The sequence below is a fragment of the Pleurodeles waltl genome, chromosome 7 (assembly GCF_031143425.1).
Source record: "Pleurodeles waltl isolate 20211129_DDA chromosome 7, aPleWal1.hap1.20221129, whole genome shotgun sequence".
Lineage (NCBI taxonomy): Eukaryota > Metazoa > Chordata > Amphibia > Caudata > Salamandridae > Pleurodeles > Pleurodeles waltl.
This window is the reverse complement of record NC_090446.1, coordinates 1,126,785,218-1,127,290,763: the sequence shown is the minus strand read 5'-3', so window position 1 is coordinate 1,127,290,763 and position 505,546 is coordinate 1,126,785,218. Positions and strand designations below refer to the sequence as shown.

Sequence of the window (505,546 nt, the reverse complement as noted above, 5' to 3'; positions counted from 1 at the left end):
CATGTTACCAGAGTGGTCCAGAGATGAATTCCATTGATGTGTGCGTATCCACAGTGGTCACATTTAACGATTTTTCTATCAATAAATCCTGTTCAGAGATGATTGTTGTTATGTACACATCAACCGCAGCCATCTTAAAATGGGATAGTTTTGACATGAAACAAACGCATTTATAGTTGCCCGTTATGCATGCACATATGGGGCACCTCGAAATGGCCAAAAGTATTTTGGGAAGGCCACCCACTGTTATTGTGGCGAGCAACAACATTTGAAAAATAAATGTTTTAAAAGAAAATTGGTGAGGTAAGACATTGCTGGGTGTGAAGGTGGGGAGACGGGCAAGAGGGAAATGGAGAAGGGAGAGAAAATAGTCCTCCTATGCCACTGCAAACCAAAGTCTGACATTAATAGTGAAAGGATACATCATCCAGTCAGAACAGTGCAAGATCAACATGCTCCGGGGCGAGACAAACGAGAAGAGGGAGAAAAGCTAGTGAGGAGTAAAGGGCATGGGAAAAAACAAAGCCATCCAAACATGAGCAAGAAGCTCACTCAAAGCCCACTCTAATTATGTTATGTATTTGAAACAATAGGTGATGCTGACAATCCAAGACCTATCATTGAACAGTTTATAGGGGAAGAGGGCTCCTAAGTTTTGGTCAGAGAAGGGACTTTTATATAGTGTTTCTTGACAAGTCTTCAGTACTTTCTATGAAGCATTTCTTCTGCGTGTATTTTCTTTTCAAACAGAGTATCATATTACCTGCTCGCTGCAGGGGGTCAGTGCCAAGAGTGGTCTAATCCTTGTGAGTACACATGATTGGAACCACCCAGGATTGCTGTGTTCTAGACTGCAGTGCACCACATGAATATTTTTTGTGGAAGAAACTCCTGAAGCAAAGGGGAAAATGGCCCAAATATTATTGTATGGTCCAAACCGTGATTAATGATGTTGAAGTGCTCTGAGCTCCACTCTACACAAAGGCTCTTGTGGCTAAATTTGTCTGTCACATGTCGAGTGACTTTGGAATACCCCAGTTCCATCATGGGATTCTCTTTGATGTCCATAAGCAGTAGGATATCGTGGTGCACACACAGAATCCCTACAATACCCCTTTTACAACATTTTTCTTACGAAGAAAATTACCTAAAAGAGAACCTTTCTACAGAAATCACCTTTTTCAAAAAATTTCCCCCCAGGAGACGCTTCGAAGATGCATTCAATTTGTTATAAAACATTCCACCCTTTTTTTAAAGTAAAAAAAAAAAAAAAACTATATAGAAATTGTGAAGTCACATAGTTTTTTATTTGACACCACGCTGTCATTTACAGGAGTAGGATGTGTGTGCTGTGTAGTAATGTTTATGGAATCTCTAGATCAGAACAGTTGGTGCTAGGGAGATGAACTGAAAGCTGAAGTTCATGTAAGATCTCCCCACACAGGGAAGTTGCATTTGGAGTTTTCACGTTTTGGGACCCTTCCCAGAGGACCCAGAGGAAACCCGTTGGGACAAGGGAGCTTAGATAGTGCCTCCACCCATTGATATCCAGAACAGTGGAGTACCTACACAATGGAGCCCAGGTGCACAGGGGTGAAGTAGTGTTGGAACCTCCTGTTGAAGTCAGTGGTGACCTCGGTTGTCCAGCTGCTGTGGTGACTCCTGGATCAGGTCAGTGGAACCCAGGAGTGGATTCCCGAAGAACAGGACCTAAGAAGAGAGGGGACAGAGTCCAGACCACCCTGGGGTGCCCAGGCGATGCAGGAGAGCAAAGCCTACCCTTCTTGTTGATGCTTCCTGAAGGACTGTGGACAGAGAAGTGCAGCTACGGAGTGCAGGCGAGGAAGAAAGATCCCAGGAGTCGTCCACAAGCTGTTACACGCCTGTCGTCGAGTTGCAGAGGGGTCAGTGGGACCACCAACAAGCCTTGGCAAATGCAGGGAGCGCTGCACAGAATTTGCAAGAGTTGTGGGGACCAGCAAGGCCCAGATGACCCAACCTTGGCAGATTGGTCAGGGCCAGCCCTCTGCAGGCAGGAGAGCCGGTAGGAATCAGTGGAGCCCCCGACAGAACTCTCTGGCAACAGGCACAGGGAGGCCTCCACAGCACAGCAAAGAGGGATGCCCACAATGCAGGAGTTGCAGAGAGGATGTCGTTCTTGGAGCTGGAGGGTGTTGGAGGCCAGGGCTTCTTGGATACTGGAGGACCTTCAAGCTGAAGAGTCAACAGGCCTGGGCAACGACAAGTAGATGCGGTGCCCAGGGGTTCCATCCAGGCAGTGCCAGCAGGGGACCACAAACTCCCCAGTTGCAAGGAAGATAGGTCAGACCTCTGGAGAGCCACAGAAACACCACCTGTTTTGCAGAGCCTTGGAGACTCCATGGGATAGCAGGATCCACAAGCCGGTTGCCATCGTTATGGTGCCTGTCGATGCAAGGGAGTGACTCCTTCACTCCAAAAGAGATTCCTTCTTGCTTTCCTAAGTGCAGTCAAAGTCTCAGTGACTGGAGGATGTATGACCTCAGGGTTGCAGAAGTCTTTGCAGAACATGGAAACAAAGTTGCAGTAGGAGCCCTCCTACTTGCTTCTGGTGCCAGCAAAGAACAGGAGCCTCTCCGGTGTCCAGGTTGCAGAAGTGTCTTCCAGAGGAGACTTGCAGACAGTCCCTGAAGTCTTGCAGATGAATCTGGGGTCCTACCTTCGGGGAGCCCTTAAGTAACCCAAGAAGGGGTTTGGACACTAACTGCAATCAGAGGGGGTCAGGGACATCATCCAGCTTGACTAACCAGTGAGATGCTACCAGAGGCCTCTACTCCTCTTATTTTCAAGATGGCAGAATCACGTGGCCACCTCTCAGCTCTGGGCACCTCCCTAGGGGAGGAGCCTGACTGGGTGGTCACTCCCCTGTCCTTTGTGCAGTTTTGCTGCAGAGCGGGAATCGGGGGTTCCTGCACTGGTGCAAACTGGTTTGTACAAGGACGGCACCAAATGTGCCCTTCAAAGCAGTCAGCGCAGAGAGGCACCCCCAGCCCAGAGACACCTATTTCTAAAGAAGAGGTGGTCACACCTCTGTCTTACAGGAAATTATTTGTTCTGCCTTTCCCTGCCCAAGTTAAGCCCGGCAGCAAGAGGACAGAAGAGTGCCTCGGGTCGGCAGTAGCACAGGGTGGCATGCAGACTCTGCATGTCTGTACAGGCAAACTTTGGGGATCCCTAGGGAACCCCCAGAGTACACGGTATCATGCAACTAGCACTGAAATCAGTGTAGTCGCATGATTCCAACATGTTTGATACCAAACATGTCTATGTTCGGTGAGGCCATTATGTAGTTGGATCACACATGTTGACCAGTGTCCACTACATACCTTAAGATGGCTTCCCCGCACTTGCAAAGACCAAGGAATGGAGTCTGGGGATTGTAAGAGCACCTCTGCTCATGCAGGGGTGCCGTAGGAGCACCTCTGCTCATGCAGGGGTGCCCTCACACTTAAAACCATGCACCCTGCCCTTGGGCTGAAGGGCTTATTTTAGGGGTGGCTTACAGGGTCAGAGTGCAGAGACCATGATATAAGGCAGACCTTATATTTGGAGTGAAAGGTGCATGCACCATTTCACACAGGCTGCAACAGCAGGCCTGTAGTCACAGTTTGCATGGTCCCCCATGGGTGGCACAATACATGCTGCAGCCCATGGGGGAACCCCTTGTGTACCAATGCCCCTTGTGTATGCCCTGGGTACCTAAGTACCATATACTAGGGACTTGCATGGGTGCACCAGTATGCCAATTGTGAGGTATAAAAGTTACCTTCCAACTAATTTTACGGGAGAGAGCACAGACACTGGGGTCCTGGTTAGCAGGATCCAAGTGTACTACAGTAGAAACAAACTGACACCAGGCTAAAAGTGGGGGTAACTATGCCAGAAAGGTGCTACTTACGTACATAAACAACATACAGTTTAGCAACAAGTTCCTCCTTGTGTGGGGAACAACTCCTAGAAGGATGAATATAACATGTCATGTGCCTTCTGAACACTCCCTTCATTCAGAAGTGTGCAATCAGTTTGGAAATGGCTTGTAGAATGCTTAGTGTGGATGTGTGAGCCTTAGTAGTCAGCATTGAGGAGTTGGACCATATTTCTCTTTTTCACGTAGCTCTATCAGGGCATGCTTCACACTCCTATTAGGTGCAAGTCTGATTCTCTGCCTCCCACCCACCAGTCCATTACGGTGCCTCCAGACCCTTTCTGATATCATCAGTGCTTTCCTTCAACAGACAGTGTTATTGGGAACTAATCACTCAACTTAAGGGCTTTTCCTGTAGAGATCACTTTGACACTTGATATCAAGTGGATAGTTCCACTTTAGCTCTTTCAACTCTGAGAGGCACTTTATTAAGCCACCAACGTCCCCTGAGTTCTAACCCACCCAGAAAGCACTTAGGGTTTTGCATTGGATAGGAATGTGCTATAAAAAAATACCAATACAATGCAGTACTTGAACAACTGGTTAGTATAGGCCAGTTCTGCGCTGTCGTTTTAAGAGGACACGAGGACAGTTATGGACTGTCTCGTGGTTTTAAGGCTACAGATCAATCCGGTAGTATTCTAACCTGCTAAAACATACATTATTTTGGAACTAACTTGGACACATCTGGCATTAGTGTCTCTTGAAACAAATCTCTATACTTTAGAAGACTTACTCTGAGGATAACTTGGGCTTTATTGGTCAGTTAAATTTCGTCCCTCTGAGCAGCATGTACATGGACATTGTCTGTGTTCTCAAGGCTAGTCGACATATGCTACCACTTAAGGAGTACCAGGAGGATCAGTGGTCCCTGAAGTTGATGAATTGGGAGGAAAAGATTCACATGTTCAGCAGTGTTATTCAAGCTCTTTCCTTCAAGTAGTTGCATTTCTGAAACAAATAACTCCAATAACAATAGTAACAGACTCCTCAAAGGAGGGTTGGGAGACAAATGTGGTATCTCCGTCTAGGGCAAGTGGTCCCAAGCACAGAAGTTGTAAACATCATACCTGAACAAAGCTAATCACCAATCTTGGAAATCATTTCTGTCATTGATTGTAGAATTATCCATTTTTCTATAGACAGACAATCTGACAATGAATTATCAGTCTAAACAAGAGGGACCCATCTCTGTTTACATCTCAAAAGAAGCGCGGCCACCTTGACCTTGCCCACCGGCTGGAATTAGAAAATTCAGGGAGAAAGGTGGACACCATTATCTATATATTACCAGAGCGATGCCACGCTTGTCAGAAGTGACTACAGTGACACTCCAGGTATGGCGAGATGCGCTATGACACATTCAGTAATATAGAACTCCCACACAAGAAATTCCGCTTTGGGTTGGGGACTGGCTGAGGACTCCAAGTAGGGCTTGAGACTTAAGAAAGTGGAATTTCACAGGGCTAACCAAATTGGAGGATTTGTGGTCAGGTTCCCACATGCACTCCTTTGGGGACCTCAAGAAGGAATACAAGCTGCATAATTCACAGTGTAATAGTTTCCTGCAAATGTGGAGGCTGGACAGTCGGGTCCTCGGGTCTTGTGTGCTCCCAGAGTGCCAGGGGCAAGGGGACCTTGTTTCATATGACCTGGGAATGCCCTAGTGTTGCACAGTACTGGGAGCAGATTAGCCTGGAATTGAGGTAGGTGAAACGGCAGACCAGTGCAGCTCACCCCTACCCTGGCATTGTTGGGTCTGGTCGAGAAGCTGGGGCACCCTCTGGGTGAGCGATCTGGTAGAGAATTGTAGCTGCAAATTTCCTACCTTTGAATTCTCCCCAGGTGTTAGACTGGATCCTGAAGATTTTTGTCAGCAGTACCCTTTTGCACTGGTAGGTGGCGACAGTCGGCTCTGCGTTCCTTGCCCATGCTGGAAATGACGCACGTCATGGGTCCTATATAGGCGCCACCCTGGCGCCTCAACGTCATTTCTTTTCTTTCTGCACCAGCTAGCACTGATCCAAAGAGAGCTACCCCCTCAGTCGATTTTTGGCTGACCTTTTTTTACTTTTTGTCACGTCTTTTCAAGAGATTACTCTCCTGGTGTGTACATGATGTCTTCTAGGAAGACAGGATTCAAGCCCTGCAGATCCTGTTGTCGGGCGATGTCCGGGACGGATCCTCACCCCATGTGTGTTTGGTGTCTGGAGCGTGACCACAACCCGAAGTTGTGTTCTGAGTGCCAGGCTGTGCATCTGAAGGCTTTGAGGGAGAGGTCCCTAAAGCTTATGGCGGCCCAGGACGTTACTGTGTGCAAGTCGAGCTCTCGGCCGAGAGGAAGGTCCTGGGACCAGTCATGGAATCCGAAGTTGTCCCAGTCCCAGTCCCAGTCCCAGTCCAAGTCCAAGTCCTTGGGACGATTGAGTAAGTCAAGGCATTAGAATAAATACAAGAAGTTGAAGTGCTCTTCAAGTTCTTGTCAGTCTGCCAACAAGACGAGGGAGTGTTGACGCTCCAGGCCTTATTCTGAGGAACCTGTGCCTGGGCCAACTCACACCTTCCCGAGTTTCTGGGAGCCGGAGAGCGACCCCTGCCTTACTCAGAGTTTTAAGATGCCATGTACCTCATTTTTGGGCAGCCTGACCCTGCTGGAGCGCCTTCTGAAACTGCTGAATTGGAGTAGGCCCCTTTGCGTTCTGCACTGGCAGCTCCAGCGCCAAGGACCTTACAGGGGTCCAGTCCTGGATCCGGACCGGCGCCGGTCGTACACCCTTCCCTGATGCCATACATGGCGCTTCTGGTGTCATTCCAACTACGGCACAGAGCCAGATGGTGTCATACGAAACGGACTCTGGCACCCGCAGGAACATTGTTTGATTGAATACTGAGCCCTATTCTAATGGGCTAGGCTTCAGCAATGAATGGGAGGGATCGCTGGACACTTTAGAATACCAACTGCATAAAGAAATGGACAGGCTTGAAGACTGGCGTAAAGACTTAGGTGAGGCCATCTGTCTGGGCACTCCTTCAGATACTGGCATGCTTTCTCTCCCTACCATGGCTACAGAGGAGGGAGCTTCCTACACTATGGTGTTGAGGAGGGCAGCTGAGGTCCTAGACCTAAAACTGCCCTTGGTGGCCATCAAAACTAATCTCTTGACAGAAATACTGCAACCGGGAACCCCACCTCAGAACCCCTGTTCCTGTTCAATGATGCCCTCAGTGATTTCCTACTCTGAACAGGACCACTGCCCACCACCATCGTCCTGCACCTGGGGACCCAAGTTTCTTGACTGAACACCCCACCCCTTAGAGCTTGGTGTTCCAAGCCTCTACTCTCCATGACACGTTCCATTCTGCTTCCCTGGATAAGGAATCCAAAACGTTGGACTCACTTTGGAAGAATATGCTTTCTTCCACCAGCCTTGCATTGTGGCCCGTAAATTCTGCATGCCTTTTGGGCCGTTATTCTCACACACTGTGGGATACAGTTGCACAAGTGCTGCTGCAGGTCCCGGAGCAGGCCCGGGCTGTACTCTCTCAAACTGTTGCAGATGGGAAAGATGCAGCAATGTTCACAATTCATTGCAGACTTGACACAACTGACTCTCTAGGTAGAGTGGTTTGACAGGGCCCAGAGGCACCACACCTGGCTTAGGACGTCTGGCTTTTCGGGGGATGTCTAGGCTTCTTTGATGGACATGCCCTTTGATGCCACCAGTCTCTTTGTAGACAAAGCAGACTCTGCGCTAGAGTGCTTTGAGGATTCTTGGGCTACGGCCAGGTCTTTGAGACTCACGGTGGCTCTCTCCCACCATTTCTGCCATTCTCCCCTATAGTGGTTACAGAAGGGGGTCTCCAACCACACCAATTCCCGGCCATCCACCATGCTGCACATGCTGTCCAGCCCCTGTGTGACAGAGGCCATGGGACCCACTGACCTTGTGGGTCAGGTGGCGAGTGGTCTTATCAGTACAACATCCCTCCCCCCTCCTCCCCCCCCCGCAGCAGCCTCTAGACCCTCCCAGTATGCCTCCCCCAACCATGGACAAGTTGGTGCCAGGGTTTGCCATCACCTGCCCCACTGGCAATCGATCACTTCAGACAGGTGGGTTTTGCAGATAGTCCAAGGGGGCTACTCCCTCCCCTTCGAGACAACCCCTCTATCCATGCCACCATCCTACAATCGGATGATGGAAGATCATTTGTCCCTTCTCCCCAAGGAAGTTACGGTTCTGTTGGCCAAAGGAGCCATACAGAGGGTTCCAGTGCTAGAAGTAGGCTGTGGTTGCTATTACTGCTACTTCCTCATCCCCAAAAAGAACAATGGTCTTCGGCCTGTCCTAGACCTTCGATCCCTCAAGACTGAGAAGTTCAAAATGCTCTTGTTGACTCCGGTCTTGACTCGATTTTCAGGACACTTATTTTCACATCCCAGTCCTGCCAGCCCACAGACATTACTTGCTGTTCACGGTAGACCACAAGTAGTTTCAGTGCACCATGCTCCTCTTTGGCCTTACCAGGGCCCCTCGGGTGTTTACTGAGGTGATGATGGCGGTTGCAGCTCTACTACCGAGATCAGGGGGTTTCAGTTTTTCCCTATCTCAGAGACTGGCTGTAAAAGGCGAGCTTGCCTCCCACCTCCAGACTTCGGCAGACCTCTTGCATTTGCTGGGGTTCACTGTATATGTGCCGAAGTCACACCTGACTCCCTCTCAGATGTCCCCTTTCATCAGAGCTTTTCTGCCCACAGTTAACAAACTGTAGATCCCTCTCCCTTCCCCCAACCAGATCTGTCAGATGTGTCACTCATGGGACGGTGAGCCATCTGGGAAAGGGAGGAGATCAAAGGCATCTGTTCTCCGGCAGAAATGGGACTCCACATCAACATGATGGAGCTTCTTGTGATCCAGCTGACATTGATAGCCTGTCTTCTCGCTTTCAAGGGAAAGATGGTGCAATTGTTCAGGACACCTCTACTGCCATTTGGTACTGCAACAAGCAGGGCGGAGTGGTGCCATGGACACTTCGTCAAGAAGCTCCGCGCCTCTTTATGTGACCAGAACATCAGGGCAGATCCCTAGTGGTTCAACATCTGGTGAGCTCTCTGAACGCCAGAGCGGACAAACTCAGCTGCAGATGCCTAGCGGATCACAAAGTACATCTCCAGCCAGAGGGTGTTGTAAAAGTTCTCTTTCAGCAGTGGGGAGAGCCTTGGTTAGCTCTGTTCACCTCCTCAGAGGAAAGTGCAGTGTCAGCGGTTTTGCACATTGAAGTGGAGATTAGGCCTCCTGCACGCTTTTCTGTCCATATAACTCCTACCCAGAGTTCTCAAGGAGATCAAGAACAACCAAGCCCAAGCTATCCCGGTGACCCCAGACTGGGACTAGAGAGTCTGGTATCCCGAGCTGGTGAGCATGTCCATCAATCCTCAATTCAGACTGCTCCTTCAGGAGGATCCTCTGTTGCAGCAGCAGGGGAAGGTGCTGCACCTGGACCTGTCCACTCTGCCAACTTGTGTGGAGATTGAGTGGCAGCAGTTGACGGCCTTTGACCTTCCTCCCTAAGTCAGTAACATAATCATAGCAGCCAGGCATCACTCCACCAAATTGGTATACGGGTGTTGTTGGAAGAAATTGTGACATGGTGCGCAGACAAGTCTGTTTGTTGACCCCCTCTCTGGCCCCTCACTCTGAGGTTCTTTTGTTTATTCTGTCCCTCGCCCAGCAGGGCTGTACTATGGGCACTCTTAAAATATATTTGTCTATTTCACCTTTTTTTTGCTCTTGCCTGATCAATCTTTGTTTAAGTCTCCTATTGTGCATAGTTTCCTCAAAGGTCTTACACATCTTTATGCTCCATCCCCATTCATTGTGCCCCAGTAGGTTCTGGATTTGGTTCGGACTTTTTTGAGGTGTGCTCCTTTTGAGCCTCTCTACAGTTGACCTCTCAAGCTTCTCAGATTGAAAACACTTCCTTATGGCAATTAAATCTGCCCACAGAGTGAGTGAGCTGCAAGCATTGTCATTTAAGCAGCCCTACCTTTCTATCTAACTTGACAAAGTGGTGCTTCACACTTGGGCCTCTTTTTTGCCACAAGTGATCACACCCTTTAATGTAAGCCAATCCATCACCTTGCCAACTGGTTACGCATCCCCACATCCTTCTAAGGAAGAGGAATGACTAAACCGCCTGGACCCAAAAATAACATTGGTGTTCTACCTTGATCGTAGAACAGAGTTCAGGTTGATGACCAACTCTTATGTAGGGTATATGTGGGTGCGAAGAAAGGTCTGGCAGTGCTAGATAGGTCCTACTCTGCATTAAGATATGCTACGCGCTGGCCAAAAAGAAACCCCCGAAGATTTGCATGCTCATTCTACCTGAGCTAAAGTTACAACTACTGCGTTAGCACGTGTAGTTCCAGTCCTGGACATCTGCCAGGCAGCAACGTGGGCATCTCTACACAAGTTTACCAAACACCACTGCCTCAACAGTCTGGTCTGTAGGGACAGAAACTTTGCCCGTTCTGCCCTGCAGGGCTTTCTGGTTTGAACTTGGTTCGCAGACCCAACCCCGGAAATGGTATTGCTTGGGCATCTTTTCAAAGGTAAGGAATCTGCAGCTAGAAGTCTGTATCAGATGGGCAAGTTGCTTACCTTCGGTAACGCCTTATCTGGTAGATTATAGCTGCAGATTACTTACCCACCCATCCTCCCACTCTGCAAATTGATTTCTAGGGGCAGGGACTCTGCTTTCAGGGTCGTAGTTTTAACACACCATAGTCAGTGTCCTTCGTGGCTCTGTGCTTCTGGTGTGGAAAGTTGTGAAAAGAAACTGATGTCAGCACACCTGGGTGGCACCTTTATAGGAATCGCAACGTAATTTCCATCACGGATCACGGCCACAACAGACATGTAGCCAATCAAAACCACCTCCCGGCCCATAGTGGTACTGCACGAAAATCTTCCGGATACAGTCTGATGCCAGAGGAGAGTCAAAAGGTAACTACACTCATGACGAAAACACCGCTTGGTCACTGACCCAAAGACAATAAAATGCAAAATGATAGTGATTCTGATTGTCATATTTTCATGACAATATCAGTGTCTCGATCTGTCTCTTCAACCTCATAGGATGAACCCATGCCGGCCACACCGCAGTACCAGGATATTTAGACAGGGTTCTCGATCCCAGCACTCAATTAATGACCTTGACTCTTGTGTACAGTATTGCCTCTTGAAGATACCAGATGACTGCATTGATAGTCTGTTCAAATGCCCCTCTACCCATTGATCATATGCCATCAAGTAGAAGAGTTTTGCGTATGGTGTCAAGAAAGACACTGACTTTTGCCTTTATTTTGCAGAATATGATGTTAAGTTTTCTTTGATTAAAATACATTTGGCAGCCATCACTGTTTGTAGGAAACGTCCTCCTTCAAGCATGTTTTTACCATCCCCCTGTTTAAAGATTTCCTGAAAGAGCTTAGTTAAGTATGGCTCTGAATTAGAAGGCCCTCTCTCCCTGGTATCTCCTTTCAAAATTCATGGGCCACTCATTTACAAAGCATATCTAGGAGATTTCCCATGAAAAATAGCTTTCCTTGTGGTCAAACCATCAGCCGAAAGGGTGAATGAGCTTCAAGCTTTTTGCAGGGATAGTTAGTACTATTGTAAAGGTGGGTTAGGAAGACCTCTTTCTTTTCTTCATGGTTAGCTCAAATATCCTCAGTAAACATATTTTGTTTTCTATCTTTTTTCTGGATCATCTCCCTCTGACAGGGAGGTCTCTAAACACTCTAGTCTTAAAAGGAGCTCTGAAATACTAACACAAGACAAAAGTTCACAGAAAAACTAAGAAGGCTGTGTGCACAGGTATGCCTTACACAAAACAAACCATATTACGTTAGTTTTCTGCACCATTGCATGCTGTAAAAAATATAAAAGATTTTTACCTAGAAGGCAACAACTCTTTACACTCTGAGTCATTGTGGGTGACAGGGGCATATATTGTGGAACAGCTACAAGTGTTCTCATGAGAAAAGACCCCAGACTTATGAAGATCCACTTGAGATCAATTTATACCTTTGGTATGCAATAAGAGTTGTGGTTTCCAGAGAGGTATCCCAGCCAGGTCGCCTTATCTATGTGAAATTTTAATTTAAATTAATGGTACTTCGCTCATGCTTTTAGATACTATGGGTCAAAATGTTCTACAGCTTGCTATTCTATTCTACTATTTATGGATACCATGGGAAACCCATTGCAGAGAAGGAAACTTACCTCTAATCCTAGTTCTCTCTAATGGGTATACTCTGAAACGTAAGCAAAATTCTGATACACTTCTCACTGCAGATTCCTCAACTTAAAATCTTCCCAAGGTGTCAGACTGGATCCAGAAAATCTTGAGCAGTACTGTGTGGGGTGCCACACTGGCACGCGGCCATCAGTTTCCGTGCCAACAGCTCACGGATCCAGAGAGCGACCTCGGTCATTTCTTTATCAACTTTTTTGGCTCTTCTGATTACTGTTTTAGAGCAATTGCTTGCAGTGTGCTAGGGATATCTCACCAAAAAATCTACGGGTTTTGAGCCTTGTCGGGAATATCACAGGCAAATGTTTCTTTCTGATCCCCACTTGGTCTGTCTTTGGTGTCTGGGGTCTCACCATGACTCCAGAGCCTGCACCAGCTGTTGCTCTGTGAACCCGAATGTGATCCAGGAGTGAGCAATGAAGCTCCATAAGCGCATCACAAGAAGGCTCCATGTCATTACAGGTCCCCATCCTGAGGGAGGTCTCTGGCTTGGTTGTGAAGTTGGTTTAGAAATTGGTCGTCTTCTAAATCAGTCATCATCCAACTAGGCTAAGTCGAAGAAGCACAGAAAGAAGTGGTGGAAGCTTTCTTTGTCGTTCCCCCTCTCTGGACCTTGTATTTCTAGGCCCTGCTCCCGCTGTTCCCCTGCAGAAATTGAAGCTGGGTCTGCTCCCTGAGTTCTTCAGAGCAACCCCGCTCCAACTTGTAGAGTTCTGTGACACCATGCACTCAATTTTTGGCCACCAACTACCTCTGGTGCACCTTACGTGCCCCACAGAGCCAGAAGAAGCCCCAGTTTGATCACTGCCATTGAGACTTCCCCCAGCACCAACTGGGATCTCTGGAACCGCCCGCAGATCTGGACTGACATTGGTCTTGAGAACGAGATCCATGCCAAAGTCCTTTCAACGCCACGCCCGATGTTCCCAGTACCACCCAACTTCATGGAACCAATTGTCCTGTTCAACTCTGAGACAGGTGACACTGGATGGACCTTACCTGTCCGGTTCAGACACAATGGCCCTCATTACAACCCCTACAGATGGCGGTAAAATGAAGAAAAGTACTGCCAACAGGCTGGCGGCACTTTTTCCCATAACATGACATTGGCGGTTTGGCTCAAGCCAAACCATCAATGTACCACTCCGTCGGTCAGGGAGGTGACAGCCGCCAGGCTGGAGACTTTAGTCTCCAGCTATGCGGCCGTCACTAGCCCACCCACGGGATTATGATCCCGCCTACTGCCATGGTTTTCGCAGCTTCCTTACGGCCACGAAAACCATGGCGGTAGGCACTATCAGTGACAGGGAATTCCATCACTGTCACTGATAGGGGTCTTCCCCGCTCCCCTCCCCCTTCACAGATTTATTTCCCCCATCCCTCCTCCCACTCCAGATCCACCCCCAACATACACGCACCATCGTACACACTCATACCCACACTCATACCCACGCATGCATACATCCATTCACACACACATCCACACCCACTGACATACATACAAGCACACATGCATTCACACTACACAACATATACGCATGCACACATCCATACATGCACACACATGCAACACACACCCGGAATCACGCACACAAACATTCACACCCCAACACAAACACAACCCCTCACCCCCCCCCCCCCCCCTGTCGGAGCACCCGACTTACCTGATTTCAGGGGGTCCTCCAGCAGGCGACGGGACAGATCCCTGCTGCCAGCAGTAGCGTCCGCCAGCAGAACACCGCCAGGTCGTATCATGTGTCAGGATATGGTCTGCGGCGGTCTACCTTACCATCATCCGCCGCCATGGCAGCAGCCGGAATTCTGCCATCCTTCTGGCGGAATTTTGGCTACGGTCATAATTTGGTGGCAGGCTGGTAGCCACAGCGACAGTCTTTTGGCGGCCGTCGCTGCGGCAGTAGGCAGTTTTTACCACCAATGTTATAGTGAGGGCCAATGTCTCTGTCCTTTGACAGACTCTGTCTGGAATTAAGACTTTGGAGTAGTGATAATGGCTATGGGTTCTGTGACCCAACTGATGACCATGGCCCGTCCTACCATGAGGACTACTGGTAGGAGTTGGCAGATGCCATTCTGGACATGTCTCCAGATTCTGGCCTGGTCTTGCCTTTAGGAGTTGCTACGGAGGAAAGCACATCCTTTGCCATGGTGATGGTCCTTGATCTGCAGCTTCCCTCTCACAGTCAAGGCCAGTGTCTTGACAAAAGTGCTTGAAGCAGGGCTGTCCTCTGTGGAGCCCCTAGCCCCCCTTTAATGAAGATTACCTTTTGCCTCAACCCAGCACTTGGAGACCTGGGTTTCCTCGAGAGCCTGGTGGTGCAGGCTTCGGCTGCCAATGTTACCCTTAGAGCATTCCCTACCACTCCAGCGGACCAGGAATTCAAGAGGCTGGATACGTTTGGGAAGATAATTTTCTCCTCTACCAGCCTAGCATTCCAGTTGGTGAACACCACATGCCCCTTGGGCCAGTATTCTCACACCTTGGAGGAATTTGGTTGCACAAGCGCTGCCCATGATCCCAGAGGCGGCCCAGGCCATGCTAAACCAGGCCATACATTATGGCTGGGATGCCTCAAAGTTCACTTTTAGATGTGTATTGGACACGACCGAGTCACTAGGCAGGGCCATTATATCTATGGTGGCATGCCAGTCCCACACCTGCATGCTTAGCGGACGTCCAGTCGGCATTGGTGGGCATGCTTTTTTGCTTCCACTTGTTTGGCGATGGTTGATTCGGTGCTTGAAAAGCTTGTGAGTCGTGCCAGGTCAGGTGATGCTGGTAAAAATATCCATATGTTCTACATGTTTCAGTGGATGACGCTGTCATGCCAGGTTATTTTTCAAGTCCAAGGGACATTCAAGCAGTTCAAATGCTCGTTGATGATTTGCATCGCTATGTTTCATTAGACAATGAGGATTCTTCCTTTGATGCAGAAAACTACAACATTTTTAGTTTTCTTCACTAGAGGCTCTACTGCATTCTTCAAGAACCTGGCCAAAGTGAATTGTTTAATTTAATTTGGAACTTTGTTTGGTTGACAGCTTGTGGAAATTCTCCTGGTTCGATACTGATAGACAATTGGATTTATTTGCTTATTTTTATTTGCAAGATCATGAACTATTGCCCATAGTTTGTCATTTGGCATAAAGCTACAGACTCCCTTGAATTTCTTTAGTTTTAGAGCATTGTTATACATCTTATCATACTGCCAATATAATGAAAAGTATTTGGGCACTCAATCCTTGCGAATTAGGAGGTTTGTGACATTATTTCCTACTTGTTTAAATGCAAGAGTTAATTTTTCTCACTGAAACAGTTTAACGAACAACATGCCTGAGTTTTGCTCCACTGCAAGATATAAAAATGATATTAAATCCATATTCCAATTATGCACACTTAACATATTGGAAATGGGAGCAGGGTTTTTGCCATTGGTGAAGGGAATACATTAAATGAGTACCTTTCATATGTCATTATATGGTTCTAATGAAGTAGCAATGTGGCTAGTTCGTTCTAACCTGTATACTCAAAGGTTTTGGTCAAAGACCTCTGGTTCTTTATCAAATCAACCTGGTTTTAAGTATTCACAAGTCAACAGTTACAGTGTATGGCATTGGAAACTATGCCAACCATGGCTATTCAAATTTTACCTTAATTCTGTGAGAACAACACAACGAAAGTATTACGGTCATGTGAATTTGACAGTATGTTTTAGGTCCATTTCCTATATGAAAAAGTGAGGAATATTCTTCCTGTTTTATTTATGGTTTGATACAAGAGAGTGCTGCTTACTCTGAGAAAGTAGCTGCTCTCAGAATTGGGGATATAGATAAAGAAGTGATCAAATACAACTTCTCTGTCAAATATACGTTTTTGAACGAAATGTAAGATGTTTTATTCCCATTTCTCTTATCACAGCATATGTCCATTACGTCAAGAACAGGTTCAGATATGTGCAATTAAAACATTGCTTTGGACTCTGCAGACACTTAAATCATACAGGGCACCCCCATCCTTCTTTAATAAAAGTACTCTTTGCATCTTACGATCTCACTTCAGATCAGTGCTAATTTGTGAAAAAAGGTGCATTTGATCATCTTCTCTCTGTCCAGAAAATAGGAGACATCTTTTTCCCATATGGTGATCTTCATCTAATATGGTTGATACTCGGACGATTTCTTTGCTCATCACTTCCCACTTCCATGTGTGTACAACATGACAAATTTGCAAGGATTAGTATGAACCTATTCTTATAAGCCCGCAGAGAAGACACTTAACGTTGAGGTAAGTGAAAGGAATTTATTGACAAGGACTTCACCTACACCAGGAGCCTAGTATCCTTCAGCCCGTCATGAAGCAACTGACATATTGGAATCTCAGCTCCCCTTTCAGAACATGGAGTGCAGACAAGCTCAACATTCCTTTTGACTCACGATGTCAGTATGTAACATATCTTCACCCTTTACAACACATTACAATGAACATCAACAATAAAATATGTATAAAGTAACCTGATACAAAAGTTAATAAGGAATGCAATGTTACAAGAATACAAACTTTAGAACAACTAAAACACTACTGAATATAGTCTCCAAAGTATGCAGGCGGTCTTCAACTCCTGACATTTCTTCGTTTGTTCACAGCATGATGAAGATTTGCTTCCAAAATGTGCTCTGCTGCATCCACTCTTCCTTGGAAAGCCTGTGAAGTGTTTCTGAGATCACTAGCTGGGTAGCACAAATCCTTGTCTGTTATTAGCATAAAAGTATTTTGGGTTTGGCTTTCAGTACATTTACTCTGGTTCCCTCTTTGATTTAGAGCTGTTGCTCCAACATTTATTTTCTGGACAACTGAGAAGCAACGAACCTGCTTGACCTTAAAAGGTTCTCTGAACTTTGTCAAACCAACACTTCTTTCACAACAAAGTTTCACCAACTCCTACTTGTAGGGAACAATTTATTGTATCGCTTGTCTTCACTGCTAGTTTATCTCGTTTAATTCTTTCTTTCCTCCAAGCCAACACTAACTTATTACAAGGCAACCTTCCTTGCATTATCTCAAATGCAGTTTTATGAGTCCCATCTTACTCACATCCACCTAATGCCATTTGAATTGTCCCTGTGACCATTCTATTTGCTCTCTCCAATTCCATTACTTTGTGGGTTATAAAATGAGGTGCAGTTGTGTATAATGCCATAAGACTCAAGGAATTTGCCAATCTCTACCAAAACTAAATGTGTCCCATTGTCTGTTAATAATCACAGAAGGGACACCCTCCTCGAAAAAGATCTCTCTCAACATAATTATAGTTGTTATAGTGGTAATTTTCCTTATTAATTTGACAATCAACCACTTGGTATGCCAGGGTGGTAGCTGATGTCCACTCCGCCATTCACTTCTCAGCTTACATAGGCCCTATAAAGTCTGTGCACAAAGTGTGCCAGGACTTACCAGGATCACTTATTTGACCTGTGTCTGACTTTACTCCCACTTTCACCCTCTTTACATATAGTACACTTTTCCACCCACCTATCTACCTGTTCATCCTGATCAGGCCACCACCAGTTTCCTCATAATCTTTCTACGTCTTAGACTGCACCAGGTGCCCCTCAGGAGCTATTCCAATCAACTTCGACCACAGCCCCTTTGGTGGAACAGTCTTCTCACCCCTCATGACTACATCATCTTCTACAGATAACTCATCCAAAACTTTCAGATATGGTCTAACTGAAAGTGCTATTATACTCTCCCTCCTACCCCTCATCACAGTCAACTACTGTACTTTAACAACAGGGTCAGACTCTATCTCACTACTGCTGTCTGCAAAGGTGATGGACTGCGGCTGGCCATCCAATTTCAATTGCATTTGGAACTGGTGCTTCTACAACTTTCTTTTCCTTGGCCTCCATAGTAATTCCATCCATCACATGACAGTCCAACGACAACCTAGATAAGCAGTCTGCTTGACAGTTCCTCCAACCCTGGATATGTTCTAATGTATAGCAATATTCCCGTAGCCAGTCTTGCTGATACCTTACTCACCCCTCCTTGAAGCAACACTCTCACAGGGGGTTATTATCTATTCTCAAAGAAACTTAGTTCTCCACAGATAAATCCTAAAATACTCTGTTTCCCATGCTGCCGCTAAAGCTTCTTGTTCAATAACAAAGTAATTTCTCTCAGAGGTGGTCAAAGTTCATGAGTCAAAGGCAACAGGTTTTTGGCACTTAACATGGACTTGCAGTGGAACTGCTCCTATGCCTGTGGAAGTGGCATCCACAGTGAGTATGAATTTCAATCTAGTGTTAAGATGCCAGCCTCACAAATCTTTTTTTAATCAATTCGAACCACTTCTGTTGATCCTCTCCCCCAATTAAAGGCAACTCCTTACTTGAGTAGTTGTCTTTGACATTCTGTTGTGTCCAAAAATTTCTCCACGAATTTGGCATAATACTCAACAAGCCCTAGAAATGATCTCAACATATCCTTATCCGAGAGTGATGGAACTAATTTGATGACCCTTAACAAATCCTCGTTGGGTTTAAATCCATTTGCACTAATGCTGTACCCAAGATAATCTACTTGTTCCACTAAGAAAAAAATTGGCCTTTACGACCACACTTTCTGCAATCTTTGTTAATTGCTATGCAGTTTTGATAATCTGCACTATGAAAATTGTTCCCACACTGATAAAACAACTTACTGTGCTGTTTAGGTTTCCCCGTACTGTTACTAGATTTTATTACTGCACCCAGATCAGATTCAGCTCTAGATACATTGGAAACTTCCCCAGAGCTAGTGTTCTTCTTTTCTATTTCTTTCATACATAGCTCTGACTGTTCCACAACTTTAGCTTGTCATTTAGGCTCTCATTATTCTAATGAGACTACTGGATTTTGAGCGGCAGAATCGCCCGCGGCATGGGAGACTGAGTCTGACCCACTGCAGGTGACACCTGTCATTCCAATCAGGGTTTTGCTCCGGCCAACTAGCAGTGCCTCATCCCTACCCGAGGGCAGGGATGACTGGGCAGCCGAGCGCATGACATAATTAGTTTCTCACGGAAGCCGTGGTCACTCAGGTCTCATCCGTTTCTCTCAGTTACATTAGTCTCATATATAAAATGACAAACAGAGGCCGTATATGTTTCAATAATGATTTTAATAAAACAACTGCATCTTAGATAGCAAAGCATGAGCTGCAATAACCAGGACGACACAGCATGACAGTATTAAAATTGTGACAAGGTGAGTGAAGCATAAAAATAGCGCTATCATATTGTCACTACAGTCAATAGACTAACTCCTACCTAGGCCATGATAGAGCACAGCGTGTTTAGCTCTAATTCTGCCCTTCAGGTTCCCCTGGGAAGATATCATCCCCCATACCCGAGCAAAGGCCTGTAGTCTGCGTTAGCATCTGTAGCGAAGCATTCGGCAATCAGCATACAGTTGTGGTTCTCTGGCTGGAATCTCCCTCTAATGTGTAAGGGACAGGTAAGTGTTTTTATAACAACACAGCTGATGTTCTGAGAAAATTTCCCTACGTAAGGATGTGTGATTTCTACAAATGTCAGAGACTAAACTTATACCACCTTCACCGGCAATGTACTGTGCTGTAGCCTTGGAAAAACCACAGAGTGAGCAAGAATGTCTTGTTTGAGAACAGCGTGCTGACCTAAGCAAAAACAGTTAGATAAACAGAAAATAAAACAAGACAGTAAAAGTGGCTCTTGTAACAATAGTAAAAGAAATGTTATTTTAAGCCAGTTCATTAGCTTACGTGTTCTTGACAGTTCAGGTGTTGAAGAGGCAATTGATGTCAGCAAAATGTCCAGAAGCAGTTCGTGCAAAAAAACTGGAGCTGTATTAATTGGTGGAGTTGGTGTTTATCGCGGTGGCACAGAATAAATAGCACCATTGTGTTGAAGCTGTATTGAATCGATCAACTATTTCTGTATTATTTGGTGGTAGTGCAACCAATGCAAGATCATTTTCCACCCACCCCAAGCTCAGAGGTGTCGGTGTTGCTACTCACAACTTGTAGAGGAACATCCTGACCAGTAGTGAGAGGGATTCGGGAACTACTGGTTGTTCCTCTTGGTCTGCTATGCAGGATAGGCCACATGGTGTAGTTTGACATTGTCGATGGAGACAAAACAATTTTTTTTTTAGCATCTGCCAACGGCGGTAGAATTACAGTTCTGATACCGTGTATCCCCAAGACTGGGACTTGTGCTCCATAAGAGGGACCACATTTCTTTTTCACAGCAACCTTTTCACTTACTTGATCCCCGACTTTAGGAATCAGGCCGGTAGATTTTACAGGTACATCCTTAATTTCTACGGAGGCAGTACTGGCAGAAGAGTTGTCGTCACAGAACTGTTGTAATTCCTGTAAAACAGTGACACGTTCATTTGTGTCAAAATGTGTTTCTGCCACCTCCATGCCAGGACCATCAAGATCTGGAACATACATTTGAGTTCTGAACAGGCACGCATATGAAGTACGACCCCCCCAAGGGACCTTCTAGGCAGATTAAGTGCTCTCTGAACTCTATACAGGTAATTAAGCCAATTACGACCCGTACCTAAGACTCTGGCTGTTAAGGATCGCTTTACATTACGGTTTCATCGCTCCACAACACTATTTCCCTCGGGATAAAATGGAGATGAGTACTGGAGTTGGACCCCCAACAAAGCCATGGCGTCCCTGAATGCCCTCGAGGCGAAAGCAGGGCCCTGGTCCGAGTAGAAAGCCGCAACTGCATATGTACCGATAAAGACTCGCAAATCTTTAATAACAGTCTGAGCATCAGCTGAGCGTTGTGGCCACACCCATAGAAATCTGGCGCAAGAGTCAACAGTGACAGCAGCTCGCAGACGTTCTTGAATCTTCTTGCTCTGACAAATGTACAATCAATTGGTCCCTAATTAACTCATCAGTCATTGCCCCAAACTTGTATTTCATCGACAATCCTCTTAGTTTAGAAAAAAACTTGTCAATCGTTTCACTCTCATTTTGAGGGTACGTATAAAATGTATACCTAGTCCATAACCAGGTTTCTCTTTTTTCAAATCTTCGTTTTAGGTGGTTTTTTTTAGCTTCGACAAACACATCCTCAATAGATTCCCATTTGGTTCAAGCTAATGCTAAATACTTAAAAGTTTGTTGGCCCTCATTACCTGGAGTATTCAAGAGTAACGTTTTTTTCCTAGCAGCAGTAAACCTCTGCCCATCCAATGCTTCAAAATACGTTTCAAACCTATCCAAATATCCCATTCTAACACTAATGAATCAGGTTGTGGAAAAAAACAAAGGAGTAACAATAGCACTTTGTGCCTGCATACTGAATTATAGTTTTTGAACAATGTATATACACACTTATGAGTATCCTAAAAAAAGGAAATGTAAGAGACCCTGCCAAAAAAAAAAATATATATATATACACACTTTAACAGAGTATAGCAGTGGGTAATCAATAGATAATACATAATTTTTACTTGTTACCTCAAGATATAAATCGCTACACCCACCAAACAAAATGGAAAATGCTGTCAGTGAGCACTACCCCTGCAGTTTGATACCCACAGAGCGCTACTTCGAACTCGGGACAAAAAGTGTAATATTACAGAGTACAAATAGGGTGATATAACACATTGGTCAATACGAATGCTTTTCACTGTAATCTCTACAATCTTCGTGGCACTGAGATGTGCGTATCGCCGTAGCCGGACACTGGAATAATTAAGGACACAGAGGTGAGGATTATGCCTTCTCTTTCCTTTTCTGACAAACAGCAGCCAATATAAAAAAACAATTAAACTTTAAACTACATATCCCATGATAACCTCTGTAATCAAATCATGGCCCTCCCCTTATTGGTATATAAGGCTCCAACATCTAAGTCTGTCCTCTTTCTTTGATGTAAATGATAAGAACCGAAAGTCACTTTAAAAAAAAAAAAAAAAAAACTTGCAGACAACTGTTCCGACCGTCCGATCCTGGGAGAACTCTCTGCTAATCAAAGCAAACCTCTTCTGAAGACTTCTGCTGAAGGTTCGGATTTTTCAACTTTAACAAAACGTCACAGCCGGCTCGATTTAAAGAAGAAGCCGCCCCTGGTGAAAACAACAAACAAAACTAATAGCCACACTTAAATAAGGATGGGTAAATTCACCAACCAACAACAACTGTTCATAAAACAACAGATACATAAGACATTGCATACATAGCATAAATATTCAGGGTGGGATAATCCTCGCCGCTGTGTCCTTAATAGAATCTAAAATTCTTGATGCGTTAACTAGACATTTTTTTATTCTATGGCAGGACAGGAGGCTTCAGGTTATGCTAGTTTAAAGTTTATTCAACACCTCAAAAACCACATCCAGAATTGGTTTGTGATAAAACACTTTGAAAGTAGAATCACTTGACCAATCCGGTGCAGCCATGATATCTTCCAATCTGCCTCCAGTTGCAAAACCTTTAGAAGCCATAGCTCCCCTAATAGAGTGAGGTCCAAAGTTAGTTAGTTACATATATACCTGCCTCACCCAATAACCATCTGACCAACGAGCCAAGGTTGCTGCCGTAACTGGGCGAAAAGTTTTCTGCAATGAAATTAGTAGTTGAACAGAAACAGCCTGTCTGAATTCACAAGTACAGTCTTCATAAAACTTTATACATTGCACTACATATAATGTATGTATGTATGGTGTATTTATAAAGCGCTTTCCAGCCCGGGGGCTTCGAAGCGCTAACTAAGGTGAGGCAATACAATGTCTGTAAGGAGAAAGGTACAGGCTATCGAGGAAACAGCCAGGTCTTAACCCGTTTCTTGAAAGTAAGATAATTGTGCTCTTACCTGAGATTCAACGGGAGAGAATTCCAGAGCCTGGCGGCGGCGATAGTGAAAGCTTTGTCCCCCCACTTCACCTTCTTGGTGCGGGGGACTAGAATTTGAAAGGTGCTGGCAGAGCGCAGCAGTCGTGTAGGTCGGTGCCACTGTATTTTGGTAGTCAAATACTTGGGACCAATCCCGTGAGTTGCTTTATGTACGATGCAGAGAGCTTTAAAAGAGATCCGTTGGGCTATAGGAAGCCAATGTAGTTTCCTAAGGCTCTCCATAGCGGAGGCTGATCGTGGCAAATTCAATATTAGTCTAGCAGCTGTGTTCTGCATCAGCTGCAGTTTTTTTTTAGTGATCCTTTGTCCATGTTGAGCAAGAGGGCAATGCCATAATCCAATCTGGACAGGGCAGGTAGCAGTAATTCTCCATTCTTTTAAAATATAGGGGAAGATTTTCTTCAATTTCCTCAAAATCCACACACAGGATTTAATGGTCTGATTGACCTGAGGTTGAAAAGATAATTGGTCATCAAAAAGAAATCCTAGATTCCTTGACGTGGAGCCAGGTAGAGGCAGGGTGCCACACTCTTTAGGCCACCAGTTAGGGGACCACTGTGCCCTACTTATCCCAAAGCAGAGAACCTCGGTCTTATCGCAGTTCAATTTTAGCCAGTTAGCCTTCATCCAGCTGCTTACCGCCAACATACAAGCATTAAAACGAGCCGCAACTACCTCCACGTCTTTGTTAATAGAAATGATAAGTTGAGTATCATCAGCGTATGAGGTAGGGATGAAGCCAAAAGAGAGTATAAGTTCTGCCAGAGGAGCCACATAGACATTAAATAAAGTAGGGCTGAGCGACGAACCCTGAGGAACCCCGCAGGGCAGAAGGTAAGCGGGGGATCTAAAATCTCCACTGCTTACCGTAGACAACCTGTTAGAAAGAAAGGATTCAATAAGCTTCAGAGCTTGATCCCTAATGCCTACCTGATGTAGGCGTTCTAGCACAATGTGGGGAGCAATGGTGTCAAATGCTGCTGATAGGTCCAGCAGGACCATGGAGACACCCTGTCCCTCATCAACCAGCCTCCGAATAGTGTCTGAAGAGGAGATGAGGGCAGATTCCGTACTATGAGACTTCCGGAATCCATGTTGAGAAAAGTCGAACCCCTCTGAGGCTAACAAGAAATTTACCAATTCTCTATTGATGTATTTTTCAAACATTTTGGCCAGAATAGGGAGCAAGGCAATGGGGCGAAGATTGGTTAAAGCATCATGTTTCCCCGTTTCCTTCTTTTTTAGGGGAATAATAGTGGTTTCTTTCCAAGCAGAGGGGTAAATGCTGGAAGTGAGGACCTCCTGAAATATGGGGATCAGCGCAGATGCCACCAACTCCGGGACCAATTGCAAAATAGCCAGAGGGCAGGGATCTAACGGAGAACCAGATTTACATTAACTACATAACTTTTTGTCATGGGGAAAAGATGGATATGCAATACACCTCAATGACGTTTTTGTACAACTCGTAATGGAAAAGGATACCCCTGAGGGAGTAACTACTCTACCTGCTAAATCCAAGGCCCTGGCATCAGAAACTTGTCTACAGGAAAGTACAGCAACATTGCAAGTTTAGCTGACAGTTGTTTACGGGAAAGGTCCTCATTACAAGGCCAGCCTTTAATAAAATGAAGAACAACATTGACATCCCATAATGAGGAATACCTCGGTTGAGAGGGTTTAACCATATGAATTCCCCTAAGATTACAGATTAAAGGATGTCCCCTCACTGGTGTACCTTGAATATGGGAATGACCTGCAGAAATAGCCGAATGACAATTATTAATCGTCCTGTAAGCCAAACCCTGTGAGGCTAGGTCAGATAGAAAATTGGCTATGACATGAATTTCCAATCCCGAGGGATCCAAACTCCTTTCACTGCGCCAACATAGCCACTTCCTCTAGGCTTGCTCATATCTTTTATTACTGAAGGGGGCCACGATTGAAATAAGAAAAACAGTGCAGAGTCTGAAACTCCAGGCACTTCCCATTGCCTCCTGAAAGTCTCCACACCATCAGTGACAACTGACCTTGCAGAATCAGAGGGTTTGGACTGCCCGACGGATCCGTGAGAAGATCCTTGCACTCTGCCTGCATCACAGGGAGTCTGCACGAAAGCCATTGCGGACGGGAACCAAGGCTGCGCTCTCCATACGAAGTCACCAAGATCACTTCTGCTGATTGGCACAGTAATTGGGTCACGAATCATTGCGAATGGAGGAAAGGCATAAAGAAGCTCCCCTGACCAAGGTTGAAGGAATGCATCTGTCCCTGCTACATGAGTGTCTGGCTACCAAGTGAGATAAGTCGGAATTTGAGTTTTCAGCCAGGAAGGAAACAAGTCTATGTGACAACGTCCCAACTGCAGTGGAAGTGCTTGGAAAATCTGCGAGGACATGGCGCAGTTCCCGTTGCCCAAAAGAGAAATAGCGAGTTGTGCCCATTCGAGTACGACCTCCGGGACTAGTGGCATGTTCGTTTTTTTAGACTGTATTGCCAAACCAAGAATTTTTCCTAAAGGTCCAGATAAGTCTAAGAGTTTGTCTTGACAGACGCGCCAAGCGAGGTCCAGCCCATTCTTGTGGTCCTTGGTGATTTTTTTCTTTAACATCGCCATGCTGGGGTCCAGCTCTGAATTATCAGCAACTTTGCCAACCAAGGATGGCCGGGTATATTTGGCACCAAGAGTGTTGCACACTTCTTTTTCAAAACGTTTTCTTTGTCTGTCCTGCAGAAAAGGAAATTTCAACCACTAGGGGCCCCTACCTCAGAAGGTACATTATGAGATTTTCGCTTCTTCTTGTGTGGGGCATAGTCTTTTTGCGAGTCCTCTGACTGAATTAGAAGGTGTCCATGTATCTCAGCAGGGGTTGGGAAGACATTTTAGAAGGACTTGTGGACTCACAAGGATTAAACTCACCATATTCGTAGTCACGCAGCACTGAAGCTGCCATTTGTGCAAAAAAGTTCAGCAGAGGAAGATCCTCTTGGATCCCCCTAAGCACTGCAGTGGAAGGCTGGATACTTCCATGTTCTCATATGACTGTGAGTGAGCCTACTGACTGCCTTCACCCAATAGCTCTCTCCTGCCAAAATTGGTCAGGGGTTGAGTGAATGGTTTTAAGGCCTTTATCAAGGCCCAGTTCACGGAGTCCTGCACATGATGCCCAAGTGCCTCTGCTAGTCTCTCCTCCATTTGGTGCTCGAGTGGTATCTCTTGCAGGTCTTGAAATAGCTCCTCATCGGTGTAATATGCCATTATTGCGAGTAGGAGGAGCTCAGGGGGGCCCTAAGCAGGTGATCAATGGTGCAGGAAAGGCAGATATACAACTGCCTGGCCAGTCCAATAACTGTGGAGGGAGATACCTGCTGGATAAAGTACTTACTTTTGAAAGTTAAATTCCCCCTGGGCAGGGCCCTGAACATGCTTGTTACAGCCCCGTCAGTCACTCTGAAAGATGTTCTGACTTGCCGAGCCGCAGCACGTGCGATGAACATATCAAAAAAGAAAATGTTACGAATTAGCTCAACGCACATGCACGACAATCAAAAGAGGACAGCGTCCTCTGAATAAACACGTGGAGAAACCTCAGCCAGCCTCGCTCCCACTCCGCACTGGCTCAGTGCCAGGGATCGTAGATCCTGGGCACGCTTTAGCGTGGCATTATGAAGCTAGAAACATGAAGTGCGTGCGCTCAAACTGCAAATAAATCGTCACAATACACGTAAATAAAGTCATTATAAGCATGTAAAACACTTATCTGGCTGCTGCAGCAGCAAAGAAAGAGGAGGAACTTTGATGTTAAAGCCTTACATACCAATAAGAGAAGGGCCGTGATTGGCTGACAGGGTTTTAATGGGATATGTAGTTTAAAGTTTTACTGTTCTTTCATTGGCTGCTGTTTATCAGTAAAGAAAAGAGAAAGCATAAAGCAAAGCCTCCAATCCTGCCATAGCATTTAGAAAGGGTTATTTTGGAGATCGTAGTAGTAGAATGAGGTTTGGGATGAGTCAGAAAGTGAATATAGGATAGATTAAGAGAGGTAGAGGGTGAGACAGAGTAGTGCATTGGAGAGAGTGATTTTCTTTTCTCTTGTGCTCTTGGCACACAGTCAGAGCATGAATGAGGAGGATGGAGGCATCAAAGATACCTATGTGGCTTGGCAGCTGCCCTACTCACCGGATTTCGAGGTCTGGATCCTGTCCTGTTATTTGTGGATCCTCATCTTCCAAACCGGGAGACACATCATGAGGTCTGTGATTATACAGCAAGCTTCCCAGTTCTTTCTGTGTAATTTAAGATTTCCTTTGGGAAGACTATCATCCTCCTGAGGTGGGTGACTGGCTGCAACAAAGGACTCTGCCTTCATGCAACACAGCCCACCTCTCAAACCCAGGTGCTTCTCAGGGTGTGGGTAGACAGACTGTAGATTACAACATGAGCTGAGCGCCCCCCCTAAGACCCCTTCTGCGTAGTGCACCACTCCTCATGTGTGGGGTTTCTGCTTGCAGCAGGCTAGTGCTGTGAGAGATGAAAAAGGTGTGTGCATACTTGCCAAGTTTCCTAGGTCCATGCACAATGCACTGCCCATTGAAGCCAGGAAAGACACTAGTACTACTGGCATAAGACTTTCATAGGAGCTTGCTATGAGTAGTGTTGCTCCTGGGAAGAAGATAACAGAAAAAGTACAGCCACGTGCAACCTACTGAACAGAGCATGTTCTGAACAAAAGGCTTCACCACAGTCTGTGGATTCAAACAGAACACAGTCCACATAGACAAGAAAATAATTATATATGTTCGATGGCATGTGTAGCTGCAGATACACATGCTTTGCACATCCCGCCATCTATTGTTGGGCTCGGAGTGTTACAAGTTGTTTTTCTTCGAAGAAGTCTTTTCGAGTCACGAGATTGAGGGACTCCTCCCCTTTCGGCTCCATTGCGCATGGGCGTCGACTCCATCTTAGATTGTTTTCTTTCCGCCATCGGGTTCGGACGTGTTCCTTTTCGCTCCGCGTTTCGGTTCGGAAAGTTAGTGAAAATCTCGGAAAAATCGACGGTATTGTTTGCGTTCGGTATCGGGTTAGTTACAACAGATCAACACTGAATTTTGAAGAGCTCCGGCGGCCCTTCGGGGTTTTCGATTCCCCAGCGGGCCTGGTTGGCCCGACCATGTGCGTCTTCAAGGCTAATGGAACGGACCCCATTCTGCTCTGCCCCGAATGTCACAACAAGTATCCTTATACAGATCAGCATCTGGTCTGTAATTTGTGTTTGTCTCCAGAACACAAGGAGGATACCTGTGAGGCCTGTCAAGTGTTTCGGTCCAGGAAGACCTTAAGGGACCGAAGAGCAAGAAGACTACAGATGGCGTCGGTGCCGACAGGACAAAAACACGTGGAGGAAGAAGAAGAAACCTTCTCCATCGAGGATTCGGACTCGGAAGAGGTCGATCCTGAACAGACGCCGAAAACCGTGAGTAAGACGTTGATACACAAAACTCACGCAAAGACCACTAAAGCCCAGGGGACGCCACCGCCGGCAGGCCATGGCTTAACCCGAAAAATAGGTGACGAGCATCGGCACCGAAAAAGGGCATGCATGTGTCGAAGTTATCCGACTCCGGTCGAGATACTGGCACAGAGCAGACTCGACCCCGAGACACTGGGTCAGAGCAATCTCGGCACCGAGAGGGCGGCACCGAGAGATCAGTACGCCGAAGAGCAAAAAAGTGTCGTCGGAACCGAAAAAAGCAGCCGAAAAGGTTTCAGTACCGAAACATCCGGCATCGGAACCGAAAACAAGTTCCTACACAGAGGAACAAGGCCTGTCCTCACAAATGCAAACACATAGATTTGGACAGGAGCTAGAGACAATGGAGTCAGATTACACCCAAAGAAGGCTCCACATTCAAAAGGAGACAGGGAAGATCAGTACTCTCCCTCTGATACGAATGAAACGGAAACTTGCCTTCCAAGAGAAAGATAAGCAGCCACAGGCAAAGGTGGCAAGACAAAGTAACCCCGCCACCATCTCCACAACGCTCTCCACAACCATCACCGGTAGCCACTCCACCAATGATGCAGTCCCCAACTCATACAGGGATGAGTCAGGATGATCCAGACGCGTGGGATCTTTATGATGCGCCAGTGTCAGATAACAGTCCCGACTGTTATCCAGCTAGACCGTCACCACCTGAGGACAGTACCGCCTACACACAGGTGGTGTCAAGAGCAGCGGCGTTTCATAATGTCACCCTGCATTCAGAGCCAATGGAAGGCGACTTTCTATTTAACACACTGTCGTCCACACATAGCCAGTACCAGAGCCTCCCCATGCTACCTGGAATGCTAAAACACTCCAAACAAGAGCCTGTGAAAGGAAGGGCCATTACTCCAAGGGTGGAGAAAAAATATAAACCGCCACCAACAGGCCCTGTGTACATCACACAACAGTTAACACCAGACTCAGTGGTAGTAGGGGCAGCTCGCAAGAGGGCGAACTCACACACCTCAGCAGATGCACCACCTCCAGACAAGGAGAGTCGTAAGTTCGACGCGGCGGGGAAAAGAGTGGCGGCACAAGCAGCCAACCAATGGCGCATTGCCAACTCACAAGCCTTGTTGGCGAGATATGATAGGGCTCATTGGGACGAAATGCAACATTTTATAGAACATTTGCCCAAGGAGTTCCAAAAGAGTGCACAACAAGTGGTGGAGGAAGGACAGAGTATCTCGAACAATCAGATACGGTCAGCAATGGATGCAGCAGACACAGCTGCTAGGACTGTAAATACAGCAGTGACAATACGGAGACATGCATGGCTGCGTTCATCAGGGTTCAAGCCGGAAATACAACAAGCCGTGCTGAATATGCCATTTAACGGACAACAGTTGTTTGGGCCGGAGGTGGACACTGCTATCGAAAAACTTAAAAAGGACACGGATATGGCCAAAGCCATGGGCGCACTCTACTCCCCACAGAGCAGAGGCACATTTCGGAAATCACAGTTTCGAGGGGGGTTTCGAGGGCAAAGCACAGAACCCACAACCTCACAAACAAGGCCCACTTATCAGAGCCAATACCAGCAGGGAAGTTTTCGGGGACAATATAGAGGGGGACAGTTCCCAAAGAGTAGAGGGAAGTTCCAAAGTCCCAAAACTCCACAAAATAAACAGGGACTTCGGCGTTACAAATCCCCAACACATAACACCAGTGGGGGGGAGACTAACCAAGTTCTACAAAAACTAGGAGGAAATAACAACAGACACATGGGTCCTAGCCATTATCCAGCATGGTTATTGCATAGAATTTCTAGAATTCCCCCCAAATGTCCCACCGAAAACACACAATATGTCAAAACAACACATGGATCTTCTACAACTGGAGGTCCAAGCGTTGTTGCAAAAAGATGCAATAGAGTTGGTACCAATTCATCAGAGAGGAACAGGAGTTTACTCGCTGTACTTTCTCATACCCAAAAAAGACAAAACTCTAAGACCTATATTAGATCTCAGAACGTTAAATATCTACATCAAATCAGATCACTTTCACATGGTGACACTGCAGGACGTAATCCCATTGCTCAAACAACAAGACTACATGACAACACTAGACCTAAAGGATGCATACTTCCATATACCGATACATCCTTCACACAGAAAGTACTTAAGGTTTGTATTCCAAGGGGTACATTACCAATTCAAAGTGTTGCCATTCGGTATAACAAGTGCGCCAAGAGTTTTTACAAAATGCCTGGCAGGAGTGGCTGCTCATATCAGAAGACAGCAAATACATGTGTTCCCGTACCTAGACGATTGGTTAATCAAAACCAACACGCAGGAACGGTGTTCACAACACACAATGTATGTCATAGAAACCCTTCACAAACTAGGTTTCTCACTCAACTACAACAAGTCACACCTTCAGCTGTGTCAAATACAACAATACTTAGGAGCGACAATCAACACAACAAAAGGGATTGCCACTCCAAGTCCACAAAGGGTACAGGCATTTCACAATGTAATACAGGCCATGAACCCAAAACAAAAGATACAAGTCAAGATGGTGATGAAACTACTAGGCATGATGTCCTCATGCATAGCCATTGTCCCAAACGCAAGATTACACATGCGGCCCTTACAACAGTGCCTAGCATCACAATGGTCACAGGCACAGGGTCAACTTCAAGATCTAGTGTTGATAGACCGCCAAACATACACCTCGCTTCAATGGTGGAACACTATCAATTTAAACAAAGGGCGGCCTTTTCAAGACCCAGTGCCTCAATACGTAATAACAACAAATGCTTCCATGATAGGGTGGGGAGCACACCTCAACCAACACAGCATCCAAGGACAATGGGACACTCAGCAGAGACAGTTTAACCTAAATCACTTAGAACTACTTGCAGTATTTCTAGCGCTGAAAGCATTTCAACCTATAATAATCCACAAACACATTCTTGTCAAAACAGACAAAATGACAACGATGTATTATCTGAACAAACAGGGAGGAACACAACACAGTTGTGTCTCCTGGCACAGAAAATATGGCATTGGGCGATTCACAACCACATTCGCCTAATAATGCAATTCATTCCAGGAATTCAGAATCAGTTAGCAGACAATCTCTCTCGGGATCACCAACAGATCCACGAATGTGAGATTCAACCCCAAATACTAAACACTTACTTCCAAAGATGGGGAACACCACAAATAGACCTATTTGCAACAAAAGAAAATGCAAAATGCCAAAACTTCGCATCCAGGTACCCACAGGATCAGTCTCAGGGCAATGCGTTATGGATGAGTTGGTCAGGGATATTTGCATACGCTTTTCCCCCTCTCCCACTCCTTCCATATCTGGTAAACAAATTGAGTCAAAACAAACTCAAACTCATACTAATAGCACCAACTTGGGCAAGACAACCTTGGTACACAACACTACTAGACCTCTCAGTAGTGCCTCATGTCAAACTACCAAACAGACCAGATCTGTTAACTCAACAAAAACAAACAGATCAGACACCCAAATCCAGCATCGCTGAACCTAGCAATTTGGCTCCTGAAGTCTTAGAATTCGGACATCTAGACCTTACACAGGAATGTATGGAGGTCATAAAACAAGCTAGAAAACCAGCCACAAGACATTGCTATGCAAATACGTGGAAAAGATTTGTTTATTACTCCCATAATAAACAAATTCAACCCTTACACGCATCTGCTAAAGACATCGTCAGCTACCTACTGCACTTACAAAAGTCAAAGCTAGCTTTTTCATCCATTAAAATACATCTTACTGCAATTTCAGCGTATCTGCAAATTACGCACTCAACTTCATTATTTAGGATCCCAGTCATAAAGGCTTTTATGGAGGGTCTGAAGAGAATTATTCCACCAAGAACACCACCAGTTCCTTCATGGAACCTCAACATTGTCTTAACACGGCTCATGGGTCCACTGTTTGAACCCATGCACTCATGTGAGATACAATACTTAACATGGAAAGTAGAATTTCTAATTGCCATCACATCTCTAAGAAGAGTAAGTGAAATACAAGCATTTACCATACAAGAACCCTTTATTCAGATACACAAGCATAAAGTAGTTTTACAAACAAATCCTAAGTTCTTACCAAAAGTCATATCACCGTTCCACTTAAATCAAACAGTAGAACTACCAGTGTTCTTTCCAGAACCAGATTCTGTAGCTGAAAGAGCACTACATACATTAGACATCAAAAGAGTATTAATGTACTACATTGACAGAACAAAACAAATTTGAAAAACAAACCAATTGTTCGTTGCAGCGTCTCATGCCACGAACAGATGTACACTGGGTAAGTGACATTTTCCATACATACACACACACACACACACACACATATATATATATATATATATATATATATATATATATATACACACACACACACACACACATATATATATATATATTTTAAACATATACACCAATGGACAGCTATGTACATGAATTTCCTTGCAGATTAGCCTTTTTAGAAAGTTGTATGCAGATGATGAGCTAACACGAATCAAGTTCAATGACCCTCAAAAATCTGTTCCCTATAGAGCAACTAAAAACTGCACTTTACACCATAGTAATCTTAATAAATTATTTCAGCGGGGGCGCTAGAGAGCCCATGGAAAGCTGGCTGCACTTTACTGCAGCTCTGCCAGCCATGAGCTACTATCTGACAACTATCATGCCATCCGGCTACAAACTGTATTGAAGTTGGTGCTGCTGGGCACCACTTGATCTCCCTAGAGCTGCGACCGGCGAAGGGGCTGTAAATTACAGTGAAACTGTGTATGCAGGCCGGCCCCTGTGATAGACTGCCATGCTAAAAATGGTGCATCTAACTCGGCGTACTGGCCATGAGCCCCGCCGGTATGGACCCAGGGTAGCTGCGTGACAACCCACCCCTTCCTGACGAGCACGGCCAGCAAGAGACACCACCTCGCATGTGTTCCTGCAGCCAGAGGACCCTGGAACATGGGTGTGGGTGTCACTGTAATCGATGTAACCTCCGTCCTATTAGCTAAACGCATCAGTGTGCGTATCACTGTTACTGCACTTTATTTTGCATGAAATGAGACGCCCAGGTGTGCGTGTCACTGCTGTCACACGACATGCACTCTCCAGTTTGCATATCATCGAAGCAATGTACAACCTAAAATGGCGCCACATAACTGATGTCAGAGTGCGTCTTCGAAGTCAGATGCCCAATCAAAGATGGTGCTCACGTTACTCATGTCAGTGCGTGGGACTCCCGAAGGTTGCGTGTTACTTGTCCTTCTGGGCTCGCGCTTCCCTGATTCCCATTGAGCAGATTATGGTTTTACGAAGCTCGTGCACGCCGCAAATACCAAATTTGCCAGAAAGTAGTAAAATGGCACAATGCCACTAGGAAACCTTTCTTAGTCTTGCGCCTGGTCCAGTGCTGACCTGAAGAGTTGTGGGGGTGGGGGGTGACACCCGACTAGGCACGAACACAACACAAACAAGATACTGGGTTTAGAACTTCCCCGATGTCTGTAGGTGTCGACTGACCTCCTTATGACCAATTCTTGTACGCCCACATAGAACAGACTTACCGTTGAGTTATGTGAAATTTTATGACAAGACCGGAGGCTCCTATTATGCTTTCTTTTCCTGCTTTATTAAAACAGCAGCCAAGAGAAACAGACCAATCCCAGGGCTTGCGAGCATGCAGCCAATGGGATTTAAGAGAAGTAACATTAACCAATCAATACACTATATTACGTAAGATATACCAATCCTGACTGCAGGCAGCCCTCTTTTCTTGCTGCTCGCAGTCAAGATAAGTATATCTTTCGTTGCTCCATACTTTTAGATAAATTTATCGTATCTATTTGTATTAATATGTTGTTTTAACATCTAGCGTGTATTTTATTACCATCATTAACGTTTATAACTTGTATTGCGCGCCTCCCCGCAGCGCGTAGGCTATTTTTAGCCGTTTCTCTTCCATACTCAAAGAGAACGGCCGCCCGCAGCGTCTCCTCTTTCAGCCTGCTCGCGTCGCCGTGAACGTTCTATTGTGAACGCCGGCTGACACGAGCGCTACATCCGCATTCTCCTCATTCCTGAGCACATTCCTTCGGAAGCGCTCCTTCTATCGAAGACGCCTGCAGTGTTTATACGATTTTCACACTGCCACGGAGCTCCTCGTCGGGAAACATCCTGAACAACTAGGTCTAAACCACTACTTGCCTGAACCACTACTGCTAAACAACTAAAAAGTCTCTACAACTAAGTACTGAACAACTACTGTCTGAACAACTACTGTGTCTGAATAACAATTGCCTGAACAACTAATTTTAAGGTAAGGTTTTCCTTTTGGTTTTTATGGTTTATTAGTTGTTTAGAATATATATATATATATATATATATTAGTTGTTCAGGCAATTGTTATTCAGACACAGTAGTTGTTCAGACAGTAGTTGTTCAGTACTTAGTTGTAGAGACTTTTTAGTTGTTTAGCAGTAGTGGTTTAGGCTATAGTTGTTTAGGACCTAGTTGTTCTGTCACATATTCCTCCTCGTCGCTTATTCTCTTCAGCTACAGTGATTCTTGGCCTTATTTTATACTGTTTTCTCTGGTGTTCTGGTGAGTCACACGACGTTTATTCTCAGAGTCTGCCCTTATTATTTAACCCTTACTTACCAGTTTTTTGCCTCTTCCTTTTAGCAAAATTGAATTTTCAAACTTCTTGACAGAAAATGATGATTCTGATGAGAATTTTTCTTATAACCTAAATAACTTTATTCAATCATCAGTCAAAAAAGCAGTTTCTGCTTCAATGGGAAAGATTTCCAAACAAATCCAATCTACAGTTTCATCCTGTTTGTCCCAATTACAAGTGGCCCATTCTGCGGGGGAAAGCAGAAAGCGCAAAGCCTCGGAGGCTTCTTCTAACCAGGCTAACGCCTCATCTGCGCTAATGGAGGGTGAGCCAAGCTCATGCAGGATGGAGGACGAATTTCCTCAAAGGCCTCCTAGTACGGAGGGGAACAAAATTATGGGTAATAAAAGTAAATCTAAAGTAAAAAAACTTGTCTAAGACCCAAAAAATTGTGATTGCGGACATTAGAGACACTGATGATGATGATGATGATGGCATCAATGACTCTTCCTCTGATAATGAGGACGACAACACCTCAAGTTTTTGGATTGGCCCTCCCCCCTCCAAAAAATCCAAGTCAACACCATCTGATCAATCCCACGCCCCCCTGCTAGATTCAGATGGTAACCCCATGTTCGACCCTGGTCTTATTCACCACCCAAACTCAACCGAATGGTTACCTTCCGACCACGTTGCAAGTTACATTCTTGCAAAACTATGTCTTCCTTTGGACAAACAAGTATGAGCCAAGCTTCGCTCAGAATGTCCTAGGCCCTCCCTTCCCGTACACATTACTGCCACCCCGTCTATAGATCCGTCCCTTCTAACTTTTTTCTCCAAATTTGGGAAAGATCCCCGTAAAGGGGTGGACAGAGCCTGGGCCCTGTGCCAGGATAAAGTCCTTGATTTGGTCGATCCCTTATCCCGTATTTTCGATCTTGCTGAATCCGCTAGAATGAATGATGAATCTATCGACCCCAAAGAACTCTCCCTCTGGATCCAGAGAGCCTTTTGTTTGCTGGGTAATGCGAACTCAGCCATGACGCACAAGCGTCGTAAAGGACTACTGCTCAAACTAGATCCTAAACTAGCTAACTTAGCAGCTATGGATCCCAGAGCTAAAGCCGATGGTTTACTCTTCTGAGATAATTTTATCAAAGAACTCAGCAAATACGTCACCACCTTTGCTTCATTAGACAAAGCCCAACAGTCAATCAAAAAAGTCTTTAACTCACAGGTTTTTGCCAGGGCCGGTAGAGGAAGAAGCCGCTCCACCGGCCGGTCCTTCAGGAACCAAGGCTTCAGAGACTCCTATAATTACCAACAACAGCAACAGGACTTTCGTCCACAATTTTACCCCCAGCGTTCTAGAGGGTACAGAGGAAGGAACCATCGCAAGTCCTACAATAACTCAGGTAAGCCAACATTCTGGCCATCCTTCTATAGGGGGTCGTCTAAAATGTTTTCTCCACAAATGGAAAGAAATTACATCAGATCCCTGGGTTCTCAACACTATCAAAGGCTACTTAATAGAACTTTACGAAACTCCCTTCCAACCGTCCCCTCTTCTTCCCCTCAGATTTTCAGAAGAAATGTCAAATCTTATCGATTTAGAAATCCAAGATCTGCTTCCAACCAGCTCGTCCGATTCACTCAGGCTTCATAAGCCCCATCTTTCTAGTAATCAGAAAAAACAAGAAAATAAGACCGGTCATCAACCTCAGACAATTCAATCAGTTTGTCGTCTACAGACACTTCAAAATGGAAACGATTCTCCATCTAAGAGATTCGCTTCTCCTCAACGACTGGATGGTTCGTCTAGACCTCCAAGACGCTTACTTAACAGTTCCTATACATCATTCCCACAGAAAGTTTCTCCAATTCCAATGGAACTATCGCACCTATCAGTTCAGTTGCCTACCCTTCGGTTTTTCCTCGGCCCCTTGGTGTTTCACCAAGTTAATGAAACCTATAGTAGCTCTTCTCCGATCTCAGGGTTTCAGACTCGTAATCTATCTGGACGACATCCTTCTTATGCACCAAGATATTTCTACACTCTGGTCCCAACTCTCTTTCACAATCTCACTTCTGTCAGATCTAGGCTTCTTAATCAACAACGAGAAATCAATGTTTATCCCATCACAAACAACGGAATTCCTAGGTTTCCTAATCAATTCCTCTCAAGGCCTCCTACAACTCCCGGCCTCAAAAATAAAAAATATCAAATCCGAGATAACCCTATCTTTACAGCAGACTTCTCTCTCCCTCAGGTCTCTTGCAAGGATTGTAGGTCTTCTTTCTTCCTCGATTCAAGCAATCTTCCCAGGTCCCCTGCACTACCGAGCGCTCCAAAGATTAAAAATCCGACACTTGCGCAAGGGTCTTGCTTATTCAGATTTCATCCCCCTCGACCTCGAATCCCGTACAGAACTCCAATGGTGGCTCAATCACCTAGAAGCCTGGAATGGCAGGACCATCTTTGCCTCAGCCCCAGATCTTGTATTAGAATCCGACGCAAGTCTAACAGGCTGGGGCGCAAGGTGTGGACAGATATCGACTGGAGGCACATGGTCTCGACAGGAGTCTTTATTGCACATCAACTATTTAGAGATGCTTGCAAGCTCCTTTGCAATAAAAACCTTCACCAAAAACAGAGTCTCTTGTTCCGTACTTCTTCGTATGGACAATCTTACAGCTGTAAAATACATCAATCATCTCGGTGGTACCAAGTCCAAACCCCTTGCAGATCTAGCAAAAAGCTTTTGGGAATTTTGCCTTCATCAAAAAATGTCAGTTCAAGCAGAATACTTACCAGGTTCTCTCAACTCAGTTGCAGACTGGTATTCTTGCCATCTTTCCGATTACAGCGATTGGAAGATTCACTCCTCAGTTTTCACCTCTATCCATCGCAAATGGGGTCCATTCCAGATAGATCTTTTTGCTTCCCGTTTGAATGCTCAACTTCCTCGCTTCTTCAGCTGGAGACCCGATCCGCACGCCTTGGCGACCGATGCATTTCTCCAACAATGGAATCATGCAATAAACTTCACATTCCCTCCTTTTATCATGATAAACAGAGTCCTCAACAAGCTTCGCCGTCAAAGAGCCACACTAGTTCTAGTAGTCCCATTGTGGCAAGTCCAAGTGTGGTACCCCACTCTCCTAGAGTTAGCCATCGACTTCCCTGTACTTCTACCCTCCTTTCCCTCCCTCCTTCTGAACCCACAAGGTCTTCCCCACGTCCTCATTCTCAACAAAACTCTTCTCCTATCCGCCTGGAAGGTTTCAGGTCTTCCTCATCTTACCCAGGAATTTCACTCGAGGCTTCAACCTACATCAACAATTCCTGGGCTCCAGGCACTTCCAAGGCTTACAAATCAGCTTGGTCCATCTGGTCTAGCTGGTGTTTGGGAAAAACACATGATCCCTTTTCAGCAGATCTAACCCTAATAGCTAACTTTCTTGCTTCCCAAGCTAGCGCCGGCAAATCATACAGAACCATCAATCTTTATAGATCAGCTATATCCCTACACCACCCGTTTATAAACAGAAAACCTGTAGGAGAACATCCTGTTATTTGTCGCCTATTGAAAGGAGTAAAATTCTCCAATCCCCCAATTCCCAAGTATTTCACTTTATGGGATGTGAATCTCGTTTTGCAAATGTTTGTTTCATGGCAGGATAACGACTCATTATCTTTGAAAATGCTTTCAGCCAAACTAACAATGTTACTTTGTCTTGTGTCTATCAAACGTCTTTCTGACGTCAAAGCTCTAGATATTTCGGCTTGTCACTTCACTCCTACTGGTGTTATGTTCAATGTCTCTCGTCGTACAAAAACTAATATTACTTCTGTTTTCTATCCCTTCTTTCCAAATCACCCGAAACTTTGTGTGGGAAACTGTTTAAAAGTTTATGAACAAAAAACGGCCGATCTTAGAACATCTTCCGCTTCCCAACTGTTAATTTCCTTCAGAAAACCCCATAAACTTGTATCTTCCCCCACCGTAGCTCGTTGGGTCAAATGGGTGATGTCCCTAGCGGGCATCAATACTTCAAAATTTCGTGCCCATTCTGCTAGAGGCGCCATGGCGTCAAAAGCCTTTTGGGCTGGATCACGCTTGGAAGATATTCTAAGATCAGCAGATTGGTCAAATGATTCTACCTTTCGTACTTTTTATTGTAAACCTGTTAGCACAGCAACTTCTGTAGTAGTTAACATGCTTTAAATAAGTATAATAGGAGCCTCCGGTCTTGTCATAAAATGTAGATTTTCCAAGTATGTTATGATGGAAAGTCTTAATTTTATTAAAGACACGGAGGCGAGAATTATCCCACCGCTTTTGCACTAACGTTGTTTTTTCCCACCCCATCTAGTTACTACCAACGCTCCAGCATCCGCTTCAACCTAATTCAACGAAGGCCGTTTCTCCTCACAGTATCCACTCACCGCAATTTCCATTGAACTTGGTCTTCTGCCTTCATCAGCCTACCAAATCATCCTTTTCTCCTAACCTGGACAGAATTCAAGACTTTTTTGCTCTAATCATGGCAATCTGTTTAATTTGTTGTATTGTTCCTTTATTTAAATCCTTTGATTGACTGTCTCGCATCCGAAAAGAGGGCTGCCTGCAGTCAGGATTGGTATATCTTATGTAATATAGTGTATTGATTGGTTAATGTTACTTCTCTTAAATCCCATTGGCTGCATGCTCGCAAGCCCTGGGATTGGTCTGTTTCTCTTGGCTGCTGTTTTAATAAAGCAGGAAAAGAAAGCATAATACTCGCCTCCGTGTCTTTAATAAAATTAAGACTTTCCATCATAACATACTTGGAAAATATACATTAATGTATTGAAAAGGACTTCACGTACACAAGGAGCTTAGTATCCCTCAGCCAGTCACGAAGCAACTGACATCATTGGAATCTCATTCAGAACATGGAGTGTAGACAAGCTCCACATTCCTTTTGTATGTAACACCTATACACAATACATATCTCTCTATGGGAACTTTTTTTTAATTGCATTGCTTATGTAGTGATGATCCGATCTATGTTTGATGACATTGTTGGTTTAAGCTGGGCATGACTTTGGTGAAGTACAGTGAAATAGTTTATGGGGTATTATCTGAAATCCTGAATTTAGCATGGTTTCTAATATATTTTGTTTTTAGACTGACTTATCTGTCCGTACGGATATATTCTGTTTGTCTTTTGGTATTTATTTGTTTGAGGTATTTATTTAATTTAGTGCAGACCAGGTCATTGTTGAGGTCACAGTATTTAAACGTATGCAAACATCTATAATATATAAAATTACGAACAACATAGTGCACAGATAAAGAGCAGAAAAAATACAATAATCAACACAACTCTTGAATAACAGGCTCTTTTGAGTTTCTTTATATCATTGATAATGGGGGTGGAGCCAAGATGGCGGACGATCGCGCATCTCCATCTCCCTTGTTTGAGGAATCCCTCCGATAAATTGCACGCCCACTGTGTCCTTAGCACCCAGGAAGCACCCCACGTGTTATTGGGGTGAGTGAAGCAGGAGATTGCTGGCGCAGGAGGAGGGATCACGCGGGCTGAAGGCCCTGGGTCGTCGCAAGATGGCGACGCCCTCGGGGCATTGGTGAAGCAACTGGCAGCAGCGGTCCAGGCGGGGTGGTTCCCTGCTGTGTGACCCCAAGGAGGGACGAGGACAACCAGGTGGAAGAGTGGTGTGTGCAACCCCTGGGGGCGAGGTGCCAGGAGCAGAGCGAAGATCAAAGGAGCGCTCAAGAGCCCCCACCGGGACCTGGAGATGGCATTGGATTGCGGTGGGGCCCGTCTGCCCACTCAGTGAGAGGGAGCAGTAGGCGGAGGCCCCAGGGCCAGCAGAGGGAGGCCCCCAGTCCAGAACCCCTGCTCCCCTAGCACCCAGGCAACAGCCCACGCGACATGGGGTGAGCGGCCGGTGCAGAATGAAGGAGCGTGCGAGCTGAGGGCCCCGGATCTCCGCAAGATGGAGGTGCCCTTCGGCAAACAGTGAAGTTGTCAGCAGCGGCGGCTCAGCCCCCTCTTGAGAAATCCGAAAGGGGAAGAGAGCAAGCAGGCGGAGGAGCGATGCGTTCAGCCCCTGGGGCAAGGTGCCAGCAGCAGCACGGAAATCGACTGAGTGCCCGGGAGCCAGCGCCGGGACTTGGTGGGGAGGTCAGACTGCAACCGGGCTCATCTGCCCGCTCAGTGAGTGGGAGTGGTAGGCGGCGGCCCCGAGGCCAGCAGAGGAGGAGGGGCTCCTGGCCCAGGTTGAGTGTGAGCCTGATCCAGGCCCTGACATATGAGGGGTGGGGCCCCAGCCCATTACAGCACGGCGGACCGCACGAGGGCCTTGAGGCGGCGGCTGGAGGTTCTCTGCCCACGTTGGGGGGGTGGCCTGGGGGAGCCCCCCATTGGTGGAGGCCCCTTGCCCGAGGAGGAGTAGGAGATGGGGGCCTCCCGCATCTGACGGTGATGGCTGGATAGGCGCTGGGGCCCTCGTGCCCAGCGCGAAGAGGTGAGCTGGGCAGAGACTGGTGAGGGCTACAGGGTGCAATGGACCTGAGTGGGTCCCCGGTTGCGCTGGGTATATGTTCCTGGATTTCAGTGCTCCACGAGACAAGGCGGTGAAGTGAGTTACTGGGTCCCGGGCTCGGGCCTTGTGTGATGAGTACACCAGCTGCGAAGAGGACAGTAGAGCAGAGCCCAACGGGGCCAACGGAGGGGGTGATGAGAGATGGCGGCCACACAACCTAAAAAAGATAGATCTGTTAAGGACATGTTGACCAAGCCAGTGGCGGGCAAAGTGGAAGCAGACACCCCAGTTACAGGAAAGCTTTGAGAGGAGGAGACAGAAGAGGATAATGGGGTACCTGTCCCACGGAGCTTACTTGAGGGTCTCTTCACATCGCTTAGAGATGACATGCAGGCGGTGAAGAGAGACCTATCGCAAGACATGACGGTGGTGCACCGGGAACTGGAGGAGGTCGGTGAGAGAGTGGCCACTCTGGAAGAGCACGAGAACGCCAGAGATGAGGAGATCGAGCAACTACAGCAAGAAATAATTTGTCTAAAAGACAAACAAATCAAAATACAGGTGCATACGGAGGACCGGGAGAACCGGTCGAGGCAGAACAACATCCCCATCTGGGGAGCACCAACCGTGACTGAAGAGGAGGACATATTGGCATACGTACGGGTCCTATTCCACTAGATACTATGGGACTCCCCAGGCAGGGAGGTACGCATAGACAGGGACCACAGGAAAGGACCACTGAGGCCGCCTCACGTAAAACCAGCAGACATCTTAGCCTGCATCCACGACTTCCCCTGAAAGAATGCATACTTCGGATGGCCAGAGAGCAGCACCCACTGAACTTCCGGGGCCACACGCTGCTCCTGTATCTGGACCTAGATGCCATCACCCTACAAAAACTGAGAGACTTTTGCCCGATCACCTCCCACCTTGGAGACCAAAGAGTTCTCTACTCCTGAGGTCACCCATTCTGACTAATTTTTCGATGGGAGGGTAAATTGCACCAACTATGCTCACTGAAAGAGGCTTACAACGTACTGCAACAGGAGGAGCCCTCTGGGGGGAATTGCAAGTTCGACAAAGTTGGAGCGGAGGAACAGGAGACGCATACGCTGGCAGACTGTACCACATGGGAGCACCAAGCTGGACAGAGAGACTATGGCATCAATAAGAAGAGCATCCCTGTAGTCCCTTACTGGGGACATGAAGAAGGCAGATAAGGACAAGGGGTGAGGGCCGCTGGTCTAGAAGACAAGTAGCTGCGACAGTTGGGGAAGGGGCACAGAGGGGCATCCAATAAACACCGGAACACTTGTGGCGCTAGCTCCTGGAACTTAGGTTCACCCTCAGGATGCCGGGCAGCCCGGCTCCCCATAGTGGGTTTGTTTGACTATGTTGTTTAAATGTGTTTGGTTTAAGGATGGGGATGGGTGAGCGATAATCACATACAGTCATATCAGTCACACGGACAGAACCAGAATCCCTACTAAGACTCATTTACTTGAGGGAGGATATAAAGGGATAAGCATAGGTGCACACTGGCTGACGATACCCTATCCATATCACCCACACAACTGTTAAAATAGTCACTCTTCATGTCAAGGGGTTGAACAATCCAATCAAGTGCAGAGCGATCCTTTCGTATCTAGAACACACGTGGGTCGACTTATGCCTCCTGCAGGAGACCCTACTAATCCCCGCAGATCATCATAGAATGCGCTCCAGATCTTTCCCAATACAACACGTTACCTAACGCGCGACCAAGGTGGCAGGGGTGGCACCCCTAGCATCACGCTCCTTCCAGGGGAGGGTGGTAGACAATATTGCCGAAATACAGGGTCGCCTGCTGACCTCTAGAATACATATTGGGAGTACACAAGTGGTTTTAGTGTCTATATATGCCCCCAATGAGGGACAGGAAGGGTTCATTCACAAGGTGCTTGCAGAGATCATGATAACACATGACAGGCAGGTGCTCATAGGGGGGTGACTTTAACATAGTTCTACACAAGGAATGGGACATATCGGTTTCCAGACAAGGTGGGATCGGGGCTCTATCTGAGAGGGGCTGGGGAGGCTGGAGGAACTGGGGCTCAGGGACCTAAGGAGGGGCAGTCACCCTACCACTAGAGGCTACACTTTTTACTCCCATGCACATAAGACCTACGCTCGCATTGACCTTTTTGTGGGTACTAAAGAAATTCAACAGACGCTGGGTGACATAGACATTGGACCCTGTGCGTTATCGGAGCATGCTACGGTTTCCATCACGCTCAACGTCCCCCTCCGGGCCGAAGGACCTCGCCCATGGCGAATGAGAACCAGACTCCTGATAAGACCGGAGGTGGTCGCCCAGATAACCAAAGCTATAGCTATCTGTCTAGAATTTAATGACCCAGCTGATACACCGATCTCTCTATCATGGGACACGCTGAAAGCGGTAATTAGAAGGGAACTTAAAGTGATAGCGGTGTCGGATAACAAAATCAGACACGAGAAAAGGGCACAACTACAGGTGGCAGAACTTGAGAGGATACACGAGAGGATGTGGGCCCGAGAGTTTGGAGACAACTCAGTGCACCCAATTAGCGGGGCTCGACCTGGATAGGGCGGAACACGCAACTCTCCGACTCCGTCATTCCTATTACGAGGTTGGCAATAAATGCAGCTGCCTTTTGGCAACCAGGCTAAGGGCCCAGAGGTAGACCACGGCAGTGGAAGTAATAAGGAACCCGAAGGGATCAGAGGTAACGAGTGACACTCAGATTGCCTCGGCCTTCCGAAGCTTTTATCAGGCTCTTTACTCTCCCCAACAGACTGAATTGGGCATCTCCTGGCAATATCTCAAACAGGCCCACACGAGTAAACTGATGCCCTTTGAGGCAGCCCTGCTCGAAGCCCCCATTAGGTTAGAGGAGGTTATCTTGGCAATAGCTCGATTTTAAGGCCTCAAAATCCCCGGGACAAGACGTCTTCCCCGGCTCCTTCTACAAAACATTCTGTACCAGTTTAGCGCCAATCTTAACCTGACTCTTCACAGGTCTGGGGGAAATGCCACCATCTATGCTGTACGCAGCCATTGTGGTAATCCCAAAGCCTGGGAAGGACCCCATTGAGTGTGGCTCCTACAGACCTATCTCATTACTAAACGTCAACTTCAAGTTGCTTATGGGTATTCTTGACCCTCACCTGAACCCGCTGGCCTGATCGCGCACTGAATGTGTGGAGACAACACCAAATGGATACTACACACACTAGACAAATCCCAGCGAGCGGGGAGGGAACTAATGTGGCCCAGCATAGACGCTGAGAAGGCGTTCGACCGAGTTCAATGGCCGCACCTTCACACAACGCTGGAGCGCTTCGGCCTGAGGCCCTGGTTCCAAGCTTGGATAGTGAGTGCATATAGCCAACCGAGAGCATCAGTTAGAGTCAACGGGTGATATCCACTCCCTTTTTGGTAGGTCACGGGACCCCCCAGAGGTGCCCGCTGTCTCCCCCACTTTTTGCTCTATATATGGAGCCCTTTGTGCAGAGGGTGAGGGACAGCCCAGAGATCACTGGTGTTGTATTTGGCAGAGAAGAATATACCATTGTGCTCTATGCAGACAATGTGGTAGTGGCACTTGATGACCCTTTAAAGGCCCTCCCGGATGGATGAGGTGGAGGCTTTTGGGACAGTGTCAAGTTTCCGGATAAACCTCTCAAAGTTCCAGGCACTAAGTCTCACACTCCCGAAGGAGATGGTGAACATATTAGCACAGCAATATCCCTTCCAGTGGCAGAAGGATTCCATCCCATATTTGGGCATTCGGATAGCTAGGACAGTATCAGAATCCGCAATGAAGAAATACCAGCTTCTCCTGAGAGGGGTCAAGGCAGACCTGGCAAAGTGGAGACACCATCCCATCTCATGGATTGAAAGAATAGCTGCCATTAAAATGTCGGTCCTCCTCAGGGCACTATTTCTATTCCAGGCACTGCCGGCCAAGCCTCCTCCTCGTCCCTTCCAGGCATTGCAGGGTGAAATCAACTGCTTTGTATTGGGGGAGGGGGCAAAAAACCCATAATGGCTCACCTCCTAGCTTATCAACCCCCACACAGGGGAGGCCTGGAATCCCAGATGTCCAGCAATACTACAAGGCAACGTGTCTAAGGTACCTGGTGTAGTGGTCCACACCAGACTCGGACAAGCGTTGTCTGTTCATGGACCGCACAATTGCGGGCATCTCTCTTTGGAAGATCCCATTCCTACCGTGCCACCATAGGCCTTCAGGCCTGTACTCATCACCAGAGCTACCATGAGGGTATGGGATCAAACAACTCGATCAAGCAAGCTGACCTCCTTCCCCTCCCACTTGACGCACACCGGGCTGGGACCACAGTGCCTATCGCGCTTGGACATCCCCAGTGCTTAATTTGTGCTTGTTGTTTCTGGTGCAGAGCACCAGCACTTATGTTTGAGAGTCTGCGCTTATTTTTCTGCCTCAAGCATTTTCTACGAGCAAAAGACACACATGGGAAAGACAGAGGAGCAGGAAAACAAAAAAGCGTCACAAAGAGAGAAAGCAGAAAGCTGCAAGGGTAAGCTGAAGGAGCAGGGCGTGGCCGTAAATGGATTAAAGAGGCCCGAGATGTCTTCAGGATTGTGCTGCCTTAGTATTCCGTCTTCGCTCATTTAATTGCAGCAGCCGTGTGTTTCAGAGGAAAGCTATGGGCACCGGCACATTTTTATTTAATAATTAAGCACTGGACATCCCCCTTTTGTCGCTCCATGGGACATTTGTTTGATGCAGAGGGAATATTGCCTTTCAAAAACTTTAGAAGGTCCCACTCTCTCCCAGAGACAGAGAGAATTCGTTATCTTCAGATCCGCCACTGGGTATCGCACCCCTCAGTCAGGGAGAAGGCATGTAGACCCCCACACACAATACGAAAGATGGCTGCTGACAAAGATGACAGACAAACACATAATTTCGGAGCTGTATGATTTTCTCCAGTGGGCAGTCCAGACTCCTAAGTCAGGCACGTTGGGAGACAGAGTTGGGAAGATTCATGATACAAGGGGGCTGGAAGGCAATCTATTATAGGGCACAACGCAACCAGCACAGAGACTGCAATGAAAATAGCTACCTTCTGGTATCTCACCCTGGCCCGGCTCCATCAAATGAACCGTTCCTGATCACCCCTCTGCTGGAGGGGTTTGTGGCAGCCTTGGCACACTGACCCATATCCTGTGGAATGTCCGAAGCTGACCCCATATTGGTAGGGAATCTTAAATGATAATGATCTCCATATGAACACCCAACTTCCACGCTTACCGGCATACATTATATTAGGCCTCCCAAACCCCCTGACGTTTCCGCTCAAATCTATGTGGGCCAACAGATCGGTCTCGCCCTAGGGGTGGCCCTTCAAAACATACTGACTCACTGGGGAACACCCAAGATCCCTACACAGCTGGGATGGTTACACAGGGTCTGGTTGATCTTGGGGATGGAACAACTCACTCTATCCCTCTCATCACAGGGGAATTCCTATACGGAGCTGTGGCACCCCTTCTTGTCCCTTACTCTATTGGGAATTCAGAGAATTGACATGCCCAAGATATCTACGACTTCTCCGTCTACAAGAAAGGGAGAGTTCCTAAAGCGCAGACCCGAGGGTAGCTGTGTCAGAGACTCCACTATTAGTCCTACAGACGTGAATATATGCTGGCGCACCTGGTGGGGGGGCTTGTTGGCTGTTTGTCCATGTTGGATTGTTGGGTGCTGCGACACCCCTTGAGTTCTTCTTTTGTTTTCCTTTTCTACATTGAAAACAAATAATAAATAAATTTGACCTATATCATTGATAACCACAAGACTATGGTAGGAGGAAATTGTGTTTTAACAAATTTTTCGCGGAGTGTCATCAGTGTATTTGGTTGGCTTTCGTTGGCTACTATCCAGTCGTTGGCTACTGTCCACTTTAAGGTAGTGCGTGATATAGTTTCAAAAGGTGGAATACCTATAGAGGTTTTTGTCCTTAGGGAATGTTGGTAGTATGTTTGTAGTAGTGTCAGAGTGGACTCCCCACTGAATAATGAAATCTTCTAACAGTATATGGTTGAAGTTTCCAAGACTCCTAGAGGGAGTACATCTCACAGGTTCTTCTTGTAAATTCTTTCTGTGGACAATACTGTTTTACAAAATATTGCTGATGATAGAAGTCATATTGTTAGGCCTGATTTTTATCACAAGGTGTTGACGTTTTGAACGTAGGCTCCTTGTTCACCATTATGACCTGATGAATAGTTTCCAGTTTTCATCCTGTTCCATCGTTTCTGCCTATTTGAAAATGTTGTGAGAGCCTTTGGAGGCAGGTTCTGTGAGTATTTATACTTACAGTTTCCTGAGAACTAGGTTCTTTCTCATTTCAATCATGAGTCCTGCAGCTGATTTGCAATTGTACTACTTACATTTTGTCCTCTTACGGTAACATCTCTGGAATCATTATTTATTTGGGTGAGGTTGGTTCAAATCTGTCTTAATGCTTTGTCGGTTATTGCCTAAACTTGGAAGGTAGGGTACTTCCTTACCTTGGTACAGGCAAGGGCAAAAACCTCGTAATGTTTTCTGCTTGGCACTTAGGGGGTCATTCTAAGTTTGGCGGGCGGCGGAGGCCGCCCGCCAAAGTAACCCCGTCGAAAGACCGCACCGCGGTCAAAAGACCGCGGGGGTAATTTCGACTTTCCCACTGGGCCAGCGGGCGACCGCCAAAAGGGCGCCCGCCGGCCCAGCGGGAAAGACCCTGCAACAATGAAGCCGGCTCCGAATGCAGCCGGCGGAGTTGCAGGGGTGCGACGGGTGCAGTAGCACCCGTCGCGATTTTCACTGTCTGCAAAGCAGACAGTGAAAATCTTAATGGGGCCCTGTTAGGGGGCCCCTGCACTGCCCATGCCACTGGCATGGGCAGTGCAGGGGCCCCCAGGGGCCCCACGACACCCGTTCCCGCCATCCTACACCGCCAGAAACAGGCTGGCGGGAAGGGGGTCGGAATCCCCATGGCAGCGCTGCAAGCAGTGCCGCCATGGAGGATTCTCCGGGCCAGGGGAAATCCGGCGGGAAACCGCCAGATCCCCTTTTCTGACCGCAGCTTTACTGCTGCGGTCAGAATGGCCCTGGAAGCACCGCCAGCCTGTTGGCGGTGCTTCCGTTGCCCTCCACCCTGGCGGTCATAGACCGCCAGGGTTGGAATGAGGGCCTTAGTCTTGTTGCTGATTGTAATAACATGCTCACATAGGTTGTTGGTTGAGGCTTCACTGCATGTAGTAACAGTAGAGGTTGTCATGGTGGATCTGTGTTTTATGGAGATTTGTGAATGTTTTGGCATGCTTAGATGAACTTGCTTGTCTCTGAAAGTATGGTATGTAGGTCATTTGGAAGATTATGCATGAGAGATTGTAATAGTTAGAGTTTTTCAAGGAATGATAGGATAGCTTTCCTTTGCTAAACTGTAGACTGAATTTCGTGAGAAGTAAATCATGGTTTGGAAAATATGTTGAATAACGAGGTGGGACTGAGATGTCCTTATCTAAGATGTGATTGACTGTTCTCGAGTTCAGAGGTTGCACGATTTGGAGGTTCCGTCGCTGTTACATTAGAGAGACTCAGTGACTTCCAACCCTGATCATGTCAGTCTTTCTAAGTTCTCATTTTCAAAGTGGGTTAGTATTTGAGGTTCGCTTACCCTAACTTCAGAGATTCACATTGAATTCTGAACCTCCGTATAAACAGGTCTATTTTGTCATTTTCATGAAGGGTATCATTTGGAGATTTGCTTGTCTATTAGCAAAATTCTCTTTGATATTTACTTTTGAGCATGAAAGCCTATGGACCCTAAATATTCATCGTCTTCTACTGGAGCTTCTTCATTGCTTATATGTGATTGTTGGGAATTCATCTTTACCATAGCCCTTGGCTATTGCAAGCAACTATTTGATTAGTGCATGCATACTAGTTATCCTGATCTTTGCATGTAATCATTGAATATTAGCAGTGTGAGGTTAAATGTTTTCTGTCCGCTTTTTTTATGATGGTAGCACACTGCCATCTTTATGACTTTTGAGGTGGGGGGGTTAGTTGGTTGCTTCTTCTATAACAACCCCCCTTTCTAAGCAGAGTTAGCTGTCATCTCTGTAATAGAGCCAATCATTCCTCCTACTGGGTTAGCTTCAGATCTTCTTCAAATCGACAACCATCAAAGATCTCACAACATCATAACCGTTCTTGAGGAAAAGTTCAGATTGCACCCTCTGTCAGATCATCCTATCCTTCCTCAAATGTCATGATGTGCTTCCCATATATCCTCTAATTTGGAACTATCTAAGAGATACCATTTCTTGAAACCCTGCACTCCATTCAGGTCTGCTATGTACTCGAATCCAAGAGGGTTATCTCTAAGCTTGTCATCCCTTTGTATATCATCTTCTGACTGGCCATCAGCCATATATTAATCACTCTTGCAGTTGGAGAGGGCCTCAACCTAGGTCTATTCCCATCATACAGTGCCCTTGGCTATCCCCCTGACTCCACTACTCTCGCATTGTCCAGAACTGAAGCAACTTGTGATGAAGCAAATGCCCAGTTGTTAATTACCAGTAGCTAAGTCATCCCGTATTATAGTATCTGATACAGATTTCTAGCTGCATATTCAATACCTTGAGGATACCTACCCAGGTGTCAGAGTGGATTTGGAAAATCTTGAGCAGTACCTCTGCTCACCAGTAGGCAATGATGGGCTCTGCAGGAAGTGATGTGTGCAGTCTTTCCTAAGGCGTCATCCCAGTGCACTGACATCAGTTCTTTTCTTTCTGCTCCATCAGTGCAGATTCAGAGAGATTTTTAGATTACTTTATTGACTTTTTGTTTTGAATTTAGCTCCCAGTGTACTATAGGGATGTCCCCTAGAATACTTTTGAGGTTTAAATCCTGTGGATGCTGCCCCAGGCAGATGTCTGTGACAGACCCCACTTGGTTTACCTCTTGTGCTGTGCCAGGACACCAAGACCTTCCCCAGCTGTTAAACGATGAACCCTAAGGTGGTCCAGGAGTGCGCCCTAAAGCTCCTAGTCGTCCAACACTGGATGACTCCGCTCCAGGTCCTGTTCGCAAGGAAAGTCCCAGGCCCATTCTCGGAGTCGTTCTCATTAGCCATCGTCTCGTTCCAGGTCATCATTGGGTACGTCTAATAAGAAATCCAAGAACTGCAAGAAGTTGAAACGCTCTTGGACTTCACTGCACTGGTCTAAGTATTCAGACAAGGAGGGGGAACAATACCACAAATCTAGGCCTGCTTCAGTACATCAGTTAAGGAGCCTGAATCTAGGTCCTCTCCGCACCACCTAGAATTTGCCAGAGCAACCCCCGCCCAGCTGAAAGAATTTTATGAGGCCATGCACTTCATACATGGGCAGACTGACTCCTTTAGACTGGAATGCCTTTGGCCCTATGGGTTTTTCAGATGCCCCTACTGGGTTCCCACTGGTGGGTTGTTCTTAGGTACCAGTCAGGTCCTTTGGATCCAGATCAGCTTCAGCCGCGACTCTGCGAACTTCCCCGAAGTCCATTCCAGTGGCACCGTTCACAGCAGTGCCTACCTCCTCGTTATACCCAACTTGATACGGAGCTGGACTGGCATCATCCGACGACAACTCCGGAGCTGAGCACAGTACCTCCCTTTGCTGGTAGGCCCTGAGGGGAATACAATTATGAAGAATCTGGAGATCCTTATAGTTATCTCCGAGCCCCCTGGAAGAGCATGAGGATTACTGGTATGAGGACCTGGCAGATGCCAGTGGTTTAGCTAAATCTCCAGTCACCGGCCTAATCTCTCCTCCTCTTTTTCCATGGTGGTGAGGGCGGCGTCTGAGGTCCTGAACCTTACGCTTCCCTTTGTGGCAGTCAAAACAAAAGTCTTGACAGAGGTGCTTCAACCGGGAGTAGCCCCCATTGAACGTCTTCTCTTTAAGGAAGACCTCACTGATGTCTTGCTCAGAGCATGGGCCAAGCCCTGCACACAGACCACTCTGCACAGGACGATTGTCCCTAGACCTGGTCACATGGACCCAGCTTTCCTCACCCAGCACCCCACTTCAGAGAGTCTGGTTGTCCTGGCCTCCATGTCCAACATCAACCCTGGCATGTTCCCTACAACGCCACCTAATAGGGAATCCAAGAGGATGGATACCTATAGTAAGAGGATTTTCTCTTCCACCAGCCTTGCACTGCAGTCCGTGAACACCACATGCCTCTTGATCTGGTATTCCCACACATTTCAGGATTCAGTTGCAAAAGTGCTGCCCGTAGTCTCGGAGGAGGCCTGAGACACCCTACCCCAGGCTGTCCCTGATGGCACAGACGCAGCAATGTTCACTAAACGCTGAGGACTGGATGCGACCAACTCACTGTTCACCATCTACCTCAATGGCAGTCCATAATCTCAGACAAAAGGTGCTCCAAATTGTTTCACAGGGTTTCACTCTCTTATTCATGGAAAACCCACCACCCATGCTACCATCCTCAGACCAGCTGACAATGGGCCACCTCTCCCTGCTGCCTTAGGAAGTGCAGGTTCTTGTGACAAAAGGAGCTTTTCAGAGGGTGCGACATCAGCAGTAGGTCATTGTTGTTATTACTGATACATTCTGGTGCTGAAAAAGGACATAGGCCTTCACCCTATATTAGACCTGTGCCCTCTCAACTTATTCCTGAAGAAAGAAAAATTTAAAATGCTCATGTTGACTCGGATCCTGCCTGCCTTAAACTCTGGAGACTGGATGATAGTTTTGGACCTATTTTCACATACCCTTCTTGCTGGCCCACAGATGTTACCTGAGGTTCACAATAGGCCACAATCATTTTCAGTTCACTGTGCTCCCTTTTGGCCTTACCACAATCTCTTGGCTGCTCAGAAAGGCAATGACGGTTTTCACAGACCATCTGCAGAGGTCAGGGTTTCCGGTCTTCTCCTACCCTACTTTGACAACTGGCTGCTGAAGGCGGGCTTGGCACAGGCAATCAGATCCCACTTCTGGACTACAGCGGACCTCCTGCATTCGTTGCGGTTCACCATCAATGTGCCAAAGTCACATATGACTCACTCTCAGATGTCCCCTTCATCAGAGTCATTCTAGACACAGTGCCGTTTTGGGCCTATCCTCTGGAGTGGCAAATCCAGAATATTCATTCTGTAAATTTGATTTTTTTCAGCTGCCATCCTGGATTTTGGGGAGACTAACTGAGGACGCTTTATCTCATGGCCTTATACATCCTGCTGGTCACATATGTCCGTTGACATATGCGGGCTCTGTATTTGGACTTGAAGTCCCAGTGGGTGCAGCATCAGGGGAATCTCTCCAACCTTGTCAAGATATCGGAGGGAACTTCAAAAGATCTGCAGTGGTGGCTCAGGAACCATGATTGGGTCAGCAGCAGACCCCTCTTCCTTCTCTACCCAGAGCTCACAGTGGTTACACATGCATCACTCCTGGGTTGCGGACATCTAGGAAAGGTGGAGATCAGAGGACTCTAGTCTCCAGTGGAGTTTTACCTCCACATAAACCTGTTAGGGTTGAGAGTGATTCACCTGGCATTGAAAGCCTTTCTTCCTTCCATCAAGGGAAAGCTGGTTCAGGTGTTCACGGATAACACCACCATCATGTGGCCCTTGTGTCAAGAGGCCCTGCATCTCTGAACATGACTGGAACATCAGGACATAGATGCACTTTCCAGGATCTCTGAACGCGAGAGCCGGCAAACTCAGCTGTGATGCCCTAACTCATGAGCATTGGTCCTCCAATCAGACTGCCCTTCAATAAGATCTCCTGTTGCAGCAACAGGGCAGGGATCTATGCCCTAATCTGTGCACACTATGCCTTCATGCACAGAGATTGAACAAACTGAAGTATGTGAAGTCATTCTGGCAGCCTGGCATCCCTCAACAAACATGGTATACCCCTGCCATTTGGAAAAGTTTGTGGCTTGATGCACTGGCAAACATGTTGATTCTCTCCCTGTACATTTGCCCGAGGTATTATTTGTTTTATTGTTAGCCTGGCAAGGGGTTGAGAACAGTTAAAGGGTATCTTTTGGCCATATTGGCTTTCTTATGGTTGCCGGATCAGCCCTCCCTCTTCAAGTCACCACTTGTGGCTCATTTCCTGAAAGGACTTCAGCTCATTTCCCACAAAACCCTTAGTTATGCCTCAATAGGTCCTTAATTAGGTTTTAACATTTTTTACGTGCTCACCCTTCCAGCCCATGCATATCTGCCGCCTGCATCTTTGATGATCAAAATGGTTTTCTTAGAGGCCATTACATCAGCCAGGAGGGTTAGTGAGTTTCAGACGCTTTCGGTGCACCATTCATACACCAACTTCATACCAGACAAACTGGTTCTCTGCACGTGTGCCTCTTTCCTACCAAAAGTGGCATTACCTTACAGTGTCAGCCAAAGTATCAGACTGCCAATCTTCTTCGCTCTGCCCAACTCATCCAAGGAGGAGGAGGGACTCCATTGTATTGACGCAAAAAGAGCGTTGCCATTCTACATTGATAGAACCAAAGAACACCGGGTGGATGATCAACTCTTCACTGGGTTTGCCGGAACAAAGAAAGGGAAATCCAAGCAGAAAAGCACCATCTACAGATGGATTGTGCTCTGCATTTCAATCTGCTACGCACTGGCCAAGAAGAAACCCTTTGAGTGCTTGCTTCTCACTTCACCAGAGCCAAGTCTGCAAACAATGTTATCTCAAGGAGCCCCTATCCTGGACATCTATCAGACTGGTACGTTGTCATTTCTGCACACATTTACTAAACACTACTGGCTTGACAGTCATGTCTGTTACAAGTGGCATTTTGCCTGTTTGATCCTCCAGGACTTACTGGTCTTAACCGGTTTACGAACCCACCTCCAAGGAGGTATAAGGAATCTGTGGCTAGAAGTCGCTATTAGAAGAATAAGTTACTTACCTCTAGTAGCAGATTCCTGATTGACCCTCCTGCTTCTGCAAACGTATTTTCCATCTAGAAAGGTCCATGTAGGTCCTTAGTATCTGCCCACAAGTTCATCAGCTTTCTGTTATGGACCCAGGAGCAGAAATGTCATTAAAAAAAACATATCAATGGGCTGTGGTGCCACCTGTATGGGCACAGCGTACATGACTTCTGCTGCCAACACAGAGATGAGTTACACCACTACAGGCACACAGAGGTACTGGTCAAAAGTTTCCAGATCCAGTCTGACAACTTGGGAAATATAAGGTAAAGATTCTGCAGCTAGATACAGTCTCTACCAAATAAGGTGTTACCGAAGGTATGTAACTTGTTTTTCAGGTCTGAGAGGGCAATTCTAACCTTGTAAAGTTGTCATCGCTATGGGTGCCACCATCTCACAAAAAGATGGTGCCCCAGTATCTACTTTCTTAAACTATCTGAATCGCATACAGAGTGTTTAAAACATGTATGAAAATGCAAGTTATATAATCATCTTGTGTAATGCTGCTCTATCTAATTGGAAGTCTCCTCCAGTGCCCCACGTCTATTTTGTATTCTTCATGGATTCTTACCAATTTTTCACTTGGATCTGTCCAGATCTTTTGTTATGTACATCCCTAGGTAACTAAACCTTTAATATGTCCATTCGGTAGACACTCCGAGCCTGCTTTGTGCCAAGTCATTACTAAAAACATAATCGATTTATGCCATATCTTAGATGCTCCTCAGTATTCCCCAAACTATATACTGTTACTAGAATTCTGGGGATGGAGTGGTCAGGATCCACCAAGTAGAAGAGGTCATCCACATATAGGGAGATGCCCTCCAAGTCTAGGTCCCATCTGAGAACTGTTATCAGAGCATCTACCTACTTTTCCATTATTCAACTGTATTCTTCTTTGGCCAACACTGTCAGATGGTACAGGTGCGCTTCTGGATTTTGTAATTGTCCTGCATTCCACTCTCCAACCTGGTGCTCTAATTCTTGCCCCTCCTTTACTCTCTCCCTACTTCATCCCACTATAGTAGATAAGTGCTGTCCCTAATGAATTTTTTGTGCCTCCTAATCAGTCACGTCACAGCCACATTCAGTTGCTCTTGCCCTCCCTTTTCTTACCTGCCAGATGACTCATAGTACGGACTCACGACTGGCCTGCTACCTCTTCACTGCCTCTCACTTGTGGGTTTTGTAAGGCTGATGATCTCCTGGACTGCAGTAGTCATGTTTCAGTGGGGAAGGAGCCACATTGCGCACACTGTACTTCTGTAGCTTCTGACAATCAGTGGTTGGAGGGTGTAGTAAAGGATGAGGCCTCCACACACAGATGAAGGTAAGTAATTACTTATTTATGCAACCCTGTGAGGAGACTTCTTGACATGCCTCTACTCTTACAGCTTGCTTTCAATTACCCCTTCACAATTCAGAAGGCACATTCCAACAAAGAATGCTTTTTGCCACATAGATTCTTGACTTGTGCATAATCAGGAATCTGATGACATAACACACACCCCTTTCTTCATAAACCTTTACATAATTAAAAGACAAAATGATCTATCTCAATTATAATATCACTAAATCACAAAATTAAAAAAAGAACTAATACACAACTTAACTTATACAGGAGAAAGACAAAATGTGAAAGTACATTGCAAAAGTACAACATGAATTACATAACATAATTCTCTAATTATGCTGGTTTCTTTACTCTACGTCTATTTACTCATTGAGACATCTCATTCCTCTCTCCCTCTTTTTTCTCTTTTCCTTTGTCATCTCTAATGACCTCTTGCTCTTTGTCCCTTTCTCCCTGCTCACTTACACCCAGTACATCCTCTACTTCTCGTTCACTCCTGTCTCTACTATCAGTCTCCAATCCACTTCCTTCCTTAACCACCCACTCAAAATTCATGTTTTGAATTTCTGGGTCCTCTTACGCTTTGTTGTTTCTTGCCATTCCACACATGACCTGATCTGACCTCATTTAAAACACTTCTTCCACTCTCCTTGGACCCAAGGTTTCTTGACATATACCATCTCCCACTCTGAATTCCTCCTTCCTGGCACCCAATCTATTATCACTATAAGTTTTATATTTACAACTTCCAGTGACCACTGTACTTGTTTAGAAGCTTCCTTCCACCCTTGTGTGTCTTTAGTAAAAGATACTCTATTCCTCCTAATAGTGAACGGACTGTATCCACGTATTCCTGGGGTAATGCGATACATCCATGCCATTTTCTTTATCATCGTCATTCAATTTTTCTTGCTGCTACTTTCTGTTTGAAGAGTGCCCATAATCACCCTGTTAAACCTTTCCACCTCCCTGTTACATTCTGGGTAACATACAGACGTACACTTATGATTCACAGCATTATGCCGGAAACATGACTCCAGCTCTGTTGCTCTGAATTGTGGACCATTGTCAGTAATGCCCTTTTTAGGGACTCTCTACAGGAACAAACAGTGGTCTTAAGATCACCTTGGACTTGTCTGCACCCTCGCACTCCAAACACTCTCTCACCACACGCTCCACTTCACCATCAATTCCTGGCCACAAGTATTTTTCCTTCACCATCATTTTGCTCTTAACAAATGCCCAAGTGACCTTCATGAGATAGTTCCACAAATGTATTTCTTAAAACTCGTGGTAGTATGATTCTGGTTCCTCTCAACAGTTTGTCTCTTCAAACTGATTATTCTTCCCTTACTTCCCAAAATTTCCGACACTCATTATCCAAGGGCTTCTTTAAATTCCACCCTCCAGTCACATAACCTTTACATTTTTGCAATGTGATACCACTATTCATAGCTTCCTCCCATTCCCTCGTAGAAAGAGCTTTTTCTCTTCTTCACTCATCCAAGCACCTTTAATTCTTCCACACTGCTTTCATCGACTTCACATAGCGGTTAGGGAAGCCTGCTAAGACAGTAAGCCACCTTGTTCTTTACACCCGGCATATATTGTGTTTTGTACTTCTAAGCCATCAGTCTAACTGACAGCCTAGCAATTCTAGGTTTGGCTGTTGTTAATCCATCTGTAGTTAATAACTTAGTCAGGGGTTCATGATCACATCTCACAAGAACATTCAAACCCCATATCAAATTTCTAAAATGTTCTAATCCCCATACCACTGCCAACTCTTCCCTTTCTACTACTGAAAATTGTTCTTCAGAGGGAAAAAGCGTGTGTGATGCGAAAGCAATAATTGTTTCTTTTCCATTGTCATCTTTTTGGGACAACAAAGCCCCTATTCCCTTAGAGCTTGCATCTGAACTAACTACACAGTTGATAATTGGATCAGCACCTTGTAAAGGATTTGCTGTACACAATTCATCTTTGATAAAATCAAATTCTACTAGTTACATTTCAAACCAAATAAATTTGATTTTTCAGCGATTGTATCATTCCATAAGTTCTTTCTGATAAACACCTTATGATTTTTTGCTTAAAATTCTACGAGGCCCAAGAATGATCTTAATTCATCCTTTATTCATTGGTGTTGGGTCTTCCCGAACAGCTTCCAGTAAATACTTTTTCGGCTTTATCGCTTCCCGTCTCACTTCATGGCCCAAATAATTCAATGTTTGAACCTTGAATTTGCACTTTTCAAATTCTGCAGATGTAGACAACACTTTTTTTCAAACTGACATCATGCTTGGGCTTCTTCTTTCCCCATCACCAAAATGTCATCTTGGAAAAATAATATCCCAGAATCTTCTTTGAACAATTCATGCATACGTTTGTGGAATACTGCAGCTGCTAAAGACAAACAACATCATTAAATATCTATAACACCCAGGCGGTGTCATGAACATTGTTAAGCTCTTACAATCCTGGTGTAATCCAATTTGATGACATGCTGATGATAAATCCGCTGTGGAGAACCATTTCATACCCTTTGTTGTAGCTAGCATCTCATATATGCTAGGTAATGAAAACCTTTCAGTTTCAATATTCTCATTATGTCTCAGATCTACACGCAAACCATTTTTTCCCACTAGATTTCCTCACAGCTACAATGGGAGCAATCTACTCTGATGCCTCTACTTTTATAATCATGCCAGCATTCAATAATCTCAATTTCTGCATCCACTTCTTCCCTCACCTTACAAGGTATATTTATGCTATGTTATATTTCTCATTTGTGTACTTTAGGCTTGGCATCTTTTTTAAGAACAATCTTGTGAGAAAACTCTTTCAATAGTCCTACTTTTCCTGCGAACACTTCAGGAAACTGTTTTTTTTCCAGTTGTTACTTATTCCTTTTCCATTCTATGTGACTAATACTTGCTCTTCACTATTCTGGTTTAAAATTATATCTAAAGCTCTTTGATCTACCCACCCTAAACCCAATGGGCCTTCTTCATCAACATATAACCTTCCCATAGTCTTTCTGGTTTTAAATTCAAAACTCACCAATCTGTATCTTGCTACGCGTATAGGTTCACCCATAAACCTCTCTGACGTAATATCCGCTTTGGAGAGATGTGGACGCAATACCTTTTCAAATTTGTTCTTTCACACTTCCTTATCTATGATAGTGTAGAGGGATCCTGAATCAGCCACTATCAATTTAAATTCACATACTGGCTTATTCCTGCAAGTTTTCGTTGGACTACTTACAATCACAGCTGATTTTTCCTCTTCATCTTTTATGTTTAACACACAATGTTTATTATCTGAGTTGTTTTCAGATTTTGAAGTGTCATTATCATTAATCTTTCTTACTTTCCCCTCTTTAGTCTTCCTTTTACACACCTTAGCAAAGTGTCCTTTAATACCACAATGTGTACATTTCTGATTAACAGCTGAGCATGATTTGCTATGTGCTAGGTGTTCAATACTACCACACCTAAAACATTTCTTAATACAATTGCCATTTTTGACTTGTCCACCTTTTTCCTTAATACCACTTTCCTTAGTACCCTTGTTTCAACTATTTTCTTGTGGCTTGTTTTCCACCAATTCACTAGACCATTATGCTGCCAAACTTTCTAATGCCACCTTTCCACACCCGGTGGATACTTCAGCTTTCTTTACTAGTGCTACCAGTTAATTTATTGCAGAATCCCCACGTGCTCGTAGTCTTTCCTGCACATGTTCATTACTTAAATGAATTATAATCGGGTCCATTATTAATTTGTCTTGTAGGGACCCGAACCTTCAATTATTTGCCAATTGTTTTAATGCTGATACATATTACTCAATATATTCTACTTTTGTCTGTTTTATTTGAAAGAATTTCAATCTGTCGATGACAGTGCATACGGCCAGTGAATAATAATTATCCAAGTCAGATAATGCATTAAGAAAAACATTACTCTCGCCCGGATGGCTAGGTTTCTTTTCTATACTGTTATGTACTTTTAATCTTTGTGGTCCCAGTGAAGGCAATACTTTCTTTTTTCTGCACAATCCAATATTCATCTTCGATAGTATCTATGTAGTTTAGAAAATATTCCTTCCACTCTTTCCATTTTAGCAGTGGTTCAGCTAGTAACATGTGATTAAAGCTTCTGTCAATATGAATATATCCTATTTCAAGCGGAGTTCCTGTAAATAAAGTGTAGAACTTATGAACTTTATGTGCAGCTGTGAAGCTCTGTAATGTACCAGTTTTTAAATGTCATCTGCCAATAAAGTGTTCAACTTATAAACTTTATGCACAGCCGTGCACCTCAGTAATGCAGTATTTAAATGTCATTTACCAGTATGTTATACGTTGCAATGCAAATCAGTGTTAATTAATAACATTACTTTAGCCATGTGCATCGGCATTCATGAACTGCAGCACACTCAACGAAGTTTGATTTGCCATGCGCATTGCCATTCATAAACTGCTGCGTGCACCTAAAGTTTTGTCAGCCATGCGCATCGGTGTTTACCAAGTGCAACTTGTTAGAAATGGGGTCTCTAGTTGGCAGTCGGTTTGCACCCTGTCCAAGTAGGGGCCCTCACTCTAGTCAGGATAAGAGAGATACCCGCTCAGATAACCCCTGCTCACCCCCTTGGTAGCTTGGCACGAGCAGTCAGGCTTATCTCAGAAGCAATGTGTAAAGCATCTGCACATAACACACAGTAATAAGTAAAAACACTACAAAAGGACACCACACCCATTTCAGAAAAACCAAACCAAATACGATAAACATCCAACATACAGTAAAAAAATATGAATTCTGCAAGATTTACTCAAAACTACAGTTCCTTGAAGTCGATAGCTCCACCTGTGGCTATCACGGCGTTGTGATCAACAAAACCAACAGTTCAGGCCGGCCGCGGCGCTGCGGGCCAGCTACGGTGTTGGGAAGACCCGCAAACAGTACCTTGGATTTGCAGAGTGTTGTGATCCTCATGGTGAGCTCCGGAGAGCGGCGTCACTGACGTCGCGGTGTCGGTTCCGGAGCCGGTGCAGGAGCCATCAGGCCCTTGAGGTCACACATGTTGCAGACCGAACTCCAGGATGATGAAATCAGGTGCGCCGGCGTGGATGCCGTCGGGACTGCGGTGCGAAGTGGGACGATGCGACGTGCGGTGTCCACAGGTCACGGTGCAGGCATCGGCTCGGTGACGGTATCCAGCGGCGTCGGTGAGACCAGGGCTGCGGTGTGAAGCGGGGCGGTGCGACGTGCGGTGTCCACAGGTCATGGTTCAGGCAGCGGCGGTGGCACTGCAGAAGCGCTGTCGTCGTTAGGCCCAAGCCAGCGGTGCAGGACAGGACGGTGCTTCGTGACCCACGGTGCAGGCAGGATGTCTGGTGACGACACAGGGGTCGATGGTGCTGGCGTCGGTGGGCCGGGACTGCAGTGCGGGATGGGACGGTGCTTCGTGTACCTCACGAGCTGTGTCCACAGGCCACGGTGCAGGCAGCGGCACCGGTGTCAGCAGGAGCGGCATTGTCGGGGATAACCAGGCTGCAGTGTGAGCAGGCAATGCCAGAGTGCGGGGCCACAGGTCGAGGTGCGAGCAGCATATCGGTGAAGTCGTCCAATTACTGCGTCGGGGAGACCAGGCAATGCGACTCCGTGTGGCGTTGGCAGGTCACAGTGCAGGCCAGCGGCATCGCAGCGGTTTCTCCTCTTGAACAGCACAAAACACACAGTTCCCAGTGCTGCAGGTCGAGGAAACTGAAGTCTTTGGTGTCCCTGAGACTTCCAACAGGAGGCAAGCTCTACTCCAAGCCCTTGGAGAATTTTCTCAAGTAGGACACACAGCAAAGTTCACCCTTTGCACTCTTTTCAGGCAGAAGCAGCAACTGCAGGCCAGTCCAGCAAAGCAACACAGCAAAGGGACAGTACTCCTCCTTCAGCTCTTCAGCTCGTCTCCTGGGCAGAGGTTCCTCTTGATTCCAGACAGATTACAAAAGTCTGGGGATTTGGGTCTTCTTATTCCCAGTTCTGCCTTTGAAGATGGCAAACTTCAAAGCAAAGTCTCAAGTGTTTGCAAGATCCTTCCTTGTCCAGGCCAGGCCCCAGACACTCACCAGGGGTTCTGAGACGGCATTGTGTGAGAGCAGGCACAGTCCTTTCAGGTGTGAGTGACCACTCCTCCCCTCCCCTCCCCTCTAGCACAGATGGCTAATCAAGATATGCAGGCTACACCCCAGCCCCCTTTCTGTCACTGTCTAGAGGAGAGGTGTGAACAGCCCAACTGTCAAACTGACCCAGACGGGGAATCCACAAACAGGCAGAGTCACAGAATGGATTAAGCAAGAAAATGCCTACTTTCTAAAAGTTTAAAGCAATGAGGCAATCCCTCTAACCCTTTTGACCAGGGCAATAAACAAGATAATTATATTATACTTCCCCCTTGCATATGCTCAATGCAAGGTGGAAGTACCCCATTGGTATGCACGTAGTCGCATTCTTTTGAGTGTATTGTAGTGACATGTCCCTTCAAGACTCATACTTGGTCTATATATGTGATTCCCGGCTCCAGGTGATCCTCCCTTATACTACGGCAAGATTCAATTGCCGCATCAATGTATTCCTTCACACGTGCTGCGTTTCAGACCAGAGAGGGAACTGTGCATATCCATAGAGTACAGGTCTGTGTGTGCAGCTTGGGTTTCTATGCTTCCGACGGACCAATAAGGGGAATAGAACTCTTCTGATTGGCGCTTTCACTGGCCAATGATAGGAGCGCTTGCTCCTATCTTCATAAGCGCCATTCCTTCTTAAACCGCGACGTCGGACTGACACGCAGCTTGAAGCGAAAATTCCCGGCTACACGAGTGGACATTGTTAATAAATAATTAAAGGCCATATGTATGAACACATTTTCTCATTGACACAGAATGGGCAAAACCCTTTGATACATTTGGCCCTAACTGACAATACAGACATGCTCCATGGAGCTGATTTATCCTCAGAATCTGTACTAAGGCCACACTTATTCTTTTAGATTCCCGTGAGCCTCCCCAGCCACCATTATTGCACGGCTGGCCCTTTGACATGAACAAAAGAAGGATGCCATACTTTGGATTTACCGTAATAGTCCAGGCTTCACTACATCAGTAATAATAATTGAGCATGTAAGTAGTTTTACACATCACCATGATGATTAAAATTAATTGAAATTATTGACGAACACAGTACAACTATAAATGCTATGTCCCCACTAGGCAGACGACTTTGACCAGAAGACCATAATTAATTACTGGAATTTCTAGGTGAGTTCTTATTCTTAGCCCCATTGATTTAACTAATTGGACTGAATAATTAGGTCCCCTATTAATCTGGATAATTTTATTATTTTTAGGTGCTACAGAATACAAAATATCCCCAGTCCTAATGATGACCCTACATTGATTTATGTCTATAAATGGGGTCGAATCGTCGACACGAAATTGAATGTGGATTGTAACTGTAAAAATACTTTGTGACTTCAGGGCTTCCTGGATTGACGGAGTGGTTAGAAGTCCATAGTGTTCTTAACCACCTTCTGTACATATTGTATATAACACTATCACTCTCCTTCACAATATTCACTTTCACTGTGTTTCAACATAGGAGCACCTACTATCACAGATATTGAAAATGTGCAATATATGCTGTTAAAATTCATTAAAGGAATAAAGTACAATTGATACAATAAAGATTGGATATACGTAATTGTCAAACTGACAGCTTACCGTGGAAGTCTAGGATTACTTCCCCCTTCCATTGACCATATAATAATCTTGTACTTTCTAAAAGAGGCATTTTCAAACTAACAATCTAAAAACCAACTTCACTCCAAGATGTTTTTTTAAATTGTGAGCTCAGAGACCCTAAACTCCATATTTTTATCTGCTCTCAAAGAGAATCTGCGCTTTAAGGATATTTAAAGGCAGCCCCCATGTTAACCTATGAGAGAGATAGGCCTTGCACAGTGAAAAACAAATTTTGCAGTATTTCACTGTTAGGACATATAAAACACACTAGTATATGTCCTACCTTAAACATACACTGCACCCTGCCCATAGGGCTACCGAGGGCCTAACTTAGGGGTGCCTTACATGTAGTAAAAGGGAAGGTTGAGGCCTGGCAAGTGGGTACACTTGCCAAGTCGAATTGGCAGTTTAAAACTGCACACACAGACACTGCAATGGTAGGTCTGACTCATGTTTCCAGGGCTACTAATGTGGGTGGCACAACCAGTGCTGCAAGCCCACTAGTAGCATTTGATGTACAGGCCCTGGGCACCTCTAGTGCACTTTACTAGTAAATCAAATATGCTAATCCTGGATAAACCCATCAACAGTACAATTTCTATAGGGATCACTTGCACTTTAGCACTGATTAGCAGTGGTAAAGTGTGCAGAGACAATAAACGAGCAAAAACAGACCTAAAAAAATAGGAGGAAGAAGGCAAAAAGTTTTGGGATAACCCTGCAAAAAGGGCCATTTCCGATACAACTCGTGCACTTTTCCCACTAAAGATGGTGCTTCAGAGTATGTGCATGTCAACTGAAATGGTCTTGTGACCACTATAGCGCGTCGTCCTGAAGCCAAGGTTTGTGCAGCACTCACCACACCGCCATGTCCGCTTCAGCCATTTTCCACACAGTCTAGAATCACTCTTTGTACATGCTGCATGTATTGGGAAAAATACAGCGGCAGACAGATCTGGAAGGCAGTCCTCTGCCGGGGGCTAAAACAAGTAAAGGTTGAGGCCTCCACACACAGATGAAAGTAATTTCTTATTTATTCAACCCCATGTGGTGACTTCTTGACCTGCCTTTCCTCTTACAGCTTGCTTCCAACCGGCACATTCCAACAAAGACTGCTCTTTGCCATATAGATTCTTGACTCGTGCATAGTCAAGTATCTGATGACATACCGAGGGGTCTTTCCTGTTACTCCTGGCTGTCTCAAATTCTCACATCTCCATGCCTATTAGGATGTTCCCAGATCTGTTCGTTCTCAATAGGAGCTTTCCTCTAAGATGGCATTTTGTCTCGGTCACACCCCTCTGATGACCATCATTCACAATCATGCTCCTCTAACTGAACAGGCAAAGAATCAAAAGACAAAGAAATGGTACACAAAAAACAACTGAACAAAGAAAGTTAATTACTGAGGTCCGCAAACACATTTGGTGACAAACTCCCTCTTACAAGAATATTGCATAACTCCAAAATGCATATAAGCAATATGAGAAACATATTTAGAGCAAACGCACCCTTCCACAAACATGAACCATCAACCAACGAAAATTGTGAAACATAATGTGTACCCTGCTATCCCTCCTTACCTTTCCCGTTCTAAGGAAAAGTGTGAACTTTTGTTGAGAAAAAAATAAAAAAAGAACTTTACCTCATCTGACCCAGCGCTGGTAACCACATATCTGAAACATTTTGCAATCTGGTCCTCCTTCAGAGAAATCACACTGTCTGAACTTGCTGCGACTCTTGCGGTTTTAAGCCTACCTCAACACCATCTACACATTGCTCCTGAAAAATACATGCACTGCCATGGCTCCTCACTGGACCAAATTGGTATCTCCCATTACATTAGGGGAATTCCATATTTGCCTAACAAAAAAAAGTCAGGTCACACGCTCTGTAAAGAAACCGGGTATAGATGTGGAAGATTTTAACATTTTATATCCATTATCTAACCAACCCTTCTTTGCTTAAGTTCTGGCGTGCTAAGTGGAAAATCAGTTAAAGTAATTTGTCTCTAAAAAATAACTCCCTTGACAATTTCCAATCATGTTTTAGATCGGGTTGCAGCACAGAAATCGCTATCCTTCAAACATTGGATAATGCTCTAAGGAGCATCCCTAACAAAAGATCCTCTTCAACTTATTGGTTGCCTCTGACATGGTTGATCACCTTTCTACTTAAATTGCTGAAAGAAACACGCATTTACAATACAATAGGTTTCTAATTTGCTTGAGTTAGAGCTATTGGCATTGTAAATTCATAACTGGACTTTTCTTGCCACATAAATTAGTCAACCCTGCCTCATAATTTCATCTTTTCCTATCATATAATTCCAGTGGCCCTGCATATAACTAAAGCATTTCCATTTACCTTCTTCCTCTATCTGCAGCAAAAAATGAAATTGTTTCCATTTAGCATCCTAATTCAAATCTGCCATGCTAATTCCAAGAGAATACAACTTTCACCACCCCACCATCAGAGTTGCTGGCTGGCTAACACAGTTCTCCCAAAAAAGGCACAAGACAGCCACAGAGGGGAGATAATCTAGAAGGGTTCCCCAAACATATCAAGAGTGTTCAGTCACAGTGAATGTTAAGTTGGCCGGAATTATGTTCATAATTGTAATAAGGAGAGATTATTAAAACATATACAATTATCATATGAACCTTTATCAGAAATAAACTTTGGGCATTAGACTGTAATGCTCAAAACAGCCCCTAAAGGGCACTATAACAAAAATCGTTTGTAAGAAACATGGTCATGTAACCATAGGAGGAAGTAATTCAGTGTAACCATATACTTATTCCTAGAGGGAATTTGTAGGGCTAGCAGGCCTACTGCAATGATATTACAAACAAGGCCTTTGAAACAGAACTTCTCCTAACAGTAAAACAAAAGCTGAAGCCATGAGAAAGCTTAAAATACTGAATGGTGGAAGGGGTTTTTATTTTGGAGTCCCCACTAACATAGTTTGTGACCCAAAGATGAGGTAGACAGAAACAGCACACTGTGGTCACTGTTTTGAAGGTGGTCCCATTGTCCCAAGACCACCACAGGCGGCATTATGTGCAAAAAAAATTGTAAAACAAATGCCCTACAAAGCAATAAGGGGGGGGTGGGGGCTTTTTCATGCCATGAATATTTTAATATGTTGATATGACTGTAATGCTTAGAACAGCCCCAGTGGACACCACAATAAAAATAGCATTTGTAAGAAATATGGTCATGTAAATATATAGTTAGCCACCAGAGGGCATAACCACACAAAAAAAAATGGCAATAAATAATACAAAAAGAAAATGACAATAAATAATGCGGAGTAACCATATATTTAGTCCCTAGAGAGTATAGTACATTACAAATGTTCAAGACTAGCAGGCGTATTACAATGATGTTACAAAGCTCATAAAACCCAAGCTATTCCAAGCTAGAAGACAAAAGTTCCAGCCATAAGAATGCACTAAAGGGTAGAAGAGGTTATTATTTTGGGGTCCCCACTAACCTAGTGTGGGGACCCAAAGATGATGTAAACAGAAATTCTTGTCATGAACGTTTTGGTGGTGTTCCCATTGTCCTAGGACCACCACAGGCTGAGTTATGGGGACAAATGTTGAGAAAAAGAACTTTTGCAAAGCATTAGGGGTCGAGTTTTCCCATGTGCAGTGAATGTTGTAGTATAGGCTATCCTGCTGTGCCGGGAGAGCCGCTTTCACTTTGAGGAGTTCTGTTTTAAGGGGAAAGCCACAAGAAATGACTCTGAATTAGGTAACTGTGAACAATGTGACCAGCGCGTCAATACCACCAATAGAGGTCATTGTTGTGCCTGTTCTCGCTGTCTACCATGCCCGCCATACAGCACAAAGGGGAGAGACAAAAGAAATAGTTCGCTCACATTGAAGTTTATCAACAAACGTGCAATAATCCATGTAAAAGGGACAGTCTGCAAGGCGTGACAAAAACAGCCTTATGGCAGGACAAACTTAAACGTTTGCCATGACATCAAATGATTTTTGAAAGGCAAGCCCAGGAATGAATGAAAGTGAAGGGCGTGACATGGGGATGGTTAAAGGGCCACAATACTTAAAACAGGTCAAAACGCTTATGCACTCAAACTAAAAACAAGGACATCATCCTCCCCCTCTTTTATCTCAGATGTAGCATAAACACACAGTATTCAATAGTTGCTGCAACACGCCATTCAACAGTCAGCTGGAACGGTCATATCACCTAATTCAAGTAATCTCTCCCTATCAAACATTGCTAAGTAACATCATATGGATATTGTCTACTTTCTCCATAGTGCATCTGGAATGTTTAAATAAATTTGCATTCATGGAAGACCAACGTCTTTGGATCAGCCCTGCCCAACCCAGCTTGTTAGCATTCACCATGGTAATCATCAGCAAAGAAGGATGCAGGGGGACTCCACTGGCGAGATAAAGAAGAGGACAGTACCAGTGTCATTTATGATGCATCTAACCTCAGCCTAGGCAGGGGCTTTCAGTCTGGCTGCTTAGTCCTACACAAGCAGCTGCTATTACAGTTACAGAAGTCATCTATGCTTGAGTGTCAAAGTTTGACCATGGCGCACATGATTTGTTACCTGCCTTGTATATAGTACCGAGACGAGTACAAATTAGGTTCCAGGAGAGAACTGCGTCTGCGCACAGTACAATCCATGTAGTCCTAGTAAAGAGCTGTAGCACAAGTGAAAAAGTCAATAATTTTTTTAAACCTCAAACTTCACGCACTTCAAATATATCTCTGCTTCATAACGTAGAGCACTGAGGTACAAATCTACACTGCTACCTGAAAGTAGATAAGGAGAACAGAGTGTCTGTGTTTATCAATGTACTTGATGAACAGATCAGAGCTTTAGGTAGCACGATGGAGGATGCCACTCAGACTGCATCCGTTCTCTATAACGTGGACACGCTGAAGCCGATGTCATCAACGCCAGTGGTGTGAACCGTGGGAGAAGGGGAAGATTATGATTACAAATTTTGGTGGTTAAAACGACATGCCAGGGTAAAAGCAAAATGTAACTGGCACCGCTATACAATACACAGGAAATAGCTTCTCCACTGAAGACGCTCCCCAGCTTTGTTGAAGCGAATTTGGCAGCTTTGCTTACAGTACTTTATCACAGATTCAGAAACCCGGCTTCATTTAAAATGATACACGTCATAGTGGCGGGCACTCCTCCAGATTGCTCGAGTCGCCCTAAGCAGAACCCAGGGTAGCAAAAAATCTTGAATGAATTTCATTGATTCAAGATTGCACTGTGAAAAAAAGTGCATCAAGATGTCACAGAGCTTACTGGAATAACATTCACTGTGGCCTTCGGTAAGAAGCAAACTGATTGTCTTGGGTCAAAAAAGTGACCCATATTATGCTGTGCCTAACTGTAAAGATAAAAAATGAAAAGTAAAACAGTTGACTTAAGCAAGCCGATTCAAAGTGCCATGGCTGCCATGAGCATGAGTGCGAAGGAGAGACACAAAAGGAAAAAGAAGTTTGCTCAGTCAAATATTTTGGCAATCGTGCAATTATCCATGTAACAGGGCCAGTCTGCAAGGGGGTAACAAAACGGCCCCAAGGAGGGACAAACGAAAAGCATTTACCAATGATTACAAAGGATTTTTGAAAGGCAAGCCCACAAGTGAGGGAAAGTGATGGGCGTGAGGTGGGCGTGGTTAAAAGCCCACATGATTTACAACAGGTCAAAGCATTTTGCACGGTCAACCTAAAAATGATTAGCACATAAGAACATTCAACAAAAGAACCCCAAAAATAACACATTAAAAAATACGATTTTTTTTCTTCATAAAATGTAGTTATCAAAGTTGTCCATCCATTGAGTACACCTACCTGTAGGTGTCAGCCTAGATCAGTGGTTCTCAACCTGTGGTCTGGGGAACCTTGGGGATCTGCAAAGCCTCCTCAGGGGGTCCAGGACTGCTTAGAACATTAATTAATACTAACAATGTAATAAAGTGTATAGAAATAAAGTGTCTGTACAATTGAACATTTTAAAATGTACTGTAAATGTCAAGGAATTTGAAATTGGAGGCCAAACATGTAATTAGTATTCTCAGGATGGTTCGTGGGAGCAGTGCAGGTGCTTTAAACAGAATATAGTATGAAAGATGTGCGGCTTCAATTTAATTTAGAAAAGCTTCAACTTTCCTATAAAGTTTTTTTCCCATTTATATTCGTTTGAAACTTAAATAAAATGTGTTATCATTTGTGTATGTGTTTGAATGCTTGTTTCTGTATTTCTTGTGTATTGTTTTTGCGGTTCAAGGCCAATGTTTGGGCCTAGGTAACCGGCTCCTAGTAATGACTCAGTGAGGGGTCCCCGGTGTCCAGTAATGATTCAGTGGGGAGCCCTGGGTTCCAGTAATGATAAAGTTGGGGTCCACAGAAGCCAAAAGGTTGGGAACCACTGGCCTAGATCTCTGCCAACCAACACACTTTATCATGTGTACCAGCACTCTGAGCCACTTCGTTTGCTGACAGATTACATTTACCTGTTTACTCCTTAATCACACCAACAGCATCACCACTACTCACTTGCTTGGAGACAACTCGTAAATGCATTATAATCCACCGCCCTTTTTGAAACTGCAGCATTCCTCAATTAGTCCATGCAGCATGTCGTCAAGCAACTACTCATAACCCAAAGACAAGTTACTTCCACCCGTTCCACAGGTGGGAATTGAAGTTAATTGATAGGAAATCTGTGGGTGGGGTCCCTATCCCCGGATCCACAGCAATCAGATTTCTAAATGACTTAGTTCACCGAGTCAGAAATTAATTAGGAAGCCAGTTGGACCGCAGCCCTGACAATAAACTGCTGAGCAATTCTCTGCAGGTAGGATTTTCAGTTTACTATCAGTCCCTCTATCCAAATTAAGGAACACCGTGGCAATCCAAACGTTACGTTTATGAACAGCACACCAAAAGACAGCTCCAAGAAACTAGGGCCTGTCGTTTAAAGTGTAATTTTAAAACCCTCAGTGTAGTGTATAAAGTATGTATGGTACACACACAGATTGCAAAAATAAAAGGAGGTAGGCTTGTAACGGGCAGCGAGAACAAGATGAATGTTTCTAAAATTGTTAGCAAGTGTCTGACATCCTAAGCCTCAAATGCTGTTCCCAATATTATGCGAAACCTCAGCGACAGCATTAAACAGCAAATCCTGCCCTGATAGTTTCATAGGATGGATCACAGAGCATACCTTTTAATAGCTTACTGCAGCTATTCCTTATGAGAGCTCTGCCACAGAAGCAGGTTGTATGCCCTAGCCTAGGTGAAGGACATCTTCAGCACAGCTTCAGGGATTAACTGTCCGACAGAGGGCGCTCGGCAATCTGGTGTGACCTCTGGTGATAGTTCTGGTGCAATTAACTCTCCTAATCTGTGGTCAGATTGAGCGGTATTTTGTTGCATCTGCTCCAAGAACTGCACAACATCTGTTAACAATAAAAAGGAGCTGAGAGCAAGCATGGAATGAAAACGGACTAACAGAGTTAACACTGTCATGGTGTTCACAACAGTCCCTGAATTGTGGGTTGAGCTAGACAAATTTTGAGTCATATATCATAGGAAAATCACTGAACACTATATTTATTCATAAAATATTATGTAAAATCGCATTTGAACAAAACATTGAATTGCATAAAACATAAACCGTATAATAGTAATTAATATGTGTGAATAAAAGCATGACATCTAAAAACACTTTGAGAATATATGTGTTGATGAAAAGCAAACCAGGCCATTTAAATGTTTTCTAACTAGTGTGGCTGGGTGCACAAATATAAGATGGATACAAACTGTACATTTTGTTACGCCTTGTCATGTTGTGTTAGAGTAGCTGGAACAGTTGTTCTGCCTAGCAAATGATTGGTCATGTTTGTCACTTTTTCCCAATCAGTGCTTGTGCCATGTAATCACCAGAGTATCTGGAGGTATTTGCTGCAGCATTTGGTGTCTTCACCTACGAGTGATCAGCTGAAATAGATTTTTATTATCTTATGATTTTGCATCACCTGCTGGTAAAGGAGATGGATGTAGACAGTGAAAAAGATCCTGGATATCCAAACACCCAGGGATGGTGACTTCGCATGTGCCTTGATTTCAGTTAGAACCGCTGTCTCTAGCAACAAAGTGGTTGATGCTCAATCAAACACTGAACCTTGTCTGTCATACTGAGCAAACTTCATGATTGGCAGATGCAAGGCTCACCTATAAGCTTGGTACAGCTGTAACAGTCTCAGAAGTTGTTTTACATTAATAGCGTAGGTCAGGAACTGTCCTTTGCCTTCTATTTATGCATCAGAAGACTGGTTTCAGTTGAGAAGCACTTAGTTTACGAAAGGATAGATTCCAGTACTCACTCAGTATATATTGCCGTTCAAAGCCAAGCTAGAGTGCCAGAGTTTCGCATCATTTCCTTTCCATTGGATAACCAAACTCCATGTTGTCGGTTGGACTGGTTGATTTGTTTAGTAGAAGGAGAATTTCATAGCCAACGATGAGAAGGATTGCAGGAAATCCGCCAAATTAATTGGAGAATTCTGGTCCGGTGTTGTGCAGTGCCTTGTGAGCGTGGGTGAGTAGTTTGAACGTGATTCTCTTGTTGACTGGGAGCCCGTGCAGGTCTCTCAGGTGGGCTGTGATGTGGCTGTGGTGGGGGATGTCCAGGATGAGGCGTGCAGAGGTGTTCTGTATGTGTTGCAGCCTTTTCTGGAGCTTGGCCATGGTTCCTGCGTAGAGGACATTGCTGTAGTCCAGTCTGCTGCTTATGAGGGCTTGGGTGATCGTCCTTTTGGTTCCGGTGGGGATCCATTTGCAGATCTTCTGAAGCATGCAGAGGGTGTGGAAGCAGGAGGAAGAGACGGCGTTGACGTGCTGGGCCATTGATAGGGATGAGTCCAGGATGAATCCCAGGTTGTGTGCGTGGTCGGTGGGTGTCGGTGCAGTTCCCAGTGTGGCATGCCACCAAGAATCGTCCCAGGGGGAGGGGGTGGAGCTGAGGATGAGGACCTTAGTTTTGTCAGAATTCAGTTTCAGGGAGCTTTTCTTCATCCATTCGGCAATGGCCTTCATTCCTTCGTAGAGGTTGGTTTTGTAGGTGGTGGGGTCCTTGGTGAATCTCTGCAGAAGAATGGACTGTTTGCAAGTCAAAAGTTTCTGCCCATGAGGCCAAAGGAACCTCTTTTAGTATCTGAACTGCAATTAGTTTATTCAATTTTTTTTTTTAATGCATTTTGTCAATATCTGGGCCATAGAATGTTTTCAAGTACCCTGCAAGAAGGGATATATAATCACTGATACTGTTACCAAATATGGTTGACTTTGGGCCAATTTGCAACAACTTTTATTAATTAATATTAAAGAGGAGCCATTGTTCAAAAGTGTGTGTTGCGTTGGGATGGATGAAACAGGTTGGGAGGGCATCAGGAGGCTTGATAACTTGGCTAAAGCACGATCTGTTCCCCAAGGCGAAGGAGCTATTTAGCCCCACTAGGGATAAATTAGCTGTGGAGGTGGAATTTAGCAGTCCAAGGGGGCCTACTCGTATAGTACTTGTAAATGTATATATTAGACCTGTCCCACAAAGCACACAGAGTGCTCTGCAAAATTTGCTTACAGATCTTTTGACCCATCTACCAGGGGGGCAGGGCTTAATCGTTGCAGGGGACTGCAATATGCAACTGAGTTGTAAGGATGATTGCCAGCAAGAAGGAACTCAGTTTGCAGACCCCTGGGACAGATCAGGCCCGGTCCAGGTCGCAACAAGGACAACAGGGGGATCATTAGATCTACTTGAGAACCTAATAAAAACTATGGGGCTAAGAGTAGTAAATGGGAATACGAAGTCAGATACTCCGGCGTTTCCTACATACAGAAAAGGACTATATTCGAGCCATTTAGATTATATTTTAGTAGATGATATACTCCGGAACTCTCTCATTGATATGGCTGTCTCTCCACGAGACGATAGTGACCACCAAGCTCTCTGCACATCCTTCTTAACTTCCACATTTAATTGTAACACACTGACTAAATGGGTGAAGGGTAACACTTTAATTGCGACAAACAATTACAAAAACGTGAGATCGGAAATGGTGGTAGAAGATGTAAAGTTCCAGATATCAATATATAAAGTAGTTATATCGACTCTTCTCCCCCTGAAGTACACTGATTTTGTACTGGTTGACCTGATTAATTAGCATGGTACCTTGGTCAACCGGTTAAGACCATTTTTTCAGGTAGTAAGGAGGCGGGTAGAAACTAGGGATAGACCACTGAGATGGTTCTCTAGTTCCTGCCGACAGGCCAAAGTACAGCTGTAGAGAGCATTGCAGGTAGGGAGTCGACAAGAGATAAGAGCAACTAGGACTGCATATAAAACAACACTGAAAAATGCAAAAAAAGGAGTGGGAAACCAAATATTGGAATGCTCTGGTAGATGCTCTCCATGAGAAGGATATAAAACTGTTTTGGAAATTGGTGGCAGAAAAAGGACATTCCCAAAACGCGGAGAGCTATCCAGCAATCCAGCCAGAAATCTGGGTGTCACACCTTGGAAATCTGTACAGAGCGGTTCAGATTAGCTGCATCAATGCTCCTTCATCAATACCAGAGGGGTCTTCTACTTCTTATATATCAACTGCTGGGGCAGCTATTTCATCTAGTTTTGATTTGGACTCTTTTTCCCTAAAAGAAACTACTCTGGCTCTTCAAACATTACGCAAAGTAAAGGCTCCTGGTCTAGATGTTATTCCAGGTGACTTGTATTTGTCCCGACCCAGAACTTGGTCTTTATATCTAAATGTACTTAGCAATGTGATTTTGAGGAGTGGTGGGCTTCCCCCTACATGGCAAGGAGCAATCATAGTTCCTGTTTTCAAAAAGGGGTCAAGGGAATTTCCAACTAACTACAGACCAATAAGCTTAATTGATGTGAGCCAAAAAGTATTTTGCAAGCAGGTCCTGACCAGATTGCAGACATGTATAGAGGACTCTCAGATCCTCTCCAATTTTCAGGCGGGATTCAGGAAAGGAGTGAGTACAATAGACCAGGCGTTCAGGTTCAACGTCCTTTGCTGGAAATACCTGATACTCAATAAGAGCCACTTGTATGTGGCCTTTATTGATTTAAAGGCCGCCTTTGATATGGTCCCACAGGACCTGTTGTGGAATGTCTTGAAGTCCTATCAACTTGATAAAGAATTGCTGAGATTGATAAAATATCTCCATGAGGGAACTTATGCTCAGGTACGCTGGTCTCAAGGCGGAGACCTGACAGAAGCCATACCCGTTGATAGTGGGGTCAGACAGGGGTGTGTCTTAGCTCCCACACTGTTCAACCTCTTTATCAACGGTGTGGTAGATCAGCTGATGCACTGTAACCATGATGCCCCGAAGGTAGCAGGAGTCCCGGTCCCCATTTTAATGTTTGCAGACAATACTTTATTGATCTCAAGAACCCCAATGGGCCTCCAAAATGAACTTGATGCTTTTTCTATCTTTTGTGCCAAGAGGGGCCTTGAAATAAATCCAACTAAGACAAAGTTTATGGCCTTTAATCCGCATAAGTCATTTAGGGGGAAAATGACCATAGCTGGACAATTGGTAGAGAGAGTTAGCCAATTTGATTATTTGGGGTTCAGACTAGCAGATGACCAACAGTGGTCGGCACAGATTGGAAAGAGTTTGTCTGTCCTCTGGCAGAGGACAGCAGTGATAGGGAGGAAAATTGCTAACATCTCGGAAGGGGAAATTTCACCTGCCACTACAGTATATAAGGCAGCGGCAGTGGCTGCTTCGATTTATGGTGCAGAGTTATGGGGGTACTGTAATTCCAGAAGTTTGACAACGGTAGAAAATCGCTCTATGCGTAACTTTTTGCGTTTGCCGATGAGTACTCCTCTCACACCCCTCAGATTTGATTTAGCTTTAAATGAGATCCATAATGAAATTGCCCTGAGACCTCTCATGTATTGGGTCCATCTCTGGACATCTGAACATCTGTCCACCTATCAAGCAATTCCTTGGTTCAAATACATTAGAGATATGAGCCAAATCATTAAAATGCAGGAGGTGTGGAGAGATCCTTGTAATTTAACCAAGGAAGCAAAAGTACGCATAAGGCGGTGCTACTGGGAGACAATTCTGGTGCAGACTTGGACCAAAAAGGACCATGGTAGTAGGACACTACAGTTTTTAGACCATAAATGCAGTCCCAAGTTAGAGGCCTATATGGATAATATAAACCCTCCCTACATTAAAAGCCTTTTTATTAAACTCAGGATAGGGATTTTGCCACTCAAGACATTCACTGTAAGGTGGAGTAAGGAGGATAACAATTTGAGCTTTTGCCATTTTTGCCATGAGCAACCAGAGACACTTGCACACTTTATATTCTTCTGCCCTAGATATTTGGTCCCTAGGAAGAAGTGGATTATTCCTTTATGTAGATCACTGGGGATAAGGACATACAATACTTCCCTATGAATTTTGGTAAGTGAATCAAGTGACAAGGTAGTTTTTGCAGTCGCAAGATATCTCCAAAGTGCCTGGGTTATAAGAACTAGAGAAAATCTTGCTGACTGATTGGCAAAACCAAAAACACTTCAGGCAGAAGCAGATTATTAAGTGGAATTAAGTTAGAAAGGTTTTTAGTTAAAAAGAAATATATATATATGCCTGTCCCATACTGTTCTTATATTTGTGTGTTTTTATAAACTATTTTAGAAGAAATTATCAGGGCTTCTTAATGTATTATATGGCACCCTTCTCTTCTATGTTTATCTATTTTATTGTACGAATATGGTATGCTGCTTTATTGGATACTTTTATGGCTTTTAGCCAAAATAAAGTTATTTATTGGAATTGGATGAACCAGGTACAACTGATAGTGTACAACTCAGACCTGGCTTTAAATGGTTACACAGAACAAATCCTGTATAAAGTGATAGAATTGTAGAGAAGTGATTGACCTCAATGGTTTGAGCACCTGAATTGGCTTATGGATGCAGGATTGTCCTAAGGCATGCAAATTCAAACTGCAACTCCCACACATGGTGGTGGGAAGAATAATGCATTTTTTCGTACCAACCCAAAGGTTTGTATTTCTGGCACTTGTGAAAGTGACCTAATGTAATGAGAATAGATATACTCCATGCAGGAGCCATGTGATAGGTGGGTTTTCTGCTATGGAAAATGGGGATTATTTTATTTGTTCTAAGTTTAAAAGGTTATGAGTAGTTTCTTTTATAGTCATTATCTTTTGAGTTAAAGTCAAATTATAAGGTTCAAACACAGCACTTTTATTGAGAAGCTACCGAGGTACGTTTTCAGACTGTAATGTCTGTAATGCCAAATTTAGCTGTGGAATTGCTCACAACTGATCTGTCCATGTTGCAGAAGACTTATGCCCCCTTTTCAATCAATCAGTAGATTAGTAGAGTGCTTCTTGTCACCTGGGAGGGTATCCAGGTGCTGGGAGGGTAGAGTTGATTAGCCGAATAGCCACATTCAGAACTCTGGAAGAAATGGTAAGATCCAGAGGTGAAATGGTAGCTCGTTTCATATCTTCGCTGCTAGGTAGGAGATGGAGCGGCCTCCGCATCTGTTACGTCAGATAGGGAGGGTGGGAATTAGAGAATGGGAAGCGGTACAAAGGTGTCTGGTGGGCTGATGGAAGTTCAGTCAGGGGTTCAAGTAGGCGGGTCTTCAGTTGTGTAGAGCCTTGTATGCGAGGTTCAGGAGCTTGAACTGGAATCTTTTCTGTACAGAGGGCCAGTGGAATTCCCTGAGTTAGGGGGTGATGTGGGTTTGTCTAGGGTGATCCAGGAAGAGTCTTGCTCTGTCGTTCTGTATGGTTTGTAATTGTCTGAGGAAGTGAGCTGCGATCCCCGTGTAGAGAGCATTGCAGTAGTCGAGTCAGCTGAAGATGAGGGATGTGGCGATGGTGTGTCTTGACCTTTGGGGTAGCCATTTGAATATCTTACAAAGTATGCAGAGGATGAAGAAGAAGGAGGAGGAGGAGACGGAGTTGACCTGAGACATCATGGCTAGCTTGTTGTCTAGAATGATGCCTAGGTTCCTAGCCTGGTCAGTGGGGGTAGGAGACAGTCCAAATTCTGAAGGTCACCAAAAAAAGTTCCATATGGAGATTTTGTTTCCAAGGATCAGTACCTCTGTCTTGTTCATGTTGAGCTTCAGGCAATTCTCTTTCGTCCAGTTGGTGACGTCATGTAGTTGTGGAAGTTGGTCTTGGTGGTGTCTTCGGAGAGAGAGAGGGAGAGGGTGAGTTGTGTGTTGTCGTTCAGTCCATGGGTTTTGAAGATGCTGGCCAGTGGTGTCATAAGTGTTGAAGAGGGTGGGGCGGAGCGAGGACCTTGGGGTACTCCACAGATGATTTCCTTAGGTTCAGAGTTGAAGGGCGGAAGGCAGACTTTTTGAGTTATTCCGGTGAGAAAAGAGGCAATCCATCCCAGAGCTGCTTCTTGGATGCATATGTTGTGTGTGCGACTGTATCGAAGGCTGCAAAGAGGTCTGAGGGGATCAGAGCTGCACGTCTCAGATGTCATCGGTAGCCACAATGGGCTGTCTCTGTGCTGTGGTTGCTGTGGAATCTAGATTGGGAGGAGTCAAGTAGGATGTTCCATTCCAGATTGAAGAGAATTGTTGATTGATGGCGTTTTCTAATACTTTGAACAGGAGCAGAAGCAGGGAGATTGATCAGTAGTTGTTGAGTTTGCTAGGGGTCTGCCAATGGTTTCTTTAGTAGGTCATTGGCTTCTGCATGTTTCCAATCCTCTGGAAAAGTGGCCCTGGCAATTCAGGTTTTGAATATGGTGGTGAGTATGTGGCTGATTCTGGCTTTGCCTAAGTTGAAGATGTGGTGAAGGCATGGGTTGATTGAGGCCCCTGAATGGACCGAGTTCATGATGGAGACAATGTCCTATGGTGAGAGCTGGCTTCATTCGGTTAGTCAGGTGTCTGTGATTATAACTAGGTCATTGTGTAGCTTGACTAGGCGGTGTCCTTGGGATGGGGTTTGACGTTTCTGTAGATGTAGGCAATCTTGTTGTGGAAGGAGTTTTCAAGGTTGTTGCAGAGTTACTGTGAGGGGGTAATGTTTGTTTGCAGCTGAGGGGTTGGAAAATACTTTGACAAGGCGATATTGAAGAGCTCTTTGCTGTTATTGGAGCTTAATTGTGTAAGGCTAAAGCCCTTTTCTTTGATTCTCACAACTGTTTGTGGTAGCGGTTTAGGGCTATCTTGAAGGCAATCTTGTTGATTGTGTACTTGCTAGTGTGCCATCTTTCCAGCTGTTTACAATGTCATTTAGCAGTTTTAAGGTCTTCAGTGTACCAGCTAGCCAGCTTGGTGGACCTTCTGTGGATGTTGTTGCTGATGGGAGAGATGCTGTCTGTGTAGTTGGCAATCGAGTTGTTGAAATTTTTGGTCTAGACATTTTGGTCTTGGTTGTTGGAGGAGATGTGATGGGTAGTGTTGAGGGCGTTGATCCATATGTCCTCTGAGACTTTGCTTCAGCTGCAATGGGGAGCATTGGGCAAACTGGGGAGGAGATACATGAAGTGGATGATGGAGTGGTCTACAGTTGAGTTCCGTGGTGTGGCTGTACCTGGTGTGATCTCTGGAGGTGAAGGGGTCTTATGTGTGGCCTGCAGTGTGCGCTGGGTTGTGGACGAGTTTGGTGAGTCCGATATTGCTCATGCTGTTGAGGAGGTTCGTAGTGGTGATGTCATTGTCATCATTGAGACTGAAGTTGATGTCACCCAGGAAAATGTAGTTGTTGGAGTCTATGGCAAAAGTGGCGAAGAAGTTGCAGAAGGCTGGATATAGTGCTGGAGGACGGTAGGCGATGGAGGTTTTGCTGTCTGTTTGGAGTCGGAAGTTGAGGTGGGGGAAATTGAGCTGTTCCATAGCTGGGATGAGGTCATTGGTAGTGATGCACTGAATGGATTTTAGAAGATTAAGGGCAGAACACAATAGGAATTAAGGAATACATTCTTTTGGAGAGCATGTGTTTATCATCTATAGATTTGAATATCATTTGTAAAAAAAATAATATTAGCTTATCTGATTCTTTCTGCAGCTTCTTCCTCTGTGTATTTCTGCCATTTAGTGCAAATTGCATAACCTGCTGTAATTATAGTGTTTAGTTTTGGGTGGATGTGGACCTTGGAAGAAATCTTTTTTTTTTTCCGTAGCAACGTTCTGCGTGGAGATCATACTAGCCAAAAAACGAACTAGTTTTGCCCATTGCCAGCGGTGGTGCCAAGCCCACACTGTACACTTCACCACATACACTTCATTGCTGGGACGTGTCTTGGGCAGGCACACCCCATGTTCAATAGGCAGGGTGCAGCGTTATCAGTTTTTACGGTGACATGTAGCTCGAATGGGGTGGAGTGGTGCTACTAGTGGGCGAACTGGGTGATTGAAAACATGTCTTGTGAGTGGGTTAGGGATATTCACAAAGACATATAAACATTTAGGGAGAATTACCATTTTAGCAATTGTAATCCTACCAGCCATAGATAGCGGTCATTTAATCCATATCTGCACTCCCTCTTCCAACCACATCAGTGTCCCATAAATTTCACACCATAGGTTATCTATGTCCCTGCTTATCTGTATACCAAGATATTTGACCATAGTGTCGGACCAGCGAAGTAGAAACTCGGGGTAACCCTGCTAGTAATCTGCATGAGAGGAAACATGACTGACTTGACCCAGTTGATTGTGATCCCTGTGATACAAAGTAAATTAATTCCCTTACTACTGGTGGGACTTTTGTCATGGGGTCCCTTACATGCAGCGTGAGATTGTCTGAGTACAAGGATATTATTAACTGTCTAGTAGTGAAATCAGGTCTGCCTTGTGAGTGATGTTGGAATAGTCAGGCTACCAGAGGCTCTGCAGGTATTTTAAACAAGAATGGCGAGTGGGACAACCCTGTCTAATATCTGTAGTGATTATGAATGTGGTAGTTAGTGTTCTGTTTATACGGAGACGTGCAGTAGGCTTCTCATGAATTGGTGACTAATACTGATTCACTCCAAAAGCATGAAGAGGTAGCTCCATTCAAGCACATGAAATGCCTTACTGGTGTTGAGAAAGATCTCAACAGACTGCAGCTGGGGGTCCAAGGAGTGTAAGAGAACAAACGTGGTGCTCAAATTAAGGGGCCCTAAAGCATCCCAGAACGAGCCCTGATTGATTAGGTCGGACAATGTCTGGTAACATAGAAGCCCCAGTCTGTTGTCAATCACCTTTATTATGGATAGCGATCTGTACGAGTGGCTTCTCTCAGGGCCTTTGTCAGGCTTCTATATAGTAGCAATTATATCGTTTTGAAGGGAAGGTGGCAGTCTACAGAGTTGCAGGGCATTTTCTTACAATGCCAACAAATGGGACTCCAGTATATGCACATAATCCTTATAAAATGAGGCTGGCGGGCCATCCAGCCCAGGCACCTTATCTCCTGGCATGCTGCGGTTTACCTGTTCTATGTTCTTTACTATGAAGGGGGAATTCAGTAATTGTTTGTGTGCTTCAACTAACCAAAGTAGTTGTATGGAATCAAAATAGCTATGTTCCGAAGTAGGCTTGGCTGTGGTTTGGTAAAGATTGCTATATAAGTATAGGAATGTTTGGGCAATATATACTGTATTAGAGTGAGTCTCGCCCTGCTCATCTATGAGTTGAGTAATATATGGACTGGCCAAAGGCTTGTGGACCAGCCTAGCTAATGTTTCACCCTGCATACCACCTTCCCCATGTTTCCTAGCCATCGCTTGTTTGCTTGGGCTTTCCATAGTAGCCAGCTCATCCCATTTGATGTCCGCTAGTGTTATTGTGTGGCCAGAAGCAAAGTATTGTAGTTCTAGTGTGCAAATATCTTTCTCTAGTGTGGTTAATTGCGTCTACAACAATTGTAGAACTCCCAGTTGCTTTGACATACAGATACCCCCAATGACAACTTTAAATGCCTCCCACAGTGAGTCTGACTGCACGTTAAGGGATAAGTATTCTAAGATTTCAGTCCACACATCCTTTCTAAATTGACGGTCTCGAAGTTCCTACAATGGGAGTCTCCACAAGAACGCCCGCTTTTGCTCATCTTCGTCAATTCTAGTAATATTGGTGAGTGATCGAAAAGCAATCTAAGGAAGTGCACAGTTCAACAGCAGATGCCTCTAGTAACTAACCAGTATTCTATATGGGACCACGTAGTGTGTGCATGTGTAATGTATGAACCTTCAGTGACATCCCTGTGTCTGAGTCTCCACATGTCAATCAGGTCAATATCAAGCGTAATGTTCTTTAGTTGAAGGGCAGCCTACAGATGTGGTCATCTAGTAGTACTAGATCCATCTTGTGTTGCGTCCAGAACAACATTGAAGTGTTTTAGCAGTGTTTTGAAGGCCCTGGCCTAAATAAACATGTTTTTCAACAACAACAACATTGAAGTCCCCTCCCCCCCGAACACACATGCACACACACTATGGCGCCAGGGCCAGAGCTGAATATTTGTCTCCAGAGCTTCATGAAGAGGTCTGTACACATAGATAATTGTTACATTCAGTCCACGGAGGATCCCACCCATGATCACATACTTGCCCTCTCTGTCGCATATCACTTTACTAGTGTGCCAGGGAGTACCCGTGTGAATCACCAATATCACCAGCAGAGTACAGGCTGAATAATGTGCAACATGTGCTTCTGCTATCCATCCTGCCTCTACTCTATGGTTCATATGATTTGTCAAATACAGTTCCTGAAGGAGACTCACACTTATACAGTGGCGATTGAAATAAGCAAATACCTGTTTGGCTTTTTGGGTGCCATTCAGCCCTCGGATATTCCAAGACAAGAATTTCACCATGGGCATCTAATCGGTGCTGAGATGTGTCCGGGTAGTATCCGGGGAGGCCTAGAACCACAAGAGTGTACCATCATGTAGTGTGACTGACTTTCCCACTCCCAGCTTTGTTGAAAAATGGAATCCCCTCATTCCCATCAAACCAACCCAATTAAACAGCAAACGAAATAAACCCTAGAAAATTATCAAAGATACATCCCTGGGGTGACCAGATGGCCATACAAGCTCCCCCTCTCTTGAGAGATTGGTGACTGAGGCATTCATATCTATGATCCACCAGGTGTCACACAATAAGGCTCTATGGTGGCGATGTTCAGAGATGCCTAGAGGATTTCGCTGCAACATCTCTGCAGTGCAATTACCAAGCTGCACTGCAACAGCAAGTGAGGAGACAAAACAGACGGAGGCAGTTATCACCTCTGACAAAGTCATAGGTTACCAGGCAATCCTGTATATCAAAGTAGCTCGTCATTTTGCTGAGTTTGCCTACCCTTTCTGCTGTAAGGGACGGACGTTACATCAGCTGACAAATTTGTGACAGACTAGGCAGCTAGCTTAAGACTGGTGAAGAAGCAGGGCTGTCCACTTGCACCCATTCTTAACATAGCAGGATGGACCAGGGAGTACTCTACTCCAGCTTTGATAAGTAGTTGTTCAGCCTGCAGAAAGTTCCACCAGGGGGCCTGCACTACCAGGGTGAAGTCTGGTAGATAGGCAAGTGGTTCCCCTGGTAGTTAATCTCTCTACTCTTCCTGACCAGGCACAAGATAGAGTCATGGTCCCTGTAATTAAAAAGTCGGGCAATAATCGGCCACGCCGGGGCATCTGGGGAAGGTGTTGGTCCCAAAGAGCAATGAGTGCACTCGAAGCAGAACATGGGTGTAAGAACTTCTCCAAACAAAAATCGGAGCATGGTTTTAAGGTATGTTTACATTTTATCTATACTCAGGGAGGCACAGGATGTGTACATTGTTTTGTCTGGAGTGAACCTCCAAATATTCATTTTTGGCTTATATGACTGTTAGGACTTTTTTCATGCAGTACAATTGTTCGTTTTGTATTGTGGCGCTGTCTTCCGAGTCAGATACCCTGCGCTCCAACTCGTCTAGGTAATTATCATGCTTATCATTCTGCCCATTCATGTGCTCCAGTCTCTTAGTAATCAATTTTGGCACTGATTGTACAAAGACCTTGCTGCATTTTGGTGAGAAGACTCCTAATGTCTTTCTCTACAAGAGTGTCCAAATGTGACTTAGAGGGTGACTCCTCTTGCCTGTAGTCTGCTGTTCTGATGGATCTTTTACTCTTGAAGGGCAGTTTAGATTGCTTATGGTCGTGTTTGCCTTTTCTTAGTCAAGTTTTCACCTCAAATAGGTGTTTCCTCAAATGTGCTGCAACTGGTCAGCAATTAGCCCCAAGGGATCGTATGTAACTGTGTTGTCACAGTGAGTCCCTGGTCCCACCACCCCAGGAGCCTGAGGGATATGGGCAGACCTGCAGCCATACACACTCATTCAGATGGCACAACGGGGTTATCAAGTCTCTCTCGCAGGCAGTACTGTGCAAGTGGGGTCCCACCCAGTCAATATGGGGGTTGCCACACTATATATCAGTGGCAAGGTGTCACCAGTCAAAATATGGATGCACAGTGGCAGCAGGTGATATAAAGCAAGGTTCAATGGTATATTAAATTGAACAAATAAGCATGATATATTACAGGGCCCCCATTGTATAGTACCTGTGGATGAGGGCCAAATCTGTTCATCCATGTGGCTCCATAGTTCTGCTATGTGGGAAGGAATGAGGGCCTGACAACGCCCACGCAGCTTTTGCCTGTACACCTCCTGTTGATCTCACCCTGCAACCACTTTCAGTGCAGGCACACCTTTCTCGGCTGCAGCTGCCACTCAGCCCACACGGTCCATGCAGTTGGGCCAACTCAACACCGTTCAGCCAGAGGCTTGGCTCCGCCTCACCATCTTGCGGCCCACTGTCGCTCAGCCCCTCATATTATGGCTTCCAACTCAAGCATCATTGGGTCTCCAACAGCTCTGTATCCTCCTTGCAGCAGTGTCAAAGGGCCTCAACTGCACAACACGGTCCATCTCGCCCCAGTGTTCAGCCAGCTCCCTACATTAGCGGGACCTACAGAGCGGCATGGCAAACCACACAGGACTCACACTGCCAGTCAGCCAGAAACCCAGTTCCAGGGCTGGTTATCAGTCAAGTAGGGAGGCAGCCCCTCCCCTGCCACCTCCGGTAATAGCTTGTTGCCGAGGACAGACACTGTGTGAGGATAAATGCTGAATATGAGCCTTCTGCTGCACAACCTCACAGAAATTCGTCTGTCTTGTGGCCTGGTCTCTGGCCCAGAAGAAATCACAACATTTTCATGAATTTTGGAGAAGTGTTCCTTCACAGCCATTAAGCTGGAATGCATTAGTCAGCACTGGCACAATTTACCACACTATGGGGCATATTTATAATCCCCTTGTGCCACATTAACATCATTATTTTTTACATTAATGTGGCCAAACGAGGCCGAAATCCCCACGCTGTATTTACAGAGTGGCGCAGTGCATGCTTTGTGCCACTCTGTAACCCTTTGCCCTACATTATGCGCAACATTATGCCTAATCAATGAGATTTCCTTGCGCCATTTTTTACAGCACTTTTAACGCCTGCCCAGAGCAGGGATTAAAAGGGAGCTTCCATTCTTTAGAATGGGCCTCTATGTACTCTGAAAGGATAGCGCCAACAGTTTGGTGCTACTCCTGCAGAGTACATCAATAGCGTCACATTGAATGATGCTATTGTCCCCTACCCTGCGCCATGGAGTGGTGGATTTTAAATATGGTGCACAAATAGTGGCGTTAGGGGGGAGCTAAGTGGCGCTGCACTTAGTGCAGTGCCACTTTCCATAAATCTGCCTCTATATGTAGTAAAAGTCATAGGTGTATATTTATCATACCTGGAGTCTGATTGATTAGCTGAAGGGACAGGAATTATGGAAATAAATCAATGTGTATTTATATAGGCCACAAGGCTATGCTTTCAGGATGTAGTTGATTTATATGTACCATTTTGAATCATATGCTTTAGCATTTGTGATGTTTTCTTTTCTCTGCCAATTTGGAAATTGTGTTGAATTAACTTTTGTAATGGAGGCTGTTTTAAAGTCCCTCATGAACCCAAATCCCACACAAGTGTTCTGCTGGATTGTTCTATTCAGGAAAGTTATTTCTCTGGGTATTATGTATGTTCTTAATAGGGCTTCTTTACATTAAATTTGCTAAAATGTTGTTCCCAAAATACTTTTTTTTACCTCAATCCCTCATTATTTTCTTTCCAATATCCATAGCCTTGTATAGAATGATTGTTAATTAACTCATGGGAGTAAATCAGTTTGTTAATATTTATAAGGTTCTTATGGAGCAGTTTGGCTTTTGTGTATAATAAGCGGAACAATCTGTCCTTCCAGCACTTTTAAAGTAAATACATTTCTTTAAGAAATTCTTAAGAAATTCTGGTATCTATTTAAAGGCGGTGCCTTGCAGTGTTTCTACTGTGTGTCGATGTATATATCTTGGTGATGGTCAGTTCATCGTATGTAGTGATGGCCAAAATAATGGTAGCATTATATTGCTGAGAATTGTGTTGGCCTGAAGGTCCAACATCATATGGTAACTGTTTTAACATTCCATTCATCCATTGCAATTTTTAAAACAAAGGGGTTTATAACAATTCATTGTGTTCCATTAATTTTGGAACCATGCCATGCCTTCTGGTACAGGATATGCAATAATATGTATAGCATGATGATCTAGTCATCCTCTGTGAACAGAAAAATGCATCCATAGTTCTCAAACCACATGAAAAAGTAAGGTTTTAGCAGGAATGTAATGTCCATTTAACACATTTAAAACAACAGTTAACATGATGAGCGACATTCCAAGGAAGAACATTCCAATAGCAATCCAGAAGTATGACCATGGTAGTAATAAAGACTTGTTGCAAAACAAATAGTACGTAGAAGGCAATCTACAGTATTGAGTGATTGTGGAGTGTGTCAATAAATCATCTATTTTAAGATTTTAAGATCAGAGTCAATTTCACAAAGGGTAGTTGTTGCAAGAGCATAATTTCAAATGATGTCTGCTTAGTCGGGGGTTCATAATAAACCAATACAGTAGTTGAGATTATTATAACTGCCCAACCTGCAGCATTGGGTTCTTCTATGGAAGCTGATGTTTTGTGTAAAGCTGGAGATAGGGCAGGCATGACAGTCCACAGATTGAGGGTGAAATTATAAGCATCACTGTACTCTTCTTGGGGTAGCACTTTCGGAGTACGGAGAGGTTGTGAGGCTCTACCCCGGAGGCTCCCTGGTGTCAGAGGTGGTCAGCTGAACAGAATCAGCCACATAATGCTTTGTAACATGATCAACAGACACCTTCCTATTTTTATTAGAACCAGGCATCACAAGCAAAATGACATTTTGTGTGCCTTCAGCTCCAAAAGCTTGATTATACTGTTTGTGGGATGACACAAACATTATCATGGATTTTTTTTCCTTGAACTAGATCGCCTACTTAGGGAACCCTCTCATCAGCAGCTTTAAAGACTTTCTCTTCGCTGCTGTTAGAAGACCTCAAATTAGACAGCTTGTCTCTGACCTCATGAACACTCTATAAGACAGTTAAAAATTGGTCCAGGTCAAATTTGTGTTCTTCTGCCACCTTGCCAGGAAAATCTAGGTTAGGTACATATATAGATAAACCAAAGAGCACCTTGTAAGAAGAGTGGCCACTTAATACTCCTCTAGGCAGATTACCTAATGCTCTTTGGATCTCATACAGATTATGTAGCCAGCTATTTCCATACGTACCACCCTAGGGGCCAAAGCTTGTTTAACAGTATATTGGCAAGCTCTATTAACCATGGCTCTCTCAGCAAAAGGAATGCAAGTAATGCTGATGTACTCCTACATTGGATATATCCTTGAATGCCTTTGCGGTGAATGCAGGACCATTGCTTGAAAGAAAGACCTGAATTTCACCCATGGCTACTAGGTACTGCAAGTTTTTCATGACCACTCAAGCATCAGCTTTTCTTTGTGGCAAAACCCATAGAAATCAGGAGCATGAATCAATCGCAACCACTATTTATTTATTTCAATTAGCTGATATGATTGGCCTAATATGATAAAAATAAACTACATCAAACAGTAGAATGTTTAATTTGTTGGAAAATGTCCCATTTCCATACATAGTTCTTAGCTTGTTTATGTAAGTAGGGCCACCAGTATCATTCCCGTAGCATTGTTACAGTAGCACTCATGCCAGGCAGACGCTTACTCCGTGTGAACTGCTTTAATTATATCTAATCTAACCTGCTCATTACTCTCTCTCTCTTTCAACCCAAGTGAAGATACCATTGGAGTGTTTGCTAAACTGAGTGTAGGAGTATTTACAGGGAAAACCATCTGGAGACATTTTATCTTTCGCTGTTGCTTCTTGCTTGCATCATTACTGTTAGAAATGCAGTCTCTAGTTGGCGGACGTATACACTCTTGTCCAAGTAGGGACTGGAATCATAGTCAGGGTAAGTCACACACAATCCAAATTATCCTGTGCCCACCCTCTGGTAGCTTGGCACTGAGCAGTCAGGCTTAACTTAGAAGGCAATGTGTAAAATATTTGTCCAATAAATCATACAGCAACACAGTGAAAACACCACAAAAATACACCACACAGGTTTAGAAAAATATAAGATATTTATCTGGTTAAATTAAGGTTAAAACAATAAAGATTCAATAAGCACAAGTTGAGATATCACTTTTGAAAGGTCAAAAGGAGTCTTAAATCTTATAAATCAACAGTCCTCTCTTGGTTTCACAAAGTACCTGGTTTGCGTCAAAAATTACATGCACGGAGACCGCAGAGATGTGAGGAAAAAAAAGGTGTGCGTCAGAATTTCCGGCGGGGCACAGACGATGCGTCATTTCTTTTCATGCTGCAAGGGGCTTTATGTCGATTTCCGGCATGCCTTCTTGGTTCCTCACTGTGATGTAGGTTTCTCTTTGACGCCCAGGGACGATGCGTGATAATCCTGGGCGTGCGGGACGAAGTCACAGGCATTGTGTCGATTCGGTAGGTGATGCGTCGGAGTTGTCGCACGGCAAGCACTGCATCGGTCTTCGCTCGGGAGGTCGGGCTGAGTCACTCCGGTTCGGCTGTACGGCGATTTCCTCGTTGCTGGGCAGGCTGTGTGTTGTTTCCAGTAGGTTGTGTGTTGATTCTCAGCGCACATGGAGTTCCTTGAAGAGATTAAGGCCCATATTCATACCGTTTTTGCGCTGCATTGGTTCCATTGTTTGACACCAAAAGCGGCACAAACTCACACAATATAATTGTATTTTGTACATTTGCGCCACTTTTGCGTCCAAAAGTGATGCAAATGCAGTGCAAAAAAGTATAAATATGGACCTAAGTCTTTTTGGCCATGAGACTTCAGAAAACAGGAGGTAAGCTCAATTGAAGCCCTTGGAGAGCACTTCTCAGCAAAGTCAGAGGGCAGCAGTCCTTCACAGCAAAGCAGTCCAGATGAGTCATTTCGGCAGCCAGGCAGTTCCTCTTGACAGGTTGCAGGTTCAGGTCCAGAAGTGTCTGGTTTGGTGGGGCCAGGGACCCAGTTTATATACCCAAAAATGCCTTTGAAGTGTGGGAGACTTCAAAGAGTGGTTTTGAAGTGCACAAGGTCCCCTTTCAGTACAGGTCTGTCTGCCAGGGGTTAGGCAGTTCATTTTGTGAGGGCAGGCTACTAGCCTTTGAAATGTAAGTGTCAGGCCCTCCACCCTCCCAGCCCAGGAAGGCCAATTCAGTATGCAGATGAGTGTGGGTGTGACTGAGTATCCTGTGTTTGTGGTTGTCTGGGTGAAATGCACAAGATAGCTGTCAACCAGCCCAGACATGGATTGGAGACAGGCTGTAAGACACAGATGGATTTTAAGTGCAGAGAAATGCTCACTGTCTAAAATTGGCATTTCTAAAAAAGTTATATAAAATCTAACTTCACCAATAATCAGGATTTTGTATTACCATTCTGGCCATACTAAATATGACCTGGTTACCCCTTTCTGATCAGAATCTACCCCTCAAACAGTATATGAGAGTAGCCCTAATGGTAGCCTATGAAAGGAGCAGGCCTCACAGTAGTGGAAAACGAACTTAGGAGTTTTACACTACCAGGGCATATAAAACACACATGTACATGTCCTGCCTTTTACCTACATAGCAACCTGCCCTATGGGTTACCTAGGGCCTACCTTAGGGGTGACTTATAAGTGGAAAAAGGGAAGTTTAAGGCTTGGCTAGTACTTTTAAAAGCCAAGTCGAAGTGGCAGTGAAACTGCACACACACCTTGCAATGGCACGCCTGAGACATGGTAAAGAGGCTACTTATATGGGTGGCACAACCAGTCCTGCAGGCCCACTAGTAGCATTCAATCTACAGGCCCTGGGCACAAGTAGTCAATTTTACTAGGGACTTACAAGTAAATTAAATATGCCAATTGGGTATGAACCAATATTACCATGTTTAAGGGAGACAGCATATGCACTTTAGCACTGGTTAGTAGTGGTAAAGTGCTCAGAGTCCTAAAACCAGCAAAACCGGTGTCAGAAAAGTGGTGGGAGGCAGGCAAAAAAATAGGGATGACCACCCTAAGGCTGTCAGGTCTAACAGCTACCAAAATATTTATGCCGATCTTTGTTTGAGATCTGCCTACTGCTGCTATTTTAAAAGTATGACCTGCTGCTTTTGCGGCTAAGTTGGATATGCAATGTTCTTTAACATTATTTCTTTCACTTTCATTGACCATGATATGGTGAACGGAAGCATGCTTTTTAAGAAAGGCTACGTTCCTCAGAGTTGTATTTTTTTTAAATAGTTTTTCTCTTTCATTTTCTGAATCTGTTTGGACATCAATATGTTAAATTGATATTGTAACCTTGCACACAAAGATAAATCTGTGTGGGGACTGCTGGATCAGCCTTCTGTAGAGCAAGTTAACAAGCATTAATTTCTGGAAATTGTACAGTGCAACGATCTCAAGTTTTATTATGTATGGGATGTGTTTTAAACTCAATGTCCTTCACAATTCCTTGCACGGCAAAACACGCCGAGGAGTATTTCTGTTTAGTTCCAGCTGCTGACTGTGCAGAGCCATCTGTATAAAAGATGCTCTGATAGTTCTCAAAGGGAACAATATTAGAAGCCAGATTTACAAAACCCTTGTGTCAGGCCAGGCAACGCAAGGTCTTCAGTGAGATTTATTAAGCCAAACAAAGCCACCTTGCATGGCTATGTGTGGCTTAGTGAATCCAGATGCACATCCAGCGCAAATCACTGCCTTACGTTACTCTGCGTTGGGAAAGAGTTCCATGGTGGAGTGTGGGCATTCTTATGTATCCATCCATGGATTTTGGCTCAACCCCAGATTTACTAAGGATAGTGAACCTGCCACTGAATCAAAATGCTATGCCATCCCAACAAATATATAACAAGAAGAAATATGTTTATTTCTCCTCGTTATTTCCTCTTTCTATGTTTGCTGAATTCTGCAGCATATTTAGAAAGAGAAAAATGCCTCTGAGGATTGCTTTTGTGCATAAAGTTTTTCGTTTCTGCACAAAAGCAATCCTGGCTGTAAGGCAGGCACCCTTGAATTATGGCAAAAGAGTGCCTGCATTGGAGCTAGGCAGCACACAGTGTGCCAGCAGAGAGCGAGTGCAGGAATGCACCATATCTTAGTAAGTACAAAACATTCCTCCTATCTCTATTTGTCACAGAAAGCTGTCTTGCTGGTTTGCGTCAAATGTTAGTAAATCTGGCCCTAGGAGTTTGTGGTATGTTCTGTGTATACAGAAGGAATTTTTGCATGCAGTGAGCTGCATCATATTCAAATTTTGTATCAGCTTAATTTAAGGATGAGGCCCACTGCGCCCAACGCAGGTGCAGAGTGCAAGTGTTAGGAACGCTTGCTTTGATTGCTGCTTCCAGTGTAGGAATGGGAGAAACTACACTATGTATTTTCCCTGCGCTAAAGGCTGCTATTTCAAAATTGTCCCTCTGCACTGCAATACAAATTCTCTGTGGGAGCAAACTGCCTCAACTGTGTAGTACAAGCATGATTTGTAAATAGGACCTTGTTGAAAATTGTTTTTTCTGCAGGATCACCCCAGATTTATTTGCCTTTATGCTGAACCCTATTTTTGATGGCTGGAGAACTCTGTGCACATTACCCTTGCCAATCAGTAGTAAAGTGCTTGTGCTCCCCCTTAACCCTGCTAAGCCTGCTGAGCAGCGCCATGCCAGAAAAACACTGCCTAACATATCATGAGCCATGATACAGCCTGGCGGTGTTTTGCTGGAAGATGCTGCTGCTGGCAACAGCGCTGCCTCCCGTCTCCTGCCGGAGGACACCCTGCAAGCAGGTAAGTCGGGTTCTCTGACAGGAGAGGGGGTTGGTGGGTGTTGTGTGGGTGTGTGGGGGTGTTGTGTGTGGGGGGGTGCCTGGTTTTTGTATGCGTGCATGCAAGTGTGAGTTGCGTGGAATGCGTGCATGAATAAATGAATGTGAGTGTACATGTATGTTGTGAATGCGTGTGTGCCACAATGTATGTTAGTGTGTGTTGCGGGGTGTGGGTATGTATGTGTGCGTGCATGGATGTGGGTATGCATGTGTGTATGAGTGTGTATGTGTGCGCGTGTGGGTGTGTGGATGTCGGGGGGGTCGGGAGTGGGAGGACTCTGGGGAGGGGGACGGGGGAGACCCCTATCAGTGGCAGGGAAGTAATTCCCTGGCACTGATAGTGCCTACCGCCATGGTTTCGGGGCAGTAGATTTGCCATGAAAACCACGGCGGAAGATGGGGTCATAATCCCAAGAGTGGGATTTTGAAGGCCACCTGGCTGGAGACTGAAGTCTTCAGCCCGGAGGCTGTTACCACCCTGGCGAATGGAGTGGCACATTGGCAGTTTGGCTTTAGCCAAACCGCCAATGTCATAAATTGGGAAAAGTTACCACCAGCCTGTTGTCAGTACCTTTCCCCAAATTACTGCCATCCACCAGGGTCGTAATGACCCCCTAAGTGTCTGTAAAGACTCTATAAATTAAATGCTACCTGTAGAGTACAGCACTCATTGTGCCCCCACTAAAGTAGCATTGTAAACGCTTCTCCATCCATCCCTGACCCCCCCACCAAGTCTAATGATGTCAGCGCACAATCGCGCGCTGACCTTATCAGAGGTTGTCTCCCATCGTGCTGGAAGCTCATCGATCTTCTGATCAGGGGATGGGGGAGGCGGAGGCATGTAAGGAAAGGCCTTTACGTTCCTTTCATGTCTCTTTGAGCATTTCTGCAGCCCCATCATGAAGCGACGGGCTGCAGAAATGGCCATGAGACATCAGGGATTTTTATTTACATAAAGTGAACAATAAAGGCAAGGGTCACTCCACAGGGGGCAAATTTATGTTAAGCCATTTCTGCCCCTCTTGGGGCAGATTGGCCTATTTTAATTAGGCCGATCTGCCCCCAAGGGGGGCCTAAACCACTAGGCACCATTGTTTAAAAAAATTTTACTAATGGGGAGCGACCCCTTAGGCAAAGTTCACTCCCCTGGGGGGCAATTTTATTTTAGGTCATTTCTGCCCCTCTCAGGGGCAGATTGGCCTATATTTCTTAGGCCAGTCTTCCCCGAGGGGGGAAGAAACCACTAGACTCCAGGGATTTTTTTTTGCACCAATTTCTTGCAAGAGGAGCGACCTATTAGGCAAGGGTCGCTCCCCTGGGGGCAAATTTATTTTAGGTCAATTCTGTCCCCCACCGGGGGCAGATCAGCATACTTTAATTAGACCTATCTGCCCCCAAGGGGAGAAGAAACCACTAGGCAACCAGGGATTTACAAAAAAAAACTATTTTACAGATGGGAGCGACCCCTTAGGCAAGGGTCGCTTCCCTGCGGGGCAAATTTATTTTAGGCCATTTCTGCCCCCCTTATTTCTATTAGGCCGATCTGCCCAGAGGAGGGGCAGAACCCACTTGGGCACCAGGGACTGGTGTGTGTGTGTGTGTGTGTTTTGTTTGGGGTGGCAGCCCCTTGGGTAAGAGTCACTCCCCATGGGTGCACATTACTGTTGGCCATTTCTGCCCCTCTTGGGCAGCCCAGCAGAGACTAGGGAAGATTTTTTTTTTTTAAAGAGGGTGGGGCTATGGCTATGCCCCCACCCCAAATAAATGAGGACAAAGTTGTTCTGCCCACCGGTGGGCAGATGGGGCAATCACCCCGATCCACTTCCCGGGGGAGAAGTTTCAGAAAGCCTACTAGATGCCAGGGAATTAAAAAAAAAAAAACAATACAATAGTGTGGTGGTCGCTACCAACCAGTATGGCCATGGTTATGCCCCCATCCCAACTGAAGGGGGTAAGAGTCTTTCAGCTCTCCCTCTGCACAGTAAAACATCTTATCCCACAGCTAGCAAGTGGACATTTGATTATTTGGGGTTTTGGTTTTACATTTGGGCCATCAGAGCTTGTCTAAGTCTCAAAATCATCCCACTCGGAATGGTGAGGGCTGCACTTTTTGGACTTTGGGATGCTGCCATGTAGAAAAATCTAGACCTAGACACATCTGAAAACTAAACATCTGGGTGAGTCGAGGGTGGTGTGCTTCACATGCACCCCCGCCATTTTCCTACCCACAATGCCCTGCAAATCTCCAACTTTGCTTGAAATCACACATTTTCCCCACATTTTTGTGATGGAATCTGCAGGAATCCACAAAATTCCTACCACCCAGCATTATTGCATCTATACTGATAAAAATTCTGCCCCACTTGTCACCCTAAAAACGTTTTTTTTCTAACTGCCCATTTGGACTCGCTTTGGTTCCCCTTCAATTTTGACATGTTATTGGCACTTCCCTGTCACAGAAACTTGGCCCACCTATGCAAGTGAGGTATCATTTTTTATCAGGAGACTGAAGGGAACGTTGGGTGGTAGGAAATATGTGCCAGCGCTGTGATCCCACAGAGAAATGTGGGAAAAATGTGATTTTAGCTAAATTTGAGGTTTGCTGAGGATTCTGGGTAAAACACAAACACTGGGGGATCCACGCAAGTCACACCACCCTGGACTCCCTATGGTATCTAGTTTTCAGAAATGTCTGTGTTTGGTACGTTTCCCTAGATGGCTGCTGGGCCCAGAACCACAAACATAGGTGCCCCCGCAAAAACACGTAGTTTTGTATTTGATTATTTTGATGTGCCCACGTAGTGTTTTGGGGCATTTTCTTTTGTGGGCACTAGGCCTACCCACACAAGTGAGGTACAATTTTAATCGGGAGACTTGGAGGAATGCTGGGTGGAAGGAAATTTGTGGATTCTTCTAGATTCTAGAAATTTCTGTCACCGAAATGTGAGGAAAAGGTGTTTGTTTTTGGCAAATTTTGAGGTTTGCAAAGAATACTGGGTAACAGAACCTGGTGAGAGCACCACAAGTTACCCCATCCTGGGTTCCCCTATGTGTCTAGTTCTCAAAAATAGACACATTTGTTAGGTTTTCGGAGGTGCAGGCTGGGCTGGAGACCGAAATTCGCAGCTAGGCACTTTCCAAAAAACATGGCAGTTGTCAATGTGATGTGTCCATGTTGTGTTTTTGGGGTGTTTCCTGTCGTGAGCACTAGGACTACCCACGCAAGTGAGGTAACATTTTCATTGGGAACTTGGGGGGAATGCTGGGTGGAAGGAAATGTGTGGGTCCTCCCAGATTCCAGAACTTTCTATCACCAATATGTGAGGAAAAAGTACTTTTATCGCCAAATTTTGAGGTTTGCAAAGGATTCTTGGTAATAGAACCTGGTGAGAGCCACACAAGTCACCCCATTCTGAATTCCCCTAGGTATATAGTTTTAAAACATGTATAGGTTTGCTAGGTTTCCCTAGGTGTCAGCTGAGCTAGAGGCCAAAATTCACAGCTAGGCACTTTGCAAAAAACAGGTCAGTTTTCTTTGGGAAAATGTGATGTGCCCACGTTGTGTTTTGGGGCATTTCCCTCAGCGGGCACTAGGCCTACCCAAACAAGTGAGGTACCATTTTTATCAGGACACTTGGAGGTATGCTTGTTGGAAGGAAAATTGTGGCTGCTCTCAGATTCAGAACTTTCTCTCACTGAAATGTGAGGAAAAAGTGTTTTTGTTTGCAAACTCTGAGGTTTGCAAAGGATTCTGGGTAACATAACTTGGTGAGAGCCACACAAGTCACCCCATCATGGATTCCCCTAGGTGTCTAGTTTTAAAAAATGCACAGGTTTGGTAGGTTTCCCTAGGTGTCGGCTGAGCTAGAGGCCAAAATCCCCAGCTAGGCACTTTCCAAAAAACACGTTGGATTTCAATGTAAAAATGTGATGTGTCCATGTTGTGTTTCCTGTCGCTGGCACTAGTCCTACCCACACAAGTGAGGTAGTATTTTTACTGGGAGACTTGGGGGGAACACACAATAGCAGAACAAATGTTATTTGCCCTTGTCTTTCTCTACATTGGTTCCTTCCAAATGTAAGACAGTGTGTATAAAAGACATGTATTTGAGAAATGCCCTACAATTCACATGCTAGTATGGTGACCCTGGTATTCAGAGATGTTCAAATAACCACTGCTTCTCAACACCTTATCCTGTGCCCATTTTGGAAATACAAAGGTTTCCGAGATACCTATTTTTCACTCTTTATATTTCACCAAATGAATTGCTGTATACCTGGTATATAATGAAAACCCATTGCAAGGTGCAGCTCCTTTATTGGCTCTTGGTACCTAGGGTTCTTGATGAACCTACAAGCCCTATATATCCCCACAATCAGAAGAGTTCAGCAGACGTAACAGTATATTGCTTTTGAAAATCTGACATCGCAGGAAAAAGATACAGAGTAAAACGTGGAGAGAAATGGCTGTTGTTTTCACCTCAATTTCAATTTTTTTTTTATTTCAGCTGATATTTTGTGTAGGAAAACCTTGTAGGATCTACACAAATGACCCTTTGCTGAATTTAGAATTTTGATTACTTTTCAGAATTATTTAGCTGTCAGGGATCCAGCATTGGTTTCACACCCATTTCTGTCACTAACTGGAAGGAGTCTGAAAGCACAAAGATTTTTTAAAATGGGGTATGTCCCAGTAAAATGCCAAATTTGTGTTGAAAAATTAGGTTTTCCGATTCAAGTCTGCCTGTTCCTGAAAGCTGGGAAGGTGGTGATTGTAGCACCGCAAACTCTTTGTTGATGCCATTTTCAGGAAAACAACCACAAGCTTTCATCTGCAGCCCTTTTTTCCCATTGTTTTGAAAACAAAAATCGAATTTTTGCTAGATTGTTGCTAATTACTTGGCTTACTCCAGGTGAACCCACAAACTCTGGGTACCTCTAGAATTCCTAGGGTGTTGGAAAAAAAGGATGCAAATTTGGCGTGGGTAGCTTATGTGGACAAAAAGTTATGAGGGCCTAAGCATGAACTGCCCCAAATAGCCAAAAAAAGGCCTGCCACCTGAGGGGGAAAAGACCTGGCAGCGGAGGGGTTAAAAGTAGGACAATTTAATGTTAAACATGTCCTTACAGTGACTAGCACCTCAAAGCTATTTTCTTTGTAGCAAGGCCAGCTGTTCCATAGGAAAAAACTGGGATGCAATATTAAATACTAAAACATTATCTCTGGAATGGGACTATCTAGACAAATAATTAAAGGACTATTTTTAATAGTTATTAAAAATCCACTTCAATGATGGTCAGATTTTTCCAAATATTACAGAAAAGTAGCTTTTAGAAAGTTACCTTTTTCCTGCCTGTGGCGTTGCTGGAGGCTAACCTGTATTTTTGCAACTCCACTTCTGCCAGCCAGTAATTAGCATATGTATAAGTCTAAACGTGCTCCCAGGAGCAAATGGGCAGACCTGAATGGGCAGAGCTGACCCATCTGGACCTGACAGAATATGCAGGATAGGGCTGTGAGGATCCTTTTGACATGACAGTGCCAAGCCTTGCTTTAGTCTTGCATCCCGCTTGACAGGTTTGCTGTATATCTTTCATATGACACTTACACTTCAAAGAGGCTCCTCATTTCTAAAGCGCCTGCTACCTGACACTTGAGCAGGGCCCTTCTTTTGTCTCCCAGCCCCCACAATTCCCCCATCACGCCTCACCCCCCCACTTCCGGACCAGTTAGAAGAGGACTCAACCTGCTGTCTAAGACTTGAGAAGAGCCCTAAATGACTAGTCCTGCTCTCTCTTTTACCTTGGATAAAATAGCAGACTCCAAGAGTCATGAGGTTGGCCTTCTGTTCAAGCTACAGGGATACAACAAGTTCCAAGATGTTTACCTACAGCTGTCTGGTAGATCAGTAGCAACTGGACTTGAATTGGACTATGACACCATGTGAGTCTCTAAGTACCTTCCCTGAGGTTCTGGGGGTCTGAGAAGTGTACTCCTGTGGTGGATTGGGACTTAACAGACTAAAGTCAGAAGGTAAAATACTTTTACCAAGGCGAACATGGTTGGTGTATCCGAACCACGCTCCTTCACAGACAGTGTTAAATTGATCCAAGGTCCTGTTCCACTCTGACAAATTGACTGTCATTGGCACTTTGTGCGTCTTAGCACTATTTCCATTTAAAAACTCAACGCTAGAAGGATCCTGGAAATGGGCCGGGACAAACCACCCCCCCCCAGACTAAGGCTGCCCAAACTAAAAAGGATCAGTACACTGCACCCAGGGACTCTGGCACTGGCCGGGTGTGGCTGGGGGTGGACGGAAAAAGACATGGCCACGCTGCTGAGGGCAATCCAGGGCTCCAGGGAGGCGGTAGAGTCCAAGGTGGACGGGGTGGATGGTGCAGCAGATTTGCAGCAAGTGGCCGAGAGGGTAACTGAGGCTGAGACTAGAACTTAGACAGTGAAGGATGTAGTGACCGCCCATCAGACAAGGGTTACTCAGCTCACTTCGAAGGTGGCCGGTCTAGAGGAGAGGGCCGAGGACACAGAAAATCGTCACGGAGTAACAATCTTCACCTGGTGGGGTTGCCAGAGGAGCTAACAGGAGACAGACTGGAGGATCTTATGGATACCTGGTTTCGGTCATGGGTCTCTGAGGGCAAGCTCTCGAGTTGCTTTGTGGTGGAGTGGGCGCATCAGGTGCTCACCAAGTGGCCTCTACCGGGTTCCCCTCCGCGGCCGGTGGTGGTAAGGCTACAGAGACCGTGATACTATTCTGCGGGAGGCTCGCTCCCAAGGGGACATACACTATTCTAATTTCAAACATTTCACACAGCGTGTGTTTACCAAGTCCTTTTTTGTCATTCTTGGGAAGTACGTGTTGTATGCCCTGCATAATGTCCACCACTACCACTCTGTCACAATACACATTATCATTTAATCCCCACTATCTGTGCAGCCTTTGTGGGACAGACAAGCCAACCTCCAGGTTCATCAAGCATTGGTCTGAAATAGTAAGGAGTCCCAATAAAAGTGTTGTCTAGTTCCTTACGGGATAGGTATTTCCAATTATCTATCAGCACTTAGTACAACTTTTACCACCTAAAGAGTGAAGGCGTCTTATGTCCCCTCCGGCTTGTGGTGTGTCTTATCCTGCTGGGCATCCATCACTAGATTAAGGTCCCCCTCTATTATCACCTTCCATTCTGGTGTAATGTCAGCCACTGTATCTCAGAGAAAGTGCTCATGGCCTGCATTCAAGACAGTCCAAAATATGAATTTGAATGAAATGAAATAGGCATGAATGGTTTAATATTCAAAATTCGGTCTAGTTCCTGCCTTTCATTCGAGCTCAGTTCCTTGATCCAGGATCTGTAGTTTGGTTGCTATTCCTTAAAACCTTTCCCTGCACAGCCATTTTTCGAATGCTGAGTAGTGCATGCATCTCTCCCTGCTTGGCTGTTAAGCCACAGAGCCCTGGGGCACCGCCATGGATATTTAATCTCATAACTGACAAGAACAGCAACCTATCACCTTGTTAGGTGCCTACTCATCCCTTGGACATCTGAAGGGGTGTCCCTCTGTGTGCTGACCTTCGTCAGATGTTGTAGTAGATCTTCCTTAGCTTCCGTTGTAGTTGGTTACCTGACATCTCTCCATTAATTAACTGCCTGCTATCGGAGGAGCGGCTACCTCTGCTTTAACTATTGGATCTGTTATCATCACCCTCTACGTCACTAACAAATGTAATCTCCTTACCTTTCCTTGTGAATTGAACCTTCTTACCTTTCCTTGTGAACTGAACCTAAAACAGCTGATACTACTTGCATTCGTTAGCTTGTCATCTTAAGCAGTCAGTGATTGGTCAGAAGTGTGTTTTCTTAAGCAGAATAAGCATGGGATCTTGGTAGAAGTTTATCTTTTGTCCTTTGAATATTGGTGCCATTCATGTACATTTTGCTAATTAAAAAGAGGTGGACTCGTGTTAGAATATTCAGTTGGATGTCTTTGCGGGCTACAAAGGGATTCACTCTTTGTGTCTGATCAAGAATAGTGGAGGGTGCATCTGGCTCATCATTTATTGAATGGAGCAAGTCTTGAGCTGCAAGTGCTGTTTCCTTTAGCACCCGTAGGACACCTCTGATTTTTATGTTATTGAGCCAGTGTCAAATTCCCTAATCTTCTTCCTTTTTTTTATAGGTCTATGTGTGTGAGTGTTCAACTATGTCAGCCCATAGCACACTCGAAGTAGTCAGTTCTACCGCAAGGCTCCTCTACCTTGCCCTGTAATTCTTATATGACTTTCTGTTCGCTCCCTCCTGCTCAGCTCCACCTGCTGCTGCAGCTGCTTCTGATCTCTTCAACAACCTGCTGGCTCTGAGATCGAGGCTCGGCTCCACTGGCAGGCACCCGCCTGTGCCTTATCCGTGGTGGCCTAGTGGCCACTTGCTTCTGTCTTTCTTTGTCTTTCCTGCTTTTTCCTCTTTTTTTCACTCTTTTTGTCTGGTTTTCTCCTCTCTTTTGCACTCTTGTGCTGCTGCTTCAGCGCTTTCACTGTGTGTCTTCCCCACCCTCCCGCCTCCCAGCTGACCAGCCCCTCCCACCTCCCTCCTATTCTTAATGGTGGCCACTGCACGGCCACACTACTGGCACACTAAAGGCAAGCCCGTCTGCGTGCGCCCAGTGCCACGGACCCTGGTCCCCAAGCCACCCATCAGTACGACACTAACGCTCTGCACACCCTCAACTCTGGAAGATCCTCAGCCTGCCACTTAGCTGACCCGAAAAACACTCATGGACCAATTCTCCTGCCACTTCTGCTCCCTCACCTTCTCGATCACCCCTGACATCGCCTTTCGCACAGAGACCTGGATCAACCCCACCTCAGCCCCGGACATCACCACCGCCATTCCCAATGGCTACAAAATCGTCCACAAAGACAGAGTCAATTGACTAGGAGGAGGCATTGCCATAGCATACAGGAACATCCTCCTCCTGTCGACCACCATCGAGACACAGAACCAGCCAACCACCCTTGAACACCTACATGTCCAGATTCAGACCTATCTGAACGCCTACCTCGTCACCCCCCACACGCTCGCCTCCACCGCCTATATCCTACTCGGCGATTCCAACTTCCACCTCTATAACCACGCTGACCTAAACACCACAACCCTCTAGGACAACATTGTAACCCTGGGTCTCAAGCAACTAGTCAACCTCCCCACTCACTCAGCAGGTCACACCCTTGACCCTATCTTCTCGGCAGGGAACAGCATCACCATCTCTTGCACCTCAGAACACCATTGGGCGACCACTGATGCATCCATTTTGCTTTCACGAAGACCACAGCACGCCTCCACGCCCCTGTCCCCCAGGCAGAAGCTGGGCCAAAGTCACCGAAGTGCAGCTCACTGACGCACTCAGCCACTCCCCCACACTAGACACCGCAAACATCTCAGCACGCAACCTGCACCACTGGATCACAGAATGCACTAACAGCTTAGCCCCCTTCAATGAGCCCGCCAAAAACCAGCATCGTAAGAAACCAAGCTGGTTCATAACAGAACTCCAAGAATCAAAACCTACCTGCAGATGACTGGGACGAAAATGGAGAACCAACAAAACAACCACACAGCCTACAAAAACACTCCAATAAAGCTGCCATTGAACACATCAGCACCAACACACACAACAGCAAGCAGCTCTTCAACATAGTCAAGGAATTCATGAACCTTGGAACAGACACCTCAGACCCACCCCCACCCCCACCCCCAAGACCTCTGTGACGACCTTCCCAACTTTTTTCCCTGGAAAATCCAGGACATTTATGACGGATTCAAAAACCAAAGGCCCGCCCCCACCGCCCACCAGCACCACCAGGGTCCCCACGCCACACCAGACCCTGAATCATTGGGCCCGACCTCCACAGAAGACATCCGGAAAGTCATGAACTCCATCCACTAAGGGTCACCTTTAGACCGGTGCCCACATCACATTTTCAACCTGGCCAGTGCCACCCTCGCACCAGAGCTCTGCCAAACTATCAACCATTCCATTGAGACCGGCACCTTCCCATCCAACTGGAATCACGCAGACATCAACCCGCTCCTAAAGAAACCCTCTGCCAACCCAAGGGAGTTGAAGAATTACAGACCCATCTCTCTGCTCCCCTTCCCAGCCAAGGTAACTGAAAAGGCCATCAAAATGCAACTCGCAGAGTTCCTCGAAGCAAACCGGATCCTAGACCCCTCCCAGTCCGGATTCAGGAGCAACCACAGCACCGAAATGACCCTCGTCGCAGCCACCAATGACATCCGCACCATACTTGACCACATAGACAGGGCCACCCTCATCCTCCTCGACCTCTCCGCCGCATTAGACAAAGCCTCCCACTCCAACCTCTGCACCAGACTCCAGGACGCCGGCATCCACGGTAAAGCACTGGAATGGATTTGATCCTTCCTTACCGGAAGAACCCAGAGTGTCAGACTCCTGTCATTCACATCAGGACTCAAAGAAACATGCTGCAGAGTACCACAGGGATCCTCACTAAGCCTGACCCTCTTCAACATCCACATGGCCCGCTCGCTAAAATCGTTAGACTGCACAGCCTAAACATCGTCTCCTATGCTGACGAAACCCAACTGATCCTCTCCTTGACCGTCGATCCAGAAACAGCCAAGAGAAAGTTCCACAATGGAATGAAAGCAATCGCCGCCTGGATGGAAACCAGCTGCCTCAAACTCAACTCAGACAACACAGAGATCCCCGTACTAGGCTCCACCCCCTACGCCTGGAACGACTCCTGGTGGCCAACCGCCCTAGGAAACGCCCCCACCGACCACACACGCAACCTGGGCCTCATCCTGGACTCCAAGCTTTCCATAACCCATCAAGTCAACACTGTCTCATCGTCATGCTTCCACACCCTGCGCCTACTTCGGAAGATATTCCAGTGGACCCCCACCGAGACAAGAAGGATGATCACTCACGCACTTGTCAGCAGCAAACTGGACTACGGCAACGCAGTCTATGCCAGCATCACAAAGAAGCTTCAAACAAGACTACAGAGAATCCAGAAAGCAGCAGCCAGACTCATCCTGGACATCCCCCGCCACATCAACATCTCTGCCCACCTCTGAGACCTGCACTGGCTCCCAGTCGACAAACGCATCACTTACACGCTACCAACAACCACCTACAAGGCACTGCACAACATCTGACCGGCCTACCTCAACCAACTTCCTGACCTTCTACACCCCCACCAGGCAGCTCCAATCCTCCCAACTCGCCACCATCCCCAGAATCAGGAAGAGCACAGATCGAAGCAAATCCTTCTCTTACCTCCCAGACTGGACAAGGAATACGCTCCCACTCAACCTCAGGTAGGCTGCCTCACTGAAGCAGTTCAGGAAGAATCTCAAGACCTGGCTCTTTGAGTGAGCAGCACGCCTGCAACAGCGCCTTGAGACCCCACTAGTATTATGCTGCACTTTACAAGTACCTGAATGATTGATGTGCATGTCTTCAGGTCAGAGCACATTGAGACAACTTCAGATTTATATGTGTCACACAAATCATTGTTCTTGGTATTTTTGTAAGAGAATGTGCGTAAGACCCCTCTGTTTAGTAAGGTATGATTTACAGGATTTCCTTAATACAATCAGGGTTACAGGGGCTGTCAAGATACAGGCTCAAGTGTGGGCCTGCGGTCTGAGGCTTTTTTGTGGTCCTGAGGAGTTCAGGAGCTACGGGGCAGTATTCCATGTGGGTACTGTTGTTTACCACCAATGTCCCAGGGCTACCAGTACTACTGCACTCCAACAGAATAACCAACTTACTCTATCTTGGCATAGGACTATAATGGGAAGTGACTCTGAAGTAGTCAAGGTCTGATCAATAAGGAGGTAGGGGTTAAAAACTCAGCGCATGGCACAGTAATTCACACTCAAAGCCAATATCCAGCCATTTACCTTAATTATAGGGCCTTTATTTACATGTAACACAAGGCATTAACATATGATACACAAGGAAAAAAACAGAAGCTGCAGGCAATATCTGGAACAGAAATATGATCCCTAAGATTTTACAGCGTTTACTTGTTAGGTTTTCTCTAACACTGATCTTATGGCCAATGTTATCCATATGGGGCTGCACTCAAGTTGACTCTGGAAGCTTCTGAATGTATCAAATCTTTTATTACAATGTTTTTTTTTTTATGCTCGTCAATGGGACTGAAGTGCCACATTAAAATGACATCAACTAGCAACCTTGCTATGAAACATATCAACCTCTTTTCTGTGGCTCTGGCTGCAAAGCTGGACAACTCAGTGGGGTTAGGCCTCACCTGCTGCGTTTCAAGCAATAAATTTAGTTAAAAGCTGGTAAACCCAAACTCACACCATCTAAATAATAAGGGTCTCACACAGAATGTCAATGGTCCAGTTGAAGATTCCTTCAGTGTCTCAGTGTCGAGGGAGATCAGGGGGTTAAGGCACCTGGTGTCCAGCAGGAAAGATTAGATGTTATTTCATCTTTGTGACAGGCGTAACTGTGGATCAGCATCAACTATTAAATGTCCAAAAGCTAGTTCTCTATAGTGGCTATGGTCTTTGTAGTTCTCGAAAGCAGTCAACATTTCTCTGAGGTGGTGGCAGTCGCACAACCAGGAACACCCAGTGCATCCAAAAGTCTTCATCTGTTCCTACTAGGACTGCACTTAAGGGCTGGTAATCAACTATGAATACAAATGGTATTACCGTTGGAACCGTATGGTTAGAGACATGCTCTCTGTCGTTTTCAAAACAGGACAATCTCAAAGTCAAGAGAACTGGATTGCACACTGATCCCTTTGGGACTAGTGAAGGGGACGTTATAGAGACCCTATTGTTAGGGGACTCAATGGTGCTATACGAACAACAGTAGGGGGAGGGGGAGGAGGAAGCATGGCCTGGCCTGCTAAGAAGGTGGACACAAAGTCAGTGGGCTCAGACCTGGTTGTAGCTCTCTCTGCTGAATTTGGCAATATTGCCTGTGGTTCCCGGATTTTGGAATGACCTGTGGGCACTGTACAGACACTACAGTCAATTAGGCCTCTTGCAGGTCTTCCAAAGATCAGACCAATATTCTCCTTGGAGCACAAACCAGCTTCTAGCAAGGCAGCTAAGTGCCTCTTCTCTTCCCAGGTGACGGAGGCAAGGGTTTTTCCAAGAGTTCAGAGACTACCTCAAATCTCTGTAGGACTGCAACCCAGCAGAAGTCTAGTTCCTGGTTATGTTTTTGCTCTGTGCAGCATGGAGAAATGCCAGGGTATCTCAGGTCAGTCTGGACTGCTCAAGATGTGATGTAGACTGGCCTTCGATGGATTTCAGCAGAAGCCCTCACTGCTAGGCGACAACCAGCAATGCCACAAGAGGGGGGAGTTGGGAGGGGGTTCAATCCAGGAAGGGAAAACCTCCTACTCTGAACAAAATAGAGACAAACCTCAACAAAAGGTAGCATCAGTTTCATGGACAGGGACCAAGGGAAAGAAAATGCAGTGTATTACATCCACGAAGGACCAAGACAAATGTGCAAGAAGAGTCACCATCTTGTGAAAGAAGCATACAGTGTCCCAAATGAATATCACTTTTTGGAAACACGCACAATATAAATACATATACTATTTACACATTATTGGCAAACGATCCCAGTTAATGGAAACCGGACAGACCATTACAGAGGAGAGCAAGTAGACACTCTCTCCATAAGGAGTTACAGGTAAAAAACATGTATCCCTAAGCTACAGTCATGCTGCCACCATCATCAGTCTCCTCAGAGCATATGGATGAGAGGGCAGCAGTCACCTTCACCCAGGTTCTGGAGCTGTTTCCACTGTAACCTAATCTAGTCTCTGCTGACTAAGAGTGAAGCGAAAATATGGAACACTCTCTGCGCACACTGTTGAATTCAGTGGAGGAAAACACAGTGCAGGGCAAAGGAGCACATAGTTTCTAAGCCATGCAAAGACTCATCCCAAGATGTGGGTGAAGGGGGCTAAGCCTGCACCTGTCCTTTACATACTTTCACACCTTCTGAAGGACCTGAGCGGCAGTAAGGGAACACTGACCTGGTTTGCATAGTTCTGGTTGCAGCATCTAAAAGAACAACTGAAAGAGGTAGATACGAGTCCATCTACAGTAATTAACTGAGAAAACAAGGAATGGAGTAATTTCAAAGAAAATATTTAGAAAGAGAAAGTTTGAGGTCCTGAAATTTAAATAGCAAAAAGAGGCAACACTGAGGACACTAGGAAACATTGAATTCGTCAAGAACTTTCGTAGTCTGCACCACAGGCAGTGGAAAGTAAGTGTGCCCACACCTATCACAGGCAAACTCTGGCCGGTTCTATCACCCTTTGGAGACAGGCCTTGCATACTGCCTAGATGGTATAAGGCTATCTACTCCCTGAAAGGAAAGAGTGCGCCAATAAGTATTTTGGCAAACTCTATTATAAAATGCAACTTGGACACATATAGTACCATCCACTGTTGCCTCATGTGTTCTATCCTTTTACTGTGGTCTAGCTCCATCATAGTGAATACATACTATCACCTTGCACAGTCCACGGAAATGTGAAGATTTCTCTTTGCACGAATTAGGGACTGTGCAGTACAGCAAATATTTTACAGAGATTTCGTTTTTGACTAATCAGCAATTCTTTAAGCCCCGAGGAAAGTACCAGAAATTAAACTGTGGACAAAACCTGTTCCGCTTTTAATTTAAAGCTGTGGGCCAGGAAAACATTGTTTCCCAAAATCGAACATGATCCACGCAAACGGTTCAATAAAATATGACTACAGTCCTACTATTTTTAACTATGCTACCTCAAAAAAGCTCTTCTTGTCCAACACTGTATTCTGGCTGTCTCTAAAGTAAAATATGGCTATATATGGACTTTGAGGTATGAATTTCACCCTGCTTGACATATGACTCTAAGCAAATGCCTGCTGTAAAAAGTGACATACTCCCATTCTGAATTAAAACCACCTGCCTTTCCACCACTTTGTATTTGTTTAAGTATGTATTATCTTCATCATAGACTGAGCTCATCTTATCTAGTATAGAAATCATGCAGCTTGGATACACTGTTAATCAGACTGAGGCAGACCTAAAACAGAATTTTGGCCCAGTACGTAGATGCAGAGATCCAGAACCTCCTAAGACCCACAGATAATATTTGAGGCAAAAGACTACATTATACCGAGTATTATCCAGACATTCTCAAAGATTCTCTGTATCCATATGCCAAACCCATAAATCGCCTAGCACGAGACGAAAGAAGTGGTACCCCTGGGCCAGTCCCACAAGCCCCTCTCGGTTCAGTGGTAAAAAGGCTCTGTGGTCTTGTGCCAATCACATGACCGCATGATGCACTAGAAGCAATAGGCTCCTAAAGTCTGGGGTAATTTCTTGAATCGTTCAGTTTTGAAGTAAGACTATACTTGAAGGAAACATGCCACAGCCTTGACTGAATACCTTCTAAAGAGGGGGGAGGGATGTAGAAAGTGTATTGCTCAGTTGTCAAATTGCCCTGGTCCTTCCTGCTACGCAGAAGGGAAATGGACATAACCACAGCATTCAATCATCACTTTCAGGTCTTTAATATTGTACACAAAGAAATCTGGCGCAGCTACAGCCTACCATGACTCTCCAGCAGGTTATGCAGTAAGATGGCAGGCATATATTTAAGTTTACTATCTTCCTATTTGGGTCCTTCAAGTTGTGCTGAAGATAGCACGACTTATTCTCCATCGGCCAGCCTTCTTATTGGAGTATTTGGTAGAGTGCAGAACGAAAATAGGTAACTTTGGTACCCACATCTGGATCTTTTATTTCAAGCCTGGCCTCACTCTACCGAGGCTTGACTTCACCTTGGCTTTTAACGTTGTGCAGAAGATTGCAGAAGATCTCGTACCAAAAAAAGGTCAAACCGGTGGAAAAAGCAGCCTTAAGCAGGCTAGGAGACAGGCCTTTGAAATAGCCCTTAATGCCCTCTTCATGGAAGATTTGTACAGCACAGTCCTGCAGACCTCGGTAGGTCCTCACCTGTAGAGAAAAGAGATACTGTCATATTTAGTCAACATTTGTACAACAAAACATACCACATTTACAGACTAATAAACATGAAATCCAACATATCTATAATAGCATCAACCAACCAGTGCAGTTCTCCCATATTAAAATATCACATTCAAGCCTTATGAAACATATGTCTTCTACATTCCCACTGTTCTAAATACACCACCGACGAGTTGGAATCTGAAGAGCTGCACTAAGTGTTACATATGTGAATTTAAAATCAAGGCGCAGTGCAGTAAAGAAGTAAAAACATCCCAACACTACACCCACTAATGTAGGACTAGTGCAATACACTACACCGAAAAGAGACACTGTCTACTCATAACAGCTGCATTTCCTAGAGTACCAATTCTAGCATCTCCTACCAACACCATCAGCCATCCTCTACAGCGCTCATTAGATCTAGAGGTCAGCAGAGCATCAATTCAGAATATGAAGGCTAAAAAGAACCGATGTCCTTCTACGTGTGGTGCAGGATATCACTCTAGCATGGCCTAGACAATGACTGAGGTTCATGGTTGTCAACATGTCTAAAACACTGATGCACAACACCACCAAATACGTGATTATTACTGTATAAACTGCAAAATGGAAAAGCTGAACAGTTGGTTTTCTTGACCCTTCATCCAGGGTAGGGCTTATATAGCTCTGGTGCTAGGCCTTAGCAGATCAGCTTGCAACTGTGGTTAACTGACACTAGGCCTTGGAATCACTGATGTTCTATGTGACCTGCAACAGGTGGACTGATGCTAGATCTAACCTAGGGCAGTAGCAGTATGTCGATCTCTGATTGTAGGCCTGAGACGTAACAGTACATCTTTGATGCTAGGCCCGAACTGACGAGGTTGGTTCTTTGGAATATGGACATTACTATTGGTCTTGGTAACTAGGTCTGCTGATCTCCAGTACAACGTCCGAGCTGGTACAGTGGATCTCTCATGCTCACCTGTCCAAAGGCTGCTCTGGCTTTTTCAAAGCCACCAACTTGCAGACGCTTTTTGAAGAGATCGAAGGGGTACGTGAGGACTTTGCTGAGGACACCAGCACAGCTGCCACAGACGAAGTTCCTAATACCACCTGAGCAGAAAGAGGATTAGAAACAGTCAGATGGGAGGAGAGTGTAAGACAAGTGGGAGGAGAGGAAAAGACAAGCATGAATGGGATACAGATAAGGGACTTAAGAAAAGATGGGAAAAGGAAATCGCAGGCGAGAGAAAAGAGGTGAAAAGTATGGATGTTGAATCACTAAAGTGCCAGGGTAGTGGAAGTAACATCACTTGCCCTTTGACCCTATGATGATATCAGGAGGTGAAGTCGCTGGAACTGTGCACCTGATGGCACATCTGTCTAGCAAAAAATACTGTACAATTATTTAGTGCATTCAATGTACTGTTTTACAGTGTATTTACCTATAGGTGCAAGGGCTTTAACATAGTTTATTTACTGTACATTTCAGCCACTAAAAGAACTGTCTATAAGAGGTTTGGGTATTTCAGGACAATTAGAATTAGGCCTTTCCCCTTTGTGATTGTCTTGTAAAAATAGTATACCCTAGGAATATGCTGGGACTTAATCTGGAACTACATGCTACCCTGAGGTCTGCGAAGGTGACAAGCCCACTGAGCTATGTGGAATACATCGTGCAAATATTTTTCGAGGTTTTATTATGTAGCCTGACTTCACAAAGGCTGATTTGTAGTGCAAGAAACGCACTGTGAAATTCAGGAAGGGTTAATTTAACTTCCTCACACTGATATGTCCTGACAGAGACTCATCCTTTTCTATATCCATCCCACTAAACCACCATTCCTCCACCTCACCTTCTTCCAAGGTCCTCACATTTGTTCAGCGTGTTTAAAGTTCTCTCAGCTACTCTCACTTTCGTGTGCACATGAACTTCCTTAATAAAGACAGAATGTGAACAGGGATGTGTTAGGTTTCTGTTGCTGGTGATTCCCTTTTGTCCAATATGGCAGGGGTCGCAAAAGCAGTGCCAGGGGTAGCCAGGAGCGTCTCAGAAGTAGGAGATGCTGCCCTTAGCAACCCCTAAATTAAGTTCATGGAGTGAAGAGACTAAAATAGAAGGAGAAGACAAAACAGGAAATAGCAGAGGGTAGATGGGGGAAGAACAGAGGGCAGGTAGGAACGGGGGCAATGGCAAAAGATCAGAAAGAAAGAAAAGAGTAAGATAATGAATGCAGAGGAGAAAGCATAACACACTAACAGACTTATTTCGGAGGGATACAAAGCATAATTAAAGACAAATTTAGTGGCATCACCAGAAAGATACACACAGGAACGTACTTGCTTTGACCTAAAATTCATTTGAGAGGACTAGGTCATTACTTTGCTGTATTTATGTTACCTACCATTAACTTTGACATTTATTTTTTTCATATACCCCCCTTAAATAAAATAAACTACTTTAACACATCTTTCTGAATAGTATCTTCAATTCATAATTAACTAACGTGCACAGATTTTCAACTTTTAAAAACCGATTGTTCTCTTTCCTTTTTAAAAACAAACATTCTAGTTATTGATGCCACATCAAGTGTCAGAACTGTGAGATGATGTTGAATAATGTTTTGTAGTACAAAACTTTAATGCGATGAGCAGTTATCCAACAAAAGTCAAGGTGAAAATTTAGATGTTATATGTTTCCTTTACGGCCTAAATGCATGCTCATTGGTCAGGTTCATGCATATATTTATGTAGGGAAAGTAATGGTTGTTTGTGAAGTACGATATTTTATTTATATATCATGTTTTGCATCACAACCTAGTTAAGTGTAAGCTAACCAGAGAAAGCAGATTGCTCCTGAAAATTCCCCATGTTGTACAAATCCTGCAAGGTTGTCCAGGGCATTTTTGAATAAATGCATGAATGGCCTGTGTGTATTCAGATCTAGCCCGATGACGCAAAAGGAGAATATAATATCGTGCCCATGCATAGTTCTTCATTGTGTAGCAACTAATACTTATTTAAAATTAAGGCTCCAAACCAGGCTTTCTATGGGCCCTCCAGGTTTTATCTTGCTCATAATGTTGCCAAGTCATACTATGTCCAGATGCTGAAAGACAAATGTTAGAGAAACCGAGCTGAGTTTTGATTGTCCCTAACCATTGTTGCAATGTCCCCGATTGTATCATTTAGGGCAGGGTCTCCAACCTTTTCTGTGCTACGAATTGCCTATGTTCAAATAAAATTATCCTGAGCTACTATTATTGGTGTTGTAACAGTGACCGTATCAGACAAGATTACAGTACTTATTCCTCAAATATCAGCTTTAAACATATTCTGCAAAATCAACCGTTTTTTTCTCCAAATAACAGCTGATGAGCTCAGACAATACACTAATTTTCATATGGAATACATAAGTTTGGCTTTTGGGATACATATATTAATTCAATGAAGCTACACATAGAAGAGCTATTCACAGGTAGCCGGAGAGTTACAAGTAGCTCACGAGCTACTGGTTGGAGAAGCCTGATTTAGGATACTGCCTGCAAAGGAATGAATAGGACTTCCTGACTTAACTGATTTTAGAACCGATACTGCCAGAGTTGTCAAATAAATCACTATATGAACATATATTGTGGCTTCAAGATGTGGGGCTGAAGACTGTGCCGACAGAGAGGAGAAGGCTACAAGTCTTTCTGGTTTTCCTTGGGAACAGCTGGATTCTTGCTAGATGATGCTCTTCTGGATCCTGCCCAGACTGAGCGTCCACTCCTAAGTAAACCTGTTCCATCTGCTGGGGACCAAAACAAGGTTTAGTTTACTGCCCTCTGAAATAATCTGTGTCCTGGCTATAGCTCTTAATACTAGAAATCACAAGAACAAACCACACAGAAAGGATAGGCAATCAAAATAAGAAATGCTAGATATATGCTATTCTTGTGTTTCAGATCATGTTTTGAGACGGTATTTTATTAATGTATGCTTAATGAAAAGTGGAAGCATTTCGGTGGTTAGTTTATAGCTTGTCAAAATCCCTTCTATTAGAAAACAAATTTCTATTTGATGCTACTGTTTCCAAAGATCACATTTAAAAATCATAAACATAGATACCAGATAATTAGTTATTGAATGTTTAATCTGCCAATAGTTAATTGGCACTGACCCGGTCAGTTGAAAAATATCCATGATCACTTGGCTGCTAACCCTTTTCCCCTGAGAATGTAAAGCTCTTTAAAAAAAAAAAATCGGGGTAGGTCTCGCTTAAGCCTTTATAATGTTTTTTCAATAAAGAAATTCTTGTAAATTCTGCACCCTTTCATTACCACATGGGGATTCTAAAGATGTCCAGGGTTTGTGGATTCCCTAAGAGGTAACTAAGAAAATAGCCAAAAAGTAGCCGTTCGCTATGTATGTAAGAGGAAATTTTCTTTTCTTTGGGTGTACTTTTAGCATATAGGCTGGCAGACAAGATGCCAAGATGGTCCAACCCTCTACCCCAATCCTTTTCATACTTTTTTCCCCTGGTAGGCTTTCTGCATTCATTTCTGGGCAGAATTAAGTGTTTACCACCTGCCAGCCTGCCTCATGGTTGTCAGAAAGCCAATCAGGGAAAAAGTGAGAATGAGGTACGGGCTCCCCACTCCTGACACTGCACTGACAGGCAGGCCTTCGTCCAGAGAAAGACTGGAAGGTTCGTCTTCTATCCTGCTGCTCCAAGAGGGAGTAGGCGTTCGTAACTACAAAATGTATTATGGCCAGTTCTGTCTCCTTTCTTTCCCACATGGGTATTCTGTAAAGGTCTACTTTACTGACATATATGTGTTATATATAAACGCTGAATTAAACTGTAAACATTAAGGGTCTGATTTATATTTAGGCAGACACCCCGCCATATCGCCAAGGGGAAGAAGCAAAATACTCTGCCCTCAAAACGCAGGGACTGCCCGCCTAATATTTATGAAATGATTGCTGTCATGGCGGTTCCTGTCAATGCATTTTACTCTTTGCTACAGGGCTGCGGCAACAGGACAAAGCCCTGTAGCAAATAGTATTCTTGTTTTATTTACAAAAAAAGAAAGCCACGAAATGGGATTTTCTTTTTGTCCATAAAAAAAAGAGTAATGTTCCCGCCACCATGGGAGTCATCTGCCATGATGGGGGGCAGAGGGTTGGAGCAATATTTTGTTTTTACTTTCCCTCGCCCCCAAGGTTTGCCTGTCGGTAACAGACAATAAAAAAAATAGCTGTATGTCCACCCATCCAATTTGGCCATGTGGAAGGACAAGTAGCCATTTCTCCTATGGCCCTTACTCCCCAGGCGACCGGGGCAGTTTGGCCACGGCAGAGAAGAACTGTAAGCTTGCCCGCATACAGATTTTGTGGGCAGACCACTGTGTTGGCAGGGAGGGAACATCGTGGCCGCGGCAGAGTTACCTTCCGATCAACATATAAATCAGGCCCTATGTTGTTTATGATGAACTACTACAGTTAGACAGTAATGGGCTAAGTGCATTCTAGGGGAATGATGGTGTGAACGAGGTCATTTAAAAGAGGTAACCATAGAACAAAATGTAACTGATTACGGAAATGTAGGTCACTTATGAGCATCCTGCTCCCATATGAATGAACTGCGACCATTATTTGAGATTTTCTGGGTGATAGGGGTGAAGCATGGTGATCTTTAGTATATAGATCTTTATGAATAGCTTCATAAAGGTTCTCCATGGAGTAGAGCTACTCCGAGCGTGCAGCTCAACCATTAGAAAGGTAGATTAAATCCTGTACTACACACAATTAATAAAACCCTTACAACAAACAACCAGCACAGGTACCTCAGAAAACGGATTAAAACATGTTACAAAACCACACTGGCTTTTGTTGGTTTTCTGGAAGTAGAAAGTCATTGAATCAAGACGGTTAGAAATGCAGGTAGCAAGTTCCCGCAGACATCTACATTGTGCAATAGTTTGGGAGAGATTATCAAATGTCTCATGCAGACAGCCTTGCACATGTGACTGAAGATAGGAAATGTTTCCACCGTCTCCTTTGAATTTTATGATTAGGGAGAGGGAAGAGAATAAATGGAGCCATCTAAAGACAGCTATATAAAGTACACATAATCTGTCCCTGGGAATTGGTTTAATTGTACTACAGGCCTAGACTGCTTTCCAGATAATCTGCCCTTCCAGTGACAAATGTACCCAGATTACTGGGGAAATCCTCTGCTTCATCCTGCCAATACAATGACTTCCTTGGTATTCTTCAGTACTTCCGTTGGTTAAGCAAAAACTTCCCAATCTCAAAAGAACACGTCTAATAGGCTATCAGCAGGAGTTCGGTTTCCGCTTCCACGTCAGTGCTGCCTGGTTTTATAAAATGTTTTAAAATGTTGCACTGGTCAGGGGAAAGGAATGATATCCCCTTTTTGCAATGCACGCTTGTGAATGTTCTTTTAAACACCAAACAGAGAAGATTTCAACAGAAACTGTGGCCGACTGAGAGATGAGAAAAGACTCGCTAATTGCAGGCTCAACCACCACATAACAGAGGACATTTATTTTGTGGCAAAATCCACAAGATGGCAGCACTCTAGAGCTTCTGTGCTACAGGTATGCCCTCGGAGCAGCGAGAATGCAAAGTAAATCCAAACACACACAGTACACAGTCACACCACAGAAGTTGCATCTATCAATCACAGTATAGAACTGGTGAGCTGGGGCCTGCAGCTCCGTCTCTTTCGTTTCCTACCAAACCATGCCTGTGCTTTAGCACTGGAAGCTCTTCTACCAGTGCTGTGATCAATCCCCAAGACTTGTGACATTTTCAGCCGGCTCTGGGCCTTGTATTTTTGATTTCTCCATTATAGCGCCTACGAATGGCTACAGGTTTTTCAACTACGAGAACGTGTCTATAATATTCTTTGTCTATTGCTTATATTCTTTGTTGTTTCCCAGCATTGTCATTCAATTACAGCAGGCCTTACTTACTTAATTACATAATCATCTGTAATAACATTTAGTTAGACTTAGGACTGCCTTAGGTCAGCTGGTTGGATTGGTTATAATGTTAAAATCAACTTTTGTAAAGTCGAGCAGTCTCCCTATGATTAACCCCTTTTATTTTATTGTATAGTGCTATCTGCCAGTAAAACAAACCCAGTGCAAGCGTAGGAGTTGCAAGTCATCCTGTTAATTTATGTTAGGCTGATTTCCTTCAATCGACATTCTGCAAAATTTGAATCAAGGTTTATTTTCGAAAGGCTTTTGCTAACGTTTTATTGAAATGTAAATGAAAAAAAACTGTCAAACAATTCATTCAATCATTCATTTATGTCTTCCCCATTACAGGGCTTGGGCCGTACGTTCCAATACTCTACAGTGCATGCCACTGCATGAAAGCTTGAACTGGCTTATGGGGTAATGCAGGACATGCAGTTTCCTCCACCTGGAAAATGTTTACGAGTCACAGTCCCCTAGAGAGGAAACAAGTGGAAATAAGCACAGAAAGTATAGAAAAGGCAGCAGAGAAGACAGAAAAACGGAGAACAAAATACACAAACTCTGACATATGTTTGATGTTTGACTGCTGCTTGCACCCTAGCAAGGCATGAAACTCAGTAATGAAAACCAGGGAGGGGCAAAGGCATGCAGCACACAAATACTGCCAACTGTGCCAGGGCCAAGGCACAACAGAGTCAAGATGTACACAGCAGGCAGTGCCCACCAACACCACACAGCTCACAGGAACACTGCTGAAAGAGCAGGCGCACTGCATAGTGCATGGATACAACCGGTCTAGTTACCAAGAGCTCTTCTCTCCTAAAGAACTCCACTGCCCTCCAGCCCTCCGTCACCATCACCTTCCCTCCTCTTGCAGAGCTTTTCAGAACTGCTTTACGTACTTGAGTGAGTCTTGTCTGCTGGCAATCCCCAAGTGTAGACCTGCTGCAGGACATTATAAAAAGAGAACTGAAGTCCAGCATATGGGAAAATAGCGATCATTGTGGGGGTCAAACCCCTGTAAAATGTTAAAGGCCCTTCTGTCTTGTACATGGTGGTTACTGCTCCACGAAGGGATGTATAGATCTGAAAACAAGAAGAGAAGAATGTTAAACACAGCCCTGACTTCAGTCTTCTTACTGTATTTCTCTTTTATTGCCTTCCGAATTCCTTGATCATCAATAGACTCCCTCTGGCCATGAGTTGCCACTGCAAGAGTCGTGTACTTCTGAATATCTTGATACAAGACCAGTAACTATTCCTAACTCCACAGCCACAGACCTCTAAGATATATATGTCGTCAAGGTACATATATGTGGAGTTAGGTATAGAAAATCTATACTTCCACGGCTTTTGATATTTTGGCTTTGTTATGTTTTCCCTTGGTATTCCTATACCACAATATTCTATCTTCGACATCCAGGGGGCACACCCTGTAAGCGCACTGCCTAGCATTCTACTTACATCGGCTTTGGTACTTCAGCAGCGCCTCCTCCGGACCACCAGGTGGCACTGTGGCTTTTTTTTCACTGCTGCCTGTTCAGCGACTGGCGCGTCGGCAACTTCCCCCGTGTCTTGTTTACAATACCTATGGAGAGGTTTTTTTATTTTGGTCCGAGACAGTATCTCTCAGTTACAATGTCCCCGATGTTTCATCCCATTGCCCCTCCTGTTTAATATCTACGCGCTTCAGATAGCGAACCTACTCCACCAGTAGGGGAGCGGGTCTGTATGTAAGTGGATGATAAGCAACTGATATGTCCTTGCTGATCACTCGAATGTTCCAGAGCAAAGCTAGAATATCTAACTGTCCTCAGGTGTGGATGGCTAATAACGTTTAGGATCTGAACCCACCTAAAGCTGAGCTTCTGCTGGCCTACCTGACGTCTACCATCTCTACCGGACAGGCCCTTTTCATGGGCCTCATTCGAACTCCTGCCACGTCCGTGCGTAATGTGGGCATATATTGATTCAAATCGTTCTCCTAATACCCAGATTGCCAAAACAGACGTTTCTGTCTTCGCAAAATTCTCAGATCACTCTTTCGTCTCACTGACAATTACTTTCGTTGTGCTGGTTAATGCCCCAGCCTACACGAGACTGGACTATAACGTGGCAACGTGCACTGCCACGCCAGTCTCTTTTACGTCAGTTTCAACTGGATCAAAATGCGGCCGCCTGACTCATTTCCAACCTACCTAAACATGCGCACTTTACTCCAGTGCTAAGAGAGATAGATACAGTGACTCCACATTGCCGAGCTGTGATTGGTTAAGTACATGGTTACTGTTCACAAAAACGTGCCTGGTTTTCTAGAATCTAAACTCTCTTGGCACACTGCTAAAAGCATTCTCCACTCTGCACGCAAAAGCTGACGAAAGGTTCCTAGAATACACACGGTTACTTACAGCGATAGAGCATTCTCCATAGCGGTGGCGTAAACCTGTGACGCTTGCTACCCCATCATCGCTCGCACGCCGATCGGTTGCAGTTGAGAAAACAAGTGAAACCTACCTCTTCAGTCACTGCTAACGTTTGAGAACACTTGAGCAGCTCTTTTTTAGCTACCGCCAAGAAGCGTCGGCGCTATCAAAATGTCCTCCACAAACCACAGACAATGAAATTACAATGTTAATATGCGCAGGGCCTAAATTAAATGAAACATCTCTCCAACATCGAAGAGCTGTACATCTTTACAAAAACATTTTAACTACCTATCAAACCCCATTGGGGGACCACTGGGTCAAGCAGGGGCTACTGAACTTTAACCATGGGGGTCCAAGGGCCTGTCCTACTATGGCTCTGCAAACTGGGCAAAGTACAACTCAATGCATGCTTGACTCTGAGGGTAGCAAGGGCGAGCAGGCACAGCTTGACAATAAGGTAATAGGGGCGTTCGAACTCAGACCTAAACAATCAGACAACATCCCAATAACGTGAATGTCCAGCTCAGTTCTTGCCTTCACAAAAAAAGCATTTTATTACACGCTGGTACTTAATACTGTACACTACTAGAGTCTAGTCCGCATCTGTTTATAGGGAAAAACCGGAGTAGTGTGAATTGACCAAAGGTGAGGATAAAATCTCTCCTAAAACAATATGTGTGCTCAGCCTTTCAGTTCTTACTTGCTCATGGTCGATACTTAGTCCGTTCAGGGCTGCTTGACCCGCCTGGTACCTCAGGCGCACCAGCAGGCAGTCAAGTCTCTCCTGCATCGGGGGTGGGCAACATTTGGCCGCACACCTGCTCCCCCTCTTCAGGTGCGTGCGAACGGGGAGATGTGGCATGGTCTGAGTACTCTACGAAGCATTCCCTTCCTTGACCAGAGACATGGCCATTAGAATTCTCCAATTCTGCAGCCGGGGAGTTTTCCATATAGTTATGAATCTGCTACAATTGTCAAGTAATCCATCATTTGCTATGTAATTCGAAGACTTTAACTAAAAAAATACTTCAAGCTCAAACATTTGAATGTTAAACCGACAGTAATGAAGTTAAACCTTTGCCCAGAGTTAATATTTGTAAAAATAAAAAATACCGAAATAATACTGCCATACAACGTGCTGCATAACTTGCATATTCTTACCCCATATTTTAGTTAACCCTCCTGCATATATTGTTCTGCTCCATAGAGAGTTTGGAACCGGAACCACAAGTGAGGTAGTGGGTCCCAACATTACACACAAGTAGCAGAAAGGAGGCGTGGATCAACTGTCTCAGACACTGTAGAATGGGTTTAGGTTGGTTGTCTTCTCGAGTATGCTTTCCTTGCTGTTCTCCAGACAGATTTTGCGCCATGTGATGCCTCTCACAGCAGGGTAGTCTCCAACTTGGGAGCATCCACAAGAGAGGCACAAAGAGGTGTGCGGTTTCTGCACCTGGCTATTATCAGCCAAACTGAAGGAGTAATAAGGGAAAGACAAAAGGACAGGCCTCTTCTCGAGTTCACCTTTCACAAGCGCCCGCAGTCCTATTTCTACCATCCACCACACTAATCACTTGCTTTGGTAACCAAAAGTCCTCATAAAATAAATAAATACGCTTTTTTTCCTTTACTCTCCCTTCAGCATCTAGGTCTCCTCGCTCCAGCTTCAGGAATGTGAGCAATAGACTTTCTCTGGGAGCACAGAGCTCACCCCGATCACGTGAAAGGCCAGAGCAGGGGGACACATACTTCATTTTTAGCCTCCAATTTCCAACTCCTTTACATTTAAGGAATGTCTTAACACTTTCAATCTTACATTTTGGTTCTTTAATTATAAAATCTTTATTCATCTTTTCAAATTATTTAATTTTCTAAGCAGTCCCGGACCCCCTTAGTAGGCATTGCAGATCCCCAGTGATCACCAGACAACAGGTTACACCATAACAATTTATTGCTATACTGACCTTTGCTTTAGGACAGACAGACTGGTGGGTGGGCCGCTTGATACAACTGGGTTGCGTTAGTTACTTCGAGTAAATTCTCATTTTTTCCCTCCCTAAAAACTGGTTCACCTGCATCTGGAATGGAGGGATGGACTTGCTGCTCCATCCTAACATTTATGAATATCAAAGTAGATCTCATGGTGGAGAAATTTCTTAGTTGTCCTCCGTAAAACACAGTGCTTAAGAGTGCCACTTCCTACTTTATTTTTTACGTTCTGAATGGTAAGTGCTAAATGAGTACTTAGCCTTACATAAGTAAGGCTAAGTTCTCATGAAATAATTTACATTGGAAATTGTTTAATATTAACTGCTGTTCATTAGGAAAACATCAGCTAGAACTATTCAACTTTCTACTTGATTATGGCCCAGATGTGGTCTTTTTAACAGAAACTTGGCTAGATTAGGATTCAGGGCCAGATGTTGTTGCCGCATTACCTCCATGCTACTATATTCTTAGAGCTGTATAGGAAAAGGGGTGGTATAACAATTATTGCTAAAACACAGTATGTTGGTAAAATGGAAAGACTCAACATTCTGGGCTGCGATGCTATGTTGTTTTCCCTTGCTCTCTCGAAAAATATCACTATGGCTGGAGCATTGATCTATCGCCCTCCGGGCTTGGTTAGTAATTGGAGTTCAAGCATAACAGAGGTTCTTTTGGCCTATATAGTGAAATATGCCAATTTTAAAATTCTTGGCGATCTTAATATTCACTTTGACAATAGGACATGTAAAACTGTACACCCTGATTGAAGATTTTCAGGCCCTGGATATTCAGTTAGATAATGATTGTACAACTCATAAGGCTGGTCATCTACTGGATCCCATATTTTCATATCTAAAAACATTGAGGGCAGACCATGCTTTATCTCCGTCTTGGTCAGATCACCATACCGTCCCCTTCCCCATTCCTAAGGCCTGTTGAGTAAGATTAATCCACTGTGGACATGCTGGGAGGTGTTGGTCCAAGCTGAATAATTCTATTTTTAATTCAGTACTGGGGAATAATTGTCCAATTTTGGCTAATTTGACAGATTCTGATACCTACACTCTTGATGGTTGGATTTGGTCCGCGCTTGATTCGCTAATCCCGGTTACAATTAAAATCCATCACAAAATCCATCCACTCGCTAAATGGTTTAATGAGCTCTGCCCAGGACTGCTCTAAAACTCTTTTTCAGTTGGTCAAGACCCTTTCTGCCCCCACAAGTATAATGCCTATTGTTTGTTTATCACAACTCCAGTGTGAGGAGCTAGCCACCTTCTTTAAAAAGGTGGGAGATATTCAAGCCTCTCTCTCTCCCACATTAGAAGACAATCAACAGTGTTGTCCTGTGGCACCTTGCTGTCTGCGTTCTTATTTGCCTCTGGACTTGCCATCTTTTCTCTCTCTGCTGTCCACCATTAAGTCAGGTTCACCCCTTGACCCTTGCCCTCCATCAGTCTTCTGCCAGTTTGAACCACAATACTTGTAGATACTTAGCCAAGGCCTAAATGCCTCTCTTTTGGAAGGCATTGTTTCAAAGGTATAGAAACATACAATATTCAAGCCTTTGCTGAAGAAGTCTAATGTGGATCCTCTCGTTGTCAAATTATAGACGAATCTCCCTTCCGCCCACTCTATCTAAAGTGCTTGAAAAACGTGAATAGACATCTTACCTCATTTGCAGAAACTAATGGCCTGTTTCATCATTCTCAGTCAGGCTTTAGAGCAGAATATAGCACAGAGTCAGCACTTCTGGCGGTCACAGAGTTTCTGAGGCAATAACTGGATATGGGTGGCACTTCAGCATTAATTCTCTTTGACCTGTGTTGCTTTGATACAGTGAACCACAACCTACTTTTGGAAAGCCTGGAGCACATGAATGACGCCGCTTTATCTTGGCTAAGCTCTTTTTTGGAAGACCCGGTCTTTCAAGCTCACTTTCGCCAGTACTTCTCTAAGCCTCATTCCCTTCCTTTTGGAGTTCCTCAAGGCTCCACATTGAGTCCCACCCTGTTCAATCTCTATGTAAAACCACTTGCAGACGAATTCGAAAATTTTGGTCTTACTTTGTTATCACATGCGGATGACACCCAGATTGTGGTGTCTGTCATTCCAGGAAACAAACAATACAGCGGCCTTGAATAGGTGTCTCACACAAGTTTCTGCATGGATCAGCACCAATTCCCTAAAATTAAACGGGGATAAGACTGAGGTGTTGTTGTTAGTCAACAATCCCCATCTCTGGGGTCCACATCTATAGTCGGAGGTAATGGGCATCATCCCAAACCCAGTTTCAGTGGTTAAGAACTTATGAACAGTTGTAGCAAGAAACATTTGTAGACAATGAACTATCCATGGGCCACCATATTACAAAGATCTCAGCCACCTGCTTCAGCATCCTACGATGGCTAAAAAAAATGTTGTGCTGTCTTCCTATCTCTGTCCAAAGAATGGTCATTCACGCTTTAGTTACCTCCACGGTAAACTATGGAAACATCCTATATCTTGGTGCTATGAAATGTTTTATTAGTCATCTGCACCCACCATATCTTGGTGCTATGAAATGCTTTATTAGGCATTTGCAGGTGATGCAAATTGCAGAAGCTAGATTGCTCCTTCATCCTCCAAAGTTTTATCCCTACTGTTTGTATGCTTTGCGAACTCCATTGGCTACCAATCAAGCACCACATCGAGTTCAAAGCAATGTGTTATTACTATAAATGCCTATCCAACTCCAGTCCGAACTACCTTAGGCCATTAGTAGTAGTGCCTTATAACCCTAATCAGCCTTTACATTCAAGCAATCTGGACCTTGCTTTAGTTCCTAGATTCAAGAAGGTCCGGAAGGGGGCAAGAATCTTTTGCCTTTCTAGGCCCAATACCTTGGAATTCTCTTCCCCCTGATTTGATGGCTTGTGATTCCCTTTTGAAGTTTCAGAAAAGGTTAAAAACTTGGTCATTTTGATCCCCTTCAATAATATTATCTCAACTATGCCTTTGTTACTCTCTACAAATGATAATACAATACAAATAATAAAGAATTTACTAAATTTTACCCAACTGGTTTTATAGTGAATATGATTCAAATCTAATTGCCTAATAAAAACAACACCAAATGTTGCATGCTATAAGAGTGTCTTCTTTAAGAGATTATTTTCAGAAAATGAAAAGTTATTTGTTAAGGCATTTTCTGGGACCCCACACATACTAGAGATATTCTAACAATAATGAATTTTAAGACAACACCCATGATGGCGAATCTCTTGTCCCTTCAGCTCTCCTGGCTCCCCACCACACTACATTTACCAAAGGTCTTTTTTACCCTCCACCCTTACCTTCAGACTGGCTGCCCCATTTTTACCTTAGGCTTTCCATACCTCAACCTCACCTTTAAACCCTTAGTCATGGCTATACACTGGTTTCACTTATTGCATCCCCCAGTTTCACCTTAGACTCTTGTAACTTAAGAACACTTGTCCCATCACTATATATATATATATATATATATATATATGTCGCTCTCATTTTTACTTTGAGTTCTTTTTTCCCATTCTATTACCATAAGGGCCGCTGGTTCCTTCCCCATGCTTAACATACGCTCGCCGAGCCCACTATGTCTAGATTTAAGCATTTGCTTGCAATCCCACTCTTATGTTATGTTTTCCCGATTAATCCCAAATTCATACTCTATATCTGTTATTCCACTACTCTTACTGCAGGTTTTCCAGCCCCACTCTTCTCACTTCTACCACAGACTCTGAGGTCAGCACTCCAGCTCTTACCTTTAAATAGAGTTAAGCTCTCATGGCATCCTCACTCTTACCTTAGGCTCTCCCTGAGCTGCGAATCGCGTCCGTAGTGTGTCCAGGGGCTGCACCGTCAAGCTGGCACTGCAAGCTGCAAGACCTCCACAAACAAAGTGCACCACTGGATCACGAGCGCTGTGAGACGTGGTGTTGTGAACCAGTTCAGTCAGTAGCTCAAAACTCATGAACTAATCAAAAAACACAAAAAGAAAATAAACTGAGAGACACTCTTTAGGTGCTCACTGCTAAGCTACTCGCTATTGCTCCTCCCACTCCAGCAAGGATACCACCAGTCTTCACAATAGCACACTAGCATTTAGGAACATTTGTGGTTCAGTTTCCCCCGGATGGCAGCCCCCTTTGCTAAGTGATTTACATTCTGCTCACCCTTTCCAGACTTGGATATATTCAGGACTCTTTTAATTGAACGATCCATGACATAATTGTGTTTAGACGTTGCATGCAGCACCCGGAATGGCTACTTCTAGGTTTGGGCCGCATGGCGACAGCTAGGTGAAAAAGACTGATTGCACAGTGGTTCTTTGGAGCTTGGTGCGGAAGATGGGCAAAGGGTCCGCCTCAGGAAGCTCGCAAACTGGTCAGCCGCACAGAGACACTGCAGAGGGTGGGATGTCTTATGAGCTGCAGCAAGAAGAAGTCAGGGCCGGCAACCGGGGTGTGGATGAGTGTAGGACTCATTTGGACTCTTCTTTTTCAGAGGGAGTGGACTCCCTGGTGTGTCCTGTTCCAGGACGGTTGGTGGGGATGTCACTCACCCCCGTTCATCCTGTTCTCGTGAGACAGCGGCTGGCCTTAGAGAGGAAGGAATAGCCAGCACAAGCCACCCTGTCTGCTCAGAATCCAGGGAGTTTTCCGATAGTGTGACATCACTAACAGCAATCTCGGACACATCAATGGAAAACCCAATGACCATCCTGGAAGTGGAGGAGCTGGATCTGGGAGAACATGCAGCTGAAGCTTCTATATGTACCTAAATGGACAATTTAATGCCTGTCTTAAGTCCCAAATCTGTTGCTACTCTCTCTGTGCCCACTTATTTAACCAATAGTGCAGGGTGAGGGGGGAGGATCTTGCGAGGGCCAGAAAGCATATAAAATGAGTCCAGGAGAATCTGGAAGGCAATAACCAAAGAGGTTCATGGATTAGCTCTTTCAGAAGGCATTCCCAGAACTTTCGGATTGGGATTGGGACTCCCAGATCCGGCAGGTGCATCATCTGCCGACCAGGCTTCATAACCTTACACATCCAGCGGCAAAGTATCCCTGCCCGATCTTGGTTTATATGGGAAACTGTATCCTCTGGCAAGAGGTACATTCTAGAGCTAAGTCCTCCACCACAGTCATTGTTGACACTGTCAAGTTCTTTGTGCGGCCTGACTTTTGTTGTGCTACTGCTCAACACAATGGAAACTTCGAAAGTTAATTAAACCCCTGAGAGAGTTAGGGGCGCAGGTGTTTCTCCAGGAACCATCTTGCCTAAAGGTGATCTGATATGGCAAGACTTATGTTTGTCAAGAGGAAGGGGAGGCCGCAGAACATTTATCTCACTGGCCAATAAAATCTAAGCCACATGAAGCTTCCTGTCACTTCTCCGGGCGGATGGGTTAGTGCTGTCTACGGCTGGGCCTGATGACAATCCTGGACTACTGTTGTGGATCCTAAAGTATAGTGAGTGGCGTAGGCCTTCTGGAGGGCCCGCTGAGCTCTGTAAACTGCAGGAGGGTTCTTGTATTATACAGCTGTTTGTCCATTATTGAGGCTTACTATTGTGTTTTCATCTTTTTCGTCCCCCTCACCTTTTCTTCTTCTTTTTCGATCAGAGAGATAGGTGGGGGGTTGGTGGACATAGGAGCTGGTGGGGTCTAACTCTGCAGAGAGTATATTCTATTTGCCCCTCTCGATTGCCTCTTCTGATATTTTTGGTGGATCCATATTTTTCTATACGACTTGCTTTTTCTTTTTCGTTCTCATATCTTTTGGACCTCAGACCTGGCTTCAATCCGGGGGGTGCCCTTTTATAGACCCGGAGGTCTATGTTATGGTTTCCTTCTTGTTTTTTCTTTGTTTTGTTTTTCTATGAATGCTATTTGTTCCTGGTGATTGTTCTGTATGAGATAGAGAAGGTGCAGGTTATGGCCATCCTTCCACGATTGTCAGTGGAGGGATGATTCCCTGTTCCCACCTCCCCCAGGGGATGAGGCTTCTATAGGGGTAAAATCAAAGAAGGGAAGATCATCTAAATTCTTTCAGATACAGTGCACAGACAGGCGGATATGTATTTGTTTTTATTATATGAAAGTGGCATGGTAATAGAGTATTTTTCTTCTTCCCCTTTGCACTATTATGATGCCCACCCTTAACTTTATGTGCTGAAACATGAGAAGATTAAATAGCCCTCTCAAGACACTTCTGGTCAGAGAAAGATACATCCTTCCAGGCCACACATTTTATGTCTCACCAAAATGCATGCTGCATTTAAGGATCGGCCAATGCTTTGGCAGCCTGATTTTTATTTGGGTGGGGCAACAACCCAAAAGGTGTCAATTAGGAGTGCTGGAATTCTTTTTAGTCCCTCCTCGCGAGCTAAGCTAATTAAAATGGCCGAAAACAGACATGGGCGTTGTGCCAGTACACAGGTTTAGGCGAACTCTCTCTGTCTCAAAAAATGTGTGGTGTAGGCCTGAATCAGGATGATCCCTTGTGTTTTTTAACACAATGATGGTGGAGCTCCACTCTTGGCCAGGATCGTTGGTATTAGCTTTTCATTTCAACTGCATTTTTGGCTACACAATTGACCAATACAAGAGCGACGCCTCGGATGAACAAAGTACAGCTAGCCATCGGTACACTTATGAGGGTGCATGGGCTGGTAGATGTCAGGGGGACCCTCAAACCTGAGCGTTCCGGCTTTACTTATTATTGCAATGTCCATAATCATTACTCGCGTATAGATTATGTTTTCGCTCTGCTTGGTCTTACTTGTAATGCTGAGAAGCCGGTCCCTAGTTTATATCTAACCAAAATCCCTTTATATTTTTCTTTTAAAACCCATCAGGCACAGTTGACAACATCCAGTTGGCCGTTCAAACACTGACTTATATTGGATTCTGAGTATATCCGAATGATGTACTTAAGTGTGGCAGAATATATTGGGCATAATTTGGAATCTGCTTCCATTTTAGTAGTTTGGGACACCCTAAAACCATAATTCAGGGGAATTAAAATTAAATATCTGGCCAAATAGAATTGAAGGCTGAGAGATAGGGAAGAGCATGGGATGGTCGAATTGACAAGGCTTGAAAGGGCAGATGCTGCTGCAATTTTTGCCAAGGATCTATATGAATGGGTGTGCTTTTTCCGGATGTCTAAGTGTCAAAGCAAGATCTGGTGCATACTATGGGAAAAAGCTGCGGCCACCTTTACGCTTAAGGTTATCAGTATAGGAAATTAACTGGCAAGAGCCTTTAAACTTAAGGAAAGGCAAAATCGGAATCACAGTGAGTGTATTAAAGATGATTTAGGAAAAGAGACACGTTATCCATATGACTTCCTTAAACAATTTTGTTTGTTTTACCAGCCTTTATGTAGTGCGGAGGGCATTGATTTATTGCTTATTAAGATCCCATGTCTTGACTGCTCACAATCAGAAATGCTTGAGAGTGGTATCACACTGCAAGAAATTAAACACACAATTCCTCCCCTCCATTCGGGCAAAGCTGCGGGCCAAGATGGGATCTCTGTAGAATTTTATAAATATTTATGTAGATGTTCTGATTCCTCTGCTCATCGTAATTGTTCAGAATGTTGATCTAGGGCACGGAACCACAGAACCGTGGAACTCTGCCATTACAGCAGAAAAAGAGAAGCCACCCTTGGAGCGAGGCTCATTCCGGCCATTCTCATTGATCAATGCTGAAGATAACATTTATTCTATTTGTCCCAGGCAGAAATACTACTACACACTAATCTGGCGATTTCATATTTTGATGCAGTGAAATTACACAGATTGGCCTGTAAGATCCTCCTCGACAGCAAGAAGGCGCTTGATAGGATCTTTTGGCCATATCTCTGGGAAGTAATGACAGGAATGGGGTTTGGTGTGAAATGTTTGCACTGTGTCCGGGTTTTGTGTTGCATGTTGACATATCTGTTAATCACTAAATAGCTTTAGGAGTGTGATTTAGTAAATATGATCCGCTAAACCTAACGCAGACCTCAATTAGCCAGAGCTTCATTTTAAACAGGCTTACAAAGTTGGTATGTGTACATATTTTCCGCAGCTCATGCTATAAAGGGCAGAGAAACAAATTCATTTTTTGCTTCTGCTTGCTGATTGAGCTTGTGTGAGTTTATTGCAGGCGGAATGAAAACAGATACAACATAGAAGCACGTGGATGCTTCCTAACGAACTAATGTATATAAGCTTATTAGTATAATGGGGAATTACCTTAAGGTGTTCTCTGAATTGGAAGTGAGGGGAAAACCAGCAGCTAGGCCGGGACTCTTGGTATGGGAAAAGACAAGATGTTAGGATGTTGCAAATGCATTGGTCATGGGCACGAAAGTGCTCATGCAGGTCATGCCACAGTTTGGGTGCCGAGAAGGTGCATCCTAGTCTTAGAATACCTGGGGATGGTCAGTAGATGGGCGAAAGAAGACCTAAGGAATCGATGACGTGATAATAAGAAATCTTCTGTTGGGGGATAGGTAGGTGTCATGGTGATATGCCCTGAAGACCATACACACATTTAAAAGTCATACTTTGAATGAATGACAAGAGAGTCACTGTAGAGCCTCAAAAGCTTTGGAAGCACAGGCTCGGATCGGCAAGTCAAGTGCGAGATGTGCAGCCAAGTTATGAATGTGATGCTGGACTATGTAGACTCTGGATCCAGAAAGTCGGACTTGAAATAATCAAGACAGTTAAAATTGGATGACTGGGTCACTAGCTGTCCAGAGTGAAAATGAAGAATGTTTTTGCAGAAAACGGAAAATCATTAGGCTGCAAATTTACTAAATTGGAATGTAAGAGTTAAGTCTTGATCAAGGAAGGAACCAAGATTCTGCATCAAGGAACCGAGAAGTAGAGACGAGCCTAATGAGGGAGGCTAAATACGATCAGGGAGAGTACTTTCGGAGCTTTACTGCCTAGGATGTGCAGGATCTCAACCTTAACTGTGGTGAGCTTCTGAGAATTCCTGCCCATCCATTCTTCAACTTTTCATACAGTCCTGGAACCTGGAAAACGATTGTTGGGATTTTTTGTCGAAAGAGATAAGAATTTGGTTATTTTCAGCACAACACTTTAACCTCAGACTAAAAGATCAAATCAGGATGGTCCACAGGAGTATGGAGAGTTTAAAGTAGTGGGGTTGCAGATGACAGAGGAGGTACCCAAACCCTAGGTGGTGTAAACCTAGAACAGAACTGAGTCAAATGGATGGCTGCGAATAATTAGAAAGATAAGATTTGATCCAGGTTAGGGCCTTGCCTTGGATTCCCATTTCAGAGAGGTGCATGAGCAGTATGTAATGTAAAACTGTATCAAATGTGGCGGACAGGACCACCAAGACCATTGCCACTGACAGCATTCTCAGTATTCAAAGTTGTCTATGTACTGTGTCCTAGACGTAAACCAGATTGTGCTGTATTCAGAATATTTTAACATTCCAGATAGTGAGAGCGTTTTCTATTGAGGGATAGAATGCTAGAAGCACTGCATTTTGGCCATTGTCACAAGTAGTAGAAACATAGTGGGAAGGGGCTCCTCATCTGTTCCATAGACACTAATGCATTGAAAAGGTACCAAGGACCCTAGCAATTGGGGGTTGGCAAGAAGATTGAATGGGTGCTTAGTGAGAATACTGATAACTGGGTCTCCAATTTAAGTTGTACAGGCCTTCGGGGGCAATAGGCATTGATGGAGAACCCCTTGTAGCAAGCTCCCCACTCATGCTCTGAGGAGTTGGCTGGACCAGTTATTTGCAGACAAGGCAGGTATAAGGAGCACCCTGCTGTGATGTTGGGAAGATTCAGCCAACATTGCAAGGTGAAGGACAGTAGAAAGGGGATCGGTTTAGACCAATTGTCTAGCCACTGATTTCAGCGCTTTAGCAGATGGACCTGCAGGAATGCATATGATTGTTGGCATGTGGGGCTACACCTACACAAGATGGCTGCAACTCCAGGCGTCTTTGTAAACAATTAGGCTGAGATAGGCTCATTGCTCGAGTAATGGTTTACTGTCAGGCTTAAGGCCACTGCCAGCATCCTCTCTGGATGTGGCAAGGAGGATGCCAAACCCAAGTCCAGAAAAGCCGCACTAAACAGAATCCTTTGTGAAGAAACCAAACAGGGTTTGGGTTAGTTCACAGAGAACCAAACCTGAAAAGAAGTTTTGTGTCAGGTCTAAACTAGACTCTGCTGCCTTCCTTGCTGCTATTAAAGAGGCAGTTGTCACTCTAGATACTTTCGGTAACCACAGAAATATTGCCAAAGAGCTCTACATCTTGGTGAATATATAGGTGGTCCCAGTGAAAGCAAAGATCAGAGCACAGTGCTTGTAATCTTAGTTCCCATGGTGAAACATCAGTATCTATCACGTTTCTGCAGAACTTGTACAAGAGGCAACCATCCTGCAGGTACACAGAGTACACCCAGTCATAATATATTTACAGCTGACAGAACCAAAGTTAAATTAGCCATCTTGAACCTCAAGGTGGAGGGGCTGTCTTAGGGTATAAAAATCCAGAATGGACTGCAGTTGTCTACTCTTTTTTCCTCACAAGGTAATGGCAAGAACAATATTCCAGGATCGACTAGCTTTCCTAAAAGAAGGGGCCTCATAACCTCCTGCTGACATTCTTGGTATGCCAACAAGGACTGAAATGTCCTCAATGGTGGTGGCTGGGGAAGCGGTAGAGAAAAGCCCTTCAAAGCTACATAAAAGTTCCATTGGTTGCAATCTGGTTCAAGTAACAGCAGTAAAGAGAAAGAATCCCCAACAACTCACCAGTGCAGTGAAATAGAGTTGGTCTTTTGAGATGTCACTGGGGAGGGACGTGAGCCACCACAAAGACAAAAGAATATTTAGTCTCTGTGGTTGGTGGGGTGAAGTGGGGTGCTTGGGGTGCAGGGGGTAGGTAAGGAGGAAAATTTTCTTTCTTCCTTTTGAACCGTCTCCTCTTGGTGAGCAGAGCTTGAGGAAAAGGAGGTGCCTGACAGAAGCCTGGAGTAAAAGTATGTTTGGACATAAAAAGATTGAAATGTCTTCTCCAGCTAGGAGAATTGTGGTTGTGGTGGTATCACTTTAATGGTACTCACCATTCTAGTCATGAGTAAGTCAATATGTACTGCCAGAGTTCCTAGTCTGTGGAGGGATTGAATAGGTGTTCACCAAACCGGTTGTTCAGGACTTTCTTCTCCGTCTCTGGCTCCTTATAAACAACTGGTATCAGAACTGTAAGGGGATGAACAGACCAGAATTCATGGTCCTGCTGTCAGTGTTGACAAGGTCTCAAGACAGCTGCCGGTTCAGCTCAAATGGAGTACTGTCTAGGTTAAGCAGAAACCCTTCCTCAAACCTATGTCACGTTTAAATTTCCCAAGACAAAGACTGATACATATTTTCCCATGGGCTTCAAGAGATTTTGCTGCTTTTTACATTTGGGGAACAAAGTGTTACCTTTGAAGATGCAGCCCCCATAATAGACACATGTGGGGTTCTTGGGCATCCCAATACATATTGTCCAAGGAATACAAGATTTCCGGTTTCCAGCATAGTTTCCACTAATTAGACGGTGTCTGCTTGAGGATCTAGAGAACAATAGCCATATCTGCATTTGGTAGGAAGCAGAGGTAGCCACCTGAGCAAAGATGGGAGGGGCACCAGGCCCACACTGGAGAACACTTCTGTATCCACTGTCAGTACTGAGTGCTAGCACCTGATTAGATGTAGATGCTCGTAGAACCCTATGCCATCATCAAGATCAATGACTAGGTCCATGCTCACTCATGGAGGCCTCTTGCAGAGATGTGGCTTGATGGACAGATCCATTGAAGCCTTCACTACTCTTAAAGACACTACTGGGGAATCAGGGTGATTGGCAACCGGAGTGGGAACAAGCAGTGCTAGAAGAGACAGAAGGACCACAACTAGTGGTGGTCTTCAGGGGCCACAAAATGCATAGTAGTAACCAGAAGCAGAGGGTAAAGGACTTGAGCATCCTCCCTGGCCTTCAGCTTTGTAATTATTGTGTTGAGCTAAGTGTAGAAAACAATATGTAGGCACAGTCTGAACTGAGTTTAGAGATGTTAGAGGAAGACAAATGCAACACCAGACCCTGAGTCATTCAAACTAATCTAGCTTGTCCTCTAGAGTCCACCTTGTATGAGAGAGGGAAAGCAGAGGGAGAGACGAAAAGTGATTGAGCTCTTGCTTGAACCACAGGAGTATTAGTCCTTTGCAGGGCTCGGTTCTTCCCAGATCTGGAGTGGCAGAGAGGATGCTGAGGCTGTATACTCGAGTCAAGTACCCTTTTGTGTCAAAGCTGCCTCCCTGCAAGACTGATGTGGATGGTTAGCTTGAAAGGGGACTTTTTAGGTTTCAATGCATATTGGTGCATTTGTTTCTTCTTATGCTTTTGACTAAATGAGAGGTAAGGTGAAACTTAGGCATGCCTAAACACTGGAGGGGGCAAGAAGTCACGTTTCTGTGCCACAAAGTTTATTGTTGTCTCAGCAGACGTCTCCGTCAGTGAGTGAGTGAGAAGGGCTCATCTACAAAGGTAGAATAAGGAGCTGGAACAGACTGGCGAGGTTGGGACAACAAAGTAGAGTGCCCAAAGAAAGAGCTACATTCCACTTCTCTGTGCAACCCTGTGGCCCTAATTCAGGCTTGGTCCAGTGATCCACACCAAAGGATGGAATATGTGCTCAATTACTCAGGGCATCATGCTGCAGCAATGCGAAATGAACTAGAAATAACATGCTCAGACCCTTGGTGGAAATGTAGATTGACATTCCTGCACCCAGAAGAGTAGTTTGGTTTGACCCGACCATGCAAGAGAGCTTCATGAGTACAGGAGGGTGTCATCCCCAAAGGGCCATCTAGTCCTGGGCCTGTAGCACCCTTTACCACCAAATGCAATTGAAACAGATTGTCTGGTACTGGCAGAAAGATGGCCCTACAACTATCTTGACTTATCTATGTTTACTCTCACCACTTACACAGAACCAGTGAGGGTGACCTCTAAATGGATCTCTGGATAGGATGCCTCACTAACTCGATGGAAGGAAGTGCACTCAGGACACAGAAATTAAATTATGACCTTAAGACTAGCCTTCCAATTGATGAAATCTGGTGTCATTTGCAATACAGCTGCAAACTGCAACCTTATTCTACATGCAAATGTGACAGTGCCAATTGGCTCTCATACAGATGTATATATTTACAAAATAGGGCTCCCCAATAACCCCCCAGGACTCTGGGTTAGATAATTCATGTATACAAGTGCTCCCGGAGGAACCATTTGGTTTCATAAACAATTACAACATATATTTGTTTGTGGGTGAAACTACCATCCCACTCAAAATCTTACACAGATGGCAGCACAGACATACACTGCATGCCAAAAGTAGATCCTATAGAGCTCAGAACTTCCACAAATTTCTAGGGAACATTGGATGACCATTTTTTCAGGCAACAGATGGAGAGGTTATGCAGATCAGTAACTATAAATAGTTGGTGACAAAAGTTTGAGTCTGATGAAGAAAGATGACAAACCAAAGAGAATAAGAAAAGCAACCATAAATATGCGCCACTAAGTAGAAAAAACACAGTTGGCGAGAGCACCTATGTGAAAAGGGTAAGGTCTGCACCTCATGATGTGTGCACACTTGATACCATATGATGTGTCTCCCTTTTAGACTTAACTGTGCATTTTTGTTAGGTATACTCATGAAACGTGGGATGTGTTATTTATATCCAAACTGCAATTTTAAACATTGCAGACACTAGCCGAAAGCACCACGACCTGCCAGTTTGGGAAATGGCCGCCAAAATTAGCTTTTCCGCTCATATCTCCTGAACAGATTTCACTTCTATTTTAATTTGTTCAGTAATAAATTCTCTGTGAAAAAAGAAAGAACACCATTTTACAAAATCACTATCTACCTCTTAAATTATTAAAACACAGAGATTTCACACAGGGCCATTACCTTACTGTGTGACAAACTGAAATCATATTAGTAGGGTTTTTAATAAAAAGCTTAAGCTCAATTATCAAAGAAATCTTATTGTTTATTTCACAAAATGGACACCAGCTTACCTACGAAGTTTATTTCTCTCCCTTTTTTTACTTACTGCCCCTGTGAAACTTTCTCTTTGTGTAAAGTAATAAATCTGGGTACAATTAAAAGTTCTAAAACTCTGTAATATAAGGGTTTTTTCTAAACATTTCTAAACATTATGTTCAAAAATTTAAAATCTTCATGCTATCAGTCACCACATAAACAAAGAGCATTGCAAAAGAGCCTTTGCATAGCAAGGTACATCCACTATTGCACTTGTGCCTAGTTAAATATTGTGGCTCTGCAGCCGCAGCTGGCCAAGTGATCTATCATGGTTGCTATAGCTAAGGTTGTCAAAGTCTGAAGGTCTCGCCCCAAATATGTCATGCCTGGCTGGCTGACTACTCTGAGAACATGCTATTGGAGGGCTTCTAAGGTTGGGAGAATATCATCCAAATCCCTGTTTTTCTGTCCAAGTTGTCCTACAAGTTACTTTGCTTCCTTCTGAAAACTGTAGCGCCATTCCCCATCAGTGCATGAATTCTGGCAGGTCTATGCATCTGCCAGTTCCTAAATCCTCAGTCATACCACTGATGTCTAGATTAAGAAAATACCTTTCTGCATGGAATTCAACCTACAGTTGCTCAAATCTTACTCTATGCAGAGTGAAGCCCATACAAACATCAGTATCTAAAGTGCGTATGAGAAGGCTCTTCCTACCTTCAGCAATGCCATCTGCAGTATGAAAAAAAATTGGTTGAGCTTCCAATCACTTTCTGGTGTTTACAGTACCAGAGTATGAACATCTTACTCTTCCCTTCTGTGTAACTACAACTTTACTATGTGCTGCTGCTTATAAATGGATAGCCAATATGTCAAAAGCCTCTTATTCATTTTGATTTTCTCGTAGGGTTTAAGGCCATTTTTTGGCAGTATTTTCACCAGCTCAATTTGTCTACAAGATCCTTTACCACTTTGAGTTTGCACTGAGGACTGCAGGCGATTTGCTTTATAGAATTCAAAGATGACTTCTATTCGGTGCAGACTGAGTTTACTAAACTGATTTTGTATACAGGCAATGAATTTCACTGAACAGTCTAGAAAGGTATTGGTGTTGTCTGAAGTAATCATACGGACAGTGGAAGGTCCATCAACGTTATATTGGCATGAGAATGTTGATGTTCATTACTCTACTGTATTCTGCAAGAACAAAGTTCTCAAGACAATTAATTAAGTAGATCTGACTGCACCTTACAATTCAATTAACCTTTATCTGACGAAGACAGTAGATGATTAAGAAAGTGAATAAGTATTGTAACAGTAATGCCATATTAAAGTGATTTTACTGCCATCGAGGAATAACCAGATTTTGATGTTTGTAATTTATGGTTCAACAAAATCTGTTTCTTGTGATAGCCATGTCTGTGGGCTTGGTTATATTTTATGAGTGTTTTGTTGAAGAAATTTTACACAAACATTTCCCAGCTCATTTTGTTGACGTTATGGAATCAACAAAAGTCTTGTCCATAATCTCAGCAATATTTTGAATCAATAGATTGTTTTTCCCTATCTGAAAATAAATTACCCAATTCCTTTATGGCAGCTGCCATGTCCAGATACCCTTGTAGCTTGTTAGGAGTATCATCATGATGAAAGCATTGCTGTTTTAAGCTGGTATGTCACATGTATGAACTCATCTACATTCCTAGCTACATCTAGTTCCTACATCATCCCTATTAGTAGAAATAAGGGTTTTCTTTTAAGCCAATAGTTTCTCCAGTGCTCTCAACAGAACATCATTTGGTTGATGGGCTTCATCAAGAGAAGTTTCGAAAATGTATTAAAGGTGAACATTCCTTTCATAAACTCTTTGACGACATCTGGTGCTTTTATGGAGGGATATCACGTCCTTCAGATGACAAGCGACATACTATGCACAGTTAGGGTGATCAAGGGCATGAAACAGTCACTGAAAAATAGAAGGAGTATATGGACAGATCAAAATTTAGAAATGTCTAACAAGTCTCCTGATCACTTCAATAGTGCCCACCCTGATGTGGATTTCACTAAACTTAACAAAGTGATTCTCACCATATACTTCTGGCCAACTCCCCTGAAGATGTAGAGTGGTTTACCAAACGTAATCACAAGTAATTTTTCTGAATTCGAAATGGATATTTTATTTCTAATAACATCCATGGAATAACATACCTTAGCAAGTGACCTGGAATCATCTTGAAATAAAAGGAAAATAGTGGTTTTCGCGGTTGACCTGGGCAGTTTCTCTTCATTCTGAACAGAGTGGAAAGCAGACCCCCATGCATGAATACTTGTCACGTCATTGCTGTCTTTCTTTTGAAGCAACTCCGAAACATGCCTACACCAAGTATGCTCATCAACAAATCTTTCAACTGCCAATTCTTGTGAAGCCTATTTAAGATCATGGAGTTTTGGAGAAGAGACCTTCAGCGAGGTAACAGCAACTGCAGGCATTAATGAATAGCTTGTAGGTAATGTCATAAACCTCCTTCGCAGGATGCTGGAAGAGAGACATTCCAGTTCTGTGGTATGATCCTGCTGCACTTATTACACTGGGGGTTTCAATCAATGTTACCTGCAGCACAGCAGAGTTCATCTAAGTTACTGTTTTGGTACTGCTTGTACCAAAACAAAATAACAAAGGTTCTCCTTTTTGGTAAGGACACCTCTTTCTGGAACCAATCCTGTTGGCCTCAGTCCCTTGGCTCGCCACCTTTCCCCTCACCAGTATTTAAGGTTAGGATAGTCGGGTGGTTTTTGACACTGAACTGTCTTTCATGGACCAGATCAATAAAAATTGACCTTGTCTTGTTTCTTTATATTGAGAACGCTGAGGAAGGTTCTGCCTTTTATTCCTTTTGATTTATGAAAATCAGTTGTCATCGCCTTAGCATTATCCAGAATGGATTACTGCAATGCACTCTGTCTGGACATCAAACAACATTTGTTAAATAAACTTCATATGCTGCGGAACTGAGCTGGTTATCTTCTTAAGAAGATACAACAGTTCAAATCTGTCTTCTGTGCCTTGTCGGAGCCTCACTGGCTTCTAGTTAAAAAAATAAATAAAAAAAAAAAGAGTTGCCTTTAAGACTTTCAGTATAGCACATAAAGCACTGCATGGAATTGGACCACAGTACCTGAAAAGGAATTTTAGGTAGTACTCCCCAAAAGACATGCTGCAATCTGCTGGTTCAAATTCAGTCAGTGTTCCAAAAATCAAGAGAGCTTTGCAGTGTGGCAGAAGTTTTGTTGACTCCAGCTAGCAACTTTGGAATAGACCGCCTATACACCTTAAATGTCACTATAACATGTTAAGCTTTTGGAAACAACTAAAATCTTGATTGTCTTCACTTTCATTTTAGCCTTTATTTTTCCCCCTTTCTTCTAGTTCTCAGGACTGAAATCTGGAAATGTTAGCACCAAGACACTTAAGGGCATTTGTGTGCTTTAGAAATTTCAAATCAAATCAAGATCACTACTTCAGATTCATCAAGTGCACAATTTTGCCTCCAAGAGTGTCTGACATCTTAATTTACAACTATTAACACACCTCTTTGTATGCCTCAAGCTTAGAGAAATTGAACAGACTGCTCTTCTAGCCTTCTGGAATGAACACTGGAGGACTTTTCTCAAAGCAGCTCAATTCTTGTACAGCAGAACTGCTGAATCAATCAATCATAAGATTTGTAAAGTGTGGCTTATACCCCGGGGGGGGGGGGGGGGGGGGGGGGGAAGGGTATCAAGACGCTGTGGGTTGTTGCTGCAAACTGGTAGCTACTTGTCAAAAAGCCATAACTTGAGCTTCCTCCTGAAGTCAAGTAGGGTGTGGGTGGTACGCAGGTGGAGGGGAGTTAGGGGGGAATGGAAGTTGTTCCAGATCTTGGTGGCGAGGTAGGAGAAGGAACACCCACTGATGCAACAAATTTTCGGATCTTGAGCGAGGCTGAGAGTAGTTGAACGGAGTTCCCTGGTGGGCTGGTGGAAGGAGAGTCTGTGTGGTTAATGAGACTGGGGCCGATGTTCTGGAGAGCTTTGCATGCGATAGTGAGAACCTTAAATTTGCACCTCTTGTACACAGGCAGCCAGTAGATACCTCTGAGGTGGGGAGGGGCAGAGATGGGGGGTGATGCAGGTCTGCCTGAGGAGGTCCAGGACGAGACTTGCCGCTATATTCTGGATGATTTAGAGGTGTGGAGGTGCTGGGCGGAGAGTCCGACGTAAAGGGCATTTCCGTAGTCTAGTCTGCTGGCGATATTGGCTTGGGTTACCGTCTTTCTGGTTTCAATGGGGATCCATCTGAAGATCTTACGTTGCAAGCGGAAGTTGTAGAAGCTGGAAGAGGCCACTGCGTTTATCTGCCGTTTGAAGGTGAGTCAGCTGTCAATGATGATGACAATGTTGTAGGCTAGGTTGGTAGGGGTCGGGGTTGGCCCAATGTGGAGGGCCACTAGGAGTCATCCCCGGGGGAGGTGCTGTTTCCAAAGATTATCACCTCTGTCTTATCTGTGTTCATTTCCAGGCAGTTGGATATCATTTATTCGGAGACATGGGACATGGCGTTGCAGAAGTTATTTCTGGGGGTGGTGTGGTTGTTCGAGAGGGAGAGAATGCGCTGAGTGTCATCTGCATATAAGATGATGTCGAGTCTGTGGGATCAAACAATTCCAGACAACGGCATCATGTAGGTGTTGAAAAGGGTGGGGCTGAGAGAGGACCTCTGGGGGACACCGCATATGGTGCTCTTTGGTTCCGAGGTGAAAGGTGGGAGGCAGACTTTCTAGGTGCGACCTGTGAGAAAGGCGTGGATCCATTTGAGAGCATTACTTCGGATCCCGATGTGGTGAAGTCTGGAGGTGAGGGTGTAGTGGGAGATGGTTTTGAAAGTGGCAGAGAGGTCGAGGAGGATCAGTACTGCCTTCTTTCTGTAGTCGAGGAGGGACTGGATGTTGTCTGCTGCGGCGATAAGTGCGGTTTTGGTGCTGTAGTTGGTGCAGAAGCCACACTGGGAGGAGTCCAGTAGATTGGGTCTTTCCAAGTGTTAGGAGAGCAGTCAACTGATGGCTCTTTTCAGGACCTTAGCTGGGAAGTGGAGCAGTGAAATAGTGTGGTAATGTTTTAATTTGCTGGGGTCGGCGGATGGATTCTTAAGTAGTGGCTTGACCCTGCTTGCTTCCATGCTTCAGGATGGTGGCTGTAGGAGGCTGGACTGGCTTGTAGTGAGTACCAAGGGGTACTTACACCTTGCACAAGGCCCAGGTATCCCTTATTAGTGTAGAGGGGTGTCTAGCAGCTTAGGCTGATAGAAAAGGTAGCTTAGCAGAGCAGCTTAGGCTGAACTAGGAGATGAGTGAAGCTCCTACAGTACCAGTCACCCTGTCCTTTTTGCTTTTTGGCCTGAGCCCTGGTTAAAGCAAAAATATGCCCTGGAATTCCCAGCATTGCTGCATAAGCATCCAACTCCACTTCTGCCCAAGCTGATGTCTCTAAATCGTTCCCTAGTAGACAGTCTACAGGTAAATCTGAGGCAACCACAACTTTCTTTGGACCAGTAATCCCCCCCATGTTGAGATTCACAACAGCCATGGGGTGGCTAAGAGTGTTGTTATGAGCATCGGTTACTTGGTACTGGTGACCAAGTAGGTGTTGTTCAGGGTGGACCAGTTTCTCTATTACCATGGCAACACTGGCATCTGTGTCCCTGTAGGCCTGAACCTCAACACCATTTATTAGGGGAAGTTGCTTGTACTTATCCATATTGGACAAGCAACCAAGATGGCTAAATCAATAGCCCCCTCAGAGACTAACACAGCCTCTGTGGTCTCCCTAACAAGACCAACCTCAACTAAATTACCAAAAGTGAGCCCAGCTACTCCCTTAGTTTGGCTATTAGTAGGTTTGCTCCCACCACCACTGCTATTACTAGGGGCACTAGGTGTAACAGCAGGAGTTGTAGTGGTAGGAGGCTTGGTGCTTTTCTTTGGACAACTGGGATCTGTTGTCCAATGGCCTTTTATTTTACATAAATAGCACCATGGTTTCTTTTCTTTGTTTTGATTTGAAGAGGATTTGGGCCCACCACCCCTACCAGAGTGTTTTTGTGGGCTTGATGAAGACTCATTTTTAGGTTTGTCCCCACCCTTGTCAGAAGACTTACCATCCTTCTTCTTGCCATCCTTGTCACCCCCTGTATGAACTTTTCTGTTCACCCTTGTTCTGACCCATTTGTCTGCCTTCTTTCCCAATTCTTGGGGAGAGGTCAGATCAGAGTCTACCAGGTACTGGTGTAACAAATTAGACAAACAATTATTAAGAATATTCTCTCTCAGGATTAAGTTATACAGGCTTTCATAGTCAGAAACTTTACTGCCATATAACCACCCCTCCAAGGCCTTCACTGAATGGTCAACAAAGTCTACCCAGTCTTGTGAAGACTCCTTTTTGGTTTCTCTGAACGTCATCCTGTACTGCTCAGTGGTTAAGCCATAACCATCTAGGAGTGCATTCTTAAGAACTGTAAAAGTATTGGCATCACTTTCCTTTACCGTAAGGAGCCTATCCCTACCCTTTCCACTGAAAGATAGCCATAGGATAGCAGCCCACTGCCTTTGAGGGACCTCCTGTACAACACAGGCCCTCTCAAGTGCAGCAAACCACTTGTTAATGTCATCCCCCTCCTTGTAAGGGGGAACTATCTTGTGCAGATTCCTAGAATCATGCTCTTTTGCAGGATGACTATTTGGAATACTGCTGCTGCCACCATGGGGTCCTAACCCCAACCTCTGCCTTTCTTTTTCTAAATCAAAGGACTGCCTATCTAAATCCAGCTTTTGCTTCTTGAGCTTCAGCCTGGATTGTTCCACTCTCAATCTATTGAGCTCCCTTTCTAACATTCTGTCTTCAGGGAGGGTGGGTTGGGCATGCCTTGACACAGAAGAATGGTGAGAATGAACAGAGGGAGACCTGGACCTAACAGATGGCACACTAACATTCTGGCCTACAGAAGTAACACTCCTACTGTGATGAGAAGCAACACTATTACTGTGATGTGAATTCACATCAGTACCAGCTATGCTAGGTGGCCTGATAAGGGGCAAGTTGGGAAGGTTCCCTTCTAAATCTTTTGCTAGGGGTGCCCCAGGGTCAGATTGAGAACCATCAGCTAATTTCTCACCAGAAGTGCCACCTAAGGTCTTATCTTGTTCAATGAGCATATTAACTAACAGTTGTCTTGAGGGATTCTTCCCTACCCCTAAACCTCTATCTATACAGAGACTCCTTGCTTCCTTCCAGCTAAGGTTGTCATAAGCTATGCTGGCCAGATCAAGAGTTTGGCCTGTACCAGACATGATAGACAAGAGTTTAAGGGACAGAAAAAGAAAGAAAAAAGTTTCAGAACTTTTTAAAGAACAGAAAAAAAACTTTTAAAACTTTTTAAGAACTTTTTGAAAGTTTTAGAGGTACTTTTCAGCACTTAGCACAGGAGTTAGAGAAGAAAAGCAAAACTTTTTGGTTAGGTGTACATACACTGAACTTGTTTTGTATATTTTTCTCTTATGAAAAGTACAATATGACAAAGTGGTAAGTAGTTGCTAAGTACTTTACCCACCGCTGCACAACCAATGTAGGAGGCTGGACTGGCTTGTAGTGAGTACCAAGGGGTACTTACACCTTGCACCAGGCCCAGGTATCCCTTATTAGTGTAGAGGGGTGTCTAGCAGCTTAGGCTGATAGAAAAGGTAGCTTAGCAGAGCAGCTTAGGCTGAACTAGGAGACGAGTGAAGATCCTACAGTACCACTAGTGTCATATGCACAATATCATAAGAAAACACAATACACAGATATACTAAAAATAAAGGTACTTTATTTTTATGACAATATGCCAAAGTATCTCAGTGAGTACCCTCAGTATGAGGGTAGCAAATATACACAAGATATATGTACACAATACCAAAATATGCAGTAATAGCAATAGAAAACAGTGCAAACAATGTATAGTCACAATAGAATGCAATGGGGGCACATAGGGAGAGGGGCAACACAAACCATATACTCTAGAAGTGGAATGCGAACCACAAATGGACCCCAAACCTATGTGACCTTGTAGAGGGTCGCTGGGACTGTAAGAAAACAGTGAGGGTTAGAAAAATAGCCCACCCCAAGACCCTGAAAAGTGGGTGCAAAGTGCACCTAAGTTCCCCAAAGAGCACAGAAGTCGTGATAGGGGAATTCTGCAAGGAAGACCAACACCAGCAATGCAACAACAATGGATTTCCTGACGAGAGTACCTGTGGAACAAGGGGACCAAGTCCAAGAGTCACGATCAAGTCGGGAGTGGGCAGATGCCCAGGAAATGCCAGCTGTGGGTGCAAAGAAGCTGCCACTGGATAGTAGAAGCTGTGGACTCTGCAAGAACGACAAGGGCTAGAAACTTCCCCTTTGGAGGATGGATGTCCCACGTCATGAAGAGTCGTGCAGAGGTGTTTTCGTGCAGAAAGACCGCCAACAAGCCTTGCTAGCTGCAAAGGTCGCGGTTAGGGTTTTTGGGTGCTGTTGTGGCCCAGGAGGGACCAGGATGTCGCCAATAGCGTGAGGAGACAGCGGGGGCGTCCAGCAAGACAAGGAGCCCACTCAGAAGCAAGCAGCACCCGCAGAAGTGCCGGAACAGGCACTACGAAGTGGAGTGAACCGGAGCTCACCCGAAGTCACAAATGAGAGTCCCACGACGCCGGAGGACAACTCAGAAGGTTGTGCACTGCAGGTTAGAGTGCCGGGGACCCAGGCTTGGCTGTGCACAAAGGAAATCCTGGAAGAGTGCACAGGAGCCGGAGTAGCTGCAAAACACGCGGTTCCCAGCAATGCAGTCTAGCGTGGGGAGGCAAGGACTTACCTCCACCAAACTTGGACTGAAGAGTCACTAGACTGTGGGAGTCACTTGGACAGAGTTGCTGAGTTCAAGGGACCTCGCTCGTCGTGCTGAGAGGAGACCCAGAGGACCGGTGATGCAGTTCTTTGGTGCCTGCGGTTGCAGGGGGAAGATTCCGTCGACCCACGGGAGATTTCTTCGGAGCTTCTAGTGCAGAGAGGAGGCAGACTACCCCCACAGCATGCACCACCAGGAAAACAGTCGAGAAGGCGGCAGGATCAGCGTTACAAGGTCGCAGTAGTCGTTTTTGCTACTTTGTTGCAGTTTTGCAGGCTTCCAGTGCTGTCAGCAGTCGATTCCTTGGCAGAAGGTGAAGAGAGAGATGCAGAGGAACTCTGATGAGCTCTTGCATTTGTTATCTAAGGAATTCCCCAAAGCAGAGACCCTAAATAGCCAGAAAAGGAGGTTTGGCTACTTAGGAGAGAGGATAGGACAGCAACACCTGAAGGAGCCTATCAGAAGAAGTCTCTGACGTCACCTGCTGGCACTGGCCACTCAGAGCAGTCCAGTGTGCCAGCAGCACCTCTGTTTCCAAGATGGCACAGGTCTGGAGCACACTGGAGGAGCTCTGGGCACCCCCCAGGGGAGGTGCAGGTCAAGGGAGTGGTCACTCCCCTTTCCTTTGTCCAGTTTCACGCCAGAGCAGGGCTGAGGGATCCCTGAACCGGTGCAGACTGGCTTATGCAGAGATGGGCACCATCTGTGCCCATCAAAGCATTTCCAGAGGCTGGGGGAGGCTACTCCTCCCCAGCCCTGACACCTTTTTCCAAAGGGAGAGGGTGTAACACCCTCTCTCTGAGAAAAGTCCTTTGTTCTGCCTTCCTGGGCCAAGCCTGGTTGGACCCCAGGAGGGCAGAAACCTGTCTGAGGGGTTGGCAGCAGCAGCAGCTGCAGTGAAACCCCGGGAAAGGTAGTTTGGCAGTACCCGGGTCTGAGCTAGAGACTCGGGGGATCATGGAATTGTCTCCCCAATGCCAGAATGGCATTGGGGTGACAATTCCATGATCTTAGACATGTTACATGGCCATGTTCAGAGTTACCATTGTGACGCTATACATATGTCGTGACATATGTATAGTGCACGCGTGCAATGGTGTTCCCGCACTCACAAAGTCCGGGGAATTTGCCCTGAACAATGTGGGAGCACCTTGGCTAGTGCCAGGGTGCCCACACACTAAGTAACTTTGCACCCAACCTTTACCAGGTAAAGGTTAGACATATAGGTGACTTATAAGTTACTTAAGTGCAGTGGTAAATGGCTGTGAAATAACATGGACGTTATTTCACTCAGGCTGCACTGGCAGGCCTGTGTAAAAATTGTGAGATCTCCCTATGGGTGGCACAAGAAATGCTGCAGCCCATAGGGATCTCCTGGAACCCCAATACCCTGGGTACCTCAGTACCATATACTAGGGAATTATAAGGGTGTTCCAGTATGCCAATGTAAATTGGTGAAATTGGTCACTAGCCTGTTAGTGACAATTTGGAAAGAAAATGAGAGAGCATAACCACTGAGGTTCTGGATAGCAGAGCCTCAGTGAGACAGTTAGTCATAACACAGGTAACACATACAGGGCACACTTATGAGCACTGGGACCCTGGCTGGCAGGGTCCCAGTGACACATACAACTAAAACAACATATATACAGTGAAATATGGGGGTAACATGCCAGGCAAGATGGTACTTTCCTACAGTGGCCACCCTGATGGAGGTGTTTAGGATGGGGGCGAGGATGCTACTGATTTCCTTCTGGCCCAGGCTGAAGATGTAGTGGGGGCATGAGTCGCTGGCTGAGCCTAAGTGGTTTGCACTCATGAGGGCTGAGAAGGTTGGATTGTGTTTTTGGTGGCTGCAGGGCAGGAGAACTCTTTGACTATTTTGAAGAGTTCCTTCAGAAGGTTGGTGGGGATGCGTCCTGCGGTGTGTCTGAGGCTGGTGACTAGTTGTTTGAGCCCGAGGTTGCTTAGGTTGTTCACGAGGTTGGTGGAGTTGTGGTCGTCTGTGTCATCTAGGTGCAAATTGAGCTCTCCTAAAAACATGTAGTGTTGAGTTGATTGCCAGGGGGATGATGGAGTCCACAATGGCTTTGCAGAAAGTGGGACAAGGCCCAGGGATCTGTAGACGACGGTACCCATGAAGTCGATCTGGAAAAGAAAGTTATGGTGTTCCATGAGGTGGGACGTCTCTTCTTCGAAGGTGGTATGTGAGAGGCTGTCCTTATGTATGATGGCGATGCCTCCTCCATGCTTGTGGTGGGAGTCTTTGTGAATCAGCTTGATGCCTTGCGGAGTGGCACAGGTGATGTCCAGGGCATTACAAAATTAGAAAGTGCCTTTTCTTCTCAATCTAGATTGTATTGAATGAAAGCTGTAAGGTCTGAAAATGTGCTTCTGAATATCAAACGCTGTAAACCATCCTGGCTTGTTTGCTATTTTAGCAATGCAAATAGAAGAATCACCTTGTATGTAATACTGTATCCCTAGGTCTTTACTACCACAGACGAAACATTTCTGTTCGGAACAGTGCTGACTGGAAGTATCTTTTTCCCTCTTAAACTGACTTGTAGAAGGGGCATTACATTCACTTTTTTATACTTGTTAAATATTAGTCTCAGGAGATGCCTGCTTACTATTCTTTCTTCAACAGTCAGTAGCACAATCAGCTTCCTTATGATTGTAGCGCATATTGCACTTTTTGTGTGAAACTCAGTGCCATCATTTAATCAATCTAGAGCCCCAGTTTCTTAAGGTAAGCTACTCAAGAGTTTCAGGAGCCTGAAGATTTTTCTCTATAGTTTCATATTCATATAGATGTGTTCCTATTAGCATAATCAGCAGGACCTTAGTTTTACAGAACATTTTCTCCCAGTCTATAACTGACCTTCTTGCAGGTATGGCAGTGTCATATTCCACTAACTTAAAACTTCTATTCATACTTATATCCCACAGAGTTAGTCTTCAACAAACATTTGATAAAGGTACAGATCCCACTAGTTTCACTGTTACTGAACAGGGAGTCTTGTTAAATCTGTAACTAAACAGACCCGTTGTTTATTACATATTGCACATTTAAAAAAAGTTCAGAGTGAAATACCCAATTTAGCTGCCATTTCCCAATATGACGGTTCGTGGTACTTGGGGCTAGTGCCTGCAATACTTAAAATTACAATCTGGTTATAAACAACACTTCAGCCAGGTTTCATGCTTTTACCAAAAAAAAACACACAATTTTAGACACATGCTTAGGTCTATGATTTAACAGCTTTTGGAGAGGGTTTATGGTCTAGCCACGAGGAAGCAGGTAAGAATGTCAAAGAGTTAGCAGGGATAAAGAGGAGCTTTAGGATAGCCAAGACACACCTGGACGGCTCCGAAGCTGACCCAGAGTAGCTGAGCTGGGATGTGTCCTTTCCAAAAGCCAGGCAGCCCTTCCTCTTTCAGGATCAGACTGGCCGCCTGCAGGATTCCACGATATTTGGCAACTGGGTTTTGGCCAGACACCTGCTCAATCTGAAGCTGGAAGAAAATGTGTGAGAATGTGAAAAAGGGAGAAAAATAAAGACAAAACAGATCTTGCAAACTGCCTACACATTCATGCTAGAACTTGTAGTTGAAGCAAGCAGGAGTACATTTTTATTTCACTTTTGAGACTGGTGTCCTAGGATGATGTGAACTGACTCAGGCAAAGTCCCTAATGTTAGCAGCAAGCAGGATTCACAGAATAGTTGCTGTGGGGAAGAGGGGTGTTTCCTAATTTGAGGCCATACTGATTGCCTGAGAGCTAGCTCACTTAAGAACCTGACAATGGAGATGAGTTCGGAAACTGTTTTCCCACTGGCCAGTTACTGTGCCTTGAGGAAGAACCTAAATTAATCCTAGTCGCCACAAGAGCAAAGTCAGGACATACTAAGTTTCTTCTACGGCTTGGATCGCAAATATAGCTTGCGTCACCCGCTGCCCGCTTTCAATCAGTTTAAAAATGTTTAGGTGATTTTAGCTGTGGATTAATGAATCACTAAGCAAAATTGGTTTAGCATAGTGCAGAAGCAGATGAACTTGAAGTGGACCAGGATAGAACATATCAGGGTTTACCTGCCCATGGTCAATGGCAGATCTTCTCATCAAGATTGCCCATTTAAACTTTCTCTTGAGATATATTGAGCCACAGTTAACTACACCAAATGGTGTAGTCTGTCCACTTAGACACAAAGTCCACACAATTCCCAGTGAGGAATCAGACCTATCTGGCTAGCGAAAAGTCAGTTTACGGCAAAACTCAAACACTAACTGACCTGCAGCACTAAACTTGTTTTCATACTACCAGGATCTTCTGTGATAGTTATCACCCATTCATATTGATTAGGAAACCAAGATTCATACTCAGCAGCTCCCACTAGTTGTATGTCAGTCAGTCAGTCAGTCAAAATAACTTTATTCAGCGGTTTGCCATAAAAGTATACATGCATACATAAAAGTCATCATAAAATACAGCACTTATAGCATTCATAAAAAGCAAATCTATTAAATCTAATCTTATCACCCAAGCTTACTAAAACAGTATAAGATAATGAACATTTATAAAAGCGTATATAATGATAAGACAATGTAGTAATAAGACAATGCATAATTTCTCTTAATAAATAGTCACATTACCAGTTCATATCGGTTTCTAACGGTGATAGCGGATTTAATAAAACTAAGAATAGAAATGCCCATTTGTTTGGATGAGAGGCTTTGGATGCCAGTCAGTCCTTCTTTGTAGGAAGAAGTGTGCAAGTTACGCAAAATGGGTAATAAAAAGGATTTCCTGGGAACTGAATAAAGTTTACAAAATAAAATAAAGTGGCAAGTGCTTTGTTTCGAAAAGTTATCACAAGGGCATGGCGATAGTGTTTTTTCCCACACGCATTTTATCGGGAACGCCACTCTAAAGTGGATCAGGTTAAATCTAAAAAGTACGAGTAAAGAGTATAAAGAAGGGGTCGGGAACCAGACGAACTAAGGTTCTAGCAAGTCTGATGATAGAATTTGTATGTATGAATTAAAAGAACTCAATTTCTCTGCCACTTGGTATCTAAGATTCATAACATGCTCTTTATGTCGAAGTTTAACAATTTCTTTCGCATTAGCTGGCAGGAGCTCTGGTTTGAGATACATATACTCCAAGTCCAAGTTTCGGAAGCCATTGTGAACAAAATTTAGCCATGGAATTTTGTTACAGTTTGTCAATGAAATACAATCTTTTACGCAATCGTGTGTTAAAGTAGCAGCCGGGTTTAACCATACTTTTATCCATAGCAAAAGTGGGGCAATATCTTTCAAATCTGTAATGTAGCGGACTCCCAGTTCCTCATGGCATAGAATGTTCGCTATGTTCTTAGGTACCATAAGTAACCGATGAAGGAATTTATTCTCTGCAAGCTGTAGAATGCTTGGACTGGTATATCCCCAGAGGCCGCCCCCATAAATCGCAGCCGAAACACATTTAGAGATATAGAGCGTGAGGATCTGGTGGACCGGTCTATGCCCTAGTCTGCGGGCAAAACGAAAGATTGCCTCAACATTTCTTGCCAGTTGTTGAAACTTAAAATTCAAATGGAATTTCCAAGACACAGTGGAACTTAGATACAGACCTAGATAGCAAAAATCTTTTACTTTTGTCAAAGTGTTCCCCCCCATTCTAAAACATTTGGTACGAGTATTTTTAGGACCGCAGGTCATAACGTGTGATTTTTTAAAATTAACTTTCAAATCAAGCTCTCGCGTGTGTGTTAAAAAAAGATCCAGGAGAGTCTGTAGACCATTGGCCGTGCGGGCAATTAAAACAGCATCATCGGCATATAATAAAATTGGCAATTGTCTAAAACTCCTCCTTGGGAAATCCTTACCATTTTGAACCAAACAATTATACAACCCGTTTATGTACAGTAGAAACAAAAAAGGTGCCAGTGTGCAGCCCTGTCTAACACCTCGATTGGAAACAAGGGGGTTAGACCTTTCGCCGTCTTGTTCAAACTGAATTAAAATGGAGAGGTCAGAGTATAAGCGTTTGATCAAATCCAGCAAATCTTGCTCAATCCCCATTGTATCCATTATGTCCCACAGTTTTGCTCTGTTCACCATATCAAATGCACTGGACAGATCTATAAATGCTAAGTGGATAGGTTCCCTTTTAGCAATAACATATTTACTGAGGATAAGATGTAAATTTAGGGCCTGATCCACTGTGCCTAATCCAGGCCTAAACCCATATTGAATTGGCGATAAAATGTTTGTCCTTACAACCCAATCCTCGAGCCGGGTCAGAATGACACTCCCCAGTATCTTTGCTGCGGAGTCTATTAAAGAGATGGGTCTATAGCAGAAAGGGTCAAGCCTATTACCCTTTTTGAAAACCGTGAGGAGGGGATGGCACTTTGAATAGCACTGTTCAGAACATTTGTGATTAATGTAACCCACAGATCAGGTAGAGATTTAAATAGGTCCACCGGTATCCCATCGGGGCCAGGAGCTTTCCTTAGTTTCATTTTAGTTATTGCTGCACTGATCTCGTGTGCCTCAAGTAAAATGCCGCTCTTAGTTGGATTTAGAGTAGCCAAACATGGGAGGCCACATACCTCCGCTCCATCATTAGGATTATTTGCAGATTGAAATACAGATGAAAAATGGTCTACCCAAACCCCCTGTGGTATCAAACAGTCGTCGTCCCTATTTTCCTTTCCTGAGAAATATGGGTGATTAACCACCTTCCAAAATTGAGAGGGACCCTGTAGTTCCGTCGCAGCCATAAGGTCTTCCCAAGCGCTAGTGCGTATTTCATTCTTTCTCTCTTCAAGGGCTGATTTGTATCGGCCCCTGGCCTGTTTAATTAAATCCCGATTACATGGAATAGTTTTGATCGCTGACTTTAGATCTCTATGGGCAGCCGTACAGGCAGAATTGAACCACCGTTGAGGTTTTGCACCTTTGGGATATTGGGTACACATCAGTGCCTCAGAAATAGCACAGCTTAAAGATTCAAAGGCAGTTATAAGGTGGAATGGAGTGGATTGCAGGGACAAGCAAGTGTTGAAGTCAGCCTTATTTTGAGTTATAAGGTTCGCATGAAAAGTGTTAGGGTTTACCCTCTCCCACCTCATGCGAGGGCCAGAATTTCTTTTAAAACACCTCTTTCCCTTTATATGCAGTCCTAGGTAAGCTAACTCTAGTTTTAAAGGATAATTTTATACTCAAAGGGTTATGGTCACTGGCACAGTGAGATTTAATTTTAAAATCCACTATTGAACGTAAAAGTGAGGAATTGATAAGAATAAAGTCAATAATGCTGCCATTAGTACTCCCTGTATAGGTGGGTATTTCTCTTATCTGACTGTTTGCCATATCCCTTGCAAAAGCAAAGTCAAGTTTATAGATGAGGGTATTCAAGGCATTTCCTAAATTAGAGTGAATAAAATGAGTGAGTGACTCTCTGCCTTCTGTAGCGGCACCACATAAGTGGGGTAATTCATACTTGCATAACTGAACATTAAAATCTCCAACCCAGATCGTATCAAATTCCCTGTCCTGGAGTTTCCCGGCTGAGTCTAGTTGGTCTGTAAGCTCTTCGAGACTTCCTGGCAGGGCAACACTTGGAATGTTATTGTAAAAGTTTAAGAGTAAAATGTCTTTCCGTCCAGATATTGATAATAGAACTACCCAAAAAAAAGCAGAAGACCAAATCAATGAAACCTCAATTTTTGGGAGTAATAATGACACAAGTACCAGAAGACCACCGCTTGCTCTGCCTGCTCTAGATGGAGTAGCTGGCTGAGACACGGAGTAGTAGCCGTCTAAATGGAAAGGTGCCGTAAGCCAAGTTTCTTGAAAACAAATGATATCAAAAGTGGATATAAACTCCAGCCATTCCAAATTTTCACCTTTAGAACGAAGCACAGCAATATTCCAACTGATTAAAGATAACAATGCATTACTTTGCTGGGGCATTTTCCCAGACTCCTCAGTTATGGCCGTGTCTGTTATAAGATGTGGAAAGCTAACTAGCTCATCAGACCCTATGGGTGATTCCAAAAGTGTATGCACTCCCATCAGCTCTAGTTCCTGTAAACAATCATTTGGGAGCCCCAAGCCCTCCAATTGTCAATCAATTGCATCAAGGGAAGAGTGATTTTGGGTACCCCCAGGGTCAAGGGTAGGGTTCTGTAAGGGTGCCTTTGTTAAAATATTTTTACCATGGGAAGCCCTCATAGGAGGAAGTGATGAAGTTGGCGGCCTGTAGAAAAAGCTTAATGGATAGACTTTGATCCCGCCTTCCCCTTTTGGACTTGATGGTAGAGACGCCAACAGATAATTAACACAATGAGAATTTGCAAAATTAATCACTATACAATCGCCTTCATATACTTTTTTAGACAAGCCTAACCACTTCACCCTTCTAGCCATAATTATTCTAGTATTTAGATCCTCTTGGTGTCTAAGTTTTTGGCTCATCCAATGGGCACATTTCCTTATTAGCGCATGAGTATCTTCCTTCTGGGTACAATCAAGAGGAGGAACGTTTGCTAAGACTAAAACATATGGCACGCTATCCAGAGGAAGCTGTAGAACCTCCTTTGTACTAGTGGAAGATCTAGGTTTAGAAGCAGTTTCAGGCTTCAGTAAGGCAGTCGCACCACCAGCCAAAGTAGACAGAGAAGCAGATAATAAGTCGTCATGGGAATCGCGGGTAGATATGCGATGAAGCAGGGGTTGGTTGCAATTCATTAAACAGTTAGCCTGCTGAGAGGCATAGGGATCAGACACCAGTTTCGGAATAGAGGGAGGGGAATTTATACTAGTTTTTAAAGTGGACTGCTGAGGCAGATATTTAAGAATAGTTTCTTGTAACTGCTCAAATTTGGAATCAATGAGTAATGTTAGCCTCTCCTCTAAAGCCAAAAGAAAGGGTTTGAAGATCGAATCTAAGTTGGTCAAATGATTGTCTCTTAAAATCCTGCAGTCTGAGCATAGTTCGCCCAATAATGTAGTTTCCTTTGGAAAAGGATCGGCCGGGGTATCCAATGGTGTTAAAATACATTCCTTGGCCTTCGTTGGATACTTAAGTAGCTTATTACACTTACGGAGTCCTCCAGCTTTCCTTTTTTTGGGGGGAGGGGGAGTGTCAGCTAAATGTTCGATGTTAGCTGCGTTAAAGGGCTGTAAGGAATGCAAGGTATTAACATCATTTTCAGGCAGAGGCGAATTGAATTCACGGGGAGCAATTGAAGAGACTGCAGACTGTATGTAAGTCGTGGATTCTAAAGAAGTTCTTTGAGTCAAGTTATTTGCCACCCCCATTCTTTCTTCCACTTGGACAATTTCAGTTTCAATGGCCCCGATAACTGAAGATAAGTAGCTAGTTATTGATGATTGGACGGGCACGGCTTGTACTCCATCGGCCCCAGGTGTGGTGGTCTTTCTTTTACCCATCGTCTTGCAAATAATAGTGGGGCAAAACACCAATCTAAGCCGATATGAGTAATATGCAGGGAAGCTATGGCAGTGTGAAAATAGTAAATAAATGAGTGGAACTGCTCTATTAGCAGGTCTTACTTAAGTGCCAATTACTTAGGACCTCACAAGCCGTGAAACCCAAAAGAAGGGGGTTATGAAAGAACAGTCACAGGAGAGAAAAAATGCAGTACCTCTTAGGAGTCCAATGAGCCTGACCCTGAAATCCCACGAGAGTTCTCAGGGGGTGGCCCAGCCCAGCCTCTTCCAGGTGCTGACGGGCGAAGAACGGGCCCGCCCTTTGCCCGGGCTTCGTCCGGGCGCCGCCCGCGACAGCAGGAGCGCGAATTCAAATTAAAGGGATCCTGCCCTGTAGACTGCCTCCTCCTCTGCCTTCCAACGCGCTTCCTGGGGAAGCGGGAGCACAAATTCAAATTAAAGGGCTCCTGCCCTGTAGACTGCCTCCTCCTCTGCCTTCCAACGCGCTTCCCTAAGTCACTCTTACAATCTCCACAATTTCAGATTACCATGATTTCAGACTGGTAAGTACCAATATACCCATTTCTGTTTTTTTTTTATTTAGTATATTATTTTTTTCTCTATCTTGATTATGCACAGTTTCATTTCATTTTTTTACACAGTCTGTACTCTACGTTTTGAGGGGAAATATAGTGTAGAAGAGTGCACTTAAAAAAATAAACAAACTAAAAATGTACAAAAATGAAAAAACACTGTTCTACATTATATTTCCCCTTAAACTATATTTTGCACTTGCAATTTTGGAAAGGCTAAGTATTGTTTAGATTGTTTAGCCCGCACTTATTCTGTGTTCTGGGTTGTAAAGGAAAATATAGTGTAGTACAGTGTACTTAAAAATGTTTTTAAAAAATGAAATATGTAAAAAATTAAAACAAAAATCTACTACAACACATTTACCATTAAAAGCCAGAACACATACTAAGTGAGGTCTAAACAATACGGTACTACAGAGGCTTATAGAAACTGAGTCATCCCTTACTATATTTACACTGAAAAGCCAGGTCACACCCTAAGTGTGGTTTAAACAATATGGCAGTCTTTTACTTTTTTTAAGGGCAGTCTTTAGCCAGTTACACACTGTTTTGTAACCAGCATGTACCGTAGTATATCGTGAAAGTACCACAGTATACTACGCCCCAATATGACATAACATTTTTGTCTCTTGTGGGTATGATTCACAATGGTAATCTTACACTATTGTGTAAATTTGCAATTGTTTACTAATCACAGAGGCATTTTACTAGTACTATCTTAACGACTGTGGAGTCTCCACACATAAAAAAACAGGACTGTCTCATCTCTTTATGTGCGGAGACTCAACAGTTGTAAAGATACCACTCATAAAATACCTTTGTAAATGAGGCCCCATACCTTTAAAATTACTCAAATAGTTTAGAATCACTACCAACTATTTACACCACATAATCTATATTTCTGACACATTTCATCAAAGCTGTTCATCCATTTTCACCCTACGTCTGCTTAAGCAATACTTTACCAAACACGCCACTCCACTTCACGACATGTCACTCCCGTCTACGGCATCCCACTCCACTCTACAACAGTCCCCTCCACTCTATGACACTCTACGAAATGGCACTGCAGTCTAACCACACGCAGCTCCACTTGACAACATGCCATTCCATGCCATTAAACTCTATTACACCCTATGCCACTGTAGGACATGCCACTCCACTCTACACCACTAGACTCTAAAGTATTCCACTCAACGCCACTCTGCTCCAGGCTTTTACAGCCTATGCCACTCTACTCTACGCTATTCCACTGTACGTCACTTGACTATATACCACTCCACTGTAAGATACTCCACGGTACGTCACTCTACTGTATGCCACTTCTATGCTATTCCACTGCACGCCACTCAGCTTGACGCTATTTCACTCTAAGCCACTCCACTATACACCACTGTACTGCACGCCATTGCATTCCACGCCACTCAACTCTACTGTATTCCACTCTGCCATGCATATCTGTACACACTGTTGCCCACTCACTAGCCCCATTACATTAACTATAACTCACCACTATACCCAGCACAATATTTCATGCATGATTTCATTACACGTCATAAGTTTTGTTATGAATGCTATTATTTAACATGCTATACATGATATGAACGATATAAGCATTGCATGGAGAAGGCACGAGTTATAGTAATTTGAAGGCGGTGTGTAAATTATAACTTTAAGGTATAGGTATAACTTTTGAATTTCTAATGTGTGTGTATTTAAAGTTTGGTTTGTATTGAAATAAAGTTTCACATAACTAATCTTCAACCACACACTTAATGGTTCAAAAGATACTTAAATGCAGTGACATGTATTGCTGTGCTGTGGAAGGCCATTTGCAAAAGTTGACTGATAAAAGTTCTGTTGCTTATTGCTATATTTGGGTGTTGAAACTGGTAAACCAATGTCCAGACAGTGTTAACAAGTGTAAAGATGAAAACATAATGAGGTAATACTATCACAAAATGTGCTGTATATTTTGCCTTTTCTTATTGCATAATTTACTCAACCCAGCCGCAACATTTGTCCCTCTCCTGCCACATAATTCCAGAGGCACTGCCAATACCCCACTTATACATGCATCTTTTCAATGTATTTAATATTATAATGTAAAATAGATTTAAATATTATTTATTTATATTTTTTAATCTAGGTTTGCTTTAGTGATATGGCAACTTTTTTTTATTGGAGTAAACTCCACAAGCCCCCATTGTGAAATATGTACACATGCATACAAACACCCATATCTATATATCTGTGTAACTATATATAGGAAATGTAACAGATAACTGTGTAACCTGGTCCAATATTGCCACTGAGGGTTTGTGGTCACATCATAACCCATAAGGCCAAGTGGTTGGTAAATGACACCAGAACCCCGAGATAGCTATACGTGACCAAAGTAAAGGTTGACTTGTTTTTTTCATATTACAAGTTTACTTGGGGTCAGGGTGCTGGAAAAGGCTGTTTTCTTTAAAGTGCAACTAACAATGGCCACTGACTGGAATTAAGGGCCAGGGGATTTATGAAATTCTGTGGCTGCAATGTTTACTGCCTAATTCTAGATTTACAGCATTTGCAACTTAATTTGAATAATCTGTATATTACATAGAAAAAGGTAGTTTCTAGCTCAAATTAATAAACCCAATCCTGCCAGAAAATGTGCTGCTTTATTTGCCCCTTTCGCTACATATTGTGATCCTACCTTAATGTCATCAATGACATAATTTAACATACCATATATAAGTGATGCCATATGTAAGTTCATAAGCACTGCATGATTGGGGTGTGGGTTATGATAAGCTTATCTAACTGATACCGGTGAATGTCAGTCATTTTTTTTTTGTTGAATTTTTGAACCATAAATGCACTTTAACTGTGTTTTAAAGTGACTTTCTCTGCTTTTATTTTTAACCATACGTTTACAACAAAGGTCAACCAAAACTTCTAAGCCTAACTTAACTTCGGTTTAACCTTTATTTGTTTTCTGCGAATTGGCCTTGCACAGCTAGGGCTGACTGTACCTGCACCCAACTTCTGCAGCGGCCAACAGCCTAAGGCTTTTTGGTTTGTTTTTACTCTTTGTTTTTCTTAGGATTTGCGTTCCCTTTCATAAGATTTGTCAAACAAGTACACATGAAAAAATGCCATGGCATAACCATACATACAGATGCGTATACATATAGTATAAAACTATAGTATACAACCTTGTGTGATTTTTTTAAAAAATCATTACAATTGAAAAGCACTGGTAATAAAACATGAATCATGAAGTAACCATGATATTTCTTTGAACTAGGATGTCCACAGCACATAGGTCAAAAGGAAAGGAGTGAGGTGTTTTTATCCTAACAAGAAGACACTTAGCATGAAGTGCGGCCAGTGCAGTTTGTAGAAGTGTGTTCTGTGCACCTTGCCCTATTAGCACTCGAGTGCTGTTGGAATGTGGGGCAGCTGGCTGCAGGGGTGTTATCTGGGCAGATGTTTTTAATCTCTCATATGCAAGATCCAGGAACTCCACCAGTTTCCCGATGTGGCCGTACGCTTGTAAATTAAAGCAGAGCTCGGTTGCTTCTCTCACTATATGAAGGGTTGATTTTCTTACTGTTTTCTTAATATACTTGCTGAGTATGACACTTAAGTTCTTGCAGATGCATAGAATGTGATCCAGGGTCTTCTCCCTATCACTGCAGTCTTCAGGAATTTAAGGTGCTGTCCATTCAAAGGCCGAGGTCAAATGTGAGGCACTGTCTTGTTTACTTTTCTTTCTCTGACTTCAAAGTGACAGGATTTGTCACAATCTTTCCGGATATTGAGAGTAATAAAGACTTGTTTTCTAGCAAAGAACAACATTTAAGTGAAATGTAAGGATTTTGTTGTTCTGTTGATGATCCCTGCCACTGATGTTTCCGTCCTCCGCTTACTCTGTTGTTGCATTTTCCCTTTTCCTCCCTCCTTGCTTATTTAATTAAAATGTAGACATGGAAAGTTGCACGTGTTTTGCCAGCTTTACTTCTTGGGATGTAAACAGCAATAGTGGAGTCTTAGGCAGCTACTTTCAGTTTTCTAAAATTGCAGTCATGCATAAGTATAAATAAGTACAACGTGAATAAAATGTGGCTGTTTTAGCTATATGTGTAATATTGCACACAGTCCATGAAGACCTGCAAGGCTGTGGGGTGTGAGCACTGCAGTGCGAGGGGCACATCTTGGAGAGTGCCACTTCCACAGAACTTCCTCAGAGCCTTGGTTTCCCCTCCTTCCTCTGCTCGTCCACAATACAGGAATATGTCTTACGTTGCCAGCCGTGAGTGCACCATGCACACTGTTTTTTTTTTTAGAAACGGCTGCCACAGTAAAGTAAGTCGACTCTACTTCCTTTCCTTTGAAAGCACAAGGACAGAAATAAATTTACTTGTATGACTGATGACACAAAACGAAGTGAAGAATGTTAGAATTACGGCGTCAACAAAATGCTTGGTCAAGTTAAGACACTGGCTTCTGGCGAGGTGTGGGAAACTGGCTTTGCACTGTCCATCTTCGTTAAATGCTGCACCAAAAAGTTTATTCAGCACACAGGGTGGTATTTATATCCAGGTTAGTGTTTAAATCCAGCAGATGCTGACCTTCTGATGTATCTTCTGGCTTTATTTTAATTATGCAAGTTGTACTGACACAAATATCAGTAATAAACTAGAAGAAATTCATAATTTTTAAATTGATTATTTTTATAGTTTGGCTATACATGTATATAATCTATATATCATTTGTATATATCTAGGCCAACTCTGCCAATTAGCTCAATATTAAAGTACACATTTTGGGAGCTGCTTAAATTTGCCTATTTGCTTAAAGTAGTATAGAAAAAAAAAAATCCAGAGATGGTTTGTAATATATTCTTATGTTTTAGATCAAACCTCAGTGGTATCTGTATTGAAAACTTTCCACTTCATCATGTAGACTGCAACTACATTTCTAGAAACCCAACATACTTATACTTCATGCTATTATTATTCACGTCTTCATTTTGACAAAGGCCCTCAATTTTATTTTTCCAATTTACTAAATTGGGTTTCTGTGAAAATGCAGAAGCTTTATCATGGGTAGATGTTTATGCTACATTTCTTTGCACATAACTTAGGGCCAGATGTGGCAAGCATTTTGCACGGTGCAAACTGCGAAAATCGCAGTTTGCGCCATGCAAAATGCCATTTGCGATGCTCATTCCCAATTTGCGAGTCGGTACCGACTCGCAAATTGTGAATGCGACTCGCAAATAGGAAGGGGTGTTCCCTTACTATTTGCGACTCGCATCGCTATGCTAAATTGCTTTGTGAACGCGAATGCAGTCGCAAAGCAATTCGCAGTTACCACCAGTGTCACACTGGTGGTAACCCATTCGCAAAAGGGAAGGGGTCCCCATGGGACCCCTTCCCCTTTGTGAATGTTGCCAAAAAGGGGTTTTCAGAGCAGGCAGTGGTCCAATAGACCACTGCCTACTCTGAAAAACCGAAACCAAAAGGGTTTGTTATTTTTTTTATTTTGCAACTCGTTCTCCTTTAAGGAAAACGGGCTGCAAAATAAAAATTAAAAAACGGCTTTATTTAAAAAGCAGTCACAGATATGGAGGTCTGCTGACTTCAGCAGGCCACCATCTCTGTGAGTGCAGGGACTCGCTATGGGGTCGCAAAATGCGACCCACCTCATTAATACTAATGAGGTGGGTCTTTGCGACCCCATAGCGAGTCGCAGAAGGTGTCTGAGACACCATTCTGCATATGGTTTTGCGACTCGGAAATTGCGAGTCGCAAAAATTAGTTTTGCTACATCTGGCCCTTAAATTCAGAAACCAGTCTTCAGATTACATTCAATGAACTCCATCCTTATGGCAAATTTCTAATTTGGAGTAAAATTCTCTTTCTTCATCGGATAACTTAGGTGCCCACACTGGAGCTAGATAGCAGTTTGGCATTCTGCCACCTTATTCACTGTTTCCATCAGTATTTTTCCTTTTTTTTACAAGTTTACCTCTAAGGCAATAAGCAGTTTAAGAATGCCTAAAATGTAAGATATGTTACATTTTAGAAATCCTAATGCAATGGTCAGCCTACAGTTGTGGCTTCTTAACGAACGGGCACTTTCCAAGGATAGATGGGTCAAAATAAAAACTATTGTCGGTTATTTTTTGTGCATGATCTTCATGTTGTGGTTACCTGACCCAGTTATATTACTTGCAAAGCTGGACCCAGATTACTTCCTCTTAATCACAGATTCAGAAGCACACCCCTGCTCTTTTAAACGGACTGTTCTGCGTAGCACCAGTGGAAGGTGCTAACCCTGTCCTTTCTGCTGTCTAGTTTGGTTCATGAAAGCCCCGGCCCTTACAGTCTTCAAGGCCCTGGTGCATTCACTCCTCTAACATATCTACTTTGCTGAACAGCCTGATCCTTTGTAGATCACCTCTGTGACAGTGCATGCACTAGCACATGAGAGACATACTGTTTACTAGAAGGGGCTTGGAGTGCACCATTTTCTTACCTTTCGTGGGCTTTATTATCAATCTCATTTGCTGCCTCCTAATAAGGCATTGTGTGCCGTCCGCTTTCTCATCTTTCGTCTGGAGCGTTGACCAAGTACTGATTGCTTCATCTTGAATAGAGTCCTTCTGCTGATGGCACTGTGACTGCGGTACTATTTTTCTTTCCCTATGTCCATGTTGCTACTTCCCTCTCATCCACCCCATCTCAGTTTTCCATGTTGCTTCTTCACTCCAACCGCTACCCTCCAGTTATCTGTGTCAATCAATCAATAAAGTACTTGTACAGCGCGGCTATTCACCAGTTAGAGTCTCAAGGTGCTGGGGGGGCAGGGGAGCAGTAAGTGAAGGTCAGAGGGGATCTGGTGAGGAGCCAAGTTTTGAGGTCCTTTCTGAATTGTGAAAGCGTGGGAGATCTTCTGAGGTGGATAGGGAGGGAGTTCCAGGTCTTGGCGGCGTGGTGGGAGAAGGACCTTTCTCCGGCTGTGGCTTTCCAGATGCGTGGGACAGCGGAGCAGAGGAGTGCTGTTTCTTTCTTCCCAAACCCTCACCCTTCCATTGTCTGTGTTGCCTCTTACCTACCACATTCCACCCTCTTGTTGTGTGTATTGCCCTCTCCCACCTCACCCCCCACACACACCATAAGAAAAAAAGTGATGAGACTCGGACAGCACTGGCCGCCACACAGCACTTTTCTTTAGCGTTCCATTACCACATCATAGTGCTCATTAACTAGTTGCCATGCTGCATAGCAGCCACACTGCTGTACAGTATGGATAAAATGTCTAAAAGACATTGGCAAAGCCAATAGCTCTCTTTCTAAGGTGAGGCCTAAGGGCTCTGCCAATTCTTGTTTTACTGTGGCACAGTCACAAAGAATTTATTTTTTGCATTGAATGTAAACTTTTGATTGGAAGTAAGTTGAGCTTCCTTTGAATCCTCATGTGGGGTATAGGTACAAAGAATGGTGTTCTTATGCTTTACATATATATGGTTTCTAGTTCTTGGAATGTTTTTTTTTGTCAATAGAAACTGAAGTGTATGTTAGGGCTCGAAGAAGTTTTGCTTCTAAAGCCCAAATTGTTGGATTGACTGCTCTACGTCCATATATGTATGTGAACTTCTTAAATGATTTGATTACAAGTGTGGCTATGTTCTTTAGCTTTGCCAAATTCTGGGATGCTGTTAATTTCGAGTCAAGTGTGTAGCATAGATAGTCATGTGTATTCAGAGTCAACTGGTTGCGTACCTGTTGTCTGGTTGAATTGTCCTTTCGGAGTACCAAATAACAGTATCTTTGTCTTGGTAATATTGACCATCAGGCCATTCCGTATATTAAAACTGTTTAAGGCCCTTCGTTGTTTTTGATGACCAACTGGTGTTTGAAAGCGGATGGCGAGGTCGTCGGCATAGGCTGGATGACTTATATGTCAGATACCATGCTTTGGTGGAGCGAGATTTGGGTTGTGGATATAAAAATTTACATCTGAAATATAAAGTGAGAAGAGACAAGGTGCTAGCACGCACCTTTGTTTCAGGCGAGTTAATTCAGGAACCTTAGGTGATATTCTGCCGGTGTTTGTCAGTTTCTCCTTCAGCCAGGTGTCAGTGTACATTGCTATTAGAAGATGTAACATGCCTTTATCTGCTTTTAGCTGCGTAAAGATAGTGATGTTGTTGATGGGTGCACATCCCGGGAACAAAACCAGCTTAAAAGGTTGTTACTGATTGCCCAGGTGGTGAAAATATTCACAAGTGTTTCGCAAACGTTTCCCTTCACTATTCAGTAAGGCTACAAGCAGAAGGTTTGCAGGATTATCTTTGGGGCCTTTTTATGTTCCAGCTGAATATACACCCTTTTCACATTAGAAGCACTTGCCCGGAAGTGAGCTCATGATTGAATGGAGGTTTCAATAGCCAGGTCCACAGTGGTGGGTTCTGTTTAATTACTGCAATTGGTATGCCGTTGGACCCTGGCGTGCTTGAATTTCTACACCGATTAATCAAGGTTGTAATTTCTTCCCTAGTGATCACAAAACCTTTGTTGATTAAGTGTAAAAGGTGGTGCAATTGATGGAGAGAGGCAATTAGGCTTGAAAAGGGGGTCAAAGAGTCGGTCACTGGTCTGTACGCTGATGTTCCTGTGCCAATCAGAGCCCAGAACTGTTTCCTTTTTTTGTGTCAATAGCATTATGGAGCTTAATCCACTCTGTCACGCTCGTCATGTTTGATTTACCTAACCACTTGTGTGCATCAGACAGCCAGAAGCCGTCCGACGCCGCAGTGCTTAGTGCATCGGACGGCTCCCGATGCACTTTATAAATCCCTCTTCTGCGGGCACCAGAGTGATTTCATTTGGATATTTTTAGCCTTGGTTGCTGGGGAAGAGATTCCCAAGCAACCAAGGCTAAAAATATCCCCATCCTGTAATGATGTTTGACACGCCGGCGTCATTACAGGGGAAAATGAAAGTAAAATGAGCTGATCAGCTCATTTGCTTTCATTTTCGTCGGTGCTCAGGGGCACAGGCGATCCACTCCACTTGGCCACCAAGGAGGTGGGAGCAGCCCCTTGGGCAAGGGCTTTTGCTCCCCCTTAATTGTTCTTTAATATAAAACAGTCTTTCTGCTCTCCCTGAGTAGCAGATAGGGGCAACAACCCTTAACCTGCGCCGCCAAGTGAGGGGCAGAAAGCCCAATAGACACCAGAGACTTTTTTTAAAATTTTATTTAGGAGAAAGTGGGGGCTGACCAGAATGGGAAAGACAATGCCCACCAACCAACCCCCCAAAATAGGAACAGCCTTTCTGGCCCCCCCAATTTGCACCCCCCCCCCCCGGGGGCAGAGGGGCCAAAAGCCCACTAGACACCAGGGATTTTTTCTTTTAATAAAAGGGGGTTGGGGGGCTGCCCTGAATGGGCAAGGCAATGTCCCCACCCCCAAAACTAGGCAAAGTCTTACAGCCCCCCCCCCCATTGGGACAGAAAGCCCAATAGGCATTAGGATTTTTTTTTAAAGAGAGGTCTAGGGGTGGGGGCTGCCCAGAACAAGCATGCAATACCCCCACACCGCCTGAATAATAGGAAAACATTTTCTGCCCCCAACCCCAGATTGCCCACTAGATACCAGGGATTTTTTTGTTTTTCTTCAAAAAAGAAGGGTTGTGGCTGCCATGGGCATGGTCATTCCCCCAGCCCAAATAAATGGGGACACAATCTATGGATGGGGGTAATTACCCCCTGATCAGTGCCTGGGAGGCCAGACAGCCCCCTAGACATCAAGGAATTAAAAAAAACAATTCAGTCTTCAGAAACAGTCTTTCTGCCCTTCCCCCTCTCCCTAACTCCCTGCAGACTAAAGCATTTCGTCCCAATGGCAAGCAAGAGGACAATTGACACTTTTCGGTATTAATTTTACATGTAGGCCAGGAGAGCTTGGCAAACTCCCAATATGGTGAGTGGCTGCATGTTTTAGACTTGTGTACGCTATCACCAGGAAAAACCTACCAGACTCATACACTCCTAAAAACGAAACATCTTGGGCAGTCCAGGGTGGTATGCTTCACATGCACCTCACACCACATAATGAGTGAGGTAAATGTATTGTTTAGGCAAATGTTGAGGTTTGCAAGGGATTCTGGGTAACAGAACCTGGTGACAGCTACAGACGTCACTTCATCCTGAATTCCCCTGGATGTCTAGTTTTCAAAAGTGTACAGGTTTGCTAGGTTTTCCTAGGTGCCGGCTGAGCTAGGACCCACAATCCAAAGCTAGGCATATTGCAAAAAAGGATCCGTTTTGGGTGGAAAAATGTGACGTGTCCAAGTTGTGTTTTGGGGCAATTCCTGATGCGGGCACTTGGCCTACTCACACAAGTGAGGTAGCATTTTTATCGGAAGGCTGAGTGTAAGGAAGTTTGTGGCGTCCCTCAGATTCCGGAACTTTTCCATCACAAAATTGAGGTAAATGTGTTTTTAGACTACTTTTGAGGATTGCAAGGGATTCTGGGTAACAGAACCTGGTGAGAGCCACACAAGTCACTCCATCCTGGATTCCCCGGGTGCCTAGTTTTCAAAAATATACAAGTTTGCTAGGTTTCCCTAGGTGCCGACTCAGCTAGGACCCAAGATCCAAAGCTAGGCACATTGCAAAAAAAGAAAAGGGACAATTTTGAGTGGAAAAATGTGATGTGACCATGTTGCATTTTGGACCGTTTCCTGCCGTCGGCACTAGGCCTACCCACACAAGTGAGGTACCATTTTTATCTGGAGACTTAGGGGAACACAGAATAGTAGAACAAGTGTTATTACCAGTTGTCTTTCTTTGCATTTGTGCCTTCCAAGTATGAGGCGGTGTGTAAGAAAGAAGTCATTTTGAGAAATGCCCTCTAATTCACATGCTAGTACGGGTATACCCAAATTCAGAAATGTGCAAATTACCACTGCTTCTAAACTTCATATTGTGTGCCTATTACAGAAGTACATAAGTTTTCTTGATACCTATTTTTCACTCTATATATTGTACCAAATGAATTACTGTATATCCAGAACACAACGAAAAACCATTGCAAAGTGCAGGTCAGTTGTTGGTTCTGTGTAAATAGGGTTCTGGGTGAACCCTCAAGGCCTATATATCCCCGAAACCAGACAGGTTCAGCGGACGTAACAGTATATTGCTTTCGAAAATCTACCATAGGTAGAAGTTAAAGATAAAAACGTAGACACAAATGGATGCCTTTTTCAACTCAATTTCAATATTTCTTTTATTTCAACTGTTACTTTCTATAGGAAAACCTTCTATGATCTACATAAATGACCCCTTGCTGAATTCAGAATGTCTACTTTTTAGAAATGTATAGCATTTCGAAATCTACCTTTGGTTTCGCACCTATTTCTACCACTAACTGGAAGGTGGTTGTAGGCACAAAAAATAGGAAAAATGGGCTATGTCTCAGTAAAATGCCCAAACTGTGTTAAAAAATGTTTTTCTGATTTAAGTCTGCCTGTTTCTGAAAGCTGGGAAGATGGTGATTTTAGCACCGCAAACCCTTCGTTGATGCCATTTGCAGGGCAAATCACAGACGCTTTCATCTGCAGCATTTTTTCCCATTTTTCTAAAAAAACAAAAAAAATGTAGCTGTATTTATGCCATATGTAGCTGTACTTTGGCTAATTGCTCAATCCCTTCCAGGGGAATCAACAAACCTTGGTATCTTCAAAATCCTCAGGATGTTGGAGAAAAAAAAGGATGCAAATTTGGCATGGATACCTTATGTGCATAAAACGTTAGAGGGGTCTAAGTGCGAACTACCCCAAATAGCCAAAAAAGGCTTAGCACTGGAGGGAGGGAGGTGTGAGAGGCTCAGCAGTCAAGGGGTCAACTGTTCTTCTGTAAACTGCTTTCATGTGCTTTATGGAAGTCATGGGATCCACAGTTCCTGGGAAAGCGCACCTAAATGATTTCCTATAGTCTCCCTCTTCGCTATCAGGGCATGCCATTTAACAAGGCAGGTGTTCTACAAATACTCTTTTATTGGAGGCAAGAGCAAGACAGGTGATTGAAAACTGCATTTATCGTTGTTGGCCATGTATGTAACTAATTTAAGTCATTCAATTTTGACTGTTTTAGCTCTTTCATGGCTGAGCTCAGGACTAGGTGGTCAGATACTGGATACCTCAAAACTCGGGCAGAAGGACAACGTAGGAAATATACTGAAGGTTAAAGCTTGATTTGATATGGGTTATGATTGCGTTCTGGCCCCAGGATTATTTCAACATTTTTGCAGAATGAGTAGTTTGAAAAATGTATTATAATGAAATCAATATGTCAAAATGTTCTTGTGATAAAGATCATGTTCGCCGGTTGTTTGTCCATTAAGGCACCAGAGTCCAGTGTTTGAGAAGACTTTTTGGAGCATTTTTAGGTGGAGCTTAGCAGCCTGCAAGCGCTGCTTTTCAGATGTGTTGTTATCTATTTGGGCTTTTAACTACACCCACCTCATGCCCATCACTATCACTCGTTCATGGACTTGCCCTTCAAAAATCATTTTTTTATCATTGGTAAATGCTTTACGTTTGTCCCTCCTTAGGGTGGTTTGGTTACCGCCTTGGACATTGACCCTGTTACAAGGCTAACTGCACTTCTGCCAATACGTTTGACTGCGAGCAAACTTCTTTTTACTTTTGTGTGTCTCCTTCAAGCGGATGCTCATGGCGGCTGTGGCGCCTTGAATTGGCTCACTTATGTGAAACTGTTTTACTTTTCATTTTCAATTTATGTGGCAAGAAAAGTCTGGTTAGAATTTTGCAAGGCTAATAGCTTTAACTTGAGAAATGCGGACCCCTTGCATTGTAAATGCTTGTTCTTCTGCCTTCTTAGGGGTTGGCCTAATGAAGATTGCTGGAGGAATGGGCCAGGTTGCACAAACATTGTCTTTATCTGGACACTCTTCAGCGAATAGGTCCAGTACATTTTCATTCAAGTCACACGTGTTATATTAATCAAGGATTGCATCGGTTTCATCGATAAATAATCCACCACTTGGCCCGCCAATCTTTGCTCTACAGGCCTATTTTTTCAAAGAAAATTAAGTTATCAAGATTGAATGTTTCACATTCTCAAGACTCTTCTAGGCAGATAATGTGGTGGTGGCTTAGATAAAGCCCAAATCTTTCCTGTTTGTGCAGAGTTGAAGTGTTATGCCGGTGATGTTCAAAGCGTGTGTTCACTGCTGCCCGTGTGCTCTATCCTTCTAGTGTTAGAGATGCAAATTAAAAAACCCAGCCTTTCACTTTCCTTCCACCGTTAAATGTTTGTGAATTAAGATTAGTACTGGATCATAGGTGTCTGCATAAGTGTCACTAAAAGCGTTCAGTTGGTGCAGACATCTCATGTGAAGCCGAAGGCTGGCACTCATTGTGGGTTTTTTTAATATTGAGAGATATATATATATATATTTTTTTTTAAACTTTTTGTAGGTGGATACCCCACTCAGCCAGATCATCACGTCTGGCCCATATCTTGGACTTTAACGGTTCAGGAATCCATGCAGTCCTGGTTCATTCTCTTACTGGATAAAGAGCCTTTGACAAACTTAACACTTGTCATAATTGACAAAGGGATCTCTCTTTACATTCAAAGAATTAACTTATGCTTCTTAGAATGTTCAGCCTGTTTAGTGTCACATACTTCCTTTGATTTGTACAGCATGATGAAATGCATTGTAGCATCTTCTGTGTGCTGTTGCAGGCCCGTGGGTGAACTAGTGGTTCCTGCAGGAGCAGCTCTGAGAGCTGCAGGTCAGAAGGCCAATGCTCTTTTAGACTCCAGTACAGTGGTTCCCAACCTTTTGACTTCTGTGAGCCCTCACGTAATCATTACTGGAACCCGGGGAGCCCACTGAATCATTACTGGACACCGGGGACCCCTCACTGAGTCATTACTGGAAGCCGGGGAACCCTGGCCTAAACATTGTTGATGATTTGAACCGCAACACAATACACAAAAAAATACAGAAACAAGCATTCCATTGAACACATACACCAATGATAACACATTTGAAATACTTTGCAAACAAATAAAATAAAAGAAATAACACTTTACATTTTAGTAGAAAGGTTGGAGCTTTTCTAAACTCAATTGAAGCCACACACTGTATTCTGGTTGATGCACCTGCACTGCTCCCACTAATCAATCTGAGGATACTAATTTATTTTTTAGTCTCCAATTTCAAATTCCTTGACATTTACAGTACATTTTAAAATGTTCAATTGTACATTTAGCCACTTTAATTATATACACATTATTAATCTGTTAATTTTAGTTAATTTTCTAAGCAATCACGGACCTCTTAGGAGGCTTTGCGGATCTCCAGGGGTCCCTGGACCACAGGTTGGGAACCACTGCTCTAGAAGGTCTAACTCAATTACAGTGTGCAAAACGGGTCCTGTGATGGTAATCCCCATGTTTTGTTGAGGTGTAGTCATGTCCTTCTCAAGTGGTGAGTTGTCCTTTTCCAAACTCTCTATTCTGAGGTCTGCTGGGAGATTGGATACTTAAGAATTGCATTGGGAGTGAAACAGCTCTGCCTTTGGTTACTATTTGACTACAAGCTGGAATTAATGTTTAGTTTGTGCAGCTCTCTCTGTGGCATGGTTGACTATTTCCAGTCCCTTTGTGACTTAAAGCATCTAGATTATCGGTAGTGTATGCTTTAGGTGTTATATGGTCCATGGAGGTAAATACTGAATATAATTTCTGGGTTAAAGGAATATTGGTGGTTGTGCGAGACAGCTCTGCCTTTGTTCACCCCAAGTTTGTGTTTAACCTTTTCAGCTTCCTGAGGTGCCTCTTTACTAATATAAGTTTGAAATTGTTCTGATTCTTCTGATGTGTTGGGGGTTGCCAGATTAGATGGAGAAGAAATGAGGGAGTTATATATTGTTATTGCGGGTGTCTTTCCACTGGCTTATGGAGCTGGTAATTGTATTCCTGCTGAACTCTTGAGCGTCTAAATGTTTTGCTTGGGTGATCTGGCTGGTTTTGCCATGTGTCTTGTGAGTTTCTAGGGGTGGGGCTTTTACGGAGTCCCTTGAGTTGGTGTTATGCACAGGCATGTGAAGTTTGTAAGGAGGTTGGGTAGTAACAGCTGCACCAGGTCTCGAATGGAATCAATTCTTTATTGATTGCAGGCATTCACAGCTGGGAAAATGTTCCCTCTATCACAGATAATGTGTTGATGGTCTTTTCAAAGAGTGACATTTCGGTGTGTATAGTTTCAGCAGTGCTACTACTTGTCCTCCTATGAGACCAGGCTGAACTTTATGAATGTCTACAATTTTTGATAACTTAGAGCTTGTATATGTGTGTGTATAGACACGTATACACACACACACACACACACACACACACACACACACACACACACAATATCATTACCTTAGTATCCAATCTATAAATCTATGCACAAATATTACCTATTGCCATATGAAAAGTATTTTTTGTTTTGCTCTAACTTTGCTGCCGTTTGCTGAATCTTCCAAAAATTTTCAAAATTAGTTTGCCACCCACTTCAGCTGCTGTCTGGAAAGTTTCCGGGTGATTCGTCAAGCAGGTGCCAAGAAAAAGGGGGCCTCAATACATGCTTTCCTCACGCAATTAAATAATAATAAAAAAAATAAGATTTATGTATATCTAGGGTCACAGGGGATCCGCAGATCTGACAGATATCATGAAGAGATCTGATTGGCTGCCACCATTTCAAACAGAAATAAGCCACCTTGCGACCTAGGACTGGCCAAAATCCCGAGAAAAATGTAAAAAACAAAACAAAAAAAACCAGAAGGGGCAGGGTAGGAATACCTGGTGGGCAAAAATGTTTTTCTTTTAAAATTTTGGTGCAAATTCACAGAGGATCCGCAGCAAAAAAAAAAAGAAAAAGGAATAAAAAAACAAGGTTGGTTTCCTGCTCTTGTGTTTTTTCAGCCAGCCAAGTGGGTCAGATCCCGCGGGAATTGTTTTTATTATTATGGAGGATGGGGTGCACACAGCCCCCCTCCACAGGCCGATTTTGGCTTTGGGAACCCCATCACCTGGGGCCCAGCCATAGGTGAAAAGGGGGAGAGAGGCACGTAGCCCACCTTCCAAACACTGACACAATCCCCTGAGCCCGATGATGTTAGTAATATGGGGGGGTGTGGGGTGAACCCGGCCTCAATAAGAAAGGGGAAGGTGGCCACGCGGCTCCCCTCCCAGAGCCATTAATTGCCCTGGGGACCCCCAGGGCTGGCTCCTGCTATGTTCCGGGGTGGCTTGGGCAGGGAAATCTGTGTTTGCTCTTGCTTGGAGGGAGTAATTTCAAAGCACCTGCCAAGCAAGAGCAAACATGAAGTCCGCTCCCCCCTGGCAGGAGCTATAAAAATGCTCCAACCAGCTTGGAGTAGACATCAGATCTGTTTCCCTGCCCGCAGAGATGCGGGGAGCCGTCTGGTGCCAGTGGGGGGGGGGTTTGGGCGGGCCTGTATACCCCACCCTTTGTTGGGAGGCCCTGGGCGATGGGGTATCGGGGTGGGGGGGGGGCTCGTGGCCTTCCTCTTCCTTTAGTAATTGGCCAGGCCCTGGGGGATGAGGTCCTCGGGTCAATATGAGCACGGGGAGGTGCCCAGCGTGTCCCTTCCACATTTAAAATGCCACTGGGCCCTGAGGGATGGGATCCCCAGGGCTGAAAACAGCCTTAGGAGGAGGGCCATGATGCAGCACCCTCTCCCTTTAGTAATTGGCTGGGCCCCAGGGAATGGGGTCCCTTGGGCAGATATCGGCCTGGGGAGGGGGGCTGCGTGCCGCCCTCCCCATTTAAAAAAGTGTTGGGCTCAAGGGAGGGGGGACAGGTGCCCCCCTTTCACACAAAATGTGCAAGGCCCCGTGGATTGGATCCCTGGGGCCAAAATCAGCCCGAGGAGGGAGGCTGCATGCAGTTTTATAGGTCTGGGCCCTGAGGGATGGCGTCCCCATGGCCTAAATTGACCTGTGGAGGGGGGCCCATGGGTTGGGTGTCTTTTGCGGGTTGGCTGTAGTAAGTGGGGGTTGGCACAGGGCCTGGCCGCTTGGATCCCTGAGGTCAAAATCAGTCTGGGGAGGTGGGTCTCGTAGGGGGCCGTGGGTTGGGTGCCTTTTGGATGATGGCTGTACGCCGCTGCATTTGTATTAACTTATGGTAATCAAATATCACTTTACGCAAAAAAAAAAAACAAAAAAAAAAGAAATTAACTCAAAATCATCCTTAGAAGTTCACCAAAAGAACAAAGGTTACAGGGACGTTATAGTTATAGTTCAGATTTCACACACACAAAACCATAGAAATTCAGGAGTTATAGTGATAGTTATCTCAACTCGTGCCCTAAGGTAACTACAACTCCGGCCCTCATCCGTGCACTGTTAATTACCCCACATTCTACATCAGTCATGATGCCTTCTATGACATCATTGATAATACCACTGCAGCATTTGCAATAAAAGTATTGATGGAAAATTGTGCATGGCGGAGGCGCAAATCATAGTTACCTTAGGGCATGAGCTATACTTGAGATAAATGTAATTCTAACTGCTGAATTTCTATGGTTTTGTGTGTGTAAAATCTGAACCCAACTATAACGTCTATGTATCCATTGTTTTTAGTGAATTTTATTCTATTTCCTAACTATAATGTTCCTGTAATCTCTGTTTTTGTCTGTGATTTTTTTTTTAATATATATATATATATATACACACACACATATATTACAGAGTGGTGGTAGGCACTCTGCAGTTATAGTTAGGGTGGTCAGAAATAGGGATTTTTAGAATTTTTGTCCAATTATAACCTTGCACCCATTTGACGAATGTGTGTGGAAAGGGGGAGGGGGCAGGGCTTTGGGGTGGTAGTGGAGCTTGCCTGGCATGGAGATGGCTGCCTCCTAGGTGAGCTCCTTCGGCCGCTTACTATCCTACACCATTTTTGTGCTGCTTTTCACTCTAAAGTAGCGAGGATGGCTGCAGCGTACTTGCTCTGGATAGACCCTGCAGCACAGAGCCTGTATTTGCTTGAGGAGGATTGGCCGCGTGGTCATTGCCCACACCCTGATGCTTATTCGGAGCTAGGAGCCGCGAGGTGAGGAAGAGACATCTGGAGCTTCCGCATAACGGCCGGGTGAGGAAGCGCTGCTGCGGAGGTCCTGGATAGTGCTTGCAGACCCCAGCCTGCAAGCACTCACCAAAGTACTCAGGGGTGGGCCGTGGGAGTTGGTGCTCTTCCACTTGGCCCACAGTGGTGCCGCAGAGGGCTGAGGGGTTATACTGCAGTGCTGGGCTAAATGGCGCTGGGTGGCCAAATAAGCGTCTGCCTGTGATCGCAGTCATACAGAGCCATGCATGGCCTACCCTCCCTGTGGTGTGCTGCCAACGGTACACTCTATGCAGGAATCGCGCTTGAGTACCCCGATGAGAACAGCGCACTGCAGCTACATTTGCATAAGAGCTTTGGTCTGATGGTAACGACTTTCTGGCACAGATGAGGGGCATGGTGTCTTCCTCTGCCCCGTGTTGACCCTGAGAGCTCCTGAAGAAATGGAGGCCCTGCAGATGGGTTCCCTTGGAACACAGCGGCAGAGCGTCTGATATAGCGGTGGCACTGGCAGGGACACTGTGCTTTTCTGGAGAGGTGGTGCAGGAGTCTGCTGCAGGGTCTTTGTGGCCTGGAATAAGTTGCTATAAGGCGATCTACTCTGACTCTCTGAGCTGAATACTGTGAGCCCCGAGGTTGCAGTGTGACGTGGCATCAATTTGGGGATGGGGAATGGTACCACGCAGACCATGGGCAAGGCGACAAGTTGCAGCCCAAACTGCAATCAGGCCTGCAAAAAACTCCCAAGGGCTGCGAGGGGGGGAATAACAGCGAAAGAGAGGATGCAAGGTGCAGGGCAACCCAAGATAGGCAATGATCTGCGCCTTATACTAAGAGATGCAGCATAGCCTCAGAAAGATAGATGGGAAAATAAATGCTCTGTCATTAAGAATGGACAGGATGTAGGAGCATCTGGACAAACACACAGAGCGCCTAGACATATTTGAAATGCGGGTATTTGAAGTCGAAGATGAACAGGTGACCTCCATGGCATCTCGGAATAAGCTGGATAATGAGCTCACACTCATACAGACCAAGGCGGAAGATCTTGATGTAAGTTCAAGGTACACCAACTTGCAGATTGGTTGCCTTGCGGAGTCCACTAATAATAGCAACATGGAAACATTTGTGGAGCAACTCTTGGCTGATGTATTGGGGCATGTCACTTTTAAACATATTTGTGGTGGTGCGAGGGCACTGCTCCCTGGCCCCTAGGCTGGTACCTGGGACGCTGCCACACCCAATAATCGCACAACTGCTGAATTCTAGAGATCGAAATGCAGCACTCTGCATGGCATTAGAGTTGCAAACACTACAATACGGAGGCACAGAGATCTTGATCTACCCTGACTTCATGCAACAGGTTCAAGAGGCACAGAGACAGTTCACTGCAGTCAAGCGGAAATTACAGGAGCTGCACATCGAATAGAACATGCTCTATCTGACCCGACTAAGGGACTTGACAGATGGCAAGCTTAAGATTTTTGGAGATTCCCAGCAGTTACAGCAGTTCTTCAAGCAATGAGCAGCCACAGGTAAATAGCAACGTTCGCCGCAATTGCATGGCGGTAGCACCAAGCCATCAAAGGATCTCAACAAACAGGACTAATGACCAATAAGCTATGCTGGCCTATGTGTGGATTTGGTCTGGGTCAGGCAGCCATGCAGGAGTGCTGTCGGGAGGGGTGTGTTGACTAGTTGCAGTGGTTTCATTGTGGGGTCCACTTGACATGAACTATTGCTGTATTGGAATGTACTTCTTGTCCTAAGTGAGCAGGTTGCCTTTGCTGATGGCGGAACTGGAGTAGCCAATAAGTGATCATAACAGCGAGGGGCTACGGCAGCCATATTTTCACAACAAGCTGTCAGATGTTCATGCCACCCACCTGGCCCTCTGGAAGACAGGGGGAGAGTGGGTATGATACTACATCCCTGCTAATGATGTTAATTTTTTGTAGCAGCACACTATACAAAAGTATGCGGCCCCCTGTGGCATACAGAGACAGGGGTGATCGGCAAATCAACATCTACCCCAATGTGTGTTGCACATTGTTTTGTTTGGTTTTAGGTTTTGTGGATGAGGCATAGGGAAGGGACGATACAGACTACTGTGCAGTTTGTTGGAGTACGCAGTGTGAGGGAAAAAACTACCACCATTGTGTGCACGTGAGAATGAGATACCCATCTAAAATGCCCTGCATCAAGACTTACCTTCAGCATGTCATGCTGTGTGATGGTGACAGGAGGTTTGACTGCAACCTTGGCTGAAACAGTAAAAGCCTCCACATTAACATTCCTCAGATGGAATGAGAGGGAACTGAATGACTGCAGAAGGGTACGTAAGGTGGGGGCTTATTTGCAGAGGCACAGAATAGTTCTTGCTATCCTACAAGAGACGCACTTGGCCCCTGACAGTACACTGCTATTGTGGCGCTGTATGAGGGGTGAGGTTGCACGCATGGCCTGTTTCACCATGCATTCACGGGGTGTGCTCTTTTGGGCTCGGACATTAGGCTGCATAAGGTTTGCGCAGACCCGGGAGGGAGGTATCTAGTAGCACGCTGTTATAAGGACAGTCTGCTGGTGCTCTTGGTGGGTGTATACAGGCTCAACTAAGAGGAACCAAAATTCTAGAAGGGTATGAGTGCCAATCTGGCGCAATACGGAGAAATGCCCCAGATATGTGGCGGAGACTTTAATTGCTTGTTGGATCCAGACACAGATCGCTCTAGGAGACCCCCAAGACGTACCTCTACTGCAGCTTGTGCCCTTGCTCATATTTTGAGGCAGAACAGACTGCTGGATATCTAGCAGTACTGATCACCTGAGGAGTCAGGATTTACACATTACTCTACAGTACATGACATTCACACTCACATTGATTATTGGCTCCTGGCCAGGAGCCTGGAATACCGAGTCCCAGGTGTGAGCATTTACCAAGCGTGTACTCAAATCACTCCCCAGTTTTGCTTGAGTTAGTGGTAGGTGGCCTCTGGTCTCCAGCATTTGCCTGGAGATTTCCCTTCTACTCCCTACTGGACAAGGTGTTTAGGGAGGAGCTCGCGCAAACAAAAGATACATTCTTCACAAACAATAAGGGGTCAGTGGCTCAGTCTGCAATTGCCTGGGAGGCAATTAAGGCTTATATTTGAGGGATCACACTTTCCAAGCATCCAGATGTGTTGGCATCACTTAGAAGCATGATTGCAAAGCTGGAGGCTGAAATAGTGGCCCTGAAGCGTGCGCACTGTGTGACAGCATAGCAGGGTATTTTGGGTGAGATCAGGAAGAAGCTACAGGAATATCAAGAGGTTGCCCATAGTGAAGTCACATATTTAGGGAAGTATGCATCTGCAAGGGTGTATGGGGAGGAGGAACGGCCAAGCGTGACGCTTGCGAAACTTTTAAAGCCACATAGGGAAGAGGATACAATCCTGGCCATCAAAGATGAATCGGGGAGCATTCTGCATACATCGGAGTGGGTAGAGCACCACTTCTGCTGTTATTATGAACACGTTTCACCTTCAACATAATGAAATGGCCACAGGATATTACATGTAGCATATTGCTATTAAATGGTTGACCGTGGAACACAGGGAATATCTGATGGCCCCAGTGACCCTCTCCAAGATAATAACAGCACTCAAAGGTATGCTGAATGGGAAAGTGCCTGGCATTGAAGGTCTTACGGTGACCTTTTACAAGGAATATAAAGCCAAGTCAATACCCACTTTATAGCGCTCTTCAGAGAAATGGTGAAAGGAGCCTGCATTCCCTCTAAGATGCGGGAAGCTCTCTTTGTAACCCTCCTAAAACCGGGGAAGCCAGCTGACTGTGTTATGCGGTTCAACTTTGGTAATAGGACGGCAGCACTGCTGAGTATGGGAGACTTAGCGCAACCCACACCATTAGTAGTTATCAGCCTAACTCCTGGCTAGCTCACAGTGCCTCATCCAAACCTTCAAACCTGTCAGGGTAAAAGGTGATTACGGCAACCTGAACATGACACTCCTACCCACAGGGAAGTTGTGGAAACAGATTGTACTACTTTCGATCAGTTACACACGCATGCTAAGGCGAGACACAAGATGCAAAATAAGTTTTCAATACACTTATTGAAGCAATCGCAATACGCAGATGTAACAAAGCAAAGTAGCCAACATTACAATCAGGGTGAAGTAGCTGAACAACCCCACCATACTGTGTGTGGTTCTAGATTATCGTGTGTCGAGACGGGCCACTCACCTGAAAAGCAGGATGTCTGCAGGGACGATGGTATGCCCCCTGACCTCCCGGAACACCTCTCGGCACTTCCTGGTGGACACAGAAACCCCGGCAGGCGTCCCAAAAGGAAAGGAGGAGTTGAAGAAAAAGAGACAAAACACTGCCACATCTTGCCGGTCCAGCCAGGCACCCTGTATCTTCAGGGGGGGGGGCAGGTCGTTGTTGACAGAGTGGTAGTAGAGTTAGTGCACTCAACTTCCTTGAAACTGAGTCTCTCTTTCTGATATGGGCACGCGAGCGGTAGAAGAACACCAGGATGCTCCAGCACTTTTCTTGGATAATAATAACTGTTGGCACAATTACTAACACTGCATTACCAAAAACCCAAACTGAGTACCATAACAATAAGTACTGCAACACTAGGGCTGGCTTTACAGAGTTTCACTGTTGCACACTACAATTAGAACTGTGGTTGCACTTATCATGCACAAGAAAGACAAAGAAGGGCATCAATTATATCACATGTAACTTTCTTGCATGCATAGGGTTAAACTAAAAGGAACAAAAACAATTCAAGAAATACAAATGTCCACTCTGGGCTTAAAAAGTTAGGGTGGCACAGTTTGGTTTGGTTTCACTGTGTGTCTGAAAAACCCTTCAAAAGCAAATTTCTAAAACCTGAAACACAGGCATGAATGACACAATTTAAATCCAAGAGTTATGTTATTAGAGAAAGAAAAGTCACGTAAATGCTCTTTTAAAATTGCACTGTCACTTTTTGTAGTACTTGAGCTCAAGCAGATTTCCTCAAGCACATTTAGGCAAGTAACTACAATAATAATGTATAGTGTTCAGAAATGCATTTGTCTCTTCAAGATAAGCACTCTGCCAAAATGCGAGGTCTGAAATACAACAGCTGTTCTAGGAAAGCGTGGCGCTCAAAGAACAAACTCCCTGGAGAATACTAGTCACTTAGCTGCAGTCTTTTCCGGAGTGCTTGAGGAATGCCTGGTGTCAGCTGGTACAGGAACGAAGAAAATAATTGCCTCAAAATTCCTGAATATGAGGATGACAGCAGGGGCTGGACTGCCAAATCAGATGCTGAGATCAGGAAGCAAAACTAAGCCAAGCAGGGAGGCATGCTTCACTCTGCTATTTATAGCCAATCAGGAAAGCAGTTGAGTTTCCACATGTGGATGAGTCACCACACCCAATTAGAAGCACATATCTACACCACATCCAATTAGAAGCACATGTCTACACCTGCTCACATTAGCAAACAAGCATTGGTAAAACAAGCATTGATAAAAAACAATTGTGTATCACAGCATATTATGTTTTCTTAGAAACATGAAGCTTTAACCAAGAACAGAGATATGATTTAACCCTAATCCCTGGGGATGCTGACAGATAACGCAGGAGGCACCTTGGGGATTCCTGACATCGTGGAGGTTCTAGAAATTCCTATCTAACCCTATGCCTACTTCTGACAGCACAGTGTTTGTAACCCTCTGCCTGGCCTGATCTAAGGGATCAGCCCCACCCCCATCGATAGATAGAATAGGCCTGCTCTGTAGATGGCACTACTCTCAGGAAGCTGGAAGTTCAATATCAGCAAAACTGCCTGTCGTGCAGTACATGTCCAAGTATGATCATAAGAAGAATGTCCTCTACCCTCCTTGGGTCAGTGTGTAGTTTATATAACAACTCATGCCACATTTGGGGCCACAGCTGTGATAAAATGCTGTGTCTTGGAGATAGAAGCTGGCTCCTGGGCTACCAACACAAGTTAGCATATCTTGTACTTCATGTATAGCAGCATTGGAAAATGGACAAATAAAACAGATTATATGAAGTACAAAGGCTGAATAAATGAACAGCGTGGTCCTTGCCTTCCTTGAGTAAAGCAGCTGGGAAAATATGCAAAAGCCAACGCTAAAAAGCATTCTCACTGATCATAAATAAAAACGTGTACAAAATGTGAACAAGACACTAACTGTAAAACTAAACAAAAACAGGGGTGCCCAACTCGGGTACTAAAGGGGACCACACAACAACCTACTCTTTTCAGTAAAGAAGTGCAGATTCTAAAACAATTCTAATAAGAGTAAATAAAAGCACTAAAATACTCTAAAAATGCTTTTAAAATATCCACTCCAACAAGTCGAGCAAGGCAAGCAAAGGCAGCTAATTTAAAGTTATAGGTTTAAAAAAAAAAAAAATTGTCATCTGAGTTCTGCATAAGGTCATCAAAAACATCAGTCAAGATGGAATCCAGGAGGGGCCCTGCTTTCGCAGGCGATATCACTACCAAAGCCTCATGCAAAAGTGTTGTGGCTTCACCTTAGTGCCTGGGTTGGACACGCTTATGTGTACTGCACAGTTTATCAGCCTCTTGCATGCATTTCATTTTGTGCCCTGTTCAAGGCTGTCATGTTTGGTACATGATATTCTAACTCGTACTGCCGCTCCAGGAGCTCAGGAGCCAGTCCCTAATTCTTAGATATATTATCACATCATGCCTGTTTTTAGAACACTGCAAGATTTATTATATAAACACCACACAGGCCTAAGGGAGGCAGATGGCATTCCAGTCAAGACCGTCCTGCGACGTACACGATTCAATTGACAGTTTAGCTGATTCTGGTGCTGACTCTTCAGCAGCAGTGGCTGTGGTAAATCTCAAGGGGAGTGGTAGGGGAATTTAAAAACAAACAAAATAAACAAAAAAAAACATACCTCTTCCCGTCACCACCGCCTTGATCCTCTTTTTCTGATGTCCCAGCGTTCACTTGAACACGCACAGGCTCCACAGCAATCCTGGCACTGGTTTCATGCTAAACCTAGCATGACAACAGCAGCGTCAAGATTGGTCTGAGTGGCTTGGACTGGTGCTCAGACACAACCCTGGGGTCTGTGCTGTTTCTCCAGCCCAGCTGTTCAACACAGTCAAGCGGGAGAAACCTAAGTGCGCTTGTGTGTTTGGCTGGCCTAAGACAGCCGGCCAAACACATGTGCACTTAGGTGCACTCTCTCCTCCTCCCTCCCACCTCCCATGGCCCTGCCTGCCCCTCCCTTCACATGCTGCTGGTTGAGCCAGTAGCTGAAAGAAAAAACAATAAAGAAATATTGTTTTATCTTTCAGCTCCTGCCTCACCCAGACGGGCGACGCTCCTTTGCCATTGCAAAGGAGCCACCCCTGCTCTTCAGCCAGCATAGAGGATTGCCATCCATACAACAGGCAGACCCTTGCCAACCTTCTCAGGTATGGGGTTGGGTTCCTTCTCTTATACCGGGATAGGCAGAAGGGTTGCCACCACTATGCTCTTAGATTTTATACATAGGGTATAGCGAGGAATTCTTTAGGCTTTAAGGCTCATACAAAGATCGTGGGGGATGTTTATGTTCTTTACCTTCATCATATTGATAATCACTTTTTAGGTCGAGCGTAAGCATACAACCTCTTGTATACTTTGAAGTATACTTCTTCTGTGGGCTTCCAGGTGTTTCATTTGTTAGTTTCAGTGTCATTTAAAAATCCTTGCTTGCTAGTGGTTAGTCATGCCTCTTTGTCCCTCCTTCTTCTGGTTGAAAGCAGGGACCAGCTACTCTATCATTAAACTTTGTCCTGTTTATCTGTCTGTAGGATACTTTTTTTTTTACTTTCTTTTCTGCTACTGTCCAGGGAAGCTTCCCTTTTTATTTGCAGACCATTCTTGCTCGGAGCTTAGCTTTAAACAAGGCTATAAATCAGGCTGTTATTTTGGTCAGATTTGGTCTTTGTGGGCGCTCTGCACCCTCTCTCAGATGCCTGGCTCCCGCCCTTCCTTGGCTTGGATTTTCCTTACCAAGTGTGTCTGCCTGTGGGGTGCTGACAGCAAGGGAGGAGGATTGCTTGTAATTGCTTATAGCCTAGGCACCCAGCTCTACCTTGACTCTGCAATACTTCGAGACAGTGGCCACTTCTGCTCCATACTGGGATCCCACTCGCAGCTCCATCAGTGCATCTTAGTTCACACACTCCAAGCCTTCAGCCATGCCAGTGCCAGGAACTCCACATGCAAAGTCTGCCAGAGCACCTCAGTTCTTCCAGTCAGTAGACTCTGCTGCTCCAGTTCTGGGACCTCCGGGGCAACTCCATCAGTGTGCCCCAGTTAACGTAATCCAAGTCCTCAGCCACAGTAGTGCCAGGAACCCCACAAGCGCTGTCTGCCTAAGCACCTCAGTTCTTGCAGTCTGTACACTCTGTTGCTCCAGTATTGGGAACTCAGACGCAGCTCCATCAGTGCACCTCAGATCACGAAATCCAAGATGTCAGCCATGCCAGTGCTAGGCACCCAACCCGCGCTGTCTGCCACAGCACCTCAGTTCTTGCAGTCAGTACACTCTGTTGCTCCAGTACTGGGACCTCGTGCGCAGCTCCATCAGTGCACCTCAATTCACGAAATCCAAGGTATCAGCCATGCCAGTGCCAGGAACCCCACACATGTCCTCTGCCAGAGCACATCAGTTTTTTCAGTCAATAAAATCTGCTGCTCCAATACTGGGACCTTGGGCACAGCTCCATCAGTGCACCTCAGTTCACAAAATCCAAGCCCTCAGCTGTGCCAGTAACCCCACACGCACCGTCGGCCAGAGCACCTCAGTTCTTGCAGTCAGTACACTCTGCTGCTCTATTACTGGGACCTCGGGTACAGCTCCATCAGTGCACCTCAGTTCACACGCTCCAAGCCCTCAACCGTGTCAACCAGGAACCCTAAACGTGCTGTCTGCCAGAGCACCTCAGTTCTTGCAGTTAATACACTCAGCTGCACCAGTACTGGGACCTCGGGCGCAGCGTCATCACTGCATCTTAATTCACACACTCCAAGCTTTTCAGAGGGGCCAGTACCAGGAACCCCACACTCCAGTACTGGGACTCCATCAGTGCACCTCATTTCTACCCGGCAAGGTCACTTCCTTTCCCCCCCAAGCCCACATCTCCCCTGCCTTGAGAGCACTACACTGGTTACCCATTGCCAGAAGATGCACTTTCAAACTGCTTTGTATCACCCATAAAGCTATACATGGAACAGGACCGCTTTTTATCAGAAAGAAAATTACCAAATACATCCAACAAAGAACCCTCCGCTCAAGACTGGCACCCCGCCTTAGAACACCACCATACAAGAAAAAGACTGTAGGTGGTACATCCTTCTCCGTCCAAGCAGCCAAACTATGGAATTCATTACCCCCAACTATAAGAGCCACAGATAACTTTCTTGTTTTCAGAAAACTACTCAAGAGTTGGCTCTTTCCTTCATAACCACCTTTTTCAAACAACTATGAACTGCATATGCCTATGTGGATAAATATTTTTTTCAGATTATATGTATATTTCTATTTATTTATAGTTTCTTTGGAAAATATGTATTGCTACTGTCATAACAATAAAATACACACACACTCTTTTAAACCTGTCTGACTAAGTATTTTCTACCCATGATTCTAATTATGTATTGTATGTGCATGTGTATTCATGTGTGTGTGTATAAATATATATATATATATATATATATATATATATATATATATATGTGTATGTATGTGTATATGTTGTTTCTGTGCTTGGCATGTTTGTGGATCATTGCATGGCTCCTGGTTTTTGGGTTGTTATACTAGATATCTATGAATTTCTGCTCTCATGTTTCATCACTCTTATGTCATGTCTCTATCAAACTATCCTCCATTCTCACTCTGACTCATCCCAAATCCCTTCGACCACTTTCATCTCCTAAATATCTCTGCCTAAGCTCTTCCCACCTCCACATCTAACTCACCAAACCTCACTCTACCTCTGTGACCTCCCACACAACCCTACTAAATTCTCCTGCATTCATCTCACCCTGCTACTATGCTCTCCCTAACCCTTCCACATACTCTTCCCCCCTCCGCCCCCCTTTATTCACCCCAAGCCTTTGGGTTGAGTAAATGAAGGATATACTCCCAATTAACACTTCTGGATTTCTTTCCTCCTCCACCCCTCCATTACTCCAGTCAATCTAACTAACAAACTCTCATATCCGCAGCTCAAATTAACTCATAATAATACTAAAACTGTACTCATTATTAAATGATACTAATCCATCACTAATTCTTGTTGGGTTCCGGAGTAGCGTGCTACTCATCGAAAAGCGCTTCGACGCCTCGTCAGGGGTAGTAAGCGCTATATAAATACGATTACAATACAATACAATATTGGGCCCTCGCTCACATACAGTTCCATTACGGAACAGCTCAATTCTAATATTCAGTCTCGCTGTCAAGCCAATACTGGACCCAAAAGAGCAAAACACAGCTCAGCCAGTGCATCTCAAGTCTAACACCAACGCCACTGTTGATTGGAACCACCATAGCTCCGCCACAATCTATCGATTCTAACATTCAGAGCACATTTCCTCTCAGAACTCCTTGCTTCTGTGCTTCAGGGGCAATGCCACTCCCATGCTGGGCCCCACTCTCAGCTTCATCAGGGCACCTCCAGGCTAACACTCTGCAACACTGGCAGGCCAATGCCAGGTTTCACACATAGCTCCATTAGCATACCTCACTTCTGACCTTGTGTGTCCATTACTATTCCAGTACTGAAGCCCACATACAACTCTGTCAGTGCACCTCAGCCCTAACCTGCAGCACCCCGTTATTCCAATACCAGGATTTACATGTCACTCCGTTTCTCATTCCTCACCCGCTGCCTTTCTATTACTCCAGCGCTGGGCAGGGACACAGCTCAGTCCCAATCCTTTTGTGAAACACCCCAATATTGCTATATTGGGGTTCACATGCAACTCTGCTAATGCAGCTCCTGCTGTTCTGCAATACCCCCTGTGGTTCCACACTCTGGCTTCTGTTTGAGGACGTGGGGGAGCCAATTAAATCTATTCTTCGCTGCCAACTTTATTTGGGAGGGTCTGTTTCACCTATCTCACTCCGTTCTTTCCTTAATTATGTTTACTCTCGATGTTTTCTTTCTCCCCCACTTTTCTCTTTCCAGCTATTAAAATCCACATTCATTCTTTCTCCCAACTGTTTTTTCTACTGCTCTCCCTTTTTTATTTTCCTCTTTCTATTGCTACCTCCTCTTTCAAACTCGCAAAAACATGTTTATTTCTTTCCTTGTTTTGTTCTTCTCTTTTTTCTTCATCAGGCATTCATTCTTTCATCTCATCTACTCCCTTCATTCTTTCTTTGCCTTTTTTATTTGCTCTTTCCTTTGACTCGTTATGTGTCCTTTCACTTTTTTTTTTTAGACCTTTCTTCCTTCTTTCCTCTGGTGTTTTTCTTATCTTTAGCTGTCAATTCACGTATTACAATAAATCCTTATTTTTCCCCGACTGTATGTGGAAGCCACAAGTTACTTGTCAGGACGTGAAGTGTCAAACTGGTTTTCCCATTCTGTGTCTGTGGGAAATGTGTCAGTACATACATGCCCTGGTTCTTTTGCTGCTTGTTTCTTTCACCATCTCCCTTTTTGTTCTCTAATGTTTACTTTCTCTTTCTTTTCACACCTCTTTCGTTATTTTTTCTCTTTATCTTTTGTTCACTAGCTTCCTTCCCTTTTTTCTTTTGCCTCACAAGTTTGCTCTATTTCTTCTCTTAGTTGTGTTTTCATTTTCTTTATGACCCCTTCTCTTCCAGGGCCCAGAGACCTATGGACCTCACTCAACTCTTAATTACTGCTGTATTTTAATACCGAAATTCCAGTCAACCATATTCCTTTCTTGATCCAGGGCCCATGACACAGTTACTACGCCAAGTGTCCTCTCCATCTTTACTTCCGAATCCCACTTTCCTTTCACCCTCCAATCCATCCCAAATGATATTTTTGTTATGGTGTTTTGAGCATTACACTTTAAAGCCAAAAGTTTATTTCTGATAAATGTTTATATGATAATTGTATATGTTTTAAGATACAGGAAGAAGGTAAATGGAAGTGCTTTAGTTAAATGCTGGGCCACCGGAATTATATAGCAAGAAAAGACAAAATTATGAGGCAGGTTTGAACAATTTATGTAGCAAGATAAGTCCAGTTATGAATTTACAATGTGAATAGTTCTAACTCAAGAAAATGCAAGACCTATTGCATTGCAAATGCTTGTTTATATTTTATCTACCTTATTATCACACCCAATGCTTTTTATAATAGGATGCAACTGCTTCAATAAATGTTTTGAAACCCATTTTGCATCTCGGATTCTGCCTTGGCATGTGTGAGTCTTTTTGTAACTGAGCGAAAGGGGCATGATCTGTTCACCACAACTTCTCTGAGGAGTCAGTGTGTCATGTTTAGATTGCCACAAATCACCTTTCCTTTCCTTTCTAGGGCTGGGTAAGACAGTGCGGGCTAATCAGGAATCTGACCGACAGCTTCCAGACGGTGTGGGACTTACTCAGTCACCCACACTGAGTGGTGCTGCTGCTCAAAAATATGCAGTCTTATTACCATAATAGGAGCAGTATGACAAAAGGTCAAAGGAACACACATGATCAGAGGTCTCAGCTGCAGCTGAGGGGGCAGTGTTCCTCGCCACGCCCAATGAAAGTACTCCTGGAGCTGTAGCATCCTTGTCCATGTAAGGTGGCTCATAGAAGGCGTCACAGAGCAACCGTAGTCTCACAGGAAAATTTGGTAACAGGACTGCATGTTTAGGAATGGCAGCACCAGCGAGTGTGGGAGATTAAGCCCACATCACACAACTGTCGGATTAATTTATGGCTAGCTCACAGTGCCTCACCCCCACCACCAAACCTGTCGGGGGAAAAGGTGATTACAGCAGCTTAAACATGACATTCTGACTCCTCAGGGAAGTTGGGGAGACAGATCATACCCACTTCGCTCAGTCACTCATTCATGCTAAGGTGAAACACAGAATGCAAAATGGATTTCATTTAATTTACTGAAGTAGTTGCATTTGAATATAAAAAGCATGTGCTGCGATAATTAGGCAGATGAAACAGACCACAGTATTTAACATTACAGTAAGAAAGAAGAAGCTAAACAACCCTACCATATTGTGTGTTTCTAGAGAGCCTAGAAAAACCCTATATCTAAATCTGAGAGCATAGTGGTTGTAACCATTTGCCTGGCCTGACCTAAAGGATTTGCCGTAACCCCATACCTGAATGGAATAGCAGGGGTCTGCCTGTGATGCAGTTGGCAAAAATCTCCTCCAGAGGCTGAGATATCAGAGCCAGTGAAGCCGTCTGTCGAAAGGAAAGCATCCTAGGATGTTCATGACCAGAATGCCCTTCACGCCCTTTAGGTGTAAGTTTAGTTTGTATAATGACCCATGCGGGCAGCAGCTCTGATGTAATGCTGTCTCTCAGAGATAGAAACGGACTCCTGGTCTGGCAAATCCGAATTAGCATGTCATGTCCTGTGCATCCTAGCCTTTGACAAAGAGTACAGATTAAGGCTGATTGGATAGCCTGTGTGAACTCTGCCTTCCTAGTAGGAGCAGATGATCAAATATTAAAACAATCGCTAAAAGCAGGCTTTGCTAAAATATGAATAAAAATATGTATAAATGTAAAATAGAGCAAAAGCTGTCAAGCTATGCTTGGACCAGGGTGCCCAACTCGGGATCTAAAAGGCCCTTATGACACCGAGAGCGAACCCTGAACGGGACAAATCAGCAGATTCATGTCTGTTAGAAAGTATTTGTTGCTGAACAAGACACAGTTCCATTGCATTCTCGAAGGGGCACCATAAGCAACGGAAAACAGGCTACACAGCAAAATACTGTTCTAACGGATAGGGACCAGTCCTTGTTCAGAGTTCCTCCAACAGGGATACTCCAAAGTACTGCATCAGACGATCAGGACACAGTTGGGCTGGTGGAAGCTCCATTACTCTGTGGCTTTGAGATGAGGTATCCATTGCGGAGCAAAAATAACAACAGCAAGATACTGGCAATTAATGGCAGCACAAGTGGTATGTTGCTCAAATTACTCAAAAAAGCAAGTGTATGGCTGACGGTACTACTCCAAAGACAGTCTGGAACATGCTTTTTGTGAATCCTGAGACTATAGCCTTAAACACAAGCATTTGCAATGCAATGGGTCTCACACTTGCTCAAGTTAGAGCTATTAGCATTGTAAATGCCTAATTGGACTTTTCTTTCCACATAAATTCAAAATGAAAGGTAAAACAGTTGACATAAGCGAGCTGAATCAAAGCGCCACGGCCGCAATGATCATGAGATTCAAAAGGAAAAAGAAGTTCGCTCACACCAAGGAGGGACACACGTAAAGCATTTACCAATGATGACAAAGGATTTTTGAAAGGCAAGCCCACAAATGAGTGAAAGTGATGGGCATGCGGTCGGGTGGTTAAAAGCCTACAATACTTACAATAGGTCAAAGCACTTGCGAGCTCGACCTAAAAGTGTGCAACCCTGCAGTGTGGGATACACTGAAAATGCAACTCACAAGTTCACCAAAGTGCATTGTAAAGCTGGTATTTAAGAAGGATTGTATCTTTGCTGATTACCTTGCCACTTGTAGGTTATAGGCTTAAAGGGCAGACGTAAGCACCATGTGTTTTTGAAACAGAGTTTTCAGCCTGTTCAGCTTGTTGAAGCTGACACTGGAAGTAAAAGTAGCAATGTGAGGCCATACATTTGCTACTTTTATCTCATGCGTGGTTGGAAATAACACATTTACACAGCAGGTCACTATTTGAAAAACAGAAATCCTATATGGAACACCTGCTCTCATCCCACAACACCGTGCAATGCCACCTGTTTACAAATTGTTGAATGGCTTACAGAGGTTTCACAGTTGCTACCACTGGGAAAAACTCCCTTTTCCCCACTCATGCACTTCTAATCGAAGGGCAAGTCCCACACTTCATAAACAAAACTCTCCCCTAAATGTTCATACCTGCCTACTGCAAAATGTTTCAAACATGAAGTGAATTGAAAGGTCACTATCGGCAGGAATATCACCCCATGTATTAACTACACTGATGACGGTATTTCATCCACTGTAAAAGGCAGCTTTTCTAACTTTTCTGTGTTAAGCATGAAGTAACGGGCTTCTTTGCCATTATGTGTTTTTTTTTTCTGAGGTTAAATGGTGCAAATAACTCTTCTGAGTTCACGTGCTTTAAGGGCATGTGGTTTGCTTTAAGAACCTGTAAAGTCCAAGTTAACTGCATAATGGAACTAAGCTCACTCTCTCCATGTTGTAACAGTGACAAGTCACTTTGTATAATGCCTATTGCAGATGCTACAATGTTGTTTAATGTGTAAATGCAAGTGGACAATGTGTTCATACCATCATCGACAACGGCAAATGCTTTCTCTAAATTTGCCTGATCTATTTGCCTTATATGAGCAGCAGCTTCCATTTATGAAGGCTTCCATATTTCATTGTATATTGCATACAAGAATCTCTTGGAGCATGGTTTCCAAGGTCCTAACAAGAAATCTTGCAGATCTATCTCCTGAGAGAGGAAAGAGGTGTTCCTTAACCACTGTCAAAGTGGAGTGTTGCAACCATTGCTGACATAATTTACCCATGCTATGTGCAGGTAAATACCTGTTTGCTGTATGGTAATATAACAAGGGTCTGATCTGGTTGCTGTAACACCCTGTGTAGAATTTTGTTTTTTCATTTTCTTTATTGGTATTGTTATCACATCTGGCATAAGTCATGATTGAACAGTACAATAACACAAAAACTTAACAAGGGGTGCATTTTTGCTATTCAATAAAAAGACAATCCAGAGGCCGGAGCATGAGCAAGGGCAATACATACAATCTAGATCACATTTCCACCGGAGCCGGGCCCCCTGCATGTCAGTGCACAATGACGCCAAGGTGACCCATCGACCATTCACAGGAGAGCCACCCGGCAACACTATTAGTCATCAAACGTCAAACACTACAACGGCGTCCACACATCACTCCCCCTCACTAGAGCGGTCTATACCGTCATGCCCACTCTCCCCTGTAAAGTTGTGCTGTAGGGACCCCCGCAGCGCGACGGCCTCTGAGCTCCCCGTCCCTGCGGGTATTACGTATATGCACTTCCTCCGCCACTCTCCACTCAAGAAGATTCCTCTGCCACAATGCTTCCTGGGGAATCCGAGCACTCATCCAGCAGATGGCCACTCGCCTTTTGGCCAGCATCAACACCAGTTGGGCCATTTTGTGATGTATCTTCGTCTCCTAGATCTAGGTACCACTCCCAGAAGGCAGGCCTTCGGGTTTATGGGTATCACTAAGTCAGTCCCCTCTGTTATCTTAGGAACTACCTTTTTCCAGTAACACCGAACCTCCCTGCATGTCCAGGCTAGGGGCAAAAACTGGCGCTTAGCTCCTCACATCTCGCGCACCTCGCATCCCTGTCAGGAGTTATTCTATTAATTAAGGCGACATGGGGTCACTTATGTACGGTAAAGAAAGTTAAAATGGAGCAACTTAAATTTGTGATTGCAGGACACTTTCTTCAATCCAATCAAGAACTGGAACAGCAAAACATGTACTAGGGCAAGTCTCTCTGTACTTTGTCGTAGAACAAAAAATGCTTTAAAACCTTATCTGCAGTTCAACAGCAGAGCGTTCAGGAAGATAACATCCATGTATAAGCAAAGAGAAGACAATGACATCACATCCATATGAAAAATGCAAGCAATGCGAATGTAATCCACAGGCAAGACCACGGACAGATCAAATAAGTGTGTATGAGGCACGAGAAGCTTACGTATACCCTCTGCTGAAGTGGTAGTTGAAGTTGAAGAAAAGTCGTCTATGTCGATGAAGTAACCAAAAAAAACAGAAACTGGAGCCAGTGCAGTGCAGAAATAGAACTGGTAGACGCCTCTAATGTTGGTTCATCATAAACAGCTCTGATAATTTGTGATGTAGTAGAGGTTTGCAGATTTATGTCTGGATCATCTCTTGTGCGTGTAGTGGTAACTGGAATCAACAAAAGTTCATTCAGCGTTGTTAATGCTAAAAGAGGTATCTCCTGTATGGTAGTGAGAAAGGAAGGGAACTACCCAGGAATCCTCGAGGTCTTCTGTGCAGGATTGGCCACATGATGCAATTTGATTTGATCAATCGAGACAAAACACTTGTTTTTGGAACCAGCAAGAGGTGACAGAATCACAGTTCTGGTACCTTGTATCCCAAGAACAGGCACCGGTCCAGGGTAAGATGGGCCAAACTCCTTTTTCATAGCAATCTTTTCACAAACCAGATCCCCAACTTCTGGAATCCAACTTGTGGAAGTTGGTAAATCCCTCGTGCCCAAAAAGCTGGCGTGTGTATTAGAACGTTCATCTTGAAACTGCTGGAATTCCTGTAAGACAGTGAGACATTCATTTATGTCAAAAGGGGTTTCTGCCGCCACTGCCCTAGGACCATCAAGATCTGGGACGAACACTGGAATGCCAAACAGGACTTCATATGGGGTTCGGCCTCCCAAAGATCTTCTAGGCAGATTATTTAATGCTCTCTGGACCCCATATAGGTGAAGGATTTAACTATGACCTGAACCTAATACTCTAGCTGTTAAGGATTGCTTTAAGTACTGTTTTTACCTTTCCACTATTGAATTTCCCTTGGGATGATAGGGAGAAGAATAATGTGCTGCTACACCAAGTTTCCATGTTGTTCCTGTAATCCTTAGAGGCAAAAGCAGGGCCCTGGTCCGAATGGATTACAGCAACTCCATATGTCCCGATAAAGACTTGCAAATCTTTAATGCGAGCGTCAGCCGATCATTGTGGCCCCACTGAAAGGATTCGGACTTCTGTTGTGTCAAAACTAAGGCCCTGACAGGGGATCCCTTGTCCCTAGAAATCAGTTTGCAGAACGTGGAGCATGGGTGGGTCCGTAAGGAATATGAAACTAGAATATATCTCTACCAGATAAGGCAATACCGAAGGAAAATAACTTGTTCATCTGATAGAGACTTCTAGTTGCAGATTCCTTATCTTTGACTAGATACCCAAGCAATACCATCCTCAGAAGTGTGTCTGCAAATGAAGATCATACTAGAAAGTCCTGCAGGACCAAAAGGGGAAAGTACCTGTCCCTACGGACCTGACTGTAAAGAATAGTGTTTGGTAAGCGTGTGCAGAGAAGCCCATGTTGTCACCCGACAGATGACAAGGACTGGAACTCCACATGCTAACTCGGTGGTCGCGGCTGTAGCTCTGGTAGAATGAGCACGCAAACCTTCAGGTAGTTACTTCTTGGCCAGTGCACAGCAGATCTTGATGCAGAGTACGACCGATCTGGAGACGGTCCACTTCTTCACTGCCCGACCTTTCTTCGCACCCACTTAACCGACAGAGTTGATCATCCACTCTGACCTCTTTTGTAAGATCAAGGTAGAACGGAATCTCCCTTTCTGGGTCCAGGTGGTGGAGTCTCTCCTCTTCCTTAGAGAGATGTGGGGTGAGGTGCGTAAAAAGTTGACAAGGTGATGAATTGGCATCAATGAAAGGGCATAACCACTGTTGGAAAAAAAAAATGCACCAGTTTGTCAGGATAAATGGAAAGGTGGAATTGCTTAAATGACAATGCCTGCAACTCACTTACCCAGCGGGCAGATGTAATGGCCATAAGGAAGGCTCTTTTCAATTGTGGAGAGGCTCGAAAGGAGCACACATCAGAAAGGTAAAAACCAAATTCAAATCCATTGGGGCATAATGAATGGGGGTGGAGGAAACATATGTGTAAGACCTTTGATGAACTTATTTACAATAGGGGACTTAAACAAAGAAGGTTGATCAAACAACCTCAAAATAGCAGAAATTCCAGACAAATTACCTTGGAGAGTGCCAATAGCAGAGTCCTGCTGGGTAAAAGAAAGCATAAACACCAGAACCTCAGAGAGAGGGGCAGAAGGGGGGTCAACAGACTTGTCTGTGCACCATGCCACAAATGTCTTCCAACGATAGGCATATACTGTTTTGGTGGAGTGACGCCTGGCTGCCAAGATAATGTTACAGACTTCGGGCAGAAGGTCAAAAGCTTTCAAATGAAGCTGCTCAATCTCCACACAAGAAGATAGAGTGTGGATAGGTTTGGGCGCAGAATCCTCCCCTGCTGCTGTGGCAGGAGATCCTCCTGCAGGGGAGTCTGATCAGAGGATCAAGAGACATGCTTTAAAGCTTGAAATACCAGACTCTCTGAGCCAGGTCCCAAGCCACAAGGATTACTTGGGCCCAGTCATTCCTGATCTTCTTGAGAACTCTGGGCAGAAGTGGTATGTGCGGAAAGACATAGAGAAAGACTGAGTTCCACTAGAGATGAAAAGCGTCTCTGAGCGATTGCTCCAAACCGCAAAACTGCTGACATTTCGTGTCCTCTGCTGATCTAACCAAGGCTCTGCCCACTGCTGAAAGAGACCCTGCTCCATCTCCGGATGGAGATGCCATTCATGATCTGGTCGGCATTTTCGGGCTAAGTCCGTCTGCTGCTCTGGCGTTTAGGGATCCCGCCACATGTTGAACCACCAGGGATATGCCCTGCTGTTTCTGCCACGTCCAGAAGCATGAAGCTTCTTGACAAAAGGTCCATGACCCCACCCCACCCTGCATGTTGCAGTACCAGATGGTGGTGGTGTGTTGTCCGTGAACACCTGCACCATCTTCCCCTTGACAGAGGGAAGAAATGCCATAAATCAGTGGTTTCTAACCTTTTGACTTCTGTGGACCCTGACTTTATCTTTACTGGAACCTAGGGACCCCCACTGAATAACTATTGGAATCTGCCCCCCCCCCCCCAACTGAGTCATAACTTAAAGCTTGGGACCTAATCTGTTAATGTTATTTAATTTTCTAAGCAGTCTCGGACCCACTGAGCAGGCTTTGCGGACACCCAGCGGTCCCCGGACCACAGGCTGGGAAACACTGCCTTAAACGGTAGCCGGATCGCACAGAGATTCAACAGCTTGATGTGGAGTTCAGACTCCGCTGGACACCAGATGCCTCTGATCTCCACCTCTCCCAGATGGCCGCCACATCCCAGGAGTGACGCATTTGTCACTACTGTTAGATCTGACTGGGGAAGGAGAGGATCTGCCTCTGACCCAATTACGGTTTGTTAATCACCACTGCAGCTTTTGTGCCATTCCCTTTGATTTCTGGACCATGGCGGAGAGATTTCCGTGAGTCCACTGGAACTTCAGGTCCCACTGCAGAGCCCGCATATGCTATCTGGCATGTGTCACCACCACGTTGCAGGCGGCCATGAGGCCTAACAGCCTCAGTCATTCTCACCAAAATCCAGAATAGAGATTGAAACATCCATATCATGGCCTAAATATCCTGGACTGGTCGATCTAAAGGATAAGCCTGAAGACGTCCGGAACAGCTACGATGAAAGGGAACAGCTGAGAGGGAGTCAAGTGTTACTTTGACACATTTTTCAGGGTCGGGCCTCACTGCAACTTACTGTGCCTGCTGCCAGTGGGTTGCTTGTGGGGACTGCAACTGCTTCTGTTAGCGTTCTGAACTGCTGAGGTTGGGCCTGCACTCCCCTATAAGGTTGAGTCCCCTGCTCCTTGCTGGTCCTCTTCACTTGCAACTCTTGTTTTGCTCCTCTTCTATTTGCCAAAGCTTGTTGGTGGTTCTCCTACACCACTGACCATCTGCAACCCAACAACCGACGTGGGACACCATCTGCACCACTCCATGGATTCCTCTTCAGCTCCCGGGCTCCACAGCTGGTCTTATCCTTCCTCCGTCACCCCGGATCTTCATCTGCAGAAGGGTGGGTAGTGGTTCCTACCCCCACTGGACACTCCATCGTGGACTGGACTCTGTCCCCTTCTTTTGCAGGACCTCTTCTTCCAGAATCCACCTTTGGTTTCTTCTAGTTTGATCCTGTTCTTGCACAATCTATTTTCCAAGTCCTCTTCTCAGCCCTTGAAAAGACTAGGTACTTAACTCTGCTCTCCTGGTCACTGGGGATCACTCAGGTACTCACCTCTTGGGGTCCCTAGTTCTTCCAGCTTCCCTCTAACGACTCCATACCCCTGGGTGGGGGACTTCACTTCGCATACCACTCTCTTAGTATATGGTCTGTTCCTCCCCTAGGGCCCTAACTATTTCCTAAAGTTTTACCAACACACACACACACACAGTGTACTACCTCCATAATGGTTTCTTCAAACCTAGTCATGCTTGGTATCAAACATGTTGGAATCATGCAACTACACCGGTTCTGGTGTTAGTTGCATGATACTGTGTACTTTGAGAGATCCTTCGAGGATATCCCATGTCTGTCTGTTCAACCTTGCAGGGTCTTGGTGCAAGCAAGTGCTGCTGCCGACCCCAGACATTGTTCTGCCAACCTGCTGCCGAGCTTAACTGAGGCTGAACAAAGGATTCCCCTTAAAGGAGAGGTGTTAGCCCCTCTACTTTAGAAACAGGTGTCTCAAGGCTAGGGTCGGGGTGCTCCTGAGCTCACCAGCACATTTGATGCCCTTATGCTAAAACTGGTTGAACTCAGTGCAGGAGCCCCCAGTCTAGCTCCTCCTCTGGGAGGAGGGGTGCCCAGAGCTCTGCCAGCTGGCTGCTTGATTCTGCCATCTTGAAAACAGGATGGGTAGAGACCCCAAGGAGCAACTGACTGGTCAGTCCAGTTGAGTAGCGTCCCTGACCCCCTTCCCCCACGATAGGTGGGCCACTACAGAAATTGTCCAGCCCCCTTCCTGGGTTACTTAATGGCTTTCCTGAGGGTAGGACCCTAGATTCGTCTTCTGCAACCTGGATACTTAATTTTGCTTCTGAACTTCACCGGGAACCAAGACAAGACTACATCTGGTAGGAGGGCTCCTACTGCAACTTTGTTCCTGAGCACTGCAAGACCACTGCAACTTTCATGGCCGTGCATCCTCCAGAGTTACAAGGACTCTGCCTGCACTAAGGACATCCAGAAGTAATCTCCCTTGGTATGAAGGAGTCACTCCCCTACAACCACAGGCACCTCGACATCTACGACCGGTTTGTGGATCTTGCTGGCCCATGGACTTCTCAAAGATCTGAAACACAGGTGGTGGTTCTGTGGCTTTCTAGAGATCTGACCCGTCTTCTTTGCAACTGGCAAGGCGCTGGTCCCTCACTGCAGCTTCTGGGCCTGAACCCCTGTGCACCACGTCTGTTGTTGTTACCAAGGCTTATTGGCCATTCAGCGGGAAGACCTCCTAGCTCCAAGAAGCCCAACCTCAAGCACCACACAGCTCCAAGATCAACAACCTCCCTGCAGCCTCTCAAACGTGGGCATACATCTTCTTCGTGCTGCTTAGGCCTCCTTTCAACTCCCTGTGTTTGCTGCCAGAGGGAACTCCTGGGGTCTCCATTGATTCTTGCTGGCTCTCCTTACTGTTGACAGCAGGTCCTGACTTACCCGTGAAGGTTGAGTCCATCGGAGCTTGCTGGTCCCCATTGCTGCAACTCTTTTTTGCTACTCTCCTTTTGCATTTGCCAAGGATTGTTGGTGGTCCTGCTGGCCATAGTGTATGATTTCACTGAAAGACTGGACACAGTAGTACAAATCACACTCAATCAGTGTGGGGAATTCAGGATTTGTATGTTCCAATGTTAGAATCAAAGCTTTTAGTTCAGGAAGTTGTGCGGTACAATCCCCAATGGACTGTGTAAGTGTTTGTGAAGGGTGGAATTCTCTATCCCCTCATCACTCCACAAACAGCTGCGCAAGCCGCAGAGTATTGATGTTTGGTACCCACAACAGGTTGAGCCGAACCACCAGTGTCAATTATGTATTTGTACTGATCTAGAGGCATGATGTTAGCAGGCATGGGGTACCCAAGTTCGTACTGAAGAAATTCTTGAGTTTGCAATTTGTGGTCAAAGACATAATCTAGATCAGTGGCAGTTACGGAGTTGGCCCATTGTATCCATCGTGGATGTAGTACTTTTGTGTCAGGAATGCTGGCTTTTGTGACCACCTTTAGGACTGGGGTACCAACAATGTTGGGGTTTCCCTGAGTCAGTGGTCTCTCCTTGATTACAGCCATCTGAACTGCAGTCAGTATTTTTTCAATGGATGCAAAACGCATTTGTAAATTGGAATATAGGTGCAATTTATATGCAATCAGGACTGTGTCATTTTAGTTGAATGTAACATAGGTAAAGCCAATAGCACCCAGAATGATTTGGATGCCCAAATTGGTTTTGTTTTTGTGTAAATAAGTGTTTTGCTTCAAGCATGTCTGTTTGCAATGATCTCAGTATTTGTGTATGCTGTGGTGTCCAATGTTTGCTTGAGAAATCTGGATGTATTAAATAATAAAGTAGTTTTATATGTTATGCATATTCTGGTATGTATGTTCTGCCAAAGTAAAATATTTCTAACAAGGACTGCAGTTTTTTGGTGGTTGTAGCTGTACCCATTTCTCAAGGAAGTGTGGTGCCAGAATCTTCCCCTCATTTGAAAGCTCATATCCCACAAACAGGACACTGAGGAATGCAATTTTTGTTTTCTTAAAGTTGACTTTGTAGCCATGTTCGACAAATCCCAATACAATGAGATCTACCCTGGCCAGATGCGTATTTAAGTCATCGTCCATCAGATAAATGTCATCTACATAGAAAAATGCCTCAGGATCAATATCATGCAATATTGATGTTACATGGGCAGAGAACAGTCTAGGTTGTTCTTGTACCCTTGGGGAAGGCAAAAAAATTGGCGCTAAGAGTGGAGCATGGAAAAAGCAGTTAGATCCTTGCTTTCAGGCGCTATGTTAAGGCAGAAAATAACATTGGAAATATTTTTTACGGACAATATTGTTTATTAGTGTGAATTTTGAATCACCAATATTCATGTGTGACTGTTTAAGTGTCTGTAATCTAAGACTATTCTATAAGAATGGTCCGACTTAGCTATACGAAACAAGGGATTGTTAATTGAGACAATTCTCTCACAATTTGAATAAAAGGGGCTTTTGCTTCATAATTTTATAGGGTACTGTGGTTATACTTGTGGACTGGATTGTATAGGTATAATATGATAGGGATTCTCCTTATCCAAGCACATATGGTTGTGGTACAGCGCTAGTGCCTGTACGAGCGCCCAATCTGCAGCATAGGCTTAATTTACTGACTCTGGAATTAGGACTGAAAAGGATGGCAAAATGACATCTTTTCCTTGTGGGAGGGTTCTAGCAAACTCTGGCGGTCAATCTTTTTCTGCCAAGAGACTGTTGTAGTTGAGCAGTAATCTTTCCCAGAAAGCCACTTTAATTGTGAGCATTATGTCCCCCTCAATTTGAATGTTTAATTTATTAACGCGGTATGGAGGACGACTCACATGTCTGGGGTTTTGATTTCAATGTAGTTGTTAGCTGCTCTTACATCCAGAAACTCTTAAAGAGTCTGGCAAACTATTGTGACCGCTGCCACGCTGTCTAGCAGAGTCACTGCCCAAGTTCTGTTCTTCAGTAATGTTCTCAATTTGTGTGGCATATTTTGCCAAAATTCTCACAACCCCCTTCTTTTTCAATTGGGGTTTTTGTTGTGGAAGTTTCTCTTCCTTTTTTATTATCACGTCAGATGAGCATTGTGAGTCCTTCGGTTTCACATACTCTTCTTGTCTGCTCTCTGACTGCTCACCTCTCTTGGTACATATGTCGGATGAGTCCTGAAAGGAATGAGAAGGGCGTGTAATCAGTATACTGATACCTGTCAGGTGTCTTCAAATTATTAGAGTTACGTAAATTGCAACGGTTCTCTGAGGTCTCCAAATGTGGAGATTCTCTGTGTGATTTAACTTTGGCCCTCATTACGACCTTGGCGGGCGGCTTCTGCCGGGCGGCCGCCAATGCAGCCACACCCCCGCCGCAGCCATCAGGAGATCCCCGCTGGGCCGCAAAACAGGAGCCGGCTCCAAATGGAGCCGGCGGTGTTGCGGCCGTGCGACGGGTGCAGTTGCACCCGTCGCGCGTTTCACTGTCTGCATAGCAGACAGTGAAAAGCTGCACGGGCTGTGTCAGGGGGCCCGCGACTCCCCATACCGCCAGCCTTTTCCTGGCGGTTTAAACCGGCAGGAAAAGGCTGGCGGTAGGGGGACTCATGATCCCCTGGGCAGCGCTGCTAGCAGCGCTGCCATGGCGGATTAAATCCGCCGGGACCAATGTGGCGGGAAACCGGCAGTACTGGCGGTTGTAATACTGTGGGTTTCACCGCCAGCTTGCTGGTGGTGAAATCCGCCACAACAACCCTGGCGGTCCAAGACCGCCAGGGTTGTAATGAGGGCCTTTGTCTTTACTTGATTTTTGTTTTTTTTCCCAGTGTTTTTTAGAAGATTCCTGCACTTGCCTGGTAAGGCTACTACGACACGTTAGATAGGAGCTCCCATGCAGCATAGGCCAGGGTTACATTTTGTGCAGCAGCATCGCCATAGGGAGGGGCCGCCTTGAGAAGACGCAGGAGAGACGTGGAGATACAAAGGAGTTGGGCTGGTGAGCCGCTCTCTATCAGCCGGGCGTTGATTAATTCAGCCCTGCGGCGGCTCACTGGTTGCAGCACCTGCCTCCTGTCTCTGAAGAAGTTGGGAAAAGTTGATAGTTCAGGCATAGCAGGCCGGAATTTTATAACAGTGGCAAATTTGATATATTATAATGGCTCCAGTAACTGGCATTGGCATTGGCACTGCACAGGCTTCAGTATCTGCACCAACAGGTTTTAATGTTAATATCTGCATCAACTTTTGCATAGTATTTGCATAGTACTGGCTAAACTTTTCTATACACTTTTGCTGATCAGCTCTACTAGCCTACGAAGTGGAATTTCAGAGTTAAGACCACCATGTTTTAGCTTGGCCTGTTTAAAATGACATTAAGGAGGCTACGTTCTGGTTGTTTGATTTCTATGCCCAATTCATCTGATAACCCTCTGAAATTTTAAAAAAATCATTTGCTGAAAGAAGCGCCAGTTGTTTCATCTGAAAGTCCTATTCTTCAATCTTGAGCTTTTTATCAATGAATGGTAACGAGAAAAAAAAAAAAGACGACAGAGAAAAAAAAAAAGACGACCATTGGTATTGATCAAGTAGCCGGCGTGCTCTTAGACTCCTCATCTTCGCTTTGTGTTCTTTCATGTCTGGGAGCTAATGCTGGCCAAAGTTCTCCCTCTACCCCAAAGTTAGGACCACTTTGTGGATCTCCTTGTCTAGCAGGGGCTGCAGCCAGAGAATCTGACCCATGCAGTGTTTGCCAGACATGTTCTGTGGAGGCAGTTACATCGAGTCCTGTTCCTAACATCTGTAGCGAATCGAGCCCCGCATGTGGTTTGCTTGGTATTCAGGGATCAGACTTGAGTCCTGCTCTGGTGGATCGTTTGGACTTTCACCTTGGACAAGATGTTTCTCCAGTTGTAATAAACAGGTCATACAAAAAAAATCTACTGGGCCCATTTGAAAGGTGCACAGCATGGCTCCTGTTGTGGACTCTGATGAAGACCCAGTTGGGTTTGAGGATTTTACCTTGCCAGATGCTGGTGTCCTTAATGACAACAATTGGCAGAAGGAGGCTTGTCTGAAATTGTCTGCTGTTCAGGGAAGTATGATTGGCCCAGCCACCCATCTCTGCCTGCTCTATACAGCAGTACATATTCTTTACAGCCTCTTCATTGTTTTAACAAATTCAATGAATTGTGTATCATTCATGTTCTCAAGGGCACAACGGTTGGTGCAGCCACTTAACCTGAAAGAGGAATGGGATGGGGATGGGAAAGGGGACGGGGAAGGTGAGGGAAGTCCCTCATGTGAAATTATGTTCTGCACTGAGAAAGTTTTATCTTCAACCAATCAATCAGTATTTGTATAGCGCATCTCTATTACCCCTGAGGGTATCCGGGTGCTGACATTACGAAGGTCTCAGTCGAAGAGCCAGGTCTTGAGTCTCCTTCTGAAGTTCACCAGGGAGGGTGCTGTTCGTAGATGGAGGGGCAGGTTGTTTCAGGTCTTGACGCGATGTAGGAGTAGGAACGACCAGCGCTGTGGTTCTGATGAATAACGGGTACGTGTGCAAGGACCAGGGAGGTGTAGCACAGGTATGTGGCGGGCTGATGGAAGTTCACGTGGTGGTTGATGTATGCCGGTTCCTGGTCGTGTAAGGCTATGTAGGCATGTGGAAGGAGCCTGAACTGGTAGCGACACTGCTCATGACGTTGCAGGGGGTCGTTCTAGTGGTAGAGGGGTCTTTTGTGAGCGAGAGGATCAGCTGTGTGTTGTCTGCTTAGGATATGATGTTGAGTCTGTGGTATCTGACGATATCAGCGAGATGAGTCATGTAAGTGTTGAAGAGGGTGGAGCTGAGGGACGATCATTATGGTACACCGCAGGTGATGCTCTTTGGTTCGGAGGTGAAGGGAAGCAGGTGCAATCTTTGCGTTTATCCTGTAAGGAACCGGCTGATCCACTTGGGGGCGTTCCCCTTGGCATCAATGCTGTTGAGTCTGTTGAAGAGGGTGTGGTGGGACGTGGTGTTGAATGCTGCTGAGAGGTCGAGGAGGATCAGGGCTGGTCTCTCCCCACCGTCGAGGAGGGATCTGATGTCGGTGGCTGCAGTAAAGGCGGTCTCCAAGATGTGGTTGGCGTGGAAGCCAGAGTGGGATGTGCCAAGCAGGTTGGTTTTCTCCAGGTGTTCGGAGAGCTGGTGGTTGATGGCCTTCTTAAGGACTTCGGAAGGGAACGGGTTTCTTCAGGAGAGGTCTGACCTCAGAGTGTTTTCATTTGGCAGGGAAGGCCGCCGTGGTGATTGAGGTGTTAAGGATGTTGGTAAGTTCTGCACAAATTTCATTGGTTATGAGGCTGAAGAGGTGGCACCAGGCTCTGGCCAGAAGAAGGATTATGCAGATAATAGTATTTGTTTTAAGGAGAAAAGAAGTTTATTATTATTTGAAAAAGGTTACAGAACTGTAGTCTAGACATATGTAAACATTGCCGACAATAGAATAATTATGAAAAGTAATGAGGGGGGGCTTGATGATTTATTTTTTCCCACTTGGGGGGGCACGGTATTAAAATGTTTGAAGACCACTGCTCTAGGGTAAAGAATGGAAAATCTAGGGCTACACTGGAGGAAGATGATGTGTATTCACTAAACTTTTTATTTCTGATGTGTAATCCGGATGATCCAGGGGCCCAGCTAATGAAAAACGCCCTACCTCCTATCTGTCTTTCTGAATTTTAACAAAGGGGTAACTCTTTCTGGTGGTGCTCCAGCCCCTCATGTTCAGTCTTCTGCTGTTTTATATCTAGTGCCCTCTGATGGGCGCTCAAGGGGGCGGGAGCACCCCTAAGAGTTCCAAAGTAAAACCTCTTAAAGGAGAAAAAGAAACGTCATAAGATGAAATGTATATCTAATAAATTAAGGTTTGCAAGCATCCCCATTGAGCCTGTATCCCCCAATCATTTAACTAACATTGAGATATTGAATATTGTTTGGTGCCGGGCTATCCATTACCTCCTATCCAACCCCCTTCTATTATATCTGAGGAGCTAGGACAGAATATTTCCTGGCAGGAAAACGGGTCAGTTCCCACTTACGTGGTTTCCAATTGTGAGGTGTATGTTGGCACAGATGAGGTTTGTCAAAAGGGTGGGTGTGGGAGAGGGGCGGAGAACCATGGTAGTTTAGGGACTGAAGCAGGGCATATGGGTTCCCAAGTGGAATTTAGAAAAGTAATTGTTATCTAACCCCTGGCCCCCTTGTAAAATGCCCACTAGGCATAAACTAAGGCCCAAAAGACCAATCAATGGGGAATCTCAACCAATTGTTCCATTGTTTCACAACCTTTATGATGGGCCCGGGTTGAAGTTGGACACTCATGCAGGGGGCCTGAGGGCTTCAGAAACTAGTTTTAGTTCAAATACTCTGGATTTTGTCTTTTTGTTTGACCCTTTGAACATACATTCCATTTTACATCTATTAAGTTTAACGTTGGATTTTCAGGGTAACATACAGGTCCTGAAACAGAGGAGGGGGTCTGCCAACCTGACGGACATTACCATCTTGGTAGGCAGAGGTATGGGGAGAAGAGTCATAATTGTAGTAGACATGGAGGACTCAAGTGCTTGGGAACTTGAGAAGAGAGATGAGCTATCTAATTGTAGATGGGTAGCTGGCACACTGAATGGGGCTAGAAGTACCACAAAGCTCCCGGTGTTGCGGAGGTAACCCTCTGGGTCAAGTGGTATCCTGGAATAAGACGGGCCTAGGTCAGTGTTAAGCATTTGTTGTACACACACAGGCAATACATGAGGGACACACACTCAAAGTCTTAACTCCAGGCCGATAGGTTTTTATATAGAAAAATATATTTTCTTAATTTATTTTAGAACCACAAGATTCAAGATTTTAGTTAAGTACATAAAATGCAAGGTACTTCACACAGGTAAGTATAGAACTTTGATTTAAAACGGTAGTACGCACAGTTTTGGCTAAAATGGCAATAAGTTATTTTAAAAATGGACACTGTGCAAAAATCAACAGTTCCTGGGGGAGGTAAGTTTGGTCAGTTTTCTCATGTAAGTGAAGCACTTACACAGTCAGTCTCCTGGGCATAGGCAGCCCACTGTTGGGGGGGTCAAGGCAACCCCAAAGCCACCGCACCAGCAACTCAGGGCCGGTCAGGTGCAAAGGTTAAAGGAGGGCCAAAAAAACACATAGGCGCCTATGAAGAACAGGGGTGCTCCGGTTCTAGTCTGCTAGCAGGTAAGTACCTGCGTCCTCGGGGAGCAGACCAGGGGAGTTTTGTAGAGCACTGGGAGGACACACGCAGGCACACAAAACACACCCTCAGCGGCACAGAGGCGGCCGGGTGCAGTGTGCAAAGTAGGCATCGGGTTTGCTATAGAAAGCAATGAAGGGACCCGGGGGTCATTCTGGCGATGTAGGCAGGGCACGGGGGCTTCTCGGGCCAGCCATCGACTGGGCTAGGATGAGGGCCACCTGCTGGTCACTCCTGCGCTGGTAGGTGGTTCCTCTCGGTCCTGGGGGCTGTGGATGCAGTGCTTGGTCCAGGCGTCGGGTTCCTTTGTTACCAGACAGTCGCGGTCAGGGGAAGCCTCTGAATCCTCTATGCAGGCGTTGCCATGGGGGTGCAGGGAGGTCGACTCAGGGTGTCCACGTCGTTGGAGTTGCCTGGGAGTCCTCTCTGCAGTGTTGGTTGTCCTGGACTCGAGCCGGGGGCGTCGGGTGCAGAGTGTGAAGACTCACGCTTCTGGCGGGAAGTGAGAGTCTCTTTAAAGTTGTTTCAAAGTTGCAAGTTTGTTGCTGTTTCTGAACAGTGCCGCTGTTCTTGGGAGGTTCTTGGTCCTTTGGGTGCATGGCAGTCCTCTGAGTCCTCAGAGGTCGCTGGTCCCGCTGGATGCATCGCTGTGCAGGTTCTTTGAGTCTGGAGACAGGCCAGTAGGGCTGGTGCCAAGTCAGATGTCATCTCTGCGGGGCTTTCAGGTCAGCAGTCCTTCTTCTTTCTTCAGGTTGCAGGAATCTGATTTCCTGGGTTCAGGGTCGCCCCTAAATACTAAATGTAGGGGGGTGTTTAGGTCAGGGGGGCAAGTAGCCAATGGCTACTGTCCTTGAGGGTGGCTACACCCTCCTTGTGCCTCCTCCATGAGGGGAGGGGGGCACATCCCCATTCCTATTGAGGGAATCCTCCAAAACCAAGATGGAGGATTGCTAAAGGCAGGGGTCACCTCAGCTCAGGGCACCTTAGGGGCTGACTTGTAGGTGACTCCTCCTTGTTTTTCTCATTATCTCCTCTGGACTTGTTGCCAAATGTGGGGGCTTTGTCTGGAGGGGCGGGCATCTCTACTAGCTGGGATGCCCTGGGGTGCTGTAACAAGAGGCATGAGCCTTTGAGGCTCACCACCAGGTGTTACAGGTCCTGCAGGGGGAGGTGAGAAGCACCTCCACCCAGTGCAGGCTTTGTTCCTGGCCACAAAGTGACAAAGGCACTCACCCCATGTGGACAGAAACTCATCTGGTTGTGGCAGGCTGGCAGAAACTGGTTAGCCTAACACTAGGAGTCGGACTGGTATTCAAGGGGCATCTCTAAGATGCCCTCTGTGTATTTTTCAATAAATCCCACACTGGCATTAGTGTGGATATATTGTGCTGAGAAGTTTGATACCAAACTTCCCAGATTTCAGTGTAGCCATTATGGAACTATGGAGTTCGTAACTGACAGACTCCCAGACCATATACACTTTATGACTACCCTGCACTTACGATGTCTAAGGTTTGGCTTAGACACTGTAGGGGCAGAGTGCTCATGCATCTATGCCCTCACCTGTGGTATAGTGCACCCTGCCTTAGGGATGTAAGGCCTGCTAGAGGGGTGACTTACCTATGCCACAGGCAGTGGATTGAGGGCATGGCACTCTGAGGGGAGAGCCATGTCGACGTAGTCATTTTCTCCCCACCAGCACACACAAGCTGTGAGGCAGTGTGCATGTGCTGAGTGAGGGGTCCCCAGGGTGGCATAATACATGCTGCAGCCCTTAGAGACCTTCCCTGGCCACAGAGCCCTCGATACCAGGCGTACCATTTACAAGGGTCTTATCTGTGTGCCAGGGCTGTGCCAATTGTGGGAACAAAAGTACAGTTTAGGGAAAGAACACTGGTGCTGGGGCCTGGTTCTCAGGGTCCCAGCACACTTTCAATCATAACTGGCATCAACAAAAGGCGAAAAGTTAGGGGGTGACCATGCCAAGCGAGGCATTTCCCTACACTCACTAAGTCATTGATCATTTGTCTGCAGGGAACATGGTTCTGCTCTAATTGCACGTATGAGAATTATTTTTTCTCTTGTGTAGCAAAATCCTCTTTAAACGGCCATGCCAGTGGTGGAATTGCTACTTTACTTCGAAACAATATTAACTGGAACCCAAAGGTATTTGTTCGTCCCTCAAATCTCTGCCTCAAATTAGTAATGCCCAATGAGAATAGAGAAATGTCATTTTGTTTTTGCTTGTAAACATATATATCCCCCTGATAAGGCTCAGGATACTTTAGTTATCTTCATGTTCTTTTTTGTTCGTAGTATCAGTGTTCTGGAAGAATGTCCCTTGGTTACAATCGTAGGGGACTTAAATGCCAAACTATCAAACTCAGCCTTTTTGACCTTTGGTAATACCGCACCGGATGAGGTGTGGTGCATTCCTGAGGCAATTTTGTCAGAAAAAGCTAGATTACACAGGCGGGGCTTAAGTTTCCTGGAAAGTCTTAGAATGAATGAATGCATTTTTTTAAATGTCAGATTCCCGTAAGACTCTCCTGCGTCCTATACATTTTATTCTTCTCATAGTCCATCTTTACTTGATTAATTGGTAGTGTCCTATCAAATGTTCAGTGTTTTTTCAAAGATGGGGATTTTGGCGACTGATATAAGTGACCATAGTATTCTTTCTGTGTCCACTGATCTGGAGCTTCAGGCTCTTGAATCCTGGTATTCCAAGAAGGGAACTATGGTCTATAATAAATCTAATGGATGCACTTTTTGTCACATGATAATATAAAAAAAAATTGGGCCACAGTATTAAAATTGCAAGTTTAGGCCCTCCAGATTTGTCATTAGATGATCGTATCTCCTGGTTTAAAAAGTAGCTGACCTTGTTTTGAACTTTTGGGAGCGAAGATAGAGGTAAAAAACCCTAAATTACTCAAGATCTCTTCGGCTGTAAAAAAGATAAATCATGAAATAAACTTCCTCATTGGGAAACAATTTAAATTTCCTTTGATCATGAGGGAGAAGGAAATTCATTGTCTTAAGCGCAAAAGAAGTAGACTGCAGAACGGAAAACGGAGGAGGAAAAGAATTGGATAATTTGAGTTAAGCCATCACCTCTTACAACCCTTGCTAATATTGGGCTTAATAGACCAATAGTGTGATTCTAGAGTTAGAGTTCAGGCAATCACAATATCCAACGATAAGTGGATACAGTATATTTCCCAAATATATGTCTGTAATTTAAGTAATGGTGACCAACTCACACTTAGATGTGAAGTAGATTTAATGGAATCATATGATCCACCTTCTTGTAAGAAGATTGAGGTATTAATTAAAGGTGAAAACTTAAGGTGCTATGGGACCAGATGAACTCCAGTCATTTAAAAGTAAGCTTCCCTATGGGCTACCTTTTTATGCCCACTGTTCCAGTTCTGCCATCTGCCTGGTGATGTTCCATCTTCTTGGAAGGGAAGTATAACTATCTTTATATAAAGAGGGATCAAAGGCCTCTCTCAACAGTTACAGACAAATTGCCCTTCTTGAAGCGACAAGTAAATTATTTGCCAAAAGTATATTAGTTCATCTACAAGAATGGATGTTTGGCAAAAACCTTATACCTGTCGAGCAGGTGGGTTTTCATAAAAACGGTGGTACTAACATTATGGCTCCTCAAACCTCAATAGAGAGGTATCTTCTGTCTAAGGGCATTCTCATGTATTCTGATTTCACTGATTTGTCCACAGCATTCAACTGAGTTGACCAGCAGACGCTGTGGAGAAAACTGCTAGCATTGGGATTCTTCTACCTGAATTTAGCTCCTAATGGGTGGGAACCAAGGATTGCCTAATAGAGTGGAGATGCACAATGGCTTAAAGCAGGGGTGCCTGCTTGCGTCCCCTTTTCTTTTCGCTTTATATTTGTGACATGCCTAGCAGAGTTTGTTTGGTAAGGGGGGGATTCACCTAAACTTGGTTTAATAAATGTTGGTTGTTTACTTCATGCAGATGATGTGATTTTGTTGGCTCTTGCCCAAACTGGCCTCTAAGGGCGTCTTTATGCGGAAGGCCTCTTTCTAAAAATAAACATATACAAGAGTAAAGTTATGATTTTTAGGATGAAAGGTAGAAGAATTGGACAAAACCTTAATTGATTTCTGGGGAATGCCAAGATGGAAGTAGTGCAGTTTTAATGTTGCCTTGGTAGAATATTTTCAAGCAACTGCCTAAATAAAAATGATATTACGTTGTCCCAGGCCTCTGCTATTCACAGAATGTATATGTATTGTGGGCAAAGGCATTTTGCACATATGTTTATAAGGGAAAAGTCCTGCCCACAATGAGTTACACCTGAAAGTGATGGATGAGCGGCAAAGGTCTGTTTTTTGAGAAATTAGAGGGGTGCATAGGATGTCAAATTTGTAATCGAAACTCTTTGACTTCCCTACCGGGTTTGCGGATTGACTACTTTTGTGCTTGCTAAGGCAGCTGTCCTCACCTTTACAAAAGCTTTAGTAATGTTTGAGATTGTTCAGAACGGGATTTACCATTCCCAAAACCTTTTTTTAAAAATTGAATAAAGAAATAATTGCCCACAGTGAGGAGGAAAAGGGATATTTCACTTTGTTTAATATTTAAAAGGAATGAGATAATAATAGAAAGTAGCATTTGTAAAACACCACAATTCTACCACCTAAGGAATCTCCCACATGGAGTATCTAGGGTCATTTTACTATTAAGGCTTAACTCGTTACCATTAAGAATGATAACAGAAACATAGGAAGGTATTCAGAAGAATAAGAGGCTCTGTGATCTTTGTATGAATCATGCTCAAGATCTAAATCGTGATTTTCATATGCTTATCTCTTAATTTTGTACATTGCACCTTTTTGAGATTGATCTTTTTGAAATATAACATAACTAAGCTAGCTGAGGCTCATCAATGGTTTTTCCCTCCTCACCCATGAAATGATTTGCACAAATATTTCCACTTTTTTTTAATGTGTTTTCATTTTTAGATGGATATGTGCAATTGTTATTTGCACCTAATTTGAATGGAAGAGGATCGCAAATTTAAACATGCAATTGTATTTTTCAAAGTTCTATTGCCACTTTATATGCTTTGAGCTAAATTGGATGTCTGATACATATATTGGTACTAGTGCACTTTACTTCTGGAGTGGACTGAACAGCTCAATCCATTCTTGCATCAATTTTCCCTTTAGTACCTTACCTGTGTATTCACATTTTATTTTTAGGGTTTTTACTTTTTTTTTTTCTCTCGGGGTTTTTGCACTCTAATATAGGGTTTACTATGTTTTGTTTTGAATATCTGTATATTATCATTTTAAATTGATTGTTTTTGCGCATTTCCCCTATTAGGGATTCCGTATTTTATAAAATAGTATTGTATTCTGTACTGCTATTGTGATTTGCACATAGTAAGGCCTGGTATTTCTGTGTAATGAAGTGCTGTACTATACTGGTCACTTATCCAGATTTAAGTTATGCTGGTAGATTTTTTTTAAACTAATCTTGGATAGGTGAAACCATGTACTTGCTGTGATTCCACCTATTTGCACTATTAAGAACTTTGCACTTTATAATAGAGTACTGTATTCTGTCTTGCTATTATGTACTTGCACACTAATGGTTTTGCAATTTTCGTGATGGAATATTTAACTATACTTGTCATTTATACTTGTTATTACTTCTCTAGATTTAGGCCCAGCTTGTTGGTTACGTGGATTCTCAAATGGCAGAAACATTAAATTTCATTACTGTAGCTAAATGCATTTTTTACATATATTTTTACTGGGAATGGTTTTATGCTGTTTTACTTATGATGTTTTATGGGTGTAATCTTTGAATACCTTATGTGGACCTCTGTTGAGTTCCAAAACATAATAAATAAATACATTGAATTGAACTGAAAATTGCTTGGTATTATTATTTTCAGAATTACCTTTAGCTGTGGCTTATTTGGTCTGCCCCCCCCCCCAAATTATCCTGACCTATATTAGTATAAGTCTTGGAAATTATTTTTGATGGCTCGCATTCCTGACCTATTTGAGGAACTTGTGCAAGCTGTTTGCTTACTGCGAAGGCTGCGCTGATGCTCCCTCCCTAATATTTCCTTAAATACTTGAGAATACTGAAAAGTTTCCCACTATTTTTCATCCCCATGTCCAGGGCATGGGCAGCTCTGTGTTCATTTTGAATTTGTTTTAACACCACCAAGAACCCAAAGAGATGGTGTAACATGCTTTATGGTATATATTGCAACAAATACTGAGCCTCAAGTAGCATAATCATGTACTGAGGGTACTATCCCAAATGGCAAGCACACTGAGCGAATTCTATGTTTATCTTGGGATCGCGTAAGGGGAAACACTGCTTCCAGCTGTTTGTTTTTTTTGAGCAATCCAAACCAGAATTTCTTCAAGTTTGGGGGTACTTGACCCAGAATTGCACTAATAGTCACTGGCTTTATCCTCAGTGTAGCCAATTGTTGTTGAACAGCTGGGGCAGCCCTTGCTGGTGCGTTGTAAGGGAGAGGACCCAGCCTCTTCCAATATGGCCTCCATCAGATTCCAATGATTACCCTTCCAGACCGAATTGTATGTGGTGATCGCGTGTTCTCCACACCCTCCAATGATGACACGAGACCGAACTTGGAAGAAAGTGTACTGGTGACATGGGGTCGTGCTACGTCAAGACGCCGAGACCAGGAGGAACGCAAACGTCGGAGGAATGCCCAGAAGTAAGAAGGAGGAGAACATTGTGAAGAACGTGGTAACATCCACAGAGGAGAAAGCGAGACAAGAGAAGACGATGTGAACCTGTATAACAAGGCCACAGAAGGAAGGAGCTGAGATGAGGAGGAAGGAGCACCAGAAACAAGGGAGCGGTAAGTCATCCCAACAGACAATATGCCCAGACCCAGCAGCCAAGGGGAGAGGGGCTTGGAGGTCCATATCGCCATAGCCCCAGGGAGGGTCGTGTTACCAGGCAGGTGTTGTTCTGCATGTACGAGATGTGGACATGGGGAGTTGGATTAGGACGGGCCTGAGCCTTCTTCCTTTGCTTGGGATGTTCTTTGTCTGAGAAAAGGGGGGGGGGGGGAAACCGTATTATGGGCTTTCAGACCGCACAAAAGGGTCACCAGCAGAGGGGCGAGAGAGCACTGTAAAGGGGAATTTACACAATTTCAAAGCTGTCACCACTTAAAGGGGTGAGGGCACAAAAGTGGGCACAGAAGAGAACACAAGAAAGGGTATGAAAATGGTGTCTGGTGATGGGTACTCCGATAAGTGACCTAGAATAGGACCTCAGTCTCTTTTTATTTTTCCCCCTAGGGCTCATTATATGATTTTTGCTGCTGTGCACCACACACACACCTTTGCGCCATAGTGCAAGGGTGTGTGCCAGAGTCTAGCATAGGTTTTGTACTGAAAGGGTTCCTTTCCAAAACAAAATACTATGCCCAAACAACATTTAAAACGTTCACTAATTTGCTATGTGAAGCACGCATGCAAAGTACAAAAAGAAAAGCGAAATGACAAAATTCCTCTTTTTAACGCCCGGTTTTAAAAGACGTAATTTTTTAACCTGGTCTCACTTTTTTGGTAGATGGGGTTTTGTGTCAAAAAGGATGGGTAGTTGCATAGGAACACCCATGTAATGCCCCCTTGATGCTAAGTAATGCAAAGCAGCACTTTGCGCTGCTTTAGGTGTTACTTTTAGTTAATTTCCAGGGCAAGAAAGTAAATAATAAAAACAAAATTGCTGGTTTGCATCACATTTATGATGCAAAGCCAGTGCAAAATGTTAGTAAATCACCCCCAAAATGTATTGGTTAATGCCATACCTTTTTAGGGGCACAATTCTCAAAGAAGGTCACAAAAGGGCACCCATGGTGTATGTGTTTGCATTAATGGCTTTCATATATTCACAAGAACTTGCTGAAGTAGACCAGGAAGATATACTCCTAGCAAATATTGATAAACTGTATTTTAGCATGTGCAAATATGCACCTGTAGGTTATCTCATGTGAAAATCTATTGAGCGTTTATAAGTTAACTTTCCCTCTAACCACTTTTTTCCCCAACCCTGAAAGAACTTCTAATTCTGCCCTTGTCAGGTGTGAATTCCTAACCTCTCTCAGTATGGGAAAAGATTAGAGAAGAGCTGCTGAAAATCTTTGAAACGTGCAAGTTAGTGGGTTTGCATAGACTCAAAGGTATTCCAGACCTGGAATTATTGTTTATTGCTTCCTCCAGCCCCAGTATGTAGATCTGTGTAAAGGTGGCAAAATAAGGAAAATGCTATAGTAGGGCTTGAAATTCCTAGTATTCAAGCCCTAGTATAGTAGGCATAATCAGAGAGGCTATTATCAGAGCTCTTACATAATGAGTGCTGCCATAATTTGTTGCTGCGCTACATTGCACCAAAGGGACAAGTAGGTTTTTTTTACAGGACAAGTAGATTTATGAAGCAACCTGTCCCATGGGCAAGTAGATATTTTGGTAATGGTAAATTTCCACACCTCTGATGTTTAGAACAATAATTGTCTTTCATTCACTTTGGGTTTCAAATGTAGCACAATCCTACTGAAAGTAAAAAGGAAGCCCAAAAAATAACCTACACTGCATATGTAAAGTTTCAGAATCAAAACATGTAAAACTAAAAGGCACATTTATGGTCACATGATTATGTTAAACAAGACACACATACCAATTACAAAAGATAGAAATAAAGAAATCACATTAAATGTGACTGCCACTCCGTAGATATAGTTAGTATTGTCAAAGATAGAGAAATTAAGTAAAGAATTGCGCGTCTTGCCGATTCGAGTGTCAGCATGTAAATGCCATAAAACATCAAGCGCTCATTCACACGGACAAGAGCAAAATTGTTTATCATGCAAATTAGGCCCAATAACTCGAAAGCCTTCGAGAACGGGATCGGGGGCCCAGCCCGACCTCCTTCTTACCACCCTGATCAAGAATCCCCGACAAAGTGAAAGGGAAAGGCCTGGAAGATCAAAGTAGGCCTTCAGAACAGGAGCTCAGGAAGTTGCTGCTGCTCTGCACCAGGACCTCTGAATAGTGAGCAAGTGGAGCTGGGCTGGCTCCCTTATATAGAGTCTTGGCCCAGCCCACAAACCACACCCAGGCATGCTGCAGGGAAAGCTTCTAGAAGGCCCTGGAAAGGGATCACACCCTGACACACTCTGAAAGCCTGCAGCAATACATTGCAAATGAGCAGTTTTTATAAGCACCTTGAACCTAAGTCTTCAGGATTAAACTCTGCAATGCAAAAGGTTAAACAACAGCATATCAGCACAAAGCATAAATTACGTTATCTTGAGAGTGCTGGGTTTTTGCATTCTAGTCGCCCGTAGAGTGCGCACTGCCCTGATGTTGACATCTTCTACCTCATACATCCTGCTGAGTTTGATCAATGCTGAATATGAGGGGTGTAGGAAATTAAAGTGAGTTAATTTAAATTGTGCGTTGCAGGACATCGTCTTAACTAGCTTGCACGCCGTATACCATTCAGAGTCAGTAAGGGGTGTTGTCAATGCTCCCTCCCATGCCTGTCTAGCAATTGGCTCATTCCACACCCTATCCACCTGCAGCGTCCAATACAACTATGTCACCATGTGTCTCGTTGCTCCAGCTGTTAACATTCATTGCGGTGTAGTCGTCATCCACTGGGCATACGGGAAGTCCATCCAGATTACTCGCACAGTATTTATCAGTTTAGCGTATTGAGGCAACTGTCCCCCTCTCACCCTGAATGCTGCTTCCGCCTATGCAAACGTCAAGAATAGTTCCCCTGGGTACAAGGCCCCCCGCATTACACAATCTCCTTTCCCTTCATCTAACCATGGTCATGTCCTTATCAATGTGGTGGAACGGGAGCAGCGTCCAGATCCCTAGCAAATGGTGGCCTTTTAAACACCATTGTAGTCACTCGTTCCCATACTTCCACGACCTGTTGAATCATATATGGGGTATCTGGTGAAATCCGTGCCCCGTGCACAAGCAACTCAATGAAGGAATGCGAACCATGTGTACCCCCCTAAGAGTTGCATAATCCCATATTCATTCCCCAAGGCCCACTGAGCGACACATTGCAACTTGGAGGCAGAGTAACACAATTCCAGGTCTGGGAGACCCACTGCAATTCTCTCTTGAGCTGGGAGAGCGCAACCCTACTTCTCTTTCTTGCCCAGACAAGTAATGTCATAAGATTGTCCAACGTTCAAAACAGATTACACGGCAGGGTATACAGTGCGTTCTGGAGGGATATAGGCATCTGGGGAGGAACATCATTTTAGCTACCACTACTCTCTCCATCGTAGAGAGCTGCAGTGTATTCCAGAATCAAGCTGACCTAGTAAGCCCAGTCACCAAGGGGTCAATAGAGAATTTCTTTTGGTCTTCCAAGCCGTGTTCCACCATGATACCAAGGTGGCTAAATGACACCTTTTCCCAGTGGAGGCCCAGAGGCGCCAATTCCACCTCTGGCACCCACTCCAATGCTCCCAGGGGAAAAAGCAGCGACTTTTGTCTATTGATACAGAGACCCACCATCTCCACAAACATGTCTAGGTGCTGTAGTAGTTGTGGTATGTTTCTGCTAGGCGCTGCAGGTAGAACAGCACATCATAGAGTATAGGGAGATCATGTGTGTTACCTCCCGCCACCCTTATCCCTGCGTTCCCCATATCCCTTCGGAGTCTAGCTACCAAGGGTTTAATTGCCAGTGTGAAAAGTAGCAGTGAGAGCAGACAACCCTGCCTCTCCCCACACCCCAGTCAGGAGACATGATTCCCCCACTGCGCATCCTGGCTCTAGGTTATGCGTACAATATCTTAATCCAGTGACAGAACTGCGGGCCAAACCCAATGTGGTGTAGCACTAATTGTAGGTAGTACCACTCAACAGTGTCAAACTCTTTCCCAATTTCCCCTGTTCAGTTTCATCATTGCCTATCTAACCTGTTCCAGTGTAATGTCTACATCTAATTCTTCTCGTAAGGGGAGGATCAGCCTAGAGGGTTTCGCTCTCTCCAAATACTCGGATGCCTCCTACTCCTCTGTCTCACCGTCCCCTGCATATAATTCCTGCAACTGCTCCTTCAATGTGAAATTTATCAATTGTTGGGTGGTGGCATCCGCCCCTTCTGCATGGCATGATTATGGGGGTTCTAACCATCTCCCATCTAATCAGCCATGCTAGCATTCTGCTAGGCTTCTCGTGCTCTCTGTGACCTTTGTTGATAATCTCATCGTGTGAACTTGTCTTATCTAACCCATGTGTCCTTCAGTCATCTCTTAATGTGTACCATAGTGCCTCCCTCCTCTCATTCCCCCTCCCCCCCTCCTTTGGGCTTCTGCCAACTCACTTTCTTGGTCTCCCAGCTGTCTGCAGTTGCTGTCGCATACCACACACTTTGGCCATACATTCCCCTCTAATAACTGCTTTTAATGCTTTTCACTCCATACCCCTACTATTTGCCATACCCCAGTTGTCCTCCAGGTAAGTTGTGAAATTCTCACCCTGATCCTGTCTAAAGGGTACATACAGCAGCGTGTCCGTTTGCATGCACCAATACCTTCCTCCGCTCCCAACTCGGTTTCCGCTCCACTCCAACATTAAGGAGGAGTGATCTGAGAGATATCTACCCAAGTAACCCACCTTTTGTATTTCTGCCCTCACACTTACAGTGCCCAGTACTTTATCTAACCTACTATAGGTATCATGTGTAGGTGAATAACAGGAGCACTCTCTGTGCTTCGAGTAATGTTCTCTCCATACATCCTTGCAATCCAAGTTTTCCATAATTTCAGTCAGTGAGCCCACCATTCCTGGTTTGTTTGTAGGCCGTAGGGATTTCCTGTCTATATTTGCATCTAATCATATGATGTTGTGTCATACAGATGGTCTGTGTGCCTCATTCCCCCTTCGTGGGGGCACTCTGCTTCCTGGGAGGCAATCTGTTCCCTCCTGTATTCCCATGTTCCTGCACTCTTTATTCCAATATGATGTGTGTTGTGCTGTATCATAACCAAATAACCAATAACTATAAAGAAAACTCCCCACCCCATCCCTTCCCGGACAACCATACAAGAACAGAAACTATAACAGTTGTGATCGCCCACCATCCTAGACACCCTATACCCAAGTTAACCCACCCTTCTCCCAACTATACTTCACGCTAGTGTTTCACTTCCCAACTGTGGTTCTATATCACTTCTCCCACCGTGCAGAGGCGAGTGTTGCCAGCCTTTTCCCTGCCCTATAAGAGCTAGAGGTCGACGCCCGGTCTTGCCTCAACTGCCCTAAGCAATCCCTGAGACTGTACCCAAGCAGGAGCCAGCAGGGCATTAACTAATAGTCCTTGCTCTGTGTAGCTAATGATGTTATACATTTAACTGTCCCATTTCTTTTTTTCTTGCATGCATTCCCCCTCCCTGTTGGCCATCATTACCATACCTGCAAGCAAACTGTTATCATTAAGCATTTTGCGACTGGGGGTGTGGCCAGGATGGCTAATATGGCAGACCCTTGATCGGGCAGCTCCACGTCGGCCAACAAATATCCTACACTGAACACCCCATCCAGTCCCAGATCCTGACCCCGCACAACTGCAGGGCAGAGGGTAGAAGCCAAACACAACTTGTTCGCTCTGAGGTGCCCGGGAAGTGGACAGGTGGCCATGGTCGACTGAGAGGAGGTGGTGCTGGTGGGAAGGACTGCTCCAGTCGGATGACTGGCGCGTTGGCTGGGTGTTGACGAGCAGAGGCCCCAAGGAAGGGGCTCAGGAGGCCAGTGATGGGGCGACCCTGTAGACCTGGGCGGAATGCGCGACCGGAGCCTGGGGACCGCGCACGACCCTGTGGCCTAGCCTGGGCTGAGGAGAGCTGCAGACTGGCCTGGGCGAAACCCATCGGGGAGGGCTGGGTCTGCCTACCCTCTCCATTACCCGCAGACTGATGAAAGAGGAGCCGCGGACCGGGTGGGGGAAGCCAGAGGAGGGGCATACCTGCCCCCCACAGTCGCTGATCGAGCAAGAGCGGCGCCACGAAGAGCCAAGCCCCACCAGGCACCCGGGGGGGGCCCTGAAGGACACTGCGGACCCCGAGGGGGTATTTTTATGCTACCCAGCATCCACCCTCACCGTGCCGTAGCAGGAGGCTTTGGGGAAAGAGCTGTCCTTTAGACCACTGTGGAACAGATTGGAGCTCCCCTGGGAACTTCCTAACTACACTGCAGATGACTACCAAGGGCAGACAAGAGCGGAATGGCTCAACCAGACATGATAGACCCCGTCCCCACAAGCTACACTGGATAAGATCTTTGGGGCCACTGAAGACACCAAAACAACGGTGCAGCGTGAAATAGGCCAGGTCTCCGTCGAACTGGGCCTGTTGAGAGCTGATCATCTGAAGCTAGCCGATAGGGTCCGGAACACCAAAACCACAATCACAGACTTAAACCCATCTCACCAAGAGATGAAAGCCCAATTGGTACACTTGATAAACATGTTCAATGGCTGGAATGCACAGCAGAGGATGCGGAAGGCTGAAATTGAAGGAATAATGTACGCATTATCGGTCTTCCGGAGGGCACCTTAGGGACTGACGGTGTCCTACCTGGAGCAGTGGATGAGGACGGAGGTGGCCCCAGAGCCCTCACTCTCTTTTTTGTGTTGGAGAGGGTGCACTGAGTGCCGATGAGGCCGCTGGCCCTGGGCTGCCACCCCCCCCGCACAGTGGTAGCCAAATAACTGCATTACAGAGTTAGAGATGTTCTTCTGCAAAGTGCCAGAGAGGCTGGATCTTTCAGGAAGGGTAACGGAATGGTGACCCTATTCCCAGACTTTACAGCGGAGGTACAGACCAGACAGACCTCCTACACAAGGGTGAAAACAAGCGCTTCAGGAGGAGGGCATCCTGTATTTGCTCTTGTTCCCAGCCAGACTGCGAGTAATAATGGAAGGCCACACACACTTCTACCAAACACCAGAGGAAGTGTGGGCCTGGCTGGAGAAATACAAAGCAGGCACAGATATCACCACCAAAACGGGAAAGCCGACCCGTGCGGAAACGGAGAAGGTGTCGGAGGCCACAGGACCGAACCCTGATGGGGACCTGGACCTACCCTGGCACAAAGTGACAAAGACAGGAAGGCAGTACTAAAAGCAGCGGCATTGTTACAGAGCACCAAACCGATAGGAGAATCCAGCGGAGAAGATACCAACCAGCGAGCACCTTCCACTGACTCAGACTCGCATCATAGGGATAAAATCCCGATAGTTACCCCCCCCAGACCACGGACCAACTGGGGTGATCCATCTCTTATAACCATAGATCCTACGAACGGCCCCTGATGGGGAATTTCCCTAACTCAATGGGCCGCGGCAGCCATGTCCACCCCAGATTCTTGCCCACCACCCAGCTGATGGCAAGATTACTACATGACCTGTTTAAATTGTTAAGTTTAACCTTAATAGTCTGGGCAATTGGTGGTTGCGGGATTGCCCAGGGAAGTGGGAGTTGAGGATTGTTGTTAATGTGCTACCAACTTGCGCAACTGAGGTCAAATATTGCTGTTCTGAAAAGGATCCTGGCGGAGAGAGGGCGAGGGAGGGAGATTTTGGTGTGCTGCCACTGGGGAAGACATGCACTTCACAATAAACATGATTTACTATTATAGCGGATTACAAGCTGGTAACATGGAATATCCAGGGTATGGGACCATCACTAGACACCACAAGATCCTGGCTTCTCTGAAGGGAAGAGGGGTCCATATAGCTTTACTCCAAGAAATGCATATCACTGCACAGCAGGCTGACAGGCTACAACGTAGATGGAGGGGGCAGGTATACTCTACATATTCTGCATTTGCACAGGGCACAGTGATATCGGTGAGGGCTGGGGTCCCCTTCAAAGTCATAACCACTGACATAGATCAGGACGGCCGATATGTCCTGGTGGAGGGAAGACTGCACGGGAGGCATGTCACCGCGGGATGTATTTATGTGCCCAACCAGGACTAGGTCCCATTCTAGCATTGCCTCTCAGGCCGACTGAAATTCTCGGGGGGGACAGTTACTGGTAGGAGGGGACTTTAATTGCACTCTTGATACAGAGGTGGACCACTCTCTCCCCTCCAACCCTAGGCAGTGGCACATAGATCGACGAAGGGACTGACCGACTGGGGCATGGAAGATGTCAGGTGAATCCTGCACCCCCAAGACAGGGACTAGTCACATTACTCGAGCCCTGATCACCTCCACACTAGATCAGACCGGGTGGTATGTACTAAGACTCTCAGCTCAGAGGTTGTGCACACTGAATATCTGGGGTGCACCTTGTCAGACCACAGTCTGTTATTGCTCACCTGGCACTGTGCAAGCAATAGGTCCCCAATCCCCACGTGGAGACTCCAGCCAGCGGCACTGGAAGACGCAACTTACACAGACTCCCTTCGGCAACACTTAACGGAACATAATAACATCAATAAGGAGTCCACCACAGCCCGAAGTATCGAATGGGAGGCCTTCAAGATAGTGACACAGGGACACTGTATGGGACAGACGGTGGAAAACCGGCGAACCCTCAAACATGATCTAAACCATCTAGAGACAGAGATACATGACAGAGATAATTAACAAGGCACAAGTCAGGGGGCACGACAATGGCTGCTTACTACACGTGAGGCATATAATGAGACACTGGAAAGGCTGCCTTGCCCCAACTATGAGAGGTACCTGGCTTCAGTACATGAGAAGAAGGGTAAATCTGGTTAATGGTAGCCTGGTTGGTGCACCCTGGAAATTAATGTACTCTGATCACAAGTCGCCACGTGGCTGACGGGACGTGTGTATACTCCCCAACTGACATAAATGACGCATTTAAAACTTATTACAAGTCACTTTACAAGCAGCCCGATGATGAGCTGCCGCGGACGCAGGGACATCAATTGCAGACACTGCCACTACTAACACTTTAACAGGCAGACAGGGGCTCCCTGGGTGAACCAATAACGTTAGAGGAGGTTAAGGCCGCCATTAAACAACTGGCAGCAGGCAAAACAACAGGCACAGACTATAAGTTATATACAGACATCCCAGCAACTAAATTGGTTGAGCTGTACACCGAAGCGTATGACAAGGGTATACTCCCAGAGACAATGAGGGAAGCACTAGTGGTCCTCTTGCCCAAAACTAAATCTAAAGAAGTCTCATTGACTGATTTCCGACCACTAACTATGCTGAACTGCGACTTCAAGATACTGAGCCAAGCCATGGCTAACCGACTTCTCCCTCACATCTCCCAACTAATACATGAAGACCAAAATGGTTTTATATCTGTACGCAACACATCTCTGAACCTTAGATGTCTGCACTTGCGTCTGCAGGTTCCTCATGACATGCAACACCCTAATGCTATGCTCCTTTCAACTGACTTGGAGAAAGCATTCGAGATGGGATTATCTGCAGGCAGTAATGATCAGGATGGGACTAGGTGAACGATGGGTGCGGCAGGGTGGAGCTGCTATATAGTTTTCCAGTGGCAAGAGTGAGGACAGGCAAGACAATTTCAGGAGCCTACAGAATATTCTGAGGCACAGGCAGGGCTGCCCTCTTTCCCCTCTGCTATTTGCCATAGCTATTGAACCTCTCATGGCTCAGTTCTGCGTGGAGGGCCGTGACAGGGGAGTGCTGTGGGGCACCATTAATCATATTAATTTTGCTGTATGCAGATGACCTCTTGGTTTACATGTGGGATGGAATACCTGGGATCCCTTGGGCCTTAAATAAACTTGAGGAGTTTTGGGGCCCTTCAGGCCTTAAGTCAACAGGAAGAAAACGAGTATTCCCACTGCTTGCGAACACGGTACGCCCCATCATCTGTCCGCCTGATGTTCTCTGGTCTCCCTGTGCATTTAAATACCTGGGGACACAAATATTCCATGACCTGCAAGATCTCCGTGACGGAAACCTAGGTAAAACACTCGGGTCCCTATGTTCTTGTGTAACATTCTGACGCTCTCTTAGACTATCCCTCATGGCACGGCTGTCCTTGTCCAAAATGATTATGCTGCCCCGCTTACTATATTTCTTTATTAACCTACCCGTGAACATCCCAACACGCTGGTTAAAAGACCTAGATACCCTCCTTAGGGAACTCCTTTGGGACGATGGCCGACAACGGACATCCCTCTCTACTCTCCACTGACCTACCAATGGAGGAGGCTGGAGGGAATAGACTTTTAATTATATTATCTGGCTAGTCAACTACAGTGGATCGCAAAGTGGTTTGCGGGTAGGAACCTCCTGGACCTGGCCACATCCCAAGGGAGGGTCAGCATTGACCTATTGTTAGCTAAGAAGCTGGACCCCAAGGTTCACCTCCTGACCCATAGTACGTTGCTAAAGGCAGTCGTGACCTGTTGGCGACAGAGCCTGAGGTGCACTGGTGTGAAAGTCCCATATGCCCTCGAGCTGCCCTTGACGGGCGTACCTAATGGGACCCCGGGCAACCCCTTCACGGCATGCCAAATGCAGACCTGGACAGAGGCAGAGGTGACGACACTGGGAGACTGCTTTCGGGTTGGTGTTCTAATGCCACAAAGGGAACTTGCTGCAGAGACTGGAGTACCGCTGGTGCAGTTTCTCACCTACTGAGTGTTGGTGTATGCTATGAGGAGTATGTGGAGCACAGTGAACGCAGAACCTGAAGTGCATAAAATACTCCAGCTCTTACTGACAATGGGAGAGGGTACTCACTTAGTCGCCTCGCTCTACAGGGCCTTCAACGAGCTAACTGAAGTCGCTCCAATCGCTGAGAACCAAATGGGAGGCGACACTGGGAGGGGAGGTAACAGACACAGAGTGGCAGAGGGTGCAGGCCTACCCCCACAGGGTGTCCCGTAATTCACGATTTTAATACACTCAGTATAATTATGTCCCTAGAACGTACTTAACCCCACACAGACTCAGGACAATACATGGTGGGGAGGCCAGGGGATGCCCGACATGCAATGCAGCGGACCCAGATTTCCAACACATGACATGGGAGTGGCCTAGAGTGCAGCAGTTTTGGTGCCAGGCCCTGGGAACGTTAGGGAGATCCTAAACCTGCCCCTGATGCCAGGCCCTTCTCTCTGCCTGCTAGGATTATTCCCCAGACCCACCCCTAGGAAAGTTGTCAACAAGTTTTTGGTTCTCGCTTTGGTATTGGCTAGGCGCAGGATAGTTATAACCTGGAAATCCCCCACAGGTTCAACCCTGGCAGACTGGCGGCATGATGTTACGAAGTAGGCACAGGCAGAGATGCGCACATTGAAAAGTGAGGAGGCATGAGGAGTGTGTGTGCGCCCCGTTGCCCCCCTGTGGTCCGATGTCCTGGAGATGTGGGAGATGCAGGAGCGGGAGGAAGCTCGAGAAACAGGACATGGTGCCTATAACCTGATTAAACCCTAACCCAACCCCGAGTGGATGAGACCCCAAGAAAGGGACACACCTAATACATGCACCGCAGACACCAACCTACGCAAGCACCGGCAGAGGCTGATGGGTGGAAACTGCTGGGGGTATACCGCTCCGCAGTGCACCAGCTATACGTGACGGCTATAGATGCACCCCATACCTAATTGGAAGGACCTTCCCCCATTGCCGGAGACTGTAAAGCCTAAAGGCACTGGCTCCACCAACTGGATGCCCCCATGACACCCTGAATACCCCTACACCCTTCCGCAAAGAAATGTTCCTCAGGCACTATGTTATATGTTTCTAATTTTGTTTAAAAGTTTGATTGGTAACACCAAGATAATGCTGAATAATGGATCTCAGATGTGATAACCCTACTTTAATGATCCAGGGGCACATGCATGCTGAATGTCTAAACTGGTCCTAATATACGAAACTGAAAAGAACAAGGTCCCATTGCAGCAGCTGACAGAAGACAATAATACTACTAGATTTTGTATATGAAACAAATACTATGCTATGCCCACATTTAGTATGAGATGTAATGTCTTGAAAATACCAATAAACAAAGTTTTTAAAAAATCAAGCATTTTGCGACTTCAGCTTCCAGTCTCGGAATCTGCAGTCCCCAATGTAGATGGGACAGTGTCTTCCCCTCCGCTGCTGTGATCGTTGTTGAGGTCATTTCCTCCCTCTGTGCTTCCACGATCGTACCATCCTCCTGTACTTCAGTCCTTGAATTCTCTGTAGACTCTGTTGATCGCCCTGGGGACATGCTCCTATTGGCAGCTCCTTGTCCCCCTCTCCGTGCCCTCTGGCCAGTTTATCAAAGAGCCCTGTTTTCTCTGTGGCACCTTGTCCCACCTTTCAAGCCATGCTTAGTCCTCTTCTAGTCTCTCAAAAAGTTTTTTCTTCCCTATGCCACTATTGTGAGTCATGCCAGAAACAGCAACATATACAGGAGCTCCATTGTCCTGAGTTTTTGTTTTACTTCTACAAAGGATTTCCTTTGAGTCTGCATCTTCCGGGTATAGCCTGGGAAAATTGCTATTTTATGTTTTTGGATTTCAGGGTCCCTGATTCTCTGGCCACTTTAAGGATGCAGTTCCTGTCTTGATAGTTCAATCAGGGCCCTCAGTGGCACCCCCAGCAGGGGACACCTCATCAAAGCCTCATGCGTCCTCTCCACCACAAACATATGTGACAAACCCACAGGCTGCAAGACGGTTTTGATTCAGTTCTACAGAAAGGATTCTGCCGAGCTCCCCTCTGCCATTTACGGGAATCCCATTCGGCACAGATTGTTTTGGTAGAACCAGCCCTTGACGTTCTCCACCCTTTCCTCTTGTGTTTTAGTCGCGGCTGTTAATTTTGCGACTTGTTCTTTTAGGGAGGCTACCTCCTGACTTACATTGCAAATCGTCTGTTCATTAACCATCACTCTCTCGGACACCCTGTGGAGATTCGTACGTAGCAGCCCAACCTCAATGGTCACAGTATCTATCTTGCTCTCCAGGACATTGCAGGTGCCTTGTATCGCTGCTGTCAGCTCGGCTCTGGAGAGTTCCATTCTTTGCTCCAACTCCTGTGCCCCTCTCTGGCTTGTGACGCATTGCTGCAATGTCTGTGATTGTGCATACTGAGTTATCGTTTTACTTTGTTGGCCCTTAGATGCTTTATCCTTCCCCATTCTCGTGTACCGGGCCCACTTGTCACTTTTCTGTGCCTGTACCAAAGGCGTTTGATCTCCAGTCTGCTTTCTTCTGTGGTGCCACCCTACTCATGTCCTGCACACTACACTGGTCTCTCGCAGCCATCAGCAGCACTTTTCATCCCACCAACATCCGCCTGCAATCCCCTGCAAGTGCCTCCCAGTCCTTATCTGTTTCACAGTCTACTGTCACATGCCCACCTGCCCTGAGCACCTTCATCGTATGGTGAAGTCCTCCTGACTCATATGTGTCATGTTCTCTGTCTCCCAGGGAAGGGGGGGGCTCTACTTTTTCACCAGGCTCTTCAGGCACTGCTCACTGTCCTATGCTGTACATCAAGGGTCCAACTCACTACTTTCTATTTTCTGCATTGCCCCGCATATTCAGTTGGCCATCTCTAGCAGATGGGGTTGTCCCCCTGGGGCACACATCTACCCAGAAAGGGCTTCACCGAAGAGAACTCCCCTTCTTCAGCAGTGGTGGTTCTTCTTTTAATTGTTTCCAGTTGGGAGGTAGCTTCCATACCCTTTCCTCATCAGGATTCCTGTCCCCTTGTTCTCAGGCCTTTGTAGCCACTCCGCCCATCTCCTTGTGTTCAGAACTGCACTCTCTCCTCTGGTATTCTGCAAAGTTATCACTGTATACCACGGCCCAAAATATAACTAAGGCCTAGCATATTATAGAATTGTCATACTTTTGCATCACTCATGGTGTCCCAATGGCAATACAACACTTAAGTCAGAGTTACAAAGGAACACAAGGCCACCATGCACGGCTGTGCGTTGACTGGTGAATCTGGAGAAACGCAAGCCAGCTCAAATCGCTGTTTTACAGTACTCTGCATACCATAATCTACATTATTGCTAAACTTTACATACATCTGTATGCTGCGCCACTTTAGCCACTCCACTAAATGCTATTCCAGTCTATGCCTCTCCATTGTATGAGTCCACTCTATGCCACTCTACCGTATTACACTGTACGCAATGCCACTGTATGCCACTCCAGTCTGTCACTCCACTGTACGCCACTCCACTCTATACCAATCTACTGTACACCACTCCACTCTGTTCCATTGTATGCCCCTCCACTCTAGAATACTCCACTGTACAACACTCCAGTATATGGCACTCCACTCTACACCACTTCATTCTATGCGATTTGATTGGACCCCACTCCAATGTACGCCACTCCACTGTATGCAACTGCACTCGGCCCCATGTTACTGTATTCCACTCCAGTCTACACCACTCAATTATACGCCACTCCAGTCAACACTATTCAATTATATGCCTTTCCACTGTACAACACTCTGCTCTACACCAGTCCACTCTCTCCATTCTATGGTATTACACCATACGCAACTTCAGTCTTTGCCCCTCTACTATATGGTATTCCACTCTCCCCACTCCACTGTATGCTATTACACTCCACGCCACTCCAATGTGCCCCACTCCAGTCATACCATTCCACTGCAATCTACGCCACTCCAATGTACTCGCCTCCACTTCATATTACGCCATAAAACTCTATCACACTCTCTGCCACTCATCCAACTCTATCCCCGTACACACTTCACTGTCCAGATTTGTACTCAACTATATGTCTGTACACTCTATTACACTCTACAACAGTTTCCAATACTGTACGACACACCACTTCTCTCTACTGTTTGAGACACCACTCCAATTTATAACGTTTCCTCAACTCTATGTTACTCCACTTCAATATATGCCACCCCATTCTACATCAATCCACTGTACACTATCCCACTCCACTTTACACCACTCCATGCCAAACCAATCTTTTACACTCCACTGTACAGTATTTAACTGTACCCTATTCCACTGTACGCTACTTCACTTTACGGTAAACCACTTTACGCCACTACAGTGTGTGCCACTCCAATCTACGCTGCTCCACTGTAGGACACTCTCCTCCACCCTATATAACTCCACTCTATAACATTAAAGTCTACCAGACTTCATGGTACTCCACCCTATCTCCCTGTACACTCCACTGTCCAACTCTATACTCCAATGTACAACACTATACTCTTCTATACAACACTTTTCTATATGACACAGCACTCCACTCTACTGTTTCAGGCCCCACTCCAAGTTATAACAGTTTACTACCTACGCTACATCAGTACACTCCACTATATGCCAATCTACTCTACGTGAGACCAATACACTCTATTATACTTTACTCCACACTATGTTACCACTTCCCTCAACTCTACTCCAGTGTACTAGAATTTATCTCTCTATGCTATTATACAACAATCCACTCTACGCAGCTCCACTGTTTCTCACACTACTGTACTCTATGCAACTCCACTCTACAACACTCTTCTACACTACATGCCGCTGTCCGACACTTTACCCGTGTCTATAACCCTTCAATGTATAACACTGTACTATACTCTATGCCACTGTACAACATTCTACTCCACTATACAAAACTGAATGCAACTCTTTTTATGTCACTGCACCCCACTTTACTCCACTCTACTCTTAAACATCACTCCACTCTACTCCAATACATACCGCTCCACGTAACTCAATGCCATTGTACTCTATAACACTGTACCACAGTCTACAACACTGTACTGTACACCATTCCACTCTACATCAACTAGGCTGTATGCCATTTTACTCTAGTCACCATCACTTTCCAATACTGTACGATACCCCTCTGCACTCTACTGTAAAACACGGTACTCCAATTTATGACACTTTACTTGACTGTATCCTACACCACTCCCCTGTACTGCACTTCATGCAACTACAGTCCATGACACATCACTCCACCCTATGACACTTTACACCACCCCTCTTCAGTGTACTCCACTCTAATAAAACTTTATCCCACCTTACACCACTGTACTATACTATATAAACTATACTATACTTTACTCCACACTGCTCCACTGTCCAACACTCTACTCCACATTATGGAGCTCCAGTCTGCAAGACTGTACTACATTCTATGGCAATCTACTCCACTCTATGCAAATCCACTCTACGTCACTGTACTATGCTGTATAACACTCAATGATACGACACTCAACTTCTCTCTACAGTATGCCACTCAACTATATGACACAGCACTACATTCTATGACACTCTCCTACACTGTACTCTACAACACTCCAATACTCTACTCTGACACTCTACTCTATGACAGTATATGACACTCAACTCTACTGTTCGATACACCATTCCACTGTACACCTCGCTGCTCCGTCAACAATACTTGATTCTACTATATGAGATACCATGCCACTACACTATTTAACACTTTACTACACTGTACAATATGCTACTACACTCTACATGCTGCCCTTGACTGATATCATCGAGCGTTACAGCTTTGACATTGTGTCGTACGCCGATGATACACAACTAATCACCACCTTATCTCAGGATGATGCCAAATATGGTGGCTCTGCTAAAGTCGTATCTGTCGGAAGTTGCTGAGTGGATGGACCTCAGCTGCCTTAAGCTGAATGCTGGGAAAACTGAGGTCCTTACCCTAGGTAAGCAGCCTTCGATTTGGTCCTCTGCTTGGTGGGCTTATTCCTTAGGGCAGTTACCAGTCCCTAAGCCGTCAAGAAGCTTTACGTTTGACAGCCAGATTACAGTTCTGGCTGGAAAATATTTCGGAATCTTAAAAACTTTTTAAAAGATTCTTGGACTTTTTACAGAGGCAGTGAGAAAGAGTGGTCCAGGCCCTAGTCACATCTAGGCTGGATTACTGTAATGTTTTGTATCTGGGATTTGCACAGTCTTGACTGATGAGACTCCAGGATGTACAGAATCTGAGAACTCGTCTATTGCTGAATCTTCCTTTGGGCCCTACTCTTGCAAAACTGTATTGGCTGCCTGTGAGGGAAAGGCTCTTTTTAAAGCACTGTATCTTTGTCATTGAATTATTAACAATAAAGGCCCTTGTTATCTGCATTCTCTGGTTACACCTTATTCTCCCAGAAGGAATTTAAGATCAGCAGGAGCTTATCTGGCTTGTATTCCTACTGTAAAAAGAGTGTGCATCAGGCTGCTCTTTTAGTTTCTTGACATTCAAAATGTGGAATTCTCTTGCTCTTTCTCCCAGACAGGACAAAACTGAGCTATCATTTCATAAAATGTTAACAACTGGGTTATTTAGATCGATTTGATTGGACCTGTTTGTAGTAGTCGCTTTGACCTGTTTTGAGCTATTTCTCAGCACTGGGACACTTCGTCAGAAGTTACTATGCGCACTATAAACCACTTTATTATTAATAATATTATTACTTTACTCCACTGAATTCCAATCTACAATACTCCAGTCTATGACAAAAGACTTTACAACACTTTCCACTGTACTATATGACACTCTATATAACAACTCTCCAATTGCAACACTGGAATCTAGGACTTGAACACATTTTTATTAAAACATTTTTAAAAAACCAAATTCAATGAAAAAAACAATGGTTAAAACTTAGTTCCAGTTAGGAATCTTATTTTCTCTACAGAAACCAAGTTTAAACTAAATAAACATTACAAATTCTAAATTTATAGTTATAACTTTCATTTACAATTCGATCACCACCTTCAAATTATTATAAGTAGTGGACCTTGTTACAGACACTTTTCAGCCTGCTAACCAGACAATACTAACAATAACTCACCACTCTATTATTCACTGTGTTCTCACAATTTTTTTCTTTAACCTCTATTGTGTCCTGGATGAGCTGGTCTCATCCTCGGCCACGGTCACCGTGAGCTGAGGAGGAGACCAGCTCGTCCTGCACCGGGCCCATGGGGGGAGCGCAATCACGCGCTGACCTCATCAGAGGCCACCCCCCTCGTGCTGGAAACTTGCATTTCTCTTCCGATCAGGGGCTGGGGACAGCACAGATATATGAAAGGAAAGGAAAGGCCTTTCCTTTTGTGTTTCCTTGAGCATTTCTGCAGCTTGATCGTGAAGCGACCGGGCTGCAGAAATGCCCACTAGACACCAGGGATTTTTTTTTGTGTTTGCATATAAGGGGAGCGACCCCTTGAGCAAGGGTCGCTCCCCAGGGAGCAATTTTTTTTAATAGGCCTTTTCTGCCCCCTCCTTGTGGTGAGATCGGCCAATATGAATTAGGCCAATCTGTCCAAGGGGGGGGCAGAAGCCACTAGAAACCAGGGATTTGTATTTGTTGTTATTTACATTTATATGGGGAGCGACCTCTTAGGCAAGGGTCGCTCCCCTGGGGGGGGCATATTGTTTTTAGGCCATTTCTACCCTCCTTGGGGGCAGATAGGCCTATTTGTATTAGGCCAATCTGTCCCCAAGGAGGGCAGAAGCCATCTACACACCAGGGATTTTTTAATTGCAACAATTTAAAAAAAGGGGAGCAACCCCTTAGGCAAGTGTCACTCCCCTGGGGGCCAAATTTATTTTAGGCCATTTCTGCCCCCCTTTGGGGGCAGTTCAGCCTATTTTAATTAGGCTGATCTGCCCCAAAAAGGGGGCAGAAACCACTAGACACCAGGGATTTGTTTGTTGGCATCAATTTCACGCAAGGGGAGGAACCTCTTAGGCAAGGGTTGCTCCCTTGGGGGCAAATTTATTTTAGACTCTTTCTGCCCCCCTTCGGGCAGATAGGCCTAATTTGTAAGGCCCATCTGGTCCTAAAGGGGGCAGAAAGCCCACCAAAGAACAGGGAAGATTTTGTTTTTAAAAAGAGGGTGGGGGGTATGGCCATACCCCCACCCCAAATAAATCAGGACAACGTTTTTGCCCACCAGTGGGCAGATGGGGCAATTACCCCTGATCTACTCCCAGGGGCAGGGGCGCAGAAAGCCTACTAGGTGCCAGGGAATAAAAAAAAAATATATATATATATATAGTGGGGTGGCTACCAACCAGTATGGGCATGGTGAGGCCGCCACCCCAACTGAAGGGGGTAACAGTCTTTCAGCTCTCCCCCCGCACACTAAAAGTTCTTATACCACAGCAAGCGAGAGGACATTTGATTATTTTGGGTTCTGGTTTTACATTTGGGCCATGAGAGCTTGTCTAACTCTCAAAATCGTCCCACTTGGAATGGTGAGGGCTGTATTTTTTGGACTTTGGGATGCTGTCATGTAGAAAAATCTACAAGACTTATACACAGCTGAAAACTAAACATCTGGGTCTGTCCAGGGTGGTGTGCTTCACATGCCCCCGCACCATTTTCTTACCCACAATACCCTGCAAACCTCCAACTTTGCTTGAAATCACACATTTTTGTGGTGGAACCTTTTGGAATCTGCAGGAATCCACAAAATTTCTACCACCCAGCATTGTCGCATCTATACCGATAACAATTCTGCCCCAGTTGTCAGCCTAAAACCTTTTTTTTTTGCAAGCTGCCCTTTTGGACCCGATTTGGTTCCCCAACATTTTCAACATATGTTCGGCTCTTCCCAGTCAGAGGCACCTGGCCAACCTACACAACACTTTACCGGGAGACTCAGGGGAACATTGGGTAGTAGGACATTTCTGCTGGTGCGGTGATCCAACACAAAAATGTGGGAAAAATCTGATTTTTTTGCTAAATTTGAGGTTTGGTGAGGATTCTGGGTAAGAAAACGCTGAGGGATCGACGCAAGTCACACCTCCCTGGACTCCCTCAGTTGTCTAGTTTTCAGAAATGCTTGGGTATGGTAGATTTGCCTAGATGGCTACTGAGCCCAGGACAAGAAACGCAGGTGCCCACCCCTGCAAAAACAGGTAGTTTTGTATTTGATCATTTTGAGGTGTACACGTAGTGTTTTGGCACATTTCCTGTCGCTGGCACTAGGCCTACCCACACAAGTGAGGTACCATTGTTATAGGGAGATGTGGGGGAATGCTGGGTAGAAGGAAATCTGTGGCTCCCCTCAGATTCCAGAACTTTGCAGCACAGAAGTGTGAGGAAAAAAGTGTTTTTTTTGCCACATTTTGAGGTTTACAAAGGATTCTGGGTAACAGAACCTGGTGAGAGCGCCACAAGTTACCCCATCCTGGGTTCCCCTTGGTGTCTAGTATCGAGAAATGTCCAGGTTTGCTAGGCTTTCCTAGGTGCCAGATGAGCTAGAGGCCAAAAGCCACAGCTAGGCACCTTGCAAAAAACAGGTCAGTTTTCTTTGGGAAAATGTGATGTGTCCACGTTGTGTTTTGGGGCATTTCCTGTCACAGGCACTAGGCCTACCCACACAAGTGCTCCTCTCAGATTCCAGAACCTTCTATCACCAAAATTTGAGGAAAAGGTGTTTTTTGGGCAAGTTTTGAGGTTTGCAAAGGATTCTGGGTAACAGAACCTGGTGAGAGCCCCATAGGTCCCATCCTGGATTCCTCTAGGTGTCAAGTTTTCAAAAATGCACAGGTTTCGTAGGTTTTCTTAGGTGCCGGCTGAGCTGGAGGCCAAAATCCACAGCTAGGAACTTTCCAAAAAAACATGTCAGATTTCAATGTAAAATGTGATGTGTCCATGTTGCGTTTCCTGTCGCCCATACTAGGCCTACCCACACAAGTAAGGTACCTTATTTATAGGGAGACTTGGAAGAACACAGAATAGCAGAACAAGTATTATTGCCCCTTGTCTTTCTCTACATTTTTTCCTTCCAAATGACAGTGTTTTAAAAAAAGACGTCTATTTGAGAAATGCTAGTATGAGGACTGCAGAGATGTGCAAATAACCATTGCTTCTCAACACCCTATCTTGTGCCCATTTTGGAAATACAAAGGTTTCCTTGATATCTATTTTTCACTCTTTATATTTCACCAAATGAATTGCAGTATACCCGGTATACAATGAAAACCCATTGCAAGATGCAGCTCCTTTATTGGTTCTGGGTACCTAGGGTTCAGGATGAACCTACAATACCTATATATCCCTGCAACCAGAAGAGTCCACCAGATGTAAGTGTATATTACTTTTGAAAATCTGACATCGCAGGAAAAAGTTACAGAGTAAAACGTGGAGAGAAATGTTTGTTTTTTTCACCTCAATTTCAATTTTAGTTTTAATTTAAGCTGTTATTTTCTGTAGGAAAACCTTGGAAGATCTACACAAATGACCGCTTGCTGAGTTCAGAATTCTGTCTACTTTTCCGAAACGTTTAGCTGTCTGGGATCTAGCACTGGTTTCACACCCATTTCTGTCACTAACTTGAAGGAGGCTAAAAGCACACAAAATAGTAAAAATGGGGTATGTCCCAGTAAAATGCCAAATTTGTGTTGAAAAATGTGGTTTTCTGATTCACATCTGTTTGTTCCTGAAAACTGGGAAGATGGTGATTTTAGCACCACAAACCCTTTGTTGATGCCATTTTCAGGGGGAAAAAAACACAAGCTTTCTTCTGCAGCTCTTATTTCCCCAATTTAAAAAAACACAAAACATTTTTGCTGTATTTTGGCTAATTTGTTGGTCTCCTTCAGGGGGACCCACAAACTCTGGGTACCTCTAGAATCTCTAGGATGTTGGGAAAAAGGATGCAAATTTGGCATGGGTAGCTTATGTGGACAAAAAGTTATGAGGGCCTAAGCGTGAACTGCTCCAAATAGCCAAAAAAAGGCCTGGCACCTGAGGGGGAAAAAGGCCTGGCAGCGAAGGGGTTAAATGTATTTTATTGTTTTAATCAGGAACATAGCGAGGACAGTATTTATGGAGGATGATATAGACAGAGTCATTCACATGTAGTAGCATATTGGCAAAATTGGGAACACAAGCAAGAACATAATCATAAAGTGTGGGCAAAGCAAAGGTGAGGATCTGGCTTCTCACAGTGGCAGTCATGCATCCCTCTTCAAAGCAGGTGTTGTTCCCCTAAATCATTCAACTCCCCTGATATATGACCTCTACCTATAGCAGGCCACTGCTCCACCAGCACAAGGTGATGACCTGTGTGGATGCCAATTATGTGCCCAGTGTACCCCCTTGAGATCCCATTCCTCCTAACACTGTGGATTCCAAGAATGATACTCCACCATAGAACATTACACTATATGAGACTCTTCGTCACTCTCATGTATGACACTACACTCAACAACACAACTATATTACACTCTGCTTCAGTGAACTCCATTCTATGCAACTACACGCTACTTGATGACACTCCACTCCACCACACTCCATTTCATAACACTTCAGTCGACGCTAGCCTACTATAACACAGTCAGCTCTACTTTTCGACATGCGACTGCACTGTAGGATACTCCATGATATGACACACCATGCCACTCCACTGTATAACTTTACTTCACTGTATGCTACGTCACTCCACTCTGCTCGACTACACTCTATTCCACTCTACAATACTCCACTTTACAACACAAGACTCTACAACACTCTCCTTCACTGTTCTGTACTACACTCCACTGTTATGACACTCCAATTAATGTTACTCCACACTTTGATTGGAAACACATTTTTATAAAAAATAAAATAAAAATAAAATAAAAAAAACATTGACATACAATGAAAAAACAAGGGCTGAGGATTACTTATATTTAGAAATACGGTATGTATTCTTTCTATACAAACTCAACTTAAAATCCACAAATATTAAAATTTGTAAGGTTATAATTTCAATTTATAATTTAGGAACCACCTTCAAATTACTACAAGTTGCGCACCTCTGAACATAATCGTGTCACCTTGTTTGCCACATTATATTAACTATAACTCATGCCATTTCCATGCACTGTTTAGACCCTTGCATACCACATCACTTATAGCATGTGACATCATAGCATTCATGATAACTTTTCAAATTACATTATCTGTCACAACACAGTCAATGGTAGAGTTTCGAGTTATAGTTACTGTTGCCTGGTTAGTGGGCTGAAAAGTGTGTGTAACAAAGTCTGATACTTGTAATAATTTGAAGGATGCGGGTAAATTGTAAATGAAAGCTATAACTTAAGAATTTGTTTAAGTTTGTGTAGTTTAAACTTGGTTTGTATAGGGAAAGTTAGTTTTCCAAACTATAACTAAGCTTTAACATTTGTTTTTTCATTGAATATATATAAAACCCTAACACTAATACCACACCTGTATAATTACCTGTCTAATTTCATGGCATCCAAAATAACGTGAATCCGCAATTGTTACAAACTGGGTACAGTTTGCCATGCCTGCCCCTTCATTTGTGTGCAATTTCCACAATCTTTTTCTTGGTCAGAAAAACATTCTACTCACAAGGGATGTACTAGTTTCCTGTGCAGCACGGTCTCCACTCACCTGGAATCGGATCTTGATGACATCTAGGGGGCTGATCAAGGCCCGTGTTACAAATCCAGAGAGAGAACCAGCAGCAGCCACCTTCACTGCTGAGCGGGCCTGACCTTCTGGCCCTGGGTCATATCCTACCATCGTTGACTTCTAGACTTCACAAGATCCTCCTAACCAATCAGACCGCATGGAAGCTGGTAAAGGAAGCAGAAGGGGCAGGGCTGAAGAGAGAAGCAGAGATTTCAGAAAAGTGAGATTCACTGGGCTGCTGGGTTGTTTCAGGTAGATTTGATTCTCTTCAAAAAAGCACTCCAAAAAAGAACATTTACAAGGCTACAGAGTACCATTATCACAGTGCATGCCTACGTGTCCTGCTGTGAAAGAACCCGAAAACCCACATAGAAGGGCAGATCTACATACTGCAAATCCAGGCAAACAATGCATTTAAAAAATATAACAAAAAAACATTCATCAAGACAAATGTTTAATCAAAAATGAAGTACCACCCCAAATTATAAAGAAGTACTGTACACAGCGGGAAAAGGTTTTCAGTGTGTCCGAAAACACACCTCACAGATGTGTATGAATAAGCACACCTATAAGGGACACATGCCTTGCATGTGTGTGTACGCTAATGAGGGAGCTGCTCTGTGTGTTAGCTCTTCCCTATGCCATCACTTGCTTCCCAACAAACATAATCTACACTAAGTGCTGGCCAAACCATAAGTCACCCAAGCCCTCTTCTGCACTGCATATTCCTCAATAAAATGCCCCCTCCTTCTGCTCCTTTCCACACTTCTACCCCCACTATCTGCACTTCAATATCTATTCAGGGTATTGTAGACTGACGTATTTCTTTTGGCTGCTTGGGAAATCAAAAGTTAAATCATGCATTAATTGTGTAGTCCACAATGAGGACCTTCTTAATCATTCAAATTGCACCATCCAGCTTTTTAATCTAGGCTTCTGCCTTATCTAATGCAGTGTTCCATTATCCTCCAGTAAGATGTGCTTTAAAAAGAGAGATCCTGGTGTACTGAGTTTCTTCTGATCTGAGGATTTTATGCATTCCTCCCTTTCCTTTCATCTCAGATAGCTCACTAGTTCCTATGTGCCTGAGTCACTCAATGGTAACATGACAAGTACTCTCCATTGATATGAACAGCAACTATATTTTTGACCTTATCGCCCATTCCAAGTAGGAACTTATCTTCACAACGCCGCAGTCAAAGCACCATCCTCAGGGAGACCAGAACTTAGGGATATACAATACACACAGAGATTTACATCAAAGGCCACCTCACACGCTGGATACTGAGGCGATTATTTCCCTTCCAGTGCTTTCATCAGCAAGTCCAGGCAAACATTGCACTTGTGCTCTCCTAACTATCCTCAACCAATGCCATCTACTTATCTGGGGACTTCTATATGCAGGTTACACTGGATCCAGAACATTGATGCCATATTTCTCCTACATCTGTGTCCACTGGACCACATCAAACCAACCTTACAAACCCTTCACTGCCTCCTTGTGATCAGATGGATCACCTTCTAGGCCTTTTGCATCATCCACTGAGCCAGGCGTAGCACATTCTTCCTGGAGCTAAAGCTTTGAGTCTACCATCATTGAAAAATACAGAGCTCATCTCTTGAAACATCTAGGTTACTGTAAGTCTCACATGAAGGTATATTTTCTGTACAGACAGCCTACATTTTGGACACTTTCCCAAGCTCATAGATCACCATAAATTCCAAAGAGCAGTAAAGGCTTGGCTGTCCTCACTGATGATGCAACCTTAGTGCACTTGATCAACCATATAGCCACAATCCCTTTCCAACAAACACTGCTAATAATACCTGTTCTCCTCTCCAACCAACATCTTCCTCTTTCTTCACCTTCCTAAAACAAGAACAGTGCTTAACATGAAGCATACGCACCGTAAGCATGAACAATCTCTATGAGAGGTCTAGCATTCCCACAGATGAAGAGAAGGTATTTTCCAACAAAGGTCAAATCAGGGCTGTGGAATTCCTATCGCCTGATGCCCAGAGCATATTCTTTGGGGTCAAGGATAACAAGTGTTCATGTTTATTTGTCCACTGGACTAGTAGGCCCAACCCTGCCAGTTTATAGTACCAAAATACTGATCTGAGAAAGAGGATTGTCTGTCACTAAGACAATATGGGTATCCCTAGGGATGTAATAGGTACCCGTAAACACTAAATACAGCGAATTTTTAACCAATACAGAGAACCTAAGAACAAAATAACAAAAATAAACATGCAGTGCAATAAGCAATATATAACCAAGGATTTACAACCACCTTGGAGAAACGAGGGACAACATATTGAAATGAAAGACACACAAGACGGTGTAACATTTATGTAGCCATACTTTCTCCCATTCTGATGAAGGTTTGAAGTGATTACACTGAAACAATGGATTCCAAAATCAATGTATATAAAAATAAAGAAGGCTATAAAAGAAGAGGGGGGGGACTGCACTCTACAACCGCCTCTGAAAATTGGCAAATATTTAGAGGCCAAGAGGCCCTAAACAAATATTCCTGGTGCTAAACTATTGTGCAACTTAAATACCATGTTTCGGAGCAATCATTTTCTAAAACATACTTGATGAATTCCAGCATTGCCTCACAGAACATATCTGCATAGATTCTTCAATATACATTTCTGTTTTACTTATTTCTACAGCAGATGTAGGTATGGAGCATCTATTGGGCTAATGCCTGTTATTCTTTCTGGCCCTCTGTTGTGCGTCTTCTTGTAATATGAGATCAATTAGAAGGTCAAAAGATATTGGTCTGTTGATGACTTGTAATGATGCACCTTTAAGTTTCCTCCTTCAACCATTATAAAAGGCTGCTGCTGTTCATTCATCAGCCCACCCAGCTTCTGACCCGGGCTACTGAAGGAATAGCAATCCCATATGAGTCAACTGTTAAACACACTGGGGACACACATGAAAATATGTGCCCAGCTCAAAAGAATCATATTTTCCATTGTTAACTAGAGGTGTGACCCACAGGAGAACATTCCTGGTGAGATAGGTTAATAAAAACGCTAGCTTGCATCAGTTTGAAAAGGGTGTGGGCAAATAAAACGGCAATGAGCTATAAACACCTAGTATTGCTGCAGGTCCCAGGAAATATTTAAGAAGTATGTTTGGTATTTCTTAAATCTGTTATCTTATTTAGCAAATAAATACACTCTTACACCAAAATTTCATAATCCTCTCATCTTGGTAAATGACTAGGCCATTGGCAGTATAGGGTTAATGTCGGAATCCATGCCACAATAATTGTCGGGCTTGACAAGCTATAAACAGCTAAAATTGCTGCAGGTCCCTCAAAATATTTAAGAAGTATGTTTGGTATTTCTTAATTCTGTTATCTTATTTAGCAAAAAAATACACTTGTACACCAAAATTTCGAAATCTTCTCATCTTGGTAAATGGTGTAGGGTTAATGTTGGAATCCATGCCACAATAATTTTCGGTCCTGACAATCTGTCACAAGTTTACTTTTACTTGAGACTGTGGTACCAATCATCTACGCAAATAGTACAAGTGTGACGGGATTGCTAGAACAGAATGTAACGAAAGCTTGGTTTAGAATGGTTTAGAATGTTGGAGTTCCCAGGTACAGGCAGAGGAAACATTATGTTTGATTTACAGCTGCATGTGTGGCATAGTCATTGCCGGCTACCCAGGCTCGGCCCAACTTTCGCTGCCACTATAAAAGCAAAATATTGGCGATAGATGGACTGTCAGGATAGAAACATATGAAGATTTCTTTGATGCACTCAAAGAGACTGATAACAGACAGATTATCAAATATCTCAAAAATCTTGCTGGTGATGGTGTGAAAGAAGCCATAAAGAAAATGCCAAAAACTGACAAGAAGTCACATACTGTCAGATTAAGAATGTGTTGAATCTCAAGTTCAATCCACTACCAAACATTGATTATGAATGATATGTTTCCAGGCAAGAATTTCAAAAAGTTGGTGAAACAATTGATGAATTTGTAGAAAGACTTGACACACTCAAACACTGAAATCTCGATTAATTTAACGATGAAGAAACCGTGCGACTTAGAGTTAGTGATGGGTGGTGCTTAGAGACAAGCTGCTGACATGAAGGCCAGAAGTGCCCAGAATGAGTAAGTAATGAGTGTGAAAATTAATTCGAAATAAAAGACTGAAGGACACAAAGTGATGTCTACAAGTAAAAAGAAGTTGTGTTTCAGATGTGCATTTTTGTTTCCACAAGAAGGAAAGTGTCCCTCTATTGGACAGATATGCAAAAGCTGTGGGAAATAAAAACAACTTAGTGATAGTGTAAAGTGAAGGAAAAAGTGTGTCATGGCGCAAAGCCATAATGGCCACCAGAAAGTTCCAGAAAGTTCCAGAAGCAACGTTTGACGCACGCCCACAAGGCCAGGTGGCAACATCAGTTGAGGCAAACAGATGCTAAACAAAGTCAATCATCATTTCAATCATCATCAAACAGTTCTTCCTTCTCAATATGAAGTGAAAGTGAAGAAAGCAATTGTGCCATGGCCATGCTTACCTCAGAAAAACATGCACAAGTCGGACTGGTCGCATGTGAAGAAAATTGTCAGTCAAAGAAAAGTCGACATGCCAAAGCAGCAACATCATACAAACACTATCCAAAGATGACTTTGAAAATAAATGGATGTTCAATAGCTTTCAATATCCACAGTGGTGTGTCGATAAATATAATGCCTGAAGAGAAATACAATGAACTGTATCCATTACTGCAGCTTATGTCATCAAAGACCAAAGCGTATACTTGGGCTGCATCGATGCCCATGAAGAGTCAGGGTTAATTTATAGAAACAGTGAAACAAAAGAAAATGAAGGAACAAGCACCGATCAACGTGCTTCAAAGTGCAGAGGCAAGTGCCTGTTTGGTCAGTTTCTACATGGCTGCTGACGTGGGACTGATTTCTCTGAATTACAACATGAATGCTTCTCACGAAATAGTCAATGGCTTAGGAAAGTTAAAGATTATGAAAGTAAAGATGTATATTAATGAGGATATTCGTCCTGGTGCTCAGAGACATAGACAAGTTGCTTTTAATTTACAAGAAGCGGTTGACAAAGAACTTGAATTGTTACTTAAGCATGATACTTTTGCTTTCACTGGTCCAACAGCATGGGTTTCTTCCATAGTAGTAGTGCCCAAAAAGGACAGTGGACGAGCTGTTTGCATATATGTTGACATGCGTCAGGCAAACAAAGCAAATGAACGAGAACGACATCCAGGGCTGCGCTTTGCTGACATGTTAACCAATTGAATGGTGCAAAGGTGTTTTCTCAAGTTGATTTAAATAAAGATTACAATCAGTTGGAACTTGAAGAAAGCTGCAGCTACATTACAACCTTTTCTAAACATTGGCTTGTTCAGATACAAGAGACTTTGTTTTGGTGTGTCATCCGTTGCAGAGCTCTTCGAAGACGTAATTCGATGTGTCATACAGCATATTGTAAATGCATTCAATTATAGCAACGATATATTAGTTTTCAAAACTACACAGAAGGAGCACGATAGAGCTCTCACACAAGTATGTCAATTACTCAGTGATGCAGGGTTGACTTTCAATGCAGACAAAATGTGAGTTCAACATGACAAAACTAAAATTATTTGGCCATATCTTTTCTGATGGGGGCATCACAAATGACCCTGCAAAAGCACAAGCTTTGTCAAATGCTGATCCCCTACAAGATGGTTCAATGGTATGTTCTTTTCTTGGCCTGTTACAGCACAAGATACATAGAAGACTTTGACACTCTTAGTACTCCACTACAAGAGTTTATAAAGAAAAATGCTTCTTTTCAGTGGTCACAAGAATGTGAGAAAAGCTTCAAGAGAATCAAACATGCTGTTAAAAATGCTACAAATGGCATTCTTTAATCTAAAGCTTCAGACAGAGGTTGTGGTCCACGCTAGTCCAGCTGGGTTAGACACTATCCTTGCTCAGCACAGTGGATGCCCAAATGCTCAATGGCATATTGTGGCCCATGCTAGTAGAAGTTTGTCCCAAACAGAACTTATTTATTCACAACCTGAGAAGGAAAGTTTGGCTACGGTATGGGCTTGTGAACGTTTCCACATATTCCTGTACATTAAGCTTTTTACGTTGGTAACTGATCATCAAGCTTTGCTGACCATCTTTGCAAGCCAAGATGCTTTCTCACACTGAATGATGGGGACTACGATTACAAAAGTATGATTATACAATTGTGTATAATCCAGGAAAGGATCAGAATCCTGCTGAATACTTTTCAAGAGTGCCTATACAGGGACACAGTACTCCATCAAAAATGGCTGAGGCCTACATTAATTTCATTTTCAAGTCATGTACGCCAGCTTCCGTATCGGTAGCCCAGATTTTCACTGCCATGAACCATGATAGTAAACTGCTGAAATTAAAGGATATAGTTACACATCAGTCATGGAAATAACACACTCAACCCCCAATAATGATGATGAATATCAAAACTACAAAAATGTCAAAGCTTAATTGTCCATAACCCAAGAAGGAATTATACTGTGAGGATAGAGAATCCTGATTCCGGAGAGTATGCGACAGAAAGTGACCAAAGTGGCTCATAAGGGACACTGTGGTATTGTTGCCACAAAGAGAGCGCTCCAAGACCGAGTTTGGTTTCCGTACTTAGATGAAAAAGTTGAAAAGGAACTCAAAGTCAATCATAATGCAACTGCCTGTCAACCAATGTTACTCAACATACTCTGAACATGTCAGAACTCCCTAAACATGCCTGGGAAAGAAAAGCCATCATTTTCTTTGGTCCACTTGGTTACGGACATCATCTAATGGTCACTGTAGATGAATACTCACATTTTCCTTTGGCTGAAGATCTCTCAACCATGACTCACCAACGAGTAATTGGAAAACTTGTTGGTATCTTTGCGACATGGGGCATAACAGTCATTGTAAAATCTGACAATGGTCCACCCTTCTACAGTAAAGAATTTAAAGGATTTCTGGAGCATCTGAACATAAAGCATCAAAAGATCACACCTTTATGGCCACAGGCCAATGGACTTGTTTAGCATCTTATGAATACACTGAAGAAAGCAGTACAGGGTGCAACTCTTGAGAAGCTTAATATGAAAACAGCATTGAATTCTACTCTACGAGCTTATTGTTCAATACCCAACTCGACCACTGGTGAAATTCCTGCAACTTTATTGTTCGGGAGAGCAATGACAACCAAGAAACCTCTATTGACCACCCAGAGAGATTAAATTGAAAACCAAATTCATACAAAAGACTTGGTTAACAAACAGAAAATTAAAGCTTATGCAGATAAGAGGCGACATGCAATAGATACCTTGTTTTGAAAAGGAGATCTGGTGATTGCCCAACCGATGCGCAAAAGAAAATCTGATGCTCCTTATGATGCTGAACCTTTCTACGTCTTGTCTACCAAGGGACACATGGTGACTGCCCAGTGCCTTCAAAAGTCTATTGCCAGAGACTCTTCTCACTTTAAACCTGTATTTCATCTGTCTTTGAATCGAAATTGAGAAAGAAAGACCGACTCAGAAGACTCAGACTGTTGCTGATTCTATACAATTTTTAGCAATCTCTGACACTGAAGATAGCAATTTACAGCTTCTGGTAATCAGATCGGGTAGAATGATCAAAGTGACAAGAATACTGTGAAAAAATATAGTTGTACCTGTTTCTTTATATGTGTTTGTCTAATGGTTTTATAAAAAATAAAAAATAAACATTTTTCATTTAACAGTTAAACAGAGGTGGAGATTTAGTGTCCTGCATGACTTAGAATGGAACCTTTCTTGCACCCAGCAGAGTCCATATCAGTGTGACGTAGTTACTAGAACAGAACGTAATGAAAGCTTGGCTTAGAATGTTGGAGTTCACAGTTACATGCAGAGGAAAAAAAGACGTGTGATTTACAGCTCCGTGTGTGGTGTAGTCATTGGCGGGTACCCAGGCTGGGGAAGACGCTACACCTTCTTCTGTTTACCTAGCTCTTTATTGTTTACCAAGTTCCTGACACAAGGAACACGAGTTCCCGACACAAGGCTTCGATTTTACTAAAGTAGTTATACAGGATCTGAATGTTCAGTGTGCACCTACAAACTAACATTTTTTCACCGACTCCTCACCACTCTCTTACTGGATAGAAGTACAAATTTGCTTCTGACAAGGGAAGGAGTAAAGCTATTTCCAGGGTGGGTAAAAAGGGAGTGGTTAGAAAAATTTATTTAAAATTACTCAGCAGACTACTACATGAAGAAATATACATGCTTACATTTGCTTAAGGACAACGGAATCACAAACCTTTGCTATGAGTACAGTTTCCAAGCCTACTTCGGGAAAGGTGTGAATTCCTTAAAGTCGTAAACCCGCACCAAAGCAAGGACACATACCAAGAGTGCCCTTTTGTGACTTAGGTCCCCCAATATGTTTCATGTTGCCCACAAAGAGTTTAAACTGACTGCCTATTTATTAATAATCTAATTTTAAAATACTGGTAAGAACGAAAGCATGTTTTACTAAATGATGCCTCAGAGAAATGGTATTTACAATTGCACTAGTTTAGCAAAACATTATTTTTCCAAGCAGCACGTTTTGTTGTGTACATTTTATTTTGAAAGCAATGAATCACAAATCTTGTTTTTAGACTTATGTATACAGGTATGTGAATGTCATCAGGGATCATTGCAAATGGTTTCAAACGGTATTTAGGCAGAATAGCGAAATCAAGAATATTGTGGGACAAAATATTGTTTGAAAAATATCAAGGATAAAATATTGCGAAGGTAAGTTTCTATAGGTAATCAAAGTTTTACTATATAGAGCTCTATGGTTCTCTCCCAGGAAGCCTGCCCCAATCTGCACACTGTTGTTCAGGCAATTCTGAGAGACGGCACAAATCCAGTCCGACTAATTGCTTTACAAAAGGGATTTATTATTTCATTCAATAAAGTGCAAAGTGCAAGGTGCCATAAAGAAAACCTGGCCTATGTGTTTCGGCAAAAAGACTTTGACTGGGCCATCCCATAGTGTAGTACAAAACATAGATTTAAAGGGATCGCCTCATTTTTGTCTACATCTTCTCTTAAAGGTATAAACACACACAAACCACTCATGTAACCATGTAGAGCTGAGTAGTTATAATCCATGATATACCTAATGATTTGATCCTGATTATTTTTCTTTTCTTTTTTATTATTTTTAGGAACTAAGGAGTGGATGGAGGCCATGGTGTTAGTGATGTCTTCCTTGTTGACGAGGGTCCAAGTGTGGAAGAGGTAGGTGTTGTTTGGGGCATTGGGTTCTGGGTGTCTATGGTCAGTTGGTGGGTCTGGGGGTTGAAGCTGTTGTGGATTTTTTCTATCTTTCGACGGGAATGGGTTGCAAGGGAGTTGCAGAACTCCTGTGATGGCGGGAGTTCGTTGGAGCAGGTCCTGGGGTTGGAGAGCTCATTGATAATGCCGAAGAGCTCCTTACTGTTGCGAGTGTTGGTGTTTATACGTTTTTTGTAGTGGGTCCTTTTGGTGGTGCGGACCAGCTGGTGATGCTTGCGTATGGCGTCCTTGAGTGCAATGTGGTTTGAGTTGGTAGGTTAAAGGTGCCAGGTTTTCTCCATTTTGCGACATGACCGTTTGGATTCCTGTAGGTCTGGGGTGAACCAGCTGGCCTTGGTTTGTTGGAGGGTGTTTTTTTTTTTTTTGAGCGGCGCCAGGGTGTTGGCGCAGTCTTCTATCCAGCGATGCAGGTTGGTGGTGGCTGTGTTGGGGTCTGGGGTCCTAGTGGTGGGGCCTGGGCGAGGGTGGAGATCAGTTGTTCCATTGAGATTTTGCTCCAGTTGCGTTGGGGGGGGGTCGTGTGCAGTGGTGGTGAGTGACTGGTTTCTGGTAGGAGAAGTGGATACAGCAGTGGTCTGTACAGCAGAGTTCGATGGTGTGGCTGAAGGAGACAAGACTGCTGGCTGAGAAGATGGGGTCGACTGTGTGGCCTGCAGTGTGGGTGGGCGATGTGACAAGTTGTTTGAGGCCAAGGTTGGCGAGGTTGTCCAACAGGTTGGTGGTGTTGATGTCGTTGTTGTTTTCTAAGTGGAAGTTCAGGTCGCCGAGGAGGATGTAGTCTGTTGAGGCGAGGGCGTTGGCGCGGATGATGCCGGCGATGGCGTCGCAGAATAGGGATCGGGTCCCGGGGGTCTGTAGATCAGTGTTCCTTTGAGGGTGGTGTTGATGTGGATGTTGAAGTGGAGGTGCTCGGCAAGGTTGAGGGTGTCGTGGGTGCTGCTCGAGACTTTGATGGTGCTTTTGTGGACTATAGCGATTCCTCCTCCTGGTTTGTTGGTGCGGTCCCTTCTGGTGATTTTGTAGCCTTCAGGGATGGCTATGGCTAAGTCGCATTCCGAAGCCAAGTTCGTCCAGGTTTCGGTGAGGAAGGCGATCTCCGGTGAAGTTGAGGTCAGTAGGTCCCAGAGTTCAATTGCGTGTTTGTGGACGGAGCGGGTGTTGAGTACAATGCAGGTGAGGTGGTTGTCGGCAGGTCTGTTGTGTTGCTTTAGGGTACAGGTGAAGTGGCAGGCTTGGCAGGAGAAGGGTCCCTTGGTGTTCTTCAGGGTGGACTGGAAGCAGATGGAGGAGCATCCTGGATTGAGGGCGTGGAGGTCACTGGCAGTTCGGTGGTGCGGGGGCCTCGCGGGCCAGGGGGAGTGGCGCTGGGCACGGTCCAGGCGCGGACAGGCTTGCCTCTGGTGCGCCTCTGGCGCTCCCGCTGAGGAGGGAGGGAGGAGCAGCTGGGAGGTGGGAGGGAAAGGCGAATGGGGGCGCGACGGGGGCGGGCCTGTAGGGACGCAGCGGCGGGAAGCAGAACGGCTCGGGGGAGCTGAGAAAGGCAGTCAGGGGGGGGGAGAGAGAGCACAACGGGGCAGAAACGCGGCACAAAAAGTGAAATTACGGCACAAAAAAGAAATTAAAGAAAAATACAGTGAAACAAGGCACAACGCTTACCACCAGACACCAGGGATGAGGAGGTGGAAGCCTCGAACACGCAAAGCAGCGTGGGCGGGGGTCAGGGACACGGGCACAACCAGGTGGTGCTGTGCACGTGGGGGAGCAAGCTCTTGACCAAAAACAGGTCAGAGGTCACTTCCTGTGACGCGCAGCGACTGCCTTTAAGAAGGGGAGGAGGGAGGGAGGAGCAGCTGGGAGGCAGGAGGGGAAGGCGAATTGGGGTGTGAGAGGGGCGGGGCCACAGGCACACAGTGGCGGGAAGCAGAACGGCTCGGGGGAGCTGAGAAAGGCAGCTGGGGGCAGAGAGCGCAACGGGGCAGAACCGTGGCAGAAAAAGTTAAATTACAGCACAAAAAAGAAATTAAAGAAAAATACAGTGAAGCAAGGCACAACGCTTACCACTAGACACCAGGGATGAGGAGGTGGAAGCCTCGAACACGCGAAGCAGCGTGGGTGAGGGTCAGGGACACAGGCACAACCAGGTGGTGCTGCGCATGTGGGGAAGAGAGCTCTTGACCAAAAACAGGTCAGAGGTCACTCCCATTGAATCATATACATGTACGTTTTCCTGCTGTATAGGGATACGCAATATACCTTACTGCAGACATTCCTCCTTTTTTTAACACTTCTTTATTGGGTTTTGGGTATTAACAATGCATAGCATTACACACATTCAGAATACACTTGTATTGTGGCACTTATTTTAGAAGATTTTTAAGAAAATCCACTTCTGTATAGTACATACAAATATGGAGTATTTTTGTCTGGAAGTGACAGTTGAAACTTCTGCACATCATATGGAAGTACACTGCACACAGAAAGGTTGAACAAACAGAAAATAGTGGACTCAGCAGGATTAGGGTGGCAAATAGTTAACAAGCATTTGCAATGCAATGGGTCTCACATTTGCTTGAGTTAGAGCTATTGGTGTTGTAAATTCCTAACTGGAATTTCCTTGTCACTTAAATTGAAAATGAAAAGTAAAGGAGTTGACATAAGCGAGCCCAATCAAAGCACCATGGCCGCCATGAGCATGAGTGAGAAGGAGAGACACAAAGAGAAAAAAAAGTTCACTCGCAGTCAAATGTATCGCAATGGTGCAATTATCCATGTAACAGGGGCAGTCTGCAAGGTGGTAACAAAACTGCCCCAAGAAGGGACAAAGGTAAAGCAGTTACCAATGATACCAAAGGATTTTTGAAAGGAAAGCTCACGAACGAGTGAAAGTGATGGACGTTTTGGGTGTGGTTAAAAGTCCATAATTCTTACAACAGGTCAAACGCTCAACCTAAAAAGGGAGAGGAGTAGAAATAAATAATTAAAAGGAAGAGCAAACTGTTAACGGGTGGATTTTAAGTGCTGGAAAGGGAAAAGGGGGGGAGAAAGAAAACATGGAGAGTAAAGGAAAGAACAGAGTGAGATAGGTGAAACAGACCCTCCCAAATAAAGATGGCAGCTAAGAATAGATTTAATTGGCTCCCCTATGTCCTTAAACAGATGTCAAAGTGTGGACAGGACGGGGCACTGCAGAACAGCAGGTGGTGCATTAGCAGAGTTGCATGTGAACCCCAATACAGCAATACTGGGGCGCTTCAGATCGGGATTGGGGGTATAGAGAGAGCTGTGTCCCAGCTCGGAGCTGGAATAACTGAAAGGCAGCAGTGAGGAATGAGAAATGGACCGCCATATAATTCCTGGTATAAGAATAATGGTGCACTGCTGGTTGGGGCTGAGGTGCACTGACAGAGTTGTATGTGGGCTACAGTACAGGAATAGTAATGGGCACACAAGGTCAGAAGTGAGGTATGTTAATGGAGCTACGTGTGAAACCTAGTACTGGCATGGCAGTGTTGCTGAGTGTTAGCAAGGCAGTGCCCTGGTGAAGCTGCAAGTGGGGCACAATATGGGAGTGGCATTTACTCTGAACCACAGAAGCGAGGAGTCCTGAAGGGCATGTGCCTTAGTACTCAGAAGAAATGTGCACTGAATGTTAGAAATGATGGATTCTGGCAGAGCTGTGTTGGTTCCCAATAACAGTGGTGTCGGATATTAGACTTGAGGTGCACTAGCTGAGCTGTGTTTTGCTCTTTTGGTTCCAGTATTGGCTTGGCAGTGGCCCTGAATATTAGAATTGAGCTGCTGTAATGGAACTTTATATGAGTGGGGTACCAGTATAGGAAAGGAAGTGACCTTGCCGGGGTAGAACTGAGGTGCACAGATGGAGCTGCACCCAAGGTCCTAATACTGGAACAGCAGAGTGTACCGACTGTAAGAACTGAGGTGCTCTGGCAGACAGCATGTGTGGGGGTTCTGGCACAGGCATGGCTGAGGGCGTGGAGTGTGTGAACTGAAGTGCACTATGGAGCTGCTCCCGAGGTCCCAGTACTGGAACAGGAGAGTATACTGCCTGTAAGAACTGAGGTGCTTTGGCAGACGGCGTGTGTGGGGTTCTGGCATGGCTGAAGGGCTTGGAGTGTGTGAACTGATGTGCACTGATGGAGCTGCGCCCTAGGTCACAGTACAGGAACAGCAGTGTGTACTGACTGTAAGAACTGAGGTGCTCTGGCAGACAGTGTGTGTGGGGTTCTGGCATGGGCACGGCTTAGCGGTTTGGAGTGTGTGAACTGAGGTGCATTGATGAAGCTGCACAGAGTCCCAGTACTGGAACAGCAGAGTTTACTGACTGTAAGAACTGAGGTGCTCTGGCAGTGTGTGGGATCTGGCACTGGCACAGCTGAGGGCTTGGAGTGTAAGAACTGACGTGCACTGATGGAGCTGCGAGTGGGATCCCAATAGGGAGCAGAAGTGGGCACTGTCTCTAAGGTTTGCGGGCCCTGGTAGAGATGGGTGAGGGGTCCCAGGACTGGAACAGCAGTGGACACTGAGTGCTTGGAAGGAGGTTCTGTGGCTGAGTTGCATGTGGGTAGCAGAGCTGAAAGAGCAGGGACGCCATACAAAGGTTTCCTAGGTGACATACGGTTATATCTGGGGGAACATTTGTGTATGCTTGTTGGGACAAAAGTAGAGGTAGCAGGTTAATTTACAATTCCACTGAATTATTTAATTAGGAGAGGTCAGGCACATCTGACTAAGAAAGCAGGAAATGTCAAGCAGTCACAGTTTATTCCAAAGTTCATGAAAACAATTTTGTGAGGTGCAGATAACACTGCTAACTTACTGCTAAACCTAATGTAAGAAGACCTGCATGGCTAGGCTATAAGAAGTTAAAGGCCATCCTCCCTTGCTCTCAGCACCAGGAACAACGGGCAGGTAGACCAAATGTTACCAAGATAACAGCCTGATTTATAGCCTTGTTTACAGCTAAGCTCAGCAACGGAGGTGCTCTGGCAGACAGTGTGAGGAGTTCTGGCACGGCTGAGGGCTTGGACTGTGTGAACTGTGTTGCACTGATGGAGCTGCGCCCGAGGTTGCAGTACTGGAGCAGCAGAGTGTACTGACTGCAAAACCTGAGGTGCTCTGGCAGACAGCATGTGTGGGGTTCCTGCCACTGGAACGGTTGAAGGCGTGGAGTGTGGAACGGAGTTCCACTGATGGAGCTGTGCCCAAGGTCACAGTACTAGAGCACCAGAGTGTACTGAATGCAAGACCTGAGGTGCTCTGGCAGACAATATGTGTGGAGTTCCTGGCACTGGCATGGCTGAGGGTGTGGAGTGGGGGAAATGAGGTCCACTGAAGGAGCTGTGCCAAGGTCCCAGTACTGGAGCAGCAGAGTGTACTGACTGCAAGACCTGAGGTGCTCTGGCAGACAGCGTGTGTGGGGTTCATGGCACTGGCATGGCTGAGGGCGTGGAGTGTGGAACTGAGGTCCACTGATGGAGCTGTGTCTGAGGCCCCAGTACTGGAGCAGAAGAGTGTCCTGACTTCAAGACCTGAGGTGATCTGTCAGACAATGTGTGTGGGGTTCTTGGCACGGCTGATGGGACGGAGTGTGGGAACTGAGGTCCACCGATGGAGCTGTGCCCAAGGTCCCAGTACTGGAGCAGCAGAGTTAGCGACTGCAAGACCCAAGGTGCTTTGGCAGACTGCGTGTGTAGGGTTCCTGGCACTGGCACGGCTGAGGGCGTGGAGTGTGTGAACTGAGGTGCACTGATGGAGCTGCGCCTGAGGTCCCAGTACTGGAGCGCCAAAGTGTACTGAATGCAAGACCTGAGGTGCTCTGGCAGACAATATGTGTGGAGTTCCTGGCGCTGGCATGGCTGAGGGCGTGGAGTGGGGGAAATGAGGTCCACTGAAGGAGCTGTGCCAAGGTCCCAGTACTGGACCAGCAGAGTGTACTGACTGCAAAACCTGAGGTGCTCTGGCAGACAGCATGTGTGTGGTTCCTGGCACTGGCACGGCTGAGGGCATGGAGTGTGTGAACTGATGTGCACTGATGGAGCTGCGCCAGAGGTCCCAGTATTGGAGCACCAGAGTGTACTGACTGCAAGACCTGAGGTGCTCTGGCAGGCAGTGTGTGTGGGGTTCCTGGCACTGGCATGGCTGAGGGCTTGTAGTGTGTGAACCGAGGTACACTGATGGAGCTGCGAGTGGGATCCCAGTATAGAGCAGAATTGGGCAATGTCTTCAAAGTTTGTGGAACCCTGGTAGAGCTGGGTAAGTGGTCCCAGCACTGGAACAGCAGTGTGTGGAGACATCATAACAACAGTGCAACACCAGACTTACACAGATAATGTAGGTTGTGTTGAAGCAGTAGGTGGGGAACAATGCTAGACTGTTTGTGCCTGTACAGTGGTACCAGAGTAATTTCAAGTTACAGATTGATGCTATCAGGCTAAGCCTGCTGCCCTACATCTCACAGGGGTGACATTTGGAGGTTTTCAGCACTAGGGAGATTATGTCCCTGCCTGCCAATGTCCAGGCAGATTGAGACAATAGTGATGAGGCCACCGCCAGTGATGCTAAAGAGAGCACCCCTCTCAGGGTGGAGGCTCCCATGCTGGTAAAAGGCAGGGTCTCAAGGCACTCCTGAAAGGCCTGCAGGGGAGGTGGGGGCAGCAGCTGAGCCAAACAATCAATATATGTTAGGATGTAAATCGGTAGGTCCTGCCCTGCTGCCATTCAACAGTTTTAGTAGGCTCCCAAGGATGACTGAGTCACCTGGATAATAGTAGGGGGATTCAATGGGCAATTGTTGTTGGCAACGGGGGATGAACCTGATGTCTTCATAGGGGCATTAAAGTCTCTCCGGCCAGTTCTCAGAGCAGAGTGGTCCCCCCTGTGTTCCCACACTGAGCCAAGAAACTTGACATCATGCAAGTTTAGAGGGTTGTCCTGGGAAGTGCCTGAGAGCAAGCTGGGACGGAAACTGCATCACCGCTCACCTGCTGGAATCCGGGTGCTGCGGCGGGCAGGCTCAGCCTCCTTGCACCCGCGGGCCGCACCTCCGGACCTCACCGCAGTCCACTTCCTAGTTGGTTGGGAGAAGTTAAAAGGTGGATTTGTAGGGCTGGAGTTGCAAAGCTATAAAGCTTAAGCAGCCACCTTCTTGGCTGTTATAGCCAGACAATCCTCTTTCACATATGGTACTATAAACTGCCACTGGTGTGCTGCAAGGGGTTGAGCCTACTTGTTCAGTGGACAAAATACATATGTCCTTTTTGCCAAACAGCAGGTCTTGGTTGTCAGGCAACAGGAATTGCACACCTCTGATACACAAGGACCCCAAGCAAGGTTGAGTGTTAGCCCACTCATGTATATTGTCAATATCAACACTATAACTAAGGTAACGTGAAAAACAGGAATGGTGAGTAATTTAAAGAAAGCAGTCTTCTACAGGCATGGGAAGATTTCCTTTTAAGGACAACAGCCCTCAGCCACCAGCCAGGTGGCATGCTTTATCACAGGGTTCCTCCTCACGCCTGTGGGCCTGGCCTACAACCCTGCTCTGTAGGGGAACCCTTTGAGTGTTCAAATCTGGGTCCTATGGTAAGTGGGCCTATTGAATGGGGTTCTGGAGTTTTAGCTGTATCCTCTTGTGTAAATGTAGAGATGCAGAAAAAAATATTTAAAATACCTCTCAGGTGGACATATTTACTTTATTCCAGTCTCTTGATGGATATAGTTAAAACAAATAGGGGGGATAGTTATGTACAGTTAGATATATTTCAGCCCAAATCAACGCCCCTCAACTGGGTGCAAATTGGCATCTACCGGATGTAGGAGAGCTCCAGTCAGAGAAACCACTGTTTGCACACAAGAGAAATGAGCTCTGTGATTACTTGTTACACACTCTCCCCCTGTTAAGGGCGGGTTCGAACACCACAGTTTCTCTACTGCGGCTGCACGGTCACCACCTTTTTGGGAACTGCTATTCTTGCCAGCTAACAAAACAGCTAAACTCTGTCGATTTGGGACTCAGTACTCCCTGGGAGTTAACACATATAAGTAATTTCACAGCTCCGGCTTAATATGGATGATCACATGCCCATGTGGTCTGCTGAACATTGACATGACCACTAGGAAAATTAAGATCAGAATACGGGATCACCGAAGCAACATTACGTATAACAATGAAGACCACAACTATTCTTTTGAATGTGGGACAAGATACGGATATCTTTTGGACAGTCATGGAGAAACCAGCATTTTACAATAAATACACATATGAATAACCTATTCTTGAAAGAAAGGAGCTGGATCTACTAACACAAAGACCTTAATAATGATATACCTTTGATTACCTGTGACTCAGCGACACGTTCAGGTGGGCTATAAAGTTTAATTACTCAAAACACCTGCACATTATCACTACCAGCAGAATCAGTGAATCTATGAATCTTGATAGTATATGTTCCCAAGATCACAGACAAATTGACCTTACAATAGTAGAGGCTTGGGTTATACTGTGACTGATTGTATGCCTGCAAGGATCTTAGAGTAATGCAAAGTGATTTCTCTGTTTCAAACATTAAATATGGGGTTTTATGCTGATTACCTCTTTTCTTTTTCCTTTAGTATGTTCTCAAGGAACATGTACTGTCTGAATAATGTTGTAAGGTCAATAACGACTTTACATCCTGTCATTGCTATTGTTGTGAGTTATTGGCTAGACGACCTCAAGATGACAGGTTATAATAAACTATATTCCCCATAAAACCGTACAACTATACTGATTTGAGGGTCACAGTTTACCATATCAATTGAAGGACAGTGGTGACAAAGACTACATCTCCCAATATATGACAGATTATAATGAATTTGATTTCTTATAAACTCACTGTAATAATGGGCAAAGGCACAGTACTTCCAGACAATTGCAGTGAGATGGGCTAGTATTGATAAATACTACATTTCCCAAGAGCAACTATGACCATATTCCCAAATATCATGTGTCACAATAAACCCAATCAAACACTGGTGTTGGACAAAGGCACAAGACTCCACACGATTCCAGGATGATGGGTTAATGTTGATAAATCCTACATTTCCAAAACATTAGTAAGAGCTACATATTCCACTAATCCTTGCTTGGAGGTAGTTAAAACACACCAGAAGATTCAGGCGGGACATAATCATGAGTAGTTATAACCACCAACACCAGCAGATGTTGACACTGCACTTCATTTGACTTCCAGGTCAATTTTCATGTGATGATGACCATGTGTGTGTTGGCCGATTCTGCCCGGACCGGTTAAGGGTAAGGACTGACAATGCTACAGGTGGGGGATCTCTTTGGCTGTAATGGCACCATTCCAGATATTGTTTAGCCCTTAAATTTACTGTGGGATTTAACAGAGCATTAGTAAAAGGACATCAGACCGAAGTAAGTTGTTGCCAGGCTCACACAACGGTACCGCTCAAATGTAAATAAGAGATTAGTCACCCCTGCTGGTATACGAAATAGTTTTACAAGATACCATTGTACAGATATTTTGTAACTGTGGCCATTTCAAAAGAAATTATACAAAAAACAGTTTGTTTCAGATCCTGATGAGCTTACTGGAATTGAACTGTTAAGCATTTTGGTATCTGCTGATGAGACTCGTTTATTTACACAAAATATATTGATATAGGTTCTTATTTTCACATTTGTTTTTAGTTGGCCTACTAAGAAGAGATACCTTGAGCAAAGGGTCTGAGTTGATAACGATGATGGTAAGGTTACCGTGAACTAGATTTTATGAATACTGTGGGGCATGCACATATGATTTGGGTGATCCACAATGGATTTTATTAGTATGCAGTACCACATGTACAGTACTGTAATGTTAATATTTCATTATGAAGAACCATGTTTTAATCTCAAATTTATTTCTGATTAATTACCTCTACCCCTGAAAGGAGACTGCAAGATTGTGATTGCAAGTTTTGTGGGTCAAGTATTTACTACATTATAGTCGTCTTTGCAGATTGTTAATTCATGCTCCTAAAGAAAACACATTTGTACCCAATTGACGGGAGCTGATTTGGACTGACACATGTCCACCTGAACATATGGTTAAATTATTCCCCTATTTGTTTTAAACTGTCCCCATCATGGGAAAGGACTAAAAAACAATTAGTCTACCAGAGAGGTATTTGCAATCACTTTCCTGCATCTCTGTACACTTACACACAAGGGTACAGCAGACCCTCTTGGGCCCGATCCACTAGGCCCACTTACCATAGGGACCCAATAGGAATGCTCCAAGAATATCCCTGAGGAACACGGGTGTGAGAAGGAGCTCTCAGAAGTTTGCCATCTGGCTGATGGGCGAGGGCTTTTGTCCTTAAAGAAAAATCACACCATGTTTGTAGAAGACTGGTTTATATTTATGACTTACGATTCTCTCTTCCAAAGGGTAATTTTAGTTTAGTGTCATTATGATTAGGGACTGTAACAGTACCTCGGTGTATAGCTCTGTAGCCCCTATTCTGTTTATGTATTGCCAATATTTGCCCAGCTCTAAGAAAACCATGAAAAGGTCCTGAATGATCTGCTATCGTCTATCATGCAATATTCAGACAATATCATTCTGCTCGACCAGACTGGTGTTAGAAGACAGCACAAAAAAATGTCTTAGGAACCTACTGTTGTGGTAATAAATTAGACATTATTTGTTATAAGAGCAAGGTGGTAGTTTTTGCCCGTTGTCCAAACCCTAAGCAGGTATAGACATAGCAATGCATCTTACAAATATTTCCGGGTCCTGTTTCAAGCACCTTCTATCTCTGGAAAACAAAGGTGCATCACTAAAGTTCGCATATTGGAAATTATCTAGAAACTTTGTGGGACCATCCATAACTCCTCTCATACAGGTCACTAAGGATAAATTTCACCCAACACTTACTTCTGGGCTGAATGCATTCCCAGGGTGATTTAACATCTGACTATATAAAATGCAATCCAACCGCTACAGATTCCTCTATCGTGTCCCATTCAAGTCAGGCACAAATCTGCCTGGAATTCTAGCTACAGGAACAATCAACAGCTCAAAAGCTCTGCTATTCTAAGATATTGGTTTAAATGGAAACATGATAATCAAATGTCATTCAAAATCATCCTCAAGCAGGTATTTGACTCACTTGATTATGCAAACAGAACACCCTTGCATGATGCAGTGAACTCATTCCAACAACAACTTAGACCAAGACCTCACCCCTTAAGGTATCAAATAAAATCTAGAACATCCACTTCTGATCAGTCCAGCCCGAGCTTCCAGGCCAGGTCTTCCCTGGACCGGAAACAAGCATTGTGAGACCGGTTTAGGGATATCACTGCTCATCAGCCAGGCAAACTGGAATCAAGTGGCATAGTGAGGAAAGGACCCACGTCTGGGCATACCCTTCACAGTTCAAGCTAGACTGTATGCTTGTTTCCGGTCCAGGGAGAACCTGGCCTGGCAGCTGGGGTCAAGACTGATTTTCATATGTTACGCTGGGACTAATCTTGCAATGAGAACTGGTATTTATGGTGCCTACACTTCTTAATCATTTGTTTCCGATTTCAAAATAATTTTTAAAGTAATACAGGAGAACACACAATGCTCCGAGCTCCTTGGAGAAACAGGTGGAATTCCTTTCTGATACTGATAGAGCTCCTGCATTTGCAGAAGGAGGTCTTGTTTCTGCACAGAGGAATCTTTATTTGAAAAGAGGCACACAGATGCAGCTCAGAAAGCAGTTGTCTTAAGTGTGCCCCTTGAGGCAAATAGTCCTTTTGGCTCGGATCCTGAGGACAAGCTGCATTGAATCTCAAAAGAGAAGCACTCTCAATCCTTTTGTCCAACTGGCACTTCTGGTTCAGATTCGTGCTCATCTTTTTCTAAAATCTTCCTTTCAACAGCCATCAAGGCAAGCTGGACAGCAGCAGCAGCAGTTTTCTTTTTATAGAAGACAGAGAAGCAAGGGAGGCAGGAATCAGGGTGAGCAAAAGGAGAAATCTAGCTGGCCAGTGAAACATCAGCGCTCCTGACAACTCCAAAAGCATGCTCCTTCAACCAGAGGGGGGTGGTAGGGTAAGATTCTTACATTCAGTATGGGTGGAATCCACCTCAGATATGTGGGTTTGCCAGATGGTGAAGAAGGGATATCTAGTAGAATTTCAAAAGACTCTTTTGAATTTTACTATCATAAATACTCCACAGTCTCACAATAGAACAAGACAATTAGCTCTTCAGGCAGCATTCCACAGTCTGGTGAAGAAGGGTGCAGTAGTCCCAGTTCCCAAAGCACAAATAGTGTTAGCGGGATGAGGGTGCATTTTAGCCCCCAAGGTCTTGGTTCAATTCCTGCTGATTGTAGATCTCAGAGGGGTGCACAACTGAATAAAGAGGATTCCATTCACGATGGATACGGTTCAAATAATTATCCTTTTAATCCAGGAGAAAATGTTTATCACTATGGATTTAATAAATGTGTACTTTCACATTCCCATCGCTGGTCCTCATCGGAAATTCGTAACATCTTTTTGTCCTAGGAATTAATTTTCTGTCCCAGGTACTGCTATTTGGCATCAAGTCTGCCCTAAGGGTATTTACAAAAAAGATGTCACCCTTGGTGGCTCTTTTACATTTTTAGGAGTGGAGTGTTTTCTTGTACCCGGACGACTGCCTCCTCCAAGCCCCGACAAGGGAGAAGGTATTGGAGGGTTGGGAAGTGATGACACACTGTCTTCAGTGACATGGACTTCTAATGAGCCTAGAGAAGCGTAAGCTGGATCCCTCTCAAGACATGGTCTTCATGCCACAGGAGAGAGAGCAGTGAAACTCAGATTGATCCTCCTATCTCTGTTCTCAGAAGGAGGCCACAGTAAGATTGTGGTTGAAGGTTCAGGAGCATATTGACATGTGTGTTTTTCTGGTCCATTGGTTAAGACTCCACATGAGACCTCTGTTGGTTCATATGGCAAAGTACTGGAAATCAGCTTCTATGGACTGGGAGAAGAGTATCCCAGTATGGATCTGATAAAGAGGCAACTGTAGTAGTCACTAAAGGGGGAGTACTTTAGCAGAGAATTTCCTCATCACTCTCAGTCAGAATGGTGATAACGACAGATGCAAGCCCTCTCGGGTAGGGTGAAACATTAGGAGACAGGGAAGCACAAGAAAGGTGGTGACTACAGGACAAGGCAATTTCTGAAACCTGGAAGAAGTTGTCGGTACTTTTCCATGCTTTGTTGCACTTCAGGAATGCCCTGTTGGAACAGTATGTGCTCATCAGGACGGACAACACAACAGCACTATTGTATGTGAACAGATGCAGGAGAGGAGCCTGGAAAGTGGGCATAAAGGCATCTTCTTTCTCTGAAGGCAACTCATATCAAGGGAGAGGACAATATGGTGGCTGACAGAGCGAGTAGGGTATTTTCATCTTCACAGACCCTCTCTCTCGCTCTCCCCTCTCATATTCTTCCAGATATGCCAGTGGTTCAGTGAACCTTTTGTGGACCTCTTTACTTCTAGGGAGAATATCCAGATTCTGAAGCATCCGGATCCAAAAGCATGGAGGAGGTAGATGTTCTTTAGCCGCATTGGCACCCTCACCATCTATATGTGTTTCCACCTATCCCTCTCATACCACGTCTTCTTGTAAGAATTCAGAAAGAGAGGGTTTAAATTGTGGTGGTAGTAACTTTTGGCTGAGAAGATCTTGGTTCTCCTCCTGCAGAGTCTGACAGTTCTTCCTTACTGGAGAAATATATTGGCTCTTTTCCCACTCAAATCAGTGGGATGCTTTCCTCTTCAGAAACTGGCTCCGTCTGTCTGGCGGTTGTGAAGCTCGAGCTTCAAAGAAGAGAGGTCCCTTACCACTTAGGTGAGATTATTCAAGGGTATTCTAGATGGTTTCCAAAAGCAATTAGCAGTAACTACATTTAGAGGTCAGTGAACTACAATAAAGCTTTTAGAGAATCATGGGTTGATCACAATAAATTTGATTTGTTAGTTACACTTGTGAAGAATTTTTATATTTCTAGACCTGTATCTAGACCTTTTGTTGCGCCTCAGGACTTGCCCTTAGCTTTTAAGACTTTACAGGGTGTTCCCTTTGAGCCACTGATTTCTGTAGACTTTAAATATTTATCTTTTAAATGGTGGCATTCCTATTCCTATTACTTCCACAAAGAGGGCTTGTGATCTGGGAGCATTATTATGTACCTAACCCTTCCTAAAGGTTTTGGAAGATGGTGTATTGTTTAACCGCCATCCTGCGTTCCTCCCCCAGATAGCATCCATGTTGCACAGGGAGCGGGATATTTTGTTACCTGTGTTTTTTCGTTCTCTATTTTCATCTAATGGATGTTAAGAGGGCTGTGGAGATATACCTCGAGAGGTCGGAGGGGTGTAGGAAATCTGAAAATGTTTGTCACTTTTGGTGTGGCTAATCAGGGGCACTAAGTTTTTAATGAGACCTTAAGTAGACAGAATAGATGCACTTCTGCGCGTTTAATGTCTTTTTTATCTGAAGGTATACAGGGCAAGTCCAGCAGAGGAGTGGCAGATCCTTAGGCAGAAGCACATGGGGTTAGCTAGATATGTGGGATGGCCATTTGCACCTCAACTGAGACTTTTGTGAAACACTATCATCTTGAAAGTGTTCTGGGGAAAATGTGTTGAATTCAGTATTTTCTATATTAGTTGAGTTCTTGATTATTACACTGATTAAAATGTACTGAGCAGAATTGGTGGTTTGTATTTTCAAGTTTAAGATTTTGGTTGGTCATGAAGGCCAGCCTTTTCTTGTGTAAGCCTCATAAGCAATGACTGGGGTGAGGACATGGGACATAAGGCTAAATCCCGGTTATTTTCCTAGTAAATCTCATTCTTTGTGACCAGTACAATAGTGACTGTCATTACAACCCACCCTGTCAGCTGGCACACACACACACACACATATATATATTTTATAATTATTTTTTTAATTATTATTATTTATGTATTTATTAATCGAGGGGAGACCCCTGGGACAAGGGCTGCTGCCCATTTTCCAACCCCAACCTCCCCTCGGTAGAAGGGGGGGCACAGATCAGCCTTTTTTTTGGCAATCTGCTCCCAAGGGGGTGGGGTTCCAAAAACCACAGGCATCACCAGGGAATTCTTGTAGGCAACTGGGGGGCAGCCACTTGGGCAAGGGTCACTCCCCAAGAAACAAACATGTTTTTTGTGTTTTCAACTCCCTTGGGGGCAGAGCAGACACTTTTTTACCAATTTGCTCCCAAGGATGTGGAACACCACTAGCACCCCTAGACACTATGGATTAGTTTTATTGATGCATGTCTGGGAATGGCCCCTTGGGCAAGGGTCACTTCCCAAAAATATTGGGATGTGTTTTGGTCATTTTCGCACCCCCAACCCCCGCCCCCCCCAAACCCCAGATTGGCCATTTAATTTAGGCAATCTGCCCCCAAGGTGGGTGGAAACCAATAGACACCAGAGATTTTGCATTTATAGATGTTGGGGAAGCGGCCCCTTCAGAAAGGAGCACTTCCCAGTATTGCCACATATAGCCTTTGTTTTCAGTTAACAGCTTTCAGCACATCAGAGTTTTTTCTTAGGTCTATCTGCCCTCAGACTTGGCAGAAAACCACTAGACACCAAGGAACATGCTTTTTGTGTGGTGAACTGGTGTTAGGCTAACAGTGTTATGGACTTGGTGTGCGTCTGGTTGTTTGACTAGTGTTTGACAGGTTGTGTGTGTGAACTGGTGTTTGGCTTGCATTTGGCTGGTGGCTGGATTAAGGGTCACTCCACACGGGGGATCCACATTTTGCCTTTGTTTTGTGCCTCCCACCCCGTGTGGGCAGATTGGATGGTTGTGATGCTGGTATGTCCCCAGGGGCACACTTCATTGTGTTTTAAGATATTAACTTTTTTTAAATTTCTTGTCATCATTTGCATTTGTCAACCCAATGTTGTGTTTCTTATTATTATAGTTCAAAGCTTTTGATTTCCTTGGTGGTGACTCCTACTTGCATTTTCAGCATTGATAGATCTGCAGTTTGTGTAGTTGCATGTTTCGTAAGAAAATGTTTTTATACTGTTAACTTCAAAGGAGTGTCATTGCCCAACATGAATGTGTTTTTTTCATGATGTAATAATTGCAACATATTTAGTTTCTGTTTTATTGTTTGTCAAATTCACTTTGGATTTGTGCACAATGTGTATTGTGTTTTCTTGTGTGTAATTTTCTTTTGTTTTTCCTTTCTAGTGGGATATCTTTAGTGCTGTCTGTGTAGAGTAGGTGTAGTTGATCCTCGGTCTAGCTGTCTGTGGCAAGTGAGAGGTATTTTTGGTATAAAGTTTACTGTGTAGTTTGTATGGATATTATTTTCTACATTATTATACGCCGATAGTTATATTTACTGTTTAATACAGCCACAATTTGAGGAGTTTGGAATTTGGCAAAGTGTTGTTTATCGTTGCTTCCCTTTGAAAGTGCTGAACCCTGGGCTGTTGCTGCAGGGTGGAGAATCAATACAGATAACTTTTTGCCTATCCATTTTTTTCCCCAACTGTTTACAGACTAATTTGTATGCAGAACAGTTTTTGAGAGATAACAGTGTAGGAGGCTGGCTCTCTATATAGTGTACAAACATAATGAGCACTGTGCAAAGTCCAAGCATCCCCACCTTGGTTTACAGAGGTAAAAAAAACTACACCACCTAATGCTATAATTTTTATGGTAGCTTAGTCGAGCAATTAGGCCAATCTTGAAGAAGTGCTAAGCATTTGTTATACTCATAGTATGAATAACTGTGGATACACACTCAAAGAATAACTCGAGACCAATTTAAAAAAATACTTCAGATTTTTATAAATGTTTTAATGACCAAGATCATCAAAATCAGTTAAGTACTTTTAAAGTTTAGCAAAAATAGTCTTTTTGTGTGTAATTACACACAATAGGAATCAATGGGAGAAAAACTTTAAAAATGCATATAAATCAGGCACTACGTTTACCAACTTCTCCTTTCGTTTTTAGGTTGAGGTTGTCGAGATATCCTGTGAACCAGCCGGGGAAGTTCAGGCAGCTCCCGATTTCGGTGGGAGCAGCTGCTGAAAAGTCCTTGAAGCTGGTGCAAAACCACTGCGGGGGACTACTCTGAAAAGCAATGCACAGGCGGACTTCAAGGTAAGTCCAGTGGGTCCCCTTGGAGTGTAGAGGTTGCAAGGTGTTGGGGGCCCTTAGAGCACAGCTAGTTCTCCGATGCAGGGCTCAGGGAGGCCAGGTGCAGAGCAGATAGGTGAGGAGGAGCTGTGCCCAAAGGTGCCCTTGGAAGCAGAAGGCAGGTCAATTTCAGGGTGGATTACAGGTCAGCAGGACCACTCTGGAGGGTGGTTCTTACGTGCCCTTAAGTCCCTCGACCGGGGATTGCTCTTGGTCCTTTGAGAGTCTGGAGTGGACTTTTCTTCTTGGTGTCTGATGTTGGGTGTCCAGTTCTTCTAGCTATTGCACGGTTCAGCCACTAGAGGTTGCAGTGCCATCAAACTAGGCACACTTGCAGAATTTGACCTCTGGGCCCATTGGGTGGAATTTGGTCCAGATGCTATGTCCGGATCCTTGGTCAGCAGCTGGTCAGTGAAGAGGACATCACTGGGCTTTTGCTTCTTTGCTGCAGGGAGTGATGACTTCACTCTGGAGGGAGATCTTTGGGATTTTCAGAAGGGTGGAGATCCTCTGGGGTTTTGTAGAGACCATCTGATGTTCACGCAACCCTCAGCGCCGACTGTCGAGTCCTGGGTGCAGCAGGCAGGGTTTGGCACCTTTTTCTTTGTGCAGCAGGAATGCAGTTCTCAAGCCTTGGGGCTTCTTTGTTGCAGGCTTTCTTGTGCACTTGGAATCTGACCTGCAGGTCTGGGGTGGCCACTAATTACTGCACTTAGTGGGCGTTTAGGGGAGTACCTAGTAGTGCCAAATGGGTCATCCACCTTAGAGTGGCTACACCCACTATGTGACCACTTCCTGTGGGCAGAGGCCACTTTCCTATCTCTGATTGGCTATTTATCTACCATGCAAGATAGAGCAAAATCAAATCATTTTTGTGACAGGAAATATTGATGTCTCAACATTGTATTGTGGTGCTTTTCCTGCTGCAGGGACTAGGCCTACCCACACACGTGATCAGAATACTTGGGGAAATGGTAGTAAATCAGTAGCTCATTTCAGATTCTAGAACTTTCCATCACAGAAATATGAGGAACATGTGTTTTTTAGTCAAAGTTAAGTTTAAGATTTGCAAGGGCTTCTCAGTAAGAAGGCGTTGTAGGGCCACACAAGTCGCTCCACCCTGCATTCCCCTAGGTGTCTAGTTTTAAAAAATGTACAGGTTTGCTAGGTTTCCCTATGTGGCAGCTGAACTAGTGCCCAAAATCATCAGCTAGGCACTTTGCAAAAAAAAAAAAGGTCCGTTTTCAGTGGAAAATGTGATGTGTTCCTGTTTCGTTTTGGGGCTGTTCATGTCGTAGGGAAATTAGTTGCTCTCTGCAGATTCCAGATCTTTCCATCACAGAAATGTAAGGAAAATCTGTTTTTTAAGTCAAAAACTTTGAGATTTGCAAGGGCTTCTGGTTAGGAACACCTGGTATGAGCCACACAACTCACCCCAGCTTGGATTGCCCTAGGTGTCTAGTTTTCAAAAATGTGAAGGTTTGCTGGGTTTTAAGTGTCGGCTGAGCTAGGGCCCAAAATCCACAGCTATCCACATTGGAAAAACATTATCCGTTTTCAGTGAAAAAAAATGTGGCGTGTCCATGCAGTGTTTTGGAGCTTTTCCTGTTGCAGGCACTAGCTCACCTACACATAAGATACTGTTTTTATCAAGAGACGTGGAGATACAGAATAGTAGAATATTTGTTATTCCCACTTGCCTTTCTCTGTATTTGTACCATCTAAATATAAGCCATTGTTTAAGAAATAAGACATTTTGAAAAATGCCATCTGAATCACATGCTATAATGGATACATACAAATTCGGAGATGTACAAACAACCACGGGTCCTAAACTCCATATATAATGTCTATTTCACGTTTTCTCGTTACCCATTTTTTTGTCTTTACAGGGAGTGCAGAATTATTAGGCAAATGAGTATTTTGACCACATCATCCTCTTTATGCATGTTGTCTTACTCCAAGCTGTATAGGCTCGAAAGCCTACTACCAATTAAGCATATTAGGTGATGTGCATCTCTGTAATGAGAAGGGGTGTGTTCTAATGACATCAACACCCTATATCAGGTGTGCATAATTATTAGGCAACTTCCTTTCCTTTGGCAAAATGGGTCAAAAGAAGGACTTGACAGGCTCAGAAAAGTAAAAAATAGTGAGATATCTTGCAGAGGGATGCAGCACTCTTAAAATTGCCAAGCTTCTGAAGCGTGATCATCGAACAATCAAGCGTTTCATTCAAAATAGTCAACAGGGTTGCAAGAAGCGTGTGGAAAAACCAAGGCGCAAAATAACTGCCCATGAACTGAGAAAAGTCAAGCGTGCAGCTGCCACGATGCCACTTGCCACCAGTTTGGCCATATTTCAGAGCTGCAACATCACTGGAGTGCCCAAAAGCACAAGGTGTGCAATACTCAGAGACATGGCCAAGGTAAGAAAGGCTGAAAGACGACCACCACTGAACAAGACACACAAGCAGAAACGTCAAGACTGGGCCAAGAAATATCTCAAGACTGATTTTTCTAAGGTTTTATGGACTGATGAAATGAGAGTGAGTCTTGATGGGCCAGATGGATGGGCCCGTGGCTGGATTGGTAAAGGGCAGAGAGCTCCAGTCCGACTCAGACGCCAGCAAGGTGGAGGTGGAGTACTGGTTTGGGCTGGTATCATCAAAGATGAGCTTGTGGGGCCTTTTCGGGTTGAGGATGGAGTCAAGCTCAACTCCCAGTCCTACTGCCAGTTCCTGGAAGACACCTTCTTCAAGCAGTGGTACAGGAAGAAGTCTGCATCCTTCAAGAAAAACATGATTTTCATGCAGGACAATGCTCCATCACACGCGTCCAAGTACTCCACAGCGTGGCTGGCAAGAAAGGGTATAAAAGGAGGAAATCTAATGACATGGCCTCCTTGTAACCTGATCTGAACCCCATTGAGAACCTGTGGTCCATCATCAAATGTGAGATTTACAAGGAGGGAAAACAGTACACCTCTCTGAACAGTGTCTGGGAGGCTGTGTTTGCTGCTGCACGCAATGTTGATGGTGAACAGATCAAAACACTGACAGAATCCATGGATGGCAGGCTTTTGAGTGTCCTTGCAAAGAAAGGTGGCTATATTGGTCACTGATTTGTTTTTGTTTTGTTTTTGAATGTCAGAAATGTATATTTGTGAATGTTGAGATGTTATATTGGTTTCACTGGTAATAATAAATAATTGAAATGGGTATATATTTTTTTTTTGTTAAGTTGCCTAATAATTATGCACAGTGATAGTCACCTGCACACACAGATATCCCCCTAACATAGCTAAAACTAAAAACAAACTAAAAACGACTTCCAAAAATATTCAGTTTTGATATTAATGAGTTTTTTGGGTTCATTGAGAATATGGTTGTTGTTCAATAATAAAATTAATCCTCAAAAATACAACTTGCCTAATAATTCTGCACTCCCTGTATATTTTACCATATGATTGCTCCATACATGGTGCACAATGAAAAAACACTGTACGGCGCAGTTCAGTTGTTGACTCTGGGTTCCCGGGGTTCTTGGAAAATCTACAAACTGTCCATCGTGACAAGAAGTTACGAATAAAAACATTGTTACAATGTCATTTTTTTCTTTTTTGTAACTCATTCTTAATATATTTTTGATTTCAAGAGATAGTTTCTTTGGGAAACTCTCGAGGGATTCATACAAATGACCTCTTGATAAACTTAGAATTCGGTCTACTTTTCAGAAATCTCTAGTTTCCCAGGTTGCACCCTGATTTTCACCACAAACTGGAAGAAGGGTTAAGGCACAAAAATTTGGAAAAATGGGCTACCTCTTCTAAAAATGTCAAAATTGTGGTAGAATTTTTTTTTTTGATTCAGCTCTGTATTTTCATGAAAGCCAGGAAAATGGTGACTCGCACAGCAAACCTTTTGTTGATGTCATTTTAGGAAAAGAAACAGTTTTTGCAGAGCACTTTTTTCCTTCTCCCCCCCCCCCACAAAAAAGAAAAACCTAAATGTAGCTATTTTTGGACTCTTTTTTCAGTCCCCGACAGGGGAATCATCAAACCCTGGGCACCTTTGTAATCCCCACGATGGAAAAAAAGAATGCAAATTTAATGTGATACCTTATGTAGAACAAAGTTATGCCAGTCTAAGTGCGAACTACTCCAAATAGCCAAAAAAGGACTTAGCATTCTAGGGGCAATGGGCTTTGCAGCTAAGGGGTTAAAATGTGAATAGTCCTCCTAAATCTAAAGTATTGACATTCATATCTAACCCGGCATGAGGGCGAGCACAGCGTTTCCAGCAAAAATTAGCAAAATCACCTAAAGACAGCATTTTTAGCCTTTATCTGTACATACTTCAAACAGCAAATATAAATATAAAACATCTTTAAATGTGTTGTAGTGCTGTTTTAACAATCCTTGGCTAACAACTAAAGTACAAAAGTCAGAAAAGTCATGTCACAAATGAATACATAAGATTTTGTATAAAGTCCTATTCAGAATCATGTCCAGACCTTTGCAGACTCTTAAAACAACAAGAAAGGGCCAGTATTATTCTCTTGGGAAAAGGGCAACCCTAGAGGGCAGGAATTACATTTGCTTATTTTAGAGGCACTGAAACTCAATCACTATAGTATACATTTACGCTGGTCTCCATTGAAACTGCAGTTACACTGGCCCGAAGAACAATACTCAAATATGGAAAATAGGGGGGCGAGGCCAAGATGGCAGCCACAATGGTCAAGTCTTAGTGAGCTCCGTGGCCAACCCTCTACAATCCACCTGGAATCCTGCCCATCCCCTGCTGCACCCTGTATAACTCCATGCACTGGTTGCTGCCCCAGCCGGGGAACCAGTTTGGGGTCCTCTCCTGCAGAAAAAAGACCAAGAGCCACGCGCCTGGCTGAACATTACTGGAGCAGCTTCACCCTCACACAGGAGCCACGGGCTAAAGACAGGCGACCCCTGGAGCAGAACCGCAGGGACCGTGAGAGATGGCAGACCTGGGGCAAACACTGTGAAGGCGATCACTGTGGGCTGGATGTGCCCCTCTCCCAGCAGCCGGCAGCCTTGGAGACGCTGCTGTGCAGCCAGCCAGCCTACGAGGTGAGGAGCATTGCACGAGACAAAGAGGGAACTGAGTGCGGAGCCACTGTGCATGCACCTCTTGGGCTGGTGGGGAGGGGGAGAGCCCTGCGCAGACCTACTAGAAGTGACATGGTTAGCGTTACATTCAGAGCGAACTTCCTTCTCCATTAAAGTACTGGTTGTGCCCCCTGCTGCTCACTGCAAGACACTGCCTGCATGGGCGCTTCAGCTGTGTGGCACTCCCTAATGCACAGTGACTGACTCTATACATCACCTGGTGCCCAGGGGCATAAATTCTTGGACTGTGGCACTTCCTGCTGTCCGAGGCCACTCTTGACTGCTGCAGTGAGGGGACGCTGCCCTGGTTGGTCGCAGAGACGCTTCCCTGCCTGCGACATAGAGAGGAGCCATGCACAGGATCTGATCTGCTCCGGCTGGGGCCTTCCCCTCCATAGGACTAGACACCTAGTTACCCATGACGCTGCAAGGGAGATTGGATGATCTGGACTCCCTGCGTGCTGCATACCACTTATACCCCCCCCCCCCAACACCCACTGAGATCTGGTGCTAGGCTCAGGTTGGAGATACCTGGGGACTGATGGAGCATGCCACATTCTTCACTTGTAGTTTCCTCTGTTATTGGATGAGGCTGGCCCCGGCAGGGGGCGCATATGGGCAAACTGCCTCTGCCTTCTCCTGAACTGACCGTGCTGGGGGCGGTGTGTGTGTACCCCCGCCTCTGCTCTTGCCCCCAGTTTTGGTGGCCAGCAGTACTGGGGGTGGCCCCTGGGCCTCTGCTGCTGCAGCTTCATTTCTTGTTGCTGACTCTGCCTTCCCCCTGCTGAGCACATACGTACAATTGGAAAGGACAGGCCACAGAGAGGAGGCCCAGCAGACAAAGATGGATCAAGTCACAGCCCCTGGGACGCCAGGGAAGAGCGGGTCCCCAGGTGGAGGTGTGGTGGACACCAGAGGGCAACCGCAGGGCACAAATCCTGGCAGCAATTGAGGCGTCCGGGTGAAGCGTCCAGGCCAAGATGGACACCATCTCGCTAGATGTTGGCTTCAGGAGAGGGGACCTTCGCAAAGAGGCAGAGAGATCACTGGCAACCGAACAACATGTGACTGAATTACAGGGGGAAGTCTGCACGTTACAGAAGGTGCTCTCTACCCTAACTGCCAGGACAACGTAACTGGAGCGGCCTGCTGAAGATGTGGAAGGCCGCTCCAGGAGAGGAAATTTGCAGTTTCTTTGGCTTTGCAGAGGGGTCAGAGGGCCATGTACCTGAACTTTTCCTGGAATGCTGGATTAGAGAAACCCTCTCTGTAGCAGCTTTATCTTCAGTATTTGTTGTTGAAAAAGCCCACCATGCCCTTGCATCAGAGCCCCCGTAGGGGCACCACTGCGCACTGTGATTGCAAAAATGCTTAAGTACAGAGACAGAGATGCTGTCCTACAAGCGGTCCATCAAGCTGGGGATCCCATATATGAAAACCAAGTGAGTTGCATAGTCCCAGACTCTACTAGGCATGTACAACAAATGTGATAGAACTTTGGGGGAGTAAAACAGAAGCTCAGAGCAATAGTCTCCGTTATATGCTTCGGTACTCCGCCAAATTGAAAGTGCTCCATGCTGACCGCACCCATTTCTGCCTCTATCTGGAGTTAGGAAAGGAATTACTTTCGTATGTTGGGCTCGCCCTGCTCTGGACCGGGGACTTCAATTGTGTTTTAGATGGCCGATTGGACTGGTATCCGCCTCGTCTTCACTTCGAAGTCACATATGACAGCCGCACTGCGCGTGTGATGGAGCACCTGCAATGTTTGGATTTCTGGCGTGTCACTCACCCTGCCCTGGAGAAATACACTTACCACACCCTCACTCATGACACTCATAGCCGTCTAGATAGATTTTTGATAACAAAGTCTGTGGCGAACACTGTGCAATTTGTCGATATACTAGGATGGTTCCTCTCGGGTCACGCCCTGCTGCTGTTACGCTGCCCCCTCCCCACGGCGCTTCACCCCAAGGCACTGGGGGATGCTATATTTATATCATAGATTCACCCTGCTGGGACTGTTGCTGGCAAAGCACCGCATCGCTATTCACTGTACCCAACCCAGCCCACCGGAGACACACAAATGGCTAGTGGGGAATGGTGGAGGAGCGCAGACTAAGAATAGTGCACACCGACGAATATGCTGAGAGAGACTTGGAAAAGTGGGGCATTATGTTGGAGCGGGTTGATGAGGAGCAATCCTCCCCCCAATCCCAGTAATCACCTCATCACTACTATCCTTATGCACCTGTGAGTCTCTCCCTATCGGGCCAATGTCATTACCCGGCATTGTACACTAATGCTCCCCCCCACCCCATCCACAGCTTGGATAGTTTAGAAGATGTGACAGAATATTTGTGCTGGGTTATTGCACTGTTGCTACTGCCATTGTTGTTAGTATTTTTTGTTATACTGTTGCTGTTTCAGGAAGAATGTTTTTGTGGGTTAGGTGCCTCCTGCCATACAGGGGCGAGTCATGCATGCAGCTACTTTTTGAGCCAAAGCTGGAACACTAATGTGTCACTCAGCTATCGTCAAATGGAGATGATCTTCGCGATCATCCATGTCACCAGAAACCTCACATGTTTAAGCTGTGTTCTGTATCTAAATGCTGCCCCACCAATGTATTCCTATATGATATTCAAGCTGTGTGTTAGGGCGCGTTCAATAAAAATTATGGAAAATACTTTACAACCGTCCTTGAGCAGCACTCGCTCTCACTTCCAGCGAAGGGGCGGGAAGCGAGTAAAAACCTCAAGCGGCAACTTTCATTCATGCCCACGGGTGCTGTAGCGCAAGCAAGTGCAGGGTCAACTTTAATATTTAAAGTCCTCACCACAACGCCACACCCACTCACCTTCACTTGTGCTTTTCTTCCCAAACTTTTATTCAATAGGGTTGCCAACGTAGTTGTAACATGCAGCCTTATTGGCACCAATCAGAGCTCCGAAACCACTAAGGCTCGGCCGGACGCGGCACCAATCAGCCGTGCCTTTTCTTGCGGACAAAGCAGACGTTGGAGGACGGAATGATTTTCCACCTGAAAGTACCCGTGGGGTGCTGTGTTATTCTCAGAACCCCAGGGGTACCAGTTTAAGTCTGACTAAACAGTACTTTCTTTAGGCCCCTCTGGAATGTTCCTCACCAGCATTAGTAACGGCCTTTCCCATATGCACATAAAGATATAGACACGCCCTTGCTGAAGTGGAGGTAAGGCACATCTTCTGCATGTGAAAGTTAAGCCGCTTAGAAAAAACTGAAAGTAGGGAAAAGGGTGGCCATCTTAGAATGGAAGCGGCGAGAAGGCGGCCGTGCCAAACCGTGGAACTTTGTATGTGAAATTGTTTAGCAAGTAAAAACATTTACAGGAATTAACCCAAATATCCAATCTTTTACATGACCCAATGCATTCCAAGATGCAAAAACAGCTTCCGAATACACATCCATCTGCTTCCATGACCTTGTAATACCGTCGAACGTGTCCATGTCGTTTAGTTGTTTGGGTCATCTTGTGTTGCCTCCGCAAGGACGTCAGGATTTCTAAAAGTGGTACGTTTACGACCCCTGTGACGTAGCCGGAAGTACGCTGTTTGTTTTTGGTGTTGAGTGTGGACAAGAGACTATCGCACAAGGACTTTTACCCAAGGAGGATGACATTTGCCCCCCTAAACTAAGGCAACGGTAACCTGATTTCATTTACGGTGAGACTCCTGTAAAACGCCACACTTCTTTCAGGACAGAGTGGGCTGCGCGAGGCGGGGGTAGGGGGCGTGTAGAGTGTGAATGTCTTTGGTTCGGGTTGTGAGATGGCAAAACAGAAACACGTTGGAGTCTAAACGTTTCGTTATCAATTAAAACCAACACTGGCGTGGTGTCGGCTATCCCTGTTTTACTCTGCCATTTATTTTCCATAAGAAGTCACCTGTGCCCCGCTGCAGGACATATGTGAATGCCTATTTAGATTTCTGGAATTGTCAGTTTGTTATATATTTTTATTAACACTTTCTTTGTGCTGTTGGGCTAGCGCGTTAAAACATCTCCCCATTTTCTAATGGGCTCACTTACGCATACATTCGTACCGCTGTCATGCGCTAAGTCGTTTCTATAGATTTACTTCAGTGTAATCCTGTATAGTTCAGAAAAGTTGTTTTGGTGTAAAAGTTCCTCATTGCAATCGTACGATGATTTGAACAACGTGCTCTGAAAACTCTTCTTCGTGATCACCGTTGGCCGTGTTTGAATACCCAGTATAGATTTTTTTTTTTTAAACGGCATTAGATGTATCCGTCTCTTAAACATTTTTTAACTGTCGTTTCTGTTAATGCGTATGTATTGGGGTGGGGGGTCGCAGATCCCTATATTTTGGCAGCAAATTGGTGGGGGACCTGCACAGCCCAAACATATCCCCCCCCCCCGTGTTTGTGGTAAGCTGTAGTATGCATTTTGCGAGCCATTTTTGCTTATCAGCGAACTTGTAGTTTTCCCTGTGCAGAACAGTCACGTGTCGAGAGTTTGTTTAGTTCTTTTCTACGCTCTAATCCAGTCCCATTCGCATTGAGCCCCGCGATAGCTTCTGATGAGTCAACGATTTTAGAGCGGGTCTGCCAAACAATTAGTAGTAGCTCAGAGTAGAAAAAGGCAGAAACAGCCTCTGGAGAATAGCTTCTACTGGGCATGTACTGATAAGGATCCGTATAAGTTTGAGACAGATTTGAAGGAGACGGCACATAGTGTGTCCAGCTGGTTATCGTTAAGGCACACACTTGGAGGTGGTGTGTCGGGCTTAAACTCTGTGTTGAAAGGGGCTCATCTGTATTTTCCTTAGGTTTACCTCAGACCTGCTAACCTTGCCGACACACGAGGACCATATGATTGTGACTGAATCATGGGAGACGCAGGCAAAGAAGATTATAAAATGCAGTCCTTTGACGCAGACACGCAACAGCTGCTCAAAACAGCCTTGAAAGGTGAGCGTTCTATTATGAGCATAGCTTTAATTATTATAGATGTCTCTGGCTTGGATAGGCATTATGTCTTGCTCGTTTTATACACGGAAGCCAGTTCCAGGCATACTGAAATCTTCACTTTCTGACAAGTTGCAGCTCTTTTGAATAAACTTTCATTGTGTTGCAAATCAGTGGATAAAGTAACTGTGAAACCTGTTTCAGTCCACATAGTTGTAGTAACAAACCACACTGTCCCGTACTTTAACAGCAGACAGTTAAAACAAAAATGCTTTGGTATACAGAAAAGTTCCCAACAGTACACCTTAGATCACCAGGGGAAAGAATACGTTTCTGGTTGTTCCGAGCACAGGCCAACCAGTCTACAAAAGCTTACCTGTTTACATGCCTGCAAACATGCTTATCCAGTGTACATACCTGCGTACGTGCATAACGTGTTTACATACTTGCATATTTGCATATCCAGTTTACGCTGGTTGAACATAGCAGGTGACCACTGTTTACTCTTTTGCCAGAGGCGTGCATGAGTCGCCACACTAGGCGCAACTAGACCCAGATTTCGGGAGGGGCTGATGCTTCAAATGCGGGAGGCAAGCCAGATTCAGCCTCTGGCTTACAACAGCTTGTGGCTGATCACGTTTATATACTGCAGTTTTATAAAGTGCAAACCCAACCTAAAGGCATTAGAGTGCTTTGCATGATAACCAGTTATAATACACAAGGTCACACTAATTTTTTTGTAGGCACGGGGAGATTGTGATTTGCTCAGAATCACAGGATGTTGAGCGATTCAAAGACTCAAACCTGGTTCCCCATTTCCAAGGTTGGCTTCTGTGGCCTTAATGCCACATTTCCTCCTTGTTATAGTTACTGTAGTAATTATGTGTTTAGCGGTCATTAAATGGATTACATGGCAGATGGTGCATTTTAATCCATGCTGGGCCTCCAATAAATTGAAGATTATAATTAAAGGAATTTTAGCAGAAAAATTGTAAATGTATTTTACTAAATAGTAAACAGCTTTTGCTAGTGCAATGTGGCATTTCTGGTTGTACTTCTAGTTTAATGAAAAATTAGTGACAAATGATAACTCTTAACACTTCTTAGTCTGTTAGTGCAATCCCTGATTTCGCTTCATTTTCTCTATAATTGTCCACTCTGGCTCACGACCCCACCCCACCAAGGTGCTTCTTCCAGCTCTGCCTCCATCAGTTTTCATGTGAAAATGCTCATAGGAAACACATCACAGGTTAAAGTAACAAGGAACGGGCAATGGTCTGATATTGTTTTGCTTAGGTACTCGGCTACAGTTACTAGTCTCATATGTATGGGAGTTTCCTGACATGTCTGTGTCACCACGAATTGCCAGTGAGCTGTCTCCTGAATCACTGGTGCCATTCAAGCTGCAGCAACCCTCTCAGCTTTTGCAGAGTACAGGATGACCTGCCAAGTAACTGCAGTTTTCTCCTTCATTGTGATCACAATCTTTGCATGTAATGGGACTTGTGTATAGGGTCTTCATAGTTTTGGCAATGCTACAACCCATTCCATTCTGCTGATCTTTCCTTGAATAAATTAGATTTTCTATTGTGCAGGAGTTTCAGGTCTGCTGGGACTGATAACATGTACTTGAGGTGTGATTAAGGAAGTCATTTCTTAACTTCCACAAACATTCTCTTTTGTTGTTGCACTGCCAGTTAGCAAACAAAATCAGTACCTTTGCATCACCAATTGTGTAAGCAATACAGAATCATCGGAAGCTTTTGTGGGACTCAAGACAAAATTAGTAGTGGTGCCCTGACCAACAGAGCCTGGTTTCCCAGCTTGGCCAAATTGTGGGACCCTGAAAATCGATTTTCTTCATTGTTACTCCTTTCCATTATCACTTTTAAGAGCACCTTCAGATAATTCAGTTCAGGGTGCACACTGTACAAAATCCTTTTTTATTTGGTTTAATTTACCATAATGTTGCTTCAGGTATTAGAATAATAAAGGCCTTATATAGGATGAACAAGACATCTGACTTGCCTCTTTGGTGGATAATAAAAATGTAATCAAAGCAGAAGATGAAAAAATTTGATAGCCATGCAGTGTCATCATTGCACAATAAAGCAACTGTTTTCATTTTCAGATTCGCAGCTTAAGCAAATTTCTTGACCCGAGGCAATTCATTTTCTTCTGTGTGCCTCCTTCTCTATAAGCATAACATTTGAGAGCACCTAGAAATAAATCAGTTCAGAGTTCACTTCCATGTTGCCAAGTATTTGTAATAGTGGGACCTATAATGGCCTTGCTACCACTCCCTACTGGCGCTATCCGGTAGTTAGGCATAAGATGTTGGGTGTAAGACCTAGGCATGCGCGCCTCACACGTTGTCGTAGGATAACGTCTCTGTCGCCATAGTTTGACAGTTTAGCAATTACAGGTGTGACTGGTGATACCCTGATCCTGTGTGTCCGTGCAGCTGAGAAGAACTTGGTAGGACATTGGTTACAACTGTTGTGCTACATTACTCTCTCTAAAACAGCTCAGTGCTTGGGTTCCCCGCCCATTCAGGGAGGCATAAAATCTATTTGTTGCTCTTCATAGCTCTTATTTCTGCATCTTTGGCCCAGTATTTAAGATTTTTTTGTTTTTTGTTTGTTGTAAAAGTGCTTCCTGAGGGCTCAATAGTAAGTTTTTGTCATTGGCGTTTTTTTTTTCAGCGTCTAATTCTAAACTTGCTAGTTTCTTCTGATCCGTTTCAAGTTAACCCTGCATCAAGCTCTAGTCTCAATTTTTTACTTCTAGTCCTGCACGATTATCATTTGTTGCAGCAATATACGGCTCAGTCTGTCAGCAGTGTCCTTAACTGCAGGACCCTCTGTGGCAACATTCTTCAATGTTAGTCGTATGTGACTGGCTGTAAAAATCTCCCGGTAGAGAAGGTACTGGATGGCTATAGCTGGGATTTTCCATCTTTTTGGATCACATTGTGTCTGATCTATGCAGATGTTAAGGAGTGATTTACCTCTTCCATCCTCCTTTGAGGTCTGAACCGTGCTCTCAGTTTTTGCTATTGCTATAGCATTCATGGGGACATGCCACTGCCCACTATTCCTATTTGTTAGGATACCTAGACGTGAATACTGCTATGTCACGGTGTCCAGCTCCTGCAGTAACATATGTGGCTATCATTTAGAAGCTGCAGAAGATACCAGGTTGCACTATAATATGTCAGTATAGTGCTACAACAGTCTCGGGTACAATATCAGAATCTCACTTTCCTTGCAGCATTTTTTTTTTTTTTTTTTTTTTTTGCAAGGTCTACTCAGAGTTGCGGGAACAACTCCTTTTCCTCTTTTTTTTTTTTTTTTACAATGAGATTCTCACCACGGACAATGATGCGTCTCTAGAAGATCCAGCCTCTTTCCTTCTCATTCTGGATCTGTCCCTCTTATATCCACATCTAATTTCTCCTCTTCTCCATCTTCCTTTCTCCTTCCAACAGCTTCTCTTCTCTTGCTGATTCTGCCACTCTTGCATCTACCTCTTTCACTCTCCTTTTATTTTTTTTCCTTGTTATAAACTCCCCTATATCCACCGCTCCCTTCAATGTCCTACTCTTTAACTGTCACCTTTCCCAAGCCTCTCATCTTCTGTCACTGGTTCTGCCCATCATATACTAGGGGTAGGTGAGCCACTGAAAGCTAGAGTCAGGCTCAACACTGAAGCCTGGCTCAGCTTAAGGTCCTGTTGAAACCTTGAACCCATTCCAAGCTTTCATGTGGCTTCTGCCTGTCTTCCTCTACCCAATATGTGGCATTTATGGTTAGATCGGCTGACTATGAAACTGTGGAACCAGTTTCTAGTCTCTGCGTTGGTTCAACATCCTGGAATTCTAGGTAAATATAGAATTCTGGGTAATCACTTAGTGTGTGTGTGTGTGTGTGTAAGTGCATGCTCCCCAATACCTTTGGGTTGCGTTAGCTCTGTTTTAAAATAACTGCACAAAAATGCACTAAGGTAAAAACAAAGCCTAAACAGAAGGAAAGGCAAATAGATACCCATTCACTGGTTGATCTGTGTAAAGTGAGATCAGAAACCATGGATAAACCGCAGCTTCCCACGTTTAAATCATGTGACCTTAGACATAATTTATTTTGCCAAAACTTTTTCCTTCAATTTTTGTGTCTGAAAGCACTTTCAAATACAAGTTCAGACTACCAGTTGTACAAAACTATCAAATTTAACAGGTACTTTTCTCTGCAGTGCTATACTGAGCCCTATAATTTAAAAGCTTCCACGTGTTAAAGAAATACACTTTTTTTGAATTTTGAAGATACTTCATCATCATTTACATCATGTTTGCTGTCTGATCAATACATCAAATGTTTTCAGTGCTCAGCTCGTCTATAGGCTCTAAGAACCAAGCCTGATCCTTGGCTTCGCTCTGGTTTGGCCCTCCCTCTTAATTTGTTGGCTCGCCCACATCTAATATAACCCTTCTCTGTCCTTCCTCTTTCTCTCTGTCTATTACTTGTCATCGTTGGTTCTGCTCCTCGTACACATATTTTCTCCATTTATCCCCCCCACCCCCAGTTTCATACTTTGTATAAATGGTTCTGCCCCATCAACATCCAGTTTCTCTTCGTGATTTATTTTTCCATAGGAGTGCCACCTGTCCAATCTGTTAGTAAAATGGATGACATTTTTCTGAAAATGCCGATAAAAGAAAATGTGGAACCTCAACAAAGGCTGGTATTAGTTTTTTTTTTTTTTAAATAATAGAGGTTTAAGCAGTTAATACAAGCATAAATCACAAATTATTTCCAAGCAATGTACATAATTCCTAAATTAATATTAAAGGTAACAAAGGCAGAACAGGGTAAAAAAAGGCATACATCATATTTGTCCACAAATTGATATTGAAATACAAGCTCGGTGCCCACATTTTATATGAAAAAAGATGGTATATAAATCTGTTATCTCTCCACTTGAAATTCACCTGCCCCTCACCCTTCAGTCTGTGCAAAGGAAGCAATGTCCATTGTGGGTGGAGCTTATTCCCTTTCTGTTTTTGTGCTTTGCAGTAACCTGGAGGCAGAGGTCTGCCTTAACTTCCTACCAACTTCCTATCTACGAGCCCATCTCATTGCCTTTGTTATGCAGAGATGTGCGATTAAACCATGAAATGGCTCTGGCAAGGGAAGCTGTTGAAAGAAAGAAAAAGACATAAATGAAGAGGCTTTTTTTCTGCGCTGCCAGTGCCGGGGATTTAGTTCGGCCAGTGCAATACCCTGGGTTACCAGCTGGCATCCCCAGCCCAGTTCACGGCACCTGACTGGGGGTGCTGAAGCCCTTTCAGTCTAATGGCCGTCGCACGCCTGTGATTGTCACATGCTGTAGGGGGTTGTTGTATAGCTATTTTAGCCATATTTTAGATACGTTATTTTAGCTAACTAGGCCTGCCGCTCTGCACTTTAATCCAGTTATATTTTTTTGATTCAGCCGTGCTTTATTTTTCTAGCAATAGCCACATTTGCGGTGCTGTTTATTTTCTCTATCTCATTGTCCTTTCACCTAGGAAAACATTACGTTCTTAGGACATTTCTTTTGCTTTGTGCTTTCTCCAAGGCTACAGTCAGATAGGGTTGCTGACAAATGTGGTATGCTGTGTCTTCAACATTCACAGAAAAACAAGTTCAAGGGAGATTCCAGCCAGATGACTACGACTGTATGCTGATTGCAGTTTGCTTCGCTAAAGCTACTTGCTTAGATGGCCGAACCCCTGATCCACATGGGGGCGGTGTCTCTCTAGACTACAGGCTTCTTTCTTCAGGTATGAGGAATGCAGTACTCCCAGGGGGAAACCTGAAGGGCAGATTAGGCTTATTATACTGTGCTCAAACATAGCTTAGGCAGGAGGAATATAGATAACTCCTAGTGACAGTTTGGTAGGACTGTTTTTGTGTTTTACACTTTTAGTTACATGCTTGCTTTTATTGTGTTTTATCATCCTAGTTATTGCAATTCATGCTATTTTATCTAAGATGCAGTTACTTCAATAAATCCTTATTGAACTACATTTTGTGTCTGTTGTCTTTGCCTATATGAGACTTTGGTAACTGAGAGAAAGGGATGAGATCTGATTGACCATGATTCCCTTGAGGGGTCTTTCTTGTTATGTGCATGGTTGCCACAATCATCTTGGTTAGAGAAGAGGTGCTTCTAGTTAGCCGGAGAACCCGGATTAGGCAGACAGGCATCATGTGGTGTAGAATCAGTTAGTACCCACAATCCATGTGATTCTGCAGCCCAAATCCAGTAGCCTCCTTAGCATAATGAGAACTTACGCGACAGGGTGAGCTTAGGTCTGGTGTGCTATTCAGAGGGTGGTGGGGGCTGGCGTCTGGGTGCTAGACACAGGACACTCGTTTCTAGAGCCAGAGCTGAGCTGAAGTACGCTCCCAGTATGCTCCTGTGCCTTTGTCCACTGACCCTGCACTGTCACCATTTGCCATCATGTCTTTCTCACCACTGGTTCTACTTTACTAAACCACCCAGCCTACACTTCGTCGTAGCCTCAGCAGTATCTGGTTGCACCCGCTGCTAACTGCCAGGAGCCAAAAGCAGGTCAATACACCTCCTCTATTGCATAAGAGGGGAAGAAGAAGGCCTAAGTAGAGGGGTCTCACAAAGCTTGCAGGGGATTAGATGACATTAGTAAGGGTGAGGAGGTGCCATTAGTTCATGACATGCTCATGCCCCCTTCCATGCCCCAACCCTGAATGCAGGAGGAATACGGGGCACTGCAAACAAATACAGGCTAGCTACGGAAGGAAAGTGAGGGAAGCGGAGTGAAGTGAATCCATGTGAGGTGGCAAGGCAGCGCCTGGGGGTGGAGATCTGGCAGTTTGTAAACCTTGAGAGGGAGGACGTACTTATAGATTGCATCTTTCTGTGCCCCCAGCATGATTGTGCCCCTTCTTTGCCCTCTTTAACCAACATACGGCAGGTAGAAGAAGAGGGACGCTTGAGACCCTGGTCCTGCACATAGGGCAGCTCTAAGGCCTATTCTCGTGCGCTGGAGAAATTGGAGAGGCTGTAAGATCATGCGTATCTGAAAGTGGCGCCCAGTTAACATAGTTGATCATTAATGCCCGACAACACTGGTCCCCTGCCATTAAAATAATATAATATAACATTTATCATACAACACCATTTTAGCATATATAACGCTACCTGGCGCTATCTAGGTCACCACAATGAGATCCGGCAGGCAAAGGGGAAAATGCTAGCCCCCAGTAATTGAAAACGGGAGGCAGCACTGGACGAAAGACCTCCCCCCCCCCCCCCCCCCCCCCCCCAAAAAAAAAAAGAGGACCCAAAAGCGCCATATCTAAGTGAACCATACTAGATAATAGCAATTCAGACACTGAGGATGGACCTGAAGCAGAGAAAAATACACAGGACACAGATATTGTTGAAGACTCAGTAGAAGATCATAAAACTTTGTGTTTCAGATTAATTCCCTTAATTTGCTCCAAAGCCCCTAAGATAATCAATTTTCAAGCTTTAAATGTTCAGGGTGGCAAGACTGCAGTAAAGAGAAGTCTCGATCAGCGATAAGGAATAGGTGGTGAATCTGTTCTTGCTCCTCGTCCTCCTTTCCAATCAGCCTCCGATCTTCTGGGTGACAATATTAACAAATGTAAAAGGGAGACTTAAACCTATATTCTCCTATCACGAGCGATTGTGATTTGGAAGAAGAAAAAACATAGACATCAAAGTCGATGTGTGGAGATTGACTATCCTGAATTGAGACTGGTTAGAGTTCAGCTGGCAGACCTGCTATCATCGGTATTTCAGCTTCCCTGTGTGATTAATCATGACCAACAACAAGACACTGACAACGAAAGCCCAAAGAGTGCTCTCTGTATGTACGATTGATTGCCAGAATTTAAGGCCGACAGACCAGAGGAGTTGGGGCCCCTCGGTCATACCGGGGGTAACAACATGGGAAGCCTGCTCTGCCAGCAAGCAGACGAGGACGTTTGGGCAAATCCCTCGGGATGCCAAACTAATCAAATTAAACATGATAAAAACATGGCTATACAAACGACTACGGACACAAAGAACACGAGTGGCAATCTTGAACTCAATGCAAGCAACAGTCATGGCCCTTAGGCAACATGCAAATAAAATGGACATTCAGGTGGATATTCTGAATACCATGGCACTCATCTCAAGACTTGATGATAAGCTTGAAAAATAAATTCCTTAATGACAAGGGTCCAAACAAATCATCCTAATGATTTCACCATGTGTTCATGTAAAGGGGTGGCCAATAGACTGGTGCAACGCCCCGTCATCAAGGAAGGAATTTGGTGTGGGAGTGGGGGGGGGGTCAAAATCAGCCTTGCAAAAAGGGGGTGCTCAAACTAAGCAACCCTTAAATACCACGCTGGATGAAGGCATTAATAGTATGCAATCAGGAAAACGGGAGGAACTGGCTGTAAACACAGAGTCCACTTTGGCTGAAGCAGAGGTGGTGGGGGTAGGATTAGAATGGGGAGGTTTTCATGTTGATCATCAAAACATTGCTGATGGGGCGTGGTATGGCTGCCGACTCGAATGGCCGCCTGAGGGAGGAGCTCCGCGCGCCGGTCGAGTCGGGCCCATGGAGGGGGGTGTTATCCTGCACCGAGAGCCTCCCCCGCCACTCCGGAGAGACTCAGGAGTGTCGAGCTTGATTGCCAGGGGGTCCGGTGACACGCAGCAGTCACAACAGCTGCTGTTACTTGGAGGCCGGACGCAGCGTAGCGAGACCCGCTGAGCCGCGGTCTCAATTTTGGAGTAGATCGGAGGGTGTTGCGGGAGACCAGGCGACCGGGAGCGGCTCTCCCTGGTTGCGTGTGCCGGCTGGATTCCTGCTCCCACCGCAACGACCCGGTCATCAGGAGGAGGAGGTGAGATGTGCATGCCCTCCCCCTCCGTGATTCGACAGCCCAGCGCGTACTAGTATGCTGCGGCCCGATGAGGGATCCCCGAAGGTTCCCAGCAACGCAGCAGGGGGGACGTCATCGGCCCCACCCGGCACATTGGAATAATTAGCGGCCCGTCCGCGGACTACAGACACTGGCATCCCTGCTTCAGTGCCTTACATTGGTGACTGGAAGAGGCGCATTTTGGACAAGGTGGGCAGGAGCGAGGGGCTCTACCTTTCTCAGAGTCCCTCGGGCGGGGACCAGCCTTGGGAGATCCAACAGGAGGGGTCCCCATCCCCGAGACGTGGCTGATTTCTACGGAGGGGCATTACGTGGGGTGAGGCCCATCTACCTATCCCCATCCGGAAAGTGCCTGAGGTCCCAGTCAGTCAGGCCCATCGGGGTTCCTTATTGAAGCTGCCACATCCCCGTCTCCTCTTCCTCAGCCCCGGTTATGGCTTGGTGACTGGAGTTGGGCCTAATATCAGACAGGATTGACCCCAGCCACACTGAAGAAGGGGTTTGCCACAAGAGTGTTTGTGGATGGAGGGGGTGCGCAACCTCGTGTCGGGACCTATAAAACTGTGGATGCCTGATCCCTCCATCAAGGGTAACGTCTCTCTTGGACTCCCCATGCTTGGTTGATTCCCCGAGACGCCACAGCACCGGAAGCCTTGACAGGTACGCCACAATCATTAACAATCCTTCAGTGGGACCAGGGTTCAGCAGCTGCATCTTCACCTGGTGATTCCTCTCTGGGAATTTCACCACTTTGGGGCAATACTAAGCGGAAAGTCCTCCGGCAAACACTCCTGTCAACTGTTATTCTCCGAAGCCATTGCACAACCTAAAAACATGGCAGCGCAGACGGCTCCTCCATGCCACGTGTCTTCACCAGCCGAATCCCACTCAATGGAGGCGACCGGCCGCATACTGCAGGAGATTGCCGTGGTGGGGGTGCCGTTTGGAGGCAATGGATGCAAAGATCTCAGACCTGACAATGGCCTCTATCTCTATACGGGCTGACATCGCCGGTTTCCAGGAGACTGCGACCGACGCCTCACGATGGTGGAGGACCGGGTTGTGGCGCTGCCCGCCCAAAAGACAGAGTTAAAATTGCGACTTGGAGGATAGGAGTCGCAGAGACAACGTGCGTCTTTTTGGCATCCCGGAATATAGGGAGGGCACCGACATTAAAACTTTTCTCAAAAATCTCCTGCCCGAGCTCACAGTCCTGTTTTTTTCACTGCCACTGGAGTTTCAACAAGTCCACAGGATTGGCCATCTGCATAAAGTGACCCTCGACAAGCCGCGTCCCATCATCGTTTGTTTCCTGCGTCACGAACAGGCCCATCTGACCATTTCGGCAGCCAAGGCCCGTTTTCTCTAGAGGGTCACGAGATTAGGGTGGCGGCAGATTTCTCCAGAGTAACAAATGAAAAATGGAAGGCATTGCTGGCCCTCCGCCTGCAACTCAGGAACCTGGATTGATTGATTGATTGATTGAAATATGGTCTTTTTGAACCGGCTTGCATGTGGATCACATATAATGGCAAATCCAGAGACTTCACTGAACCTGCGGACCTCCGCTCCTTCCTGGACAGTCTGGCTTCCCACCCTATGGACATCGCTGCAACACATTCAGACCTGGATACCTTCGCTCCTGGAGATCTTTCCTCGGCATCGCCCCGTTGTCCCAACCTCTGCGTGCAGCCTTGCAAAAGAGAGGCAGGGTCTATGACCACTCGCTCAAATCACAGAAGGGTCGTGATCAGGCCCTCCAAGCGGTGATAGACCAGGACCAGGGCAGAGACAAGTCCTGCTCCCCATTAAAGCCAACACTCAAAGAGCACACGTAAGGTTGGACCACATGGTGCTTTGAGGTCTTCTTGCTCTATACCCGGCAGTGGGTTGTTCTTCGGACAGCTAAGTGTCATATTGTACTTTCACTGTCATTGTCTTTCTTCTCGGTTGGGAGGGGCCGGGTAGTGGTCCGGGCCAGTACATTGCTTCCACGCTCAGTCTGTGACTGCTGTGGTTTATCTTTGTTCTACGGCCTACTACGCGGCCGGCCTCATTGTAATCATTTTGCCGTCTTGGGAGCAACATCAAAGGAAGAAACTCTGAGTAGCAGTGGATATTTGTGATGCAGCCTGTCTAAAGCTCATTATCTGTTATTTCTTCTTTTTAATGTATAGTATCGATTACATTACGCATCTCATATGCTCTACCTCAGGCCATGGGATGTGATCTCACCTTCGGACACCTCCAGCTCTTTTTAGTATACCCCCCTCCCTCTGTGCCCCTATTCCCATCTACCTTGTGGATACATGATCGTGGGGGGGCGCTGCGAGGCTTGGCCCCAGAGGACTTCCGGTAACCTGCATGTCCCAGGCTCTGGGGAGGTTTGTGCCCCCTCTTCCTATTCTATCCTTCCCCACCCGTCAACCTGAAGGGATGCTCTGATGGCTTAAGGCGTGGGACCTTTGTCCTCCCAGGCACTCCCCAGGACGTGCTGAGCAGATGTCCTGGTCCCTGTGGTCTTGGGGCTCTCGCTCTACCCCCTTGATGCTTCCGATAATGACTGGCATGCTCTTCATGGTCCCCCCCCTCCACCCCCCTGTTGGCGCTGCAGGCCCTGCTATGTGATAACAAGGTCCTCCCCTCTGTTTACTCAGATGACAGCGGGGAACTATTTCACGCCTATCTACGAGTGGATGGTGTGACTACTACCCTCGCCCCAATACCTTTCTAGTTATGTCCCCCGTTAGGTCCCGTCATATCCTCTCCTTTTCAATCTCAAGCTCTTTATGTCCCACTCCCTACCGTTCAGCATTATTGGTTGGTGAGGCTTCTTGGTGGCCCGACCAGGTCGCATACCTATCCCTCTGACCCCTCCTGCCTCCCCTTTGCTCGCCCGGCGCGCGGATCTTACAGGTCCCGACCCACCGTTCAGCAGGCACTTTGGTGGCAAGATACCTTCTCGCTCTTTGTAGTTTTTGTTATTGCTCACTTTCTTTATATTCATTTATTCCCTTTCCCTATCTTTTCATCCTTCCATCTCCCTTCTTCTCTCTCCTTAGCCTGTCCGTCTATACATTTCCTCTCTACTCTACTTAGGGGCCTAGTTTTTCTCTTTCTCTATTCCTTTTACTACCCCTCTCACACTTCTACCCCTCCCCCTTCTTGCTCTTCTGTTTGCTAGATTCCTTCCTATTCTGTGGCCGAGGGTTCCCCTCCCCCCCCCCCTTTACCCTACCTATTTGTTCCTTCCCAGCGCACAAGAGCTCGGAGCTTCGCTACTCCTAGCCCATTCTCCCACTCATTATATCAACGATCACGGGGTCTCCTGCAGATATCGAACCCCGAAGGGTAAGGAACAACTTAGATCCCACATCGCCACATATCTTCAGAACAATAAAGGATCGGTCTCCTCGCCACAGCTACTGTGGCCGGCGGCAAAGATTAGAGGGCAACTCATGAGAGATGCAGCCATCTCCAACACCCAAAGGAGGGATCAACAGAGTAAGTTGGAAGACTGCATTGCGCAGACTACCAGGGAGCACCCCCCCCCCCCCCATTGCCTGGAACTAGCCAATTCTCTTTATACATCACAGGCGAAATATGCCTTGCAGCGGCTGAGAGTTCACCGTTCTGAACACTGGGAGAAGGCGGGTTGCTTGTTAGCCGCTCAACTCCGTCAAAGAGAGGCGCACTGGCCATACCAGCCCTCCGCAGACCCAACGGCATGTTCATTACTCACCCGCAGGACATTGCGGAAGAGTTTGGGCTTTTTTACCAAACGCTATACACCCCAGAAATAATTGAAGACCCTGGACGCCTTCCTCAAGAGAGCAAATATACCATGCCTTTCGGATGAAGGTAGGGCGCTCCTGGAGGGTGACATCAGCAGGGAGGAGATACAACAGGAGATAGCTAACCTACCATACCACAAGGCTCCCGGGGAAGACGATTTCATGTCCGAATTCTTTAAATGGACAGGTGCAGATACCGTAGATGCCCTCTATGAGGCATTTCGGGGGGGCTGATCAGACGAGTTCTCTACGCCCTCTCTCCAACAAGGCCTCCATTGTCGTTCTGCCCAAGCCAGGTAAGGACCCCCTTCTTTGTGGTAGCTATCATCCCATATCACTCCTTGTAAGGAAATGCCTCCTTGGCATGTTTACCCCCTAACATTTTGCCTTTGCTGATGCTAAGTTTTGATTGAAAGTGTGCTGGGACCCTGTTAACCAGGCCCCAGCACCAGTGTTGTTTCCCTAAACTCTACCTTTGTCTCCACAATTGGAACAACCTTGGCACTCAGATAAGTCCCTTGTAACTGGTACCCCTGGTACCAAGGGCCCTGATGCCAGAGAAGGTCTCTAAGGGCTGCAGCATGTCTAATGCCACCCTGGGGACCCCTCACTCAGCACATGCACACTGCTTCACAGGTTGTGTGTGCTGGTGGGGAGAAAATGACTAAGTCGACATGGCACTCCCCTCGGAGTGCCATGCCAACCTCACACTGCCTGTTGCATAGGTTAGTCTCCCCTCTAGCAGGCCTTACAGCCCTAAGGCAGGGTGCATTATACCACAGGTGAGGGCATATGTGCATGAGCACTATGCCCCTACAGCATCTAAGCCAAACCTTAGACACTGTAAGTGCAGGGTAGCCATTAGTGTATATGGTCTGGGAGTTTGTCAAACACAAACTCCACAGTTCCATAATGGCTACACTGAAATCTGGGAAGTTTGGTATCAAACTTCTCAGCACAATAAATGCACACTGAGGCCAGTGTGCAATTTATTGTAACATACACCCAGAGGGCATCTTAGAGATGCCCCCTGAATACCAATCCGACTTCTAGTGTAGGCTTACCAGTTTCTGCCAGCCTGCCACACACCAGACTTGTTGCTGGCCACATAGGGAGAGTGCCTTTGTCACTCTGTGGCCAGGAACAAAGCCTGTACTGGGTGGAGGTGCTTCACACCTCCCCCTGCAGGAACTGTAACACCTGGCGGTGAGCCTCAAAGGCTCACCCCTTTTGTTACAGCGCCCCAGGGCATCCCAGCTAGTGGAGATGCCTGCCCCTCCGGCCACTGCCCCCACTTCTGGCGGCAAGGCTGGAGGAGATAATGAGAAAAACAAGGAGGAGTCACCCACCTGTCAGGGCAGCCCCTAAGGTGTCCTGAGGTGACCCCTGCCTTGAGAAGTCCTCCATCTTAAGTTTGGAGGATTCCCCCCAATAGGATTAGGGATGTGCCCCTCTCCCCACAGGGAGGAGGCACAAAGAGGGTGTAGCCACCCTCAAGGACAGTAGCCATTGGCTACTGCCCTCCCAGACCTAAACACACTCCTAAATTCAGTATTTAGGGGCACCCCCAGATCCTAGGAAATCAGATTCCTGCAACCTGAAGAAACAAGAAGGACTGCCGACCTACAAGCCTGCAGAGAAGGAGGAAGACGACAACTGCTTTGGACCCAGCCCTACCGGCCTGTCTCCAACTTCGAAAACCTGCAACCAGCAACGCATCCGACAGGGACCAGCGACCTCTGAAGCCTCAGAGGACTGCCCTGGACTAAAGGACCAAGAAACTCCGTAAGCAGTGGCCCTGCTCAAAACCAGCTACTTCTTTGCAACAAAGAAGCAACTTCCCAAGACTGCATGTTTCCCGCCAGAAGCGTGAGACTTCCCACTCTGCACCCGATGCCCCTGGCTCGAGGTTCAAAGAACCAACACCTCAGGGAGGACTCCCTGGCGACTGTGAGCCAGTGAGTAACCAGAGACGACCCCCCCTGAGCTCCCGCAGCGACGCCTGCAGAGAGAATCCAGAGGCTCCCCCTGACTGCGACTGCCTGTAACAAGGGACCCAATGCCTGGAACCAACACTGCATCCGCAGCCCCCTGGACCTGAAGGAACCGAACTCCAGCGCATGAGTGACCCCCAGGCGACCCTCTGTGTAGCCCAGGTGGTGGCTGTCCCGAGAAGCCCTCCCTGTGCCTGCCTGCACTGCTAGAGTGACCCCCAAGTCCCTCCATCGTTTTCTACTTAAAACTCGACACCTGCTTCGCACACTGCACCCGGCCGCCCCTGTGCCGCTGAGGGTGTGTTTCGTGTTCCTACATGTGCCCCCCCAACTCCCCCCCCCCCCCAGTGTTCTACAAAACCCCCCTGGTCTGCCCCCCGAGGACTTACCTGCTGCCGGAGCATCCCTGTTCTCCATAGGCACCTATGTGTTTTGGGCACCTCTTTGACCTCTGCACCTGACCGGCCCTGAGCTGCTGGTGTGGTAACTTTGGGGTTGCTTTGAACCCCCAACGGTGGGCTGCCTATGCCCCAGAACTGAGACTTGTAAGTGTTTTACTTACCTCCTAAACTAACCTTTACTTACCTCCCCCAGGAACTGTTGATTTTTGAACTGTGTCCATTTTGAAAATAGCTTATTGCCATTTTTACAAAGACTGTATATGATATTGCTTTTATTCAAAGTTCCTAAAGTATCTAAGTGAAGTACCTTACATTTAAAGTGTTTACTGTGAATCTTGGGCCTGTGGTTCTTAAAGTAAACTAAGAAAATATATTTTTCAACATAAAAACCTATTGGCCTGGAGGAAGTCTTTTAGTGTGTGTTCCTCATTTATTGCCTGTGTGTGTACAACAAATGCTTAACACTACCCTTTGATAAGCCTACTGCTCGACCAGACTACCACAAAATAGAGCATTAGAATGATCTAATTTTGCCACTATCTTACCTCTAAGGGCAACCCTTGGACTCTGTGCACACTATTTCTTACTTTGAAATAGTATATACAGAGCCAACTTCCTACATTCCTCAATGAGGATATCAAGATCCTGGCAGGGATCTTGGTGACCCGTCTTAAGAAGGTCATCCCTGCTCTGGTTCATCATACTCAAGTTGGCTTCGTACTGGGTAGTTCGTTGAGAAACCATTTCCTCACACTACTCCACGCCATCTGGACAGCTCGGGATTCACGAGAGGGAGGCCCTTGCCCTTTCGCTGGACGTCGAAGGCGTTTGACCGAATAGAATGGTGGTATCTTTTCGAAGTATTAAAACGTTTTGGTCTGGGGACTACCTTTATTGACAGAGTGCGCTTGTTGTATGACTCCCCGTCGGTCCTGGTAAATTGCGGTGGGTTTTTCTCGGAGGCTTTTTCGGTCAACAGAGGGACGCGTCAAGGCTGTCCTCTGTCACCGTTATTATTTCTCCTAGCCGTAGAACCCTTAGCGGCAACAATTCGCAATTCCAATCTTAGATCCGAAATATGAGTCACAGGTGGCAGTTCCACCATCTACTTGCATGCGGATTACATTTTACTCACTCTCACTGACTTGCCCAACTCCCTTCTAGCCCTCAGAGATATTCTATCAGTTTTTGAGCTTCTTTCGGGCTACCAAATCAACTGGGATAAGAGTGAAGCGCTGCCCCTTTCCACAGTAACGGTAAGCACCTCAGTTCGGGGACTCTAGGTTAAGTGGAAACAATCATGCCTTCATTATTTGGGCATTGACATTAACAGAAGTTTAGATAAAATGGTGGCAGACAACTTAGACCCACTACGTAGTAGTATGAAAAGAGACTTTGAGAAATAGCCCCATCTGGGCCTTCCAATGAGGGGCAGAGTACAGGCAGTACGAATAGTGACCGTACCTCGATTTCTGTATGTCCTGGGCATTCTACCTTTACGAATACCCTTGTCGCTTCTTCGGGAGATATATCATCGTGTTCGTACGTTCGTCTGGGGGGGGGTCTATGCGTTCACGGCTACCTAGGGCCGCTTGGCTCGCCCGACGTGAGTATGAGAGTTTGAGTCTCCCCTTCTTACTCCCAGGAATACAGGATCCGCCGCTTTGGGTAAGAATAGAGCGGACACTCTTGCGCTCCGCGTCAGGACTCCAGGTGCTCTATGCAGCAGGTCCGACACCCCACCAAACCACAAATCCCATGATTGGGGCCATGTGAAATGCGTTGCGATAGGTACACTGCTTGCTGAAGGTGGACCCTCAAATTCATGATAGGGCACCAATATGGGGCAATAAAGGTTTTCGGATTGGGGGACAGACTATTTTCTGGAAGGAGTGGCACTCGAGAGGTCTTGAGAGGGTGGATCAGTTCCTAATAGCGGATAGATTGAAGTTGTTCTCAGAACTCGGGGAGGAATTCAGTCTCCCCGAACATCACTTGTGGCCTTTTCTTCAGCTTAGGCACTGTTTGGTGTGACGACTTGAGAACACTATACCGGAGAACTCTAAGATCTCTCCCGACCGCAACGTCACTTATTGCACACAGCTAAGGTGTGTATCCTCAGGCATTGGCGCACGGCAACCGCCCCCTCGCACGGGGAATGGATCACTGCAATGTACCAGGCAGCTTCCCACGAGTGACTCATATATGACTTGCAGGATAGAGCGGATGTATTTCTCCAAACGTGGCTACCCTTTCTCTCGGGCCAATGAGCTGAATGTCCAGTGCGGAGATTGCAGCACCCTCAACTGAGTGGGGGGGCTACCTCTATCCGGTGTGTGTCTCCTATCAGACACCAGTGCATTATTGCCTCGCTCTGTATGCTGTCAACCTCAGCTCAATGCAAGCACCTACCCTCACCTGCTCTCTATTTGGACCTATCGAGACTTCGCCGACCACTTTCCCCCATGCCCCCCCCCCCCTCCTTTTTTTTTTTTTTTTTTTTTTTTCTCTTCCCTCCACTTCTCCCACGGTCTATCTTGTTCCCATCAGATCTCCTTGAGGCAATTTCCTGTCCCCCCCTCGGTCACCACCATTATTATTTTTAACCCTGTGCTCATCCTCGTATATGTCTTCGCTCCCTTTCTTATTACTATTACCCTTGTTCTCTCACGTGTCCCCCCCTCCCCCCACCCTCTTCCCTCCTCTCCTGTTCCCGCTCTTATTGTTTGTTTCTAGCTGGGTTCCTCTCTGTTTGCTTTCCCAGCTTTGTCTACACCTTTTTCCTCAGATCTTCTATCTACTACTACGATCCTGCCCATGCCCATCCATACTGATGCCCAGTGGCACCTATTCTCCTTATCCGTGTTTCTTTTAACGGAGCATCATTTCATCTCCATACATCCCCTTCTCTACCCCCTCTTGAGTCCCCTCCCCCCCCCCCCATCCCCCTATCACCAGGTCAGATCTCACTCCCCCTTGAGGCCGCTATCCTTTGCCTTCAGCTTGCATGTCCTGTCTGGCGGACCTATAGCGCTATCTTTTACCCATACTTTATTATTCGTGAGTGACATCCCAGTGCTTTTCATCCTCTTATTCTTAACCCAGTGGGGCAGTACTCGAACTCTGGAACACCTAGAGGAGGGAGGGCCTGGAACGGCAGGTTTGTTAGGAATATTTGTAATCCAGTTTACTAACTGGACCTGAGGGTTAGAAGGGGAGCACCACTGTGACGTCGTAGCACTGCTTTATTATTACGTTATTCAGTTAGATATATTTCAGCATCATTGTATTACAACCAGATGTTATTGTACCAGTGTACCTGTATGTTATAGAGCATGGGTACTCGCAAACATTTTCCCAGGGGCCAAAAAGTTTGGTCTGTGACGTACCTTGGGACCGCACTGATGCCAGGGCGGTGGCGGTCGGGTGAGGTGACTAGGGGGATTGGTGGCAAGGTAGGTGTAGGGGAAACAAAGGATATACATCTAGTGGCTGAAATAAACAATGGGAAGCCAGAAAACCTGGAATTAATCCCAGCTTACCCACTTTTCCAAATTGTGTGATCCTAGGCAATTGTTTAGTGTCACTTTCCCTCCTTTTTCTGCATTATCACATTTAAGATGTCCTCGAAATACATGATTCATGGTGTGCGCTGCACATAACCTGCTTCTATGTTTGATTTAATAAGCTATAATGTTGTTTATGTATGATAGGAACCCAGGCCACCCATAAAGTGCACATACGAAGTGACTTGCCTCTTTAATTTACTATTGGTGGTGTTCTCAGGGTAAGGGAAATAATTAATGTTTCCAAATTTATGTTAAAGGAATACATCTCAATGCACTGATAAAATAAATTGTACTAAGGCGAAAAGGTTCTGCATGTTAACTAAATACACTTAATTAATTTTGAAGAGACTGTCTTAGTTTTACACTTATGTTGCAAGGTGTCTTTAAAAATGAAGGCGTTTCTAAAGTTAAGTGCAGGAGTACCTTCTTCCTTTCTTTAGCACCAATTAAGTTTGAAATAAAAGATTGTGTGTGTATTTAATATTTTTGTTAGTGTGGAGTCGAGCAAACAGATGCCCAGTGCTCCTGTTGCCCCAGGGGCCGCATGTAAAGGTCAGAGGGGCTGCATGAGGCCCGCGGGCCGTACTTTGAGTATCCCTGTTATAGAGACTCTCAGTGCTTTATTTTAGTGATGGCCACTTAGTTCAGATACGGATATGCAGTATCAAGGATTTTTAAGATGTTATCATACCTCTAACTGCCTCTATTCCCTTACCTGCTTGTCCTTTTCATTTTGCATGATATTTTCAGATTTTAAGATGTATGTTGTATAGACATCTTGATGGCTTGTTATTTGCTTTTGTTTGTTGGTCCGGAATGTGGAAATAAAAAATTACAACACAAAACAAAAAAAACATTGCTGATGTACACCAGAAGGTAGCACACACGTAGACCCCACCTCAGGAAAGAACATATGCACCAATCCACAGGACAAAAAGGGAGCAGAAAAGTGTGAGGAAGGGTAGAAGTAAAGACTGCCCAAGACGTGCAGATCACATAAAGCATCACCCGGCTCAACATATGAAGATAAAGGGGATGAAGTGGAGGATACTTCAGGAATTGGCCTCCAGCTGGCTGATTCTGCGCAATAGTGGCTGCTTATGGGCCTGACCTAACCGGAGGGCACTGATCGCTAGATGAATAGGCCATTGTTACCTCCATCAAACAGGACCCAGTAAGTTTAGCTGATCATCTATTGGGGATAGGGGTGCCTGGGCAAGCTAAAGATGCTCATAAAGAAGGCTGTCAGACCAGAAGCCACAAGAAGGAAACAACTCAAACTCTAGTGTTAACGGAGCAGCCCTTGCCGGAGATAGGGTTGAATTTAATTGCACTGGCACTGGTGAGACCTGGTTATCAGGTCGGAGACTCTAAGGAAGAGAACCTTAGTTCCAATAAAACAAGACCTCCTGGAGGCACGGTCACACCATTCTGAGGCTAAAACCACTGAGGAAGTAAGCCTGGGTCGTTTGGGGCAAGTAGGAGCAGCAACCTGGAGTTGAGTGGAAGGAAGAGACTGCTACGCAGCTGACCTCAGACACATTGGATTAAAAACTGTGCCTACTAATCACTTAAGATGGACTGCCTGGAAATATCCATCAGTGGAGTATTCAGATCAGGGACAGTGGTTACTATGGATCTCTGAATTTAAATCTAGGGGGTCACAAGGCGCGGAGTCACAAGACGTTTTAAACCGGTCAATAATAAAGGCACTTCCAGGCCTCGCTCATGAGTTTCAAATGACATCCTTGCCATCAAGTTCTTACGACAAGGAGGAGGCAGCACTCTGATCCTACTCTTGTCACCTTCTCTGCTACAAATCTTCATGCCTTGACTTTAGAGAGGAAAAACTTGCTGAAAGCTTGGGGTATAGAAGTGTTAGCCTACCAGGGTGTTATACACCCTCATCCATTTTCGGAGCAGCAACATACGAATAAGAACTTGGATACCACTGTATCTATACTAAGAGGGAGGACTGGAAGCTATGCTACATTGGGCCACAACATAGGCACCCCAGGAAACTCAAACATCACAATCCAACTAAAATAGAGGAGAGGGACTCCCTGTGTGGGGAAGAATTAGAATTAAGCATGGACCCTAAATTAGCTGGAGTTGGTTGCCCTCAGCCCTTTCTGAGGCAGAAATCTAAAAAGACTGAATAATGTCCCAGCAGACAGTCCCTGATTGGGATGGTATATCTGTTTGCTCATGCAACGTAGGGGGTCTACAGAGAAAAAATTGAAGATCCTGCAGTCACAAAATATCTAGGCTCTTTTCATTAAAATAATGAATCAGGAGACTTGGACCCAAGTTAATGCCCCTCCAATTGAATACATAGAATTTAGGAAGTCTGCTGAGAATAGCAGTTACTGTGGAAGAGCAAAGGGTGGCTTGTTGATTTTATATTAACACTGCTCAATTTGCAGAGGTTAAAGAACTTCACACAGATGAGCGCTGTTTCTTGGTTTTGCATATGGGCGGATGGTCCAAGTGTACACATGAATCCCTGGTCCTTGTAAATGTGTATGTATCCCTGAAGAAGTCATTGCAGACAAGCTTGCTGCATATATGTCTTTTCTAAAGGAAGCGCACCACCCCTCATACTGATTGGTCCCAGGAGATTTCAACCTTAACCTATTTCATCACCCGAATGAGGATCATGCAGAAGTTGTGTGACCTCTTCCAGTTAAAACCTTAGAGGAGACCAGAACCCAGAACTCAGGGATTACTAAGATCGGAAGTAAACATGTTTGGGACAAGGCGGTCAGCAGGAAACCTTTAACTTATGCCCTGATAAATGCCCGTTCGCTTCCAAAACACAAATTGGAAATTAGGGAGATGATCGGCTCTTATAACATTGACTGCCTTTTTATCACGCAAACATGGGGCAAACTGGACTCTAACCCCGATTTTATTGAGGTCACTCCCTTAGGATATGCCTTCTATAGATTAGATAGGACAACTGGCAGGGGAGGAGGATTAGCAATCATCTGCAGGTCAAACTTCACATGCCAATGGAATGGGACTAACCCCCCCCCTTGAAGGCTTATTAATATATCGTCCACCCGGTCCACCTTCTAATTTTTTTCAGAATTGGACAGATCTGTTAAAACCAATGGTTATGTCCAGTAAGGCCATCATATTAGGTGACTTCAACATTCACTTTGAGATTCACAATCCGTTTGTCATAGAATTTATAAATCTCATGTCGGCCCTAGATTGGGAACTAAAGGTATCTTCAGCCACTCATTTAGTGGGACATTTGATAGATGGGATTTTTGCCCGCACTAAGGACCAGCTGGCATTGTTGAATGCCCCTTTAAGCTGGACGGATAATTTTTCACTGAATTTTAAATTTATGGCTGGCCTGCTCCCCCAGGTACCCAAACACAATAGCAAATTGATCAGGCACTGGAAGTGCGTTAAAGAGCAGTTAGTGCCCGCTCGGGAAGAAGGATGGTACAGGGCCAACAAGCTGTCCCTGGCACCTCTGGATAGTTTTAATCAGGGAATCGCCATTGCTATGAATCAGTTGCCCCCACCCCCAGGTCTATGATTCACGTAATATTAAAAAGCCCAGTCAACCTTGGTTTACCAAAGACCTCAAGCTCCTCCAAAGAAAGTATCGCCAACAAGAGTGACGCTGGAAATTAAATTCAACTTTAATAAAGAAAGACAAATTAAATATTGCTCTCAAAAACTATAAAGAAGCAAGTACTTAAAGCCAAATCTGAATTCTTTACCTCAAAAATTAAAGAAGCCTCTAACGCCCCTAGATAACTTTTTAAGGTGATCAATGTGCTGACTTCCCCTCTGATATTGCCTGAACTGGAGAATTCACAGGAATTCTGCAATAAAGTAGATATGCACTTTGAAAACAAAATCCTACAAATTTATGCTCCCCTGTGAGGAGAAATCGGGCCAACCCATTATGGCTCATACGGACTCCAGTACAAGCCTCCTCACTCTATCCAATTTTCAACCTCTTCCCCCAGACAGAATTGATAAGCTGATGTTTGAAATTAAATCAGGCTCTCCCTTGGACCCCTGCCCCCTTCTATTATTCAATTGGCCACGACCTTGTTTCCTCCGCCCTAGCTCCAGTCTTTCAGGAGGTCCTTACTTCTGGGGTCTATCCAGCATCTTGGAAGGAGTCTACAGTAATCCCTCTGAAAAAGAAGCAAAATGGAAATAGCCAGGACCTTAATAACTTGCTTCCCATTGCCCTCCTTCCCTTTTTGGCAAAGATTTTCGAAAAACACATTAACAAGGAATTAGTAAACTTCCTATTAGATTCTGGAGGACTAGATGCCTCCCAACACGGTTTAAGGAAGGCACATAGTACAGAGTCAGCCCTCATTACTTCCTCGGACTTCATCCGGAGAACGGTGGATGAAGGGCAAGGGGCTATTTTGATCTTATTAGACCTGTCCGCAGCTTTCAATACTATCTCTCCTCAAATTATGCTAGCCCGCCTACATCAAGCAGGCATTAGAGAGCAGGCTCTTAAGTTACTGGAATCTTTTTTTGACAAACAGGTGGACCACGGTTAGCTGTGGAGACTTCAGATCCCCAGCCTACCTACTACCCTGCGGTGTCCCTCAGGGCTCATCACTTAGTCCCACTCTGTTCAACTTGTATGTTGCCCCGTTAGCCAATTTGATTAGATCGTTTGGTTTCAGACCTACTTCCTATGCAGACGACACCCAATTGATCATCCCAGTTAACAAAAACTGGGAGGAAGTGGCTGATCATTTCAATAAATGCATGTAGGCAGTCAACAGTTGGATGAAGTCTAACTGGCTCAAATTAAACAGTGACAAAACCAAAATACTTTGCTTTGGACTAGGAAGTGAACTGTGGAATTTTCGCTGGTGGCCGACTGAGTGCGACACCCTCCCGGTCCCTACTACCGCCACAAGCAATTTAGGGGTCATCTTTGACAATTGTCTCTCTTTTAGACTACATGTCAACCACATTGTGAAAACGTGTTTTTGGACCTTAAAAATGCTAACGAAAGCCTTCTCCTACCTCCAAAGGGAATGGAAAATTACAGTGACCTTGGCATTGATATCCAAAATGGACTACTGCAATGCCTTGTTGCTTAATATGGACAAATCCTCTATGAACAACCTACAGCTGGTCCAGAATACGTCTGCTAGAGCTATCCTGAACCTCCCTCGCTCAGCTTCGGCTAGTGAGAGTTTAAAACAACTGCACTGGCTTCCAGTGGCCCAGCATATTATTTTCAAAACCCTATGTCTGACTCATAAAGCAGTTCATGGAATCGGCTCCAATTATCTGGTTTCTAAACTTTGCTGGTATAGACCCAAGCGGCCTCTTCGCTCATCAGGAGCCTGTAAAATTCAGGCCCCCGCACTAACAAAGCAAAATGGGGAGATAAAGCCTTCATGGTGGCCGCAGCAAAATGTTGGAATTCTCTTCCCCTGACAATCAGGAAGGAACAAAATCTTTTAATTTTTAGGAAGTTAGTCAAAACTTGGCTATTTCCACGCTAACTGCCGTTTTCTGCTTTCTCTCCCTCTCAGCGGACGCGTCTCTTACCTTTTTTGTTAGCGCTTTGATTCCTCGGCCGTAATGCGCTTTATAAATACAAATACAGAACATGCCAGTATGCAATCAAGAAGACAAGACCGGAGAAAAGCTGATCAGAGCATGCAAATTAAATGGCCTGTTTGCTTTGAATGGCTGGAAGCCAGGAGACATCTCTCCAGTATGGACAAGGGCTTGTTTGGTAGATTTTTTGGAGAAATTGACAAGTAAACTCCCTCCTGTTGGAGCGATTAAGGGAACTCTGCTTGGGCATGGTAAAGGAACGGTCATGTCACAATCTCTTCATTTGAGAAGAGCCAATGTCACAGTTGGACTCCTGCTCTAGGCAAGACTGCTGGTTTAGGGATGACAACACTTTTGTTTGTAGACGACTAGGCCAATCCTACAACAAGTCGCAACCGTCAGCTCAACCCTCCAGGCCCACAAGCAGTACGTCACCAAAAACCCAAACCGTCAAAGATGATTTCTGGCAGCCTTTACGCACGACTCAAGAGTGCGACATCTCAGGGGAGTCGTGTTTAGAAGGAGATTACTCTTTTCTCACATGAGCAACATGTCTCATTCACACACAGGCAGTGAAGGAGATGCAGTAAAGTTTTCAACATGTTTTATTAAGACTGCAGTTATTGTAAAATGCATGAGATGCAATGATTAGGATAATGAACAATGCAAGAAGCAGGGTTGTAAAAACTAGAGTTGTGAATATAAAGAACACCACCACCCCCCCCCCCCCCCCCCCAAACTTGCAATAACATGAGATGTGAAATAGGCCCTAATATCCTAGCATGGGGAAACTAATCTCTAACCTAACAAGAGCTAGGTGTATTAAACCTAATCTGCCAGTACTATGTCCATGAGAAGAGTCCCCCCCCAACACTTGTTACCTTGGAATGAGGTCTCTAGATCTGACTCCGTGGGGACAGGAAGGCTGGGTCTGCATCAAGGCGACGTGTAGCATAGATAGCGTTGATGGCATCTGATAGGAATCCCTCTGATAACCTTGTCTGCGTGAGATGTATTTATACAGATCATGTAGGACCCCTGTTATAAAACAAGAGATCAGGCATGCTTGGGGCAGCAATTATATAAACAATTCCCTCCAAAAGTACAGTATGCTCCTGTCACACGTAAGTGGTTAAGGGACATGATGTGAATACCTACGTATATCACTTGTCTTTGACACTGATAATGACGCTTTCACTGATAACCTGAAATCATAATGTCTTCCTAACTATAAGCATATCAGCCATCTTAGAAGAAATAATTAAATAAATGTGCTAAAACAGAGCAGGCAGAAGGGTAAAAGTCACCAAGGGACGGGGCACAGGCCAGCAAGCCAGAAGGGTAAGTGAACTTCTGATTCCCAATAGAAGCTAAATATGCTCCAATACACCAATGTAGTTAGACTGCTTTAAACAATTACGAGGGAATCCAGAGGATAGGAATGTACTAAAGACTTTGCATAGTGAGTGGAGACTACAATTAAGAGAATTATGGGCTTTTAAAAGATCAAAACAGGAAGCGTTGTGGGTCCAATTGCTACATGCCTCAAAATCAAATGATTCAAAAAGATTCTGGGGACTTACTAACAATATCAAAAAAGGCCCAAGGGCAAGCGCGAATATGAGAGCCACTGAGTAGAAGATCAGAAGTGGCACTTTAACGAAAGCACCCATGGTGCAATTGTCCCAGAACGGTCCCAGAGGGACAGTTGGGTAGTTGACTCTGGCACATTTGGAATACACACCTGCGGAGATATTAAAGATTATTAAAAAACAAAAAATCACAGTTTGATTGTGCTTCAGGTCCCAATGGAATACCACAAGTGCTTTTTAGACCTGCAGCTTCGAGATGGGCAACCTTTCTGGCAGTGATTTTTAATTTTATTTTAGAAAAAGTAGTTATTCTGGACAGCTGGAAAGGCTTGATCATCCATCCCATCTTCAAGGGAGGGGCCATATCTTCACCAAGCAACTACTGCTTAATTACGCTCATGGATGCTTATCTCAAATATTTTTCTACATTAATACCCAGCAACCTGGAAGAGTATGTTTCCGATACTAGAATGCTCTGTATTTAATCAAACCGGCTTTACAAAGAGCCAGGATACTTTAACTAACCTTCTGATAGTGAGGCTGATTCTTAGAGCAGAGGCCACGGTACCCCCCTGTAAATGTGATTTGTTGAATTAAGAGCAGTGTTTGCCTGCACACCGCGTGCCAGGTATGGGCAAAAATGCAGCAGTGGGGTATTGTATCCAACATCGTGAAGGCCATTTTCTTGTTATATTCAGATATGTGGGTTAAGCTCAAAATTGGGGAAGGAATTTACCTGTCAAGAGAAGTGAAAACGTCTACCGTATTTCAAACATGGCTGCGTTTTGGCACCCCTTCTCTTTAACCTATACATTGCAGCTCTCTCCAGGAAATTGGATACTGTGGTGTGTCATGCTCCGAGCCTTGGTGGCCAGCCTCTGTTAAACATATTGGGCCAGATGTATGAAAAAAAACCTTAGCGAATCGCAAATAGTGATTTTTAAGAAATCGCTATTTCTGAATCGCAAAATGCGATGTAACAAATTTGCGATTCGGAAATAGTGATTTCTTAACAATCGCTAATGCAAATTGCAAGGCCCAAATACTGAATCGCAAAAATATTTGCAATTCGGTATTTGAAAATCGCAAATAGCGAAAAACGGACACTGGGCACAGCCTGATGACATCACAAGCAGGAAGTGAGTCAGCCCAGGCTGTTCCCAGGAGCCACACCCAAAAGGAGCAGTGAGAGAGACACAGCCCAGCCCCAGGGAGCAAGTCTGTGAGTAAGCCAGGACCTTACATCACCATGGCCAATGCTGCTAATGGGAAGGAGAAGGGAGAGAGGAAGAGAAAGCTTAAGTTCAGTGAGCAAGAACTGGAGGTGCTCACTGAGGAGGTGGTGAGGAGCCATGACCGGCTATTTGGGAAGAGCTCACTCCAGGTCCCAGAGAGTGAGCAGCTCAAACTCTGGGCTGACATCTAGACCAAAATCTGGGCATTGGGGGTTGCGCAGCGCTCAGTGGAGGAGATAAGAGGCGGTACAACCTGCATTCCTGTGCCAAGGAGAGGGTGGCCAGCAGACTACAGGAGGCAAGGAGCACAGGAGGTGGACCATCCACCCAGAACCCTCCACCCCCATGGAAGACCTGGTGGAGTCGACACTGAAGCTGTCAGTGGGGTCACTGACAAAGACACGTCCGGCACACCCAGCACCAGTAAAGGTAAGTCCAATATTGATATGTAACCCCATATGTGTATGTACAAATGCCCCGTAGGAAATAGCAAGTAATGCAAACCATTGCGATAAGTACTCCATTCCACATCATAGATGCGGCACAACAATGCCTTATGGGAGTGGTAGTCCACAACCCAGAGGTGAAAGTAGCACATAGAATGTAATTAAGGAGAGTGACACCCAGAAGAAAACCACACCCACTACTTTATAGTTATACGATGTAAGTGTACATTCTGATGGATACAACTACCTGTGGATTCCTCACCTAAAGAATTTTCCCCTTGCGCCAGCTCTCGACGGAACTTTTCTTCTAGCTCTGTACGTCGACGATGATGTCACAATTGCCCGACTCCCACGCGACACCGTATGATGTCATCCAGGCAATAAGAGGTCCTCGTCGACGTGCAGACGTCAGTTCCCTTTTTTCCATGCCTTCGAGTAACGGTTTCTTTGAGGCTACCAGGGAGCTGCAGTTTCACTTCAGTGTAACTATGTCGCAGCCAAGGAAGTCTGGTTTTAAACCCTGTAAGCAGTGCGGAGGTCGGATGTCAGTCACAGACCCACATGACAATTGCTTGTGGTGCCTTAGTTCTGACCACGAAGTCGAGTTGTGCGGTTCATGCCAGCGCATGAATCCAAAGGCCCTGAAAGAACAGGAGGCTAAGTTGTTTCTGGCTCGGTCCAAGAAGAAGGAGAAGCATTATCACAGAGAATCTTCTTCTAAATCCTCAAGGTCTCATCGGCGTCATCAGGACTCTCTGTGCCGTCATGGATCACGGCGCCGGTCGAGCAGAGACCGCTCCCGGTCAGCCCAACTGTTACGCCTCCGACGACTCCAGCTTCACCGGCGTCTCCACTGTCGGTGTATGAAGTGGATCCCATCAGGAGCCAAGGGCTTCTCCGGAGCAGGAGATGTCTGAGCCGACGTCGGCTTCACCTCAAGCACCGGCTCCTCAAGGTTATCCGGCTTTCCCGCCGCCGGGCATGGATCCGGCAGCATTTCTTAATGCTATGTTTAATATCTTTGCCACCATGGCACCTGGAGGTGTGCGTGCGGGCCATCAGGTCCTTTGGCCTTTGACATGGGTGTTCCTGCTTCTTACAGGCTGACGCCCTTCATGCCCTTTCTTCCTTCGGGAAGTACTGCTTCGGCGCCGATGCCTATGGTGTCGCCCAGAAGACCGGTGACGCCGACGACGTCCACCGTCCCAGCACCGATGGATTCACCACGTATCCAATCGACCTTAAAGATGCCTGTGGCGTTGAGGGATCCAGTGTCAGATGACTCCGAGGATGGATGCCGGCCGAGGCCTTCGGCGTCGCTAATGCCTTATTGACACCGGGGATCGAGTCCAGGCTCCGCTCCAGAAGGTTGGCTCTGAGGCTGCTGGAGGAGCAGGAATATGAGAAGCAGTACTTGGAGGAAGGAGAGATCATTGAGCCTTCAGGGGACCTGCAAGGTGTGGACACAGCAAGCAGTCTAGGCTCTTCCCCGGATGGGACTTGGCTTCTCCAGGGGAGTATACAGAGGAGGCTGCCTCTTTTCATGCTGTGGTGCGGAAGGCAGCAGACTTTTTGGACCTTCCACTTACAGCTGCGGATGTGAAGACCAACATCCTTACTGAGGTGTGGCATCCAGCATCAGCTGTGGCAGAGCCGCTTCTTCCATTCAATGAGGCTCTTATGGACCCTATTAGGGAAGTTTGGAAGAAGCCGGTGACTTTGGCTGCCGTGAACAGGTCAGTGGCGAGACGCTATCGAGTGGCCCCAGGTGATCCAGCATTTTTGTCCAAGCACCCGACTCCGGAGAGTTTGGTTGTGCACGCGTCGTGTTCCTCCCGTTCTGCTCCTGGATCGTCTCCAGGAGTTCCAGCAGACAGGTAGTCTAAGAGAATAGACCAGTCAGCTACAAAGGCCTTCTCGTCATGTTGCATGGCTTTGAAATCCACAAATGCTACTTGCATTTTAGGACGATAAATTTATGCCCTTAAGGACGAGGCTAAGTGGTACCCTGGATTATCTCAGGAGGTGCAGAACCTTTTGTCAGACGTTCAGGCGGCGGCGACCCAAGTGATTCAATCTGGGCTGGACACCTCAGACTCGGTGGCCAGGGCCATGGGCATGTCCATAGCGACGAGGCGGCATGCCTGGCTGCGATCGTCAGGGTTCTCTCCTGATGTTCATACCACACTGCTGGACCTGCCATTCGATGGAGACCAACTTTTTGGATCGAAAGCCGAGACTGCTTTGGAGCGGTTTAAGGAGAGTAGAGCCACGGCGAGATCCTTGGGACTGCAAGCAGCCACATCCTCTTCTTTTCAAGTCACTTAGGAGGTTTAGAAGATTTGGTTGTGGCGCCTCCTTTCGTGGCAGGCTCCATGCGGCAGGACAGCAATCTTCAGGAGCTCTCCCTTATAGATACTTCAGGGGCAGGAATAGAGTACGCACTAGATGGGCCGCCCAGCAGCACTCTGCCTCTTCCTCTTCCTCCAGAGGGGTGCAGCAGGGAAAGCAACCTTAGTTCTCCATCACTCCCTGTTCACACATCTCCTGTAGGGGGGGAGACTATCTCACTTTCTTTGCATGTGGGAGTCAATAACATCAGACTCCTGGGTCACCGATATTGTGGGGAAAGGTTAGGCTCTTCCCTTTCAGGAGTTTCCTCTGACCATCCCTTCCCGCCCATCCTTCTGTTCGGACGACCATCTTCTGTTACTGCAACAGGAGGTGATATCCCTTTTGTCAAAAGGCACAGTAGAGTTGGTCCCAGAGCAGGAGAGGGGTCTGGGCTGCGATTCAAGATACTTCCTGATCCCCAAAAAGGATGGTTGGTTGAGGCCAATCCTGGACCTGAGGATTTTTGTTCCTCAAGCAGGAAAAGTTAAAGATGGTGACCCTGTCACAGGTTCTTTTGGCGTTGAACGAAGGAGATTGGATGGTGGCCGTCGACTTTCAGGGCGCTTACTTCCATATTCCGACCCTCAAGTCGCACAGGAGGTATCTCCGGTTTGTGGTGGGGTCGCAACACTATCAGTTTGCTGTCCTTCTGTTTGGTCTTACTTCGGCACCTCAAGTCTTCACGAAGGTGATGGCGGTGGTTGCAGCGGAGCTCAGAAGATAGTAGTATTTCCTTATCTGGATGATTGGTTGATCAAAGCCAAGTCTCCGGAGCTCTTGGGCATCACTTTCAATCGACAACTCAGTTGTTTTTCGATCTGGGCTTTTCAGTGAACGTGCCCAAATCTCACCGCCTCCTGTTCATAGGGGCAGTACTGGACACAACCATTGAATCTGGCCTTTCCGCCGCAGCAGCGGATTCAGGACATTCAGGCGTTGATGCCAATGTTTCAAAATGGAGCGGTTGTTCCAGTCCTCAAGGTCCTTTGTCTGCTCGGTCTGTTCGCTTCCTGCATTCTGTTGGTCACTGATGCACACTGGCACATGAGGGCTCTTCAGTGGTGCGTCCGCAGGCAGTGGTTTCAACACAAAGGAGATCTCGAGGACTCAATAAGGATCTCCAGAGACACTGCAGCGGATCTTCAATGGTGGGCTGCGGTCGGCAGCCTGTCACAAGGAAGGCCGTTCTCGCTACCTCCGCCAGTGGCCACAGTTGTAACGGATGCTTCCACTTTAGGGTGGGGAGCTCATTCAGGGGACCTGGAGATCAAAGGTGGTTGGTCTCTAGTGGAACAGTGGTTTCACATCAATCTGTTAGAACTGCAGGCGATACGTCTGGCTCTCAAGGCCTTCCTCCCTTCCCTTTGCGGTCAGTCAGTTCAGGTCCTGACGGACAATACTACTGCGATGTGGTATATAACAAGCAGGGAGGAGTGGGGTCGTATCTTCTCTGCAGAGAAGCTCTTCGGCTCTGGTCCTGGCTTCAGGACCATCGGATTTGCTTTGTAGCAAATCATTTGGCCGGAGTTCGGAACCCGCATGCGGACAGTCTGTCGGCTCATCTCGACTGATCACGAGTGGCGTCTTCATCCAGATCTGGCCATTTACATCTTCCAGAGGTGGGGATATCCACAGATAGATCTGTTTGCCACTCGGGAGAATGCGCACTGCCTGTCGTTTTGCAGCCTCCAGTATCCGATGCAAGGAGCTTTGGGGGACGCGTTTCAGATGTCCTGGAAGGGTCAGTTGCTTTACGCGTTTCCTCCCATACCCTTGATTCCTCAGGTTTTGAGGAAGATCCGCCAAGATCGGGCCCAAGTCATCTTAATAGCCCCGGATTGGCCAAGAAGGGTATGGTACTCGGATCTTCTCCAACTCTCTCTCTGACAGACCTCCTCTCACAGGGGCAGGTTCTACACCCCCACCTCCAGAGCCTGCACCTTCATGCCTGGAGATTGAACGGGGCAATCTGAGTTCCTTTTCTCTCCCACCGGAGGTGGTGGAAGTTATTTTATCGGCCAGGCGCCACTCCACCAAATCGATCTATGCAAGCAGGTGGGCCAGATTTGTCAGCTGGTGTGGAGAGAACCAAATTGATCCCTTGAGGGCCCACTTGTCTGACGTATTGTTATTTGCTCTATCCTTGGCACAGAAGGGTTGTGCAGTTGCCACAGTTAAGGGTTATTTATCAGCGCTGTCGGCTTTTCTGTGCCTTCCAGACCAACCCTCCTTGTTTAAGTCGCCTATTGCATTGAGGTTCATTAAGGGTCTGACTAATAAGTTTCCGCCCACTCCGTTTGTTATGCCTCAGTGGGATCTTAACTTACTATTGACTTTTCTTATGGGATCGCCATTTGAGCCAATGCACTCTTGTTCATTGAGACTTTCAGTTTTGAAGACTGTTTTTCGAGTGGCCATAACATCGGCTAGAAGAGTGAGTGAGCTTCAGGCTCTTCGCGTAGAGCCTCCATATATTTCCTCTTACAGGGACAAGGTGGTGTTAAGGACCAAGGCGACTTTCCTCCCGAAGGTTGTTACACCCTTTCATTTGGGACAGTCCATTACTCTCTCGTCCTTCTATCCTCCACCTCATCCATCCAAGGAGGAAGAGAGGCTTCACCGGTTGGATCCACGAAGAGCGTTGAGCTTCTTCGTCGACAGGACGAGGGAGTTCAGACAAGACGATCAGCTCTTCGTTGGTTACGTAGGGAAGAGGAGAGGCAGAGCTGTCTACAAGAGGACGCTGTCCAGGTGGGTCATTCTTTGCATCAAGCTATATTATTCTTTAGCAAAGAAAGAGCTTCCTGTAGGGCTCCGAGCCCATTCCACCAGGGCTAAGGCTACTTCTTCGGCCTTGGCTAGGGGTGTTCCTGTGGTTGACATCTGCAAAGCGGCAACTTGGGCATCCCTCCATACTTTTGTCAAGCATTATTCTTTGGACTCTGAGGTCAGGAGGGATGGCCATTTTGCCCACTCAGTGCTATAGGATTTCTTGGTTTGACCATTCAGGCACCCACCTCCGGAGGTGGTACTGCTTTGGGACTCTATTCTTTAGGTGAGGAATCCACAGGTAGTTGTATCCATCAGAAGAACAAGTTACTTACCTTTGGTAACTCCTTTTCTGGTGGATACACTAGCTACTTGTGGATTCCTCACGGTCCCACCTGCCTCCCCGTTGCCTGACTGGTCTTACCACTAATTCCTTGGGTGAGCACCCGTATATTGTACATATGTACATGATGATGCGATGTTGATATATATATATATATATCTTTTTTTTTTTATATATAAAAGGAAACGTGTGGTTATGTTCATATATTTATACGCCTAATTCATGTTATTATTTCTATAAGTTTCGTTTCATATTATTGGAATAAAATTTGGTATATAAGTTTGATTGATGTACTTATATCACTTCTGTAATGTCAATGTTCACCTCAAAGGCACGTACAAAATGGTGATAACTGACATCTGCGCGTCGACGAGGACCTCTTATTGCCTGGATGACGTCATACAGCGTTGCGTGACAGTCTGGCAATTGTGACTTCATCGTCAACGTGCAGAGCTAGAAGAAAATTTCCGGCGAGAGGTGGCGCGAGGGGAAAACTCTTTAGGTGAGGAATCCACAGGTAGCTAGTGTATCCACCACAAAAGGCGTTACCGAAGGTAAGTAACTTGTTCTTTATTACCATTGTGCAACATTTGGTGATACATACATAAATGACATGCTGCACATTGTTGTTGCAGATGGCCCAGGCCCAGCAGCAGCAAATTGTGCCATTGTGGGGGATGCTGAAACACAGCCTCCATGAGACTCCAACACCAGCAAGTCATTGAGTATTGCGCCAATCAGACACAGGGCAAGGGTTGTACCTCGCCCCGATTTGAGCCTGTACTCGGATGACATGCGGGATGAAGGCCACACTCCATCCCCAGAAGCCAGATCCACCGGAAGGCAGCAGTCCCTGCCCCAGCGTCACTCAACACCCCGCAGGAGGCCTCACGATGCAGGCGCACAGCACACAGAAGTAGGTGAGGGCCCATCATTCTTCAGTGGCCTGGAGGCATCAATGCTCAAAGTGCATCACCTGCAAAACAAGAACTTGAGGACAATGCACAGGCAGATGCAGGCACACAATACCAACATGAGGGGGTCTGCAGAAGCAGTTGGAGTGTCTGAATACGAACATTTGCAAGCTGCTGGAGGGACAGCTAACAGCTGCGGAGAACACCAGGGAACTGACCAATGCAGTAAAGGAACTCTGTACCGAGATAAGGCATGAGAGAGTCAGACACCGCAGGCATGAAAGGCGATTCATGGGGATGTTCAGTGGCTTTTGTAGATCAGTCAATCGCCTAGCTACATCTACTGCCCTTATATCATGGCGTGCTGTGGCCGCACAGGTGGAGGCAGCACATAGCAGTCGGGATGTAGCCCAGGGACCGGTCCAGATTACAAACGTTCTGGATACCATGCTGGCAAATCGCAGTGCTACACCCAGTGAACTTGGAGCTGGGGATACTGAGGAGTCATCTAGCCTCAGCAGCCTTGCAGTGCCCACGATGGATCCTAGGTGTTGCAGTGCCAGGCACAGCACTGCCGCTGAGGCTGATACAAGAGGTGCCGGCGAGGCCACTGTGCACTCAAGTGGAATGCGTGGCCGTAAAAAGTGACTTTGATGGCCACAGGGGACTAACTGCACATGTTGAATTACAGTAAACTATGAAGACAATAGTGCGACACTGTAAATGGCTCTTTTATGACATGTGTATTGCTTTGTTCTAGTGACACGTATGTTACCTGAGGTCAAGGTAATAAAGGTGCTAACTACCAGAAGACATGTCAGTGAGGTTGTGTTGTCACGACTTACATCTGAAATGGTTGTATGTGATGTCAGCATGCCTTTGCCTGCACTCTGCTGCACTGGTCCTGTCTGCTGGTTGTAGGGGTGGTATGGGATCATCATCATCTGAGTCTGGCTCTGATATTTCCACGGGTATGCCCCTGGTGGTAGCTATATTGTGCAAGATCGCACATGTGGCCACTATTCTACAGGTCGTGTCCGGGCTGTACTGTAGTGCCCCTCCACTTTTTTGGATGCACCGGAAGCGACTCTTCATCAGGCCAAAGGTGCGCTCCACCACATTGCGGGTTGCCCTGTGTGCTGAATTGTATCTCCGCTCTGCTGGTGTTGCAGAATTTAAGTAGGGCGTCATCATGTAGGTGCGCACTGCGTAGGCACTGTCTCCTGGAGGGAACAGAGGATATAATGAGTAGCTGAGCCATCTGACGTCACACTGCCATCAATGCACCATTGTAAAGAGGGAAAATACCTAGTAGATAAACTTCACCAAATTCCCCAGCTAGCAGTTTTGTGTGAATCCCGCTGTGGTGAAAGACGTACGAATCATGGTTGCTCCCTGGGTACCTGGCCTCAAGATCAGTTATGATATGGGAGGCATTGCATATCACCTGCATATTCATTGAATGTTGGTATTCACGGTTGCGGTACACATACTCTGTGGCCGATGATGGACAGATTGCAACATGTGTCCCATCTATGGCACCTAGGACATCGGGGAACTGTGCTATCTGGTAGAAATCGTTTTTTGTCTGCTGTATTTCCTGTGGGGTGTGGGGGAATCTGATGTACTGGTGTATCCTACTCAGCATGGCGTTTAGAAATGCATTGAAAATTCTAAAGAGGGCACTCTGTGATACCCCTCCAGCTGCTGCTATGACCCCTTGATAGCTCCCTGAGGCAAGTAGGTGCAGGGAGCATAATACCTGCACATGGGTGGGTATGCTATTGGTCCTGTGTGTTGTGCGCTGCAGTATGGGTTGTAGCTCAGCTATCGGTTCAAGTATCATGGCTGAGTTTAACCTGTATTTCTCATATATTTCCTCCTCAGTCTGGTCAAAAAGGGTAATGCGCACTCTGAAAATGCACTCCTGTCTCCTCCTTCCCCTCCTCAAACCTGCCATAATCCTCATTCTCCTCGCCATGATGTAGAGTGCAGCCATTGTGGAAAATAGTCTGAGGCATTCTGGTCCTCTTTATTTAGGTTGCACCTGGTTACCACCTGGTTTCAATCCGTGGTAAATTGCATGTGCAAAAGGCCATTCTGTGAAAATTCGCAATTTGCGAATTTTTGATGCATCGAATTATGACCGGGTTTTGCGTGTCGCATTTTGCGTCTCGCAATTTCCGACATGAAATACCGATTCTGTATTTGTGAGTCGCAATTCCGACTCGCAATTTGCGAAATGCTAATAGCGATTTGGTATTTCATTTCACAAATTGCGAGATGCAGAATGCGACACGCAAAACCATGTTGCTTTGAAAAAAATTGCAAATTTTGCGATTCCTTGTTTTTGGGCTGCGAATGCCTTTCATACATCGCAGACCACGTTTTTGCATTTGCAAACGGCCGATTTTTGCGATTCGCACCGTTTGCAAATGCAAAATCGTTTGATACACCTGGCCCATTGTGTGCAGATGACTTGTTACTGCTCATCAACACAATAGTAGGTCTATAGAGACTGTCACGCTGCCTTGGTGTATATACAGAAGTTAATGGGCTAGAAGTAAATCATAAAAAGACAAAAGTCATCTTAAACTCCTGATCCTAAACAAATGTAAATGACACTTAATTGGAGAAATGATTGATGAAACCCACATATATGTGTATCTAGGGGTTAAGATAGACACGAGCTACATGCCCCCTCCCCCTCAAATAATGATGGGTGCAGAGGCCAGCCTCTTTGATAGCATTATGGTAAGATTGTAGAAAAAAGGTTTTCCAATTACCACCATCTGCATTGCCTGCCCAAGTCAGGCTGGAGTTCTCATTGATACAGCAGACACTTGCCAGGCCAACAATGTTTATTAAATGCTTTTACAAGTTACAGTTAGCTGCAGAGGGTACACTGGCAAATTTAATCTGGTCTGAAATTAATCTTAAAGAGGGAAGGATGAATACAAAAAGTATCTTGAGAAAGGAATTGAAAATATTGAGTTGGGTGATTTATGACATCTCAGTATACCCGGCCATGCCTTTAGAAGAGCTGTGAATAAATCAGTCAAACTGCAAAGCTGGCTGGACGATAAAGGCAGAGTAGCCAGGCGTTTACATGGGTGGCTTGTATTGAAATCTTATGATGTTCAAGGAGACTCCCTCCTTCTGGAAGCTACCTAGCCTCTGAAGATTAAACAGAAAATGTTGGCCTTAAGATTTGGCGATATTCCAACTTTAGACTTTCTGCCAAAATGGAAAAAAGATGAACAAAGAGAAGATTGGAAATGTTGCTTATACCATCAAGTGGATGAGACACTAAAAACATAATTTGCACCTGCCCTGTTCTTGGCCAACAGCAAAGAAGTCTGCTGAGAAGGGAATTTAATGCATTACAGGTTAGGTCTTGAAGGTCAGCTAATATTGAGTCACTGGATCCAAGGAATACTATGTTTAAAGTATGATTGATTCAGTTTTTGGATATTTTTAAAATCCTGACTAAAGAAGCACCCCAAATACAAGAGCAGTTTGAGTTGGACTGTAAGGAAAGCTTCAGATGAGGGCTTAAAATCCTTGAAACTGTAGTATGTTATGGTGGGCTGCTAAGGACACTTTAGCATGGCTGGTACCCTATCCCGCTAGTTTGAGCAGTGGGCTGCTTTAAAAAAAAAATAAAAAAAAAAAAATTGCTTGATTAAATATTAGTACTAGCTAACTGTTTGTGTCGTTTTGTGCACCAGATAAGCATTTTCCTATCTTGTACATCATAGCTGAATAGATTTGCTTACATGCATAATTCTGTGACTAAATATGGCAGGTTGCCAGGGGTTTTGCAACTTGGTCGGCTCACTAGCCGTTTTTAAATATGGTGTCTGTTTTTTTTTTTTTTAATTATTCATATGAGGTAATATCAAGGATCAGTTGTATGCTTTGTGTATTCATGCACACTGTCTCTGCCAGCCTCATTATCTATGAGCACACATGCACTTTTTGCATAGTCCTTGCACAAGTTGTGTTTAGTACAGTGCAACAGGAAGTCAAAACTAAGGTGTTTGATGAAACAGTGGTCTAATAGATGACATCTGTTGGCTTATGATCATACTAGGGCAAAGATTCATATAGTAGCACTTTATGCATTACTTCTGCAGCTCTTTTCTAGTTAGGACATTGACCCTTTAGTTGCTACCCATGCCCCCAGTGCTCAGCCCTTTTTTGGCTATTTGGGGTAGTTTGCACTTAGGCCCCCATAACTTGCAAGCCAAATTTGCATCCTTTTTTTCAACATCCTGGGGATTCTAAAGGTACCCAGAGTTTGTGGGTTCCCCTGGAGGGGACCAAGAAATTAGCCAAAATACAGCTAAAATTTGTGTTTTTTTTGGGTGGGGGGGGGGGGGGGTATTGGGCAAATATTGCTGCAGATGAAAGCCTCAGTTTTGTTCCCTGCAAATGGGAGATCAACAAAGGGTTTGTGGTGCAAAAATCACCAGCTTTCAGGAACAGGCGGACTTGAATTAGACAACCACATTTTTCAACACAGATTTGTCATTTTACTGGGACTTACCCCATTTTTACTATTTTATGTCCTCTCAGTCTAATTCCAGGTAGTGACAGAAATGGGTGTGAAACCAATTATGGATTCTGGACAGCTAAACATTTCTGAAAAGTAGACAACTTTCTGAATTCAGCAGGGGGTCATTGTGTACATCCTTTCAAGGGTTTCCTATAGAAACTAACAGTTGAAATAGAGTTAGAAAAACCAGCCATTTCTGTCTACGTTTTCTTCTGTAACTTTTTCCAGCTAAGGAAGATTTTTTAAAGCAATATACCGTTAAGTCTGCTGGACTATTTTGGTTGGGGGGATATATAGGGCTTGTAGGTTCATCAAGAACCCAAGGTAACCAGAGCTGCACCTTGCAATGGGTTTTCATTGTATACCAGGTATACAGCAATTCATTTAGTAAAATATAAAGAGTTAAAAACAGGTATCAAGGAAACCTATGTATTTTCGAAATGGGCACACAATATGGAGTTTAGAAGCAGTGATGATTTGCATTCTATGAATTCAGGGGTACCTGTAGGAAGCTGGCCTGCTGTTTGCACCTTTATACCAGGTCCAGGCAACCACTATTAGTTAGTGAGACAGTGTCTAGGAAGCCAGGGCTCTCTAGTGGTAGCTGTGGTGAGCAGCCAAGACTTATCTAGTAGGAGTTTAAACCACTTTCAATACCACAGCATCACACAACAACTTATCACACGTGAAAGGAACTACACAGTGTTGCAAAAAATGAATGTGCTTTATTACAGTAACACTGAACTAGATTACTTGTAGGCAGTCCCCCAACTGGAGGTAAGCACACAGTAAGTATTAGGAATTAGCTTAAAAAAGCAACAAGCATTGGCAAGTTATAGCAGAAAATAGCCTTTAGGGGGAACTGAACCATATATTAAAATAGTGGAATACGGTGTTGGGTCCCCCACCCAAGGATGTGGAATAGTTAGTAGGGAGATGGGAGAACTCTGGCCCCCACAAGGTGAGTACCCATGTTGCCCTCATTGACCAGAAGAGCAGAGGTAAGTTACGTGGTCTTCCCAAAGACTAACAAGGGGACTTGGAAAAGGAAGAGTGCAAGACCAGGACCAGTCCAGGGGAACCCAATGGTGGATTCCTAGAAGAAGAAGAAGACCTGCAAGAGAAGGGGACAGATTCCAGTCCACGCAGGAGTGTCCAGGTCGGGCATGAGCCACTACCCACCCTTCTGTGGATGAAGATCTGGGTCAGCGAGGGAAGATTAAGATCAGCTGTGCAGCCTAGGAGAGGCAGGGAGGTCCTTAGAGTCGTGCAGATGATATCCCACGCCAATCAAAGCAACCAAATTTAGAGGACAGAGCACAGTCACTGGGGTCCTGGTTAGCAGAATCCAAGTGAGGAAAGACTGAACACACTGATAAACAGGCAAAATGTGGGGGGGTAACCATGCCAAAAAGAGTGACATTCCTACACAACCATCGCCTCGCCCCAACAAAGGACAATAAGACTGACCTTGCCCAGATGAGTCTTCATTGTCAAAGTGGAAATAGCTGGAGAGTCCATCTGCATTGGAGTGGTTACTCCCAGGTCTATGTTCCACTGCATAGTCCATTCCCTGTAGGAGGATGGACCACCTCAACAATTTGGGATTTTCACCTTTCATCTGTTTGAGCCATAGGAGGGGCTTGTGGTCTGTCTGAACAAGGAAGTGTGTTCCAGACAGGTACAGCTCAGCTTCTACAAGGCCCAGACCACAGCAAAGGCCTCCCTCTCTGACCAACGCTTCTCTCTGGGGGTCAACCTTCTACTTCTAAAAGCAACAGGTTGATTGTGGCCCTCTTCATTTAGTTGTGAAAGAACTGCCCCTATCCCAGAAGCATCTGTTTGGACAATGAATTGTTTGTAGTAATCGGGGCTTCATAGAATGGGAGCAGAGCACATGGCCCATTTCATATCATTAAAGACCTGTTCTCAGCTAGCTGTCCACAATACTTTCTTTGGCATCCTTTTGGATGTGAGGTCATTTAAGGGTGTTACAAGGGAGCCATAACCTTTAATGAACCTCCTGTAGTAACCAGTCAGGCCTAAGAAGGCTCTGACTTTGGTTTGAGTAGTTTGTGTAACCCAATGCATGATTGTCTGGATTTTGACCTGGAGTGGCTGAATTTGGCCACCGCCTGCCAGGAGGCCCAAATAAACCACTTTGCCCTGCCCTTGATAGTGAGGCCTGCCTTTTTCAAGGCCTCAAGTACTTTTCCAAGGTGGACCAGGTAATCCTCCCAGGTGGGGCTGAAGGCAGCTATTTTGTCCAGAAATGCTGCATTAAAGCTTTCCTGGCTTTGGAGGACTTTGTTCACCAACGTTTGAAATGTTGCAGAGGCATTCTTCAAACCAGAGGGCATCACTGTAAAGTGATAATGCCAACTAGATGTTGGGAATGCTGTTTTAGGTTTAGCATCCTCTGGCAATTTGATCTGCCAGTATCCAGATGTCAAATCAGATGGACTGAGATACTTGGCAGCAGCCAGAGTATCTATCAGCTCATCTGCCTTAGGGATTGGATGAGCATTATTAGTCCTAGTGACTGGATTGAGGCCTCTGGGGTCAACACAGAACCTCATCTCTCTCTTTTTTCGAGAGTGGGGCTTGGGCACTAAGACTACAGGACTAGCCCAGGGGCTGTCTGAAGGCTCAATGACTCCTAAGTCGAGCATCTTTTGCACTTCTGCTTTGATGCATTCTCTGACATGATCAGGCTGCCTATATATTTTGCTTTTCACTGGCAAACTGTCACCTGTCTCAATGGTGTGTTCACACGATGTGGTTTGACCTGGGGTCAAGAAAAACAGTTCAGAGAACTGACCCAGGAGATTTCTACAGTCATCCTTTTGCAGGTCAGAGAGGCAGTCAGCAAGAACTACTCCCTCTACTGGTCCACCTACTGGGTTGTGGGAAGAGAGGCCAGGGAGAGGGTCACTCTTCTTCCTGACCTTCATCATTGGCCATGAACAAAGTCATGTCAGCCCCGTCCTAAGGCTTCAGATGATTCACATTATGCACCCTGTGGGGGCTTCTGGAAGTGCATAGGTCAACCAAGTAGGTAAACTCACCTTTCTTCTTCACAATAGTTGGAGGACTACTCCACTTATCTTGGAGTAACCTGGGAGCCACAGGGAGCCACAGGCTCCAGAACCCACACATTTTTGCCCTGGCTGGTAAATATTAACCTCAACCTTTTGGTCATGCCACTGCTTTTGCAGTTCTTGGCTGGCCACAAGGTTTTTGGATGCCCTCATCATGTACTCAGCCATCCTGTATCTTAGGCCTAGCACATAATCTATTATGACCTGTTTGAGAGGTTGCTCCCATCCCTCCCTCCCTCACAAGGACAAGTGGACCCCCTAACGGGATGTCCAAACAAAAGCTCAAATGGGCTGTAGTCTACTCCCTCTTATGGAACTTCGCTCAAGGCAAAGAGGAGGCAAGGCAATAGGCCATCCCATCTCCTTCTTAGTTTTTCTGCGAGTCCCATGATCATCCCTTGGTGGGTTTTGTTGAATTTCTCAACTAACCCATTTGTTTGTGGGTGATAATGGGTGGCAAATTTGTATGTTAGACCACACTCCTGCCACATGTCTTTAAAGTATTCAGACATGAAGGTGGCCCCTAAGTCTGACACCACCTCCTTAGGAAAACCCACCCTGGAAAAGATTCCCAGGAGGGCCTTGGCCACTGCAGGAGCTGTATTGGTCCTAATGGGAATTGCTTCTGGGTCCACCACAGCCTGTATACACCTGTTCCCAGAGGCATTTAGAGGGTCCAACAATGTCCACCCCTACCTTCTCAAAGGGTACCCTAACCACTGGTAGTGGAATTAGGGGGGCATTTGGAGTGCCACATGCCTTGCCACTGGCTTGAGAGGTTACACAGGAGCAGTGAAACTCCTTTGTATCCTCTGACATGGGAAACAGTGAAAGTGAGGGACAAGTCTGTCCCAAGTCTTGCTTTGCCCCAAATGGCCTGCAAGGGGAATGAAATGTGCTGTGGTTAACAAGAACTCCCTAAACTTTTGAGGAATGACCAACTTCCTGGTGGCACCAGGTGTGGGTTCTCTTTCCTCAGAATAAAGGAGGTTGTTGTCCCAGTAGACCCTATGGGTCCCACTGACATCCCCTGCTTCCTGAGGTGCGGCTTGCTGCCTCAGATATTCTAGACTAGGACAGGACTTCTGCAGTAGACTAAGTTCTCCCCCGCACCTAAGAGCTCAGCTTCAAGGTTTTCTGGTGTAGGTTCCACCCAAGGAGCAGATTCCTCTCCCTCAGCGGTGGGATCCTCATTTTTACCCTGCCTGCCTTTCTTCTTCGGGAGCTTCTTGGGCCATTTTCCAGGCTCCAGTGTTCCTTGCTCTTCCTGCTTCTTGGCCTGTGCTCTGGTTAAAGCAAAGATGTGCCCAGGAATTCCCGGCATTGCTGCATGAGCTTCCAGCTCCACTTCAGCCCAAGCTGAAGTCTCCAACTCATTACCCATTAGACACTCTGCAGGTAGAGCAGTGGATGCTACAACTCCCTTTGGAGCAGCAACTCCCCCACCCCAGGCAAGGTCAACAACAGCCATGGGGCGGCAGCACTGAGTGGTGTTGTGAGTGTCAGTAACTTGATAAGTGTGATCAAGTTGGTGATGTTCAGGTTACACCAGTTTTTCAGTCACCATTGTGACACTGGCACCTGTGTCCCTGCAGGCCTCTGCCTCAACACCATTTATAAGGGGGTGCTGCCTGTACTTACCCATATTAAGGGACAAGCAGCTAGGGTGGCAAGGTCAATGCCACCCTCGAAGACCAAACCTGACTCAGTGGTCTCCTTGACTAACCCAGAGGCCACTACAGTCCCCGAGGTGAGCCCAGCTACACTCTTTTACTGACTACTATTGTTAGGGCCACTATGGGTGGAAGTGGTAATGGTAGTCACAGGCTCAGTGCTGTTCTTGGGACAGTTGCTGTCACCTGTGCTGTGGCCTTTCTGTTTAGATGTAGCACCAAGGTTTCTTCTTGGAAGAGGAAAAGGACTTAGACCCACCCGAGAAGATTTTGTTGGGGTGGGTCCCCACCTTTGTCCTGATTCTTGGAAGAATCCTTCTTCTTATGGTCACCCCCTGTGGAAGTTTTCCTACCCAACATGGCCTGATCCCATTTATCTGCCTTCTTACCCAACTATTGGGGAGAGGTCTGATCTGAGTCCACCAGGAACTGATGCAGTCTATCAGATGTGCAATTATTAAGAATGTGCTCTCTCTATCGAGAAGATTGCACAAGCTCTGAAAATCGTGCACATTGCTGCCATGTAAACAGCCTTCCAGATACTCAACAGAGCAGTCCACAAAATCAACCCAGTCCTGGAACGACTCCTTCCTAGTCTCTCTGAATTGGATTCTATATTTCTCTGTGGTTACACCAAACCTATATAGGAGCGCATTCTGAAGTGCTTGATATTTATCTGCATTCTCTTCTCTGACAGCGATGAGTTTGTCCCTGACTTTATCAGAAAACGAAAGCCTCAAAATAGCTGCCCACTGTCTTTGATGGACCCTCTGAACTTGACAGGCCCTCCCCAAGGCAGTGAACCACTTTTGGATATCATCCCCAACCCCATGAGGTGGGACACTTTTACTTGGGTTCCTCAAGTCATATGAGTCATCCCTGACCTTGGAGTCCCTAATGTTGTTGCTGCAACCTTGGGGTACTAGCCCCAAATTCCACCTTTCCCTTTTCACTGCCAAGGCCTCCCTATCTAGGGCTAACTGAGTCTACAGGAGGCCAGACTGAGGCTGCAGCAGTTTGCTGATCTCCCATCTAGGGACTCCCACCGAGCTATAGTGGTTAGTCTCATCAGATAATGCTGAGACATGGGCATTGGCAGGTGAGGAAGACCTACCCCTTCTCCTGGAGACTCATTTCACTAATCCCCTGGGAATAAAAGTGGGCCTGCTGGTGTGTACCCCCCTTTTCACAGCCATGAGTGCTACCTGCAGGACTAGTGTGTTCCCCAGTTTCTTCCTGACCCTCCCCAGTAAAGTCTAGGTCTGCCCTTACAACTGGAGGTGGCGGGGGGGGTTCAATCTGTCCCTCCTGTTCTTCTTGGCCTGCAGTGCTCTGGCTATCAGCCTGGAGAAGCAATCCAAGGAGGAGAGATGTGTTGGGATTTCTGTCTGTCTTCAGCTTCCTAGAAGCACACCTCTCCCTCAACTCTTGAAAAGTAAGGCTCTCATACCTGAGCTGCGATTTCTACTGAAGACATTTCCCTAGAGTAGTGTGGGTGCACCTACCTACTCTAACTTTCTAAAGAGTTTAGAGAGAAGGCTATGCCAGACCCCCAACGTACCTAAACTAGAAGTCTAGGGATCCTAACTACCAAGTGTAGTGTACCCTTTAGACTAGTGGTGGACTTTCCTGTGGAAAGTTACCAGTGACAGAGTGGTAAGGCAATTGCAAGTGTCTTATTGAACAACTGCACCACCAATGTAGGAAGCTGGTCTGGTGTGTAGTTGCCGCCTCTGGTGTTTTCACCTTGTACTAGGTCCAGGGAACACCTATTAGTGAGTGAGTGAGAGAGACAGTGTCTAGGAAGCCAGGGCTCTCTAGTAGTAGCTGCGGTGAGCAGCCAAGACTTACCTAGGAGGAGTGTAAAGCACTTGTAATACCACAGCAACTTACCACACAGTGTTGCAAAATTCAAGGTACTTTATTACAGTAACACTGAACTAGGTTACTTATAGGCAGTCCCCCAACTGGAGGTAAGTACACACTATATATACACGGTAAGTATTAGGAATTAGCATTGAAAAACAACCAGCATTGGCAAGAAATAGCAGAAAATAGCTAGGACCCTATAGGGGGACCAAACCATATACTAAAATAGTGGAATGCGAAGTTAGGTTTCCCCACCCAAAGATGTGGAATACTTAGAAGGGAGCTGTGAGAACTCTAGGTCCCAAGAGGTGAGTACCTAGGTGACCCCCCCCCAGCGACCAGGAGAGCAGAGGTAAGTTACCTGGTCTTCCCAAAGACTAACCAGGGGACTTGGAAAAGGAAAATTGCAAGACCATGACCAGTCCAGGGGAACCCACAGGTGGATTTCAGAAGAAGATGACCTGCATTAGAAGGAGAAAGAGTCCAGTCCACACAGGAGTGTCCAGGTGGGGCAGGAGCCACTATCCCACTACCCACCCTTCTTTGGATGAAGATCCGGGTCAACGAGGGAAGATGAAGATCAACTGTGGAGCCCAGGAGGTGCAGGGAGATCATTGGAGTCGTGCAGATGATTTCCCATGCCGGTTGCAGATAGTCAGTGGTCAGGAGAACCACCAACAAGCCTTGGTAAATGCAAATCTGGGCAGAAGAGGATTTGCAGCGAAGAAGAGGACCAGCACAGTCCAGGGGACTCGACCCTTGGAGGGGAGTCCGGGCAGACACCCTCAGCAGTCTGGAGAGCCAGTAGAAGCAGTTGCACCCCCACAGGCAACCCACTGGGTGCAGGACCAGTAAGCTGCAGTGAGGCCCAGTCAGCACACCTGGAGAGGAGTCCCACATTGCTGGAGCAGAAGAGGAGAGCCTGGCCTTGCAAGGATGAAGTGCTGGAGGCCGGGGCTACTTGGAGCATGAAGATCCCTTGGAACAGGAGTCAACAAGCCTTGTTTGCTGCAAGAGTTGCGGTGCACAGGGGGTACTGTCCTGCAAGGGCTCACCTTCTCCCAAGATGGACAGAGGGCAGAAAGGACCACTCATAGCCACCACCTGTGTTGGAGAATTCACGCAGTTCCTGTTGAGAGCAGATCCCAGCAGCCGGACGTCGTTGCCTTAGTTTCCTGCATTCGCAGGCACCTGACTCCTTCACTCCAAGGGAGATTCCTTCTTGCTTCTTTGGTGCAGCCAAAGTCTTGCCGACCCCAGAGTACACACAGTCGTGGAAATGTTGGAGTTACTGGAAGGAGCCTGAGAAACAATGTTGCAAGGAGAAGTTGCCTCTGGAGTTGCAGGCTTGTTTGGTTCCGGTTAAGTCCAGCATCGGTTCGGGTGGCCAGAAGCAGAGGAGCTCTGGTGAAGTCTTGCACGCCAAATTTGGGGACCCACCCGCAAGGGAGCCCCTAAATAGCCTTAACAGGTTACTTGGTCACTCTGCAGAGTGACCACCTATCGGGGGGGGGGGGGAGGGGGGGGTCACTGACGTTCGTCATCTGTCCTGACCAAGCAGATGCTCCCAGGGGCCTCTGCACATCTTGTTTCCAAGATGGCAGAATCAAGTGGCCACCTGGAGGAGCTCTGGGCAGCACCCCTGGGGTGGTGATGGAAAGGGGGACTGGTCACTCACTTTTCCTTTGTATGGTTTCTCACCAGAGTAGGGGTGGGGGGGCGGCCTGGACAGGTGCAAACCAGATTATGCAAGGAGGGCGCCAAATGTGCCCTTCAAAGCAATCTGGTGGCGTGGGGAGGCTACCTCTCCCCAGCCTTGTAACACCTATTGCCATGGGAGAAGTCCAACCCCCCGGAAATCTTTTGTTCTGCCTTCCCCTGATTGAGCTGATCAAGCAGCAGAGCAGAAACCTGTCTGAGGGTCTGCAGCAGCGTGTTCAGCCCACAAACCCTGGAAGATTGGTGGACGCAATAATTGGGAGGGGGAGGGTCCTCTTAGGAGCCCCTAGAGTGCATGGAATCATGCCATCAATACTGGCATTAGTATTGGGGTATGATGATCCCAAACATGCCTAAGTTCGGAGTTACCAAGTGTCTTATTGAACAACTGCACCACCAATGTAGGAAGCTGGTCTGGTGTGTAGTTGCCGCCTCTGGTGTTTTCACCTTCTACTAGGTCCAGGGAACACCTATTAGTGAGTGAGAGAGACAGTGTCTAGGAAGCCAGGGCTCTCTAGTAGTAGCTGCGGTGAGCAGCCAAGACTTACCTAGGAGGAGTGTAAAGCACTTGTAATAGTGGCTGGACTAACAATGACCTGTGGCCAGAACACGGGTAAAATCGCGTCCCGCACTTACGAAGTCTAGTGCATTAGGACGGGAGTTTGTAGGGGCACTCATGCAATGTTGCCCTCACACAGGTACCTGCATCCTGCCACCTGGGCTAGGAGGGCCTACCATAGGGGTGACTTAAAGTGACCTGGTGCAGTGACCAGAAGTAAAAGGGTCCATGCTCCTTTTCATGCAGGCTGCAGTGGCAGCCCTGCAGAGACTGTTTCCATGAGCTCCCGTGGGTGACATAATACATGCTGCAGCCCATGAGGGACACCTGGGGCACCAATGCCCTGGGTACCTAAGCACCATATACTAGGGACTTTCAGGGGTACACCAGTATGCCAATTGTGGTGTGTGAGGGGTACAAAAGCAACCAAATTCAGAGGAGCGAACACAATCACTCAGGTCCTGGTTAGCAGAATCCCAGCGAGAACAGTCTAAACTCACAGATAAACAGGCAAAATGTGGGGTAACCATTCCAAAAAGAGTGACTTTCCTACAGTACCCATACTAGCATGTGAATTACAGGGCATTTTTCAAAATTACTCCTTTCTTACAAATTGTCTTACATTTGGAAGGCACAAATATGGAGAAAGACAATTGGCAGTAACACGTTTTCTTCTATTTTGTGTTCCTCCAAGTTTCCCAATAAAAATGGTACGTCACTTGGGTGGGTAGGCCTAGTGCCTGCGACAGGAAATGCCCCAAAACACAACATGGACACTATTTTTCCTTGCACTTATGTGACGTAAACTACAGGAATGGGTGGGGGGCATTTTCAAACTAGCTGACTGACCAACCCCCCCCCCCCCCCCCCCATCCCCATCAATTTAGCCAGTTTACCAGACCACATTATGGATCGGGGGGGCATTGTTTACAGTAAAGGTAACATTTGCGTCCATATACTAATGCTGTTTAAACGTATATTTATGGTTCATAAATGCAAAGCCTTTGCTATTGGGGTGAGTGGACTAAGGAAATGCTGTAAGCTCAAACTACACTACGGAGAGTAGTTCCAGTATAAAAATGTGTACACACATTTGCAAAGTTTAACAATATGATGCTCCCAGAATGCTCTCTAATTAGATGCAAATATTTGCAGAAGCATAAAAGCAGTATTGAGGATTATTTGCTTTCAAAATCTAAACATTAATTAGAAAATTGCAACTGGGACGTTTTGCTACACTACTGTGAAATTGTAGGTACCTTTTTTTTAAGTATCATTTAGTAAAATGTGTTGATGCATGCTAGTATTTCCCCCCAAAAATATATCCATAATGGAAGAATCAGTGTAGCGAGTTTCAACAAGATTATGGGAAACGTGAAACTAAAAAAGCATTGGCAAAGCCAGTAAGTTTGACCTTGGTCGTCGGCCTTTTGGTTTGATCAATGCATGTCTTGATTTGACATGGTTTTTGTAAAACGTTACTGTTGTTGGAGCTGCTGAGCCCTTGCTATTATAGCAGACACCGGCAAAAAGCAAAACTATTTTCAGTTTTAAAAAGCACACATTCCCACAGTAGTTCCTGACACTGAACAGAACTACTTTGTGTGCAATATGCTCCTTGTGAAACAGCACAATGCTGTCACTCATAGTGAAGCCAGCCAAAACACAGAGAGAATTTTAATAAAATCAAAAGGTCTTGATTAATGCCTAACCTAATTAGGAGCCCAATTCTTAAAGGAAGTCACAAAAGTGCACCCATGGTATATATTGTTGCATTAGTGCAGAATTATGACTCATGAATTTACAGAAGTAGGCCAGGACATGGTACTTGTAGAAAATTGTGAACTGCATTTTAGCTCAAGCAGATATGTGTAGCTTTCCTCATGTGAAAATCTGAGCATGTACAAGTCCACTTTCCTTCCAATTACCCCCCCCCCCCCCCCCCCCCCCCTCCGGACGTATGAGGACCCACTGCACCCTAATGATGGGGGCAGAGGGGCAATTTTTCTTGTTTGCATTAGGGCCCATCCTGGCTCCTAAATCATATAGTGAAAAAGTGGCCAACATTTGCAAATCTGGACAGTTATTAACTTGGAAATACAATGTGTATAGGTGTTTGGCAGGCTATAGGAGACTGTGTGTTTGCCCTTGCTGCAGTCAGTGTTACTGGTAATATCAGACAAACCAACTGTACAAACAGATTCACTTGAACATGAAAATGGGCACACAAATAGCCCACACACTGATATGTAAGACCAGCCCTTTTGGCTCTGCCAAATCGTTCGCTAGGCTGGTGCGACCCTGCCGTTCTCAGAGAGTGCATGTCAGTCCCTTCCTATCCTGATGACATGCCGTCCTTCCACCTGAGATTCTTACTCCTTCTATGCCTACTGAGAAAAAGCATGTTCTCCTGTCTGGTCACTCCTCGGTGAGGGGAGGCCCTCTACATCACTCCTCAGGGAAGTGAAAACTCTCTCTAGCTTTTTGGGCCGATGGAGACAAGACCAAGCAGTGGTATAAGACCTAACGAGATCCAGAGATTATCTGATAAAATGTACTATTACCACAAAGAAGCGTGCGAAAAGAAGTCGGAGAGAAGTCATTTTAGGAGTTCTTGCCCATCACTTTGTTGTTTTTTTTATTTATTTTTTATCAAACATTATATAAGGTCCATGACTGGGTACGGTTAGGCTGCCATCTCGTTACAGGCAGCAGTGTTCCCTTCTGTGAGGAATGATACCATGACTTGGGAGTCCAGGGCACCAGTCCATGGAGGGGTGTAATTTCAACCAGAGTCAAAGTGAGTCCAGGGCTGGCCTGCGTCTCTGACCTGATTCACCCCTGCAGTCAGTCACCTTCTTGCACTGCACTCCTCACACACTACCAACCCTATTACACCCTCTTCCCATCCCCTTTGTAGGCACCATTACTCCTTCTCACTGGGGACACCATGTTCTTAATCGGGCTGTTTAAGAAGGCGCTGTGATATGGTACCTTAGCCCAACTTTTTCAGTAGAAGTCAACCAAGACCATGACTATCACAATGCATTAAATTATGGCATTGAAATCCAGTGGGGGAATCACTGTACTGCCCTCACCTGTGTGGCAGCGAGTATGGATGCTGTTTCAGTGTTGGACTCGCCTCACTCACTTGAGGACCTTTGGCACAGCAAGGCATTTGTGAGATCACTCACTCAGTCTTTTGGGGGGCAGAGGTATCTGGTTCCTTCAGTCCCTTGCAGGGGTTCCTCACTGCCTCATAGGACCTCTTCCTCCGTTTCATGGGTCTGTCACTCCACCTTCAATAATTCCCTATATTTTAAAAAAAAGGGAGTCTGTAATGTGCTCCCCTTTGCTTAGATCAGTGTAGTATTTTGTTCTAATACGCATTTCTTCTCTAAAGGAGTAGCATTACTGACTCCTGGCAGATGTCTCTAAGACTCTAAGATGTCAGTAATGTAGGGGGACAGAAGAGATTTTCTAGCTCTGTTGTCATTTCCATACCTTCGAGTCCACAGCTTCTAAAAGTAAGTCTTTGGGGTGGGAGGAGGCGAGGTGTAGGTGGCTGTAGGTCAGTAACAGGGTCTCCATGAGAATGCCCGGTCCCCGGCTATACACATCACTATCGCATGTGGTAAGTGTTCCACCCCCAAGGGCCACAGCTGGGATATCCTTCGCTAAGCTGCGACCAGGTATTATGTGAGATTGTGATACATGTGCCCTGTAGATACTCTGGGTGATGCGCCTGTCATATATCAACTTGGTCGTGGTCAGAAAATACAGTGTGCAGCTGCACAAGCATAAGTGGGTGAGGGCGCCCGTTTCCCTCTGAACCTGTCCTTGTCGGTACAGAGTATTACATTAAAATCCCCACCCCAAAACTATCATTGACTAGCCCAGTCCAAGCACCAGATGCCACAGTCAGGAAGAAATAAATGCTGTCTACGTTTGGGCCGCACACATATACCAGGCTGATCGCTTTGCCTTCCAGTATAACTTGTAGAATTATGCAGCGGCCTTTCACGCCCCTCACCACTGCAATCGGGTGCCATTGCAGCCCCTTTCTCAGCACTATCGCCACTCCTCTGGCAGAAGCTGAGTATATAGCTATGTAGGCCTCCCCCTACCTAGCCCTCACGCAGCCTATTGCGGGACACTTTTTGCAGGAGCTGTACTTCACAGTCGGCAATATCCACTCTTTGGGGCAGGCAGAAGGCGAACAGTGGCCTGAACGTGCCCGGGTCATAGACGCCCTGTATGCCATGAATATCGTGCAACGTCCTGCACTTGCAGGCCGAGGGAAGCAGGGTCACACCACATTCGTCCGCCTGCGCTAGTTGGTAGTTGGGGACAAATTCGGGAATGCAGTGCCTGAGATACGATTGCATGAGAGAATGTACAATAACAATGACAGATCCTCCCAGCCCTTCTCCACCCACTTCAACGGCCCAAACAAATTGAAGATACATACCTCCCTGCAGTCTCAAACGAACAATACAAGCCTGAACCGGGGTGGTGGGTGGGGGATTTCAATAGTTTTACATGAGCAGCATGCCACTGTAGCCATCCATAGCCCGTCTGGGCACCCACCCAGACCAAAGAACATGTTCAGTCGCAGCAGACACAAGAAGGCAAATCAATGCAGGTTCATACCTTGAGAGCAGGACTCCACATCCCCAAGTGCAGGTCAGAACAAACTGTCTCTGGAGGCCCTCGGCCAGGAGACGTGAGACAGGGACTCATTTTCCGATAGTGGAGGAGTGTCCAGTAGGTGCATGCCAGACTCAAGGGGGTGGACTGATTAACAGTAGGCAATGCTGGCATGCCAGCTCAGTCTTTCTCGTTTAGCTGGCCTCCGGGGCCATCGGCAGTGGACTCATTACTGGTTGTATTTATTTTTTTTAACCTGCTTTTGCTTGAATTTTAGAGCCATTTTGGGACCAGTAAGTAGTGGGGTCTTCCAATGCAAGCCCGGCTTAGCTGGATACATGAACTGATATGGCCGGCCCGCCTTCATAAACAATCTTTTGACTGGCAGGAAATCCTGATGTGTGTTTTGGACATCCAGTGTGATGTTGGGGTAGATGGAGATCTTGTTCTCCTTATAATATAGAACTGCGGATTACCTCAAGAGACGCAGGACTGTGTGTCTGTAACGCAGGAGGCTAGCATACCAGGGTCCTCGGTGGGGGCTGAGTACCCTAAGATCGGTGTTGACGCTCCAACAAGAAGTGGCCTGTTAGTTATTTGCCAGATAGAAACGTTAGCATCTCCTCTGCATAGAATTAATTTTTTCTCATGGTGTTAGACTTGGGCAGACCCAGGATCCTTTTTTTTTTTTCTTTTTCAGGAGCAGGCCTTCAAATCTTTGTTTTTTTCACCTTCATGACCTCTAAGAACTTTTCCGCGTGTAGCAGTTATTCATTAAACCTTGTACCAGCGTCCTCTGCTTGAGAAACTTGCTGGTACAAGTGGTCATCTTGCTTTTCCAGCTTGTTATGCTTATGGTCCAGCTGGTTAGTGAGACTATACATTTTTGTGTGTGTTGTGCACAAGCCCTGTCTTGCCTGGCTCAGCCAGCAGGGTTTTCATATCAAGGTCTGAGTAATCCCCATGGAGTTCCCTGCCTAGGGCATCTCCACGTCTGGCTGTTTGGAGGGGTTTTTCTTTTTCAAAAGTGATCTTAGGCTGATGTTGATCGTGCTTCACCATGTCTCTTGTCCCCTTCATACAGGCAAGCTGCTCCGGTCGAAGATATCCCAGAGTCAGCACTGTCACATAATCACGTTGTGAGGGAATGAGAGGCGCCGGGCCCTAGTAGTCTGTGTGGGGAGAGCACAGAGACTATAGGATACTTTCCCAAGGGAATCCTCCACGCCAGAGCGGAGACCTCTTTGTGGATCACAGAGGCGCTGGTCCCGCCACACCCTGGGTACCAAGAGTAGAACACGACTCTCAGCTGTGTGCCCTCCTGATGACATAGTGACAGTGGCCACCTACGCATCAAGTGTAGGTGGAGGGCCTGGGGTGGTGAGTCAGGATGCCTGCATTCAGGGCAGTCTTAAATCTTGAAGTCCCATACCAGCAGGCATTGGTCTCAGAGGATGTATGCCACCCTGGGGGCTGAGTGTCCGCATGTGCGATCGTGTCCTGTACTTGCATGCTTGTTGCAGTAGTCCTTGCCAGTGTCCCTCTCTCATAGATGTGCCACGTCTAGTGGGGGTGGGCGGGGAGAATACTTGTGCAAGACACGCCTCCTTCCCTTGTGCCTCACAGAGTCCCTCCTTGGCCGGCAACACCAGTTGTTGCTGTTAGGGGCCCAGGCAGGCTGCGCGCTGTCGCCAATAGTGCAGTCATGCAGCAGTCCTCACATGCGGCAGCATGCCTGGCACATCACTCTCCACACTTGCACAGTCCGGCCAGGGGGAACTTGAAGCCGCACACTTCAAGGGCGCTGCAGCGGAGCCCAGTCCTCCTGCACTCCAGTAGATTCTCTGACAGTATTCTTCCAAATAGCTGTCTGGCCGCAGCTCCAGCAGGCTGCACCTCACAGTAATTTCTCAACAGGCGGAACACCACAGTCCCGCGCTGTCGGTGAAGAATGCTGGCCCTGGGGCGTCGTTCCACACCCCCGGGACAGCACTGACTCCCAGACTGGCAATAGCCACAGTGGGATGGTAGGATCCATGCCAGATTAGCACCCCGGCTAGCAAAGCCTTCTTACCAGGTAGCCACCTTGTGCCGCGGCTCTTGAGCGGTTCCCTGCTCACCTTAACAATAGCTTCAAGAGCAGTAGCTCTTACCACCAGGTGGTGGGTATGAAGGAATGGTCAGACAAGCAAATCCTAAGGCACTGAACATGAATAATATCCAATCAGTGTCCATTTTGAATCCAAGCAGTAATGCATCAGGACATAGCATATAAGCTGGCCCTGGTGGATGGGATCCCCCAGGCCTTTAATAGTTTTGGGCAACTGTGTGCCCCCCTCCTTTGCAAATACAGCCGGGCCCCAGGGGATGGGGTATCTGGGGCCAAAATCAGCCCAGGTAGGTAAGGGAGCTGCATGCCCCCCCTTCCCTTTACATATACAGCCAGCCCCTGGGGCCGAAAACCGGCATGGTGGTTAGGCACATGACACCTCCCCTCCTAACACACACACACACACACACACACACACACACACACACACACACACACACACACACACACACACACACACACACACACACACACACACACACACACACACACACACACACACACACACACACACACACACACACACACACACACACACACACACACACACACACATAAATATCTTATCACCTCTCATGGTCTGGGGGCGCTTAAAAAAGCAAGCATGAGAGGGGGTCAGCAATGTAGCCCTGGTCTCCTTGAGAGAGGGGGGGGGGGGGGGCAGGCAATCTAAGGTGCTGTGGTGCATTGTGAATAAAGGGAGGGTTAATAAGAGACAAAAACAACTTGCAAATGGTCAGACCCAACACCAGAAATCCGGAGTATGGAGAGCTTGTTATATTAGATACTGAATATTAGATTTAAGATCTACATTTTTATCATTCTAGACAGTATGCCCCTTTGAAACATTATTTTCATGTGCTCTAACATAATCCATGGAGACCTATGAATGTTATGCAAAACTCGGCGGAGAAAAATAATATCTTGCATGACTTATGGCCCTTCTAAAGTAAGGGTGCTGCTTTTTTTTGTCGTTATGTATATGAAATCTGGATTTTCAGTGTGGTCACCCCATATTTTTCGTCGGACTGTATATTTTTGCCTGCTTTAGAACTCTGTGCACTTTAACCCGCTAAACCAATCATAAAGTGCATGTGCAATTCCTTTAAACATGGTTGAATTGGAATATTCCTAATTGGCATATTTTCCAGTGTTTGGTACAAAATGCTTCCAGGGCCTGCAAGTTAAATGTCACTAGTGGACTGCAGCACGATTGTGCCAACCACTTCAAAGACTGTGTAAAACATGGCTTCAGGCCTACCATTGTATCCGAACTGTGGCAGTTGAAACACTGCAGTTTAGCCTGTCAAAATGAACGCTTTTGATAGGTCAAAACATCCCATTTAAATACTAGTAAGACACCCGTATGTAGGCCTACTAGCCCACACTGCTGGTTGCATGGTATTTAAAAACAGGACATTTAACGTCAATATATCCTAATTGATACTTGAACCAAAGAGCTTTTTTTATTTTTTTATTGTGGCAGGCCTAGCAGTCCTAAGTAGGAAACTAGAGTGCATATTAAATAACCTAAAACTATATTTCGGAAATGTGACTAGCTAGAAAAATAAATGAGCTCCGATAGTTCTAAGGCCAATTCAGTGGTGGAGTTAGAATTAAAAAAAAAAGATATATATATATTAAGGAAGATCTACTCTTAGAGAGTTACCTTTTCCCTGTTTGAAGTTCTTGGAGTCTAATTTTGAATTTGCTCTCTTTCTCCTAGCCCAGGATTATCATTTGAATTGGTGTAAAATGCTTCTAAGAACTAACAATATGCTGGGCTGTATTAGCAGAGATAACTGATCCTAACCTCTCAGAATATTCAGGGTGGGGGCTATGAGCATTCTTTTTACTTTTACCCAGCACTTAGTGGTGCACTTTAAAGTCAGATAACAGGATGGAAAGACCGTTATGTATCAACTGTCTAGTTGCTAATAAATCCTGCTTTGCTCCATCAGACTTCTGTTTCTAGGTTTTACACATAACACTGGGGGTGCACTTAAAAGAAAGGGAAAGAGGATGCTAAGAACATTTTTAAGTATCTGTCTGGCTGCTGGAAAACCATACATTTATTCTACCAGACTTCTGTCCTTGAGACAGCCACTGTGCCCACACAATAAACCCAAATGGATCAGGAATCATTGCGCTCCACTAGCTAGGGTAGAGAATAAATGTGGAACCTACAGGCATCCAATGCCAAACACTTCTGGACCTGAGAAGTAACAGAAGAGGACTAGACCTGCTCTCTGTGATCTGAGAGGAGCCATAAAGGACTGGACCTGGAGACCCCATCCTCCACAACCTCTAATTAAAATTAAGGGAAGGTCCTGGACTACCAGACCATTGGTTATCATTGACACTTTGTGCTTCTTGGTGCCATTTCTACTTAAAACTTTAAAAATTCATATCTCTGGTTCCTCTTATTGGATTTTGTTATTTAGATGTCATATTGTTTATTACATTTTACTCTGTTTTTCTAATTCGGTTAAGGATTTTTACTGTCTTGCATGTTTACTTTATTACTAATTTAGTACTGCATAAGCACTTTATACATTGCCCTTTATAAAGCCTGTTTTCTCTGTGCCATAGCTAGCAGGGTGTGGAGATAAGGTTAATTCAGTGACTTCAAGGGTTTATCCGGACAAGAGTTGTAATGATTCCTTGAGGTGGATTGTCTCTCACCATGGATAAATCAATTTCTTACACTTCAGATGCATGACTATTATGTTTTGGCTAAGTGGCAAGTGCTTAAAACAAATTTGTCCTCGTCTTGTTTTTTCAAGACCTGTGCAGTGCTCTCAGGAAAGAGGAGCTTGCCAGTTTACTGACTTCTCTGACTCAGCTCATCCCATCCCAGAACAAACATAAATTATGTCTACTAACTGTGAAGTGATTAGGCCACCTGCTGCTCCTTCTACTTTCATTTTGGTATGTTTCTCTGGCGCTGTGTTGGGAAATTGTGAGGCAGCAAGAGAAAGGTACACACGAGTGGGCACATCCGTATGTGCCCACCACTGCACTGGAACTAGGAGAAGAAATATTCTGATTGCCACACCACATCATCTATGTGTTACGAGTAAGCATGCACTGCTGCTGTGATACTGGTATTGTTCTGTTTCTGAAGGAGACTCGCACTGCTGAAGAACATTCTGTACTGTGTGTAAAGTAAACTGTGTGAAAATCGTATTGTACAGCACGTGTGAAATGAGTCTTTTACTAACAACATTGAAATAGCTAAGAAGTGAACTGCACAAACATTTTAAAATATATAGCAGTAGTTACGCTGGCACATTTTGCATGGTGAAATAAATGTCTTATAAGATTAAAACAATTCAGTACACCATACTTGCTGATTTGCAAATGATAAATATTTTGCTGAAACCAAATTTCCAAACATTGTCTATGCACTATATAGTTTTCAGTAAAATTCCATGTAAGTGAGAAAGTCTGTGGCCATTTCAATGGAAAATGTGCTGTCTGTAAATGACAGTGCACTAGCACATCATGATTTAGTAATGTATTTATTAAAAGTGAGTTTTTAAACATGAACTGAAAAGATTTCCGCCCTCTGCCCTGATGACAACGCTATTAGAGAACTAAGAGGCATGTCAGGGATCGTATATACCCTAGATGTGGGCTTGATTCTTGGAGCAAACGTTTAGTCTATTAAATAGGAGTTTTTAAAATGCAAAACCTGCATATTTTAAGTTGTTCTCATATGTGAAAATAAAGAAAAAGGTGGTCCATAAAATAAAACGTTTGTCTAGCATCACACAGTTTGACACCACTTTATGGGAGAAGTACATTTCAGTTAGGTCAAGTAGATTATTCACGTTGCTAGACCTGCAGGTGTAGTTGCATCTGTGTTTTTTCAAGGCCTGAAGTATGCATTGCTGCTACCTGTTTTTACTTGTTCTACGTACTGAAGTAAACCCTTCTCAGCTGCTACTGCCACATACATGACTTTGTGCTGGGTAAGAGTGCACTAGTCCTACCCATGCTGTGCCTGTAGTGTGTATTTGTGAAACAAGTGTTTAACTGAACACAATCAATAACTATTGGCTTTGTCAGTACATATTTAGAAAGTGGAATGATAAACAATGATTGAAATAAGACAGCAAAGCCTTAACCAACAAAGGAGGGTGAGTTTTGTTTTCAGGTTGAAATGTTGCTGCTTTACCATAAATACCTTTTAAAAGTGCCTTTGTTTCATTCTCTATTTCTGTTATTTTTAGCTTGGGAAGACTAGAAAATATGGTAAAACCTATGCAATTTGAAACGTTTATGGGAAGAGCATTTTCCTAGCAGCTCATTACAAGTAAACTGGATAAAAGTATACGTTGAGCTAAGTTACAAAGTATATTTAGAAAACATCAGAAAGCCCAGTTTATTTAAAATCTGTTGTAGTTCAAGCAATTATTGAATTTGAGAAGCTATTTTATACTCAGACACTGCATTAGAATACACGGAGAAGCTTTCTTTAGTGTTATTTTAGATAAAACTTTTCATGTTGAAATAATTTCCAATTACTGTTGAACATAAGTGCCAAGGAAGAAAACATATTACATTCTCAGAAGTAGCCCATAATAAAAGCACTTGACAAGTATTCATAGTCCACTGGAATAACCAGAGTGCAGCAGAAATTTGAACTGTCCTTAATCACCGGTCAGTTTCTTGTCTGCTCGTTTTTCAAACGATGTAGCTGTGTTCCCTAACTGAGTGTCTTGGTGGGCTTACCCTCCTAAACAATCCTATCTTATTTTTATACGGATAACATTCAACTTGTCTGAAGGAAAAAGCCAGGTTGCCACTACAACACTAATTCAGGTGTGACCGAGTTCAACATTTTCAATAGCTCAGCCCCACCGCATTTAAAGTTCATTCCCCCATCCCCAATTCAAGACCCTATGGTCTAGCGGTTCCCTATGAATATTTATCTGTCAGACCTCTTGTTCAGTGGCAAAATGGTTACTTATCTTTAGTAGTAGTTTTAACTCTTGAAACATTTTTTTGATTTATATGCAACCCTTCCACCTTGCGTTTCATCCTTCTGAAGTCTCTGAATTGGGTAACAGTTTTGCTTATTTACAGCTTTAAAAACACAGAAGTGTGGTATGAAGTGCTCCTACAAAGTTGTCATATTTATAATTGGGTCTACATGATCCTTCCTGCTTATTCCATCATAATGCTGCCTCAAGAGTTTTATATTGCTGAAACGTTTTTGTTCTTAATAGAATTGAAGGCAACACCTTTGGGGTATGCAGAGCTAAATGGAGAAACTCTTCTCAAGTTGCTAAGACTTTCCCTCTTTAATATCCAATTCAATTGCCTGAATCAAAAGTATGTCAGTTCTTCATATGAACAGTGTCACCAGCACTCTCTCGTCCATAACACTTCTGGATAAATAGTTCAGCATAATACTGATAGCCGGAAACATCTGCATGTGGAGAGTTCTAACTGCCATTGTCCTGTAAAAATGAAGGCCACTGTGACTAATTAATATAAAGGAACATTTCATCAAATTGCACTTTTTTTCAACAGATCCAGGGAGCGTGGACCTAGAGAAAGTAGTCAACATTATAGTGGATCAGTCACTGAAAAATAAGTTTTTCAGTAAAGAATCTGGCCGTATGTGCTACACCATTATTCAGGTGAGTGTAAGGCAGAAATAAAGTTGGGGAAGGGGCAACACATAAAATCCCCCACCAAGAAAATATATTAAAATGTCTTTGTAGCCTCCGAAGGAGAATGTAGTTATTGACTTTTTATCTTCTCTAAATAAGGGGCTATGTGTTCTTGTAGGTAAAGCTTTGGCCTGCATGCAGTGCAGGTACTAGTCTGCTTTATTCTGTGCTACGAATCCCTAGGGTTGTGAATCTTGGAAGGATTCCTTACTGTAGGACAATGATGAAGTCTAAAACCTTTTATTCATCAGGAGAGAATGTTGGGAAATTCCCTAAAGTATTACTTTAATCCATCTCTAGGAGGATGAATTGGATGCTACCTAACTAAACATGTTAGTTAGGGGTACCAGGACTACTTGGAAGCTCGTCACTGCAGCCACATCCAAAAAATAGAACAGAAGGTATAAACTGATCACTGTTTTGCACTAGTAGAGTGTTGAGGGCTGGACATGGGGGGGCTGATCACAGAATCAATCTTTCAGCTCTTTCCAGAGGCTCAGAGGGAAGGGTGACCCGTTCCTGAACCTACAAAGTCTGTCCTGGTTGTAAAACTTTGGATCTGGTTAAGACTAGAGCAGAGCTTGGAAGGCTTGGCAGCTGGGATAAAGTAGGAGCAAAGAATCCACCAGGAGTGAGCTGGAGGAGCTACAAAACACAAGTACTCTGATCAAAGGCTTTTGGTATATTGTTGGGCCATGGGTGATGGCCGCAGAAAGGAACATATTGGAACGGTGCTGAAATTTGGTGCCCATCTTGGAGTGGAGACTCAATAAAGGACAATTGGACTGCTTACAGCTGTCTTCTTTGATGGTGCAGAACCATAACAGACAGGGCTCTTGTAACTCTCTGAAAGATTTATCTTCCCTTTTTGTTATCAAAGCTGTTTATACTTGACAATCTGCGGAGATAAAACTTTGTCGACACACTTGCCTAGATTACAGTGTAAATTTAAAAACTAGCAACTTAATGGAGGGTCAAATTTGTCCTTTTAAACTACTGCAACATTTATCAAGTGGTCAGCTGGTGTAAAAAAAAATTGAAGTAAAAGCCAGGAGGTTGATGGACCCCCTGCATTAGTAACTTTAAAAAAAAACACTCTTTCCCGCTTAAGGAATTTAAAGGTGTCCTGATAGATTTCTATAGTAGTACAGTCAATTCCAACTGTAGCACAGGTGTCCTGTAAGAGGTCATGTACAACAAATCTTGAAAAATCTATTTGGCAGAAAGAGTGACTCTAAGTGGTTACTGCCGATATATGAATGGACCCCGGTTAGAGAACAGATTTTGGCAGATTAGGCACCTGTTGCCGTAACGTTTATAACCCTAATATAGACAACAGCAATCTTTTCCACCTCGTACCATTAGATCTTGTTTGAAGTTTTTCAAAATCAACATTCATTTTTTCAGTGGATTCAAAGCCTGTAGATGTCCTGCTGTCAAGTTGGAGTCTGGCTGTCATGCAAAATCCTTCTGCTTCTGGATAAGCTGTCTAGTCTGCAAGATAACATGGTGGTGTACACTACAGACAGTCGTGATAGATATGGATAACTTGCCTTGCCTAGTTCAAAGTAATCAGGATCATTGTAGTCTATGAATTCCTACTTAGTCTGTATTATTTCTCTCCGGTAGCAAATCAGTGTATCAGTACTTCTCCAGGGAATCTAAATGCTCTTCTGCCACTTCTTAGTTCAGCTCCCATTTGTGTTCTTACAAATACCAAGTTTAAGGCATTTGCATTTTTGGTTTTAATCCATAGGAGTTGTTGAACTGTGCCACCTGGTGACAAATTACTTAATACTAAATCTGGTGCGCTTCCCTAGACAGCACCACTGTCCTCTGCTTCCCTTCATTTTCTGACAGGGTGCACCCTGGTCACATTGTCAATCTATATCAAATATCCACGGAGGAGTTGACAAAAATGCTTGGTGAGCACCTTTATGTAGTGGCAAGATGATATAGTTGAGCCTGACAATCCTTTAAACAGACATCTGACACCTATTAGCAGTGTTTGATACAGTGGCTCATCCATGCCTGCTTGTGTCATCTTAAGTGACTCCTACTTTTCAACATTACCATGTATCTATTGTGGTCCAATTACTTTAGGTACATCAATTTTCTGAGGTAATCTCATTTTTGGATCTCTCAACCCTTGCATCCTCTGGTTGAAAATCTGACAGTCTTAGATAGTGTCCTATTCCCTAGGCACACTGAAATGTTTCTACCACTCTTCCTCCTCACCCACCAATATTCCCACTGACTATGAGACACTTTTGCTCCTCAAGTAAGAATCTAGGGATGTCTCTTTAACAATAGCATGCATTTGGAATTATTCATCACCACAAAAGTTGCAGAATCGCGTACCCATGTGCTAATCATGAGCAGATAAACAACACAGTTTACTAGTGTGTTTTATGCTGTATGTTATTAATACCTTAAACTATTTTCACCACCAGCATGCTACGCAACTTACTCTGTCACTTGCTCACTAATGGACACTGGTTAGCTGTCTGCCAAGAACCAGGCAAAGTACAAACTACCTGCTTTGGTGTGAACTGTATTGCAGCGATGTGCTTTCAGCAAATGATTTGAAGTAAAATGTTCCTGGGCCTCCCCACTGATCCACCACCCAAAGCAAGAGAAATGCCACCCTTTCTTGATGAGGACACCACTCCGGTGGTGTTAGGGGTGTAGTTAGGGATACCTGCTGTCTAGGTAGAGATTACCCGAGTCCTACCAGTATAGTAGCCACTAATACGCTCGGATGACACAAAGGGGTCGGAGCCTACATCAGAGACCAACTGGTTATAGTGTATGGTTTATACATCCCAATTATTAGTTCTCTGCTGGAATACAGTCTGATGATCTGAAGCCCACCTCCGTTCATCAGACTGGCAAATTCCTTTCATCAATAATCTGTTACGTAGACCCCTTTACAAGTTCAAGGTCTGTGAGAATGGCAGTACAACTCTCCTGGATCTATGCTTCCTCGTTAACACCCTGGTGAGTGCCTGGTCAAAAGATGAGAACAGCCTTGAACAAATACCTGTCACACAAGACTTATTTCCTAATTGACAAGCTGATCCAGTCAGAAGGGGGCTAGGGTGTCACTTTTGTATACTGAGTGCACTTCCAATCCTGGGACATACATCTTGCACATTCACTGCATGAGCAGGGTCGGCTGCGCCCCTTCAGCATCTGGTGGTACTAATCCAGCCTATCTCCCAGAGAGGAATATAAATTAACTCCAGACTAGGAGGCCCTCACTGTCACCTAGCAGAAATGGAGAGGGTCGTCCAAGCAGAGGAAGTCTGAGTTAAAGGCAGATAGGAGCTAGTACCTACCACCAGCCCTCTCCAACGAATAGAGAGTGGCACAGGGGAGCTGGAATGCCCAGCAGAACTGATACCAGATCAGATCACATCAACAAAAAAGGCTCATTGTCCTAGCTCAATGAACCCACTGGCTCCCAAAACACACATCCCAGGTATGGCAAAGGCAAAAAAGAACCCAGGTAATTGTGACTGAACAGATGTTACCAGAAAGTAGCTAGTAGGCAGCCCCTCCTAAAAGTTACAGGTACCCCTGAGTTTAGACTAATGCTACCACCACTGTCAGTCTAGTACAGCCCTGGCAGAGAGTAGCCACTCTTTGTTAAAGAAGGGTGCACTAAGCACGATACCTCTACCTCAGAGGAAAGCTCTAGGGTTCCAATCCATGGAAGTAAGGGGATCCTCCATGGACATGCATGATTTTAATATTCACCGAGGTAGGGATCAAGAAAACCTAAAGCAGCTTTCCAGTGACTTGCCTGGAGATCAACGTAGGAAAGGAAAGCACACTCTCCAGAGCCATGCAGAAGACTTATGTTCCCGCATATGCCCCCTCCACAGATCAGAATGGCTGATTCTTACTCCCCAGTGGGAGAAGATTGATCAACTGAGTGGGTAGATGAGTGAAAAAGACAGTTTGCATTCCCGTGCAGTAATCCTGCTTCATGTTTCACAGTGAAATCTAGTCCCTGCAGAGATCACCAGAGCAACTTAGGGTTCTTCCCTCATTGCCATCAGCTACTTGAGACTTTTGCAGTGAGTCTGTGCTACAAACTTCACCCCAAACAAGTAATGCCTAGACAGACCAGTTCTGCTCCTTCGTCAGCAGTCTGTAGCTAACAAATGTCACTAGATGCTCCCTTCTCATTAAGCTGTTAAAGAACTGCCCCAATTCCCTTGTCAGAAGCATCCGTCTCAATAACTGAAATGTAAAATTATGTATAAAGTACAACAAATGCTCAGATAAGAGCTTCTAGACACTTACTACATTAACAATGTAAAAAGTGTGGTCCGTTGCTAACCAACAAGAGACTCATGAAAAAAAATCATGTTTTAGCTCTTTCAGAAGTTTGATGTGGCTTTTCCAGCTTGAAGAAGTTGATTCCAAAGCATGGTACCCAACACCATTATCAAATGACCTCCTCTCAGAGAAAGATGAAATCTGGCAGAGATAAGATGATGGATATTGGAGTTATCTTAGAGACGTAGGTGGCGAATGGATACTAAGACATTTCTGTGGACTGGAGGGGCCAGTTAGGTACTGCACTATGAATTAGTGTTTTTAATTGGACATGATTATTGATTGGAAGCCAATAAAGACCATTCAACTTTGTAAAACTGTCTCCCATTTTGGTATACTTAAGAATCTAGCAGTCACATTCTGAACTAGCTTAAGTTTTCATAACAGACAGTCAAGTAAACCAAGATAGAGCACATTGGAATGATTCAATCTAGCTATCACTAGGGCATTGGCAAAACGTTTCCAGGATGCTAAGAACAGAAAGCTGATATTTTTTTTAGCATTCTGATTGTGCCAAAACAGGATGCTATAAACCTACTGATATGAATCTTAAGATAGTTTGTTGTCAAACTTGACCGAGGTTTGTAACTGCCTCTGTCACAGAAGATGGGATCCCAATTCCTCAGGCCACCAATGCTCATTCGAGAATTGCTGATCCCTGCCTAGGACCATCAATTCACACGTACCGTTGAGTTGTAAATGAGTCTCACTCATCCACTCTCGAACTTTAAATTAGACAACGCTTGAATCTCTGCACACAAGCCTTTATTGTAGGTAAGCAAGGCAATGATCTGAGTGTCGTCCACACAGGAAAACACCTCAAAACCAAAGTCTGGCTATAATCTGGTGTACTGCATAAGTGCTGTCTTCAAGTCTTTAAAAGCCTTTTGACTTTCTTCAGTACAGATCACTGTCCTGGGCTGTTTCTTCGAGGTCAGGCTGTTAAAGGAGCAACAATGGTCCTATAGTTTTCCACAAAGTTCTGATAATAGCTAGTAAAACTCAGAAAGGCCCTACCTGGGTTCTGGGTAGTTGGAATCTTCCAGTTCAGTAGTGCCCGGACAGTCGCTTCCAGGGGTTGACTTCCTATTACCCACCGATGCCGGAGATAAACAATAGAGGGCTGACCCACTTGGTTGCCTTGATGGTCAGTTTGGTCCCCTGCATTCTTACCAGTGCCTGCTCCATGTGGTTCTCCCACGAGCTGCTGAACATGCTGGTCATGTAATCCAGGTAAGCCACACACAACTCTTCCAAGCTTGACAACACATGGTTGACCAGGCACTGGAAAGCGGTGGGAACATATTTCAGTTCTTAAGGCATACACTTAAATTGGTAGCGACCCTCTCAGCTTACAAATACTGTCTTCCCCTTGGCACTATGTGTTAAAGCAATCAGCTAGTAGGACTGGTTAGATCAAAAGTCCTAAGGTCATTTTCTATGCCCAATGTATCCAGCAGCTCAACGAAATAGGAGGGGCATGGGTTTTCATCACAGTATATAGGCTGCAACAGTCCACACAGAAGCACAAGTCATTTATCCACTAGAACCTTCTGGGTTGGCCCAGAGATTACGGGAGAGTTCAAGCTTGGTTACTTCGGGGATCTCCAGACAGGAAGTGCAAAAAAGGTGTTCTAGGGGTAAAAACTAGGCCTGGGCAGAGTTCCACAGAGTTGATTAAAAATTCTGTGGAATTCCGCAGAGCAGAGTCCTGTGACCCAGAGTCCTGAATGAGTCCGATCTCAGAAGTGGTAAGCAGGGTCGGGCCTAGACAGTGACCTGGCCTGAACTCAGGCCAGGGCCGCAGGCAGCGAAAGCTGCTGTTTCAGTTCTTGTTTGTGCACCAGTGTCCACAAACAGGGAAAAAGAAAAAGAAGACAAGGACATACCTGGGTCCTCCAGGGGTTCCTCCTGTCCTCTTTAGCGGCCTGGCACTCTACCTCCCTCTGCCCCCTGGCAGCAGAGAGAGGCCTTGTGGGTCAGAGCTGGTGCTGGCAGCAGCACCATGCTGCCATACCAACGTCGGTCGGGCTGAGTGCGCACACTGCAGCCCAGTTATGGGCTGCACAGAGCAGACTGTCTGCGCTTGCTCTGTGTAGCCCATAACTTCGCTGCAGTGCGCACCAGGTGAGCTCTGCTCCGCTGGCGGGGCTAGTGAGATTTTTGGACAAAGGAGAGCAGTGCCAAAAACTCAGTTAGCTCCACCAGTGGAACTCCCCACCCACCCACCCCCAGATTAAACCCTCTTCTTTCTGCGTTATCACCCTCTGAGAGAACAAAAGGCATGGCAAGACGTGATCCCACTTCCTCACTGTTGAGGGGAATCAAACAGAGTCCCCATCATGCACTTTAAGGTCTTATTGAGCACTCCACCAACCTATTGGTCTAGGTGTGCTATACTGGGGAGCTATGAGTTGTCGCAACTGCTGCTTCCCACTTTGCTTTCATAAAAAAGGAGATTGTTTGTTCCTCTTTTGGAAACAAAAGTCTGGGGAAGTACAACCCTGTAAGATCCCTAGGAGAGGGCTCTTGGCAGTAGTGCTCTTTTATTTTTTTATTTTTTACCTGCAGAAGATGGAGGCTCAGCAGGATCAACTACATCAATCCCAATCTACTCAAAGGGCACCTCTGCCACAATAGCAGCATGAAATGTGCCTTGCTCTGGCCACCAGAGTTGCCGCTGGTCTGACAAAACCTCTGCACATCCTGACCAAGTAGAACAGAGGTCCTAACCTGTCTTTGTTCTTTTTGATTCCCTGGTGACCTGCTAAGGATACTTCATGGGCTAATTGCTGTGCACCTGATGAGCCACCAACCTTTTGTTCGCTCCTTGCTCAAGGACAGCAGGATCACTGTACAGGAGTCCCTCTTCTCAAGCCACCTTAACCTTACTGACTACTCCAGTGGAGATATGTTCCTGGGCAATCTTTCACATGCCCACAACTACAGAACAGTCATACTGTGCCTTACAAAACTCCTCCTGTCACAATCGGCAGGTCTGACAGGGGCTCCCATTCCAACACCATAATCCACCTCTTGACAACCTCTATAGCCAGATCAGAAGGTACAGATGCAAGAACAGGTGTCTTCTCAGAGTCTGCTGTTTGCTCTGGCCTACTCACCTTTGGTCTTTCCTTCTCTAGAGTGTCTGCCACCTCACTAGGAATGTGGCTTACAGGCTGTGCCCTGGTGAGCACAGCTGATGAAATCCAAGACATCTAGGCCTCAGGCCCTGGTATTAGCCTGAGTTTAACAAGATCATTCCATAGAAAGCACCTAGTTTCCCTTGACACACATGTTGACCAAGGCCTTCTTACCATTCACCTCTACCCCCACTCTGGCAGGAGGGTACTCCATGTCATCGTTGCTAGCTACCGGACCATAACCTTATGAACCAGGGATGATCTCCTCGGGTAGATATACTTCCACTCAACCACAGTCCTTTGTGGACTAGTAACTCATGGCAGGAGCCTTCCTCCCATTGATACCTGCCACACTTGTATTCCTCAAGTTTGGATGAATATGCTTAAAGGCCTTAGGGTCTAGTGCCTAAATATCCCTGGTAACTAAATTAAACTCATTTGAGCCTCTCTTTTTTTTGCGCCCACTGAAAGCACACTTGCTATCATGGGTACCGCTGGCACTGCATCGTTTACTGGGCAGATGTACTTTCTGTCCTTCTCAGTAATACCTAAAGGCAAAAAGAACCTAGGTGTGTGAGACTGCACAGACTACCATTTGAGCAAAATAACTTGTCCAGATGACTATGCTGTCTATATAACAATGCCAGAAATTGACAGATTTGGTCCATTCTGATGCATGGGACCAGGCATGCCCCCCCTCTCAAACCCATGAAAAGTTTGGCATAAGACGCAGCAAAGGTGGAATCAATTGCAGTTCCCTGCCATTGCGTGAACCAAACTGAAGTGGCCTGGTGGGTGAAAAACAATGGATTGAGATGCAGCCTGAGCGATTGCCAGTGGCTGAGATTAAAGTTAAGCATTCCATCCATCACCTTATTGTTGCGCCAATTGTTGCCTGTCCAGCACATGCTGTTGCTTGTTTGGCTGAATACATTTTGAGCTAGTGTTGGTGCTTTAGTGTTATTTCTGGTTTACTTTTAATTGTCTCTGAGATGTTTACACTATTCATTAGTGTCTTAAACTATGCATCAGATTAAAAAAAAAAGGTTTAATCAAACTAGACAAGTAGAAACCTTAAAGTGGATACAAGTTAGGTAGGACACATTTTAAACTGAAAGTCAGGATATATTTGCTATTTAATCTAGCAACCAATTGTTAAAGACTCTGTATACGTCTTAATATGCTACGTTTGTCTTTTTTTCTTGATTCTACTCGCAGGCTGAGAGTAAGCAATCAGGACAGAATGTATTTCGCAGAGGGCTTCTGAACCGCCTACAGCAGGAGTACAAGGACCGTGAGGAACTGCGTTCCCGATCTGTGCAAGAGTGGATCTGCTATGTGTCTTTCATCTGCAACATTTTTGATTATCTAAGGGTAAATGTTCAACTTTCCTCAGTTAACATTACTTTGCTTGGTTATCCTTTCCTCTGGCAACAACAGAGGGGCAAAAGTTTTTAGTATCTGAGCTTTAGACACAGACATGATAATTCACAGTTGTTGCAAACCCTTCCTGAAATGGTCTAAGGAGCCACAGATTCTTTTATCAAATCTGCATGCGAATACGTAATGCGATTCTGTGCTGATGTGTGAAGACAGACGTTATTGGATAAATCTTTATTTGTATTCAGGGCCTTTAGGTGCAGGGGAATTTCACAAGAATTACATTTTTAACAAATGCCTTTTCCAATCATTTACAGGTAAATAATATGCCAATGCTGGCTCTGGTGAACCCAGTATATGACTGCCTCTTCAGACTGGCTCGGCCTGACAGCTTGCAGAAAGAGGAGGAGGTGAGTGTGAACACAGGGCTGTTTGGAGAGTTTAAACTGTTCCGCAGCTGTTGGTATTTTCTGATCTCAAAGTAGTCTTTATAATATAAGTGGTAATCCATGTTCAGCAGGAATTGTGTTTTCTTTCTCAACTTGATTACCACAAAGCATGTTCCTCACCTTACAATGTATCCCATTACCTGAAGCCACGTAGATGGGATGCCACCTGTCCTGAACAGAAATCCTCCAACATTTAACATGATTCTCAAGTACCTTTTTCTCTACAACTCCGATTTGTTGTATGGTCCAGTACTGTTACATAGTGGTTCATGAGTGCACAATCAGCTGAAAACATAATACGTACGAATTTAGTTTCCATTTGCCACCTGTGAGCTGCAAAAGACCCTGCGCAGGGCAAACAGCAGGACCAGTCAGCCCTCTATGTATATTATGTGATCTCAACAAGCAAGAATTCATACTCTCATTAATCCTAACAGATCTATGCTTACACTTTGCGTGACAATACCTCTGAATTATTTTTGTTGCCCCATGCACAGTTCAGAGTTTACTGCCACTGAAACCTTTCTTTTCTCTTCAGGTGGACTGCCTGGTGTTACAGTTGCACCGTGTCGGTGACCAGCTTGAGAAGATGAATTCCCAGCGCATGGATGAATTGTTCAGTCTCCTGCGAGATGGCTTTCTGCTGCAGGAGGGGCTCAGTTCCCTAGCCCAGCTCCTTCTGCTGGAGATCATAGAGTTCAGAGCAGCAGGCTGGAAGATGACAGATGCTGCCCACAAATATTACTACAGCGAAGTGACGGAATGACATATTCATACTGACACTTCATTGTGGAAGCCACAAAACTATTCAGGCATATCAAAGTTTTTAAATATTTTTAAAGAGATTTTTGTAGTGTTTGTACAGAAGATTTTTACACTGACCTGGAAAATAGCCGTACTCATGCGCTCCAGTAGTATCTGTTTTTATAAGAGGCCAACACTTGAATGGATTGTTGCAATATCTTTTTTAATAAGGACCAATGGCGAATAGGGTGCATTATTATTATTATTTTTTTTTTAATAAAAACGTTGCTACAACCTGATGTTTTTCTTTCCCACACTAAGAACAGACATACCCATTCGATATAAATGCACATTTCTGGCAATGTTTTGGTGTTAGTTGACTGGAGATAGGCTTTATAGAAGGGTATGTGCCTGGCAAGGTAAACATCAGTCCAGTACTATTTTTCTTAACAAGCCAATAAACAAAAGATTCAAATGCCCAAAAACTCCATTACTGGATAACACGTGCTCCTGCTTCGGCCACTGGTGGCAATTAATTCCTGTCCTTTTCTTGAAAATGTAGCACTAATTTAGTAATTAGCCACTCTATGAATAGATGCGACAGCAGGAATATCTGATGGAGGAACGTTTAAGTTATGTTTGGAATTACTAATAGTTGTTAGATAAAGCTCTCAGGTGAAGGGATTGCGTCTTTTATGGCTAAACAGTTTTTTCACGAGAACGGGGACCACTTCTAATGTAGTTTCAATCCCAACATGTCTGGTACAACTTCATTTGACTTCCCTTATTAGCAGCCTTCTATCACCAACAGTTGTGTCCCGTGATCACTGTAAGATCAGAGCTACCAGCAAGAACATATGAAGGTGTTCTCCCATACCGCCTGTGGTTGTGTTGTAAGTCCAGATCTATCCTTCAACAGCAATGGGAGTAGGAGTTGCTCAGTTTCACTTGTTACCGATTACCACTGGCAGCCGTGTATAGATTAGCCTTCTACCACCAGCGGTAGTGTGCGAAGGCCCTGTTAGACTCAGCCATTTTGTGAAGCTCATGTTTCTTCTTGATCACACTACCCTGTTCAAAGAATGCATCAAGCAGCTCCTGGGAGAGCTTCTGGGGCATAAATACACGGCGGTGCTTATTCTCGCGGCATTCTGTGATCAGCCACTTCATAGCCAAGTAACGACGCCGGCTGTCTTGTAGGGGTATTGGGACCTGTAAGAGAAACAACAGAAACGTTCATACAAATACTAACCGCAATACAAAACGTAATTTCTTACTGGAGAGATTTTCAGAGCAATGTGTGAGTTATACAAATGTGTAACCTGCATTTGTGTTCTGTGAGTGTAGGGCAACCTTGCTGGGATTGAGAATCTCACTTTCCTCTCAAGTGAATCATGCCTGTTGGGCACACAAGCTCAGTTTCTTATCTGTACGTGCGTGGGAAGCACAAACTAGGGGTGCAGCCTCGCATACTGCTAATGGGCAGGTCACTTTGCCAGGTACCAAACCTGACTCTTCTACCGACAGTGATGTGGAGCATACTGCCAGGGTAGTATGGTTTGCTGGGGGCAGTGGTATACAACCTCTGGCTACTGCTACTAGGACACAGAGGCTCTCCTACAGAAAGCTAGACGCATACTGCTTAATATAGGTATATTCTGTGGTAGTGAAGGAGAACACATCTGCATGACTGGGGTAAATAGGTTCTTCTAAGGAGGGGCACCAGCATGCTAGTGTACAAAAGCTGCTTTCCTGAATGGCAGGCCCTTACAGAAGCTCTATTTTCTGCTGGAGAGAGGCTACACTACTTGGATAGAAAGGATTTTCTGAGGAGGGGCAGCCTCACAGTGCTGGGGAACATCTACTCTCAACTGTTAATGAGGTGCAGGCTCACACTGCTGGATAACAGCTGCTTTCATCTGTTCATGAGATGCATACTGGGGTACAAAGATCCTTTCTTCTACTGAAGGGAAGAAGCCCCTTTACTCAAAGACAGGCTTCCCATATTAGGGTGGATCCGCATTGCTCTGATTATAGACGCTGTATCCCATAAAGTGAGCCATACGCTAGATTTCAGAGGCTCTGTCTCTGCTGGTAGGACATTTCTGAGCAACAGGTTGATGTCAGCCATTAAGCAAGCGTAATTCTTTGCTGCTGGAAAGCAGCTTATCCATCTGACAAACAAAATTCAACACTCTCCAGCTTGGATTATTCTATTTAGTTCCATTAGTTGTGACATGTTTGCATTGAGGAAGGTCGGTGACCACCAGAGAAAGACTTATGTCTGAGTAAAACGGTGCTATAATCTACATTTTGCAATATACTGTAGAAAGCCCTGAGCAGGCTAGAGTTGTCCACTATACCTTGGGTGTAGAACCTGGCTAGTAGGGTTCTAACTGTAAAACTGACGCAAGATGTAGAACAATTAGGATCACAGTATCAATAATATCTGAAGAGTTTCATGTCATCCCATAATGATACTTAATCAGAGCCTTTTTGATTTTAATCCCAATTAGTCTGTCAGTGAACAGAATTCTAGACTATATGCAAGTTTAGTGACTATGTGGCAAGGTTGTGTTAGTAAGTATGGGCTGTTTGAGATGGCGGTGTAGTTGGGGAGGGTAGAGACTTTTTAAGTGCTGGTTTGACCAACATGATTTTGAACTGCTGAGTTTTCTTGTTGCTCTAAAGTAAGCAGATCTTTTTGAAAGATGCGATTTTGCCAAAGGCCTTAGGTAGAAAAAGGGTGGGACCTTGCACCATTTGTTTCGGGGGCACGTGTTTTAGGTCTGTCATGGGGCATCGTGTTGTGGGCTAAATGTTGACATCTCCCAGGATACCGACGTGCAGATGTTTTAGAATGATGTTTGGTGCAGTCTCTGCAAATCTGCGAGTGTATAATGGTGAAGACTGTAGAAGTGTATGTGATAAATCAGTATAGTAACAGTGATTCCCAATTTCGAGGTGGAGGCTTTTGTATTCCGGGTGGGCAATGTAGTTTCCCTCACCTATGTCATATCAACATTGCTTTTATTTGTCCGTTATGACAAGATGAAAAGTGATAAAAGATGACTATTCGCAGATTGTATTAGTAAAGATGTCAGTACTGTTTTTCACTACTGTTGTACATGCTATGGTTTATGTGCTCACGAGACGGTGTTGAACCTAGAATTGGCTAGACAAGATCTTGTTGTGGTACTGTTTGAGGTGAGTAAACATGATGATTTGATGGTAATCTTTTGAAGGCAGTGCCTATCACCTTGGTGTGGAAAGCATTGGATGGTATACTCTGGTGGAGGCATGAGTTGGGTGATGCAGAAAAATATATATATTTTTTAAATTACAGGGTAATGACGGTGCGGGGAGAAGACGTTAGCAATGGCGGGGGTATCCTCTGTGTATGGAATGGTTTTGAGTATTTATTGGGTTGATGAGCTATTATGCCTTACAGTACACTTGTGCTGGAATGTGACCGTGAGTCAGGTAGAGAGGTCATGGGCTAAAACACTGAAGCTTCTGCATGAGCAAATTTGTTTCTACCCAGTGTTTTTTTTGGATGAGACAGGTAAGTCAGGGGAGTTACCGTGCTATAATGGATACCTCCCATGGAGGAGTAGATCAAGAGAAAAGACTGAAGATGGAAGGCTGTGGCGAGTTTGTCCCTTTGCGTTTGAAGTGCAGCGTTTGGAAGTACACTTCCTTTCCTAATATTGATCTCATGGGGATTTCCCTTTTCTCCTGGCGAGGGTGATTTGTTTTTCTGATGCTGGAGGGATAAAGGGGTGGGGGGGAGGGGTTGGGGGGGATAATTCTAGCTGATCTAACATCATATTTGAATGTGATTGATTCCTCCTCCACAAAAATAAACAAACAGCAGCTTAATTAATAGCTTCTCTTTCCAGGTTTATGGATAATGCTGGAAAGAGTTAGTCGACAAGACAGAATCTTATGGACACGTCACCATGGAATTTCATACGATATGTTCCCCCCCCCACCCGAACAGTATCTTTCCCCCTGTTCATGACACCAGATGAGTCAATCAAGCTACACCCAGACAATGAAAAGCCAAAGGCTATACTGCATACCTCTACTTAGTACCCAAACGCTCTGACAACATAATTCCTTGGCACCTGTAATCAGTAGACTGGTTCCTGATGCAAATTCACCCCTTCTCATTTGCTTGTGGACCAGGCTCTGCTTACTCACCGTACTAGCACTCCAGCCAGCATTCCATACCACTGAATCTTCCTCAGACCTCTTTACCACCACAACTCCCCCCCGTACGGTGGATGTGGGCCTATTTCTGTTAGTCAAGCTTCTCGCACTGCTGTATACTTTTAAATGGTGCAGCTAACAATCTTCTTGCACCTCTCTTCACAGGTATTTCCACTTTCTTTTCACAGCTGAAAGGAAAGATGCCTCTCCATTCCACTTGAATTATAGTTAACTGCCGTAATGTTCCTATGTAGATTCTGAAAGGTCAGAACATGAAAGATTTTCTCTTACCAGGGTAATTGTCATTGGCGGGTATAGGGAAGTTTTGGGCGCAGTACACATTATTGGCTAGTGCCTGCTTTTCACTGCTGGTTTCTGACTTATGAAAAGGATTGTGCTATCCCTTGAACTGGCCACAAAGAGAAAACGTTCCCAATCGACTGTGATGAAGAAGACAGATAGGGGACTCCCTCCTATATCTTTGATCTAATTTTCTGTCTTTTTACAGGCAAATTAGCATATAACTTTAAATCGGGGTAAGCCTGATACAGCTGCTTGCCCTTCCCAATTTAATAAAATTATAAAAATGTGCAGAAGGCATCAATTTGGACACATGACTCTCCAAGGATATAACACGGAAGGGATATGGATAAACTGGTAAGTTGGTGTAGTTAAAAAGGATAAGTTACTTACCTGTAAATCCTAGTTCTCTTCCAGGGGTATCCTCAAAGTCATAAACATTGAATATTCCCGCCCTCGTGCGGGGACCCCGGAGCATACATAAAATACACACATATAAATGTATGAAATATGCACGAAAAATGTATATATAGCATTTTTGGTAGACAACTTTTCATACTAAACTCATATATACGTGTGTATAACAGCAATGCAGACTATATTCATAAACAGGCTAAAATGCTTTATTTCTATGGAGTTATTTTTTTTTTTATAAACATTCCTTTTCAAAATTACAATAAGAGAAACTTTCCAAAGCCCCATAGCTGGGCCCAGGGAAAGAAGCAGTAGCAACATCAGTGAAAAAAAGAGAAAAAACTACATTGAAACCAATGGAGCATTATTAGCCAATAGGCTGCATGCAGGTTAACACAGGAGAACCATAAAATTCTGGCACCATGCCTTTAAGACCATGAGCCCCTCCAGTATCCCACCATGCCTCAGGGGTGAAGGAGAGGTGACAGTTGGTTCACAGTTAGGTCAGTACTTTTTTACGGTGACAACTTGTCCAGCAGATTCAAAAGATAGTGTGTCCTGCACTTCTAGGAGACTTGCGTCCGGGGAGGAGGGTGGGTTGTTTATGACTTTGATGAGGATACCCCTGGAAGAGAACTAGGATTTACAGGTAAGTAACTTATCCTTCTCTTCCAGGGGATCCTCAATAGTCATAAACATTGAATAGATTAGCAAGCCCATCCCTTAACTCTGCGGACTGTCTAATAGAAGTGCAGGAAGAGATATGTATTATGCAAACAAATTTCTCAGCGATGCTTGCCCAACTTGGGCGTCTGCTCTGGCACCTGAGTCCAAACAGTAATGCCTAGTAAATGTATGTACAGACTTCCATGTAGCAGCCTTACAAATTTCGGAGATTGGAACATTATTAAGGAGGGCAGCCGTAGCCACCTTTCCTCTTGTCGAATGAGCCTTAGGCCTAGCAAGTAGTTGTTTGTTAGCCAATTGATATGCAGTAACAATACATGAAACTATCCATCTAGGTATGGTTTGTTTTGAGGCTGCCTCGCCTGTTCTCAAATTACCGTAATTTACAAATAAGTGGTGAGATTGTCTAATTAGTTTGGTCTTATCCAAGTAAAATTTTAGCACTCTTTTCAAATCCAGGGAGTGCAAAGCTTTCTCCGCCGGAGTATCCGGATTGGGGAAAAAAGTTGGTAGTGAAATAGTCTGATTAATGTGAAAATCTGACACCACCTTCGGTAAGAATGATGGATGAGTTCGCAGAACCACTCTATTCTCGTGGAAGACTGTGTATGGTTCTTTGGAGGACAAAGCCTGAATTTCACTGACCCTCCTCGCGGAAGTAATGGCTACCAGAAAAGCCGTATTCCACGTAAGGTGTTGCAAAGAGGCTGTGTGGATAGGTTCAAAAGGAGGGCCCATGAGTTTTGATAGTACTATGTTTAGCTCCCATGGAGGGGAGGGTTTTCGAGTGGGTGGAAAAACTTTTTTCAAACCTTCTAAGAAATCCTAGACTACTGGCTTTGTAAAAAAGGATTCCTGAGAAGGTGACTTACGATAGGCTGTAATGGCAGATAAATGTACCTTAATAGAGGACACTTGCAGGCCCGATTTTGCCAAATGGAGTAGGTAAGACAGTATGACCTCCTCCTGAGCCAGTATAGGATTCTGACCCTGCTGACGACACCATATGTAGAACCTCTTCCACTTGAACGCGTAAGAACGCCACGTGGAAGGTTGGCTGGACTCCTTTAAGATGTTCATGCACTCCTGCGAGAGCCCTAGGTGCCCATACTGCAGGAATTCAGGAGCCATGCCGTCAAGCTCAGAGAGGGAAAGTCGGGTGAAGTATCCTGCCTCCCAGCCTGCAAAGGAGATCTGGTCTGCACAGCAGCCTCCTGTGAGGCTGTTCTGATAGGTTGAGGAGATCTGTGTACCAGAACTGACGAGGCCATTGCGGAGCTATGAGAATCATTCTGGTGCTGGATCTGTAGAGTTTGTTTGTCACCGCAGGTATGAAGGGAATCTGTGGAAAAGCGTAGAGAAATATCCCTGACCAGTCGATCAACAGGGCATTCCCTCGAGACCCCGGACGGTAAAACCTGTACGCGAAGTCTGGGCATTTCTTGTTTTCCTAGTCTGCGAAGAGATCTAATTGAGGCCGAACCCATTGACCGAAGATGTCTTCGATGACCTCGTCGTGAAGAACCCAATAGTGGGCGTCCTTGAGAGTTCTGCTCAGGAAGTCCGCCTCCACGTTTTGTTGCCCTGGTAGGTGAACTGCTGTAAGAGACATTCCCCTCGCTAAGAGCCAATGCCAGATGGCCTGAGACTCCCGAGATAGGGGCAGGGATCTCGTTCCTCCATGTCTGTTCAGATAATACATTGTCGTCGTATTGTCTGTTTGCACTAGAAGAGATTTCCCCTGAATCGATGGAGCAAATGACTTGAGAGCCAGATGAACTGCTCTGAGCTCCAGCAGGTTGATGTGGTACTGTCTTTCGTTGTCGGACCACAGGCCCTGAGCTTGAAGGGAACCCAGATGAGCTCCCCATCCCTGAAGAGACGCATCTGTTACTAGAGTGTCGGACGGGATTGGCTGGTGAAACGGAACTCCTACTGATGGGTGAGGTCTGTGCATCCACCATCGTAACGATTGTCGTGCTCCTATCGGAAGACACTTTCTGTCCTCCCAGAGGCCTGTGCTCTGGTTCCAGTTGCTTTCCAGCGCCTCTTGAAGAGGCCTCCTATGTAGCCTGGCATTCGGAACAATGAAAATGCACGAGACCATGGAGCCTAGTAGAGATGTCACCTGACGGGCCGTAGGTGCGTCGGACCTCAGAAGGTCTTGACGCTTTCTCTTTAGTGATAAGTCATTCCTCCAAAGGATACACTCTTTCGAGCTCTGTATTCAGTATTGCTCCCAGGTAGTGGAGGTTTTGCGTTGGGATGAGGGTGGACTTTTGATAGTGGACTTGTAGACCTAGAGATCTGAAAACACTGAGCACAATGTCCTGATGGCTTTTCGCCTACTCCGGAGAGGAGGGTTTCAGTAGCCAGTCATCTAGGTATGGGTAAATGAAGATTTTCTGCTTCCTTAGATGCACTGCTACCGTTCCTACGCATTTTGAGAAAACACGAGGGGCAGATTTTAGGCCAAACGGAAGTACCTTGAACTGATAGTGCTGGGAGGCTATCCAGAAGCGTAGGAATTTCCGATGCTTGGGAATGATCGGGATATGAAGGTACGCGTCTTGCAGGTCTATGGAGCACATCCAGTCTCCTCGATGCAGCTGAGGGAAAATCTGGTGGAGCCAGCATCCTGAACTTTTGCTTTTTTATGTACTTGTTCAGTAGTCGTAAGTCCAGAATCGGTCTGAAAACTCCTTCTCGACCTTTTTTTGCTACCAGGAAGTAGCGGGAGTATACTCCTTTCCCTCTGTGCGTGACTGGGACTTTTTCTATTGCTCTTTTCCATAAAAGGGCGTGAGCCTCTTTGCGTAATAGGCTCATGTGAGCCGGATTGCATTTGGTTGGTGGCAAGTGAGGAGGAGGTTGTCGGAAAAGAAGAGAGTACCCATTCTCTACAATGTTCAGCACCCATTTGTCTTTTGTTATGCCACGCCACTCGTGAATGAACGCTGTGATACACACTCTCTTCTCCCCCCCTGACACCCCCCACCCCACCCCGGAGTGGTGCACGGTGCTAAGGGAAGCGAGTCCTCATTGTTTTGCAGGAGCTTTGGGTGTGGACTGCTGAGGTCTGCTTGACCCTCGGTCTCTCGTGGCCTTACAAGATTGGAAGAGTGGATGCCCTTGCCTCTGTTGTGGCCTCTGGGACCAATGAGGGGCTTGAACCCTCTGCTGAAAAGGGCGCCTGTCGTAAGGTCTGTACCTTCGCCTGAAGTCCTTCCTTTTCTCCAGGCCCACTGCCCTCATGGTGTCCACTTCCGCCTTCATACGCGCCATCTCCTCGTCTGTGTGGGTTCCAAAAAGCGAGTTGCCGTTGAACGGAAGGTTTAAGATACGCTGCTGCGCTTCCTGCTTCAATCCTGTAAGTCTCAGCCAGGAAGACCTTCTCGCACAAACCCCATGCGCGTAACCATGCGCTGCTAAGTCTGCCCCATCTGCTGTTGCACTGATTACCTGATTGGAGACCAGACTCCCCTCCTGAAGGATCTCCTGAAAATCCTGCCTGTCCTCCCTAGGCAGCTTCTCTGTGAACCTGCTCAGCGAGTCCCAGAGTGATCGGTCGTATCTGCCTAAGAGTGCGGAAGCGCTGGAGACCTTCATCATGGAAGCCGCCATGCCACACATCTTCCTCCCCAGAGAGTCCAGGTGCCTACTCTACTTGTCCAGTGGAACCGTGGAGAAGGATGCCACTGAGTGCGTCTTCTGGGCTGCGGCCAATATGACTGAGTCCGGCGGTGGATGAGTCCTGGGAAACAAAGGATCTTGCTCAGGTGCCTTATACTTCTTTAAGATTCTAGCAGGAGCTGATCTGAGGGTGTCTGGTGCTAAAAAGGTGTCCATGGTTGGTTGTAAAAGACCAGGTACCAGCAGTAGCAATTTCTTTTAAACCGCTCTATGTTGCAGGGTTTCAAAGATCACGGATGAGGAGGTGGAAGGTTCCGGGACCTCTATATTCAGCTTTTGTGCTCCCCTGAGAAGCACCTCGTTAAAGGTTGTGATATCGTCCACCGGGGAAACTCTAGCTGGTGGAGAATCCGTTAGGGTCGGGGAGTACTCTCTGAGGACCCCGATGACCAAGAAGGAGACCTTCTGCGACGGCGTGACAGTGATCTAGATCTTCTCTGGGAGCGTGACCTGCTCCGAGATGTTGTAGAGGCGCGTCCAGGCCTAGTGGCCGACTGGCGAGACGCAGAACGAGCCCGTCGGGAGAGAAGCCGAAGGTGAGTACATCCTCGAATATTGCGAGTCTGGGGAGGCAGTCGTTCTATTAAGGCTCTCAAACCACCTTGGCGACAAGTTGATGGGCGAGACATGCCCAGACGATGCGGCTCTCGACCGCCCAGATGAACCACTCCTTATGGAGACCACCGGAGATGTTGGAATGGTCTTATCAGTCGGCAGTAGCCGACGTTTTTCTCCTTGTAAGACAGGTAAAACCCTGTGTCGACGTCGACAGTTGCAACAACGTCAAAGGGAGTGACGTGGGCTGCTCTGGTCTCAACGTTGAGCGCCTCGATGGCGATCTCTTGCCCGCGACCTGCTCGACATCGTGTGCGTCGCCGTCGAGAGATGGGCCGTCGACGGCAGATGTCTTTGCTCTCGCCGTTGAGGCGATTTCGCCGTCGTCTTTCATGCCGTCGAAGGGTGCAAGGCCTTCGACGGCGAATGGACACGCCGGTGCTGGCTCGACGTCGATCGGTGGGTTGCCGTCGACGGAGATCTGCCCCTGTGGTGGCCATGTTCCTTCGACGCCGGTCGGGTCGCCGTCAATCTATGGCGATGTGACGGTGGCAGCGATGACTGGGAACAAACAGGTACCTTCCTACCTGCTGGCGTCGATCTAGCCTGTCTCGCAGGAGAATGGCTTGCTGGCTGCCTGGGAAGCGAAGAGGACGATGTCTTCTGCCTCTCATGAAGACCATGAAGTCTGATCATCTCCCTGTCCTTCAGAGTCCTTTTTGACATGTTCTTGCAGTGTCTGCAAGTGTCAGGGCAGTGACTCTGAGGCAAACACACAATGCAGAGAGTGTGTGGATCTGACTGGGCCTTCTTCCCACAGGAAGGGAACTTCACAAAAAGAGAAGGCATTTTTCAGTCAGAAAAAAGTCTCTTGACTCAGATAAAGGTGTAAAATGTCGAGTAAAAACAGAAAAAACGCTGTTTTTAAGTATTTTCCTGAGAAAAACAGAGCTCAATGCTCCAGGATCCTCTCAGAAGAAGCCGGAAAAAAGAACTGACCTAACTGTGAACCAACTGTCATCTCTCCTTCACCCCTGAGGCATGGTGGGATACTGAAGGTGCTCAGGGTCTTAAAGACACGGTGCCAGAATTTTATGGTTCTCCTGTGTTAACCTGCATGCAGCCTATTGGCTAATAATGCTCCATTGTTTTCAATGTAGGTTTTTCTCTTTTTTCACTGATGTTGCTACTGCTTCTTTCCCTGGGCCCAGCTATGGGGCTTTGGAAAGGTTTCTCTTATTGTAATTTTGAAAAGGAATGTTTATTAAAAAAAAAAAAAAAACTCCATAGAAATAAAGCATGTTAGGCTGTTTATGAATATAGTCTGCATTGCTGTTATACACACGTATATATGAGTTTAGTATGAAAATTTGTCTACTAAAAATGCTATATATATACATATATATATATTTTTTTTTCATGCATATTTCATACTTTTATATGTGTGTATTTTATGTATGCTCCAGGGTCCCCGCACGAGGGCGGGAATATTCAATGTTTATGACTATTGATGAGGATCCCCTGGAAGAGAATAACAATGTACAGTAAATAAGTGACTTCGATTCTTTTGGATGACTTCTAGGTTTTACATCAGACTGCAACTCCGAGGCAGCCATATTGCAAGTGATGATGATGATGATGCTTTGCACATACTCAACTATGGAGACTCCTGCATACTTATCTTTTACTTGCTGATAGAGGAATTACAGTACTCTACTTAAGACTGTGTATGGATAAAATGCTACTGAACATGTTTGTCCTCTAGGACAAGCAATAACTATAGTAAACACTTTCTAAACCTACACTGTGCCTGCAAGTAGTGCCTCAGATTCTCTAAAGCCTGTAAATTCAACTCCTTGTGCCAACCTTCTCCAGGTCCCATCACCTTTAATTCCATATGCTGCAGATAGCTTTCTTTAAAAGTTTGATCTCCTAAGGTGACACGACTTCTAGCACAAGCTATAGAGAGCATCCAGGCTAGGATGACAGACCATTTTACATTAAATCAAACTAAAATTAATTTTTTTGCTGATTTAACCCACTCCTAAACTAATTTTGTTGTTGAATCCTGGTTAATATCACCGAATATCCTTGAGTGCACATTTCATTCTCAGGATGATACTTAGTTTCCAAAGTCACAAATAATCTCACTAGTAGTGGGCAATATCAACCGAGACTCCTTCGAGGGATATAGTTACATACCCCCAGGATCTGAATTCAAAATAGTGGTCAGTCCTTAGTTCTATCCGGACTCTATTTCGTCTCTCTGGAAATTTTCTAATGACAAGCATACCTAGCTCGTACAAGGGTGCAAACCCAGTCTCTACGAGCCAATGGTTTAACCGTATCACTCCCATCATCCACTTGCTTTCTCCTAAAGTATTCATAAATTGGTATCTCTAGTATGCAAAGCCCTTCTGGTTTGGTGTACCCAACTATTTAGCATATTACTGGAGAAGTTTGTTCTCTTCTCTTGGAGAGGGATGCCTTTTAGAAACAAGTCTCACATTTGCTCGAGTTAGACCTATTGGCGCTGTATATTCCGAACTGGACTTTTCTTGCAACACCTAAGAGAGGAGGAAATGTTTCCAATGAGCAACACACTTAAACACAGAAGCATGGGCTTTGTTTTGCAGTAAGAATCACTAGAAGACATGGCAAGTGTGCTTTCCACCCAGTACCGCACTGGTGAGGCATACTGTGGAAATAACGCTTGTGTGGTTTTCCCAACCATAAAATTAAAGTAAAACATTAGTTCACATAAAGTGGGCCAAGTTAAAGTGCAATGAGCATAAGCGCTAAGAAGAGAGACAAAAGGAAAGAGCAATATAATGTTTCTTCCGTTTACTCGAGTTTGAGCTATTGGTGGTGTAAATTCCTAACTGGACTTTTCTTGCCACATAAATTTAAAATGAAAAGTAAAACAGTTGACATAAGTGAGCCGATTCAAAACGCCACAGCTGCCATGAGCTTGAGCGCGAAGGAGACACAAAAGGAAAAAGAAGTTTGCTTGCAGTCAAATGTATCAGCAAACGTGCAATTATCCATGTAACTGGGTCGATGACCAAGGCGGTAAAAAAAAAAAAAAAAAAAAAAAAAACTGCCCCCAAGGAGGGACAAATGTAAAGCATTTACCAATGATAACAAAGGATTTTTAAAAGGCAAGCCCATGAACAAGTGATAATGATGGGCGTTCGGTGGGTGTAGTTAAAAGCCCCCAGATAGATTACAACAGGCCAGAGCGCTTGCGCACTCGAGCTAAAAAACAAATTAGAGCCTAAATATGGACATTATGTGCCTTTTCTTTGCTGACACCAATACCAAAATAGAGAAAGGCCACAGGACTTGCAATTTTTCTCAAGGCACCCCCCGCACCCCCACTCCCCATAGAATTGTGGTTTGCAGGCAGGTAAGCATGCTGAAATGATTCTTGAGTCTATTCGCAAAGGCTGAACATTTTCTATGGTGTAAATGGCAGGTTTCCACCCATGGTAACATATATGGGAATATGCACTACATAAGGAACACAGAATTATTTCTATTTTAATGACTGTTGGATTAACTGGCCCGTTAAGGGATTTGTAGGGCTTTTGTGGAATTTAAATTGTAACTCAAGTCCTATCTACCTCCTTTACCTCTGCATGATAAAAACAAATATAGTGTGACATCAATGATGTTATTGTGCAGCAAACTATAAACAGAACACTCTTGACCAAAGTAATTGACAAATGTGATAAACAAGGGCATGAATGCAACTAGAAGGCATATCTGAATGGCACGACCCAAAATTTGCTGAAAGTACTTTGACAGAGTATTTTTGAGTAGCTGCTAATACTTATGAAATTCATCTTCACAGAACAAAGACGCAAGTCAGCTTCCATGAGACACGCAAAATCTTATAACTGGTTTAAAAATGAATCTCCATCAGGGGCTTAAACCGCAGCAGTATTGATGATCCTTTCTCAAAGAAGAAGCAAACTGAGGAGTCAGTGGTGTGTAGAAAAGTCTTACTGATGGCAGACACCACCATACTCCGGATCAGACTAAACGACTGAGACAAACCAATAGAAGAAAGCTACTAGCTCGATAGAGAGGTGACAGCGATAGAGTGTAAAACGGACAGATTATCAGACATCATAACAGATTACTAGCTGTTCCTCTAAAAAGGTAACCACACACACATTACGTTTCACTTCCCTCCTGCAAATGGCAGAAAGTGCACTCTTGCATCTGCTAAATAATCCCATCCTCCTATTGCTAAAATCAGCGACTTGCAAGTGAACCCTCCTATAACAGTTTCTGGACATTTAACCACCTATACATCTAGAGCAAAACGAAGGAGTAATCACTGCAGAGATAGCGTCTTCTGAATATGTCGCTAGGACGGGGCACCACAGTAATAACACACCGATCTACGAAGGTATTGCTTCGTGCACACTTATCTGCACAAGGAAACCTTCAATGGTCTCAATATCTCAGAAAGAAAGTATTCTGCGCAGTATCATCATTGCGAAAGAGCAACAGCGCAATAGAATATTATGTTTAATGTGAGCTCATAGTAATGTTATATAAAAAAATGACAAACAGCAACACACAAACAGATTGATGCAAATAGTTAAAGGAAGACTAATACTTCAAAAATGCAGATACACCTTCTGGTGTACCCGAAGAAATTCAAAGGTCGTTGGCTTGAGATACCCGAGAGATGGCGGCGGCATGCGGCCTATTGTCAGGTGCGCACCCCTTCCCCCTGCCGCCTTACTGCCCCATTGACAGAAGACAGGGGCTGTGGAAGAGTCCCGACCTGTGGTGAGTGGGCAGGTCTCGTGGCAGACCCATCCGGCGCTGGTGGCTGCAGCCAGGGGGCAACAAGGTGGTCGTGAGGTGCTGGGTCCCAATATGCGGGAGACCCACTGGAAAGTGCGTGTCTCCACAAACGCTGCAAGGCGGTGGGCACACTGCTAGTGGGTGCCGGGCGGCTCTGGATAGGAGGTTCCGGCTCCATGCCACCAGGAGACGGCTTAAAGAGATGAAATGACAGCAAGAGCCGGGCGGTCAGGACTGTGAAGAGCTGTGGCCTGCAGGTGGGTCTTCTGCCTGATGCTCTGCCCTTCCCCCTGGCATAGCGCATCCAACCGAAACTGTGACGGGTGGCCAACGGGGCCCAGAGGTGGGAGGGCAGGTCAGGAGGCAGACCGGTAAGACACTGGTACCTGCTGCTGGGAGGCAACATGACTGGGGGGGCGGACACGAGGAGATGGGCTCCAACATGTAAGAGACCCGCTGGGAAGCACGGGTCTTCATGTTCACTGGGTCGCCACTGAAACATTGCTTGGTGGTGCCGGGCAGCACCACATGGAAGAATCCAGCGGTTGCAGCATGTGTGGGTGGCCTTTCTCTTCGCACCCCACCCTTCCCTCTGGTAAAGAGGCAGACCAGGCAGTAGTTTGGATAAGCGCCAGGAAATATTGCCATGCAGCAGAGGATACCCGGTTAGGGCTCCGCAGTATGATGGTCTAAAGGGATAAGGGGAGCCATGAAGAAACGACCTGCAGTGAGGCCCCGACACCAGAGATCAGCAGCCTTCTCAGAAAACTGGTGAGGCCTGGCGGCTCGGGAGCCTGGTTCACAATCAGTCACAGAGATGGGGCGGGGGGCTGAGTCAGAACGCGGGATTGGACTACTCATCTGAGCCGTCCCATGCCAGTGGGACCTTGCCTAGCCACATAATAGCCAGACTGGACCGAAAACACCTTAAGGAGATAGAGGGTGCACCGGGTGGTTGCGGCTCGACACTAAGGGCCCAGGCGGCAACGTTAAGTATCATACGAATCTACACGGGGCAACTGGATTGCGGGTAGGAACCCCCGCAGTACAGTGCCATCTCATTGGCAAGATGAGGCGCAACAAAGCCAAGCCTCCCAGACTGGAGGAACATGCATGGACGTGCTCCCCACCCTTGAAAGACTCAATTGCCTCCACACCATCGGACTATGTCCCACCAGTGGACAAACTCAATCTCATTCTACAGGAAATCCGCGACTCCAGAGTCACTATGGAACAATGACTCTGCACCATTACCACGGATAATAATCTGCTGGAAGTTGATCAACACTAATTGGCAGACAGAGTCAAGTCAGTGGAACAGGCGCTAGCCCCCCCAGCACTGACACAAAAAGGGCAAAGTTCTGTGATTACACAATTACATAAACAAGTGGAACAACTTCAGGACCGAGCCAAAGATTCTGAGGGCAGGGCACGCATAAATAATATTCGTATAGTGGGTCTGCTGGAGGGTTCTGAGCGAGATCACCTCACACAGTACATCAAAACTTGACTACAAACGAAGGTGGCACCCGAATGCCTGTCCGCTCTCTTCACGGTAAAACAAGCGCACCGAGTACCTGCCAGGAAACCCATCCCGGGAGCCCCATCAAGACCGATAGTGGTGAAAATACTGAACTATAGAGACAGACACATGTTACACCGGGCGGTGCGGAAACACGCGCCGCTCGCTGTCGCCGGCTACCGGGTATCTCTCGATCCAAACTATACAATGTTGGTGCAACGTTGACGGGCTTCCATGCCCAGGGCCTTGTATACGCGTTGATATTCCCAGCAAAGCTGAAAATTATACATGAACGACATTCTCACTTTTTTGACTCACCAACGGAAGCGAGAGAGTGTCTAGACCAATATTTCCAGGGATCACAAAATGACCAATATGAGTTTGCAGCGCAGAAATCAACCTGTCGGGTCCGGCGTAGCCGCCATAAACTGGAAACCATGGATGGTGGGAAAGGAATACCGTCTCCACAACAGGCCCGTGAAAGTCAACTGGAAGCCATTCAATTTACTACTATCTTACGTGATCCCAGCCGTAAGTCATGCACCGAGACATCCCTGGCTGGGGACTCGGAATATGAAATGGAGGGCAGCGTAGCCTTATTCCCAATTGTTACACCACAGACCACAAATGAACTATGAAGCCCTGAGTTGTGGCCGTCATCGTCTACAGGTCTCCAACTCAGTGTTGTGCATGAGGTGCCTAGGGGGAGCTCTTCCCAGCTGCACTGTACCCCAGACCAATATGATTTTTATCTGCCGTCATGTTTCTGAACAAGCTCTACAACTGCACTTCACTATCTACCTGTGATATCCTTGTATTCTTTCATGATATTGGGAACTACTGTGTGCAGCTTATTGCAGATGCAGCCTGGGTCTGAGCCCTTGGTAATATAATATGTTTGCATTGCAGATATAGTGTGGCGCATGGGCCACGGCACCCCACTAGCGTAAGCCTTGTTATCTTCATATCAATTCAGTTTTGTTATATTTGGTTCATTGGTCAAGCACAGCTCTCCATGCTGGACCCTGTATTGGGTAAGGGTTTTGTTCGATGTTGCTACGCTTCTGTCATCACTGGAACACGGGTAGGGTGCATTAGTACAATAGAGGCGGCTCTGCCTGACATCCGCTGCACAAACTGTAATGGCCACAATCAATAAATCATACAGTATAATCACCTGGAATGGTAGGGGACTGGGTCAATCTATAAACACAGGGTGCTGGTACAATTGCACAGACGTCTTGCCCACCTAGCCTTCCTACAGTAAACCCACCTTTCTACACCAGAAGCCTTAAAATTACAACATAAATGGAGTGGGCAATTATTCCACACCTCCATCTCGGCATATGTCCGGGGTTTCCGTTCCTAGTGCAGGATACAAAGATTGATATACAGGGCCGATATGTGCTTCTCAGGGGACTCCTGGATGGTGCACAAATAGTGTTGGATGTTTTTATGCACCAAACCAAGAACAAGGAAAATGGAGAAAAAAAAAGCTGCTGTAGTGGAGCAAGATGTCAGCATAAACTGTGCTTTAAAGCTTCAATAATATTCCCACAACTGGCAGGGTCAGTGGTCCTTGGATATTACGGATCAAGGTCACAACATTTTAAAATTTGAGGTACAAATATATCTAATATATTTTATAGCACCATGCCGATGCTGTGTATGCATGTTGACGACTACTTGGAAGCAGTCAACGGTGACTCTTGACACTGCATGATCTTTTGGGGCATTACAATTTCAAATGAGACAATCTTTAGAGGGACCCAAAAAATACAATTATCCATTGTTAAGTATCTGACTTAGCAACCCTCTCAGTAGCACTTAGGCTAGCTTACCGACAATGACAATGTTCTGGTGCTGATTACACCATCCAGTGGGAAAAACGTTCCAAAAATGTCATCTATGGCAGAAAATAGCATCGGACAAATAAGTCCTGGATCTCGTCACATATACAAATATGTTGAAGTTCACCCAGATTCCGTCATCTACCTTCAGAAGGAAGTGCTAGCTACTCTGACCAAAGAGAAACCCACATTTTCAGCAAGAAAGAGGCTTATATTTTTGCGTTTTGCCTCATAAACCAGAAAACAGAGGAGTGTCCATCCAGCATACACCTCCAAAAATTAACATGTATTTCTGGAAACTATCCTTTTACATGGTCTCCTTCAACACAGGATATACATATTTTCGTTTTTGCATTCCCACTCATCAGAGTTCTTCCATTTGGCTTCAGATCAGCTTTTTCAGGAAGGGTTTCCCCAACTTCGACAGCTCGTTGATAAAAGCACCAACAGCATTTCAAGCGTCCAAGGCCACAGAGGCTTGCCTAAAGTTGTTTCACAGGCTGTTTCCTTGTGAATTATCAGAGATAATCAACTCCTCCATCAAAGAAGATACTTTCTGTTCAATTAGCTTTTGGGCATCAGGTCCTCAGCGATCAAAAAGGATCCCTCTTGTACGCCTCAAAATGAATGCCTTACAGGATCGACTACAAAGACAATAGATTCAATCAAACAAATCATTTCAGGGCCTGCTGAATTTTCACATAGGTGATGGAAGCTCTAGTCTGGTAGTCTCAGACTACAAAAACTTCCCTGGAAAGCTGGGGCAGTCATCTACAGAACCTCCAATTCGAGAGAAGTGGTCTCTGATATGCATGCTCTTCTGGAGCACTCACCTAGATCTCAAAGCCAGCTGTTCGGTCTCCAACTTTTCCTGCCAATGTAGCAGAGCCTTTGGTGTTAGTTCGCAAGGACAGTACTACCTGCATGCAATACGTGAATAAACGAAGCGGCACAAGATCCTTGGCACTGCCCAAGGAAGACCAGGAAATTTGGTGTCAGCTAATGACACATAGGATAACTCTTCGGGCTGAGCATAGTCCCTGGACTAGAAATCTCATAGCAGACATGCTAAACAAAACTGGAAACAGCCTCCAATAAGGAGAATTTGATCATTCGGCTATAAGCACGATCTTCTTCTTATGGGCAAACTGGCTCTACATCCCTTTGCAACAAACAAAACCGGCAAATGCCAGGTGTATGTAAGTTGGCATCCACATCCAGGATCTATATCTACCTTTTTCACCCCAACACCTTTAATACCAAAGATTCTCACCAAGAGGAAAGCAAAGCAGTATTCTCTTGTCCTGATGGCCCCCAGGTAGCTAGTTCAGCATAGGTTCACTGAGCTTCTCCTGCTATCAGAATACAACCACATTCACCTACCGATGTTCTGTAAACCTTTGATGATAAACTAAGGACCGGCCCTTCATCATGACCTGACTTCTCTCCTCTTAGGTGCACAGCTCCTAAATTCCATCAATCCAAGGATCTCAATATTCCTCAGGATTTCAGGTGTATTCTCTCCAAGTCAAGGAGGAGGCCACGATAAGGACACGTAAACGTTAATGAGAAAGTTTCTGCCTGTGGCGCCAGAAAATTAAACCTACATCATCTACTAGCATAATCAGGCAAATAACTATCCTATCTCCTATTACTAGTTCAGTCACTGTTGGTACATGCGTTTGTTAAGGTACAGCTTACAGCATTATCAAGATATAGCTGTTCATCACATTTTTACTTTCTACTCTTGCATAATCATCAAACAATTCATCAAAGATTTATTCAGTGTTATCCTACAGAAAGGGATTCTTCCTCAGACTGGCACCTGAACATACTTCTATTTCAACTCATGAAGAGTTAATTCGAACCCATTCTCAGAGCACACCTTATATTTCTCGCATAGAAGGTTGTCTTGTTACTGGCGCTCACCTCGAAAAGTAGGGTAGAGAAGATGCAGGCTTTCTCAACACAAGAGCCTTCTTGCGTGTCTCAAGCTATTTAGTTCTTCTCTGAACCAATCCACAGATTTATTCCCATGGTTCCTTCAGATTTGGCTTCAATGAGCCTATAATATTTGAGACTTTTCTCCTGAATTCAACAACACCAGCTGAGAAGTCTAGTCATACTCTAGGTATCAAGTGATACCTAAAATTTCTCCTTACATTGCACTAAACAACTCCTGTGAATTGACCAACTGTTGGACTCCAATAGTCACACTCGTAAGGGTGCTCCAGTCACAATGGCAACCATCGCTGAATGAATTTCAGCTGCAATCCAGTTCTGCCACTCAGACTAGCAATCCCCTCACAGAGAAACGTAGGGTGCATTCAACTGGGGCAGTTCCATTTCAACTACTTTGTTTGCGTAAATACCTCTGGAGAAGATGTGTTGTGATGCGACTTGTAAAAGTGTGCATATTATTCATGCAGCATTAATACCTGGAATCGGCACAGCACAATCATACAGCAGTTTGATTGGTTTTACTATACCACTTATTTCAATAAGGGGAGCCTCTTTTGGTTCCATGTGTTTATCTATTCATGCAGATTTTAATGTAGGATGTGTATATATGGATTTATATATGTATAAATGTATTATATTGCACATGAATGTTATGTATGCATTTTATACCCACCGTCCACTATATTTGCGCTAATACTATACAATAAACAAATACAGTAACTGCTTGCTATTCTGATTCAAGCATGTGAATCTGAGAAAGATCCAATACTGGAGAAGAAAATAAGTTACTTACCTGTAAGTGCAGTTCTCCAGTATTGGTATCTTTCATAGATTCCCCTGCGACCCATCCTCCTCCCCAGAGAGGCTCCCCTTATGGCTCGGGATTATCTATTCCCACTTGTGCTTGAAAATCTGACGGACTCCGCCTCTGTTGGGAGTGTTCTAGAGGGTGCTGTCGCCAGATTGGTTATAGTTCAAGTTTGGTCCGTTTTTTGAAAAAGGACATGGCTAGGCTATTAAACTGACCTTTTCATTGCCATTATAGCCTATGACAGTGATATATATACTGCTCTATTAAGTTACAGGGGACTCCCATCTCAATGACGGAGGATGATTCAAGCATGTGAGTCTATGAAAGATACCAATACTGGAGAACTGCAGTTACAGGTAAATAACTTATTTTCTTATTCCAACCCACACATGCTTCAATTCCACCTTGATCGATTCATGTGAACTTCCCGCTTGCAGTCTCATATAACCCATGCCACATACTTAGGTAAAACATTGTCTGTCCATAAGCAGCTTGAAATCCAGCTAGCCTGGGGATGGGGGACCACGCCAATACCAATGTGGCACCTACAATTTATGCTATTAGAAGCCATAGCATATTGTGAAACACTAGCACTAGTACAGAAACATTTTAATCAGAACACACAAACACTGCCTCCTCCCCACTGATCCAGTGCGAGACTCTTAAGGTAGTAATACATGGATCCTCCATTTCTACACTGGTGGGAGCACAGGCGGAAATACTGAAAGACCTCACACACCTAGAATATAACTTGGGTACTATGGAACAAGCGGCAGCATTAGATGACACAAAATCAGCACAATTACAAACGGCAGGGATCCGTCATGAGGAACTCCTAGAAAGCCCGAGAGTCATAGATTACAGATCTTACAAAGGGTGCAAACGGAGGCAGATAAACCTAGCACCCTCCTTGCCAGACTGATCAGTCCAAAACAATCTCCTATACTAACGATACACTCCCCACACTTGGGAATAGTGGATACTCAGGCTGACATTAATGATGCCTTTCGTCAATATTACACTGACCTTTATGCAGCGCCTTCGCCTGTTGACGCTGATACCAGACAAGTTTCTGCACCAACATAGAACCCCACAGGTGACTGCCGTGGAGAGAAACACGTTGAGGGCTCTGATCGCGATCACTGAGATTCGCGAGGCGATCCAAGAGATGGCCAGTAATAGGACCCCAGGATCTGATGGATTGCTGGTGGAATTTTATTCTACATATGCCAACTGCCTACTCCCACACCTTGAGAAATTATATAATAGGCTGCTTGAAGAGGGACTACTTCCTGCCACAACGCGGAAGGCAATAGTGACTTTGCTTATTAAACCAGACAGGCCCCCTACGCAGATGTCTTCCTATAGGCCCCTGTCTATTTTAAACATGGAATACAAGCTCCTCAGTAAGATCTTGGCACGCTGACTCCTCCAACTTCTTCCGTGGCTACTGCACACAGACCAAAGCAGCTTTGTTCCTCGCAGTGGCACATCGATGAATATCCTCCGACTATTTCAGTTGATAGATGAGACGAAACTCAACTTTCCAGATGCCGGCTGCTTTTCACTAGATATGCGACAAGCATTTGATACTCTCAGCTGGAACTATATGTTAGCACCCCTGGCAGCTTATGGAATAACCCCAGCTTTTATACGGTGGGTAAAACTTCTTTACACAGGTCTAACCACTAGAGCAGAACTAGACAGGGCTGTCCTCTATCCCCCCGTTTTATTTGTATTGGCTTTGGAGGCCTTCGCCATTGTGCAAGAGATTGGGGAATGATGCTCAATCCCACTACACACGCTTGCTCATTATATGCAGATGATATGATCCTCTATTATAGGGATCTTAGGAAGAATACAGAGAGAGCAGTGCAGATCTTTTCTCAGTCTGCGCTTCTCTCAGGGCTTCAAATTAATCCAGACAAATCCTATGCATACTCTTTCCGGGGCACTTACGTAGAACCTTCGATCCGATTTGGATCTGGTCGCAGGTATATTTTTGGATCGCTTTACCCCTCTCTGTGACAGGAAGGATTGCACTGGCAAAAATTATGATATTACCCAGTGTCATATTCTTTTGTGAACCCGACGCTCATGGTACCTCCTCGTATATTTTGGACATTGAACTCCTTGCGGATTGATTTGATATGGGGAAGGGTTGCTGCTGAGTCAATCTGGCGAAATTACAGTTACCTTCTGACGTGGGTGGCCTGGGAGCACCTGACTTCCTGGCCTACTGTATAGCATGCCAACTTCAATGGCGATCCTACTGGCTAGCCGGCCATAATATGGAAGAAATAAATTGTACAACTGCAATGTTGAGGAAGGGCTTCGTACACCACTTGCTAAGCCCTGGGCCCCGTAAACTGCCCACCATTGCTACCCTGCTGCTGCGCACAGCGTTAGCTTACTGGAAACTGGCTACGCGATACACAGCTTCATTAACCCCATACGTGCCCAAAATCCCACTGTGCGGACTTCCTATCCCCTCAGGCACTATCACGGGTGCTGTGCTCTGAGTCTGGGAACAGCAAGGACCCCTTACACTGGTAGACCTGTTTGAGGATGGCATGCTAATGCCGCATTCAGACTTTGTGTAAACAAATGGCCTGGAGGAAACTCTCTTTTTGACTCTTGCTATAATACTGTCCTATGTACGCAACAATTGGGCACAGGATGGTACCGAACCGGTGACACACTAAGCCCTTCCGGCTCTTCATATGATGGGACACGGTAGGCATCTTATCAGATGGCTATACAGAGGACTCCGTGCACATCTCAACACGTCTCTGGATCCGCTCAAAGATAAATGGGCGGCGGATATAGGAACAGACATAACACCTAAGGAATGGACCTTCCTAATCCAATATGCTAAAAAAGTATCCTGTAACTCTAGATTCAAACTGATACAATTTTACCTCTTTCACCGTGCATACCTCACTACACCTAAACTTAATATGATATACCCCACGACAACGGCTCAATGTCCTCTATGTCACACTACTGATGTTGACCTTCTCCATATGCTCTGGAAGTGCCCGTCCTTTTCACAGTACTGGGCTGCAATAGGAACAGCCCTAACAGAGACCACAGGGGTGACTGTGGACCTGACACCAGCTTATTTTCTATTGGGTCTATACCCTAGACCACGAGGCTCAATAGTGACTTCACGTTTCATGGACCTGGTCATGCTCTTGGCGAAGCGTCAGTTCACGTGGGGCTGGAAGTCGCCCACTGATCCTTCCATTATCTCATTGAGTGTAGAGCTACTGTGCTGGAGCCAAGCCAAACGTTTAGCACTTAGGCGTGAAGAATCTCGAGGGCTGAGACGGCGACCGATATCACTGGAATGGGATGCACTGGTGGAAATGTTTAAGACACAGAATGAGACATAGGAGTTAATAGACTAGGATTAGCAGCATCCCTAAAGTAAAGCCTTGGGCTAGAGAGTAGTTGGAATCCTTGATCTTAGACACTTACATACCCATGTAGCTTTTATCTTTGCCTGGCCCCCATTGTCACTAAGGAGACCACACACACAGGCCCCCACTTTATAGGTGAATATTTTCTGAGAGATCAAATAGTGCTTGTGACCCATATGGTTTTAGTCATGTAATGAATGACAGAAGCAAGTTGGGAGGGTGGGGGGATGCTTTTATGTGTTTTTAACACTGTTACATACCACAAGATTGGTTTGACAAATTTACCGGTCCGATTCTTATATTGCTTGTCTCCACTACTGTTATGTATGACAATATACTTGATGTATACAATGCATATCGAACCTTGCTAAAATTTTTAAAAATAAATTAAAAAAAGTGATAAAAGAATAGAACAAGCATTTGCAATGCAATAGGTTTCACACATTTCCAACAAGTTAACTGTCATCTTTTGACAACAGCACCCACAAAAAAAAACAAAAAAAAAACTAATACAGTTAGCAGAGCAGCCTGAGAAGATTTATGGTCCCATAAAGGAGATAAGCAATGCCCTGTGTGCCATGTCCCGAGTGCTGGTGGGGGGGATGGGAGGGGTGGAGGAGAGAGGGGTCAGTGTGCAAGGCGGTAACAAAACCTCCCCAAGGGGGGAGGAACGTAAAGCATTTACCAATGATAGACAGATTTTTGAAAGGCAAGCCCACGAATGAGTGAAAGTGATGGGCGGAAGGTGGGTGTGGTTAAAAGTCCACAATACTTACAACAGGTCAAAACGGTTGCATGCTCGTTTTAAAAATCTTGATGGTAGGTAAGGTCCCCCTCCCACAGTTACCAATGGTAGAAACACAGATCTTAGAAGAACCCATTAAGGCAGAGGAAACTGGGATGGTGATCTCAGCACTGAGCACAGGCAAGACTCCGGGTCCCGATGGGTTCCCCTTGGAATACTACAAAACATATAGGGAAAACCTGACCCCATACCTGATGCGCCTCTTCGCAGAAGTGGAAAAAAAATGGATCCTTCCCCCAAGAACTAGACACTGCCACGATTGTAGTGCTCCCCAAAACCCAACCTCCCTCACAACGCTGTGCGGACTACAGACCAATATCACTGATTAATACCGAAATTAAAACCTTCGCCTCCATGCACGCCACTTGTCTCAAAAGGGTCTTACCGCCACTAATCCACCCAGATCAATGTGGGTTCATGGCAACCCGCAGTACACGACACTGTATCCGTCGATTACATGTGGCTCTTGCGGAGAGACGCAGACTGCCCCGAAATCTCGCCCTTTTGCTTATAGACTTCGAAAAAGCCTTTGACTCAGTTGATTGGGGTTTTCTTCTCCTAGTGCTCCGGCGCGCAGGTTTGGGAATAGGATTCTGTTGCCTGATCCAAGCGTTATACACTAACCCTACGGCCCGTGTACAGGTCAATGGGACCTTGTCCTCCGCAGTTGAGATTCGTAGAGGCACACAGCAGGGATGCCCCCTATCCCCTCTTCTATTCACCCTGGCCATTGAGCCCTTGGCTCAGATGATCAGGACAGACCCAATATACCGAGGATGGAAATGGGGTCCCTCCCGAGAAGACAGGATAGCAGTATATGCAGATGACGTCCTGCTATATACAGAGGAACCTAGTATAACTGGTCCAAGAAGTCTCTGCCTCTTACGGCAATATGAAGAAATATCAGGACTCAAGATGAACTCCACCAAATCAATTCTGATCCCACTAGCAAACTCGCGAGACTGCTTTGACTGGCAGGATACCATACCCCTACGCAGGATTAGCTTTAACTATTTGGGCATCTGGGTATCCCTTCTTCCTGAAATGACATGGGCGAAAAACCTATCTCCTTTACTAATACGAATCAAAACAGATCTGCAGAGATGGCAAACCCTACCACTAAATGTGCTGGGCCGAGTGGCCTTTTATAAAATGATGATCCTACAGAGGTTCTTATATATATTTCAGAATTTCCCCCTCCCCATTCCTCGCTTCTGGTTCAAAAACCTCAAAGGTATCACAAGGCGATTTCTCTGGCGGGGCGGCAGGCACCGAGTAGCGATACAACACTGCCGGAAAGGGGTATATGACGGGGGCCTGGGGGCCTCAGACCCCTATTTATATTACTTAGCCACCCAACTAATTGTAATTCATGATTGGTCCACTGGATGACCTGGCCTATCGGACGGAACTGGCAAGTCTGGGTTTCCCACATATCCTTGACATACTATACGGATCACCACTTCCCCGTGATATGGAAGAAGTAACCAAGGTGGTATTCTTGGCATGGCGTGCCGCACTGCGGATGACCCACTGGAGTGCCGTTGTCACCCTCCAGACCCTGTTATGGAGAGGGAGATGGCTAAACGCTTCGGCTGCGCTGGAAGGTTTTGCAGATTGGGACCTAATAGGCATTTCCCTGGTGGGTGACATATGGAAGGGAAGAACCATGGAAACATTTCAAGACCAGCAGACAGAATTTCAACTAAATCAGACACAATTCTTTTACCTCCAACTAAGACATGCCCTGAAGGTCAACTTGCCCACCACAGACCCCATACCGGAATTTAATCCACTCGAAGCCAAATTGCTCATGGGAAATCTAGAGGGGAAAGGCATTTCTCAAATTTATAAAGCACTAATTAACAATGCCCCCAAGAACTTAAATCTAATTAAGACCAAATGGGAGTCCTGGGTTGGTGCTCTGGAGGAAACAGAATGGAGGGAGGCCCTGATGGCACCCAAGATACTGGCGGTGTCGGCTAGGCTCCGTGTGGTACAATTCTGCTATCTATACAGAGCGCACCTGGTGCTGTCCAGACTATACAGAATGGGAACCCGCCCCTCTGCCAAATGTCCAAGATGCCCAAGTGACCCAGCAGATTTCTTCCATATGGTATGGACCTGCCAAATAATACAGAAATATTGGGATGAGGTGATCCGGGAACTGGAAAAGGCCCTGGGGCAAGAAGTACAAAAATCAGCTAAATTAATCCTAATGGGAGTGATGGAAGAAATGGGAGGAACATGCGCAAAGCGCGCCCTAACTGCCACGGCGCTGTTGGTCGCCAAAATAGATATTGCCGCCGCCTGGAACTCCCCTGAAGGCCCATCACTCCGGAAATGAAGAAAAGGGGTGGACTGGTATGCAAACCAGGAGAAATTGATATTGGAATCTAGGGGGTGCCCATAAAAATTTAAGATATGGGGACGATGGCTAGAACTACTGACATAATCCAGGAAGACCACACAGCTAATACTGTTGTAATGAGACAAACTGTTACTAGAACTACTGCCAGCCTCACAACCAATATTGTCGTCGACTGTGATTATGGATGTTGAGATGATAACAGTACTTCATAAGATACATGTGTCTTTTGCTTTGTACTTTTCTCCCATTCCCCCTTTCCTTGTGAAAATAATAAAAATTGTTTATCAAAAAAAAAATATCTTGATGCTGTAGTTTCAGACCTGCATCCATACTTCGGATATAGAAAACGGATTTAAAGTTTTGAGAAACTTCTTAAAACAGAATGTACAACGGGTAGCGGAGCAAGGAAGACCCAGTATCTGACCATGAAGTTTGAGATAAAGCCATTTAGGGCGGGGGAGAGTAAGGCACAAGACTGGCGTACTCACAGCTCGCCATGAACGCCTCTTGGCAGCATACACTTGTGGGGCTGGTATAGCAGCCTAGGCAGCAACAGGGCACAGTTCTGTCACCGGGGACTGTTTGAAAAGAGGAAATGAGACATATAAGGTAAGATAGGGAGGGGAAGTCGGCTGCTATCTCTTTCTCAGAGGTCGACAAAATGGGGCTTTCACTGTAATCCAGATAGATGCTTGTTCTGAGGAATAAACCCAAGACAATTTATGCAATAGCAGAGGTGGGCACGGGGGAATTCTGTGCAGTTTACAGTACTATGAAAGACCTGCAGATGGCAGTCGCAAATCACTACTCACGCAGGGGAGGGTACGTTCATATGTAACAAAACTGCAACAACAATACCACACAACCCTGCCCCTCTACCACCTCAACCAGGCAATCAACAAGATTAACATATTATTTTCTTAAATCCGCTAACCCCACCATTTGGTCCATGGAGCACAGGGATGGAAAAGAATGGTGTGCAGGGTTTTAAAACAAATTCACAAACACCATTGTGGGCTCCTGTCCAAAAAACACCAGTGTGGCTCCCAGGTGGCCTCCTATGTCACTCCAGGTTCACCAAGAATGAGGGGTGGGTCCATTTAATGAAGCAAGGACTCAGGCACAGGCCTGCTGCATGCCAAAGTGTTATGTGCAAGATGCGTTCAAAACCTGGGACAGTGACTGCAAGCTCTGCCGCTAATGGGTCACACATCAGGCCCTAGCATGTATGTGCCCAGTTCATGAGATTCATAGAGCTCTTCATCATCCCAGGGCACCTAGGCTCAATGTGAACACCACAAAACCAACTGCAAGAAAGGCCAGTGAGTTACTGCGCCTGCTGGACAGGCCCTTGAAACCAGGTACCCGATACACACTGGGTGAGGATGGCCCAGGTTTCTACCACCCTCAAACGACTCAGGTGACACCAAAGGCTGGTAAACTGTAGATGCAGTCAGCATATACATGCCCGAAGAACTTACTTAGATGCATGCCATATATGACAGAGCCCCTGGAATTATGCAGCAGGGTTAACTAAATTATGCAGCAAGAAAAGGCAAATAGTGTGGCTCATTGTAGTATTACCTTTTGTCATTTTTACACATTAAAACTACCTGGGCAAAGAGGTCACCTTACTGGAACTATCTGAACACCCAAATACAGCAGGTATCATCATGTTTTTAGCAACCTGAACCATTTGAGCTAGAACTAAACTGTAAACGCCTACAGATTGTGCAGTGGACAATAGATTATCATTACAAAAAGGGGGTTGTCTACAGGGGTAAGTGTGTCTGCGCAGAGAACCAATTTTTGTAATGTGAATGGGGGCAGGGGTGGACTTAAAAACCTCCTAAAAATGTATTTGGTTAATAGTCGGGTATAAGTGCTTTCAGTCGTGTATGGTAAGGTGTCTGTCTGATTTGGGTTTTTACCTTCTCACACGGACAAAAACTCTCTCTGCCGTAAAACGTGGTTAGTTTGAAAACAATTGTATTTTAAGTGCTGCTAACAATCTGCACTCCTATCTCTTTACATTGCCTCTTACGCCCCATTGTGTCCAGCAATTCATAAGATATTTTAACAATAATTGCCAGTGTAATTGTTGGGAAATCGGAGGCTAACACCCCCTCAATCTTACTCGCCAAGCTACACCCCTGTAAATGCACAAGTTCATCCAGACAATATAGGCATCCCCACTGCATTACATTGGTAGTGATTAATTATTGTGCAAATCCATAATTATGCAGAAAACACCACTGAATTGCATTATCTCAGTGGTCCTGCATATAGGCACAAGACAGATGACTCGATCAACCCACACCTTACAAACCATGCATAACAGTGGCCTCACTACGAAACAAAGCAGTTAGATATACGAGGCAGTACACAAATGCTACAATATAATGCCCACATGGGAAAAACAAGTTTGTATGACATCAAAAGCATGCACTTCATGGGGTCAACCAAACACGTTGTAGGGGTGAACAACAGACAAGCTGAGGAAGAGCCCCATGCTCTTCTGGAAAGTAATTTATGTCAGGACCGGAGGCTTCGGAGTATGGTTTCTCTTTCTTTACTGAGAAATAACAGCAGCCAATCAAAGATCTAAATCACAAAAAATAATTTTCCTAATATCCCCAGTAGTCCATATCCTGTCCAATCATAGATCGGCTCTTGGAATATATGTCTCTGTGACCTCAGTCCTTCCTCTTTCTTTGCTGCTTTCAGCCAGAGAAGTCAATACCCATATATCTTATTTGTTTATGGCGTATTGGTATTTGAAGTTTCCTACGCTTATGCCCTTAAGGGCATCTTTATTTGTCTAACATTTATCCCAGATACGATTGTCGGCCGTGGAGTGGGAGCGGAGATTGCATCAGCGCTTTTCATACAGAGGACTGTGTCCTCTTTCTGCTGCAATGTCATGCATGCTAGAGGGTCCGATCGCCGGTATTTCCTCTGATCGGTCCGCGTTCCGCGCAAACTGTCTCCAGCGTTATTTAAGGATAAGGAACACCCGACTGGGTGCTTACATTCTCAGGCACTGTCCTGGCATGACTCCTTACCACTTGTGTGGATGGAGTTTCTAGCGAGCACTCTAAGTTTGAGGACCTAGTTCTCTTTCTCTGATTATGGTCACCAAGGGTGGTCTTCAGCTTCTAAAAGTATCAGAGACCGGCTTGAGCTCAGCGCTTACAATCTGCATTTGTTCTTCATCCCCTGCAAAGCCTGACGGGGCCCATAAACATTATAGGGCTTTGCCCTAGGGGAATGTGGCATGTACTCCCTCCACTTATATATTTGCCCTGAGACATTTTTGTCTCACAATTTATAGAAGAGTTTTCCTCCTTCCTTGACCCGCTGTGCCTATCTCTAGTCCCCTCCCCCATATACCCTCTTACTTAGCCAGCTGTAGCATACTACTCCGAAGAGGACGAATACTTTCAGCAAATGGCAGATGTGCCTTATGAGCACCAGATGGAGGAGAGATTAGTGCAGGCCCTGGGGAATCATGTACAGGACTCTGTTTATCAGGCGCTTATTAAAGTCCTAAGGCCCTTTACTGAACCTATTATGAAGTTTGGACATTGGGAATTGATGGTGAGACCACCCCCCCCCACTCCGAGACGCTGACCAGAGAAGGCCAGACTTCTGATGTGGGCATTGCCCAAACAGCCTCAGCGGGGGGCCTGCCTCCTCAGCTGAAATTCTTGCACAAATAGTAGCATCAGTCCTTAAGGATCACAAATATGGATCCCTGGCCTCCCTAGATTCTTCTGGAATCTCTTCAGTCCCTTCTGCGCAAACTGCAGACAGGATCCAATCCACCTCTTCTCACTCTTCCGAGTCTGATTAGGCGCATGATGAACCCAAGAAACCATCCAAACACAAACGAAAAACCCACTATCTGAATGAATAAATCTTAGTTCAGAAAAACTTGTTTTTCGACCTGGAAAATATTATACATCCATGCTCCACAGAGTGGGTGCCATTTATGGGAGTGGCACATTATGTGCAAGACAGGTTGAGAAAGAGCTTGGACAGGGACGTGCACAATAACTTGCATTCAGAGTGTCCCCGCCCCTCTCTGTTAGGCAAAGTGGCAGATAAAAGGCCTAGGTCGAGCGTGGAGAGGTTGTCAAGACAAACTTCTCAACATCTCTGGTCCTGTTACAAAGATCCTAGAGTTAGCGGTGCAGGCAAAAGACTCCAACTCCCAACTGGACCCCGAGGCAATCTTAGAATGGGCACAGAGGTGGATATGTCTTTTGGGTAATGCCAAATGTGTTTTGTCCATAGAGTGTCAGAACTCCTTCCTGATGTGCACTGATCCAAAGCTGGTTGAATTGTCCCCCAACAGAAGCAGGTACCATGGCAAACAGACTATTATTCGGGGACAAATTTGTGAAAAATCCGGGGAAGTACATGGCCACCTTCTCTGCTCTAGATAAGGCCCACACATGTATGAAGATGTTCAGTGGGGGCCTTTTTACCAGGGTCAGACGCTACTGAGGCAAAGCACCAGGCCTGGGTTTTTACCAGGCCTCAACAGGATATCCCCGGGGGGGATTGAAGCAATTACCACGCCACATCTGGATTCTGTCCTACCCGGACCTGGAGAGGTCATGGTCACGCCTACAGAGGCAGTAGTCGAGGTGGTTTCAACACAGTGGCCACCACAGCATCAGATGAGAGTAATTCCCTTTTCAGAGGTTATTTAGGCGGGGCGGAATTAAAATGACACCTTTCAGCCTGGGAACGTATTTCTCAGGATCCATGGATCTTACAGACAGTCCAGGGTTACAGAATAGAATTCTACTCCCCTCCACAGCAAGGGTTTCTTTCCCATCCGCTTCTTTTTTCCCCTAAACAGAGAGCAGTTTCATAGATGATGAAATTGGGACGCTCCTCCACGAACAAGAGATGATCAGAAAGAATCCCCACCAGGCAGGTTTTATCAGTACAATATTTTTTGGTACAAAAAAAAGGTGGGGGATCTCAATTGGTCCTCAATCTAAAAACTTTCAACTCTTGGATAGTGTACCACCATTTCAAAATGGAGGGTATCCATCTTTTAAGCGATCTCTTGCAATTAGATGAGTGGCTTGTATGATTATACCTCATAGACCCTTATCTAACGGTTCCCATTCAAGCTTCTAACAGTCATTTTCTTCAATTTTGTTGGCGAGGCCAAGGGCACGAATTCACCATCCTTCCCTTTGGCCTTTCCTCTGCCCCTTGGTGTTTCACCAAATTGCTGCGGCCAATGGGGCAGTTTCTCAGGAAAAGAGGCAGGTGCCTCATTATCCATGTAGAGGATATTCTGATCATGGCCTAAAGCAGCAAATCGGTTCTTTTGCACCTGTTTTGGACTATCCAGATTCTTCAGGAAAGGGGTTTTCTGATAAACTCAGACAAAATCGATCATGAGCCCGTCTCAATACATAGAATTAATAGGCTTTCAAGTTGATTCAATCAGAGCACAGTTGAAGTTACCGCTAGTGAAACGGATTTCAATCAAGAAAGAGTTGAGGACAGCCCTTGCCTCTCCGACTATATCATTAAAGACACTTGCTTGTTTGTTGGGGCTTTTAGCCTTCCTCAAATTGGGCAATTTTTCAGCATCCTCTGCATTATCGGGCCCTTCAATGTTTGAAGATCCTACATCTTCGCAAGGGGCTGTCCTATTCAGAGCAAGTACTATTGTCAGATGAAGCCAGATCAGAGATAAACTGGTGGCTTAACCACATGGATGTGTGGAAAGGCAAAACCATTTTCGTGTCCTCTCCAGAGCTAGTGATAGAATCGGATGCCAGCCAATGGAGCTGGAGTGCTCGGTGTGGATCAGTGGACATTTGGGGGGAGGTGGGGAATTGGGGGGCCCGGGAAGAATCAAGTCTCCATATCAATTGTCTAGAGCTTCTATCAGGTGCATTTGCGATTCATTCCCTCACTCCCCACAAGGCAAGCTGTTGCATACTGGTACGCATGGACAACCTACAGCGGTTCGATACATAAATCGCCTAGAAGGGACCAGGTTGCATCTCCTGGTGGAGATTGCCAAATAGTTTTGTCACTTTTGTCTCCAACATAAAATATCAGTGGCAGCAGAGTACATTCCGGGATGTTCCAATGTAGTGGCGGACTGGAACTCTTGTTTCTTGAGGGATGGCAGCGATTGGAAACTCCACCAGTGTTTCACAGTCTAGAGAGACAGTGGGGCAAGTGCTTGATAGACCTTTTCGCATCACAACTAAATGCTCAGCTTCCACTGTTTTACAGTTGGAGACTGGATACCCTAGCAGTGGGGGGCCGGTGCTTTTTTCAGGACTGGACCTTGGGTCTCCTCTATGCCTTCCCTCCGTTTTCCATGATTCAGAGCGCACTCTCTCAGATGAGGAGACAAGTGGCGGAGATTATTTTGGTGATGTCTGTCTGGAAAGCTCAGTCATGGTTTCCAGTAGCAATTTCACTGTTGTGTGCTCCTTAGTCCCAATCCCATCCTTTCCATCCCTGCTCCTGGACCCGTTGTGTCTTCATCATTCATTGATAATAGTGGGACACTTGTCACTCATGGCATGGAGACTTTCCGGCGACGTAGGCAAGTGCCGGGAGTTTTGGAGAATGCAATGTTCTTCTTATTCCCGTCTTGGGCTTCCTCCATCCATAAGCGCAAAGAGGCTTTGTAAGGAAATGCCTCCTTGGCATGGTTACCCCCTGACTTTTTGCCTTTGCTGATGCTATGTTTTGAATTGAAAGTGTGCTGAGGCCTGCTAACCAGGCCCCAGCACCAGTGTTCTTTCCCTAACCTGTACTTTTGTTCCCACAATTGGCACACCCTAGCATCCAGGTAAGTCCCTTGTAACTGGTACCCCTGGTACCAAGGGCCCTGATGCCAGGGAAGGTCTCTAAGGGCCGCAGCATATCTTATGCCACCCTGGGGACCCCTCACTCAGCACAGACACACTGCTTGCCAGCTTGTGTGTGCTGGTGAGAACAAAACGAGTAAGTCGACATGGCACTCCCCTCAGAGTGCCATGCCAACCCCACACTGCCTATGCAGTATAGATAAGTCACCCCTCTAGCAGGCCTTACAGCCCTAAGGCAGGGTGCACTATACCATAGGTGAGGGCACCAGTGCATAAGCACTGTGCCCCTACAGTGTCTAAGCCAAACCTTAGACATTGTAAGTGCAGGGTAACCATAAGAGTATATGGTCTGGGAGTCTGTCAAACACGAACTCCACAGCACCATAATGGCTACACTGAAAACTGGGAAGTTTGGTATCAAACTTCTCAGCACAATAAATGCACACTGATGCCAGTGTACATTTTATTGTAAAATACACCCCAGAGGGAGCCTTAGAGGTGCCCCCTGAAACCTTAACCAACTACCTGTGTAGGCTGACTGGTTTTAGCAGCCAGCCACACTCGAGACATGTTGCTGGCCCCATGGGGAGAGTGCCTTTGTCACTCTGAGGCCAGTAACAAAGCCTGCACTGGGTGGAGATGCTAACACCTCCCCCAGGCAGGAGCTGTAACACCTGGCGGTGAGCCTCAAAGGCTCACCCCCTTTGTTCCAGCACCACAGGGCACTCCAGCTAGTGGAGTTGCCCGCCCCCTCCGGCCACAGCCCCACTTTTGGCGGCAAGGCCGGAGGAAATAATGAGAATAACAAGGAGGAGTCACTGGCCAGTCAGGACAGCCCCTAAGGTGTCCTGAGCTGAAGTGACTAACTTTTAGAAATCCTCCATCTTGCCGATGGAGGATTCCCCCAATAGGGATAGGAATGTGACCCCCTCCCCTTGGGAGGATGCACAAAGAGGGTGTACCCACCCTCAGGGCTAGTAGCCATTGGCTACTAACCCCCCAGACCTAAAAACCCCCTTAAATTTAGTATTTAAGGGCTCCCCTGAACCTAAGAATTTAGATTCCTGCAACTTACGAAGAAGAGGACTGCTGAGCTGAAAAACCCCTGCAGAGAAGAAGACGACACCAACTGCTTTGGCCCCAGCCCTACCGGCCTGTCTCCCTCCTTCAGAAGAAAACTGCTCCAGCGATGCTTTCCCCAGGACCAGCGACCTCTGAATCCTCAGAGGACTGCCCTGCTTCCAAAAGACCAAGAAACTCCTGAGGACAGCGGCCCTGTTCAACAAAGACTGCAACTTTGTTTCCAGAGGAGCAGACTTAAAGACCCCTGCAATCTCCGCAAGAAGCGTGAGACTTGCAACACTGCACCCGGCGACCCCGACTCGACTGGTGAAGAAACAACGCTACAGGGAGGACCCCCAGGCGACTCCAAGACTGTGAGTAACCAAAGTTGTCCCCCCTGGGCCCCCACAGCGACGCCTGCAGAGGGAATCCCGAGGCTCCCCCTGCAATACCTTTCAAATGAGATATTACATGTAGAATTTGAACCTGTGGTTCTTAAAATAAACTAAGAAAATATATTTTTCTATACAAAAACCTATTGGCTGGAATTGTCTCTGAGTGTGTGTTCCTCATTTATTGCCTGTGTGTATCTACAACAAATGCTTAACACTACTCCTTTGATAAGCCTACTGCTCGACCACACTACCACAAAAATAGAGCATTAGTATTATCTCTTTTTGCCACTATCTTACCTCGAAGGGGAACCCTTGGACTCTGTGCATTCTATTCCTTACTTTGAAATAGTGCATACAGAGCCAACTTCCTACAGGCTTCCTGAAGGAGATGGGTGGGTTGGTGTGGTTAGCAATGTGTTTATCCCCGGGGGGGGGGGGCAAGCATCAGTATGATTGTCATTTTTCTTTCCAATTTTGAATTCCAGGGTTTAGCATACAGAGCCATTAATAATTTCAGATCCGTTGTGTCACCGGGTCACCATCATCTACAGGGTAAGCCAGTAGGGGAACATCCTTTAATTTGTAAACTCCTGCGAGGCATCAGAATGGTCAGGCCTCCTCAATCCAAATATTCTACTTTATGGGATGTTGATATCTGGTTACGTTTAAGAGCTTGGCCTTGCAAAGAGGACCTCTCACGCAAACAATTATTGGTGAAACTCACTGTTCTCCATTGTCTGATATCATGTTGGCACGTGTCTGACGTGCACGCTATGGATTTAGCAGGAAGAGGATTTACTCCTTCTGGAGTTTCTTTCACCATTTCCAGAAGCACAAAGACAGCAACTTGATGCATTTCATACCCAACCTTTCCCCATAATCAAAGGTTATGTGGTGTTAAATTTTTAAAGTCTTATGAAGATTTTACTTGTGAGATTCATAGATACACACAGGGACAGCTACTTATTTCCCTGCAGAGTCCCTTTGGACCAGTGTCTGCAGCCACTTTGGCTAGGTGGGTCAGGTGGTTGTTGGGAGTGGCTGGGATAGATACTACTAGATTTGGTGCACACTTCGTAGGTCCATGAAGTGAAAGGGTTTTGGGGCTGGTTTTCGTTTGAAAGATATCATGGCTGCCGCAGATTGGTCTTCTGACCCAGGTTTCAAGGTCTTCTATCATAAACCCATTGCTGATGTGGCGTCTATAGTGGTGGATCAGCTTAAACTAGGACTCCAGTCCTGACATAGAATACATTTTTATTTTAGCTATCACATCAAGAATTTTCAGTTCTGTTAATGAGGCAAGGGTTATCCAGGCCTCGAAAAATCATAAAAATGTCAATAGACCTGCAGATCGAGTAGCTTGAGTAATCTACTCGACCCAACTGTAATGTACTTGACCTGGAAACGGGTCTCAAATTGTGTGATCATAGGCAAATTTTGTATTTTACAGTCGCATTTTTCTTCATTCTCACATGAGTGCACCTTCAAATATGTAAGTTCAGCATTTCTGCTGTAAAAAAGAAAATCCTCTTTTGTTTGATTAAATACACGAAGGGCCTGATTACAACTTTGGAGGTGGTGCTAATCTGCCCCAAATGTGACAGATATACCACCAGCCGTATTACGAGTTCCATAGGATATAATGGACTCGTGATACGGCTGGTGGTATATCCGTCACTTTACCGTCACTTTTGGGACGGATTAACACATCCTCCAAAGTTGTAATCAGGCCCTAAATGTTTGCCCCATGTATAATAAATCTAGCCCACCTGTAGGGTACACATGATCCATGCACGACTTGCCTCTTAGTTTATTAATAGATTTGCCATCAGGGCAGGAATGTTTCTCAGTCTATGTTTAAACATTCACTTTTAATAAATATATTACTAAAGCATGATGCGGTAGGGCACTGTCATTTACAGACAGTAAATTTCCAAAAACCTTCCCATAACTTGCAGCTTTACTGATAAAACTATATAGTGTATTAACAATAATCTGTGAAAATTGAGTTTCAGAAAACATTTATCATTTGCACATCACCAAGTAAAGTGTTCTGACTTTTTTTTCATTCTATTAAAATATTTTTTTCATCACACAGAAGTAGAAAAAATGGTCTGTCACAGCTACTTAAATATATTTTTAAATGTTTGTAAAGTTGACTTAGTTATATAAGTGCTGTGTGTTAGGAAAAACCTGATACCAAAAGCCTTTCATTTCACATAGGTCAGGCAGTCCACCTTAAAATATCCTGGACCTCTGCAGTCACAAGGAAAAGTATTTGCATTGCAAAAAGACAAACTGACATTTGACCTCTGTCTCTGAACACAGAGCAAATGTGACAAGAATAAGATTTAAAGGTATCTTAATTGCTAATTCAGTTTCTGACTGAACAGGACACATGTTCTTTGTCCACTGGCCAGAAGGGTGGAGCAGAATCTAAAAATAGCTCGACCTCATAAAATAAAACTCGCCTTAGCGAGTGGTCAAGTTGATTTTTCGAGCCCTGTTATCCCACACGTAGGATGATTTCTGTGTACAAAATAGGATGTTAATTAAAATGTGGATTTTATAATGATTTAAAATGTTGAGGTAAATGCATAACGTGTTTATGACATGGTTTTTTCCTATACCCGCCCATGTAATTTGTGTCTAGACCAGTATTATTTGCATGTTTCTTTTACTCTTAGGATCGGACAGTAAAGGAGCACGAATGCTCCTGAGGTTCAGAGAACAGAAGACGTTTGGTCGTCGCTCCATATTCAGCCAGAGGCTGCAGTTCAGAGTACTTCGTTGTGGGACTTTATGGAGATTCCAGTTCGTTGGGATTCAGGTTATGTTCTAATTGTTGCAAGGAAAAGAAAGGACTGAGGTCGCAGAGACATATATACCAAGAGCAGACCAATTATAAAGTACACTGGCCTGCGTACTAAATTGGTCGCTCCAATTAACTTCGGTGTAAGCCTAGAAGTGACCTAGCCTCAAGCACTCATGTATGTTTAAATGGGCAGCGAGGACAGCACAGATGCGTAATGTTATTGTACAGCAATCGCAGCAGTAGGTGTTACAAGATCAGCACATCTGACCCTAGTGCCTCGATTCCAAGAACTAGGAATGGTTACATAGAGGAAAACACTGAGTAACAGCAGACCAGTTAAAAAACAAACACGCACACACAAAACCACACGTTAAATGGATTATGGCGCTTGCTGCGCTGTGCCCAAGACTGAGACTAGAGGATTGGTTTTTATAGATCAAATCTGTTAATTAATTTCCAAATATAAAACATCGCATATAAACCACATCTCAGTGTGCCAATAGTCTCATAGTTAGCTTACTTCATGCGAAACAGTAAGAAAAAACAAAAAATATTAAATATAAAATACAACAGTATTTCCCCACGGCTGGCTATTAGTGCAAAAATCTGTCAGTCTCAGGCTCCTTTACAATATAATCCTGGTCATATGTGGACCTCCCTTTAAAAGTTCGCTCTCTATATTCAAGTCAAATTCAAGACCCTCAAATAGGTTGGGCATGTCAATTCAGAAAACTCCCCAGACAGAATACGCAAGTATGGTTGCCAAAGTTCTTTAAAGTCCCCACTCCGATGCCGCGAGGTCAGGGTTAGCTTTTCCATAGCGAGGATAAACCAGAGCTCATGTAGCCATGAAGTCGTTGTCAGGATCTGCTCAGACCCCCACACGGAGAGCAGCAATTGTATTGCGGCATTTAAAGCTAAAGCCATCTGTCGTCCCCTCAATAACCTCAGGGGAAAGGTGATAGGGTTGGGAAGGCCCAGCAAAATGTATGTAGGGAATCGGGGGATCGGAGTGTCAAAAGCCATGTCAATAGTGTCCACTATGTATTTCCAGTACCAGTGTAGTTTGGGACAGTGCCATAATAGATGCACAAGCGAGCCTCCCCCCCCACCCCCCCATGCCCCACTCCAACAAAGACTAGATTTAGGGGGTGATTCCAACTTTGGCAGGCGGCGGAGGCCGCCCGCCAAAGTACCCCCGCCAGAACACCGCTGCACGGTCAAAAGACCGCCGCGGTGATTCTGAGTTTCCCGCTGGGCGGGCGGGCGACCGCCAGAAGGCCGCCCGCCCGCCCAGCGGGAAACCCCCTTCCACGAGGATGCCGGCTCTGAATGGAGCCGGCGGAGTGGAAAGGGTGCGACGGGTGCAGTTGCACCCGTCGCGATTTTGAGTGTCTGCTACGCAGACACTGAAAATCTTTGTGGGGCCCCCAGGTAAGGGGGTCGGAATGCAGCGCCGCCATGGAGGATTCCCTCGGGCAGCGGGAAACCGGCGGGACACCGCCGGTTTTCCGTTTCTGACCGCGGCTGTACCGCCGCGGTCAGAATGCCCATGGATGCACCGCCAGCCTGTTGGCGGTGCATCCGCGGTCCCCGGCCGCCAGGGTCGGAATGACCCCCTTAGTGTGATCCCAGGCATGAATCCTCGTTGGGGTGTAATACCAGGAGGTGGCCACTTTATAAGCTGTCTCTGTACCTGCTGCATTATAAGCTGTGTGGTGCGCTCTATAAAAAACACTCTCACACTCATCCACCGATAACTCTCTCCCCAACTCCTTCTCCCATCTCAGTTGACGCTTAGTCTTGGGCAGGGGGGCCTCCCCTCGCAAGAGGGCATAGAGTTCAGAAACCACTTGCTTATCACCCTTTTTCGTGAGAAGCCATTTTTCAAACTGAGTTAACGGCCTGTCAATTAATGCTCTATTGGCTGGTAGCAGGGCCCAATGTCGAATTTGATAGTACATCATCCTATCCGCCTCGGACAGACCATATATCTCCCTAAGCTGGTCGAAGGGGATAACCCCCTGCTCATCTAATAAATATCCCACCCTTTTACAACCACCCTCATACCATTGACGCAATGCTTCAGGCTGTAGTCCCGGACCAAAATCAGGATTTGCACCCAGGGGGGTCATTGGGGATTGGAAGGTCGACAAACCCCCTCTGCCAGCGACCCTGTACCACACCCTCATCGAAACCTCAGTGACTGGGGATATGTACAGCCCCCGTGCTCTATGACGACGCTTAAGACAAGGTTCCTTCCATATGTGAGAGCCGGTCACCGCCTGATCCATGAAACACCAATGCTTTTCGGAAGACGGATGGCTCCATTCCAAGAGGAAACGCAATTGCGATGCTTGTACCTAAGGAGGCAGGAGACCTCCAACCCACCCTGCCGCTTAGAACGATACAGCACTTGCCGAGGTAGTCGCGCCACCTTCCCTTCCCATATGAATCTTAGAACCGCCGATTGGAGGGTCGCTAACGTTCGTGACGGAGGCTCCAGAGGAAGCGCTTGAAACAAATACAATATGCGTGGTAAGATGGTCATCTTAACTGCTGACACCCTGCCCAGCCAAGACAATTTAAGCCTCCCCATGTCTCTAGGTCGCGCTGCACCACCCGGGTCAATTTCGCATAATTCAACGACGCCGTACGGGCAACTGTGGAACCCAGCTCTATGCCCAGGTATGGAAGCCCCGAGGAAGACCATATGAAATGGAATCGGGCCCTCAGGTCCTGTTCCTGCTCCTGCTCAGCACTGATAAATTTGCCCATCACCTGTGATTTTAGCACGTTCATTCGGAACCCCGAGACCTGACCAAATTCCTCTAAGACATCCATTAGCGCCGGCAGTGAGGTCATAGGCTCCGCCAAGGTAAGGATGACGTCATCCGCGTATAACGATATTAGATGCTCGTCCCCTCCAAACCTCACACCCATAACCTGAGGGTCGTCCCAGAGCCTCTGTGCCATAGGCTCCATGTATAGCGCGAACAGTAGGGGCGAGAGCGGACAGCCCTGCCTAGTCCCTCTCTGGACCGCAAAGGGCAAAGAGAGCATCCCGTTAACTTGCACCGCTGCTCGGGCGCCTGATAAATGCAACGGATCCATGCCATAAAGCTCGGACCCAGTCCAAAGCGCTCAAGCACCTTAAACAGGAACGGCCAGAAAACCCTGTTGAATGCCTTTTCAGCATCGATAGACAGAAAGAGCGCTTTGCTACAAGAGCGCTCTGTTTTATCCAATAGATGGAGCAATCTCTTGGTATTATCGCTACACTGCCTGTGCGGTATAAACCCCGCCTGGTCAGGATCCACCAGGCCCGGCATATAATAACTGAGGCGGTGTGCCAAGATGTAAATAGTTTGGCATCGATATTCAGGAGGGAGAGCGGCCTGTTGGGTGCGCACTCCTCAGGGTCCTTCCCCGGTTTCGGGATAACAACGATAGTGGCATCCAACATGCTAGGCGTGAGGGTGCCCGTTTGTCGAAAGGAATTAAAGAGTCGCACTAGGACGGATCTGAGTTCCACACAGAAGGTTTTATAAAAAAGCGCAGAAAAACCATCAGGGCCAGGTGACTTCCCAGTCTGGAGTCTAGCAATTGCAGATATAACCTCCTCTGCCCTAATAGGTTGGTCTAGCGAGTTTGCCTCTTTTGCAGTCAAGGAAGCAATAGCTGTACCCTTTAAAAAGGATTCTGGTGTTGAGACGCCAGGCTCCTCCGCCCTATATAGGCCTTTATAAAATTCTGCAAAAGCTTCCGCTATTTGGTCACTCGTATGAGCTTCTGCCCCCGAGGGGGGAGCGGACCATTTTTATCAGTGACGCTGCCCGCTGCGCTCTCAACCTATGCGCCAGTAGCCTCCTGCACTTGTTACTTCCTAAATAATACTTTTGTTTAAGGCGGACTACCGCATATTCTGCCCTATCCCAGTCCAGTCTCCTCAGCTGCTTCCTCAGTTTCTCGAGCTCTCACCATATTCTAGGAGCACCAGTGTGTTTATGTGAACGCTCCAATACCCTCACTCGCTGCTCTAGATTCTCCCTAAGTCGTCTCCTTGCCTTATTGTCCCTAGAAGAAAGTGACATCACCTCACCCCTCAGGACAGCCTTCAGTGCCTCCCACAATGTTGCAATACTTATGGCCCCATCATCGTTAAACCTAAGGTATTCGATTATTGCCCTTCGGATCGCCCCTGCTGTTGAATCGTTCTGAAGCATTGAGTTCTTGAATCGCCACCCCGGTGTGCCCACCCGCTCCATGTCCATGTGAATCTCAACTGAAACTGGCGCATGATCCGACAGGGCCCGTGGCTCAAACGCAGAGTTTCTAACCCGGGGGAGAAGCTCCTGAGTTGCCAGAAAGAGGTCCAACCTAGCATATGTTTTGGTTGCTGATGAATAAAAGGAATAGTCCCTCAACGAGGGGTGCGCACTCCTCCACACATCCACCAGGCCACACTCAGCCACTGCCAACCAGCATCTGACAAAGACCCCGTCTGCCCATACCGTTGGCCTGAACGATCCAGATCCCCATCCATCACCAGATTAAAGTCGCCCCCCAGCAGTACAGCTCCATACCGGGATTGGAGCAGCGGAGTCAAAGCCCGTTTTAGGAAGGTTTCCTGCTTGGAATTAGGCGCATACAGGGAAGCGATCGTAAAAGAAAAACCGCCCAATCTAAGCCTCATGGCTAAAAGTCTCCCCGGAACCTCATGCAATTGTGATACCACTTCCCCAGGGAATGAGCGCGAGAGGAGTATCGCCACCCCGCATGCTTTAATGGTAGAGAAGACCAGAACTGCCTGGGGAACCACTTAGATCGCATACGATAGGTGTCTTTGAGGACAAGATGCGTCTCCTGAAGGAGACATATATGACTCCCAGATCTCTCCAGGGCAGACAGGATGGCAAGCCTCTTTTTGGGGTTGTTGAGCCCCCTAACATTTAAGCTTATACATTTAATGGTCATAACCCACGCGGAGGGGAACAAGCAAAGGAGCAGGATCACACCAGGGGACCTCCCCCACATGGAACTCTAGACCACTTAAAGCCCCCAGGTCCAGGAGTGCTACTACAGAGAGCCAGTATAGCAGGGAAACCCAACAACAAATAGCTAACAACAGGTGCCTACAACACAATAGTCCTCGGTCATCAAACTTCTCGAGGTAAAGTCTCCACGGGGCAGTATATCCAACCATGTTAATTAACCAGGTCCATCGCCCGCGCCGCCCCGACCCTCTTCGACAATCAACATGCTACTAGCAACGCGGCCCAAAGCAAACCCAGACACCCCCGAGCAACCTCCTAGGCTGAAGTTCCAGCAGCAACATTGTTCAAAGTGGATTCCCTCTCCGATCTCAGCTCCGAGGCCGTCGGGCGCTGCAACTTCATTCTTTTCTCTTTTCTCCGCCAACGAGGGGGAACCCCCGATGGAAGGGCCGCCCCCTCGCAGGCCTCTCGGCCTATATCCTCCAGGCCAAGGACACGGCTAGCCTCCAGGACAGATTTCACCTGCCGAAGCTGCTCCTCCCAGCGGAAGACCAAGCGGAACGGGTGGCCCCAGGAATACAACACGTTATGCGCTCTCAAATGATCCGTGATCGGTTTAAATTCTCTCCGCCTCTGCAGGGTCCGCACAGATAGATCGTGGAATAACTGTAAATCATGCCCTCGAAAGGCTACATGCTGAAGATTGCGGGCCCACTGTAGGATCTTTTCTTTAAGAACAAAGTTATGGAGGCAAGCTAGGATGTCTGGGGGGGGCGGTCTACGGGGCCCCTAACACGCCCAACCCGATGAACCCGATCCAGGACCACCTCCTGCGTCTCCTCCAGGCCCAGCAAGGAGCGGAACAAGTCCACCACGTAGCCTCCAATGTCCTCCTTTTCCGCACCAATCGGGGCCCCTCTGATACGAATATTTTGTCGCCTCGAGCGGTTTTCCAAGTCTTCAACCGCCATCTGGAGGAGATCCTGCTGTTCACGGAGGTGGACTACCTCTTGCTGCAGTCCCGCCACCTCTTCGCCACGAGGGATCTCATTGTCTTCTAGCTGCGATACACGTTCACCCAGGGAGGAAACCTCTCCTTGCAGCTCCCTCACCTCCTGTGAGATGTCCCTACGTAGCTCTTGAATATCGCCCCGGAGCGAGTCAAACAGGGAGGTCAAAAAGCCCTTCGTAACCGGAGAGCTCTCCTCTAAGTCCATCTCCGCTTGGCTATCCAGGGCCCTCGTCCCAGACACCTCCTCCGACACAGACCCGATGTAAGGCGCGTTCAGGTAAGCATGTCCCTCACGGAGCGTTCACGTTTTAATTTCGCCGTCGCCATTTCGCACAGACCTGATCCAGACTCGCCAGCTCTGTCCCACAGGGCCACCTGAGTCTACTTTCGATGCCGCTCCGCTACTGCCTCCCCGTTAGGGACCACACCTGGGTCCAGCCACCAGGAGCCTCCGCTCACAAACTTGGTCAAGAGTCAATCAGCAGCAATGTAGAGCCAGCCACCGGGCCCCCAGCCTCCATCGGGGTCCCGCGCTCTGCTGGGCCCCAATCAGCCAGTCCACAGCAAGGGCCACCGGCTCGGGCCCCCGAGCCAAAGGCACAGGTTGGGGCTCCCCTCTCCTCCAGGGCACCCAGGCAACCGGTGGCCTGTGCCCACGACAATCCAACTGTTCAGGGGCCCAAGGAGAGCCCCCAGGCCCCCCGCTCTCCCGGGACCAAACTCCAAAGGGCTGCCGGGGGAGAGCCCGTCTCACGGCCCAGGCCGCCTTTCAGACCGCACCGCGACCACGCCCCAGCTCCAGGGCAGAGCTCTGCTCTCCCGCGGGAGCCGACGAAACCCCGGACCAAGCCGCCGCCGAGCGGGGAGTGCCCCGAGGATGCTCTACAACTCGGGGGAGCCTCCAGGCTTCCCCCAGACAGGCCGCGCAGCGCTTCTGTGGGTCGAGGCAGCGGAGCGCTAAAGGATCCGTCCTAGCGCTCCGCCATCTTGGACACGCCCCCTTGAGGATTGGTTTTTAGAGCATAGACTCCTCATTTCAAGCAGAAGTTATCATTGTTTTTACTGCTAAGGCAATGGAGTGCCTAGAGCGCGCTGCAGACATTTATTAATATGTTCACAAATCATAATCTCGAGTTCTTACAGCGCATGTCTTCTTGTGCCTGGTTGCAACTCCCGCCGCCCCTGGTGGGGGCGCTTAAGTCAGACACCTTTGCAGGTATGCAGATTGTCGACCTTTAATTATCAAAGAGACAAAACCACGGTGTCCATGCGCAGCGGTGAAATTGAATAAACCATCATTTCCATGCGGCATTACAACGCACAGACCAGATCTGCTGGCAGAACGGTTAAATCCTGCAAGCTGAATCCTTGTGAGGCTGAATCAGCCTTTCATCCCTTCGAAGTCGGTAAAATGAGTAACTTGGTTGACAATAATTTAAAGCAAAAAGCCCAAAATTAAAAATGTGTCCTTTAGACAAGCGGGTGTTCTGTAGACACCAGCAGTGTGCGCATGCACAGTGAGCGTAACCGGTCCATTATTCTATCTGTATGCCTAGGTCCCAAAGGTTCAAACTAAATGTCTGAGCCGTTCCCACCTCTTATCTACAGCCTGGAGGGGTGAGGGAGGGGAGCAATCAACAGCACACACCGACCAATGAAGAAGCACTGTTATGGCAACACACCCGCTCAACATTCCCAGCACTGTTTAAACTGAACACAAGACAACATTTAGGACTGCACAGAGCCACGCAAACCACCATTATAAAAGCAGGGAATTAACTAAACTAGTTTACAGTAAATAAACTAATAAAACGGCCGAAACAAAAGACCTGCTTGTTAAAAAAAAAAAAAAAACACACTGAAAAATAGTAGTTATGCTTCTGAAATGCAGCAAAGCCCAAGGAACCATATTGACAGAACCCATTGTCTGCCTGAAAAACACTCATCTTCTGCAAAGCAGCTGCCTCGTGCCAATCAGCTGAACACGAGCTTCAAGACTTTCAGCATCACATATCCAGACTAAATTGGTCAGTTACAAAACGCCTACGTAAGATAAAACATAAACATGGTTACCTCTGTAGGTATTTTAGTTAGAAAGCCCACTCTGCTCAATGGTTTCAGGGGAAGAAGATGATTTGTAAGCCTAATACAGGGAGTGCAGAATTATTAGGCAAGTTGTATTTTTGAGGATTAATTTTATTATTGAACAACAACCATGTTCTCAATGAACCCAAAAAACTCATTAATATCAAAGCTGAATATTTTTGGAAGTAGTTTTTAGTTTGTTTTTAGTTTTAGCTATGTTAGGGGGATATCTGTGTGTGCAGGTGACTATTACTGTGCATAATTATTAGGCAACTTAACAAAAAAAATATATATACCCATTTCAATTATTTATTATTACCAGTGAAACCAATATAACATCTCAACATTCACAAATATACATTTCTGACATTCAAAAACAAAACAAAAACAAATCAGTGACCAATATAGCCACCTTTCTTTTCAAGGACACTCAAAAGCCTGCCATCCATGGATTCTGTCAGTGTTTTGATCTGTTCACCATCAACATTGCGTGCAGCAGCAACCACAGCCTCCCAGACACTGTTCAGAGAGGTGTACTGTTTTCCCTCCTTGTAAATCTCACATTTGATGATGGACCACAGGTTCTCAATGGGGTTCAGATCAGGTGAACAAGGAGGCCATGTCATTAGATTTCCTTCTATTATACCCTTTCTTGCCAGCCACGCTGTGGAGTACTTGGACGCGTGTGATGGAGCATTGTCCTGCATGAAAATCATGTTTTTCTTGAAGGATGCAGACTTCTTCCTGTACCACTGCTTGAAGAAGGTGTCTTCCAGGAACTGGCAGTAGGACTGGGAGTTGAGCTTGACTCCATCCTCAACCCGAAAAGGCCCCACAAGCTCATCTTTGATGATACCAGCCCAAACCAGTACTCCACCTCCACCTTGCTTGCGTCTGAGTCGGACTGGAGCTCTCTGCCCTTTACCAATCCAGCCACGGGCCCATCCATCTGGCCCATCAAGACTCACTCTCATTTCATCAGTCCATAAAACCTTAGAAAAATCAGTCTTGAGATATTTACTGGCCCAGTCTTGACGTTTCAGCTTGTGTGTCTTGTTCAGTGGTGGTCGTCTTTCAGCCTTTCTTACCTTGGCCATGTCTCTGAGTATTGCACACCTTGTGCTTTTGGGCACTCCAGTGATGTTGCAGCTCTGAAATATGGCCAAACTGGTGGCAAGTGGCATCGTGGCAGCTGCACGCTTGACTTTTCTCAGTTCATGGGCAGTTATTTTGCGCCTTGGTTTTTCCACACGCTTCTTGCGACCCTGTTGACTATTTTGAATGAAACGCTTGATTGTTCGATGATCACGCTTCAGAAGCTTTGCAATTTTAAGAGTGCTGCATCCCTCTGCAAGATATCTCACTATTTTTGACTTTTCGGAGCCTGTCAAGTCCTTCTTTTGACCCATTTTGCCAAAGGAAAGGAAGTTGCCTAATAATTATGCACACCTGATATAGGGTGTTGATGTCATTAGACCACACCCCTTCTCATTACAGAGATGCACATCACCTAATATGCTTAATTGGTAGTAGGCTTTCGAGCCTATACAGCTTGGAGTAAGACAACATGCATAAAGGGGATGATGTGGTCAAAATACTCATTTGCCTAATAATTCTGCACTCCCTGTAGCATCTATAATGCTGTGGTGGTGGACAGCTCCCCGACCTGTCTGGAGATTGCAGCACTCGCACTGTGTAATCTGGTGTTTCAGAGGCTCTCATCAGCACTCCTGAAATAGTCTGCGCTGGCTGAGGGAAAAAAAAAAAATCAGTATGCTGAGCCATAAACTCGCGCTACCCGGAAGCAAGTGCCAAGCACAGAATTCTAGTTTGGGCTCTATAAATGTAGGTCTCCCGTACATTTTTGCCCCTTCCTGGTCTTATGTGATCGCGCATCTCCAACTGGATGGAGTTTAAGCGAAAGCTGATGGCCACTAGGCTACAAATGTACAATCGAATCACACCTTCCTCAGTAATGTATTTACGATTTTGAATGCTCAACAGATCAATTGATCCTTTTCGGCCTTCAAAATAAGAACTGAAAAGTCCTCTATTTTAATGCTACCATCAACCTTTGAAGTTTAAAGGGTCTCTCTCAACATCTGCTAAAGTCACTTCACAGTTGTATCTCTCTTCAAAATTATTAAGTACTTAGCCTTTGTGAATGAAATGTAATTCTGGAAATACAATAGTGCTTTGCTTTAAAGATTTTTGTATGTTTCTAATGTCTATCTGTTCGCAGTATTGTTCTCTAGTACAGCGTGCTTCCATAAAGAATATTTTTTAATTTGTCTTTTGTTTACATATTGTGGGCTACACTGTTCCCATGAAAAACGTTCCACTGTGTGCCTATTTGAGTCCCGTTTTCATTTCACCTTTGTTATTAGCTGCTGTGTTCGAACTATTATTCTGCATCTGATATGCAACATATTCTGAAAACCTTTTGGGCACTGATCACTCCATAGAAAACCGCTGAAATAAATAATGCTCAGTTTATGCTACATTCTGAAGTATAACATGTTGCTTAATCGTAAGGAAATTCAGAACCAGAAAACCAAGGTGCACCAGCACCTTTTGAGGTCCAGATATGATTCAAACGTATTTATGGAGTTTAAAGACTAGATTTTAGAAAAATTTAATGCAGAACACAATATTAAGCTTCGTTGTCAGCTTTTGGCTATCGTCGGATCTGCCATTTTAGGTTCTGCCTACAGGAAGCTGAAAGCAGCTTGCTGTCAGAGACCTACTGTGTACAATACCAATACTTAAGTGGGCTTGGGTTAGCCCCTTGCATTGATACTGCATTAATTAACGCATGTCAGGCTCTTGAAGCCCTGGAAAAAACACAAATGAATTCACATTTATTACACAACTGAAAAAACTTGACAAGTTAGCTAAGGATATATCCAAATATGACAAAACTGTAACTTATCCTTATCTCCAAGAAGACTATTATAAACAGGATCATTCAGGAAGATTTGTAAACAGAGGCAGGGGAGGATATAGGAGATATACCACCTTTTCAGATACATCAGCCTCTGATAGCTCAGACGGACAACAACAAGGATCTACGTCTATGAGTTGCCCAGAAGACCAGGAAGCTTTTTTAGGCAGGGTAGTGTTTTGTAAAGGTGTGTGATGTGTACCAGGAAGCTGCTTTACAAATGTCAGCTATTGGAATGTTTCCAAGGAAGACCATATTAGCTCCCTTCTTATGAGTAGTGTACTCTAGGAGAAACAAGTAAAGGTCTTTTGGCTTTAATGTAGCAAGTTTGTATACATTTGTCTATCCATCTGGCTATGCCTGATTTGGATACTGGGTTGCCTTTATAAGGTGGGGAACAGGCTACAAAAATTAGTTTGTTTTTACTAAACTCTAGTTCTCTCTATATAAACAACAAGCGTTCTTTTGACAGCTAATGTGTGAAGGGCTCTTTCTGCAATCTGGTTGCAGGAAGAAAACAGGGAACCCAACATACTGATAGAGATGAAATTGTGAAACAACTTTAGGTAATAATTTAGGATTAGTGCAAAGGACTACTTTGTTGCTATGAATTTGAAAGAAAAGTTTTTCTAAGGTTAGTGCCTGGAACTCACTAACACATCTGAGTGATATGAGAGGCTAAAGTAGTTAATACTAATACTCTCTTTTGTGGTAGTGTGGTTGAGCAGCTAGGCTTATCAGAGGGTAGTGCTAATCATTTGTTGTACACACACAGTCAAGAAATGAGGCACACACTCAATGACTAACTCCAGTCCAATGGTTTATGTATCAAAAAATGTACCTTTCTTTACTTCTAGAACCAAAAGGATCTTTGCTGCAGATAAGTACAGTTTCAAGAATGTATCACTTTCAAGTATCAAATGCACTTTGTTTATAATTCACAGTTAAAAGTGCTTTCAGGTAAGTAATACTTTTCAATATCAAAAGTAGACACTGCAATTTTCATTGAAGGCAATGCAGTCCTCGGGTTGGGTGGGGATTTAGTACATGCACAGTTTACAGGTAAGTACTAGACTTACGGTCCCAGTCTTTGGGGTTTAAGATGTCCACAGGGCAAAGTTTAGGAGGACACCAAGGGTGCACCTCCAGCAACATTGGCCCGACGGGTGCAGAGGTCAAAGTCGGTGTCGGGCGCCCAATGGAATCCTATAGAGACGAGGGGCACTCGGAAGAAAACAGACAGCAGGTAAGTACCAGAGACTTCATGGCACAGACCTGGGGGGTTCAGATCAGTATACGCGGGGGAGGCGTGTCACAGGTCTGCACCAAACACACACCATCAGGCGTGGCCGGGTGCAAACACAGCGTCGGGTGCCCAATGCTTTTCAATGGAGGAACCCCGGGGGTCACGAAGAGGCTGCAGGCTCGGTCCAGGGAGTCGGCTGAAGAGGACCAACAGCTGCACTGGTAAGTAGAGAGCCCACTGGACGTTGATGGACCATCGTTGGGTTCCCCAAGGGCAGGGAGCTGCAGGTGCAGGGGTACCTTTAGGAGTCTGGAATCTTTACTGAGCCGGTCGCAGTCAGGGAGGTCCTTGGATTTAGGCTGCAGGCATCATCATGTTGGTCAGGAGTGGTCAACCCAGGGTGGAATCGAGGTCTGAATTGCCTGGGGACCCTCTCTGGACTGGGGGCCACCTGGACTCGGGCCATGAGTATTGGGTGCATAATTGGCAGGACTTGTTGATCCTGGTGGCTCTGGAGTCCTTGTTGTAGGTTTCTTTGTGGACAGGGCCACTGTCCTCGGGAGATCCTGTCATTAGGGAAGGAAGGCAGTCCTCTGAGGGTCTGCAGAGGTTTCTGACCCTGCAGGATGAGTAGTATTTTTGTAGCAGGAGTCTTGAAACTGCAGATAGGCTGGTAGGGCTTGGGCCACGTCAATTGTCATCTGGAGTCTTCACTGCTGGTGCGGCTCTTCAGTCCTTCTTCTTTAGGTTGCCAGGAATATGAAGAGCAAGGTTCAGAGGTGCCTCTAAATACCAGATTTAGGGGCGTTACATAGGTCAAAGGGCAGTAGTCAATGGCTACTGACCCTGAGGGTGGCTATAGCATTCCTGTGCCCACTCGCTTTTGGGAGAGGAGCATTTACCTTAACTTATTGGCTAACTTCCTCCAAAACAAGATGGAGGATCCTGCCAGGAAGCGTTCACCTCAGCTCTTGGCACCCTATGGGTGGTCCCAGCTGGGGTGAACACTCCTCCTGGTGTTTACTAATTTTCCAGCCAGACCTGCCGCCAAAAAGGGGGGCTTGGTCCGGGGAGCCGGCCTCTCCACTAGATGGAATGCCCTGAGGCAGCAACAAAAGGCAGTTGCCTTTGAGGCTTGAAGCCAAGTGTCACAATTCCTGCAGTGGGGAGGTGTGAAGAACCCCCACCCAGGGCAAGCTTTGTCCTTGACTCCTGAGAGCACAAAGGTTCTCACTGCATTGGGTCAGAAACTTGTCTGGTGGTGGCAGGCTGACATGGATGGGTTAGCCACACGCTTGAGAGAGGGGTGAATTACAGGGGACATCTCTAAGATGCCCCCTGTGTGCATTTTCCAATAAATCCAACATAGACATCAGTGTGGGTTTACTGAGCTGAGAAGCTTGATTCCAAACTTCTTATTCTTCAGCAAAGCCATCATTGAGCTGTAGAGTTCGTAATGACAAACTCTCAGCCCATGAACTCAATATGGCTACAGTGGACTTACAATGTTTAAGAATGGACTTAGACACTGTAGGGGCATATCCCTCATGCAGCTATGGCCTCCCCTGTGGAGTAGAGGGGTGACTTACCTATGCCGTAGGCAGTGGTTTGTGGGCATGGCACCCAGGGAGGTATGGCATGTCAACTTTATATTTTTCTCCCCAACAACACACCTGATCTGCAATGTCAGAGTGCATGTGTTCGATGAGGGCTCCCTTAGGGTGGCACAATACATGCTGCAGCCCTTAGGGATCCTCTCTGACCGCAGGGCCCTTAGTACCACTGGTACCTTTTACAAGGGACTTGGCTGTGTGCCAATTGTGGAAGCAATGGTACAGTTTAGGGAAGAACAGAGGTGCTGGGGCCTAAGTAGCAGAATCCCAGCACACACTCAATCAAGTTAGAATCAGATATCAGGTAAAAAGTGTGTGTGTGTGTGGGGGGGGGGGGGCGGGGGCAGGGGTAACCATGCCAAAAGAGGCACTTTACTACACAACCCCCTCCCAAATGAAAGACGATGAGGCTAACCTTTCCCAAGAGAGCCTTCATTGTCTAAGTGGAAGAACCTGGAAAGTCCATCTGCACTGGCATGGCCAGTGCCAGGTCTGTGTTCCACTGCAAAGTCCAGTCCCTGTAGGGAGATGGACCACCTCAAAAAATGTAGGTTTCTCACCTTTCAACTGGATAAGCTATCTGAGAGGTCTGTGGTCAGTTTGAACAATGAAGTGAGTACCACATGGGTATGGTCTCAGCTTCTTCAGGGACCAAACCACAGCAAAAGTGTCCCTCCCAATGTCACTCCAATGCTGTTCCCTGGGGAGAAACCTCCTGCTAATAAAAGCAACAGGCTGGTCATGGCGATCATCGTTGGTCTGGGACAAGACTGCTCTATCCCATGTTTAGAGGCATCTGTCTGCACAATGAACTGCTTAGAGTAGTCTGGAGCTTTATAGCACCAAATTAATGCATTGCCATTAATGAAACAGATAACCTCTAGAATTTTGACACGCTTGTGGTGATTTTTACGAAGCTTTGTCTGATAGCATGTTTTCAGGCAATGATTGGTATTTGAATAGGACATTAAGTTGCATTAAGGACCTTTACAATTTATTTTGTCAGCCTTGAGAAAGTCCCTTCGGGGACGAAACACGTGCCGGCTGAATTTGGTTCGGATTCTGCAGCGAATTGTTTCGTATTCGATATTAAGAACCTGCATTGCCTCAAGTCAACATATTGGAACAGTATACACCTGTGCCACGGACTATTTGGACTTGGGTGTTTTTGACTTTGAGTCTCTGGAGTTCAATGTCCTGGTAAAGATACCAATGAGGGCCTTTGCTACTGCAGGGGTTGTAGTAGACCTAAGTGAATTGCTTCAGGGTACCCGGTAGCATGATCCACTACTACCAGTATATATTGGTTTCCTGAGCGTGTTGGTGCTTCAAGTGGACCTACTAAGTCCACACCAACCCTTTCAAAGGGAACCCCAACCACTAGCAGTGGAATTAGGGGGGCTTTGGGTGGCCACCTGTCTTACCACTAGCTTGGCAGGTGACACAGGAGATGAAAACCCCCTCACCTTTTGAGATATATTGGGCCAGTAGAAATTGCTGACTAGATGATTCCAAAGTTTGGTTTGGCCCAGATGCCCAGCTAGTGGGATGGAATGGGCTAGTGTGAGGATGAATTCCCTGGACTGTTGAGGTACTACCACTCTCCTAGTAGCATCAGGTTTGGGGTCTCTGTCCTCAGTGTACAAGAGTCCCTCATCCCACTAAACCCTGTGGGAGCCACTGACATCGCCCATCACCTGTGCAACAGCTTGCTGTCACAGGCCTTCAAGAGTAGGACAGGTCCTCTGTCCTTAGCACAGATGGTCCTCCCCCTGGGTCCATGAGCTCAACATAGTGAGGTTCAAGTTCCATGGGCTCAGTTCCCTCTGGGGTTGGTAAGACTTCTTCCTAAGAAGAGGAGTCTTGAGCTTTTTGTTTTTCAGAAGCTGGTCCCCCAGTCTTCTTGCCCTTCCTCTTGGAAAGTTGGGCCATTATTCCAGGCTCCAACACTTATTTTTCACCCTTTGCTCAGCTTTGTGCTCTGGTTTTCACACACACCACCTCGGAGATTCCCAGCATGGATGCATGGGTTTTTAGTTCTACCTTAGCCCATCCTGAGGACTACAGGTCATTCCCTAGCATACATTCAACTGAGATTGCAGAAGAGACCGCAACCTGTTTCAGGCCAGTAACCCTTCCCCACTCTAACGTCACCCTAACCATAGGGATGGACCTTAGTTACATTGTAGGCATTGGTAACTGGATGTGTCTGTCCAGCCAAGTACCAAGTACTGATGTGGGGAAACCAGTTTTTCTATCACCATGGTGACACTGACACCTGTATCCCTCAGGGCTTCTACTCTAGTAACTTTAATCAAGGGATGTTGTCTGTATTTGTTCATGTTAAGCGGCCAGACAGCAAGAGTGGCAACATCTACCCCACCCTCAGACTACAATAGCTTCAGTGTGAACACTGATTTGCTCTGGGCACACTGTAGATCCCACCTGGGGACTGGCTATACCAGAGATGCTGCTGCAGTACAGGAGGGATCTTGTTTTGGGACAGGCCAAGTCTTCAGATTGGTGTCCATTTTGTTTACAGTTGAAACACCAGGTTTTTTTGGAATCAAAGTTTTTAACCTCTGTATCCACATGAGGATTGTGAAGAGGTTCAGGGCCCACCCTCCTGAGCAGGGTTTTGGGGGCTTGAAGAAGACTCTTTACTTTTATCCTTAGGTGTCTCACCACCCTTCCCCTGGGAGGCTTAGTAACCCCTTTCTTTGGTCCTCCCCAGTGGAATTCTTGGTCACCCTAGTCTTGACGTAGTGGTCTGCCCTCTTAACCAATTCTTAGGGAGAAAATGGACAAGGCCTGAGCCGGGCACTGGCACCTCAAAGGGCGGTTGGTTGGAGCCCGAACTAATGTAAATGATGAGAGCACTAAGGTAAGAGAAGCACAATCGAATACAATACTGTCGAAAAAGAAAAGAAAGATTGAAAAAAAACCGAACAGAGTCGAAAGACAGTGGGAAGAGACACAAGTCTGAACCTTGGAGGAGGTGGGGTTGGTTGGGGGGGGGGGACATGGGGCAGGAGAACAATCTATCAAGGGAGTCGATGCCCATGCGAAATATCACCAAAGGAGTCGTCACTTGATCTCGCTACTGGAACACGTCTTTGAAGAAAAACAACTTGCACCACTCTGGACCCAGCACTAGATGGCAGGAGTATGCAGAGCATGTGTATCTACAGCTACACATGGTATTGAACTTGGATTTTCTTCCTTTTACCATGCACTAGTTTAAATTCATGGATTAGATGAAGAGTCACAACAGCATTCCCTAGCCTATCCCCACACACGCCATGACCAAACAATTGACACAAAACAAACATAACAGTTGCTTATAAGGCTCTTCCCCTGTTCTCTGGACCATGCATATCCACCAGACTCAATGGTAAGACATGCACAGTCCACGACACAGGCTGGAGTGGGAAAACCCACACAGAGAAACATATTCACGATTGTGGGAAAGCCTGCACATCACCCATTTGAAGCACCCAACACACACTGATGAGACCTGTTAGGTGATCTGTGGCTTCTATAGAACCACCAACCCTTGACTTGCTGATCAGTTCATTTGAAGGTGGCGTGTAAAAGATTCCCCCCATACCTGACGAGCACTGCACACAACACAGATCAGATGTAATATAATAGGACAACCCTTCTTCCTAGCACCCACACACTTGTTAGACAGGGTCAGATATTCAGAAACCCTGTAATAGGATAATACATAACAACCAAAGGGCGAGGCTTTTAAGAGTAAGGGCATCCTGCTGTGCTACAGCCCTATGCCATGCAGCTTGAACTGTAACATACCTGGTAGGATTTGCCACCCCTCTGAATGCTGGTGAGACCGATGATGGGCTGGCAATTTTCCAGTGCCTTGTGGAATATGGTGTAGGGGTTGCACTCTATACTGCAACGCTCCTCCTCTGGGGCCTTATAATATTTCTCCAGCTGCTTCCTTTTGATCTCTTCCAAAGTCTGTCAGAGGATATAAATAAGCTTATCAGTGATTAATGTCAGGCTACAAAGAGCAGAAACAGAAGCATCAGTATTTACACCTAAAGAACAAGGACACCATCTACACCCAAATAATGGGCAGTTGGATTCCAGTGTGCACACACCACCTACTCACTAACAGTGCAAGCATGTAGGTTTCTGATGGATACAACTACCTGTGGATTCCTCACCTTATGAATTCTCCCAATGCGCCAGCATCAGACGGAAATTTTCTTCCTAGCTCCTCACGTCGATAAGGATGTCACAACTGCACACCTCCGCACGCGACTCCGTTTGACGTCATCGGAGCCATAAGAAGTCCTCACCGGCGTGCTGATGTCAGTTTCCTATTTTCAGCACCTTTGACTCAAGTTTTTTTCCTACCTCTTGGCAGTTACTGTTTTGAGGGAATCGTTTTAGAGTGCTACAAAGTTTCCACCGAGCAGGGGTGGGTGGGGGGGGGGATTGGGAGGTGGTTATGGGGGGTAAGGGAGGAACAAAAATAAATAAATAAATTAAAAAATAATTTAAAAAAACAAAAAAGAAAAACAAACGGGATTTAAGCCTTTTAGCGTGTGCGGGGGTCACATATCGGTGACGGATCTGCATGAAAATTTATTGGATCACGACGTGGAGGGGTGCATGTTCTGCCAGAGGATGAACCCAAAGGCCTTGAAAGAGAGAGAGGCTAAGCTTTTCTTGACAAAAGCTAAGAAGGAGCAGAGAGGTTGCCAAAGATCAAAGGCAAGGGATACTTTGTCGCATAGATCCTCAAGGTTGCATAAGAAGCGATACTGACCGCATGAATCTCAACATTGTTCGTCCCGAGATCGGTCTCGGTCTCCTCTGACATGGCGTCACATGGCGTGGGAGATCAGCCCCACAGTGTCTCCTCAGCCTCAGCGTCCACAGGCTTCTCCGGCGGCGACTAATTGAGATCTCAGAGTCCCCGGCATGCCCAATAGCTCATTTTTCTCCTGCATACACTCATGATCAGGAGTCGGATATACAAGCATCGGATCCAGTCCAGCCACCTCAGGAGGGGCAAGGGTTTCCTGCCTTCCCGGCTCCGGGAGCGGATCTATCAGCATACCTCAATGCTATATTTAACAGAGCTATGCCCCCCTCTAGTGCAGCTGCTGGTCCCACGGGTCCGTTGGCATTCTCACTGGGGTCACAGGCACCATACAAGCAGGCCCCATTTGTACCCTTTCTTCCATGTCAAGGTACTAGTTCGGTGCCGATTACGTTGCCTCCTTTACCCCGAAAGATGGTGCCAGCGGCGCCGACTGCCGATACCGGTGCCAGATGGATTCGCCTCCCTCTCCTCCTTCAGAGCGACCTTCTACTTTGAAGCTGGTGTCGTTTGCATTGGGTAACTCTCTAGCGACGCCATGTTTAGAGTCCAGGCTGAGATCGAGAAAGAGGGCCTTGAAACTCTTGGAGGAGCAAGAGTATCGATAACAACTATTGGAGGAAGGAGATATTCCAGAGCCTGCAGGTGAATTTCAGGGCCTAGACTCTGCTAGTGGTTTGGATAAATCCCCTGAATGGGAATATTCATCCCCTGGAGGTGAACCCATGGCAGAGGCAGCTTCTTACCACGGTCTAATAAGAAAGGCTGCTAAAGTTTTGGACCTACCACTACCAGCATCAGAGATGAAAAATATTTTAACTGAGGTGTTGCATCCATCGACTACATCTTCTGAACTTCTCCTCCCTTTCAATGATGCCCTCACTGAACCCATTTTAGAAATTTGGAGGAAACCTGTCACAACACCGGTGGTTTCAAAGACTGTGGATAGGAAGTACCGAGTTGCTCCAGGAGATCCTTAGTTCCTATCGCAGCATCCAACGCCTGAGAGCTTGGTGGTGCAAGCCTCTTGTTCTGCGCAGTCGACTCTTGGTTCGTTCCCTACGACTCCATCTGATAGGGAGTCTAAACATATGGAGCAGGCAGCTAAGAAGTGCTTCTCCTCAGGCAGCATGGCCTTAAAGTCTCTGAATGCTACATGTGCTGGGGAGATATATCTATGTCTTAATGGACACAGCAACAGCAGTTGTACCAAATTTGCCACAGGATGTGCAGGGGCACTTCAATGAGCTCCTGCAGGACAGTCAAGCAGCAGCAAAGCAGATCATTCAATCAGGTTTGGACACTGCAGACTCAGATGCTAGGGCTATGAGCACTTCTGTAGCAACCAGGAGGCATGCATCGCTCAGAGGTTCTGGTTTCTCCTCAGATGTTCAGACTACGCTGATGGACCTCCCTTTTGATGGCGAGAGGCTGTTTGGGGATAAAGCGGACTCAGCCTTGGCAAGATTTAAAGAAATCAGGGCTACTGCAAAATCGTTGTGTCTTCAAGCATCATCTTTTGCACCCTTTAGGGCTTTTTCTGAGATTCAAAGGATTTGGTTGTGGGTCCTCATTTTGTGGAAGGCTACAATCCAACGTCCAGCAGCCTACCAACCCGCTCTACAGGTCTTATAGGGCCTGTGGGAGGGTTAAAATGCGAGGAGCCACACAGCATCCTTTCACTTCATCCTCATCCTCTGGGGGAGCCCATCAAGGAAAGCAGCCCTAGTTTTCCCTCCATATTCCAGCATGTTTTACCCGTAGGGGGGGAAGGCTGTTACATTTTCTCCATGGCTCGAAGTTAATTACATCGGACTCTTGGGTGCTGAGTATAGTGGGAAAAGGTTATACCCTCCCCTTTTCAGCAGTCTCCCCCCTTACCTCCCAGTCATTCATTTTACATAGAAGAGCATCTCCTGTTGCTTCAGCAGGAGGTGCATGCCCTTTTGTTAAAAGTGCAGTGGAGTTGGTTCAAGAGCATGAAAAGGGTCAGGGATGTTATTCAAGATATTTCCTGATTCCCAAGAAGGATGGTCGATTTAGGCCTATCCTGGCTCTGAGGATTTTTAATTGTTTCCTCAAACAGAAGAAGTTCAAAATGCTGACCCTAACACAGATGCTTCTTGCTTTGAACAAGGAAGACTGGATAGTGTCTATCAACTTACAAGTTGCTTATTTTCATATCCCCATTCTGAAGTCGCACAGGAAGTATCTCCGGTTCATGGTAGGGTTGCAACACTACCAGTTTGCAGTACTTCCTTTTAGTCTTACTTCTGCACCTCGAGTCTTCACAAAGGTGATGGCAGTGGTTGCAGCGGACCTCAGAAGGAAGGGAATATCTGTATTCCCTTACCTGGATGATTGGCTGATCAAAGCCAGATCCCCAGGGCTCGGGCTGCATCACCTGCAAGCGACAACCCAGTTGTAGTCCAACCTGAGCTTTACGGTAAATGTGCCCAAATCTCACCTGGAGCCATCTCAACACCTCCTGTTCATAGGGGCAGTACTGGACAACACTGAATCGGGCCTACCCTCCTCCTCAGAGGATTCAGGACATTCAGGCGATGGTTCCAATGTTTCAAAATGGAACGCCTGTTTCAGTCCTCAAGGTCCTACGTCTACTCAGTCTGTTTGTTTCGTGCATTCCGTTAGTCACTCATGCACGTTGGCACATGAGGACTCTCCAGTGGTGCCTCCGCAAGCAGTGGTTTCAACACAAAGGGCATTTTGAGGAGTTGATAACGATCTCCAGAGACGCTGCAGTGCACAGTCCACAGCCCGGCAACCTCTCTCATGGAAGGCCATTTTGTCTTCCACCTCCGATGACCACAGTATTAACGGATGCTTCCACTCTAGGGTGGGGAGCTTATCTGGGGGACCTGGAGATCAAAGACCACTGGTCTCCAGTGGAACAGATGTTTCACATCAATCTGTTAGAATTGCAGGCGATACGCCTGTCGCTCAAGGCCTTCCTTCTGTCCCTTCCAGGTCAGTCAGTTCAAGTCTTGACGGACAGTACTACTTCAAATTGGTACATCAACAAGCAGGGAGGAGTAGGTTCATACCTGATCTGCAGAGAGGCTCTGCGGCTCTGGTTCTGGGCACAGGACCATCGGATTTGCATAGTAGCAAACCATCTGGCTGGAGTTAAACGTACATGCAGACAGTGTCAGTCAGCACTTCTCGACCGATCACGAGTGGCGTCTCCATCCAGATATGGTTCTTCACGTCTTCCCAATGTGGGGTGTTCCTCAGATAGACCTGTTTGCCATTCACAAGAACGCACACTGCAAGTTGATCTGCATCCTCCAATATCTGGTGCAGGGGATGTTAGGGGACACGTTTTGGCTGTCTTGGTGCGACCAACTGCTTTACATGTTTCCTCTACCCTAGATTCCTCGAGTTCTGAGGAAGATTCGCCAAGATCGGGCTCAAGTCATTTTAATAGCTCCGGATTTGCCAAGAAGGGTGTGGTACACAGACCTTCTTCAACTCTCACTGTGCCTTCTGCTTCGTCTCGATCACAGGGTAGACCTCCACTCTCAGTCGCAGGGGAAGGTTTTACACCCCCACCTCCAGAGCCTGCGCCTACATGCCTGCAGATTGAACGGGGCAATCTAAGTTCCTTTTCTCTCCCTCCAGAAGTGGTGGATGTTATCTTATCGGCCAGGCAACACTCCACTAAGACTGTCTATGCCAGCAGATGGGAAAAATTTGTTACTTGGTGTGGAGAGAGATAAATTGATCCCTTAAAGGCCCATTTATCTGATATTTTGCTTTTTGCTCTTTCCTTGGCACAGAAGGGTTGCGCAGTTGCGACAGTGAAAGGTTACTTGTCAGCGCTGTCGACTTTTCTTTGACTTCCTGATTAGCTTTCATTATTTAAGTCCCCTACAGTTCTTAGGTTTCTTAAAGGCTTAACTAACATGTTTCCTCCCACTCCGTTTGTAATGCCTCAGTGGGATTTGAATTTGGTTCTGACTTTTTTAATGGGTTCATCGTTTGAGCCTATGCATACTTGCCCATTGAGGCTTTTAAAAACAGTTTTCCCAACAGCCATCACACGTCTGCTAGACGTGTGAGTGAGCTTCAGGCTCTTAAGTGTGTTACTCCCTTTCATCTGGGACAATCTTTAACACTCTAGTCCTTTTACCCACCTCCTCATCCTTCAAAGGAGGAGAAAAGACTGCACTGCTTGGATCCAAGAAGGGCTATGAGTTTCTACATTGGATGAGAGACTTCAGAGTTGATGATCAACTCTTCATTGGATATGTGGGCAAAATAAAGGGTAAAGTTGTCCACATGAGAACTCTTAAAGTGGGTCATTCTTTGCACAAAGGTTTGTTATTCGCTAGCAAAGAAGGTTCCTACGGAAGGTATTAAGGCCCATTCCACCAGGACTAAGTCTGCCACTTCGTCTTTAGCTAGAGGTGTACCAGTTGTTGATATTTGTAAGGCAGCAACTTGGGCTTCCCTCCACACTTTCGCAAAGCATTATTTCTTAGACTCAGAAGTTAGGAGGGATGGCCATTTTACCGGATCTGTTTTGTAGGACTTCTTGGTTTGACCAGTCGGGCACCCACCTCCAAGTGCAGGACTGCTTTTAGATTCTATTCATTAGGTGAGGAATCCACAGGCAGTTGTATCCATCAGAAGAATAAGTTACTTACCTTCGGTAACGCTTTTTCTGGTGGATACAGTAGCTACATGTGGATTCCTCACAGTCCCTCCCGCCTCCCCATTGCCTGTCTGATCATACAAAGACTTTGATTATCATAGATAAAACATATATATATATATATATTTGTTTTTATATACACATATATTGTGATCTATATATATATTTGTTGGATTGGCACATGTTGTGTTTGTGAGGTTAACAATCACCTGTTTGCCTTGAAGGCACGGTAAAAAATTGTGAAACTGCCATCAGCATGCCGGCGAGGACTTCTTATGGCTCCAATAACGTCAGACGGAGTCACATGCGGAGCCGTGCAATTGTGATGTCCTCGTCGATGTGAGGAGCTAGGAAGAAAATTTCCGTTGAATGCTGGCGCACTGGGAGAATTCATAAGGTGAGGAATCCACAGGTAGCTACTGTATCCACCAGAAAAAGCATTAGCAAAGGTAAGTAACTTGTTCTTTACTGCATTCCTAACTAAACTGCTTAGTTCCAACACACAAAAAGAAAAAGAAAAGTAGAAACGTTTGCTGTTAAGTTATGTGTGGGTTTCAATGCAGGTGTCTATATAGTGGAATTCAGAACATAGTATTAAGAGGCAAGAAAATATATCAAATGTAAGAAATGGACGACCGGAGTTCTTGTGCAGTTGAAGAGGTGGGGGGAGTTCTGGTTGTATGGTCTCAGGGTAGAGGAGTTGAGTATGTCTTTAACAATGGTCTATGAAATGCTCCTTGAAGAGGGGTCAAACTTGAGAAAGAAGATTTGGGTGTTGTGTGTAAAGGTGATATGACAAGCTAAATGAAGAGATGAAACCAATTCATAGTGAGAATACTCCTAGCTGCAGGAGTTCGATGAAACAACCTTAAAGCAGATACTCCTGACATGCCTGTTGAGTCTCTTGCCCGGGCCATGTGTCAATTTGCAGATGGTGATGGCTAAAAAAAAGCTACCACACTCAAACTGAAAACACCTTGTGCCCCTAACTTTATTAATGGTATTATGAACTTCACAAATGTGCGCGGACTGAGGATGAGGTCAGAAGTCGCTTTAAATACAAAGCAGGCAGGGCCTCAGGGGAATGAGGATGAGACACTATAAAGCTGAACCTCCCCCAAAACTGGATGACCAGTCTCCATAACCGGTCTACTTTGAATATACAATTGGGTAATCTATGCTGCATATTGACATTGCTTGACACAATAGTGCTTCCATTGTACTTTAAACTTATAGCGTTTATCAACTGGAAGTGTTTGTAAAACGCGCATTATCTGTGGTGTATTATTTTCAGATGGATACTTATATCCACAGATTCTTCATTTTGTGAATATTTCCAGGCGCCAGGCTGGATCTGGAAAATTCAAAGCACTACTCCTGCGTGCTGGCACTGTGCGACTCCATCTACATCCTTTTGTTCTGGAATTGACAAACTGAGCTGCATAAGTGCCCCCTATGTGCACAAACGTAATTTCCTTCCTTTCCTCTCCTTTTTCTTCAAATTTCTAGGGTGCAAATGATGTTACCACCCTAAGACTACAAGGTGAACGCCTTCTATGGATTGTCGCAAACAGATGTCTCTGATTCCCATGAGATCTTCCTTTGGTACTTGGGTTAGCCGCATGACTCCAAGGCTTGCGGCGAGTGAACCCGAAAGCCATCAGAGATCGCAAAGCACTGGAAGGCTTCACGCAATTCCCACTCCAAGTCTAAGTCGAGAGCATGGACCAGCTCTCGTTCCAGGGGCTGATCTGTCTCATGGTAAAATTGGTCAGTTAAGTCAAAGAAACACAAGGCATTCAAGTGGAACTCTGCCCCTTGCTGCCACTCTTTGGAGAAGTCTCGGGTGTCACTGCGCCTTTTTGTCTCTTTCCCGTTCCACTAAGGAGCCCATTCTAACTTTGGGTCCGATGCACCCCAAGTCTCAAGGGGTATCGGCGACCTCGCAGCAAGTCAAAGACTTTTGTGTGGTTATGCTGTGTATCTTTGGCACCCTTCTGGTTCCCTCTGGGGAACCTATGAGCCTCACAGATTCGCAGGGCCATCCAGTCAGGCTACTGCTGGAGAGTTTACGCTTTGTGCCATCTGTACTGTCATTGGGCTCAATATCACCATCTGTGCCAGCACCTCAATCATAGATGCCAGAGAAGGACCGCCAACCCCTTGTTCTATCTTACTCAGAGCCAGCTTCTGCTTTAACAAGGCCATGTCCAGTTCATGATGTGCCACAGGCTATACTGAACCCTTCAGACTAAAATACAATCCAGTGGCCGAACACAAACACTGCACCAGATTTCTGGCTCAGACTCTTATCAGAGCCAGCCATTGGGAGAGGGCAATGAAGCGACGGGGGAAAAACTTGCCCTTTTTCATGAAGCAAATGACTTGTATATTGGAACTAAAGGAAATCAGTGGACTGGGCACTTCAGACACTGGACCAGTAACAGGAGAGTACTTCATTCACACTAATAAAAAGGGCTACTGAAGTCTCTGACTCAACTCCTGACTATGGAGGTTAAAGCTAACGTTCTCACAGAGTTCCCATAGCCTGGCTAGGCACCAACTGCACCCTCTTTTACCCGTCAGCAAAACACTTACTGACACTATTGAGCATTTGGCCTAAGCCATGGTTTGGCCCACAAATCAACTGATAAGTCCCTCATCACCATCGAACTGCTGCAGACGACCCAGATTTTTTGACCCAGCATTCAACACCGGAGAACTTGGCAGTGTAGACATTCACCAGTAAAGTAAATCTTAACGCTTTTCCAAACACTCCCCCTAACTGGGAGTCTTAACAAGTGGACACTTTTGGCAAGCATATGTTCTCCTCTGCCAGTCTGGCCCTGAGGTCAGCAATGCAAGCTGCCAACCGGGCATTATACACACCCACTTTTGGACAAGGTGGGTGAGATCTTATCTGCGGTCCCAGAAGACCTACAATCTTCGCTAGCACAAACCATTCATGATGGTTGGGATGTGGCCAAATTTGTCATCCGCTCAGGCCTGGACAACACAGATTGTCTAGGCAAGGCTATGGGAACTAGTGTGGTGCTTCAGAACTATGCGTAAATGAGGTCCACTGGCTTCTCTGAGGACTGCCAGGTGTCCTTAATGGACATGCTATTCAAGCGCTCCCACCTCTTGGCAAAAAGGTGGACTGTGCCTTAGAAAGTTTTAAAGGAACCGAGCCAGGGCTCAAATGCCAGGCCCCTAAGCTCCAGTCCAGCATTCTCCAAATCAGTTTTAAGAAGATATAGTAGAGGTCTGGTGTGTGGGCAGCGCCAGCTCCCACTGCCTGCACAGCAGGCTTCCCAACCATTTCAATGTCAGGGCCGTGGGTCCAGCAGACAACGACCAGGCAGGCCATCAGGAACAGTGTTCACATCACTCTTCTGCCCATCCAGCCACAACCTGGCAAACTTCTTTTGTGTATTTTAGTGGCACACAACCTTCCAGTGGGAGGTAGGATCAGCCACTTCCTGCAGGGGTGGCAAAATATTGCATCCAAGAAACTGGTCCTGCAAATTCAAAAAGGACTATAACCTGCCATTCCTTTTCAACCCACCATACCTTCCTCCTACTGCGGAACGCCTATCAGAGGACCACCTGTCCATCTTATGCTAGAAAATACTGGCTCTTTTGGCCAAAATAGCCATAGATGGAGTACTGGTTTGGACGTGGAGGCTAGGTATTCTTCACACTACTTCCTGTGGTGAAGGAGGTCCAAGGCCCCCACCTTATCCTGGATCTTTGCTCTCCCAATACTTTTCAGTATAAAGAAAAAAGAAGAAAAAAAAATCAAGATGTTCACTTTGGCCCAGTTCCTTTCTGCCCTGTTCCTGGAGACTGGATGGTGGCGTCTGACCTACAGGATGCTTATTTTCACATCCCAGGCGCTACTTGTGGTTAGAGATGGGTCATGAGCACTTTCTTTGCCATGCTGCCTTTTAGCCTCACCAGAGCCTCCTCAGGTGTTCACGGAGGTGACAGCAGTGGTTGCAGCCTATCTGAGGAAGTCTGTGGTACCAACCTTCCCCTACCTCAACTTGGCCTTTAAGACAGGCTCGACACTGACAGTCGCAGACAACCTCCAGGCAACAGTAAACCTCTTATCATTGGGGTTCTCTATCAACCTGTCAAATTCACACCCTTACTCCTTCACAGGGGCTCCCTTTCATTTAAGATACCCTTTATATGGTGCACTTCTGAGCTTTTCCTTTGGACCAGTGAGTCCAGGACATTCAGGCTATGATTCAGATGTTTTGTGTCTCAGAGATGATGAGTCTGAGCCTTCTATGCCTATTAGCTACCTGCATCCTGCTCACCCATCATGTCAGATGGCACACACAAGTGTTGCAGTGGAGCCTGAAGGTTTGCAGCATGAAAGGAAGCTACTGGATGCTATCCAGGGGTTGGAGAAGAATGCAAAAGATCTGCAGTGGTGGATGTTCAACACCAACTGAACGAGCAGCAGACCCCTCTCCCTAGCCCACCCAGGGCTGTCAGAGGTGACCGACTCATCACTACTGGGCTGGAGAGGCCATCCGGGGAGCTGGAGACCAGAGGTCCCTGGTCTCAGACAGAGACCTGCCTCGACATTAACTTTTTGCAACTGCAGGAAATTTGCTTGGCATTCAAGGCCATACTGCCAGCGATCGAAGGGAGGCAGGTGCAGGTTTTCTTGGACACCACCACCATGTGATCCTGCGACAAGCAAGATGGGGTATTTTCCAGGGATCTGTGCCACGAGGCTCTGCATCATCAGGGGATTTTACTGGTGCTACACCACCAGGCAGGATTGTCATACTGTAGGACGGACAAACTCAGTTAGTGGCATTTAGTGGATCTCAAAAAGCAGTTACATTAGGAGGTGGCACAAGGCATATTCCAAAATTGGGAAAACCCTGTCTAGATTTATTCGCTACTGTTAAAAATGTGTGGTGTTAGCACTTTTGAGCTCTGGGGTCCCTGAGAAATTTCTCTAGGTGATGCATTTCATACAGAGTGGAGCACGGGACTCCTGTATGCCTTCCCGCTGCTGATCATCTAACCAAAGTTCCAAAGAAGATGAAAAACGACTGGGCTCAAAGTCATCCTACCGGAACCGGATTGGGCAAGGAGAGTGTGGTACCCAGGACATCTGGGCTTGAGCACCTGCCCTCTGAATCAAGCTTTCACTGTGAGAGGACCTCCTGCCCCAGCAGCAGGGCACAGTCTTGCCCCTAAGACTGCACAATCTGCATCTTTGTGTGTGAAGACTGAGCTTCGGCAGTTGAGTTTATTGATCAACCGCCCAAGGTCATTGATGTCATCCTAGGGTCCTGGTGCCCCTTCAATGAAATCTGTATATGCAGGGCTCTGATACAAGTGTGTGGCATAGTGTGGTAGTCGGCTGTTAAACCCCTTGCTGGCCAAACTGTTGGATGTGATGGTGTTGGCTTTGTTTTTGGCCCAGCAAGGCCTTGCTCTGGTTACCTATCGGTACTTTCAGCCTTCTTAGCTTTGCCGGGCCAGCTCTTCCTTTTTTTTTTTTTTTTTAAAGGTTTGTAACATGTCTTTCCACCAACACCCTTTATAATGCCACAGTGGGACATGAGTTTAGTCCTCATCTTTCTGATGTGTACCACTTTAGAAGCAATGCAGTTTTCATTGTGCCTGTTCACCTTAAAAATCCTGGTGGCAATAATATCTGCGTGACGGGTGAGTTACTTTCAGGCCCTCAGTCTAGTTTCCTTATCCCACCTTTTTCACCAAACAAACTGGTGCTTAGGATTTGAGTGCCATTCCTGCTGAAGGTAGTGATGCCTTTTCCGTCAAACAAGCCAACACTCTTCTGACCTTCTTTGCTCTGCCTCATCCCTTGAAAGAGGAAGAGGATCCAGTGTTTGGACTCCAAGAGAGCACTCTGCTTTTACAGCGATTGTACCAAACAGCAAGTGGACGAACAGCTCTTTGTGAGGTTTTCAAGGTCAACGATGGGCAAGGCGGTGCAGAAACAGACAGTATCTTGCTCCATGTATAGTCTTCTGCAATATTATCTGCTATGCATTGGCTAAGAAGGAACTTCAAGAAGGCCTATGGGCTCCCTCCACCAGAGTCAAAGCTGCTACTATTGCACTGGCACACAGTGCCTGCATTAAGATCTGCTACTCTCTGGCTGAGAAGCAACTTCAAGAAGGCCTACGGCTCACTCCACCAGTGTCAAAGCTGCTACTACTGCACTGGCACTGCCTGTCTTGGATATCTGTTAGGCAGTTATGTGAGTATCAGTGCACATATTCACAAGCACTACTGCCTACTAAACAGAGGTGGGCAGGACTTTCTAGTCTGAACCATTCCACAGACCCACAATCTTGGGTGGTAATGATTTGGTATCTATTCACAAAACAAGAAATCTGCAGGTAGAAGTATCTATCAGAAGAACAAGTACCTTACCCTTAGTAATGCTCTATTCATAGCATGTGTGGTTGTAGATGCACATGCTTTGCATACTTCTGCCATCTAGTGTTGGGCTCTGACATTTGCAATTTGTTTACTTCAAAGAAGTCTTTGGAGTCACAAGATCCAGCGAATTCCTCTTGTAGGTAATGCGCATGGTTATCAGTTCTATCTTTAGACTGTTTCTACCATCAGGCTTGGATGTATTTGTTGAAGCTTGGTCTTGACAATGTTTTGAGGCCTATTAGGCTCTGAGAATCACGCTTCGCCACCCGGAATTCAGCACCCGGTGTGTAAGAATATTGCAGACAAGTCTCAACTCTACCAACTTGGCACCTGCCACCTGGACGGAGGATATTCTGGGAGGATTATTATACGGAGGTATGTGTAGCTATCCATTTCAGGTTTTAAACCATAGGTGCAACACCACTTTCTAAGTGTTTCTTTTTATGGTCAGCACACAGGTCAAGAAAATGTTAGAGAAAATAAAAAAGGATATGGAAACAGCTAAAGCAAGCGTGCACTACAAACTGTCACACTGCAGCAGCCCCTTTGTAAGCAACAAGGTAAAGAAGTAGGTAACCATACACCTCAGATCAAGGGAAAACCTACCAGTGACAACAGACTTACCATCAACAGGGAGGCAGAGGTTACAGCAGGGTTTCATATAGAAACAATAGAGCCAGAGGGAAAGGTAGAGGTACACCAGCCAAGGTTACCTCCACCACTAAGCAATGACTCCCCTAGCACGCTACCCCTCCCCCCCAGGCACACAACACCTCTCTGAGTAGGCTTCTACGGTTTCCACATAGTAGGCAGAAATCACCTCCGACGCTTTCCATAATACAGCAGTTATTGTGTCAAACCCACATCAACCCCCCTCCCAACAAACATCGATGAAGACACATCCTCAGCCCATAACATTTATACTTTCTGACAGTAGTAGTAAAGCGGTTTCTTAAGAAGGGGCCCATCAAACCAGTTTCAAAGCACTATCATAACAGAGGAGTGAATTCTCTCAACTTCTTTATTTGAAAAAAAGATGGGACACTAGGGCCTATATTAGACCTTGGACCTCTCAAGAGATACATCCTATTGTAACATTTCCATATGATCACACTACAGGATGTTATCCCATTATTACACGGCTAACAGTTTGTCTGCCCTCGACCTCAAAGATGCGTACTTTCACATTCTCATCCAACCTGCTCAATACAAATACCCGAGGTTTGTGGTCAGTTGACGTCGTCATAATTTCAAAGTTCTACCCTTCAGAGTCACAACAGCCCCAAGGGTATTCACAAAATGCCTTGCAGTAGTAGCCACACACTTAAGGAGACAGAGTATAAATGTCTTCCCCTGCTCAGACGACTGGCTGATAAACAATGCAGGCAGGGACAAATTTTACAAAGATACACAAGCTACTATTGACCTGCTCCACAGGTTGGGAGTCACAATACATATCCACCAAATCTCATCTGGAACCACTCCAGACCCAACCCTATCAGGGACGGATTCTCAACACTGTCACAGTCAAAGCCTAACTCAATCTCCAGAGGGTTCTCAATTTCCAGAAACAACTGGCTCTTTTTCAGTCACATCGTCGCCTACCAGTCAGGACGGCAATGCGTCTCATGATGGCAACCTGCATAACCACTGTACCTCCTGAGAGACTAGAATTTCCGTTCTTCATCCCAAGCCTCATCCTATTACTAAACTCCCAATTAACACTTCTGGATTCTTCCCTCCATTACTCCAGTCAATCCAACTAACAAACTCACATATCCGCAGCTCAAATTAACTCATAATAATAATAAAACTGTACTAATTTTTCCCTATACTAATCCACCACTAATTCCTTTTGGGTTCCGGAGTAGCGTGCTACTCGTCAAAAAGTGCTTTGATGCCTCGTCAGGGGTAGTAAGCGCTATATTAAAACTATTACAATACAATACAATACAATATGCACCCTTGCGTCACAGTGGTCACAAAAGGAAGGCGATCTAGAATATCTAGTGTTGATTCAGTCCACAGTACATTATTCCCTACAATGGTGGAACAGCAATAATCTGTTGCAGGGAACAGCTTTCAAGGAGCAAATTCTACAAGCGACAGTTACTACAGATGCATTACTCACAGGTTGGGGGGGGGCACACATGTTGAACATAACCATCCAATGAATGTGAACCGCTCAACAAGGAACACAGCATATCAACTTCCTTAAGTTTCTGGCGATAAAGCTGGCACTCGGATCCTTACTCACACACATTTGCCACAAAAACAGTCCTTATAAAAAATGGCTAAAATGACAGGAATGCATTATATACCAGAACAGGGAGGCACTCGTTCTCAGCTAGCACAGTGCATGTGGAAATTGTCATACATCATCACATTCAGCTCCTGGCATGTCCCAGGGGTAGACAACAACTTGGTGGACCTATTAAGCAGGAAACAGCAACACGTCCACAAATGGGAAATCTATCCACAAGTCCTGCTGCCATATTTCCATGGCTGGGAAACACCACACATAGATCTCTCTGCCACAGCAAAGAGCACAAATTGCAAAGAATTCATCTCCAAATTTCATCACCCACTGTCACAAGGCAACACACTAGGGATGAATTTGACAGTGTTCTTTTCTTATGCTTTCTATCTCTCCCACTACTTCCATATGTGGTGAGGAAACTCAAACAAACCTCTTTCACCTTGATTCTAATAGCGCCTACATGGGCATGACAACCATCATGCACCACATTACTGGAGTTGTCAACAGTCCCCCACAGGAGGCTCCATAATAGGCGGGACCGCACACAGAATCATGAATCAATCATGCATCTAAATCCTAAAAAAAACAACAACAAAAAACAATTTAGCAATGGGGCTCTTGAAATTTTAGGAGTGTGTATACCTAAAGTTTCCCTTAGAATGTATGGACATCATTACAGAGGCAAGATGACCTACCACCAGGGCATGCTATGCTGCAAAGTGGAAAAGATGTGTACACTAGCGTAGTACACAGCAGATTGATCCTATCAAACCTACGGTACAAAAGTTAGTATGTTAACTATTACAAAGGCAAACTTAGCTCACACATCTATATGCCTAAATCTTGAAGTTATTGCTGCATACTTGCAAAACAAAACAGCAGTCACTTTTAAAAATCCCAGTTGTTAAAGCGTCCATAGAAGATTTAAAAAGAGTAATAACTACAAAAACACCACCTGCTATAGAATGGAATCTCCATGTGGTGGGTCCACCTTTGGAGCCATTACATTAATGCCAAAATCAGTATATTTCATGTAAAGTTGCTTTTCTAGTGGCAATTACCTAATTGAGAAGATTTAGCGAAATACGCTTGCTCAACCTACAAAAGTTTTTCTTTCAAATGCACCCAAAAAAAACCCCAATTTTTTTGCCTAAAGTACTGTCATCTTCTCATTTTAATCAAACCATTGAGCTACCAGTTTTTGTTCCCAATCCAGACTCTGTAGCAGAAAAAGCGATTCACACACTAGATGTTAAGAGAGCATTAACATACTACATTGACAGAACTAAATCTTTTCAAAAACACAATAACTGTTTGTGGCTTTTCCGACCCTATGAAGGATCAAGCAATATCCAAAGCAGGTATTGCTAGAGAGATAGTCTTCATGTAAAGTGTTGGGATACATTTGACTAAGAGGACCTCAGCAGTTCCCCCAAGACCACATTCCACTAGGAAAACAGCCAGTCAGCTCCTCAAAGGTAGGGGTGTGTGGGCAGCTCTGCTCCACTGGCAGAGGTAACGGATTTTGGCACTACGTGCTCCGCTTCGAGTGCAGAGTTCACCAAAAACTCTGCTAGCCCCCGTTCCCCCAGCGGTGCAGAGCTCACCCAGTGTGCACTGCAGCCCAGTTATGGGCTACAAAGGCCAAGTGCAGACTGCGCTTGCGCTGTGTAGCCCACAACTGGGCTGCAGTGCACACCAGTGACGGAACAGGAGGGCCAGGCCTCCCTCTGTCAGCAGCAGAGCAGCGGGTAGAGGGAGGCAGAGAGAGAGAGCATGGCTGCTGGGGGAAGGACGACGAGGACCCAGGGAAGCCCTCATCTCTTATTTTCTTTTTTTTCTCATTGTGCACACTGCTTTCACTGCCTACGGGCATGGCCTGAATTCAGGCCTCTTGTGCACCAGCCTGTCCCGTGGCAGGCCGGTGCACAAGAGGCCTGGCAGCTTTCGCTGCCTACGGCCCTGGCCTGAATTCAGGCTAGGGCCATAGACAGCGAAAAAAAGCTGCCATTTCGGGCCATGACAGTTGCATGCTTTCCCTCCCCACTTACTTAACCTAATTAAGGTGCCAAGCCGTGGCTACTGAATTTAAACTTCTCAGGGTAACCCAAATTATTTTTGGTAAAAAGCAGCAGAGCATGACCTATGGAACAATATACTAATCTACTTTTAGTTCAGAAATGTTGGTAGAATTTTTCTCCTGCATACTCTCATGGGGGCTCTGTTGGCCACCTTACTTAAGGTTCTGTCATCGCTGCATAACATTGCATGCTTCTTTTTTGAGAGATAAGAAGTGTTTCTTGTGGAATTTCAACTTAAAAACACAAGTCCTTTTTTAAAGGCAGGTTTATCACATAAACTGCCATAAAAAAAACTGTATTTTGTAATTTGTGAAAACAGCAGCAACCCAGATTGGGTTTCAGTGCTGTCAGACACTGCAGTGTTTGAAAAGCTCGACTTCACAGCTATATTAGACATTTAGGGGGTTATTACAACTTTGGAGGAGGTGTTAATCCGTCCCAAAAGTGACGGTAAAGTGACGGATATACCACCAGCCGTATTACGAGTCCATTATATCCAATGGAACTCGTAATACAGCTGGTGGTATATCCGTCACATTTGGGACGGATTAACACCTCCTCCAAAGTTGTATTAACCCCCTTGGTGCCAATGTGTGGCATGAGGTGACACTACACTCAATTGTAAGTATATGATCTCATGCTTGATGTTTTGTGAGACTGCAAATCTTAAATTAAAATTACAGAGCAATCGTCAACTCTTTAGAGCTCGCCATCTGCAGTATCAAATACCTCTAAACCTCGTTTCCATTGTTTGGGTGTTTCTGGGAAGACACCTAAATTGAGACTCACTTATTCTTTTTAATGTAATTTTAGCATTTGAAAATAAACCGAGCTGTTTACTGGCTGTAATAGTTCTCCAACATAATGGCATGTTTTTCCCCACAAAGATGTGGATAGGAACTTATGATCATCAGAATAGATGAAAATTTCTGGGAGGCAGGTTAAGCCCCCTTGAGTTAACTCACCCTTCAGTCTTTTTGTATAGCATCCATGCTAACTCTTAGTTGTGTCAGATTCAGCCCAGAATATTGCGTGCACATTCACCGGCACACATTCAGCCCACTGATGTGTTTAAAAAGCTTCCGAACCTCCTAGTGCAGTCTCATGCTCCATGTTTAGTTTGATGCCCCGGCTGACACATGAAGCTCTCTCATGTCCGCCTTAGAGGAGCACTTTCTTTAGATTGGATACATTTGGATAAAGTAATGCTTGCTGCAGTGCTGTAAGAGAGGAAGAGCATGGTAAGTGGGATCAGTACAGACTTGTGTACAATACAGAGTGTGTGGACTTACGGTGGCATCTTACAAAGAGATAGTAGACCTATTTTCAGTGATGGACTGTTTTGTTTCAGGTTAATAGATTTGTTAGTCCTGTGGAAGCTCACTAGAACTACAATGAATGATGTGCAAATGTGGCGTCTTACTCAGACAGAACGAGATGCAAACAAACCTTTATTCAACAAGTTTATAGTTAATGAATTTACTAAAGGGGCAACAGTACTCAAAGTTGTTGGATTCCTACACAGAGAAATTGCAAAAAAAATACAAAAAAAACATTGTTTGTAATTAATAAGTGCATGAAAGTAGGTGTCTCTCTGTCACTGCTTCAGAGTCTTTTATAGAACATTTTCTGTGGCTGCATATCAACTGTGTATGCTGCTGTCACACCAGGATGGACTTCAATCATTTTATCGTGGTTGCTTGTAACCAGTGCATAGTTGTGTTTCACTCCGTTTCATTCATCAATTGACACTTTTAATTATTGACCATTGCTGGCTGTATCCATTGCATGGCTAAAGTTCACTAAATTGCTGTAGTTGCTGTAGTTGGGTGCACTCTGTAGAGAATGTTACAGTGGACAAGCACAGATTATTAAAATAATAAGTGTATATGCAAATGTATATGCTGAAGCTGCACCCCTTCAACTTTGTGAAAGGCATTTGAAACATTTACAACTAACTCGAGAGTGACATCTAGTAACGGCTTGAGGCACAACAGCTTTGTGAAGACTTCAAACAGTTGGAACTGAATGGAGAGGTACACCTAGTAACCACTCAAACTGCTGCAGCTTTGTGAGAGACTTAATGTTTCTGCATCTAACTTAAGGGAGCTATCTAGTAACGACATGTGGTACTGCAGGTTTGCTAATGTCTTGCCAGACTCAAGAAAAAAAATATCAGTGGTTCATATTATGCTGTGTTTTTTCAACTGACTCTGACATTTTGCTTCCTCTTACCACGGAACACAACACGAGGCAGTGGGTCAGCACAGTTTCGCCATAGGCTGTTCTCAGGACACGCAACTAAAATTTACTATTTCACCAATGTGTCCTCTAGTTTTAAAAAAAACAGTCTACTAAGCTTAAGGTGGGTGGCTCTTGAATTTACCAGTGACTGCTAATACCTATATGTTCATTTTGGAGTTATCACAGTGTTCCACAGTAATCAAGACATCTATTGAAAGACGTTGTATTACCTCCTCCTCATAAACCAGCTTTGCTATATTAATTTATTCTACAGAAAACAAGCACAAATCCTTACAGTGATATAAGTATATATGCACATGTGTATGTTTAAGCCCCACAGCTCAACTTTAGGAAATACATTTCAAACAACTGCAGCTACCTTTCATCTAAGGACATCTTGTGACGCTGCAGCCTTGCTAAAGGCTTTTCTAACAGTTACTTTAGACTCAAGAGGGAAATCAAGTGAAGACTTGATAAACGTCTTTTTAAGCATGTATTCCTTACTCAAGGAAGACAGTAGTAAAGTCTCAAGGCACTGCAGCCTTGTTAAACATTGTTGGTTATGATTTGAGAGGGACATCTAGTAATGACTTGAGATTTTGCAGCTTTGCAAAAGGCCATATGTATTGATTTGCCAATGCTTGTTTAAAGAAAGTAAATTAAAAGGCAAATAAAGGCAGCATCAGGTTGTCAAAAATAGCTGTTTGGTTTTTACAAAGTGGTATTTCTAAAAGGTTAAGTTTAAATGTATATTTTGTAAAAAGTGCTGTGGGATCTTGCACGCAGAGGCACAACTCAGTGCTTATAATTATCTATGGAGATCCCCGGAACTGGAACAATTTATTACATGAAATCAAACACAAAAACTACCTCTTATGCCTTTAAAGGAGAATCTACTTACGAAAGCATGGTGGAATTACCCTTAATCATTGTGTTAGGGGACAGCAGCAGGAAAATGTCTCACCTGTGTCATCAGAGAGCGGGCCAGTACCTTGTCTCCTCCCTTCATCATCATGTTAATGAATTTGCTGCAGAGACAAAAACAAAAGCATTGTAACACACCAAGGACTTCAGGCAAGGTACAAAAAAGAAAGCAGAAAAAATGTGCTGGCCACAAAGAAAGCAGAAAACATTCAAGAGACCAAAATCTGACACACTGACATGTTTTCACAGAGTAATGGGAGCACTTTCCACTCCCAAGGTTGAGTACATAATAGAACCCATCAACATCTTAAGAGAGTTGGCAGAAACCACTCTAATGAAGCGACATCCCAAAATTGTTCACATACCTGATCAAGTTACTTTTTCTAAATCTGTTACAATTAAGCCTTCAGGACTGCATACAATACTCAAACAATGGCATAACATCATTAAATTAATCACATTGGTGATAATAACAAGTGTCTGCTGACAAGAAATGGGTAGAACCAGCAGGCACATGTTTTATTCCCAGAAAAGCAAAATCAGAACTCCATGCATTACAGAATGATAAACCCAACTGGGTAATTGTAATATCAGTAATCTACAGTGCCGCAAAATGGCAAATTGTAGGAAGCAATCATATATCTTAATGGCAAAACTTTACTATTGGTAAGTTGTGGTTAATATTGCATCTAAGACATTGTTTGAAAATCAGGCATGCAATAAAAAAACAAAATGAAAGTGATATTATGGTTATGTTTTTTTTTTTTTTTTTAAAGAAGAAATTGGCCAGTTATGGTTAGCCATTACTCACTCAAAACACAGTTCATGATTGCACACATAAGATGACATCACAACTGATTTATTACTTATTGAAATCATCGTTCGCATTGCAGTGGACGGCCCAGGAAGTACAAGTCAATGAGAATAAAATAGTTTGATAATGATAAAAACACAGCATCCCTTGGCACTGAAACGAATAAGTTCACCAGGCGCTGCACTGAACATAGAAATCATTATAGCTGTATTGACTTGAATAAGAATCCAAAGTCTTTCTTTCATCCAACTGCTGGCTTAAGTGGAAAGAAATGCACATAGAGCATATTTGATCAGCAGGAATTGGGTGGGATCCATACAGGCTGGGTACAACAATTTGCTAAAGGCCAACACTCATGTATGTTGTGCATGCATAAACTACACGTAATAGCTATGTCCTTACTGTGGGTAGTAGTATGGTTTGACCAAAAGCCAGATGTGTATCTGGCGCATACTGGATACCGTTAAAGGCCATAAGGTTGGACCTTTGCCAAGAGGGATGGAAGGCATAGGTTTGCCTATCGCTCTGTAGACCACATGAATAGACTTGCAGACAATCCGCTGACAGATTATATGGCCTATATAGTGAAGCAAAGGCTGCAGAAATTTGTATCATGTTTTCTGCACAATGAATTGTAAGTTCATGCTTCTTGCAGTCTTTGCAATAAAAGAAAAAAGAAAACAAAAAAAAAAAGAAAACAAAAACAAAATATGACCTCTCAAAGTTAAATGGGAAAAATGAGCTGAAAACAGTAAGCGCGATTAGACTATAGATTAGAAAATCACTATAGTTGCGTGGAAGGTATGTCCCATTAATGTCATAAGGAAATGCCAAAGTAAGATTTGGACTAATGCTCCTGGTGGTTACACTTGGAGTGAACCCAGTTCTGCCAACCAGGCCTCAGACTCTTAAATACATTTGGGTAATTGGCGCATACATAACTGGCATAACTTACTTACATATCCCTAGTATTTGGTACCAAAGTACCAAGGGTCTGTAAGTTAAGGAAGTGAATATTGTGACAAAGCAAAACATGTCTTCTAGCCCGCCACTACAGGCTGGCAGAGCAGTTTAGGAATTGTTAACTCAAATTTATCATTTAAATTAATGGCAAAGCCCAAACTTCCCTTCTTAATATATACACAAGCCACCTCACAAGCAGGCCTACTGGCCCTCAGGCAGGGTGCCGTGAATTAAGAAGCAGAACAGGTGTTCTAAAGGTTCTGATAGTAGAGACCTTTAATTGCAGTATTTACTGTGGACAAGACTAGTATCATCCTTGGTGAGTGCAGGCTTACATGCAGACAACTCAGCAGTGCTAACCTCTGAATGGAACTACTAAAAAGGATATTTCAAAGGATAAAAAGAATCATAATATTAAACTCAACTTAATGCTCAAGTCGAATGTAATGAAACTTTTCAGTAACAGCTGCCACTCTGTTTGCCCAAGTTTCCAGTGGCAATTTACGGTTGCTGGCCACAACACAGCTTTCTGCCCACCTGGGAAGAAGTGTGATAAACTCACAGAGAGCAACAACATGGGCCTGCCATGGAAAGAGGTGTGAATCTCTTCCCAGCAAGAAAACCAAATAGGATGCAAGCTTTAAAGGCAAAGCTGCCTTTGAAGAGCAGTGTGTATACACACATGTAAGAAGCTGCCTTTTTGTTTTAGTGAACACGCTGGCAGACGGGACAGAGAGTGGAAAACAGTTGCCAAACTGTTTCTTCCGTGGTGTGCAAAACCCCCACCTTTAGGGCTCTAGAGTGGGCTATGGAGCCCCACACACCCAGAGATAATGATTCCACCATCTTGGGAGTGGGCAGAATATTGAATCCCGAGATGGCTAGCTTGCACACTTTGTAGAACTTTGTCATCAGGAGGGAGGGATCCAAGTGCCCCATTAACTAGTGACAGCCGCATCTCCCAAGGGCAATTCTGGCCATAAATATGGCTCCCCGTCCTCAGATTACATCTGGACTGGAGGAAGGACCGAAGAAGGACTGCCCTGTTGTTCCCTGGACCTGGTAAAGTGAGGCTACACCACCAACTGGACTGCACATCGCGATCCTTGAACTAGCAAAGAAAGGACTTTGCCTGTGGTGCCTTGCTCGAGTAAAAGTTGTTCCCAAGCACCAGACTTAGAGGGTGACTCAAGAGTCAGTTGACTGACTTGTTGCTCTCAGCTACAGGACCACAAAAGCTTAAGAAGCCCACCTTGGCTAGTCAGTAGCCACAATTGCTTGAACGTCACTAACCACTGACGTACAGACTGGGAGATCCAGTCGTGAAGCTCAAAAATTGCACTGAGTCTGCTGGAGGAGGGAGTGTGGTCACAGTGCAGTTTGGTCACTCAAGAAGGTCACTAGCCTTCACTAAAGGGAACCGCTGGTTTAGTTGTGACCAGAGACCAGTAGTTCAGTGGTAACTGGACTTTTGCTAGAACCTACTAGGACTTCGACAGCGACCTCTGTGGCCAGAATCTCCCCACCAAGACTGTGGACTGAGGAGTAGCCCCAGCAAGCCCCCTGTCAATGGCACAGCATCCTGTATCCTTTGCATCAGGACCACTCCATTGATGTCTCTTACAGTTTGCCCAGAGAACCTTGAAGTGGACTGACAAGGTAATTGTTCCATAAATCCTCACTGGCTCCCATGACTTGCTCCCTGTCAGAGTTGTTCGCCCATAGTAGGTCAGAGTACCCAAACACAACTTTACAAAGTTTGCCAAAGTTTCAGCAAACCACAATATTTGCTAATGCTTGTTTGCATTTCGAGTGAAAAGCTGTGATTTACTGTTTCCTTAAACATTTATATCTCCAGAGCCCTCTGTTGGATTTTGTTCATTTTGGGGTCTAAACATTCATAAAAATAAGTTATTTTTATACACTGATATTGGATTTCTTTTGTGTTGTGTCATTTTCTTATATTGTTGTTTTGGTACTTCTAAATGCTTTGCATTTGTTCCTTTGTTTAAGCCGGACTGCTCGAAGTCACAGCTACATAGGGTGGAGCTAAGGCTTTACAAACGAGCCTGTCTGGACCCAAGACAGTATAGTGAGTGTATTGCACCGCGTGGTCGCAAAAATACACATATTACACCACTTTCCTCACAAATGTGCATTAAATTAGCATTATTTACAGATGTATGTAGAAGGCAGAGCTATTTAGAAAGACAATGTCAGGTTGCAGTAGTCAGAGGTGCTTTGAGGTACTGGGTTGTCCCCCTTGTTTTGCAAGTAAGCAATTTAGGGTTACAAAGAGAAGTGCTCGTGAACACTAGGGATACGTGGGGTCCCTCAATAGTAAATATGTATTTTATAGCTTTTAAAAATGAGGACCATTAATATTTTCAGGTTAGATGTGTCCAGGGGTGGAAGGAGGTAATGGCGTGCCGCGCAAGATGGCAGCCGCAACCTGAAGGAGCTCCTAAGCTGCTCGTGGGAAAGCTATTTACAGACTCCTGAAACGTGCCTCCTGGGGCTCAAGGCAGGCCCATGTAGCGGCCAGAGCATGGCTGGGGCACTGACCCACTGTCCTGGCCCCAGCGGAAGCAGACTGCTCTGATCACAGCCTGAGTTGAGGGATGCTCCTTGCCTGATGCTGGTAGCGGCCTGAGTCAGATGATGGCTGCAGGTCGGGGCTGCTCAGCCCAGGAATCCTGACTTCTGCCCTAGGACGGTGAGTCAGCCACATCGTATTTGGCCCCGGCTGGGTAGAGGTCGGGTGCTCATGGATTCTCCCTGTACAGTGGCACAAGGCCACGCCTCCTGTGGATGGAGGAGGGAGCCATGTCTTGCTGGCCCTAGCAGGGGCTTACCTTGGGTTTTGGCTGGTGTTCAGACTGTTCGGTGGCAGGACACCCCAGGCTGCACATTGACATAGACGCCGTCAGTGAACTTATGAGAGGCATTCACAGGTGGCTCCCAACAACCTGCGCAGAGGAGGCAAATATGGACACACTGCTCAAGGGAGAAACCCGTGCCCCTGCCTCACTGAACCACCCAAGCCTGGGAGATTTTTGCCTGAAGTAGCGCCCATAGCCCTGAAACTCCTGCAGACCTCAAAGATCTGTAGCAGAGTAGAGGAGCCCTGACTGCCTAGAGGGGGCACAGAGGCCCTCTGAAGATTGGAGATCAGGTTCTGCCGGAGTGCCTTCCTCACCCTGATAGACGCTGCACAATGCGGGACTAAGGGGGCAATCACACAGAATGGCAGTGGTCACGCTTGGGGCTACTTGTGCCAGCCCTTCATGGGTTGGAGGGGGGTTTGGATGGCCTCATTGTGACACCTGACGAGAAACTGGTACTGGGTACCTCTCAACCCTCAGACATGCTGTCTTCAGTTACAGTTGCGCTATGGGCAAAACTAAGGCTATGGGCACAGAGATCACCTGCTGCACGGCCATGGAGGAAATCCTGGCATTGGAAAGATTGCCCCAAGGCTCCTCAGACCCGTCTGAGACGTCTACTATGGGTTCCACACTTGACAAACTGGACCTGATCCCAACAGAGATCCAAGAGTCACGCTCCACCCTTCAGTGTAAAATCAACACCCTAGCCCTCAATCTGGGTGTCCTCCAAGACAACAAGCAGAAACTTCAGGACAAAGTGCACTAACATACCTCCATCCTGCAACACATAGCCCTCAAAATGGAGGAACACACAGCTTGATTGGCCCAGTTGGCAGAACGCGTGCAGCTCCTTGAGCACTGGGCTGAAGATGCAGAGCCCAGCACAACAACATCCGAGTGGTGGCGCTATCTGAGAGAACAGAAGGCACAAACTCCTTTACCTACAACAAAACCTGGCTAGGGAGACTGGTAAAACCAACTGGCCTGTCATCAAATATACACAGTGAAATGGGCAAAGAATGCCAGCCAGGCGACCCCCTGGGTGTGGCGCCCCTCACCCATAAGTGGGCAGAGTAGTGAATTACTGACACAGCAACTTCATCCTTCGCCAAGCCAGAATCATCAAAACCCATCTTGTGGATGCCTTCCAGGGTGATGTTCTTCACACACTTTACCATGGGGGTGCAGAAGTCAAGAGCAACCTACTGAGAGGCAAAAAAAGAACTGCAAGACCTCGTCTTCCAGTACATCCTTTTTCCCCTCACGCTTCCAAGTGGTGGAAAACAACCACAATCTCTTTTTTGATAGCCTTGAAGAGATGTGGGCCTGGCTGGGGTTCCACTATGATCGAACAGTCTCACTGGCTCGCCAGTCTCCTTCTCCTCCCTTGCGAAGTAGAGGCCACAAAGGCCACAGGAAGCACTGTTTGACATGGCCTGCACATCAGACCAAGCCTTTAAGAGATTCTGGGTGGCCCTGAGATCCGCAGAGGCACTCTGGTTGGCCCCTACCTCCTCACATGATAGAGACACTCCCCCAGACTCCCTTTTGGAGTCTGGGTTGCAGTCCTCACACCCGAATGCCCCCAAGTGACACTGCAGGTGGAAGACAAACTCATCTACCTACAGCCAGGTATGGGTACCCTGGAGAACCCTCAGGCAGGCTACTCCAGCCTCCCACATCCACCTTCTACGATGGGAGTGACAACAATCGCAACACATACCATACCCCTGGATCAGAGCCTTCTTCTCTTCCTCTTCTTGACAGTCAGCCCTTGGCACCCTGGTTTGCTTGGACCTCTCCCCCACCCGGTGATGCTCACTGTGCCTTCTTTAGACTCTTGTTCTGTTTTCCAGTTCGTACAGTCAGCCTGCTGCCCTCAGGTCCTTCAGTTCTGGGATTCTGTTGTCAAGTGGCCCTCTCCAAAATGGTGATGCTACCCTACCTGCTATACTATTTTGACAACTTGCTGGTGCCAGTTCTGGACCCACTCTCAGATGCCTATACTCTATGCTTACAGACCTGATATGGTGCCCCGGGTGGAGGAGAGTGGCACTGTGTGCAGTACAGCTGCTACCCCTGTGGGGGAGGCATGGAAGCCCTGAACTTAACATACTATTGCCTGGGCGCACGACTACAATGGGTGACCCACTCGCTATCATGCGGATGAGATGGGAGTCCCGCGGGCCAGGGTACAAGGGGGCCTTTTGTCGCAGCTGGTCCTTCTGGCCTACTGGATGAGGGGTCCCTATCCACTCCTCCTCCTCAGCACGCCCACAAGTGTCTGCAAATGGGTTTTGTGGGGGCTGGTACCGTGCGACCTTACACCCAGTTGATCCCGCTCCAGGGGTTTCCTATGGACGGGAAAGAAGGGTACGGCACGATGTCTGGCTGCCAACTGGAGCTGTGGGAGGAGGTGGACAATGCCACACTTAGCAAAACTGTTCACGGAGGGTGCATTGGAGTTCATCCTGTAACCGGGTAAACCCTACAGCCTGCATGACTGAGAATTCCTGACTTACAGAGCACTACGGATGACACAACGACAACACTTGCGACATACGCTACTCCACCTGCTGTACTCAATGGGACATGGCAGATGTCTAATAACTTGGGCATGCAAAGCATTTGCCCAAGACCCTCTTGAGGCATTATCCCATCTGCGGTCTAGCCAGGAGGATTGTTTGGGACAACCATTCCCCTAGTCTGAACGGCTCAAGACACTAACACCCCAGCAAGATCCACCACAATCCCCGTTTCAAGTACATAGGTGTGCCTCTTGCATATGGATTACACCCCAGCCCCAAAAACCATCTCCATGAAAAGCTTCATAGAATGCATGACACAGATGAATGCCCACATGTAGGACAGACTTGGCGGACGTGGTTCACATGTTCTGGATCTGGGGGTTCCTACGCCCCTTTTGAGATGCTTTCCTGTCTGACATATCACAAGCTATGGGCAGGGAGCGGCTGGAGGCTGCCCAACACCGTCTGCTTGGCCTATACCCATGTCACAAGATAGGTAAAGCTACAGACTTCTTCACTGACTTAGCTTTACTCTTAACCAAATGAGCGCTGGGGTGGAAGTTGGCAACCCCCCTCCAACCCCACACTGAAGTCTTTAAGTGGGCACAAGCAGAGAGCTCCACGCTCCACAGTGAGCGGTGTTGCGAACTGCGGAAATTTCTTCTTGCGGACCATTGGGACCTGATACTTTGCCACTTTACATCCCGGGCTGCTCCCAGACACCACAGGTACTCCAGTCATGAGCCTCACCCGGATTCTATCTCACATACCACTCCCTACATCCCAACTTCCCAACATCCCCAAAAACCCTGTCCCTTCCACAGTACAGATGCTTGGCCGGATCTAACTCTACCTCCACCTGTAAAGACCGCAATCCTCTGTCCTACCCTCCGCCTCCTCCTGGCAGCTACGCACTGAAGTAAGGTGGAGTGGTTAGGACGGGTGGGAGGCTTGGATGTTCTTCCCTGCTGAGTTACCAGTTCCTAAGGCAGTATGTAACCTCTTTTAGAATAAATTATACTGCATGATAGATACACTGCCACCAAACAATGAGTGCAGTCTGTATGGTCCTTTGCTCCTATTCCCTCAGGGTCATATCGTTGCTGTATTTGCCAGTTACACTGTCTGTACTGATGCTCAAACTTAATTACTGTTGAAATGTGCCCTATCTTGTATGTATTAATACAAATTGGTTTAAAAAAAATAAGATGCATCAAAGCTTAGGGAACAGAGCCCCTAAATGAACTTTGCTTTATTTACTTGTTGGAATATTGTTTAAAATGAAAATGCAGGGCATACCCAGCCATGCTCCTGAAAGGGTTCTGTGTGACTCCCCTTTCGGTGCTAGTTTTGCTGGCTGAGGGCACTAGCAACCCAGAAGTATATGTACTTTATGGGGAGGAATTGATGGTGAATCAGAGAGATATAGCACTAGGAGTGAACCCTTTTCCCCTGGATGCTGAAACCAGAGAGCTACCACCCACCTTGCTGCATTCCCTTGATGGCACACGGTGTGTCTACATACTCAGCTCAGACACACTAATGGCAACCCACATTCTGAGGTTACTTTCAGCACACTCGAGAAAGAGGTAACCGGATTGAAATATTTGCACCATTTAGTTGCTCCACCTGGCTTCCAAGTGGAGCGATGAGAGGTCACAGAGGATCAGGCTAGGGCCTGGAGAAGCCGTACTGTGGCATGTTGAGCTATGCACCCTCATTTATGATTGCTGACTGGCGAGTGCGCCTTCCAAGAGAAAGGACACCTACTGAGCTGGTGGAAGTGCAGAGATTTTTGAGATTTTGGGCCTGCTGACCTACAAGCAATATGTTGCTAAAGGAGGGAAACAAAACGGTGAAAGGCAAAGAAGTAATCCTCAATTGGGAATACTGTTGAGACTCTATTTAGGGAGTACCTGAAAACCTGAGCAACTCAGTTGCCAGCATAAATGAGAGAATGTTCTAAATAGAGGGTGGCCTTTAAGAGGTTTCCTTGAGAATTACTGACAAGGTCTGTAGTTCAGGGTCTGAATCAGTTTGGGGGTGCACTTGAAGCTTTAGGGAAACCTCAGAGGAGAGGAATTTCTTGCTTTGGTGAATTGAGACACTGAAATCCGATCTTTGGTGCACTTCCAAAATGACATCAAGGGGCTAGAAAACCACTAGAGTAGTCTAAATGAGAGTCCTGGGGTTCTGCACATTGTAGAAAGGGGATGTAATTGTGAACTGTACTCCTGAAGTTTCTGAATTAGTAGGTGCTCTATGGACAGCTACATTACCTCACCTCACCACTTGAGCTCCGGAATGGGCCTTGGGAATAGTTATCCAGGTCGGGGGACATACTTATGGAGCTCAGTGATAAAACATGAGAGAAGTGGTGCTGTGCAGCACTGAACCATAGTGACCTGTACTTCAGGGATTGTGGCATCCTGGTGTTGCCCTGGTGCATGCAGAACAACATTGAAGAAAAGGTGGCAAGACCTTTAAGGCATGAACCTCACAATTTCATTGCTTAGCAGGCAAATTAAGGGTTGTGGAAGGAGACAGACCAAAGGTTTGCACAGATTCAAGCAGCACAAGGCTTTCTAGAAAAAGGACCTTTGTAAGCTCACCCCAGGGGGTTCTGCACCCTGAGATGTGCATCTATGTTTCCTCAGCGTGAACACAACCTTCTTCTGAGGCACACTCTCTGTGGTCTTTCTTTGTAACCCTTCTACCTTTCCCCCCCCCTCTATGTATTAATGGGAAGTGGGAAAAGAATGCCTCAGGAATAAAAGTAGTTGCCACATTTGGAAATGTATTTTAATTATGATGTAATAAAGTTCCAGTGTTTGTTACTTTTTTGTTCTATGATAATACTGCTCAAAAAAACGATTTAAAAACCCTTAAATGGAAAACATTTCCTTTTTCAAAAGGGTATTGCCTATTAAACCGTTACTCTTAAGTGTACATATGACAAATGATTAAAATATACAAATTTTAATATTCCAAACTCATTATTTCTCACTATTTCTCTTTCCTCTATAAAACAGGCATTTCACTTTGATTTTGACCTTTTTTCTCAGTTTTGCGTTCTGATTTGTCCTCCACATCAATTTCTTCTTCAAGATATAGACCAGGTGTAGGAAGTTGGCTCTGTATATACTATTTCAAAGTAAGAAATAGTATGCACACAGAGTCCAAGGGTTCCCCTTAGAGGTAAGATAGTGGCAAAAACAGATAATTCTAATGCTCTATTTTGTGGCAGTGTGGTCGAGCAGTAGGCTTATCAGAGGGTAGTGTTAAGCATTTGTTGTACACACACAGGCAATAAATGAGGAACACACACTCAAAGGCTTACTCCAGGCCAACAGGTTTTTATATTGAAAAATATATTTTCTTAGTTTATTTTAGGAACCACAGGTTCAAGATTTACAAGTAATACTTTAAATGAAAGGTATTTCACTTAGGTACTCTAGGAACTTTGAATAATCACAATTGCATGTACAGTCTTGGAAAAAATGGCAATAAGCTATTTTGAAAGTGGACACTGCAAAAATCAACAGTTCCTGGGGGAGGTAAGTAAAGGTTACGTTCACAGGTAAGTAAAACACTTACAAGTCTCAAAGTTGGGTCCAAGGTAGCCCAAAGTTACCACACCAGCAGCTCAGGGCCGGTCAGGTGCAGAGGTCAAAGAGGTGCCCAAAACACATAGGCTTCAATGGAGAATAGGGGTGCCCCAGTTCCAGTCTGCCAGCAGGTAAGTACCCGCGTCCTCGGGGGGCAGACCAGGAAGGTTTTGTAGGGCACCGGGGGGGGGGACACAAGCAGGCACAGAAAGTACACCCTCAGTGCCATAGGGGCAGCCGGGTGCAGAGTACAAACAGGCGTCAGGTTTCAGATAGGAAGTAATGGGGAGACCCGGGGGTCTCCAACGATGCAGACAGGCACAGGGGGGCTCCTCGGGGTGGCCTCCACCTGGGCTAGGCTGAGGGTTGCCTGGGGGTCACTCCTGCACTGGAGTTCGGTTCCTTCAGGTCCTGGGGGCTGCAGGTGCAGTGTTGGTTCCAGGCGTCGGGTCCCTTGTTACAGGCAGTCGCGGTCAGGGGGAGCCTCTGGATTTCCTCTGCAGGCGTCGCTGTGGGGGATCAGTGGGGGTCGTCTCTGGCTACTCACGGGCTCGTAGTTGCTGGGGAGTCCTCCCTGTAGTGTTGGTTTTCCGCAGGTGGAGCCGGGGGCGTCGGGTGCAGAGTGGAAAGTCTCACGCTTCTGGTGGGAAACGTGAAGTCCTTGGAAGTTGTTTCTTTGTTGCAAGAAATTTGCAGATTGTTGAACAGGGCTGCTGTTCACTGGAGTTTCTTGGTCCTTGGTTGCAGGGCAGTCCTCTGAGGCTTCAGAGGTCGCTGGTCCCTGTTGGATGCGTCGCTGTTGCGGTTTTCTTCAAAGTTGGGAGACAGGCCGGTAGGGCTGGGGCCAAAGCAGTTGTTGTCTCCGTCTTCACTGCAGGGCATCAGGTCAGCAGTCCTTCTTCTGGTTAAGGTTGCAGGAATCTAGTTTCCTAGGTTCTGGGGAGCCCCTAAATACTGGTGTGTTTAGGTCTGGGAGGGCAGTAGCCAATGGCTACTGTCCTGGAGAGTGGCTACACCCTCTTTGTGTCTCCTCCCTGTGGGGGGCACATCCCTAATCCTATTCAGGGAATCCTCCATCCGCAAGATAGAGGATTTCGAAAAGTAAGAGTCACTTCAGCTCAGGACAACTTAGGGGCTGTCCTGACTGGTGGGGCACTCCTCCTTGTTTTCCTAATTATCTCCTCCAGCCTTGCCGCCAAAAGTGGGGGCAGTGGCCGGAGGGGTGGGCATCTCCACTAGCTGTGAGGGGCGAGCATCTCCACTAGCTGGGATGCCCAGTGGTGCTGTAACAAAGGGGGTGAGCCTTTGAGGCTCACCGCCAGGTGTTAACAGTTCCAGCAGGGGGAGGTGAGAAGCACCTCCACTGAGTACAGGCTTTGTTCCTGGCCACAGAGTGACAAAGGCACTCTCCCCATGTGGCCAGCAACATGTCTGGTGTGTGGCAGGCTGGCAGAAACTAGTCAGCCTACACTCGAAGTCGAGTATGTTTTCAGGGGGCATCTCTAAGATGCCCTCTGGGTGTATTTTACAATACATTGCACACTGGCATCAGTGTGCATTTATTGTGCATTTATTGTGCTGAGAAGTTTGATACCAAACTTCCCAGTTTTTAGTGTAGCCATTATGGTGCTGTGGAGTTTGTGTTTGACAGACTCCCAGACCATATACTCTTATGGCTACCCTGCACTTACAATGTCTAAGGTTTTGCTTAGACACTGTAGGGGCATAGTGCTCATGCACCTATGCCCTCACCTGTGGTATAGTGCACCCTGCCTTAGGGCTGTAAGGCCTGCTAGAAGGGTGACTTACCTATGCAACAGGCAGTGTGAGGTTGGCATGGCACTCTGAGGGGAGTGCCATGTCGACTTAGTCATTTTCTCCCCACCGGCACACACAAGCTGAGAAGCAGTGTGCATGTGCTGAGTGAGGGGTCCCTAGGGTGGCATAAGACATGCTGCAGCCCTTAGAGACCTTCCCCGGCATCAGGGCCCTTGGTACCAGGGGTACCAGTTACAAGGGACTTACCTGAGTGTCAGGGTTGTGCCAATTGTGGAGACAAAAGGTACAGTTTAGGGAAAGAACACTGGTGCTGGGGCTTGGTTAGCAGGGTCCCAGCACACTTTCAAATCATAACTTTGCATCACCAAAGGAAAAAAGTCAGGGGGGTAACCATGCCAAGGAGGCATTTCCTTAAGTCAGGGTTTTTCACCGTGTGACCACCAGAAGTGCAGTGGTTTGAAGCAGATATTGGCCACATGTTGATAGGCCCAGCTGAGCTACTGGAACCCACTACCATGGTTTTGGTGTAGGACTAATTTATTTTCAATTGTGTTGCGAGCATCCATTTGTCAGTTGCCACCAAACAATTACAACAGTTGTTGTCTCCAGAGTCAATTTTAACTTCAGGAGCAGACGATTTTTATCAAGACTATGAGATGCACTAAACTGAAAAGAAAGACTTAATAGGAAGGAGGACAGCAGGGATCTTTAAGGGATGCCACATTTGATAGCTACTGATGATGTTTCAAAAAGCAGAATTGTCACTGACTATTTGATCAAAGAAAGAGCATGAATACCAACACTAACTTATAGATTCTGTATAAAAATTACATCAAATATATTTTAATCTCGGGACTAGTCAACACGGGTATCCATGGATTATCCCCCCCCCCAAAAAATAATTTATGATTATGAGACGTGCATCTGTACCGAGTGACATTTAGAGGCATTTTGGCTTATATACAGACATACTGCAGTAGGATTTGTACTTAAAATCCAGGCTTCACAGGAAAGGAGGAAAATATTGGATTACTTCAAACGAAAATATATCCACCTTGTTTGTTATTTGTGTACAAAGATATACAGACACTAATACTTGCACGATGGACCGGTAGGCAACAAATACCCAATCCTAATATTTATTTTATTTAATCTAGTGATTCGAATTGCACTTTTTGAGATTCTGAATGTGTCTTTAAGATGAAGAAAATGAAACTCCGAGAAGATAGCATGTGTCACTGCCGCTTCTGAGTACAGCATGTATCGCAGCGCTGGCAATTCGTACCATAGTAAAGAACATTCCATTCCACTGTGTGTGCCATCAATGCCGCCGCTGTATAGCAGCATGCTTTAGGGCTGCACCAGTTGGCAGTTGATTATTCACCAAGGTTCAAGATGCACTTTCCTACTGGAGACTGAATAACGCATCTTGCAAGTTGTCTACTTGATTATGAACTTTTCGATTTTGAAAAATGTAAAACTCAAATAAAATGTATTATTTAAAAAAAAGATGCACTCTCCTGTCATTAGAGGAAGAATCAGAACTATAAGGATTATCTCTGGTATGGCCAGGCATCAAAGTGGGATACGTACGGGCCCTCACGAGTCTAACGCACACTGTCAGATTGTAAGACGTGTCCTCGGAACAGTGATGTTAAGCTCTGGAATACCTTGACCGATTAGAAGAAGCGAAACTCAACTGTTAACATGGAGAACAGCACGCTTATCTTGCCAGAGACCTGCAAAAGTCTCAACTGGCTAAAGCTCTGCATAAAGGTCTTCTGAATGAACCAAGCAGCACAAGAGCTACGAGATCACAGCAGCCCAATGGGCCAGAACTCAAAGACAAAAGTATTGTCTGGTGTTGTGAACCTATAGACACTCTTCTACCTTCATCTCTGCAAAGGCTGCAGAGACATAGCTCTGCTACCCCTAGTCCCTTAGGGTGTGTGCAATTGCTGTTTATCACAATATCATGCATGCGACATAATAAATGCTAGGACAACATTTGTGGGTATAATATGTCGCAAGTTTATTGTTTACACAGGTTGGGTTAGCTTTCAGGCGATCCCGGTGTTACAGACGAGTTTCTTAAACATTGGCCGGCACCCATCCTGGGAAAGCTAGAGCTGTCCCGTCTGGTGTTCTCTGCACCAATGTGCTTAGCATCTTGCAGCTCGTTCCTTTATCGTGGTTTACCACTTTATCAATTTTGTCATGCGCCTGACAAGTCAGAGCGAGACCCCGGCCAGTCTCCACAGTTGCTCAGGATTCCAACTGTCTCTTGCGGGATTAAGGAGCGTTATTGCGTCATCCCAGGCCCCGCCGTAAAGGCTCCCAGTAGCCTGAGGAATAGCTTTTGGCACCAGGAATCACCATCTGGAGGCCTTTTAATCAATTTTAAAGCTTTAGGATCGCCCTGTAACTCCGCTTTGCGACAATTCTTGAGTTTCCTGTAAAGAAATTCATGTTGTAAACAAATGTTTCACATATGTAACCATCTCTTCATCTATGAATGCATCAAGGCTCCTGTTTGCCATGTCGTAGGGGTGGGTGGGAGGTTTCTCGCCGTTTGCACAAAGAGGCCCAGCCCTGCGAGGTAACCCCTTAAAAGACCTCCTGGCCCCACTCCTCCCTCCTCACACTTTGGGGGCCATAAAGAGAGGTGGACCACCCTTCCTAAGTACGGAGGCCCCTCCTGGCCATTTGCCCCCCTAACAGGGGAGCGACGCTAGGGAGCTGTCCCCCCTATTGTCGCCCTGCGTGCAACGCGGCCAGCTACAGAGCTACCCCTAAACTTTACAGTGACTGCATTTGCTCCCTCCCAGTTCTAGAGAGACTAAAATCTGCAACTGCAGTTGTGTTCTTTTCACTGTGACCTGCCATCTTGTTTCCAGACCCGTTTGAACAATCTTCCTGGCCGTTTCAGTCCCACAGATATCGCAGAACAGACGTCAAAGCTTGAAAGGCAGAAGGATAACAGCCAGTGCTCTGCCCTGTGCAGATTTGTGCCTCTGAGTCCATTTGACCTGCGAGGCTTCACATGCATGCAACAATAACGTTGAAAGTCTGAATATTATCACTATTCCAGTTTGAGTCATATCAAAACGATCAAATGGTTCGCAACAGCCTATCCACAGCTCCTTGGTATTGCAGTTCGCTCCTTGGTATTATGGTTCACCTTGGAAAGGAAAATTATAAGTGCCCCAATCGTTCTCCTACCGGAGATACAAACTACGCGCATGTGCTTCTCCCCCAAATGCCTGACATGCACAGTGCTTTACCTCTAGTGGCAGCTGCTGAATTTAGTTTAACAGATGTGGTGAACTCCGTCTTCATCTAAATAAAACAATAAAGGAGAAGATGGGCGATACTGCGATGCCCTTGACCACGCCACTGAGCAACCTGTATTAGTTCACAAATAGGTCTGCAATCGTGGCAAAGAAACACAAGACAACGAAACTCAGAAGTGGAAGGAGGGGACAACAGGGTGCAGGGCTGTAAAATGGCAGCACCTGCGCAAGGCTCCTCTGTCCAGGGCATTAAATCACGCAAGCCCACGTATCTGGTGCGCCGAATGCCCATCCATGTCCGTGAAAAGCACAACCGTCATCCTGGCTCCCCTCTTGCTCAGCCTGAAATTAAAACGGCCTGCGAGCCCAACGCCCTGCAGAATAAGCCGGCCTGCAACAGGGGAGCCAGCGCAGAGCAGGCCCCAGGCTACAATAACAGCGATGCAGTAACAGCTTGTTTCCGTGCATACATTTCTCAAAAGTGTGCGCAATTGAGAGTTGTGACGAGTCGCTGTGAAGTGAACGGAAGCAGTGTGCTAATATGCTATTATACACCATTATGATGTTGCAGCACTACAAGGCCACATGAAAGGCAAAGGAACATTATACAACTGTCAAATAGCAATAGTAAGACCGTTTAACCCTTTCGCTGCCAGGCCTTTACCCCCTCAGGTGCCAGGCCTTTTTTTGGCTATTTGGGGCAGTTCGCTCTTAGGCCCTCATAACTTTTTGTCCACACAAGCTACCCACGCCAAATTTGCGTCAGTTTTTTTCCAACATCCTAGGGATTGTAGAGGTACCCAGAGTTTGTGGGTTACCCTGAAGGAGACCAATAAATTAGCCAAAATACAGCAAACATTTCGTTTAAAAAAATTGAAAAAAGGGCTGCAGAAGAAGGCTTGTGTTTTTTTCCCCTGGTAATAGCATCAACAAAGGCTTTGCGGTGCTAAAATCACAATCTTCCCAGCTTTCAGGAACAGGCAGACTTGAATCAGAAACCCCAATTTTTCAAATCAATTTTGTAATTTTACTGGGACATACCCCATTTTTACTATTTTTGTGCTTTCAGCCTTCTTCCAGTCAGTGACAGAAATGGGTATGAAACCAATGCTGGATCCTGGAAACCTAAACATTTCTGAAAAGTAAACAAAATTCTGAATTCAGCAAGAGGTAATTTGTGTAGATCCTACAAGGGTTACCTACAGAAAATGACAGCTGAAATTAAAAGAATATTGAAATTGAGGTGAAAAAAACCAGCCATTTTTCTCCACGTTTTACTCTAACTTTTTCCTGCGATGTCAGATTTTGAAAGCAATATATCGTTACGTCTGCTGGACTCTTCTGGTTGCGGGGATATATAGGGCTTGTAGGTTCATCAAGAGCCCCAGGTACCCAGAGCCCAAAAATTAGCTGCTACTTGCAATGGGTTTTCATTGTATACCTGGTATACAGCAATTCATTTGCTGAAATATAAAAAGTGAAAAACAGGTATCAAGAAAACCTTTGTATTTCCAAAATGGGCACAGGATTAGGTGTTGAGAAGCAGTGGTTATTTGCACATCTCTGAATTCCGGGGTGCCCATACTAGCATGTGAATTACAGGGCATTTCTCAAATAGACATCTTTTTTACACACTGTCTTACATGTGGAAGGAAAAAATGTAGAGAAAGACAAGGGACAATAACACTTGTTTTGCTATTCTGTGTTCCCCCAAGTCTCCGATTAAAAATGGTACCTCACTTGCGTGGGTAGGCCTAATGCTCGCGACAGGAAACGCAACATGGACACATCACATTTTTACATTGAAATCGGACGTGTTTTTCGCAAAGTGCTTAGCTGTGGATTTTGCCCTCTAGCTCAGTCGGCACCTAGGGAAACCTAGCAAACCTGCGCATTTTTTAAAACTAGACACCTAGGGGAATCCAAGATAGAGGGACTTGTGGGGCTCTCACCAGGTTCTGTTACCCAGAATCCTTTGCAAACCTCACAATTTGGCCCAAAAAACACTTTTCCCTCTCATTTCGGTGACAGAAAGTTCTAGAATCTGAGAGGAGCCCCAAATTTCCTTCCACCTAGCATTCCCCCAAGCCTCCCAATAAAAATGGTACCTCACTTGTGTGGGTAGGCCTAGCACCTGCAACAGGAAATGCCCCAAAACACAACGTGGACACATCACATTTTCCCAAAGAAAACAGAGCTGTTTTTTGCAACGTGCCTAGCTGTGGATTTTGCCCTCTAGTTCAGCAGGCACCTAGGGAAACCTACCAAACCCATACATTTTTTAAAACTAGACACTTGACGGAGTCCAGGGAGGTGTGACTTGCGTGGATCCCCCAGTGTGTTCTTACCCAGAATCCTCAGCAAACCTCAAATTTAGCTAAAAAAAAGGAAAAATCAAATTTTCCCACATTTCTGTGTGGGATCACTGCACCGGGACAAATTTCCTACCACCCAGCGTTCCCCAGTCTCCCAGTAAAAATGATACCTCACTTGTGTAGGTGGGCCAAGTGCCTGTGAGAGGGAAGAGCCAAAAACATGTCGAAATTGAGGGGGAACCAAAGCGGGCCCAAAAGGACAGTTCGGAAAAAAAAAAAACATTTCTAGGCTGACAAGTGCAGCAGAATTTTTTTATCGGTATAGATGAGACAATGTTGGGTGGTAGGAATTTTATGGATTCCTGCATATTCCGAAAGTTTCCATCACAAAAATGTGTGATTTGGAGCAAAGTTGGAGGTTCGCAGGGCATTGTGGGTAAGAAAATGGTGCAGGGTGCATGTGAAGCACACCACCCTGGAATCAACCAGATGTTTAGTTTTCAGATGTGTCTAGGTCTTGTGGATTTTCTACATGGCAGCGTCCCAAAGTCCAAAAAGTGCAGCCCTCTCCAAGTGGGACGATTTTGAGAGTTACCAAGCTCTTATGGCTGAAATGTAAAACCAAAACCAAAACCCAAAATAATCAAATGTCCTCTTGCTTGCCGTGGGATAAAATGTTTTAGTGTGCGGGGAAGAGCTGAAAGAGCTGAAAGACTGTTATCCCCTTCAGCTGGGGGGGGGGTGGTCACCTCAGGATAGAGATGCGATTAGTGATCCAGCAGACATTTTCATCCGAGTTTGTCTGCTCTGGTGCTCAGAGAGCCCGCCCGTTGTTAAACCACCAGGGATATTCCCTGCTGCTCCAGCCACGTCCAGAGGCGTAGACCCTCTTGACAAAGGGTCCACGACACCACACCACCCTGCTTGCTGCAGTACCACATGGCGGTGGTGTTGTCAACGAACACCTGCACCATCTTCCACTTAACAGAGGGAAGATATGCCTTCAATGCTAACCAGATCACACTGAGCTCCAACAGGATGATGTGGAGTTTGGAGTGACGTATCTATCACTACTGTCAGGTCTGATTGGGGAAAGGGAGCGGGATCTGCCTCTGACCCAATCGCGGCTTGTTAATCCAACACTGCAGATTTTCCGCAGTTACCACCGAGATCTGGACCTTGTCAGAGAGGTTCCCCTGATGCTGCGTCCACTGGAACTTCAGGTCCCACTGCAGAGCCTGCATATGCCATCTGGCACATGTCACCAGGAGGATGCAAGTGGCCATGAGGCCCAGCAGCCTCAGTCATTCTCACCAAAATCCATGACAGAGGCTGAAACATAGGTATCATAGCCTGAATATCCTGGACTCGCCGCTTACGAGGATAAGGCCAAAATTGCACAGATTCCAAAACAGCTCCAATGAAATGGAGCATCTGAGAGGGAGTCAGGTGTGACTTTGGCATGCTTCTAATGAACTCCAGTGAATGCTGGAGGTCCGCCATAGTCTGGAGGTGGGAGACAACAGTCTGAGGTGAGCCCACCTTCAACAGTCAGTTGTTGAGCTAGGGGAAAACTGGAACCCCTGATCTCCGGAGATGAGCTGCAACCACCGCCATCACTTTGGTGAATACGCGAGGGGTGCTGTAAGACCAAAGGAGAGCATAGTAAACTTAAAGTGCTCGTGCCTACCATAAACTGCAAGTAACATCTGTGGGAAGGCAGATGTTACCATCCACTCTCTTGTGTCCAAGAAAGATAAAACCTGAGCCAGAGGGAGCATTTTTAACTTCTTTTTCTTGAGGACGAGATTGAGGGATCAAAGATCTAGGACAGGGCGGAGTCCATTGTCCTTTTTTGGGTTTCCAGACGGTAGCAGGAATAGCAACCACAACATACTTCTGGCACAAGAACCCTCTCTGTGGCTCCCTTGGCCAAGAGAGCCATAACTTCCTCACAGAGAAGGGACAGGTGAACCTCGAAGGGGAGGGAGTAGCCCCTTCGGACTAACTGCAAAACTCACCTGTCTGACGTGATGGATTGCCAGCGGAGAAGGGGATGGCAAATCATGCCTCCAACTGGCCCCGGATGGGGAGTCAGGCTAGGGATGTTTAGAGGCAGCTGTAGAGCGGTGTGTTGGTGTGGGGAGGTGCGGGGGCAGTGGACTGGCCAGACCACTGGCTCCCTGACCCATGAAGTCCGTGAATCCCATGCTCCCGGCCACACAGAGGCTGGGCAGCATGCATGTCATGGTTGCTGGCCAGGAATGGACACGGTTGGAAGCCCCTTCTGTAGCCATAAAAGGGGCAAAAACCAGACACGGGGCGGACAAGGGGCCACCGCAAGGCCTTTGGACCTGGCCACAGCACACTAATCCTTGAAGCGCTTGAGCACAAAGTCTGCCTTGTCTCTGAAGAGACGGGTGCCATCAAAGGGCATGTCCATCAAAGCAGCCTGGATATTCCCCAAAAAGCCAGATGTCCTCAACCAGGCACGGCACCTTAGGGGAGCCACTGCAGACAAAAACAGGTGTGTCCAGTCCACATTGGATAGTGAACTTTGCTGCATCCCTACTACCGGCAACTGCCTGAGAGAGTACAGTTTGGGCCTCCTCTTGAACCTGTCAGCACTTGCGCAGCTGGGAATAACAGCCCAAAAGGCATGCAGTATTCACAGATGCTAGGCTGAAGGAAGAAACAAAACCTTCTCCCTAAGTGTATCTAACCTTTTGGATTCCCTATTTGGGGGTGCATAAAGGAAAGCGTCATGGGAAGTGGAGGCTTGGATGACCAAGCTCTCAGGGATGGCGTATTGTGTCCGAAAGTTTGGGTCCCTCGGAGTGGGGGTGTGGCAGTGGGCGATTATCCTGTTCATAGGAGCCCCTGTACTGGGTTTGGACCAGGTACCCAGCAGGACATCTGGGAGGGCTTCATTAAAGGGGAGCATGGGTTCTGAGGTGGAAGCTCTAGGCTGAAGAATCTCTGTCAGGAGGTTAGTCCTGACTGCCACCGAAGGCAACTCAAGGTCCAAGACTTCAGCTGCTTTTCTCAACACTATGGAATAGGAAGCTTCGTCCTCATTAGCCACAGTAGGGAGTGAAAGCATGCCAGTATCTGGAAGAGTATCCAGTCCACCAGCCTCATCCAAGTCTGTATGCCAGTAGGTAGAGCCTAGGAGCTGGTATTCTAAAGGGTCCAGTTAATCCTCCCATTCCTCACTGTAGCCTCTCCCAATAGAAAAGGGCTCAGGATCCGACACAGGAGGCAAGGCTCCTGCCAGCATTGAAGTCTGCGTTGTACAATGCCCATCTGGCTCCTTGTCAGAGTTGGCATTGAGAATGGGGATGGCACCACCTGTGTGCGTGGATTGCGCCGGGAGCACTGGCGTCAGGACCGGCATTGGAAAAGGGTGAGTGGTACGACCTATACCAGTCTGGGTCTAGGACTGGATCTATAGGTGCCACTCAGTGCCAAAGCCGCTGGTGCAGAACCCGAAGAGGTCCCTTCTGACTTAGAGGGGTCCAAAGGCGCTCCAGCTGAGTCACGCTGTCCAAAATTGAAGAGCATGGTCTCATAACATTTTTAAGTTGGGAAGGGGTCACTCCAGCTTCCAGACACTCAGGGAGGTGCGGAGTCGGCCCAGGCAGAGGCTTCTCGGAATGAGGCCTACAGCACCAAAGCTACCTTGTCTTGTTGGCTGACGGATGAGGAGAAGTTGAAGAATGCTTCGACTTCTTCCTCTTGGCCCTCGAATTACCCTATCGTCCTGACGACCTGGAGTGGGCCATAAACAATGGAGGACTTCGCAACCACTCTCGGGACCTTCCTCTCGACTGGGACGTTGACTTTCATGGAGTCCAGCAACGGGCCACCATCAGCTTCAGGGGTCGCTCCCTCAAAGACGTTGGATGCATGACCCAAAACACTGAGCACAACTTCGGGTTGTGGTCGCGCTCCAGGCACTCAAGACACACGAGGTGCGGATCCATCAATGACATCGCTCGATGATATGCCCCGCAGGTCTGAAACCTGGCCTTCCTCAATGACATCCTCAACGCACAAAGAGTAGCAAACACAAAAAAATCTTCAACAAAAGTAGAAAAAAGGTCAGTCAAAAAGTGACTGAGAGGTAGCTCTCTTCAGATCGGCGTTAGCTGGCACAGAAAGAGAAGAATGGACGTCAGCATGCCAGGGTGGAGCCTATACAGAACCCACAACGTCACATCTGGGGTAGACAAGGAAGCCTCTGGACGCAGAGTGGATCAACACCACCTAACGGTGCGCAGGGGTACTGCTCAAACTTCTCTGGATCAAGCTGATGCCTGGAGGAAACTCAAAGGTAAGGCATCTAGAAGTCTCTATCAGATATCAGAAACATGAAAGGCCCAATGCAAAAGAGCGCTGAAAGAAACAACAAATGAGTACAGGGTCCATGAAAGTTATTTCTGAAGACTAAATGTATCTTTTTGAGAAATTTGCATAATAGATTCTGCACATGTCTTATTATCCCAGACAAAGGGGGATTTGGGCTCACTTATAGTAAAGTATTGCCAAGTAGGGGTCACAATCCTATGCTATTTAAACAGTTATTTATCTTTAGTGAGGCTTGATAAGGAGTGTGAAAGAGCCATAGACCAGTAGAGAACTGTCCTTGTAGTGTTTAATGCAGTGTCTGAGGGTCTTAATTTAGTGAAATGAATGGCCCATTCAGGGCTGAAGGCAGGGTGATAAATGATTTGGGTTTTTCCATTTGACTTTTAAATGCATGTTCTCAGATTCTTTGTGCACTGCAGGAAGGCAACATGTGCACTGGCACAAAAGCACACACGTAAGAGGGAACATGGGACCCAGGCAGCGAGGGCGGAGGACTGCAGAAAGATTTGTATGCCTGGTATTTGGAACGGGCAGCTGGGAGAAAGAACGAGAGAGAGATGCCTCTGGAACCATCTAAATATATTTCAAAACCATCAGTGAGTTGAGACCCTACAAGTGCATGTCCCCCATCTTAGCAGGACACAACCACATACTGATGCATTTACATGGGGGCTCTTCCTCATGGTCCAAACAATTTTCCCCATGTTATCATTAAAGTTTGATGGATCTACTTATGACCCCACCCTTCATCTTTTTGATATATAGAAGGGGAGAGGCTGCACTCCTCTGCAGGCGTGCCTTACCCCTGTTGCCATTCCCTGAAACAGCTTCATATGCAATTTAATTTGATTCATTCTGGCTGCACAGGCCACAGTCCACCTTTGCATTGCTCACTGGAACCAAGACCACCCTGTGCACCTGCTCGATAATTACACACTGATGAACTTCAAGGATCATGATATAGTGAATCTGCTCGCCAGGTGTGCAGTTATAGTAGTTAGGACCATGTTTACATAGAAAATACGTTTTTAAAACTTGCCTATATCTTTGGCACCGTTTAACAAATCTTCCAAAAAATGTGTGCCTGTGTTTCTTGTTGTGCATGGGAAGTTTCGAGGTGATCCGTTAAGCGGGGGCCAAGAAAAAGGGGGGGGGGAGGGGTCCAAATTGTGCGCTTCCCATGTTAATTCCCATAGGAGTTTTGAACATGAATACAGCCTGAACCGTTGAACGCAATTATTCCAAATTTGTCAAAAAGGTAGCTTTCGATACATAGATTATGCTTTTTGTTATTTGGTGTAAATCTGTTCACAAGTTTAAGAGAAATTAAAGTAAATCCAAATTTGTATATCTAGGGCAGAAAATTCTCCCAAACGACTTCACGAATAGGAGCTCTGTGGTAAGGTGGATGAATTATCTTTAAAAGTAGTTGTATTAGCCCATGCTTGTTTTACTTTGAGGGACAGTATTGTTGATTTAGAACTGGGGGAATTCAGAATGTGGGGATTCTCCTCATGAGGTGAGCTATGTGGAAGACTCTAGTCAGTTGATGGAGATGCTGGCTGTGTATGCTGTAGAATGGGATGCTCGTCAATAAAAGCCCCTACTTAAACTGGATTTTGTTGGAGTCTACATTCCTACAATGGCGACGAGCGGAGAAAAGGAGAGCATCTCAACAATTTTGACACTTTTGTTAACATTCTGTGGAGTACTATTCAATATCCGCCTCGCAAAGGGAGGACTGAAGACTACACATTGGCACAGTTCTGGGAGAACCTGTACTTTTTATTGGGAGAATTGGTGAGTGCTTCCCTGCTTTCTCTTTGCGCACAGTCTCAGCACTATACTATCCAACAATTATTAACTGATTTCACCGTTGCAACAATTTGTTTCTACATGGTAGCACAGTCATAAGGAGGACAGACTTGTACTCTTATTGTCTCACAGCGTGTTATTTTTTTAATTTTACATTTTTTATTGGATGCATGAGAAACAATTTATTATACATAGGGAAAAAGAAAAAAAAAGCTCCTATAGGGTACAGTACAATATGTTAAGAATAAAGTGCTTTGTGCCATAAAGCATATATATAAAAGAAAGAAATGTGTATTATTTCACTGGTGAAGTTAGCTAATCCGTGCAAATTCTAATGTAAAAAAGAGCAAAATAGAACAAACCCCCACTTCCACGTGAATCACTATTTTTGTAATTACTTGTTTATTTATTCCCAACCTCCATGTATTCAGTAATTACAGACTGCCTAGCACTGACTTAGTCTCTGAGCAGCCCCCATATTACCTGCCCCTTGTGTCTAACCTTCCTCCCCTTACGTTGGTATAGTGCAATCTCTAGATCTATAGAGAGGAGGTGTCCCAACCATTGCTGAAATGATGGGGGTTGTGGGTCCAGCCATGCAGAAGCTACACATAATCGATAGACAGCCACTGACAAAAAAATTAAAGACTTTTGTCCTACTGTTCCCACCACCTCTGATACTCCTAAAACCATAATATCAGGAGTTAGTTCCACATTGTGTTATCCAACCTCTTTTAAAAACTGTAATCTCCCCCTTTAGCGATTCTAATCTTATACAAATCGCAGGCATATGTATGAGATCTACCCCAAATGCCTGACAACTCTGGCAGTGCGTCCCCACCGTCCTACCCCACCTAGCTATTTTAGAAGAAGTGAAATATAAATTATATATTGTTTTATAATGCTGTGTCTGCAGTGCGGAGGACATCAAAACGTACAGCCAGTTTTGAGGGATTCATAAAACGTAGAATCTCCGATATTTAAACTGGCTTCCCACTTCCTACTATATTTCTCGAGATCATCAAGCTGCTCCGATATAAATATTGAATACAATGAGCTTATTGACAACCGAGCGCCACCTGTCATCATCTACATGAGTGGGTTCTTTGCAAACCCTGCCGGCCCACCGGTTTTCCTGCATTATAAAAATCTTGCAGGTATTTAAAAAAAAAATAAAAAAAACCTTTGCTCAAGTCCATACCTCTCCTAGAGGTTCTCAAATGTTCTCATCCCATTTCCATCATAAAAATCTCCTAATCTTTGAACCCCCGTGACCTCCATTTTGCTATACATCTATCCCTAAATATCTCTGGGAGGGAGGGGTTATTGTGAATTGGCATATACTGGTTAAACCTACTGAGTCCTGCTTTCTTCCACCAAGGGTTCCAGCATTTAAAAATGGCCTCTAACACCTTAAAACGCACTTTCTTATATTAGCTGGGCTCGAACAATGCCAAGAATCCATCATTAGATATCAGGCCGATTAATAGTACATCAATATTTGGCGAATATCCTGCCACACTTCCTCTGCTTGTCATCAACGGGCAGATATATTGAAAGGCGGCTGCCAGTTGATACAGTTTTAAATTGGTAGAGACCATCCCCCTTTCTCCCTAGGAAGAGTCAAATATTTACTAGCTCTTCTGATCTTGCCATACGCCCAAATAAATCTTGTTATTAACTGATCCATTGCTATGAACCATGACTTTTCAAAGTCAGAGAAGATGATTCATCTTGCCCAATACTGCTAAAAGGTGAACACCCAAGGTAGGCTGTGTGCGGTCCTAGGGAAGCGCATAGAAGTAGGTTTTAGTGTGTTAGGCTTTTAGATGATATTTTACCCATGTTAGAATGCTAACTTTATTCTCGCTGTTTACAACATGTCTTCTTGCTATTTTTATAACATCCTTTAGATGTACTAAGAAACAGGATCGCCCTGTTATAATAAATAGTTAAAAGTCCTCTTAGTACTGTGTGCGATATACTTTGACGAGCAAAACAGGTTTACTGTTACCACGGTGCCCCGATCCCTTTACAGGGATTGTTAGCGACCCAAAAGCATTGACTTCAACTATGTATTGAACGGGGTTCTGCAGGACTACAAGGAGGTGTCTTTCACATTCAGCGCTGGTGCACTGAACTAAGTTCACTTGGGTCACCCGTGGGTGGGAAAGCAAACCTTGTAGAACTCAGCCATTCTTAGTCCATGCAACATGAGAGCACCTTGAAATAATTCAGGATACACACTGCACAACAGCCCCTCTCATTTATGGCTTAATAGACCATAATGTTGCTCCTTATATAAAAAATGAAAGGCTTATATAGGAGGAAACAGGATAACTGACTTGCCTCTGACTCATTAATAAAACTGTCACTGCTGAAAGGGTGTGGTTCGAGCATTTTAATAAAGGCCACTCAGATCAGTGATATAATCTAAGGTATTAAAGTAAAATATTCCAAAATATATATTTATGTACAAATTCATACCTCGGCTATAAATAAAGTGACAGTCATTGACATTTGCTGACGAGCGGGAGGTGCAAGCTGAGCCAATACCTTTTCCATTAAGCCTCCACTGCATTGCTTTTCCAGACAGGAAGCAACACAAATGGGGCTGTAGAGAATTAAGGGGCCTGCCTTACTACCAATGAACTATTGCAGCGAGGCAGCAGGGGCCTTGGTGTTGGGCATATAGTTCCATCTCAAGGCCTATGCACTCCTGCTGCCCAAATCCAGTGAAATGCGAGTGTGGTGTGGCAGCCTAGGCTTGGAATGTTTCATAATGCAGACTGCGATTACAATAACTCACCCTGGGAAATATACTACATACTGGCAACCTAGCCAAAAACCTGATGCAAGGTCTGTTCCATCACCCCTCCAGCATCTGAGGTCGGTGAACATGCCTGGTGAAGCAGGGATAGTTTTACAATATTTGATGTGAGATACCAATATTGTTGGGGAAAAGCATGATCTCAAAGGGGCAATACTCATGTACCAAAACATGTGGATGAAAAAAAGGAGTATGGTTTGTTCCTCAGCCCTCCAGATTTTAATTATGTGATAAGGAGACCACAATGAAAACATTTCTAATTCACAAACATAAAATGTTATTATAGGTCTGGCAGTTTAGCAAAGAGTACATAAATATTGCCGTAAGAGGAATAATCTCCGCCAAACTAGGGAATCCATAACTATGAAATTGTACAGGCAGGGGCACTAGTACTTTTGAATGCTTCCCAGTGCAACACATGTAACCCACTGATAAACCATACCACATTAGATAAGTAAGCATTCATCATCCTATATTAGTACATGAATGTATGTTAATTCTATGATACATTCGGTTAGTTCTTGGAGGAGTTTTGTACTTCCAGTATGTTTGTCTGTTTACAAAAATTATACAACAGTCCTTTAACACCTCTCATTCACTCTTTAGTAGGTTCGCTACCTGTGTTGTACCTGTCCTGATCGTGTGGCAGAATACGTGTGATGTTCTTCTGCTGCTTCCAACTGCCCTAACTTATTATTTGTATTAGGAAAGGTTGCGCTGCGGCTGTCCACGTCGTACCCATTATTGTGTTGTGAAGCTCAGAATAAAAATGTCTACTCCACATAAGGAAAAAAAAAAAAGATCCACACTGGCAATGCCTGTTTTAATGCATGGTGTGTGAGTGAATGAGTGAACCCTCACAAAATGTGTGAACAGAGTTTACTTTTTGTTTTAAGTGTGAAACAAGCGGTTTTTTTTAATCGGAGTACTCACTTTGTAAAATTTTTAAAAAATACCGGACAAGTGGCTACATGTCATGTATAGCACCTTCATAGCTGCCATGTTTCCTAGGGCCATGCTTGAGGTGCTTCCCCAGTCCAGGTTCTTTTCTTTGAATTCCAAGACTGGCAGTCCTCTTTTATAATGGATTAATCAAGACTACAAACCCCAAAATTCAAAGGAAAAACCTGGACAGAAGCAGCAGTTCAAGCACAGACCCAAGAAACTTGGCAGGGCTGCACCTTCAGACAATTTTGACATTTTAGCCAACATCACTATGCATGCTGGGGTTCTGATCCTAAAAAGTAACTGTTAAAAGCCATACTACAAGTCCCACGATGTAATATGCTGAGGGGGGAGAAAAAAAATATACATGTTGGTAATCTGTGTCATAGTGACAAAGCACAGAGTATTAAAATGCAAAATAAAATGCAGTTCTTAGTTCTTTGTTTTTTTTTTCCCTTGTAGGCAATTATGGTTAAACAGCCCAGTGGGTGAGATGGCAAAAATAGCCTTTCAGATCCCAGATTCTCCTGCTAATGGGCTAACATTAACAATCCTTGCAAAAGCATCCTATTGACAAGCATTGGCATAGCCAATATATTACGCCTATGTGAGATCTATTTGAGTTGTCAGTGTCCTTAAAGATGTTACACAGCAACACGAGATGCTGTGTAACATAGTTTAAAGTACATAAAAGCAAAGCGCAATAGCACAGCCAGCACTAATCCCTCCATCGCGCTTTGTTTATGTTTACTTTAAGCTATGTTATACAGCAGTTCGTGCTCCAGGACAGCCAGAGGGTGCATGGTGGGTGCCTATAGTCGGCGAAGGGAGTAGGGCAGACAGGGAAACAATACGACAGGGATTGGGGGGGGGGGGGGGGGGGGGGGGGGGGGGAGGTTTGGGCAAAAAGGGGTGAAAAAAGAAAGTCAGGGAACGCATAGCTAGCGGGCTTCGGCAGACACATGCATTCATAGAGAGTGCATTTGGTAAAGAAAAAAAAAAGTACCTTGGGGAAGAATGTAGTCAGAGATAGGACACTGGAAGAAGTACTTTGCGCAAGCACCACAGCATGGACAAAGACTCCAAGCCCAGGAGCAGAAAGCCAATGCCTGGAGGAGCGCTGACCAATCGGGAGAAAGGAAAGGAGACCCACGTGGGAGCCAGGCAATGGTAAATAAAGAGCTGCTGACCAACAGGACGCAAGAAGATGAGACCCACATGAGAGCAAGTCAATCGTAAGTATAGTGATGTGGAGCCAGCAAATGGTAAGCAGAGTAAAGTAATGGGTGGGCTCTGAGCCCCCGTTAAGATATATATATTTTTTTATTAACAAATGACTTCGCAAGCACAGCACACAAGCGCGCGCCATGCATGCGAAACCTAAAAAGGACGTATTTACTAGAACAATTTGTGCATCTGCAAGCTACCTGTGCCACATAAAAAGAAAAATAATGACCTATAACCCCCTCTTCTTAAGCCCACCCTTGGGGGTTTGCTTGATTTAGGTGGCACGCTCACATTTCATGCTCTCTAGCTCAAACAAATGCAGGACAGGCAGCAGGCGCAGTCCTGAGAGGGTCGCCAGTGGTTGCCTGCCTTCCACAGAACTGTCAGTCCATCATCACTCCTAATATAACAACTTGTATATCAGACAACTGTCTAGCCGGCCTGGTCACAATGTTCTTTGTAAGTAACAATTTTCCCGACATCATGTTGATGCATCTGTGAAAGAGCTTTTGATTATATAACAAACAAGTATTGAATGATCTTTGATTAACTTCATGATTTCAATATTTGAAAAAAATAACTTATGATATGGTATTGCAAGTGAGAGGGGTTGTAAACAGTTACACTGTGCACTCACAACTCAGACTCCACTCTGCCACCTTTTCACTCCAGAGAAGACACAGGCCCTTCTTTCTAGCTAGGGATAAGTTACACCTGATGGTCGAGGAGTTTTCCAGGGATTATAGCCCGTGTTTATGTTTGGGTACCCCTTGCCAAGTACCATGCATGAGGGGTTAGACTGACTCGTTTTAGTGCTGGTGTCTGCATTAATACACTAAACTGCACTTGTCTTACATTCACAGACCAATGGGGCTGTTGAGACACCCGTAAAATAATTGCTAATATAAAGTAGCCCATGCAACTGCTTTAGTGTTTGCTGTGCACTGCTACTCTACCTATCCAAGGAAGTCTACAGCTCACTTGTTGCTAGGGTGACCAGAAAGTCTTGGATACAGTGTTTGATACATTGGTTCTGTGTCGCAGCACAGCAAAAACCAATCTGCTCTGGAAGACTGGTGCCCCTGAGAGACACAAGTGTGGCACAGCACTTCAGATCATTGGTTCAGGCGGCAGCAACACTGGCTAGGACAGTCGAGCCTGTAAATGCATGCACTAGCGCACGAGTCTTGATTGTTAGGGTCGAGCCTGTGAGTACATGCATCTCGCTTGCAAGACTCTGTTGTGTACTTGGAGCCCGCCTGTCGCTCACCATTTGTTGGCTTGTCTGGCACTCTTCTTTACAGCATGTGAATTCGTCAAGTCAAGCCTGGCATAATTTCCGTTCCTCTGTGTGAAGCAGGGACCAGGCACTGATTGAATCAACTTAAAAAGTGCCCGTCTGCTGCTTCTGACGTGATCGAGGTACTATGTTGTTGTTAACTTCTAGTGCCCTGCAAACAGAAGGCTTGTGACTGGCAAAAACATACCCTGCAGGGCAAACAAATTTGATAATTTTTATTTTTTAAAGCTAGCTTTCTTTTATTTTGCCAAGTCACCTTTTCTCACTTTCTACTCATGTTTTTTATTCTTTTTGCTCGTTGGTGCTCTTCTCCAAAGATGACGATTAACTTGTTCAAAAATACTGCAAAGCGAAATTTCTTGTTTATTTTTGTTTTATTTTGCCAAGGCACCTGGACACAAAACACGACCTGGAGAGATTACATTTCTTCCAGCAAATGTTTCTTTTTTTACAACATGGGTAGCTGCGAATTGTGTGCTCTAAATGCAGCTACCACCCAGGGAAGCCTACCATACCCAGACATTTCTGAAAACTAGACGCCCACCAAGGCCCCTGCACATGGTGGGCTGCCACCACCCCTTTGATTTTGTTTCTATTATTTACTGGTGTCTAGTGGGCTTTCTGCTCCTGCAATGGAGGACAGATAGGGGGTGATCACCCCCACCTACTCCTCCTTGGCAGAAAGTCCTGCCTAGGTGAGCATAAAGGCCAGCTCCCCCATCAAAAAATCCCCAGTGTCTAGTGGAAGAGCCTGGCGATCACATCCCACTGTAATCGACTGGCGCTCTGCACTGAAAGGGCAGTATCACTGGAAAGAGGAATCTCTAAGCTTTCCAATGATACCTCCCTTTTGGTACAATTCCATTGGGGTGCAGACAATGGAGCTATTGTCAGCCTCTCCATGCTCACCAAGAAACCTGGCATGGTTTCAAGGGTGCCAGGCTCCTACTAACATGATCATGTCACTGGTCCTTGGTGGGAGACTTCCCACATGGGGGACTGGACAGTGGAGCAGCTCACAACCGCTGCTGCAACTGTGCTTGGATGTGAAATCTATGTCCATAGCACTTGGTTACGAAGGGACAGCACCACTATTTTTTATAAAGCCAGTCCTGCCCGCCAGTTGAAGTGGCATCCATATCCATGTGTCAGTTGGTGAGATTTTCCAATACTGGCCCATAGTTATCAGTGATTACTACCATCTGTGCCCTGTGAACTTTTTTACCCCAAGTTAATGCACCATGTAGGCAAGTAGTCTATTGCTAATGATTTTGTAGCCACAGTTAGTGCAAAGATTTTAGATTTGCCCAAGCCGGTGCTTGAAATGGAAATATAAAAGAGTAGGTAATCACTATACCAGCAGCCTGATTTCTACAGCAAAGGCATAGTACTCTCCCACTGAAATGATTGTACCTCTGGAGAAGCACAGATACTCTGCCCCTCAGGTCAAAGAAAGGCAAGCAATCAGAATATGACAGTACATACCGATTTAAAGCACAGGCTCAAGTTGATGCATCTTCCAGAGTATGTACCAAATGTTTTAATCTCCCAGATCCAGGAGAATCTTGATTTCTCATCTTTACATGAACGCAGCATGTCATCTGCATACACACATATAGGAGACTGGTGGAAAATGCCACCCCTACCTATGGAACAGAGACAGGGACACCCTGGATTGTCTCCTACCAGTGACTACTGGATATGACCAATAGCAGTTAATTCTAATTTTAGCACTGGGTTTTGTACATAACAGTGTCATCAGGAGTAGGAAACAGGCACCTGCCCCCCATTCTTTTCAGGACAGTTCTAAGAAAAGGCCACTACAGAGAATCAAATGCCTTTTCTGCATCTAGAAACACAGACTTCTAGAATGTCTGGGATAAATAGGTCTTTCTGCCCCCCACCCCTCCTCCCCATACTGGGAGGGCAGATGGGAGTGAGTCCCCCAGTCTGTTCTTGGGTTGGGAAGCAGAAGCCCACTAGGCAACAGGGAATACTTTTAAGCACACTAGTAAATAAAATTGCACTTCCCTTCCTGGTATAAACCTTGACTGATCAGGTAACATCATCTAGCCCAGAAATGTCAATCTGGTGGCCATGATGCACACCAAGATTTTAACATGTAGGTCCAGTGGTTCCCAACCTGTTGTCTGGGGACCCCTGGGGGTCCACAAAGCCTCGTCAGGGGGTCCGCGACTGCTCAGAAAATTATATAAAATTGACAGACTGGGTCCCAGCTTTCAGTAATCGCTCTGTAGGGGGTCCCCAGATTCCAGTAATGATTCAGTGGGGGTTCTGGGGTTCCAGTAATGATAAAGTGGGGGTCCACAGAGGTTAAAAGGTTGGGAACCTTTGGTCTAGGTTAATTAAAGAGACTGAAATAATATTTTATTATTAGCACATTTTAGCAGCATTAATAAGATTGCCTTTATAGTGGAGGACAGGAACATGCCAGTTTTTAGGATTTATCATATAGGACCAACAGATGTTGACCTAGCTGAGTCTTGTAAGATTTAAATTCAGCAGTTAGATCAGAGCTAAGAGGTTTTCCATTATCCAACCTGTTCACAGCTGAGTGGATATCAGAGCGGTGTATTGCTCATTCACAGGCTGTCTGCATTCCCTCTTCAGCTATGCCAATCCAACATCTACCAGATATAGTTTTATAGTCACTGACTCTATTGAAGCTGGTGGGGCATGCAGGGTCCTGTAGTACAAGGCAAACACCTCTGAAATGTGCTCACTTCAGTGCCTGTCACCACCATGTTGGTCTTTTATGGCAGCAATAGACCAGAACCACAGCAGTCAGGTTATTGTTCACCACCAGATTTTCTCACCACAGAATCCCTCCACAAAAATCAAATCTGTTACTCTGCTAACTCCCTGAATTCTTCCAGAGTTGTACTCCTCTTTAGTAGTTTTGTGTTCTCACCTGTTTCACAATACTGGTCCTCCATCTTTGTAACACTGGATTCTAGCGCAACCAACATCCTGCGAATAGATGAGTCTCAAGATGGACATCTCACTAATAAAAGCATAAAACGTTTCCCAGACGGTGGTATGCACCCTCAACGATTCTCTCGTATTTATTCAGGACTGTAAGTTGCATACCATACAAAGACCCAAGGAGTATACTTATTTACCTTCTAGGTCACTGAGCGCTATGTAAAGGTCTTCATAATAACACTGGCACTGCTCTAGAATAGGAAATATAAGAGGAAAATAATTTATTGTCTACCTACTGATGATACAACTATATAAGACTCGACTAGCCAGGTATGTCTCTTATATTAAAACATCTGGCCCATGTCTCACTTGGAATACCATTACCAGTCTTGCTTTTCTGGGATTGTTGAGCCGTCGAACATTCCATATAGGAATTAAATGTTTGTGCTTAACCATGGCTAGTAAAAACATAAACCTTCCCATCAATACTTAGGCAACGTCTGTCTGGTGACAGCATAGCTTATGGAATTTGTTTCAGCAGTATCCTTTACTTGTCAGAATGCTTTCCTGGTGACTTGCACTGCCTCTGTGAAGTCTGTTAAATTACTGTGATTGACACACAATCCTACAACTTGAGGACAGAATCTACCCAGACTGTCAATTATTGGGCGAGACCGTGCACCTAAACAGAGGTGGCTTGTCAGATAAAGATGGCTCTCTCAACCACAAATTACTTTGGGAAGGTTTTGCCCTCCCTAGCAGCTCCAACATGAACTTTCTCACAAATACCTCCCATTTCCCTTTGTTCTTTGCACATACATGTCCCAGGATCTTTTCCATTTTTAACATTTTCTCAAGTGATGAGTTAGCATTATCTTACACACCAGAAATATTCAAAAAAGACCCCTAGGTGTCACAACAGTGTGCATGGGCAAGAAGCAGCAGGAAGCCAGCCAAGATGCCCAAGGCCCAGGAAGCATTTATATACGTAGGGGGCCGCCAACCCAGGGATCCCTAGCAGGCCATTGTGCACCAATAAGTAACCACTATACAGCGCTTTAGGAGAACGAACGCCAAGTCGATGAACTTAACAGCGTATCTGTTCTTGCGCATACCAGCAGTCAAACCCAGGAAGCAATGAAGAGGCTCGACCTGCATGGGATGTCCATGATATCAGACAGGGTTTGAATGGCTTCCTTCCAGTAGCAGGTAATCTCCAGGCATGCCCATACTATAGGGTAAAAGTCTGCTTCAAGACAGGGACACCGTGGTCATTCCGGAGGAACACTGATAAAAATAAGCTGAAGTTGCATAGGAGTAAGATAAGTCTGATGGGCATAACTGAAATGGGTATATTTCAGGCGGGAGTTCCTAGAAACACCCCATACCTAATCCAACACGCAGGTCCACTGTTTGTCCACCTAGTCCTGGTCATTTACCCCACAAAGCTTGGAGAGTCAGGTTGCAAAGTTCCAACACCCCACCGTATAGCAATGTCACTACATGCCTACCCAGGGTGTCCCAAAAACACCTGTAGCGCTGACGATATGGCAGGCTGTGCACGCGCCAGACCCTCACAAAACGACGGCTGCCACCAACGCGTTTATGTCAAGAAATGGACCTCATAAAAGGAGATTAGGAGTTGGTGCTCATTCAAGTCCCCCAACGTGAGAACACCAGCCTCCTGCAAGATGCTGGTGTTGCGATGGCGCGCAAACTCATGAAATGCTGGGAACACCCACAATGGTAGAGCGGGCGCGTATGGCACAGGGCCACATCACAGGGTCATGTAGTTATCCCAACAGTACTGAGCCAGTCTGGCTAAGTCCCCACCCTCAGGGCACCACGCTGAGGGCCTGTTGGAAAGTGGATTATAGGTAAAGTCAGGTAGCAACATCCCACTAACCTCCACTTAAGCCCGGTTAGGTCTCCATAAATTAAACCTAGCTCTACCCTTGGTAGCGTGGCAACAAGCGACAAGGCTTAACTTAGGAGCCAAGTGTGTAAAGCATTAAAAAAAAAAAAATTACAAAAAAAAAAAATCACAAAACAGTAAATAAGTAAAACACAAAACACAATAAAAATCCAACCCCAATTTATAAACATATGTTATATTTTTATCTTTAAAATTACACCTACATGATTTATATCAGGTAAGGGAAACCAGAGACAGGAAGTCTTAAAGAATTCATGTTTTCTAGCGCACAGAAGCAACTAGCGCTCAAAGGGTTAAAAAAGGTCACACTGGAAAAGTCCAGAGTTCAGGCCACCCACAATGTAATACTATCGCACTTACTTTCATAAGTGTTTCTTGATTCAGTAAAGTGGTCCACAGCATCAGCCAAGGGTTCAGTGGCTCTGGCTTGCCTCTTGGGGTCTGGGACCACAACTCCCACAATGCAACCCTTCAACTTATAGAGTTGCTCCAAATGTCTCCAAGGACCTCTGGAAGAAGATCCAGAAGTTTGAAGTGTCCGCAACTTGATCCAAAGTTCCAGAAGCTGAGTTGCGCCTTGGGAGTTGGGACTACAATTCCCAGAATGCACCTGGTCAGAATCTCAAATGGCCACTGGAAGCTGGTCAGCTAGGCTCTGCTTGCAGGATATAATGCAGGGAACTCTGGGCTGCTCCTTTGTACCTGTAGCAAACAGGGAGTCCCTTCTTGAAGCACTAGAAGACAGGCAAAGTCATTTTATGGGTGAAGACCAGGTGTGCAGCTGGTGCAGTCCTTCATAGTGCAGTGTCCAGGTGCAGGTCAGGGGTCCAGCAGGGCAGTGCTTCTTCTTCTTTTTCTTGTTCCTTGTAGGGATCTGATGTGTGGGTGCAGTCCTGCCATATTTATCCTTAATCCTGGGGTGGAAAGCAGGGGGGTCCTGGTTGTCCAATCACAGGCAGGCACCTTCCTCCTTTGATGACCACTTCCTGGGAAAAGTCAATCCCAGGAAGCAACATTTTTCAAAAATCCAACATCGCTGAAAGTTACTTTTTGGAGGTTAGATCTGGATGAGCCCACACACTGGTGTGGCTAAAAATCCTAAACACACCCCTCTCCTGCCCTCTCCTAATCTAATCTAATCTAATCTAATCAAGAGGGCACCTCATTGTCTGAGGTTACAGGATATGTGAGAGGTCCTGACCTGCTCCAAGTGTCCTTCCCTGCCTTTGAAGACCAGTTTGGCTGCCCTCCCCTATCCTGTTGCACCATCTGCTGACGCAGATCTCCTCCCCCAGGGCACATCGTTTGTGTTCAGCCCAGGCCACTTCACATCTCATCAAGGCAGCCTGGCCAGTCTGCCAGAGGCTAGTCAATCAGAGAAGGGCACTACAGAACTGAAGCTGGCAACTTTTAGGTAGAGTTTTAAAGCTCTTTACCTGCACTAGTTATATTAAATCCAACAATGGCAAGTTATGGGATTCATTATAACAATTAATTTGATACCAAACTAAAGGTATCTATCTCTTATGGGGACTTTGTTAATTAAAATAAAGTCTCCCTATGTTAGCCTATGGAGGCCATTCACTACAGTGAGGGAAAAACAAATTTGGCTGTTTTACCTCACCAGGGCTTATAAAACTATTTTTATAAGTTACCTGCTTATAGTTACATGGCACCCAACCCTAGGGACACATAGGGCACACCTTAGGGGTGATGTATATGTACAAATAAGGTAGTTTAAGACTTTGGAAGTACTCTTAATTCCAAAGTCGAATTTGCATATAACTTTAGTTTAAAAGCAGCCATCAAGGCAGGCCTGCCTTTAAAATGACACTGGGCACCTCAGCAGGGCACCTATGGTGGAACTATCTATGCTGGGGTCCCTAAACATATATGCCCTACCATATACTAGGGACCTATAGGTAGGTTGACATCGCCAATTATAATTAGCCTCATTTGCATACTGATTTTACACAGAGCACAGGCCCTAGGACTGGTTAGCAGTACGCAGAGCATTATCAGAGTCAGGAAAGCACCAGCAAAAAAATGAAAAATGGGGGCAAAAAGTTAGTGGGCCTCTGCAATCAGCCCTATTTTCTCCCAGGGCCCAAGAGCAAGTCCAATATGCCCGGTCCCTCTAAGTCCAGGACAACGCAAGCCTGCTAAGGAGTGGGGACCGTTGCCAACCATCGCTTGTGCCATTGCAGCTGCACAGTTGCATGGTACACTTCATATTGCAGCTCTCCTAAGCCCACCTTTTCCAAAGGGGTGAACAACTTGTGTGATGTCACTCTTTACCTCCCGGTACCCCAAATGAAATCAGAAAGGAGTGATTTCAATTTTTTGAAAAAGCGCTGGGGTAGGAGGACAGGCAAGGCAGAGAAATGGTAAAGCAACTGGGGCAACACCATCATTTTTGCAATAGACACAGACTCTGCCCATTAGGGATGCCGCTAAGGATCTCAGAACGTCAGGGAACAGCGTATTCCCGACAAAGCTCTGTCCAAACTGCCATCAGTTATATCCCTTTCCGTATGGTAAACATTCACACCAAGGTAACGGATTGAGTCACTTTGCCAAAGTAGACCCGAATGGCATGGCCCCCCACCCTTCCCCCATTTCGACTAAAGGAGTTGGGGTGGGGGAAAGACAGGACTTAGTCCAGTTCATCCTCAAGCCCAAGACCCCACCTAAAGCATCTAGCGCCTCCATCACCCCAGGTAAGTCCCCACAGAAATCCCAGAGACATATTAACTCATCATCCACATGAAACAAGACCACTACCTAGGAGGGATCGCTCTGTATGCCTCACTGCGAGCCTCGATAACAAAACACACCCACCAGTGGCTCCACAGCCAAAGTGAAGATGAGCAAGGAGAGCAGAGACCCACGTCCATATACAGGAAATCGATCCATCGCATCATCACTGGGCTCTAGCACTCTGCGCAAATAATGCCAACCCAGGGTGTCAAAGGCCCTTTCAATATCCAACCAAAGAGCTGCACTTAGGGGCACCTCAAGAGGTTGTTCATCTTCGAGGCATAATAGACTGCTGATTTTAAGGAATGTGTTTTTCCCGGGAATGAAGCCATTCTGGTCCAGGTGGACTCGTCTGGTGACATCCGGCAGAAGTCAATTTGTTATGTTCTTCCCAAGGACCTTACAGTCCGTATTGCGGAGAGAGTGCGGCCCATATGAGCACACCTCAAGTTGATCTCTATCCGGTTTAAGAAGGAGCACAATAAAGGCCTCCCTCAAAGACGTTGGAGGGATGCCCATGTTCTTGGCTGACAAACAGCAGCAGGCGCTTAGGGGTGAGCCTAGCCCGATACATCAAATAAAACTCTACCAGTAGCCCATCTGTCCCAGGGGTCTTATTATGCACCATCTGGTCCAAAGCCAGGCGAACCTCAGGAAGCGTCAATGGCACATCAAGGGCACGGCAGTGGATAGGGTCTAGGCGGGGAATTGACAAACTATCTAGATATGCTGAAAGAGCATTCTCCCTAATCCCAACATCCTCCTGATAAAGGGAGCTGTAATAAACACAAACGTCTGTGTTAATGTCTATGTAGTGTCAATGTCACCTGCTGGGGACCTAATGACGGTCAATCGGGCCTCTCAACCTCAGAGCGCAGCAACCACGTCATTAACACTTCCAGCCCTATTACCTTCTGCATGCTGTTTGGTGACACAGTACAGCACAGTCCAGCCTCCCCAGTCTGTTTACCAGGATCCTGTAGTCAGCCCTGAGGGAAGTTCATCCAACTGCCCCCCCCTACCCCCTCCCCCCCCCCCAGCCCTTGCCTGGATCTCTGCCTCCAGATGGCGTTTCTGTCGTAAGGTCACTTTAACACCATATTTAATCTTCATACAGAGACCTCGAGTTACCACCTTGATAGCATTCTACTCTACCCTCCTGCCAGACACAGTATCCTCATTAAGCTCAAAGTACTGGAGAACATGTGTGCCCATAGTCTCGCGAAATACCTCAACCCTGAGTGCCTGAGTAGGTAGTCTCCTTGTAGGAATTTGGGTCCGTTGCCTATCCCAACAGAACACCACCAGGGCAGGGTTGTGGTCGGACAACGTGCAGCCCAAATATTCAGCGAACTGAACAAAGGGGTACATTGTGGGATTATTTAAAGAGATCAATTCTCGTATGGCACTGGTGGACCTAGGAGAAGTGGGAATATTCGCAAGCAATAGGATTCAGGGAGCACAAAAAGTCATGGAGTCTACTGTGCGTCAACCAGTCTGCAAGGGAGAGCATGGTCTGAGCCGCCTGTGTGCCCTGCAGCGGGGGACTGGACCTGTCCATGTAAGTGTCATGCACAAAATTAAAATACCCCCAAAGGCTTGGTGCATGGAGGTCATGGATCATTACCTATAGAACTGACCCACATTAGGCGCGCATACAGCACCACAAGGGTGATGGGCATGCATGCAACTCCCCTTCAACCACCACATGACACCCATCAGGGTCTACTCTCCGGTGCATTCTGAAGTGGCCCAGTAGGCACCACCCAAATCAACACTCCCCTGGCATGTGCTGAATAGACAGTGCCCACAATCTGTCCCCTCCACCGGTGCCGCAAGCGAACTAACTCCACTGATGTCATTTATGTCTCCTTGAGGTATGCTATGTGAATGTGTCTATGCTTCAGATAAGAATACACCTGGTGACGACACCCGGGAGTCCCCATCCTCCGCACATTCCAGGATAGACAATTGTAGGGAGGGCGAATCAGCAACACATGAAGCCCTCATTGAGAAGACGGAGTGCCTCCTTTGCCCTTTCAAGGCACCCATACTTCCCTGTCCCACTTTACTCTGATAATATACTAGCGATCATTCACAGACCAAGTTAAAAACAAAAAAACAAAGCAAACACAGTAACACCAACCCCAGCTCCTACCCCAACCTCAGAGCAAAAACAAGACCTAGACCAATACCAAGCCATAAAGCAAAACAAAACCACCAAAATCGGTCAAGGTTGGGTGGGGAGGGGGTTGGAAGATCCAGCAGTAGTGAGAGTGTGGGGGCCAGGCCCGTCCGCCACACCAGAGTCAGGTAAGAAATCCAAACACATAGAAGCACCTCAAACCACTGTACCAAAATCAACCACAAAATAATACAAGGCCCCAGTTCAAATCATTTGGTCTGCAGTCATCTGGGTGAGGGCAGGGCCAGCCTGCAGCTCAGGAGGAATGTCAACCAATGCGTGCACCTGATCTTCTCCAACGAGGACAAAGACTGAGCAGGTGAGCCAGTGGTATAGCTACTCTCCAGTTCAGCATTCGCCAGGACCTGATGGCTATACTCCAGTTCAACAATAGCCAGGACCTGTTCCCTTGTCACCTGCTCCTCTGAAGGCCTTCCACTGGGTGAGCAACTACCCACTAATGAGGGCGCCTCTGGCGCCAACCACCAACATGTGTTTTTCATGATGGTGGTGACACTCCCTTAAACTCTAGCCAATCCGAGACCTCAGCCGGAGACGCAAACAGGTAGTTCCAGCTTGGCCAGGAACATCAAGGAGTAACGCAAGCCCATTTCAAGCTGTCCCTTGACATGTATGAAGCATCTGCGCTGGGACTGCTGATCAGTGGTCTAGTCTGGGTATATAATAACAGGACTATTCTCCACCAGCCACGGGCCCTTCATGTGCGCAAACTGTAGGATGTGACTGCGTTCACGGTAACTGAAGAGTTGTGTCACCATCCATTGCAGCGAAGCCTCGGGGGGAGGCTGCCTATCAAGGACTTTGTGTGTGTGCTCCACTAGGAAGAAAGCAGACCTCTGTCCAGCAAACACTGTATTAAGCAACCAGTATCCAAGGAAAAGGGCCATGTTGGACCCATGTCAACTGCCTTTGTTGAGCTTGGACCTGTGAAGCTGCTCCATGTTCCTGCTTAGCGCAGGGCTGCTAGGTTTGGCGGCTCTGGATCACATGGGTGTCTCACAGTGGAACTACAGTTTCATCTTATACTTTCCCAGACAAGCCCAACATGGAACAAGGGATCAGTTTAGAATGTAGGTATTTTTAATGAATAATCAGCATTTTGAGATGCAGCAGACTGTTTACAAGGCCATCTTGGGTAAGTCATTGCCACCGCCTCCAAAGCTTAGTTGATCTGTACTTTAGATGTAGTGCACAAAGATAGGCTGAGATATGTGCTACCATTCATATTTCCTATATAAATTATCAACTTAATTAGGACTGCAAAGAAGTTACACTAATAATGCTGGATTGATGTAAAAGTTAGGAGCACCTTGCATTGGATACGTAAGTGTCAGGTGTCTGCCGCATTCACAGCTCATAGGATTTTGTGAAATGAGGTGTAGGGCAGAATAGGCATGGTGGATCAGTGGCAGTGCAAGGCTCATGGCCAGACCTAGTGCAGATACTAAACTGTAACATATCATTCACTATCTAGATCTTCCATTAGGATACTGGCTTAAGACTACTGGGAAAATTTAAGCTGCTTAAAAGATTCATTTGTTTATGATATGGGACAACCACATCGTGCAAACTGAGGAGGCATTAGCTGCAAACTAGCTGATAAAAGATGGATATGAACACATATTGGCGCTAGAAAATTAATATTGTGATTTATGATCTGTATGAGATCTGCCACTAGATATATTGAACTGTTATATGGGCTTATCAGCACTCAGTGCTCGCCCAACTCTTTAAAAACAAAATGCTCCACTCCTGTGATAATGAGATGCAATTTTCCCTGATTCGGTTCATATAGATAATACTGCCTCTGTTCAAACTCACATCTGATAAACACTATTCATCTGTTATTATACAGGCACAGTGAATAATCTGGTCTAAATATTTGTTGACAACATACTGTAGTCAATAAACAATCTTCTACAAAAAGGACTTGAAAGCAAATATTAATTTACACACTATTTCAGCTGAAAATTGGTGATACACTTGTAATGGACTACAGCGATTTTAAATATGTAGTCTCTACCAGATAATGCAATACCGAAGATAAGTAACTTGTTCATCTGACAGAGACTTCTAGCAGCAGATTCCTTACCTTTGATTAGACACCCAGGCCATATCCTCCTCGCGGTGGGCTGCAGACAATGTTTCAGACTAAAAGGTCATGTAGGGCCAAACGGGCAAAATGCCAGTCTCTGCTGACCTGACTGTTAAGGCATTAGTGTTTGGCAAACGTTTGCAGGGATGTCCACTTTGCTGCCTGGCAGATGTCCAGGACTGGGACTCCACATGCCAACACCATGGTCGCAGATTTTCCCTCTGGTGGAATGGGTTTAGCAGTGGAAGCAAAGAAGGAGGGCTAGGTGACAGAGGAAAGAGGCACAGGTTCATAGCACTACCCTTTCTGAAAGCACTGAGCTATGGTGGCTTAGATGATAAGGCCTGTATCTCACTCTCCCTCCGGGCATATGCTATTGCCACCAAAATGGCTGTCTTGATAGTGAGCAGCAAGAATGGACAACTGTTCAATGGCTCGAAAGAAGCGCACATGAGGTAAGTAAGAACTAGATTGAGATCCCACTGAGGCATGACAAAGGGCATTGGGGGGAAATATTTACAAGCCCTTTAAGAAATATATTTACAATAGGGGACTTGAAACGAGAGGGTTGATCAGGTAGCCACAGAAAGGCTGATAGAGCAGTGAGAACACTTCAGTGTTCCCAGAGAGAAAGAATGAACAGAATATCAGATAAAAAAAAGCAGAGAGAGGATCTATAGACGTCGCTGAACAATATTTTACAAATATCTTTGCCAAAGGCAGGCATATAATGTTTTTGTGGAAGAATGCCTGGCTGCTAAAATAACATTACAGACTTCAGGAGGAAGATGGAAGGCTGTCAATCTCCACGCATGAAGGCACAGAGTTGACAGTTGTGGGTGCAGGACCCACCCCTGCTGCTGCGACAGATGATCCTCCGGAAAGGGCAACCTGATCGGAGGATCAACGCTCATTTTGAGAAGCTCAGTATACCAGACTTTCTGTGCCCAGTCTGGAGCCACAAGGATTACTTAGGTCCTATCGGTCTTGATCTTCTTCAGAACTCTGGGCAGAAGTGGTATGGGTGGGAATCTGTACAGGAGGCCTGAGCTTCACTCATGACGAAAAGCATCGCCCAACGAGTGCCGCCTTGGAAACTCCAACACGCAATCAGAGGCAAATAGACCTAACCAAGGCTCTCTCCGCTGCTGAAAGAGAGCTTTACCACCTCCAAATGGAGACGCCACTCGTGATCCGCTAGGTATCGGCGGCGGAGTTTGTCTGCCCTGCCAGATGTTGAACCACCAGGGTTATGCCCTGCTGTTCCAGCCATGTCCAGAGATGCAGGGCCTGTTGACAAAGGGTCCACTACCCCACCCTGCTCTGCTTGTTGCAGTACTACATGGTGGTGATGGTGGTGTCCGGGAACACCGGCACTAACTTCCCCTTGACAGAGGAAAGAAGTGCCTTCAACATTAGTTGGATCGCCTTGCGCTCCAACATGTTTCTGTGGAGTCCGGAATCCGCCGGAGACCAGAGACCTCGGACCTCCACCTCTCTCAGATGGCCGCCCCTGCCTAGGAGTGACGCATCTGTCACTACCGCGAAGTCTGGTTGGGGAAGGGAGAGGAGTCTGCCTCTCACCCAATCACGGTTAGTTAACCACCACTGCAGGTCCTTCGCAGTTCCCTCCGAGAGCTGGACCATGTTGGAGAGATTTACCAGATGCTGCGCCCACTGGAACTTCAGGTCCAACCGCAGAGCCCACATATGCCATCTGGCAAGTTTTACCAGCAGGCTGCAGGAGGACAGGAAGCTCAGCAGCTTCAGAGTCATTGTGACCGAAATCCAGAACATAGCCTAAATATCCTGAACTTGCTGCTCAGGAGAATGATCTCAAAACTGCACTGTGTCCAGAACAGCTCCTAGGAAAGAGAGTGTCTGAGAGGGAGTCAGATGTGATTTTGGCAGGTATATAGTGAACCCCAGAGAATACAGTCGGTTCGCTGTAGACTGGAGGTGGGAGACAGCCTGGGACAAGCCCACCATCAACAGCCAGTCATCGAGGTAAGGGAAGACTGAAACCCCTGACCTGCGCAGATGAGCTGCGACCACCGCCATCACCATGGCAAACATCCAAGGGGTGCTGGTAAGGCCAAATGGCAGCACGGTGAACTGGTTTGTGGCCTACCTTGAACCGCAGGTAACACCTGTGGGCCAGCAGGATGGGAATATGAAAATATGCATCCTGCAAGTCCAGCGCTACCAACCAGTTTTCTAGGTCTAGGGCAGACAAGATCTGAGCCAACGTAAGCATCTTGAACTTCACCTTCTTGAGGACGAGATTTACAGTCCATAAGTCTAGAATAGGGCGAAGACCCTTGATCTTTTTGGGTATCAGAAAGTACCGGAATAACAACCACTGCCTACTTCTGATAACGGGACCCTTTCTATGGCTCTCCTGGCTAAAAGAGCCCTAACTTCCTCTAGGAGCAGTGACAAATGATCCTCCACAAGCACATCACATCACACTCACCTGACATCGCCTTCCTCACGGAAACCTGGGCCAACCCCTCCTCGGAACCCGACATAGCCATCGCCACCCCCAAGGGATACAAACTCCCACGCAAAGACCGCCACAACAAGCCAGGGGGTGGCATCGCCATCCTACACAGGGACACCATCAAAGTCACCACCAGCTCCCAAGACACTATTGACAACACAGAACACATGCACTTCCTAATCCACATTAACAACAACTCCACCCTCAGAGGTACACTAATCTACAGACCACCAGGACCACGCCCCACCTTCTGTGACACCATCAGCTCACACGCCCTCACCTCCACAGACAACATCCTCCTCGGTGATTTCAACTTTCACTTGGAGAACCTACAAGACCACAACTCTACATCCCTCAGACAACCTCACCAACCTCCGACTCAAACAACTGGTCACCGCACCCACCCACTCAGCAGGACACACGCTTGACACAATTTTCACCTCAAGCCAACACATAGCCTACACCCACACCACCGAACTCCTCTGGACTGACCACCTATGCGTCTACTTCTCCTTCGCCAAAGCCCCCACACACCCGCCACCATAAACACACCACACCCTACCACATGTGGGACAAGATCCCCACAGAACACCTGAACTCCCAACTGGCTCACAAACCCCACCACACCAATGACCCTAACACAGGAGTACACAACCTCTCGAAATGGATCACTGCCTGCCCAGACACACTAGCCCCCCTCAGAAAACACATCGCCACCCGCAACATCAAGAACACCCCATGGTTCACCCCCGAACTCCAAGACTCCAAGCGCAAATGCCGCAAAGCGGAGAAAATATGGCGACAAGAACCCTCTACAACCAACTTCTCCACCCTCAAAGCCACCATTCGCAACCATCACCAACTCATACGCACTGTCAAAAGAGACCACTACAAGACACGCCTTGACAACAACTCTCAAAACAGCAAAGAACTCTTCACCATCATTAATGAGCTAGCCAAACCCAAAGCCAGTAACATAGACCCTTCACACACACAGCCCCTATGTGACGCCCTCTCCAACCACTTCCACCACAAAATCCTGGACATCCACAACAGCTTCATACCACACACACCCACCCCACACACCCCGCACTCACCCAACTCAACCCTCACTCATGATCCCCCCACCACACTTACCACCTGGGCCCCCACCACACACGAAGAAACCGAAAAAATCATGAACTCCATCCACTCCGGATCCCCCTCCGACCCCTGTCCACATTGCATCTACAACAAAGCCAGCCCAACCATCGCCCCCATACTCTGCGACATAATCAACTCCTCCTTCGACTCCGCCACCTACCCAGACCCCTGGAAGCACGCTGAAATCACTGATCTCCTAAAAAAAAAAAAAAAAAACAAAGCCGACCCAGAGATCCTGTCCAACTATTGCCCCATCTCCCTCCTACCTTTCCCCGTCAAGGTCGCCGAGAAACTAGTCAACACCCACCTATCCCACTACCTGAAAGAAAACAACACTCTTGACCCCTCACAATCCGGGCTCCACAAGAACCACAGCACGGAAACTGCCCTCATCGCATGCACTGACGACATTAGGACCAAAGTCGACAAAGGCGAGACTGTCGCACTCGTCCTCCTAGACCTCTCTGCAGCCTTTGGCACTGTCTGCCACCACACACTCCTCACATGCCTCCACAACATAGGAATTTGCCACAAAGCCTTAGAATGGCTCACCTCCTTCCTCACTGACCGGACCCAGAGAGTCCGCCTCCCACCTTTCCACTCCACCAAGATCATCTGCGGAGTCCCCCAAGGGTCCTCTCTCAGCCCCACACTCTTCAACATTTACATGATCCTCCTAGCCAACATCCTCCGATCACACAGAATCACTATCCTCTCCAACGCAGATGACACCCAACTCATCCTCTCCCTCACCCGCAACTCCATCACCGCAAAAACAAACCTACACGCAGCTCTCCTCGACACCGCCAACTGGATGATAACTAACCACCTCAAGCTTAACTCCAACAAAACAGAGATCATCATCTTCGGCCCCAACAAAACCGTATGGGACGACTCCTGGTGTCCCACCGCCCTTGGGCCTGCACCCACCCCAGCAAAACACACACGCAACCTCAGCACCATCCTGGAACCCTCCTTCTCCATGACACAGCAAATCAATGCTCTAACCACCTCCTACTTCCACGCACTCCGCACTCTAAAAACATTCTTCAAATGGATTCCCCCAGAGACTAGGAAGACAGTCACCCATGCACTCATCTGCAGCAGACTAGACTACGGTAATGCCCTCTACGCCAGCACCACACTCAAACTCACACGCAAACTCCAGAGAATCCAGAACACAGCCGCAAGCCTCGTCCTTGGCCTACCCCACAACGAACGAATCTCATCACACCTTAAAACCCTTCACTGGCTCCCCATAAACAAGACAATCACATTCAAGATCATCATCCACGCACACAAATCCCTCCACAACACCGGCCCTACATACCTCAACGAAAGAGTGAACTTCCACACTCCCACCCGCAAACTCCGATCAGCCAACCTCGCCCTAGCCACAGTCCCCCGCATCCAACGCACCACCACAGGAGGCAGGTCCTTCTCCTACCTCACCCCCAAAACCTGGAACTCCCTCCCCACCAACCTCCGCAAAACCAAAGACCTCCTGCTCTTCATAAAGAACCTCAAAACATGGTTGTTCGAACAGTGACCCTCCTGCCCCCCCTCCCAAGCGTCTTGAGACCCTCACGGGTGAGTAGCGCGCTTTATACATTTTTTTGATTGATTGACTGATTGACAAGCGGTTCGAATGTTGGTGGAATAGAGGGAGGAAAGGATTGAAAAGGCAGAGCACATCTGCAGTACCCATGCGTCTGATTGTACAGACTTCCAGTGGCGGAGGAGATGATGTATTCTGCCTCCAACTGGACAAGCATGGTCCTGCAGATCCAAACTAAAAGGGCTTTAAGGCTGCAGCTGCCAGGGGCAGTGTGGCAGATGACTTCTGCTCTGCAGACCCTTTAGGTCTGAAGGCACAGCGCCCATGTCCTGGGTTGGTTGCGTAGGACAGTGGCTGGCGCAGTGCCAAGCCCCTTTCAGGCAGACGGTGGACGAGGGGTCACCGAGACTCCCAAGGACTTGGCCGCAGCCAAAGAATCCTTAAAGCGCTCCAGCGCGAGTCTGCCTTTTCACCTAACAAGTGAGTGTCATCGAAGGGCATGTCTATCAGATTTGCTTGGACATCCTCCAAAAAAACAGATGTCCTCAGCCCGGCATGGAGCCATAAGGCCACTGTTGACGCAAGCAATCTGCCCAGCAAGTTAGTCATATTTAAGCCACACTGGATGGTGAACTTGGCTGCGTCCTTCCCATCTTTCACCGCTTGGCAGAATATGGCCCGTGCCTCTTTCAGACCTGAGGCAGCACTTCTACAACCGTATCCCAAACGGTATGGGAGAAATGGCCCATTAAGCCACAAGGTGTTCACTGACCTCAGTGTCAGGCTGCTGGAAGAATACAGCTTCTTTCCTATATGGTCCAGCCTCTTAGAGTCCCTATCCAGGGGAGCAAAAGGTTATACACCATGGAGGCTTGGACTACCAAGCTCTCTGGGGTGGGGTGTTGGCTAAGAAAGTTAGGGTCGCCTGGAGTAGGATGATGGCAGCGAGCAATCATCCTATTTGCAGAAGCCCCCATGCTGGGCTTGGACCAAGTTCCCAGCAGGACCGAAAGTGCTTCATTGAAGGGCAAAAGGGGTTCAGATGCAGAAGCCCCTGGCTGAAGCACTTCCGTCAAGATGTTTGTCTTGACAACCACTCAGAGTGGATCGAGGTGGAGGACCTCCACTGCCCTATGCACCACCACTGCATAGGACATTCCCTCCTCCATAGACACAGTGGGGGGAGAGAGCAAGCCAATATCTGGAGAGTTGTCCAGACCACGGGCTTCTCCTAGCTCCTCATACCAGTCCAAAGATCTTTGCAACTGGTGTTCTAAAGGGGTCCAGTGACCCCTTCCACTCTTCTCCCATGCCTGGCTGTGCCAAATAAGGCTCAGGTGATGACCTGGCACATGTGTGCTCCATTGGCGATGTGAGATGCCGTTCAAACTCTGATCATCAGATATAAGGATGGGGCTGGCGCTATCAGGAGCATTGGCGTTGTGACCATCACCGGTCCGGATCAAGACTCTGATCCATGAGACTCCCCAGGGGCCGAGTCCGAAGCAGCCGATGTGGATCCGGCTGAAGCCTTTTCCTAACCTACAGGACCCCAAGTCGTGCTAGAGGGGTAGTCCTGCTGGAATACAGAGCGCATGGCCTCATAGAATTCTTATTTGAGTGGGTGTCGATCCGGCTCCCGGAAAAGGTGGGAGGCATGGGGTCAAACTAGCTAGCGGCTCCACAGAACCGTGCCAGAAACGCCAACGTTCCCTAAGTCAGAGTCCTCTTGGACTTCTTATGCCTCTTTTCTGTGTGTTTCTAGGACCTCGAATGGGAAGAGGAGGACTTCCTTCTCGACCGGGACTCAGACCTTCTTGGAGTTGCGCGTGCTGATCTTGCAGACTGCTGGGACGTAAGCAGCTTTAGGGACCGCTTCCTCAAAGCCTTCGGCCCATGGCCCGGCAGTCCAAGCACAACTTGGAGTCATGGTTGCGCTCGACACAAAAGAGGCACACAAGATGGGGGTCAGTGACCGACATGTGCAGTGACAGGCGCTACACGGTTTTAACCCAGCCTTCCTTGAAGACATCTCAACGTAACTGAAGAAAAATCTCAACAGAAAGTCAAAACAAGCATTTGCAATGCAATAGGTTTTGCATTTGCTTGAGTTAGAGCCATTGGCTCTACTCAGTTTCAGCACAGCACAACTGAGACTGATCTCAGTGAACTATAACATGAATGCTCATCACAAAGTCATAAGTTAGTTCCTTTCATTATTTTATGGGCTAAGAAAACATAAAACTGTGAAAGTACAATTACACATCAATGATGATGTTTGTCCTGTTGGTCAGAGACAAAGAAGAATTGCATTTCATTTACAAGAAGCTGTTGAAGAAGAACTTGAATCATTGCTTAGACATGATGATTGAACATTCTAGTGGTCCAATCCCAAAGGTTTCTCCCATAGTCGTAGTACCCAAAAAGGACAGCGAAGGAGCTGTTTGCAAGCGTGGATATGCATCAAGTGCACTTGTTTATTGAAAGAGAATGACATCCCGATCCACACATTGCTAAACATGATAACACAACTGAATGGTGCAAAAGAATTGTCTCACCTTGACTTGAATAAAAGATATCATCAGTTAGAACTCAAGGAGAAATGCAGGTACATTGCAACCTTTTCTATACATATTGGTCTATTCCAATACAAAAGTCTAAGTTTTGGTGTGTCATCAGCTGCCAAGATTTTTCAAGATGTCATCAAACGTATTATACAACCTGTTGCAAATGCTTTCAACTATAGCGATGACATATTAGTTTTCAGAGCTACACAAAAAGAACACGACAAAGCGTTAAGGCAAGTGTGTTTACTCGTTGGTGCAGGTTTATCACTAAGTGCTGAGAAATGTGAACATTTCCATGTGTTCCTGTACCGAAAACCTTTCATGTTTGTGATAGATTACCAAGCAATGTTGACTATGTTTGGCAATCCAAAGGCCAAGATGCCTCCATAAACTGAACATTGGAGTCTATGATTGCAAGAGTACAACTATACAATTGTGCATCATCCAAGGAAAGATAAAAACCCTGCTGACTATTTCTGAAGAGTGCGTATACACTGTCAAGGTCCCCCATCTAAGACTGCTGAAGCCTACATAAACTTTATTGTGAAATCAAACACACCAGCTGCCATTTCACTGAAACACCTTATCACTGCCATGAGTCAGGATAGTGACATGCTAAATTTAAAAGGCATTATTGCCCATCAGTTATGGACATACACCAGTGACAGTGAGAATCAGAAATGCAAACATGTAAAAGATGAACTGTGATATAAGAAAATATTAGCTTGAGAGTTTCAAGAATTGTCACTCTGGAGAATCTATGATAGCAAGTGAATAAATTGTTGCCCCTAAACAAGCTCTCTGAGATAGAGCCTGGTTTCCTCATCTCGATGGACGAGCTGAACAAGTATTGAAAACCTGTAATTTATGTAATTGCCCGTCAGTGAGCACTGACACAGTCACTCAGCATCCATTGGCCATGTCAAAGTTACCAAAGCATGCCTCGGAAAGAATTGCCATTGACTTTTTCAGTCCACTTGACAATGGAGACCACTTAATAGTAATTGTGGATGAATACTCTCTCTAAGTTTAAGATCTCTTGTCTATCAACCGGGAAAGAGTCATTGAGAGATAAGATGGCATCTTTGCAACATGGGGCTTTCCTACGATTTTGTAAAGCGACAACAGCCCACCATTTAATAGCAGAGAATTCAGACTTCCTCAATCTGCTTAATGTGAAGCATCAGAAGAGCACACCTCTTTGTCCTCAGTCTAATGGCCTTGTTGAACGTTTCATGAGTATCCTAAGAAATCTGTTCAGCGTGCTACATTAGAGAAGATCAACCTCAAGACTGTCTTGAATTCTACGTTACAAGCTTACTGTTCGACTCCTCACTCGACCACAGGTGAAAGCTCTGTAACGTGATGTTTGGGAGAGCCATAATGACCAAGTTGCCTCTGTGGACCAACACCAGATCGGAAACTGATACAGAGACACATGCAACAGACTTGTGTCATAAACAGAAAATGAAGACCTATGCCGACAAACTGCAACATGCAAAGAACATTATCTTCACCCGAGAAGATTGAGAGCTCGTTCTTTAGCCAGGACAACATAAATCTGATGCTCCTTTTGACACCAAGTGCTGAGAAGTAACTTTTGTTTGATAACGTGAGTTTTCTAATATAAAATGTATTCATTGAAGCAGCCACAGGGAGAGCAGAGCACATGCAACCACTCCCTACGCTGGCCGCTGCCTCTCTCCGTCGACCGATCTCTCAACTGTAGTAATTGACGAGAATCAGTTAACGGAGCGAGCTGCAGCACAGTATGCAGGCAGGAACATGGCTGGGTAAGCAGCTCGAGGCACAGAAGGATCGCCCGGCTGCCATAACGCATCTCCTTCTTTCACAAAACAATGATGTAAATATTAAAATAATTCAGAAGATAAAATGTACTACAATAGTATTACAATAACAGATTAAGGACAATTTATGATAAATTACAACACACTGGAACCGAACAAACCTTTCTGGAAGAGAAAATCATTAAACAAGTTTAACAAAATCTTTCATTCACAATGGTGAGATTTGTGCACTTAACTTCTTAACTCTTTTTGGTAATCAAACTTTTTAGATTTTATCAACTTGGTTTGTAAACCATCATTTTCCACTCTTTCCAAATGAACTTTCTAGCCACATCTTCTTTGTTTATAGGAACAAAAGAGGATTTGCTACATGATTTCCCCCCCTTTCTACACACATTGCAGATTTGGACATAACAATTATTTCGTTTTGGATCGCTAAACTTTACATGACCTTTGCTGACTAATCTTGGTATTTTAATTTGTACAGTGTCACCAATTTGATAGTCAGTACATTAAACTCCATTCAAACAAATCCTGAACACATTTGGTGTTGTTTTTAACCACATCATTGACTTTTGCTCTACACAGGTCATCATTTAAAGCAATATTATTTCTTTTAATCCAATGGGGCTCTAGTAATGTGGAAGGAGTACCTCCCTTTAATGCTTGAAAAGGAAAAATTCCTGTTGGAGAGTGAGGTGTTGCATGGTAAGAGTTGAACATGTCCTGGACTGGCACTGAGGGGTGCTAATTGTTAGCTAAAGCTAATTTAATGGTGTTACCACAGAGTCTATTGGCCCGTTCCACAAGACTATTACCTTGAGGATGACAAAGGCTGGTGCATTTGTGCTCAATACCTGTTTGCTTGAGAAACCTAGTCACAGCCTCAGATGTAAACTGCGGACCATTGTCTGTAATTAAAATCTTGGCCACGCCATCACTTGAAAGAAAAAAAAAATCATAGAACATTTATTACGGACAGCGTGTTAGGTGTTCTTACAAACTCAAATTCATTCCACTTTGATCTATAATCAGTAGGAACTAAAGCATACTGATTGCTGCAATATGAGAAAGGACCCCAAAAAGTCCAGCGCCACCTTACCCCAGGCATTTTCTGGAACTTCCACAGGTACCATTGGAGGTGTTCTAATAGATAAATGCTATCTGCTCTACAACCTGTCTCACAACTCCTTTACACTCTACTCAATAGTATATGATCCTTCTTCGGCCACTAATACGTCTTGCATAATCGTTTCGTGTTTATAGTCATTTCCAGATGCCTTATATTAGTTAACTCTAATACCTTGCTTCTTAAAGAAGCAGGAAGAACAAGCTTTTCACCTCTGTAGATAATACTATCACTGACAGTAAATTCTGGAGGTACCTTGGCAAAAATCTTCTACTCTCCTGTGAGATTCCTTTCTTTTGGTCATCCCTCAATAATAAGTTTGGAAACTTTACACATTATAGGATCAGATAATAATGCAGTAATCCAATCAGATCTGGAAATACAAAACCGATTCTCAAAATCCACTTAAGCTATTATGCACTCTTCAAATTCATCTACACCCTCAACATTTTCCTGTGAAATGGGAAACCGACAAAGAAAATCTGGATTTCTTTGTTGGGAAAAACCAGGAACATATACTACTAAAAAAAAAATTACACTCTAACAACTTTGTAAAAAACCTAGGGAGTCTTGCAGTTAACTTTTCAGAATGGTGAGCTGATCTATTCAAAATGTACACTAAAAGTTTATGATCTGTTCTTCGATGAAAATGTATTCCCCATAACAGATTTCTAAACTTCTGTACTGCCAACATTTCCTTCTCTATCACAGAATATGATTTTTCAACATCTTTCAACTCTCTGGAAGCAATGCCACAGTACGATCAACATTCTTGAACCTCTGTGTAATTGCAGCTCCTAAACCCCTTTCCCTGGCATCAACAGTTACACATGAAGGGAGACATGGTACATAGGCATATAATAGGAGCTTTTAATAAATCATTCTTTATATGAGCAAAAGCCTCCTTTTGCTCACAATCCCATACAAAATCTACTCTTTTCTTGAGAAACCTCGTAATCAGTTCAGTGACCAATGCAAACTTTGGAATGAATTTAGCATAAAACTTACATAATCCAATAAAGATCATAACTTGCTCTTTGTTACCTGGTTCAGGAACATCTTCAATGGCTTCAACTAAACCAGGTTTTGGACTAATGCCAAGTGCACTTATGTGTCTAAACACTCCAATTGATCTTGTGCAAAACTATATTTGTCCCGTCTTAAAAGGAGACCACAGACTTTGAACTTTTCAAAAAATGCACATAATTTGTAAACATGTTCATCTTGATTGGCACTTGCTACTAATACATTGTCTTGAAAAACAAGTACGCCTTCCAGATAACCCAAAAGTTGCCCCATTTCTTTCTTTGAAAAACTGAAGCGGGAGATGCCAAATTAAATGACATCCTTCTGAAATGAAAGACACCATCTGGTGAGTCAAACGCAGTAAGGTGTTTGAAAAACTCAGCTAAGGCAATCTGATGGTAAGCGGACATTAAGTCTAACTTGGTGAAAGCTTTCGCTCCGTTAAGATTTACCATCAATTCCAGGTAACGGGTGGGCATTAACCCAAATTTAATTATTTAAAGATCCAAGATCAACACAGTTGTGCAACTCTTTGTTTTTTTAAGGTATAACATTGGGTGAAAGCCATGGTGAACTGTCTATTGGTTCGATTATACCTTGACCTTGCAAATCTTTCAAGGCCTTGAATAGTTCACTTCTAATACTTAAAGGGACGCTCCTCAAGGTATGCTTGACAGGTGTGACATTTTCCTTGAGTTTTATATTCAATTCAAAAACATTTTGACACTCCTAGCTTATTTTCAAATAGAACATCATATTTTCTAACTACCTGTTGAATTTGAAAAAAAATAAAATCACTGTTGGTGGGATTCATGGAATTGCCCCTACCATTGTTATGTTGCTGTAAAATTTCACTGTAGAGTTCAGAAAACAACATGACTTTTCTACTCTTGCCAGGCAGAAGTGCAATGTCTGAAAGGAGGAGACCCCATGATGATGCTATTAGCTAAGAGTACAACGCAGTAATACTATACCTGTGGTAGAAAATAGCTGTCGAGGGGCTCCCAAAAGAAACTAGAGGGACTCCTTGGTGAATACTGGCACAAGTGGTTACACTCCTGTTGATATTATTAGATGGTAGGAACACATATCACACCACATAAGGACCAGTAACTGCCATGTGACTCTGGACACTAGCCGAGTGGCATATTCAGGGCAGACAACAAACACCCTAAAATGTCTAAAGAACGAGTTACTTACCTTCGGTAACGACTTTTCTGGTGGATACATTAGCTACCTGTGGATTCCTCACCTCATGAATACTCCCATGGCGCCAGCATTTGACGGAAATCTTCTTACTAGTCTCTGCACGTCGACGAGGACGTCACTCTAGCCCACGCGACGCCGTCTGACGTCATACAGGCAATAAGAAGTCCTCGCCGACGTGCCGATGACAGTACCAACATTTTTTACGTGCATGAGAATAATAATAATAACCCAATGCAATGAAAGAGCAAAGCAACATCTCTTAATATTGTAAATCACACAACATTGCAATAAAATAGCTGTAGATTTAATATAACCTTTTTTTTTTTTTTTTTTTTTTTAAACAAATAAATATATTTATACATACGAATCATGTATATACCCAATATATATATAGATTTATATATACATATACACATATATACAAATATCATACATGCAAAATGTATTGCAACTTTGAAGACCAAAAGGAGCACACTCAAGGATTGCTTGGAGAGACCAAAAAGGCAACGGGGAGGCGGGTGGGACCGTGAGGAATCCACAGGTAGCTAATGTATCCACCAGAAAAGTCGTTACCGAAGGTAAGTAACTCGTTCTTCTGATGGATACAACTACCTGTGGATTCCTCACCTCATGAATAGAGTCCCAAAGCAGTACCACGCCCGGCGGTGGGTGCCTAAATGGTCAAACCAAGAAATCCTGCAGCACTGACCGTGCAAAATGACCGTCCCTTCTGACCTCAGAGTCCAAACAGTAATGTTTCACAAAAGTGTGAAGGGACGACCAAGTTGCGGCCTTGCAGATGTCAACCACAGGAACACCCCTGGCCAAGGCCGAAGAGGCCGACTTAGCTCTGGTGGAGTGAGCTCTAATGCCCTCAGGCGGATCCTTCTTTGCCAAAGAGTAACAGATTTTAATGCAAAGAACAACCCACCTGGAGAGTGTTCTCTTGTGGACTGCCTTTCCTCTCCTCTTGCCCACGTATCCGACAAACAGCTGATCCTCCAGCCTGATATCCTTCATTCTGTCGATATAGAAGCTCAACGCCCTTTTTGGGTCCAGGCGATGTAGTCTTTCTTCCTCCTTTGAAGGATGAGGCGGAGGATAAAACGTGGACAAAGTGATTGTCTGAGCCAAATGGAAGGGTGAAACAACCTTCGGAAGGAAAGCAGCCTTGGTCCTCAACACCACCTTATCCCCATAAAACGTTATATAAGGGGGTTTAACCGATAAGGCCTGCAACTCACTCACTCTCCTTGCAGATGTTATAGCTACCAGGAATACTGTTTTAATAACCAAATACCTTAAGGGGCAAGAATGCATAGGCTCAAAAGGGGACCCCATAAGGAAAGTCAGGACCAAGGACAAATCCCATTGAGGCATAACGAATGGTTTTGGAGGATATTGATTCAGAAGACCTTTCAAGAATCTGAGAACAATAGGGGATTTAAATAACGATGGTTGGTCTGGAAGACAAATGAAGGCTGACAAGGCCGACAAATAACCCTTAATGGTAGCTACTGCACAACCTTTCTGCGCTAGAGACAGTGCAAAAGACAAAACATGTGACAGACGAGCATGTAAGGGATCAATCTGTCTCTCTCCACACCACATAACAAATTTAGACCACCTATTAGCGTAGATAGATTTAGTGGAGTGTCGCCTGGCCGCTAAGATAACATCCACTACATCAGGCGGGAGAGAGAAGGAACTCAGGTTGCCCCGTTCAATCTCCAAGCATGTAGGTGCAGACTCTGGAGGTTGGGGTGTAAAACCTGCCCCTGCGACTGCGAGAGGAGGTCTGCCCTGAGAGGGGGACGGAGCGGAGGGCACAGTGAGAGTTGGAGAAGGTCGGAGTACCATACCCTCCTTGGCCAATCCGGAGCTATTAAGATGACTTGGGCCCGGTCTTGGCGAATTTTCCTCAACACTCGAGGAATCAAGGGTATGGGGGGAAACGCGTAAAGCAACTGGTCGCACCAGGTTATCTGAAACGCGTCCCCCAACGCTCCCTGCATCGGATACTGGAGGCTGCAGAATAACGGGCAATGCGCGTTCTCCCGAGTGGCAAACAGATCTATCCGAGGAAACCCCCACATCTGGAAGATTAAACAGACTTGATCTGGATGGAGACGCCACTCGTGGTCTGCCGAGAATTGGCGACTGAGACTGTCCGCACGTACATTCAAGACCCCGGCCAGATGATTTGCCACCAAGCAAATCTGATGGTCCTTTGCCCAGGACCATAGCCGAAGAGCTTCTCTGCAGAGAAGGTACGACCCTACTCCTCCCTGTTTGTTTATGTACCACATCGTGGTAGTATTGTCCGTCAGGACCTGTACCGACTGACCACGAAGGGATGGGAGGAAGGCCTTGAGAGCCAAACGTACAGCCCGTAACTCCAACAGATTGATATGAAACACCTGTTCCTCTGGAGACCAAAGCCCTTTGATCTCCAGATCCCCCAGATGAGCTCCCCATCCTAGGGTGGAGGCATCCGTTATTACCGTGGCCACTGGTGGCGACTGCGCGAACGGCTTCCCCTGTGAAAGATTGTTGCCCGCAATCCACCACTTCAATTCCACAGCAGCATCTCTGGAGATCTTGACAGTACCTTCTAAATCTCCCTTGTGTTGAGACCACTGCCTTCGGAGGCACCACTGAAGAGCCCTCATGTGCCAGCGAGCATGCGTGACCAACAGAATGCAGGAGGCGAACAGACCGAGCAGACGAAGGACCTTGAGGACTGGAACTACCGCTCCATTTCGAAACATTGGAACCAATTCCTGAATATCTTGAATCCGCTGAGGCGGAGGAAAGGCTCGACTCAATGTTGTATCCAGTACTGCCCCTATGAACAGGAGGCGCTGAGAGGGCTCCAGGTGAGATTTGGGCACGTTCACCGAAAAGCCCAGGTCGAACAACAACTGGGTTGTTGACTGCAGATGATGCGACACAAGCTCCGGGGACTTGGCTTTGATCAACCAGTCGTCCAAGTAAGGGAATACTGCTATCCCCTTCCTTCTGAGCTCCGCCGCAACCACTGACATCACCTTTGTGAAGACTCGAGGTGCTGAAGTAAGACCAAACGGGAGGACCGCAAACTGATAGTGCTGCGACCCTACCACAAACCGGAGATACTTCCTGTGCGACTTGAGTATCGGGATATGAAAGTAAGCATCCTGCAAGTCGACAGACACCATCCAATCTTCCTTGTTCAACGCCAAAAGCACCTGTGCTAGGGTCAGCATCTTGAACTTTTCCTGTTTGAGGAACCAATTCAAGATCCTCAGATCCAGGATTGGTCTCAACTGACCATCCTTTTTGGGAATCAGGAAGTATCTTGAGTAACAACCTCGACCCTTTTCCTGCTCTGGGACCAACTCTACCGCGCCCTTTGAAAGGAGGACTTGAACCTCCTGTTCTAGCAACAGGAGGTGTTCTTCTGAACAATAAGATGGGCGGGGCGGGATGAGGGGCGGGAACTCCCGAAAGGGAAGGGCGTAGCCTTTTCCCACAATGCCGAGAACCCAAGTGTCCGTTGTGATAGACCTCCACTTGTGGAGAAAACGCTGTAATCTTCCCCCTACAGGAGAGGAGTGAGTGGGAAACGGTGGAAGCCTAAGGCTGCTTCCCCTGCTGCACCCCTCCAGAGGACGAGGAAGAGGCAGAGTGCTGTTGAGAGGCTCCTCTGGTACGGACCCCACCCCTCCCCCTCCCTCTAAATGACCTATAGGGGAGGGAAGAGGCGGGTTGCTGGAACCTCCCCCGAAAGGAAGAGGAATAAGAGCCACGCCCAAATCCCCGAAACCTCCTGAAAATTCTAGAAGAGGCAGAGGAAGAAGGAGCTTGCAGTCCTAACGATTTGGCTGTGGCTCTGCTCTCCTTAAATCGTTCCAAGGCCGAATCTGCCTTGGCTCCAAACAGTCTGTCCCCATCAAACGGGAGGTCCAGCAGGGTCGACTGCACATCCGCAGAGAACCCTGAGTTTCGGAGCCAGGCCTGTCTTCTTGCCACCACAGCCGTGCCCATCGCCCTGGCCACCGAGTCGGTCGTGTCCAGCCCAGACTGGATAATCTGGGTCGCGGCAGCCTGGGCGTCCGAGACCACATCCAAAAGACCCTGGGGAAGCTCCGTGAATGAAGACGAAATATCATCCATCAGCGCATGGATGTACCTCCCCAGAATGCACGTGGCGTTGGTGGCCTTCAACGCCAAACTGCATGACGAAAATATTTTCTTGGACTGCGCATCCAGTTTCTTGGAGTCTCTGTCTCCAGGCACCGTCGGGAAGGAACCAGGCGCTGACTTTGAGGAACAGGAGGCTTGCACCACCAAGCTCTCCGGCGTAGGGTGTCTAGAGAGAAAGCCAGGGTCAGATGGTGCAGCTCGATACCTCCTGGCCACAGCCCTATGAACGGCCGAGGAAGACACCGGCTTCTTCCACACCTCCAACACCGGATCCAGCAAAGCCTCATTAAATGGCAAGAGAGGCTCAGCTGCAGCAGAGGCCGGATGCAATACCTCTGTCAGCAAATTCTGCTTTGCCTCTGCCACCGGCAAAGGCAGGTCCAAAAAGCTCGCTGCCTTCCTCACCACAGCATGAAAGGAAGCAGCCTCCTCCGTATATTCCCCTGGAGATGAAAGGTCCCACTCAGGGGAAGTGTCCAGCCCACTGGCTGTATCCAGACCATGCAGTCCGTCTCCAGAGTCCTCAATCTCTCCCTCCTCTAGGACTCGCTGGTACTCTTGCTCTTCTAAAAGACGGAGAGCACGCCTCCTCGAATGAAGTCTCTCCTCGATACGCGGAGTCGACATGGCCTCCGCCGACGTCGAAGAACGGCGCCGATCTCCAGAAGCATCTGACGCCGCGTCCGGCGCCACAGGCAGCTTCGGCGCCGAGGCAGGAGCCGGAGGACGAGGTCTTGGAGCCGATGGACCAACCGGAGTCACAGGGCAAAATCCTGACTTCGACGGAGGGGCAACCTCCGGGGCCGAAACATCCGAAGCCACCGGAGCGGCCACCGACGCCGGCACCGGCGCCAAGCCCACATTCCCAAAAGGGAGAAAGGGCATAAAGGGTGCCGGCCGAAGAGGCGCAGGATCACCCAACGAAAAGGCCAAGGGCCCCGAAGGACCAGCCGGAGCAGCTCCTGGAGCCATCTGCTGAAAGATGGTATACATCGCATTAAGAAACGCGGTACTATCGGCTCCAGGAGTGGGAAAAGCCGGATACTGGGGTGCCTGGATCGAAGGCGACCCCGACGCCGGCCTCGACGTCTGCGACGCCGGAGAAAACACAAGAGGCTGCACCACCTCAATCACTGACGCCTGACCAGGTGAAGTCGGTGACGCCGGAGAGGGCAACGGCGTCGATGGATGCGGCGTGACCGTGGGGCTGACCTCCCAAGTCCTCCGACGCCGAGCCGAAGGTGACCTCGAATGAGACTCCTTGCTGGAGTGACGTCGTGAGTCTCTACGGCGCCGGGAGTCTCGATGACGCCGGTGAGACCTTGGCGAAGAAGACTTCTTATGATGTTTCTCCTTCTTCTTTGACTTTGCCATGAATAACTTGGCCTCGCGCTCTTTGAGGGCCTTCGGATTCATGTGTTGACATGAATCGCAAGTCGAGACGTCGTGGTCGGAGCTCAAACACCATAGACAGTCGGAGTGAGGATCTGTAACTGACATCTTGCCCCCACACTCTCGACAGGGCTTGAAACCCGACTTCCTCTGAGACATTGTTACCGCAGAGAAGACTACGCAGCAGACAATACACTGTAACCACGAAGGTAACAGTAACTCCCTCGAAGATAACCGTTTCGAATGCACGGAAAAAAGGGAACTGTCATCGGCACGTCGGCGAGGACTTCTTATTGCCTGTATGACGTCAGACGGCGTCGCGTGGGCTAGAGTGACGTCCTCGTCGACGTGCAGAGACTAGTAAGAAGATTTCTGTCAAATGCTGGCGCCATGGGAGTATTCATGAGGTGAGGAATCCACAGGTAGTTGTATCCATCAGAAAGGGGCATTTTCAAAATAATAACTTAGAACACGACTTTACCATTAAAGAGGATTTTAAATTACAATTCAAATGAGCCTAAGGGTTATCTCTCTACCAGTCCCCAAACTGCAGTTAGAACTTATTAAATGTAATGAAGTAACCCAGTGTTAGTCTATGAAAGGGCTAGCCTTGCTGCAGTGAAAAACAACTTTGAGGGTTTTTCGCTGGTAGAACATGTAAAACCTAAGTCCTGCTTTTTAATACCGTGCACCCTGCCCTCTGAGCCTTTAGCAAAAAGAACAGATGATGGACGGAATGCTGAACAATGCAAACATTCACCCCCAGCCACAAAGATCTGGGTTTAATCCATTGTTTTTTTTCCTCACCAAGCCACCGCAGTTTGGACCTAGCCATATGCCAATCAGTCTTGACCCTGTTCCTAATGGGAACAGTCCAGCCCGAACTGCCAAGCCAGGTCCTCCCTGGACCGGAAACAAGCATCCTAGGACCGGTTTCAGGATATCACCCTTCATCAGCTAGGCTAGCTTGAATCCGGTGGTGTAGTGAGCACGGGAACCACGACTGGGCATACCCTTCCCAATTGGGGTGACAAATGTAAAAAGAACAGATGATGCACAAAATGCTGAACAATGCAAACATTCACGCCCCCCCCCCCCAGTCACAAAGATCTGGGTTTGATCCATTGTGAGTCCTTAGAAGTGATGCAAAAGTATTAAAAATGAACGTTTAGGACTTGCAAAAGGTTAATTATAACAGGTTGAACTGGCAGTATCAAGAGTACAGTACAAACTACATAGGAAGGCCAAAGACATGTTTTACAGTGCTACTTTAGAGGGCGAGTGCTACAGCCCACTTGTAGCATTTAATTACAGTGCAAAGCTCCTCCCATACACAAGGGCAGAAAGGTGCAGATAGCGGACGCTAGGTGCACAAGGGAAGGGACCCGGCTGCACATTAATACATACGTGGGATCATTGTACCTAGTGGCCACATAGAAAGGTGCATGACAGAGAGACAGCTCTGTGTGGGGTTTTGCCAAGCCTGTGCCAATGTGTAGGGCAAGACTGTCGTGGGTTTATGCCCTGAAGGCTGATATGTACCATGTACCTGGAGAGACAAACGATCATGGTCTGCCCTGACTGATAAGGTGTGGGTTGAGACAGTGCCCTGAAGTAGGTGTACCATTGCTAACCTGCTGAAAGCCATGTTCACCAGTCTGCTTAAAGCCATGGCCACTAGCAGCTTTGACACATGCCGACCAGTGGGTGTTTGCTGCAAGCCGGATTACCATTTGCATGACCTTGAACCTGGCAGCACCCTGTGGATATGAGGGAGCACCTCCTCTCAGCATCTGGTGACACAAGGCTCCTACTCTTGAGGAGGCAGAATGACGTCGGTGGCAATAACACCTGCCTTACACATCAGAATTAGGACAACACAAAAATATAAAGCAGGGGCTGCAGGAGAGGTCTCATCAGGGACAATAAGAATCAAATGAGAAATACATGGATGGCACTGCTCCAGGAGATAAAGTAGACACCGTCCTGGAAGTCATCAGGTCAACAAGAGCCCTTCAGAAACGTAAAACAGACACACTAACCATGGACCTAGTGCTGCTTTGCGATGGCCAAAGAAAAATGTCAGACAGGGTAAAAAAGTTTGAGACAGCAGTGGCAGACCTAGCCCAGACGACTGACGACCTCACAAAGCAGGTAGTCAGTGTAAATAAGATACAATTACAGCAGCTTAAAGCGTATGATCCGGACGGGTGGGCTAGACAAATAATATAAGGGTGGCTGGCCTCGCTGAGAATATTGAGGGCACCTTTATGCTTTAATTGTAGGTGAACTGGTTGCAGATGGGGGTTGCGCCAGAGGGCCTCTTAAAATTTTACACGCTGGAACAGGTGCACAGGATTCCAGTGCACCAGCCAAGACCCGGGGAGCCTCCACAACTGGTAGCAGCCCACCACTTGCACAACATGGACAGATGGATCTATTTTACAGGAAGAGTGCCCCAAGGGCCCCTTCACTGTGGAAAATAGAGCAGTCTTCATTTAGTCATACTATTTGATCTAAGTCCTGAGTCAGCGGCCATCACACATTGCAGAGAACAGGAGGATGAGAGAGCTAGGACTGCAATAAGTCTTAATTTATGCTGCACACGCTCCGAGTACAGCTTGGCAGGAGCTCTAATTTATGTGCTACTTCAACCAATGCATCAAAATGGTTGCTGCATAATGAAACTGCAGAGGATAACCTGCATACGGACACCCCCTGAACCTCTGCAACAGACGTGATGCAGAGCATGCTGAGCAAAAAAAGTGCTTGCCCCACAACCCAAGAGGCAATAGATGAAAGAGACCAGTTGGTGGTGATGGTGGCTACGCTGCGCAGTACCTTTTTAAACACGCAGGAGAATATGGACTCCGCAGAGCATAGTGTTGAAGGATCGATAAACAGTGTAGTGCTGCTGAACATCACCCCTGCAACTTCAGACAAAATAATATGACCCTTAAGCACTTGACACTTTATTTCATGATGGGACATTCATCCAGACGTAATAATATCCTTTCATAACAGACCCCTCAAAGTTAAAAAGCTGGGTACCATGCCAGACATGCCATAATGCAATCCCTTATTATACTTTGGACAGAGAGTCTTGACTTCACAGTCCTTGAAGGAATGCTGGGTAGTGTGCAGGTTGTTACTAGCTTATAGTTTTAGTCTGTTGAGATTTGGCAGAGGGGATTGAGGTTTAATGGTATGCTGCAATTTGACTGTGAGGGGCCTTAACTCTCTGAGCGAGAGATATAATATACAATCTTATATCAAAAAGAATTGGAGTGCAGGTAGCCCTACATCAAGAAACACATCACACAAAATAGGAGGCGTAAACACTGCAGAAAAGATGGTGCAGACAAATATGCTATACTGCCTATTCGGCATTGACTCAGGGGCCCTGATCTGGATACATCCAGCATACCTTTCCTGCCACATTGTGAGATAACAGACCTAGAATAGGAGTACAGAGAGGAGGAATGGAGTTTAGAGGGAAATGGCGTATTCCTGGTCAACTGCCTGCCAGCTGCACTTGACCCTAGCCTTCATGGGACATTGTTCCTGAATCCTTCCAGTAGAACTCACTTTCGGTAGGCAGAGATCTTGGCAGGAACACTTGGGTACGATGGGCACAGGCTCTGCTAAGGATACACTTACAGTGGCCATATGCACTGGATCTCCCCCTTGGAACACTACCCCATGCAGGTAACTGGAACAGACTGCATGACTGGGTAGAGAAGTGACTGTCCACTCTGGATGGGTTATTTGTGGATGAAAAGATCAAAGAGTTTCAGGCAGTCACTAGAGTATGGGTATTCCCCCAAGGCATTTCCTTCAGCATAGTGCAGCAGCGGCTACATTGCTAAGTGCTGGCCAAATGGCCAATAGGAACCTCTGATAAACCAATGTTTTCAATTCACCTGCACATTATGATTGCTATCTGAAGTGATCACATTGCTATATAGAGTGCTAATGGTGCAGTTGTGATCTGTCAGAGCTGCCTGAAAACTGGTCGGAAGATACAGGTACACCCCTACTGTGGACTAAACCACTATCCTTAAGAATATCCCCAACGTATTCAGGAACTCCAGATTCAAAGCAATTTGATATCATTATCTTAACAGGGCCTAAACTACTCCTAATAGAACTAACTTAATGTTCCCAGTCAGACAAGCAGGGGCTTGAGGTGTCAACTGGTTGGAGCAGATTTCTACCATAAGGTCTGGGACTGTCTCTTACTGTGGAAATATTGTGATAAAGTGATACAAAGCATCAATGCTGCTACACACAGAACATTTCTGGTAACCCCAAGATCCTGCTTTCCGGCTCTTTATCCAAGAGACAGGACACATGCTGTTGCTTCCAGGTTTGCAGACCTGTCATTCACTCTGGCCAGACGACAACTGGCAAGGTTTTGGAAAGAGCCTGCGTCTATTCTCTGAAAGAATTGAATAGGTTGGTGCAGTGTGAAGGTGTGGCTCTAAAGAAGAAGCTGAGAAGAGGCCAGAGGAAACACAAAGTGGCACTATCCTCTAAGATAATATGACAAGCTTGATCAACACTGGATTAGGCGGATTGGATTATTCCAGCTACCAACTGCAACAAAAGTGGATAAATTAATGTCAAGGCCTCTTATGCACCCTTATAGGCTCAGAGTAGTCACAGTTTAGTGCTGCAAAACTTATAGGGAGCATCCATTTGAGACCAGAGTAGCTCGCACACAAATTTAAAGACTGATACAAAACATTCTGACTAATTTACTCTGCCTTCAGCAGTTATATAGTGCATGTTGTATATAGCGGATGTGAATGGCAGGGTCAATTACAGGATGGCATGACTGTGTTTTGTTGTTCACACTAAGACATAAGAACACCCTGATAAACTCTTAATCCTAAGGACTAACCCTGGGTCAAACTGGATAGCCATGGTGCTCATAATGTCATAATTATGAAAATGAGGTAAGAAACGGCAGTGAGATATTATAATGAAAGGCCACTGTTGATGCAACACAATGTTAAAGGCCCAAAAAAAATAATGTTTTAAATCTTCAGTTGCTCAGTTACTCTGTAACTGACTTTAAGGATCCCCTATTCTTAATGAAGAGTTGTCCATCACAGCTGCGGCAAAGCCTAGTGCTGATAAAAGGTCATAGGAGAGTGTGGGAAGTTTGCCACTGCTGTAAAGAGCAGTTTGCACAGATACTCTAAAATGACGGCGTGTGCTACAGCTGTTAAATGCACACCCTGCCCAAGCCACGTGTCAATGCAAGGCAGACTACCACTGTAGTAAAGTAAAGGTTAAAGTGTACTGCTGCTGCATGAAAGGGAGTACTGTTTCTGCTGTAAGGAAACATTTGTGGTGCATCTGTAAAGTAAAAGAAGTATGCCTTACCTGATCACTGGGTCTGAAAATAGTGAGCTGGTAAGGTTGGCGGGGGCAGCTTTAATGGGGCGCACAGCCTTCAGCTCCTGTTCTAGCTTTTCTTCTTCTGACAAGTCCTCTAGGGGTCGGCGGTAATGTTCTTTGTTCACCTGCGGCTCCAGGTACACTGGGCTGTAGCGGCTCCATCTCACCTGCATCACTCTGAAACGGGATTACAGAAAAATAATATTTACCAGCCATGTCATTTCATTCATAATGAGCACAGATGCAATTTCAAATGGGAAAAATGTTTCAGAAGGGATACATGCTTCTAGCACTCCTGTTGTAGGTTCGCACCCCATGCTTCCTAGCCGACTATGATCCAATCAAACAATAACATCCAGATGTTGCTGGATCATGTATTGGCTGTACTTAGCAAAAAATCACTGGTGAGCAGGCAATCATTAACAATAACTGTATTGGATGATGTGGACTGAAAACAGGTCCTACTTTTGTTATGCGTAGTAGGAATGAAAACATCTTTACAATAATGTGAGCTCGTATTGTTATACAACTTGTCTCTAAGTTGTACCCCAAGAGTGGGAGACGTGGATATGCGTAGCTCCTTCTTTTTTTTTTTTATCTACATTCGAGAATGTTAAGAAAATAAAAATCTACTAAAACCCGTGTAAACAAAAAAGAGGAAATCTTACATAAATATTGTCACAACAAGACAGGCACTAACCTACAATCTGTAAAAACAAATGCATGATTTTTAGCATGACATACTATTTAGGAAAATCTAGCCATGTTAGTCCATGCTGTCTACTAGCTTTTGCTGCAGCTTCGTACTGATGTGAACATAACTCATGTCTGATCAATAGGGGCACAGTATGCCTTTATCAGTAAGATGGATGGAGCAATTATTTACCCATTTGTTTGTGAAACTTCTCCTTCTTCACAGTTACACATAAAACATTTACAGCCTGAAAAGAAGTGGTGCAAGACATACATAACCGACCACAAAATGCACACCCTCCTAAACAGGCAGACACAAAGAGCGGACAACCACTCAGACAGCTGACACTTACATAGAGAACAGAAAGCCACACATAGCTGCACAGAACCACGTACATGAACGGTGCAAAAGTACTGAACACGGAGCATAATTGTTACACAAGTCCCATGACAGCAACAATGCTGTATCAAGGAAGGACAGGAATGAGACGATAGGGATAGTGAGGTATGGTTGTAGAACTCAAACTTTCCAATTATCAAGTGACCATCAAAGTGTGTACACTACATCAAGAGAATTCACTTTCAAGATACAATTTTTTTCTCTTCCTTCATGTTCCAGACAACCCACCAGCCACTCGACAGTTCAAACCCAAGAATTCCCCTTAGAGTTGGTGTTCCGTTTCTCCACTTTACTGGCCCCTGAGCAAAGTTCACTCATTCTGACCATTGCCATTGCCATTGCTTTGAGGGAAGCATGATCAGGACAACATGTCCTACTCAGACATTTATTATACCCAAAGACGAAGGCTATGCAAAAGTCAGACAACACAGAATGGATACTAATTTTATCTTGTATCACAGCAGTGAAAATGTTTAGAAATTTCTTAAAGGCAGAGCACAAGCACAGAATTGTGTTCATCTGATTTAGTGCATATCATTTGACACCCATGATCACCAGCCAAGCTTGGAGCAGATTCTCACAGTTAGTCAATGCTAGAAATGGGTCTCTAGTTGACAAAAGTAGGCACCATGTCCAAGAAGGGACCACAATCCTAGTCAGGGCAAATCAATAACAACATAAATCAGTCTGTGCTCACCCTGTTGTGGCTTAAGACAGAGCAGGCAGGCCTATCTTAGAAGGCAATGTGTAAAGTACTTGTTAAACACACATACAATAACCTCATGAGACACGCCACACAAAAAGCCTTCACACAGATGTAGAAAAATAAAGATTGCTTACCTGGTTACTTTTAAGTTCAGCATGATACAGATTCAAATCACAAATAACAAAGTATAGCTTTGTAGACTCAGAAATAGCAAGATTAGTGAGCAAATGTAATAGATCAAAGGGGTGGTGCCGAGGACTCCTCGGCACAGGTGGATGATGTCCTCCGGTTCTGTCCTGGTTGCGCTCCTCTCAGGGAGCAGTGTGCGGCTAGGCGGGGCAGAGACGCTCGGTTTGACTTAGAGCTGCAGGCGGTGAAGGAAAGAAGGGCCACTCCAGAGGGTTTCGAGGTGGAAGCACCAAAAGGTTGACGAAACCGCTCAGATTGAGTTTGAAAGGAGCGATCGCCACAGTTTGACAAAAGCCTTTCAAATCTGTAACCGACCAATAGCAGCCCTACTTTCCCTTACCATCTGCCTTCAACTTCAACCAGAGTGGCTATTGTCAAACTTTGCAGCTCACTACTTTCAAACTCATTGTAAATAAAATAGTTTGAGATATGGCTATATGAATTGCCTTAACTGATTTCACCAAAACTGAATCAGTACAGTCTCTAAATGGTGGGTGCATTTTTTGAACTGGTGTGATAAAATGATTTATTGTGAGAGGAGGATTTCATATGGTTTGATGTTAACTCCTAATTACCACACTGACCTGTTCAGAAAAGTCATAAAATCAAGTATCCAGTGTACGTAAGTCAAGGGGAATGCCTCTTTAGATTTTGTACAAGGACTGTGAAAACACTGGAGGCAGGCTCGCACAGCGACAGGGTTAACCATTATTTTTTAAACAAGCATAGGCATAGCCAATAGGTCTCACCTTTGGGTCCTTATACGTTTTTAACCATGAAGCACATGGATGCATAGTTAAACACGTATAAGGTCCCAAATGCGAAACCTACTGGCTATGCCAATACTTGTTCTGTTTTGTAGGCAAGATGAGATCAACTGATTTGCCCAGAGTCACGGTATGTTGAGCCAACGCAGAGACTCTAAAATGGTTCCCCATTTGTAAAGTTGGCAGCTCTGGTCATTAGCCACATCCTCTCTCTGCTTTCTTTAGGAAGGCGCATGCATAGGCAAAATTAACTGGCGTATTTCAACACTCATAGTGGTATGTTCACAAAGGTGTTTTCGAGTAGGTAAGCTAGTACTCCTCTTCCACTCTTGCATGCCTTTGTGGCTTGGTCGCGAAACAACTAAAATGAGGATATTAAGGGACTATTGTAGTGGCTATAATTAATCAAAATAATTTGAGTCCACATCCGCATTGTAGAAACGGGACAATAAGTCCATACTCTTATTAATTTCTTTTCCGGGTACTTTATTGCCTGTATTCTCCAATCTGCATTCACAGGAATGCATTTAAACTTCATCTTGGTACAATGATGGTTTCTTCTTTATAAAACTATTTGCAACTCCCAATGCATTTAGGACAAACTGTTCTTAGGCAGGGGAAATTTATTTTGTTAACTGGAGGAAGACCAAAAAAATAAATATAAATATATATATATATATATATATATATATATATATATATATATATATATATATATATCAAAATAAATGGCAGTCCTACCGGTTTCTTGAACAAAAAGTGCCCGAGAAACAGCATGCTATGTTCGTATTTGTGACCAGAAACTTTCTTTATAAACCTGTGTAGAAAAACAAATGTTAGATTACCAGATGCGAGTATTTGCTCACACTTACTTATTGGCTGTTTGTTTGTACGCTTGCGTAATGTGCTGGTGACCGTAACTGTTAATGAAAGGTTCCCTCAAACGTTCTCATAAATCGGCATTAGAAGTGTGAATGCTACAAGTGTTTTCTTTTGATGTCTGTGTGAAGTGAATCCTCAGCAAAAAGGGTTTGCCAGTTCGGTAAAGTTAACAAGAAGGTCATGCTTGCGCTGCATACAATGTCAAACACAGGAATAAGACACTCGTCAAAGGACCACGCTTACCTGACGTGTGTGTCAGTGTGGACCCTCACCAGTAAAGAATATTCCAATGCAGTGAAATCAGCACAAAGGCAAACAAAACCAGACGGGAGAAGGGCTCACCACAGGCTGAAATAGGAGGAAGTGTTACACAGTGTGATGGCCAACAAAATTTTTCTCTTAGTAAAATCGCCTGGGAGGGAACTAAGCACAGAGAGAGAGGGACATTTAGACAAATGCACCAATAACAAGCATTTGCAATGCAACGGGTCTCGGGTTTGCTCATTTTAGAGCTGATAGCGTTGAAACTCCTAACCCGACTTTTCACCTATCGGGCAAAAGTGCATTTACATACGTAACCGAAAAAGTGCAATTAACTATGTAAAGTGCTCGACTTCTGCCAAGCGAAATCGCGCTCGTAAATTAGAGAAAAAGAAGTCCACGAGCCCGATGGAAAACAGCGAGCCTCGCATGTTTTCTGACCTTGGTCGCTGCGCTCGAGGAGGGCTAGCCACCGGAAAAGGCATGCCGTATGCGTGCCTTCGACTAATGAAAGCAAGCAGATTTTATTAGGCAAGCCCACGAACCAATAAAAAACACTGACGTGATGTTGACAGGGCTCCAAGCCCTTTTCTTCCTGCATGCAACGCAGGCTCGACCCTAAAACGGAAGTATTTAAGACAAGCACAACAAAGAACAAATGGCATTAGTGGGTGTGGTTAAAGTCCATAGATTAAATACAGCATGTCATGCAGACCGCGCATGCGTGCTGCCTAGGCTCAACCTAAAAAATTTAATTCAACTACACGGCTGATGTGGCCAGTGTTCACCCACCTCCGAGAGGTAGCCTTCTTCGAATTTGAAACAATTTTAAATCAGGTTTGACAATATCACATGGTTTTGCAGAGCAGGTGGATGGGGGAGGGAAGGGAGTCAAGTGGGCTACCGGTACGAAGAGATCTATGAATTTTGTGAATTCACCTTAGCCCACTTCAAACAAAACTCAGCCAGAGTCATTGTTTGACAGACAACAATCAGCAAAACAAAAGGAGGGAGGACATAAACAGACGTAGGAGGACAAATGGAATGACAGCAAGTAAATAATTCCACAACTCCTAAACTACTAAACAGTTTCAGGTCTTGGAACGGATCCCTGTAGATCATGTTGGCCACGTGGGTGAACAGCCAATAGGTGACCCACTATACTGTGCAGGCATGCACCATGCCCACAATGGAAACCATTCAGGTGAGAAGATGGCAGGGTTAATTTACACCAGGTGTGGGAGGGCGGGTGGCTGCATGGATTTAAACATGGGAGGGACAATTAGGTCCTCTTCCCTCAAAGGAATTCAGATAATCATTTGCAAATTTAATAAATCTTCCCTTCAAAATGCTTGGCAAATGTTTTAGTTTTTACATTAGCAAAAGGATAAAGAACAATTCCAAGATGGCTGCAGGTGCTTGAGGACACAGAAGATGCGTGCATCAATGGGAATCCTGGAATAATTTTTCTAATAAAGAAAAAGCATTCCAAGATGGCCTCCAATCCTGTGCATGCCTGTGTCATGACGCACTGAAGGCCATTTTGGCTTTTTTTTATTTTGATTTTTTAAATGTATTTACCGTTCCAAGATGGCAAACTGACAATAAAAAAGTTACTAAATTACTACTTGGGCAGCACACAAAGTAAAAGAAGCAAGCAGCTTGATAGCATTGTGCTGTTGCTGAGCTACATTTAAATTTTTGGGAAAAAAAATATATATACACACACACACACATTATTATTTTATTATATATATTAAATAATAAAACTCTTAACAAGAGTGGGATGTGGAGGGGTGGGCAATGATAAGCAGTCAGCTCTTGCACAATGGATTATGGGGAAAGAAACATTAAAACATTTGTTTTTTAAAAACAATGAAGCGGTGGAGAGGGTTAAGGCAGCAATGGATGATTGCAGTTCAGGTGTAAAAGAGGAGTGGTATAAAATGTATCAAAGAGAGAGCAAGAACAAAGCCAGGCATGCCCAAGAGGGGCTTAAAGGGAATTAAAAATTAAGTTGCCTGATGAGAGCTGTTGAGGGCTACAACTCATGCAATGAAAAGGATGGGAAAAATGTTTCAGTTGGGGGGTGCATTGAGCAACGAATCAGGAAACTTTTACGAATATAGACAAAGATACAAGCTATCCAATCATTAGCAGGGGCTGACCTAAAGCTTGATGTATTTTTGTGCTGGATAAATTAGACCTTTGACATGGACAGCTAAACCTGCTTCTAGACAGGACTTAAAAATTGGTATGTGGCCCTGTGACTAGAAGCTGCTACTAAAAGTCTGCCGATAGTGTACATGAGGGACATCAGCCACACTTGACTATGGTTTGGTGTACATTTTGGGTGCATAGCAAACCGGTTACCTAGGTTCCGCATCAATCATATTTACAAAACATGGCATCCTCCACTGAACTCCCATAACATCTACATAGTGATGCAGACTGACACCAGAGACTTTCAGAACTATGCATAGTGATTTTGTGTAGATGTTATATGGTGTTGGAGATAAAATTGAGCCTTGAGGAACCCCACAACTCATTTTTGCCAGACAAGATGTGAGGTCTCTAGTTCTTGCCAGGAGCTGTCTGCCACGGAGTAAGAAGGAAGACAGGGCCAGATGTATGAAAAAACCCTTAGCGAATCGCAAATAGCGATTTTTAAGAAATCGCTATTTCTGAGTCGCAAAATGCAATGTAAGAAAATTGCGATTCAGAAATAGCGACTTCTTAAAAATCGCTAATGCAAATTGCGAGGCCCAAATACCGAATCGCAAAAATATTTGCGATTCGGTATTTGAAATTCGGAAATTGCGAAAACGGACACCTGGCACAGCCTGATGCCATCACAAGCAGGAAGTGTGTCAGCCCAGTCTGTCCCCCAGGAGCCACACCCAAAGGAGCAGTGAGAGAGACACAGCCCAGCCCCAGGGAGCAAGTCTGTGAGCAAGCCAGGACTTTACATCACCATGGCCAATGCTGCTAATGGGAAGGAGAAGGGAGAGAGGAAGAGAAAGCTTAAGTTCAGTGAGCAAGAACTGGAGGTGCTCACTGAGGAGGTGGTGAGGAGCCATGACCGGCTATTTGGTAAGAGCTCACTCCAGGTCCCAGAGAGTGAGAAGCGCAAACTCTGGGCTGACATCCAGACCAAAATAAGCGCAGTGGGGTTGTGCAGCGCTCAGTGGAGGAGATAAGAAAGAGGTGGTACGACCTGTGTTCCCGTGCCAAGGAGAGGGTGGCCAGCAGACTACAGGAGGCAAGGAGCACAGGAGGCGGACCATCCACCCAGACACCCTCCACCCCCATGGAAGACCTGGTGGAGTCGACACTCCTCCCCGAAGCGGTCAGTGGGGTCACTGACAGACACATCCGGCACACCCAGCACCAGTAAAGGTAAGTCCAATAATGAAATGTAACCCCATGTGTGTATGTACAAATGCCCCTTAGGAAATAGCAAGTAGTGCAAACCATTGTGATAAGTACTCCATTCCACATCTTAGATGCGGCACAACAATGCCTTATGGGAGTGGTAGTCCACAACCCAGAGCTGAAATTAGCACATAGAATCTAATTAAGTAGAGCGACATCCAGAAGAAAACAACACCCACTACATAGTGACATGATGTAAGTGTACATTTATTACCATTGTGCAACATTTGGTGATACATACATAAATAACAGGCTGCACATTGTTGTTGCAGATGGCCCAGGCCCACCAGCAGCAGATTGTGCCATTGTGGGGGATGCTGAAACACAGCCTCCAACACCAGCGAGTCAGTGAGTATTGCGCCAATCAGACACAGGGCAAGGGTTGTACCTCTCCCCGATTTGAGCATGGACTCGGATGACATGAGGGATGAAGGCCGCACTCCATCCCCAGAAGCCAGATCCACTGTAAGGTAGCAGTCCCTGCCCCAGCGTCACTCAACACCCCGCAGGAGGCCTCACGATGCAGGCACACAGAAGTGGGTGAGGGCCCATCATTCTTCGGTGGCCGGAGGCATCAATGCTCAAAGTGCAGCACCTGCAAAACAAGAACATGAGGGCAATGCACAGGCAGATGCAGGCACACAATACCAGCATGGAGGGGCCGCAGAAGCAGTTGGAGTGTCTGAATACCAACATTTGCAAGCTGCATGAGGGACAGCTAACAGCTGCGAAGAACACCAGGGAACTGACCAATGCAGTAAAGGAACTCTGTATTGAGATATGGCATGAGAGAGTCAGCCACCGCAGGCATGAAAGGCGATTCATGGGGATGCTCAGTGGCTTTTGTAGATCAGTCAATCGCCTTGCTACATCTACTGCCCTCATATCACGGCGTGCTGTGGCCGCACAGGTGGAGGCAGCACACAGCAGTCGGGATGTAGCCCAGGGACTGGTCCATATTACCAATGTTCTGGATACTATGCTGGCAAATTGCAGTGCTACACCCAGTGAACTTGGAGTTGGGGATACTGAGGAGTCATCTAGCCTCAGCAGCCTTGCAGTGCCCACGATGGATCCTAGGCGTCGCAGTGCCAGGCACAGCACTGCCACTGAGGCCGATACAAGACGTGCCGGCAAGGCCACTGCGCACTCGAGTGGAATGCGTGGCCGTAAAAAGTTACTTTGATGGCCACAGGGGACTAACTGCACATGTTGAATTACAGTAAACTATGAAGACAATAGTGCGACACTGTAAATGGCTCCTTTATGAAACATGTGTATTGCACTGCCCTAGTGACACGTATGTTACCTGAAGTCAAGGTAATAAGGGTGCTAACTACCAGGACACGTCAGTGAGGTTGTGTTGTCATGAATTACATCTGAAATGGTTGTGCGTGATGTCAGCACGCTTTTGCCTGCCCTATGCTGCACTGGTCCTGTCTGCTGGCTGTAGGGGAGGTATGGGATCATCATCCTCATCTGAGTCTGGCTCTGATATTTCCACAGGTATGCACCTGGTGGTAGCTATATTGTGCAAGATCGCACATGTGGCCACTATTCTACAGGTCGTGTCCGGGCTGTACTGTAGTGCCCCTCCACTTTTGTGAATGCACCGGAAGCGACTCTTCAGCAGGCCAAAGGTGCGCACCACCACATTGCGGGTTGCCCTGTGTGCTGAATTGTATCTCCGCTCTGCTGGTGTTGCAGGATTTAGGTAGGGCGCCATCATGTAGGTGCGCACTGCGTAGGCACTGTCTCCTGGAAGGAACAGAGGGTATAATGAGTAGCTGAGCCATCTGACGTCACACTGCCATCAATGCACCATTGTAAAGCGGGAAAATACCTAGTAGATATCCTTCACCAAATTCCCCAGCTAGCAGTCTTGTGTGAATCCCACTGTGGCGAAAGATGTACGAATCATGTGTGCTCCCTGGGTACCTGGCCACGAGATCAGTTATGACATAGGAGGCATTGCATTTCACCTGTATATTCATTGAATGTTGGTACTTACAGTTGCGGTACACATACTCTGTGGCCGATGGTGGACAGATTACAACATGTGTCCCATCTATGGCACCTAGGACGTGGGGGAACTGTGCTATCTGGAAGAAATCTATTTTTGTCTGCTGTATGTCCTGTGGGGTGTGGGGGAATCTGATGTACTGGTGTATCCTACTCAGCATGGCGTTTAGAAATGCATTGAAAAATATAGAGAGGGCACTCTGTGATACCCCTCCAGCTGCTGCTATGACACCTTGATAGCTCCCTGAGGTGAGTAGGTGCAGGGAGCATAATACCTGCACATGGGTGGGTAAGCTATTGGTCCTGTGTGTTGTGCGATGCAGTATGGGTTGTAGCTCAGCTATCAGGTCAAGTATCATGGCTGAGTTCAACCCGAACTTCCCATATATTTCCTCCTCAGTCTGGTCCAAAAGAGTAATGCGCACTCTGAAAATGCGCTCCTGTCTCCTCCTCCCTGTCCTCAAACCTGCCAAGATCCTAATTCTCTTCGCCATGACGTAGAGTGCAGCCATTGTGGAAAGAGTCTGAGGCATTCTGGGCCTCTTTACAGAGGTTGCACCTGGTTACCACCTGGTTTCAATCCGTGGTAATTTGCATGTGCAAAAGGCCATTCTGCGAAAATTCACAATTTGCGAATTTTTGATGCATCGAATTGCGAAATTGTTTTTGCTTGTCGCATTTTACGTCTCACAATTTCCGACGTGAAATACTGAATCTGTATTTGTGAGTCGCTATTCCAACTCGCAATTTGCAAAATGCTAATAGCGATTCAGTATTTCATGTCGCAAATTGCGAGGCGCAAAATGCGACACGCAAAACCACGTCGCTTCGCAAAAAATAGCAAATTTTGCGATTCCTTGTTTTTGGCCTGCGAATGCCTTTCATGCATCACAGACCGCGTTTTTGCATTCGCAAACAGCCGATTTCTGTGATTCCCACCGTTTGCAAATGCAAAATCGTTTGATACATCTGGCCCACAGTTTCAGGAAATTCCCCATAAGCCAATGAGGTGTCCTATAATAGAGATGAGCCAACCATGATCAATATGGTGAAGTCATAAGAGAGATCAATAATATCACTAGTTGTGTGTTGCCTTTGTTAAAAATCTGATGAAAATTATAAAGAAATCTAACACAGGCAATGCTACATCTAGACCTTAAACCAGACTGGTGACGAGCTTGTAGAACATAAAATACTATATTTTATTATATAACATACTTAATTTCAATTTAAGACCTTAAGACTGATAAGCGCATATTTCATGGCAAAACATACACCGATGCACTCTATACACAGGTGTTTGACAAGCAGTAAAAACTCCACTTTTTCTTTTTTTTTACACCTCTCCTTTTCACAAGCCTGTTTTTTTTTTTTTTTTTTAAATTGTCGCCTTTTCAGAGTTTCTATGAACAAACAGGAGAAAGTGGCTCTTATCAAGTATGGTGTTAGCCAAGACCTTTTGATTCTACTAACAAGGTTGTTCTGCCCTGCTTGAAACTAAGAGGAAAACAATGCCAAGGAATTCAGCACTCCTAGTTTGAGTAATGAATTTATTAAGGCACTTCCCAGATGTCAAAAAAAGGACACGAAAACATGACAATTTAACTTGAATGCAGTAAAACATGTGTAAATGCCAAAATACAGCAGCTGAACAATGACGGGCATAAAAAGGTGCAATACATCAACAATGAATATATGCAGTGAGATATATATATATATTTATACACACACACACATATGTATATATGTGCACAGCGGAGCTAAATAATTCAGAATAAAAATGCATCACCTTGGGGATCGAACCCAACATCATCCTTGCCAACGTCATGCTGAGGAACCCTGGACAGCCGAGACAGGAGAAATCTTTCCCAGTGGGATTTTTCTTGGGCAGTGCATCCACCCCCAAAATGAGTTCCTTCTGCTTCAGTGCCAAGACCCCTACCATATATACCTAAAACAAACCCAAGAGAAAAATTCTGGCAACCTCCCCCTCCCTTTGCGTAAGTTATGAAATTCGAGAGCTGGCTTTACCCGTGCATCGAAAACACGCAAAGTAACAGGCCCTGCCCTGATGCACATTGCAGAGACAGAGGAGCAGTACCTTTTCCGTATTGAAAACATTGAAAATATTCTCAAGCTGAGACTATCTTATCAAGTCTACTTTCCACATCCCCCATGTTATGTTTCTGCACAGTGCAACCCGGTGCTGGTGGGAGGAAGCGCAAACATGTTCTATGTGGAAAACAAGCTTGGTGTGGAAACATTCTGTGCCACCGATGAGATGGCAAGCACCTGAAGCTAAGATAAGCACAAAATGGAGTCCGTGGTCAAGATGGAGTCGGTGGTTAAATACAAATAGCATTACACTCCACCCTTTGACCAGCGATGCTAGTAACATACTGGTCAAAAAGTTTCATGTTTTTACACATTTTATCATTTCTATGCTGACAGTACTAGTCGTGTCTTGAGACCCTCCCCGTTGTTGCTTTTTGGTCCAAAACATTGCAAGCAGATTAGGTATACATTGTATTCAGCAACATAGCATTATTAAAATACAAATCACTAAGGGCCATATGTACCAAAGCATTTTCCCATTGACACAAAATGGGTAAAACCCTTTGATACATCTGGCCCGTAGAGTACTCCACCTAGAATAGTGCATAATTGCCCCAAATCAGGCAAACAGCTAAATAAACAATCCCACCACCCTTTATCTACATCTTGTTTTACTCCCTTCACAAATTCATGTAAAGCATCAATGTGGGTTGGAATAGAGGTGGAATGATCTGTCAAATTGAAACAGCACATTCTCAAATTCTGAGCAGCTATGATCATGCTTCAGTAGTAGTCAATGGCTACCCTGTTTTGTAATGCAGCTTTTCTAGTGCCTTGTATATCTAACAATAATAATTCAGACAAAGCAATGGAAGTATGATTAATAGTCTTGACGATCAAACATGCTATCTTTTTAATAACTCAAGTATTATAAACCACTAATCCTGAAACTCCTACTATAGAAATACTTAAGCTTGCTACTCTGACTTAGATAATAACTGAATTTCAGAGTTACGGCCTTCACTTAATTGAACTGCTTCTCTTGTGCGTCGCTGATGTGTTCCAGAGTAAGATGGAATCATCATAAGTCCTAACTGTGTAAAAGCACACGGTCCTCCAATTATATTGGCAGGAATGTACCTATAGGTGGCGTTTGTACAACAGAACAACCACCCACCAGTAATTTAATGTGCTTAATGTGACTAGCAGCAGTCACAATGTTTTAGCAAGACATGTTATTATTCATGTTTTTTCACATTTTATCATTTCTATGCTGACAGTACTAGTCGTGTCTTGAGACCCTCCCCGTTGTTGCTTAAAGGCGCATTTGAGCACATTTTCCAATTTTGTAAGTGTTGCAAGTTAAGTTGTAGAAGACATCACCAGTAATAATGTTGTAAGTGATCACATGTGGTATGTTATCCCATTTTTCATCCATTTTCTCTTGGCAAAACTTACAATACCCTAAGGGGGTAAAGTGAATCAGTACATCACTTTTTTCTACTGCTTCATCTTTGTTGGTGGCATTAAAGATTTGCAGCAAAACGCTAGCAGGAGTCGGTATGGTGACTAAACATGTTGAAATGACATAAACAGTACTTTTCATATTCATCATGCAGAAATCCGATCTGTTACGCACGGTACGCGCCAGATGGATCGGAACATTCTTGTTTTAATGCAATAAAGGTGTCTAACAGTGCAGCCGGTCAATCACTTTAGAGCTGGGGGGTTTCGGTCCCTCCCGACCTTACATGGACACTCTCGAACACCGACCAGGCAGTACAAGTAGCATAAAGACGCCTTGGAGTATGATCTGTAAAAGAGACAAGTATGATAATTCTCGCAAATAATATTTATCCGCTAGTACGTGTTCCCACTTTTTCTGTCCTGGTTTCATGACTAATAATATGTAGTCCCTGCCGTTTGCAATAACTTCTGCTGGTTCAGGAGGACTGTTTGGAGATTCCATCCACACCTTAGCACCAGGATTTTTGTCAGTTGAGCCAAAACCTCCCTCCCCATGCACTGCAAGAAGGGCTGGGACTGTCCCCTTTTTTAACTACTCCTCCATGCACTGGAATAATGATAATCTGGGCAATTCTGTCTCCAGTATCGCCACTGTTCAGTAGGATAACCTTAATTTCTCCTTCGTAGTCTGCATCAATCTCTCCCCCCACGACCTGAATACCTTTGAGTGCCAACCCAGATCTAGAAGCAATCAATCCGAAGTGCTCTGGGGGAAGTTGTAGTCCAACACTTGTTTCAAGAAGAGTCATGTCTCTTGGTTTCACTCTGTACATATTCAAAGCAGGTAAATCAAGACCTGCAGATTCTGGTGTGACTCGCAAAGGAGCTAAGGCTCTTGTTTTTTTCCGCCAATGCATGATGATGTTTGTTGCTACATGGAGTTGTATATTTAACGCCGGGGTCAACATTTGCATTAAAGGGGTCTATGCATTTGTCAAAGGTCTATTATTTAAAATTTAGAGGGCTTAATTTAAATGCTCTCTACAGTTTCATCAGAAAATGTTCATAATGGCTTTCAGTAAACTGTTCATTCTCTCAAACAGTCCTGCAGCTTGTGGGTAATATAGAAATGGATAAATCCACTCTATATGGTGTTGTGAACAATAATCTTGCACAAATTTACCTTTAAAATGTGACCCATGTCACTTTGGATTTGGAGTGGGACTCCGTAATACAACATTAACAAGTCTAGAGTTTTAATAGTATTAAACTGAGCAGCACATTTGAAAGGGACGGCAATAAAATAACCAGAATAAGTTTCCACCACTGTGCAGGCAAATTGACACCTGCGACTATTCGGTAGTGGCCCAATGTAATCAATCTGCCATATCTGTCTCAGCAACTTCCCTTTCCTCAACTGAACTCTGACAGTTTGCAGGATTGATCTGTGTTGTGTGTTGACAAATAGGGCATTGAAGAATGACTAGGGGGATGTGCATCCCTCTAAACTCTGCCCACCTATTAGTGGCCTTCTCTCCCAGATGTACACATTTTTAGTGTGCCCACTAGCCATCCCCACCAAGTCAGAATCCTGTGTTGCCACTTCTGCCTCTGAGATTTTGGCTTTATCATCTGCAAGGGAATTAAACAACTGTTCTAGTGAGTCGGTGGGACAGTGGGCATCTATATGACATACGGTTACAGTACTTTGTTCTAACATTTCCCAAATTTCTTTCCATAATTCTTTGCCCCACACCTCCTTGGAATGTATTTGCCAGTTATGTACATGCCATGTGTGAAGCCCGGTTGCTAACCCATTGGCGGTGGACCAAGAATCAGTATAAATGTGACATGTCCCAGGCAATTCTTGTGTCAGTGTCTGATATACAGCATTCAGTTAGGCATATTGACTACTTTTCCCTTCTCCTGTAGTGGAAAGCAACTTCTTGGTGACTGGGTTATATGACACTAGCTTCCAATGTCTTTTGGCTCCCACATATTTGGCTGACCCACTGGTGAATCATGCATGGTTCCTATCCTTTGGGGACAAGGATTCAAATGGCTCACCTCACCTAGCGGGTGATTCTTTGATCTCTTCTCTGGTACCTCCTGAACCCTCTCCTCCTCCTGCACAGGGGACTGTGCCACCTGTCCATGCAGAACCGCTGTCACTGCTGGACCCACTCGGGCCCTACCCTGTCTGTACGTCCATTTTATTACACTGGTTTCTTATGCATGTCCTATACGGTGAGTTTTAAGTGAACTCCTCACCCACTGCATTATTGGAATCTCAGGTCTCAGAATCACATTATAACCTAGGGTCATTTGCTCAGTATCCACTACAGCCCAGTAACATGCTAGTAACTGTTTATCAAAGGGAGTATATCGCTCTCCAGTATCTGGTAACTTTTTGGACCAAAAGCCCAGGGCACCCTTTTTCTTCCCTGTTTCTGCCACATACTCCAATTTGCATATTGCCCCATGTACCTCAATGTCTCCTTCATGTACTGGCATTAAGTTTAAAGCCTGTTGAATCGCCTCCTTTGCCAATTCAAACGCACACTGCTGCTGCTCTCCCCATTCAAACTCATGCTTCTTTCTTGTCACTTTGTACAAAAGGGGACAAAATCTGACTCAAGTGAGGAATACGCTGTCTCCAAAAAACAAACAATCCAATGAATCACTGAGTCTCCTGCTTATTACGGGGTATGGCAAATTCTAATATCTTGTTTTGTCTGCAGCAACACCTCCCTATGTCTCTGGTTCCACTGGATTCCTAAAACTCCAAATTATGAGAGGGTCCTTCTGCCTATCTGGATTGATCATCCACCCTTTTCACTACAAAAATTCCACAACCCTATCCAACTGAGTCTGCACATGTTCTTGTGTCTCTCCCTGAATCATCACATCATCGATATAATGGGACAATTGCACCCCTGGAATGACAGACACTTCATCCAGGTGTTCTGCCACCAGCCAGTGACAGATGGTGGGGCTATGTACATACTCATGGGGGAGACTTAATATCTTGGATTTTCTGACGTTCCACAAAAAAGCAAACTGTTCCTCACTTTCAGGGGCCAATGGAATGGAGAAAAAAAACATTGGCAATATCAATGATTGCATATAGGTCCCTTTATCTTTTTGTATCCTTTCAATCAAAGTGATGGTGTTGGGACTGAAGCAGTCAACAGGGGGTTATTTTTGTTCAATTCGCGGTAATTGATCGTCATTCTATAGTGCCCGTCTGCTCTGAGCAAGGGCCACAAATGATTGTTCCACTCAGTGGTGACTGGAGCCAACACTCCTGCCTCTATCAACTCCTACCTAGTCTTACTTATTTCCTCATGTTGTCCTGGAATTCGGTACTGTTTCAAGCAAATCACCTTGGTTGCTGAGGGCACTGTCACTGGGGGTATCTTTAGACGATCCACCCTCACGGCTGCCACTGAAATGTATCGCTTAGATCCAAATTGGTAACAACCATTATCCCTCTAGAATGTAATTTCCCAGTACATATTCTAGGAGGGGCACAATCAAAACTGTGTATTTTCTTTTAGGCATTCTCCCTATTTTCATTTGAACATTAGTCTGCACTGCAGGGGGCTGCTTTCCACCTAACCCTGTGATGGTGCAGTGATGACCCATGAACTTTTGGGGATTTCCATGAATAAAAGAGGCTTCCACTCCGGTGTCCACCAAGGCCCGAACCTTTTAAACATTTCTATATCAACATGGGGTCCGTTTTCTTTACAAACCCATCCCTGTACCGGACCCTGGCCCGTTTCCTAATCTGATTTACACCTGTAAACTTTTGCCCAAGTCGGAGATTCCCCTCCTTCCCTGTTTTCAGCATTTAACCAATCAGTGTCCAAACCTTCCTCCTCCTTCCCCCATTAAGAAACATTTTTCTCCATCTCTTTAGCTTCCTCCTTCATCTGTGACTTGCCCCGATTCACTTGTTTGCTATCCTGCTTATTTTCTTTTCTGCTGCCTGCCTTTCTGTCCGGCCTTCACTTACAATACATTTCCCACTGACTCTTAGTATCTATTCCATCTATCTGCTCTTTGTTGACACCACCCTTCAACAACGCCATAAACATATATCTCCTACATACTCTGTTATTGTCTGTACGATCCTCAGACCTCGAGGCTCTCTCAGGTTATATCTAGTCTGTGAGCTCCCCTAATTAACAAACTGCCTCTAGCACATCTTTTAAAGGATTACCTGTCTGATTGATTAATAAGGTCATCATCACATGTTTGTAAGCTGGAGGAGCAAAGCAAATTATCTTGTTTTGCATTGACACAGAGAGCGGCCCATCTATCAGACGGTGAGCATCACCCAGAAAAATAGTTTATTTCCTCCTCCTTAATTCTCTACATTACATCTCTTAATGTATACCAAGGTTTATCATTTTGTGGCCAGTCTGATTCTATAGGATACTTATGGTTACACCCTATGATTGCTATCTGCAATAGGGTGATCTGCTGGTTACTCTGATAACTCGTAAACTGCTCCTGTACAGAGGGATCAGTGTTAAATATGCACAATGTAGGAGCATCTCCTACATCTAGCATTATTCCAGAGGCTCCTGTGTCACATAATCACACCATCCAGGTGAGTAATGTTTCCCCAGATCTCTGCCTGAATCTGTCGGTTAGGTAATTGACTTCCTGTTGTGTATAGTTCTTTAAAGAATCTATAGCCGCAGCCCCAGCAGGGAATTGTGGTCTCTGCTGTAACTTTCGTCTGTGTATGGGGCTGCGTCTACATTTTTTCCTGTTCCCATGCCTTAAGCTGCCCCCAGCTCTTTGACCAGACTCCTCATTAGAATCGGAAAAAAAAAAAAAAGAATAGGTGGAATCCCAAATATTGGCATCTCAAACATCAGGGTTCCAATCTAGCCCTCCTTTAGCAATGTTTGAATGAACTTTCTTTTGATTAACTCTACCTCTGTGTTTAAAAAGGTGTAAAACACTGTGCATAAAAAGGTGCCATACATCTATGATAATCAATACATCAATAATGAATATATGCTGTGAAAAATATATAAGTATTATGTGCATGACCAGCAAAGCTAGATAATTAAGAATAAAAATGCATCACCACGGGGATCGAATACAACATCATCCTTGCCAACATGAAGCGGAGGAAACCTGGACAGCCGAGACAGGAGAAACCTTCCCCGATGGGATTTTGTTTTGGGCACTGCGTCCACCACCAAAATTAGTTTGTTTTGCCTCAGTGCAAGTTTCACCACCTTACATACCTTAAACAAACCCAAGAGGAAGGTTCTGTCAACCTCCCCCTCCCTTCGGGTAAGTTATGAAATTCAAGCGATGACCGTACATGGTCTGTGTCAAAAATACGCAAAGGAAGAAAGTACTTTTCCATAATGAAAACATTCCCAAGCTGATAATGTCTTATCACGTCTACTGTCCACATCCCCATGTTATGTTCCTGCACAGTGCAACCCGGTGCTGGTGGGAAGAAGCAAAAACACATCCTATGTGGAAAACAAGCTTGGTGTGGAAAAATCCTGCGCCACCGATGTGACGGCAAGCACCTGAAGCCAAGTGAAGCACAAAATGAAGTCAGTAGTCAAGATGGAGTTGGTGGTTAAATACAGATAGCATTAAAAAAATATGTATAATATACTAGTTTCCAGACAGCCCTCTTCATCCATTAATCTGTCAATGTGTCATTCACATTTGCCTCTTGTCCACTACAGCACACAGTATGGAGCAAAGGTAAGCCCAGTTTGGCTAACTTCACTTCGCGTGATGGCATTCTGCCATTTCACAATGAGCTTGGCCACATACAAAAGTAATTCCCTCAAGTGCCATGGTCACCTATGGCAATGTGTGATCTTTGTGACCAAAACAAACATTTCATTTATAACCATTTTTTCCAGTTCTGACGAGGGAACAGCAGTTTCCCCAACTATAAGTTTTTGCAAAAACCATGACACAATGAAACAAGCATCGACAAAGCCAAAAGGCTGGCGACCAACTCCAGACCTACTGGCTTTGTTTGTTTTTGGGTGGACTCCAACCTGGATTTGAGTATGGGCTTCTGCAATTAACGTTTTTTGTTCCTTTTGTCCTGTTTTATGAGCAGGGATGAGGTCTCCCAGTCTGCTTTTATTTTCCTTTGCAGGGTGTGGGGGCAGGCTGGCAGGTGGGTGCCCTCCTTCAACCATATCGTTGTTAGCTGGCACTATTCTGCACTGGCATTTCCCCTCCTACATCTGCCACTTTTTTCATGGTGCAGTGCTGGTAACAAAATCTCTGTGGAATCAAGAATGTTGCACGAATTCCACCTACCCTTCAATTCAAGTAGAGTCCCTAGTTCTACCTAGACTGCACTCTCATGGATTTGCACTACTCACTACTACTCATGTTGCAGGGATAATGAAACCAGTTTTGAGGGACTGCAAAGGGAGAGACCAGTAGGCCGTCTACCTTTGACGTCCAGAGGTAAAAAAAAAAAAAAAAGGGACTACAATCAGCTGTAAACACTCATGTCTACCTACTGCCTAGTATCCTCAACTTGGATTGCTACACATTTTGGGTGCAAACCCAACCGGTAAATCGTAGGGTCTGCTGCTAAACATAATTATAAAGGACCTTCCAGCATACTATTATTTTGTTGAGTCCACTGGTGAAAAACCACAGTCTATACATTTCGGGCAAGTCATGCAAGGACATCAAAAGATTTGCTGCAGTAAGATCTCCAATGACAGAGAATCAGATAAGATTTCCAAACACTGAAAAAGTGAAAGGGGTCTCATATTGGCTCCCCAGCAACTTCCTAAAACTAAACTCAAACAAGTCAGAGTTCTTAGTCTTCACACCAAACAACTGAACCCTTCATTGACTCAAGCCCACTGGGAAACAAGCTGATAATTTTAAGTAAAGGAATATTTTTTGATTTTCTACTGGATGGCAGACTCTCATTTCATGGACACAAACTACAAAACCAAGAATGCTTAGGGCCAATGACATACCTTTCACGACAAAATAAAATTCAAGACCTCCAGACTTTTATGCTTTTGTTGGTTCTAGCTAGAGTGGACTATAGACTCAATTGACCCATAAGCCTCCCCAGCTCTGACCTTATGCCACTAAAAGAAGTCCTGAGCTCTGCCACAAGAGTAATTTCAAATACGAAAAAGTGATTATTTCTCACATCTCCTAATGTCAATACATTAATTACCAATGGACAGATGATGCATAGTAACAACTGCATGCAGCAAAAACAGACCTATGCTTCCTAACTCCTTGAAATACCTACTATGCACAAAAGTCAGATATCCTAAATAAAGGCAGAAATTCCAAAAAAAACAAAGAGGTGTTCATTCTCGAAATCCTAAAATTCAATAAACTAAACCATCTGGCAATTCTATTCTGGAGCTACACAAAAAAATCGGGAATAACTTTCCGCTAGGTCTCCGAACAATGACTTCATACACTTCCTCCGAATGGGTTCAAAGAATTCCTATTAAACCTGTTCACTCGGCTCAACCAGGAATGACTCTCTAGTGCTAACTCACTCAGTCTAAATCTAACCAGAGAAGCAAATAATGAGTGACTGACTGGGGTAAACACACTTTCCCTTCCAATTGTTCATGATGGGAAGAAAGAATCTGTTATGCTGATGTTAATGTAATGTTTTGATTCTTTATCCCTACACATTGTCTAATATTTTGTAAATGTGTAGAGCACTCTGATGTTGAAGTGGTCTGCACTACACTAAACCTCAAACTGCAAGGGAAGCATTTGTGAATAAGGGGTAATGAGGTCTGTTACAAAAGATAACGTAGCTCACCAGAGAGAAAGATGAACCTTCACAGACACAGGTAGGAGGGTTCTTCAGGTAAAGGAGGAAGAGAAATACAGTAAGGAGGTCCAACAAAGGAGGTCCAACAAAGGAGGTCCAACAAAGGAGGTTCGGGTCGTGATTTGTAGGAGAAACAATGGCCTGGCAGACAAGAGGATGGGCCCCAAAGAAAAAGATAGAGATGAAGCTCAGCAGACAAAGGTGAAGTGCTATTACAGACAGGAGATTAGACCTCCTCAAATAAGGAGGTGTGGGCTTCAGACGAGAAAGAAGAACTATACTGGCAATGGGCAGTAGCAGGTGTGTGACAATCCCCAAATACAAAGAACTCAGCAGATGGAGAAAGGGGTGAGCTGTATAGAGAGGTGTGGATAGGGTGAACAACTTTTCATCACCACTTCAAAGGACACTTTGTGCATGCGGAGACACACTGTGCATACAAAGACATCAGAAGACATTTGTTGACGGCAAGGGTCTATTAGTTTTGTAGCCCATTATGGGGCACATTCTAAACTCCCCTCGTCTAAATTAGGCAGTTGTAGAATATAACTCAGACAGCAACTGAGCTTAAGTGTATTTAATTTCTAATCTTACTACTTCCTCCTTAAGTAATCTTTAATTGCTCTCTATTGCAATGTTTGACAGTTATGTTTAGAAAATAAACAACTCGAGCATAGGGGAGAGGATGTGGCATTACAACCAGAGCTGCTGACTTTGGAGCTGGGGAACCGGGTTTGAGTCTTTGGCAACATGTGCCACCGCTGTCCTGCCTACTCTCAGTCTCCGGAGTTACTTGAAGAAGGCCGGGCTCGCTAATGGAAATAGAAAGAACATACACCCCATTTTGGTGCACCGTTAATTGTGCATCTATTCTCTCCCAACAAATTACTTCATTTTGTCACATGAAGAGACAGGATTGGATTATAGCTAGGGCTACTGGAATTATGTGAATCTGCAGCAGCAGCATTTTATGCTTAATTATGGATTTGTCACGCGTGGCACATAATCAACCATCTAGTGTATAATTTAGCAGATGTTAACAAAAGCTATCTTAAACAGATCAAATGTTACTAAAAATGCAGTGATGTGTTAATGCATAGTGAAAGGCCCTTCACAGAGGTTTACTCCTCACCTTGCAGCTGTTTACTGCTGTGGCTGCATTTTAAACTGGCACTTATGAGATGAAACCTTTTTCCACAGAGTGTTAACATGCAAAAATGACAAAACAATAAAGTAATATTACCCTGCATTACCTGCATAACTTAGTCAACCCTGCTACATACTTTGCTCCACCCCTGTTGCATAATTCTAGAGGATCTGACTATAGGGCTGCTGTTCTTCGGATCCTAAACTGATAAGAGAGAATGGTGCGGTGGAGAGATCGGAAGGGAGGATAGTGAGAACAAAAGGAGAATGGTGATGAGGAAATAAGAAGGGCGTGTCGGAAAGACACAGGATGGAGACGAACAGAGAAAAGGGCAAAGAAGAGAGCTAGGTGAGGTGCAGAGAAGAGTGAGGGTAAAATGTTGTGCGATTGCAAGGTCAGGAGAGAGGGAAAGTAGGAGCAGTTGGAAAGAGAGGAGGGTGAGGTGTGAGAAATATGATAGTGAAGTGGAGAAAGTGAAGGGACACATGGAACCGGTGGCTACGGAGGAGAGAGAGTGGGATGATGTGAGGAGAGTTAGGTGGGAAGAGTTAGAGGGTGAAATGAAAGAAACACAGCAAGGTGGAGCAGAGAGAAAGGAGAGTGAAATCAAAAGAGAAGAAGGTGACATAGAGAGCAATGTGAGGTGGAGAGAGCAGAAGAGATCAAGCCTATAGCTTCAAATCTCTAGAAACGCACAGCTAAAACTAGCAGACAGAATCCAGCAGCGAGTATGGTAGACAGCTAACAACCGTAGAACACCGCCCAGCATGCATAGACCCAGGTCTCATACATCTGGGAGTCTCTGGACAACCCACTCTTCTTTATAGCCTACCCAATCTTCTTCATGGCCCACCCAGATCCCAAACCCTGGAGCCGGCCTGCAGAGACGAAACAAGGCTAGTATTTACAAAGACAAGGATACCAGATGACTCCAAGTCACTGACAGTTATTTGAGTACCGGTCTTTCCTTTTACAAATCTGTTTTAGGTGTGTTGTTTTATTTCAATTAAATTAAACTATATCTCCAGAAAGATCACGTTTCCATGTCCATCCATGAAGAGCTCATCCAATACAGGTTTCCTGCCTTTGTATTCGACACTTATCCCGACTTTATAACGGCGTTAGCAGCACTACAAGTCGCAGAACGCAAGGAAAAAAACATGGACTGGATATGCTCTTTGCGTACAGACATCAGAATGTCGAGCACTCTGGCCAATCAAATCACCCTCTTTGGTAGGTATCACACTCTTTGGAATCAGCATCATCCTCGAACCAGCAAAACACCGCCCCAAGACGTCATAAATGTTATCCGCTATATAAACCTTAATTACACACCTTTTTTCACATCTCACTTACTCCACATAACAGTCGAAGCCACGCCCCTTAGAACCATAACAGTTGAGAGGGACATAAGCCAAAAATACAACTCCCAAAATGCACCACGCCAATGAATAAACGCGATGGCTCGTGGACTAAGTCATTTGATAAACCTAGAAGGCTGGGCTACAAAGGCAGGACTGAGGGTCTCACGTCATAAATAGTAAAGCGGCGTCGTAAGCAAAATTGGGAAAAGGCTTGGCTCTATTGAAAGAGATGCTGTCCAGCAGTAGAGAGCAGGGGAACCTCACTAAAAGGGTGACAGGAAAATGTGCAGCATGTAGTAGGGCTCCAAAGGCTGAGGAGTGGGGAACCGCCACATGACATCAAAGTCTTCACTATTCGAGAGTGGAGGGCGCTCCCCCCTCAGTATTCCCCACAGAATCTCTGTTCACTTACCCAACGCTCCGTAATGCTAGTAGCCGGCAAGCACTCGCCATGGCCGCCATCTTTGTTTGGTACAGATTTCAGCGGCGCTGCGCGCGAGGCACTTCTGGGAGCGAGGTCACGACGGAACAGCTTGTACGTGACGTCCACGACACGTTACAGAGGGGAATTCTTTGGCGAGTTGATGATCTTGTCAGTAGAAACTCGATGTATTTGTGCTGTGGGCTTGTATAACAAGGTCATGGTTCTATTTCACTTATGTCTCTGCTGCTGCCCTAAGAAAAATGCACCCGATCTGACTTCTCGCGTTATAATGATTGTACTTAGTCCTTGGTTATGGTTAACATCTATGCTTTCTCAGTCTTTCTTTCATGTCAATGTTTTTGTATAGTTAAGGTTCGCAACATAACACGGTCACGCACTTTACTTACAATTAATGTGTCTCACTGCTCGGCATTCCTTCTCTATGGAATCCAAGGCACCTCTGACAGTTGCAGCTGGGATTTCATGGAGACCAGGCGTGTCGGACGTGGGCTGCTGTCATATTCAATAAATTAAATGTTGTCGAATAATTATTAGCCTTTGTAAAGTTATAAGAATACAAGTGTTGGGGAAGGAATGTGTAATGTTGCAATTTAGCATAGCTTCATTATTTATTATTATTATATCATAGCTGCCAAGGTTTCATGTTGCTTATTTGTGGCATTTGC

At 45.4% G+C, this 505,546-nt stretch overlaps 3 protein-coding genes across 8 annotated transcripts; 1 reads left to right on the top strand and 2 right to left on the bottom strand.

Annotated features, from left to right (window-relative positions):
* Positions 1 to 108,233: 108,233 nt before the first annotated feature.
* Positions 108,234 to 266,886, bottom strand: SLC25A19 (solute carrier family 25 member 19). 4 transcript variants are annotated; one of them, XM_069200133.1, is made up of 7 exons: positions 266,850 to 266,886; positions 231,887 to 232,098; positions 146,546 to 146,701; positions 123,928 to 124,098; positions 116,592 to 116,775; positions 109,674 to 109,804; positions 108,234 to 108,694 (listed from the first exon to the last, which is right to left on the bottom strand). In XM_069200133.1, exons 2-7 carry the CDS (start codon positions 232,016 to 232,018, stop codon positions 108,500 to 108,502), a joined length of 969 nt encoding a protein of 322 aa, XP_069056234.1. In that variant the 5' UTR covers positions 232,019 to 232,098; positions 266,850 to 266,886; the 3' UTR covers positions 108,234 to 108,499. The 4 variants fall into 4 exon arrangements, with proteins under 4 accessions (XP_069056234.1, XP_069056232.1, XP_069056235.1 ...); XM_069200131.1 differs by lacking the exon at positions 266,850 to 266,886 and adding an exon at positions 266,562 to 266,697; XM_069200134.1 differs by lacking the exon at positions 266,850 to 266,886 and adding an exon at positions 266,562 to 266,641 and having other exon boundaries at positions 231,887 to 232,071.
* On the top strand, positions 266,802 to 338,975 carry MIF4GD (MIF4G domain containing). 3 transcript variants are annotated; one of them, XM_069200138.1, is made up of 6 exons: positions 266,802 to 266,914; positions 268,530 to 268,671; positions 328,473 to 328,582; positions 337,327 to 337,482; positions 337,806 to 337,898; positions 338,476 to 338,975. In XM_069200138.1, the coding sequence occupies exons 2-6, from the start codon at positions 268,590 to 268,592 to the stop codon at positions 338,701 to 338,703; spliced, it is 669 nt and encodes a 222-aa protein (XP_069056239.1). In that variant the 5' UTR covers positions 266,802 to 266,914; positions 268,530 to 268,589; the 3' UTR covers positions 338,704 to 338,975. The 3 variants fall into 3 exon arrangements, with proteins under 3 accessions (XP_069056239.1, XP_069056238.1, XP_069056237.1); XM_069200137.1 differs by lacking the exon at positions 266,802 to 266,914 and adding an exon at positions 267,054 to 267,385; XM_069200136.1 differs by lacking the exon at positions 266,802 to 266,914 and adding an exon at positions 267,054 to 267,405.
* Positions 338,884 to 505,147, bottom strand: MRPS7 (mitochondrial ribosomal protein S7). The gene is made up of 5 exons (XM_069200135.1): positions 504,849 to 505,147; positions 481,188 to 481,379; positions 414,692 to 414,755; positions 394,976 to 395,143; positions 338,884 to 339,893 (listed from the first exon to the last, which is right to left on the bottom strand). Exons 1-5 carry the CDS (start codon positions 504,896 to 504,898, stop codon positions 339,672 to 339,674), a joined length of 696 nt encoding a protein of 231 aa, XP_069056236.1. The 5' UTR covers positions 504,899 to 505,147; the 3' UTR covers positions 338,884 to 339,671.
* Between the last annotated feature and the right edge of the window lie 399 nt (positions 505,148 to 505,546).

What these genes read in the sequence shown, in the direction of transcription:
- SLC25A19 (XM_069200133.1), bottom strand. Translation starts at nt 232,018, where the DNA reads ATGGTAGGATATGACCCAGGGCCAGAAGGTCAGGCCCGCTCAGCAGTG. An exon ending in TCATCAAGATCCGATTCCAG is followed by an intron (nt 146,702 to 231,886) that starts GTGAGTGGAGAC and finishes ATTTTCTTCCAG; the next exon opens with CTTCAGATTGAGCAGGTGTC. An exon ending in AGCAGACAAGACTCACTCAA is followed by an intron (nt 109,805 to 116,591) that starts GTACGTAAAGCA and finishes CTTTCTGCTCAG; the next exon opens with GTGGTATTAGGAACTTCGTC.
- MIF4GD (XM_069200138.1), top strand. Translation starts at nt 268,590, where the DNA reads ATGGGAGACGCAGGCAAAGAAGATTATAAAATGCAGTCCTTTGACGCA. An exon ending in TGTGCTACACCATTATTCAG is followed by an intron (nt 328,583 to 337,326) that starts GTGAGTGTAAGG and finishes TTCTACTCGCAG; the next exon opens with GCTGAGAGTAAGCAATCAGG. An exon ending in GCTTGCAGAAAGAGGAGGAG is followed by an intron (nt 337,899 to 338,475) that starts GTGAGTGTGAAC and finishes TTTTCTCTTCAG; the next exon opens with GTGGACTGCCTGGTGTTACA.
- MRPS7 (XM_069200135.1), bottom strand. Translation starts at nt 504,898, where the DNA reads ATGGCGGCCATGGCGAGTGCTTGCCGGCTACTAGCATTACGGAGCGTT. An exon ending in CTAGCATTACGGAGCGTTGG is followed by an intron (nt 481,380 to 504,848) that starts GTAAGTGAACAG and finishes ATCCCGTTTCAG; the next exon opens with AGTGATGCAGGTGAGATGGA. An exon ending in GGGGTGGCAAATCCTACCAG is followed by an intron (nt 339,894 to 394,975) that starts GTATGTTACAGT and finishes TTTCTCTTACAG; the next exon opens with GTCCCAATACCCCTACAAGA.